Raw genomic sequence first — 576,716 nt, 5'->3', positions numbered from 1 at the left:
ACAGAACCATAAAGCTGGAACTTAATGTGGGAAAATGCAGTTCGGAAGACAAATTGAATGTTCACCTTCATTGCAAATGAAATATTGTTAAAAATAGGGAAAAACACAGTGCTGTTGGAATACAACAGGTTGGGCAGCAAGCAATAATTTAATTGTCCTATCTGGGACACACAGAAACATAGAAACATAGAAAATAGGTGCAGGAGTAGGCCATTCAGCCCTTCGAGCCTGCACCACCATTCAATATGATCATGGCTGATTATCCAACTCAGTATGCTGTACCTGCCTTCTCTCCATACCTCCTAATCCCTTTAGCTACAAGGGCCACATCTAACTCCCTCTTAAATATAGCCAATGAACTGGCCTCAACTACCTTCTGTGGCAGAGAGTTCCAGAGATTCACCACTCTCTGTGTGAAAAATGTTTTTCTCATCTCTGTCCTACAAGATTTCTCCTTTATCCTCAAACTGTGACCCCTTGTCCTGGACTTCCCCAACATCGGGAACAATCTTCCTGCATCTGGCCAGTCCAACCCCATGACAATAAACTCTCTTGACTTGACTCTGTGAAGGGAATGGACAGATGATATTTTGGGTCAAGACCCTTCTTCGGACTGATTGTTCGAAGGGTTCTGAAAGTTGGAAAGAGAGGTGAGGGTGGGACAAAGCCTGGCAGGTGCTAGATGGATACAGGTGGGGGTGGGTGATGGGCAGATGAGTGGAACAAGTGAAAAATGTTAAAGATTTTTATTTATTTATTAGTTTTTTAAATTTTTATTTATTAGAAGCTGTGTACAAAAATATAAGCGGCGGCAAATGACATAATACAGTTATTGTACAGCTTCAATTTAATTTTTAGCTAAAGTTAAGAGAAAAGAAGAGAGAAAAAGGAAGAGAGAGAAAAGGTGGATGTGCAAGAATAGAACCCCGAGACCTCCAAAGTGGTGTAGCCAAAGAGTAAGTAAAAGAAATAAGAAAGACGTAGAGAAATGAAAAGACAAAAACAGAAAGAAAAACAAAAGGTGATGATATACCTGACTTGTATCCCTCCCCACCCACCTCACCCAACCCGTAATTAGATTAAACTCCAAAGTTGTGTTGCACCACACTATCCTTGTAATAAATCAATGAATGGTGTCCATGTCTTCGAAATATGCTCTGTTTTTTCTGCTAAGACAAGTCTAATATTTTCAAGATGTAGCGTCTCAGACATGTTTGTAATCCACATTTTAAGAGTAGGGGCAGATGTTTGTTTCCAAAATTTGAGTATTAGTTTTTTCGCCGTTATCAGACCATAATTGAGGAGACGTGTTTGAAACATTGATAGCTCAGAGCAGGCTTCTGACATTCCTAGAATAATCAGTTCCGTGTCGGGGTCCAATTTCGTTTTTAATCTTTTTGAGAGAATTTCAAAAATTTCTCTCCAAACGTTGTGTAATTTTATGCAAGATGCGAAGGAATGTGTTATAATTGCTTCTTGAAGGAGACATTTGTCACAAATAGGAGATACATCTGGAAAGATCTTATTCAGTTTAGACTTTGAATAGTAGAGCCTATGCAGTATTTTAAATTAAATTAACGTATGTCTAATGTTGATTGAACAATTGCGTATATATAAAAGGTTTTCTTCCAATCTGTCTTTTAGAATTTTTAGGCCTAGTTCCTCTTCCCAGTCTCTTCTAATTGCTTCTGATGATGGGATTTCTATATTTAGAAGGGTATTATACAAATATGATGTTAAGTTGTTTGACTGAATTTCTATTCATACATTTGTCTAGTATATCTGGCAGCAAAGTTTGGTAGTCTTGGGTATATGTTTTCAGATAGTCTTGAATTTGAAGATATCTGAAATATTGATTACCTTTCAGGTGATATTTCGACTGTAATTCCTGAAATGAGAGAAGAGTTCCCATCTCGTAGAGATCTCCAAGTTTTTTGATTCCTAGTCTTTCCTAAATGCTAAAGATGAAAAGGAAACCAAAAGGGTGTGAGATGAGAAGAATGTAGGAGTAAAAAGCCAAGAGGAAGGGATGTAGATGGAAGGGGACTGGAGGTGGGGAAAGATTAGGAATAAAAGAGAAATGATGGACTAGGGAATGAGAGATCATGGTGCAAAGAAGGACAAAGGAGCAGTGGGGAGTGGGGGGTGGCAGTGGGAATAATGGATCAGCCCTGGAGTGGGGTGCCACACAAAAAGGGGGGGGGGGGGGGGGGGGGGGGGGGGGGGGTGCGTCAATTACTTGACATTGGAGAATTCAATGTTTATACCATTTGGATGCAAAGCAACTGAAGCAGAATAATATGTCCTGCTCCTGAATTTTGGCCACACTCTGGCAATGGAGAAGGCCAAGGATAGAAATGTTAGTATAGCAAGGCGAGTTAAAATGATTAGCAACTGTTTAAAAGTATGGAAGACCAGCTGTAATTATACAATTGGTGAGAATGCAACAGTTTGAGTCTCCTCATCTACAGAGGGCTGTATTGGCATTATTCAGAGATGTTTGGTGTATTAACTGGTGGGATTAAAGATATGTCTTATCAGAAAACATTGAGTAGTGTTAAGAAATGCTCATTGGATTTTAAAGAGTGGTGATCTTCTTGTGAGATATAAAATTCTGAGTGGGCTTGGTAGGAAGGAAGCTGAGATGATTCCCCTCACCCGGGAATCCAGAATGAATGGGCAGAATTTCAGAACCAGACATTAGCTGCTTTACATAGGGAGGGGAGGAATCTTTTCTCTCAAAGAGTTGTGTTTCCTGGGACTTCTTGGCCTCAAACGCTGAGTTGGCTGCATTAAGGGCCTGTCCCACCAGCATGCGATTGCTGTTCTGTTCAAGAATGTGATAATTAGATTTTCAAATGAGGGTCAAAGAATATGATGACATGCAGGAAAGTGGGGCATAGGTCATGATGGGTTCAGTCGTGATCATATTGAATGTCAGAACTGGTAATTTGACCCACTGTTGACTGCCACGGTGTACTGCTCCTTGCTGTTTTGTCTGTGTTTGTTCGTTTGTGTCGTCTGTGAAAATCCCACAACGATCACTCTCATTAACATCAGATATACGGTACCACCAAACATTGTTCAGCATTTCTATTTCATTCTTCACATGTTTAAATTATAATGTTTTATTCTTAATTGTTTACTGTATATCGTGTTGTTACTTGCGGGCAAAGCATCAAGGCAAATTCCTAGTATGAATACAGTACATACTTGGCTAATAAAATGTATTCAATTCAATTCAATTCAATTCAATTCATATTCTTTTCTTTCTCCAATAACGGTTGCATCCAGATTTGGGGTATGATAAGAGGTTATTTCTTGGAATACGACATAGCCGGGAGAGGGTAACCAGATGGGGAAGTGTGGGGGATGGGACTCAACTTAAAGGTCTTCGGGAACCTGAGGGGTAACGTTTTCACACAGCGGGTGGTGGGTAATGGAATAAGCTGCTGGAGGAGGTATATAGTTGAGGCAGGTAGTATTGCAATGTTTAAGAAACACGGATAGGACAGGTATAGAGGGATATGGGCCAAAACAGGCAGGTGGGTCTAGTGTAGAAGGGACATGTTGGTCGGTGTGGGAAAATGGTCCGAAGGGCCTGTTTCCCCAATGTATACCTTTATGACTCTCGAACAGTCACCGCAATGAACAGCAATACATGAAGCATCTGCAATCCACTGATATCTTCCACATCACGTTGGCAAAAGTGCAGTCACTCAGTGGGAAGCATGCCATCAGTGGCTGCTAAGGCCACTAACTACCTCTTTGGTGACCTTCGGACTACCCTTGATCAGACTTTGCTGGCTTTACCTTACACTAAACATTATTCCCTTATCATGTATCCATACACTGTAAATGGATTGATTGTAATCATGTATTGTCTTTCTGCTGACTGGTTAGCACGCAATAAAACATCTTTTCACTGCACCCCACTGCACTCCTGATAGCTGTTACGATGCCTTTACCTCCCTGCAGGATACTATTCAATCTGTGCAAATGCTGACTAAAGGGCCTGTCCCACTTACAAATTAAAAATTTGGTTCGCAAATTACGCAACCTCGTGGTCGCTTGAGGCGTACGGGCACCGTATGGCCGCGCTGGGCCGGTCTCACTTAGAAGTGCCGAGTTGTGCGGGGCTGGCCCTGACATCGCGCGCGGCTCTGAAAATCTGACAGTGTCCGGAATCTTCGCGCGCCAAAGTGCAGGTGCATTGCGGTCGTACGCAGCGTCTTAACGGCATACGCCTAGCGCGTGGCGTTGCACGATGACGTCACCGCACGGCATGGCGTTACGTGATGACGTCACCGCCCGATGCCGTGCGACGCCCAAAATCAGTCGACCCGCCTCCTGCCTAGCTGATTGGTAAGTATGACACAAATGACATCACGCGCAAACTTAGCGCGTACTTAGCATGTACCTAGCGCGAACTTCGCGTGAACTCCGCTTCCGTTTGGTCGCGCCAAACACATGAAATCGCATGCAAGTGGGACAGGCCCTTAAGTTCCTGATTTCTTGATTCCAATGTGAATCCCTGCACATGAAATGTAACACATAGAGAATGAATGAGCTGCTGCCCCGTGCAGTTTAACAAAATAGTTCATTCGCATCTTTAAGGTGTAATGGTTTGCTGCCTGGTGTGTGCAGGAGAAGCTCTGTAGTATTAACAGACCAGATCTAAAACATTATTGTGGTCTGCTGCACTTCAAGCAATCTTACAATTAGGAGGTTCAGCTCTTGCCAGCAATTACATGGGGAGCAGCTGCATACCCACGAGTGAGGGAGCAGGCACTTCATGGAACTCCTGCCAGGCAGGGTGTATCCAAATGCACTACCAATAGCTCCAACTGCAGATTGCTGCGGTGTAATGATACATCACACAGAGAGTGGTGAATCTCTGGAACGCTCTGCCACAGAAGGTAGTTGAGGCCAGTTCATTGGCTATATTTAAGAGGGAGTTAGATGTGGCCCTTGTGGCTAAAGGGATCAGGGGGTATGGAGAGAAGGCAGGTACAGGATACTGAGTTGGATGATCAGCCATGATCATATTGAATGGCGGTGCAGGCTCGAAGGGCCGAATGGCCTACTCCTGTACCTATTTTCTATGTTTCTATGTTTCTAGTAGATAGAGCTCTCATGGCTGCCAACTACCAAAACACGGGTGGCTTTGGGTTGAGCCATCAGGGAAGCTGAGACATTGTCAAAAGTGACATACAGTAAAGATTGAGTCTGAAAGTGTGCAATGGAGTTGTCCACCTCTTCCATCATTGATAGAATGGTTTCAAGGCTGTGCAGGATTGGTGCTGGGCTCCACCATGCTCCCTGCTTTTGCATTCTGGCTGCCTAGTATGCTAAGCATTAATTGTGAATATTCTGCAACCTTTCTTTTAAGCTTGTTCATTGAAAGTCCTAATCTGTGTCCGAGAACATAGAACATTAGAGCACTGGAACAGACTCTTCAGCCCACAATGTCTGCCGACCACTATGCCGAGATAATCTAATCTTATCTGCCTACATGTGATCCATATTTCTTGCATATCCATGTGCCTGTCTAAATACCTCTTAAACACCTCGATCGTGTCTATCTCCACCACCACCCTTGGCAGCATGTTCCAGGCATCCACCACCTTCCATGTACAAAACCTGTCCTACACATCTCCTTTAAACCTTGCCCCTCTCACCTTAAAGTTATGTCCTGTGCTCTTTGGCATGTGCACCCTGAGGCAGCTGCAGCAGAATTGAAGTGTTTTTTTACCTATCCTATCCTTTCATCCTCCCATTTGCCATCTGAAGAGAAGGGGCTGTCAGTTAGATGGGGGAGTTTGTGCAACTATGAGACAAATACTTACACCATCTACGACTCTTAAATCAGTAGCGAGTGCAGGTGGAAAAGTTTAGTTCAGCTTAGTTTAGAGATGCAGCATTTTTGGCCCAGTGAGTCCATGCTGATTATTGGTCACCCCTTCATACTAGTTCTATGTTATCCCACTTTCTCATCAACTCCCCTGCACCCTAGGGGCAAATTACAGAGATCAAGTTACTTACAAACCCACACATTTTTGGGATATGGTAGGAAATTGGCGCCTCCAGAGAAAACTCACGTGGTCACAGGGAAACGTGCGAACTCCACACAGACAGCAGCCGAGGTCAGGATCGAACCAGGTTCTCTGGTGCTGTGAGGCACCACTGTGCCACTCTAGGTAGTGGGATGTAGAACAGTAAGATTAAACGAGAACTTACCAGTTTGAAGTTTGATCCTTATTTTATGAGGAGGAACGTTGAGGGACTACGTGAAGAACCCGCTTACGACGCATGCGTGTCATTCTTCAAAGCAGCGGTGTGGAATCACAGATAACTATAATGACTAAACATAGTAAGATTAGACAACAGATACCAGTTCAGACTATGATCAAGGGTGGGAGCGGAGGGCACGTAGTCCCTCAACGTTCCTCCTCATAAAATAAGGATCAAACTTCAAACTGGTAAGTTCTCGTTTAATCTTACTATTTTACTTCGGAGTCACGTGAGTGACTACGTGAAGATTTTAAAGCTCTGTGATTTCATGCCGTGGAACGAGTCCATGCATCACATCTGCCTTGATTCTTGGGGAGAGTAGAGTTAACAACATTAGACATCAATACGATATTGAAATCCAACAGTAAAATTATGAACACCAATTATTGCCCCTATTTATGGGTCTATTATATTACAGAACTTAAATTTGTTTCTGTAAATGTTTCAGGTTCAATGACTGGTTTGTTATAAAGTTGTTGGAAAATTCCTCCGTTGGCCATCCTGCTGTCTTGAGGATTTGGTCCATTGGTACGTCCAACTTCATAGCTGCTAATGTAGCTGCAGCCCTGGTGGAGTGAGATTTGAAATGCTAGTTCCCACTCCAGCCTATTTAGGACTTGTTTTAGCCATCCAGAGATGGTCTGGACTGTCACTGTTTTAAATGGCTGTTAGTAGCTGATTAAAGTGACATTCCTCCCCTCTGATGATCTTAGTATACTTCAAGTATGATAGTAAGTGTGTTACAATAGACACGACCATCTGTAGGGTAGGCCCTGAATTCTGTTTTTTAGGCCTGCTGACCCCTGTCTGTTCTGTATGACTATTACACTGATGTAAACCTTAAATTCCAGATGAATTAATCATGTTGTCCAACCTTATTTTCTGTGGTGACTGGACCCTTGTGGCGTGACCAGGACCATCAGCATGACTGTTTTCATAGTCAGTTTCCGTAGGAACAGAGCTGTAGCTGGAGACCAGTTTCTTAACATGGTCAGTACAATGCTCACATCCCATATTTGGGAGTACCTGGTTCTTGGGGACTAATTTTAAAAATGCCCCTCATGAGTTTGTTTACCAGGGTTTGTCCCAACAGAATGCCGCTCTGTACCTTCGACAGGTATATTGACAGAGCACCTCTGGCGCAGTTGATGGCACTATGACTGAGCCTCTCATCGTAATGGAGGCTTGCCAGGAATTCCAGAACAGACGGGATGTTCATAGATCTGTGGGTGATGATTATAGTTGTGACAGTACTTCCCATTACTAGATGATACCAAGTATTGATGTTTAGGTGGACAGTCTGTGACCCGCTGAAATAATTCCGCATTTGGTCCGTCAGTCCCAGGTGTAGAAGAGGTGCTTTCAACTCTAAATAAATAGGTTAATATATAATAGTGACGGGTAACTCCCCTTGTTGCGGGAAGACCCAGTACAGGTCTATGATGGATGGTGATGTATGGTTGTGACCCATGTTGATATCACCAGTACCCCTGGTTGCGTAGGGCAATCAGGTATATCAAGATTCGAGACGTGAAGTCTATAGTTTCTTCCTAAATAACCGACTGATGAAGCAAAGGGAGGGATGCATAAATGATCCCCCAATCAGCGAAGATACATCTGAATCACTGCCCCAGGTTCTGGCTCCCAAGAACATAATTTGATAACTGGTAAGAGCATGGATGTGAATAGGTCGTTATCTGGTGTTCCATACCAGCTGTTCCAGCAATACATATTTTATCCAACATCCATACAGAGTTTTTAGACTTAGCGTGACCTGTTGTCTGCCACTAAATTCAGTTTCCCTGGTAGTTGGAAGCTGATATCCAATCTCTATCTGGATACGCTATTAATCCAGATTAATAGAGACAGTGACTCTAAGACTATTGCCTGCATCTTAGTGTGGAGGTACCCGGTGAACTCACCGCGGCGGATGCCAGCCCGTGTCCATTGTGTGCTGCTAGTATTACATGTATGGCTGCAGGCAACAACATCTCGTTCAGACCGAAAGGTCTGATTGATAAGAAGGATTCAATTCAATTCAATTCACAAATAGTGTTGGCCAGATAGTCACATGGTGTCGATATGTTTCTACCCATATGGTTGACATATGCTACTCTGGTGGTGTTGTCAATTTGTAGATTAACATACTGGTGTTATAACCCAAAACAATTTGACTTAAAGCCATGACTAGCTCTCACTTCCCCAGGTATATATGCCCAACGTTAGTAGTGATGCCTCCTGAGCATTCCATCTCCCCCACAGCTGGAGGTGGAATTAGTAGCATCCCAATCCAAGGCCCATCAGTATGTGGTTCCATAGACGGGTAATTGTGTTTGGTTGTTTCATAAGTCTGTCAGAATGATCCCCACATAATTTCTTGAGTGACGCGTGTTGCGCTCTGTACTATGATTATGTAAAGGTCCGATATCATGTGGCTGTCACACAGCCCCTAATGCCAATTATTCTACTACCAGTCTGATGGCTGGTTTAGTTCCCTGGAAGCCTCCATAAAGGCTGTACCCTTTCTTACGGCAAAGTACTGCCATGTGAAGTGTGTTAACGGTGGACCGCAGACGATCTGTTGAGTTAAATACATCTGTGGGCACCTTCAATGAGTCCTATATAGCAAACGTATTTTAATACCATGCTTGCCATGTAGTACCCTAGGATCAATCCCTTAGTTGCACCAAAGGTTCCCATCTGTAATGAATATAAAGTACGAAGTATTCAAATTAGTCAATCTAAGATGAAGTGGCAACCACCTCTAAATTATGATAAGGATATTTAGGACACGAATTCCTGTGATTCGTGTGGATGTCCTCCATAACTCCTATAATATATGGGCACTGTAGTTCAGTGTGCGCTTTAGTTGTTTCTTTCCCTGTGAGCATGAACATTCAGTTCGGTACATGCTGAACTGGAGGATAATGGAATGAAGAATTCTAAGGTATTCCCCTGTACTTCTGAATTTTAAGTGTCGGTAGAATAATTCTATGCATAGATAGATCTGTTATCCCCCACCAACCTCCCTGGTTCCTATTAGTAGGTTAGTTACTATTTCGGCATCCTCCGTGGTCGTTGAGGTGCTGGTGTCTGATGAGGGTAGCACATTTCTCAGGAAGTAGTTTTTAAGACGTTCCTTAATGTGTCCCAAAGTTCCATGTGAGGATCTTTCCCTGTTAAGATAGGATGCCTCCAAATTTTTAATATAGGAGGTTGGGAGGTTCCAGGTTATCATCTGTTAGGACTTAGAACATTCTTTCGTTTCAATTCCCTGCCCTACCATGTTTTGGTTGATACTGGGAACATTCAGGTTTTGCAGTTCCCTGATGGTAAGTGTTTTCCCCATAGGATTTCCGCACCCTAAGTGTACTAGGGGTATGTTCTGCTCCCCTGTTCAAGTGGAGCCCAAACTTGACCCCCTATACTCCCCTCTGATGAGGGAGAACACTGTGCAGCCCTACAAGAGGTACTGCTGTAGGACTTACTAGCTGCCCCTCTGTGACTAGTCTCCATCTCATGGAGCTGCCACTTACCTGCTCCAACAGCCGCTCCAGCTGGTCCCGATGCTCTCGGGCACCCAACCGGCTCCAATGCACATGATCACTGGCCATCGCGGCTGCTCCTGAAGCCGTTACTCCTGAGGCTGCTCCTGCTGCAGTTCCTGCAGCCACTCCATCCGGCTCCAATGCTCACGGGCAATGGCCGTCACGGCTGCTCCTGAAGCTGCTCCTGTTCCAGCTCCTGCAGCCAGCCCAGGATTGAGTCTCGGTGTTCCCCTCTGATGAGTGAGAAACTCTGTGCCGCCCCACAAGGAGTACTGCTGTGGGACTTATTAGTTGCCCACTGTGGCTTTGCCACTTTGGAGTATTTCCACTCTGCAGCCCCACAAGGGGTACTGCTCCTGCAGCCGGTCCAACCGGCTCCAATGCTCTCGGGCACTGGCCGCTCCCGGCTGCTCTTTATCCTGCATGCTGCAGCCGCTCCAACCGACCCCGGTGCTCACGGGCACTGGCCGCTCCCGGCTGCTCTTTATCCTGCATGCTGCAGCCGCTCCAACCGACCCCGGTGCTCACGGGCACCGGCCGTCACGGCTGCTGGTCATGCTGCAGCCGCTCCAACCGGCTCCAATGCTCTCGGGCACTGGCCGCTCCCGCCTGCTCTTTATGCTGCATGCTGCAGCCGCTCCAACCGACCCCGGTGCTCACGGGCACCGGCCGCTCACGGCTGCTGGTCATGCTGCAGCCGCTCCAACCGACCCCGGTGCTCACGGGCACTGGTCGCTCGCGGCTGCTTGCCATCTCCTCCAGCCGCTCAAACCGACCCCCATACACACGGGCACTGGTCGCTCGCGGCTTCTCCTCTCCCGACCGGCCGGGGCCGGCGCGGGAGCGAAGTCGGGAGCGAAATCGGGCACAGCTGTTCCCATTACGGGAGATCAGTGTGCCGTTTGCTGCTGCTGCTGCCGGCTGCCCGCAATTTTGCGGTTCTCCCCCGCCAGCTTTCTCGCTCCTTCCAGCGCCTCGGACCCATGTATAGGTCCGTGGGGCTGTAGTCCGAGTCGTCGGAAATGACTGCTCCAGAAATGCTGCACCGCTGTCGGCGTTCTCCTGGAGCTGAAGTTGGCTCCGGCTCCCGTTTTAAGGGAGATAGCAGGGACCCGGCCGTTGCTGGCTGCCTGCAGTTCTGCAGACTCTCCCCAGCCAGTTCTCATCAGCCTTCTGTAGAAAGAAAAAAGGTAAGTAAAAGAACGACGTTCCCCTACCTTACTGTTGCAGGTTCAACCCCTGCCGTTTGGGAGGAACGTCCTTCCTCCAGCAATGACGAGTTCGAATGCGTGTAGCGTAATGACACGCATGCGTCGTAAGCGGGTTCTTCACGTAGTCACTCACGTGACTCCGAAGTAAAATTAGCCATGAGGACAATGTCACCTCCGTAAAGTTGAGCATTGATGTTGCCCACAGTTTTGTTAATTTTCATTTCATGGCCAGCACAGATGAAATGGTGCTGCAACCTCATATGTCCATCAATAGCTTAGTGCTACACACAAAAAAAGCTGGAGTAACTAGCGGGACAGGCAGCATCTCTGGTGAAAAGGAATGGGTGACGTTTCGGGTTGAGACCCTTCTTCAGACTGAAACATAGAAACATAGAAACATGGAAGATAGGTGCAGGAGTAGGCCATTTGGCCCTTCGAGCCTGCACCGCCATTCAATATGATCATGACTGATCATCCAACTCAGTATCCTGTACCTGCCTTCACTCCATACCCCCTGATCCCTTTAGCCACATCTAACTCCCTCTTAAGTATAGCCAATGAACTGGCGTCAACTACCTTCTGTGGCAGAGATTTCCAGAGATTCACCACTCTCTGTGTGAAAAATATCTTTCTCATCTTGGTCCTAAAAGATTTCCCCCTTATCCTTAAACTGTGACCCCTTGTTCTGGACTTCCCCAACATCGGGAACAATCTTCCTGCATCTAGCCTGCCCAACCTCTTAAGAATTTTGTAAGTTTCTATAAGATCCCCCCTCAATCTTCTAAATTCTAGCGAGTACAAGCCGAGTCTATGCAGTCTTTCTTCATATGAAAGTTCTGACATCCCAGGAATCAGTCTGGTGAACATTCTCTGTACTCCCTCTTTGGCAAGCATGTCTTTCCTCAGATTTGGAGACCAAAACTGTATGCAATACTCCAGGTGTGGTCTCACCAAGATCCTGTACAACTGCAGTAGAACCTCCTTGCTCCTATACTCGACCAGAAGAGTCTTGGCCCGAATCGTCACCCATTCCTTCTCTACAGAGATGCTGCCTGTCCCGCTGAGTTACTCCAGCTTTTTGTGTCTATCTTCGGTTTAAACCAGCATCTGCAGTTCCTTCATACATAATGTTGAAGGGTAATCCTCAGGTGAGATGAAAGTGTGAGGTTGGGGAGTAGGGTTGCAATGTTGCAGATATAACAAGAGGAATCGAATATAGGAGCAAAGTGGTCCTTCTGCAGTTGTACAGAGCCCTAGTGAGACCACACCTGGAGTATTGTGTACAGTTTTGGTCCCCTAATTTGAGGAAAGACATTCTTGCTAGTGAGGGAGTGCAGCATAGGTTTACAAGGTTAATTCCCGGGATGGCGGGACTGTCATATGCTGAGAGAATGGAGCAGCTGGGCTTGTACACTCTGGAGCTTAGAAGGATGAGATGAGATCTCATTGAAACATATAAGATTGTTAAGGGCTTGGACACGCTAGAGGCAAGAAACATGTTCCCGATGTTGGGGGAGTCCAGAACCAGGGGCCACAGTTTAAGAATAAGGAGTAAGCCATTTAGAACGGAGACGAGGAAACTTTTTCTCACAGTGAGTGGTGAGTTTGTGGAATTCTCTGCCTCAGAGGGCGGTGGAGGTGGGTTCTCTGGATGCTTTCAAGAGGGAGCTAGATAGGGCTCTTAAAAATAGCTGAGTCAGGGGATATGGGGAGAAGGCAGGAACGGGGTACTGATTGGGGATGATCAGCCATGATCATATTGAATGGCGGTGCTGGCTCGAAGGGCCGAATGGCCTACTCCTGCACCTATTGTCTATTATTGTCTATATAATTGTTATGGTAAAGTCCTAGTGTGGGGTTCAATGCCATGAGCATCGTGTGAGGCAGCTACTGGAATATAATGTTTGACAATGTTCCTCTTCTTAAGACCTTCCTTGACCAGGTGCTAGCTACTCAACCAATTGGTCTCCCTGCTGATGTATTACAACTATCCCATTCATAGAGTCATAAAGTCATGCAGCATGGAAACAGGCCCTTCGACCAACGTCGACCAACATGCCCCATCTACATTAGTTCCAATTGTGGACATTGGACTTTGTCTATGGAACTGCTGCTCTGTAATGTGCTACAATGCTGAGAACAATATTCTGCACTCTGCATCTTCCTCTTTTCTTTATATATTGCACTTGAGTTTGGCTTGATTATCTTTATGTATGGTATATCGGATCTGTTTGGACAGCATGTAAACAAATCTTTTCACTGTACAGTCTATGTGTATGTTTCACTGTATATGTGACAATATTAAGCCTGGACCTGAAAGACAGTCATTAGCTCTAATGATGCAATTACAATGATTAGGAGGTAACACAAGTTTGATATTCTGCCTTCATTGAACTTGCATGATGATCTCAGCCCCCATTTCCCTGCCCTTCTTAATTTAATCCTGTTAGTTTAGAGACTAATGACATGTCAAATATAATTAATGATAAAATTCTCTTCTACAATCTGTTCAAATAATATTTCAGTTAAGCAGACAGCCAAGTCATTAGTGGAGATAACAATGATGAAATAATATAAAGAAAACATTGTGCTCCATAAAAATTCTTGAACAAATCTAGTTGGGCTAAGATTCATTCTGAACAATCTCCAATTATGATCATACATTTTTTTCCTGAAATGTCAAATCGTTCCCAGCAAAGCCCTGGAATGATCCCAAACCAAAACGCCAAAGGGAGGGGTGACTTTGTCAGGCATTGGTAAAGCAAGACCCACCCGGCCTGCAGCTAGCAGGTCTTGCCCAGATACTGCCAATGCCACTTGCCACCTTCAGTTTAGTTTAGAGATACAGCGCGGTTACAGGCCCTTTGGCCCGCTGATTCCACGCTGACCACTGATCTCCGCATACTAACTCAATTCTACACACACTACGGAAAAATGAACAATTATACCAAGCCAATTAACCTATGAAACCGGAGATCCTGGAGAAAACCCATGCAGGTCATGGGGAGAAGGTACAAACTCTGTACAGACAGCACCCATGGTCAAGATCAAACCCGGGTCCCTGGTGCTGTAAGGCAGCAACTCTACCGCTGTACCAATCTGAGGCTCTGGGGATTCTCACAGTCACATCAATAAGTTCATAAGTTGATACGGTCTATGAAAAGAATTAAGCCATTCGGCTCATCCCGACTACTTCCCCGTTCAATCATGGCCGATCTACCTTTCCCTCTCAACCCTATTCTCCTGCCTTCTCCCCATAACCCGACATCCGTACTAATTAAGGGTAATTATTTGTGTTGGTTACTGGTCCAATGAGCTAATCATCCTCACTGTTCCCTAACTGATGCTGCTGAGCAATTGGACAGACTGAGGTTCTAGCTGATGCAGATTGTGGTCTGAGGCCAAATGTGCAGCAGCATATTCCACCCCTATAGGTACTATTCCAAAAAGTTGTACAGTGCCTTTCAGAGTTAATTCCACTCAGAGTTTGGTATTTAAAAGGCTTAATATGATCATGGCTGATCATCCAACTCAGTATCCTGTACCTGCCTTCACTCCATACCCCCTGATCCCTTTAGCCACATCTAACTCCCTCTTAAGTATAGCCAATGAACTGGCTCAACTACCTTCTGTGGCAGAGAATTCCAGAGATTCACCATTCTCTGTGTGAAAAATATTTTTCTCATCTTGATCCTAAAAGATTTCCCCCTTATCCTTAAACTGTGACCCCTTGTTCTGGACTTCCCCAACATCGGGAACAATCTTCCTGCATCCAGCCTGTCCAACCCCTTAAGAATTGTGTAAGTTTCTATAAGATCCCTCCTCAATCTTCTAAATGCTAGCGAGTACAAGCCGAGTCTATCCAGTCTTTCTTCATATGAAAGTCCTGACATCCCAGGAATCAGTCTGGTGAACCTTCTCTGTACTCTCTCTATGGCAAGAATGTCTTTCCTCAGATTAGGAGACCAAAACTGTACGCAATACTCCAGGTGTGGTCTCACCAAGACCCTGTACAACTGCAGTAGAACCTCCCTGCTCCTATACTAAAATCCTTTTGCTATGAATGCTAACATACCATTCGCTTTCTTCACTGCCTGCTGCACCTGCATGCCTACTTTTAATGACTGGTGTACCATGACACCATTTCAGACTCGGACTCGACCCCAAACGTCACCCATTCCTTTTCTCCAGAGATGCTGTCTGTCCCACTGAGTTATTCCAGCATCAATTGTCTACTAGAGGAACAAACTTTGTTTTGGGTACTTTGCACGAACCAGTGCCCATGATCACTGGACTTGATCTGGATGAGTAAGTACACTGTTCATTAACTCTTAGTGGCCCAATCACCGACTGACATCGGGCTGTCTCCCAATCTATCTCGGAGAATGAAGCACGATTCGTGGTACATTTTGGGGTCACGATGAGGCGTATCCCCACTCTATACAGCGAGATCATTCCTCACTGCATTGCCGGGAACCTGTTGATTAAAATCGATCCAACCACCGCGCACGCTATAACTGAAATGAACAGGCGGACCTTTCTCATCCCTACGGTAATCGATTAGATGTGTTGTATTCTTCGCTCCCGGGTTTCTATCAATTCAAACTTGGACACAATAAATAGCAAAAGTAAACTGTATATAATCATTTATTTCTCCAATCTTTTGGATTAGATTTCGTAGGTGGGTGATTAGTTTACAAACAGAAACATTGCATTTTTATTTGTTTACTAGACCAAGTGCAGACACATTGGGTCTGCTCCCCCAAAGCACCCATCCCCTACCCGTAGCCCTCATTGGAGGCGTGGTCCTCCAACTCAACCCGTTGCTGAAGGTAAGATTCGTGCACTCATCAGCAAAGATCATAGCTCGTGAGCCTCCCCCAGCACTGGAGTTGAAAAAAAACTCCAATTGCAATACCAGTTGACACTCCCCCTCCTGTCCTGCCAGGAGCTATGATGGCAACATTGTTGCAAATGTGCACTTGCTGTGAGATGCCATTGAGCTGAAAAGTTCAGAGTGTTCCTGTCTTGCAACTTTGTATCGAAATGCGTTGGAAGCTGTGAGGAATTATTTTAAAAGGAAAAACCATTTTAAATTCAAAATGTTGTCAGTGTTTTGAACATTTTCATTAATAACTCGAGAAATAAAGCATGACATTTTCAGATATGGTGATTTCGGACGCCAGGAGACAAATCTCTACCAGAATATGTAAATATTTTATCGTTAGTGCGTCGTTTTTTCGAGAAGATGTGATTATACACACACACACACACACACACACACACACACACACACACACACACACACACACACACACACACACACACACACACACACACACACACACACACACACTTACACACACACACACACACACACACACACACACACACACACACACACACACACACACACACACACTTACACACACACACACACACACACACACACACACACACACACACACCACACACACACACACACACACACACACACACACACACACACACACACACACACACATCCAAGATCAGACTTTTAATAGGTACTAGACCAAGTGCAGACCCATTGGGTCTGTTTTCCCAACGGCGCTTTGCAGGGGGGGGGCTGCGGCATCAAACTCACATTAACCACCCCCCAAACACAAAGGTGGGGGGAGGGGGGATGTGAAGAGGGGAGAGAGGGGAGAGGAGGTGGAGGAAATGGGACAGATTTGGGAGGGAAAGGAGAGAGGGGTAGGCGGGAACGAATCGAAAGGCAGAAAGGCAGCCGGACGGATGTCGGACGGATGGGGCGAGAGTTTTATATAATAACTAGACCAAGTGCAGACCCGTTGGGTCTGTTTCCCCAACGGCGTTTGCGGGGGGGGGGGGGGGGGTGAGAAGAGGGGAGGGAGGGGAGAGGAGGAGGAGGAAACGGGATAGATTTGGGAGGGAAAGGAGAGTGGGGTAGGGGGTGAGAGATGGGGAGAGAGATGTGGGGGAGGGCGGATGGGGAAGATGGGGAGGAGGGAGGGAGGGAGAGGGGTGGGGGAGAGAGGGGAAAGAGTGGGGAGGGAGAGTGGAGGGGAAGGGGAGAGAAGTGGAAGAGTGGGGATGGAGGGAAAGGTAGGGGGAGTGATGTACCTGCCTTCTCTCCATACCCCCTGATCACTTTAGCCAACGCAGCCGTTCCCTACCCGTAGCCCCCACTGGGGGGGGGGGGACGGCATCACACACATTAACCACCCCCACACACAGAGTTGGAAAAGTGTATAAAGACCGTTCCCTACCTGTAGCCCCCAGGGGAGACGTGGTCGTCGAAGTCGGGTCCCGACCGTCTTAAAATAGCGTATCTTGAAGTCGTCGTAGTCGGGTCCGTCTCGGCAACGCGGGGGGGGGGGTGGTGGCGGGGCGGCATCACTCACACGAAGCATCCCCACACAGAGCCTTAAAAGTGTAATGCCCCAACGCAGCCATTGCCTACCCGTATCCCCCACGGGAGACGTGGTCCTCGAAGTAGAGCCGTTCCCGAAAGACCGTTTTTAAATGGCGTTGCGTGAGGTTGTGCTGCGGGCGCCAGCAGCCGTTATGGTCACTGGCCAGCAGGAGGCGACAAAATTAGTGAGTGGGGGGGGGGGGGGGGGGGGAGAAGGTTTTAATGAAAAAAATGGACATAAACATAACGAAATGTAATGAGGAGTGGATAGCTGGAAGGGAAAGTGAAATGTCTACCGAAATGGCTGCTTGTATGGGTGAGAAGCCTGTTTTTTGGGGGGGGAGAAGGAATTGATTAAAAACGTGTACTTAAACACGATGAAATGTAATGAGGAGCAGATACTTTGAAAGAAAAGTGAAATCTCTACCGAAATGGAAAAGATGTCGGCGATTCTGCTTTCCCCCTTATCATTAAACTTTGACCCCTTGTTCTGGTCTTCCCCAACATCTGGAACAATCTTTCTGCATCTAGCCTGTCCAACCCCTCAAGAATTTTATACGTTTCTATAAGATACCCCCTTAATCTTCTAAAATCTAGCGAGTGGCTAGTCTATCCAGTTTTTCTTCATATGAAAGTTCTGACATCCCAGGAATCAGTCTGGTGAACCTTCTCTGTACTCCCTCTCCATGGCAATGATGTCTTTGAGCATTGGGCATTGTGACATCACACGATGGAACGTTCAGCAGGGGCTGGGGCTGGTGAAGCTTCTGTGGGTGAGAAGCCAGTTTAGTTTTGAAATATTGGGGGGGGGGGGGGGTGGTAAGGATTTGATTAAAAACGTGTACTTAAACACGACGAAATGTAATGAGGAGCGGATACTTAGAATGAAAAGTGAAATCTCTACCGAAATGGAAAAGACGTCGGCGATTCTGCGTCCGGTTTCGGAGTTGCAGGGAATTAAAGGAAGAAATGCGGCCGGAAGCCGTACATGTAAATGGATCCATTCCGATTGGACGTCTGCGAGCGTCGGGCATCGCGATTGGACGTCTGCGAGCATCGGGCATTGTGACATCGCACGGCGGGAACGAATCGAAAGGCAGGAAGGGATCCGGACGCCAGCCGGACGGATGGGGCGAGAGTTTTATATAATAGATAGAAGATAGATAGATATGATGATACTAGTACACGCGAAGTACGAAAGAAAACACGACAATCTCACAATGATAATCATGTCTCCTTTTTGGATAACATCGTTAAATTAGTACAGTTGGGTATTCAAAGTATCCTTATCTAGAGTCTTCGTCAAATTTGAACTCTTTCAAACCTATGCTTGCTCAGTAATCTGCAGTTCACTCTCTTCCAAAAACTAGGTGACAACTTGCTGAAAGTTCACAGTAATCATCATCACTGTCATGGTTTATTATGGTTTATGATAATCATGTGAGGTTATTTGTATTATTGTTTTGACAATTAAAACCTCTTGCACTAACCTTCCTCCTCAGCCATGATCCCAGTGTGCTCCTTGCCTAGCTAGCCTGAAACAAAGTGCATGATTGGTCAATTGGCGTTGACTCAATGTCAAACGTGCTTTGATTGGACAATTACTATTTGGAAAATTGTGTTTTTTCCATATATTAAAAATATGTGCAGGTTTTTTTCTTGATGAGTTTCACGTATGATTTCTATAATATCTTTACGTTATAAATACAGGTAGATATGGGATGTGGGTCACGAAATGAAAAGAAAAAGCACCTCGGCCCATAGTCTAGTAGGCCCCCCTCGGTCATGACTGACCATGGGTGATTGGATGATCAGCCATGATCATATTGAATGGCGGTGCAGGCTCGAAGGGCCGAATGGCCTACTCCTGCACCTATTTTCTATGTTTCTATGTTTCTAGTAGATAGAGCTCTCATGGCTGCCAACTACCAAAACACGGGTGGCTTTGGGTTGAGCCATCAGGGAAGCTGAGATATTGTCAGAAGTGACATACAGTAAAGATTGATGTCATATGGAGGACAGGCTGTTGCCCATGCAGCACGTCCCCCCTCTCCACGTCGCTGATCGATCCAAAGGAACAGCAGGGCCGTTACAGTTTGACACCAGCGACATCGCAGGAGCTGCCAGAGCGAGGTTGTAGACAACGACGAACTGCCTTAGGGGTTCCGACTCCGGATTTTCTTGAGGTTTACTCCTGGAGCCTTTTCCATTACTAGATATGGCCACAAGGCAGTGGAGGTTTTAAATCAGAGTTTTCCCTCTCCTAGATGGACCACCTTCCCAGGTTGACGAACCCCATCTGCCCGAGACTCATGGAGGCGGGAGTGTCTAACTTCCCGTGCAGGTCTATAGCACCTGCCCACTGCCCACGGTCTGTGATAGGGAATAAATGCTGACAATGCTTGCAATCCTGAAAAATGAACTGGGAAAACACAAATTGTTGCAATCTGCTAAATCATAAAAGTCAATGGATTGACATCAGGTTTTCAGCAGTTGGCTACTTCTCGCGCAACTAATCCTCGCCTACTTCACACTTCCCATTCATTTGTGTGGGTTGAATTTCCGCTCTTTTCCCTCTATGCTATTTAATCATCTGATTTCTCATGCGTCATCTTTTTTGACAGTCATATACAACTAGCAGAAGTGTAAAGATCCACCTGTGTTGGCTGTTCATATCTAAATGTAAAAGAGCAAACATGATTGCAATCGCATGAGTTTTTTATTCCCTTCTAACACCAGCTGACCTCATCTTGTTAGTCACAGTTGAAGGATATTTTTCATTATAGATCCATTCAGATGAGTTTACAATGTGGCTTCATGCAAAGCCCTTGCACCTAACAGATGTCGAGGTCTGTTATGGCCAAGCAGTCTGTATTAAACTGAAATCTGTAGGGGAAAGGTAAACCTTCATTTATTTTTCTATCATCATGCTGTTCTGGGCAGTTTGTGTTCATTCTAATTTTTGGTTAAAAGAATATACTTTTTTTTTCATTTTGGAATCTTTCCACAAAATAATTTCATCCTGCAATATTATAGAGCGATACAGTGTGGAAACCGGCCCTTCAGCCCAACTTGTCCACACCGGCCAACATGTCCCAGCCACACTAGTCCCACCTGCCAGCATTTGGTCCATATCCCTCCAAACCTGTCCTATCCGTGTACCTGTCTAACTGCTTCTTAAATGTTGGGATAGTCCCTGCCTCAATTACCTCCTCTGGCAGCGTGTTCCATACATCCACCATCCATTGTGTGAAAAAGTTACCCATTTAATCTTTTCCCCTTCACCTTAAACTTTTGTCCACTGGTCCTCGATTCATCTACTCTGAGCAAGAGACTGTGCATCTATTAATCAGAAGTGATCATATGTAATGTGATGCAACTTTTAGCAGTACTCCCCTTCAAGGGTGCAAACCACATTCTTAATTATCATTTAAAGTGTATTTTGGGCCAATAGATATAGAGATATGGGATAATTAGGTTTTTATCAAATCCATCATTTTATTTTGGTCATCTGAATATTGGATTGAATAGATACAGGCATGGTCTATGGATTCATGGATTCAATTCTTACTCAAGTTCAAGTTCAAGTGAGTTTATTGTAGGCATTTACTACAAAACAGATAAATGTGTCCATATGTGTGATATAAATATATACACACATGAATAAATAAACTGGTAAAGTGCAAATAACAGAAAGTGGTTATTAATAATCAGAGTTTTGTCCGAGCCAGGTTTAATAGCCTGATGGCTGTGGGGAAGTAGCTATTCCTGAACCTGGTTGTTGCAGTCTTCAGGCTCCTGTACCTTCTACCTGAAGGTAGCAGGGAGATGAGTGTGTGGCCAGGATGGTGTGGGTCTTTGATGATATTGCCAGCCTTTTTGAGGCAGCGACTGCGATAAATCCCCTCGATGGAAGGAAGGTCAGAGCCGATGATGGACTGGGCAGTGTTTACTACTTTTTGTAGTCTTTGCCTCGCCAGGGCGCTCAAATTGCCGAACCAAGCCACGATGCAACCGGTCAGTATGCTCATTACTGTGCACCTGTAGAAGTTAGAGAGAGTCTTTGTATTCTGTATTCAAATTTATTGTCATTGTCTCAGTTAGAGACAACAAAATGAATTTCCCTTACAGGCAGTATCATAAAAATAAAAATAAATAAATAATAATAAATAATAAAACATATTAAAAATAAAATAGAATTTAAAAAAAAGCACAAACACTGAAAGTCCACGACACAACATAACACAGTGGCACCAAGGTGAGGAAGGCACCATAGTCCAGCCAGCCTCCCCTCCGTTCTTCCCAGATGTTCACTCGTGGTCGAGGCCTTCCTAGCACCCGCAGTCGCCGCCCCGGGTGGCCCGATGTTCAGGCCCTCACGCCGGGCTGGTGGAACGCCGACCCCGAACCCCGATGGTGAACATCCTCCTCAGCGGCCCGGACCTCCTGATTAGCCGCCTACTGCAGCCGGAGTCTGCAGCTCCCGAGTCCGCAGGCCGAGCCGGGCAGAGTCGCAGGACCCCGCGCTGTCCATCAGCGCCGCTCGCGTTGGGAGCCCGCAAACCGCAGCTCCATGATGTCGGTGCCGCAGGTCCAGCACTCCGGGCTCCAGACGGCGACCCCCGGTAAGGCATCGCCAGCCCCGCGATGTTTCAGCGCTGTCCCGCCGCTGCTGGAGCTCTGGTCGATCCCGGCAGGAAAGGCCGCGCCAATCCAGTAGGTAGGCCGCTGGGGGGGGGGCGAGGACGCGACTCGAATAATAGTCGCGTCTTCACCAGGAAGTGGCTGAAGGACGGTTTCCCCCCCACCGTACCCTCTTCCCCCACATAAAAACACAAAAAAAACACAAAAAAAACACACTTTTACATAACTAAATAAACAAAAAAACAAAAAGATACCGGGCTGTAGGTGGAGGCTGCTGGCACCAGCGCCACCGGAAGTACAACACTTCCTTGACAATCCGACTCTCCGTAATCTTCTCAGGAAGTAGAGGTGCTGATGAGCTTTTTTGATAATTGCGTTAGTGTTCTCGGACCAGGAAAGATCTTCAGAGATTTCTGAATGGATTTCAAACAAAGACGAGATGAGTTATGTCTTTGTTGACTATTGTGTAAAACACTCATCATAAGTTCATAAGGTCATAAGAGATAGGAGCAGGATTAAGCCATTTGGCCCATCAAGTATACTCCGCCATTCAATTATAGCTGATCTATCTCTCCTAACCTCATTCTCCTGCCTTCTCCCCATATCCCCTGACACCCATACTTAATCAGAATCTATCTATCTCTGCCTTAAAAATATCCATTAACTTGGCCTCCAAAGCCTTCTGATAAATTATTCCGGGAAGCAAAAAGATAAAAGCATTCTTCAGATTGTGATGGTAACGCTTCAGATGATAAAAGTTACCAATGCATTGGGGAATAATGATGTGAGAGTTATTTCCTTTGGCATAGGCGATGGGGTCAAAAGCAATCTAATAGAAATGATCCAGAACATTCTCCATTTCTGGAGCAGCTGAATACATTTGGAGATGGTGTACAGTCTGAGAAAGATACACTGCAAACAACAGGAAGTTGTGCCAGAACTACTGAAAGTATCAACGCATAAAGGCTGATATCTGTGCTCCACATCAGAATTGGGAGGAAGGGAAAACAAACTAGCATTAGGTTGTTGAGATGGATCAACACAACAAAGGATCTCTGATTAGAGACGCCAGGGTTCAAGAGTCAAGAGTTTAATTGCCAAATGTACCGACAAGAGAACATTGAAAGGCAAGCCTGTAAATGCAATAACACAAAGATAAAACATGATCAAAAATACAATCAATGAATGTTGCAGATTCATTGTACTATAGGACTGCAGCCTTATAGCACTATAGACAGTCAGAACCCCATTTGCCAAGGATGAAAACATCAAGTATTAGAGGGCAGATGTTTAAGGTGAGAGAGACAAAGTTTAAAGGAGATGTGTGGGGCAAGTATTTTGTCACTGGAATGTGTTGCCAGGGGTGGTTGTGGAGGCAAATATGAGAGTGCCATTTAAAAGGTTTAATAGGCACATGCGGGAGGGAGATTGGAATCTTAACATGGTCCGCCCTGTTTCGACTAATGCAATCAACCCGACGTGCACAATCAAATAAGATCAAATAGAACAACTTTAGGCTGTGCACGCCATACGCAAGAAGAAGAAGAAGAAAGGCACATGGAAATGTAGGGAATGGAGCATTTGCAGACAGATAACTGTCCTTTGCTTGGCATTATGATTGTCACAGTAGACTGAAGGGCCTGTTCCTGTGTTGTTCTATGATCTTTCATTCCATTCCTCCAAAGTAACTTTGCAGGAAATTTAGTAATGAAACAATGGCCATGCATGCGGTATACAGTATACACTTCCACCATACAGTAAACCCTCGCAATAATGGACTATGGCAGCGGATCATAGTTTAAAAGACCACCAGGGGCGCCGGGGAGATGCCTGCCCTGCCGGCAGACTGTTCGTTTTTTATTTCTTTTTGTTATTTTTTAGTGCGTTAAGAGTTTGTTTTAATGTTCTTCAGTTTGTTTTATGTGGGGGGAGGGGGGAGGGGATTGGGGGAAACTTTTTTTTAAGTTCACCTTCCCGGATTTTCGGATCACATTCTCCTGGCTCTGCGGCCTACCATCGATGGAGCTGGAATCCGTCTCGGACTGTCGTGAGCCCCACCACGGGGCGCGGACTTAACATCGGAGCTGATCCCTTGCCTGGGATCGCTCCCACTGCGACTACCGCGGAATCACCATCAAGGGCTCGCAGTCTTCTGGAGAGGCCGAGTCGGGAAGCTCCAACTTCGCGGAAGGTTTGACCAGCCTCAATGCTAGGTTCGATCGTCCGGCGCGGGGGAGCTGACATCCCCCCCCGATGCGGGAGCTGATCGCCTCGACACGGAGGGCCCGAACGCCGCCGGCTACGGGAGTTAAGATCATCCCGTGAATGGAGGGATCGAGGCCCACGACCGAGGAAGAACAGAAGGAAGAGACTTGGAATTTATTTCGCCTTCCATCACAGCGAAGAATGTGTAGGAGTCACTGTGGTGGATGTTCATGTTAAAATGTGTTTTTTTGAGTGAGTCTGTTGCTTTTAATTGTATGACTGACCTGGCCAATGAAATTCCTCGTATGTTGCAAAACATACTTGGTGAATAAAGTGTGATTCTGATTCTGATAGGAGACCGTAGCATCACCCCCCCCCCCCCCCCCCACTTCCATCAGTTACCTAATGAGTTGATGCCACGTGGTCTGCTTCTGTTTACAGGAGGGAGAGAGCGAGAAGCAATAGACAATAGACAATAGACAATAGATGCAGGAGTAGGCCATTCGGCCCTTCGAGCCAGCACCTCCATGTGATCATGGCTGATCATCCACAATCAGTACCCCGTTCCTGCCTTCTCACCATATCCCCTGACTCCGCTACCTTTAAGAGCTCTATCTAACTCTAACCATATAACCATATAACCATATAACAATTACAGCACGGAAACAGGCCATCTCGACCCCTCTAGTCCGTGCCGAACATATAATCTCCCCTAGTCCCATATACCTGCGCTCAGACCATAACCCTCCATTCCTTTCCCATCCATATAACTATCCAATTTATTTTTAAATTATAAAAACGAACCTGCCTCCACCACCTTCACTGGAAGCTCATTCCACACAGCTACCACTCTCTGAGTAAAGAAGTTCCCCCTCATGTTACCCCTAAACTTCAGTCCCTTAATTCTCAAGTCATGTCCCCTTGTTTGAATCTTCCCTACTCTCAGTGGGAAAAACTCTCTCTTGAAAGCATCCAGATAATTGACCTCCACTGCCTTCTGTGGCAGAGAATTCCACAGATTCACAACTCTCTGGGTGAGTGGCAAACATCATCTTCCCTCACCTGTGGTCCGTTATTGCGAGGGTTTAATGTCATTCATGCAATAATAGGCTGGCAGAGCAGAAGCAGTAACTAGGAAAGTTCTACATTGAATGTTCATATAATTCAACAGCATCTTACAGCTTGTTCAAAATGCTGCCGCTCGCCTTTTGACTGGAACTCGAAAGAGGGAGCACATTACGCCAATTTTGGCCTCCCTACACTGGCTCCCAGTGCACTTTCGAGTTCATTTCAAAATTCTTTTATTTGTTTTTAAATCGTTGAATGGGCTCGCCCCGCCTTACCTCTCTGAGCTGCTCCACCTATATGCTCCTGCCCGGTGCCTCAGGTCAGCTGATCAGCTGCTCCTTGAGGTACCAAGGTCTAAGCGGAAGCTCAGAGGGGATAGAGCCTTTTCTGTTGCTGCTCCGGCACTCTGGAACACCTTGCCGTTGCACATCAGACAGGCCCCCTCACTGTCCATCTTCAAATCCTCCCTAAAAACATATTTTTATTCTTTGGCTTTCGACACTGGCGGAGGCATTGCTCCTGTTTTTAGTGCTTTTAATGTCTTTTAATTTTTAGTGTGTTTTTTATAGTCCTTCGTTTTACGGTTTTTAATGGTTTTTAATTGTTTGTAATAGCTTTTTGTTCATGATTTCTCATGTACAGCACTTTGTGGCAACTGTAGTTGTTTAAAGTGCTTTATAAATAAAGTTATTATTATTATTATTATTACAAAGCATTCCCAATTTAAAATTATTTTTTTGATTTCTGATTTTCAGCTGCCAAGGCCCTATGCTCTGGAATTCCTAATTAATGTCCTCTCTTGATTACTACCTCTTCCTTCCTTAAGATACATATTAAAATCTACCTAGCAGATCTAAATTTTTGCTCAGTGCCCCAATTGTTTTCTTCTGCGGCCCGGCAAGTTTTGTGTTACTGACACTATTGTGTAGAACACACTCATTAAGCTTTATAGGACATTTTGCTTTTAAAAATGAATTGCACATGTCCAAGTTCTTTTGGTTAATCTGTAAGTTGCTCCTAATGTATAGGGAGTGAATGAGTCGATGGTCAGCGTGGACTTGGTGGGCAGAATGGCCTGTTTCAATGCCGTATCTCCAAACTAAACTAAACTAAACTAAACAAATAACTGGGTCTGAAGATGGCTCCCTCACTTAAGGGAAGATGCTAAAAATAGGATGCATCTTGATGCATAGGAAGGATTTTGGATGAAAACTGACTGTTAATGCAAAAGAGAATTGCATGTTACATGCTACTTGAATTTCCTTGGCTGTTTTCCCCTTCATCTTAATTTCAGTATATGGTCCACAGACATTCCTGGTGACTTTATTATGCTTTCCCTGCTTCTTTTGGTATAATGGAGGACATCTGGAGAACCCCCTGTGGGATTTCAATTCCATCGATTTAAATGGAGAGACCTTTAGGTCAGAAGATATAAGAGAGAAATGGCTCATAAAGCACAGATCAAAATGTGCATGGGTGTGTGCTGGAATGATGTAAGGCATAATAAGCATTCAGAGGTTTTCTTTCAGAAATAATGCAACGTCTCCAGATGTATTGTAGCTTTCTGTGATCTACATAAATGTAAAATATGAAGAAGTCTCTTTTGTTCTGGTGAAAATAACCACTCCATTATTTAATTCCTCCTACCCTGCAGCCTAACAGGCAAGAGGCCATGTTATAGTCACAGAATCATACATCGTATTGCCCAAATCAATCTCAACCTTTCCTATCAATATACCTGTCCAAATGTCTTTTAAACATTGTTATTGTACCTGTCTCGACAATTTTCTCTGGCAGCTTGTTTCATATATGTTGCAACTCCATCTCTAGCTCCATTATTTCTGAAAGAAAACCAAGTAGCTGTACATCAAATGTAACTTGCCAGATGTATGCTGACGATGCAGTTGTGTATGTACATGCCAAAAACAAACATCAAGCTGCACAAGACCTATCAGCTGCTATGATTAATGTGTCAAACTGGTTGCAGTTTTCTAATCTACATCTTAATGTGTCAAAGACTGTCTGTATGTTTTTCTCCAAAAAGGCAAGCACTGATGGAGATCCTGATGTGTTTGTACATGGAACAAAACTTAAAATTGTACATGAGTTTAAATATTTAGGAATCGTGATCGATTCACAGCTCTGCTTCAAACAACAGGTGAAAAGAACAGTAAATTTAATAAAATTTAATTTGTCCAATTTTAGATATATTAGAAATAATTTAACTATTGATTCAGCCAAACGATACTTTAATGCAATGATTGTGCCATACATGACCTACTGTATAACAACTTGGTCACTGGCATGTAAGTCCATACTAAAGCCTGTTGAAATTGCTTATAAACAAGCCCTAAAAACTCTTGACAAAAAGCCCAGAATGTACCATCACTGTAGCATCCTGAAGAAACTTGATCTGCTGAGCTGGGAAAACGTAATAAAATATTCGGACTCGATTTTGGTTTACAAAATCTTCCGTGGACTAGCCCCACCTCCGTTAAAGGACTTCATAAAGAAAAACACGAATAGGTCGACAAGAGCAGCCTCCAGGGGTGATTGTATAGTCCCGTTTAGGAAAAGTATCTTTGGGCAGTCAGTATTTTCATATCGAGCGTCGCAGACCTGGAACGCGATACCAAGCGTCATACGGGATCTGCCAACCCTTACCTCATTTACCAAACATCTAAAAACATGGTTACTGCAAAATCAAAATTGCAATCATAATCTACATTAAAAATAACCTATGGTACTCTTTTATTGCTACTTTTTTACTTTATTGTTTGTTTTGTTTTTGTTTTTGTCTTTTGTTTTTACCTTGTTTGGGATGTGTTTACCTAAAGATGGAAATTAGCTACTGGCTACAATCTTGCATATTACATGCAAATGTTTATTAATATGCACTGTCCCTAATAAAATCAATTCAATTCAATTCAATTCAATCTCAATCTCCAGCTCCATCTCCATCTCCTTGAAAAGGGGTGCCTCGGGTTCATATTAAATCTTTATTAAATGCTAGAGTCAGTTATTAAAGATGGGATAGCAGCACATTTGGAAAGTGGTGAAATCATTGGGCAAAGTCAGCATGGATTTATGAAAGGTAAATCATGTCTGACAAATCTTATAGAATTTTTCGAGGATGTAACTAGTAGAGTGGATAAGGGAGAACCAGTGGATGTGTTATATCTGGACTTTCAGAAGGCTTTCGACAAGGTCCCACATAAGAGATTAGTATACAAACTTAAAGCACACGGTATTAGGGGTTAAGTATTGATGTGGATAGAGAACTGGATGGCAGACAGGAAGCAAAGAGTAGGAGTAAACAAGTCCTTTTCAGAATTGCAGGTAGTGACTAGTGGGGTACCGCAAGGCTCAGTGCTGGGACCACAGCTATTTACAATATATATTAATGATCTGGATGAGGGAATTGAATGCAACATCTCCAGGTTAGCGGATGACATGAAGCTGGGGGGCAGTGTTAGCTGCGAGGAGGATGCTAGGCTGCAAGGTGACTTGGATAGGTTGGGTGAGTGGGCAAATGCATGGCAGATGCAGTATAATAGTAAGATTAAATGAGAACTTACCAGTTTGAAGTTTGATCTTTATTTTATGAGGAGTTATGATGAGGGATTACGTGAAGACCCCGCCAGCACGTGTGCGCGACATTCTTCAAAGCAGCGGTGTGGAATCACAGTAATAGTAATTGAAATAAACATAGTAAGATAAGAAGAACTAATATACCAGTTGACCTTTATAATAGAGGGCGGGAGCGGAGGACACGTAATCCCTCATCGTAACTCCTCATAAAATAAAGATCAAACTTCAAACTGGTAAGTTCTCGTTTAATCTTACTATTTTACTTCGGAGTCACGTGAGTGACTACGTGAAGATTTTAAAGCTCTGTGATTTCAAGCCGTGGAACAGTCCATGCTTCACTCACTGCCGAAGTCATTCAAGGGAGGAAATATGTTATTGTATTCAGACAGGCATCCAATTCAGGCAATAACAATTTATTTTAACAAAATAATCCTCCCTAGGGCTAAATATATTACAGAATTCAAACTTGATTCTGCAATACCGCAGGTTTGGTTATTGGGTTATTATAAAGAATTGGAAGGCCTTTCTCTAGACCATCCTGCTGTTGCCAGGATATGGTCCATAGGCACTTCCTTGTCTCTAGCTGCCGGTGTTGCTGTTGCCCTTGTGGATAGAAAACTTAAGATGTCGGTATCCACCCCAGCAGCTCCCAAGCCTGTCGGAGCCATCTAGCGATGGTTAGTGCTGATACCCGGCCATTAGGCTGTTTATGGCTGCCCATCGTGCCAATTTACTTCCTCTTAAGTTTTAGTAGTTTTAAGGTATAATAGAAGGTGTGTCATTACACATAGTCGGGTGTCAGTTGGGTATATCTGGAATTCCAACTTTTGTCCTGATGATCATGGTCTATCTTTTCTGGAGATGCCATCATTTATCCCAGTCTCAGTTTATGTAGAAACTGGACCCCTAGAGCTGAGGCCAGTACTATCAGCATACTGTTTTTAAAAGTCAGTCCCCCCCCCCCCCCCCCCCCCCCCCCCCCCCCCCCCCCCCCCCCCCCCCCAGGGACAGGGACATTGCTGGTGCCCCTAGCAATGTTAGTACAACACTGACGTCCCAGATCTGGGAGTACAGAGGGTTGGTGTTAAAAATAATCCTCATAAGTTTGACAACTAGAGGGGGAGATCCCATGGAGAGTTGTCGTGGCGCCTGCCACCAGCAAGCTGACAGGGCACTCCTGCATAATTATATTACTGCAGCTCAGTCCTTCATCTACATGAAGGCTGGATAGGAATTCCCAGGACGTTGGTGGTTGTCACTGTATTTTACGCTACACCAGCCCTTGTTGATTCTTGATAGGCTGCCGTGATCATGCTCATGGTCCTGTCCGCCAGCCCGGATCTAGCATGGTGGACTATGGTTCAGAGACTATGTCCGAGACCACAGGGTTCCATGGCTGTGTAGGCCAATCAGGTACTTTCAAGACACTTGATGTTGAGTCCATATGTGTTTTTGCTTAGGATCCGACTGATGAGGCAGGATGGAAAAACATTGTAAACAATTATTCCTCATTAAGTGAGTAACGTCCATTGCTGCTACCCCAAGTGTGGTTCACAAGCGACATATGTTGGTAACTGGTGATTGGGTCTAGATGCAAATGGATCGATATCTGGTGTCTCTCTTTTGGTAATATCAGCAACTTTTTTGTGGTCCAACAGCCATTCGATGCTGTCATTGAATTTTCATGACCTGGTTTGTGGCTCAGTATTGAGCTTACCTGGTAGGTAAGTTTGCTGATAGTCAAATATGTATGTTAACACACCATAGCCAAATATATTGGCCAGATTGACACATGGTATCGATCTTTTCTCCCATATGATTAATATATGCCACCACTGTGATATTATCAATTTGTAAAGTAAATATGCTTTACTCTTTGGCAATGTTACAGACATATGGATAACGTTAATTGTAAATCCCAGTTGTGGATGCCGTCAACTTAGATTTATCTGGATGGAGATGACACCAGAGTTTCACCCAATGTTTGGTAGCTAAAACTGCTGAATTAGTTAGATCCAGGGTTTTCCCCCCACAATTGATGTATGATCAAGCTATGCCATGGCAATATGTTTTTGTTTCTAATATTGCCAAGGCCCGTTTTAATATCTTGGTGAAAAGTCTTGGGGTTGAAGTTAGCCCATTAGGCAACGCCATACTCTGCCATAGTTGCCCCATCCAGTTAAATTTTAGGTATCGACAATGATCCCTCCATGTGTCCCAAAACATGTATAATATTCCCCCTGTTAGTACAGGTCGTACACCTTTGTGTTCTGGAAGGAACCAGATCCACCTACCTCTCTGGTTGCCGATGGTACGTCCCTTTCTTCAATTTCTGCCTCTTCTGTGGAAGAGGCGCCGGAGTGCGGGGTTGGCATGTTTTCCATGAGGGTCGCTCTGGCCTTTGGCCTAAAAAAGGACCTTTGTGGTGCTGCGCGGCCCTCATGCTTTCACCAGCGTCCTGGTGTTGATACCTGCTGGTGGATGCATAGGGGTGCTGTCGTTGCTGATGACACTGTTATGAGTCCGACGGCTTTAATCTCTTCGTCGAGCTTTTTTTACTTGTTTAAACAAGTTTCTCCCCTGGTTGTGTTGCCTGTTTCTGCAGAAGATGGAAGTACAGGTAGTCGATGCTGATCGCCAGCTTGGTCTGTAATGGTACTTTTCGTTGATCCATAATTTTGGTGATTACTCCCAGTAGCTCCTTAGGATTCTGCACCCCCTGCACACTGCCATTTTCTTCAGCCACGTCCCCTTCTTCCGGACCAGCCCAGCCCTGCTCCACAATGCTCTCCTCTATTGAGGGAGATGCATTGTTTTACAGCCCTCGATAAGGTGCTGTTGTGGGAGTGCGAAGACTCCCATAGTGAGCTTGCTCCATCTCCCGGAGCAAGTCACGGGTGGACCTCTGCTGCACTCGGGCAGCGCGCCCCTTTGGCCGGACTCAGATGAGTATGATCGGCCGGGCTGAATCCTGCTGGGCTTTGCCTCCAGCCTGCTGCGCTGCTTTGAGCTGTACGACTCATGGCGCTGGATTCAGCTTGGAGTCGGTAAGTGGACCTTAGTAACCACGCCAACGGTCACTTTCACTGCCCTTGAGTAGTGCGTCCTCCTGGCTGGACTCCCTGAGTCTATCGGCCGGACCGACTCCTGCCTGTCTGCAACCCGCTGTGTTGTTTCCAGGTATACAGCTCGCGGTGCTGGGCTCAGCCTGCGCCGGTCGTACCCGGCTGTCGGCTGCCGGAACCTTCCTAGTTCCTCACAGCCTGCGGTCCAGGAACCGCCGGGCGTCCATTGTTGTCGGCTGCCAGGAACTACCTGGTTCCCCGCGGCAGCCTGCGGCCCAGGTGTCCGTTTTTTCTTCCCCTTGTCCAACGTGCTGTAACATAAAGCACAGCAAGGGGAAGAATACAACTTCAATTTTCCTTACCTTGTAGGTCCGTTTGTATTTTGCCGCGGGAGCGCTCCACCCCAGCCCTTCGCTGTTGCACTGCGTGAGACGCTATGTCGCGCACGCGTGCTGGCGGGGTCTTCACGTAGTCACTCACGTGACTCCGAAGTAAAATGTGGATAAATGTGAGGTTATCCACTTTGGTGGCAAAAACATGAAAGTAGATTATTATCTGAATGGTGGTCGATTAGGAAAAGGGGAGATGCAACGAGACCTGGGTGTCATGGTACACCAGTCATTGAAAGTAGGCATGCAGGTGCAGCAGGCAGTGAAGAAAGCGAATGGTATGTTAGCATTCATAGCAAAAGGATTTGAGAATAGGAGCAGGGTGGTTCTACTGCAGTTGTACAGGGTCTTGGTGAGACCACACCTGGAGTATTGCGTACAGTTTTGGTCTCCTAATCGGAGGAAAGACATTCTTGCCATAGAGGGAGTACAGAGAAGGTTCACCAGACTGATTCCTGGGATGGCAGGACTTTCATATGAAGAAAGACTGGATAGACTCGGCTTGTACTCGCTAGAATTTAGAAGATTGAGGGGGGATCTTATAGAAACGTACAACATTTTTAAGGGGTTGGACAGGCAAGATAATAATAATAATAAATTTTATTTAATGGGCGCCTTTCATACATCTCAAGGACACCTTACATAGTAATAAAAACATATAATCGGAGTAAAACAAGTAATTAAAGACATCACAATGACACAAATTAAAAACAGAATTCAATCCAAAAACAGAAAATCAAAAACACAGTGTGAAGAGAGAGCAGCGGCAACCAAATCGTGCCAGCGTCCACTCTCTCTTCACGGCAGCCATCTTGGACACAGACCTACAAGACTACAGTTAGACAAAAAAAAATCATCCCCCCACAGTGGATAGCACTGTGGAGGAAGGCACAATGTCCAGTCCCCACCCCATGTTCACCCCAAAGTCAGGCCTATTGGGGCCACCGCAGTTGCCTCTACGGAGGCCCGATGTCCCTGGCCGTTCTCACCGGGTGGTCTTGCCCCGGCGTCGGGAGAGTCCTTTCGGCGGCTGGGCCACTTGGAACGGCCGCTTCTTGGTTGGAGCCCGCGGCTGCCGAAGCCGACAAGGCCGCGTCGGTTTGGATCTCCTAGGCTCCAGATGAAAAAGTCGGCGCCCGCTCTCCTCACTGCCGCCTTGCCGCCTCTACGCACGCCGTCTCTCCGCACGCCGCCTCTCCGCTCCGCAAACCCGCAGCCCGGAGATGTTGCTCACGGCGGTCCAGCTCGCCAGAGCTCCAGCGCGGCGACCCAGGCAAGGCATCGCCCGCTCCGCTCCGCTCCGCTCCAGCGCTCCAGCGCTCCAATGCAGTGCCGCCACGCAGGCCGAGGTGCTGGGTGGTTCCCGCCAAGAAACGGCGCTCCAAGCCCGCTGGTAGGCCACGACGACGGGTCGACGGGCAGCCCGGAAAAAAGGCTGCCACACCGACCAGGTAGGGACCTATAAATAAAGTAACACCTACCCCCCCACATTAAAAGACCATATCCCCTACAAACAAAAAAACAGGACTCACTAAAAACTAAAAAAAAAACGAATTTAAGACGGACGGCTGCTGCTAGCAGCCGTTCACCAAGATGGCTCCTCCTCCTTGACCAAGATGCAGGAATATTATTCCCGATGTTAGGGAAGTCAAGAACAAGGGGTCACAGTTTAAGGATAAGGGGGAAGTCTTTTAGGACCGAGATGAGAAAAACATTTTTTACACAGAGAGTGGTGAATCTGTGGAATTCTCTGCCACAGAAGGTAGTTGAGGCCAGTTCATTGGCTATATTTAAGAGGGAGTTAGATGTGGCCCTTGTGGCTAAAGAGATCAGGGGGTATGGAGAGAAGGCAGGTATGGGAGACTGAGTTGGATGATCAGCCATGATCATATTGAATGTCGGTGCAGGCTCGAAGGGCTGAATGGCTTACTCCTGCACCTATTTTCTATGTTTCTATATTTCCTCTTTCGCCTTAAACCTGTGCAGGCCAGTTCTTGATTCTCCAATCCTGAGGGGAAAAAACTGTTCATTCACCCTATCTATGAAACTTTATACACATTTAGAACATCACCCTTTAGTCTCATATGCTCCAAGGACTAAAGTCCTGGCCTGCCCAGTCTCTCCATGTCAGTCCCTTGAGTCTGACAACATAAATCTTTTCTGGTACTCTTTCCAGCCTGATGCAATTTTTCCCATAGCAGAGTGACCTTAACTGAACAGAATACTCCATGTGCAGCCTCACCAATATCTTGTCCAAGTGCAATGTAACATCCCAACTTGTATACTCAATGAAAGACAAAAACTGCTGGAGTAACTCAGGGGATTGGGCAGCATTTCTGAAGAGTATGGATAAGTGACGTTTCGGGTCGGGACCTTTCAGAAGGACATCATCTCTTTTGCTATGTATGTCATTCTCCCCGACCTATTTGGTAACAGCATGGGTGGTCTGCAATTCACATATGTGTAGATAATTTCAGCATAAGCATGAATGTGAGGCTTTTTTTCTGTTTCATAAAATCAAGTGAAATCCATTGTAATTTGGGACTCAACCAACACAAATTTAGGAACAGCTTTTTTCTCCTTTTTAAATCTGAGGAACAGCTGCTTCCCCTCAGTTATCAAGCTTCTGAATGATCCTTACATTCGCTATCCTATTCAACTCTACCCCATTGTGGACATCACACTTTTCCTATGCAACTGATGTGCTGTAATGCTGAGAGCTTTATTCTGCACTGTGTATCCTCCACTTTGCTTTATCGATTACACTTGAGTTTGACGATCGTATTTATGTATGGTGTTATCTGATCTGGTCGGAGATGGTAAACAAAGCTTTTCACTGTACCTCGGTACTCGTGACGATAATAAACCTAAACTATTGGGATTTTTTAAGTAAGAATCTGCAGACCAAGATCCACGGGTGTCTAATTTCAAGTAGTCACATGGTGGTTACAAATGAACTTTCTCTTGTGCAACAGCATGTTCCTGTCCACTGTATGATTATTTAGTTCGAAAAAGGTTTTATGTTCCTTTTTTTGGCTTATTACATTTCAGACTTGGAGTCTTGCCCCAGCCATAACTATTCTTCTGTTCAGGGGCATCATACTGACACCTTCAGCTAAATAAAAGCAATGAGAAATACTGACAGTGGCAACGGATCAGTCAGGAGTGTCAAAAATAAATAGAAGCTCATTTTCTCCAAGTTTTCCATGACATTGAAAGAACACAGTACCTCGTCCCTCCCTGCTTCAACTAGCCCATCCCTTTAACTGCCTCGCCAATCTGAATCTCTGTTGACTTGAATCATTAAATGTAATGCAAAATAACACCAGCTGTGCTGACAAACTGCAGAAATATTTTTCTCATCAGATTTCAAGTGAAATTTTGTGTGACAATTGTACCAAGTTAACTGTGCTCTCTTCACACATTGGAGTCAGGTGCCTGATACTGTGTAATATTAAAATAAAATAACATTATTTTTAATTGGCAGTGATTAATTTCTAGCCAGTCACTAAGCTTGGAACAGCTTGTGTTCTGGCATTAAAGATATTCTTTGTAAATGAGCAGCACACACGGATTTCTGCATTTCTGACTCTCCAAGCATTCGGATTATCTCAAGGTGCAACTTCTTGAAATGGAAATGATTCAAGGAATAAAAAATCATAATAAGGGCGGCATGGTGGTGCAGTGGTAGAGTTGCTGCCTTACTGCGCTTGCAGCGCCGGAGACCAGGAGATGTCAAGTCAAGAGAGTTTATTGTCATGTGTCCCAGATAGGACAATTAAATTCTTGCTTTGCTTCAGCACAACAGAATATAGTAGGCATGAATACAGAACATATCAGTGTGTCCACATACCAATATATAAATATATACACACATCAATAAATAAGCAGATAAAGTGCAAATAAACAGATAATGGTCTATTAATGTTCAGAGATTTGTTTCAGTTGAGTTTAATAGCCTTTAAGTTGAGTTCAATAGCCTGATGGCTGTGGGGAAGCAGCTATTTCTGAACCTGGTTGTTGCAGTCTTCAGGCTTCTGTACCTTCTACCTGAAGGTAGCAGGGAGATGAGTATGTGGCCAGGATGGTGTGGGTCTTTGATGATACTGCCAGCCTTTTAAAGGCTGCGACCACGATAGATCCCCTCGATGGTAGGGAGGTCAGAGCCGATGATGGACTGGGCAGTGTTTACTACTTTTTGTAGTCTTTTCCGCTCCAGGGCGCTCAAATTGCCGAACCAAGCCACGATGCAACCGGTCAGCATGCTCTCTACTGTGCACCTGTAGAAGTTAGAGAGAGTCCTCCTTCACTGTACGGAGTTTATACGTTCTCTCCGTGACCGCATGGGTTTCCACCGAGATCTTCGGTTTCCTCCCACACTTCAAAGACGTACAGGTTTGTATGTTAATTGGGTTGGTATAAGTGTAAATTGTCCCTAGTGTGGGTAGAATAGTATTATCGTGCGGGGAATCACTGGTCGGTGTAGACTTGATGGGCTGAGGGCCTGTTTCCGCCCTGTATCTATAAACTGAACTAAACTAAATAGGTTCCCTCCTATTACACCCGTGATTAATTTAGTTTCGAGCTACAATGTGGAAATAGGCCCTTTAGCCCACCGATTATGCGACAATGAGACTTAGGGCAGAGAAAGATAGATTCTTAATCAGTGCAGGTGTCAGGGAGAAGGCAGGAGAATGGGGTTCGGAGGGAGAGCTAGATCAGCCATGATTGAATGGCGGAGTAGACTTGATGGGCTGTCATGGCCTAATTCTACTCCTATTTCTTATGACCTCATGACGTTATGACAAGCGATCCCCATACACTAGCACTATCCTACACACTTGGGATAATTTACCATCTTTACTGAAGCCAATTAACCTACAAATCTGTACGTCATTGGAATGTAGGAGAAAACCAGAGCACCCGGGAAAACGCCACGCGGTTACGGGGAGAACATACAATCTCCGTACAGTCAGCACCCGTAGTCAGGATTGAACTCGGGTCTCTGGCACTGTAAGGCAGCAACTCCACCGTGCCACCCTAAATCTAAGGGTATGTGTGGATTTCTGTTCTAGTTACAATTAACAAAAAAACACATTCACAAAAGAAGGGATGTTACAGGGCAGGTCATTTCTGGTCATTAAGATATTTCCTCTGCTCAAGGCAGCTGAGGAAACATGTCATTAGGGAAAAGCAGAAAACTGAAGCCATTTTTCCCATCTTGAAATGGGGAGTTTGTAAAAACAATGCAGAACAATATCATGCAGAGAGCTGAAAATTGGCTGGAAGAATTCCTTCATTTGGTGAATAGATCAGCCTGGAATGAGAGCATCCCTAAAGGTTCAAAATGACCTTGTTACTGTGGTGAGGAGGCACATTATGCAAAGAGGTCACAGAGCCTCTTCAGGAACGGAAGCACACATTGCTCACAGGAGATTGACAGGGTGATTTTTGTAAAGAGTAATATTTCATGAGTGTGGATATAAAAGGTTGAAATTTGAGATGCACACATGCAAATGTTACTCTGTCTGGTCCTCATATTTCATAGTCATAGATTCTTACCGCGTGGAAACAGGCCCTTCAGCTCAACCTGCCCACACGGCCAACATCCCATCTACACTAATCCCACCCATCTGCATTTGGCCCATATCCCTCTAATGCAGGTAATGCAAAGAGAAGGAAGCAGAGTGCAGAAAATAGAGTTACAGCTACAGAGAAAGTCTAGATAAAAAAGTGCAAGTCACAACGAGGTCGTTTGGGAGATCGGGACTTAGCCTATTAAAGGTCTGTTCAATAGTCTGATAAAAGCAGGGGGAAAACTGCTCCTGAATCTGCTGACATGTGCTTCCCAGCTTTTGTACCTTCTCATCGGGAGAGGGGAATAGAGGAAAAGACAGGAGTGTAATTGCTATTGAGGGAGTGCAGCGTAGGTTCACCAGGTTAATTCCCAGGATGCAAGGGCTGACATATGATGAAAGAATGGGTCGACTGGGCTTGTATTCACTGTAATTTAGAAGGACGAAAGGCAATTTTATAGAAACATATAAAATTCTTAAATAATTACAGGCTAGATGCAGGAAAAATGTTCCAGATGTTGGGGGAGTCCAGAGCCAGGGGTCACATTTTAAGAATAAGAGGGAGGCCATTTAGGACAGAGATGAGGAAAAACCTTTTCAACCAGAGACTTGTGAATCTGTGGAATTCTCTGCCACAGAAGGCAGTGGAAGTTAATTTCCTGGATGGTTTCAAGAGAGAGTTAGATTTAGCTCTTAGGGCTAAAGGAATCAAGGGATATGGGGAGAAAGCCGTGGTGATGCAATCTCATATGATGTTTTCCATGGTGTGTCAGTTGAAATTGATAAGAGTTATTGGAGACCTGCTGAATTTCCTCTGCATGTGGCTCTCTTCAGTCGTATTATTATTTTCAAGGTTTTCTGGTGTAATACCTTCACTATTAATTCCAGAATTTTCCCCACCACATATATTAGTCTAACTAACAGGCCAGTAGTTTTATTTTGACTGTGATTCTGTTTCCACCAATTTACATATATGTACTCCAGGTCCCTTTGCATTTCTACTCATCCAGTTGCTAATTTTCCAGGTAATATGCCCTATCTTCATTTTTCTTTACAAAAATATAATATCTTGTGGCCCCACCCAGTGGTTAGGCCACCTGTAATTCGAACCCTTGGCAGTCGGGGGTAGGGTCATATGACTGGCTAATGGCGGGAAGCACGAGGTTTAGGGGTGTTCCCTAGTATCAGTGTGGCGACCTGGGTCAGCCCTCCCCCGTACGCGTGTGTGTTGATCACTTTATCAGAGCAACAAAGTTCTCTTTGTTTTCACCACGCGTGGTTCGTTTATTCGCCCGCCATAATCCTACAATTACTCAAGTTAAGGCTTATGTTTATTATTATTATCACATGTACAAAGTTGAAAGCTTTGTTTTGCATGCTATCATGTCAGATCAGATAATACTATGTTTAAATACGATCAAGTCAAAATGTATTTGCCATTTATACTGTATGTCCATTTTGAAAGTGTGTTTATGCCATGCTGAGATTTGTTGGTCCTCAGTATTAACTATCCTCTGACAGATGTGTTATCTAATTATTGCTATTTGCAATAAATGGGCAACAATTGTCACAATGGGTAACAATCACCGATAGCAGAAAACAAAAGGGAATTGAAAGTTAGCCAGAAAACATGAGTAATATTTTACAAGGAGAGCTCTTGGAGTCCAATTCCACAATAATATTTAAGACTTGCAAGCGGTGAGATCCCTGCAGCGATTTCTATCTCATTTTTTGGGCATAAGGCTCAGCTAAGGAATGTCATGAAGCAAGAGTCAGCCTGGAGTGCATAAGGGAAAAGATATATGATCCGCTGCTTTTGCACAGCTCATTGGAAGTTCATTGGAAACTAAGTAGAAGATTTAGACTTAGACATTACGTTAGACTTTAGAAGTACAATGTGGAAACAAGCCCTTCGGCCCACTGAGTTTGTGCCGACCAGCGTTCACCTCATATACATACTATCCAACACACTTGGCACAATTTTACTGAAACCAATTACCATACAAACCTGTACGTCATTGGAGTGTGGGACGATACCGAAGCACCCGGAGAAAACCAATGCAGTCACAGGGAGAACGTACAAAAACTCTGTACAGATAGCACCCATGGTCAGGATCGAACCCAGTTCTCTGGCACTGTAAGGCAGCCACACCCTGGCTGCACCACTGTGCTAAGTAAGACCTAATTCCCAACGGGCCATCATTTGTCAAAATGTCACAGACTGCCGCCTTAACTAGACTTCCAATTCCATGCTTAGGTCTTAACCCATTTTGTCAATGTTGATCAGGGCAATATATATGGTCAACATTGTAATGGGGGGAGGGACCAAAGGTTATAAAAAAACAATTTTAACAATAAGGCTGAATGACTGAAAGATTATTACTACAAAGCCTGAAACAGAGAAGGGTGTTAAAAACATGTAGAGGAGGATAGATATACTGATCTAATCACGTTCAGGTCGATATGTTTAATCGATAATGTTTTATTATTAATGTTTAATGTTTTATGTGTCATTCCTAACTGTCAGTGTATGTCACGTTGTCACTTGTGGGCGCAGCACCAAGGCAAATTCCTTGTATGTGAATTATTGGCCAATAAACTTCTTCATAAGTCAGCAAAAATAAAAGATCCATAAATGAAAGATTAGAATTTATTAGGATAGCAGTGACAATGATGTTCTTGTAATATGAGGTTAGAATTCTTCTTTAAGCTGGGAGAGGGGACGCATATAATTGTGTTAAAGAGACCCCACACCAAGAAACATTTCCTATCTGATGTTCACATCCATAAAAAAACACTTCTTAAGCCTAATAGTTTCATTTAAAAAAATTAATGTATTTCAAACAAGAAAGGTTTGTGGAGGACAGAAAGTAAAAATGACAAAATAAAATCCTTTCTTTTAAATTGTCTTCACAGTGAAATATATTACTTTTACACACCACATTAAAAATCATTATAACATGGGAGTGAAGTGACATAGTTTTAAAGGCGTAATAAGAGATATGAAACTTCAAAATGTAGTTTAAAAATAAAGTTAGTTTATCTATATGTTATGAATGTTAATAAATTAATGGCCCTACAGGGAGAATATTATGTTTCTTGAAAGCTGGTAACATCTTCCAGCTTTTAACTTATCATGAACAAGATGTACCTATTCAGTAGCTTGTCCATAATTGTTCTGTTTTGTGAGCAAGAATTTCATTGTCCTATACAGGGACACATGACAATAAACTCACTTGAACTTGAACTTGAACTTGAGTAAAAAAGGAAATAAACTGTGAGTGCTGGAAATACACAGTGCATATGTTCGCACAGGGAAAGAAAGAGGGGCCTGTTTCTGTACTGTACCATTCTATAGACACAAAAAGCTGGAGTAGCTCAACGGGTCAGTCAGCATCTCTGAAGAAAAGGAATAGGTGACGTTTTGGGTCGAGACCCTTTTTCAGACTGTCTTCAGCCCAGTCTGAAGATGGGTCTCGACTTGAAACGTCATCTATTCCTTTTCTCCAGAGATGCTGTCTGACCTGCTGAGTTACTCCAGCTTTTTGTATTAATCTTCGGTTTAAACCAGCATCTGCAGTTCCTTCCTACACTGTACAATTCCAAGTTGTTTTATGTTTCAGGGTAATGTCATTTATCTAGCAATGTGGATAATTATTCTGACTTTCCTGACAATAAATGCAGGTCAAATCCAACCCAAATAAATACTACAACATTCATCTATTCTCAAACCTCATCGTAGTGACTAAAGGGCCTGTCCCACTTGCGACCTTGGCTCGCAAATTACGCGACCTCATGGTCGCTTGAGGCGTACGGGCACTCTATGGCCGCGTGGGGCCGGTCCCACTTAGAAGCGCGGAGTTGTGTGGGACTGGTCCCGACATCGCGCGGGGCTCCAAAATTCTTGCAGTGGCCGAAATCTTCGCGCGCCAACGACCTATCGGCCCGCGCATGCACGCAGGCGCATTGCGCTTGTACGCAGCGTCTTGACGTTGTACGCAGCGTCTTGACGGCGTGCGCAGCCTTTTGACGGCGTACGCCTAGTGCGTGGCGTTGCGTGATGACATCACCGCCTGGCGTGGCGTTGCGTGATGACGTCACCGCCCGACGCTGTGTGACGCCCAAATTCAGTCGGCCCGCCTCCTGCCCAGCTGATTTGTAAGCGTGACGTAAATGACGTCACGCGCGTACTTAGCGCAAACTTAGCGCGAACTTTAGCGCGAACTAAGCGCGAACTTAGCGTGACCTCCGCTTCCGGTTGGTCGCGCCAAATGCACGCAATCGCATGCAAGTGGGACAGGCCCTTAAAGGAATTGTTCACAGTGTTCCAAAGTGCCACTTCTTAATGATCTGTTAACTGAAACTCAATTTAGGTTACTCTTGGACTACTTGGTATCAGATCTCATTAAAATGTCCAAACGTGGATAAATGGCCTGAAGATTTGTGCTGAAGTTATATTTCCTGCCATGGCATCATGTTGGAGAGCAAGGACTAAATGCCAACTAAACCACCCTGGGCCCAGTTCCCTTTGCTTGTGTCAGCAATGACGTTTGTCTGTCATTGGGTCAGAAATGAGGCTGCACAATGTTCAGGTTCATTTTCAACTCATAGAGTCATAGAGTAATACAGTGTGGAAACAGGCCCTTCGGCTCAACGCGCCCCCACCGGCCAACAATGTCCCAGCTACCCTAGTCCCACTTGCTTGTGCTTGGCCCATAACCCTCCAAACCTGCCCTATTCATGTACCTGTCTAACTGTTTCTTAAGCAATGAGATAGTTCTAGCCTCAACTACCTCCTCTGGCAGCTTGTTCCATACACTCACCACTTTCTGTGTGAAAAAGTTACCCCTCGGATTCCTATTAAATCTTTTCCCCTTCACCTTGAACCTATGTCCTCTGCTCCTCAATTCCCCTCCTGTGGGTAAAATAATCTGTGCATCTATCCGATCTATTTCTCTCATGATTTTGTATATCTCTATTAGGTCTCCCCTCATCCTCCTATGTTCCATGGAATAGAGACCCAGCCTACTCAACCTCTCCCTATAGCTCACACCCCCTAGTCCTGGCACCATCCTCATAAATCTTTTCTGAACCCTTTCAAGCTTGACAATATCTTTCCTATAACATGGTGCCCAGAACTGAACACAATATTCTAAATGCGGTCTCACCAACGTCTTATACAACTGCAACATGACCTCCCAACTTCTATACTCAATACTCTGATTGATGAAGGCCAAAGAGCCAAAAGCCTTTTAGACCCCCTTATCTACCTGCGACTCAACCTTCATGGAACCATGCACCTGTACTCCTAGATCCCTCTGCTCCACAACACTACCCAGAGGCCTACCATTTACTGTGTAGGTCCTGCCCTTGACAAAACTCCTGACAAAATGAAGGAATCTATGCCTCATGGAACATGATCCACCTTCCAGTTTGTTCTGATATTGCAACCTCCATACCACACATGCCAAGCATTAACCATTTCCCTATAATTCAACAAGATTACAGGGAGAAGGCAGGAGAATGGGGTTAGGAAGGAGCGATAGATCAGCCATGATTGAATGGCGGAGTAGACTTAATGGGCCAAATTACCTAATTCTACTGCTATTCCTTATGACCTTATGATCTTATGACCTTAAGATCATGATTACGATATTAAGTACCATTAGTATCCAGCATGCTACTGTCAACCAGAAACTGCCTGGAACAGCTTTAACAGGATGCCACACATATGCTCATCTTTCGCAAGTGATTCAGCTTTTGACTTGTCAGTCTTTCCATTATCTCAGTACACATCACGAACGATTGAAGATAGACACAAAATGCTGGGTTAACTCAGTAGGTCAGGCAGCATCTCTCGAGAAAAGGAATAGTTGATGTTTTGGGTCAAGACCCTCCTTCTGACTGAGGGTCAGGGGAGAGGGAAACTAGAGATATTAAAAGAACAAATGAATGAACGGTATGAAAAGAACAAGTCAAAGCAGGCAACGCTGACCAAGGAAAGGTGGAGCCCACAATTGTTGGCTGTGGAAAAGGTGGTAACGAGTAGATACAAAGTGTGAAACCAAGCAGGATGACAGTGAAACTAGTAGGATGAATAGGGTGGGGGAGGGATGAAAAGAGAGGGAATACATTAGTGTTTGTCAGGAACGATTGAAATATTTTCATTTGATTTAATGGGTGGAGAACCAACTATAGACAGAAAGATTAATAACATGCTGGACAAAGCTAATTGCTTGACTGGCTGCAATCCATCTCCTTAAATATCATTTTTTCCCTTATTGTTTTTTGATCAAAATAAAGTCAGAGTCATAGATTCATTCGGCATGAAAACCGACCCTTCGGCCCTATGTGTCCTTGCCGATCAAGAACCCCCATCTAAGCTAGTCCCATTTGTCTGCATTTGGCCCATATCCCTCCAAAACTTTCTTATTCATGTACCTATCCAACTATAAAGAACCTTTATCAGCTATTTCCTGTGGCAGTATTTTCCACATGTACCCTCTGTGTGAAAAAGTTGTCCCTCAGGTTCCTCTTACATTAAACGTAGAAAAAACATAGAAACATAGAAACATCGTTCTTGCCCCTCTCACGTTAGACATAGTGCTTTTGATTCCTTCATCTTGGGTAAAAAACTGTGCTTTCTGCTTATCTATTCCCTTCATGATTTGACACATTTATAAGATGACCCCTCAAGCCGCCTGCATTCTAAGGAATAAAGTCCCAGCCTGCCCAACCTCTCCCTCTAGCTCAGCCCCTCAAGTCCGAGCAACATTTTCATAAACCTTCTCTGCACACTTTACCAGCTAATGACATTCTTCCTATAGCAGACCCAAACTGAACACACTAATCCAAATGCGGCCTTATCAATGTTTTGTAGAACTATAACATAATGTCCCAACTTCTATACTCAATACCTTGACTGATGAAGGCCAATGTATCAAAGGCCATCTTGACCACTCTATCTATCTGTGACACCACTTTCCCATTACACTTCTCTTTCTTATCTTGATGCATTTTTAACATTTAGAAGGTATTCCTCTCCCATAATTTTGAATAGTAAATATAAGGTCGGCATGGATGAGGGGGGTGTTTCCAAGCTGTATAGTTTCTATGACATTATGACTATAACTGCATCTGTCTCATCTCCTGCTATGTGGAGACCAAGGGAGATTCAACTATAGACCCAAGGGGCAGTCTATTAAAAAGATTACAAATAAGGACAAATAATTTAAATTTTCCATTCGGTATCCAATCACTCTTCAATATATGGATATTATTTAACTTTTCAAAATCAGCCATAGTATTTGTAAAACATTCCTAATTTAGAATAATGTACCATTACCGTTCTATAGGATCCTTGTAAATTCCAGTGAATATAAGCCCAGTCAATCCATTCTTTCATCGTGACAATAAACTGTCCTTCATAATTCTGGCTTTTGTGTGGATTAAACAATTCTAATGCTTTGAGATTTGCATGGTCAGAATTAACTTTAGATAAATTGTGTCCATCTAGGATTTGAATGCAGGAATGCAGGGAGGTTCTACTGCAGTTGTACAGGGTCTTGGTGAGACCACACCTGGAGTATTGCGTACAGTTTTGGTCTCCTAATCTGAGGAAAGACATTCTTGCCATAGAGGGAGTACAGAGAAGGTTCACCAGACTGATTCCTGGGATGTCAGGACTTTCATATGAAGAAAGACTGGATAGACTCAGCTTGTACTCGCTAGAATTTAGAAGATTGAGGGGGGATCTGATAGAAACTTACAAAATTCTTAAGGGGTTGGACAGACTAGATGCAGGAAGATTGTTCCCGATGTTGGGGAAGTCCAGAACAAGGGGTCACAGTTTAAGGATAAGGGGGAAATCTTTTAGGATCGAGATGAGAAAAACATTTTTCACACAGAGAGTGGTGAATCTCTGGAATTCTCTGCCACAGAAGGTAGTTGAGGCCAGTTCATTGGCTATATTTAAGAGGGAGTTAGATGTGGCCCTTGTGGCTAAAGGGATCAGGGGGGTATGGAGAGACGGCAGGTACAGGATACTGAGTTGGATGATCAGCCATGATCATATTGAATGGCGGTGCAGGCTCGAATGGCCGAATGGCCTACTCCTGCACCTATTTTCTATGTTTCTATGTTTTAGGATGGCAATATCAAATCATTACAGTCTGTTATGTGAATTTATCTCCAATTGTGAATTTTAAAACATAACAATTATAACAGTGGAACTCAGAACTCTTTCCAACTCTTTGACAAAGAAACAAATGTGTATCATAAAAAGCAGCCTCCCACTAAAACTGCACTATAATTATTACAATCAGACCTTGTTTTGTATTCTGATTATATTACCAGTCATATTCCACCAGATATAGGAGGAGTGCATCTATATTTTCATTGTGCTGAAAGTTTTGACCTCTGGCTCACCCGTAAATTTGACGCCCTCCATTTTACATGTGTTCTGACATACTTAATTAAATCCTCAATTAATTCTCTGAACAGCATTAAGTGCTAGTGTCATAGAGTCATACAGCATGTGCAGGGCCCTGGTGAGAGCACACCTGGAGTATTGTGTGCAGTTTTGGTCTCCAAATTTGGGGAGAAGGCAGGAACGGGGTACCTATTGTGGATGATCAGCCATGATCCCATTGAATGGCAGTGCTGGCTCGAAGGGCCGAATGGCCTACTCCTGCACCTATTGTCTAGTGTCTATTGTCTATTGAAACAGGCCCTTTGACCCAACCCTTCCAAATCAACCAAGGTGCCCCACAAGCTGGTCCAATTTGTCTGCATTTGTCCCATATCCTATGTCCTCTGATATTTGATTCCCTTACCCTGGGTAAAATATTCTGTGCATTCACACTATCTATTCCCCTCATGATTTTATACACCTCTCTAAGATCACCCCAGCCTTTTGCACTCCAAGGAATCAAATCCTACCGTGCCCAACCTCTCCCTCTAACTCAGTCCCTCAATTCCTGGCACTATCATAATAATAATAATAATATCTTTTTATTGTCATTGCATATAAGCGCAACGAGATTTGGTCTGCAGCTTCCAACCGATGTCATAACATAAATAACTAATAAAATTTGGATTTAGATTTAGATATCCCGAGAACATGGATTGTAAAAAGAACAGTAAAACAGTCAAAACAGTTCAACAGACTAAAGTGCAGATGTGTCTGTGCGACATGACCATGCGAGGGAGACAGTCCGTGGGGGTGGAGGGCACTCAGCAGGGCTGGTTCAGAGCCGCTATAGCTCTGGGAATGAAGCTGTTCCTGAGCCTGGAGGTGCGGGCGTAGAAGGCCTTGTAACGTCTGCCGGAGGGAAGTAGTTCTAACAGTCCATTTCAAGGGTGTGAGGAATCTTTATGGATGCTGACGGCCTTCCTGAGGCACCGTGTGTGGTAGATGCCCTCCAAGGCTGGTAGCTGTGTCCCAATAATCCTCTGCGCTCTGTGGACGACGCGCTGAAGAGCTCTCCTCTCTGCCTCCGTGCAGCTGAGATACCACACAGATATGCCATACGTTAATATGCTCTCTGTGGTGCAGCGGTAGAAGGTTGTCAGCAGCTGATGGGGCAGACCAGTCTTTTTTAATGTTCTCAAGAAGAACAGTCATTGCTGTGCCTTCTTGACCAAATCCTCGGAAATCTTCTCTGCACTCTTTCCAGCTGGGAGCCAAAACGGAACACATTTCTCCAAATGTGGTCTCACATCTTGTACAACTGTAAAATAACATCCCAACCTCTGTACTCAATACTCGGACTGATAAAGGCCAAAAGCCTTGTTACCACCCTATCTACTTGTGACACCACTATCAGGGAACTATGTACCTGTACTCCTAGAATTCTCTGCTCTACAACACTCCCCCGAGCCCTGCCATTCACTGTTAAGCTCCTGCCCTGGTTTGATTTATCAAATACAACACATTGCACTTATTTGCATTAAACTTCATTGGACATTCATCAGTCTACTTCCCCACTGATCAAGAGTAATTTTTGATAACCATCTTTACTATCTACAGTACTGCAAACTAGTAAGATTAAATGAGAACTTAACAGTTTGAAGTTTGATCTTTATTTTATGAGGAGTTACGATGAGGGATTACGTGAAGACCCCGCCAGCACGCGTGCGAGACATTCTTCAAAGCAGCGGTGTGGAATCATAGTAAAGACAAGGAGAACTAAGATACCAGTTGACCTTTATAATTGAGGGTGGGAGCGGAGGGCACGTAATCACTCATCGTAACTCCTCATAAAATAAAGATTAAACTTCAAACTGGTAAATTCTTGTTTAATCTTACTATTTTACTTCGGAATCACGTGAGTGACTACGTGAAGATTTTAAAGCTCTGTGATTTCAAGCCGTGGAACAGTCCATGCTTCACTCACTGCCGAAGTCATTCAAGGGAGGATGTATGTTATTGTATTCAGACATGCATCCAATTCAGGCAATAACAATTTATTTTAACAAAATAATCCTCCCTAGGGCTAAATATATTGCAGAATTCAAACTTGATTCTGCAATACCGCAGATTTGGTCATTGGCTTAGTATAAAGATTTGGAAGGTCTTTCTCTAGACCATCCTGCTGTAGCCAGGATATGGTCCATAGGCACTTCCTTGTCTCTAGCTGCCAGTGTTGCTGTTGCCCATGTGGATAGAAACTTAAGATGTCAGTATCCACCCCAGCAGCTCCCAAGCCTGTCTGAACCATCTAGCGATGGTTAGTGCTGATACCTGGCCATTAGGCTGTTTATGGCTGCCCATAGTGCTAATTTACTTCCTCTTAAGTTTTAGTAGTTTTAAGGTATAATATAGAAGGTGTGTCATTACACATATTCGGGTGTCAGTTGGGTATATCTGGAATTCCAAATTTTGTCCTGATGATCCTGGTCTATCTTGTTTAACAAGCTCTAATATGCGAAGTTATCTTTTCTGGAGATGCCATCATTTATCCCAGTCTCAGTTTATGTAGAAACTGGACCCCTAGAGCTGAGACCAGTACTATCAGCATACTGTTTTTAAATGTCAGTTTCCCCCCCCAGGGACAGGGACATTGCTGGTGCCCCTAGCAATGTTAGTACAACACTGACGTCCCAGATCTGGGAGTACTCCCCTCTAGGAGGGTTGGTGTTGAAATAATCCTCATAAGTTTGACAACTAGAGGGTGAGAACCCATGGAGAGTTGTCATGGCGCCTGCCACCAGCAAGCTGACAGGGCATTCCTGCATAATTATAGTACTGCAGCTCAGTCCTTCATCTACATGAAGGCTGGATAGGAATTCCCAGGACATTGGTGGTTGTCGCTGTATTATACGCTACACCAGCTCTTGTTGATTCTTGATAGGCTGCCGTGATCAAGCTCATGGTCCTGTCCGCCAACCCGGATCTAGCATGGTGGACTATGGTTCAGAGACTATGTCCGAGACCACAGGGATCCATGGCTGTGTAGGCCAATCAGGTACTTTCAAGACACTTGATGTTGAGTCCATATGTGTTTTTGCTTAGGATCCAACTGATGAGGCAGGAGGGAAAAACATTCTAGACAATTATTCCGCATTAAGTGAGTAACGTCCATTGCTGCTGCCCCAAGTGTGGTTCACAAGCGGCATATGTTGGTAACTGGTGATTGGGTCTAGATGCAAATGGATCGATATCTGGTGTCCCTCTTTTGGTAATATCAGCAACTTTTTTGTGGTCCAACAGACATTCGATGCTGTCATTGAATTTTCATGACCTGGTATGTGGCTCAGTATTGAGCTTACCTGGTAGGTAAGTTTGCTGATAGTCAAATATGTATGTTAACACACCATAGCCAAATATATTGGCCAGATTGACACATGGTATCGATCTTTTCTCCCATATGATTAATATATGCCACCACTGTGATATTATCAATTTGTAGGCGGACATGCAGATGGTGCATTGTTAGCAGTAGGCTTTTAGCCCATAAAACGCACCCAACACCAGTGTTTTTAGTAATTAATTATTTTTTAGGTTTATCCAAGTCTGCTTTACTCTTTGGCAATGTTACAGACATATGGATAACGTTAATTGTAAATCCCAGAAAGTCCAGTTGTGGATGCCATCGACTTAGATTTATCTGGATGGAGATGACCCCAGAGTTTCACCCTATGTTTGGTAGCTAAAACTGCTGATTTAGCTAGATCAGGGTTTTTCCCCCACAATTGATATATCATCAAGATATGCCATGACAATATGTTTTTGTTTCTAATATTGTCAAGGCCCGTTTCAAATCTTGGTGAAAAGTCTTGGGGCTGAAGTTAGCCCATTAGGAAACGCTATGCCCTGCCATAGTTGCCCCATCCCGTTAAATTTTAGGTATCGACAATGATCCCTCCATGTCTCCCTAAACAAGTGTAATATTCCCCCTGTTAGTACAGGTCATACACCTTTATGTTCTGGAAGGAACCATATCCACCTACTTACCTGGTTGCCGGTGGTACGTCCCTTTCTTCAATTTCTGCCTCTTCTGCGGAAGAGGCGCCGGAATGCGGGGTTGGCACGTTTTCCATGAGGGTCGCTCTGGGCCATGGCACACCATCATCACAGGTCTGCAGTCTGAAAAACACTTTTGCATGTCACCTACCCATGTTCTCTAGAGATGTTGCCTGACCCACTGAGTTACTCCAGCATTTTGGATCTTTTTTGTAAACCAGCATCTGCCGTTCCTTGTTTCCAAACAACGTCTATGCCCTTGCCTTCATCAACTTTTTGGTTACCTAATCAAAAACTCAAATTTACAAGAAATGATCTCCCACGTATGAAACCATGCTGACTATCCCTAATCAGCCTGCCTATCCAAATGTATGTATATCCTATCTCTCAGAATCCTCTCGAGTAATTTACTTACCATAGGCTAGGCTCAATGGTATAGTTTCCAGGCGGTCCTTCTTAAATAGAGACACAACATTAACCTCCCTCCAAGCATCTGGCACCTCTCCAACGATGATTCCATATATCTTTGTATATCTATAGCAAATTAATATATTTATTTATGTAAATAATTCTTGCATTAATACCTCTAAAATTGGAACTTTCCTAAAAGGTGAAATTGGAAAATAAAGAAATTGATGAAGGTATTAGATTTTTTTTTTTTTTAATATTTTTATTAGAAGCAATGTACAATAATATAAGACATGAATAGTATATTATATTTCATGTACACCTTGTTTTAAATTTAATAGTAAGAAAAAAGTAAGAAAAGCAAGAAATAGAGAGAAAGAGAATATTATATAAAGTTGTGATATTGTTAGTTGGTGAAAAAATAGAGAAAAAGAGCCCATAAAGCTGTAAAGCTCGAGAGAGAAAGCAAAAAGGAGAGGTGAAATAAGAAAAAAAAAGAATAGAGAAGAAAAAAGAGAAAACAAAAAGAAAAATTGAAAGGGATATACCTACTTCGTATCTTTACCCACCCCTCACTCGGTTCTGAAACAGTTAATTTCTAAGGCTGTGTTGCACCAAATGCTTGTAATAAGTCGATAAAGGAAGACCAAATCTTCATGAATTAGTCTGATTTGCCTGGTATTAGATTGTTTTAAACTGAGCACGTAAAATAAAATACCAAAGATAAGAAATATCTTTCATAGATCGGGTGACATTTAGGCCCATTTCTCATACTGGCTGAAATATAATGTAACTCTACATGATATTCTCCACTCTGTATCTTTACCTTTTGTACTTGTGTTTGGCATAATTGTATTCATGTATAGTATTATCTGATTTGATTGGATTGCATGCAAACAAAACGTTTTCATTATACCTCGGTACATGTGACAACATCTCATTAAGCTGGAAGGTATGCAGAGAAGATTTACAAGGGTGTTGCCAGGACTCCGGGGCCTGAGCTATAAAGAGCTGCTGGGCAGACTAGGACTTTATTCCTTGGAGTGCAGGAGGCTGAGGGATGATCTTATGGAGGTATATAAGATAATGAGGGGAATAGATGGAGCCTTTTTAACCAGAGTATGAAGCACAGAGGTTTAAGGTGAGTATAGTATTTGCACAGTACTCTAACTTACGGAAGGTTTTGAAATCTGATAACTAGATCTAGGATGTTTAGGCACTGAAAAACACTGAAAAAGGAAGGCAAAAAGGCATAATAAAATCACAAAAAAGACAAGAGAAGGCATTTATTGACAAAAAAAGGCATAAAAATACATTTATTTCCACAACCAAAACATGGTTTAAAATTATAATATAAAGGTATGCTACATTAAATGACCAAAGTTGCCTGGTTGCACATAATTACTAGCATTTTTTTCAAATTATCTGGTGTTAAACTATGCCGTCTGTCAGACAGAATATGCTTCAGTTGTGAGAAACTTCTTTCTACCTCAGTTGAGGTCACTGGTGCATACCCAAAACAAGCTACAGACTCTATATTCATGTAGATATCTTGTGCATCACAACTACCTTTGAGAACTTTAGCAATGTTTTGTATTTCTTCAAGATATTTGTTAGCTAAAATCATTCTCTCACATTTTCCTTGTATGTCCTTACCGAGACCGCCAGGAACTTTATGAATGTCGTCAGTTACTTTGTTGAAAACCTGCAAGTTATTCACTAATGTTTCACCACGTTTCTCAAGGGAAGTGATAGCTTGTGGGAAGTTTACAAAATTGGAAGAAATAAACACAAGATTGCGGTGGAGGGTCTTTTTCTGCATGATTTCATTGATGATCCTGACTTCAGCAGATTCTTCTTCTTCAAAACAGTTGATGATTTCTTTTATCTTTTCAAAATTTGCAGAATAGTAGAGTACAGCTGAGAGCCATGTACCCCACCTAGTAAAAATGGGCTGAGGAGGTAGCGGAATCTCAGGTGCCATTTCCTTGAACAACTGCACACGTGACGGTGCTTTGAGGAAGATTTCCTTGACATTGGAAAGAAGGCGATCGACATTTGGAAACAAGTTACGTATGTGCTTGGCAATTCTATGAAGTCCTTGAGCTAAGCATGTCAAATGTAACATTTTGGAGAATAAAACTTTAAGTCACAGAAAAATATTCTCGTGTCTTATACCTTCTTGCCAAAGTACAGCAAGTGAAGATGTAAACAACTGAGCCATAGTTGAGCTGTTTGGCTTCTCCAATACTTCCGATGTCAACAAAATATTCCTTTGATGGTTGACCTGCCCCCAGTGTACAAATGACCACATTGGCAACGTATCTCCCCACAGCATTGGGTAGTTTACACCCCAGCTGTATCAACATTGACTTCTCTAATTTTAGATAGCCCTTGTCTTCTCCCTCCTTCCTCTCCCCCTTCCCAGCTCTCCTTCTAGTCATATGTTGGATGGAAGTTGGATGATCAGCCATGATCATATTGAATGGCGGTGCAGGCTCGAAGGGCCGAATGGCCTACTCCTGCACCTATTTTCTATGTTTCTATGTTTCTATACTGTCTCCACCTCTTCCTTTCTTTTTCCCACCCCTCCCACATCAGTCTGAAGAAGGGTCTCGACCCGAAACGTCACTTCTTCCTTCTCTCCATAGATGCTGCCTCACCCGTTGAGTTTCTCCAGCATTTTTTGTTTACCTTTGATTTTTATAGGGATCTGCAGTTCTTTCTTAAATAGATCTTGGAGAAAACTGAACCAGCGGGCAGCGGCACGAACGAATGAATGACCGACGGTGGCGCCCCAGGTGGTGGAAGTTTTCGTGTAAGTTATTTATCTATGTCAACACGTTAATAATAAGATTAATATTAACGTGTTAACAGAAAACATCATTGTAATCATGGTACAACTAGAGATTTTTTTTAGCAAAATGGCAAAAAAGGCTGATTTAGGCACTCGATCATGAAATAGCATTATTCTGGTGAAATCATCAAAAAAGGCATGAAAAGGCACATGGCCTTTATGGCAAAATCTTGGCTCTACTGATAACAAAGGAGAATAATCTGTTTCTGAATGTGGTGAGAGAAGAAGGAATGATCGGTAATGGGATAAGTTTATTTAAAGTTAATTCATAATTTGATTAGTACGGGTGGCAGGGGTTATGGGGAGAAGGCAGGAGAATGGGGATAAGAGGGAAAGATCAATCAGCCAGGATTGAATGGTGTAGATGTGATGGGCCGAATGACCTAATTCTGCTCCTATGAATTATGAACTTATGAATATTAAATCTGCATCTAAACCTAATCTTTTACTTAAACGTAAACATATTCTATGTATTGAAAATTATTCTTCCCTTCTGCAGTATTTTGTGTTCAGATGTTGAGTAGGAAATTAATTTCTAAGAATAAATACTGTTCATCTTTGTTTCTGGGGGAAAATACGATTGAATAAAAATTCTAGCAAATTATGGCCAGTCAGGTACGAAGACCTGAAAATAACATTTAGAAAGAGACTAGTATTAGCATTGATTACTAGGTGCTGTTCTTCACACTTTGCTGAAACTTGCTTAAGAATGGTGTATTTTAAATACAAGGGATTAAGACTGACTAATGTAGGATATGTAACTAATATTTTGCAAATGTCACTCAATGAATGTTCATTGCAGGTTCATTCAATGTGCATGTTCATTCAATGAATTCAGAAGTGAAAAGAACTGTTTCTTTTATTAGCTGATTATCCTTCAAAGGGGAAGAATACTCATTTTGAATCTCATTAAGAGATGGAGGCTAGATTTCTATAAAATTATAAGACATAGGATCAGAATTACACCGTTCTGCCATTCGAGTCTACTCCACTATTCAATCTTGGCTGATCCATTCTTCCCTCCCAAGCCCATTTTCCTGCCTTCACTCCATAATCTTTGACACCCTTCCTAATGAAGAACCTATCAATCTCTGCCTTAAAATACCCTTTGATGGCCTCCACAGCGGTCTATGGCAATTAATTTCACAGATTCACCACTCTCTGGCTGAAGAAATAGCTTTTCATCTATATTATGAAGATATGTCCTTTTATTCTGAGGCTCTGCTTTCCAGGTCTAGATTCTCCCATTAATGGAAACATCCTTTCCACGACCACTCCATTTAGGCCTTTCATGATCCGGTGTGTTTCAAGGAGCCGCCCCTTCCATTTATCCTTCTAACTCCAGCGAGTACATGCCCGGAGCTTTCAAATGCTCCTCATACGTTAACCCAATCATCCCCGGGATCACTCTTGTAAACATCCTGTGGACATTCTCCAAAGGCAGCACATCCTTCCTCAGATACGCTGCCCAAAACTGCTCACAATATTCCAAATGTGGCCTCACCAGCACCTGATAATTCCCATGAATCAACTAAATCTATGGGATGCTGGATCACAAATTATTTATTTTTAATCTATTTTTCAAAGCTTTGTTCATAACCTGAGTTCATGAACGATGTGCATGATATTGTACATGATAGGATGTGATCAGCCATGATCATATTGAATGGCGGTGCAGGCTCGAAGGGCCGAATGGCCTACTCCTGCACCTATTGTCTATGTTTCTATGTTTCTATGTGAGCAAGGTGCGAAGGGGCTGATGAATGCAGTGATTATCGTGGTCATTTGATGGCCCTTAGGGAAGTAAAGGCATCACAAAATCACTGGGATATAGAGAAATCCAAAAGGTAATGTTCTTTTTGGCAAGATGACAGGACAATAATTGGCCAGCAAGTTCTTGAAATTGGCAACACATGGTATACTTCTTAAATCCCTGAACGTGCTGGCTGATTTGCATTCTATTGTTAAAATTAATGGCCTCCTGGTTCATTGTGGAGCTGTTCAGCATTCTTCATTTAAGTTTGTTTTTGGCACTAGAGTTATTTTTTATCCAAAAGTGTTAATTGACCAAATAAACTGATTTAAGAAAAATGCAGGGATTTTAATATTGAATCATCATTTAAATAGAGGGATTTGAAGTCAGTATTAAAATACAAAAGTGTGAATGCATTGAAATACCGTAAGGCGGGAAACTGACAACAAATGCAACCCGAAACGTCACCTTTTTCACCAGAGATGCTGTCTGACCTGCTGAGTTACTCCAGCCGTTTGTGTCTATCTATAATTTCATTTCAGACATGATTCTGTGCATAAATCACAGCTGTCAACAGGAAGATAGGGCTGTCTTTAATTATATTGGAGTCCGCCCTTTTGTTCCCAATATCATTTTATAAAAATGGTGAAAAGCCAAAATCTTATGTTGTTGGATGAAATATTTGGATCATTCTGTTTTACTTAACTATCTACAAAAATGTTTTTTTGTTTAGGCTGAGGCTTTAATTATTTCTTTAGTTATTTCTCCTGAAGGAAGAACCTGATAGAAACAGTACTATTCTGGATATATTAAATGAAAGAAGAAAAATTGAGATAAGTGAAAAAAATATTTTTATTTCATGTTGGCCTTCATAACAAAATGATTTCAGTATAGGAGTAAAGAGGTTCTTCTGCAGTTGTATAGGACTCTGGTAAGACCACATCTGGAGTATCCGTACAGTTTTTGTCTCCTAATTTGAGGAAGGACATCATTGTGATTGAGGCAGTGCAGCGTAGGTTCACGAGATTGATCCCTGGGATGGCGGGACTGTCATATGAGGAAAGATTGTAAAGAGGAGGCTTGTGTTCACTGGAGCTTCGAAGAATGAGGGGGGATCTTATAGAAACATATAAAATTATAAAAGGACTGGACAAGCTAGATGCAGGAAAAATGTTCCCAATGTTGGACGAGTCCAGAACCAGGGGCCACAGTCTTAGAATAAAGAGGAGACCATTTAAGACTGAGGTGAGAAAAACTTTTTCACCCAGAGTTGTGAATTTCTGGAATTCCCTGCCAATGCCTGGCAAAGACATGGTGAGCCAAATTAACTGTTCCTGTGCTGTGCTATCCATGTTCTATAGGTTAAAATAGTAAGATTAAACGAGAACTTACCAGTTTGAAGTTTGATCTGTATTTTATGAGGAGTTACGATGAGGGATTACGTGAAGAACCCGCTCAGCGCGCATGCGCGGCATACTTCCAAGCAGCGGTGTGGAATCACAGATAGACACAGTTATTGAAGTAAACATAGTAAAGAAAAGGAGACATCAGTTATCAGTTTGACCTATATTATGAGGGTGGGAGCGGAGGGCACGTAATCCCTCATCGTAACTCCTCATAAAATACAGATCAAACTTCAAACTGGTAAGTTCTCGTTTAATCTTACTATTTTGCTTCGGAGTCACATGAGTGACTACGTGAAGACTTCAAAGCTCTGTGATTTCAAACCGTGTAACAGTTTTATTTCACTCACTGCCGAAGTTCTTGAGGGAGGAAGTGTGTTATCGTAACCAACCAATGAATCTGTTTTTCGAGAAACAAAAATGGTATTTAGTAACAATAACAAATTAAATTGCTCCCCCGGGCTTAAATTAAATATTTGCAGTTTATAAAAAATTTCTGCAAACAAGTCAGGTTTCGTCAACGGCTTATTGTAAAAATTTCTGAATGTCGTTTCCCTCGACCATTCTGCTGTCGTCAGAATATGGTCAACCAGTACGTCCATTCTTTCGGCCGTTGATGTAGACGCTGCCCTGGTGGAATGAGATTTGAAGAAAGTTAGTGTCTATTCCGGCAGCCTTTAGTACCTGCTTGAGCCATCTTGAAATGGTTTGGCTCGTTACCCGGCCATGAGGTATTTTGTGGCTGACCCATAAGGATTTTTCACTCCCTCTGATGTTATAGGTTGTGTCTATATAATATAGTAGATAGGTCATGACACACAACCGTGGCTCTGGCGGGTAAGCCCGGAACACCACAACTGGATTGGCTATACCTGGCCTGCTCTGTTCTACCAGACCCTGGATGATGAACGAGATCTGGTCTGGGGTGGTCACCATGTTGTCCAGTCGCAATCGATGTAGTGACTGGACCCTCTGAGTGGATACAAGTGCCATCAACATGAGCTTTTGTTTGTTCGAGGCTGAGGGATCTGGCTGGTGGCCATCCCCTGAGGTACGTCAGGACCACACTGACATCCCATAAATGGGTATACCTTGGTCTAGGGGTTTGATGTTATAGATGCCCTTCATTAATTTGACCACCAGTGGATGGGATCCCATCGGCTGTTGTCCTGGTGCTGGTGTCAAATAAGCAGACAGGGCACTCCTTGCTGTGTTGATGGCACTGTAGCTGATTCCTCTTTGTGGTGTAGGTAGGCCAGGAACTCCAGTGCGTTGGTGACTGTTGCTGTTGTGTACGTGGTCCCTGTTTCCTGGCAGTACTTCTCCCATTTCTTGATGCTGGTTAAGTACTGCTTCTTAGTGGATGTTCGAAAGGGATGCTGACATGGTGTTGATGGTTTGTTCTGACAATCCCAGTTCCAGATAAGGTCTGTTTAAAACCCTGCAACCCATGAGTTTGATTTTCTCATGGCATGGGTGGCTTATGCCTGATACAGGGTGAGTTAACAACTCTGGGTCACTGGGGAATACCATCGGTGTTTCAACAAACATGTCATGCAGTACTGGGAACCATGGTTGTGTAGGCCAGTCGGGTACTATCAAACCCTGATGCAGAGTCCATCTGTATTTTTCGTAGTACCTGACTGATGAGGCAGAAGGGAGGGAAAACATAGAAGAAGGAATTTCCCCAATCCAGCGTGAAGGCATCTACTACCGCTGCTGCCTCTGGGTCTGGTTCCCAAGCGACATGCATAGGTATCTGGTGATTTAGCCTTGATGCAAATAAATCGATATCTGGCGTGCCATATAGCTTGATAATTTTTGCAAATATTTTGGGTTTTACATCCATTCGATGTTGTCATTGAATTTGCGTGACCTGGTGTCTGCCACTGTATTTAGCTTACCTGATAGGTAAGTTGCTGACAGCCAAATATGTCTTTTTGACACACCATTGCCAAATTGTGTTGACCAATTTGTCGCATGATAACGATTTTATGCCTCCCATATGGTTAATGTAGGCCACCACCGTAGTATTATCCATTTGTAACCGTACATGCAGTGATGCATATTTGATGTATATGCTTTTAATCCATAAAAGGCACCCAACATCGCTAAATAATTAATGCCCCGTGTAAGTAGTAATGATGACTTTAGGTTAGTCCATCTACCACCTGTTAGATAATGATAGGGCTGAAACTATGCCAACTGTTTTGATATAGTTTCAGTGGGTAATTTCATGACCCGATCATAATGACCTGCATGATATTTTAATGCCTGTTCCTTTGCTCTTTGTAGATTTTATAATGCAATGGTCCGAATTGTGTAGCCAGGAATGCTGCTACCATTTCCCCAATTACTCTTGCTACTTGTCGAATAGTTGGTTGCTCGTTGACCATTAAATTGTGGCATAATTGTGCCAATTCAACCGTTATGTCTTTTGGGAAAGTTACAGTCATATGGACTGAATTAATTGTGAAGTCTAAGTAGTCCATGATAGTGGATGGCTTCAACTTTGATTTATCTGGATGTAAAACAAACCCCAGGGTTTCGAAAACTGTTTTGTAGCTGAAAAACAGCTGACATAGCCAATTCCATGGTCTTCTTATTAGTTTTGCCAGGGCTGGTTTTAGTATCTTGATGAATAACCTTGAGCTGACGTTACCCCATGGGTAATGCTTTAACTGCCATAGTTGCCCCATCCAGGTAAATTTTAGGTATCTGCGTAGATCCTTTTGAATGGGTACTGAATAGTAAGCATATTTGAGGCCAATGCTTGCCATAAAGTATCCTTTGAAATTAGATTCCTTATTTTACATATTCTTGTAGGCACTAGACCCACCTACCTCCATGGATATGGGCATTTCTTCTGTCTCTTCCCAGACCAGCAAGTCTGGCGCGTTGTCTGACGTGGCGGTGATGTTGGGGGGTGGTGCATTTTCCATGGGGTCCTGCTCTGGGCCGTGGTCTAAAAGACTCCCGGGCATAAAAAAATGCGGTCCCCGAGCTTTCACCAGTCCCATATGGTAGACGTCGACTGGTGGACGCGATGGGGTGCTGCCGCTTGGGTATTGTATTTTTGGGGTTTGCTCGTCCTGGGGCCTGCCCTCATGAGGCCAAAAGTTTTTATTCCCATGAGGTTTTTTGCCAAAGAGCAGTGAATCTGACTCAGTGGCTGGGGTTTAGCGCAACCCAAATTCGGGATTTAGGGCAGGTCTTATGATTTATATACAGAGGTAATTTATCTCGCTCTGCGTGTTGCACAACAGTGCGAGAGTGATTTGTTAGTTAGTGGTCATCTCCGTATTGTCCACAGAAAACGAGCAAATGGTGTGATGGCTGACGTCAGGAACCTGAGGATCCGCTGCAGTATCAGCTCCTGGTCCGAGTATTTGTCCCGACGTGCCCCCAGATTTGGCTGTTGACTGCCGGCACTTTGAAGGACTATAATTTATTGGAGCTGTACATTTTAAAGCCTCATTAACAACCTGCTCCTGTAGGTGCCTGTCGGAGATGTGGTCAACGCTGGCCGTTAGTTTTTAGGTTCTAATGGCCTTCCTGCACGTGGGGTAGCCACGTAGTGGTCCACACACACCCAGCAGCTCTTCCTGTTCCTGCACCCCTGGCATACTCCCGAATTCTTCAGCCAGCGACCCCTTCTTCATGACCAGCCCAGCCACTGGTCACCCCAAAGCTAACCACACTAAGGAGGAAGCGATGGGCAGTGCCTAGGCACTGTGGAGGGTATGCCTGAACCCTCCAGCGAGACTGCCCCTCACGTAGCATGTCTCGCAGGAGCTCCTGCTCCAGGAGCTGCTCCAGCGGCTCAGGCGGCTGTCTCTCTCCCATGCGGGTGGAGAGACGTCCCCTCCGGCAAGTCGGAAGCCACCGGCCGGATGCCTCTTCGGATGGCTGAACATCCAGCCCGCAGCTCAGGCACTAGCGGGACTGGGCTCGGCGCGGTGATGGGGATAGCGGAGCGCCCGGTAATTGTTCCTACCGCCTGTTGCTGCCCCCCCTGCAATGGAACGCTCCTCCGCTGGAGTCGAGCGGGGGACAGGTTCTTCTAGAGCTTTTGTGCCTTGTAGAAGCGAGAGCGCCCCTCAAGCAGTGCGTCTCGCAGGCACCTGCTCCGAGAGCCGCTCCAGCGGCTCAGGCGGCTCTCTCTCCCCCCGTGCGGGTGGAGAGACGTCCCGTCCGAAATCGGGAAAACACCTGCCGGATGCCTCTTCGGGTGGCTATGCATCCAGCCCGCTGCTCAGGTACTAGCGGGCTGGGCTCAACACGGTGTCGGGGAATAGCGGAACACCGGGTAAACGCTCCTACCGCCTGTTGCTGCCCCCCTCCCCGACGGAAAACGTTCCTCCTCGAACGGGGAACAGTTTTGTTCCAGAGCCTTTTTCTCTGCCTGTAAAACACAAGCAGAAAAAGGCTCCCCTGTAATAGAAACCCGACCTCAGGGTACTCACCTGACGGTCCATTTCATTCTGTAGCGGGAGCGCCTAACTCCCGTTGCAGCCGCTGTTGCACTGCTGGCGTTAATGCCGCGCATGCGCGCTGAGCGGGTTCTTGACGTAGTCACTCACGTGACTCCGAAGTAAAATTAGTTTAGTTTTGTTTATTATTGTCAGGTGCACTGAGGTACAGTGAGAAGCTTTCTTTGTTGCGTGTTATTCAGTCAGTTGAAAGACTACATGATTATAATCAAGACGTCCACAGTGTACAGATACAGGATAAAGGCAATAATGTTTAGAGCAAGTCCAGGAAAGTCCAATTAAAGATAGTCGGAGTGTGTCCAATGAGGTGGTTGGTAGGCGAGGCCTGCTCTCAAGTTAATGATAGGAGGTTTCAGTTGACAGTTGAAAAGAAACTGTCCCTGAATCTGGAGGTATACATTTTCACACTTCCTGATGGGAGAGGGGAGAAGAGGGATGAACCAGGGCGAGACTCGTCCTTGATTATGCTGGTGGCTTTACCCAGGCAGTGTGGTGTAGATAGAGTCAATGGAAAGGAGGTTGGTTTGTGTGATGGTCTGGGCTGTGGGCTGCGTCCACAATTTTCTGCAGTTTCTTGCAGTCTTGGATGGAGCTGTTCCCAAACCATGCCGCAAAGCTTCCTGATAAAATGCTTTCTATGGCGCATCTGTAGAAATTGGTGATAGTTGGTGAGGATATGACAAACTTCTTAAGCCTTCCAAGTAAGTAATCTTCTTCTTAACATTATTTGATATCTGTAGCACCAGTATTGTGGATTATTGTAGAGGATGATTTGTCCCCAATCCTCACTGATTGTGGTCCGTTGGTCAGGAAGTCAAGGATACAATTGCAGAGGTGAGCGCTGTCTCCAAGTTCCATGAGTTTGGTGATGAGCTTGGATTGGGATAATGTTACTGAAAGCAGAGCTGCACTATGAAACAAACTATGGCAAAGTGTAGGTAGGTGTCTCTCTTATCCAGGTGTTCCAGGGATGACTGTCGGGCTAGGGCGATGGCATCAGCCATGGACCTATTGTGATGGTTGGCGAGCTGCCAATATCAAGGTTTCTTGGAAGACTGGATTTAATGTGTTCCTTAACCAGCCTCTCAACGCACTTCATGATGGTGGATGTCAAGGCCACTGGATAGTACACTTTAAGGAATGAGATCATGCATATCAGCAGGGATGTTGTCCGATTTGGCTTTGCAGCCTTGGAGAATGTCGGGGGGAATTTTGCACAGATCTTGTTTTGTACACATTATTTATCTTGAAAGTTTATTTTGATTTTCAACAAAAAGACCTCACGGTGGCCTTTTTGGCGCGGCACGTAGGCACAGAGGTAGAGATGCTGCCTGACAGCGCCAGAGACTCGGGTTCAATTCCAACTACGGGTGCTGTCTGTACGGAGTTTGTACGTTCTTGCCTTGACCTGCGTGGATTTTCTCTGAGAACTTCGGTTTCCTCCCACACTCCAAGGGCGCACAGGTTAGCAGGTTAATTGGCTTGGTATATGTGTAAAATTCTCCCATGTGTGTGTAGGATAGTGTTAATGTGCGGGGATCGCTGGTCAGTGCGTACTCGGTGGGCCGAAGGGCCTGTTTCCGTGCTGTATCTCTAACCTAAAAATCTAAACTAATCAGCCTCCATGTCAGGATACCATGCCAGGTGCTCCGGCAGGTCGTGGGCCTTGGTTGGGCCCAGTGGTCTGCCTGAGTCTGCACCTCCCCTGGGCCAGGGCCCTCTCTCGGTCAGGTCTGGTGGGGTCAATGTGTCCACGATGTTGGGGCTCACACTCAGCTCTAGACATTTCCACCTTGGGAAAAAGGTTCTGACTGCCTACTCTTTATACATAGAAACATAGAAAAATAGGTGCAGGAGTAGGCCATTCGGCCCTTCATGCCAGCACCGCCATTCAATATGATCATGGTTGATCATCTAAAATCCGTACCCCGTTCCTGCTCTTTCCCCCATATCCCTTGATTCCTTTAGCCTTAAGAGCTAAATCTAACCCTCTCTTGAAAGCATCCAGTGAATTGGCCTCCACTGCCTTCTGTGGCTGAGAATTCCACAGATTCACAACTCTCTGGGTGCAAAAGATTTTCCTCATGTCAGTCCTAAAAGGCCTACCTCTTATTCTTAAACTGTGACCCCTGGTTCTGGACTCCCCCAATATCAGGAACATTTTTCCGGCATCTAGTCTGTCCAATCATTTACGCCTCTCATAATTTTACACAGTGAGCACTCGATCAAATAAAGAGCACTAGGAAATAAGTTATTTAATCTAATCATAATATTCATTCATCAACTTCTATGTAATGGTTAAAGCAATACAGTCCAAGACATACAACTAACCAGACACTAGCCATGAAAATGAAGACATAGTTTTAAGAAGGGTCCCGACCTGAAATATTGTCTGCTTATTTCCCTCCATAGAACCTGCTTGACCCACTGAGTTCCTACAAGAGCCTTTTTTTAAACTAGCCATGACAAGATTGAAATTGATAGACCACAGTCCTTCCAGCACATGTTTGCCATTCCTTGCAAGGGTGTGGAACAAATAGCGAAAGACGTTAAAAGTTTGGCAGCTACTGAGTTTCCATGGAGACCTACCATGGTGGGTGAGCAGCCAGCTTTAGTTTCTTCAGTATCAAAGTCTACCCAAGGAATCTCAGGTGCCTGCACGTAACATATAAAACACCTAACCTTCCCCTGTCGACAGATACTGCAAGGGGCACAGCCAATGTCACTGAAGGTGAACCACAGCATTTAAACTGGGACGGTGAACAGCAATTTTTAATGTCAGGAGAAACATTAATTGGCATAAATCATACTATACAAGATGGTTGTGGGCTTTTTTGGTGGCACGGTGGCATAATGGTAGAGCTACTGCCTTACAGCGCTAAAGACCTGGGTTTGATTCTGACTACGGGTGATCTCGCTACGGAGTTTGTCCGTTTATCCCTATGACCGGCGTGGGTTTTCACCAAAATCTTCGGTTTCCTCCCACACTCCAAAGACGTACAGGTTTGTAGGTTAATTGTCTTGGTGTAAATGTAAATTTGGCCCTGCGCGTGTGGGGGGATGTGCGGGGATCGCTGGTCGGTGCGGACTCGATGGGCCGAAGGGCCTGTTCCCACTCTGTATCTCTAAACTAAACTAAATTAGTTCTGTTGCTGGCTTTGATTGACAATGGTTGCCGTTATACTTAAATTGTCATCCAATAATTTCGAAAAAGCACATCATTCACGATATGTACTGATTGTTTTTTTGATATCATTAAGATTTGTAAATATAGCAAGAAAACAAAGGGAACTGCAACTTCACTGCAAAGCATATTATTACATAATGGGTGAACTGTGAATGAATTTGATACTAAAGGATTAAAAATGCAGAAACCAAATAAACAATGTTTTACTATATTCAGGGTGAGTTCAATTCTGTACTGACATGTCAGTCTTCACTTTGGCATTTTTTTCAAGGCTTCAATTGTAATTTTCTAAGAGAACTGAGAATGCCTCCAGTCAGATAACTTAAGGTTTGAATAGGTATATTAAGAGAATTGCCAAGCAGTAAAGAAGCAACGTGAGGCCTTCAAGGAGGAGATAGTTCAAATGTAGACTAAAATTATTCTCATGAGTGTCAAGGAAAAGGGATTCTAACTTACAAATCCTTTTATGAACATAGAAACCTGGCTATTTTGGAAGCCGGGGGCTCCAACATCAAGACCCGGGGCAGGGCCCTACATCGCCCGGCGTGGCTTTGAGTGGCCGCGGACTTGCTAGCGCCCGCCGGGGGCTTTGACCTCGACTTCGGGAGAGGAATGGAGAGCAGGGGAGAGACAAGACTTTGCCTTCCATCACTGTGAGGAGGACTCACTGTGATGGATGTTTATGTGAATTGAATTGTGTTGGTGTGTGTCTTGGTTCTTTTTTTGTATGGCTGCAGAAACCAAATTTCGTTTGAACCTCATGTGAGGTTCAAATGACAAATAAACGGTATTGTGTATTGTGTGTATTGTGTAATTTCCTTCTTCAGATCTCCATTAACTAAAGTCCATTTTTCTAATTGTGAATCACATTAGTCAGTGGTTCAAACTTAACTGGGAGCAGAAATGTTTATTCACCTATTCACTCCAAAGACGTACTGGCGTATGTAGGTTAATTGGCTTGGTGTCCCTAGTGTGTGTGGGATAGTGTTAATGTGCAGAAATCGCTGGTTGGTGCGGACCCGGTGGGCTGAAGGGACTGTTTCCGCGCTGTATCTCTAAACTAAACTAAACCTTGACGTGATGGTTTGCAAGCCCCGATCCTAACTGAAACACTAATGCGACAAAGACATGTGACAAACAAAACTGTATCAGTGTCCTGACACCTCTCACCTGCAAGTCCAACGGGAACTGATTTACAACAACTTTCATGGGAATGGGGGAACATTTTCTTAATGCTCCAGTGGGATCAGTGTGAACAGTTTTCTCCACACTCCCCACACTTTTGCACACATAGAAACATGGAAACATAGAAATTAGGTGCAGGAGTAGGCCATTCGGCCCTTCGAGCCTGCACCGCCATTCAATATGATCATGGCTGATCATCCAACTCAGTATCCCGTACCTGCCTTCTCTCCATACCCCCTGATCCACTTAGCCACAAGGGCCACATCTAACTCCCTCTTAAATATAGCCAATGAACTGGCCTCGACTACCCTCTGTGGCAGAGAGTTCCAGAGATTCACCACTCTCTGTGTGAAAAAAGTTTTTCTCATCTCGGTTTTAAAGGATTTCCCCCTTATCCTTAAGCTGTGACCCCTTGTCCTGGACTTCCCCAACATCGGGAGCAATCTTCCTGCATCTAGCCTGTCCAACCCCTTAAGAATTTTATAAGTTTCTATAAGATCCCCTCTCAATCTCCTAAATTCTAGAGAGTATAAACCAAGTCTATCCAGTCTTTCTTCATAAGACAGTCCTGACATCCCAGGAATCAGTCTGGTGAACCTTCTCTGCACTCCCTCTAGGGCAATAATGTCCTTCCTCAGATTTGGAGACCAAAACTGTACGCAATACTGCAGGTGTGGTCTCACCAAGACCCTGTACAACTGCAGTAGAACCTCCCTGCTCCTATACTCAAATCCTTTTGCTATGAAAGCTAACATACCATTCGCTTTCTTCACTGCCTGCTGCACCTGCATGCCTACTTTCAATGACTGGTGTACCATGACACCCAGGTCTCGCTGCATCTCCCCTTTTCCTTGTCGGCCACCATTTAGATAATAGTCTGCTTTCCTGTTTTTGCCACCAAAATGGATAACCTCACATTTATCCACATTATACTGCATCTGCCAAACATTTGCCCACTCACCCAGCCTATCCAAGTCACCTTGCAGTCTCCTAGCATCCTCCTCACAGCTAACACTGCCCCCCAGCTTAGTGTCATCCGCAAACTTGGAGATATTGCCTTCAATTCCCTCATCCAGTTCATTAATATATATTGTAAATAGCTGGGGTCCCAGCACTGAGCCTTGCGGTACCCCACTAGTCACTGCCTGCCATTGTGAAAAGGACCCGTTTACTCCTACTCTTTGCTTCCTGTTTGCCAGCCAGTTCTCTATCCACATCAATACTGGACCCCCAATGCCGTGTGCTTTAAGTTTGTATACTAATCTCTTATGTGGGACCTTGTCGAAAGCCTTCTGGAAGTCCAGATACACCACATCCACTGGTTCTCCCCTATCCACGCTACTAGTTACATCCTCGAAAAATTCTATAAGATTCGTCAGACATGATTTACCTTTTGTAAATCCATGCTGACTTTGTCCAATGATTTCACCACTTTCCAAATGTGCTGCTATCCCATCTTTAATAACTAGTAGTTTCCCCACTACCGATGTTAGACTAACTGGTCTGTAATTCCCCGTTTTCTCTCTCCCTCCCTTCTTAAAAAGTGGGGTTACATTTGCTACCCGCCAATCCTCAGGAACTACTCCAGAATCTAAAGCGTTTTGAAAGATTATTACTAATGCATCCACTATTTCTGGAGCTACTTCCTTAAGTACTCTGGGATGCAGCCTATCTGGCCCTGGGGATTTATCGGCCTTTAATCCATTCAATTTACCCAACACCACTTCCCGGCTAACCTGGATTTCACTCAATTCCTCCAACTTCTTTGACCCGCGGTCCCCTGCTATTTCCGGCAGATTATTTATGTCTTCCTTAGTGAAGACGGAACCAAAGTAGTTATTCAATTGGTCCACCATATCCTTGTTCCCCATGATCAACTCACCTGTTTCTGACTGCAAGGGACCTACATTTGTTTTAACTAATCTCTTTCTTTTCACATATCTATAAAAACTTTTGCAGTCAGTTTTTATGTTCCCTGCCAGTTTTCTTTCATAATCTATTTTTCCTTTCCTAATTAAGCCCTTTGTCCTCCTCTGCTGGTCTCTGAATTTCTCCCAGTCCTCCGGTATGCTGCTTTTTCTGGCTAATTTGTACGCATCATCCTTCGCTTTGATACTATCCCTGATTTCCCTTGTTATCCACGGATGTACTACCTTCCCTGATTTATTATTTTGCCAAACTGGGATGAACAATTTTTGTAGTTCATCCATGCAGTCTTTAAATGTCTTCCATTGCATATCCACCGTCAACCCTTTTAGAATTAATTGCCAGTCAATTAATTGCCACACATAATCAATACTCCCCACAATCACCTGATTTGGCAGACTCCCACAGATATAGAGAAGCCTTTAGTAATCATGATCTTTACCTTATTCCCCCCCTCATCGTCCCTAGTGCATTTTCAGACAGAACCACAGTGTAAATAGCGCCCAACCCAGGCAACCATTTGCGTGCTAGTCACAGAAGCAGATCAATAATCACATATTATAGCTGGAGAGGAGGGAGGGGGGTGTTGCAGGACAACGCCTGGTGAGTTAAGGTGGATGCAGATGAATTAGATTTTTGTTAGGCAGATGGTTAAGCAAACGCCAGAGTTGAAAAGATAAAAGGCTCAGTAAATCAGTCAGTGACCTTTGACTTGGAAATAAATAATTCCAACATGAGTGTGTGTGTAACCATCTTTCTCTGTACAGTTTACTTATTTTATAAGTAGACAGATATCAAAACACTACCTGAGCAGAATATGCGATGCTGTTCCTCTAGTCTACACGTGGCCTCACTCTGGCAATGGAGGAGGCCCAGGACAAAAAGGCCAGTGTAGAATGGGAAGGGGAGTTTAAATGGTTAGCCACTGGGACCAGGTTTTGGTGGACCGAGTAGAAATGTTTAATGAAACGGTTGCTGAGTCCACGCTTATTCTCATAGATGTAAAAGAGGCCACATGGGAAATGCCGGATGCAGTAGATGAGTTTAGAGGAGGTGTTCGTGAACCTCTGTCTCATCTGGAAAGACTGCTGTGGTCCCTGGATGGATGGGAGGGATCTCATTAAGTCGTTTGCTTATGTTAAGATTTTAGAGCAGTTTAAAAAATGCACTATTTTTAAAGCTTAAACTTGGAATAGCAAGGACTTTGAAAATAACATTTGAGGAGTGGAGATTATGGATATTAGTTCCAACGTATCCAAATGTAGAACTGTTTATAATGATTCATTAATACTTATGACTAATTGCAGAATAAAAGCATAAAATATCTGTGGTCCTTTGGAACCTCCAGGAGATTCTGGTGATGTATTCGGGGTTGGATATCCCGAACTGAAGGAATCATGTTGATGTGGTGGTTTGGTCTTGTCACATTCTGCTATTCTTATTCTTTAGAGTTTCAAGATTCCTCTTAGAGACATATTACTCTAAGCCAGCGGTGCTGGCTCGAAGGGCCGAATGGCCTCCTCCTGCACCCAGGGCCGGATTAAGACCCATAGAGGCCATAAGCACTTAAAAGATTTTGGTGCCCCTATATATATGTAATTCAAAATATAAACAATAATAAACCATAAAATAAATTTTTATTTTTCAAAATGAAACAAAACTAACAGTAAGATGGAAAATAATGTTTATTTTTGTATACTTCCACTTTATTTATTTTTGAAAAGTTTTCTCCTACTTTTTAAATTGCAAAGTCTTTGATCAGATCCTCAAAATTAATCTTACGTAACACATCTGCTTCTATACTTAGTAGAGATAAGGCACCCAGCCTGCCTTGTTGCATAGTTGTTCTGATGGGATTTTTAATATACTTCAATTGAGAAAATGAACGCTCATCTGAGCAATTTGTGACCATTAATGTTAAAAATATACGAAAGGCAATGTCTACATTTGGAAAGGCACACTCAATATTGTCTTCTGCAGTTATTTTATAAAGTTCAGCATGACTGAATCTTGTTTTTACATTTTTTGTTGCAATGAACTTATGGCGCATGTATGAGTGAAACTGCTGGAGCTCAGCTGAGAAATTAGTGTTCAAGTCCTCTGGGTAAGCATCAATCAGTTTTTGACAACACTGAGAATACCTTTCAATTTCAGTAGATGATGAAGTCATTGAAGTGACATTATGTGGCACATCACTTAGTAAAGAAAATCTCTCTGATATTTATTTGTATATCTCTTTACCATTTCTGTGATGCCCCCCTTCCCTTGATGCCCTAAGCACATGCTTATTTTGCTTAATGGTTAATCCAGCCCTGCCTGCACCTATTTTCTATGTTACTCTTAGTTATATTGCGCCCAAAACAGGCCCTTTGGCCTAATTTGTCAATGCTGACTAATCCTTTTGCATACGTTTGGCCTTTTCCCTCCAAACCTATGTCCCGTGATTCTTTATCCCCTACTCTTGGTAAAAGACTGTTCATTCACCCTATCTATTCCCCTCATGTTTTTGCACACCTCCATGAGATCATCCCTCAGCTGCCTGTGTTCCAAGGTATTAAGCTATAGCCTGTGCAACCTTTCTTTTTGATCAGGCCCACGAGTCCTGGCAACATCCTCGTAAAGCTGCACTCTTTCCAACTTAATGACATGACCTTTGTATCTTTACTTCCTTAAACAAAAATTAACACAATGTAATTCACATCTGTAAAAATTACGCCTAATGCATAGGGAGTGGACGGGAAAGTGGGATAACATTGAATTAGTGCGTCATGCAGTCATAGGACAGAGTCACAGGCCCTTCAGCCCATACTAACCAAGATGCCCCATCTACACCGTGAACAGGTGATCTATGGTAGGCGTGGAGTCGGTGGGCCAAAGGGCATGTTCTGTCACTAAGCTAAAATTAAGATAAAAGAACATAATGGCAGCGTGAGTAGCCATACGGGGATGTTTGGATAATTACCCGGTAAATTAAGCTCAATGTAGACAAGTGCAGCTGACAGATTTTTCTTATGCATACAATCATATGTAAAACCTCTCCAGGTCATTGTATTTTTCCAGAGAAAGCACCTTACTTATTATGGGTGGCATGGTGGAGTAGTGGTAGAGTTACTGCCTTGCAACGCTAGAGACCCGGGTTTGATCCCAGGTGCGGGTGCTTGTCTTTGCGAAGTTTGTACGTTTTCCCCGTGACCTGCGTTGGTTTTCTCCAAGATCTTCCGTTTCCTCCAACACTCCAAAGACCTACAGGTTTGGCTTGGTGTTAACATAAATTTGTACCTAGTGTGCGTAGGGTTTTGTTAATGTGCGGTAATCGCTGGTCAGTGCGGACTCGGTGGGCCGAAGGGCCTGTTTCCCCGCTGTAGCTCTCCCGGTGGCTCAGCACTTCAACTCCCCCTCCCATTCCCAATCCGACCTCTCTGTCCTGGGTCTCCTCCATTGCCAGAGTGAGCAACAGCGGAAATTGGAGGAACAGCACCTCATATTCCGCCTGGGTTGCTTGCGTCCGGATGGCATGAACGTTGAATTCTCCCAATTTTGCTAGCCCTTGCTGTCTCCTCCTCTTCCTTAACCCTCGAGCTGTCTCCTCCCACCCTCCCATCCCCCCGCCCTCGGGCTCCTCCTCCTTCCTTTTTCCTTCCTTCTCCCCCCTCACCCCCTATCAGTCTGAAGAAGGGTTTCAGCCCGAAACGTCGCCTATTTCCTTCGCTCCATAGATGCTGCTGCACCTGCTGAGTTTCTCCAGCAATTTTGTGTACCTTTAAACTTTTTATTTGTTGCATTTTGAATTGCTTATGGAATACATGGACTTTGTTTACTGTACAGTAGACTTTATTTGTTGCTCATATACTTCACCACATATCCAACACATTGGTTGGTGAAGCATGTGGAGTAACAGCTCTGAAAAGGCATAGGTTTAGGGAATGAATGTGAGTAAAGTCATAATTATGTTGCAGCTGGGAATCTAGGTATCAACAAGAAAACAGACATTGAGAGAAATACTCAGTAATTCAGGCAGCATCTCTGGAGAGAGAAAGAAGATAATGCTTTTGGTCAACAGTCTGAACTGCAAAGTAGATCCAAGGTCGAATATTGCATCCACTGGCATTTCTACAGTATTCCAATAATTTGGATTCATATCTTTGATGCAAATTTCCAGGAACAGTCAAAATAGGGCTAGCAATGAAATTAGAGATGTTAGTTAGTTAGAGATACAACGTGGAAACAGGCCCTTCAGCCCACCGAGTCCGCACCGACCAGCGATCCCCGCACATTAACATTACGCCTCACACACCAGGGACAACTTCCACTTATACCTAGCCAATTAACCTGGAAACCTGTACATCTTTGGAGTGCGGGAGGATACGAAGATCTTGGTGAAAACCCGCGCAGTCACGGGTAAAATGTACAAACTCTGTACAGACAGCTCCCATAGTGGGGATCGAACCTGGGTCTCTGGCAGTGCAAGAGCTGTAAAGCAGCAACTCTATCGCTGCGCCACCGTGGCCGCCTAGATCAAAAAACAAATTGTGCTGCCTGACCTTGTTTGCGGGCGCTCTGCAGCGTTCTTCTGATTCAATTTCAATGCCATTTCCTTGACAGTTCTGTTAAAGTGAGGAGAAAGTCATTGCCTGCAGGTGTTAGTGAAGAGGGACAAAAGGGTAGGAGGACCAGAGGCAGCAAGTCGAAGGAAATTGCTATGGACACATTTACTTTTGACAGTCACGTGAACTCTCGACTTCACCTGCAAGGGTTCAGGCAGTGACTCAATGATTCAATTATATTTTATTGTCACATGTACAGTGAAATGCTTTATTTTGCATGCAACTGGGTAAAATCATACAGCAGACCTCACCAAGGCAGTGCACAAGTGTCCCACGTTTTGGCCCCAACAAAGTTATATAAAGTTCGTTGTCTCTGTATTGTATACTGCACAATGACAATAAAGTTGAATCTGAATCTGAATCTGAAGTTCACCGAACAGGCTTATTTACTGACCGCCGTCCCCGTCCCCCCATCCCCCGCCAGGTGCCCCTATGTCCTTGACGGTCCTCCCCACTGGGTCCCCCCTGCATCTCGACGGGCCCACCCTGTGTCCCCCTTTGTTCTCGGCGGCCCCCCACTGTGGGGTCCTCTCCTCGCACTCCGACGGCTCTCATCAATCGATGCTACAGTAATTAATGGTTTGGCCACAAGTGGAGTTTTACGCCCACTTGTATCACGCTTTCACAAAGACCAAATATGGCGAGACAGTGCAGAAGAGATTTACCAAAATGATTGCAAGGATGAAGGATTTAGTTGAGTGGGTAGATCGGAGAAATCTGGAGTTCTTGTTGGAAAACAGAAGGTTGCGAGCAGATCCGAAAGTAGTACTTAAAATCGTGAAGTGAGAAACTATTCCCATTAGCAGAGCTGTGAAAACGGAATAACCAGCAATTTATGGCCATTGTCAAAAGAACGAGAAGTAACATGAGGAAAAATACTTTTACACACTGAGCGGTTGGGGACCGGAAAGAACTGGCAGGGGCTTAGACATGAATTTACTGGATTGGTTTAGTTTAGTTTAGTTTAAAGATACAGCATAGAAACAGGTGTAAGAGTGGCATAGTGGCACAGCGGTAGAGTTGCTGCCTTAAGGGCCTGTCCCACTTGGGCGTCATTTGCGCGTCATTTACGTGGCATCCTAAAAATTGGTTGGCGCGTGGTGGAGTATGCAGCGATGCGCGGTAATGCGCGGCGCCCCAGGATTTTGGAATGCTCAAAATCCTCGCGCGCCACCTGTGTGACGTATCCCTTGCGCACGCTGACGTACTGATGGCCTATGCTGAAGTACAGATGGCGTACGTGTAGCACGTGGTGATGCATGGTTACGCACGGTGACGCACGAACATTGGCCATGCCAATTTATTATGCGTCACCATGCGTCGTCTGTAACCATGCCCGTACACCGTTGGCACGCCATTTGCATGTCATTTGCGCGCCGCACCACGTGACCACCTGCGTATAGTTTTGAAAATGTTTCACTTTGAAAATCCTTGCCACGGAGATCAGACTAAGTACGAACGACATCGCAAATGGCTCCCAAAAGAAGCAGGGCCCCCATGAGCAATTGCCGCACGACTGTCATACTGCTAGATGATTTTCGCGCAACAGTCACTACCGCCTGTCGCGTAAATGATGCACAACTGACGCCCAAGTGGGATAGGCCCTTTACAGCGCCAGATCCTGACTACGGGTGCTGTCTGTACAGAGTTTGTACATTCTCCTCGTGAACTGCATGGGTTTTCTCCAGGTGCTCAGGTTTCCTCCCACACTCCAAAGATGTACAGGTTGTAGGTTAATTAGCTAGGCATAATTGTAAATTGTCTCTCGTGTGTAAGACGGCGTTAATGTGTGGGGATCACTGCTTGCCGTGGACTCGGTGGGCGGCAGGGGCTGTTGCCGCGCTGTATCTCTAAACTAAACAAAAAAAGTGACAGAGCAAGCCTGAAACTTTACACACATCTCCACAAAATCCCAGAGTAGATATCAAAGCCAATTGTTGCATCCAGGTTCCCACGCCCAAAATCAATCAAATCAATTGCCATCAAGTGCCAAATCGATATTTTTAAGACAGAGGTTGATAGACTCTTGATTAGTAAGGATGTCAGGAGTTATGGGGCGAAGGCAGGAGAACGGGGTTGAGTCCTATAACTTATGAACTTATAAATCGGCACTGATTGGGAATCAATCAATGACGTTGTTACACTTCAGTTACTCAAACTTATGAATTAGAGCAGTGAGATTCTCAACCTCTTGAACCGACTCCTCTTTTGTAAGCTGAGCCATTGAGGGAACTAACAGTATTGAGTGCTGATGAACCGGGGGATTTTCAGACTGATATGCAATGCCTGGCATACAGTATGTATCTAGGTCATGCTGGAATTTAGAAGGATGAGAGGATCTTATAGAAACATATAAAATGATTGAGGGAATGGACACGCTAGATGCAGGAAACTTGTTCCCAATATAGGGGGAGTCCAGAACCAGGGGCCATAGTTTAAGAACAAGGGGTAGGCCATTTAGAACTGAGATGAGGAAAAACCTTTTCACACAGAGAATTGTGAATTTGTAGAATTCTCTGCCACAGATGGCAGTGGAGGCCAAATTCACTGGATGCATTCAAAAGAAAGTTAGATAGAGCTCTTAGGGCTAGCGGAATCAAGGGATATGGGGAGAAGGCAGGAACGGGGTACTGATTGTGGATGATCAGCCATGATCACATAGAATGGTGGTGCTGGCTCAAGGGGCTGAATTACCTATTCCGGCACCTATTGTCTATATATCTATGTAAAGTGCTGGAGTAAGGCTGCGGGTCTGGCAGCATCAATGGAGAAAAAGAATGGGTGACTTTTCGGGTCGGAACCCTTCTTCAGACTAAAAGTAGGAAGTGAGGGGGGGGGGAGGAACCGGCCCCTTTAAAGGCATTTATATTCTTTATAGCTAGATTGAAAATATTGTTTATGTGGGTGATTTAATCTATCTGGAGGCAAACTAGAAAGATCAAATTCATCATCAATTTTGGCTTTCCGCAGTAACTGGTCTGCAGAATGTGATTTTCCCTTCAAATATGTTGAAATGATATTCGTAGACAGACATGGATTGGTAGATTTTAAATATTAAGAGGGGCAGGGGACAAGAGATGAAAGCCATGATTTTGTTGAGTAGTGGTGCAGGCATGAGGGGATGAAAGATCTATTAGTTCTTATGATCTTATGTCTGCAGCTCCGTAGCATCTGGATACCTTGTACATCTTGCCAAACCGTTAAACTTCTCAAATTTACATCCTGTTTCAGGGCCAGTTCTCGGTGGAGAGACGAGAAACATTTCAGCTTAAAATTAACATCAACAAACTGGTGAAATTCCATTTATTTATTTCACAGATGTTCAATAGATTATTTTAGATTTTTCTAACTCACTGACAGAAACGTTTGCCACGATACTCAGGGTCACTGAACTGTTGTTAGCACTGGTATTGAGGAAAGTATTGGGAATATGTAATAGTCAAGATCAAGAACATTTTATTGTCTTATATCCCAGGTAGAACAAGGAAATTCTGCAGTACAACAGAATATGTAAACATAGTACTCTGCAAACAATATAATAAACAAGAAAAAAAGTGTTCAGTGTGTATATATATACATATACACTGAACTTTTATATATGTATATATATAAACGTTATACATCTTGCGAAACTGTTAAACTTCTCAAATATATTTCAAATATCTCAAAATATAAGCACACATTATCTCAAATACTGTATATAAGCACACACACTCACACACACCTATATATATACACATATACACATACACACACGCAGACACACACATATCTATACTATTACTGAAATTCTCATCATGACCACTGCGTTGTAATTAAATTTGTGCAAAAATGCTACCGTATATCGCAAGGATTTTTTGCCACCTTACTCACCGTCCTCCTCTGCTCCAACCCACCATGTTTTGCTCCGTTCGGTGAAATATGAGAAATGTTATGAAGGTTTAAAAAATCGTGAGATCAGCAGATTGGTCTTCTCGCCTGTCAGTCACCATGATGGTAACACCCATTCCGGCACCCGCTGGAGAATAAAACCCCAGAGGCGGGGCTGAGTAAACATGTTGTGATGATTGAGTCCACAAGAATGGAGTTGGGAAAACCGCTGTGTGGAGTCGCAAAAGCCGCTGTGTGATCGGGAGGTGTTGTGTGATGCCGCAGCTGGTGGCCGCTGAGTGGAGTCATAGAAACATAGAAAATAGGTGCAGGAGTAGGCCATTCGACCCTTCGAGCCCGCACCGCCATTCAATATGATCATGGCTGATCATATTGTCCGCCCCACACACCCTCTTTCCCCCTCCCCCCTTCCCCCCTCCCCTCCTCCCCTCCTCCCCACACACCCCCCTTCCCCCTACCCCCTACCCCCCTCCCCCTCCTTCCCCCCCTCCCCTCCACACCCCCCCTTTACCCCTCTCCCGTTCCTCTTGAGTTCCCAGATTTTCTGGTTTGTTGTCACTGCTGGTAGAATGGAATTTGAGAATTGGTACCTTAGCCTCACATAGAGGTTAAATCAAATTTAATAGCATAGGCATGGGGCAGCACGGTGGCGCAGCGCCAGAGACTCGAGCTCGATACTGACGATGGGTGCTGCCTGTATGGAGTGTGTACGTTCGCCCCGTGACCACGTGCGATTTCATCAGGTGTTCCGCTTTCCTCCCACATTCAAAAGACTTGCAGGTTTTCAGGTTAATTGGCTTCGGTTAAGATTTTAAATTGTCCCGAGTGCGTAGGATAGTGCTTGTGTACGGGCTCGCTTGTCAGTGCGGACGCTGTGGGCCGCCGGGCCTGTTTCGGCGCTGTATCTCTAAACTAGACTAAAGCATATGCGTGCTGATGTGCGGATAAGGGTAAAAATGAACTTAGTCTTTCACCAGAGTTGAACTGCACACTACAGTAGCAGCTGCATACTGACACCTTCCAACTGCAGTCCCACAATGGGAAGTTGGGTTTTGAAGCAGAGTACAATGTTGCTACACAGCTGTTACACTATGGTATGTTTAATGTCATTGATGCAACCACTTCTCAGCAATTATGTGAAACCTCGTAAAGAGGAGATTGTAAATAATTTGAGAAGAGATAGAATAGGGGGGAGGGGGAGGGGGAAGGGAGAGCGAGGGGGAGAGAGGAGAGGGGAGGGAGGGAGGGAGAGAGGGAGGGGGGAGGGAGTGGGAGGGGGAGAGAGAGAGGGGGAGGGAGAGAGGGAGAGAGAGAGAGAGAAAGAGAGAGAAACACATAATACTGCAGTAACTCAACGGGACAGGCAACAAATCTGGTTGATGTTTGACCCTTCTTCAGACAGAGTCAGGGGAGTGGGAGACACAGCAATAAGGAAGGGGAAGGTGACAAAACGAGACATCAAAAGAGATAAAGCTCAAGGACAATGTAGAATAGATCATTATTAGCTCGGTGAAAGGCAAAGATAAAATGTAATCAGAGAGACAGTCAGACTGGTCAGAGAACTGGGAAGGAGGAGGGGTGGAGAGAGTGGGAAAGCAATGGTTACTTGAAGTTAGAGGTCAATATTCATACCGCTGCGGTGTATGCTGCACAAGCGAAATATAAGGTGCTGGCTGTCTATATATATATCATTCTTGCTTTTCATCTCTTTTCCTTCCTTTGGCACAGCTGGAGCTTTATGTTTGCGTCTGCAGTGTGCAACAGATATGGCAATCGTATGTATTGTTCTGTTCTCAAGAGACTGTTCTGTCTGCCAGACGATCAGATCATGGGGAACGGTCAGCTAGTAATGCATAAATCTCACCGTGCTGGAGGTACACAGCTGATCAGGCAGCATCTGTGGAGGGAACGGAGCTTTCAGGTGGGGGGTACCTCTTCAGGCTGATCGTAGCAAGGGAACACAAAGCGAAGTGGGGGTGGGACAAAGCCTAGAAAGTGCCCGACACGCACTTTCAGATAAATCAAATCAAATCAACCTTTATGGTAATCTTGCAAAGCAACAGTTGTACAGTGCAAAATGAGAAGACGTTTCCCAGGAATACCGGAGCATCGCACATGAAACTTAAAACATTTCACACATAATAACAATAAAAACAATCCAGTCCCTGATGAAACAGTATAAATAGTTAAAAGCAGGTAAAACAGCAACATTAAAATACAGTAAAAACAATAATTAAAATGTCCAGGGCAGCTGATTTGAGTGGCCAGTGCCAGAGTTATTAAAATGCCAGTGCAAAGCCGCAGAATCAGGTGACTGCGAGTACAGAGTGACTGTTTAGCAGACTCACAGCCTGTGGCAGGAAGCTGTTATAGATAGTTTCCACCATCTCCCCTGACCTCCCCCGTTTCTGATACAGAATGATCTGTCCTCAACAGAGGCCTCACCTTTGTTCCCCTCCATCCCCACCTCAACAGAGTTTTTGGTGGGCCATGTGGTAGAGCTTTTCTTCTGTCGTCTCTGCCTTCGTGCCTTTGTCTGTGGGAAAGAGTCCTCACCACCCAGTGATGACCCCTTCTACCATCTCCACTGGTCCCCATCCTCTTGGACTCCCCCGGACAGCTGTCTACCCTCTTTACCCTGTCTACCCTCTTAGACCAGTCTGATGAAGGGTATCTTCCCAAAACGTCACCTATTTCTTTTCCGCAGAGGCTGCTTGAACTGCTGAGTTACTCCAGCATTTTGTGTCTATCTTAAGTGCTTGGTAGATGCAAGTGAAGGGGTGGGGGTGATTTGCAGAAGAAGAAAGGTGGAGTTAGTGACGAAAGCCAGAATGAAAAGGAGACAAAAGGGTATCATAGTGTCGTACAGAATGGAAACAGGCCCTTCAGCCCAACTCTTCCAAGCTGGCCAAGATGCCCCATCTTAACTTGTCATATTTGTACACATTTGGTTCATATCTCTTTAAACCTTTTCTACCATGTATCTATTCAAGTGTGTTGTAAATGTTGATATTGTATTTGCCTCAACTACCAACTTCTGCAGCTTGGTCCATACGTTCACCGCCTGAGTGGAAAAAAACCCACTGGTTCCAATTAAAACTTTCCCCGCTCACCTTAAACCGATGTCCTCCGGTTCTTGATCCCTCTACCCTGGGTAAAAGATTACACAATTACCCTGTCAATTCCCCTCATGATGTTATACACTTCCATAAGATCACCCCTTAGCCTCCCGCGCTCCAAGGAATAAAGTCCTCGGCTCACTCTTTGATCTAAATTCACTTCCTATGTGCCATTTTCCTTTCCCACTCCCCTTTCCTTCTTCCCTTCTTCCCTTCTTTGCTGTTAGCTTCTTTCTGTGTTTGTTCTCCACAATCCTCAGTGGCCTCTCCTCGCCCCCCTCCTATCTATTTATTTAATGCTCCTTTCCTCCCCTTCCTTGCATCCTCTTCTCCAATCTCCTACTTGTTACTGTTACTCCTTGCCAGTGATAGTAGCAGAATTAGGCCATTCAACCCATCTGGTGTATTCCACCATTCAATCATGGCGGATCTATCTCTCCCTCCTAACCCCATTCTCTTGCCTTCTCCTCATAACTCCTGACATCTGCACTAAGCCAGAATAGTAAGATTAAACGAGAACTTACCAGTTTGAAGTTTGATCTGTATTTTATGAGGAGGAACGTTGAGGGAATACGTGAAGAACCCCGCTTACGACGCATGCGTGTCATCCTTCAAAGCAGCGGTGTGAGGTCACAGAAACACTATAATGACCTAATATAGTAAGATTATCAAAGAGATACCAGTTTAAGATATGACTAATCGAGGGTGGGAGCAGAGGGCATGTATTCCCTCAACGTTCCTCCTCATAAAATACAGATCAAACTTCAAACTCGTAAGTTCTCGTTTAATCTTACTATTTTACTTCGGAGTCACGTGAGTGACTACGTGAAGACTTCAAAGCTCTGTGACCTCATGCCGTGGAACGAGTCCATGCTTCACAACTGCCTTGGTTGTGGGGAGAATGATGTTAACATCATTAAACATAATACGATATTGAAACCCAACTGTAAAATATTAATTCCAATTATTGCCCCTATTTATGCGGTGAATTATATGCAGAACTTAAAATTGTTTCTGCAATTCTTCCAGGTTCAATAACTGGTTTGTTATAAAGTCGTTGGATAGTTTCCTCCGTTGACCATTCTACTGTCTTGAGGGTTTTGTCCATTGGTACGTCCAGCTTCATAGCTGCCAATGTAGCTGCAGCCCTGATGGAGTAAGATTTAATTTCTCCTTAGAGTCCACTCCAGCCTTTGTCAGGACTAGCTTAGCCATTTAGAGATGATCTGGACTGTCACTGTTTTGAGTGGCTATTAGTAGCTGATAAACGTGATATTTCTTCCCTCTGATGATCTAGCATACTTCATGTATGATAGTAAATGAGTTATAATACAGCAACGACCATCTGTCGTATAGGCTCTGTACTTTGTTTTTAGGCCTGCTGACCCCTGTCTGTTCGGTTTGACCCTTTGATTGATGTGACAGGTTTAATTCCCTGATGAAATCATCATGTTGTCCAGCCTTAGTTTCTGTAGTGACTGGATTCTTTGCGCCGTGACCAAGGCCATCAGCATGACTGTTTACATAGTCAGTTTCTGTAATGACAGAGCTGTAGCTGGAGACCAGTTTCTTAACTTGGTCAGTACAAAACTCACATCCCATATATGAATGTACCTAGTTCTTGGGGATTAATTTTAACATGCCCTTAATGAGTTTTGTTCCCAGTGTGTGTGTCCCCACAGAATGTCGCTCTGTACCTTCGACAAGTATGTAGACAGAGCACTCCTGGCGTAATTATGGTACTATGACTAAGCCTCTCATCATAATGGAGGCTTGCCAGGAATTCCAGAACAGATGGCTGTTTATAGATCTGTGGGTGATAATGGTTATGAACGTACTTCCTATTTCTAGAGAATACCAAGTACTGTTGAATGACGCGTGACTGCGTTCAGAATTAGATAATGTCTGATATTATATGGCTGGCACACAGTCCCTATGCCAATTCTACTAGCAGTCTGATGGATAGTTAGTTCCCTGCCAGTCTCCATTAAGGCTGTCCATATTACCAGCAAAGTCAGTGCCATGTGAACTGTGTTAGCAGTGAACCGCAGATAACCTGTAGTTTAACACATCTGTGGATACCTCTAATTGGTAATCTAGCCAGCATATCTTGATACGATGCTTGCCAAATAGTACCCTAGGATCAATACAGAAGATGACACAAAGTTCCCATCTGAAAGAATATAAGTGCGAAGTTCCATTAACCTAAGATGAAGTGGCAACCACCTCTGATTATGATAAGGATATTTAGTACACAAATTTCTGTGATTCTTATTGGATGTCTCCATAACATCTATAATGTGTGTACGTAGTTTAATAATGCTTCAATTTGTTGCTTCCTTGTCTGAATGATGTTCAGTTCAGTACATGCTGAACTAAGGAGCAAGTAATGAATACCTCCACATTCTATATCAGTGGTTTGGGAGGTTCCAGGTTTGCATATAAGGCCAGTGCATCCTGGTGAACTAGTGTCATATTTATTTCTAATAGTGCGGCCGTTAATATCCCGCTGATAGGACTTTAGAACTTTCTTTCGGTTCAATACCTTGTCCTGTTATGTTTTTGGTTACTGCTAAGACTAAAGGATCCAGCAGTCCAATACAATTCCTGATAGATAGCATTCCCATCTCAGGATTACACAGTAATGTCTGTTCCAGTAATGTCTGTTTCAGGGGAACAAAAGCACACCTGTGAGTAAGGCTAACTGGTCAGATTTGAAGCCAGTATCCTGACCAACGTGTCTCCAAATACTTCAGTTAACACTGGCCACATTCAGAGCCCCACAATTTCCCGGAGGTAAATGTCTTGCCAACACCTCAGCAAAGGTATTGGCTTGCAGGTGATGTGTAGACATGTACTTTTATCCACCCGCTCCTGCCGACCTTCGTGCTATCGGGCACTAGTCGCACGCGGTTTTTGCCGCAGCCGGTCCCCATGCCTACGGGCACTGGTCGCTCCCGGCCGCCCCATATAATTGTGCCGTTGCTCGCAGTCCCGGTACTCCCCGGCACCTGTCGCTGACGGCCGAACATGCTGCAGCCACTCGTACCGGTTTCCCAGCTCCGCGAAAGTGGCCGCTGCCTGCTGCGCTATATCCTGCAGCTGCTCATCCTTACTTCGGTATCGGTAAGTATTATCCGGAGGCTATTTCTCCACATCACTTTCGCAGTGATGTACTTTGTGCTTTGCCTTCCCGCCCGGTCTAGGATTTGATTTTCCCGGCGCGGGGTTTAAAACCGGCACAGCTGATGTCTCCATACAAGTTGCCTGTGCCGGCGGCTGCTGCTGCAGGTCCCCGGCACCTTCGCCACTGACGTCCTGCAGCTGCTTTACAGCCTTTCTACGCATTGCTCTGTCCATTTCCTACACAGGGTGAAATGCAGAGTCCACTTTCTCCCCTCCTTCAGGGTTATGTAAACCTGTGCCTTGGTCAGGGTCTGACCAAATTTGGTCCTGCCCACTCTCCTCCGAGGAGTAAGAGATATCTTGCGGCCCCACACGGGGTACCGCTGTGGGACTTACCTTTTGCCCACTGTGGCTAGCCTCCATATTTCTGGGACTGCCACCATGGAGGAGCTCCTCCAGCCGTTTTGGTGTGATTTGCACTCGCTCCCTTTCGGGAGATGGTGGTGCTGATTCTTTCTTTCTTCCACCCGTTTTGGTGTGATTTGCACTCACTCCCCTTTCGGGAGATGTTGGTGCTGATTCTTTCTTTCTTCCACCCGTTTTGGTGTGATTTGCACTCGCTCCCTTATTGGGAGACTGTGCCTCTCGCTCCCTGCTGCTCTGTCCGCTCGTGGCTGCTCCTAAACCCCCTCCAACCGACCCCCAGTGCGCACGGGCACTGGTCGCTCGCGGCTATTCACAGTCGGACTCCTCGAAGTCAACGACTCTGATTATGCCTCCTCTCCCGACCAGCCGGTGCCGGCGCGGGAGCGAAGTTGGGAGCAAAAATCGGGAGGGAAAGTCGGGAGCAAAAGTCGGGGGGGGGGGAAGTCTGGCCCAGCTATTCCCATTACGGGAGTTCAGCCTGTTGCTGCTGTCTGTTCCCCCCCCCCCTGCCTCTGCGGTGCTCCAGCGGGTCCAGCGGGTCCAGCGGGTCCAACATGTACTCAGTGCTCTCGGGCACTGACCGCTCGCCGCTATTTTTAGACCTGCGGAACCCCTGTTAACGCGCCAGTTCCGCACCTTCCAGCCCCTCGGACCCATGAATTATTAAATCCACTAAACGACTTGTGGGGCTGTTTCCGGGTTGTCGGGAAACTGCTCCAGCGACCGTTGTCCTGGCGCTAAAGTCGGCTCCGTTCCTGTTTAAAAGCAATTAACGGGCCCCGGCCGCTGCTGGCTGCCTGCAAATCTGCAGACTCTCCCCAGCCAGCATCATCAGCCTTCTAGATAAAAAAGGGTAAGTAAAGAAAACGAAGTTCCCTTATGTTCCTGTTGCAGGTTCAACCCCGGCCGATTTGGAGGAACGTCCTTCCTCCAGCGATGACGAGTTCGAATGCGTGTAGCAATATGACACGCATGCGTCGTAAGCGGGTTCTTCACGTAGTCACTCACGTGACTCCGAAGTAAAATCTATCTTTCTCTGCCTTAAACACGGCCTCCACAGCCTTCTGTGGCAAAGAATTCCACAGATTCATTACCCTCTGACTAAAGACATTTCTCCTCATCTCATTCTTAAAGGAACATCCTTTAATTCTAAGGCTATGACCTCTGGTCCTAGAGTCTCCCACTGGTGGAAACATCCTCTCCACATCCACCTTATCCAAGCCTTTCACTATTCGGTTCTTGGTTCTTGGTTCTTGGTTTTTGGTCCTCCAAAATATTCCAAATGGAATTTCAACTGGAGGTGGTGGAGGGTGGACTTAAGCAAAATAGGGTTCTTGGAGAAGGTGTGCTACCTTTAATTTAGTTACAATACAATACAATACAATTCAATTTATTGTCGTTTGGACCTCAAGGGGTCGTTTCTGCAGCCATACATTACAAAACAAAAAGACCCGAGACACAACACAGTTTACACAAACATCCATCACATCGTTGTGATGGAAGGCAAAAAAAATTATCTCTCCACTGCACTCTCCCCCCCGATGTCAGAGTCAGAGTCAAAGTCAAAGCCCCCGGCTGGCGATGGCGATTGTCCCGCGGCCATTAAAGCCACGCCGGGTGATGCAAGGTCGCGCACCGGGTCTTGGTGTTAGAGCCCCCGGCGTGCGCTCGCAAAGTCCCGCGGCCATTCCAAGCCGCGCGGGGCGATGGTGTAAGGCCCTGCTCAGGTGCTCTTCAACCCCGCAACTCGGGCGGGAGAAGTCGCCGTTGCGGAAGCCCCGAAAAGCGGTCACCCAGCAGGGACCCGCGGGCTCCCGGTGCCGCCGTCCGCCAAACCGGCAGTTACAGCCTCCGAAACTCCGGAGGTCGGGTGGCAGCAGTGCTCAACCACAGCTCCACCCGCTCCGGACTTGGCCAGCCCCGTGACGGTGAGTAGTCGGCAGCTCCGCATCTGGAACCCCAGGTCGTTCCTGTTGGAGGCCACTTCACGTTGCAGCCCCAATGACAACGGAGACCCGACAAAGAAAAGGTGCAGGGGAAATATTTTAAAGTTACCCCCTCCCCCCCACACCACCCCCACCCCCCCCCCCCACACATACCCCAACAAAAAAAATAACAAAAACTATATAAAAACGAGACAAAAAATAATAAAACACAGACGGACTGCAGAGGCCGCTGCTGACGAGAGTCGCGCCGCCCAGTTGCGTCTGGTTGAGTATCTATGGTAGGGTGAAGACTGTTCCATGCTTTAATTGTAAGTTTCAATCAGGTGTCCCCTCATCCTTCTAAACTCCAGCGGGTACAGGCCCAGTGCCGTCAAAAGATCACCAAATGGCATCACAACAACTGCATCATGCTCCACTATCTAACCCTCAAGGAGATTGATCTGTTTGTGATGCAATAAACTTGGACATTTCCTGCCTGTCCAAAACACTTCCTAGGCTATTTAATGTATTCCGGCACACATACCCTTCTTATAAACTTTGTGATCCCAGCTACAAAGACAGATGTGTACAGCAATTCGTTCTTCCCACGCACAATTAAAGCATGGAATAATCTCCACCAAACTATAGTTACCCAACTAGATGCAACTAAATTTAAAGTAGCACTTTCTTTCCAATAACCCTTTCTGGCTTAATCCCTCCCTTCACCACCTCCAGTTTAAATTCCAGTTGGAATATTTTGGAGGACCAAGTAACCAAGAACCAAGAACTTCTTCTTGGTTAACTAGAATGAAATGCTTTATTTTGCCACAAACAGGCAAGCATATTTCAAGTAACATTATTACATATTCAATGACATAGCGTTTAATCTTCCCACTCAGTAGCATCCACAAATAAAATTATTATCTATTGATAAACATGAAAAACAACTTACGATTAGATCCTTATCAAATGGACACTGTACATTTTAAATCCTTTATGTACCGAAGTAGGAATGTGGGCAATTCTGGTATTTCCAACTGTTTCTTCGCAACTTCTGTTTACTTAACTCCTGCCAATAGTTAGTCGTTAGCATTAGGATCATTAATTTCCCTGCTCCACTTTTATATTTACTTAAACTTTCAAACCCTTCTAAGGATATTTCACCAGTGGCAAGGCCACTAAAATCAGAAAGCTGTGTTTCTGTCAGAAGCTACCATTGTGCTTAATTAAAACCAACCAAGAATAAATCGTTCCTCAAACTACTGTGTTTCCTCAGCTGATTTCAATCGCCTAAAGCGGCCTTTTCACGGGGCGACTTGACGCAAGAGTTAACCGGAGTTTAACATCGTGGGAACCTCGTGCGATAACAGTGCGGCATTCGTGGACCACCGTGGACCACCGTAGCGCTAACGGCAGGTCATCGTGTAACTTGGTCACTCGGGAGAAAATTCAAGAAAGTTTGAATTTCTCCAAGATTGACTTGTACACTTGTGGTTGAGTATTGCAACATTATATGAACGTAGTGGCCAGTGCGATATCCGTAATAACTCTTGCGGGTACCGTGGGAACTCCTGCGAACGGTGAACCCGGAAGCTGGACAGAGGGAACAGAAGGTGAGTAAAAATTATCTTATGTGGGATTGAATTTAAAAAATAAATAAAAATAAAGATTTACATCCGCATATGGACATCAACTTATTCATGAGTTATGTTAATGAGATTCAAGAACATAACTATAATCTTTAAAAGGGACTTTAAAAGGGACTTTACTGAAAGGTTACGCATTTTTATGGTCCGTGAGAAATTTTTCACATGTACTTCTTTGAGAGATACAGGTCGGAGTCCTCGGGTCCAGGGGTCCGGAACGCTACCAATCAATGTTGTACAGAGACCCGTGTAAGGAGTGAACTGTACATGCTGGTTTAAACCGAAGACAGACACAAAAAGCTGGAGTAACTCAGCGAGTCAAGCAGCATCTCTGGAGAAAAAAAGCTGATGTTTCGGGATGAGACACATCTTCAGACTCAATTCCGATTATGCTGTCTGAAGAAGGGTTCCGGTGTTGGGGGAGTCCAGAACCAGGGTCCCAGTTTTACAGTCTACCGTGGGAACTCTTTAACTCAGTAAAGTAAAGTAGCCTTTATTGTCATATCAGCGCACAGGCAGCAGTTGACTGTTGCTCTATTAAGTTTCCCAGGGGGTCGGGACGGGACTGGAGTTGGGAGAGAAAGGTGGGGGAGTCGAGGGAGAGGAGGGGGAGACAGATGGGGGTGTCTTCATTTACTGACGGCGGGTGTCTGTCACTGAAACAGGCAGGTGAGATTTCACATCCACCTTGTGTGTGCCTCTCTCTCTCTCTCCCTCCCTCTTACACAGGCTGAGAGACTCTGCCTCTGTGAGTGTACGTCTCTTTCTCCCCCTCTCCCACACACAGTAAGACCGAGGTACTGTGCTCAGTCCATCTGTGTCTCCCACATACACAGTAAAATATGTCTCCAAATGAGCCAATTCAACCAAGGGAGGATATATATAGTGTGTGGAAAAAAAAGTTACATCATTTGTGTCACGTGTAGTTCACGATGTTCATTCAAGATTTAACGGGAATGCTCGGGAAACGGACACGTCACTCGCACAAATAGCAGAAATGCCGAGTACCGTGGGAACTCTTTATCTACTGCTGTTATATCGTGCGAGACTCGTGCTGGACCACGACCTCTTCACTCTGGTGACATCTTGCGTCAACTCGCCCCGTGAAAAGGCCGCTTAAGAAGGATTGAAGTGAATCTCAATCACAGAGATGAATTTTTCAAATCCCCCCACTCTCTTCTACTTCCCAGGATTATAGAATCATTGATTGGAGTACAGCACATAAAGAGGCCATTCAGTCCATTGTAGCCAGGCCAATTCTCTACCAGTTGCAAGGCTATAGAGAAGGTGCTAGGTTCTACCACTGGGCCCCTTCTCTCTATAGCCTTGCAAAGCTACGTCACCAGCAGGCTACGTAAATCAGCAGGCTACAATGCAACCTGGCTCCACCACATCTGCAAGCAGTACATTCTAAAATCCATTCACATCTTGCATAAAACCGACGATCTTTTTAAAATTATCTTCCCCTGGTTTGCTTTTATTAAAAACTCTCCCAGCATAGTATATTAGTACAAGCCCCAAAACCTGACCACACACCCATTCCTCCTCTCCAGAGAGGCTGCCTGTCCCACTGAGTTACTCCAGCATTTTGTGTCTATGTTGAATAGATCTTTTCCTGATCATCATTTTATGCTTCCATTCTTCATTTAACAAAATTAATTGAAATTAATTGGAAATTAATTTTTTTCCAATACATTTTTACTTTTTATCCACCTTCCATAACACGAGAAAAAAAATTTAGTTCAATGAAATAGAAAATAGAATCCTATTTATAATTGTTGTAAGTAATTACATTGACTTTAGGTGGAACCAACTTTGAAAGTGGAGTACAGCAGACAACCATAGAAGCCTATATAGATATACAAACTTTGTATATATAATGTATATGTATTTCTTCCATTCTTCATTAAAAAAAAATCGAAACTAATTGGAAATTAAATTTTGAAAGTTTTTTTTGGATTACTTTATAGATTTTAGCCACCCTCCATTACATGAGAAAACAAACATCTGCATGGTATATTTCTGTATAACATGATGTAGATAAAGTTTGTGTGTGTATATGTGTATATATACAGAGCCGTTGTCCTCTCCACCCTGTTGTATGGAGCCGAGTCATGGACCACCTACAGCGGGCACCTGAGAGCCCTGGAACAATACCATCAAATATGATTCTTACGAAAGATTCTGCGGATCAGCTGGGAGGACAAACGCACCAACATCTGCGTTTTGGAGGAGGCCGACATGACCAGCATCACCACCACAATAATGCAGCACCAACTTCGATGGACTGGCCACATACGGATGTCCAACACATGTCTCCCTAAACAAATCCTGTACTCTCAATTGAAGGAAGGTTGGCCAAAGAAACGCTTCACTGTGCCTTTCCCCACAGTGGTATCCATTGTGGGGGGATGATTTTTTGTGTGTAATGTGAATATGTTAGTTTGTGTCCAAGATGGCTGTCGGAAGGGAGAGTGGACGCTGGCGCGCTTTAGCTGCCGCTGCTCTCTCTTCACATTGTGGTTTTGATTTTTTGTCTTTGGAGCGAATTCTGTCTTTAATTTGTGTATTGGTGATGTCCTTATTATTTATTTTACTCCGACTCTATGTTTTTTCTCTCTTGTTAATTTCTGTAAGGTGTCCTTGAGACTTTGAAAGGCGCCCGCAAATAAAATTTATTATTATTATTATTATTAACTGACATTTTTTTTAAATATTAAGATTGCCCAGCTGCTGACCTAAAAATCTTGATTAATGCAGCTTTTGTCAATGCGCATGCAGAGTTTTCCACGAGATACGTTAGCCCACCCACGTTCTTCAAAAGGCGCAGAAAAATCGAGAACGTTCTGTAGCAAAGACCCTGCAGCTCAGCTCCGCTATACGATCTTTGTTCTGCTCAATCGCAAAGAAAAAAAGAGTTGGGTGCACAAAGTGCAATATATTTATAGCAACAGTATTAATGTAGTGGAACATGTAGACAAATAAGGTGAGTCTGAAGAAGGGTCTTGATCCGAAAAGTCACCTGTCCATTTTCTCCTGGGACCCACTGAGTTTTGTAGCTGAGACAGATGTTAGTCTTTCCTTTTTTAAAACTGCTTTAGACTTTAGAGATACAGTGCAGAAACAAGGCCTTAGGCCCACCGAGACAACGCCGACCCTGATCACCCCCTACACTATCACACACTATCCTATACAAAAAGGACAATTTATACAGAAGCCAATTCACCTACAAATCTGTAGGTCGTTGGAATGTGGGAAGACACTGGAGCACCCTGTGAAACCCCACGTGGACAGGGGGAGAACATACAATCTCCATACAGACAGCACCAGTAGGTAGGATCGAACCCGGGTCTCTGCCGCTGTAAGGCAGCATCTCTACCGCTGTGCCACTGTGTCAATACAAGGCTTTGGCCTTGTGCCCTAATATCTGTTTATGTCACTTCATGAAATTTTATGTTGCTTGATCAACAATCCCTAGAGGGTCATACATGTCGACAGATTGTCACAGGTTATTTTGGATATGTAGCTGGTGTAACATGTGTACTTGGTGTGTACCCTTTGAGAATTTTATCACATGACCAAATTAGATGCATAGACCACAAAGTGCTGGAGCAACTCAGCGGGTCAAGCAACATCTCTGTAGGACATGGATAGGCAACGGTTCGGGTCGAGGAATAAAGGGACCTGACCTGAAACATTGCCTATCCATGTCCTCCTGAGATGCTGCCTGACCCATCAAGTTACTGCAACATGTTTTTGTGCTCAACACAAGATTCCAGCATTTGCAGTTTCTTGTTTGAACAAATTATGTACTCAGCTGGAACCAATTGCCTATCTGAGCAAGCATTTTCTCTCTCTGCATGCTTTATTGGTCTATAAAACATGTTGTTAGTTTAACCCATTGATCACCCCTGGTATTTTGGAGATACTGATTTAAGTATCAATTTGATTTAAAGATCCCTATCCTGTTTTTAAATCTTTCCACTTCATTGCCCTTCATTTGCTTTGTAATTTTTTCCAGTCCTAAATCTGCTGAAAGATCTGCATTCTCCAGTCCTGGCCTTTTGATCACCCCAAGCTTCAACTCCTTTAAGATTGGTAATTATATAATTAGTTGCCAAGGCACCAGATTCTGGAATGACCTCTCTAAACTCCTCCTTTGATATTTTCCTTAAAACCAACATATTTGACCAGGCTTTTGGCCTCGTGCCCTAATACATGTTTATAACACTCAGCGTGAAATTATGTCTTGTGATGCTTGCTAGCAGCACCTGGGGAATTATATGTGCGTCAATGCTGCTTTTCAATCTGCCATTATTTTAATTCCTTACCAACTCAACATGGCATTTCGTAAAGTTCATTCTAATAGTAAGATTAAATGAGAACTTACCAGTTAGAACTTTATTTTATGAGGAGTTACGTTGAGGGATTACGTGAAGAACCCGCCAGCGACGGAATTTCAGCACACGAAAAGCAACAACAACTGAAGCTTTACAACAACAACTGGTGTGTTGTTATACCAATCCACGTAACAATCTCATATAATTTTCACCCCTCATTAATTTATTCTCACGTGTACCGAGGTACAGTGAAAAGCTTTAGTAGCGTGCAAACCAGTTAGCAGAAAAACAAAACATGATCACTATTGAGCCAGATAGATGGCTACATCCTGTATAACTAGGTAGCTAGCTAGATGGCTACATACTGGATAGCTTGGTAGATAGCAAGACTGAGCTACATACTGGATAGCTAGGTAACTAGCTAGAGTGATCTATATATATATACTGGATAGCTATGTAGTTAACTAGATTAAGCTACATACTGGATAGCTAGATAGATAGCTAGACTGAGCAACATACTGGATAGCTAGGTAGCTAGCTAGAGTGATCTATATACTGGATAGCTATGTAGTTAACTAGATTAAGCTACATACTTGGATAGCTAGGTAGATAGCTAGACAGCAACATACTGGATAGCTAGGTAGCTAGCTAGACTGAGGCTACATACTGGAAAACCAGGTAGCTAGCTTGGATGAGCCACATACTGGATAGCTAGCTAGATGGCTACATATAGGGGAGGGTGCCTAGAAATAGGGGGGTTTAGGGAAGGGCACCTGTAAATGTGGATTTAGGGTAGGGCATAAATGGGAGGGGGATTTGTGGGAGGGCACCTTTAAATGGTGAATTAGGAGGGCATCTGTAAATGGTGAATTAGGGGAGGGCACCTTTAAATGGTGCCGTAGGGAAGGCATCTGTAAATTTAGGGTAGATTTAGGGAGGAGCACCTGTAAAGGAACAATACAATATGAGCAACAACTGAAACTTTGCAACAACAGCTGGTGTGTTGTTACACCAATCCACGTAACAATCTCATATCATTCTTTCCCCCTCATTAATTTATTCTCAAGTGTAACGAGGTGCTGAAAAGCTTTAGTAGCGTGCAAACCAGTTAGCAGAAAGACAAAACATGATCACTATTGAGCCAGCAAGAAGGCTACAGGGATCATGGGGTATGGAGTGAAGGCAGGTACAGGATACTAGAAACATAGAAAATAGGTGCAGGAGGAGGCCATTCGGCCCTTCGAGCCAGCACCGCCATTAATTGTGATCATGGCTGATCGTCCCCTAACAATAACCCGTGCCTGCCTTCTCCCCATATCCATTGACTCCACTAGCCCCTAGAGTATCTAACTCTCTCTATCAAAATCGATCCTATGATTTGGCCTCCACTGCCGTCTGTGGCAGGGAATTCCATAAATTCACAACTCTCTGGGTGAAAAAGTTTTAGAAGATTGAGGAGGGATCTTATAGAAACTTACAAAATTCTTAAGGGGTTGGACAGGCTAGATGCAGGAAGATTGTTCCTGATGTTGGGGAAGTCCAGAACAAGGGGTCACAGTTTTAAGGATAAGGGGGAAATCTTTTAGGACCGAGATGAGAAAAACATTTTTCACACAGTGGTGATTCTCTGGAATTCTCTGCCACAGAAGGTAGTTGAGGCCAGTTCATTGGCTATATTTAAGAGGGAGTTAGATGTGGCCCTTGTGGCTAAAGGGATCAGTGGGTATAGAGAGAAGGCAGGTTCAGGATACTTTTGGATGATCAGCCATGATAATATTGAATGGCGGTGCAGGCTCGAGGGGCCGAATGGCCTACTCATGCACCTATTTTCTATGTTTCTATGTTTCTGTTATTTTGCCTGCAGATATAATCATCCTGTCCAGTCACAGTTTATGCAATGACTGGACCCGTTGCGCTGAACTCAGTGCCGTGAGCATAACCACTTTGTAAGTGAGTTTGACCAAGGACAGTGATGTAGCCCACCGGCAAAGCGACGTAGCACAATGTTAACATTCCATATCTCTGCGTACCTGGGCCTGGGAGGTTTTGAGTTGAAGATACCCTTCATAATCTAGATATCAGAGGGTGAGATCCAACAGTGGATTCTGCTCCCCGCAGCCAATATGATGAGAAGGCACAGTAGGTACAGTAAATGGCACTTTAACTTAATGATTGTCAAACCCTATATAAAACTGAACTTCAAGACGTCAGTCATCCATGCCGAATTATTTGTAATATTAGCATAAAACAAAATACTTCCCATCTCCTTATGAGGAAAAGTACTGCTTATTTGGTGCTATTCCTGCAAGCTGCAGTGAGCACGTTCATGGTTTGGTTTAACAACCCGAGCCGCAGGAACGGTCTTCTCAGAGTCTGCAAGTCAATGAATTGATTTTATCATGCAGAGGATGGTTTCCCGGGTCTCGGCTAAACCAGCAATTTTTGGTGTTTAAAAATAACTATATAAGGTTCTATTATCATTCCCAACATCAGCGGGAACCATGGCTGTATAGGCCAGTCAGGCACTACGAAAATGCCTGAAGCGGGAACTTGCTGAATTTTTTGCAAGACCGTCTGATGAGGCAAAATGGAGGAAGACATAAAAGAACATTCCTCCCCAGTGTAGTGAGAATGCATCCATCGCCACTGATATGCCATTTGCAACTGGTGATTGAGCCTGGATGCAAACATCTCGATCATTAGTGTTCCATCGAGCCACAATGTCATTAAATACTTTGTGATTCAACATCCATTCTGTTGTCATTGATTTTACATGATGATACACCAGTGCCAAATGAGATTAGGTAAACTATCACCGGATAGGGGAGGGTGCCTAGCAATAGGGGGGTTTAGGGAAGGGCACCTGTAAATGTAGATTTAGGGTAGGGCGTAAATGGGAGGGGGATTTAGGGGAGGGCACTTTTAAATGGTGAATTAGGAAGGCATCTGTAAATGTAAAAGACCTGCACTCAGCTTTCAACCTGCCACCAGCTTCAGTGAACCGCTTCCTGCCGATGGAGGCGTGGGGTGTGTTGTCGCCGACACCTTGATTAGGTGTCAGCGGGAACCACTGCTTGGGACAACGACCCAAGCAGTCGTTCCAGGTGCGACAGAGGTTCACCTGTATCTCCTCCAACCTCATCTACTGCATCCGCTGCTCTAGATGTCAGCTGATCTACATCGGTGAGACTAAGCGGAGGTTGGGCGATCGTTTCGCCGAACACCTCCGCTCGGTCCGCAAGAACCTACCTGACCTCCCGGTGGCTCAGCACTTCAACTCCCCCTCCCATTCCCAATCCGACCTCACTGTCCTGGGTCTCCTCCATTGCCAGAGTGAGCAACACCGGAAATTGGAGGAACAGCACCTCATATTCCGCTTGGGGAGCCTGCACCCGGAGGGCATGAACATTGAATTCTCCCAATTTTGTTAGTCCTTGATGTCTCCTCCCCTTCCTTAGCCCTCGAGCTGTCTCATCCCATCCCCCAGCCCTCGGGCTCCTCCCCTTTTTTCCCCTTCCTTCTCCCTGCCACCCCCTATCAGTCTGAAGAAGGGTTTCGGCCTGAAACGTTACCTATTTCCTTCGCTCCATAGATGCTGCTGAACCCGCTGAGTTTATCCAACCTTTTTGTGTACCTTGATTAGTCCGACAGCTTTTGTTTCCTCATCCACCGCGGTCTTACCTGTTTGCACAGGTTCTCCGTGAAGAGAAGACTCGGCGGCTGGACATTGCTGGCATTCCATGAGCCTGCAAATTGGAATTTAAGGCAGGTCTGATGGCGTTCTATGGTCATTTTGAAGTGTGGCTTGCACATCAAGGCCAGGCCAGTAATCTTTAAAATTTGTTGGAGTTTCATTTTGTGAGATTCAAAATCACAAACGCTCTTGAGACAAATTCAGGCAAAGAAGTGTTTTTATTAAGTTCATATTCTGCAGAATAGGTGCCTCTCCTCTGATGTCTCCTAGAGGCACACCGAGGATCGGAATGTCTTCTATCTTTATACATTTCTTTTCATTATTATCACATCCTCATCCCTCCCCATTGAGCTTCTTCCACTCATAACATAAAGCCCAGATTCCCACGAGAACGTCCAGGAACGCCCACCCAATGTCAAAGACACCTCCCCTATCATGCATCGTATGTGCATTTAAATTAGGCATCTTGTCATAATGGGCGTGATTTAATATTCATGTAATCTCATCAAGCATGCGTAGTTGAGCGTGACCTCATGTCCTTCTTGCCTTTGTTCTAATTTCTCTTAAAATTCATACTGAAGTATTTCTCTTGCTACTTTTTATCTAGAATTTCCCTCTGTTCTTTATATCGTTACTTTCTATTCTACTAGCAGTCTGGCTTCTGCTGACACCTTATTTCTTTCAAAGTTATATTTCAGAGTTCTAGTATAAATCAACCATCTCTATTAACCCTTTTCTCACAATTTCCTGGGTTTTCATGCCGCCTCCAATATCACCCCAGATAGCGCTGTTCACTGCTGGCATTTTCAGGAACAATTTTCAGGTGCATGGTATCTCACAGCCGGCACCTGTTCCTGTAATGATGTGACGTTAGGTAGCTGCTGCTCCACGAGGGGAACTCTGGCCCCTCCGGGTTTTATGCCAATGGCTAGAAGCCAACTCTTCCAGCAGGAACTCCTTCGTTTGCGAGGATATCGCTACGCTTGATGCCGTGACATAAATTTCTGGAACCTCACGCATGTACTCCAGTATGTTCCCCGGACATACTTCCGAGATTGGAGTCAGTTACCAACTGACCCCTCGCACTCACCTTCACAGAGAAGGAGATTTGTAAGCAGCCCTGAAAGAGGTGCTGCCGCAGGCCCTCGAGGAGACCTGCGCTGATATGGCTTCTCCATGGGCCATATCAGGATGGAGCATCACCTTTGTGGGATGAATGCGCTGCGGATGTTATCCATGCTCCATCTGGGTAAAAGCATCCGAGGATGTACTCATGTCGGAGGGGAACCCTCCTGGCCTGGCTCGCCCTGTCTAGGCCTCTCAGACTCCGTTTGGCTGTACCCCTCTGCGGGCAGCCCGAGTCTGAAGTTGCGCCGGCTACCCATAGTTCTGCGGTCCCTGGCCGTGTCTTCCCACAGTCCCCGAAGCCGGATTCCGCGGTCCCCGCAGTCAGGCTTCCGAGCCCGGTATCCCCGTGGTTGTTGCAGCCGGCATTCTGTCGGGTTTCCCCCAAGCCGGGTTTACCTGCTGTTTCCGCAGCCGGGATTCCCTCGCAGTCCCTGAAGAAGGACTTCCCCGCGATGTCTGTGGTCGGGCTTCCCCCGAGCCGCAGTCCCTGTAGAAGGGAGCCGGGTGGAGCCTGGATTTCGACCCCGGAATGTCTCCAGCAGGAATTCTGTAAAGAGCTTCCTGCAAGGAGAAAACAAACCAGGAAAAAAGTTAAAAACTTACCTTCAGATTTGACCGCTGGTGGAGCAGCGTTCCCCCAGCCCGTTGTTGCGCAATGCGTTATACGATATGACACGCATGTGGGCTGGCGGGTTCTTCACGTAGTCACTCACGTGACTCCGAAGTAAAATTGCCAACCTTCCCCCTTTCACAATTCAGTCAAACTGATACTCATTAAGTGTGGTGAATCTGTGGAATTCATTGCCTCAGATGGCTGTGGAGACCAAGTGGATATTTTTAAAGTAGAGACGGATAGATTTGTGATTAGTACGGGTGTCAGGGATTATGGGGAGAAGACAGGAGAATGGGATTAGGACGATGAGGTAGATCAGCCATGATTGAATGGTGGAGTAGACTTGATGGGTCGAATGACCTAATTCTGCTTCTATCACTTATGAACATATGAACTAGTGGAAACATCCTCTCTGCATTCACTCTATCCAGGCCATACACTATTTGATAAGTTTCAATTAGGGCACCATTCATCCTTCGAAGGCCAGTGCCTTCAAACACTCTTCATATGTTAACCCAATCATTCCTGGGATCAATCTTAATCTTCCGGTATGTAGGAAGGAACTGCAAATGCTGGTTTAAACCAAAAATAGGCACAAAAAGCTGGAGTAATTCAGCAGGTCAGACAGCATCTCTGGAGAAAAGGAATATGTGACTTTTTGGGTTGAGAAACTGTCAGATGAAGGGTCTCGACCCGAAACGTCGCCTATTCCTTTTCTCCGGAAATGCTGTCTGACTCATTGAGTTACTCCAGCATTTTGCTTTTTATCTTCAATCTCCCAGTGTATTGGCAAGAGTCCTTACAAATCATGGCAGTGCCACTCATAATAACAATCCCAATATGTTTATTTTACATTTTGAAAATTCAAAATACAGTTTGTCTAGGCTCAGGTTTGTTAAGAGAATATTAGTAAGAATCACGATAAAACTTCAGTTATGTATACAAATTATTGATCATCAATGCACATTTTAACATAACATTATAACAGATGGAAGAAAATGCTGCAGATTGTTTCAATCAGTATTACATACTTCCATACTGCCTTTAAAAATTGAAATTGCTTGCTATCTTTCCAATGCTTCAATGACAAAATAGAATCGTTATGTATATCCTGGAACATATTTCTTTAAGATAGAAACAAAGTGCTGGAGTAACTCAACAGGTCAGGCAGGATCTCTGAAGAAAAGGAATAGATGATGTTTCAGGTTGAGACACTTCTTCAACCTGAGAGTCAGGGGAGAGGGAAACTAGGGGTATGTAAAGGTACAGAACCTTCTCCACTGGCTCTAGTACTATTCCAGACCTTGACTCTGGATGCACACTTGGCCTTGCTCCTAGCCCCTCTGCACTGACAATATATCTGGCCCACACATAAAATCCAATTTCTGACCCCCTGGACTTAACTTATTACATTCAAGTCCACAGGTGCTTATCTAAAGTGGTAATCTTTTATGGGGCACTTCACAGACCAAATTTTGTAAAACAAAATGTTGTAAAACAAAATTTGTTACATCCATTGGGCTCCTTGTTATCTAACATGCTAGTTACATAGAAACATAGAAACATAGAAACATAGAAACATAGAAATTAGGTGCAGGAGTAGGCCATTCGGCCCTTCGAGCCTGCACCGCCATTCAATATGATCATGGCTGATCATCCAACTCAGTATCCCGTACCTGCCTTCTCTCCATACCCTCTGATCCCCTTAGCCACAAGGGCCACATCTAACTCCCTCTTAAATATAGCCAATGAACTGGCCTCGACTACCCTCTGTGGCAGAGAGTTCCAGAGATTCACCACTCTCTGTGTGAAAAAACTTACTTTGTCAAATAAGTAATCAATTGGTTGAACACAATTTCTCATCCATAAAATTATATTCACTCAGCTGTATAAGTATTATGTTACCATTTCCTTAATTTTCCTAACCAACTGTCCTGAAGTCATTTTCACTCCCCATATTTTCAGTATTTTGCTGTCTTCCTCTCAGCTGGGACTTTTCCGAAATGCCAGGTCCAATAATTATACATTTAAGCAATATTATTCTATTAAATGTAATCTTGAGAGTACATAATATTTTCTGTGGCATTCATAAAACAACAATGATAAAAAGATCTTTGTTCTGATTGCACCTACCAACATGCATACATTATTATATTACAGTTAATATGTGCTGAGGGCAAATTTTTGTTCCAATGCTCCCATCCCCAATTAGTTTTACATTGAAGTGATTGAAATCCAAGTGAAGTTTAAATGGCATCAGAAAAATAAAAGCTCCGGAATGGATGATACTCATGACGTGGTTGGTAGGAGTCAGTATCAGCACAATTACTATATTAAACTTTGAATCTTCAGATGTCCTGGTTCAAGCTAAAACGTAATACCCGACTGATGATGCAGAAAAGGGGAGAATGCATAGATAAACAATTGCCCCCTCAATGCAGTGAAAAGCATCTGTCCCTGCTGTCCCAGGGTCTGGTTCCCAAGAAACACAGTTTGGTAACTGGTGATTAAGTCTTATTTTATTGAATTTGCGTGACCTGATGTCTGTCACTGAATTTTGGATTACCTGGTAGGTAAGTAGCTGATATTCCAATATTTCTCTGGATACACCATTACCAAATTGTATTAGTCAGATTGTCACTCTGTAGTCTAACATGCTGGTGATTTATCCCAGAGCACTATGACTTTAGGCCATAGAACGCACCCCACATTTCCAGGTAGTTTATGCCCAGTGTCTGTGATAATGATGCTTCCTGTGCCTTTCATCTACCTCCACAGATGGAGATGGAAATTGGTAGTACCCCAACCAAGCGCACTGGCATCAGTTTGTAGCACCACTAAGGGTTTGCTGATAACGATAGGGTTGGAACAATGCCGAATGTTATCCCTCCACCATTTTAATTCTATAAGCTTTGATTGGTGGCTTATTGGTCTGTCGAAATGACCAGTATTAACTTTGAGTGTTTGTATCTTTGCCCTTTGTAGATTTTTGGTAATACAAAGGTCCAAATTGTGTGGCTGGAAAGGCAGACACTATATGCCAATTATACTTGCTACCAATCTGATAGATGGTTCACTGATGTCAGTGGAGTTGTTGCAGGCCTCAGTTAAGACTGTAGCCTTGTCCTTTGGTAAAGTCACCGACATGTGAGCTGTCAATAGTGAACCCCAAATAATCCATTATGTTGGTAGGCGTTAGTTTAGATTTAACTGGATGGATGATAACCCCAGTTTTCACCCAATTGTATGGTGGCTGTTACAGCTAGTTAGGCCAACTCCAAAGTTATGCCCACAATTAGTATGATCATATGATTATGTATTTGGTAGAGCTCTATACTGCCAGAGCTGCCCCATCCAGTTGAATTTTTTAAAATAACGTTTGTGATCAGTCCGTGTAGGCACTGAATAGTAAGCATCTTTTAGGTCGATGCTAGCCATGGAGTAGCCTTTGGAAATCAGTCCTTTAGCAGTTACCAGTTCCCATTTTGTACTGAATATATAGTACAATGTATTCAATTTGGTCAATTCGATGATGATGCGACTGTCACCATCTATTTTGTTTTTGGTAAAGATATAAGACACAAATTCCAGCCAATCGTGTTGGGTTTACCCATTACCCCTTTTGCACAAATCAATGGTATATCCCTGAATACTGCTTAGGATATAAGTGTCTGTAGTTAATATACACCATGTATCCAAAAGAGTGTAATCTCCCACCAATGTGTGTATTATCCACTCTTCCTATAATTTGTAAGGGACCAGACCCACCTACCTCCATTGTTACCAGTGGAAGTTTGCTTCTTCTGTGTGGTCTTCATGGAGGTTGAGGCGCCGGTGTCTGGGTTTGTTTTTGGGTTGGGGGTTTGCGCATCTTCCAGAAAGTCCGGTCTGGGCTATGGTCTAAAAGACCACTGTCCTGTATGCCCGGCCTTTGAGCTTTCACCAGCTTCTCTTGTTCTGCTGGTGGGTGCATAAGGGTGCTGTCTTTGGCTGTAGGAGATCCTTAATGTTGTCGCCTTTATGAGCCCCAGGGCTTTCCTAAGTCCTGCTCCGACATGTTTCCAGATGTTATTTCCACGACTGGAACATTCAGGGATGCGCCGTTTCCTGGTCCCAAGTATTTTTGCAGTGGTGTCCATCGTGGTCTGGCTGTATGTATTTGGACACCATGACCAGTAGATTTTGCCTTCCTGCACCCCCTGCACACTTGTAGTTTTGTTCGTCAAAACCCCTCTTCAGGGTCAGCCCAGAATTGACCTCCCAGTACTCCCCTCTGACGAGGGAGATGCACTGTGCAGCCCTACGTTGCTGCTGTGGGTGTTTTTTTATATCCCCATGGTGACTAAACTCCATCTCCTGGAGTATGTCATGTTGGAGCTCTGCTCCATAAACCGCTCCAACCGGCTCCAGCGCTCATGGTCGCTGGCCGCTCGCGGCTGCTCAAAGTCGGACTCATCAGTCAACACAGGGGGAGGGGTTTCTTCTTGCCTTCCCGCCCAGACGCAGTGTTTAATCTGGCCGGTGCGGGGGCGAAGTCGGGCACAGCCATTCCCTTATGGGTGATTCCTGTGCCGCCAGCCGCTGCTGGCGTCCGCAACTCCGCGGTCTTCCCCCTCCAGCTTTGTCGCAGCTCTGGTCGACTTCTTTGCCTTGTGCATGTTTCCCCCACCTGTAGAACAGTATGGGAACAATAAAGACCGCAGTATCACTTACCTGCAGGTCCAGGCTTAAAACTTGCCGTTAAGGGGGAACGTCCTTCCACACCTCCTCCTGCCATTTTGACTTGTCAAAGCCAACGGCTCCATTCTGTATAGTCTCCCGCCCAGCCATGGTGTTTAATCTGGCCGGTGCGGGAGTGAAGTCGGGCACAGCTGTTCCCTTATGGGTGATTCCTGTGCCGCCTGCCGTTGTTTGCACAGCTCTCCACGTTTCCCCCACCTGTGAAACAGTATGGGGAGAATAAAGACCGCAGTTTCACTTACCTGCAGGTCCAGGTTTAAACTGTCGCTACGGGGGAACGTCGTTCCACCCCGCCTCCTGCCGTTTCAACTTGTCAAAGTCGACGGCCCCATTCTGAATAGTCTCCTGCCCGGCCGTGGTGTTCTGGCCGGCGTGGGACCAAAAAGTCGGCACAGCTGATCCCTTACGGGGCTTGTGCCTTTAGCTGCTGCTGGCTCCCGCAACTTCGTGGTCCTCCCCAGCCAGCTTTACTCGCAGCACTTGTGGACACTATTTTGTCCAGCTTCCCCCCCCCCCCCTGTGTAAAAACAGCGCAGGGACAAAAACTACCGCAAAGTAAGTCACTTACCTGCAGGTCGCGGTTTCAAACTTACCGCTGCGGGGGAACGGTCCACCCGCCTGACGTTTCGCAAGCGTGAAAGTGATATGACACGCATGCGTCCTGGCGGGGTTCTTCACGTAGTCACTCACGTGACTGAAGTAAAATCAAGTGGTTGTTTTATTGCCAGATACTCAAGCATAGAAACATAGAAAATAGGTGCAAAAACAGGTCATTCGGCGCTTTGAGCCAGCATTGCCATTAAATATGATCATGGCTATTCATCTAAAATCAGTACCTTTCCAGTTTTTATCCCCATATCCCTTGATGTCGTTAGCCCCAAGAGTTAAATGTAAATCTTTCTTGAAAACATCCAGTGAATTGGCCGCCGCTGCCTTCTGTGGCAGAGAATTCCACAGATTCATAACTCTCTGGGTGAAGAAAGTTTGTCCTCATCTCAGTCCTAACTGGCTTACCCCTTATTCTTAAACTGTGACCCCTGGTTCTGAACTCCCCCAACATTGGGAACATTTTTCCTGCAGTTACGGTATCTGAAAATCTAGCAGGCAAGCAGGATGCTTTCTCCAACCACCCCCATTTGAAGGCCACTATCTTCCATGATTTCTACCCAGTGCTTGGTACTTACTTCTGCCAGCTACTGGTTGTCCTCCAGGATGCACCGAGCCACAGCCTGATCCTTGCCGGTCACCTGGGCGAATTTGGCACTGAGACTCTGACGGCAGCGGCGCAACGCTTCCGACACCTCCAACATCCCGGGGCTCTTGCACTGAGGCTCCTCCATGGCTGGAGCTGCAACGATCGCCTTGCCAGCCCGGGAAACACTCACCAGCCCGGCAAACACTCACCAGCCCTGGCTCCCCGTCCGCATCTGTTCCCGCTGCTGCTTCTACTTCCATCCCTCCCTCAGCCCCAGCTCTCCAACACCCGCGGCCCATGCAGTTGATATGAGTTTTGAAATTTTCGTTCAGAGCGAGAGGGAGAAATTTCAATAGAGTTAGACAATAGACAATAGGTGCAGGAGTAGGCCATTTCGCCCTTTGAGCCAGCACTGCCATTCAATGTGATCATGGTTGATCATCCCCAATCAGTACCCCGTTCCTGCCTTCTCCCCATATCCCCTGACTCTGCTATTTTTAAGAGCCCTATCTAGTTCTCTCTTGAAAGCATCCAGAGAACCGGCCTCCACCGCCCTCGGAGGCAGAGAATTCCACAGACACAGTTGTGCAGGTTAGTATTTTTTACAGAGAGTAGTGGGGACCTGGAACACATGGCCAGGGGTGGAGGTGGAGGCAGACATGATAGCATTTAAGGAGCTTTGAGATTGTCACATGGAAGTGCAGGAAACGGAGGGATATGGATCATGTGCAGGTAGATAAGATTAGTTTCACTTGACATCATGTTCGGCACATTCATTATGGGCCATAGACAGTGCTGTAAACATAGAAACATAGAAAATAGGTGCAGGAGTAGGCCATTCGGCCCTTCGAGCCTGCACCGCCATTCAATATGATCATGGCTGATCATCCAACTCAGTATCCTGTACCTGCCTTCTCTCCATACCCCCTGATCCCTTTAGCCACAAGGGCCACATCTAACTCCCTCTTAAATATAGCCAATGAACTGGCCTCAACTACCTTCTGTGGCAGAGAATTCCACAGATTCACCACTCTCTGTGTGAAAAATGTTTTCCTCATCTCGGTCCTAAAGGATTTCCCCCTTATCCTTAAACTGTGACCCCTTGTTCTGGACTTCCCCAAAATTGGGAACAATCTTCCTGCATCTAGCCTGTCCAACCCCTTAAGAATTTTGTAAGTTTCTATAAGATCCCCCCTCAATCTTCTAAATTCTAGCGTGTACAAGCCGAGTCTATCCAGTCTTTCTTCATATGAAAGTCCTGACATCTCAGGAATCAGTCTGGTGAACCTTCTCTGTACTCCCTCTATGGCAAGAATGTCTTTTCTCAGATTAGGAGACCAAAACTGGACGCAATACTCCAGGTGTGGTCTCACCAAGACCCTGTACAACTGCAGTAGAACCTCCCTGCTCCTATACTCAAATCCTTTTGCTATGAATGCTAACATACCATTCACTTTCTTCACTGCCTGCTACACCTGCATGCCTACTTTTAATGACTGGTGTACCATGACACCCAGGTCTCGTTGCATCTCCCCCTTTCCTAATCGGCCACCATTCAGATAATACTGTTTTAACACCATTCAGATGTACTGTTTTATCGACACAAAAAGCTGGTGTAACTCAGCGGGACAGGCAGCAACACTGGAGAATTACACAGAACTTTCTCCCCTGGCTCTCAGTCTATGTAACTCTTTGACATTATATCTCAGAGATGCCGCCTTTCCCGCTGAGTTACTCCAGCTTTTTGTGTCCATCTTCGGTTTAAACCAGCATCTGCAGGTCCTTCATACACTGTGCTGTTTTAAGTTCCATGTTCTATGCCCCCTAACTCTTTCGTAACCAGCAAGTACCCATTTTACACAACACCTACATTAATGTGACGTTATTCTTCACCTATTCGCCTCAGATTTTTTACCAGTCTCTCATATGTTAGGGGAAATTTACATGACCAATTAATCTCCTCACCAGGTACACAAAAATGCTGGAGAAACTCAGCGGGTGCAGCAGCATCTATGGAGCGAAGCAAATAGGCGACGTTTTGGGCCGAAACCCTTCTTCATGAGTCTGAAGAAGGGGTTCGGCCCGAAACGTCGCCTATTTCCTTCGCTCCATAGATGTTGCTGCACCCGCTGAGTTTCTCCAGCATTTTTATGTACCTTTGATCTTCCAGCATCTGCAGTTCCTTCTTGAACTCAATCTCCTCACCAGTATGTCTTTGAGGTGTTGAAGAAAATTGGAGCTCCTGGAGGAAGGCAACAAGGTCATTTGGGGAAGTGCAATTTCCATTCATACAGCCCTGTTGTCGAGATTGGAACTGGGATGATGGAACTGTGAGGCAACATGTCTTGTAGACACGTATCAGTAGAAATCAGATTCTGGGCCAAGAAAAATAGAATGTTTCCTTCAAACTCAAAAGCTGAGTCCTTTACTAATTCTTTGATCAGCAAACTTACCTACCTGATGTTACCCTCAGTCTGAAGAAGGGTCTTGACCTGAAACATCCATAGATGCTGCCTGACCTGCTGAGTTACTCAAGCTTTTTGTGTCTATCTTCGATATAAACGAGCACCTGTGGTTCCATCATACGTATTCACATGCTACCCTAAGCACCATTTTATATTCCCACACCTGAATTCCTCCTGAACCTCTTTTAATCTCTGACTCACATGATCTCCAACCTCCTTCCTCAGTCTTCAATTTCACTTCCCTCCCAATTTTACACCTCACTCCACCACACACAGTTGTTATTTGCAAAACGTGCCACCCACAATCTCCCACTCTTCACACTTGCTGTTTCATTATTAATTGGCACACACTCCCCAGCTGCTTTCACTCCAGCCAAACTAGCAGTCAGAAGATAATCTGCTGCATAGATAAGAAAGTAGCTCTGCAAGTAAATTCTTCTATAGAAATCCTCCTCCTTATTTTTGTCCAGATTTTCTCTGTCTTCCCTATAAATCTCAATGACAACTTTAAAGAGGAACATCAGATCAACTTTACATTCCCTCTCAGTAGCGGGCAAACTGAGTAAACTCTCAGCTCTCATTAACGAACAGAAAGACACAAATGGTAAATTCAGATTCAGATTCAGATTCAATCTTTATTGTCATTGTGCAGTGTACAGTACAGAGACAACGAAATGCAGTTAGCATCTCACCCAGAAGAGCGAACATAGAATAATGGAACAGTAAAATATATATATGTACATACAGTAGCAGTAGTGCAATTTTTCTGGAGGAAGGAGTGTCTGGGGGGGGGGGGGGGGGGGGGGGGTGACCGGCAATCACCAAGGTGTAGAGTTAAGTTGTGTAACAGCCGCAGGTAAGAAGCTGTTCCTGAACCTGCTGGTCTGGCAACGGAGAGACCTATAGCACCTGCCGGATGGGAGGAGGGTAAACAGTCTGTGGCTGGGGTGAGAGGTCAGTCCTTGACGATGCTGGGCGCCCTTCGCAGTCATCGCTTGCTCTGGACAGACTCAATGGAGGGGAGTAAGGAACCGGTGATGAGTTCTCTCAATTTTCACAAAAACGAACCCGGTGCAGAGTTGACTGAACAACGTAAAATTCAAATGCATTTCTGTACACATTTCCCAATCGATTGTATTTACATCATGGTCCAGTCAAAAGTAATGGTTGGCTAATATCAATGAACGAATGAAATCTGAGCGATTATTATGTTTCATTTTTCCCAATCTACATGTTTAGTTTAGTTTAATTTAGTTGAGAGACACGACACGGAAACAGTCCCTTCGGCCCACCGAGTCTGCACCGACCAGCGACCCCTGCGCATTAACACCATCCTCCACACACTAGGGACCACTTACACATTACACTTACAGCACTTGGACAACAAAAACTCATATGTCACGCTGTTATTCATTGACTACAGCTCGGCATTTAATACCATCATCCTCTCCAAGCTGGTTACCAAGCTCTCAGAACTGGGTCACTGTGCATCCCTCTGCAACTGGATCCTCGACTTCCTCATCCACAGACCACAGTCTGTCCATATTGGTGGAAAAGTGTCATCCTCGATAACAATCAGCACGGGAGCACCTCAAGGCTGCGTGCTCAGCCACCTGCTGTACTCACTCTATACTCATGACTGCGTGGCTGGACATAGTGCAAACTCCATCATCAAGTTCACTGACGACACCACTGTTGTGGGACGAATCACTGGTAGGGACAAGTCAGAGTACAGAAGTGAGATCGACCGATTGACCAAATGGTGCCAGCGCAATAACCTGGCTCTCAACACCAGCAAAACCAAGGAACTGATTGTGGACTTTGGAAGGGGTAGGATGGGGACCCACAATCTTGTTTATACCAAGGGGATGATGGTGGAAAGGGTCAAGAACTTCAAATTCCTGGGCGTGCATATTTCCGAAGATCTTTCTTGGTCCCAGCACACTGATGCAATTATAAAGAAAGCACATCAGCGTCTCTACTTCCTGAGAAGATTACGGAGAGTCGGTTTGTCAAGGAGGACTCTCTCGTACTTCTACAGGTGCACAATAGAGAGCATGCTGACCGGTTGCATCGTGGCTTGGTTCGGCAACTTGAACGCCCAGGAGCGGAATAGAATGCAGAAAGATTTGACCACTGCCCAGTCCATCATCGGCTCTGATATCTCCACCATCGAAGGGATCTATCGCAGGCGCTGCCTGAAGAATAAGAAGAAAGGAAGCTGTCGCAGCCAGAGGGCTGAGGGAGAGCTGAGAAGGGGAGGAGACAGCAAGGGCTATCGGAAATTGGAGAAGTCAATGTTCAAGCCACCGGGAGAGAGGATCAACAATGGGGGGGCGGGGACTCATTACCATATAACCATATAACCATACAACAATTACAGCACGGAAACAGGCCATCTCGGCCCTTCTAGTCCATGCCGAACACGTATTCTCCCCTAGTCCCATCTACCTGCACTCAGACCATAATCCTCCATTCCTTTCCCGTCCATATAACTGTCCAATTTATTTTTAAATGATAAAATCGAACCTGCCTCCACCACCTCCACTGGAAGCTCATTCCACACAGCCACCACTCTCTGAGTAAAGAGGTTCCCCCTCATGATACCCCTAAACTTCTGTCCCTTAATTCTCAAGTCATGTCCTCTTGTTTGAATCTTTCCTACTCTCAGTGGGAAAAGCTTATCCACGTCAATTCTGTCTATCCCTCACATCATTTTAAAGACCTCTATCGTCCCCCCCTTAACCTTCTGACCTAACTTGTTCAACCTTTCTCTGTAACTTAGTTGCTGCAACCCAGGCAACATTCTAGTAAATCTCCTCTGTACTCTCGATTTTGTTGACATCCTTCCTAAAATTAGGCGACCAAAATTGTACACCATACTCCAGAATTGGCCTCACCAATGCCTTGTACAATTTTAACATTACATCCCAACTTCTATACTCAATGCTCTGATTTATAAAGGCCAGCACACCAAAAGCTTTCTTTACCACCCTATCTACATGAGATTCCACCTTCAGGGAACTATGCACAGTTATTCCTAGATCCCTCTGTTCAACTGCATTCCTCAATTCACTAACATTTACCATGTACATCCTATTTTGATTTGTCCTGCCAAGATGTAGCACCTCACACTTATCAGCATTAAACTCCATCTGCCATCTTTCAGCCCACTTTTCCAAATGGCCTAAATCTCTCTGTAGTCTTTGAAAATCTACTTCATTATCCACAACACCACCTATCTTAGTATCATCTGCATACTTACTAATCCAATATACCACACCATCATCCAGATCATTGATGTACATGACAAACAACAGTGGACCCAACACAGATCCCTGTGGCACCCCACTAGTCACTGGCCTCCAACCTGACAAACAGCCATCCACCATTACTCTCTGGCATCTCCCATTCAGCCACTGTTGAATCCATCTTGCTACTCCACCATTAATACCCAACAATTGCACCTTCTTAACCAACCTTCCATGAGGAACCTTGTCAAAGGCCTTACTGAAGTCCATATATACAACATCCACTGCTTTACCCTCATCAATTTCCCGAGTAACCTCTTCAAAAAATTCAAGAAGATTAGTCAAACATGACCTTCCAGGCACAAATCCATGTTGACTGTTCCTAATCAGACCCTGTTTATCCAGATGCTTATATATATTATCTCTAAGTATCCTTTCCATTAATTTGCCCACCACTGACATCAAACTAACAGGTCTATAATTGCTAGGTTTACTCTTAGAACCCTTTTTAAACAATGGAACAACATGCACAGTACGCCAATCCTCCGGCACTATTCCCGTTTCTAATGACATTTGAAATATTTCTGTCATAGCCCCTGCTATTTCTACACTAACTTCACTCAATGTCCCAGGGAATATCCTGTCCGGACCTGGAGACTTATCCACTTTTAGATTTTTCAAAAGTGTCAGTACTTCCTCTTCTTTGAATCTCATAATTTCCATAGCTACTCTACTTGTTTCCCTTACCTCACATAATTCAATATCCTTCTCCTTGGTGAATACCGAAGAAAATAAATTGTTCAATAGCCACCTCCAATGTGACCCCACCACTCGCCACATCTCCCATCTCCCATCCTGTCTGCTTTCCACAAAGGCCGCTCCCTGCCTAACTCCCTGGTCAATTCTTCCCTTCCCACCCGCACCACACCCTCCCCGGGTACTTTCCCTTGCAACCGCAAAAGATGCTACACTTGTCGCTTTACCTCCCCCCTCGACTCCATTCAAGGACCCAAGCAGTCGTTCCAGGTGCGACAGAGGTTCACCTGCACCTCCTCCAACCTCATATATTGCATCCGCTGCTCTAGATGTCAGCTGATCTACATCGGTGAGACCAAGCGTAGGCTTGGCGATCGTTTCGTCGAACGCCTCCGCTCGGTCCGCATTAACCAACCTGACCTCCCGGTGGCTCAGCACTTCAACTCCCCCTCCCATTCCGAATCTGACCTTTCTGTCCTGTGCCTCCTCCATTGCCAGAGTGAGCACCACCGGAAATTGGAGGAGCAGCACCTCATATTCCGCTTGGGCAGTCTGCACCCTAGCGGCATAAACATTGAATTCACCAATTTCCGGTAGCCCTTGCTGTCTCCTTACCTTTTCAGCCCTCGGGCTCCTCCTTTTCCTTTCTTCTTCCCGCCCCCCCCCCGCCCCCCCCCCACGTCCCCACCCTACATCAGTCTGAAGACGGGTTTCGGCCCGAGATGTTGCCTATTTCCCTCGCTCCATAGATGCTGCCTCACCCGCTGAGTTTCTCCAGCACTTTTGTCTACCTTCGATATTCCAGCATCTGCAGTTCCTTCTTAAACAAGTCTCTGCAGGTGTCTGGTTTGGTAGCCGTGGAGTAAACCAGAGTGGATTTGACAGAATGGGAGAGAGGAATGCAAGGTTGTGTGCCTATAATCAATCTTCTAACTATGCATGACTGGAGTTAAACAAATATCGAGATTCACCATTTCAATATAGAATGTTATTTACTAATATCAAAACGTGTTTATATCATTAACAACAGAAATCAGAGCTATCAAGTGGAAAAACTGAGGCTGTCTGACAGTTCTCAAAACAAGTATGGACCCGGTTGAAGACTCATCAGTCAGCGGGATCGGGTAATCTGTCTGAAAGCTCGGTGGGATCTGGAGCCCACCCGAAAGACTCGTTAGTTGGCTGGGCTCGGCAAAAGGCTTGTCGGTCATTGGGGCCCGCCCGAAGGCTTGTCGGACGGCGTAATGGGGAGGGAGCTGGAGACGTCGGATGCTTGGAGCAAGGGCCGGTAGGAGGGTGAACTGGGATAATTCCTCCAGTGCCTTCAAGGTCGGCTGCAGTAGGTGGCCCCAGAGACGACAAAGATGCCTGGGCGAGGAGACAAGAGGGACGTCGGTTGGCGGGAACTGCTCCAGTACTCTCCGCATGCGAGCCGACCGGACTTTGAACTTTGAATAATGGCGCCAACGGTGCTGGCATGTGTAATATATACAAAAAAGAATTTCACTGTGCAGTTGCACTTGTGATATAAAATAGTAAGATTAAACGAGAACTTACCAGTTTGAAGTTTGATCTGTATTTTATGAGGAGTTACGATGAGGGATTACGTGAAGAACCCGCTAGTGCGCAGGCGCGGCATACTTCCAAGCAGCGGTGTGGAATCACAGATAGACACAGTTATTTTAAGTAAACATAGTAAAGATAAGGAGACATCAATTTATTAGTTTGATCCATATAATGAGGGTGGGAGCGGAGGGCACGTAATCCCTCATCGTAACTCCTCATAAAATACAGATCAAACTTCAAACTGGTAAGTTCTCGTTTAATCTTACTATTTTACTTCGGAGTCACGTGAGTGACTACGTGAAGATTTCAAAGCTCTGTGATTTCAAACCGTGTAACAGTTTTATTTCACTCACTGCCGAAGTTCTTGAGGGAGGAAGTGTTATCGTAATCAACCAATGAGTCTATTTGTAGAAAAACACAATGGTATTTTTTAAACAATAACAACAAAGAATTAAGTTGCTCCCCTGGGCTTAAATTAAATATTTGCAGTTCGTAAATCTTTACTGCAAATAAACCAGGTTTTGCCGACGGCTTATTATAAAATTTCTGAATGGTCTTTTCCCCCCCCCCACCATCCTGCTGTAGCCAGGATGCGGTCTATAGGCATGTCCATTCTTTCGCCGTCGACATGGATGCTGCCCTGGTGGAATAAAATTTGTACATGTTAGTGTTTATCCCAGCAGTTTCTAGCAAAGATCATAGAGGAGCAAGATAGACCACTCCTCGAAAAACGCGTAGTATGACGTGTGTGATTGTCGACGCCATTTTTTGAGGCATTTTATTGGGTAAGATCTTTGTATTGGGCTGTAATGGCGTCCTCATCTAAATGTTCATCTCACTGCTCTGCTATCAATTGTTCTAATCGTAAATCTAAACGCCCAGAGCTGTCATTCTTTAGGTTCCCCGATAAAAAAGAAAGGTAAGATAATATTATTATTATCTTTTGTCGATATTCTGTCGTGAAAATGTTATTTTCTGTTCTCCCATCAACGGCCATTGGAAAATTAGGTTTGTCGGTACATTAGAAAGTTAGTATACTTATTTTTAATAGATCTTTACTTACCACAATAATAAAGACAATTTTAACACTTCTGTACGTTTTTGGTTTTGTTCTTGTAAGGGATTGGTCTCCAAAATATGGTCCACGGGGCACATTGGGCCCAGTGACCAGGAGATTTTTCGAGCTCAGACTCGAGTCCGAGAACGCGGCGGCTGTTACCCGTTATATCCCTCGAATTGTCGGGACATCACAAGCAAAGATCACAAGCCCGCCGTGAAGAAGGGTGCAATCAAATATTATACAACTCTGCTCTATCATCTTTGGGTGCAATGGTGGGTCGGGGCGTTCGGCGGCGGCGGCCGCAATCAAAGATACTAGAGTAGCTCTGCTCTATAATCTTTGGTTGGAATCAAAGATCTTATCTTTGGTCGGAATGGGACGGCTGAACGTTATAACATGCTATCGTTCCACCCTCCCTCTCCCCCTTCTCCCTCTCCCCCCTTCTCCCTCTCCCCCCTTCTCCCTCTCCCCCTTCTCCCTCTCCCTCTCCCCCTTCTCCCTCTCCCCCTTCTCCCTCTCCCCTTCTCCCTCTCCCCCTTCTCCCTCTCCCCCCTTCTCCCCTTCTCCCTCTCCCCTCTCGATCCCTCTCCCTTCTCTCGATCCCTCTCTCCCCTCTCTTCTCTCGATCCCTCTCTCCCCTCTCTTCTCTCGATGGTCTTTGTAAGAAGATTTTAATAAACTCTTCTACATTTAAGGTAAATTGACATATTAGAGGCAAAAAGCATCGTCAATATACAGGTCTCTCCACACAACTGAAAACAATTGCACTTAAGTGATATGTCATCCATTGTGCAGGCATGTAGTTATGATCATTTTGTTTTCTTATTAGTTAATCCTAAATGATATCTCCTGTAATTTCAGATGTCAACGGTGGGTCCAGAATACTCGTCGACAAGATCTCCTACACCGAACTACGGAGTACTTGTCAGCCAACTGTTGTCTTTGTTCTTTACACTTTGAACTTGACCAGTTTTCCAACAAGCAGACCAAGAACAGGCTAAATTGGAATGCTGTTCCAACGCTCTTCGACATTCCTAACCCGCCGAAACGTCTGTCTTCCCAACGCAGGTTACTCAAGAGGACGAATGAGAACCTCCCATCCTCACCAACGCCTTTAAAACAGCAAAGAGGCAAGTAATTTTCTCCTTTTTAAAATAAATTGTATCCAAACTGATATGATTGCTAATGGTCAATATGTAATGGCATGTATGGTACTTTAATTTTCATTTGTGAAATGTTCACAAAACTATAATCACACATAAGACTACACAGTGTGGCTGGTGGAATGCGTACTAGTATTTAATTCAAGTAAGAACATCCATTTAAAACTTCCTCAAGCATAATTATTACAACATTTAAATTGATTTAATTTATAAAAAATCTACAAAAATATCAAGATCATGATTTTCTTCTGGTAGATTGAAATTGGTGCATCACATATATTTTTAATTATAACTAGACCAAGTGCAGATCCGTTGTGTCTGTTCCCCCAACGTGCGGTTGTGGGGGGGGCGTCACGCAGCGTCACACACACTAACTATCCCCCCCCCCCTCCCCCTCTCGCACTCACGCTAATTACCCCCTTGATATTAAATTAATATGATTAATTTGCTCCTTTTACCCCATAACCACCCTATCTACTGAAGCATAGTCCCCAACTTGTAGTCACATCAAGAGAGGGGCGGGGGGCGGTCGGGGGTAGAGAGTGAGGGCAGAGAGAGAAGGGGCAGAGACAGAGAGAGAGACAGAGACACAGAGAGAGGGGCAAGAGGGATAGGGGGTGGAGAGGAGGATAAGAGGGAGGGTGGGTGAGGGGGGAAAGGTGGGGGAGATGGGGAGGAGAGAGAGAGGGGGAGAGAGAGGGGGTGCTGAGAGGGGGGTGAGGTGGGGAGCAGGGAGGGAGGGGGGAGGGTGGAGGGTAGGGGGTGTGGAGGGGAGGGGGTTTAGGGGAGGGAGGGTGGGAGAGGGGGGAGAGGCGAGGGGGTGGAGAGGAAAGATGGATAGAGGAAAGGGGGGGGAACCTCGGCACACATGCGTCGGAGGGGGTCTCTGAGCGAGACGGCCGTAGGTGGCGGCGTTCTCTCGGAAATCGCAGCACAGATGGCAAAAACCAGTCAAGAACAGACTTTCAGTAGTAGATGATGATTTATTCACATGTATATGATTAATCTTTTTAATTAGTATGCTTGCCATTTCATTCCCCCTTTTTCTTTTTTCTTGTATTGGCAGTGCCACACAACATACAGACAGAACATTCTTACTGCTCAGCTGCAGACAAAGTTCCGCGGGAAGAACCCATCAGTGTCTCTACAACTTCTGAAACACCTGATCTTCAAATCACACAAAATGTAAATGACAGCAGAGCTCTGAAGAAGGAAAGACAGCGTACTTTCCGCCTCAAAAAAAAAGTACAACTGATCAAATTATCAATGGGAAAGAATACTACAGAAAGTAAGACAATCAGTGACTTGATCAGAGGGGTTGGTGAATTTTTACAAGAACCAGCACTGTCTTTCTTTGCGTCGCAGTTGCGTAATGCGTCTGGACGTAGAAGTGCAAGAGGAAGACGATGGAGTCATTCAGACAAGGTAGTTGCCTTGTCCCTCTACCACCAGAGTCCCCGAGCATATCAGTTCTGCCAGTGCATTTTCACACTTCCATCAATCTCATCACTACGTAGGTGGTTGTGCAATATTGAAGTGCGGCCTGGGTTTCCCCCTAAGATCTTTGAACTTTTGAAAGACAGGGTTGCGGGGATGTCAGAGAGAGATACATTATGTGTAGTCTCCTTTGACGAAATGAGTTTACGTGCAAGCCTCTCTTACAATATTACTGAGGATTCAGTCGAGGGCTTTGAGGACTTTGGATCTCTAGGGAAGACGTCAAGGCCTGCCAACCATGCTCTTGTTTTCATGGTTAGAGGCTTGATGGGGAAATGGAAGCAACCTATAGGTTACTTTCATTCACGGGACTGCACAAAGGCTGACAAACTGAAAACATTACTCAATGAATGTTTACAGAAGGTTAAGGCTATTGGACTACAGCCTAAGGCCGTTGTTTGTGACCAAGGCCCAAGCAATGTTCGACTATACTCCAACTTGGGTGTGACGGAAGACCATCCTTTCTTCGTCCACGGGGGAACCAATATCTATTGCATGCATGACCCACCCCACTTGTTGAAAAACACTCGATCAAACTTGGAGAAATATGTTTTTGAGGTCAAGGGAGAGGATGGCATAAAAAAACATATCAAATGGGCACATATTTACGCATTTTATGAGCATGATTCACAGTTGCCCATTAGAAAAGCCCATAAATTAACCAGAGGCCATTTTGTTTTAAACAGCTTCTCTAAAATGCGAGTCAAGGCTGCGCAGGTGCTTAGCCATTCAGTAGCAGCAGGTGTCTACACCTATGCAACTCTTGGAAAGTTACCTGGGGAGGCTGTTTATATGGCAGATTTTATTGACATGGTTGATGGACTTTTTGACTCCTTTAACAGCAGGTTTTACACGGACGCCAAAAAGTTAAGGAGGCCTATGTCTGAAACGTCTGCACATAAGTCATTCTTTGAATCATGCTTGACTGTACTCCAAAGCCTGACAGTGCTTGGAGCTAAAAATGTGTTGTTTGTCAAGGGACGGCGGCTTGCAATTTCTTGAATTTCACAACTGTGGCAGCACATCAAGGAAAGCACAGACGCCCGTTTTATGTTCACATCCAGGATCAATCAGGATGTAGTGGAGAATTTGTTCTCCACTATTCGGCGAAAGGGCGGATTCAGAGAAAATCCATCTGCAAAGGAATTTCGATGTGCTTTTCGGATGGTTATGGTGGCTGAACTGATCAAGCCATCTGTGAGTGCAAACTGTTCCCCCGACTCAGACACATTTATCCTGACATTGCAAACACTTACAAAAAACAGATTAAAAAAACCATCTCCATCTGTCTCTCATACAAATAAAACTAAACAGCACAATGCAGTCTGCAGCATTTCAATGGATCTCCCTGAAGAAAATACACTAGCTTACATCGCAGGTCACATCTGTCACTGGATCATTACTTCACACGAACTGTCGTCAAAATGCATCACGTGCAGAGAAGTTCTCTTACGAACTGATACCACTTTAGTTGATCCTGCACTCGTATTCATACACCATAAAGCCTATGACACATCAACGTCTGACTTTGGCTCATTGATGGTGCCTTCGGAATACTTTATTGGGTTCTGTGAAGTGTGCGAGCAAGTGTTCCGCACAGAATTTGATGATGTTAACATGACCAGGGATAACATTTCCCATCCAATAAACACAGCAATACATAACACACAGCAATACAAAGACATGAACTTGTGCTGCAATAGAGTCAAGGTTAGAATTGTGGCTATCTTTGTGAGTATCCACATGCACTATGGACTCAAATTCAAGAATAGAAAAATGTATGACTTGACTGTTAAAAGGAGATGTAAAAAACTTCAAAAAGTGGGACATACGTAAAGTGCATAATTTTCGAAAATTATGTATTTGAAGTCATACTATTCAAGTTCAAGTTAGTTTATTGTCATGAGTCCCTGATGGTACAATGAAATTCTTGCTTTGCTTCAGCACAAGAGAACATAGTAGGCATTGAATACAAAACAGATCAGTGTGTCCATATACCATTATATAAATATATACACACATGAATAAATAAACTGATAAAGTGCAAATAACAGATAATGGGCTATTAATGTTCACCGTTGATCTGTTGTGGCGGTAAGCAAACTGCAGTGGGTCTAGGTTTTTGATGCCCTTTTGAAGCAGGTGGGAACCTCAGACCTCGGAAGTGAGAGATTGCAAATGTCCGTAAAAACTCCGGCCAGTTGGTCCGCACAGGTTGTTTATCTACGTAGTTGAAAATTTTGATTGTTACCCATACAAAATCGTGCCAATGACGATTAATTTAACTATATTACTAAAACTAATATCTTGAACGCTCCATAGATGCTGCTGCACCCGCTGAGTTTCCCCAGCAATTTTGTGTACCTCTTGAACGCTCTTGTCTTTCTGTTTCTTGATTTCCGAGTGAACGCCGCCACTTACAGCTGTCATTTTTGGCCAGCTCACTCAGAGTCCCAGGGGGAGGGACTATAAAACCGGGAAGTGTTGTGCCTCACGCAGTCTCTGCAAGACAGAGGAAGCGAGAGGGTCACGGCTCTCTGAGCGGCGAATAACACTGAACGCACGTCTACTCCACGGCGAGCCCCCTTGATGTGGTTGCAAAGTGTTTGCCAAATTGTCTTGGCTTTTAAAGACTCTTCAGAAAATGTGTTGGATGCTTGCAAAGTGTTTGCCAAATTGTCTTGGCTTTTAAAGACTCTTCTGAAAATGTGTTGGCTGCTTGCAAAGTGTTGGACTAATTGGCTTGGTTCTTAAAATCGTCGCAACAGTATGCGGATGGATAAGGCGGCAATGTGGTGCTGAGTGCGTCATTTCCGGTTCGTGGCAAGATGGCGCTGACTGCAGAAGGCACCGAGTGAAGACACCGCTGAATAATTCAAGAGAGCTGACTACTCTGTCAATGGTGAGTGTGATTGTTGGACGTTATTTAAAGCACGTATTTGCTTCAACAGCAGCAGCCTCTAAAGGAGGCTTTAAACATTTGAGTGAGTCTGTGTGTGTGTGTGTATAGATGTGTGTGTGAGTCTGTGTGTTTGTATATATGCGTGCTTATATAAAAGTGTGCTTCATTGAATGATGACCTGAGATAAATTATCAGATTTTACTTCGGAGTCACGTGAGTGACTACGTGAAGAACCCGCTCAGTGCGCAGGCGCGGCATTACGCCAGCAGTGCAACAGCGGCTGCCACGGGAGTTAGGCTGTCCCGTTACAGAATGAACCGGACCGTCAGGTGAGTACCCTGAGGTCGGGTTTTCTTTTACAGGTGAGCCTTTTTCTGCTTGTGTTTTTTTACAGGCAGAGAAAAAGGCTCTGGATAAAACTGTCCCCCGTTTTCCCGTCGGGGAGGGGGGCAGCAACAGGCGGTAGGAGCGTTACCCGGTGTTCCGTAATTCCCCGACACCGTGCCGAGGCCAGCCCGCTAGTACCTGAAGCAGCGGGCTGGACGCATAGCCACTCGAGAGGCATCCGGCAGGTGTTCCCGATGTCGGACGGGACGTCTCTCCACCCGCATGGGGGGAGAGAGAGCCGCCTGAGCCGCTGGAGCGGCTCACGGAGCAGGTGCCTGCGAGACGCGCTGCTTGAGGGGCGCTCTCGCATCTACAAGGCAAAAGCTCCAGAAGACCCTGTCCCCCGCTCGACTCCAGCGGAGGAGCGTTCCATTGCAGGGGGGGCAGCAACAGGCGGTAGGAACAATTACCGGTCGCCCGCTATCCTCATCACCGCGCCGAGCCCAGTCCCGCTAGTGCCTGAACTGCAGGCTGGATGTCTAGCCATCCGAACAGGCATCCGGCCGGTGGCGTCCGATTCGTCGGACGGGGACATTTCTCCACCTAAATGGAGGAGAGACAGCCGCCTGAGCTGCATCCAACAGCAATTGGAGCAGCTCCAGCGAGATGCGCAGAAAGAGCGCTCTCGCGGAGGGAGGTCAGGCACCCCCTCCACAGTGCCTCATGCACTGCCCTCTGCTCCCTCATTACTGGAGGCTAGCATTGGTGACCAGGGCTGGGCTGGTCTGGAACAGGGGCAGGCGGACGAATTCGGGAGTATGCCAGGGGCGCAGGAACATGAAGAGCTGTTGGGTGTGATGGACCGCTTGTAGCAACCCCACGGGCTGGAGCACCGCTGGAACCAAGAATGGCGGCCAGCATCAACCATTACTGGAAAAGGTGCTCGCTGAGGTGCTGAAACAACACAGCACCAGAAAACGGTGAGGCCCTCAAAGTAAAAAGTGTCAACAGCCAAATCTGGGGGCATGTGGGTCACACATCCAGACCCAAGAACTCAAGCTACAGCGGATCCTAAGGCTCCTGACGTCAGCCATCACAGCCTTTGCTCGTTCCGTGGAGACCACGGAGATGGATACCTGCCAGCAGGATGTGCTGGCATTAATGTGTACCACACAATTTGAGATCAACAATCTCCGGAGGGAAACATAAGACCTGCCCTCAATCCCAAATTTGCTGGCTTGTGTAAAGCCCCAGCTGCGGAGACGGACGCGCTGCTATTTGGGAAAGATTTCAATAAAAACTGAAGGAGATGCAGGAAGCATCAAAAACCTTCGGCCTAATGAGGGCAGGCCCCGGGACGAGCAAACCAAGACCTCCGATACCCAAGTGGCAGCACCCCACGGCATCCACCAGTCGACGTCCCCAATATGGGACTGGTGAACGCTTGGGGTCCGCACATTATCCCCAAAGATCTTTCAGATCAGGGCCCGAAGCGGACCCTCTGTAAAATGCCCCTCCCCCCAACATCGCCAGCACGTCAGAACAAAATCTTCAGGAAAATGAAGAAACAGAATCGCCAATAACCATGGAGGTAGGTGGGTCTGGTCCCTACCAGCATATAGAGAATAAGGGTGCTTTATTAACAGGGGGGAGATTACACTTGTTTAAAGAAGCATGGGGTATGGTCACGAGTGACAAGTATATACTCAACAACATTACAGGATATAAAATACAATTCATGTCAGAAAAAACGCCGCCAGTTCAACAATGGCCCCAAAGGGTATTTCTCCCTCCGTCAAAGAAACGTGAGGGACAAGCTGAACTGGTGAGACTTATCACAAAGGGGGTCATCGAAAAGACCAAACCTTTGGAAATTGTATCGAATATATTCACTAAAACCAAAAAAGATGGTGGATGTCGCATCATCATTGACTTAACATCACTAAACAAATTTGTTAAGTATATACATTTCAAAATGGAGACATATGTTACTGCCAAACAACTGAATTCCAAAGGACACTTCATGGCAAGCATTTATCTTAAAGATGCTTACTATCTATTACCCATATACAAGGATCATCGCAGATACCTAAAATTTATCTGGATGGTACAAAGCATTGCCCTATGGGCGAACTTCAGCCCAAGATTATTCACCAAAATATTGAACCCAGCCATGGCAATACTAAGAAAACAAAAACATATTGTCATGGCATATCTGGAGGATATTCTCATAGTAGGGAAAACGATGGAATTGGCTGTGGCAGCAGTATCAGCTACAAAACAGCTCCTCGAAACTCTGGGGTTCGTCCTACATCCAGATAAATCTAAGTTGAAGCCATCCACTATCATGGACTACCTGGGCTTCACAATTAACTCAGTCCATATGACTGTTACCTTGCCAAAGGCAAAAATGGTTGAATTAGCACAATCATGCAACAAATTAATGGTCAACGAGCGACCAACTATTCAACAAGTAGCAAGAGTAATTGGGGAAATGGTAGCAGCATTTCCGGCTACACAATTCGGACCTTTGCACTATCAAAAAATTTACAGAGAGCAAAGGTACGGGCAATAAAACGACATACAGGTCTCTATAATCGTGTCATGAACTTACCCACTGAAGCAATATCAGAGCTACAGTGGTGGGCAGAAAACGTTTGGCATAGTTTCAGCCCTATCTTTATCACTAACCCTACTTTAGTTATGCAAACAGATGCCAGTGCTCAAGGCTGGGGAGCGACTAACTCCATATCCTTGCTCCTTTCTCCCCCCCTCCCCTATACCCGCTTACGATCGGAGGCTGCAGCGGGACCGGCTCCGCTCCTCCTGCTCTCCTCGACTCCGCTATCGCGGGGTGAATATCCGGAACCTGCGGACACTGCCCCGGGCTCCCCGATCTGCAGACCTAAAGAGTCCATCCCCTTCCCGGGTTGGCCTGGTGAACGCCAGATCGCTGGCAAACAAGACTTTTATTTTGAGGGACTTCTTCTGTTCCCGGGCTCTGGACTTCCTCTGTGTGACAGAGACTTGGATCGGTCCTGGTGAGTGCAGCGCTTTTACTGAACTTTTGCCGGCGGGCTGCTCTTATTTCAACTCGCCACGGATGTCGGGCCGTGGAGGTGGAATTGCAGTCATTTATAAAAGCACTTTTAAATGCAAACAGTGCACTGCATTATCAACGTTCTCCAGCTTTGAGGCAACTTTATTTGAGGTGGGTCGCTCCGACACGGTGCTTTGTGCTGTCATCTACCGACCCCCCAAATACCACAAGGACTTTGTGAATGACTTTTCTGAGTTTCTGGCTGGGATTATGCCCAACTATGACCGTGTCCTTATGGTTGGGGATTTTAACATACACGTGTGTTGTCCTGATAAGCTGTTGGCGAAGGACTTTTTAAGTCTTATTGATTCTTTTAATTTTGTGCAGTGTGTGTCTGGTCCCACACACGAACATGGACATACATTGGACCTTGTTCTCTCCTATGGCTTGCCTGTATTAAACTTGGAGGTCTGTGATAGTTTGTTTTCTGATCACATGCCTGTACTGTTTGATGTTGGTTTTTCCAGTGCTGCAGTTAGACCTGTATCGTCTGCTCGGCGCTGTCGGTCCTTTAACCCTTCTGCTGCTGGCCAATTCTCTGCTGCATTCGATCAGCTCTGTGCCCCCTCTGCGTCCACTCCCCTTGGTGCGGAGGAGATTAGTTCTTGGTTCCACTCCTCCTGCACAACTATACTGGACTCTGTGGCTCCTTTAAAAACTTTGCAGCCCAGAGCTAAACCCGAGCCCTGGTTTAGTGACGCAACTCGTACAGCTCGACGGGATTGTCGCAGAGCTGAGCGAAAGTGGAAGAAGGACAGGCTGCAGGTTTCATCGCAAATCCTAAAGGACAGCTGGCGAAATTATCAAAATACTGTTAAAGAGGCCAAAAGATATTACCTGTCTAATATAATAGTGGCTAAGCGTCACGACCCACGCGTATTATTCAAAACTATTGATTCTGTTTTAAATGTCCCACAGCCTGTTTGCTTGGAAGCATCGTCCGAATTGTGCAATGACTTCCTGCACTTCTTTATTAATAAGGTCGTTTCTATAAGGGCTCTCATCTCAGCTCCTGCCTCTGACCCCTCTGTTCCGGCCCCATGCCTGGTGGCATTTGAAAAGTTTGTGCCTCTGACATTGTCGGGTCTAGAGGATGTGGTTAGGCATATTAAGCCGTCGGGTTCCCCCTGTGATGCTGTCCCTCCTCTTCTTTTTAAAGAGGTTTTCCCGAGTATAGGGCAGTCGGTTCTCGCCATTATAAACAGTAGCTTGTGTTCTGGGGTTGTCCCCATAAATTTTAAACATGCTGTAGTGCAACCACTACTTAAAAAACCAGGCCTGGATCAAACTGATCTGTTCAATTTTAGGCCGATCTCCAAGTTGCCTTTTATCTCCAAGATCATGGAGAAGGTAGTTTATGCGCAGCTGAAACTCTTCCTGGATGAGCACAATATTCGGGAGGTTTTCCAGTCTGGATTCAAGGCCATGCATAGCACAGAGTCGGCTCTGCTAAGGGTCTTCAACGACATCCTCCTGGCAAACGACTCAGGTAATTATGTGGTTCTTGTCTTGCTGGACCTATCTGCCGCCTTCGATACAGTGGACCATGGAATTTTAATTTCCAGACTACAGCACCAAGTGGGCATTTGTGGCAGTGCCCTGGGATGGTTCAGGTCCTATCTGGCAGACAGAACCATGCGGGTAAGCCTTGCTGACTTTGAATCCTCCTCCACTCCCTTGGTATATGGGGTTCCACAGGGCTCAATTTTAGGGCCCCTGCTCTTCTCCTTATACCTACTTCCTCTGGGCTCAATTTTAAGAAGGCATGGCATCTCCTTTCACTTTTATGCGGATGATAGCCAGTTATATATGCCACTCAGGAAAGAGGAAGACTATTCTCTAAAATCACTTCTGTCTTGTCTTGAGGACATTAAGTCCTGGATGGCCTTAAACTTTCTGGGACTTAATGAAGAGAAGACAGAGGTGATTTTGTTTGGCCCCAATGGCTGCCGTGAACCTCCCCTGGTTGACTTGGGTCCACTGGCATTGTCCGTAAAGCCAACCGTCTTGAACCTGGGTTTTAGGATGGACGGTGATTTTAAACTAGACAAACAAATAGGCGCGGTGGTTAAGTCCAGCTTCTTTCACCTAAGGAAGCTGGCAAAGGTGAAGCCCATTCTCGAGCGGGAGCATTTTGAAACAGTAATCCATGCCTTTATTACATCTAGGCTGGATTACTGTAACGCACTCTACTGTGGAGTCGCACGAGCTTCATTGGCTCGTCTCCAGCTTGTTCAAAATGCTGCCGCTCGCCTTTTGACTGGAACTCGAAAGAGGGAGCACATTACGCCAATTTTGGCCTCCCTACACTGGCTCCCAGTGCACTTTCGAGTTCATTTCAAAATTATTTTATTTGTTTTTAAATCATTGAATGGGCTCGCCCCGCCTTACCTCTCTGAGCTGCTCCACCTATATGCTCCTGCCCGGTGCCTCAGGTCAGCTGATCAGCTGCTCCTTGAGGTACCAAGGTCTAAGCGGAAGCTCAGAGGGGATAGAGCCTTTTCTGTTGCTGCTCCGGCACTCTGGAACACCTTGCCGTTGCACATCAGACAGGCCCCCTCACTGTCCATCTTCAAATCCTCCCTAAAAACATATTTTTATTCTTTGGCTTTCGACACTGGCTGAGGCATTGCTCCTGTTTTTAGTGCTTTTAATGTCTTTTAATTTTTAGTGTGTTTTTTATAGTCCTTCGTTGTACGGTTTTTAATGGTTTTTAATTGTTTGTAATAGCTTTTCGTTCATGATTTCTCATGTACAGCACTTTGTGGCAACTGTAGTTGTTTAAAGTGCTTTATAAATAAAGTTATTATTATTATATCCAGCACAAGTGGTAGATGGACTAAACTAGAGTCATCATTACTACTTACACTGGGCATTAACTATCTAGAGATGTTGGGCGCCTTTTATGGTTTAAAAGCATATGTATCTAATATGCAGCACTTGCATGTTCGGTTACAAATTGATAAATACTACGGTGATGGCTTATATTAACCATATGGGTGGCATAAAATCATTATCATGCGACAAATTGGTCAACATGATTTGGCAATGGTATGTCGAAAGACATATTTGGCTATCAGCTACTTACCTACCGGGTAAGCTAAACACCCATGCCATGAGAAAATTAAACGCCTGGGTTGCAAGTTTGAACAGACCTTACCTGGAACTGGGATTGTCCAAACAAACCATCACCACCATGTCGGTATCCCTTCGAACATCCACCAAGAGGCAGCACTTAACCAGCATCAAAAAAGGGAGAAGTACTGCCAGGAAACATGGACAACATACGCAACAGCTACAGCCACCAACATACTGGAGTTCCTGGCCATCTACACCACGATGTAGGGATCAGCTACAGTGCCATCAACACAGCGCAGAGTGCTCTTTCTGCTTATCTCAAACCAGCGGCAGGACAACAGGCGATGGGATCCCATCCACTGGTGGTAAAACTGATGAAGGGCATTTACAATATCAAGCCCTAAGCCCAGGTATACCCATATTTGGGATATCAGTGTGGTCCTGACATATCTCAGGGAATGGCCACCAGCCAGATCCCCCGGCCTCGAGCAAGCTACACTAAAGACGCTTAGGTTGATGGCACTTGTATCCGCTCAGAGGGTCCAGTCACTACACCTATTGTGACTGGACAACATGATCACAGCTCCAGACCAGATCTGTCGTTATCCAGCGACTGGTCAAACAGAGCAGACCAGGAACACCTAATCCAGTCGTGGCTTACCCACCAGAACCACGGTTATGTGCCATGACCTACCTACTATCCTACATAGACACAACCAGAATATTCGAGGGAGATGAAAAGCCTTGTGGGTCAGTCACAAAAACCTTATGGTGGGGTACGAGCCAAACCATTGCGAGATGGCTCAAGCAGGTGTTAGAAACTGCTGGGATAAACACTAACATGTACAAATTTTATTCCACCAGGGCAGCATCCATGTCGACGGCTAAAGAATGGACATGCCTATACACCACATCCTGGCTACAGCAGGATGGTGGGAAGGGAAAAGACCGTTCAGAAATTTTATAATAAGCCGTTGGCAAAACCTGGTTTATTTGCAGTAAAGATTTACGAACTGCAAATATTTAATTTAAGCCCAGGGGAGCAACTTAATTCTTTGTTGTTATTGTTTAAAAAATACCATTGTGTTTTTCTACAAATAGACTCATTGGTTCATTACGATAACACTTCCTCCCTCAAGAACTTCGGCAGTGAGTGAAATGAAACTGTTACACGGTTTGAAATCACAGAGCTTTGAAAACTTCACGTAGTCACTCACGTGACTCCGAAGTAAAATAGTAAGATTAAACGAGAACTTACCAGTTTGAAGTTTGATCTGTATTTTATGAGGAGTTACGATGAGGGATTACGTGCCCTCCGCTCCCACCCTCATTATATGGATCAAACTAATAAATTGATGTCTCCTTATCTTTACTATGTTTACTTCAAAATAACTGTGTCTATCTGTGATTCCACACCGCTGCTTGGAAGTATGCTGCGCCTGCGCACTGAGCGGGTTCTTCACGTAATCCCTTATCGTAACTCCTCATAAAATACAGATCAAACTTCAAACTGGTAAGTTCTCGTTTAATCTTACTATTTTATTGGTTAAAGTCTGACCGCTGAATCTCTCTATATTTAAATTGTCTCTTTTTTTTTTCAACAACAAAGAGACATAAAGACGCAGTGAGCAGCAACAAGAGGCACAGCAAGAAAGAATTATTCTCATCTTTGACATTTAAAATGTTCTTATATTTTAAGCGATTCACATGTTAAACTGTAATAAATCATTTTTCAACTTTTCATGCCTGCGTGTTCTTCATCACAATGGGAACCTAATGGGCAGGAATGGATACTCTGTGGGAGTATCTTGCTTCTGCCCAAAGATAGGATCTTCGCTTCGGCCTCTGCAGGGAATTCCATAAATTCACAAATTTCTATGGGTGAAAAAGTTTCTTCTCACCTTAGTCTTAAATTACATGCCCTTTATTCTAAGACTGTGGCCCCTGGTTCTGGACTCAGCCAACATTGGGAACATTTTTCCTGCATCTAGCTTGACCAGTCCTTTCATAATTTAATATGTTTCTATAAGATTCCCCCTCTTCCTTCTAAACTCCAGTGAATACAAGACTAGTCTTTTCAATCTTTACTCATATACAGTCCCACCAACCCAGGGATCAATCTCGTGAACCTACGCTGCAGAAGAACCTCTTCACTCTATACTGAAATCCTCTTGTTATGTAAGGCCAACATTCCATTAGCTTTCTTCACTGCCTGTTGTACCTGCACGCCAACTTTCAGTGACCGGTGTACAAGGACGCCCAGGTCTCGCTGCACATCCCCCTTACCTAACCTAACCCCATTGAGATAATAAACTGCCCCCTTGTTTTTGCCTTCAAAGTGGATAACCTCACATTTATCTATAGTATACTGCACATGCCATGCATCTGCCCACTCACTCAACCTGTCCAGGTCACCCTGCAACCTCCTAACATCCTCTTCACAGTTCACACTGCCACCCAGCTTTGTGTCATTCGCAAACTTGCGAGTGTTGCTCCTAATTCACTCTTCCAAATCATTAATATATATGGTAAACAGTTGTGGCCCCAATACCAAACCTTACGGCACTCCACTCGACACTGCCTGCCATTCTGAAAAGGACCCGTTCACTCCTACTCTTTGCTTCCTGTCTACCAACCAATTTTCTATCCATGTGAACACCCTACCCGCAATACCATGTGCTCAAGATGGACCACTCCTGCGAAAAACAATCGACAATCGGCAATGTAGGCAACACGACTTATCTTTCTTCAGGTTCCCCATTAAGGAGGAAAGGTAAGAAAACATTTATTACCTTTGTGGCACATTGAAAACTTTATTTGGCCTGTTTCATCTCTCACTGTAGTTAGATCATTGAGCTCAGATAGTTGAGTCCTCATGGCAACATCCTTGTAAAAATCTTCTCAAAGCATTTTCTTTGTACATCTCTGTTATTTAATGCATATTGACTGCAGATTTTTTCTGTAATTTCAGATGTCGACAGTGGACATGATCTACACCGAACTGCGGAGTATTTGTCAAATAACTGCCCTCTTATGTACATTGTGTGAAATTGTGATTTGTTAACTGCACAAAACTAATGCAAATGGCGAATAATTTATTTTTGTATCTATGTTGGACATTTTGCTCTTTGGTGAAGCAGGGGTGGGGCTATCATTGTGTTACATACGTTAAATTGTACATCACTTTCACTGGCTAGCTGATATGCTGAACACTGCAATCCTGTATAACTCGCGCACAGAATAATGTGAATTGTGTAAATCTAATCCCAACGGGTCCCACTTAGTCTAGTGATTGAGTATAAGTCGCAAATTTTTTCCTTTGTTTGAAATGTGTAGAATTTGAGATCACTTTTATTGATTATCTGATATTCTAATTACTGCAACCCTGTATATGTCGTGCACAAAATGATGTGAATAAAAATCGTTTTCCTTGTTTAAGAAGTTCAATTGAGAATTATTTGAAAATGTGGGGGTTTGTACAAAATACTGTTGACCCACAAATGTGTTGATATGAGACATTCACATTTAAAAAATCCATGTATCACAAAAAGCAAGAAGGTGCCCATGTTATTTGACCAACTTACCAGATGAATTTAAATATACACAATACACAATACAATTTATTTGTCACTTGAACCTCATAGAGGTTGTTGGAGCCCCCGGCGGGCGCTAGCAAAGTGCCGCAGCCGTTTAAGCCACGCCGGGCGATGATGTAAGGCCCCGCTCCAGGTCATCCTCGACCCCGCTACTCGTGCGGGAGAGGTCGCCGTTGCGGAAGACCCGAAAAGCGGTCTCCCAGCAGGGACCCGCAGGCTCTGATATTACTGTCTGCCAGGCCTGCGGTTGGAGTCTCCGAATATCCGGGGGTCGGGTCACAGCAGCGCATGGGTACATATGTAGGTATGTATGCATTAGTTTTGCTCCTAATTTCCTTTTCCAAATCATTAATATATATGGTAAACAGTTGCAGCCCCAACACCAAGCCTTGCGGCAAAAAAATCCAGAAGATTAGTCAAACATGATTTCCCTTTCATAAATCCATGTTGACTTGGACAGATCCTTTTACTGCTATCCAAATGCCCCATTATTGCATCTTTAATAATTGACTCCAGCATCTTTCACACCACCAAAGTCGGGCTAACTCGTCTGTAATTTCCCGTTTTCTCTCACGCTCCTTTCTTGAAAAGTGGGATAGCATTAGCTATCCTCCAATCCACAGGAGCTGATCGTAAATCTATTGATGTGTATATATGCATGTATGTGTATATATGCATGTATATGTGTGTATATATATATATATGTTTATATATGTATGCATATAAATGTATCAATATGTATGTGCATTTGTATGTGTGCATATGTATGTGTATGTATGTGTGTATATATGTGTGTATAAATATATATATGCATATATTTATTATCAAAATATAATTATATATATAATTGCCTTTATGGTTTATGTACATCAACTTACTAGACAAATTAATTATTAGTGATGATTTAAATCAAAGTTGCTTCTGATACATGAGAATAAACTTTATTATCTCTAACTTGCCTCTCACACACAGACACACATTCATATAAATATATTAAATATATATACGTTAAATTTAATTTTGTGCAGTGTGTGTTAAAGCAATACAAGGGAAACTGCACAATACAATGCAAGGGAAACTACGCTAAGGAGGGGGCTGTTCCCGCTACAAGATACTCGAGGATCTTTGCTTCGGATCAAAGATTATAGAGGAGCCGTGAAGTTCCGTCACGTACTACACGTCAGTCCATTGGATTTCGGAGGAGTGGTCTATCTTGCTCCTCTATGATCTTTGGTTTCTAGCACCTGCTTGAGCCATCTCGCAATGGTTTGGCTCGTCACCCGACCATAAGGTTTTTGTGACTGACCCACAAGGCTTTTCATCTCCCTCGAATATTTTGGTTGTGTCTATGTAGGGTAGTAGGTGGGTCATGGCACATAACCGTGGTTCGGGTGGGTAAGCCACGACTGGATTAGGTGTTCCTGGTCTGCTCTGTTTGATCAGTCGCTGGATAACGACAGATCTGGTCTGGAGCTGTGATCATGTTGTCCAGTCGCAATAGGTGTAGTGACTGGACCCTCTGAGCGGATACAAGTGCCATCAACGTGAGCGTCTTTAGTGTAGCTTGCTCGAGGCCGGGGGTGCCATGACCTACCTACTATCCTACATAGACACAACCAGAATATTCGAGGGAGATGAAAAGCCTTGTGGGTCAGTCACAAAAACCTAATGGTGGGGTACGAGCCAAACCATTGCGAGATGGCTCAAGCAGGTGCTAGAAACTGCTGGGATAAACACTAACATGTACAAATTTTATTCCACCAGGGCAGCATCCATGTCGACGGCTAAAGAATGGACATGCCTATACACCACATCCTGGCTACAGCAGGATGGTGGGAAGGGAAAAGACCGTTCAGAAATTTTATAATAAGCCGTTGGCAAAACCTGGTTTATTTGCAGTAAAGATTTACGAACTGCAAATATTTAATTTAAGCCCAGGGGAGCAACTTAATTCTTTGTTGTTATTGTTTAAAAAATACCATTGTGTTTTTCTACAAATAGACTCATTGGTTTATTACGATAACACTTCCTCCCTCAAGAACTTCGGCAGTGAGTGAAATTAAACTGTTACACGGTTTGAAATCACAGAGCTTTGAAATCTTCAAGTAGTCACTCACGTGACTCCGAAGTAAAATAGTAAGATTAAACGAGAACTTACCAGTTTGAAGTTTGATCTGTATTTTATGAGGAGTTACGATGAGGGATACGTGCCCTCCGCTCCCACCCTCATTATATGGATCAAACTAATAAATTGATGTCTCCTTATCTTTACTATGTTTACTTCAAATAACTGTGTCTATCTGTGATTCCACACCGCTGCTTGGAAGTATGCCGCGCCTGCGCACTGAGCGGGTTCTTCACGTAATCCCTTATCGTAACTCCTCATAAAATACAGATCAAACTTCAAACTGGTAAGTTCTCGCTTAATCTTAGTATTTTATGCCACCCATATGGTTAATATAGCCATCACCGTAGTATTTATCAATTTGTAACCGAACATGCAAGTGCTGCATATTAGATACATATGCTTTTAAACGATAAAAGGCGCCCAACATCTCTAGATAGTTAATGCCCAGTGTAAGTAGTAATGATGACTCTAGGTTAGTCCATCTACCACCTGTGCTGGATATGGAGTTAGTCGCTCCCCAGCCTTGAGCACTGGCATCTGTTTGAATAACTAAAGTAGGGTTAGTGATAACAATAGGGCTGAAACTATGCCAAACGTTTTCTGCCCACCACTGTAGTTCTGATATTGCTTCAGTGGGTAATTTCATGACACGATCATAGTGACCTGTATGTCGTTTTATTGCCTGTACCTTTGCTCTTTGTAAATTTTTGATAGTGCAAAGGTCCGAATTGTGTAGCCGGAAATGCTGCTACCATTTCCCCAATTACTCTTGCTACTTGTCGAATAGTTGGTCGCTCGTTGACCATTAAATTGTTGCATGATTGTGCTAATTCAACCATTTATGCCTTTGGCAAGGTAACAGTCATATGGACTGAGTTAATTGTGAAGCCCAGGTAGTCCATGATAGTGGATGGCTTCAACTTAGATTTATCTGGATGTAGGACGAACCCCAGAGTTTCGAGGAGCTGTTTTGTAGCTGATACTGCTGCCACAGCCAATTCCATTGTTTTCCCTACTATCAGAATATCATCCAGATATGCCATGACAATATGTTTTTGTTTTCTTAGTATTGCCATGGCTGGGTTCAATATTTTGGTGAATAATCTTGGGGCTGAAGTTAGCCCATAGGGCAATGCTTTGTACCATCCAGATAAATTTTAGGTATCTGCGATGATCCTTGTATATGGGTACTAGATAGTAAGCATCTTTAAGATCAATGCTTGCCATGAAGTGTCCTTTGGAATTCAGTTGTTTGGCAGTAACAAAGGTCTCCATTTTGAAATGTATATACTTAACAAATTTGTTTAGTGATGTTAAGTCAATGATGATGCGACAGCCACCATCTTTTTTGGTTTTAGTAAATATATTCGATACAAATTCCAAAGGTTCATGTTTGGTCTTTTCGATGACCCCCTTTGTAATTAGTCTCACCAGTTCAGCTTGTCCCTCACGTCTCTTTGACGGAGGGAGAAATACCCTTTGGGGCCAATGTTGAACTGGCGGCGTTTTTTCTGACATGAATTGTATTTTATATCCAATAATGCTGTTGAGTATATACTTGTCACTCGTGACCATACCCCATGCTTCTTTAAACAAGTGTAATCTCCCCCCTGTTAATAAAGCACCCTTATTCTCTATATGCTGGTAGGAACCAGACCCACCTACCTCCATGGTTATTGGCGATTCTGTTTCTTCATTTTCCTGAAGGTTCTGTTCTGACGTGCTGGCGATGTTGGTGGGAGGCGCATTTTCCAGAGGGTCCGCTGCGGGCCCTGATCTAAAAAGATCTTTGGGGATAATGTGCGGACCCCAAGCGTTCACCAGTCCCATATTGCGGACGTCGACTGGTGGATGCCATGGGGTGCTGCCGCTTGGGTATCGGAGGTCTTGGTTTGCTCGTCCCGGGGCCTGCCCTCATTAGGCCGAAGGTTTTTGATGCTTCCTCCATCTCCTTCAGTTTTTTATTGAGATCTATCCCAAATAGCAGCGCGTCCGTCTCCGCAGCTGGGGCTTTACACAAGCCAGTAAATTTGGGATTGAGGGCAGGTTTTATGATTTCCCTCCGGAGATTGTTGATCTCAAATTGTGTGGTACACATTAATGCCAGCACATCCTGCTGGCAGGTATCCATCTCCGTGGTTTCCACGGAACGAGCAAAGGCTGTGATGGCCGACGTCAGGAGCCTTAGGATCCGCTGTAGCTTGAGTTCTTGGGACCGGATGTGTGACCCCACATGCCCCCAGATTTGGCTGTTGACACTTTTTACTTTGAGGGCCTCACAGTTTTCTGGTGCTGTGTGTTGTTTCACCACCTCAGCGAGCACCTTTTCCAGTAATGGTTTATTGGATAGATGGTTGATGCTGGCCGCCATTCTTGGTTCCAGCGGTGCTCCAGCCCGTGGGGTTGCTACAAGGCAGTCCATCACACCCAACAGCTCTTCCTGTTCCTGCACCCCTGGCATACTCCCGAATTCGTCCGCCTGCCCCTGTTCCAGACCAGCCCAGCCCTGGTCACCAATGCTAGCATCCAGTAATGAGGGAGCAGAGGTCAGTGTACAGAACACTGTGGAGGGGGTGCCTGACCTCCCTCCACGAGAGCGCTCTTTCTGCGCATCTCGCTGGAGCTGCTCCAATAGCTGTTGGATGCAGCTCAGGCGGCTGTCTCTCCTCCATTTAGGTGGAGACATGTCCCCGTCCGACGAATCGGACGCCACCGGCCGGATGCCTGTTCGGATGGCTAGACATCCAGCCCGCAGTTCAGGCACTAGCGGGACTGGGCTCGGCGCGGTGATGGGGATAGCGGTGCGCCCAGTAATTGTTCCTACCGCCTTCTTCTGGAGCTTTTGTGCCTTGTAGATGCGAGAGCGCCCCTCAAGCAGCGCGTCTCGCAGGCACCTGCTCCGTGAGCCGCTCCAGCGGCTCAGGCGGCTCTCTCTCCCCCCGTGCGGGTGGAGAGACGTCCCGTCCGAAATCAGGAACACCTGCCGGATGCCTCTTCGGGTGGCTATGCATCCAGCCCGCTGCTCAGGTGCTAGCGGGCTGGGCTCGGCACGGTCGGGGAATAGAGGAACACCGGGTAACGCTCCTACCGCCTGTTGCTGCCCCCCTCCCCGACGGGAAACGTTCCTCCTTGAACGGGGGGCAGTTTTGTTCCAGAGCCTTTTTCTCTGCCTGTAAAAAACACAAGCAGAAAAAGGCTCACCTGTAAAAGAAACCCGACCTCAGGATACTCACCTGACGGTCCAGTTCATTCTGTAGCGGGAGAGCCTAACTCCCGTTGCAGCTGTTGCACTGCTGTGCGTAAATGTCGCGCCTGCGCACTGAGCGGGTTCACGTAGTCACTCACGTGACTCCGAAGTAAAATCATTCATGATGCAGAATTATCTGTTCAAACGAACTTGGATACCACACCAACTCTGTGCTGACTCAATGATTTTAATGTTCCGTCATAACTTGAATCACTGCTCATTGTCTAGATAGGAGCCAATATAATGACCATCTCCACGGCAAAGAGTCTTTGAGTCAAAGAGTAATTCAACTCAGGAGCAGTCCTTATGGCCCAACTAATTCATGCCAACCTAGATGCCCCATCTAAGATCATCCATATTTGGCCCTCATCTATGAACCTTTTCCATTCATGTACCTGTTCAAATGTTGTATAAATGTTGTTATCATATCTGTTTGAATGACCTCCTCTGGCAGCGCATTCCCCAAACCCGTATTACCATTATCACGTATCTATACACCAAATGGCTCAATTGTAATAATGTATTGTCTTTCTGCTGACTGGTTAGCACACAACAAAAGCTTTTCACTCTATCTCCGTACATGTGGCAATGACCCAAAACTAACTGACTGACCCACCACCATATGTGTGAAAGAGTTGTCCCTCAGGTTCTTATTAAATATGTCTGGCTCTCTTAAACCTACGTCCTCTTCTTAATTCCATTAGTATTGGAAAAACAAAGCTCTGCATTCACCCTATCTATTCCCCTTACGATTTTATTCACCAGCGACCGGGTTCGACACTGACTATGTCTGTACGGAGTTTGTACGTTCGCCCCATGACCTGTGGGTTTTCTCTGGGATCCTCGGTTTCCTCCCACACTCCAAAGGTTTGTAAGTTAATTAGCTTGGTAAAATTATAAATTGTCCCTAGTGTGTGTAGGATAGTGTTAATGTGATGGGATTACTGGTCGGTGTGGACTCTGTGGGCCGAAGGGCCTATTTCGGCACTGTATATCGCTAACTAAACTACGCTAAACAATACCATAAATTAAAGGGTGTGGTAAGAAAGTGGCGAGTCCCAGAGTGTGGCAGGAGAATTTGGATCCATGGAATCCTCCTCCTCCAAAGTATCGGATCTTCGGGGGACTTCCAGTGTTTTTGACAACCAAGTGTGTAGGAAATATGTTCAGCTCCTGACTCTTAGCATTGTTCAGATGGTCTCACATTCATGATGCTCAGGATATTGTGCATAACATATTTAGTGAGCTGGTCACTCCACTGTAAATGGCTGCAGGGGCAGCAAAGTGGTGGGCGATCAGGAATAATCGTAGATTTAAGGGCATGCGACTCCATGCGGCAAGCGCGACCTAACGTGGTCGCTTGAGCCGTACGGCCTCGCGGGGCCGGTCCCACTTCGATCACCGGAGCCGTATGGAGTTGTGCGGAGCTGGTCCCGACATCGCGCGGGGCTCCAAAAAACTGACCGTGTTCAAAAATTCCGCACAGCAGCGGCCTGCCGGCCCGCAACCGCCTTGATGCTGTACGCACCACCTCGATGCCATACGCACCGCCTCGACGCCGTACGTCACGCGCGAACTTCCCGCGGATTTCGCTCGAACTTCATGTCATTCACTCGACCTCCGCGCGGCCCCCGCTTCTGGTTTGGTCGCGCTTGCCGCATGCAGTCGCATGCTGGTGGGACAGGCCCTTTAGGTCGCGCTTGCTGCATGGAGTCGCATGCTCGTGGGACGGGCCCTTAAGGCAAATCGTGTTGGAGCCCCCACTGCTCATCCCCCTGTTGTACAGTGTGGTCTTCTGTTGGTTTATTGGACTCTCAGAGGAAAGCAGCAACAGCCACGTTTGTGGATCAAAGGGTACTTCTGCTGCAGAATTGGAGTGGAATAAAATCTTGAACAACTCTAGTGAAAGGGGATAGACACAAAAAGCTGGAGTAACTCAGCGGAGCCGGCAGCATCTCTGGAGAGAAGTATTGGCTTACGTTTCGGGTCGAGACCCTTCTTCAGACATAAGTTTCATAATTTCATTAACATAGGTTTATGAAACATAGGTCTGAAGAAGGGTCTCAATCCAAAACATCACCCATTCCTTCTCTCCAGAGATGCTGCCTGTCCCGCTGAGTTACTCCAGCTTTTTGTGTCTATCTTCAGTTTAAACCAGCAACTGCAGTTCCTATCTATACATAGTGAAAGGGGATGTGATTGTAAGGGAAGCAGACGGGTGTTTCTATAGCTACGAATAAGACCCTTAAATGTATGGTGCAAGGCTCAGGGATGATTCTGCAAGAGAGGGTGAGCAGTCTGTGGTCATGAAACATGTTGGTACCAAAAACAAGGATAGAAAAAGTGATTGGGTACTGTAACATCATTTTAGTCTGCGTTTTAGAGCTGGACTTTCAAGGCTTTTCTGATATACTTCCAGTAGCATACTCTCTTAAGTATTGGCTTTAGAGTTTTGGATAATTGCAAATGTAGGTGGGATGAATGCAAGCAGGACCTGAGGCATGTTCCGCTTGGGCAGCTTACTGCCCAGTGGTATGAATAGTGATTTATCTCACTTCAGGTAGCCCCGGCATTCCCTCTCTCTCTATCCCTCCCCCACTCTACTCGCACCAGCTTCTCGTTTTCACCCAACAAACAGCTCACAATGGCCTGTCTCCTTTATCATCATTATTATTTTGCATATCTTTCATTCATTGTTCTTTATCTCTCCACATCACCGTCTATATCTCTCGTTTCCCTTATCCCTAACCAGTCTGAAGAAGGGTCTTGTCCCAAAACATCACCTATTCCTTCTCCCAAGAGATGCTCCTGTCCCGCTGAGTTACTCCAGCTTTTTGTGTCTATCTTCAGTTTAAACCAGCATCTGCAGTTCCTTCTTACACACCGAGACAGAACAAGTTGAATATCATGATATATTATCCATGTATATTGCACTTACATAGAAACATAGAAACATAGAAATTAGGTGCAGGAGTAGGCCATTCGGCCCTTCGAGCTGCACCGCCATTCAATATGATTGTAGATGTTCCTTTAACATAGTGACCTCACCACTACTAACCACTCCCTATATCACAAGTATAAATGTAACCTCCCCACCCCTTGATCTCTCTCTAGCTCGTGTGACGGGCCACGTACAGCTAGAGCAGTATTGTTTGTGAGTTACTAATAAAAGTAGTAAAGACAACAGTGCGTTATTGGAATCTTTACATGGTGTCAGAAGTGGGATCTCCCCTCTCCCCTGAACGAAACTCTGCCTGCCGCCCCGCGAATGCCTCGGTCCCTGCCTTCCCAGCTCTCTCAGCCTCACTCGCCGCCTGCTTCCCCTAGCTCGCCTGCCCGTCCACCCGATTCCACCACTATGTCCCCGCCTCTGCCTCCGCCGGCTCTTTCTCCTCCGGGTTCCCCGGCTCCTTCCCCCGCTCCGGCTGCTGCTCTTCCTGCAGAGGGAGGAGATGGCGAGCTGCGGACCCGGTCCGGCCGACTGGTTAAGCCGCCTGTCCGTTATGGTGATTTTGCTTAGCTGTATGCTCCTCTGCTTGTTTAACTGTTTGCCTACCTGCTTGTAGCGCATGAGACGTGGTCGCTATGTCACTACTGCATTGTTTGTTTCCAAGGGAAAGGATGTAGATGTTCCTTTAACATAGTGACCTCACCACTACTAACCACTCCCTATATCACAAGTATAAATGTAACCTCCCCACCCCTTGATCTCTCTCTAGCTCGTGTGACGGGCCACGTACAGCTAGTGCAGTATTGTTTGTGAGTTACTAATAAAAGTAGTAAAGACAACAGTGCGTTATTGAAGCTCTTTACAATGATCATGGCTGATCATCCAACTCAGTATCCCGTACCTGCCTTCTCTCCATACCCTCTGATCCCTGTAGCCACAAGGGCCACATCTAACTCCCTCTTAAATATAGCCAATGAACTGGCCTCAACTACCCTCTGTGGCAGAGAGTTCCAGAGATTCACCACTCTCTGTGTGAAAAAAGTTTTTCTCATCTCGGTTTTAAAGGATTTCCTCCTTATCCTTAAGCTGTGACCCCTTGTCCTGGACTTCCCCAACATCGGGAACAATCTTCCTGCATCTAGCCTGTCCAACCCCTTAAGAATTTTGTAAGTTTCTATAAGATCCCCTCTCAATCTTCTAAATTCTAGAGTATAAACCAAGTCTATCCAGTCTTTCTTCATAAGACAGTCCTGACATCCCAGGAATCAGTCTGGTGAACCTTCTCTGCACTCCCTCTATGGCAATAATGTCCTTCCTCAGATTTGGAGACCAAAACTGTACGCAATACTCCAGGTGTGGTCTCACCAAGACCCTGTACAACTGCAGTAGAACCTCCCTGCTCCTATACTCAAATCCTTTTGCTATGAATGCTAACATACGCTTTCTTCACTGCCTGCTGCACCTGCATGCCTACTTTCAATGACTGGTGTACCATGACACCCAGGTCTCGCTGCATCCCCCCTTTTCCTAATCGGTCACCATTTAGATAATAGTCTGCTTTCCTGTTTTTGCCACCAAAATGGATAACCTCACATTTATCCACATTATACTGCATCTGCCAAACATTTGCCCACTCACCCAGCCTATCCAAGTCACCTTGCAGTCTCCTAGCATCCTCCTCACATCTAACACTGCCCCCCAGCTTAGTGTCATCCGCAAACTTGGAGATATTGCCTTAATTCCCTCATCCAGATCATTAATATATATTGTAAATAGCTGGGGTCTCAGCACTGAGCCTTGCGGTACCCCACTAGTCACTGCCCGCCATTGTGAAAAGGACCCGTTTACTCCTACACCACATCCACTGGTTCTCCCCTATCCACGCTACTAGTTACATCCTCGAAAAATTCTATAAGATTCATCAGACATGATTTACCTTTCGTAAATCCATGCTGACTTTGTCCAATGATTTCACCACTTTCCAAATGTGCTGCTATCCCATCTTTAATAACTGACTCTAGCAGTTTCCCCACTACCGATGTTAGACTAACTGGTTTGTAATTCCCCGTTTTCTCTCTCCCTCCCTTCTTTAAAAGTGGGGTTACGTTTGCTCCAGAATCTAGAGTTTTGAAAGATTATCACTAATGCATCCACTATTTCTGGAGCTACTTCCTTAAGTACTCTGGGATGCAGCCTATCTGGCCCTGGGGATTTATCGGCCTTTAATCCATTCAATTCACTCAACACCACTTCCCGACTAACCTGGATTTCACTCAATTCCTCCAACTCCTTTGACCTGCGGTCCCCTGCTATTTCCGGCAGATTATTTATGTCTTCCTTAGTGAAGACGGAACCAAAGTAGTTATTCAATTGGTCCGCCATATCTTTATTCCCCATGATCAACTCACCTGTTTCTGACTGCAAGGGACCTACATTTGTTACAGGCCTGTTAAATTGCTGCAAGTAAGAATTTCATTTTCCATTGTTAGTACATATGAAAATTAAACACTCTTAACTCTAGACATCCTTAATGGCAGTTGGCTCACTTTGAAAGTATTTGCAGACCAGATGGAATACTTTTTAAATGTTATGCAATGAATTCCTCGGAAGTCTGATTACCTTATTTCTAATTTGTCACTTCCAATTTACAATTACATGTAAATATTCAAGATAATGGCAAATCTGATTCACTGCTGAAAATGGAATTTATATCAAATGTTCAAAAGTTCCATTACACCCCATATGTTTAGTAAAGCTGTCATCAAAGAGAAGAAACCCAGTCAATTCATCATTTAACAAATTGGAGGTTCAGAGGGACTTAGGAGTGCTGGTACAGGATTCCCACAAAGTTAATTTGCAACTCAAATCGGTGGTAAGGAAGGCAAATGCAATGCTAACATTTATTTTGAGAGGACTAGAATATAAAAAACTGGGATGCACATGTAATGCTGGGGATTTATAAGGCACTGGTTAGACCGCATTGTGAGCAGTATTGGCCCTCTTATCTGAGGAAGGATGTGTTGGCGTTGGAGAGGGTTCAGAGGAGGTTTACGAGAATTATTGAATTGAATTGAATTGAATTGAATACCTTTATTGTCATTCAGACCTTACGGTCTGAACGAAATTTCGTGCCTGCAGTCATACATACAATCATACAATAATAAACAACAATAAACACAAATTAACACCACCACAGTGTATCCTCCAAGCACCTCCTCACTGTGGTGGAGGCAAAAATCTTAGGGTTACTGTCTCTTCCCTCCTCTTCTCCCTCTGCGCTGAGGCGATTCCCCACCGGGCGATGGCACAACAGTCCCGCGGCTCACCAAACCCCGCAAACGGGCCGGTTCAAACACCGCGGCCCGGGGATGGTCGAAGCTGCCGCCCTCCAGTCCAGCACACGCAGCCGCTGGCCCGCAGCTCAACCCAGGACTCAGGTCACCGCCGCCAGAACACCGTCCCAGCCACTGGAGCACCGTTCCAGCCCTGAGCCGGATCGCCCTCACGTGAGTACCGTTCTCCATCGGGCTGGGCCACTCCGATGGGAGTGCCGTTGCACCCTCGGGCTGGGCCACTCCGACGGGAGTGTCGTTCTCCCTCGGGCTGGGCCACTCCGACGGGAGTGCCGTTCTCCCTCGGGCTGGGCCACTCCGACGGGAGTGCCGTTCTCCCTCGGGCTGGGCCACTCCGACGGGAGTGCCGTTCCTCCCTCGGGCTGGGCCACTCCGACGGGAGTGCCGTTCCTCCCTCGGGCTGGGCCACTCCGACGGGAGTGCCGTTCCTCCCTCGGGCTGGGCCACTCCGACGGGAGTGCCACAGCCCTTCACGGGAAAGTCTCTCAGCCCCTCGCCAGGCCGCTCTCACGAGAGCGCAGTTCCAGCCCTGGGCTGGGCCACCCTCACGGGAGCTCAGGGCGAGTCCTGTCAGCTGCCTCCAGAGTCCCGAGGTCGCCAGCTCCGCCATTAGGCCTCAGCGTAGACGGAGGCAGAGAAGGGGGATACGACAAAAAGGTCGTATTCCCCCGAAGGGAGAGACAGCAAGCCCCGTTTCACCCCCCACCCCTCCCCCACATAAACACGACCTAAAAACCAAAAACGTAACTAGACAAAACGAAAAAAACAACACAAAAAAGTAAAAGACAAACGGACTGCAGGCGAGCCGCAGCCGTTCCCAGCGCCGCCACTTCCGGAATACCTAGGAATTATCCTAGGAATGATTGGGTTAACATATGATGAGCGTTTGACGGCACTGGGCCTGTATTCGCTGGAGTTTAGAAGGTGAGGGGGGATCCAAATGAAACGTACCGAAAAGTGAAAGGCCTGGATAGTGCGGTTGCAGAGAAGATGTTTCCACTAGTGGGAGAGTCTAGGACTAGAAACAAAAGGACTTACCTACAGAAAGTTGAGGATAAAGGGTTGTGAATCCGTGGAATTCATTGCCAAGTCAATGCATATTTTTAAAGTGGAGATTGACAGATTCTGGATTAGTACAGTGTCAGAGGTTATGGGGAGATGGCAGGAGGATGGGGCTGAGAGGGAAAATTAGACCAGTCATGATCGAATGGCGGACTTGATGGGCCGAATGGCCTAATTCTGCTCCTATAACTTATGAACTTATGAAGTTATGAAACCTATGTTATGCAAACTCTGCATGCAGTCTGGATAACAAAGTGGACGACAATCCAATAGATTTGCAAAGAAATAGTAGCAAACAAATAATAGATTCCATACACTCTTTAATTTTCCCTTCCATATTCTTATCTTTGTGATATTTTCATTTCAGATGTGGGGGAAGTACAGCATGGCCAGGTTCATAAAACGAGCACTGAAACTGACATTAAATATAATGCAGATAATGGCAGAAGTTTTTTCTTGAAGAAGTCCAGTTGGGAGAAGAATTATTGGCAAGAGGTGACTATGAGAAAGGAGTTGATCATTTAAGCAATGCAGTGTCAATCTGTGGTCAGCCCCAGCAACTGCTGCAGGTTCTCCAGCAAACACTACCACACCAAGTGTTCCAAATGCTCATCCAAAGATTGCCAGCTGTTCGACAGCGTTTCCTTGCAGGAATGAACATACAGAATTTGGTAGATGACGACGTTGAATAAAATGTTTACGCTTTATTCCATCATCGTGAACTCTAACCTCTGATTTAATGTTAAATTGAGTTTACAAACTAATTCTAAAACTGTACCAATCAATTTCAAAATAAAACAGAAGGCTTGGTCCATCAAAAAAAAAAATTGCGAACTGAGTGGAGGTGTTAGGCGAAGCGATCGTCCGAGCATGTACTTGGTCTCACTGATGTAGAGCAGTTGACACCTGGAACAGTGGATGCAATAAATGAGGTTTGAGGAGTTTGATAGAATATCCTGTTTTCTATGTACGGGATATAGAGGAGACCCTGGTGAGAGCCTCATCAATAGTCGAAGAGGGGAACCCCCATTCCATAAGACTGAGGACATCTCCGATGCCCTGGTTTGGAACACCTCATCCTGGGTGCAGATGCGGCGTAGACGGTAGAATTGGGAGTAGGGGATGGAGTCCTTACAGGAAGCAGGGTGGGAAGAAGTGTAGTCCAGATAGCCATGGGAGTCAGTTCCTTACAGGAAGCAGGGTGGGAAGAAGCGTAGTCCTTCTAGGAAGGAATTCAAAAGGTCAAAAGGTGGAGGGAATAGACAGATGATTAGGTCTGAAGAAGGGTCCTGACCCAAAATGTCATCTCTCCATTCTCTCCACAGATACTGGCTGATTGTGTGGTGGCTCCTTGTGGCTGCAGCTCACCTGCAGTCCGTCTGTCTTTTCCATGAGTAGTTGCTCTACTCAACAGCCAAAAATCTGTAGCCTCCCTTTGATCTGTTATTTTGTTGGTTCACATGCTTGATCAATGGTGTTTTATCATGAATGTTTTATTATAATTAATGTTTAGTGTTTTCTGAGTCATTCGTAACTGTCACTATATGTCATGTTGTTACTTGTGGGCGGAGCACCAAGGCAAATTCCTTGTATGTGAATACTTGGCCAATAAACTTACTTACTTTTTTTCTTTTTTTTTGTCTTGTTAGGAGTATGTTTTCGGTTTATATTTAGTTGTGTAATGTGGGGGTGTGGAGGGGGGGGGAACTTTTAAACATTTTAATCTCTTCCTTGAACGGAGACGCGACCTTTTCCTTGTCGTGTCTCTGTTTCGCTGGGGCCTAACACCGTGGAGCTGGCGGCCCCCAACCGGATTCGACCTGAGGGCTCCAGTCGCAGGGCGGACTCACTTACTCACTTACCATCGGACTCACTTACCATCACGGAGCTGGCTGACTCGGAGGCTGTGGTGGTGCGGCAGCGGCGACCCGACTGCAGAGCTTCAGAGGCTTCGGCCGCAGGCCCCGTGGACGGTAAAATCGGGAGCTCGCAGGTCCCTGGCGGGAGACCAATTTTCGGGAACTCCCGCAACGGCAACTTCGCCCGCCCTGAATCGTGGGGTTTGAATCGGGCCGTCGCAGGGCCTTACATCGCCTGGTGCGGCTTAATCGGACGCGGAAACTTACCATCGCCTGCCGGGGGCTTTAACATCAAGAGCCTCGATCGTCTCGACGCGGGAGAAGAACAAAGAACATGGAAGAGGTAAGACTTTTGCCTTCAATCACAGTGAGGAGGTGTTTGTAGATTCACTGTGATGGATGTCTGTGTGAAACTGTGTTAATTGTGTGTTATGTTTATTTTGCTGTTATGACTGCAGGGAATGAAATTTAGTTCCCTGCAGTCTCTGTTTGTTTGAATGACAATAAAGGTATTCTATTCTATTCTATTCTATTCTATTCTATTCTATTCTATTCTATTCTATTTTATTCTATTCTATTCCTCCAGCACATTATGTTTTGCTCAAGATTGCAGCATTTGCAGTTCCTTTGCCTCTCTAAAGCTCAAATTCTATGTGATTCGTCTGAATGCAAGGCCTTTGGAACAAATTATTGGTACTAATGGAAGTAAATATATCTATTAGCCATTTCAGAGTCTTGGTTGCATGAAGACCAAGGTTTGGAAGCAAATATCCAAGAATAGTTTAAGAATTGGTTGTAAAAGGCAGGAGAATAAGACAACTGAGGAAGGGTGATGGCTGGGTGAATAGTTGTGATGGTAATAAATAACACGGTGGCAGCAGAGTTAGAACAGAATCAGCCTGGGTAATAGTGAACAGGGGATTAAAACACTGGTTGGCGTAAATGATAAAGTTTCCCAACAACAGTTAAACAGAGAGATTCACAATCACGAAATAAGGGGATTGTTTCAAAAGTATCATACTAATCTTTGATGGTCATTAATCTTCCAATGGACAGGATGAATCAAATTGGCAAAAGCATTTTGGCAGAGAAGATTAAAAAATGCAGCTTTCTGGAGCAATACATCATGGAATCAACAAGGAAAAAATATACTTTTGATTAAAAAGAAAAGACAAATATAGATGCCAGACACTTTAACCATTGATGGAAATGCTCCACTGCATCTGAGGAAAGAAAAACAGAATTAATGTTTGCAGTGTTGAGATTGTAACTTGTTCAAAGCAAGACTGTTGTCGTTGATGGGGATCAATTACCCCAGCAGCAGGAGATCTTCTGGGCTCAGCCTCGGAATAGACATCTGTAGTTGGTTCATCATTGACCTTCCATCATAAGATGAGTTCTGGGACTGCTTACTCACGAGTGCATACTGTTTATTTTATATTTGCAACTATTCAGCAAAGTAATGGTCGATTGTCTAGGACTTGGTTTACTTGGACATGCACCAAGGCCTCGACGTTATTCAGGAGTGGCCCCATAGGTTGCACTAAGTTAGCATCAGATTAGAGGAAGGCAGTGGCCATGTCCAACTAAACACATTCCAATTTCTTACCTGTGATATTCAATAGCATTGTCGTTCATCAATATCGTGGAAGTGACCTTTAGCCAGAAACCCAATACAGCAGCTGCGGAAATACCGCGGTTTTAAGAACAGATCAAAGGCTGTGATGAGTAACTCATTCTCTGACATCCAAGAGCTCTTCCACGATATGCGAGCGGCTAGCCAGAACCCTGATGGAGTGCTCTCTGCTTGCCTGGATGAGTTCAGCTCCAAGAGTTCCCAGACACTCAAGGCCGTACAAGAAGGAGCTGCTCACTGATTGCACTCATTCGCCACAAGGAGACTGTGGCTGCCGTCGGTACCATCAACAAAATACACTGCAGTTACTTTTGTACTGCTTCGAAACAAAGAGATGAATCTTGCCAAAACAAAAGCAATTAGCCTCCCAAAGACCTTGGAACATGTGATACATCTCGTCTTAGGGGAAATGGCTGATTGCAATGGATATTTGTACGTAATGGTCTGTCCACTTCCACACAGCTTGTCTCTGGATGTTGTATGTCTTACTAGATGTACATGATAGAGGAACATCAGATAGACAGGATACTGTGCTAACTTTTATCCAAATTGCAAATTCTGTCTGTTTTAAATAGCAATAGCACCTAATATGATGATTTTGTGTTTCTGCTATGAAAGCCCATTATAGACTAACATGAATAATGAAATATGCTGCATAGACTCGGCAAGGACAATAGATAATAGACAATAGATATTTACCTTATTGTAAATCATTGTTTATTTACTATGGGATGGATGTTGTGAATGGGATGGCAAAGGATTACTACGTCAGTGAGTAGCACAAAATATATTTCTTCTTTTAGCCAAGGTACCAGTGGACATTGAATAATTGCTGACACCTTGATCCAGATATATAGGCTTGGCCCAAGTACCAATCTTAATTGATCCTCTGACCAATTGGTTCAGTGCACAGCTCAGACAAAAATCTACACAATTAGTAAAATGTCTTCATACTAACCATTAGTGTTGTTGAACTTTGATCTATAACTTGATGTGCTATTCATTTCAGCGTATCGCACTTCAATTATTTGGCAAGACAAGAAATATTTCACATTGGACTCTTATTTGAATGTACTTGTTGATTAGTACATAGGACCACTCTTTGACCTGTTCCATTTGCATTCCAAAACCCTTTGTAGAGTGTCTTATTTCAGGGAAATTAATTTCTCATATTAGCTTCTTAGATCAGTATCAGTAAACTCAGCAAGTGTAGCAGTGTTGAGTTCCAAATAAATCTTGCATAAACATGTTCTTAATAAGTAGGCTCCCCAGTTCAATTAGTGCATGTTCGCAAGGCAAAGGCAAGGCAAAGGCAAGGCAAAGGCAAGGCAAAGGCAAGGCAAAGGCAAGGCAAAGGCAAGGCAAAGGCAAAGGCAAAGGCAAAGGCAAAGGCAAGTTATATAGCACATTTCATACACGAGGCAGACTCAAAATGCTTCACATAAAAACATGTCATACAATAAAATGAAATAATAAAATAGAAGAATTAAAAAAAAAGAAAAGCAAAATTAAAAATGCATTATAAAAAGTGCAAAAGTTAAAAGTGCAATGTAGTTAAGATTTAGCTGAAAGCTAAAGTAAACATAAAAGTTTTCAGTCTTATTTTAAAAGTGGTCAAAGTTGAGGCAAGTCTTAAATCTTCAGGAAGTTTATTCCAGCTATTTGTTGCATAGATCCTGCTTTCCCATGTTTTGTATTTACTCTGGGAATCACTAGCAGATTGGTTTCAGAAGATCTTAGCGGTCTAGAAGGCTTATATAGTGGAAGCATGTCAGTGATATACTTTGGTCCTAAACCATGTAGTGATTTATAGGTGAGCAAAAGGATTTTGAAATCAATTCTCTGACATACAGGGAGCCAATGTAAGGATTTAAGAATTGTTGTAATGTGTTCACATTTTTTGGTCTTTGTTAGAACTCTAGCAACAGCGTTCTGAACAAGCTATAGCTGCCTGACAGTTTTTTTCGGAAGACCTGCAAGGAGACCGTTACATAGAAGCAGAATTAGGTCATTCGACCCATCGAGTCTACTCTGCCATTAAATCATAATCATAATCATAATCATACTTTATTAGCCAAGTATATTTTGCAACATACGAGGAATTTCATTTGCCATACAGTCATACCAATAAAAAGCAACAAGACACACAAAATACATTTTAACATAAACATCCACCACAGTGACTCCTCCATATTCCGCACTGTGTAGAAGGCGAAAAAAAAGTTCAATCTCTTCCCTTCTTTGTTCTCCCGCGGTCGAGGGCCTCGAGCCTTCCGTTGACGGGGCGATCTAGGCTCCCGTAGCCGGCGGCATTTGGGCCCTCGCGTCGGGGCGATCAAGCTCCTGCATCGGGGGGGGGGACATCTCAGCTCCCCCGCGTCGGGCGATCTGACACACCGGGTCAGGGCTGGTGCATCGTTTGGAGCTCCTGCCTGACATTGGTCTCTACCCGAGACTGCGAGCTCCTCGATGGTGAAATCCGCAGGTCGCGGTTGGAGCGTCGATCCCATGCAAGGGATCACAGGCTCCGATGGTAAATCCACATTCCCCCAGTGGGGTTCAAAGTCAGTCCCGAGCGAGGCCTCCAGCTCCATGGTGTTAGGCCGCAGAGCAACCGGAGATACGATCCTGAAAACAATCGCATCTCCAGCAAGGTGAGAGTGAAAAAAAGTTTCCCCTGAACCCCCCCATCCCCCACATAAAACAAACCAGAGAACATTAGCACATACTTTTAGAACACACTAAAAATAACAAAAAAAAGACGAAAAGACGAAAAGACAGACTGTTGGTGAGGCTGCCATCGGGCGAGGCTGCCATCGGGCGAGGCTGCCATCGGGCGAGGCTGCCATCGTGCCATCGAAACTTAAGGGTGCATCCAAGTCCAATGCTCAATTGAAACTTTCCATTCAGCCAAGATCCAAACTTACAACATAAGCCTACATGTTCAGCTGTTATTTCCCTTTCTTTGTTTCCTTTCAGAATTAGGACTTTTTTTTAGGTTAAAACTTTATAGAAAGCTTTATGTGGCATGGTACTAAACATGGTAACATGATAACACAGAACATACAACACTACAGCACAAGAACAGGCCCTGCTCCCCACAGGTACACAAAAATGCTAGAGAAACTCAGCGGGTGCAGCAGCATCTATGGAGCGAAGGAAATAGGCAACGTTTCTTCAGACTCGGCCCTTCTCCCCACAATGTCTGTGCCGACCATAATAGCAAATTAAACTAATCCCATCTGCCTGCACATTGTCCATATCTCTCTACTTTGCATCAGTCTTTACCTGGCAGGAAGATGCTGACAGCAAAGAAAGATGCAATAGAGATTCTGTTTGTACTATAATTTGATGAAGGGGCAATACTGGGGTGGGAGATTGCAACCTTCATGTGGTCCGCCCTGTTTCGACAAATGCAATCAACCTGGTGTGCACAATCAAATAAGATCAAATAGAACAAGTTGTCCTACAACTTTAGGCTACTTTAGTGCACGCCATACGCAAGAAGAAGTAGGGGCAATACTGGAATGGTTAGCAATGATTAGAATCAATGTTTAGCATAATGAGAACAATTCACCTGGTCCAGATAAGATATATCGTAAGATGCTGACGGAGGTATGAGAGTCGATTGCAGGCCATGGACACAATCATTGAAACATCCTCAGGTTCAGGAGTGATCCATGACGCAGCATGAGGAAAGGAAAATTGCAAGAACGAGACCCTTGTTCAAGCGTAGAGAGTTATGCCCCTGTCCCACTTAGGAAACCTGAACGGAAACCTTGGGTGGGGCGCAAAGTCTCCAGAGGTTTCCATTCAGGTTTCCTAAGTGGGACAGGGGCTTAAGGATAAACCTAGTTATGGCAGACTCAGCAGTTCAACCTTTATGTGAATTAGTGGTCTTGACCACAAACTAGAATGATTTGTCTTTTGGGCAAGATGGATGGATTAAAGAAAGCCAACATGGATATGTTAAGTCTGAAGAAGACTTGACCCGAAATGTCACCTACCCCTTTTTTCCAGAGATCCTGTCTGACCCACTGAGATACTTCAGCATTTTGTGTCTATCTTCGATGTTAACCAGCAAATGCAGTTCCTTTCTACACATCGCTATGTTAAAGATATATTGTCTCTAACTAACAAGATGGGGTATTTTGATGAATTAATGGAAATAGTGGATAGGAAATTGCAATTAACAGGGTGTATATGGACTTGTAAAACGTGTTTGATATGGTGCTGTATTGTGGCTTGTCATTAAAGTTAAAGACCCTGTAATGAATGAAGCTCCAGCTGTACTGAAATAAAAATGGATAAGTAATGAAGCAGCACATAACATTGAGATTATAAATTAAGATTCATGATGTATGTTATAGAGCATTATGGAATTCAAAATGAGAAAGTTCTTATTCCCTCACTTGATTACCCAATAATAATAATAAGTAATAATAAATGAAAAACAAGCTTTTTCACAGCGTGGCTTTAACACTGGCATCATCAGAATGGACAAGGGGTTGGCATGTAACCTCCTGCATGCACCAATGAGACCAGAACAGCACTAGTATCTATGAATAAGGCTTCGCCCAACAGCATACAGAATACTTAGTACTATTGTGTAATTATTTGTCAGAAGGCTGTGGAGGCCGTCAGTGGATATTTCTAAGGCTGCGATAGATAGTACGGGTGTCAGAGGTTATGGGGAGAAGGCAGGAGAATGGGGTTAGGAGAAAGAGATAGATCAGCCATGATTGAATGGTTCAGTAGACTAGATGGACTGAATAGCCTAATTCTACTCCTATTCCTAATGCTCTTAGATTATGAGGCTGGCGAGTGGCAAATCAGATGTTCCTGCCATTGTATACAAATTTGTTCCAGTGTCTCACTGCATTGCAGCATTGACATTTTTTCATTTAACTTTTGTTTGTTTGGAGATACAGCACGGAAACAAGCCCTTTGGCACACCGAGTCCATGCTGACCAGCGATCCCTGCACACTAACACTATCCTACACACACTAGGGACAATTTACAATTTTACCAAGCCAATTAGCCTATAAACCTGTATGTCTTTGGAGTGTGGGAGGAAACCGGAGATCCCGGAGAAAACCCACGCAGGTCACGGAAAGAATGTACAAACCCCTTGCAGACAGCACCTATAGTCAGGATTGAACCCGAGTCTTTGGCGCTGTAAGGCAGCAACTCTACCACTGCTCCACCATGCCTCCCTGACCAATGTGTAACTGATCAAAAAGGTTCTTCAGAACATTATAGCATTTAGTTTACACTTATTAGTGAGTTCTATTTCCAAAAGCTCAATAAATGATTTAGTCTTGCTGTAAAGCAAACCACTCACAGAATTTAAACTTCATGCACAATTGCTTTTTACTTTAACTTTGATATTATTATACTGTAGTTCATTGCATTTGAGTAACTTTATGATCAGAAATACACATGGGAAAGGACATGCATTACTTCATTCCAGCATTTAATTAGATCTCATTTCTCATGGCTTCTGGAAGATGATAATTCGCATTTATATAAACTTTCTGCAAAGTAAGTGCTTTGGATTTTACGCTTATATGGGTGTAATTTTGATTATGTTTGTTCTGGATCCTGCAACCAGTGGAAATAATTTATCTTGCAATACATTCTGTTATTTTAAGCAGTTAAACCTTCTATTAACAAGAGATTACAAGTAGTCCTAAATACCGTCTAAATCTCTTGGTAGACACGAAATGCTGGTGTAACTCAGCGGGTGAGGCAGCATCTCTGGAGAGAAGGAATGTGCGACATTTCGGGTCGAGACCCTACTTCAGACTATATCTCTTGTTTCCCTTTCCCCTGATTCTCAGTCTGAAGAAGGGTCTCAACCTGAAATATCACCTTTCTCCAGCGAAATGCTGCCTGACCTGCTGAGTTACTCCAGCTTTTTGTGTCTGTCTAAGATATTACAAGCGTTATGCTCACTACCTAGCCTCATAATTTCACCCTTGTGAAGTGCAGATGAATTTGTGCTATACTCCTACTAAGAACAATATGCAGCATTTTATTCTGCTCAAAGTGCAAATCTAAGTTATAGATTGCTGGATTGTAATACAACTTAAAACACCAACGCATACAACAGCTGTGATTGCTCGCAAAAATTAGCATTCCATATACTTGGTGAGTTTAGGCTTATTCTACGAAATGCAGAGTTGAATTTTACATGCAATGCAAATTTCATCATTCGAGGGTGTCAGTTAACAAAACCAATTCAAGTAATTTAAACAAAGCTTAACTTTGGATGAATCATCTGCCATGTTAAATGCATTGAGGTAGGCATACAGCAATATTTATTTTCCCCTTTGGATGTTTGGATTAGTAATATTTGCATGATCACTAATAATTCCATCCGTTTTATATCTGGCCTTGATCAAACAGTAATACTAATTTAAACTGGATTTAATTTAAACTGCAACAAATTTGTAGGGTTCGAGATTATTTTTTGACAACTATTTATAACACACAACATATTGGCACAGTTAGTACAAAGCATGTTTTAGCAAATCCCTGCCCTGCTAAACAAATCTGACATAGTCTGCATAGTTGAGTTCACTGGTTTGCCAGTACAAATAATAACAATGTTTTCATGATGATTACAATATCCCTTTGATTTAATCAGTTAGATTTGGCTTTAAGTTTATTATTATTAGGTTTATTAGGGCGACACGGTGGCGCAGTGGTAGAGTTGCTTCTTTACAGCGCTTGCATCGCCAGAGACCTGGGTTCCATCCCGACTATGTGTGCTGTTTGTACGGAGTCTGTACGTTCTCCCTTTGACCACATGAGTTTCTCCGAGATCTTTGGTTTCTTGCGAGATCTTCGGTTTCCTCCCACACTCCAAAGACGTACAGGTTTGTATGTTAATTGGCTTTATATAAGTGTAAATTATCCCTAGTGTGTGTAGGATAGTGTTAATGTGCAGGGATTGCTGGTCGGTGCGGACTCGGAAATGCTGTATCTCAAAACTAAACTAAACTAAACTAAACTAAACTAAACTAAACTAAACTAAACTAAACTAAATAGATTCTCTTCTCCTGTACCCCTTTGTTTAATTTAGCTGAGAGATACAGCATGGAAACAGGCCCTTCGGCCCACTGATACTACACTGACGAGCAATCCCCTTTCACTAGCACTATCCTACACACTAGGGACAATTTACAATCTTTCGGTGGGCTGAAAGGCCTGTTTCTGCGCTGTATCTGGGTGGAAGTGTGAACTGCGAAGAGGGTGCTATGAGGATGCAGGGTGATTTGGACAGGTTGGGTGAGTGGGCAGATGCATGGCAGATGCTGTATAATGTGAATAAATGTGAGGTATCCACTTTGGTGGTAAGAACGGGAAGGCAGATTATTATCTGAATTGTGTCAGGTTAGGAAAAGGGGAAGTACAACGAGACCTGAGTGTCCTTGTACATCAGTCACTGAAAGTAAGCATGCAAGTGAAACAGGCAGTGAAGAAAGCTAAAGGCATGTTGGCATTCAAAACGAGAGGAGTTGAGTATAGGAGCAAAGATGTCCTTCTGCACTTGTACAGGGCCCAATTGAGACCATACCTGGGGTATTGTGTGCAGTTTTGGTGTCCTAATGTGAGGAAGGATATTCTTGCTATTGAGGTAGTGCAGCGTAGGTTCACAAGGATAATTCCTGGGATGGCAGGACTGTCATATGATGAAAGAATGGAGCAACTGGGCCTGAATTTATTGGAATTTAGAAGGATGTGAGGGGATCTTATAGAAACATATTGTACATGCTAGATGCAGGAAACATGTTCCCGATGTTGGGGGAGTCCACAGGGGGCCACAGTTTAAGAAAAATTGGTAGACCATTTAGAACTGAGATGAGGAGAAACCTTTGTACATGGAGAGTTGTGAATATGTGGAATTCTCTGCCTCAGAAGGCAGTGGAGGCCAATTCTCTGGATGCTTTCAAAAGGGAGTTAGATAGATCACGAAGAGATAGCAGAATCAAGGGGTATGGGGAGAAGGCAGAAACACGGTACTGATTGTGGATGATCAGATTGAATGGCAGTGCTGGCTCGAAGTGATAAATGGCCTACTCCTGCACCTATTGTCTATGTATCTATGTACCTCTAGCTATACTGAACTAAACTATATACCACAGTACAATGAAAAGTTTGGTGAGGCATGCTATCCAAACAAATCTAATATATTATAGATGGATACAATTAGTTTACATTTAAGTACAATAGAAAGAGCACAGGGGAAGATACATAGTGCAGGATACAAGGTTACAAGGTTAATTCCCGGGATGGCGGGTCTGTCATATGCTGAGAGAATGGAGCAGCTGGGCTTGTACACTCTGGAGTTTAGAAGGATGAGATGGATTCTCATTGAAACATATAAGATTGTTAAGGGTTTGGACATGCTAGAGGCAGGAAACATGTTCCCCATGTTGGGGGAGTCCAGAACCAGGGGCCACAGTTTAAGAATAAGGTGTAAGCCATTTAGAATGGAGGAAACACTTTTTCTCACAGAGAGTGGTGAGTCTGTGGAATTCTCTGCCTCAGAGGATGGTGGAGGCAGGTGCTCTGGATGCTTTCAAGAGAGAGCTAGATAGGGCTCTTAAAAATAGCGGAGTCAGGGGATATGGGGAGAAGGCAGGAACGGGGTACTGATTGGGGATGATCAGCCATGATCACGTTGAATGGCGGTGCTGGCTCAAAGGGCCGAATGGCCTGCTCCTGCACCTATTGTCTATTTTCGATTGTCTATTGATATAGTTCTTAGCCTTGTAGCAAATTTGTTCCATAAACAAAGTCTAATGCCCTCAATGGGGTTGAGGCCAATTAAACAATGCGCTAATTGCAGAATGATTCTTTGGAATAAAACCTCTTAAAGATTTTATTTTTACATTATCTTGTCTTTTCTTGGTTTGGTTGCATATTGTGTTCCTTTTATTTATATGATTCGACCGTTTTACTTTTTCTTTAAATTTACTTTTACGCACAAACATTACCTTTTGCTTTCACGGTTCTATTTTCAAAAAATATATATTTATAGCCATTTTCTCAGTCTCTGGCAAAAAGTCCCTTTTGACTTATGCATCAATTTATTTTACGTTAGCCAAGACACTGGAATAGTTGCAGAAACTAACACCAAGTGGGCATCATGGAGATGAGGAGGATTGTTTTTAGTCTGAGGGCCGTGAATCTGTGGAATTCATTGCCACAGATGGCTGGAGAGGCCAAGTAATTGGGTAATTTTAAAACGGAGATTGATAGGTTCTTGATTAGTAATGTTGTCAAAGGTTACGGGAGGAAGGCAGGAGAATTGGGTTGAGAGGAAAAAATAGATCACTCATGATCGAATGGAGAAGTAGAATCGATGGGCTGAATGGCCTAATTCTGATCCTGTGTCTAATGGTCCTATGGACATCATGATCTCAATGCAGAATTCAAGACTATTTCTGCCTAAATCTGCTCCTATAACGAATGAACTTATGAACTCATGAAGAGGTTGCTCTGCTTTGCATCCCTCAAAACTGTCAACGATTTGTAAAAAAAAAAATCCAGCTGATTCGTCTGCTGATGTGGTCCATTGCTAAATCCTGGGACAAAGAAAAGCAAATTGGAGCCAGTGAGAAAAGCCAGCCCAGGTTGTTGCAGCCTGAAATATGTTTTAATTATGGGGAGGTATTTAGTTCAAGTGAACATTGCTTGGGATGTTCTTGGCACTGGAATATGTGGCAGAGCAGACACCATACCTGATCTACCACTTGAAAATGGATATTGAGTGCATCAGAAATGTTCATATTCTGATTCAAGAAATGTAACACTTGCATCAGATAATTACCTCCAAATTTCTACCCACTTTGGCAGATGAAATATATCCAGAAGAATTCAGATATGATAAATTGTGGTCACCACCTATAACACTTACAGTGAAAATTAGGTAAAATGTCCTTCTATTATTTAGATACATTTAAACCCCTGTCTCACGGTGCGAGTCCACCCACAAGTGATCCCGAGTTTAAAACAAATCAAACTCGTGGTAATCACGTAGAATTAACGTAGCGGGAAAGTTGGAACTCGTAACGCTAACGGCAGGTACTCGGGAAACTTGTTAACTTGTGATAATCTTTCAACATGATGCAATATTTCCACGAGTCAAATTTACTCTTGAAGTAACAATTTTAAACTCGTTGTAAGAACGTAGTAGCCGGTGAGTTTATCGTAGTGACTCGTGAGTCTACCGTGGGCGCTCTTTAACTCAGCGGGACAGGCAGCATCTCTGGAGAGAAGGAATGGGTGACGGGATGACGTTTCCAAAATTCTGCTGCATCTTTGTGTTCATCCAGCACTGTGTGTTCACTTTTTGTCAACCAGCATTTGCCCTTGTGTCCATACACAAGAAAGGTGCTGTTACCCAAAAGGACACAAAGTGCTGGAGCAACTCAGCGGGTCAGGCAGCATCCCTGGAGAACATGAATATGTAACGTTTTGGATTGGGACTCTTTAGATATGCAATTATATAACTGGCATAATCACTTCATTTTCATGGGTATTTGGCCCAGAAATGTACAAGGAGCATTTCCTGTGTAATGAATAAAAATTTGGCACCAAAGAAAATGTTGCATCTTTAAGTCTGTCAAATGGTGCTCTGCTTAATAAACTCCAGGATGTGCAAGATCACTGACAGGAACATTTTAGGTCATTTGCATTCCTTAAAAGTACTTGGTCTGTTGTTCCTCTGTAGTAAATTCTGGTGGAGGTCAGCACCAATTAACCTTCACCTACTACGTGTATGTTGTGAGGATCTTCTACTTGGTGCATACTTGTTACAGGAAGCTTCTTTGAGAATCCAGAACTTCATTTGAAAATCTTATTAAGGCAGAAATGAATGCCATTTTCCCACCTTCATTGTTGAACGTTAATTTTACTCAAATGATGTTTCAGTGGGGTTATTAGTTTGTCCCCTTTGGAAACAACTCAATTACATTCCAAGCCTTGTAATTAGTTTTCATTTCTTCTCATCTAGTTTATTTTTAATGGCTATTGCACCGGTTGTTGATGTTGAGTTCTCCCGTCACATTTATATTATTGTGGAGGAAACCATCATGGAATCATAGAGTCATACAGCATGGAAACAGGTTGTTTAAGAAGGAACTGCAGATGCTGGAAAATCGAAGGTACACAAAAATGCTGGAGAAACTCACCGGGTGCAGCAGCACCTATTGAGTGACGGAAATAGGCAATGTTTCGGGCCGAAACCCTTCTTCAGACTGATGGGGGGTGGGGGGAGGTGAGGAGAAGCACAAAAATGCTGGAGAAACTCAGCGGGTGCAGCAGCATCTATGGAGCGAAGGAAACAGGCACACAAAAATGCTGGAGAAAACCATGCAAATAGTGGAAATTCAAGTCATGATTTACACTAATCCCAGTTTCAATGCTTGGCCCGTGGCCTTCTATGTTCCCTTTACACTCCTGCATTGTATTATCACACTGTAGCTACTTCTTATAATCCTTGGGCTGGGTGACATCTGGAACTTATCTCTCCAGAAATCCTGGCCTCACACTGCCACAGCTTTCCCCACAGCTCAGCCCACCCACCCCACCCTTCCACCCGCACCATAAAACTGATTGTACCAAAACTTTTGAAACTTTGTCGGCATCTGAAATGTGACAACTTTTTGTGTCCTGCCTAGGCGAAGACTGCTGTATGAACCTACTCGATTGTTTGCAAAAACAAATAATTTTACTGTACCTAGATACACAGGGTATTAAACACAACGAATAAGCTATGAGCTCTGAATTGCAAAAGACTATATTATTATTTGTTATTTGCACTATATTTGTTATTTATTGAACTTTTCCCCCTCCCTGTTATGTACAATGTTTACATATTCACATATTCTATTGTGCTGCAGCAAGTAAGAATTTCATTTTCCCATCCAGGACATATGACAATAAAACACTCTTGACTCTTGACTCTTGCTTTCTTTCTTTCCTAGTCCTCCCAACAGGTCTTTACTTTCATTTATTTCAACAGATGTAGCCTGACCTGCTGAGTGTTTACTGCAATTTCTGTTTATTTTAACATGTAAAGCATATTGAATACATTTTAAAATATCTTCAGTTTCAGTTCAGTTTATTGTCACATGGTACAGTGAAAAGTTATTTGTTGCGTATTAACCAGTTAGCAGAATCACAATACATGATTACAATCGATCCATTTACAGTGTATAGATACATGATAAGTTAATAACATTTAGTGCAAGGTAAAGACCGCAAAGTCCAATCAAGGATTGCCCAAGGGTCATCAAAGAGGTAGATAGTAGTTCAGCACTGCTCTCCGATTGTGGTAGGATGATTCAGTTGCCTGATAACAGCTGGGTAGAAACTGTTTCTGAATCTGGTGGTGTGCATTTTCACACTTCTTCTATACCTTTAGCCTGATAGAAGTGTGAAAGGTTATTTATAGTATTTCTGTTCTTAGTTATCGAATAATCTGGAAACTATAGTTGACTTTATAGGCCCAGTAAGTTGCAATATTGTAAGCAGTAGTTAGAACAAAGCACTTACTTATTTATTCAACTTAGTAGATAAATTCATGAGACCTTCTGTGGCCGCTCAGACTTTGAACTTCCAACCACATCATGCGCTAGCCAATAGATTTAGTTTATTGCAAATAATAGATAAGCAGTAGAAAGACGTGTATGGAGGAACTGCAGATGCTGGTTTAAACCAAAGACAGGCACAAAGAGCTGGAAGAACTCAGCGGGTCAGGCAGCATGTCTAGAGAAAGCGAAAGGTGACGTTTCGGGTTGAGATCATTCTTCAGACTGAGAGTCAGGGGAAAGGGGAATGGGAGATGTAGAAAGTACTTCGGAGAAATTAATGGTGCGGAAATCTCATCGGAGAGAAGGAGAGCTTCTTCTGTTGGGGGTTTCGCAATGGAGCAGACAGAATTTGTAGGGATGCTGGTTTAATGATCACCATTGCTTACAAAATACATTCTGACATCCATGAGCACAGAATAATAATAAAAAGTTTGAGCATTTGAAATTCTCTCAATAACACTGGAACTGAGATTCTATTATAGATTAAATGGTTTAGCTAAGAATGTAGCTACAAGGCCAGGATAGGTGTTTCATTTTTCAGATGTTCAAACCAAAAAGGGTATAAAGAATTGCCGAATAGCTGAGAAGAAGTAATCACAACCAGATTTATGATACGTGTAGAATAAATGTGGCTGTGGTTGTGTGCGGCATCTCCATGAATCCTCCAGTATTTAAAGAACTTAAAGGCTCTGCAGATTTTGCAAAGATATGTGTACAGTCAGTTCAATAACAGGACAATTCGCCAAAGCGTAGAGTAACAAACCATTAATCAAAATTTCCTTTGGATATTCATGGCATCTTATTCATTACCCAGGAGCAATATAAAAATATTATGTTGCGCAGCACAATTCACAGTTTTTATCCTTCGTCTTGTGCCCCGTGGCTTTCAGCTCTGGCTCCAGGCCTCCCAGTTCGGACAGGAACAAGATTTCAGATGTCTACATTCAATCCACTGCACCTTGCAGCAGTTACCCTTCCTTGATGGGACTGAAGGCTAATAAATCTCCAGGTCCTGATGGTCGCCATCCCAGGGTACTTAAAGAAATGGCTCTAGAAATCGTGGTCGCATTGGGGACCATTTTCCAATGTTTTATAGATTCAGGATCAGTTCCTGTAGATTGGAGGGTAGCTAATATTATCCCATTTTTTAAGAAAGGTGGGAGAGAGAAAACAAGAAATTATGGACAAGTTAGCCTGACATCAGTGGTGGGGAAGATGCTGGAGTCAATTATAAAACATGAAATAGCGGCACATTTGGATAGCAGTAACAGGATCAGTCCGAGTCAGCATGGATTTATGAACAGAAAATCATGCTTGACTAATCTTCTGGAATTTTTTGAGGATGTAACTAGGAAAATGGACAAGGGAGAGCCAGTGGATGTAGTGTACCTGGACTTTCAGAACGTATTTGATAAGGTCCCACGCATGAGGTTAGTTGGCAACATTAGAGCACATGGTATTGGGATAGTGTACCGACATGGATAGAAAATTGGTTGGCAGACAGGAAACAAAGAGTAGGGATTAACGGGTCCCTTTCAGAATGGCAGGCAGTGACTAGTGGGGTACCACATGGCTCGGTGCTGGGACCACAGCTATTTACAATATAATTCAATGATTTAGATGAACAGATTCATCTGGCGCCGACCTGTAGGGGGTATGGCTGCCTAGCCTGCAGCTGTCTGTTTTTCATTTCTTTTTTCTTATTTTTAGTTAGTTTAGTGTTTTGTTTTTAATGAGTTCTAGCTTTTTTATGTGTGGGGGAGGGGGGGGGGGGGGGGGGGGGGAAGGGGGAAACTAATTTTCAGGGTCCCTACCTGGTCGGAGATGCAGCTTTTCTCCGGGCTGCACTTTCGACCCGTCCTCGCGGCCTACCAGCGGGCCTGGAGCGGCATTTCCTGAGGGGACTGCCCGGAGCCGCGGCGGCATCGGCGGCGGCGGCGGCGGCATCGCGGCGGCTGCGGAGCTGCGGGTCCGAGGAGCGAGGGGACCGCCCAGAGCCTCGGCATCGGCGACGGCGGCACCGGCATCGGCGGCGGCGGAGCTGCGGGTGTGAGGACGGCGGTGCAGCGCTGGAGCGCCATTGCGGGGTGGGCGGAAAATTTATTTCAGTTCTCTTAATTTTTAAGAAAGTTATGGCCATTTGACTGTCCTCGATCACAGCTTTTGTGTTAAACCAATGGAAAAGCAATAGGGAACAAAATGCTAATTTCCGAGTATGACAATGGCCATAACTGTTTTAATACTGAAGATATGAAAGTGAATTAGGTGTCAAATTAAACTTCTTTTTATGCTTTATCTGATGGGATAAATTGCAGACTTGATTTTTAAAATCTCAAAATTTGTAACATTGCTACTGGAACGGCTGCTTCCTTACTGGAGACCGCGGCTTCCGAAGCCAACAGGCCGCGCTGGACAGAGCTCCACCACTGGTGATCTCGGCGAGAGATCCCAGGCTCCGCGATGTCAAGGTCAGCGCTCCTGACCATGGCTGGCCGCTCCACAGACACGCAGCTCCATGATGTTTCATCGGCGGTCTCAGCATTCCGGAGCTCAAGCGCGGCGACCCGGGCAAGGCATCGCCCGCTCCACGATAGCGCTCCAGTGCTGTGCCGCCGCCGAAGCCATGGTTTTGGCCGGTCCCCTCTGGAAAGCCGCTCCAGACCCCGATGGAAGGCCGTGAGGACGGGCCGAAGATGCTGCTCGGAGGAAAGCCGCCTCTCCGACCAGGTAGGGACTTGGAAAATCAGTTTCCGCCTTATCCCCCCCCCCCCCCCACATAAAAAGACTAGTCCTCCATAAACAAAACACTGTTTAACAAACTAGAAATTAAAAAAAGAAGCAAAAAGGCTGACAGCTGCAGGCAGGGCAGGCCAAACCCAACTGGACGGCGCCCCCTAGGGTCACAACAGCAGTCATGGACACAGACCTGCGCCTCATCTGCAGCCAGGATCAATCCCGGCTGTCCGGCGCTGCAATCGCTGTCAAACCTCCACTGGACCATCCCCCCCCCCCCATGCCCGGGGGTGGCCAGAGACGTCGGGAGTCAGATGGGAGCAGTGCCCCCAGGCCCACAGGCAGCGCAGAGAAGCAGCGCTAAACCCAGCTCAACTCTGCCTGGATTTAAGGGAAATACGGCCCAGGCTTACAGCCAGTGCGGAGAAGCAGCGCTAGCTCCACGGCTCCGGACTGGTATTCCGTCAGTCCAGACAGGGCTGTAGGTTAACCCAGCGAGACAGGCAGAGTTGAGCTGCATTTAGCGCTGGATTGAACTGAAATTACCGTTCACAGGGCCCACAGAAGTCTCCGAAGCCTCACGTGTGTGTGTGTGTGTGTGTGTGAGTGTGCGCATGCGCGCGCGGACGCCAAGACTTTGTGTCCCCCTGTCCCCCAGTCCACTCCTAATTTTGATAGTGAATTCCGTCACTGTTTGCTATTGAGGGAGTGCAATATAGATTCACGAGGTTAATTCCCGGGATGGCGAGACTGTCATATGTTTATATGTTCCATCTTCACGGCAAGAGGGCCCTGAAAATCATCGGACTGGCTGCACGGCCACAAATGGGCCCCGACCTCGGGTGTTTCACAGAGGAAGAGGACTTAATTTTCTGGTACCTTTCCCCACAGTGGAAATGTTTTGATTCTGCTGTGGGGGGACGTTTGTGTTGAACTCTATAATGTGTTGTGTCCATTTAATTCATTTTTTTTAACCTTTTTCTATGGTTTGTAATGGAACATTATTTAATTTATGTAAAGCACTTTGGGGTCAATGCGAGTTGACTTAAAACGTGCTATATAAATAAAACTTACTTACTTACTTACTTACTTTATACAGTGGCTGGGCTTGTATACTCTGGGATTTAGAAGGATTAGAGGGGATCTTATAAGATCTTATAAGGGATTGGACATGCTAGATGCAGGAAACGTGTTCCCAATGTTGGGGGAGTCCAGAACCAGGGGCCACAGTATAAGAATAATGGGTTGGCCATTTAGAATGGAGATTAGGAAAAACTTTTTCACCCAGAGAGTTGTGAATCTGTAGAATTCTCTGCCTCAGAAGGCAGTGGAGGCCAAGTCTCTGGATGCTTTCAAGAGAGAGTTAGATAGAGCTCTTAAAGATAGTGGAGTCAGTGGATATGGTGAGAAGGCAGGAACAGGATACTGAATGTAGATGATCAGGCATGATCACAGTCAATGGCGGTACTGGCTCGAAGGGCTGAATGACCTACTCCTGCATCTATTATCTATTGTCTATTGTCTATTGTCAGTCTGAAAAAGGATCTTGATCCGAAACATCACCCATTCTCTCCAGAGATGCTGCCAGTCCCGCTGAGTTACATTTTGTGAATATCTTCAGTTTAAACTAACATCTGCAGTTCCCCCCTACACATTTAACACTGTGTTGTTTCTTTGTGGTCTACAAAGAAGGCGGATGGTGGAAATGGAAATGGCAATGACGTTCACTGCCCTGCTGTGCACCAACTTTGTATTGGTGGAAATGTGCCAGTCTCGATAACAATCAGCACGGGAGCACCTCAAGGCTGCATGCTCAGCCCCCTGCTGTACTCACTCTATACTCATGACAGCGTAGCCGGTCACAGAACGAACTCCATCATCAGGTCCGCTGACGACACCACTGTTGTGGGGCGTATCACTGAAGGGGATGAGTCAGAGTATAGATGAGACATCGAGCAACTGTCCATATGGTGCCAGCACAATAACCTGGCCCTCAACACCAGCAAAACCAAGGAACTGATTGTGGACTTTGGAAGGAGTAGGATGGGGACCCACAGCCCCGTTTATATCAATGGGTCGATGGTTGAAAGGGTCAAGAGCTTCAAATTCCTGGGCGTGCACATCTCTGAAGATCTTTCCTGGTCCAAGAACACTAATGCAATTATCAAGAAAGCTCATCAGTGCCTCTACTTCCTGAGAAGATTACGGAGAGTCGGTTTGTCAAGGAGGACTCTCTCTAACCTACAGGTGCACAGTAGAGAGCATGCTGACCAGTTGCATCGTGGCTTGGTTCGGCAACTTGTGCGCCCTGGAGAGGAAAAGACTACAAAAAGTAGTAAACACTGCCCAGTCCATCATCGGCTCTGACCTTCCTTCAATCGAGGAGATTTATCGTAGTCGCTGCCTCAAAAAGGCTGGCAGTATCATCGAGGATCCACACCATCCTGGCCACACACTCATCTCTCTGCTACCTTCAGGTAGAAGGTACAGGAGCCTGAAGACTGCAACAACCAGGTTCAGGAATAGCTACTTCCCCACAGCCATCAGGCTATTAAATCTGGCTCGGACAAAACTCTGTTTATTAATAACCCATTAACTGTTATTTGCACTTTATCAGTTTATTTATTCATGTGTGTATATATCTATATTATGGTATATGGACACACTGATCTGTTTTGTAGTAAATGCCTACTATGTTCTGTTGTGCTGAAGCAAAGCAAGAATTTCATTGTCCTATCAGGAACACATGACAATAAACTCACTTGAACTTGGGAGCGTTTGACCACATTATGCCACATTCTTAAACTAGACGGCTTTGAAAGCACCTGGAAGCCAAGCTTGGCTTTGTGAATGATCCCAGCAAAGTAACCAGTTTTACATGGCTAGACATGGCTAAACTTGGCAGATTGTGTGCAGATGTTAAACTCAAATGGAATGCATCATATTGACTATAAAACCTTCAACGTTGCAACATCAAATGTCATGGAGTCCATGAGAAAAACCTTCCACTCTTGTGTCTACTCAAAAACTTACAATCACTGAGAGAAGAGGCTCCCTATCCCTTGTGGCATTTAATAATAATTAAATTGCAAAAATGTTAAAAACAATCTAAATGTGTTTTGAATTGAATCAATTCCTTAAGCGTATTTTTTAGGTTTCATTTTCAGGGCATTGTCAGTAGAGTTAGAAAGACAGTAATGTTGGACAAACATTTTTCAGCTGCTTCTTGTACGGCGCACAGAATGTTTTTAGCCCATCCATATGATGGCATTTTGTTTGCTGAAACACTTTGGTTGTTACAACTTTTTGCATCTCACCATTGGAGGTAATGCTGCGATCAACTGGGAACTGAACACTATCAGTTTGCTATTGGCAACACTGGGGTTGCATAGTATGCTGCTGCTGTGTTACGGCACCAGGGACCCGGGTTCGATCCTGACCTCAGGTATTGTTTGTATGGAGTTTGCACATTGTCCCTGTGACCGTGGTGGGTTTCTCCAGGTTCTCCAGATTCCTCCAACCTCCCAAAGACATACTGGCTTGTAGATTCATTGGATTCTATAAATTGGCCCTAATGTGTAGGATACAACTAATGTATGGGCGATTGCTGGTCGGCATGGACTCAATGGGCAGAAGGGTCTGAAGAAATGTCTCAACCCGAAACGTCAACCTGGAGTATTGCGTACAGTTTTGGTCTCCAAATCTGAGGAAGGACATTATTGCCATAGAGGGAGTGCAGAGAAGGTTCACCAGACTGATTCCTGGGATGTCAGGACTGTCTTATGAAGAAAGACTGGATAGACTTGGTTTATACTCTCTAGAATTTAGAAGATTGAGAGGGGATCTTATAGAAACTTACAAAATTCTTAAGGGGTTGGACAGGCTAGATGCAGGAAGATTGCTCCCGATGTTGGGGAAGTCCAGGACAAGGGGTCACAGCTTAAGGATAAGGGGGAAATCCTTTAAAACTGAGATGAGAAGAACTTTTTTCACACAGAGAGTGGTGAATCTCTGGAACTCCCTGCCACAGAGGGTAGTCGAGGCCAGTTCATTGGCTATATTTAAGAGGGAGTTAGATGTGGCCCTTGTGGCTAAGGGGATCAGAGGGTATGGAGAGAAGGCAGGTACGGGATACTGAGTGGATGATCAGCCATGATCATATTGAATGGCGGTGCAGGCTCGAAGGGCCTAATGGCCTACTCCTGCACCTAATTTCTATGTTTCTATGTTTCTATGTCACCCATTCCTTCTCTCCAGAGATGCTGCCTGTCCCGCTGAGTTACTCCAGCTTATAGTGCCTATCAATGGGTAAAAGGTTCTGATTCCATGTTGTATCTCTACACTAAACTAAACTAAACACGTTTGGAGACAATGTGCCCTCCAAAAATAGACCATTCTCCATTTGTGACAAGACACATCAATTGTGTGTTTAAGAAGGAACTGCAGATGCTAGAAAATCGAAGGTACACAAAAATGCTGGAGAAACTCAGCGGCATCTATGGAGCGAAGGAAATAGGCAACGTTTCGGGCCAAAACCCTTCTTCAGACGTCAATTATGTAATGGGATACCTGTGCCAGATGGGAGGGGGGGAGGGAGTCACAATATGCCCACAGAGCCCAACATAATTCAGAACAATGGAGACACAAGGAACTGCAGATGCTGGAATCTTGAGCGAAACACAAAGTGCTGGTTTAACTCAGTGGGTTGGGCAGCATCTGTGCAGGGAATGGATGGCCGCAGTTTCTGACCGGGACCTTTCTTCAGAACAAAGCAGGCCCGTTTAATCTGCATTCATCCATGTGCAGAAATATCCAATCTGCCTAACAGTGGTACACAGATGCACAGCAGCACCAAGTTGTTGAGGCACGGTTGGCAGCATCAACAAACATCAGCATACATTTGTATTTTTGAAGCAGAGATAGATTCTTGATTAGCACGGGTGTCAGGGGTTATGGGGAGAAGGCAGGTGAATGGGGTTAGAAGGGAGAGATAAATCAGCCATCATTGAATTGCGGGGCAGACTTGATGGGCCGAATGGCTTAATTCTTCTCCTATCACTTATGAAGTTTTAAACCCTCCCTCTTATCAACTCTTAGAAACACAAGAGGAAATATTTGTTATTTTATTACCTCCAAATTCTCTTTACGACCCAACATTTCGCCGCGTCCCCCTCCCCCCCCCTCCCCTTCCAAACCAATATCTCGGAAAGTGAAGTTGAATCCCCACAGATTTGAACGATTTGTGTTAGCTCGTCACAAATGTCTGACTGAGTCAGTGGCAACACAGGTCAGACAAACCTCAGCCCTTCTTCCTCTCTGCAAACTCTTCAAGTTGTGAAAAGCCAAGGGTGTCAGCTCCCAGCTGGAGCACGCTCGGTTATTTGACAACTCAAGGGAATTCAGGGCAACTAAGGGCGGTCAGATTTTCAACCACGGTGGAGATATTATCGCCACCTCCTTGCATTGGGAAATGCCGAATGGTATTGTGGTGAGGAAGGTGGAGCTTAGAGCACTTTATTAACGTGAAACATTGCAACTGCTTCAAGGTTGCAAGAAGCTTTGGCATGCAGGGACTGCTCGAGTTCCCCCTGATGTCCTAGTGAGTAACCATTGTATGTGAAACGCCCGTATACCGGGTGGGTTTTTGCAGAATAAAGTGTACGGTGATTGAACTTTCGTTGTTCTGTACAATCTTTACGAACCTCCCGCGATGTCATCTGCTTTGTGCTACGAACTGGTTAAGGTTTAAATTAACGGCGCGAGTCAACTTTATATTTTTCTTGATTTAAATTGTAAATTCAGCCACAGTTGCAAAGATCTAAATCCTGGTGATACATCTTCACTTTGCTGTTTAGAGGTTTACTCAGGGAAATACAAACTCTAATGCTGTAAGTAAATTCATGTCCAAATATGGGCTTTCATTTGAAATGAATTATCTCGCTGCACCTTTATTTTATAAAACTGTACGACGATACAAATATTGGAAAGTGCCATTTGCCAGTCAAGGATACTGCATTAACACTTAATTAGATACTGAATTGTCAAGGATGCTGGATTACTTAATTTTTGTGTACCTTCGATTTTCCAGCATCTGCAGTTCCTTCTTAAATACTTAATTTTATTGTCCATTTAAGTGTTTCTATACTGAGTGACAACGGTTCTTTTTTGTTCGTGAGCCAGCAGAGGATACGGGTTGTGTAGGAAGAAACTGCAGATGCTAGTTTACACCGCAGATAGACAGACACAAAATGCTGGAGTAACTTAGCGGGACAGGCAGCACCTCTGGAGAGAAGGAATGTTTGGAATGTTTGGGATCCGGATTCCTGTATGTTCACATCTGCCTGTGTAAACCTCTCTTCCCTCCTTCGGTGTTAACTGTGGGGTTGTCCTTCGTTGTTGGGAATATTAGAGGGGTTTCTCTTGTACAGGAGAAAACTCCTCTAATATTCCCAACAACGGAGATCGGTTTGTTTGGGCGCGATCTTCTTACTGAGGAGCCAGAGGGCGAAAATAACTGTTGCTTTCCAAGAGAGAGAGATGTGGAGCACGCGTTTAAAGTTTGGATTAATAACCCTTTGAACTTGAATACGGCGAGAACATTGTCTTCACTCGCCCTATTTCTACGACCAAATTCCGACCGGCTTCGGACTGAAGCGATACCTTTTCATGCCTCTAGTTTCCCTCTTTCCTGACCCAAGTATCTGGAGTATTGTGTACAGTTTTGGTCTCCTAATTTGAGGAAGGACATCCTTGTGATTGAGGCAGTGCAGCGTAGGTTCACGAGATTGATCCCTGGGATGGCGGGACTGTCATATGAGGAGAGATTGAAAAGACTAGGCTTGTATTCACCGGAGTTTAGAAGGATGAGGGGGTAATCTTATAGAAACATATAAAATTATAAAAGGAGCTAGATGCATGAAAAATGTTCCAAATGTGTGGCGAGTCCAGAACCAGGGAAGCCATTTAAGACTGAGGTGAGAAAAAACGTTTTCACCCAGAGAGTTGTGAATTTGTGGAATTCCCTTCCACAGAGGGCAGTGGAGGCCAAGTCACTGGATGGATTTAAGAGAGAGTTAGATAGAGCTCTAGGGGCTAGTGGAGTCAAGGGATATGGGGAGAAGGCAGGCACGGGTTATTGATAGGGGACGATCAGCCATGATCACAATGAATGGTGGTGCGGGCTCGAAGGGCCGAATGGCCTCCTCCTGCACCTAATTTCTATGCCTATGTCTAAGTAGGGTCCCGACCCGAAACGTCATCCATTCCTTCTCTCCAGAGATGCGGCCTGACCACACTGAGTTACTCCAGCATTCTGTGTCTATCTTCGGTGTAAGCCGGCATCGGCAGGTCCTTCCTACTCATAACTGGTCCATCAATTGTATCCGGTGTCGGCGTTAAAGATAGTTGGCCGATCTTTTTCTAACTACCATTCACTAGAGTTAATTCAACTCGAAATCAACTTCTAAATCACGAATTCCACCAGCAGCTCCTGAGAGGATAAACCGCAGTTTACAAACATATCCGTCCTTTTGGTGCTTAAGTTCAAAGTATTTGCTCGGGGCTGTGTATGACCAAGAATAAAATGCCTGTATCCATGCCGTTTATTTCTGTTACACAAACAACTGAAAAAAAACATGGGAACTGCAGTTGCTGGGAAAGTAATTCAACCAGAAAGTACCGGGAACACTCCCTACACCTAAGGCATCTGTAGATAGAAATGAGTTAAATCCTTGTCTCACGGTGCGAGTCCACCCACGAGTGATCCCGAGTTAAAAACAAATCAAACGTGGTGATCGCGTAGAATTAACGTAGTGGGAACGTCGGAACTCGTGGACGCAACTTAGTGACTCGTAACGCTAACGGAAGGTACTCGGGAAACGTGTTAACTCGTGAAAAATTTTCAACATATTGAAAGATTTCCACGAGTCAAATATACTCTTGATGGAAAATGTTGATACCTTTAAACTCGTTGTAATACCGTAGTAGCCCGTGAGTTTACCGCAGTGACTCGTGAGTAACTCGTGGGTTTGGCCTGAGTTAACACTGGTCGGGACGCGCGAAATGTGACCATACTGAGGGAATTCCCACGTATATGAAGCAGAGAGAAACGTGAGTTCTACACGGCTCTGCCCGACTTTTGAGAATGGATTCGGTGGTTTGTACCCGCTCCCCATCCTTGCCCGCCCACCCACCCACCCACTAAGCCAGCCAGCCAGACCCCTCCTCGTTACAGCGGCGGCAACGACTTTTCCAAGAGAATGGGGCAGAGAGCTGGGGCAGGGCTGGGATGGGAGCAGGGCAGATTAGGCGCATCAAAGGAACAAACAAGTTGATGGTTGCAAGGGGCCGGCGGCAGAGGTCTTGTGCCCCAGCAAGGTAGACCGCTCTTCCCCCCTGCTAAGGCACACACAGAAAGAGAGAGATGAGAGCAGAAAAATATCCCAGCCTAACCTTGTCACCCCAGACAGATTAATGATGCCTCCCCAACCTCCCTCCACCTCAACTCACGCCTGGGCACCAAAGCAGCTCAGGAGGTGAACCCTGAGCTCCGTCTCCCAACAGTCTGATGTGCAACTGTTGTGAAAGAACAGCGGCAGTGGCCGGCCGGCACCCGGCATGGACTTCTCACACCCTCACACACGGAAAGTGTGTGCGAATAAACAAAAACAAGGAATAAAACCAAAGCCTGGCTTGAAAGGCAATTAAAAATAAATCCACTTAGAATGCGCAGGCGCGGAGTTATCCATCCACATTCAAAGATTTCATCTCCCGCCTCCCCGCAGTGTGTAGACCTGGCAGTAAATTCAATTAAAATATAGCAAACCTCCGCCCGCTGGTCTTCTAACTACGTGATGTGTGTTTCAAACAAATCACGTTTCAACATGAAGATGGGCACAAAAAAGGCTGGAGTAACTCAGCGGGTCAGGTAGCTTCTCTGGGAAATAGGGACAGGTGAAGTTTCGGGCCAAGACCCTTCTTCAGATCCGAGACATCACCTATTCTTTTTCCCCCAGAGATGCTGCCCGACCCGCTGAGTTACTCTAACTTTTTGTGTCTATCTTTGGTTTAAACCAGCATCTGCAATTCCTCCCTATACATTTCGACATGAAGACCCTTTGCTAAAGTTGGGAAGGAGAGAAAACCAAGTTGAGTGAATGTGGAGTGAGGGATGGACAAAGGGAACACGTGTGACAAGGTGCGGACGCAGGGATATTTAAGTAGCCAGTTAAATATCAGTGAAGTATCTTAAGTATCAGTGAAGTAGAATTTGATATTGAATCCAGAAGGCTGCACTGTGCCCAGAGGAAAGGTGCTATTCCCCAAGCATTTATTGGGCCTCGTTGCAATAGTGCCGGAGGGCACAGCCAGATAAGTCAAAATGGGGATAGGATGGAGGATTAAAGTAGCAGTTAAGAGCAAATTCAGGGTTTCCCTGCTCTCTGCTGTCATAAAACCAATACACCCATCTTTCCCCCTTTATTTCATGGTCCAATGTGTAACAAATTGAATTGGTCCAATGTGTAACAAATTGATCAGCCATGATCATATTGAAGGGCGGTGCAGGCTCGAAGGGCCGAATGGCCTACTCCTGCACCTATTTTCTATGTTTCTATGAATATACTCCATACAAAACTGGGTTAACAATAATGACCAATTCTAGCTGGAATATATCAATCAACCTTGTTTTGTGCAAAAACGTTCACTATTGTTTTTTTCCTGAATTGCGCATGGTATTTTGTTTTTCTGATAACCGTTTCCTTACATTCTTCTCTCCCATTTTGGCCTCACTTCCACTGTCCGAAGAATATATGTATTTATTTGTAACAATAATTGTGACAATTCAATCCATTCTTTCTATCTCTTTTGCTCTTCCATCACCATCAACGTTTTCTATTTGTTAACGGAATCAGCCTATTTTACTCCTTCCTACCACCTTTGACATTTTGTGACTTTTTCACTCTCTTGACCTAAAGGTCCTGCTCTCTTAACCTTATTTCCACTAAAGTGTTAACTACAGAATTATCCTGTTGTTATAATGAATTGCTCTCGCTCTGCCATAATTTCCCAACACCAACGAAATAAAGCAAGGACCCTCTCCAACTTCTCTTTCCTTTCTGAGTTTAGAAGGATGAGCGGAACCCTCATTGAAACTTACCGAATAGTGAAAGGCTTGCATAGAGTGGATGCGGAGAGGATGTTTCCACCAGAAGGAGAGTCTAGGACCTGAGGTCATCACCTCGGATTTAAAGGATGGTCCTTTAGGAAGGAGTCGAGGAGGAATTTCTTTAGTCAGAGTGTGGTGAATATGTGGAATTATTTGCCACAAAAGGCCGTGGAGGCCAAGTCAATGGATATTTTAAAGTCGGAGATAGATAGATTCTTGATTAGTATGGGTGTCAGGGGTTATGGGAAGAAGGCAGAAGAATGGGGTTAGGAGGGAGAGATAGATCAGCCTTGATTGAAAGGCAGAGTAGACTTGATGGGCCGAATGGCCTAATTCTGCTCCTACCACGTATGACCTGGATTTAAGGTGTTGTCATCTTGTGAATCAATGCCTGTTGTTCACACAAGTTAATATTTGCATCTTTCAAATCAAGTTTCTGTAGCATTTGTTGCATTAAATCAGCTCAACTTGTATTAATGATTATTAACTTCTACGATGAATATATCTGCATTGGTCTGTCTTACTTGCAGCAGCACAACAGATATATAAAGACCATCCTTTTGTCCATGGTTTAATCATTTTGTAAAATTGCTTCCTTTAATTTTGGTATTGAATTTTATTCTCTATGAGATACTTTGGGATGTTTATGTTAAATGCATTGTATAAATCTGTGTTGTTTCTGTGATGTTCCAGCCTTATTACTTCAATAAACTCAACGCTAATCTATTTATATAATGTGTCTTTTTCAGGAAAATGCCTTGGAATTCAGTCAAAATGGGGATTTTTAAAGTACCTGTGGTGGTATTCCTTCTAACTGCAATGGTATACGTTACCAACTCTCAACGGATTGGTATGTAGCTATTTGTGTATGGATTTTATAAACATATTTTAAATTCATTAAATGGATACGTAGGTTTGACAAATTTATTTAATTTTAAGTGTCTTAATACATGTAGACTTCAAAAAAAAATGTAGCCTTGCGTAATAAATTAGACATGTGGCACAGGCAAACACATGTTGGTGTTCCGATGGAAACTTGTCCAGGGAATGCAAGTTTTGCGTTACATCCGTGTAATTGGAGTTCGTGTTGGTTTGAGAAACTGGAACTCATTGAAACGTTATGAGATAAGTGGGTGCTGTTAAATGTCAAGTGGCAAACATTGTGATCGGGGAATGCACACATGCAGAACAAATGGTTCCCTGAAGATTATTTAAAGCACTTTCTTGGTCATGAATTTTGGGACAATTTACTCCACTGCCCCAGCTGGAACTCTCCTTGATGCCTGCTCAGATGTTTCATATCAAAATATAACTCTGTGTACTTCCTTACTTTAGTCTATTCATAAATATGTGGTCGATTAACTATTTCTCAAATCTGCATGTGGAAGGATTCTAATTCTTCCCTGTTGAAATTGTCTTTTGTTTGAAGACATTAATTAGTGCATCATATTTGTTAAGAATTGAAGCAGATATAATGCTTGGACCTCTAATGGTATTATATATACAAGACAACTCATGTTACCTTCATATTTATGGCTGGTGCAAAGTTCTTATTTCACAATCTTTGTGCATTGTTATTTTAGATATATATTTGTATTATGAGTAACAATAAATCATGGAAGACTTGAGCTATAAGGAAGGAATGAATGGCTGGGATATTTCCCCCTGGAGCATAGGAGGCTGAGGGCTGAACGAGTAAGGTTTGTAAAACCGAAAGCATAGATAAGGAGAACTGTCGGAGCCTTTTTCCAGGGTAGGAGAATTTCAAACTAAAGAACATTGTTTTAAGCTGAGAGAGGAAAGATTTAAAGGAGTCCAGAGTAGCAGCTTTTTTTCTTACAGTGAATGGTGACTATATTGAGTGATCAGAAAAAAATCAATCCAATTTTGTTCACTCTCACCATGAAGCCAATATCCTCCAATCCAGACAGCATTCTGGTAAATCACTTCTGCACCTTCGCCAAGCCCACATATCCTTCCCGTGATAGGGTAACCAGAACAGCACTCAATACCCCAAATCAAGTGACACAGCCATACAATTACATGGGCGGAAATCCTGGGGGGACGGGGGGGGGGGGCGGGGGCATGTCCGCTGGGTGATGAAAGGCCCCGCGAACAGGCCGATTCAAGCCCCTCGATTCGGGACGGACGAAGCTACTGTTGCTGGAGTTCGGAGTCGGTCACCAACCAGGTCAGCTCCCGATGTTACCGTCCACAGGGCCCACGGCCGAGGCCGCCGAAGCCGTGTGTGTGTGTGTGTGTGTGTGTGTGTGTGTGTGTGTGTGTGTGTGTGTGTGTGTGTGTGCGTGTGTGCGCACGCATGCGCGTGCGTGTGTGCGGCCGCCAAAAAATGGTGTGTCCCCCCCATGTTTTGATAGCGATTTCCACGTTAAGTGTAGGCGCACTAAATTCTCAATAATTTGCCGAGTCCAGTCGTAGCGCTTTAAAACTTTTTATTCAAGCACAACGGTTATATGACATCAGAGCAAAGCATTAAAATATCTGTCGACCTTAATTAAAATCTGAACAAATCATAATTAACAAAACATGTTCTATCCTACATTTCCTTTTTACGTCTGCTTTGATCTGTCATTTTTACACCTTTCCCCTCCATATCTTTAGACTCCCTCTCCCCTAACTCTCTGTCTGAAGAAGTGTTCGACCCGAAACAACGGCCATCCCTTCTCACCGGAGATGCTGCCTGTCCCGTTGATTAACTCCAGCATTCTGTGTCTATCTTCGGTGTAAACTGCATCTGCTGTTCTTTCCTACACATTCAGTCTGTTCCATTGCAAAATCTCCTCAAGGTATGCCTACTTTGAAGATGTTCTCTTCTCTCTGATGAGAGTTCTGCAACACCCTCTCTCCCTGCTCCCCCTCTGTGAGTGATTGGATGCCTCCTTGTCACCTTCCCCTGAGCTAACGATGAGCCTTTCCACATTTCATTTTGCCGTCCCTCTCCCCTGACTCTCAGTCTGAAGACGGGTCTCAACCCGAAACATTACCCATTCCTTCTCTCCAGAGAAGATGCCCTTCCCGCTGAGTTCCTCCAGCATTTTGATTTTATCTATTTAAGAATGGCGGTTGCCCTTTGAAAACAGCTATCCAGGGTGAGAGAGCCGCAAGGGTTAATATGCTGTGCAGGCAGCCTATTGTTCACAGCAACCATAGAAATGTCTTTGTACTAGATTTCACACAAACACAGCTTTCACAGTCCCCTGCCTCCACCCTTATGATAAACAACAGTCCTGGAAGTTACATCTTGTACCAAGCCCCACAGAATAATGTCTCTGCTCCAAGATTGCCATTTTAGTGAACTTCAATCCAATCTCTGCAATATGTGAACTTCAATCTAATCTCTGCAAGATATTAATTCCGTTAATAACGTGCAAACTCCCACATTAAACTATAATTTTAGTTGAATCGTGCTATAACCACATCAATGAGTAGGAAAGGATTAGTTCATTCAACTGGTAATTACTTATACTGACCAAATGGGGAACTGGTGCTAATTACACAATGCAAATCCAAATCTGTGCACGAGCTGTGGAACACAGAAGATTTTATTTCCAGTCTTTTTTTCCATTGGAAAAGGCTGGGCAACACCTGTTTGACTGTTTTCGTTTTGATCACTCATGTGAGTTGAGCAAAGCCTAGCTCTAAAGTCCAGCATAATGTTGGTATTGAATTATTGGGAATTCCCCAGTACATTGGGTGAAGGAATTCTGCTGTACTGACTACAAGGAAGGAGTTAGATGGTTCTGACCATAATTGATGAGTTAACAGTGAACAATTTCCAAGTTAGCATGGTGTAAGTCATGGGGGAATAACTTGCAGGCAATTGCCCTTATTTTCCCCATTGGCATATCTTAATGGTTTGGAGGGTGCTGCTGAAGTAGACTTAATATTAGTGAACATTTTTCAAATGGAAAATATTGTGGTGGTGTGAGGAATGGATGTTTGACATGGTGGATGATATCCCGATCAAATGTGTTGTTTTGTCCCAAATAGGATTGAGCTTTAGGGATGAAGTTGGATTACAAGTAGAGAGTGTTCCATTACACCTGTGCCTGTTAGTTGTTAGCAAGATTTTGGGGTTAAACATTTGGCACAGGCCACCCAAACCCTAGCCTGTTTTTATGGCTACATACTGAGCTAATTTCCTGCTTAATACTATCTCCAGGAGATTGATGGTTGGTGATTCAGCTCTGGAAATGCCGTTGAATGTCAGAGTTGGGGGCAGGAGATGGGGGACAGGACAGTTGTGTTAGTGGTTGGGCTCTTTTCTGGTGAAGGAGACAACTTTTTCTCACAGAGAGTTGTGAGTCTGTGGAATTCTATGCCTCAGAGGGTGGTGGAGGCTGGTTCTCTGGATACTTTCAAGAGACAGATAGATAGGGCTCTTAAAGATAGCAGAGTCAGGGGATATGGGGAGAAGGCAGGAACGGGGTACTGATTGGGGATAATCAGCCTTGATCACATTGAATGGCGGTGATGGCTCGAAGGGCCGAATGGCCTACTCCTGCACCTATTGTCTATTGTCTATAACACCTGGCATTTTAGCCTGTCATGGATCATTACCATCTTGCAGATCACAAATGAATATTGTGTAGGAAGGAACTGCAGATGCTGGTTTAAGCCAAAGATAGACACAAAAGCTGGAGTAAATCAACGGGTCAGGCAGCTGGACCCGCTCTGGACAGCATCTCTGGAGAAAAGGAATCGGTGATGTTTCGGGTCGAGACCCTTCTTCAGACTGAGAGTCAGGGAAAGGCTGAATATTATCTTGTTCTTCATGAATGTGCGCCTGGATTGCATCCTTATCTGAATATTTGTGAAGCAAGCACAATGCCACCACTTGCAAACAGCCACACTGGTCAACCTTACATAGAAGAGGGCCCACTAATGGAGCAGCTGCTGATGACTAAGCTGTGGACAACTTTTGCTTGAAGTCTCAAGACTGAAATGTTTCTGATTTATAGGAACATTCCCTTTTTTTGGGGTATGTTTCCAACCTAAGGAATAACTTATTGTCATTGATTTCAATTTTACTTGGTCTGATGAAATGTCACCTTGAGACCCAAACTTTCCGATATGTACCTGAGAGTGGCAAGTAATACTCAGAATAACTTCAAACAGGAGAACCCTTCTCTTGACATTCAAAGACTTAGAAACATAGAAACATAGAAAATAGGTGCAGGAGGAGGCCATTCGGCCCTTCGAGCCAGCACCGCCATTCATTGTGATCATGGCTGATCGTCCCTTATCAATAACCTATGCCTGCCTTCTCCCCATATCCATTGAAGCCACTAGCCCCTAGAGCTCTATCTAACTCTCTCTTAAATCCATCTAGTGACTTGGCCTCCACTGCCCTCTGTGGCAGGGAATTCCATAAATTCACAACTCTCTGGGTGAAAAAGTTTTTTCTCACCTCAGACCTCCCCTTTATTCTAAGACTGTGGCCCCTGGTTCTGGACTCGCCCAACACTGAGAACATTTTTCCTGCATCTAGCTTGTCCAAGTCCTGTCGCAGAGCCTTACATTGTTCGGCGCGGCTTAATCGGCCGTGGGACTTACCATGGCCTGCCGGGGGCTTTAACATCAAGAGCCTCGATCTACTCGGCGCATCGACTGCCTGACCACGGAAGAAGAACAGGGAAGAAATAAGACTTTTGCCATCGCAGTGAGAAGTAATCGCAGTGAGAAGTAATGGGAAGAGGGCAGGCGAGTGGGGTTGAGAGGGATAGATAGATCAGCTATGATGAATGGCAGAGTAGACGATGGGCCCAATAGTGATAGTTTTGCAGATAGTGAAGATGGTTGTGAAAGATTGCAGCAGGATCTGGATCGATTGACCAGGTGGGCAGAGGAATGGTTGATGGAATTTAAAACAGAGAAGTGTGAGGTGTTGCATTTTGGGATGTCGAACAAGGGCAGGACCTACACAGTGAATGGTAGGCCTCTGGGTAGTGTTGTAGAGCAGAGGGATCTAGGAGTACAGGTGCGTGGTTCCTTGAAGGTTGAGTCGTGGGTAGATAAGGTGGTCAAAAAGTCTTTTGACACTTTGGCCTTCACCAGCCAGTATTGAGTGTAGAAGTTGGGAGGTCGTGTTGCAGTTGTATACGATGTTGGTCAGACCGCATTCCGGAAGTGGCGGCGATACTAAGCAGCTGCGGCTCACCTGCAGTCCGTTTGTCTTTTTTTTGTCTTGATAGGAGTATGATTTTGGTTTATTTTTATAGTATGTGGGGGGTGGGGGAGACTTTTAAATCTCTTCCTTGAACGGGGAAGCGACCTTTTCCTTGTCGTGTCTCCGTTTCGCTGGGGCCTAACATCGTGGAGCTGGCGGCCTCCAACTGGAATCGATCTGATGGCTCCGGTTGCAGAGCCTGTGGACTTACCATCACCGAGCTGGCTGACTTTGGAGGCTGTGGTGGTGCTGCGGCTGCAACCTGACTTCGGAGCTTTGGAGGCTTCGGCCGCAGGCCCTGTGGACGTTAACATCGGGAGCTACGTTTCTATGTTTCTATGAGCTCGCAGGTCCCTGGTAGGAGACCGATTTTCGGGAGCTCCCGCAACAGCAACTTCACCCGCCCTGAATCGCGAGGTTTGAATCGGCCTGTCGTAGGGCCTTACATCGTCCGGCTCGGCTTAATCGGCCACGGGACTTACCATCGCCCGCCGGGGGCTTTAACATCAAGAGTCTCAATCTCCTCGATGCAGCAAATTGACTGCCTGACCGCAGGAGAAGAACAGGGAAGAGATAAGACTTTTGCCTTCCATCACAGTGAGGAGGTTTGGAGATTCACTGTGATGGATGTTTGTGTAAATTGTGTTAATTGTGAGTTTTGTTTTTTTTGCTGTTATGACTGCAGGGAACGCAATTTTGTTCAAACCTTTGTTTGTTTGAATGACAATCAAGGCATTTATTATTATTTATTATTATTATTTAGAATATTGTGTTCAGTTTTGGGCACCATGTTATAAGAAAGATATTGTCGAGCTTGAAAGGGTTCAGCAAAGATTTATGAGGATGTTGCCAGGACTAGAGGGTGTGAGCTATAGGGAGAGGTTGAGTAGGCTGGGTCTCTATTCCATGGAGGGCAGGAGGATGAGAGGAGATCTTATAGAGGTGTGCAAAATCATGAGAGGAATAGATCGGGTAGATGCACAGAGCCTCTTGCCCAGAGTAAGGGAATTGAGGACCAGAGGACATAGGTTCAAGGTGAAGGGGAAAATATTTAATGGGGGGGGGGGGGGTTTGTTTGTAGGTTTGTTACCTAAGATTGGCTAATTTAGTGTTCATGCTATTGGGTTGTAAGCTACCCATGCAGAATGTGAGGGGATGCTTCTCATACCCTATGTCTGTGTCCAGCACATGCTTCAAAGTCAAAAGTTATCATAAACATTATTCAACTAAATGATTTTGTTCTAAAAATTAAAAAGTTTGTCTTTTGGTACCTTTCAATCCATGTAAAAACTTGGCTTTTAAGAAGGAACTGCAGATGCTGGAAAATCGAGGGTAGACAAAAGTGCTGGAGAAACTCAGCGGGCGCAGCAGCATCTATGGAGCGAAGGAAATAGGCAACGTTTTGGGCCGAAACGTTGCCTATTTCCTTCGCTCCATAGATGCTGCTGCACCCGCTGAGTTTCTCCAGCACTTTTGTCTACCCTCAACAGCTTTTATTAATATTACCGATAGTGGGGGCGCTGCAATGGCGGCAGCCCTGTCAGCAGCGCATTAGTTTTTTCAACTTTTTTTATTTTTTTTAGTATGTTTTAAAGTATGTTTTAATGTTTCTTTGTGTGTTTTGTGTGGGGGGTGGTGTGGGGGGTGGGGGTGAGGGGGAAACCGTTTCGGCCGCCTCCTCCATGGAGAGGCAATGTTTTCCAGGTCGCCTCCCCCGTGGCCTAACAGCAAGGATCGGCGCGGCCTTTCCCGGAGACGCGCCCGGGGCTTCAGCGGCGGGCGCAGCATGGACTCTCGGCGTGGAGTGGGTGAGCCCTCGCTGGGGCTCGCTGGAGGGGTGTGCTCCGTTTCGCTGGCCCGGGGCAGCCGGCAGCCTGAAGCTGCGCGCGGTCTGCACAGCTCCAGCTGGCGCGGCGTCTACAGCCCGGGATCCCTCGTGGGGGACCCGGGGGAAGAAGAAGCCATCACTGCCGGCCCGTGGCCAACTTCTACCGCGGGCGCGGTGGCGACTTACCATCACCCCTGGAGGGAAGCTTCGACCGCCGGCCTTACGGTCTGCGGTGCTTCTGGCTGCGGCGCGGCGGGAACTTTAAACTTTAAATCTCGACCGCCGGCCTGCGGCCTACACCAACTTAAAGCCGCGGTCTCCGGTGGGGAAGAGCCGACTCTGGACTTACCTGGACTTGTACCTTGTCCTTTTACCATCTGGACGCCCGCAGCAACGGCTGCGGAGGGTTGAGGTCCCGACCACGGGGGAAAAATGGAGGAGGACTGGCCAAATTGTGTGCCTTCCACCACAGTGATGAATGCTGTGGTGGATGTTTATGTTAAATTTTTATTGTGTTTTTGTGTGTGTTCTTTATCATTGTACCGCTGCTGACATATTCATTTCACTTGCACTTATGTGCAATGTGACAAATAAACCGTATTGTATTGTATTGTATTGTATTGTATTGAACAAGTAGATGTTTTATGCCTAAACTTATTCTGTCTCTTTCTTATTTTAAATTGACAGACAAGGATCAAAACTATTCCGATATTGTGTTTCTGGTGGATGGATCTCGAAATGTGGGAAAAGTGGGATTTGGTCAAATCCGGAGGTTTATTCTGGAGGTTGTCCGCCAGCTAAACGTTGGAGCGAATAAATACAGGATCGGACTTGCTCAGTACAGCGGAGAAGCACGTACTGAATTCTCGCTGAACAAATTCCAGACAAAGGAAGAGGTTACAAACTACTTACAGAGGACGTTCACCTTCAAGGGCGGAGCGGTGGCGAGGACAGGGCGAGGCATTGGCTTTATGCACAAATACCTCTTTGTCAAATCGGCTGGGAGCCGGAAGGATAAAGGAGTTCCTCAGATCGCCGTCATTATTACTGCCTCACCATCACAGGATGAAGTCGAAGCAGCTGCCAAAGCATTGAAAGCTGATGATGTGAGGGCTATTTCCATTGGTATAAGAAAGGCAGAGCAAAGTGACCTAAACAAAATTGCCTTTCTTCCAAATTACCCATTTGTGAACAGTGCTGATGGTTTTGATAAACTTCTGCCGCTTGCTGGTGACATGTCCACTACAATTCAAACGATCACAGGGAAACATTTTGTGGTGAAAGAGCTTGAAAAACCAGCAGGTAATGATTAAACATTCTTCTACACAAGATGTAGGGGCCCATCCACCTTTATAGAGTCCCAATGTTAAAATCATTGTAATCAATAGAATTGAAATTGAGTTACACATTATGTTTGAACAAAGAACTGCAGATCTTGGTTTACAAAAGAAAAAATACAAAGTGATGGAATAACTCAGTGGGTCTGGCAGCATCTCTGGAGAACAAGGTAATGTTTTGGGTCTGGATTCCAATGCAAATCGTCATATAACCATATAACCATATAACAATTACAGCACGGAAACAGGCCATCTCGGCCCTTCTAGTCCTTGCCGAACACTTACATCCATGTTATTCAGCGATGCCTCCTGATCTGTGTATGAAGGAACTGCAGATGCTGGTTTACGCTGAAGATAGACACAAAATGTTGGAGTACAGAAACTCAGCCGTTCAGGCAGTTACCTTCTTCAGATGTGTTTAAGAAGGAACTGCAGATGCTGGAAAATCGAAGGTACACAAAAATGCTGGAGAAACTCAGCGGGTACAGCAGCTGCACCCACCGAGTTTCTCCAGCATTTTTGTGTACCTACCTTCTTCAGATGCTTTCTAATCTGCTGCGTTACTCCAGTACTTTGTGTGATTTTTGAGTTCGATTATATTTTATTTAAAAATGGAACATCTGGAATGTTACATTATAATTATCTTTTTAAAAAGATTTCAGGAACAACTGCACCAATCTATTAATATTTGTATACAAATTCCCGTTGAGCAAAATCTCAACCATTTTATAGGCAGATTTCAAACACTTATCAATTTAAACTATTTTTTCAATGGTTCCTGCTAATAAAATTGAGCACTCTGTAAAGACCTTGGGAACTAAGTGCTTTTAGACTTTGAGCTTGAATGGATAACACAGGGGGAAGAAGAGGGTCCAGACCCAAAACATCATGTCCATTCCCTTCAAAGATACTGCCAAACCCACTGAGTTCCTCCAGCACTTTGTGTTTGGCTCAATGATCCAGTATATGTAGTTCCTTGTGCCTCCTTTTGTATTCTTTGACAGCCCACCAAGCTTCACCCTCAGGCCAAAGTGTATCTCTTTCATTCAGAAACATTAAAGGTTATGCAAAAGCTATTGTAATAAATAATTTTATCAAAGAAGAATATCTTTTAAAATAATTGAAACATAGCTACATAGATTTTGTATACAATCATGAGAGGAATAGACCACGAGAGGAATAAATCGGGTGGGTGCACAGAATCTCTTGCCCAGAGTAGGGGAATCGAGGACCCGAGGACATAGGTTAAAGGTGAAGGGGAAAAGATTTAATAGGAATCTGAGGGATAACTTTTTCACACAAAGGCTGGTGGGTGTATGGAACAAGCTGCCATAGGATGTAGTTGAGGCTAGGACTATCCCAACATTTAAGAAACAGTTAGACAGGTACATGGATAGGACAAGTTTGGAGGGATATGGACCAAATGCAGGCAGGTGGGACTAGTGTAGCTGGGACATGTTGACTGGTGTGGGCTAGTTGGGCTGAAGGGCATGTTTCCACACTGTATCACTCTACGCCTCTACACTTAAAACAATTAAATATATTTAAATGCCATTCAATTGTAAATTCTGATTTCAGCGTTTTACTTTGTCATAACAGAACAAGGATAATAATTTTCAACACGTAAAAACTGAATGGTTGATCGAGGGTCAGTGTGGACTCAGTGAGCTGAGAGGCCTGATTCATGCTGCGTCTTTCAATCAATCGATCAATTGATCGATCAGTCCATTAATTGATTGATCAATCAATCAACCCACCAGTTAATCACAACTATTAAAGAAAATGAGACCAAATAGCTCTGCAGGCTTCCCCATGCCAACACCAGGCAAGTAGAATCTCCAAAGATAGACACAAAAAGCTGGATTAACTTTGCGGGTCAGACAACATAAGTATAAGTAAGTATAAGTAAGCAAGTAAGTTTATTGGCCAAGTATTCACATACAAGGAATTTGTCTTGGTGCTCCACCCACAAGTAACAACATGACATACAGTGATAGTTATGAATCTCAGAAAACACTAAACATTAATAATAATAAAACATTAATGATAAAACACCATTGATCAAGCATGTGAACCAACAAAATACCAGATCAAAGGGAGGCTACAGATTTTTGGCTGTTGAGTAGAGCAACGACTCGTGGATAAAAACAGTTTTTATGTCTGGCTGTGGCAGCTTTGACAATCCGGAGTCGCCTTCCAGAGGGGAGTGATTCAAAGAGTTTGTGGCCAGGGTGAGAGGGGTCAGAGATGATCTTACCCGCTCGCTTCCTGGCCCTTGCAGTGTACAGTTCATCAATAGAGGGAAGGTTGCAGGCAGTAACCTTCTCTGCTGATCAGATGATTCGCTGCAGCCTCCAGGTGTCATGCTGGAGAAAAGGAATAGGTGACGTTTCGGGTCGAGGCTGAATTCCTGTTCTCTAAAGATGCTGCCTGACTCGCTGAGTTACTCCACCTTTTTGTGTCTATCTTCGGTTTAACCCAGCATCTACAGTTCCTTCCAACACAAGTAGAATCTCCATTCAGCTATTTGCGGGCAGTTTTGGTGGATGAAGTTTGAAGGTTGCTCCTCAGTGATCCATGTGGCACACACATTCAGCACACTTACTTAATAAATGCACACCTGACCTTTTGAGAAATGCCACCATGTGCGTTTGCAACCTTTTCTTGTTTATTTTCAGTGTGCCAAACCGCTTCGATGGCCGACATTGTTTTCCTTCTGGAGGAATCAAACAACATGAACACGACAAACTTTCAGCTGATCCTTGCATTTCTGAAGAATTTCATCTCGGTTCTCAACATTGGGTCGGAGAAAGTGAGAGTGGGTTTGGTTCGGTACGGCAGATCTCCCACGGCAGAATTTTACCTCGCCACATACCAGAACAAGGAAGACATTCTCAGCCATGTCAAATCGATCAAAGTCACACCTTCTGGGGTTGTAAATGCAGGACATGCTCTAAACTATGTAAGAGAAAATTATTTTGTGGCAAGGGCCGGTAGCCGGAAAACAGAAGGAATTCCTCAGATTGCGTTTATGATCACGCACGGAAAATTTGATGATGATGTCAAGAAATCAGCGGCTGCCCTTCGACGAGTTGGTGTTCTTGTATACACCTTGGGAATGAAAAGCACCCAAAAGAGCCAGCTTACAAACATTGCCTCATATCCTCCTGAAAACTTTGTTTTAAGCATAGACAGTTTTACAGTTTTAAAAGATATCGAAAGAATTATCCAAAAGAAAATTTGTGTTGGGATCGTCCATTTGACATCAGTAAAATCTGAACACACAGATCAACTGCAACAAAGTAAGTACTATTTATATTGCTGAATGTTGTTTGCACAGCCGTTTATATGGAGAGACATCCTTTCTTTTGAGCTCCCAAAGGATTTAGAACTATTTCATGAGCTAAATTCATTTCCATGGCAAATTGGGGGAAACATGATCACAAAGATAATAATGATTTGGATGAAGAAATTAAAAGTAACATTCGGAAATTTGCAGATGACACAAAGCTGGGTGGCAGTGTGAACTGTGAGGAGGATGGTATGAGAATTCAGGGTGAATTGGACAGGTCGGGTGAGTGGGCAGAGGCATGGTAGTTTAAGATCTACTGTATATTATCTATTGTCATAAGATGGCATAGCTATAAGTTGAGAAGGGGAAAGTTTAATGGAGATGTTCGGGGCAAGTTGTTTAACATAGAGAGTGCATGTGCCTGGAACTCATTGCCTCAGGGGTGCTGGTAGATGCAGATATGATCGTGGTGTTTAAGGACAATAGACAATAGGTGCAGGAGTAGGCCATTCGGCCATTCGAGCCAGCACCACCATTCAACGTGATCATGACTGCTCATCCCCAATCAGTACCCCATTCCTGCCTTCTCCCCATATCCCCTGACTCCGCTATCTTTAAGAGCCCTATCTAGCTCTCTCTTGAAAGTATCCAGAGAACCGTCCTCCACCGCCCTCTGAGGCAGAGAATTTCACGGACTCACAACTCTCTGGGTGAAAAAGTGATTCCTCATCGCCATTCTAAATGGCTTACCCCTTATTCTTAAACTGTGGTCCCTGGTTCTGGACTCCTCCAACATCGGGAACATGTTTCCTGCCTCTAGCATGTCCAAACCCTTAATAATCTTATATGTTTCAATAAGATGCCCTCTCATCCCTCTAAATTCCAGAGTGTACAAGCCCAGCCGCACCATTGTCTCAGTATAAGACAGTCCCGCCATCCTGGGAATTAACCTTGTAAACCTACGCTGCCCTACCTCAATAGCAAGAATGTCCTTCCTCAAATTTGGGGATCATAACTGCACACAATACTCCAGGTGTGGTCTCACTAGTGCCCTGTACAACTGCAGAAGGACCTCTTTGCTCCTATACTCAACTCCTCTTGTTATGGCTTTTAGATAGTCACTCTAAGGTGCCGGGATTAGAGGGATATGGATCATATTAAGGCAGATGAGATCAATTTAACTTGGATCATTTATAGCACAAACATTGTGGGCAGAAGGGCCCTCTTCTGTACTGTACTATCCAATGTTCTATGTTCTTTGTTCCTATGATGCCAAAGACTAGAGGGCAAAAGCTTTTCATTGTACCTCGGTACATGTGACAATAAACTAAACTGACACGTACATTCTGGCCAGAGGGCCTGTTGTACTGTTGTTCATAAATGTATGTATTATAAAGGAACTGGCTGAAGGACAAGAGAAAATGAGGAGAACATCTGCAGAAGTTATCGCCCATAATTGTCTGAAATTAATAAGTGTCCTACCAAGACAAAGGCTACATTATTTGTACTTTCTTTCTGCTGTTTTGAAACATTTCCACCAAGGTTACAATGGTGTCTTGGGAGAAAGCCCTTTGAAATTCAACTTGGTGTTCAATGTTGGGGAGCCTGTCTTGGAGATATTTTCCTCAATTGCAAAAATGATAAAAGCGCAAGAGCAAGATTCAGGAACTCAATAGACACAACATGCTGGAGTAAAATGTGGGATAGGGAGCATCTCTAGATAGAAGGAATGGGTGACGTTTTGGGTTGAGACCCTTCTTCAGACTGAAAGTCAGGAGAGAGGGACACATAGAGATATGGAAGGGTAAGATGTGAAAATGAAATAGCAAAAGGAATGTTGATCCAAGGTATATGTAGAATGGATCATTGTTCGCTCGGGGAAGGTGACAATGTGGCACACAATCTGTAAACACCAATCAGGAGGACAGAAAAACTAGTTGGAGAGCTAGGATGGAGGAGGGATGGAGGGATTGAGGGAGGGAAAGCAAGTAAAGAAAGCAAACTCAATACTAGCATTTATTTCAAGAGGGCTTGTATACAAAAGCAGGGATGTGATGTTGAGACTCTATAAGGCACTGGTAAGGCCGCATTTAGAATATTGCGAGCGATTTTGGGCATCATATCTGAGGATTGATGTGCTGGCTCTGGAGAGGGTACAGAGGAGGTTTACAAGACTGATCCCAGGAATTAGTAGGTTAACCTATGTTGAGCATTTGTCGGCACTGGGCCTGTACACGCTGGAGTTTCGAAGAATGAGGGGGGACCTCATTGAAACATACGGACTAGTGAAAGGCTTGCATAGAGTGGATGTGGAAAGGATATTTCCACTAGTGGGAGAGTCTAGGACTAGAGGTCATAGCCTCAGAATTAAAGACGTTCTCTTAGGAAAGAGATGAGGAGAAATTGTGTTAGTCAGAGGTGTGGCAAATCTGTGGAATTCTTTATCACAGAAGGCTGTGGAGGCCAAGTCAATGGATATTTATGAGGCAGAGATAGATAGATTCTTGATTAGTATGGGTGTCAGAGGTTATGGGGAGAAGGCAGGAGAATGGGGTTAGGAGGGAGGGATAGATCAGCCATGATTGAATGGGCAGAGTAGACTTGATGGGCCGAATGGCCTAATTCTACTATTCCTTGTGACTTTAAGCAGCTGGAACAAATGAATAAATGAATAATTGATTGTCACATGTGAGAAGTCACAGTGAATTTCTTTGCTTGCATACCCAAGGCATGCAATAGTCGAACACTGGTGAAATTTAGCGCAGCTAGGGAGAAAAGATTGTTTTTGGATTAGATGCATTGCAAACCTCAAAAAGAATGTTAATGTAGCTGAGTGAAGTTCAAAAGGACTGGTTTGATTATCTGTGTACCACGACACAGATGATCCAAACAACCGGAACGTGGAACCAATAAACCAGAAATGGTTACAATCTGGTCGGTGTACATCCTGACTAGCATGTTTGTTTCTGTGCACTGAAGCACACGAATGACATCTGCGCTTTCAAGCACTGCAAAGAAAATATAATGCTCGCATGATCAGAAAAGGATGGAGAAAATTGCGCGTTTCCACTCAGGTGAGAAGTGTTCAAGTTAGATTAAAATATTCAGTTCACATCTAAAGTGCATTTGTTTTATTATTACAGGTTGCGTTGATACTGAGGAGGCTGATATTTACTTCCTGGTTGATGGGTCAGGCGACTTATCGTCCGAAGATGTCAAGGACATCAAAGACTTCATGAAAGATATTGTCCGCGTGTTCAGCATTGGTGCAACCAAAGTTCGAGTTGGTGTCGTCCAGTATGGCTATGCTCCAAGGACAGAATTTGACATTGTTAAATATACGAACAAACAGGAAATAGTGACAGCAATTAATAATATTAGATTTATCGGAGGGGGGCAGTCGGTGACAGGACAAGCGCTGACATATATGAAGGATCTCTATAGCGAAGCAGATAAAAGTCGTAAAATTCGAGTGCGCCGCTTCCTGATCACCATCACAGATGGACAGTCACAAGATGACGTTTCGAGGTCTGCTGCAGAATTAAGGCAACGAGGAGTTGATGTTTATGCCGTTGGTGTGGCAAAAGCCAAACGGACTGAACTCCTACAGATCGGAGGAGAAATAGACAGGGTTTTTTACACAGAAAACTACGATGCCTTGACGGAAATAAAACACTCCGTTTTGCGGGATATGTGTTCGAAAGAATGTAAGCTTTGTGTGTTGTTGAAACCACTGATTTTGGGAATTTTAGTGTTTCGGCATCATATGTAGCAGGCACTTGTCACTCCTAGTTTACCCCTTCTATCTAGAGACAGTGCAGCGGGATTTCCAATCATAAGATCATAAGATCATAAGAGATAGGAGTAGAATTAGGCCATTTGGCCCATTAAGTCAACTCCGCCATTCAATCATGGCTGATCTATCTCTCCTTCCCAACCCCTTTCTCCTGCCTTCTCCCTATAACTGACACCCATACTAATCAAGAATCTATCTATCTCTGCCTTAAACATAATCACTGACTTCGCCTCCACAGTCTTCTGTGGCAAAGAATTCCACAGATTCACCAATCCCGAGCCGTTGCTGAGATTTTGGGCAATGCTTCTCTGGTGAAAAGTTATTAAGTTACCAAAACAATAGTCTTGATGTCTGAAGTGACACTCTAATACTTCAGTTCAAATCCCACCACACCCATTGTGAAATGTAAACTTAGATTCAGATTCAGATTCAACTTTAATTGTCATTGTCAGTGTACAATACAGAGACAACGAAATGCAGTTAGCATCTCCCTGGAAGAGTGAACATAGAATATGAGCAATAAATACATCTATTTACACGTATACAGACATAGTGTTCCTGTGGGAGGAGTGGCCGGTGGGGGGGGGGGTGATTGGCAATCACCGAGGTACATTGTTGAGTAGTGTGACAGCCACAGGGAAGAAACTGTTCCTGGACCTGCTGGTCCGGCAACGGAGAGACCTGTAGCGTCTCCCGGATGGTAGGAGGGTAAACAGTCCATGGTTGGGGTGAGAGCAGTCCTTGGTGATGCTGAGCTCCCTTCGCAGACAACGCTTGCTTTGGACAGACTCAATGGAGGGGAGCGAGGAACCGGTGATGCGTTGGGCAATTTTCACCACCCTCTGCAGTGCTTTCCAGTCGGAGGCAGAGCAGTTGCCATACCATACTGTGATACAGTTGGTAAGGATGCTCTCGATGGTGCAGCGGTAGAAGTTCACCAGGATCTGAGGAGACAGATGGACCTTCTTCAGTCTCCTCAGGAAGAAGGGACGCTGGTGAGCCTTCTTGACCAGAGTTGAGGTATTGTGGATCCAAGAGAGGTCATCGGAGATGTTGACCCCCAGGAACCTGAAGCTGGAAACACGTTCCACCTCCGTCCCGTTAATGTGGATGGGGGTGTGCGTGCCGCCCCTAGACTTCCTGAAGTCTACAATGAGCTCCTTGGTCTTCTTGGAGTTAAGGGCCAGGTTGTTGTCAGCTCACCATGCTGCTACGAGCTGGACCTCCTCCCTATAGGCCGACTCATCGTTGTTGCTGATGAGGCCAATCACCATTGTATCATCTGCATACATGATGATGGTGTTAGTACCATGTACAGATGTGCAGTCGTAGGTGAAGAGGGACTAGTGGAGGAGGCTCAGCACACAGCCCTGTGGAACGCCGGTGTTCAGGGTGAGGGTTGAAGAGGTGTGCTTGTCTAACCTAACAGACTGGGGTCTGTTGGTTAGAAAGTCCAGTATCCAGTTACAGAGGGAGGGGTCGATGCCCAGGTCACCGAGTTTGGTGATCAGTTTAGAGGGTATAATGGTGTTGAATGTAATCGATGAACAGCATTCTTATGTACGTTTCTCTGTTGTCGAGGTGGGAGAGGGCTGAGTGAAGTGCCGTTGAGATGGCATCCTCCGTACTCCTATTCTTGCGGTAGGCAAACTGATAGGGATCCAATGTGTGGGTTAGGCAGCCTTTGAGGTGTGCCAGGACCAGCCTCTCGAAGCACTTGGTGATGATGGGGGTAAGTGCAACTGGGCGGAAGTCGTTGAGGCGTGCCACAGTAGAGTGTTTTGGCACCGGCACGATGGAGGTGGTTTTAAGGCACGTGGGGACAACTGCTTGGGCAAGTGACAGGTTGAAGACGTCAGCACAGGCCCTGAGGATGCGCCCGGGGAGATTGAAAAGACAAAACGTTGAAAACCGATTAATAATGTTGACTTTCTAAACTATTTTTTGTGTCATTCACCAACAGCTTGCAGTAAACTGGAAGTGGCAGATATCATTTTCCTCATTGATGGATCAAGAAGCATATATTACCTAGATTTTGACAAAATTACGCGTTTCATAGAAACTTTAATCAACAAAACTGAAGTTGGCAAAACCAGGGTCCAAATTGGAGTGATACAGTTCAGCACACAATCGAGGCTGGAGTTCCGCCTTGATCAATACTCTGAAAAGAATAAACTGCTGGAAGCTCTTCATGACATTAAACAGCTGAATGAGGAGACCAGCACCGGTCGTGCACTGACGTTTGCCATAGACTACTTTGATGCCTCACAAGGGGGTCGTCCCGGTGAACGGCAATACCTTATTGTAATTACAGATGGGAAAGCACAGGATGAAGTAGTAAAACCTGCTAAAGCCATAAGGGAAAAAGGGATTAATATTTTTGCCATTGGTATCTACAATGCTAATAACAGCCAGCTGGTGGACATCGCAGGATCCCAGGATAAAGTTTATCATGCAGAGAATTTTGATGCCCTGAAAGACCTTGATAAGTTGATCTCATTTGAAGTTTGCAATCCATTTGAAGGTGAGTTTTAAAAAAAGACTGAGATCCGTGCAGCATTAATCCACTTTGGGGAGGAACCTTTCAAATGATTAGTACAGGTGTCAGGGGTAATGGGGAGAAGGCAGAGTGGTGAATCTGTGGAATTCTCTGCCACAGAAGGTAGTTGAGGCCAGTTCATGGGCTATATTTAAGAGGGAGTTAGATGTGATCCTTGTGGCTAAAGGGATCAGGGGGTATGGAGAGAAGGCAGGTACAGGATACTGAGTTGGATGATCAGCCATGAATGGCGGTGCAGACTCGAAGGGCCGAATGGCCTACTCCTGCACCTATTTTCTATGTTTCTATGTTTCTAAGGCAGGAGAATGGGGTTCAGAGGGAAAGATAGATTGGCCATGATTGAATGGCGGATGAATGGCCTAATTCTGATGGGATGGGATGAATGGCCTAATTCTGCTCCTAAAATGTATGAACAGGAAATGGTGGGAGTCCTGCTCACAGCAAATTTGGGGAAAATTACCATTATTGTGTCTGAAGTTTACCATTGATTTTCTACATTTAAATTACCATCAACCATGTTGAGGAAGTGAGCCTGGTTAGGTTATCCGTTGACATTCTCTACTAAAGTTGAGTTATGATTGCTTCTATGGGTGTAGCCGAACAGAACTTCAGTGAAGCGGTTATTTAACCCTGGCAATTCATTTGAGTCTGGAAGCCTTTACTCTCCAGGCTCATGTTGTTCTCAACTACGATTCAACCATTTCTACACCCTAGATAATGGGAGGGAGGCAATTTTAATATCCCTTATCTCATGGTGAATTGGATTCAGTGTATTAGTGGTATAGTTGGAAATAATTCCCCATGTTTTTACCTCCAAAATCTGGATCCATTTTTCTTTTGACTTAGCCCAAATAACGTGTTGATGGGGGAAGGGAGAGTTTGAGGTGCATTGATGTGGAGGAAGGTGGGATAGAGAGAACAGTGGTGCATGGAATTATTTCCAGAGAGTTTTTCTAATTTTGAATGCCCTTTGCACAAAGTATTCCTTCCTTTTGTCACCTCTAAATAGGTTAGCTGCAGTTTAAATTGTATCCGGTGTCAGTCAGAGGAAGAAATAATTTGCTTCTCAGTTAGATTGTTTTTAATATTTAATTTTAATGACACTTTAATAACTGAAATTAAAGGCCAATTAATTCAACCCGTTTTATTTTAAACATTATTACCCTGGAACTATTCTGATGGACGGCTTATATATCCTTTCTCAGGTGCCATGTATATGCAATAAAAAACTTGGCAGTGAAAAGGTAAAATTACCTTCTCACAGTTGTGCAATCACGCAGTGTTTGTTCTTACTTCTGCTGCTTGTTTGTTCTTATTTTTTCCCGATTTTGTTTTTAATAGCATGCAAGAGAATTGAAGTTGCAGACGTTGCATTTGTGATGGATGGTTCGACCAACATAACCATACCTCAGTTTGAAAACATGAAGAACTTTATGGTGGCCCTGGTAGACCGTTTCGAGATTGGCAGGGATAATGTTCAAGTTGGAGCCATTCTGTACGGGAACTACCCGCAGATTATATTCCAGCTTGATAAATTCACAAGCAAAGCCGAAATGAGAGATGCAATTTTGCAATTACAGAAGAAGACAAGTGGATCCAGGTACACTGCCAAGGCACTACAGGCTGCAAAAGAACTTCTGACTCTAGAAAAGGGTGGGCGAAGCAGGACAAAAGTCGCCCAGTTTGTTATTCTCGTTACTGATGGACCAGCCCGAGATGCAAAAGATATTCCAGACATAGCTAAATCCTTGAACGATAATGGCGTGGGAGTCTATGCCATTGGTGTAACTGGCGCCAACAAAAACGAACTTGTGACAATTACAAGTTTTGAAGAGAAATACTACTTTGCTTTGGACTTCAGTGCTTTGAAGGGGTTAACCAGAGTAATCGCTCAGTTGCTGTGCAATCAAACCAAACCTGGTGAGTATGTAATTCTGTAAGACGTATTATGAGGAAACATGGGTCAAAAATCATGACATTAGTGGAACCAATGAAATATTTAAGTACTACTAGACCAAGTGCAGACCCGTTGGGTCTGTTGCCCCAATGCGTGTGGGGGGGGGGGGGCGGCATGCGGCGTCACACACACTAACCACCCCCATACACACACTAACTACACCCCTTGATATATTAATATTATTAATTTGCTCCTTTTACCCCATAACCGCCCTATCCACTGACGCATAGCCCCGCAGGCGTGTCTAGAGAGGTGGGGGGGGGGCAGAGAGAGAATGGGGAGAGACAGAGAGAGAGACAGACAGAAGGGCAGGAGACAGAGGGAGGGGGGGGGTGAGGGGGAGGAGGAGAGGGAGGGTGGGTGAGGGGGGGGGGGAGGGTGGGGGAGGAGGGGAGAGAGAGATGTCATGGCTGATCATCTAAAATCAGTACCTTGTTCTTGCTTTCTCCCATATCCCTTGATTTGGTTAGCCCTGAGCTAAATCTACCACTCTCCTGAAAGTACAACATGCCATTGAATTCTAGATGTGGATGCCAAATGGTGGACACATTTTAATTTAATTGGGTTAAAGTGATATGCAGAATCTTTTCAGAAATTATTTCTGTAATAAATACAACAGGTACTTGATTCTGTGAGGCAGAAATTGTTTCAGTGACTGAGGTATCTGGTTAAATAAACTTACAATGTACGATAACTTATTGTAGATTAATCCAACATTCCTAAATGTTGGTAATGTGGGAATGTTGAAACTATTTCCAAATTTGTTTAAAAGCAAAGCTTAAAAGTCGTTTCGTTGTTGAAAATTAATTGCTTATATAAATTATCTCCTTTACGATTCCAATTGATAATTTTATCCATTACAATCCTTAGATCAAAGCATTCATGGAACAAGAAATTATTTGAACATTTTGTCATTCATATCGAAAGATATATGTCATTAATTTTCCCAGGATTTAGTTCATTCTTTTTTCTACAATGACCAACTAAGGAGTGACCTTATTTAAAGATATAAAGTGGCTTGACAGGGTAGATGTTTGGATGTTTCCACTACCGCGAGAGTTACAAACAAGGAGACTAAGCTACAAATTAGACGACTGGTCATTTAAAACTGAAGCTACAGAAACATTACTTCTATTAGAGTGCAGCGAATTACTGGAATTCTGTGCTCCCCAAAGGTGGTGGAGGCCAGTACCTGGGATATATTTAAGGTGACGTGATAAGTGTTTGAACGATCAAGGAATTGAGGACTATGAGTGATTGTCACAGATGGGGAGAGCAGGCCAGCATAGGTTGTCCACATTGTATGGAATGACAGAGCAGGCTTGAGGGCCTATTCTGCTGCTCATATTTTCCCATGTTCTTAAACTGCAGGCAGATAGGACACTTGTCCAAATCGGTGGAATTCCCTAAACATTCAGGTTGGGTGCTGATGGTGTCTGAAGCTTTTCATTCCAGTTCATGATTCAATTAATTCAATGATCCAATTCAATGAATTCAATGATTACTGCAGGCCAGGTAAAGGATCTTGAGCAGAAATACTCCTCCAAGCCCCAGAAGAAGTCTTGAACCTGCCTTGGATTGTAATTGCCCCTCACATGGACAGCAAGCTATTGCGCGCATGTACTTCCAATGTAGGATCTGTGAGGATCAGGCTCTCTTGAGTATTCTGCTCAACCTGGCTCCCCACATACTCTGAGGCGGGGTAGACAACTCAGAGAAAATATGGGGAAGAGCCATGGGTGCAGTATTACGGGTGAGGGGGGCGTGAGCCAGCGAAGGGGACCAGAGGGGAAGGGGGTGGGGGTGGGGGTGTGATGGGGACTCTCAGTGGGCGCTGGCCACTTCGCTGGCCGTTCTCTTCCGCCGGGAGTCTCCGCTTTCCGTTTGGCTACATCGTTTGGGCCATCCAGAGCCTCCAGCAGCTGCAGTAAAGATGCAGGGGGGGAGAGAGCTTGTGGTGTGTGTGGGCAGGGGGAGGGTTGTGAGGGGTGTGTGGAAGGGAGGGCTGTGTGGGAGGGAGGGGTGTGTGCGTGTGTGTGGGTGGGGGGGGGGGGGGGGTGGGTTGCGGTGTGGGGGGTAGGGATGTGGGGGCTGTGGGGTAGACAGCTCGGAGAAAAGACGGACAAGATCCATGGGGGAGTATGCGGTATTACGGGGAGTGGGGCAGGAGTCAGCGAGGGGGACCAGAGGGGAAGGGGTTAGGGGTGCGATGGGGACTCACAGCGGGCGCTGGTCGCTTTGCTGGTCGTTCTCCGCACGGCTCACGGACTCACTCAATCAACACTGTTTGCGGGCTCAGCCCCACCTCCGGGACTTTATTCTCCTCGCCCTGCCCAGTGATTAACACATCGGGTGCCGGATGTGGCGTTACCTTCATACAGAAGTGGCGTTACCACGGTTTTTAAACCTTCATAACTTTTGTAATCTTTCACCGATCAGAACAAAAGTTGGTGCAATTGGCGCAGAGGAGAACGGTGAGTGAGCTGGCAAAAATCCCTAGCGATATAGGGTACCATTTTTTGCGCAAATTAAAAAAAAACGCAAACCGGAAGAGGACAAGACGATGACAATAGACAATAGGTGGAGGAGTAGGCCGTTCGGCCCTTCGAGCCAGCACCGCCATTCAATGTGATCATGGCAGATCATCCCCAATTATTACCCTACTCCTGCCTTCTCCACATTTCCCCTGATTCCGCTATATTTAACAGCCCTACCTAGCTCTCACTTGAAAGTATCCAGTGAACCGGCCTCCACCGCCCTCTGAGGCAGAGAATTCCACAGACTCACAACTCTGTGAGAAAAAGTGTTTCCTCGTCTCCGTTCTAAATGGCTTACCCCTTATTCTTAAACTGTGGCCCCTGGTTCTGGACTCCCCCAACATCGGGAACATGTTTCTTGCCTCTAGTGCGTCCAAACCCTTAACAATCTTATATGTTTCAATAAGATCCCCTCTCATCCTTCTGAACTCTGAGTGTACAAGCCCAGCCGCTCCATTCTCTCAGCAATTTTCATTTCACTGCACATCTCGTATGTGTATGTGACGAATAAACTTGACTTGACTTGGCATATGATAGTCCCGCCATCCCGGGAATTAACCTTGTAAACCTACGCTGCACTCCCTCTAGAACAAGAATGTCCTTCCTCAAATTATGAGAAATACTCCAGGTGTGGTCTCACTAGAGCCCTGTACAACTGCAGAAGGACCTCTTTGCTCCTATACTCCACTCCTCTTGTTATAAAGGCCAACATGCCATTCACTTTCTATTTTAGTAACAGTATATAATGAGTCCACGTGACAATGAAAGGTAGAAGCAGATATGCAGATTTTTAGATTACTGAACTCACTTCCACCCTATCAAAATTTTCAAAAGTGTAATCGATAATTTTAGTCAGACCAGTGTGGAAGCAGAGAGTCTTAGAGCTATACAGCAGGGAACCAGGCCCTTCGGCCCAACTTGACCAACATGCCCCATCTACACAGATGTGCAATAGAAAGAAATCGAAGGAACTGAGGTACAGGTTAGATGAGAACTGAATAAACACTGGAACCAGCTCAAGGGATTGAATATGTGGCACAGTGGCGCAGAGGTAGAGTTGCTGCCTTGCAGCGCCAGGGAGCCTGGTCCGATCCCGACTGCAGGTGCTGTTTGTTTGGAGTTTCCCGGTGACCAGCGTAGGTTTTCTCCGGGAGATCCAGTTTTCTCCCGCACTCCAAACACCTTCAGGTTTGTAGGTTAATTGGCTTGGTATAATTGTAAATTGTCCCTAGTGTGTAGAATAGTGTTAGTGTGTGGGGATCGCTGGTTGGCATGGACGTTGTGGGCCAAAGAGTCTGTTTCCGTGCTGTATCACTAAACTAAACTAAACTAAAGGACTTCCCATTTGGAAGCATTGAGAAATCTGAGCATTGAGGAATCTGCCACACACATTTCAGATAATAATGTGTCAGTGCTGGGCACAATATGGAAGCACATTTAAAAAGGCAGTTGAATAAGTACCATTTCCAAAATTAAATAATGCACTAAATACCCATTTCTAAAGGATTTATTTGAAAACTTTGCAGGTATTTTCAAAGATAATTTTTAAAGTTCATGATTATTTTGCAAGGCATTGTGCAACATTACGCAAATGTATAACTTTTGCAAACAACCAGCTATGCGTTGAAATGCACACAAAAAAACAATTGATAGCCAAGAGAAAATGCAAGGCTAAAAATTAAAGAACGCTGCATATAAATGACATAGTCAAATATTTTCATGTACTCCTGGCCATCAATAGAATTGTTTGGACATGGCTTTTTCATGCCCGTGCATGTTTCGATTAGCTTCATGTATTTTTGCATTCTTCTGCTGCCATTAGCTGGAACTCTGCAGCTGCAGAGACATTGACATACCAAGAGCAATGGCCTATCTATGAAATAGTTGGCTATAATAGTGTTTGATGCTGACTGAAATGCTCAATGGCATTTCCTGTAAAAAATCAAGGCAGGTCTTATCTCAAGCCAAAGAATTCTTCCACCCTGTTCTTCGTCAACTTGTAAGCATCTGCACACAGACTTCTTCATTTTATTTCTTCACAAGAATTTTTCCTGCACTTCACATGTACAGAGTTGGGAGTAATATATTGGGGCAGCAGAGGTAGAGTTGTTGCCTAATGCCCCTGTCCCACTTAGGAAACCTGAACGGAAACCTCTGGAGACTTTGCGCCCCACCCAAGGTTTCCGTGCGGTTCCTGGAGGTTGCAGGTGGTTGCCGGAGGTTGCAGGTAGTGGTAGCAGGTAGGGAGACTGACAAAAACCTCCGGGAACCATACGGAAACCTTGGGTGTGGTGCAAAGTCTCCAGAGGTTTCCATGCAGGTTTCCTAAGTGGGACAGGGGCATTACAGCGTTTGCAGCGCAAGAGACTACGGGTGCTGTCAGTACGGAGTTTGTACATTCTCCTCGGGACCACATGGGTTTCTCCAAGATGTTTGGTTTCCTCCCACACTCCAAAGACGTACAGGTTTGTAGGTTAATTTGCTTGGTATAAATGTAAAATTTTCCCAGTGTGTGTAGGATAGTGTTAATGTGCGGGTATCGCTGGTCGGATCGGATTCTGTGGGCCGATGGGCCTGTTTCTGTGCTATATCTCTAAACTTGGAAGATTAGAAGGAAGGATACATTTTCACCCAGAGAGTTGTGAATTTGTGGAATTCTCTGCCACAGAGGGCAGTGGAGGCCAATTAACTGGATGAATTTAAAAAAAAGAGTTAGATAGAGCTCTAGGGGCTAGTGGAATGAAGGGATACGGGGAGAAGGCAGGCATGTGTTATTGATTGTGAATGATCAGCCATGATCACAATGAATGGCGGTGCAGGCTCGAAGGGCGAAATGGCCTCCTACTGCACCTATTTTCTATGCTTCAAGGCAGATCTTATCTCAAGCCAAAGAATTCATCCACCCTGTTCTTTTTTTTTTTTTTTATATTTTATTTTATTAGAAGTAAGTACAGTCATATGGCACCAAAGTGCCTAATATATATTTTCATAATACATTTTATGTACAACTTCTTTTTTTTTTTTTTTGTTACACTGAAAAAAGATTAGAATAAGAAAAAGAAGTTAGATAGTAAAGGATAGAAAGATGTGAAATATATAGTGTGTGAAAAAAGAAAACGAGTAAATGAAAAAAGTTGAGAGAGAGAATAGAGAGAAAAAAAGAAAAAAAAAAAAAAAAAGAGGAGATCATTATTTATAGTCTTGACCAACCCTCGTCCAGTCCTGAAACAGTTATTTTTTACAATTGTGTTGCACCATATGATTCCAAAAAAACGACGAATGGAGACCAACTCGTTATGAATTGGTCTGATTTATCCATTAGGAGGAATCGCATTTCCTCAAGATGAGCGGTGTCCAACATACTTGCAATCCACATTTTAAGCGTTGGTATTGATGTACCTTTCCAAAATTTAAGAATTAATTTTTTTGCTATTATTAAACCATAGTTAAGGAATAGATTTTGAGATGTGTTCAATTTATTCCCATCTTCCATTACGCCAAATATAATCATTTCAGTATTAGGTTCCATTCTTGTCTTGAATAATTTTGTAAATATTTCAAAAATATCATTCCAGAATCTATAAAGTTTTATGCAGGAGACTAAGGAGTGTGTTATAGTTGCCTTTTGGGCTAGACATTTATCACAAGTGGCGGATATATTTGGATAAAATTTGTTCAATCTTGTTTTTGAGTAATATAATCTATGTACAATTTTAAATTGAATTAAATTATGTCTTACATTAATTGAACATTTGTGAATATATATCAGGTATTTTTCCCATTTAACCTTCGTAATTTTTATCATTAGTTCCCGTTCCCACTCTTCTCTAAGTACCTCTGTCGATGGTAGGTCTATATTTAGAATACTATTATATAAATATGATATTAATTTTTGTGAGTCAGCTTCAATATTCATTGCCTCTTCCAATAAGTCAGGAGTTACTTTTTGATATCCTTGTATATATTTTTTCACGAAATCGCAAATCTGAAGATATTTAAAATATTGGTTGTTTTTCAATTTAAATTTTAATTGTAATTGTTGGAATGATAGTAAGTTTCCCATTTCATACATATCCCCGATCCTTCTAATTCCGAGACTTTCCCATTGGTTATATGTCTTATCAATAAGAGATGGTTTAAATAAAGGGTTATTCGCTATTGGCATTAACAGTGATAGATTTCTTAATTTTAAAGATAATTTTATTTGTTTCCAAATTCTTATTGTACCATATATAATTGGGTTCTTCTTATATATTGTGTTATTCAGTTTTTTTGGGGAGAAGAGGATCGTTCCTATATTACTAGGATGGCAATCCTCCTTCTCCATTTTTATCCATTCTGTCTGTTGGGTAGCACTATCCAACCAATAAATCATATTCTTAATATGCACTGCCCAGTAATAATACATAAAATTCGGAAGTGAAAGTCCCCCGACCTCTTTTGGTTTACATAAATGTTTTTTTGTGATTCTATGTGATCTATAGTCCCAAATATAATTAGTAATATTAGAGTCTAATTTTTTTAAAAAGTATTTTGGTATATATACCGGTATAGATTGAAATAGGTATAATAATTGTGGTAGGAAGATCATTTTTATTGCATTTATTCTACCTAATAATGATAAGGGAAGTGTTTTCCAAAATTTAATCAACGTATTAAGTTTATTTAATAAAGGCATGAAATTAGCATTGAATAATGCTTTATATTTTCTAGTAATCTGAATACCCAAATATTTAAATTTTTCTGTTGCGATTTTAAAGGGGAACTTCAGTAAGTGTGTAGGTTCTTGAGGTTTTAATGTCATGATTTCACTTTTATTCCAGTTTATTCTATATCCAGAAAAAGACCCAAATTCCTCTATTAAGTTTAATAAATTTGGTATGCTCGTTTGTGACTTTGTAATATATAAAAGTATATCGTCTGCATATAATGAGATTTTATTCTTTGAGTCTCTGGTATTATAGCCCTGAATATTCGGATGAATTCTTATACTTTCAGCCAGGGGTTCTATCATAAGGGCAAATAGCAGGGGTGATAGTGCACATCCCTGCCTATTACCCCTTGATAGTTGAAATTTTTGAGATAACATGTTATTAGTTAAAATTCTTGCCATCGGTTTATCATATAATAATTTTACCCATCTTATAAAATTCTCTCCCATATTAAATTTTTGTAGTACTTTATATAAGTATTGCCACTCTACCTGATCAAATGCTTTCTCTGCATCCAAAGAAATAATTGATATATCTTCTTCCTCTACTTTATGCGAGTACATTATATTAAACAGACGTCTCAGATTATTAAATGAGTGTCTTTTAGGTATAAACCCCGTTTGATCAGGGTTTATCAATTTACTAATATATTTGCTTAATCTTCTTGATAAAATCTTTGCTAAAATTTTCTGATCTGTATTTAAAAGTGATATAGCTCTGTACGAGCCCGGATCTTCTAAATCTTTATCTTTTTTTGGAATAAGTGTAATAGTTGATTCTGTTAGTGTTTCAGGTAGTTTGTTTTCTTTAAAAGCATGGGAGTATAAATTAAATAAATAAGGGGTTGTTATCTCCTGAAATTTTTTATAAAATTCATTATTAAAACCATCTGGTCCCGGTGTCTTACCATTTTTCAGCGATTTTATTGTTTCACCTATTTCTTTGATTGTAATTTGAGCTCCTAATTCCTCTTGTTCCAAAAGGTCCAGTATTGGAAGATTACAATTATCTAGAAATTTTTTTATTTTACTATCTTCTCTTTTAATTTTAGATGTATATAAGTTTTGATAAAATTGGGCAAATCTATTATTAATATCTTTAGGTAGTATTAGTAATTCTCCTTTCTCTGATTTAATTTTGGTTATAGTATTTTCCTTTTCTTGTTTTTTCAATTGGCGAGCTAAAAGCTTATGTGGTTTGTCACCAAACTCAAAATGTTCCTGTTTTGTCATTTGGAATAGTCTTATTACCCTTGCCGATAAAATTCGATTAAGTTTAAATTTCAGTAATATTATCTTATTGTGTTTATCTGTCGTGGAATCTTTGGCATTATCCATCTCTAACTGTCTGATTTCTTGTTCTAACAACAATTGTTCTGTCTTATTCTTTTTATTTTGAAAACTTTGATATGAAATTATAATTCCTCTCATAAATGCCTTAAAAGTTTCCCATAGTAAAGAAGGCAAAGTACCTGGTATATCATTTGTATCGAAAAAAAGTTCCATTTGTTGTTTTAAATATTGATAGCCTTGCACATCATTTAAAATATGTGTATTAAACCTCCAAAAAAAATTTTTGCCCGGCATTCCCTCAAATTTTACTGAGAATGTCAACGGGGAGTGATCTGAGATACTACTAATGTGGTATGTTGGGTTGTTTGTATATGGCATTAATTTCATATCCACTAAAAAATAATCAATTCTTGAATAAGTTTTATGCACCGAAGAGTAAAACGAGTATTCCCTTCCAACTGGATTAGCAGATCTCCATACATCTATTATATTCGTATTTTTTATATATGTATTTAGAAGTTCGCTAGTTTTAGATTTTAAATTACTCTTCTTTTGTTTTGCTGATTTATCTAGATATGAATCTAAAACACAGTTAAAGTCCCCCCCTATTATCACATTTTGGTAATTAAACTCTGATATTATGTCAATAATTTTATTGAAAAAGTGGGGGTTATCAAAATTCGGAGCATAAATATTTATCAAAGTTAGTGGGGTTGCATAAATTTCACCCGAAACTATAATATATCTTCCCTCTTTATCTGATATGGTATTCTTTAATTTAAAAGGAATACCTTTCCTAATAAGAATAGCTGTACCCCTAGATTTAGAAGTAAATGAGGAGTAGTATGTTTGGCCTATCCAATTCGCCTTTAATCTTATTTGTGTTTGTTGTTTCATGTGTGTCTCCTGCAAAAACATTATGTCGCTTTTCAACGATTTTAGTTGGGCAAAAATTTTACCCCTCTTAATTGGTTCGTTGGCACCCCGTATATTCCAACTACAAAATGTAATTCCTCCATTCTTTATTTGTCTATCGTCTTGCATTGTAAATCAGGGTAATATTCCTGAATCATATGGTGCAAACAAATACCTCAGAACTTTAGGACTTGGGTGGTCATCCCGGTTTATTAGATTTATATTGCATCTCCTTCTTGTAAAGTGCCTTAGAAAAAGAAAAAAAGAATGTGATACACAATTACTTTCAAAAAAATTAAACAGATAAAAATCTTGTTTGTGCTTTAAAAAAAAAGGTGCTATTAAGGTATCTAAAGGAGGATACCTTAAAGACGAATAGCCATCAACGATGGCAAAAAATGTATAGACCTCCGTGATGTTGTTATACATTGAGCTCCTCCCCCTAGGCGAATCCTCATAAAAAGTTACATATCGTTTCATATTGTGTTTTTTCTTATATGAGTTTATCAAATCAATGCTAGTGACAGCCGAGAGAAAAAAGAGACATAAGGAATAAAAAAACAAAACAAATATAGAACAAACATATACACGATTATATAAGTATATATGTCCCTCTAATTTATCCAATCTTAATCTAATCTAAACTTTCCCATATATATCCACCCTGTATTCTTACATAATATCCCATTCTATAACTACCATACATCATACAAGCTGGTACCAAAGGGTTAACTACCGTACAAGCAGGTGCCAAGGGGTTAAACTTTGAGCTTTGCATCCAAGGTTGAATATAACCAAGCTCTCTGAATAACACATTCCAACGAGATAAGCTTTATAATTGTCTGGGTAGCTCGGCCATTTTAATCAGTTCAGAGCTTTGTAAAAAATTCAGATTTCTTCATTGTCGGCAGCTTGACCCGATGTTTTCTTAACAATATCCTCTGCATACTTTAAAGCTTTTCCGGGAGCTGCAAATGAGCGTTCAACGCCGTTATAAGTTATCTTCATTTTTCCGGGAAACAAAATTCCATATCTTACTCCCGGGACTTCCCTCAAAGTGTGTCTTGCCGGTGTAAACAATCTCATTTTCTGGACTACCTCAGGAGAGTAATCGCGAAATATTCGCACATCATCCCCACGGTATGTCAGCTTTTTCCCATGAGTGATCTTTTTCAATATAAATTCCACTGAGGAGATGTCACGGAATTTCACAATTATCTGTCTTGAATCATTTGTTCCTCTTCCAACTCGTTTAGCGACGTCTGTTCTTGGTTCTTCCGACAATTCCAACACATCTTTGAGTAAGTCAGTAACGAAAGTACATGTTTGAGATTCATGTCCCTCTCGTCCTTCCTTTACTCCGAGAATCCTCAGGTTATATCTCCGATTTCCTGAATCCAGGTCCAGACATTTATCAGTCATTCTTCCAAGTTTTTCCTCTTCAGTTTTCTGTGATTGTTTCAAATTCTTTATTTCCGAGACAATCTCTTTATCTCATTCTCCATCTCTTCCATTATCTCATCCAGCTTTCCGATATCATCACTTATACCTTTAAATTTCTTGTTGTAATCATTTTCAATTCTGACACACTCTGAGTTTAATCTCTTATCAAATTCCTTATACTGCTTTTTGAGTTCTTTTAACTCACTGCAAGTATTATCAATTTTTTGAGAAATATTCTCCATATTAGTTTCCATACTCTGTTTATTACTTTCCATGTGAGAGTCCATACTTTGCATCTTCTCCAGTGTCATGTTAATTGTAGCAGTCATATCTAAAAGCATTTGCTTTACCTCTTTCTCCCTCTTGTCTCCTTTTGTTGCCATTTCAAGCAGAGACCCTTGGCTGTAAGAATCTTCTTCTTCTGTCGTTTGCAGAGTATCCAAAACTTCCTCGAGCTGAAGGCTGATAGTATTTTTCTTTGGCGCTCCTGAACGATTATCTCTGCTCATTTAAACTCATTTAAACACCCGATTTCACCATTAATCTCCCCGATTTTCACGTCACCTTCTGATGATAACACCCTTACACAACACCAGGCGACTTCGGTGAGTTTTTTTAAAAAATCGGTGCTGACTTAAACGACTTTTACAATTTTTTTCGGGGGAGAAGCTCAGTGCCGCGCCTTAATTCTCCATGACCCTGTTCTTCGTTAACTTGTAAGCATCTGCACAGTTAAAAACTGACTGCAAATGTTTTTATAGATATGTGAAGAGAAAAAGATTAGTTAAAACAAATGTAGGTCCCTTGCAGTCAGAAACAGGTGAATTGATCATGGGGAATAAAGACATGGCAGACCAATTGAATAACTACTTTGGTTCTGACTAAGGAAGACATCAATAATCTGCTGGAAATAGCTGGGGACCAGGGGTCAAATGAGATGGGGGAACTGAGTGAAATCCAGGTTAGGTGGGAAGTGGTGTTAGGTAAATTGAATGGATTAAAGGCCGATAAATCCCCAGGGCCAGATAGGCTGCATCCCAGAGTCCTTAAGGAAGTAGCCGCAGAAATAGTGGATGCATTAGTGATAATTTTTCAAAACTCTTTAGATTCTGGAGTAGTTCCTGAGGATTGGAGGGTAGCCAATGTAACCCCACTTTTTAAAAAGTGAGGGAGAGAGAAAACGGGGAATTACAGACCAGTAAGTCTAACATCGGTAGTGGGGAAACTGCTGGAGTCAGTTATTAAAGATGGGATAGCAGCACATTTGGAAAGTGGTGAATTCATCGGGCAAAGTCAGCATAGATTTATGAAAGGTAAATGACAAATAAATGTATTGTATTGTATTGTTGTATCATGTCTGACGAATCTTATAGAATTTTTCGAGGATGTAACTAGTAGAGTGGATAAGGGAGAACCAGTGGATGTGTTATATCTGGACTTTCAGAAGGCTTTCGACAAGGTCCCACATAAGAGATTAGTATACAAGCTTAAAGCACACGGTATTGGGGGTTCAGTATTGATGTGGATAGAGAACTGGCTGGCAGACAGGAAGCAAAGAGTAGAGTAAACGTGTCCTTTTCACAATGGCAGGCAGTGACTAGTGGGGTACCGCAAGGCTCAGTGCTGGGACCCCAGCTATTTACAATATATATTAATGATTTGGACGAGGGAATTGAATGCAACATCTCCAAGTTTACGGATGACATGAAGCTGGGGGGCAGTGTTAGGTGTGAGGAGGATGCTAGGAGGCTGCAAGGTGACTTGAATAGGTTGGGTGAGTGGGAAAATGCAAGGCAGATGCAGTATAATGTGGATAAATGTGAGGTTATCCACTTTGGTGGCAAAAACAGGAAAGTAGACAATTATCTGAATGGTGGCCGATTAGGAAAAGGGAAGATGCAATGAGACCTGGGTGTCATGGTACACCAGTCATTGAAAGTAGGCATGCAGGTGCAGCAGGCAGTGAAGAAAGCGAATGGTATGTTAGCATTCATCGCAAAAGGATTTGAGTATAGAAGCAGGGAGGTTCTACTGCAGTTGTACAGGGTCTTGGTTTGACCACACCTGGAGTACTGCGTACAGTTTTGGTCTCCTAATCTGAGGAAAGACATTCTTGATGTAGAGGTAGTACAGAGAAGGTTCACCCGACTGATTCCTGGGATGTCAGGACTTTCATTTGAAGAAAGACTTGATAGACTCGGCTTGTACACGCTAGAATTTAGAAGGACATCCTTGTGATTGAGGCAGTGCAGCGTAGGTTCACGAGATTGATCCCTGGGATGGCGGGACTGTCATATGAGGAAAGATTGAAAAGACTAGGCTTGTATTCACTGGAGTTTAGAAGGATGAGGGGGGAGTCCTGGGACCCCAGCTATTTACAATATATACTAATGATCTGGATGAGGGAATTGAAGGCAATATCTCCAAGTTTGCGGATGACACTAAGCTGGGGGGCAGTGTTAGCTGTGAGGAGGATGTTAGGAACTGCAAGGTGACTTGGATAGGCTGGGTGAGTGGGCAAATGCATGGCAGATGCAGTATAATGTGGATAAATGTGAGGTTATCCACTTTGGTGGCAAAAAAGGAAAGTAGACTGTTATCTGAGTGGTGGCAGATTTGGAAAAGGGGAGATGCAACGAGACCAGGGTGTCATGGTACACCAGTCATTGAAAGTAGGCATGCATGTGCAGCAGGCAGTGAAGAAAGCGAATGGTATGTTAGCATTCATAGAAACATAGAAACATAGAAATTAGGTGCAGGAGTAGGCCATTCGGCCCTTCGAGCCTGCACCGCCATTCAATATGATCATGGCTGATCATCCAACTCAGTATCCCGTACCTGCCTTCTCTCCATACCCTCTGATCCCCTTAGCCACAAGGGCCACATCTAACTCGCTCTTAAATATAGCCAATGAACTGGCCTCGACTACCCTCTGTGGCAGAGAGTTCCAGAGATTCACCACTCTCTGTGTGAAAAAAGTACTTCTCATCTCGGTTTTAAAGGAATTCCCCCTTATCCTTAAGCTGTGACCCCTTGTCCTGGACTTCCCCAACATCGGGAGCAATCTTCCTGCATCTAGCCTGTCCAACTCCTTAAGAATTTTGTAAGTTTCTATAAGATCCCCTCTCAATCTCCTAAATTCTAGAGAGTATAAACCAAGTCTATCCAGTCTTTCTTCATAAGACAGTCCTGACATCCCAGGAATCAGTCTGGTGAACCTTCTCTGCACTCCCTCTATGGCAATAATGTCCTTCCTCAGATTTGGAGACCAAAACTGTACGCAATTCTCCAGATGTGGTCTCACCAAGACCCTGTACAACTGCAGTAGAACCTCCCTGCTCCTATACTCAAATCCTTTTGCTATGAAAGCTAACATACCATTCGCTTTCTTCACTGCCTGCTGCACCTGCATGCCTACTTTCAATGACTGGTGTACCATGACACCCTGGTCTCGCTGCATCTCCCCTTTTCCTAGTCGGCCACCATTTAGATAATAGTCTGCTTTCCTGTTTTTGCCACCAAAATGGATAACCTCACATTTATCCACATTATACTGCATCTGCCAAACATTTGCCCACTCACCCAGCCTTTCCAAGTCACCTTGCAGTCTCCTAGCATCCTCCTCACAGTTAACACTGCCCCCCAGCTTAGTGTCATCTGCAAACTTGGAGATATTGCCTTCAATTCCCTCATCCAGATCATTAGTATATATTGTAAATACCATGGTCCCAGCACTGAGCCTTGCGGTACCCTACTAGTCACTGCCTGCCATTGTGAAAAGGACCCGTTTACTCCTACTCTTTGCTTCCTGTTTGCCAGACAGTTCTCTATCCACATCAATACTGAACCCCCAATGCCGTGTGCTTTAAGTTTGTATACTAATCTCTTATGTGGGACCTTGTCGAAAGCCTTCTGGATGTCCAGATATAACACATCCACTGGTTCTCCCTTATCCACGCTACTAGTTACATCCTCGAAAGTTCTATAAGATTCGTCAGACATGATTTACCTTTTGTAAATCCATGCTGTCTTTGTCCAATGATTTCACCACTTTCCAAATGTGCTGCTATCCCATCTTTAATAACTGACTCTAGCAGTTTCCCCACTACCGATGCTAGACTAACTGGTCTGTAATTCCCCATTTTCTCTCTCCCTCCCTTCTTAAAAAGTGGGGTTACGTTTGCTACCCGCCAATCCTCTGGAACTACTCCAGAATCTAAAGAGTTTTGAAAGATTATTACTAATGCATCCACTATTTCTGGAGCTACTTCCTGAAGTACTCTGGGATGCAGCCTATCTGGCCCTGGGGATTTATCGGCCTTTAATCCATTCAATTTACCCAACACCACTTCCCGGCTAACCTGGATTTCACTCAATTCCTCCAACTCCTTTGACCCGCGGTCCCCTGCTATTTCCGGCAGATTATTTATGTCTTCCTTAGTGAAGACGGAACCAAAGTAGTTATTCAATTGGTCCGCCATATCCTTGTTCCCCATGATCAACTCACCTGTTGCTGACTGCAAGGGACCTACATTTGTTTTAACTAATCTCTTTCTTTTCACATATCTATAAAAACTTTTGCAGTCAGTTTTTATGTTCCCTGCCAGTTTTCTTTCATAATCTATTTTTCCTTTCCTAATTAAGCCCTTTGTCCTCCTCTGCTGGTCTCTGAATTTCTCCCAGTCCTCTGGTATGCTGCTTTTTCTGGCTAATTTGTACGCATCATCCTTCGCTTTGATACTATCCCTGATTTCCCTTGTTATCCACGGATGCACTACCTTCCCTGATTTATTCTTTTGCCAAACTGGGATGAACAATTTTTGTAGTTCATCCATGCAGTCTTTAAATGTCTTCCATTGCATATCCACCGTCAACCCTTTTAGAATTAATTGCCAGTCAATCTTGGCCAATTCACGTCTCATACCCTCAAAGTTACCTTTCTTTAAGTTCAGAACCATTGTTTCTGAATTAACAATGTCACTCTCCATCCTAATGAAGAACTCAACCATATTATGGTCACTATTGCCCAAGGGGGCACGTACAACAAGACTGCTAACTAACCCTTCCTCATTACTCAATACCCAGTCTAAAATAGCCTGCTCTCTCGTTGGTTCCTCTACATGTTGATTTAGATAACTATCCCGCATACATTCCAAGAAATCCTCTTCCTCAACACCCCTGCCAATTTGATTCACCCAATCTATATGTAGATTGAAGTCACCCATTATAACTGTTTTGCCTTTGTCGCACGCATTTCTAATTTCCTGTTTGATACCATCTCCAACTTCACTACTACTGTTAGGTGCCCTGTACACAACACCCACCAGCGTTTTCTGCCCCTTAGTGTTTTGCAGCTCTACCCATACCGATTCCACATCCTCCAAACTAATGTCCTTCCTTTCCATTGCGTTAATCTCCTCTCTAATCAGCAACGCTACCCCACCTCCTTTTCCTTTCTCTCTATCCCTCCTGAATATTGAATATCCCTGGATGTTCAGCTCCCAGCCTTGGTCACCCTGGAGCCATGTCTCCGTGATCCCAACTATATCATAGTCATTAATAGCTATCTGCACATTCAACTCATCCACCTGATTATGAATGCTCCTTGCATTGAGACACAAAGCCTTCAGGCTTGTTTTTACAACACTCTTACCCCTTATACAATTATGTTGAAAAGTGGCCCTTTTTGATTTTTGCTCTGGTTTTGTCTGCCTGCCACTTTTACTTTTCACCTTGCTACCTATTGCTTCTACCCTCATTTTACACCCCTCTGTCTCTACGCTCACACATTTAAGAAACCCTTTCCCTTTAACTCTATCCTCCACTATCCCATTCGACACCCCACCCCCCTTATTCAGTTTAAAACCACCCGTGTAGCAGTGGCAAACCTGCCTGCCAGAATGCTGGTCCCACACCTGTTAAGATGCAATCCGTCCCTTTTGTACAGTTCCCCCTTACCCCAAAACAGATCCCAGTGATCTAAGAATCTAAATCCCTGCCCCGTGCACCAGTTCCTCAGCCACACGTTCAGGTCCCGTATCTCCCTGTTCCTGCTCTCACCAGCACGAGGAACTGGAAGCAAACCGGAGATAACAACCCTGGAGGTCCTGCTTTTCAGCATTTTTCCGAGCTCTCTAAAGTCACGCTGCAGAATATTCATCCCCTTCTTTCCGACATCATTTGTGCCGACAGGCACCAGCGGTGTCCTTGACCTCCCACATACTGCAAGCATCGCACTGAATCAGCTTGCCTGACATCTCCTTCTTTCGTCTCTACCTCTCAAGCGTATTGCGTGGTCTCCTAAGACTCTTGAGCCAAAGACTCACACTTCCCTCACAAGGCCGCTCCTCACTGCCGCTCCCCAAGAGCAGTCTTGCTTAAATTGACTGATAAATTGCCTGATTTACCAATTCACAAACCAAATTCCTCAGTTTTCAATTGTTTTCCCGGCACTGACTCACTTCTCTCCTCCCACTTGGGCTAGAGCCAATCAGTCGTATCTCTTGCTAAACTCCTGCTGCTGTTGCTCCCAAAACTACAGCAGTTCTGAGTAAAGTCTGCCTGTCCTTGGCCTCTACTTTTCAACTGTTTTCCCGGCACTGGATAGACTCGGCTTGTACTCGCTAGAAGTTAGAAGATTGAGGGGGGATCTTATAGAAACTTACAAAATTTGGTTCCGTTACTGTTTGTCATCTATATCAATGATTTGGACGAGAACATACATGGCAAGATTAGCAAGTTTGCAGATGATACAAAAATGGGTTTTGCAGATGGTGAAGATGGATGTGAAAAATTGCAGCTGGATCTTGATCAATTGGCCAGGTGGGCTGAGGAATGGTTGATGGAATTCAATACATAAAGAAATGTGAGGTGTTGCATTTTGGGAAGTCTAAATTGTCCCTCGTGTGTTTAGGATAGTGTTAACGTGCGCTCTATAACTAAACTGAAAGGGAATAGGTGATGTTTCGCTGGTCGGTGCAGACTCGGTGGGCCAAACTAAACTAAACTAAACTAAACCAAATTAAGATAGAGGATTACATAAGAATCCAAAAATTGATAACTACGAAAAATTGTCATTTTTGGATTGGGCTTTAGCTCTTTATAATCTATAATCTTTATAATCTACTAGACTAAGTGGGTCCCAGCATCGCACGGGAGGGCTGGTCACCAACGCAATATTCCACCTCTCCACCAATTACACTATTAGTAGCAAGTGGGGGGGGGGGGGGGGGGGGGCTTTCTGGAGCGCCAATATGGGTGTTGTGGGCAGAAGGGACTGGTTTCCAGAGGGCTAGTATGGACATTGTGGGCCGAATGGATTCTTGGGCTGGCGGCTCAGTCACTCAAGCCTGTTGTGCTGGCAGCTCACTCACTCACGGCTGGTGGGCTGGCAGTTGACTCACGGATATTCCTTGAAATTCCATTTCAAGCAGGGTGCAAGGCCACCAAATTCAAGAACAGTTTCTTACCACTTCAAGCAGGGTGCAAGGCCTTTAAAGACAGTGAGCCGTGACCTCTCCCTCCTCCATCTTGCAGAGACTGAGCCACGCCCACATTTCTGGGTTTTATAGTCTCTCCCCCCTCCCACCAGAAGGGGCGTGGCCTTCATGGCATGATTGACAGGAGAGAGAATCTCAACATTTTTAAAACACTAATAACTCTTATTTTTCATCGATGGGAAAAATCCTCTTGTGCTGCGCAGCGGAGGGGGACTCTGAGTAAGATGGCCAAAATTCACAGCCATAAGTGGAGACGTTTTTTCTAAAATCACTATACAGAACAACAGGAAGTGGTCAAGATCAGACTTTTAGTAATATAGATAATCTATATTAATTATATGGATGAGGGGTATACTGTTTCAAGGTTTGCTGGTGATACAAAAATAGGTGAATTAGCAAGTAGAGAATCAGAAGTGTCTGGCATGTAGTTCTCTTGCCGACATTTCATTGAGAACTGATGTATGAAATGCCCCTACTTCCCAACTAGCACGGGTGAAATGTTATCTGAATATTTTGCTTGGGTTCCCGCACTCACTGTGGTTCTACATCTGTTTCTTCTGGCACTTGTAATATTTTCTCCAAGGATCTATTCTTTCCATTGCCCACAAAAAAAAATCATGCCAAGGGAGTAACAGAACCAAATCTTATTTCTCTCCGCTTATCAACCATAACTTCATGTATATACATGTAAGAAATATTGCCCATGGGCCTGACAGATTCTCCACTCTTTGCAGGGGAAGCCTGCAGTGTACATACTTCTGCCAAAATGAGATAAGATAACATGGGGTTATCTTAAGGTAGTTAATCTGTGGAATTCTTTGCCACAAAAGGCTGCAGAGGCTGTCAGTGAATATTTTTAAGGCAGAGATCGACATATTTTTGATACGTACAGGTGTCAGAGGGGATGGGGAGAAGGCAGGAGAATGGGGTTAGGAGGGAGGGATAGATCAGCCACGATTGTATGGCTGAGTAGACTTGATGGGCCGAATGGCCTAATTCTACTCCTATCACTTATGACCTTATGACATGCTCAAGACACATGGTTTAACCCTGAGTGGTTTTATTTTCTCCCTGTACGGCTGAATTTCTTACTGTCAGAAGGGAAATACAGTTTCTTAGCTAAGATACAGCAGAGCACATTTCTTAAGCTTGAGAAAACATATATAAATATGCTGCCCAGCAGTAATTGCATGTATATGTTGTCCAGAATGTGAGAATAAGCATACAGAGGTGAGGTCTTCATCAAGCACATAATGCCCCAGTCCCACTTAGGAAACCTGAACAGAAACCTCTGGAGACTTTGCGCCCCACCCAAGGTTTCCTTGCGGTTCCCGCAGGTTTTTGTCAGTCTCCCTACCTACTTCCACTCCCTGCAACCACCTGCAACCTCCGGGAACCGCACGGAAACCTTGGGTGGGGCGCAAAGTCTCCAGAGGTTTCCGTTCAGGTTTCCTAAGTGGGACAAGGGCATAACCCACTATTTGCAAATTAAAAAAAAACTAATATATTTTAATTACCTTGGTGAGAGGAACCTCTTATCCTGGCTGTGTCTTGTACAGCCCATGAAAGCACTTTAGGTCCCATTTCCTTGTTCTGAAGTATGATCCACCATAAAGATTGAGCTTTCTTTCACCTGTGGATTTTAATTGACGTTGCTGTGTTATTAAACTGTAGATCGCATGAACTTACAATGCTCTGACTGCTCTCTGATTATGTTTTTATTTTATGCAGGATGTGATATCGAGAAAGCAGACATTGTTTTCCTGCTGGATGGCTCAGCAGCGATAAAAGACGTTGATTTCCAGATATTGAAGAATACCTTGAAAGACTTCATCAACTTGTTTGACATGGGCGATGATCACTTCCAGTTCGCAATAGCCCAGTACGGCACGGGGCAAAAGACCGAAATCTACTTGAATGAGTCTTATTCACACGACACAATAAGGGACAGAATTGATGGAATGGTCCAGTTGTTCGGAGAAACAAACACCGGGGCAGGATTACGATATGTGGGACACCTCTTCCAGCCAAAGCTGGGAAGTCGAAGGAAAGAGAAGGTTCCCCAGTACCTACTGGTGTTCACAGCGGGGAAATCTAGCGACAGTGTGGTGGCAGCAACTAATGAACTGAGGAAACAGCACATTAACATATTTGCACTGGGTACTCAACATGCAAACCACAATGAGCTTCTGAAAATCACTGGAGTGGCAGACAGAAAAATCTATATGAACGATTTCCAAGAGCTAACTAAAATTAAAAGAAGAATTGTCCGTAAAATTTGTACTCCGATCCCTCCTCCAAAAGGTACGTTATTGAGGACACATGGTCTAAAGTTGGGCTTAGTTCTCACAGTCTTAAAACTACTGTCTCTAATGAATTTTGATGTGAATCATTAATCCAGCTACATATTGTCTGTGAGATCGTTTTGTCCATGTTGTTTCTTTATGATAGTGAAGCTTTCTGAACACCTACCTCAATCCCAAACCTATTAATCCCAAACCCCGATCCAATCCCAAACCTATTATTTCCCAGGAATTAACCCTGTCATGTTTCATGATTTGAGTATAGGAGCAGGGAGGTTCTACTGCAGTCGTACAGGCTCTTGGTGAGACCACACCTGGAGTATTGCGTACAGTTTTGGTCTCCTAATCTGAGGAAAGACATTCTTGCCATAGAGGGAGTACAGAGAAGGTTCACCAGACTGATTCCTGGGATGGCAGGACTTTCATATGAAGAAAGACTGGATAGATTCGGTTTGTACTCGCTAGAATTTAGAAGATTGAGGGGGGATCTTATAGAAACTTACAAAATTCTTAAGGGGTTGGACAGGCTAGATGCAGGAAGATTGTTCCCGATGTTGGGGAAGTCCAGGACAAGGGGTCACAGTTTAAGGATAAGGGGGAAATCTTTTAGGACCGAGATGAGAAAAACATTTTTCACACAGAGAGTGGTGAATCTCTGGAATTCTCTGCCACAGAAGGTAGTTGAGGCCAGTTCATTGTCTATATTTAAGAGGGAGTTAGATGTGGCCCTTGTGGCTAAAGGGATCAAGGGGTATGGAGAGAAGGCAGGTACGGGATACTGAGTTGGATGATCAGCCATGATCATATTGAATGGCGGTGCAGGCTCGAAGGGCCGAATGGCCTACTCCTGCACCTATGTTTCTATGTTTCAATCGGAGGAAGAGGCCAGTGCTGGCATGGCATGTGTGCATTGTCCATCCCTCAAGAAGGAAGTGGTGAGCCTCGGGCAGCACAGTGGCACAGCTGCTGCCTCACAGTGCCATGCAGCCGGGTTCGATCCTGACAGGTCATTAACATGTCAACAAAATAGAGGGAGTACAGAGGACATTTACTAGAATGTTGCCTGGGTTTCAGCACCTACGTTACAGGGAAGTTTCAAACAAGAGGACATGATTTGAGAATTAAGGGACAAAAGTTTAGGGGCAACATGAGAGGGAACTTCTTTACTCAGAGAGTGGTAGCTGTGTGGAATGAGCTTCCAGTGGAAGTGGTGGAGGCAGGTTCATTTTTATCATTTAAAAATAAATTGGATAGGTATATGGACAGGAAAGGAATGGAGGGTTATGGTCTGAGTGCAGGTAGATGGGACTAGATGAGAGTAAGTGTTCGGCACGGACTAGAAGGGCCGAGTTTGCCTGTTTCCATGCTGTAATTGTCATATGGTTATAGTGCTGTCTGTGTGGAGTTTGCACGTACTCCCTGTGGTTCGTGTGCATTTCCTCCCACACCCCAAAGACATGCAGACTTGTAGGCTAATGACCTCTGTAACTTGCCACAAGTGTGTAGGGAATGGATGAAAAAGTAGGATAACATAGAACTAGTGTAAACAAGTGATCGAAGGCTGCCAGAGGAGGTAGTTGTGGATGGCAAAGAAAATAAATGTTTTGAAATACTGCTGTAAATACAGCAAAGGTAATCCCATAATTTTGAATGGGGAATTCTAGGAATTGGGTTCAGCGACAGTGAGGAAATAACAATATATATATTTACTAATCAGAATGATGTGAGGCTTGGAAGGGAAACATTCAAGCATCGCTTCAATATGAGTGCTGCCACTGTACTTCTTGATGGTAGAGTTTGTAGGTTTAAGAAGTGCGATTGGGACAGCTCTAATGAGTTATTGCAAGGCATTATGTACAGTAAATGGTGCACATTGTGGAAATGATTTACATGTGGTGGACATACTGAATATTTTATAAGACTGGCACATTTGGTGCCAAACAAAGGGATTGCTTTTTTAATCTAAAGTCATAGAGTCATAGAGTGAGACAGTGTGGAAACAGGCCCTTCGGCACAACTCGCCCACACCGGCCAACAATGTCCCAGCTACACTAGTCCCACTTGCCTGCGCTTGGCCATATCCCTCCAAACCTGTCCTATCCATGTACCATAAATTCTTAAGGGGTTGGACAGGCTAGATGCAGCAAGATTGTTCCCGATGTTGGGGAAGTCCAGAACAAGGGGTCACAGTTTAAGGATAAAGGGGAAATCTTTTAGGACCGAGATAAGGAAAAAATATTTCACACAGAGAGTGGTGAATCTCTGGAATTCTCTCCCGCAGAAGGTAGTTGAGGCCTGTTCATTGGCTATATTTAAGAGGGAGTTAGATGTGGCCCTTGTGGCTAAAGGGATCAGGGGGTATGGAGAGAAGGCAGGTACAGGATACTGAGTTGGATGATCAGCCATGATCATATTGAATGGCGGTGCAGGCTCGAAGGGCCGAATGGCCTACTCCTGCACCTATTTTCTATGTTTCTATTACCTGTCTAACTGTTTCTTAAACAATGGGATAGTCCCATCCTCAACTACCTCCTCTGGCAGCTTGTTCCATACACACACCACTCTCTGTGCAAAAAGGTTACACCTCGGATTCCTATTAAAACTTTTCCCCTTCACCTTGAACCTATGTCCTCTGGTCCTCGATTCCCCGACTCTGGGTTAAAGACTCTGTGTATCTACCCGATCTATTCCTCTCATGATTTTGTATATCTCTATAAGATCTCCCCTCATCCTCCTCCAATCCATGGAATAGAGACCCTGCCTACTCAACCTCTCCCTATAGCTCACACCCTCTAGTTCTGGCGACATCCTTGTAAATCGTTTAAAAAACATGGTGCCCAGAACTGAACACAATATTCTAAATGCGGTCTCACCAACTTCTACAACTGCAACATGACCTCCTAACTTCTATATTCAATACTGTGACTGATGAAGGCCAAAGTGCCAAAAGCCTTTTTGACCACCTTATCTACCTGCGACTCAACCTTCAAGGAACCATGCACCTGTACTCTTAGATCCTTCTGCTCTGCAACACTACCCAGAGGTCTACCATTTACTGTGTATGTCTTGCCCTTGTTCGACATTCCAAAATGCAACAACTCACACTTTTCTGTATTAAATTCCATTAACCAATCCTCAGCCCACCTGGCCAATTGATCCAGATCCTCCTGCAATCTTTCACAACCAGCTTCACTATCTGCAAAACCACTAACTTTTGTATCATCAGCAATCTTGCCCTGTATGTTCTCATCCCAATCATTGATGTTGTTAGAACATAGAACAGTACCTGAATTTGAGTTATTGGTATATTGGATAGAGGGCTTTAAACAGCGTCCGATGATTCGAATCTGCGGGAGTGATTACAATTCTGGTTTGAAAATGTCCCCAAGATTAGGTTTAGGTTCATTATTATCATGTGGACCGAGATACAGTGTAAAGCTTTATTTTGTATGCTAATCAGATCAGATAATACTATATTAAATTATATATAATTATATAATATATATTAAAATCTATATACAGATATATATATAAATATGTATGTGTGTGTGTGTGTATATATATATATATATACACACACACACACACATATATATATATGTAATTATTGCTATGCCTATGCAGTGCCAAATCAATGCATATAGTTATATAGTTCATTTATATATATATATATATATATATACACATACATACATACATATATATATACATACATACATACATATATATATATATATACATACATACATATATATATATATATACATACATACATACATACATACATATATATATATATATATATATAAAAATGAACTATATAACTATATGCATTGATTTGGCACTGCATAGGCATAGCAATAATTACATCTCGTGCGTACATTAAGGTAGCAGGTCTGACTCATGGTAATGATAAAAATATTTCAGTTAGCCTTGTTCACCTAGAGTTATGATTTTATACTTCATAGATGTAAGATTGTTATCTTGATAGAATGTGCATATATTGATACAGGATATGCTCAGAGTCAGGGCTGACTGTGCTGCCCTTCTTAACCACATTAAAACATACATTTTCTCCATTTACACTTGCCACTTAAGGCAGTGACCTTTGCTGATAATGTTCAATCCCTCAGACATTAGCCAATGTTTGCTTATGGTAAGTTGACAATAAACAATAGGTGCAGGAGTAGGATATTCAGCCCTTTGAGACAGCACCGCCATTCAATGTGATCATGGCTGATCATCCACAATCAGTACCCCGTTCCTGCCTTCTCCCCATATCCCCTGATTCCGCTATCTTTAAGAGCTCTATCTAACTCTCTCTTGAAAGCATCCAGAGAATTGGCCTCCACTGCCTTCTGAGGCAGATAATTCCACAGATTCACAACCCTCTGTGTGAAAATGTTTTTCCTTATCTGTGTTCTAAATGGCTTAGCACTTATTCTTAAACTTTGGCCCCTGGTTTTGGACTCCCTCAACATCGGGAAAATGTTTCCTGCCTCTAGCGTGTCCAAACCCTTAATAATCTTATATGTTTCAATAAGATACCCTCTCATCCTTCTAAATTCCAGAGTATACATTCTATCAACATATGACAGTCTCATCATCTCGGGAACTAACCTCGTGAACCTACGCTGTACTACCTCAATAGCAAGAATGTTCTGCCTCAAATTTGGAGACCAAAACTGCACACAATACTCCAGCTGATATTTGGCAAGTAAAAATTGTGGTGCACAAGTACTAGATCATGGTAGTGTCATAAGCTCCAAATTAGACTCTGTAACATTATCAACATTGAATCTCCCACTTTTAATGTTTTGACTGTTTATATTTGAGGATTAGAACGAAATTTAGAATTTACCTTCCTTACCTTAATTCTCCCTTATTTTCATCTGACATCTTTTACCCATATAAAGCTGTATAATGTATAAAGTTATTAACTTTGAAACCTACTGTACAAAATGTACTGAAATAAATCTGCAATTCTATTATTCACTTTATAGAGGATCCAGCGTGCAAAATTGATATTGTAGTGGGGTTTGATCTTTCACGTGGAGTTGGTTTACCGAACATATTTATTGACCAACAAATACTGCAAGGAAAGCTTGGACAAATATTACAGAAAATCACTTCTGTGGAAAATATTTGTTGTGCTTCTGCTTCCCAGCTAAATATTAGAGTGGCCTTTCATGTAATAAGCAGCGGTGGCCTTACTGTCTTTGAAACTGAATTTGAAGAATTCAACCCATTGATTGTAAATAAACTGCTGGAGTTGCAAACAAACGACAGAATTGAACTGAATGCAGAGTTATTGTCATCATATATTGACAGATTTAAGGCATCAACTGCAACTGCAAAGGTAAGGATATTTTAATCATTTAAATGTAATACCTTTTAAAAACTTACTAATCCGGTCAAAAACATCTCATTGATTTTCTAAGGTATAGATGAGGTCTATAAGCATATTGCACTGTTTGGATTTTCATATATTGGCTGTGACCTTGGATTTTTTTAATACATGTAGCAACAAAACTGTGATTGTTTTGCTTATGATTAATGAACTTAAATTGATAGAAATAGTCCAATGTCTATTGTAATACAGGTATCAGTGTTGACAGATATGATCTCAGCTGAGAAGTGGCCATTTATTGCCTGAGAATCTCTGGTGCAAGGCTACCATTAAGGGTTTCGGCCCAAAACGTTGCCTATTTCCTTCGCTCCATAGATGCTGCTGCACGCGCTGAGTTTCTCCAGCACTTTTGTCTACCTACCATTAATTAATGTCATTCATTGATTAGTGCAGCAGTGCTCATACATTGCTGATGGCAAACAAGACTAGAACCAGGTTTGCCTGTGAAGCAGTCATAAGGGCCTGTCCCACTTACGTGTCCTTGGCACGCTAATTACGCGACCTCGTGGTCGCGTTGAGCCGCGACGGGCCCGCGAAGGTCACGCGTGACTTCATTCGACCGCACAGCCGTCTGGAGCGCGTGACGTCATTTGATGATGGAAGCGAAATGCTGGAGTAACTCAGCGGGACCGGCAGCATCTCTGGAGAGAAGCAATGTGTGATGTTTTGTGTTGAGACTCTTCTTCAGTCTGAAAGAAGGGTCTTGACCCGAAACGTCACCCATTGCTTCTCTCCAGGGATGCTGCCGGTCCCGCTGAGTTACTCCAGCATTTTGTGTCTATCTTCAATTTTCTTGGCCCCGCTCTGGGAGTAGAAGTGGGGGCGGATCCGGACCGCAACGGCCGTGAGCCCCAGGCCGAGTTCGGTGATCGTTTGCCTGCTTCTGCTGCTGTTAACCTACAAATCTATACATCTTTGGAGTGTGGGAGGAAACCGAAGATCTCGGAGAAAACCCAAGCGGTCATGGTGAGAACGTACAAACTCTATACAGACAGCACCCGTAGTCAAGATCGAACCCAGGTCTCCGGCGCTATAAGACAGTAGCTCTACCACTGCGTCACCATGCCGCTCGCTCCATCTCCATTTCCAGTTGTCCATATTGATGCCTTAAGTCATTTTACTGAAGCACAAGTTTGGGCACACTTTTGGCCTTTTCTCTGAAGCTAATTCTCCATTGAGATCATCTTTGGAAATTCACCATATTCATCTGGTGAATATATCCAAACCATTGAATGCATCTCTGCCAGAACAATGTCTACCAAATCAGGATCCATAGACAATCCAGGATGCCAGACTTTGCGATTCTCTCCTTCTCAGAATGTGTTGCAGGCAATGCATATTGTAGCTGTTTACCCTCACATTGTAGTGTGGCGTCCAGATCTTTCTGCTGCACTGTAAATTGTTGACAATAGTGTTTGGACACGCAGAGACATTTATGCATTTATCATTCTACCACATCCTTTATGTTAGACTGGAAAAAATGTATTTGTTATACATCTTCGCCATTTTTTAATACCTCACCATAACCTCTCCCATATGTGAATTTGAACCGCACACACTTCCATTTTAATGTGCCCTTGTTTAGTCACTGGTAGAACTTAGAGCCATTCTTTATATTTGTTTCAAATCTGAAGTGTTGTGCCAGATATTACTGCTGCACACTGGATCATTCACAGTTTTGGACACACTGATTTTTGTGTATCTACCATATTCTTTTTCTTAAGACTGGAAACAGCTCTTCCTTTCCTGCAGCTTTCCATTCAGGAACCAAAGGAAATTCTTTAACATTATGAATGGTTTGCACAAGTAACATATGGGGAGAATGTTTACACTTATATGTGAACTACATATTTAGTGGGAACTACATATTCAACCGATGAATCTGACGAAAAATAAGGAGCATTTGTTTTACTCTGAAAGTGCTTGGACTGTGGAATTTGTTGCCACAGGGAGTATTGAAACAAATAGGCTTATGGGCCTGTCCCATTTAGGCGATTTTTCAGGCGACTGCTGGTGACTGTCAAGTTGCCGGCAGTCGCCTGAAAAACCGGGACCTGGAACTGCCACTGTCAGAGTGGAACACGCACGCACGCACGCACGCACGCACGCACGCACGCATGCACGCGCACACACACACACACACACAATAATAATACATTTTATTTATGGGCGCCTTTCAAGAGTCTCAAGGACACCTTACAAAAATTGAGCATGTAGAGGAAAAACATGCAAGGGGAATGAAATAAATAGTAGAGACATGACTAGTAAAAGTAAAGACAGAATTCAATACAAAACACAATATGAGGCAATTAATGCACAGATGAAAAGGGAGGGGGACGTGGGGCTAAGGATAGGCAGAGGTGAAGAGATGGGTCTTGAGGCGGGACTGGAAGATGGTGAGGGACACGGAATTGCGGATCAGTTGGGGGAGGGAGTTCCAGAGCCTGGGAGCTGCCCCGGAGAAGGCTCTGTCCCCAAAACTGCGGAGGTTGGACTTGTGGATGGAGAGGAGACCGGCTAATGTGGATCTGAGGGACCGTGAGGGTTGGTAGGGGGAGAGGAGGTCAGTGAGTACCACGCTGTATCCCTAAAGAAAAGTCAAGTGAAGTGTAGCATGAAAGGAGAATAGTAGTGAGTGGAATTGTGGAATGAACATTTTTAGATTTGAGATGTGATTCTTTGGGTAAACAAAGAGGAAGAAAGCTAAATGAGAATTTTCATTTTATAAGGATGAAGTTAAAAAGAAGGAATTATAACTGTGATATGGCTGCACTACCTGTTGCAGCAGTATGCTGCCGAGGTGTATCCTGATGTTAACTCTGCCCAAGCATTTAATGACTTTACAAGTGTCCTTTCAATGGATCCTTTGAGGATACCTGGCTGATTCCTGGGATGTCAGGACTTACATATGAAGAAAGACTGGATAGACTCGGCTTGTACTCGCTAGAATTTAGAAGATTGAGGGGGGATCTTATAAAAACTTACACAATTCTTAAGGGGTTGGACAGGCTAGATGCAGGAAGATTGTTCCAGATGTTGTGGAAGTCACAGGGGTCACAGTTTAAGGATAAGGGGGAAGTGTTTTAGGACCGAGATGAGAAAACCATTTTTTACACAGAGAGTGGTGAATCTCTGGAATTCTCTGCCACAGAAGGTAGTTGAGGCCAGTTCATTGGTTATATTTAAGAGGGAGTTAGATGTGGCCCTTGTGGCTAAAGGGATCAGGGGGTATGGAGAGAAGGCAGGTACAGGATACTGAGTTGGATGATCAGCCATGATCATATTGAATGGCGGTGCAGGCTCGAAGGGCCGAATGGCCTACTCCTGCACCTATTTTCTATGTTTCTATGTTTCTATGATACCTGCATTTTACCAACAATTGATATCAAGTTCCCTATTTCTCTCTCCATTCTTTTACGAATTGAGACACTGATTATTCACTGGAACCATTCCACAATCTAGGAGATTTGGAGAACCCAACTAATGTACTCACTATTTCTACAACTTCCTTTCGGTGATCATGGATAATAGGATCTTACTTAAGAGAGTTTATGACTTGCAATCCCATTAATTTCCCCTGGTGTGACACACATTTAATAAAATGAACGCTTTAAAATCTTTATTCTTTTAGATTCCTGGCTGTTCACTATTTCTAATATGCTTTTGTGTCCTCTCCTGTGACGACACAAACAAACTATTTATTTCACATCTTAGTCATTTCTTTATGTCATTATAACTCTGGCATATGTGACTTGAAGCAGCACATACTTTTGATATGCTCTCGTTTAGGCACCAGCAGAAACTGCTCCAGTCATTCTTTATATTTTTGCCTAGTTTATTTCATAAGCTCACTCTATTAACTATAACCTTTTTATTTGGTTTCCAAAATTCATTGAATGTGCAGAATTGCAAATTTAGTTGGTGGCATTACGAAACCTCACAGTCTCTAACCTCTTTAATAGCTAACCACTGGGGAATTTTTATCCTGCAATATTTTTATTTTTAATGGAACATTAATTAGTTCAATTAATTAGTATTAACATATTTTAAATCTAATTTTCCAATGTACTCCAATTTACATAGACTTTGTAGTTGGCCTTAATTTTAGTTTAAGTGTTATTGTAGCCTTAGGAATTTAGTCCAGATGAGTATCCTGAGATTAGAGATTAGAGAACACTGTCTGTTGTGGCTCTAGAATTCCCACATGGTAGTGACATGTTTTGCTTCATCTGGTGTACTTGAAGTCGGACTTAGTTATGTGGGTGAGTGTGTGTGCGCGCAGACGCCTGTATTGTGTGTGCACGCTCGTTTGTTGATGTGTATGCGTGCGTGAATGTGCAGTTTGTTCTACCTGCAGGATCTCTTCACCGCACATGATATTTGTACCTCTTTGGCCTTATTTAAGCATTTCCATAATTTGCAGTTCCACTCATTGTTTTCCAGATATACTGCTCTTCAGTTTAGTTTTTTTTAGTTTAGTTCAGAGATATAGCCCACCGAGTCTGCGCCAACCAGCGATCCCCGCACACTAACACTATCCTACACACACTAGGGACAACTTACATTTATACCAAGCCATTAACCGTACAAATCTATACATCTTTGGAGTGTGGGAGGAAACCGAAGATCTCGGAGAAAACCCAAGCGGTCATGGTGAGAACGTACAAACTCTATACAGACAGCACCCGTAGTCAAGATCGAACCCAGGTCTCCGGTGCTATAAGACAGTAGCTCTACCACTGCGCCACCATGCCGCTCGCTCCATCTCCATTTCCAGTTGTCCATATTGATGCCTTAAGTCATTTTACTGAAGCACAAGTTTGGGCACACTTTTGGCCTTTTCTCTGAAGCTAATTCTCCATTGAGATCATCTTTGGAAATTCACCATATTCATCTGGTGAATATATCCAAACCATTGAATGCATCTCTGCCAGAACAATGTCTACCAAATCAGGATCCATAGACTATCCAGGATGCCAGACTTTGCGATTCTCTCCTTCTCAGAATGTGTTGCAGGCAATGCATATTGTAGCTGTTAACCCTCACATTGTAGTGTGGCATCCAGATCTTTCTGCTGCACTGTAAATTGTTGACAATAGTGTTTGGGACACAGAGACATTTATGCATTTATCATTCTACCACATCCTTTATGTTAGACTGGAAAAAATGTATTTGTTATACATCTTCGCCATTTTTTAATACCTCACTATAACCTCTCCCATATGTGAATTTGAACCGCACACATTTCCATTTTGATGTGCCCTTGTTTAGTCACTAGTTGAACTTAGAGCCATTCCTTATATTTGTTTCAAATCTGAAGTGTGGTGCCCAGATATTACTGCTGCACACTGGATCATTCATAATACAGTTTTTGGACACACTGATTTTTGTGTATTTGTTTGCCTACCACATTCTCTTTCGTAAGACTGGAAAAAGCTCTTCCTTTCCTGCAGCATACCATTCAGGAACCAACGGAAATTCAGAGTTCTTTAACATTATGAATGGATTGCACAAGTAACATATGGGGAGAATGTTTACACTTATGAACTACATATTTAGCGGGAACTACATATTCAACCGATGAATCTGACGGAAAATAAGGAGCATTTGTTTTACTCTGAAAGTGCTTGGACTGTGGAATTTGGTGCCACATGATGTCTTGAAACAAATAGCCTGTCCCATTTAGGTGGTTTTTCAGGCGACTGCCGGTGACTGTCAAGTTGCCGGCAGTCGCCTGAAAAACCGGGGACTGGAACGGCGACTGTCAGAGTGGAGCGCCCACGCACCCACGCACCCACGCACCCACGCACGCACACACGCACACACGCACACACGCACACACGCACACACACACAACTTCCTTCACCAGCCTGTTATGCAGGCCGGCGACAGGGCAAGTGGGGGGAGCGCTGTCTGAGTGAAATTCACACATGCAAAGCCAATGTGATACAGACACACACCGCGATGAACAGGAAGGTTGGCGCTGTAATTAAGAAGCTAAAAAGCACAGTGTATGGTAAGTCCTTTAAAAGAGGGGGTGGAGAGGGGGGGAGAAGGAGTGGAGACAACTTTTAGGAAGCCAGACATACACAGCTGTGAAGCTCGGCGGACATTAACATTACCGGTCGGTTATCCTTGGTTCTGAAAACTACTGCTTGCATTTTTTTCCCAATGAGCCAATAAAATTCATCGGTCAGCACCGGCTACAACCTACAAGAATCTAAGAGAACCTTCAACCTCCTGGCAACCCACTAGGACCTCCTGGCGACCCACCTATGGCATGATAATTCTCGCTACTCTCCATGGCGACTTCATTCTAGTCGCCGCTAATTTTTCAACATGTTGAAAAATTCGCGGCGACCATAATGAGGCCGCGACTAGTTCCCAGAATGCGGGAACACCTCGCGACCATGAAAACGACTCCCCGGCAACTATCCGCGATCATGTGGCGACCGCAGTCGCTTAAAAAGTCGCCTAATTGGGACAGGCCCATTAGAAGGAAACTAGATAAGTTGCAGATGTCTAGTTTCAGATGTCTAGTCTCAGATGCACAAATTGTGGGTGAGCTCTCTTGTGTGGCAGCATTGTGTTCAGTTCAGGTTATTCTGCTGTAAAACGGGTTTACGAGGATGCTGTCAGGTCTCGAGGACCTGAGCTTTTGGGAGAGATTGGACAGGCTAGGACTTTACTTCTGATAAAGCAGGAGGCTAAGGGGTGATCTTATAGAGATGTATAAAATCATGAGGGGATTTGATATGGTGAATGCACAATGTGTTTTTCTCAGAATCAAGAAGCAGAGGACATAGGTTTAAGGTGAGGGGAAAGATTTAATCAAAACATGAAGGGCAACATTTGAGCTGAGGGTGGAGGGTTCAGTATATGGAATGAGTTGAGGCAGGTATTGTAACAACATTTAAAATACACTTGGACAGGTACATGGATAGGAAATGATTGGATGGATACAGACTAAATGTGGGAAATTGGGACAAACTTAAATAGGGCATCTTAGTTGACCTAGACGAGTTGGGCTGATGGGCCTGTTGTCATTCTCTATGGGTCCATGACTCTGAGTAAACACTGGGACAGACTAGTTGTAGAATGTGGTCTGTTTCTGTGCTGTGTAAGTACCTGTAGTTATTTTAATATTCTTAAGGCTAATGAAAATGAAAAAAGTTATTAGACCGATAAAAATCAGAAGAGAGAAAAAGTATTTTATATTTATATTAGCAACAACAGCTGTGAATTTAATTGTAATCTCTTCATAGGTAGTACTGTTATTCACAGACGGATGGGATGACACCAAGGAGATAATTAAAGAGCATGCAGATCTAATGTATAATAAAGGTAAGTCCATTTTCATTTGGATTTGGAATTTATAGTGTTATTGGTCCTGTGAAGATACATTTCCATTACATTGTTACACACACATAATTCCATAGACTGTACTCCACAAGACATACCCAGAATTCAGATACTGCATTTTAAGTGGCCTGGATCCCACATTTGTGACCTTCACATTGATTTCTCCAGCGTATGTTTCAAACAAGCGAGAACCAGTCCCAGGTATGTAGAATTGCAGTTTCAAAGCTGGAACCCAACGCATTTAGTTTATATATGAGATGAAGAACTGAATTTCTTATCAAAACATGACTGGAAAAACTGGTGTAAGTACAAAGCAAGAAACATGTTATAAGGTCACAAGTGATGGAAATGGAATTGAGGAAACGGTTAATGAAAACAATTTAATACAATTTGAACCACAACATCAAATTACCTCTACCATTTTAATATTAATTTCCCAACAATTTAAATTGAATTCAGAAGGGGAAAAATAGGCAAACATTATTGACATGAAGCAAGGAAACTAACGAATCTGTCAAGCCAAGATCTATCAAAGTAACTATACAGATAATTGTGCGCCTAGGATTGTTAGAGTGAGCATTACAAACTTTCATCAAAACGCTTCATTGTCCAGGGTTAAATACATACATTCCACATTTACATTCTGTGTCAAAACATTGAAGAGAAGAATGGTAGAAATGTATTGTGTTTAATGTGTTAATTCGATGCTGCTCAATATGTGCCTATTTATCTCACACAATTTTAAACTATCTCAGTTTGGAGAATGACTGGTCAAAATCAGCTTTCATCATATCTCAGACAGATTAAATATTTCCCCGAAAATCTAAAATGACAAATGTACAGAAAAGGGATGAAATAACTTTTGAAATTCTGTTATTAATTAATTGAAATCTTTTTCTGGGGATTATGTAGAAACAGAACAGGAATTCGGATAACAGTTCAAGTACTTGACAGTGCCAGAGGATCGACACAAAAAGCTGGAGTAACTCAGTAGGACAGGCAGCATCTCAGGAGAGAAAGAATGGGTGGCGTTTGAGGTCGAGACCCTTCTTCAGACCCGGAACGTCACCCATTCCTTCTCTCCAGAGATGCTGCCAGTCCTGCTGAGTTACTCCAGCTTTTGGTGTCTATATTTTTTGTTTAAACCAGCATCTGCAGTTCCTTCCTGCACATCCCTTGACAGTGCCAGGATTACATTGAACCCTGTACCATACATTTTCCAAGTAACAACGATAAATCTGTCCACTGACCTGAGAGTTGCTGATGAAACATATTAATTTCCTCATAGTGCAGTGGCTTCAAACTTGTTTACACAGCTACAGCCTAGAAAAAGAAAACATTTTAACAAGTCTAATTTACCAGTCTGAAGAAATGCACTCATGTCCTAGCAATGCGTATATAATTGTGGCTACAGCAGGTATTCCTTTTTTCACCAAGGGTATCCTTACTGAAGTTTTGGTGAGATTTTATTTGGAGAATTTCTTACTGAACGTACCTTTAGATAGGAGATGAGGAGGAATTTCTTTAGAAAGTTTGAAGAAGGGTCTCGACCCGAAACATCACCCATTTCTTTCTCCAGAGATGCTGCCTGTCCCACTGAGTTACTCCAGTATTTTGTGTCTGCTAGGAATTTCATTAATCAGAGGGTGGTGAATCTGTGGAAATCATTGTCACAGATGGATGTGGAGGCCAAGTCATTGGGTAATTTTAAAGCCGAGATTGACAGATTCTTGATTAGTAGGAGTATTAAAATTTATGCGGAGAAGGCAGGATTATGGTGTTGAGAGGGAAATATAGTGCAGGCATTATTGAATGGCGGAGTAGACTCGATGGGCCGAATGGCCTAATTCTGCTCCGATTACATGAATTTTCGATGTGCTCTGTAAGATCTTATGAGTAGTGTTAATGATTGGAGCTGACATTGTGTTGGTCAGAACTGTTTGTTTTTTCTCTCATATGTTACTCAGAATAATGTGATTCGATGTCATGTTATTCGTAAAAGTTGTGAAGAGAGTGGGAAGAAACCTGCAAAAATGTCTCCTGGGTGACCTACGTCAGCAATTCTTACTCTTGATGTCAAGTGATCTGCTCCAAACAGCAGGGATCAGCTCCAGACACCCTTGTTGCTTATGTTATCTTCTGTAAAATCCTACCGGATTCCTTTGCTCTCCAAAGCCAGGTTCAGATCAAATATATCAATAGTTTCATTGAGGTCCTTTTATTTTGAAATTATAACTACTATTTGAGTCACCCATTATTGTGGCTGCAGGAATCTCACATCTTGACCTTCCGCTGGTAGACCTTCTTTTCCACTTCCAGCAAATGGAAGGGCTGCAACTGGAAAGGATGCAAAAAAGATTTGCAAGGATGTTACCAGATCAGAAGGGTTTGTTCTAAAAGGGGAGGCTGAAACATAAAAAGGTTGAGGGTGACCTTACGGTGGTTTATAAGGTCGTCAAGGGCACAGATAAGGTGAATAATCACAATTTTTTCCTAAGAGGAGGAGAGTCTTGTAAAGGTTTAAGGAAAGAGGGAAGAAATGTAAAAGGCAACTGTCCACGCAGAGGGTATAGAACGAGCTGCCAGTGGAAGAGATAGTGAGAGGTGCAATTATAATTACTTTTATTATTTAAAGGACAATGGGCAGGTACCTAGATGGAGTAAGATCAGTCTGAAGAAGGGTTTCGGCCCGAAACGTTGCCTATTTCCTTCGCTCCATATATGCTGCTGCACCCGCTGAGTTTCTCCAGCATTTTTGTGTACCCTAGATGGAGTAATGTGGTCCAGGCTAGAACAAGTGGGACTTGCTTGGATAGGCAACTTGTCGAAAAGGCCTGATCTTACGGAGGTGTATGAAATCATGAGAGGAATAGATCGGGTAGATGCACAGAGTCTCTTGCCCAGAGTAGGTGAATCAAGGTCCAGAGGACATGGGTCTAAGGTGAAGGGGATTAAGATTTAATAGGAATCTGAGGGGTAACTTTTTCACACAAAGGGTTGTGGGTGTATGGAACAAGCTGCCAGAGGAGGTAGTGGAGGCTGGGACTATCCCAATGTTTAAGAAACAATAGACAGGTACATGAATAGGACAGGTTTGGAGGGATATTGACCAAATGCAGGCATCTGGGACTAGTGTAGCTAGGACATGGTTGGCTGGTGTGGGCAAGTTGGGCCGAAGGGCCTGTTTCCACACTGTATCACCCTATGACTATGGTGCCCACGGATGAATTGAACTGAAAAGCCTATTTCCATGCTGTATAGTTATACGACTCCATGACAAATTGTCCACCTTCCCCTCACCCTAACCAGCCTCTAGTCTCTAACCCACATCATCATGATGCATACCAAGGCAAATTGACTACTAGTGTTTTCTTGTCTAAGAATAGCTGAACTGTTAGTAGTTTTGGCATTAGCCAGATGTTGTTCCGCACCACTCGCACTCTCTAGAGACTTTTGTTTTTTCAGACTACTGAAAAGGCACCAAATGTTTGCAGAATGTAGCAATCGCCTGAATAAGTGAATCAATCTTTAAGCTGCAAGTAGTTGATGATCTCTTTAGGAGGTGCCGCATAAATTGGATAAGAAATAACGTAAATATTTAGGCTTTTTTATGTACATAATTTCCAGGAGCAGAATCAGGCCGATCAAGTCATGGCTGATCTATCTTTTCCTCTCAACCCCATTCTCTTGCCTTCTCCCCATAATAATAATAATAATAATATATCTTTTATTGTCATTGCACGTCAGTGCAACGAGATTTAGTGTGCAGCTCCACTGATGTACAAGAAAGGTAAATAAATACAATACATAAATAAACCAGCTGAATTGATTGACGTGACCATCTGAGGGAGACTGTCCAAAGGGGGTGGTGGGGGGGCACTCATTAGGGCCGGTTCAGAGCCGCTATGGCTCTTGGGATGAAACTGTTCCTGAGTCTGGAGGTTCGGGCGTAGAAGGCCTTGTAACGTCTGCCGGAGGGAAGTAGTTGAAACAGACCGTGGCAGGGGTGTGATGAGTCCTTATGGATGCTGAGGGCCTTCCTGAGGCACCGCGTGTGGTAGATGCCCTCCAAGGCTGGTAGCTCTGTCCCGATGATCCTCTGCGCTCTGTTGACGACGCGCTGAAGAGCTCTCCTCTCCGCCTCCGTGCAGCTGAGATACCACACAGAGATGCCATACGTTAGTATGCTCTCTGTGGTGCAGCGGTAGAACGTTGTCAGCAGCTGTTGGGGCAGACCAGTCTTTTTTAATGTCCTCAGGAAGAACAGTCGTTGCTGTGCCTTCTTGACCAGCGCAGTGATGTTGGTGGACCATGTGAGGTCTTCTGAAATGTGAGTGCCCAGAAACTTAAAGCTGGACACTCTCTCCACACTTTCCCCATAAATGGAGATTGGGGCGTATTCTCCAGAATGGGACCTCCTGAAATCAATAATCAGCTCCTTGGTCTTGGAGGTGTTTAGTGCCAAGTTGTTACGTGCGCACCAGTCCGCCAGGTTCTGCACCTCCGCTCTGTATTTTGTTTCATCACCGTTGGTGATCAGCCCAATCACTGTTGTGTCGTCTGCAAACTTCACGATGGTGTTGGTGTCGAATGCAGGAACACAGTCGTGAGTGAAGAGGGAGTAGAGCATGGGGCTTAATACACAGCCCTGTGGTGTGCCGGTGCTCAGGGTGATAGTGGAGGACAGGTGCGGGCCCAGTCTCACTGCCTGCGGTCGCTCCGTGAGAAAGTTCAGGATCCAATCGCATATCGGTGAGCTGAGGCCTAGCTGGTGGAGTCAGGGGTTGCCGTCTGCAACCCCTGACATCTGTACTAATCAGGAAGCTGTCAATCTCCGCCTTAAAAATATCTATTGCCTAGGCCTCCACAGCCGTCTGCAACAATGAATTCCGCAGATTCACCATCCTCTGACTAAAGACATGCATGCTCATCTCCTTCACGTTGGAGGTGGCAGCAATGTCGGAGGATGACGTCTTGGATGCGGGGGCTGGTGGGGTGAAAGGTGAGGACCAGAACTCTACCCTTGTTGCCTCTGGGGAGAGAGGGAACTCTGTGATCACTAAACGTCAGTTAACCAGTTCCACAGTTTGCAACAATGAGTGATCACACCAACCTGTAGCCGATAATTGGCTGATCAGAAAGTCTCTCTTCCTGAGGTCATCTGTTTGCTGGACTTGATGTGTCCTGTTATTTTTCTCTCTTCCAGTTTCTCTCCATCCCCTCCACCCCCAACACCCCCCCCCCCCCCCCCCCCCCCCCACTATAGTCAGGCTGATGAAGGGTCCTGGCCTTAAACATCAGTTATCCATCTTTTCCAGAGATGCTCTCTGACCCACTGAGTTACTCCACCGTTTTGTGTCTATCTTTGACTTTACATCAGTGTCATCTTGTCTCTTTCCCAGAATTCGCACTTTCTGTATTTTCTTGCTAATACTGATATGGTAACCTTTCAGTTGGGGTCGATTCACACCACCTATACAGCACATTGCAGCTTTTTTCATTTTTAAATGAGGACTTTGGAAGAAGGTTAAAAAAAACTGCAATTGCACATCACTCCTGCTGTGTCGCAAATAACAACCCGCAGGATATTCTGTTAATACAGTACATTCCAACCCAGGCAGTATACTCATACACTCCAACCTAGACACTCTACTAATACACTCCAATCTTGGCAGTACACTAATGTGTTCCAATCGAGGCAGTCTCCTAATACACTCCAACCCAGGCGGTGTAGTAATAAGATCCAATCCAGGCAGTGCACTATCAATTTTTTACAAATGATGAAACAAAACTGGGCTATTTACATTAAACAACCAAGTAGCTTACACATAAATCTATGACTCAATTTACAAACATTTGCAAACATTTACAAACATTGAAGAAGGATCCTACACGAAACGTCACCCATCCATGTCCTCTCAAGCCATTGCCTGACCTGCTGGGTTACTTCAGCACTTTGTGACACAATTTGGAAAGATTGTTCAGTAATGCCCCTGTCCCACTTAGGAAACCTGAACGGAAACCTCTGGAGACCTTGCGCCCCACCCAAGAACTTCTTGTTCTTCTAAACTCCAAGGATTGCAGGCACAAGCTGCCTAGAGTCTCATGATGGGACAAACCTCTCTCCCCAGGACTTAGCCCCATGAATCTGCTGTAAACCACCTCCAAAGTGACTGTATCCTTGTTTTAGGTAAATGGACCAAAACCATGCTGCACGGTTTCGAGTGTGGCCTCACCAACACCCTGTAAAGGAGAAAGATTCAGCTGTTATCAGGCAACTGAATCATCCTACCACAACCTGAGAGCAGTGCTGAACCACTATCTATCTCTTTGGCGACCCTCGGAATATCCTTGAACAGACTCTGCTGGCTTTACCTTGCACTAAAGTCATTCCCATATCATGTATCTATACACTTTAAATGGCTCGATAGTAATCATGTATTGTATTTCTGTTGACTGGATCGCAGGCAACAAAAGCTTTTCACTGTACCTCAGTGCACGTGACAATTAACTAAATAAAGTAGTTGCAAGACAAAAAAAGAGCTGGAGTAACTCAGCTGGTCAGACATAATCTCCAGAGAACATGGATACGTGACGTTTCCATGTCTGGACTAGACGGTTCCTCAGACTGAAGAACGATCCCAACCAAAACATCAAGGATTCATGTTCTCTGGAGGTGATGCCTGGCTTGCTGAGTTACTCCAGCTCTTAGAGTCTTTTATTTTTGTAAACCAACATCTGCAGTTCCTTGTGTCTACTCTAAAGTAGTTACAAGCACTGAGTCTTTGTTAGCACAGGGAGTCCCAGGTTACATAGAAACATAGAAACATAGAAAATAGGTGCAGGAGTAGGCCATTCGGCCCTTCGAGCCTGCACCGCCATTCAATATGATCATGGCTGATCATCCAACTCAGTATCCTGTACCTGCCTTCTCTCCATACCCCCTGATCCCTTTAGCCACAAGGGACACATCTAACTCCCTCTTAAATATAGCCAATGAACTAGCCTCAACTACCTTCTGTGGCAGAGAGTTCCAGAGGTTCACCACAACAGGGTTCCTGTCCTGAGAACCGTTTATAGCTCGAAATGTTGGAAATTAACAAAAAATATTTTGTGGGAGAGGATCACAGAAAAAAAGCTGAGAGAGAAGAGCAGGCAGATGCGAGAAGAACGGCTGCCAGCTGGCTTCACTGACTCAGTGAGTGAGCAAGTAGGTCAGCTCAGTGCTTCCAGGTGTGCTCAGTTTGGCCTGAACCAGCACTGGATTGTTGTGGCTCAGGCTTGGTCGTGGGGAGGAGGTGTAGGGTTAGTGGGGAGAGAAGACAGGCGGAATATACCATTTCCCGCCCGGCAGAAGAGGCTTGCAGCCCGGCAGCACCCAACAAATCCATCCCATCTACCCTGCCAGTCCCCTAAACACTCGATCATGTGTATAAAATCATGTGAGGAATTGATCGGGTGGATGCACAGAGTCTCTTGCTCAGAGTAGGTGAACCGAAGACCTTAGTACATAGGTTTTGGGTGAAGGGGGAAAAAAATTAATAGGAATCTGAGGCGTAACATTTTCACACAAAGGGTGGTGGGTGTATGGAACAAGCTGCCAGAGGAGGTAGTTGAGGCAGGGACTATCCCAACATTTAAGAAACAGTTGGACAGGTACATGGATAGGACAGGCTTGGAGGGATATGGACCAAACTCGGGCAAGTTGGACTAATGTAGCTGGGACGTGTTGGCCGGTGTGGTTAGGTTGGGCCGAAGGGCCTGTTTCCATGATGTATCACTCTATGACTATGGCTATTGGACTTTATTGGAGTTTTTGCTGAATGGACAGCACACAGCAAAAAAGTGTCACTGCACCTCGGTACACGTGACAATACTAGCTAATCTGAACCAAGCAATCTCAACTTTATGCTGCCCTTGTGTTTCTGCTCATCTCACCTCTGTTTCACTGGCAAAATTTCAGAGCCCTGAGGAACAAGTAGAATGCATTCATTTCAGATCCTTTTTGAAATGTCTTCAGATGTGCTTGTAATTTGTGGTAATGACAAGCATATCCTAAGGCAGATTGACTATGCAAGGTATGCAGATTGCTTGCACACTGGTAATTAGTCTCTCATGAAATCAGAAGGTGGAAGAGGATTTGTTGCGTGGGCTTCTAGCCATGAATTGGCTTATCATTTTACCAAAGATACTGTAGACGCAAAATGCTGGAGTAACTCAGCGGGACAGGCAGCATCTCTGGAGAGAAGGAATGCTTGACGTTTTGGGTCGAGACCCTTCTTCAGGGGAGAGAAAAGACTTTGCCTTCCATCACAGTGAGGAGGAGGTTCACTGTGATGGATGTTTGTGTGAATTAAATTGGTTGTGTGTCTAGTAGGAATTGTTTTGTTTGTATGGCTGTAGAAACAGAGTTTCGTTTGAGCCTCACTGAGGTTCAAATGACAATAAATATTGTATTGTTCATTATTTTTTCCCCCCTCCTAGCAGGATCTTAAGTATCAACAATAAAGTTAGCACGCAACAAAAGATTTTCATTGTACCTCGGTACACGTGACAATAAACTAAACTAGAACTAGAGTGTAATAACAAGCAATTATTTTATGATTTCAGGGATTCATGCGTTCATCGCTGTGGCTCTGCAAAATGCAGAGTATTTTGATAAAGCTGTGTTCATTGACTTTGGAATTGGATCTGGATACAAGCAACAGCTATCGATTGAAATGGATGATATTGAAAGTTCTTTGCTTAAAAGAATTGTAAGTGTTCCTGATAAAAGTAGGACAGATAATTTTAATAATGTGTAAGTATATATTAGAAAATAGGACTAAGCATTTGATTAAGGAGGATTTAATCACGTTATTGTGATTAAGCTAAATGTCGATTACATCGCCTCGGCCTCCATCTACTCACCTGCCTTCCTCCGATCCCAACCCCCACCTGTGCCATGTGTTCACCATCCCCCCTGACCTCCCCCTCTCTGATACAGAATGGTCTGTCCTCAACAGAGGCCTCACCTTTGTTCCCCTCCGTCCCCACCTCAACGAGTTCCGGGTCCGCCACAACGTCAAGCTCTTCTTCCGTCCCCTCTGCCTCCAGGTCTTTTTCTATGGGAAGGAGTCCTCACCACCCAGTGATGACCCCTTCTCCCATCTCCAACGGACCCCCTCCTCGTGGACCTCCCCCAGATGGCCCGCTACCTTCTTTAGACCTCTTCATTTCCAACTGCCGGCGGGACATCAACCGCCTCAACTTTCCCACTCCCCTTACTCACTCTAACCTCTCCCCCCCTGAATGTACAGCCCTACGCTCACTCTGCAGCAACCCCGACTGGATAATCAAACCCGCCGACAAGGGAGGTGCCGTGGTAGTTTGGCACGCTGAGGCCAGACGACAACTCTCAGACCACCTCTTCCTACTTACAGTATCCTTGGACCATGACCCCACAGACGAGCATCAGACCTGAATATCACATACCATTTCTGATTTCATTACTTCCGGCTCTCTGCCCTCTACAGCCTCCAATCATATCTGTCCCCAGCCCCGCACGGCCAGATTTTATCATATCCCCAAAATCCACAAACACAACTGCCCTGGCAGACCCATTGTTTCTGCTTGTTCATGTCCCACCAAATTAATTTCCACATACCTCGACTCCATCCTATCCCCCCTGGTCCAATCCCTCTATACCTATGTCCAAGACATCTCACCTGCTGTTCGTCTCCTGAATGACTTCCGTTTTCCAGGCCCCCTCATCTTCACCATGGATGTCCAGTCACTCTACACCTCCACCCCCCACCAGGAAGGTCTTAAAGCCCTCTGTTTCTTCCTCGACCACAGAACCAGCCAATTTCCATCTAATAACACTCTCCTCCGCCTAGCAGAGCTGGTCCTTACCCTTAACAACTTTTTATTCAACTCCTCCCACTTCCTCCAAATACAAGGAGTTGCTATGGGCACTCACATGGGCCCCAGCTATGCCTGCCTCTTTGTAGGGTATGTCGAACAATCCCTATTCCAGGTGTATGGCCCTATCCCCGAACCCTACCTCCGCTATATTGATGACTGCATCGGTGCTACCTCCTGCACCCATGCAGAACTCACTGACTTCATCAGCTTCACAACTAATTTCCATCCTGCACTCAAATTTACTTGGACCATCTCCGCTATCTCCCTACAATTTCTAAATCTTACCGTCCCCATCACAGGAGACAGACTATTGACTGACATCTATTACAAACCCACTGACTCCCACCGCTATCTACACTGCACTTCTTCCCACCCTGCTTCCTGTAAAGACTCCATCCCCTACTCACAATTCCTCCGTCTACGCCGCATCATCTGCGCCCAGGATAAGGTTTTGCGTACCAGGTCATCGGAGATGTCCTCATTCTTTAGAGAACTGGAGTTCCCCTCTTCCATTAAAGATGAGGTTCTCACCAGGGTCTCCTCGATATCCCGCAGCACCCCCTCCCTCCATTTGTAACAAGGACAGAGTCCCCCATGTCCTCACCTTTCACCCCATCAGCCGTCGCATACAGCATATAATCCTCCAACATTTTCGCCACCTCCAACGAGATCCCACAACTGGCCACATCTTCCCATCACCACCCCTTTCTGCTTTCCGCAGAGACCGTTCCCTCTGAAACTCCCTGGATCAACTTGTCCCTTCCCACCCAAACCACCCCCTCCCCAGGTACTTTCCCCTGCAACCGCAGGTGATGCAACACCTGTCCCTTTACCTCCCCCCTTGACTCCATCCAAGGACTCCTGCAGTCTTTCCAGGTGAGGCAGTGGTTCACTTGCACCACCTCCAACCTCATCTACTGTATCCGCTGTTCTGGGTGTCAACTCCTGTACATCGGCGAGACCAAGCGCAGGCTCGGCAATCGCTTCACTGAGTCCGCCTTAAACTATCTGCTCTCCTGGTTGCTCAGCACTTTAACTACCCTCCCATTCCCAATCTGACCTTTCTGTCCTGAACCCCCCACCATTGTCAGATTGAGGCCCAGCGCAAATTGGAGGAACAGCACCTCATATTTCACTTGGGTATGAACATTGACTTCTCCAACTTCAAATAGCCCTTGCTTTCCCTCTCTCTCCATCCCCTCCCTCTTCCCAGTTTCCCACCAGTCTTACTGTCTCCGACTACATTCTATCTCTGTCCCACCCACTCCCCTGACATCAGTCTGAAGAAGGGTCTCGACTCGAAATGTCACGCATTCCTTCTCTCCAGAGATGCTGCCTGTCCCGCTGAGTTACTCCAGCATTTTGTGTCTACCTTCGATTCATCAAATGTTTCTCTGGTGAGGAACATGCTGTTCTGTGATGAGCATATTTAGAAAATCATTCTCCAGTATATATGTTTATAATTTTTTCAATCATTAAACGTTCGGGCAGCATGTTGGCATAGCGGTATAGCTACTGCCTTTCAGCGCCAGAGTCCCGGGTTCAATCCTGACTACAGGTGCTTGTGTCTGCGGAGTTTGTACGGAGTTTTCCCCGTGATCTGCGTGGGTTTTCTCCGAGATCTTCGGTTTCCTTCCACACTCCAAAAACGTGCAGGTTTGTAGGTTAATTGGCTTGGTGTCAATGTATAAATATAAAATTGCTCCTAGTGTGCGTAGGATTGTGTTAAAGTGCGGGGATCGCTGGTCGTTGTGGACTTGGTGGGCGGAAGGGTCTGTTCCCGCGCTGTATCTTTAAACAAAACCAAAAAAAATTAAAGTTGTATTGTTTTGTTTTTAGACGGCAGTTTCTGAAATGAAGTGCTGTAAGGCCCAATGTGTGTGCATGGGAGAACCTGGCGGCATTGGTTTGCAAGGACGTACTGGTCAGAAGGTAAGTGAATCATCTCTTTACTCTTCCAACTGCTTCTTTCTTCAGATTGCTGAAAGATGTTTAGGAACATAAAGTACTGTCCTTTTTCCTCTCATTGCTTAATCGAGCTTTTGATGTTAATTTAGGGTGGTACGGGTCTGAAGGGATTTAAAGGCTACCCAGGAGAAGAAGGACTGGTGGTAAGTTGGTAGTTTTAACAGAATTTTCAAGAATATTGTCATCTTTCCTCCTTTTATGGAAGTAAAATGGGGTCGGGTACTTTTCTGCGCCGCCGTTTCGGCACCGCTGTTTTTGATTGTCTCCCCCCCCGTTTAATATAAATGTAGGTTTCTGTTGTCCCCTATGAATTGTGTCATGAATTTTCCTATGCCCAAAATAAAAATAACCAGCCGGAACTAATCTTAATTCATCTAAACTTTCATCTTAATTCATCTAAATATATAACAATAAGTATATACCAATAATAAACCTGAAGGTAAACCAGTAGAATGCATTTCGAGACGTTGTAATAATTTACTGTCTACTTGGTTAATGATTGCACTTTCAAAATGATTTGTTTTTACCCTCAATCTTCTGCTCTCTACCTGGTTTAGCAAAAGATCCGAATGGTACCATTCCGATGAAAACTGAAGGCTGCTTTTGTTTCTTACTGAGCCCTGTTACATTTAGCAGGCAACACATTAAAGAAGGTAGACAAAAGTGCTGGAGAAACTCAGCGGGTGCAGCAGCATCTATGGAGCGAAGGAAATAGGCAACGTTTCAGCCCGAAACGTTGCCTATTTCCTTCGCTCCATAGATGCTGCTGCACCCGCTGAGTTTCTCCAGCACTTTTGTCTACCCTCGATTTTCCAGCATCTCCAGTTCCTTCTTAAACACATTAAAGATATGTTTGGCTCGTACATAGATACATAGAAAAGAAGCCAACTTAACGATCTTCCAACATTGAATAGGATAAATATATATTTTTCCTGGAACATTAGACTACTTCAAGCTTAGTTTCATTTGGGGTTGATCAATGGCATGCACCAGCATCACCTGTAAGGGGAACTAAAGCAGCTGGAACCATTGTGAGACACGGGTCTCAATTATTCAGGAGAGGAACAGTATGGGTAATTTGGTGAAACATGCCAGATCTATGCTTGTTCACATCTGGTAGCCTTCTGGCTACACATTCAGCAGTAAAGTAGTCAAAAGGTAAAAGAAACTGCAGATATTAGCAAACTGAATTAAAAACTGAACGCATCTGTGGAAGGGAAACACATGTCAGAAATTCAGATTAATGTAGATCAGAATATTACCTCGCTTCTCATGAAAGGCAATCAAACTGAAACATTGAGACACATGGAACTGAAGATGCTGTAATCTGGTAGGTAACACACTGTACTGGAATAATTCAGTGGGTCTGGCAACATCTCTGAAGGACATGGATAGGAGATGTTTATGGGTCGAAATGTCGACTATCCATCTCCTTCAACCGAAACGTCAACTATCCCTGTCCTCAGGAAATGTTGCCCGACCCATTGAGTAATTCCTGCACTTTGTGTTACAAACTGTAACATCGACTCCAATGCTCTCTCCACAGGTACTGCCTGACTTGATGAGTATTTCCAGCATCTCCGTATTCATTACAGGCAGCACGGTCGGTCCAAGAAGAAATAGCTGTAGAGGTTTTAGATTATTTTCCACTTGGCCCAAAAAAATCTTACATCCGTAGTTACTTTTAGCTCTGCGGCCTGTGAAATTAACCAACAAAGATGTAATGTATTCTCCAAGCAATTTTTCACAGAGCAGAATTGGAGCAGAATTCTCTATAGAGAATGCATATGCTACCACAAGTAGGTTTTCCCGGAATTCAATGTATATCATCTATTCCTGTTTTCATACATGGTAAAGAACCAACCATCTCAATAACCCAGCGGTCAGGCAGCATCTCTGGAGAAAAGAAATAGGTGACATTTAAGTCTGAAGAAGGGTTCTGACCCTGAACATCACTCATTCCTTTTCTCCAGAGTTGCTGCCTGACCCTCTGAGTTATTCCAGCACTTTGTGTCTGCCTTCGGTATAACCTAGCATCTGCAGTTCCTTTGCACACTATCATCTCTGTAAGTGGGTGAATGAAGTTCAGAGCCTCTAAAATTGGTGGATTACAGGCATTGACAGAGGACATATCCATTTAATAGAATACAGATTTTGGCAAGTTAAAATTTAATGTATTTTCATTAAATTGTTTTGTAAAGTATCGAAAATTTTATTTCATGGAAGAAATCGAAAAATACATGAAATTGGTGGACTGATGTTATACACACCGATATTATTAATGCTGCTTGTTCAATTTCCCTTTCATTTGAAGGAATTGATAATTTCAGTAGATGTGGGATGTTTGGTGCAACCTTTCATCTGCACTAGTTTCAAGTCTCTGTGGTGAATTGGTTGATTTATTTGATATTTTAGGTTACATTTTTGCAATATTTTTGTTTTCAGAATTTGAACCATTATTCACAAATGTTAAAATAAACTTAAAATTGAATTATACAATAGATGATCAATATAGTTAAAAGCTTATAGACACTAAATCAAACTTTCCTTTGTGTTATTAAATTTAGTTTTAAAATGCATGTGTTTACTTATAACAATTAGTGTTAAAAGTAACAAGTTTGAGGAGTTAATTTTCTTGACAACATGAATGTAGTTATCTCTTTGGAGAATTCATACCATAGGGACAGGGGGGGGACTGGAAGGGTTGATATGCAGATGAAGGCTGGAGATGAAAAGATAGTAGACTCTAGCCAAGTGGATTAAAGAGATGTGAATTGTGTAATTAGAGGAAGGAATGTAGGTTGAAGGGAAAAGTGTTTGTAAACATGTTTGATTCAAAAGACGATTTACATTAGCAACCTCCAATTTGGAGTAGACTACATATAAATCACTGACCACTTTGGAGAGTTTGTTCTGTAAATGAGCTTAATGTTTTATGTAAACTGTATATTGGATTTATTTACACAAAAAAATATTTATGTCGCTCAGTGTTAGAATGTGACATTAATTGAATTTTTCAGGATTATTTTGTATTAGACCATCAACTCTGTGCTAAAGTAACCGGGTCGCTTGGTGGCTCCTCTCAGTTTGGAATTAGAAGACAAAATCCAGTTGTTACTGTTTAAAGGCATGCTAGGAACAAGGCTTTATAAAGACTATGCTCTTTATACTGTCACGATGTTTTTGCCACAATGTGTTTTAGTTTTGTTTGTTATTTCAAATGTCTCGGAATATTGTCAACTCAATGTTCGTCCTGCTGTTTTGGGGTTTTACTATATTTCATGCATACCAAATGTCTGACCATGGTAAGAATCTCCTTTTAGACACAAAATGCTGGAGTAACTCAGCGGGACAGGCAGCATCTCTGGAGAGAAGGAATGGGTGACGTTTTATGCCCCGCTGAGTTACTCCAGCATTTTGTGTCTATCTTCGGTTTAAACCCACATCTGCACTTCATTCCCACACACTAAGAATTTTATTTTAATCTTTTCCCGTATCCCAGCTATTGCTATTATAAATCAGAGCATTGTGTATAGAAGTTGGGATGTAATGTTAAAATTGTACAAGGCATTGGTGAGGTCAATTCTGGAGTATGGTGTACAATTTTGGTCGCCTAATTATAGGAAGGATGTCAATAAAATAGAGAGAGTACAGAGGAGATTTACTAGAATGTTGCCTGGGTTTCAGCAACTAAGTTACAGAGAAAGGTTGAACAAGTTAGGGCTTTATTCTTTGGAGCGCAGAAGGTTAAGGGGGGACTTGATAGAGGTCTTTAAAATGATGAGAGGGATAGACAGAGTTGACGTGGATAAGCTTTTCCCACTGAGAGTAGGGAAGATTCAAACAAGGGGACATGACGAGAATTAAGGGACAGAGGTTTAGGGGTAACATGAGGGGAAACTTCTTTACTCAGAGAGTGGTGGCTGTGTGGAATGAGCTTCCAGTGAAGGTGGTGGAGGCAGGTTCGTTTTTATCATTTAAAAATAAATTGGATAATTATATGGACGGGAAAGGAATGGAGGGTTATGGTCTGAGCACAGGTAGATGGGACTAGGGGAGAATACGTGTTCGGCACGGACTAGAAAGGTCGAGATGGCCTGTTTCCGTGCTGTAATTGTTATATGGTTATATGGTTATAGCCACTTCTTTGAAGGCAATTTAATTTGTTTTTCTTTGATCCAAATTTACACTTCTTCTGATATTTGTTTGGCAATTGTGACACACAGCTGCAGATATGTATTCATGGATCCAATATTAACTCAGGAACATAATCATAGCAGATTTTAAATTACATTTTTAAGTTCATTTGTTAATATCTCTGTCCCAGAAAGGCGTCCAATAAGCAAGAATAAAATATCTTCTAAATGACAAGGAACGGCTCCCTCCAACACTCCAGCTGTGATTTCCTTACTCCGTGTGGAGGTAGATTCTGAGTGGTACATTAATTAATGATGCTATTGAGAACTAGCTGCTCTTTGTCATCTGTCCCCCAGGGTGGAGAGTCAACTATATTAGCCTCTGGGAGAGCAGGGGACCTGCTGATGGTGATTCATGCTGGTAAAAGCACGACACTGAATTGCATCAAATTCAGCACCTCAGCCCCAAAAATGCAGCTTAAAATACTCTCCATTTTTGGCCCATTATTACTTTCTGAGGCTCTCTATTGAATTATGAGTAAAGACTAACTTGTCAACAAGTTTTAGAATGATAGTGTGATAGAAATATACAGCATGGAAACAGGCCCTTTGGTTCAACTTGCCCTTGCCGACCAAGTTGCTCACTTACAAAAATAGTAAAAAAAAATAATCGGACAGGTACATGGAAAGGAAACATTTAGCGGGATATGGATCACATGTATTTACAAATGTATTTAGCGGGATATGGATCAAATGTATATGGATCAATTGTATTTACAATACAATACGGTTTTATTCGTATTGAATATGACGAATAAAACCGTATTGTATTGTAAATGCGGGCAAATGCGACTAGCTTAGATGGGTATCTTGGTCAGCATGGATGAATTGGGCGGAAGGGCCTGTTTCTGAGCTGTAAGACTCTATGACTTTAGGTGCTATGGAGCAACATGGATTCCCATATTTGAGAGTGAGGCCTGCAGACTAGAACAAACACGACCTTGAAAATAACACATCCTCTGATAAAAGCTAAAAAGATAAAAACATAATAAATTAAAATGGGGGGGGAAGCTATTTGGCTTATTGCGGTTTCATAACCATTCCAAAAATGAATGCTGAATCCCTTATCTCAGCACTAACGCCATATCCCTTGACACCCTTAATGCCTAAAAATCTATCAATCACAAAACCATTAAACAATTATAAAATACTTACAAAATTTAAAGTTATTACATTTTTTTAAAGCAGATAAAAATCTGAAATATTTTTTCCAACATTTGAAGTATGTGTTTAGTAAATGTACATTGGCAGAGTTGGACTAGTATAGAAGAGACTCGAGACACTGTGGTTGCAACATTTCCTTGGGGAACTCTGAAGAAGAGTACCGACCTGAAATGTCGCTTGTCCATTCCCTCCCTATACCCTGCCCGATGCGGAGTGTCTGGAGGGCTCCGCCGGGTCCCCGTTGTTCTTCCCCCTCCCTCACGATGGTCCCCCTATGCCAGGTCCTCCTCGGTTCCAGTGGTGTCCCCACTTCCACATGGTCCATCCTTGTCTGTCACCATCGACCACCACATGGTTATTCAAATATTGATTTGAGATGATTTATCAAATATCTTGCTCTATTAAGAACATGTTGACTTGTTTATTTAGGGAGAAAGAGGCACATATGGATACAATGGGACTCGAGGAGGTGACGGATGCTCTGGTGGCAGAGGCAGCAAGGTGAGAGATTACTCTGAAACTGCTGCTCGCTTAAGCGATATTTTGTCAAATGTATGTACATTCTGCGTCTTTCAATTTCATAATCATGTTCAATTTCGTATTTCAGGGCAGAAGAGGTTATCGTGGAGCCAAGGTAAATATGATGCAATTATATGATGAAAATTATCTTGATTGAATATTTTCTTTAACTACATTTGAAATTTAATAGCGTATTAAATCTCAACATTCTACTGCTACAGGCGAGCGAAGGTGAAAATGGTACTGACGGAATAAATGGAGCGCAGGTATTTATTTTCAAATGAAGATTTACACAAAGTGGTGACTTACAAATATAAGATGCATATTAATTGTCTGTTGCGTTCTTACAGGGATTCCAGGGTACTTCTGGCGATTCTGGCGTGAAGGGCAACAGCGGTAAACCGGTAAACACAAATTAGCCATTGTCATAACCAAGTTTGTACTATTCCTTTGTGAAGACCTGACCTGCTTGAATAGACACAAAATGATCTAAACCACATGTGCAGGATGTAGACTGATCTTGTGTTCTTAACCTTAATGTTTTAATGTTATTGCTGTCTTCAGCTACGAATCTTCCCCTGCATGGTGGACAAATCAGGACTTGTTAATGGAATAAATAAACTTCCCTTGCTGAGTGAGTAAGATAGCATGAGCTGCACGGATAAACCTCAAGATCAGCAATGCCTGAACCCACTTTAGATGTTCCTGCCCAGCAGCATATTTGCACATTTATTTTACAATTTCTATATATAGCATAGGAGCAAAGTTTTAAATTACATGAAGGAAAACAAGATTCAAGTTTAAGGTATGGGTTATATTTAAGTATAATTTCATGTCCATTATAAATAATGAAAATTCCAGAGAGCGATATTCTTTATTTCTTCATTCAACATGTTATTTATTCTTTCAACAAGTTACATGCATTACTTATATTACTTTTCCCAAACTGCCCAGACCCTCCAGTCCAGACTAAATTGTTTGTAAAAAGAATGTTTGCTGTACGTTAACTACTAGATTGAGTGGGACCCGTTGGGTCCCAGCTTCACAGGGGAGGGCTGGTCCCCCAACACAATTTTCCACCTCTCCACCAATTCCAATATGTTGGCCAGTGGGGGTGGGGGAGCTTTCGGGAGAGCTAGTATGGGTGTTGTGGGCTGAAGGGACTGGTTTCCAGAGGGCTAGTATGGACATTGTGGGCCAAATGGATTCTTGGGCGGCCAGCTCAGTCCCTCCAGCCTGGTGTGCTGGCAGCTCACTCACGGCTGGTGGGGCTGGCAGTTGACTCACGGCTATTCCTTGAAATTCTATTTCAAGCAGGGTGCAAGGCCACCAAACTGAAGTGCAGTTTCATACCATTTCAAGTAGGGTGCAAGGCCACCAAATTCAAGTGCAGTTTCAGACCATTTCAAGCAGGGTGCAAGGCCACCAAATTCAAATGCAGTTTCATACCGTTTCACGCAGGGTGCAAGGCCACCAAATTCAAATGCAGTTTCATACCGTTTCAAGCAGGGTGCAAGGCCACCAAATTCAAGTGCAGTTTCATACCATTTCAAGCAGGGTGCAAGGCCACCAAATTCAAATGCAGTTTCATACCGTTTCAAGCAGGGTGCAAGGCCACCAAATTCAAGTGCAGTTTCATAGCGTTTCACGCAGGGTGCAAGGCCACCAAATTCAAGTGCAGTTTCATACCATTTCAAGCAGGGTGCAAGGCCACCAAATTCAAGTGCAGTTACGTACCATTTCAAGCAAGGTGCAAGGCCACCAAGTTCAAATGCAGTTTCATACCGTTTCAAGCAGGGTTCAAGAGACCATAGACAGAGAGTCGTGACCTCTCCCTCCTCCATCTTGCAGAGACTGGGCCACGCCCACACTTCCAAGTTTTATAGTCCATTCCCCCTCCCACCAGAAGGGGCGTGGCCTTCATGTTGTGATTGACAGGAGAGAAAATCTCAACATTTTTTATAACACTAGTAATTCTTTTATTTTTCATCGATGGGATAAATCATCGGCACCTCATGAGCAGAGGGGGACTCTGAGTAAGATGGCCAAAAATCACAGCCGCACGTAGTAGCGATTTTTCTAAAATCAATATACAGCGCAAACAGGAAGTGGTCAAGATTAGACTTTTAATTATAGAGAAGGCAACATCACTTTTCAATAAGGCAACACCAATTTTCAATAAGGCAAAGGCAACACCACTTTTCAGTAAGGCAAAGGCAACACCACTTTTGCTTTTTCAAACCAACACCGCTTTTGCATTTTCAAACCAACACCGCTTTTGCATTTTCAAACCAACAACACTTTTGCATTTTCAAACCAACAACACTTTTGCATTTTCAAACCACATTTTCAAACTACCTTTTCAAACTACATTTTCAAACTACATTAAGGGCACTCACAGGTCAGTAAAATCACTCACAGTTTAGTAGACATGTGTTCCGTGTTATTCACAGCTCAGACTAAGAGTTGTGACCTCTCGCTCCCCCATCTTGCAGAGACTGAGGCAGTCCACACTTCTGGGTTTTATAGTCCCTCCCCCCTACCACCGGAAGGGGCATGGCCTTCATGGCGTAATTGACAGGAGAATCTCAACATTTTTTAACATTTTTAAAACATTAATAAGTCCTTTATTTTTCATCAATGGGAAAAATCCTCTTGTCCTGCGCAGCGGAGGGGGACTGAGTAAGATGGCCAAAAATCGCAGCCGTAAGTGGTAGCGTTTTTTCTAAACAGGAAGTGGTCAAGATTTGAGTTTTAATTATATAGGTGATCTTGATGCTAGGATCAGATGTATTTAACAACAGACTTGGGTGAACTACAGTCCATTTTTTTCCTTTTGCATTCTGTGACATCAGAGTATTTTTCTTTGATTCTGCAGGTGAAATGAGAAAAGATGAAACCTAATTGTCACTTTGCCACACATATCTGTTGGATTTCACGCATATTATAATTAGTGATGAATGTTAGTGGATTATGTTTTTCTTCTCTTAGGGGTATGCGTCCTATTTTTGGACACTGGAATTTCAAATGTTGAATTCAAAAGCTGTGATATATTGATTTCTGAGAAGTAATATTGCTTGCCTTCATTTCTAGGGTAAAAAGGGGAAAAAAGGACTTCCAGGTGATCGTGGAGAGACTGGTTCACATGGAAACCCTGTAAGTGTTCCTTGATGAAGAACTAGTTCCTGGGTAAATAACCAATGCAATTGATTAACAAGGCAAATAAAAGTCTATTGTAAAAAAAGGGAGCAGTGCCTAAACAAATGTAATACAGAAATATAGCTCTCTCTTAGAACTCGGAACAAGGTTAACTGCAAACCCTTAGGAAAAGTGTTTACAACCAGGTATTGAAAGTTAGCATTTTATCATTCTTCCATTCTGGTTTAGACCTGCATGTGGATTTATTTTATAGGATGCACCTGGTAAGACTGAATGTATGGATTTTTTTTAGTTACATTTATATATATATATACACACATATATGAGTTATTCAATGAACTTAATACATTTTAAAATGTGTTGGAGTTTTTACAATGGGCAGGCCTTACTTCTCAATCAATGCTATGTTAGGTATGTCAGACAACTGATGAAACCATTAAATGACAATTTCATAAATAGCATATTTACACATTTCCGTTAAATTTGAGTGGCAGCACTTTTGTTTTCCTCTCTTAAGGGCCTGTCCCACTTGGGCATCATTTGCGCGTCATTTACGCGACATCATTTATGCGTCATGACACATGACGTGCGTGTCGTGACGCACACATGATGCGTGCATGGTGCGCATTACGCGCGCATGGCCCGTGGTGACGTAGGCAGTGACGTGCAGTCGCGCGCGGCGCCCCAGGATTTTGGGATGTACAAAATCTTTGCTCGCCATCTGCGTGACGCGCAAATGACGCCGAAGTGGGACAGGCCCTTAATTCTCTGGGCGGGAACACTGTAATAATGTAGGAAACTGCCTGTTTGTAAAATACATGTTGGGTTGTCAAAGAGAATAATTATCTGTTACATATTGAACAGAATTTCTGCAAACCTCTGGGGATGCAACTATAAGGGCCTTCTACTTCAATATAAATTGTTGATTAATGTAATTGAAGGATTTAATAGGATCAAGACCATTGTCATTGGTGATTGAGTCTAGAATAAGGAACCAATAGGGCCAGACTAATCATGGCCCATGTCAGAATTCATTTTTTTACACTAAAAGGTCAAAGAAAATCGTACTGAGATGGGTGGAGGGAAAGGTAAGACTTGGACAGGTTGGGAGAGGGCGCAAAGAAGTGGCAGATGGAATGCAGCGTACCAAAGTGGGCTGTCGTGCACTTTGGTAGTAGGAATAATGGCATAGACTATTTTCTAAATGGGGAGAGAATTCAGAAATCGGAGGAGCAAAGGGAATTCAGAAATCGGAGGAGCTAAATCTCCTGCTTCATATTGCTTGGGAAACTGATTCTTTGTTTACGATTCTTTTGCTGTTTGATGCGGTCACATGGAGTCATGGGATTAACACTGTACAGTGATGCAATCACTCTCTACTCATGAAATGGAGAGGGTTTGAGTTTCACTTTTCCTTTCTTCCTAGCTGATTTTTCTCAGATAGCTCCAGATCCAAAGAGGCTTAAAGTAGTTGTGAGCTCCATTAGTTCAGACAAAGATATACGAATGTTCAATCATTATGAGGCAATTGACACTTCCACTAGAGAGCTTCACTTTTGTCTCCAATATTGTCGCCAAGATAAATCACAGATTTCTGAAGCACACATTCATTAAGAACAAATATTACGAAACAATCATTTTGTTTAGAGATACAGCGTGGAAACAGTGGCTTCGGCCCACCGAGTTTATGCTGACCAGTCATCACCTGTATGCTAGTTCTATCCTCCACACTAGGGACAATTGAGTGAATCCAATTAACCTACAAACTTGTACATCCTTTGAATGTGGGAGGAAACTGGAGCACCCGGAGGAAAAACAGCGAGAACATACAAACTCTGTACAGACAAGCACCCATCGGCAGAACTGAACCCAATTTTCTGGCGCTGTGAAGCAGCAACTCTACTGCTGCCCCCAATTATCTATATATAATGTCTCACTTTTAAGAACCTCCTATCTGATTTCTTGCCTGCCTTCATCTTTATGATTTAGAAACATAGAAACATTGAAACATAGAAAATAGGTGCAGGAGGAGGCCATTCGGCCCTTTCGAGCCAGCACCGCCATTCATTGTGATCATGGCTGATCGTCCCCAATCAATAACCCGTGCCTGCCTTCTCCCCATATCCTTTGACTCCACTAGCCCCTAGAGCTCTATCTAACTCTCTCTTAAATCCATCCAATGATTTGGCCTCCACTGCCCTCTGTGGCAGGGAATTTCATAAATTCACAACTCTCTGGGCGAAAAAGTTTTTTCTCACCTCATTTAAATCAATTATATTACAATTTTGCTGTAGAATGTTAAGCAGAAGAGAAAAGTAAAATAGCAGACATGCCCACACAAACCCAAAACAATAATCCATGCTATGCTGACAGAGAAAACTATACTTGAGTATATGTAATGCTTTCTCCAGTCTATACTATCTGCAGAAAGATTGATGTTACCACATCAGTGGGGCCTTTAATTGCTTGCGAGTGAAGAATACGTTCATAAGATATCAGAGCAGAATTAGGCCATTCAGCCCATCAAGTCAACTCCACCATTCAATCATAACTGATTTATCTTTCCCTCTCAACCCCATTCTCCTGCCTTCTCCCCATAACCCCATTCACCCTTAATGTTACCAATAAAATAGAATGTGGGGTGGTGGTGGTGGAAGGGTAGGATGTGGAGATGGCTCCCCCATTATTCCAGTTATGTCCCAAAATGGATAAATTCCATTTAAACACATTTTTATTAAACTGCGTTCCTTAATGGTGCATCGTTAATTGTTGCAGGAAATAATGTTTTTTGATGAATCGGTTGGATCCCGGGATTTTACTGAGCTAGCCACTATCATGATTTTGATGATGTTTTCATGACTTTTTTCGCTGTTCCTTTTGTAGGGTGAACGTGGGGCTGACAGAAATGCTGAAGGTCCACAGGGAGAAAAGGGAAATCCTGGCCAAGTGGTAAATTGTCTTTATTTGTCTTTGCAGTTGAATGTAGCTACTTACAGGCAGACTATGTGCCGACCTTGGTCTTTGTGGACTCAAACATTGCAGCAGCAATAACAAGGATGTTTTCTTTTACAGGGTAATCCAGGAAGCATTGGTTTCACAGGAAAACATGGAGATCCAGGGCACCCTGTAAGGAAGTTGACAGTTTCATTTGACAGACCTGCAGTTCCACAATATTCATTTACTTTAACTATCACTGATTCAAATTAAATACATTATTTCACATTTATTGAACCGAGTGTGATGTAAATAGAGAAAGATGATTACCATTTTATTATTAGAAATATATTTCCTCTGTTAACTTAAAACTGTACGTGGCTGTAAAGTTCAATTAAATTAGTAGGCATTAAAAATGCGATATTTGATGCATAATGCTGTTAATCAATAAATATTTTGGATAGCTTAAAATAGCTCAGTACAATACACTCAGCGTATGAATTAACACTAGTTTAAGTAGTGGATGGGAACTCTTGTACACAGATGGCAGCATGCATTATAGAATGATGCCCGGTTTAGGTGATATTGCAAATTGAGGTTTGACAAACTTGGATTATTTTCTCTTAAATGCTGGAGGCCTAATATTCTCATTTTTACCATGTAAGCAGATTGTAGATAAAAAGGGGAGTGCTGTTTCTTTTCCATGGTTCTTGGTGAACAAGCACAGATTTACAATTGGAATAAGAAACTAATGAGAACATTATATTTCCTTTCTTGTTTAGGGTCCTGACGGAGTGAGGGGACCACCGGGAGATAAGGTGAGATCTTGTTTTTTTTAATTATCCTTGATTGCAACGTTGACAATGGAAAATCAGGCTGGCAAAGTGGAGGATAGTCCGAGAGTCATCAAAGAGGTAGATAGGAGAGAGCAGTGCTGAACTACTATCTACATCTTTGATGGCCCTCGGACTATCCTTGATCGGACTTTGTTGGCTTTACCTTGCACTAAACGTCATTCCTTTACCATGTATCTATACACTGTAAATTGATCGATTATAATCATGTATTGTCTTTCTGCTGACTGGTTAGCACGCAACAGAAGCTTTTCACTGTACCTCGGTACACGAGACAATAATCTAACCTTAACTGAGTTCAGTGAGATTATTATGCATTTATTTAGCAAGAAACAATTACCATTTCAAGTTGATTGGTATTGGTTTATTACTACAATACAATACAATACAATTTATTTGTTGTCATTTGAACCACATTGAGGTTCAAACGAAATTTGATTTCTGCAGTCATACACACAAGAAAAAGAACCAAGACACAACACAATTTACACAAACATCCATCACAGCGCATCTCCTCCTCGCTGTCATGGAAGGCAAAGTCTTATCTCTCCCCTGCACTCCCCATTCTCCTCCCGATGTCAGAGTCAAAGCCCCCGGCGGGCGATGGTAAGTGTCCCGCGGTCATTGAAGCCGCGCCGGGTGATGTAAGGCCCCGCTCCAGGTACTCTTCAACCCCGAAATTCGGGCGGGAGAAGTCGCTGTTGCGGAAGCCCCGAAAAGCGGTCTCCCAGCAGGGACCCGCGGGCTCCCGGTGTTACTGTCCACCACAACTGCGGTAAGCCTCCGAATCTCCGGGGTCGGGTCGCAGCAGCGCGCCACCACAGCTCCCCCAGCTCCGAACTCGGCCAGCTCCAGGTCATTCCGGTTGGAGGCCGCTCCACGGAGCTCGGCCCCAATGACAACGGAGACCCGACAGAGAAAAGGTCGGGTTCTCCTTACAGGGAAAAGATTTTTTTAAGATTTTTGCTACGTGTACCAAAATACAATAAAAATCTTTTTGTCTTGTTTGCCTGCTGGCCAGTTGAATCATTGTATGTAAGAGTACAGTCAAGCCATACACAAGCATAACAGATAGTGCAAAAAGTAAAATGTCAGAGTGCAGAGTTTAGTGTTACAGCTTTAGAGCATTACATTTACAGAGAAAGTGTAGGGTCGGCAATGAGATAGATTGGACGATCAGGACAACACCTTTAGCTTATGAGAGGACCACTCGGTAGTCTGATAACTGCGGGGAATTAGCTGTTCCTGAATCTGGCGGTACCTGCTTTCAAGCTTCCATCCAATGGGACAGGGTGTAAGAGGGAATGACTGAAGTGAAAATGATCCGTGATAATGCTGGCTGTTTTTCTCAAGGCAACAGGAAAGCAAATGGTATGTTAGCATTCATAGCAAAAGGATTTGAGTATAGGGGCAGGGAGGTTCTACTGCAGTTGTACAGGGTCTTGGTGAGACCACACCTGGAGTATTGCGTACAGTTTTGGTCTCCAAATCTGAGGAAATACATTCTTGCCATAGAGGGAGTACAGAGAAGGTTCACCAGACTGATTCCTGGGATGTCAGGACTTTCATATGAAGAAAGACTGGATGGACTCAGCTTGTACTCGCTAGAATTTAGGAGATTGAGGGGGGATCTTATAGAAACTTACAAAATTCTTAAGGGGTTGGACAGGCTAGATGCTGGAAGATTGTTCCCGATGTTGGGGAAGTCCAGGACAAGGGTTCACAGCTTATGGATAAGGGGGAAATCCTTTAGGACTGAGATGAGAAAACCATTTTTCACACAGAGAGTGGTGAATCTCTGGAACTCTCTGCCACAGAAGGTAGTTGAGGCCAGTTCATTGGCTATATTTAAGAGGGAGTTAGATGTGGCCCTTGTGGCTAAAGGGATCAGGGGGTATGGAGAGAAGGCAGGGATGGGATACTGAGTTGGATGATTAGCCATGATCATATTGAATGGCGGTGCAGGCTCGAAGGGCCGAATGGCCTACTCCTGCACCTATTTTCTATGTTTCTATGTTTCTATGAAATGTAGATAAATGTAGATTGAATCAATGGGGGGGGGGGGGGGGGGGGGGGGGGGGAGACAGACTGGGCTACATCACAACATTCTGCAATTTCCTTGGGCAGCGGTGCTGCTAAACATGGCATTCTGATAGGATGTTTTCCACAGTGCACATGTCGAAATTGTAGAAAAAGACAGATCTCTGTTAACTCGGTTTAGATTCCTACAAATACTGCTTGACTTTTTCATTCACCATCACTGGTAATTAAGATTGTATTCGAAGTAGCCGAGTGTTATATGCTTCCTAGTTTGAAATAATATTTATAAGGTATTCATAGCACTAAATAATGCTTTCCTCTGTGCGCAGGGTTCCCAAGCAGCTGCAGGTGATAAAGGTCTCATAGGAGATCCAGGAAACCGAGGCTCGCAGGTAGTCAACAGTAGCATTAACATTTACGATGTATTGTGCATTAAATATACATGCAACAGTTTAATTAAACATTTTTCTGACAGATAAAATTAATACTGAGCTTCAATTGCTTTTCTAAAGTTTAACTTTTGCAATGTCCTTGGTATTGGTTTGATTTATTCTGTTTGAGTTAAATGAGTGGTGTCAAAGGGCCTGTTTCCACGCTGTATAACTATGACTATGGGTCACTCTAGAGATTAATATGGATCTCACATTGAAAGTATTTTGCCAAGGGTCCTCTGGTTGAAAAATAATGAAGGTCACTGTCTTTGGGGGTGGCATCCAAGTAAGTTGTGACACAGGGTCTCTTGTTTTTATGCTAGTCTTTGCATCACCAGTCTAAACATTGGATTGCACGGCACTCACTTTATAATTGTAGTGAAGGTGTCTAAAGGGCTATAATGGTAGGTGGTATGTATGTTTACTTTTCACACCAGAACAATCACCACAGTAGTGCAGACTCATCGGACCACACTCATAGCCGATCAGAGTCATTAGGCCTTTGCACGTGATGGTATAGTGTACAACTGCAGCAAAAGGCACACTGCGCTCTACAATTGGTACACATCTATCACACGGTCGCTCCTCTGCTACTCCCCATTCCTCCCCCTCCCATGCCACCCACCCCATACCCTCACTCCTCCACTCCTGCATTCTGCCAATGGCTCTCTTTTACCATTAAGAAGCTTCCCTTCTCCCACTTACTCTCACTGCCAAACCCTTTCTCACAACTTCCTCCCTTGTCACCTTCAAGCTTATTACTACATGTGCTCCTCCACTTTTCATGAGTACATAAGTTATAGGATCATTGGGCCCATCAAATTTACACCGCCATTCAATCATTGCTTTATCTTTCCTACTCAACCCCATTCTCCTGCCTTCACCCCATAACCTCTGACATCCGTACTAATCCCGATTCTGTCAATCCGTGCCTTAAAAATACCCAATGACCTGACCTCCACAGCCGTCTGTGGCAATGAATTCCACAAATTCACCACCCTCTGACATAAGAAATTCCTCCTCATCACATTTCTAAGGGTACATCCTTTTATTCTGAGGCTATGGCCTCTGGCCCTAGACTTTCCCATGAGTGGAAACGCCCCACACACATCAAGGAAGTATCCTGTACAATTAACTATGTCTTATCTCAATACACTTCCACTCACCTAAGCATCACCAAGTATTCCCCCTATTGAGGAGGCCATAGCTCAGAGGCTGGAACCTCTTGTCCCCACCTCTTCAATTTGGGTCCTGATGTTTCTTTCTCTTCTCTCCCTCGCTTATTGCCAGCCGTTTTGGATCATCTCCATTGTTATCCTTTCCCACTCTTGTTGTTGGCCAAGTTAACATGCCCTCCATAAATTGGAAGGTTGCACTGGTTGCATTTGGCACTCACAACTGTGCAATGTAAATGAAACTTGGACCTAAAAGTGACTTGTGCCTCCCATGTATAAGAATGTCTGATGTGGTCTAGTCTCTGATGCAATCAGCCTAGTGCTTTTTTTCCTCTCTCCCTCTCTCTCTCCCTCTCTCCCTCTCTCCCTCTCTCCCTCTCTCCCTGTCTCTCCATCTCTCCGTCTGTCTCCGTTTCTCCGTCTGTCTCCGTTTCTCCGTCTGTCTGTCTGTCTGTCTGTCTGTCTGTCTGTCTGTCTGTCTGTCTGTCTGTCTGTCTGTCTGTCTGTCTGTCTGTCTGTCTGTGTCTCTCTCTCTCTCTCTCTCTCTCTCTCTCTCTCTCTCTCTCTCTCTCTCTCTCTCTCTCTCTCTCTCTCTCTCTCTCTCTCTCTCTCTCTCTCTCTCTCTCTCTCTCTCTCTCTCTCTATCTCTATCTCTATCTCTATCTCTATCTCTATCTCTATCTCTATCTCTATCTCTATCTCTATCTCTATCTCTATCTCTATCTCTATCTCTATCTCTATCTCTATCTCTATCTCTATCTCTATCTCTATCTCTATCTCTATCTCAATTTAATTTCAATTAATTAAACAAATCTGGAAGTAAAGCCTGAAGTAAAGATTGAATGACTGGATTGTTAAAAAAATCCTTCCAATTGAGCAATGTGTCCCAGTCTGGCCAAAATGTGCTTCTTAGCCTACTAACATGTTCTATATCTACATGCCTCCACATTCCATGGGCAATACCTTCCTAATGACACAGAGGAATACATTTGACTTAATATGTCCTTATGCGATCATAATTCCCTGTAACCCATTACAGTATTTGTCCCATACTCAGAACTCCACCCTGATTGTCCACTTCCAAAGTTGGTGTAATTTAATAATAATAATAATAATAATAACTTTATTTATAAAGCACTTTAAACAACTGCAGTTGCCACAAAGTGCTGTACATGAGAACTCATGAACAAAAAGCTATTACAAACAATTAAAAACCATTAAAAACCGTAAAACGAAGGACTATAAAAAATACACTAAAAATTAAAAGACATTAAAAGCACTAAAAACAGGAGCAATGCCTCAGCCAGTGTCGAAAGCCAAAGAATAAAAATGTGTTTTTAGTGAGGATTTGAAGATGGAAAGTGAGGGGGCCTGTCTGATGTGCAGCGGCAAGGTGTTCCAGAGTGCCGGAGCAGCAACAGAAAAGGCTCTATCCCCTCTGAGCTTCCGCTTAGACCTTGGTACCATCAATTGATCTGCAATTGTCCAGGAAATGTAAATGTAGGCTCACGGTATCTTATCATTACCCATTGGCTTTGATTCAGTGTTCTTAAGGCTGACTTTTTTTAGAAAATGATTGAAAAATACTGTGGTGAGAGAGTGAACAACCGATTTAGTTTGGTTTAATGAGAGATACATTGTGCAAACAGGCCGAGTCCGGGCTGAGCAGCGATCCACACACATTAACGCTGCCCAACACACAATAGGGGCAATTTTACAATTGTACCAAGCTACAAACCTGTATGTCTTTGGAGTGTGGGAGGAAACCAAAGATCTTGGAGAAAACCCATGCAGGTCACGTACAACTCCATATAGACAAGCACCCGTAGTCAGGATTGGACCCGGGTCTCTGGTGCTGTAAGGCAGTAGCTCTACCACTATGCCACACCAAACAGTAGTGAAATTGTTAACAACAAGCTAAAAAACAAGGGGAGTTATATATGGAAGTGCAACTAGCTGATATTTCAGATGGAATTTACGTTTGATTAAGTTCTGTCTTAAATAAAATAGTACTGTGCCCGATAAAAGTTTATGCAAGCTTCACCCATAATAATGCTGCTGCTTGAACTGTTACACTTCCCTGCTATTTACTGTTACTATGCCCCTGGGGGAAAGGATTTTTGGTTCAGCAGATGAATTAATTGAGTTGAGACATGCCCATGCTGAATTTAATGCATTAATTTAACTCAATGATCTATTCTTAATAAGACAGCCAAGGACAAATAGTCTCAAATTCATGGCTCAACTCTGTATTATCCTTACTTTCTGGAAAGTGTAATCTACACGGACTGCAATAATGCAGCAATAACATAGTCATGGGGTGACTTGCCCACACCAGCTAACATGTCCCAGCTACACTAGTCCCCCTTGCCTGCATTTGGTCCCTATCCCTCCAAACCTATCCTATCCATGTACCTGTCTAACTGTTTCTTAAATGTTGGGATAGTCCCTGACCCAATTACCTCATCTAGCAGCTTGTTCCATACACTCATCACCCTTTATGTGAAAAAAATACCTCTCGATTCCTATTAAATATTTTCCCCTTCACCTTAAGTGAACATGCAACAAAACTAACTCTAGAAATGTGTAAAACTAGTAATTTAACTGAACTTGTCATCTTTAAACCAATGTTAAACTCAAATTACATAGAAACATAGAAACAGAGAAAATAGGTGCAGGAGTAGGCCATTCGGCCCTTCGAGCCTGCACCGCCATTCAATATGATCATGGCTGATCATCCAACTCAGTATCCTGTACCTGCCTTCTGTCCATACCCCCTGATCCCTTTAGCCACAAGGGCCACATCTAACTCCCTCTTAAATATAGCCAATGAACTGGCCTTAATCCACAAAATTACTACCTTCTGTGGCAGAGAATTCCACAGATTCACCACTCTCTGTGTAAAAATTGATTTTCTCATCTCGGTCCTAAAAGACTTCCCCCTTATCCTTAAACTGTGACCCCTTGTTCAGGACTTCTCCAACATCGGGAATAATCTTCCTGCATCTAGCCTGTCCAACCGCTTAAGAATTTTGTAAGTTTCTATAAGATCCCCACTCAATCTTCTAAATTCTACCGAGTACAAACCGAGTCTATCCAGTCTTTCTTCATATGAAAGTCCTGCCATCCCAGGAATCAGTCTGGTGAACCTTCTCTGTACTCCCTCTATGGCAAGAATGTCTTTCCTCAGATTAGGAGACCAAAACTGTACGCAATACTGCAGGTGTGGTCTCACCAAGACCCTGTACAACTGCAGTAGAACCTCCCTGCTCTTATACTCAAATCCATTTGCTATGAATGCTAACATACCATTCGCTTTCTTCACTGACTGCTGCACCTGCATGCCTACTTTCAATGACTGGTGTACCATGACATCCAGGTCTCGTTGCATCTTCCCTATTCCTAATTGGCCACCATTCAGATAATAGTCTACTCTCCTGTTTTTGCCACCAAAGTGGATAACCTCACATTTTTCCACATTATACTGCATCTGCCAAACATTTGCCCACTCACCCAGCCTATCCAAGTCACCTTGCAGCTTCCTAGCATCCTCCTCACAGCTAACACTGCCCCCCCGCTTCGTATCTTCCACAAACTTGGAGATGTTGCATTCAATTCCCTCATCCAGATCATTAATATATATTGTAAATAGCTGGGGTCCCAGCACTGAGCCTTGCGGTACCCCACTAGTCACTGCCTGTCATTCTGAAAAGGACCCGTTTACTCCTACTCTTTGCTTCCTGTCTGCCAGCCAGTTCTCTATCCACATCAATACTGAACTCCCAATACCATGTGCTTTAAGTTTGTATACTAATCTCTTATGTGGGACCTTGTCGAAAGCCTTCTGAAAGTCCAGATATAACACATCCACTGGTTCTCCCTTATCCACTCTACTAGTTACATCCTCGAAAAATTCCATAAGATTCGTCAGACATGATTTACCTTTCATAAATCCATGCTGACTTTGTCCAATGATTTCACCACTTTCCAAATGTGCTGCTATCCCATCTTTAATAACTGACTCTAGCATTTTCCCCACTACCGATGTTAGACTAACTGGTCTGTAATTCCCCGTTTTTTCTCTCCCTCCCTTTTTAAAAAGTGGCGTTACATTAGCTACCCTCCTGTCCTCAGGAACTACTCCAGAATTACACTGCACCTTAATTGGGCCAGGTGACAATAGACTGCCCTTGAAACCTTCCTTTGGTTTAAAGAGGTCCTTTGTATGGTGTACTTGGCCATGTTGCTGGTCATTAACTGGTTAAAATAAATAATTTTACTTATCTTTATCAAGAAAATAGTATAGCTCAAATTCCTAAAGGATTAGAAATTCCTTTGAAAAAAAATGTACAGTTTGGCACAACTTGCAAGGTCCAATTTTAAAAATCACAGCATGAAAATAGCTTTAAGTGCCATGCAAGCCATGCTGTTTATTCTTATCAAGCCTGCCAACAAATCATTACATTAGCTTATAATGCAGATTACAAACATATGAACAGTCACTACTTGGTATAATATAAAGTTTGTACTATTGCCTCACTCATTAAATCTTAAGTGGTAATAATTAAAGTAGAGAGAATAATTTTAAGCCTTTGATACTTTCTAATAAGGTTTTTGGAAATGCAAACAAAAAAACAGCTGTAGGACATATAATTTATGATTCCTCTTTGGATTCCCAACCAGACAAGAGCATCAGATGGGGCAAACTAAGACTGGTTTTCATCATGTTGATTTAGAACAGACCCACTTCTTTGCCTGGAGATGTATTGCTGATGTGTGTGCTATCACAGCAGTACACTCGCTCACTACAATTTTGACATGCCTTTTCTTGTTATAGGGGATACCTGGTTCTACTGGACCTCCAGGTCAAAAAGGAGAACTGGGAGTCCGAGGTCGACAGGTTTGTAGTAAAACTGAAACGGCGTAACGGCGAGGCTTCATGTGGTTTTAGGTCAGATTTGTGAAATTGTAATTATTTGGCTGCACCATTATGATGAGGAAAATTATGCTATTGAATGATGATTTATTAACTAAATGAGTGTTTACAATTTACAGTCATTGTAAATTGGCTGTCATTCAATGACTTGTCATTTGTATGTTTCAAGGAAAATTACTAATTTTGCACTCACTGATTGCAACGATATTGGATGCCAGTCCAGAATGTCCTTAATATACATAAGTTCTACGTTAAAAAAATCAGTGCTGTATTCATGTAAGAGTCTCTGTTAAATGTCTATGAAAACCCAGATGGTGAACAGGAAGCAAAGACCAAAGAATAGAAGACAAGTAGAAGCAGAGCCAAAGGTGACAGAGTGTCAGATAGTAAGATGAAGAAAATATGTTAGATTGGGAAAGGATAGACGCAAGGAACTGCAGGTGCTGGTTGACAAAAAAAAGACAGAGTGTGCTGGAGTAACTCAGTGGGTCAGGCAGCGTCTCTGGAGAACTTGGATACATGATGTTTCAGGTCGTGGCCACTCCTCACACTGATCAGTCTGAAAAAGGGTCCTGACCCCAAAATGTCACCTATTCATGTTCTTCAGTGATGCTACCTGACCTGTTGAGTTACCGCCACACTTTGTGTCTTTTATCACAGTGTTCTGGATGGTGTGAACATCAATAAGAAATGAGTTTTGGTGGATGCTGGTTAAACTGGATATGTTATTTGCACTGACATCTGTGTTAAAAGATATAACATATCAAATTCTGTGGTGGGTCCAATAATACCACTGGCTATCCATTATGCCCAAGACAATAAGAACACGTGCATCAGGCTGCGTTCAACACCATCATCCCCTCTAAACATCATCAAACTCAGGGAACTGAGTCTCTGCGCATCCCTATGTAATGGGTGCACAGCTTCTGCAGATTATAATTAGTATGAATTGTTTACAATCCTTCCAGCTCTATAAACACAGGAGCACATCAAGTCTATGAGCTCATTCCCCCACTCTACCCTCTCCATACCCATCATTGTGCAGCTCGAAACATCACCTATTCCTTTTCTCCAGAGATGCTGTCTGACCCGTGGAGTTACTCCAGCTTTTTGTGTCTATCTACAGCTCCAAAGTCATCTTTAAATTTGCCGATGATATCACAGGTGTTGGACAAATAACGGGTAATGATGAGTCAGTGTACAGGAGGAAGATTGATTGGTGCCAGAACAACAATCTTTTTCTCAAGGTTAAGAACAAGAATGTGATTGTTGACTTCAGGAGGAGAAAGCCGTGGATCCACTAATTCCTCCTCACCAACAGAATGGTGTTGGAGCAAGTGAAGAGCTGCTAGTTCTTGAGCGTGCATGTCTCTGAGGATCTGTCCTGAATGCAGCATATCAATGCAATCATAAAGAAATGCCTCTCAATGGCTCTACTTCCTTAGAAGCTTGAGGGGATTTTGTATGTCACCAAATACTCTATTAAACGTCTACAGGTGTATGGTAGGGAGCATACTGACTGGTTGCATCACGGCCCAGCTTGGCTACTCGAATGCCCAGTAGCAAAGGAGGTTACCGAAAGTGGTAGATCCACTTATCGCAGGTTCTGACCTCTCCACCATCCACCATAGGAGGCGCTGCCTCAAAATGAAAGCCAATATCATGAAAGGCCTACACCATCCTGGCCACGCTCTTATATTGCAAGTACCATCGGGAGGAAGGTACAAGAACCTGAAAACTATGACCACCAAGATTAGCTTCTTCGAAGCAACCATCAGGCTCTTTAACTCCACACAACGCTATGATTTAGCTGCTATAATCTTCTACAGACTGTGCCTTTGGTTTCACTACAGATTTAGGTGTTTGCGCTATTATGGTTAACTAATATTACGCTTATTAATTTATTGGATTTTTGATTATTTTATATTAACTGCGTGTTATTGCATATACAGGCCTATTGAGCTGCAGCAGTAGGAATGCCATTGTTCTGTTGTTGGTACATTGGACAAGTTAAACTCTAACTCATTCTAGACTGATTCAAGTTCACTCTAACTCATTCTAGACTTTCATTTACCCAACCTCCTAAAAGGAGAAACACTGCCATCTGCTGGCAAAATATGGTATTGAATGAGGCGTATTTCCATTCCAGATATTTAACTTTTGTTCTCAGGAACTAATCTATTTAGTCTTCGACCAGGATTGGCCCCAATGAGGGTCCAATCACCTGCAAAGAGTGAATAAGGAGTTAGGAAAAGAGCTTTAGTATTCTTACCAGTTTTTTTTTCTGCCCAGAGTATGTGCAGCATCTCTGGAGAGAAGGAATGGGTGAGTCTGAAGAAGGGTCTTGACCCGAAACGTCACCCATTCCTTCTCTCCAGAGATGCTGCCTGACCTGCTGAGTTACTCCAGCATTTTGTGTCTATCTTCGGTTTAAACATGCATCTACAGTTCCTTCCTATACATATAGCATTGTAGCATTGAAGTCAAGATAAAACAGCGATTCTCACAATGAAAAGTTGGCACTAAATGCAGCAATTCAAGTTTATTATTTTACAAATTTGACAGATAGCAATCATTTAGGCTCTGTTGATTTTTATCAATTGTATTAGCAGATCTGGATACAATTAGGGAAGTTAGGGCAGACATTTTTAAAGCGCATAAATAATACAGCCTGGCGCAATGATCGAGAGCAAATGGGAGGTCGACAAGAAATGTTTTGAATGGCTGTTGTGACTTGTCTGTGACTAATGGCTGTACATTATAATTTCACAATTCACAATGGGAATTATTTTGTTGATTAGTGAGTATGAGGTGTAATGACATTTATCAAGATTTACTGATTTAAAAATCGAAATCTGTCAAAACTATTTTTTGTTTTGACTTCGTCAAACAGAAGTGAAGTAAAATTAAAACCTTTAATTTTGTTCAACATATATTCAGTCATAGCAGAGATATATTCATTCAACATATATTCATTCAGCCAGAATGCTGCCTGTCCTGCTGAGTTACTCCAGCTTTTTGTGTGTCTTTTCAGTTTAAACCAGCACCTGCAGTTCCTTCCTACATATATTCAGTCAAGTCAGACCACTTGAAACATTAGACTCATGATGTCTAAAAACTTGAGTGATCATTGCGTTGACTTCTATTAACCAAGTCTCGCATTAAGCAATCTGAATAATTTACCCTATTGAAGATCGGAATCATAGAAACATAGAAACATAGAAAATAGGTGCAGGAGTAGGCCATTAGGCCCTTCGAGCCTGCACCGCCATTCAATATGATCATGGCTGATCATCCAACTCAGTATCCTGTACCTGCTTTCTCTCCATACCCCCTGATCCCTTTAGCCACAAGGACCACATCTAACTCCCTCTTAAATATAGCCAATTACATGGCCTCAACTACCTTCTGTGGCAGAGAATTCCACAGATTCACCACTCTCTGTGTAAAAAATGATTTTCTCATCTCAGTCCTAAAAGATTTCCCCTTTATCCTTAAACTGTGACCCCTTGTTCTGGACTTCCCCAATATCGGGAACAATCTTCCTGCATCTAGCCTGTCCAACGCCTTAAGAATTTTGTAAGTTTCTATAAGATCCCCCCTCAATCTTCTAAATTCTAGCGAGTACAAGCCGAGTCTATCCAGTCTTTCTTCATATGAAAGTCCTGACATGATCGTAGCATCTGTGTTCTAGACAAAGGTGCTGTTCAGTAGTTTTGTAAGACTGCATTCTTGAATTGTTTCTTCTTAGGCAGTCTCTCTGGATCATGGATCACTTATTTCCACACTGGGTTTGTAAATTGGCAAAAGGCTAAGGAGGCCAATGTGAGAACAGCAGACACAAAAAAAGATAGCTGACAAGAATGGGAAGTGGGACATTGATGAGGTGAGGCACACTTATGTAATCCACGTAGGGCTTTTGTGGGTTCCTAATATATGGAAGTTCTCAATAGCACCCTGGGGCCAGTAGGAGACGGACCGGGGTATTGCCTCAATGTCGGCTGCAAAAGACACCCCTGGAACATAAAGATGGTTGGGCAAGGATAGGGTCGTTGGTTCATGGATCGAGCCGGTCAAAGGCAATGGAGGAGACCCTGCAGCATCCTGGGGTTTACCTGGATCGGGAGCCGCAACATTACATCAAGTGCGTGGACTGGATTTTGGACTTTTTGCAAATGGCGCCGACTTATGGTGACTCATGCACGTGTGATCTATCCAAAAATAATTTCACTGTGCAGTGCACAGGTGACACAAACGCACCATTAAACCATTGATTGTCCCATCTCTATTTCTGAGCAATCATCGTCATAGGAATCAGGATGTTGCATTTCGTCAAGGAAAGCCTTCCTGGTAATCTAAAATAGATACAAAATGCTGGAGTAACTCAGCGGCACAGGCAGCATCTCTGGAGAGAAGAAATGGGTGACGTTTTGGGTCGAGACCCTTCTTCAGACTGAGAGTCAGGGGAGAGGGTGACACAGAGATATGGAGGGGCAAGGTGTGAAAATGAGACATCAAATGGGATGTTCAAAGAAAATGTAGAATAGATCATTGTTACCCCGTAGATGTTACTATGGATGGATGGATTTTAATCATGTATTGTCTTTCAGCTGACTGGTTAGCACACAACAAAAGACTTTCTTGCTTTTATTTTCTTTTAATTCTTCTATTTTATTTCATTTTATTATTTCATTTTATTGTATGACATGTTTTTATGTGAAGCACTTTGTGTCTGCCTCGTGTATGAAATGTACTATATAAATAAAGTTGCCTTGCCTTGCCTTGCCTTCTCTGTACCTCAGTACACCTGACAATAAACTAAACTAAACTAAACTAAACTAAACTCATCATTACCCGTTATTTGCCCAACAACAGTGGTATTATTGGTGAATTTAAAGATGGCATTGGTGCATTTCTAATAGTGAGTTATGGATTAGATTTATTTAGAAATTGTGCAATGTGGTCTTTTTAATCAACGTTTATCATTCCTATGGCAGGGCCAACGTGGAAATCCGGGGATTGATGGAATAACTGGAGACAATGGTCGAACAGGGAGCACTGTAAGTTATGTTTTGTTATTTATCTAACATAACATGATCACCAGTGAATGGGCAGCCTGTAAATGAAGGATGGAGGTTTACTTGGGGATAAGATCAACATTTACAAATTTCCAAGGAGAACAAGAGATGGTACTAAAGAGCATGATAAACTTGAAAAGAACCATGGCTGTGTGTTTTACAGCAAATAAATTACTTTTGAACTGCGTTCATTTGTAAAGTTGGAAGCGTTACATATGGGTTAGTACTTCCAGTGATTTAAAAAGAACACTGCATCATAAATCTTAATGCAATCCAGAGATCAAAAGCTCTAACATGCATTGGATACTAGTTATATCAGTAGATGGGATGAGATAATGTGGAAACATTTATTCAGATACGATCGTATGGAAGCAAAAAACTTGACAGGCTTATTAGAAATAGAGGAATTGTGAAACGAATTGGAAGATGATTAGAAAGGAAATCCCTAAAGTAATGGGAGGGAATGTTGGGCAAGAGGTTAGAAAGTAGCAACAAAATAGATTTTTCTTTTGGTAAATTTGGCAGCTGTAAAAGTATATTTATCACAACAAAAGAGTTAGCTTGGGGTACTTAAGCATTTTAAAGATTAAGCATCTTGCATGGCCGAATTTAACAGAAGGCAAAGAAAGCAGTGGAAGAGATGAGATCAAAAAGTACCATCTATTCTTGCATCTTGCTATAAGGACTTTAGTTATTTCATTCCAAAAGAAACTAGAGTGCTGTCTCTACCCAGCATTTACCTCTTTGGAGATCTTTGAACTATCCATAATCGGACTTTATTGGACATTATCTTGCACTAAATAATATACCTGCATCTGTATACTGTGGACGGCTTCGTTGTAACCGCGTATAGTCTTCTCGTTGACTGGATAGCACGCAACAAAATAGCTTTTCACTGTACCTCAGTACACGTGACAATAATAAGCTAAACTAACTAAGGAGAGCACTGGGTGCGTTAAGGAGAACCAAGATCAAAACTTACAAGTTATGAAATGCCTGCACTTATACTTGGCCATTACATATGCAATGTCATAAACTGAGTGCTCTCAAACTTAATCACAATTAAATAGCAGACCTGTCATGAAAACAATTTGATTCACAGAATATTTGGAAGATTTTTCCAAATGATCTAAGTTACTGTCTTCTTTCATTAAAAATAAATTATTTTGTAATTCTGTTTCATCAAGTTCACCCAAATAATATATTTTTAAAATAATATATATTTTCTTGTTGGTAATATGTAAAGATTTCCATTTTTATTGTATGCATAGGAATGATGATTTAAGGGTATATTGTATGAGCTGATATTCCAGGTACAGAGCTTTATGCACAGAAGAACTAATTTCTTAGAGGGAAAACCATTTGTAGCTGATTGATTATACATGCTTTAAAGTTTAGTTTAGTTTTAGTGTAAGTAAGTAAGTAAGTAAGTAAGTTTATTGGCCAAGTATTCACATACAAGGAATTTGCCTTGGTGCTCCGCCCACAAGTTTAGTTTAGAGATACAGCGTGGAAACAGGCCCTTAGGCCAGCAAGCCCCGCACATTAACACTATCCTACACACACTAGGGACAAATTACACATATACCAAGCCAATTAACCTACAAACCTGTAAGTCTTTGGAGTGTGGGAGGAAACCAAAGATCTCGGAGAAAACCCACGCAGTCACGGGGAGAACGTATAAATTTTGTACAGACAGCACTCGTAGTCGGGATCGAACCCAGATCTCCGGCGCTACAAGCGCTGTAAGGCAGCAACTCTATCGCTACGCCACTGTACCAGAGTAAAGTGTAAAGTATACAGCGGGATATAGATCAGCTACAGAAATGGTGATCATTTTCCAATGTTCTCTCGAATCTGGATCAATTCTTGTGGACTGGAGGGTAGCCAATATAACCCCACTTTTTGAGGATGTAACAAGCACAATGGATAAAGGAGAGCCAGTTGATACAGTGTATCTGCACTTTCAAAAAACCTTTGACAAGATCCCACACAAGAGATTAGTGTGCAAAATGAGTGCACATGGTATTGGGGGTAGGGTATTGACATGGATAGAGAGAATTGGTTGGCAGACAGGAAGCAAAGAGTAGGAATTAACGGATCCGTTTCAAAATGTCAGGCAGTGACTAGTGGGGTGCCGCAAGGCTCAGTGCTGTACCCCAGCTATTTACAGTATATATTAACGATTTAGATGAGGGAATTATATGTGACATCTCCAAGTTTGCGGATGACTCAAAGCTGGGTGGCAGTGTGAGCTGCGATGAGGATGTTATGAGGCTGCAGGGTGACTTGGATAGGTTGGATGAGTGGGCAAATGCATGGCATATGCAGTATATTGTGGATAAATGTGAGGTTATCCACTTTGATGGCAAGAACAGGAAGGCAGATTATTATCTGAGGTATCAGATTTGGAAAAGGGGAGGTACAACGAGACCTGGGCGTGCTTATACATCAGTCACTGAAAGTAAGCATGCAGGTACAGCAGGCAGTGAAGAAAGTGAATGGTCTTCATTGTGAGAGGATTTGCGTTTAGGAGCAAGGTGGTCCTACTGCAGTTGTACCGGGCCCTGGTGAGACCGCACCTGGAGGATTGTGTGCAATTTTGGTCTCCTAATTTGCGTAAGGACATTCTTGCTATTGAGGGAGTGCAGCGTAGGTGCATCAGGTTAAATCCTGGGATGGCGGGACTGACATATGATGAATGAATGGGTCGACTGGGCTTGTATTCACTGGAACTTATAAGGGAGAGAGACGATCGTATAGAAACTCTTAAAGGATTGGTCAGGCAAGATGCAGGAAAAATGTTCCTGATGTTGGGGGTGTCCAGAACCAGGGGTCACAGTTTAAGAATAAGGGGTAGGCCATTTAGGACTGAGATGAGGAAAAGCTTCTTCTCCCAGAGAGTTGTGAATCTGTGGAATTCTCTGCCACAGAAGGCAGTGGAGGCCAATTCACTTGATGTTTTCAAGTGAGAATTAGATTCGGCTCTTAGGGCTAAAGGAATCAAGGGATATGGGGGGGAAAAAGCAGGAACAGGGTACTGATTTTAGATGATCAGCCATGAGCATATTGAATGGCGGTGGGGGCTCGAAGGGCCGAATGGCCGACCTGCACCTATTTTTCTATTTTCTATGTTTCTATGTAGGCTTTTTGATATTCACATAGATATGCAGAGAATGGAAGGACAAGGACTATGTGCAGGCTGATAAGGGCTGCTCTTGGCATCATGTTTGCCATACGCATTATTCTGAACTAGACACTGTTCCTGTGCCGTATTGTTCCATGTACTGTTCTATGCTCCACTTTTAGTTAATAAATAGTTGGCATTGTTATGCAATTCTGAATTAGTCATTTGGGTTATTTAACAGGGTCAATCTGGGAATTCTGGAAAACAAGGTGTGGGAGGAATAGGTGGACCCCGTGGAATAATGGTGAGTTCATTTTATTTTGTACTTTCTACTAACGCATTTTCAGGCAAAATATTTAAATTTAAATGGCCAAAAAAGGTGAAGAGGTTTCAGGTTATAATCAGATTGTTTCAGATTGACACTTGAATATATAAGTGTGAAGCTGGCTATATTTTGGTATCCTGATTAAAGTTAACATTATCTTATTATCCTGTCAGACTGTCATGAATGAGCTGATATAAGATCTAGTAATGAGTGAATGAGCAATCCACTACTAATTATTGCACAATTTATCTGCAACCTTACTTAATTTGTGTAGTCATCCACTTACAAGCACTTGTCAAACTCAAAACTGTTTTAATACAGGGTTTAAAGTGGTCAAATTTATTCATAGTTAAATAACACTAGTTTCTGAGATTATCAGGAAGATTCTGCAGAGAACAAAAATGTAGACACTGTAGCTAGTGCACGCAGATATCGAACCCGGCGTTCGGAAGCTGCTGTCACGTGACTCGGGAGGGGCTGCTGGTTCGCGCGGTTTTTCACTTGTGCGTGTTAGTTCAGCGCTGACCACCGTTGTGGGCAGACGTGTCTGAAAAGCCTGTATGCTGGATACTGAATTTTCGAATCAAGATCTGTTGAAAACTCCAGTAGTCGTTTCTCAGACCACTAAAATGGCTTATTTAACAGTCTGTACACTTTTTGTTTAGAATGCAATAATGACTTTGTATGGGATAGAATAAGTACTCAGGAGGAAACAGGTAATCGCTGAAGTTAATGGGAGCGTGGTGCAGTCCTTGGTAGGATGTCTTCACATAGAATCCATGAGTCAAAGAGCCGACAGGGCTACTTGGTAATATTGTCAGTGTTGTTTATGTGGCAACTATTTGCATACCTTGGGAATGCAAGCAAAGAATTTCACTGTGACTTGTCCGATGTGACAATAAAGTATTCCATTCCAATCCAGTCCATTCTTGGAGATCTATTTAATTAATTACACCTTGCAGCCCAGTTGGGGGTATGTATGTACTGTAAGTAAGTTCACTGATTCTTTCTGTGGGGAATGGTGCGTAAAAGGCACAGCTGCCAGACTGAATGTACATTAAAGGTTCAGAAGAATATGGGCTAAATGCAGGCAAATGGCTGTAGCTTGTTTATAAATCTGGTTGGCATGCATGGATGAGTTGGGCTGAAGGGCATGTTTTGGTACTGCAAGACTATATTGGTCTAAAACTGAAATACAATGATGCAGCTCCATTATTATCTCCTTGGAACATGGCTTCTCGTTTTATTAACACATCAGATTTGGTTCATCAGGTTTATTTTTGCCGCTACAAAGCAGTTCTAATAAATAAAGCGTTAATAACCGCATCGTGTTTGTGAACAATGGAACAAAATTTGAACTTCACACTTTTGCCAACCGGCCTATTTTAACATTTGATGTTAATTAGAAATAATATTTGAATCTGCGCCAAGATAGGAAACATAATGATGGAAAATATCACTGATAGTCTATGATGTATGACAGACCAAATTCTTCTGCACCTTGAAATGACACACAATGTGCCACCTGAGGTAAGCATTTAAAAATGAAAAGGAATAGCCCTAAATGTAATTTCCGGCCATTTAAAACAGGCATGATGCTGGTTTTCTATCTTCATATGAAGAAAGACTGGATAGACTCGGCTTGTACTCGACAGAATTTAGAAGGTTGAGGGGTGATCTTATAGAAACTTACAACATTCTTAAGGGGTTGGACAGGCTAGATGCAGGAAGATTGTTCCCGATGTTGGGGAAGTCCAGAACAAGGGGTCACAGTTTAAGGATAAGGGGGAAGTCTTTTAGGACCGAGATGAGATTTTCTTTTTCACACAGAGAGTGGTGAATCTGTGGAATTCTCTGCCACAGAAGGTAGTTGAGGCCAGTTCATTGGCTATATTTAAGAGGGAGTTAGATGTGGCACTTGTGGCTAAAGGGATCAGGGGGTATGGAGAGAAGGCAGGTACAGGTTACTGAGTTGGATGATCAGCCATGATCATATTGAATGGCGGTGCTGGCTCGAAGAGCCGAATGGCCTACTCCTGCACCTATTGTCTATGTTTCTATGTTTGAGTGAGAGTGATCCATATCCATCATGTACATTCATTTAAAATCAATGCTCCCAGTATTTATTGGATTGGGGTTTCAGAATAGATAAGGGGAAGGGGAAGGGGAAGGGTTTGGAGTAGAATTATGATGCAGGATTTTTCAAAAGCTGTGGAATTTTAACACTGCTGCATTTGGAAACCCTGTCAGGCTCCTTGACGGAAAGGCAACCTGGCTGACAACACTATGCTTGGCAAGGGATTCTGAAGCAAAGGAAAGGGTAAATTATAGTTTGCAGTGTGAGACAGTGGGGAAAATGTGAATGTGGCAAGAAGCTTATTGGTGGAGTGAAGTCGAGTAAGTTATGTCAGGGCAAACACCAAGGGTGGCTATTTGTAGATCTTGGAAGGATATGAGGTCATGATGTGGTGGGTGTTGCAGAGATGAAGGCCACAGGCAGGGATTGGGAACTGGTCAGAAGTTGAGTGATGGGAAGCCAGAATTGAGTGATGGGAATTCACGATTGTGATATTTGGCTAACGAACAAATATCGTTCTTTGGCTAGTCGAGACTTAGGGTATACAAGTTCTTTATTTTTAGGTGAAAATAAAGGAATTATCGAGTATTTAATACACAGCCAAATAATCGAAGATCTCTCAAGTCACGTGGAGCTGGAATGACGAGCTTGCCAAAAGTCCGCGAAAAACTCCCGTGCTCACGTGACCGTGCCGGCCAATAGCAATGGTTTGATATTACTCAGGCCACCACTAGGTGCCGCTACAGTTCCTTAACTAAAATGGAAGCAGGAGGTTCCTTAAGTTTTCAAAAGTGCACGAGTACTGAGAACAGATTGTTTTCATATTCTTTTAACACCAACGGCAATGATTTTGTTCACATTGAGTTGAGTCCTCAGACATATTTTTAACTTTTTACTTCCCGTTGAGTTTTGGTCAATCCAAAATTACCTCTGGTGTTTTTTGGTTAAAATGCTGATTTGAAATTTGCAGAGCATATTTGCAATTGTGATTCTGAAAAACTAAATGTACCGATTACCCTAGAGAAACTGACCGACCTGAGGTTGTTTGTTTTGAGACTTTTCCACATTTGTGGATGACATCTTTTTCAAATGTAGCATGTTGGAGAAAAAGCTGTAAGGAAATTGTACATCTCTATTTCTAATTGTTTTTAACCACTCAGGGGATAGATGGCAAGCATGGATTTGGTTCCTCTGGACCAAAAGGCAGAGAGGTAATTTAAATTATTATTATTATTATGTGTGGCATGTTTCAGAGGTTTCTCAAGCTCAGTGGAAATGTGGGTCAGTGACTTGAACTGCTGTTGCTGTCTGCATCTCTGTGATTATTTTAAATAACTGATTTTAAAACTATTTTCTGTTTCTTGGTTTGAAAACAATTTGTAGGTGTTTCTGATGTTTGGAAAAAATGGTTCTACTTAAATATGTATCATTATATAGTCCTTACCTTTTTTAAAAATCCCATACTTTTTCGCCTCACTCCCTCCCTGACTCTCTTCCCCTGACCCTGGCTGACCTTGTACCAGTTTCTCCTTCCCTCCACTGAAAGTCCATTAACTAGCTTTACAGTTCATCACTACGTATCCCTCTTGACCTCACACCTGCTTCTATATCTAACCAATTTCCAACAACCTGCCTATTGAGTAATGAGGAAGGGTTAGCTAGCAGTCTTGTTGTGCGTGGCCCCTTGGGCAAGAGTGACCATAATATGGTTTGAGATCTTCATTAGGATGGAGAGTGACATAGTTAATTCAGAAACAAGGGTTCTGAACTTAAAGAATGGTAACTTTAAGGGTATGAGACGTGAATTGGCCAAGATAGACTGGCAATTGATTCTTAAAGTGTTGACGGTGGATATGCAATGGAAGGCATTTAAAGACAGCATGGATGAACTACAACAATTGTTCATCCCAGTTTGGTAAAATAATAAATCAGGGAAGATAGTGCATCTGTGGATAACAAGGGAAATCAGGGATAGTATCAAATCAAAAGATGAAGCATCCAAATTAGCCAGGAAAAGCAGCCTATCATAGGACTGCGAGAAATTCAAAATCCAGCAGAGGAGGACCAAGGGCTTAATTAGGAAAGGGAAAATAGATTATGAAAGATAACTGGCAGGGAACATAAAAACTAACTGCAAAAGCTTTTATAGATATGTGAAGAGAAAAAGATTAGTTAAAACAAATGTAGGTCCCTTGCAGTCAAAAACAGGTGAATTGAACATGGGGAACAAGGACATGGCAGACCAATTGAATAACTACTTTGTCTTCACTAAGGAAGACATAAATAATCTGCTAGGAAATAGCAGGGGACCGGGGGTCAAATGAGATGGAGGAACTGAGTGAAATCCAGGTTAGTCGGGAAGTGGTGTTAGATAAATTGAATGGATTAAAGGCCAATAAATCCCCAGGGCCAGATAGGCTGCATCCCAGAGTACTTAAGGAAGTAGCCGCAGAAATAGTGGATGCATTAGTGATAATTTTTCAAAACTCTTTAGATTCTGGAGTAGTTCCTGAGGATTGGAGGGTAGCTAATGTAACCCCACTTTTTAAAAAGAGTTTTGAATTACTGATCAGTTAGTCTAACATCGGTAGTGGGGAAAATACTAGAGCCAGTTATTAAAGATGGGATAGCAGCACATTTGGAAAGTGGTGAAATCATTGGACAAAGTCAGCATGGATTTATGAAAGGTAAATCATGTCTGACGAATCTTATAGAATTTTTTGAGGATGTAACTAGTAGAGTGGATAAGGGAGGACCAGTGGATGTGTTATATCTGGATTTTCAGAAGGCTTTTGACAAAGTCCCACATAAGAGATTAGTATGCAAACTTAAAGCACACGGTATTGGGGGTTCAGTATTGATGTGGATAGAGAACTGGCTGTCAGGAAGCAAAGAGTAGGAATAAACGGGTCCTTTTCAGAATGGCAGGCAGTGACTAGTGGGGTACCACAAGGCTCAGTGCTGGGGCCCCAGCTATTAAGATATATATTAATGATTTGGACGAGGGAATTGAATGCAACACCTCCAAGTTTGCGGATGACACAGAGCTGGGGGGCAGTGTTAGCTGTGAGGAAGACGCTAGGAGGCTGCAAGGTGACTTAGATAGGTTGGGTGAGTGGGCAAATGCATGGCAGATGTTTCAAGAACTACACAACATGATCCTGGTTACATTTGCTGCATTCTGTCCCAGGCTATGTGTTTGCTTTCAACCTGACATAGTCCTACCTCTTAAATTATTGCAAGTATAAACATAATTTTGCTTCAGCACAATCTATGCACTCAGCATTCCTTCTCTCTTAATTTACCTCTGCTTTCCAATTTTTTAATTAGAGTTAATGCATTTTGTATTTTCTTAAAAATAAAATCTTTACAATACTCTTTATTTGCAGCAATGAAAGATACATCATGAACATCTTTAAATGGGCTTTAACATTTACTGTTACAGAGAGTCTTATACTCACTTGAGATCCTTAAATGTAAACTTTCAATGGCAGAAGGTAAACCCCAAGGGCTTAGTTACAGATTGGCTGTAGTATACAGGCAGTGTGTTCACATTGCTGCTGCAATCAATATCTTAATCCATGCTCCAAGGACGAGTGTGCAATTGCCAAAAAAATCAGCAATCTAGGTGCTTGAATAAATTCAACATTTAAGTCATTGGAGGGGAGGAACTCCCAATGACCAGTGTCATCTCCCTCAACTACCTGTTGTTTGATGATAATCTCCCATGTTTAATGATGCAGTTTGATTGCACTTCATGCAGAGGATGCTGTTGTATTACATGTAAGCATGGGGGTTGGCATCCGTCCATCTGTGAGAGATGATGGTGCGGCTTTGATGTTGTCCTGCTTGGAGGCTGGAATGTTTCATCTACGGTTGCATTTCCAGCCATGGCTGACCAGGCATATCCTCGACAGGCTGACCCTCCCACATTTAAGCATAGAAACCCACCAAAAAATGTCAGCACAAATTTTGACGGGTTCTGCTTCTGATGAAAAGTTACCTTGATTTGTATTTGGATTGTTAAATCAGATGTGGATGTTGGTGATGCAATGAATTGTTAAAAAATGTGAAGATTTCGAAACCCGGAAGCTGGTTTGATCCATGTTTCAATATAATATGATGCTGGTGGCTGGGGTGGAATACAAATTTGCATCTTAGCCCTAACATAACACACAATTAAATGAATTCCCTGTAGTTACTTTAGAAGCCTGAATAATTTTACCAAAGTAATGAATATGTGGGCTCCACAGATTAGCACTGAACATAATTATTATCACTTCTTTGGGCTTCAGATTAGCTGCCATCTATTCAGAGTTAACACTATTTTGCTGGTTGCAATGAAGCTATGGCCAAAAAAGCATACAAATGGCTCTACTTCCTTAGAAGGCTTAGGAAGTTCAGCATATCCCCAACAACCCTTACCGAATTTGACAGATGCATTGGAGAAATCATATTATTGGGATGCATTACAGCCTGTTTTGGCAATAGCTCCATCCAAGATTGCAAGAAATTGCAGAGTTATGGACATAGCCCAGACCATCACCCAAACCTACCTCCCTTAATATGAATAACATCCTTGTATAAAGAACGCATGCATAAAGAGCGCACTTACATTTTTTTAGTGTCCCTTGGAGGATATTGGGTAAGAAGATGGATTCAAACCAAAGCCTGTCATCTTAAAATTTGCACCATATCAATGATTTAATAATAAAAACAATCTCAAGTGCATGAGGCTACCTCCTGCCTTTGTGCAGAAAAGAACCCTAGAGTGAGTGCTGTCTTAAAGCCCTGTCCCATTGTACGAGTTCATTCAAAGAGTTCTCCTGAGTTTACCCTGATTCGAACTCGGAGATTTACGGTAATGGCCGCTCGTCGGTACTCGGGGCTCTCGTGGACATTTTTCAACATGTTGAAAAATCTTCACCAGTCATCCCGAGCTTACCGCATTTCCCGAGTACCTGCCGTTAGCGTTACGAGCCGCTAAGAGACGTCCACAAGCTCCAATGTACCCACTACATTCATTCTCCGTGCTTACCACGAGTTTGATTTTTTTTTTAAACTCGGGAGAGCTCTTGGAATGAACTCGTACAGTGGGACAGGGCTTTAACTGTCTCAGACCTTACATCTTTCTTTGGGCAGCAATAGAATTGGTTGCCCAACTGACCAGAGAGGAGGAGATGAATGTAAGAGGATAAGGATGTTCTCCCTTCCCCACAATCCCAGTTCCTGTCTTTGTTACGTGGGTATTTTGGACTGGTTTCTATTGCATTCAAATGATCTGCATGTCTCTATGGGGAAGCCCTGGACATCCCAGGTCAATGTAAGTGTTGTGGAGATGTGACACCTTACCATGAACCTCTGGGCCATTTTCCTCTGTTTTACACAGACTCTTTTGAGATAAAGTTTAGGAAGTATTAATTAATTCTTGCTTAATATGTTACAGGTTAGGTACACTGACATCTTAAGTGTTATGCAGCTTTGCAAGTAAATTAATCATTAACATCACTGATCTGCATGGTTTCTACGTGCTTGGACTAAAGTTAATGTATTTACATTTTATAGGGAGGACAAGGAAGCTCTGGATATCTTGGTTCGCAGGTAACTAGCAGTTTTTATTGTCTAAAGGGCCTGTCCCACGAGCATGCGACTCCATGCGGCAAGCGCGACCTAATGTGGTCGCTTGAGCCGTACGGCCTCGCAGGGCCAGGTCCCACTTGGATCGCCGGAGCCGTATGGAGTTGTGCGGAACTTGTCCCGACACCGCGCGGGGCTCCGAAAAACTGACCGTGTTCAAAAATTCCGTGCGACAACGGCCTACCGGCCCGCAGCCGCCTCGACGCCGTACCCACCGCCTCGAAGGGCGTGCGCAGCGTCTCGACGCCATACGCAGTGCCTTGATGCCGTACGTCACGCGGGAACCTCCCGCGGACTACGCTTGAACTTCATGTCGCTCACTCGACCTCCGCGCAGCCCCCAGTTTGGTCGCGCTCGCCGCATGCAGGCGCATGCTGGTGGGACCGGCCCTGTACGGGGATCACTCGACCCCCGCGCGGCTCCCGCTTCCGGTTTGGTCGCGCTTGCCGCATGCAGGTCGCATGCTTGTGGGACAGGCCCTTTACATTGTTTTTAGAGGTTTACTGCTAGTGACCACAATTTGTATATCATGCCAACAGGGGGCCGATGGAGAACCTGGTATTTCTGGGAAAGAAGGTCCCAAAGGAATCAGAGGCCGCAGGGTAGGATATTCATTCAAATCTCAATTAGTTTGTTTTGATTCATCCAAAATGTAGAATTATGCATTCTGCTGAGTTTTATTGTCTTTTTCCCCCGCCTTGTTCCTGTAAGATCCTATACTAGATTGAAAATTCTGTCAATGTGTGCCTGGAGGTGCACTGGTGTGTCTTTGTCACATGGTCCATACATCTGAATAGTACAAGCCACAGAACAGGTCCAGCAGTATGATTACGTGTACTTTCTTGAAACATGGTTTCTGGAACCATCGAGGACCAGAGGACATTGGTTTAAAGCAAAGGGGAAAAGATTAAATAGGAATCTGAGGGGTAACCTTTTCGCACAAAGGGTGCTGGGAGTATGAAACGAGCTGCCAGAGGAGGTAGTTGAGGCAGGGACTATCCCTACGTTTAAGAAACAGACAAATATGTGGATCGGACAGGTTTGGAGGGAAATGAGCCAAATGCGGGCGGGTGGGACTAGTGTAGCTGGGACATGTTGGCTGGTGTGGACAAGTTGGGCCAAAGGGATGACATGGTTGGCTGCTCCACATTCACAAGCTGGGCTCTGACGGAGCCCCCATCTCCACATGCTGGCATTGAAATGCCCAACTCCTGTACCAAGTCTGTTGAGCTTCACCCATGTTCCTCTCGGGAGGTCAGGCCCTGGACAGCTTTTATCTGGTGAAGTGATGTAGCTGTGGAATGGAGATGAGGTTGCCTTCCACTCCTGTGACCACTTGGTGGCTATCCAGTGTGCTATCCAGTGTGGTCCCCCAACACAATATTCCACCACTCACCCGTTCCCCCAATGCAACCCAACCCAACAACAATATTGCACCACTCATGCATAGCCCCCAACTGCGCAGGCGTGGCTCATTTCCCCTCATCCCCCAGCACTCCCTCCCCCTCCTCTACACCCTGCCTCTTTTTCCCCTCCCCAATCTATCCCTCACCTCTCCCTCCCTTTCCCCTACCCTGTCACTCCCTCCCTCCCTCCCTCCCTCCCTCCCTCCCTCCCTCCCTCCTTAACTTCTCTTCCCTACCTACCCCCTCCTATCCCTCTATCCACCACTCCTCACCACCCCCTCTATTCCCCACTCCCTACCTCCCCCACTCCCCGCCTCCTCTGTCTATTTCCGCTCCTCACCTCCCCCACTTTCCCCCTCTCACTCCCTACCCCTTCCTCTCCCTTAATCCCCCCCACTCTCACTCCTCACCTCCCTCCTCACTTTCCCCTCCTCCTCCTCCTCCTCCTCTACCCAAAACCCTCCCTCACCTCTCCTTCACTCGCCTTTCCCCTACTCTCAGTTGACTCCCTCCCTCCCCCCCTCCCTCCCTCCCTCCCCCCCTCCCTCCCCCCCTCCCTCCCCCCCTCCCTCCCTCCCTCCCTCCCTCCCTCCCTTCCTTCCCCCATCCATAAAAGAGCAGCATCTGCAGTTCCTTCCTCCACAGGTCATTCATTGTTAGCTGTGGTTTAGATCCTGTTGACTTGACAGTTTGCAGTGTGTGTGTGTGTGTGTGTGTGTGTGTGTGTGTGTGTGTGTGTGTGTGTGTGTGTGTGTGTGTGTGTGTGTGTGTGTGTGTGTGTGTGTGTGTGTGTGTGTGTGTGTGTGTGTGTGTGTGTGTGTGTGTGTGTGTGTCTCCCTCTCAAATTCCGCGCAAACTGGCCACCCACCCGCTGCTGCCACACAGCCCGTCCCTGCCCTGCGCACCCGCCTAGTTGCCTGCCTGCTCGGTGGGCACCACAAATTTCGATGAGCTGGTGGAGAAAATGTCCCCAGAGAAGGCCGTGAGGGTGAGTTACTGCGTCGGATGCGGAGGAGACCGACCTGGGGAGATGGGTAGACGGGACCAATTTGAGATTCCAGCTACCAAGACAGATGTCTACAGCAATTCGTTCTTCCCCCGCATAATTAAAGCATGGAATAATCTTCACCCTACCATAGTTACCCAACCAGATACAACTAAATTTAAGGTAGCTCTTCCTTCCAAAAAACCCTCTCTGGCTTACGTCTTCCCTCCACCACCTCCAGTTTAAATTCCATTTGGAATATTTTGGAGGACCAAGAAACCAAGAAACCAAGACCGCCATTGCCACAGAGGGTGGGTGGGGGAGAGGGGTGAGTGATGAGGGAGAGAGAAATGGGACCAGGGCCTCCACTGAACCTCCACTGGGCCTCCACTGAACCTCCCCCCCCTCCCTTGCGGCCACTGCCAGTGGTCGGGGGAGACGATAGACAAGATACTGTGAGGAGGGGAGAGAGGAGTTTGTGAGTGAGGCAGGACAGGTCACCGCCAGTGGGGCAGGAAGGGACATCGCCATCCCGGCCGTGGCATTGACTGACAGGAGAAGAGACCAATCTGCGTGGCTCTGACTCTACGAATCTGCGCAGTGTGGTTTTTAAGGTTTTTAATCCTCGATAACTTTTACAATATACCACCGAACGGAATGAAACTTGTTGCACTCTTAGCGCAGGGGAAAGGTGAGTAATCTGGCGAAAAATCGTAGCGCTATCGTGTACCGTATTTGTGCAATTAGAAAAACCATGCAAACCGGAAGAGCACAAGATCAGAGTTTTAGTTATGTATTAGCCCAAGTGCAGACCTCCGTCTTGCAGAGACTGAGGTACACCACTTCCTGGTTTTATAGTCCCTCCCCCTCCCTCCAGCAGGGGCAGCAGAGAGAATGATAATTTAAAAAAAATAAAATAATATTTCTCTGATTTTTCATCGATGGGAAAAATCCTCTGGTCCAGGAAGGCAAATGTGGGCTCTGAGCGAGGTGGCCAAAAATGACAGCCGTAGGTGGTGGCGCTCTCTCAGAAATCGCAGCACAGTGGGCCAAAAGCAGCCAAGAACAGACTTTTAGTAATATAGATAGATAGATTTGGGTAAAATCAAACTTTACATAGTTAAATTTTAAAACCAGACTCTGTGATCCAAGTGTAGGATTGGCAGTGTTAGGTTTGTTAATGTTTTTTATGAACGAGAATTTGGATGAATATTTCATCAACTGTACCCAGAAAGGATGTTTCATTTGCGTAACATTGTCTAAGTAGATCCTAAAGAAAGTACAGATATATTTAATAATCTACAATAGAAGTGCTCATAAAACCAATCACCACACTGTAATTTTTGTCCCTTCTCAAACCGCAGTGACTAGTGGGGTACCACAAGGCTCGGTGCTGGGACCGCAGCTATTTACAATATACATCAATGATTTGGATGAATGGATTCAAAGTAACATTAGCAAATTTGCAGATGACATAAAGCTGTGTGGCAGTGTGAACTGTGAGGAGGATGCTATGAGAATGCAGGGTGACTTGCACAGGTTGGATGAGTGGGCAGATGTATGGCAGATTAAGTTTAATGTGGATAAATGTGAGGTTATCCACTTTGGTAGCAAAAACAGGAAGGCAGATTATTATCTAAATGGTGTCAAGTTGGGAAAAGGGGAAGTACAACGGGATCTGAGAGTCCTTGTTCATCAGTCAATGAAAGTAAGCATGCAGGTACAGCAGGCAGCGAAGAGAGCGAATGGCATGTTGTCCTTCATAACACGAGGAGTTGGGTAGCAATGAGGTCCTCCTGCAGTTGTACAGGCCCCTAGTGAGACCACACCTGGAGTATTGTGTGCAGTTTTGGTCTCCAAATTTGAGGAAGGACATTCTTGCTATTGAGGGAGTGCAGCAGAGGTTTACAAGGTTAATTCCCGGGATGGCGGGACTGTCATATGCTGAGAGAATGGAATGGCTGGGCTTGTATACTCTGGAATTTAGAAGGATGAGAGGATATCTCATTGAAACATGTAAGATTATTAAGGGTTTGGACCCGCTAGAGGCAGGAAACATGTTTCCGATGTTGGGGGAGTCCAGAACCAGGGACCACAGTTTAAGAATAAGAGGTAAGCCATTTAGAACTGAGATGAGGAAACACTTTTTCACACAGAGTTGTGAGTCTGTGGAATTCTCTGCCTCAGAGGGCGGTGGAGGCCGGTTCTCTGGATACTTTCAAGAGAGCGCTAGATAGGGCTCTTAAAGATAGGGATATGGGTGAAGGCAGGAACGGGGTACTGATTGTGAATGTTCAGCCATGATGACATTGAATGGTGGTGCTGGCTCGATGGGCCGAATGGCCTACTCCTGCACCTATTGTCTATTGTTTATTGTCTATTTTCTATCTATCTTAATTACATTTCATCAATACTGATAATTTTGATAATTTCAATGTATGAAAAAGTTTCAGTCACAATGGCTGTCAAATCAAAATGAAATGTTGCCATTATTATTTGTATTATTATGAGAAATAATGTAATATTCTTATACAATTAGGGTACAGCTGGCTGGGATGGTGAGGCTGGAGATCCAGGTGCGATTGGGCCTCCTGGAGAAATGGTAAGTTGTGGCCTTGAAAGCAGGAAAGTTAGTAGTGAGTTTAGTTTAGATTAGTTTATTTATTGTCACGTGTACCGAGGTACAGTGAAAAGCTTTTGTTGCGTGCTAACCAGTTAGCGGAAAGACAATACATGATTACAATCGAGCCTTTCACAGTGTACAGATACATGATAAAGGGAATGATGTGAATAACGTTTAGTGCAAGATAAAGCCAATAAGGTCCGATCAAAGTTAGTCCGAGGGTCTCCAATCATAATCATATTCATACTTTATTAGCCAAGTATGATTAGTAACATATGAGGAATTTGATTTGCCATACAGTCATGCCAATAAAAAGCAACAAGACACACAAAATACATTTTAACATAAAATACACCACAGTGACTCCACCACATTCCTCATTGTGATGGAAGGCGAAAAGAAATTCAATCTCTTCCCTTCTTTGTTCTCCCGCGGTTGGGGACATCAAGCCTTCCGTTGACGGAATGATCTTGGCTCCCGTAGCCCGCGGTCAGGCCCTCCGCATCGGGACGATCAAGCTCTTGCATCGGGGAGATCTCAGCTCCCCCGCGCCGGGTGATCGGATCCCGGTAGATAATAGTTCAGCACTGCTCTCTAGTTGTGGTAGCGTGGTTCAGTTGCCTGGTACCAGCTGGGAAGAAACTGTCCCTGAATCTGGATGTGTGCGTTTTCACACTTGTGATTGATTGCAGGATTATTAACTAACTACTCTATTAAGAAGTAGTTAGGGCCAGTTACTTCAGCATGGCTCTAGAAGCAGTCTTCTGCTTGGAGCCTGCTGAGGCCAGATGACCATACAGAGTGTGGTGGGTATAAGGAACAAGTTGATATTGGAGGTAATTGAGGCAGGTACTATAACAACATTTAAAATACATTTTGACAGGTACATGGATAGGAAAGGTTAAGATATGGGCCAAACAATTGGCAGGTGGGACTAGTGCAGATGGGGCATCTTGGTTAGCAAAGGCAAGTTGTGCCAAAGGGCCTGTTTCCATGCTGTATGACTCCATGACTCTGTGACTGAGTAGGAAAAAACAGTTGAACTTTCTGTAATCCCACTTATGAACAATAACTATTTTACACAAAAAAAAATCACTGTTCATATGTGAAGAAAAGGTGTCTGGAAAAGAATGTGTCACATATCCATAAACAGCAAAATGTTAATATCTTACGTAGAAGGGGATAGGGAATCTTAAGAAGAATGAGAAATTAGAGACGTTATTTAAAATGTATCTTTTCTTTCCACCAGGGCCTCAAAGGACAACCTGGCCACAGATCACAAACGGTATGTAACTGCTTGTACGTTGCATTTAGGGAGGTGGAATATCAGGGGAAAATATACAATTTTACTTCGGAGTCATGTGAGTGACTACGTGAAGACCCCGTCCAGTACACATGTGTATCATATCGTCTATCGCATTGTGTGACGACTGGCAGGGTGAACGTGATTCTCCTGCCAGCAACAGACCTGAGGTAAGTTTTTAAAAAAACTTTCAGGTTAAATCTTCTTGCAGGAACCTCTACTTAGAGATCCTGCTATAAGTCCGGAGCAAAGTCGGGACGGAGGGGAAACCCCAGTCTCGAACTACAGGGAACCCCGGTCACGGGGAATACCGCCCACGGACCTAGGCGCTTGGAACCGCGGAATGCGGGTAGCGGACGACGGTGGAGAACCGCTCCGGAGACCGCGAGAAGCGGGGAGCGGACGACGGTGGATTTGCCTTCGAGCCGCTGGCGGTGGTGCCAGCGGCTTCATATTGGTGCCGGGGGCACCTGGACAGCCGCTCCGGAGTTCGTGGAATACGGGGAGCGACCTGAGAACCCGCTTCGTAGACTGCGGGATGCGAGGAGCGGACGGCAGTAAGTCACCTACTGTGCTGCTGGCAGTTAAACCATCGGCTTCATATTCCCGCCCCCCCGAAGCAGGATATCCCCCCCCTCCCCGACTTTGTAAATCGCGGCTATCCCTTTTATAGGGACCGCGGGGATATCCCGGCTGCAGTTACTGCGGGGATACCCAGATCGGGGGGGGGGAGGAGAAGAAGAAAGCCCCGACTGGAGAACACCGTGGAGAAGCCCTGTTATAAGGGACCGCGGAGAAAAAGCTCGGGGGAGAAATAACCCGCAATGGAAGTGTTTCTACAAGGACCACAGAGGAACCCCAGTTGTAACAAACCACAACCATGAGCCCAGGCTCGGGAGGAGCGTTGCCCCGCAGCAGAAGGTTTTCAAAAAGGACATGCAGGTAAATTCCTTGCTCGAAGTTCATTTTGTGCTATTTTGTGAGAATATGTTACAGGAATGGACCGCATCCAGACTGACTGCGGAGGACCGCGGAATTGCGGGCAGTCAGCAGCGGTAGACTACACCTGGATCGCTATTGATCAGCAGTCTCCGACCTGGCACCTGCACAGTCGGAATCGACACCTCAGACTGGTGGGAAAGCCAAGCAGAAGTCGGACAGGCCAAAGACTCTGGCTGTGAAGACGCACCGCCGACAGGGAGCAACTGTGATCGCATATCCCGCATGGAGCGGTTGATGGATCAGAAGCTCCAATGTGACATGCTCCGGTAAATGGAGCCTAGTCACCAGGGGGTCCTGGGACGCCCATGGCAGCACCTTATTGAGGGCTGCATAATGCATCTCCCTCGACAGAGGGGAGCATTAGGAGTCACTTCTGGGCTGACTCTGAAGACAGGGGTTTGGCTGAAGAAACCACAAGTGTGCAGGGTGTGCCGGAACAACACTACCAGCAGCAGGAGCTCGACGAATGGCCGTCGGGTTCAAGAAGGCCACATCATCACGCAAGACCTCACATTTTCGACGGCAGCACCCCTACGCACCCACCAGCAAACCACGATGAACTGAAGCTGGTGAAAGCTTGAAGGCCGTACAATCAGGACAAAGGTCTTTTTTAGGCCACAGCCCAGAACGGCCTTCCTGGAACATGCGCCAACCTCGTACTCGAGCTCCTCTACCTCCCAAGAGCAGATGTAAAATCATGCACACATGTTTGAGGCAGCTCCTGGGTCGGGTTGCATAAGTCCTCCCATTCGGATAAAGGTATGGAATCTCATCGATGATGTCTCCAGTCACGGATACAAGTTGGTAATATTAAACTGGTTTGAATATTTACACTGGTTTGGGATAACACTAGATTAGTTTATACTGCACACAGGTATGGTTGGAGTTGCCTTTCAAGACAAGGCTCACAAGAATGGGATGTGGACTGATCATTGTCAACAGCCTCAACCCGCATGTGCAGTATAGACTTTTCTGAATAACTTCCATGTGATCATTTCCGCTCACAGGGTTGAAGATATTTGAAATTTAACTGGATGAGGCAATGATACACTCAGAGGGGTTACAAAATGGGCTAACTCCAGTTTCCAGATTATTTACTAAATCACTACTATCAGTGCTTCGGCTGCACAGAGCTAACAAATAAGTAGCATGGCCAATCTGGATGATATTGAACATACTGTATTTTACTAAATTAGCCTTATCAGCCACATAGCTATATTTGAGGAATTGGTTCTCACCCGTCCAGTTAAATTTAAATTAAGTTGATACCAACTGAAACTATTGATTATTGGGATACAATCATCCATTTATTGGTCTGGGATCAGCTCTGAGACAAAAAATTAGACCTCTGCTATTTTTAGCTGAAATAATCAAAGTCACAATGATGGACAGCTTTGTTCCACTAAAACCTCTTATCCGTAAATCTTCAGTCATTTCCAAACTGATGCTATTGCCCAAAGATGGGTAATTTACTAATACCATCTCTAGTTACGGAGGCAGATGGGATTAGCATGAGTTATCCAGTGTTCAGTCATGATATCAACTGCCAATGGACACCAGGTGCATTCTGTGCATTAAAGGACATGCACAAATCCAAGGTGATACACTTTGGTGGTGGTATATGTTAATCACAAAGGTACAATCAAATCAAAGTATCCGGTGATAGTTTTACCAAACCGCATTTAGCACTGGTGTATTATTATGCAAAATCAATGACAACACAGGATGAATGTGTGATCACAAAGTATTTAATGACAGTGTGGATTGATAGAACACTAACTATTGAGTTGCTTGCATCCAGTTTCAATCAACAGTGAACGAGGCATACAGTGGCGAAGGGTGCATTCTCGCTACACTAGGAAGGAATGTTATTTTATGTCTTCCTCCATTTGGCCTCAATAGACGGGTCTTGCAAAATTCAGCAAGATTCCCGCTTCCGGGTTTTCATAGTGCCTGCCTGGGTTATATACCTATGGCTCCTGCTGAGGCGAAGAATGAACATAAAACCTTACATGGTTAATTCCGGATAAAAAGGTGCTGGTTCAGTTGTGATGTTGAAACCATCCTCTGCATGATATAATCAATTCATAGACTTACAGACTCTGAGAGATCGTTTCTGCGGCTCGGGTTGTCAAACCATAAGCGTTAAGAGTGCTCACTACAGATTGCAGGGATAGCACCAAATAGCAGCAATCTGCATAGGAGATGGGAAGCATTGTTTATGCTTCCTTACGTTTAACTCGGCACGGATGACTGACACATTAAAATTCAGTTTTATGGGATAATAACATTGTTACTATTCCATTACTGTGCCTTAAGTACCTCCTCATTATTTGGCTGAGGAGTACATAAACCACTCTGTCCGGTCTCTCCCTCTGATATCCAGAATATGAAGGTATCGTCAGCTTAAAACCTCCCAGGCCTAGGGACGCAGAGATATGGGTTGTAAACATTGTACTACGTCACTTCACCGATGGGCACCAGCAACATCCCTGTCCATGGTCATACTCACGTACTGGTGATTACGCCATGGCACTGAGTACAGCGCTATGGGTCCAGTCATTGCAACACTGGATAGGATGATCATATCTGCGAGCTATAATAACATGTTTTGTTTATGATTAATCAAGCAGATTAGACAGGGACACAAGACCAAACTAGATGTTGCATATCCCATGGACCTTGGGTTGCGTGTGATCACGCATTTACACCAGTATGTCAAGGCTCCTAAGAACCTTATAGACTGACAGCAATATTATTAGTTACATAAAATCTTGTTAGAAGGATTCACTACGAACCTTCTCCAGATGGTTATATGGGTCTGGCATATACAGGAGTGTACATTGACATTGAGTCTCACTCCACCAGGACCGCTATACCTCAGCAGCAGGGATGGACCACATCCTAGCGGTTGCAGGATGGTCAAACTATTGATCTGTCCAAATATTCAGAATAAACCTATTGTCAGATCAGGGGTATTTGCCAACTCTATGTTAGGTATGGTTCATACTTCCTCCAGGTTGAGGGAGGTTACTATTGCCACTATTATTCATTAATAGCATCAACATGTCTATATCTATGTCATGTCTGAATGCATTCTTAATGTTCACTTATCATTGGCCTACTGATACAGTGTATGACGCCTGGACTCGGTTCCACGGCATGAAATCACAGCTTTAAAATCTTCACGTAGCCACTCACGTGACTCCGAAGTAAAATAGTAAGATTAAACGAGAACTTACCAGTTTGAAGTTTTATCTTTATTTTATGAGGAGTAACGTTGAGGGATTATGTGCCCTCCACTCCCAGCCCTCTATCATAAAGGTCAACTGGTATTATGGTTCTCTTATCTTACTATGTTCAGTTCAATAACTGTTATCTGTGATTTCACACTGCTGCTTTGAAGAATGACACGCATGCGTACTGGACGGGGTCTTCACGTATTCCCTCAACGTTACTCCTCATAAAATAAAGATCAAACTTCAAACTGGTAAGTTCTCGTTTAATCTTACTATTAACGGCACGACCACTGACAGCATTGATATATGGAAAGAGCTTGGTGTCCAAGTGCATAACTGAAGGTGGAATCTCATGTAGATAGGGTGGTAAAGAAAGCTTTTGGTGTGCTGGCCTTTATAAATCAGAGCATTGAGTATAGAAGTTGGGATGTAATGTTAAAATTGTACAAGGCATTTGTGAGGCCAATTCTGGAGTATGGTGTACAATTTTGGTCGCCAAATTATAGGAAAGATGTCAACAAAATAGAGAGAGTACAGAGGAGATTTACTAAAATGTTGCCTGGGTTTCAGCAACTAAGTTACAGAGAAAGGTTGAACAAGTTAGGTTTTTATTCTTTGGAGCGCAGAAGGTTAAGGGGGGACTTGATAGAGGTCTTTAAAATGATGAGAGGGATAGACAGAGTTGACGTGGATAAGCTTTTTCCATTGAGAGTAGGGAAGGTTCAAACTAGAGGACATGACTTGAGAATTAAGGGACAGAAGTTTAGGGGTAACATGAGGAGGAACTTCTTTACTCAGAGAGTGGTAGCTGTGTGGAATGAGCTTCCAGTGGAAGTGGTGGAGGCAGGTTCGATTTTATCATTTAAAAATAAATTGGATAGGTATATGGACGGGAAAGGAATGGAGGGTTATGGTCTGAGTGCAGGCAGATGGGACTAAGGGAGAATAAGTGTTCGGCACGGACTAGAAGGGCCGAGATGGCCTGTTTCCGTGCTGTAGTTGTAGCAATGTTACAAAATTTTGAGATTTTAAAAATCAAGTCTGTAATTTATCCCATCAGATAAAGCATAAAAATAAGTTTAATTTGACACCTAATTCACTTTCATATCTCAAGTATTTAAAAAGTTATGGCCATTTTCATACTCGGAAATGAGCATCTTGTTCCCTATTGATTTTCTATGGACATAACAAAAAAGTTGTGATCGTGAACAGTCAAAAGCCCATAACTTTCTTAAAAATTAAGAGAACTGAATGAAATTTTCAGTTATCATAGATTGAAGCATTCTGAAACAAATATAAAATAATCTTACTTGGATGACCTGAAATTAAAGCATATAATTAGTTAGTTACCTAATTGTAGCTAATTTCAGACTTCAATTACTAGATCTAAACATCTATCCATTTCTTAATAAATTATTAACATTTTTAAATAGCCTAAATGTCCAAATAATATTCACAAATAATTCACAATAAAACATGATTTTTAAATCTCATTTACATTAATTTATAGACCAAATGGAAGGAATTCAGTGTTCAATTGCTGTAAATAAATGCCCATTTAAATCAGCTTTCCAGTGGGATCCTGTGGAACGCGCTGGTTTAGAACGTTCACATTGCGGTAGATTTGTGCCTCAAATGCCGAGAAAAATACTGCGGGATATAATGGGGCCAAATTGAGCTACTCGCAATATTAAATTTTGTATAAAAGGATCTTTAGAAGCCCTTTTGAATGTAAAAATATACAACCTAACTTCTGCTATTTTCTTTATGAGGCCCTGCGGTTGCTGACGGTCGCGGGTTTAAAGATTGATTTTTAAACTACTATAACTATTATTCAAGGCCTTTAAACCTAATAATAGCTTTTGCGACGAGGTCTTCCAGCGATTTTTCGTTAATAATTAACTAGGCTGAACATTTTCGATTGGAACAGCTTAGAGAAAATCGCGTTTTAAACCCGCCCCCTCTAAACGGCGCCAAAATCGCGCACACCCGCAACGGCAGATCTTCAAAGACGCTTCAGGTACGCTTTGCAACATACCTAGTAGTTGTTATATGGTTATATAGTTATATGGTTATATGGTTATAGCTCCCTGCATGTGGCAACACAAGTAGATAGAATGGTAAAGAAGGCATGTGGAATGTTTACTTTCAGAGGTTGGGGCATTGAGTACAAGAATTGGGACTGTCATGGTGCAGCTCTAAAGGACATTGTTTCGGCCACATTGGAGTATTACCTGTGGTTCTGGTCACCCCATTATAGGGAGGATGTAGTTGCTTTGGAAAGGGCGGTGAGGAGACTTACTGTAATGGAGCTGGTATTACAGGGTATTAGCTACAGGGGAAATTTGTATTGACGTTCTCTGGATTGCCCAAGTTACAGGGAGATCTCATAGAAGTGTCCAAAAATATGAGAAACAGAGATAGGGTAGAAAGTAAGAACCTTTTTTTCCCCAGGGTGAAAAAATCAAACACTAGAGGGCATAGCTCTCAGGTGAGTGGGACAAAGTTTACAGGATGTGTTTGCAGCATGTTTTTACACAGAGGTGGTGAGTGCCTGGAACATGTTGCAGGGGTGGTGCTTGAGGCAGATACAATTGTGGAATTTAAAAGACTTCTGGATAGGGATATGGATATCGTGAGAATGGGTTATGTGCAGGCAGAGAAGAGTTAGTCTTGGCAATAATGTTTGACAAGGACCTTGTGGGCTGAAGGGCCTGTTCTTGTGCTGTAGTGTTCTATGTTTTATGTTCTATGTTCTAAGGTACAATCTGATAGTCAAGTTTTCTGCATAGAATGTTTGAAAGCTTACACTTTTGCAATTTCCTTGCAGGCATGTGAGCTTGTGAATTACATAAGAGACAACTGTGGTAAGTGACAATCTCTTCCCCTTGAGTAATATTTTTAAAGCTGGAATCTCTCACTAAATTTGTAGAATTTTAGAAATGTTAAAAGAAAATGAAAAGAAAATGTGTCTAAATGTTCTTAAATTCAAGTGGATTTTCCAATCTGGCAGGGGAATTGGGTTATGAGGGAGAGATAGAGCAGCCATGAATGATTGAATGGCGGAGTAGACTTGATGGGCCGAATGGCCTAATTCTGCTCCTATCACGAATTTAAGAATTATTATTTTAAAATCTCGGTAATTATTTTAAGAGGAAACAATACTAAAATTGTATTTGGCATTAGATGGCGGAATATTATAAAATGTTCTTTCTCCTCATCTTGAAATTAAACTGAAGTGATCAAATGATTGTGGCCTCTGAATGCTGCGTTTGGAACATTACTGATGTGTGTGGGTCCCCTGCACATATTCAGCTAATTTGACATCAAGTTGATAATAGAAGTTCCTGGCGCGGAAAGTTTAAATCCTCACACGGGTGTAGTAGGCTAGGCTTGATGCTGATGCTGGGGAATGTTTTCTTTGATGTACTGTCTGAACTAATGCCAAAGGGAAAAACTCGGCACTAAAACTCATGGTTACACAGGGCTTTGAAAATCAGATACTAAAATCACATGGTGAGCAAATCCACTTATAGAAAGAGTGATTAAGATTATTGATTAACTTTGCGAAGTAAAAAATATACTTCATTGTATTAACTTTACTTCCTCTTTCATTTCTCTAGCCTGCAGTTCACAAAGTAAGTGGCTCTTTAAAAACTTTTTCAAGATAAATTATTGTACCTGCACTTTTCTCGAATAAATGTCATCTTCAAATGCAAAATGTTGTTGCATTCTTTCAGGAAGTGGAGCATGTCCATCCTACCCCACGGAGCTGGCCTTTGCTCTGGACACATCTGCAGATGTCACTCCTGCTATATTTGAAAGGATGAAGAAAATTGTAATTAGTTTTGTGCAGGATATTGACATCGCTGAAAACAACTGTCCCACAGGTGCCCGTGTGGCTCTCCTTACTTACAGTAACGAAGCTAAGCCTTTCATTCGATTCCCTCGCTTTAAGAAAAAAAAGGCACTCCTGCAAGAAATAAAAGGTCTAGCTCATGATCGATCAAGAAGCATCCGCAATATCGGCAACAGTATGCAGTTTGTTGCCAGAAATACTTTTAAACGGGTTCGTAATGGTGTCCTCGTGAAGAAAATAGCTGTGTTTCTCACCAATGGAGGATCGCAGGACTCTGATGCTATGGCAATGGCTGCCACACAGTTCAGTGCTTCAAGTATCATTCCCGTCATCATCTCCTTAAAAAGCATCCCTGAGGTGAAAAAGGTTTTTAAGGTGAGGGCTATTCCACATTTCCGTTTTATACATTCTTTGTTTAGTTTGAGATACAGCATGGAAACAGGCCCTTCGGCCCGCCGAGTCCACGCCGGCCAGCGATCCCTGCACATTAACACTATCCTACACAGACTAGGGACAACTTACATTTATACCTCGCCAATTAATCTAGAAACCTGTACATCTTTGGAGTGTGAGAGGAAACCGAAGATCCTGGAGAAAACCCATGCAGGTCACGGGGAGAAGGTACAAACTTCGTACAGACAGCACTCATTGTTGGAATCAAACCCGGGCCTCTGGGGATGCAAGCGCTGTAAGGCAGCAATATCTCTGCACTGTCGTGCCGCCTGTTTAATATTTATTCTCTGTAGGGTATCACTGTACTGGAATTATAAGCAGTCAGATATGCATAATTTAAAATGTCGATCACATTCATTTTATGACGAATAGTTACACATGGGAAGTTACGATCTGTAGGGGCGCGTGAAATAGAATTAATTAGTGCCTTCCAGAAGAAGTTGATTAGATCCCTGAAAGAAGATAATTTGTAGGGAAATGGGGTGAGAATGCGAGAAAGGATTGTTCCACTGGGACGGGCACCTTCTGTTCTAGCAGTTAGAAATAAAGAAAATAGGTGCAGGAGTAGCCATTCGACCCTTCGAGCCTGCACCGCCATTCAATATAATCATGGCTGATGATCCAACTCAGTATCCTGTACCTGCCTTCTCACCCCCTGATCCCTTTAGCCACAAGGGCCACATCTAACTCCCTCTTACATATAGCCAATGAACTGGCCTCAACTACCTTCTGTGGCAGAGAATTCCACAGATTCACCACTCTCTGTGTAAAAAATGATTTTCTCATCTCTGTCCTAAAAGACTTCCCCCTTATCCTTAAACTGTGACCCCTTGTTCTGGACTTCCCCAACATCGGGAACAATCTTCCTGCATCTAGCCTGTCCAACCCCTTAAGAATTTTGTAAGTTTCTATCCAGTCTTTCTTCATATGAAAGTCCTGACATCCCAGGAATCAGTCTGGTGAACCTTCTCTGTACTCCCTCTACGGCAAGAATGTCCTTAGTATTAAATTATCATGGAGCAGAACCAATCTATGACATCCCTTTGTAGCACAAGTCTGAGAAGAATATTTCCCAAAATATACGATACGATGTGATAGAACTTTATTTATCCCAGGTGGGAAATTGGTCTGCCAATAGTCATAAAACAAAACTTGGTACACGAAACATGAAATTAAAATGATGTGGAAAATCTAGGATGGTGATGTGCAAAGATTGGGGAGGGAGGGTGGGAAAGGGGAGCCAGTCTACCCCACCACAGAAGGGGGATTGACAGCCACAGGGAAGAAAGATCTCCTGCGGCATTCCGTACTGCATCTAGGTGGAACCAGTCTGTTGCTGAAGGTGCTCCTCAGGTTGACCAGTGTGTCGTGGAGGGGGTGAGCTGTGTTGTCCATATCCTCGGTGCTTGGAGCTTAAAGGATCCTATGAGCATCCAGCAGATAACCGTGTATAGCCCGGTCTGTCCAAATCATTCCATCATCCCATACAGAGAGAAGTGGCCACAAAAACACCAAACCCCTGCAGTATCCCATCTGCACAACCCCATCAGGGATTGGAAAGAAGAAAATGCTTTTGTCGATGATGGAACTTTTTGGCCAAGTTAAGACTCTAAAGCCGACTTAGGTGATTTTTTCGGTGACTACAGGCGACTAGGCTGTCGCCACATGGTCGTGGGGTGACACCTGTATGGTCGTGAGTAGTCTGCTCAAGTCACCTACAGAGTTATAACGTTTTTCTGGTCGCCACTGGATTTTGAAATGTTCAAAACTTTTCGGTGACTGTGGGCTTGACGTAGCTTGTCTTCTCCTGACGTAGGTGCTGTCGTAGGTTGTCGCCAGGATGACGCATGTTGTCACCAGGAAACGTTGGTTGTCGCCGGGCGCTGCCTTCGGTGAAATCCATTGGCGACAACCTACGTCAGCCTACGTCAACCGGTGACAGGTAGCGGCGACTGAATTGTCTTCAGTTGTCGCCGGCTGGGTCCTGGCGTGTCGTAGCTTGTCGCGGGTGGACGTAGGTTGACTTTGGTTGTCGTAGGTTGTCGCCTGTGTGGTCGTAGGTTGTCGTAGGTGTGGTCGTAGGTGGACGTCCTAATGAGTCGCCAGTTGTTGATAGCTTGCCATGGCTTGAAGCCAACTAGGTGGTAGGCTGTCGTTGCTTGGCGTAAACGTTGTTGTGGGGGGGGGGGCAGTTGCTGCTTTTTCGGCGACCTGCTATGACTGTGATAGTTGCCGGCAGTCGCCGAAAAAATCGCCTAAGTGGGACAGGCCCTTAACATTTTTAACGATTCTGAACTTGAAGGGTACAAGATGGTGCTGGAAAGATGGTGACTCTTGTGTAGTGCCTCAGTGCTATCTGCTATTCTTACAGTCTTATAATCAAGTATGATTAGGTTTATGTATCGTGAGATTTTGACTGAAGTGTATGCAATAAAGGAATTTCCCTGTGCCTCAGTACATGTGACAATAAAGTACCAATGAACCATTGAGGATTAGATCGGCATATGGGAGTCTTGAGACTTCATATGAGGCTAGCAAGGATCACCTGCCCTTCTGCTTTACAAGGAAAGTTAAGATTTACTACAGGGTTACGTCTGGGCAAGGAACTGGCTCCTCTCAGTTTCATCTCATTGAGGACTCTCTGCTCCAGTGCTGAAGCAATGGAATTGCAAATAGGTTCCTGATTAGATTGTTGTATCGTATCTGTACAATTAATGATGAGCTGCGGCTTCACATTTCAAATGAGCAGAAAATGTAAGATGGGATAGAAAATAAGATTAAGAAGGGCATCATGGTGGTGCAACGATCGAGTTGCTGCCTTACAGCGCTTACAGTGACGGTGACCCGAGTTCGACCCCGCATACGGGTGCTGTCTGTACAGAGTTTGTACGTTCTCCCCGTGACCATGTGGGTTTTTTCCTGAGATCTTCAGTTTCCTCCCACACTTCAAAGACGTACAGGTTTGTAGGTTAATTGGTTTGGTATAAATGTAAATTGTCCCTAGTCTGTGTAGGATAGTGTTAATGTGCGAGCATTGCTAGTCGGCGCAGACCCGGTGGGCCGAAGGGCCTGTTTCCGTGCTGTATCTCTCAACTAAAAAAAAAGTGCATATGCGTATCTTTATTTAACTGTCTCGGACCTGGCTAATATATACCGAGCTGGGACGGTTAGAATCAAGAACCGTAGTTATTTAAGTAAAGTGCATTATGTGTTTGTTAACCTTGCAGATTTATTTTTCTTTAGTTCTAAACCAACTTCCTTTTACATTTTTATTCCCAAGGATGCAGTGGTCGTGTTGCCAAGACAACTGCAAAGGTCCCAAGAACTTTTGAGTCAGGTCCATTCATGCACTTTGTGTTATGGTATGTTTTTAAATTAATCAAATTCAACCTGTAATATGCTAAGATCTCTTCTGCTCTCACTTACTTTTCAAAATAATTTACATCATAAGGAATGGGAGTAGAATTAGGCCATTCGGCCCATTAGATGCAGGAAAAATGTTCCCAATGTTGGGCGAGTCCAGAACCAGGGGCCACAGTCTTAGAATAAAGGGGACGCCATTTAAGACTGAGGTGAGAAAAAAAAATTTCACCCACAGAGTTGTGAATTTGTGGAATTCCCAGCCACAGAGGGCAGTGGAGGCCAAATCACTGGATGGATTTAAGAGAGAGTTAGATAGAACTCTAGGGGCTAGTGGAATCAAGGGATATGGGGAGAAGGCAGGCACGGGTTATTGAAAGGGGACGATCAGCCATGATTAGAATGAATGGCGGTGCTGGCTCGAAGGGCCGAATGGCCTCCTCCTGCACGCACCTATTTTCTATGTTGCTATGTTTCTATGTAAGTCTACTCCGCCATTCAATCATGCTGATCTATCTACCCCTCCTAACCCCATTCTCCTGCCTTCTCCCCATAACCTCTGACATCTGACTTCCTGGTGTTGCACTTGCTGTCTGATGTTTTGTCATCATTTTCTGTTGTAAGTTCCTTTCGATGTGTTGTATACCCGAGGCAAAGCTGGTACTGCAGGTTTGTGTCTGCCAGTAACTCAGCCTTTATATTCAATCGGTTCTTCTTCCCAGATTGTCATACGATTTCCCCTCTGTAATGTACAATTAAAATATATACACCATTCATAGTAAAATAATTTACTTTCTGATTGGGACTGAATTATGTATTTTTATACCCATCTAATGCACCTTGCACCTTGCTTTGGAGACCACAAACTCTCCTCTCCACCCCATCCCTCAATCTTTAGAAGAGTCATTGACCGACAACATTCACTGATTTTTCTTCCAGTCGACACTGGTAAACTGGCTGAAGTTTTCCGATATTTCCGTTTTTGTTTTTGGATTCCAGCATTGGTGGTTCTATTTATTTACCATTATTGAACAAAGCCCTTTGGATTTGTCCTGCCCACCTCATGGTGTCATGTTTTTGATCATGATTTCTATCATTCACATACTTTAAACCTATTGGGACATATGGAATTAAAGTTTCCAATTTTAATCTCACCTTTCATAATGTACAGTATTTATAACTGTGAGACCATTGGATTATCTTTGATTGGACTTTACTGGACTATATCTTGCACAAAACATTATTGATGTTATTCCCTTTATCATGTATCTGCACACGGTGGATGGCTGATTGTCAATCAATCAATCAATCAATCAATCAATCAAAACTTTATTGTCATTCAGAAATACATCGATATATGCAATTCTAAACGAAATTCCGTTGCATTTGGCTCCCCGTGCAACACAAAAATAAACAGAAGGATAAAATGGATAAAAAGATAAAATGGATAAAAAGATAAAATAGATAATGGTGGCTGCCCATTACATGGCATTCAAGAGTCTGATGGCTCAGGGAAAGAAGCTGTTGCAAAACCTTGATGTTCTGTTCCTTATGCTGCGATATCTTTTGCCCGAGGGCAGCAGCAGAGTGAACAGTCCATGATGGAGATGTGTGGGGTCCTTTATAATACTGTTGGCCTTGGACAAGCAACGTTTGCTTGCAATGTCCTCGATTGAGGGGAGAGAAGTCCCGATGATTTGTTCAGCCATCCTCACCACTCTCTGCACGGACTTCCAGTCGGAGGCTTTACAGTCCACAAACCAGACAGAGATGCAGCTGGTCAGAATACTCTCTATGGTGCCCCTGTAGAAAGTGGTGAGGACGGGATGGGGGAGGTGAGCTCTTCTCATCCGGCGCAGAAAGTGCAAACGCTGCTGCCCTCTCTTAACTAGTGATGCGATGTTTTGTGACACGGTCAGACTGTTAGTGATCATGTATGGTCTTTCTGCTGACTGGTTAGCTTGCGACAAAAGCTCTTCACTGTTCACATGACAATAAACTAACCTCGACAATATATGATTTTGTTGATTATATTTCTGGCACGTTCCAACTTCAATGCCAGAAAATAATATTTCTACTATATATTTCATAGGTAATTGGTTACATTTTGATTCCATACAACTTTAAATCACAGCAAATAAATGCACATTTAAAAATGTGGGTCAAACTCCAAAATATTGGTCAATAAATATGTTTTATTTTTTCAGATCAGTGTAAACCAGATGGCAAGTGTGCAAGAACCGGCTCTCCCCCTGCCTTTCCTGTAAACCTGGATATTGCATTTATTCTTGATGATGTAGATGAGATGGAAACTGCACATTCCGAAAATGTTCAGCATTTCCTAAGTTCCATGCTTAACGAGTTTGTGATTTCCGAAGAGCCAAAAGCTTCCAGTCTTCATCCTAGAGTGGCTATTGTACAACATGCTGGCAGTTATGGGAAAGAACCGTTTAACCTGGAGTTTGGGATTTTGGATTACAACGCAAAAACACTGAAAAAGCGACACATCCAAGAGTCATTTGATCAACCAGAGGTCACCTCCAGCCTTGACCGCACTGTTGAATGGAGCCTGAAACATTTCTTCTCAAATGATACAAAGCAGGCGACACACAGGGTTATTTTTATAATACTTTCAGCCGACACAAATATTGATGAGAAGAGATTGCTGGAAATATCACAAGATATCAAATGTAAAGGATTTGCTGTCTTTGCATTGGTTCTCGGAGAGCGATCCAACGTTGCAGCCCTGAAGGAGTGTGTCAGTTCTCCTCAGGATCAACATTTAGTCCATCTGCACAGAGCTCTGGAGATGGAAATGGAATATGCACAAAGGTTTGCAGTAGCCTTCCTGAAAAACCTGGAAGGTAAGTGGGCTGGAACTTTGAGGAAACTTTATGATAAAACGATAATTTATTACCATGCATTACTGACGCTACAATCTTAATACATATATTTATATCGTACTGTTTGATAAGTACTAGAAATAAGAACTGGAGGATGCCTTAAAGACTTATGCCCCTGTCCCACTTAGGGAACCTGAACGGAAACCTCTGGAGACTTTGTGCCACACCCAAGGTTTCCGTGTGGTTCCCGGAGGTTCCCGGAGGTTTTTATCAGTCTCCCTACCTGCGTCCACTACCTGAAACCTCCGGCAACCACCTGCAACATCCGGGGACCGCACGGAAACCTTGGGTGGGGCGCAAAGTCTCCAGAGGTTTCCGTTCAGGTTTCCTAAGTGGGACAGGGGCATAATTAGCCTGACAATAATGAGAAACTTGCTGGAGTCTATTATTAATAAATTAATAATAGGAAGTTAAGAACCTTTATTCTGTCAGAAATAATAATGGCTGGAGAGCATAGCTTTAAGGTGAAAGTTTAAAGGAGATGTGAGGGGCAAGTGTTTTTTACACAGAGTGGTAAGTGCCTGGAACGCGCTGCCAGGTGTAGTGGTAGAAGCAGATATGATAGTGACATTTACTAGATGGGGATAGGGACATAGATATGCCCCCCTGTCCTTTTCCCGCCTATACCACAAAAACATAGAAAATAGCTGCAGGAGTAGGCCATTCGGCCCTTCGAGCCAAGACTGCCATGCAACATAATTATGGCTGATTATCCAGAATCAGTACCGCATTCCTGCTTTCTCCCCATATCCCTTGAATCCGTTAGCCCTATCCATATCCCTTTCCTTCCACTAGTTTCACATTTCATGCCTCTTTTCCGTTTGTCTCACAGCCTTTTGTCTTTTCATCTTTAGCCTTTGTTCAACCTTCGTCCAATCAAACCACCGCCATGGTGGAGTGGTGCAGGAACCATTGCTGGAGCCCCCAGATATTCACAGTCTACCTCATTGATTTGGGTGAAATAATCTAAGTATTCAAGTTTGTTGATCATGCAGAAGCTAGATGGCAGTGTAGGATGTAAGGATGCAAAACATCTTCTTGATCATACAGACAGTCTAAGTCAGTGAGTGGTAGGTAAAAAGACAGGAGGAATATTATTAAATGTTGTTAAAATAGTAACAGATTTGGTACCTTTATTTAAGAAGGATTGCAGGAATAAGCTAGATAATTACGTGCTAGTGAGTCTTAGAGACGTTATTGGGAAACAAAATCTGAGTAATAGGATTATTCTACACTTGGGATGACAGAGGCTGATCAGGGATCGTCAACATGGTTTAGTTGGTGAGCGACCCTGACTGACTATTTGATTGTTTTTAGAACAAGTAACAACATTTATTGATGATGGCAGTGCAGCTGATGTTGCCTCCATTCTCTTCAGCAAGGTTTTGACAAGGTCTGGTTAATGTTATATTCCATGTCGTCCCTGGTCAAGTGACAAATTCGATCCAATGTTGGGTTGCTGATCAGAGACTGAGGCTGGTGGTGGAGAGTTACTTTGGTGATTGTAAGACTATGACCAGTGGTATAGCACAGGGAAATGTGCTGGGATCCTTGCTGTCTATCAAATGCATTAATAATTTGGATATGATTGTAGGAGGTGTGATTAGTATAATGACTATAATTGCTGATGAGAGGAAAGTCTTAGTTTACAGAATAATATTGATCAGTTGGTAAATTACGTAACGTAATGGCAGATGGAATTTAATCCAATGAGTGTGAGGTGATGTGCTTTAGGACATCACCTCACTGTACAAAAGGGACGGATTGCATCTTAACAGGTGGGGGACCAGCATTCTGGCAGGCAGGTTTGCCACTGCTACACGGGTGGTTTTAAACTGAATAAGGGGGGTGGGGTGTCAAATGGGATAGTCGCAGATGGAGTTAAAGGGAAAGGGTTTCTTAAATGTGTGAGCGGAGAGACAGAGGGGTGTAAAATGAGGGTAGAAGCAACGTGAAATGTGGCAGGCAGACAAATCCAGGGCAAAAATCAAAAAGGGCCACTTTTCAACATAATTGTATAAGGGGTAAGGGTGTTGTAAAAACAAGCCTGAAGGCTTTGTGTCTCAATGCAAGGAGCATTCGTAATAAGGTGGATGAGTTGAATGTGCAGATAGCTATTAATGACTATGATATAGTTGGGATCACGAAGACATGGCTCCAGGGTGACCAAGGCTGGGAGCTGAACATCCAGGGATATTCAATATTCAGGAGGGATAGAGAGAAAGGAAAAGGAGGTGGGGTAGCGTTGCTGGTTAGAGAGGAGATTAACACAATAGAAAGGAAGGACATTAGCTTGGAGGATGTGGAATCGATATGGGTAGAGATGCGATATACTAAGGGGCAGGAAATGCTAGTGGGAGTTGTGTACAGGCCACCTAACAGTTGTACTGGAGTTGGGGATGGCATCAAACAGGAAATTAGAAATGCGTGCAGCAAAGGTAAAACAGTTATAATGGGTGACTTCAATCTACATATAGATTGGGTGAATCAAATTGGCATGGGTGCTGAGGAAGAGGATTTCTTGGAATGTATGCGGGATAGTTTTCTAAACCAACATGTAGAGGAACCAACGAGAGAGCAGGCTATTCTAGACTGGGTATTGAGTAATGAGGAAGGGTTAGTTAGCAGTCTTGTTGTGCGTGGCCCCTTGGGCAAGATTCAGATTCAGATTCAGATTCAATTTTAATTGTCATTGTCAGTGTACAGTACAGAGACAACGAAATGCATTTAGCATCTCCCTGGAAGAGCGACATAGCGACATTGTTTGAATAAATAATAATAAGTGATAATAAGTGTCCGGGGGGTGGGGGGGTGATTGGCAGTCACCGAGGTACGTTGTGACCATGTGACCATGATATGGTTGAGTTCTTCATTAGGATGGAGAGTGACATAATTAATTCAGAAACAAGGATTCTGAACTTAAAGAAAGGTAACTTTGAGGGTATGAGACGTGAATTGGCCAAGATAGACCGGCAATTGATTCTTAAAGGGTTGACGGTGGATATGCAATGGAAGGCATTTAAAGACTGCATTGATGAACTACAACAATTGTTCATCCCAGTTTGGCAAAATAATAAATCAGGGAAGGTAGTGCATCCGTGGATAACAAGGGAAATCAGGGATAGTATCAAAACAAAAGATGAAGCATACAAATTAGCCTGAAAAAGCAGCCTACCAGAGGACTGGGAGAAATTCAGAGTTCAGCAGAGGAGGACAAAGGGCTTAATTAGGAAAGGGAAAATAGATTATGAAAGAAAACTGGCAGGGAACATAAAAACTGACTGCAAAAGTTTTTATAGAAAAGTGAAGAGAAAAAGATTAGTTAAAACAAATGTAGGTCCCTTGCTGTCAGAAACAGGTGAGTTGATCATGGGGAACAAGGACATGTCAGACCAATTGAATAACTACTTTGGTTCTGTCTTCACTGAGGAAGACATAAATAATCTGCCGGAAATAGCAGGGGACCGGGGGTCAAATGAGATCGAGGAACTGAGTGAAATCCAGGTTAGCCGGGAAGTCGTGTTAGGTAAATTGAATGGATTAAAGGCCGATAAATCCCCAGGGCCAGATAGGCTGCATCCCAGAGTGCTGTAGGAAGTAGCCCCAGAAATAGTGGATGCATTAGTGATAATTTTTCAAAACTCTTTAGATTCTGGAGTAGTTACTGAGGATTGGAGGGTAGCTAATGTAACCCCACTTTTTAAAAAGGGAGGGAGAGAGAAAACGGGGAATTACAGACCAGTTAGTCTAACATCGGTAGTGGGGAAACTGCTAGAGTCAGTTATTAAAGATGGGATAGCAGCACATTTGGAAAGTGGTGAAATCATTGGACAAAGTCAGCATGGATTTACAAAAGGTAAATCATGTCTGACGAATCTTATAGAATTTTTCGAGGATGTAACTAGTAGCGTGGCTAAGGGAGAACCAGTGGATGTGTTATATCTGGACATCCAGAAGGCTTTCGACAAGGTCCCACATAAGAGATTAGTATACAAACTTAAAGCACACGGCATTGGGGGTTCAGTATTGATGTGGATAGAGAACTGGCTGGCAAACAGGAAGCAAAGAGTCGGAGTAAACGGGTCCTTTTCACAATGGCAGGCAGTGATTAGTGGGGTACCGCAAGGGTCAGTGCTGGGACCCCAGCTATTTAGAATATATACTAATGATCTGGATAAGGGAATTGAAAGCAATATCTCCAAGTTTGCGGATGACACGAAGCTGGGGGGCAGTGTTAACTGTGAGGAGGATGCTAGGAGACTGCAAGGTGACTTGGATAGGCTGGGTTGAGTGGGCAAATGTTTGGCGGAAACGGGGAATTACAGACCAGTTAGTCTAACATCGGTAGTGGGGAAACTGTTAGAGTCAGTTATTAAAGATGGGATAGCAGCACATTTGGAAAGTGGTGAAATCATTGGACAAAGTCAGCATGGATTTATGAAAGGTAAATCATGTCTGACGAATCTTATAGAATTTTTCGAGGATGTAACTAGTAGAGTGGATAAGGGAGAACCAGTGGATGTGTTATAATCATTAATATATATTGTAAATAGCTGAGGTCCCAGCACTGAGCCTTGTGGTATAATGTGGATAAATGTGAGGTTATCCACTTTGGTGGCAAAAACAGGAAAGTAGACTATTATCTGAATGGTGGCCGATTAGGAAAAGGGGAGATGCAACGAGACCTGGGTGTCATGGTACACCAGTCACTGAAAGTAGGCATGCAGGTGCAGCAGGCAGTGAAGAAAGCGAATAGTATGTTAGCATTCATCGCAAAAGGATTTGAGTATAGAAGCAGGGAGGTTCTACTGCAGTTGTACAGGGTCTTGGTGAGACCACACCTGGAGTATTGCGTACAGTTTTGGTCTCCTAATCTGAGGAAAGACATTCTTGATGTAGAGGGAGTACAGAGAAGGTTCACCCGACTGATTCCTGCGATGTCAGGACTTTCATTTGTAGAAAGACTTGATAGACTTGGCTTGTACTCGCTAGAATTTAGAAGGACATCCTTGTGATTGAGGCAGTGCAGCGTAGGTTCACGAGATTGATCCCTGGGATGGTGGGACTCTCATATGAGGAAAGATTGAAAAGACTAGGCTTGTATTCACTGGAGTTTAGAAGGATGAGGGGATATCTTATAGAAACATATAAAATTATAAAAGGATTGGACAAGCTAGATGCAGGAAAAATGTTCCCAATGTTGTGCGAGTCCAGAACCAGGGGCCACAGTCTTAGAATAAAGGGGACGTCATTTAAGACTGAGGTGAGAAAAAACTTTTTCACCCAGAGAGTTGTGAATTTGTGGAATTCCCTGCCATATAGGGCAGTGGAGGCCAAATCACTGGATGGATTTAAGAGAGAGTTAGATAGAGCTCTAGGGGCTAGTGGAGTCAAGGGATATGGGGAGAAGGCAGGCATGGGTAATTGATTGGGGAATATCAGCCATGATCACACTGAATGGCGGTGCTGGCTCAAAGGGCCAAATGGCCTCCTCCTGCACCTATTTTCTATGTTTCTATGTGTTTTCTATTTATCTATGAGGTGATGAAGAAGGCATATGTAGGCCTCCATCAGCATAGAATATATGAACATGGAGGTTTTGTTACTACTAAAATGTTGATAAGGGTTATAGGATAGAACTAGTGTATGGGTGCTTGCTGGTCAGCATGGACTCGGTTGGCCAAAGGGCCTGTTTCCACCCTGTATCTCCAAACTAAACTAAAACTAAACATTGAGGCCAGAACTGGAGTATTGTGTGCAGTTCCAGCCACCACACTACAGGAACGTCTAAATGCACTGGAGAATATGTGGAGGAGATTTAATAGGATGGTGTCTCGGATGAAACAATTAATTAATGTGGAGAGATTGGATAGGCTGGGTTTGTATTCAATGTTGGTAAAGCACAGCAAGTCTTTAGCACAATGTCCTGAGAGTGCAGTGCCCACGGAGTGTGGACCCGTGGACAAGGATGATACTGGAGAAACCTACAATCTACCTCTGCCTGAAATACCATAGACAGGAATTCTCTTGCACTGTAGGTGACAATTGAGGCTGTTGTAGGAGTGGTGCAGGAGGAAGGGGGCATTATGTCAGCGTATGTTGACTATTTGGCTGTCAATATATAACACAGATTGTTGGCATCTTGTGTGTTACAAGATCTGGAAATGATTTAAATAAAAGTAAACCCATTTAAAACTGTGAAATCCCAAAGTGCACATTCAAAGCATTTTGCATAATGGATTTTACAAAAGGACTTTTCCTAAGCACAGTGAGTTCCTTCCACCATCCCCAAGAGCTGCCAGATGCAGTCGAACTCAACATTGCAGTTCTTGCTCCAACATTTTGACTCGTAGAACATGAAGATATCTTAAAAAATGCACAGTTCCCAGTGAATCCTTATTTTCACCATTGCAATATTCCACAGTTGGTCTGAATCACTTCATTAGATACAAGACTGGATTGTTGAGTGCAAGACGTTAACATGTGAGGAGTGTTTGATGGCTCTGGACATGTACTTGCTAGAGTTTAGGTTGAGGGGGGATCTCATTGAAACCTACCAAATAATGAAAGGCCTGAATATAGTGGATGTGGAGAGTATGTTTCCAATAGTGGGAGAGTCTAGGGCCAGGGGGGAAACCCTCAGAATAAAAAGACATACCTTCAGAATGGCGATGAGGAGGAATGTATTTAGCCAGTGGGTGGTGATTCTGTTTCCAATGAATTCCATTGCCACAGATGGCTGTGGAGGCCAGGTGATTGGCTATTTTAAAAGCAGAGATTGGTAGGTTCTTGATTAGTATGAGTTTCAAAGGTTATGGGGAGAAATCTGCAGAAGGGTTGGGAGTTGATTGGGAAAATAGATCAGCCATGATTGAATAGTGAAGCAGATGCGATGGGCAGATATTCCTGGTTCTGCTCCTATGTCTTATGGTCTAAGTCCACAAGTAAGAAGTGAAATAGCTATTAGGCACCAACACTGTCTGTATCCTTTTGTTAACTTCTCCTCCCACCTATTTGTGTTGCCTACATATTGCAAAAATATGCAACTGTAAAATTGTGTCTTTTCTAATATATACAGAAGGTCACAAATAAATATTATTGGTGAGTAGGTTAAAATCAAGAGGATGTGAATGTAATATCAATAGAAAATATCTGTAGAATAGATAAGGAGAACTGTTTTTCCTCAGACAACTTTCAGGCCATGAATGCTCGTTGACAAAGTTGTTGACAGTGAATCCATGAAAGGAGTTGGGCAACTTGGTCAGGATAAAGAATCTGGGGCCACTATTGACTCTTCACCATGATTCACTGAAAGGGTTAAGTAAGTAAGTAGGTAAGGTTATTGACCAAGTATTCACATACAAGGAATTTGCCTTGGTGCTCCACCCACAAGTAACAACATGACATACAGTGACAGTGACGAATGACTCAGAAAACACTAAACATTAATAATAATAAAACATTAATGATAAAACACCATTGATCAAGCATGTGAACCAACAAAATACCAGATCAAAGGGAGGCTACAGGTTTTTGGCTGTTGAGTAGAGCAACTACTCGTGGATAAAAACTCTTTTTATGTCTGGCTGGTAGCTTTGACAGTCCGGAGTCGCCTTCCAGATGGAAGTGATTCAAAAAGTTTGTGGCCAGGGTGAGAGAGGTCAGAGATGATCTTGCCCGCTCGCTTCCTGGCCCTTGCAGTGTACATTTCATCAATGGAGGGAAGGTTGCAGCCAATAACCTTCTCTGCTGATCAAACGTTTCGCTGCAGCCTCCAGGTGTCGTGCTTGGTGGCTGAGCCAAACCAGACCATGATGGAGAAGGTGAGAACAGACTCTACGATTGCCGTGTAGAATTGGACCATCATTGCCTGTGGCAGATTGTGCTTCCACAGCTGCCGCAGGAAGTACATCCTCTGTTGTGCCTTTTTGACTGTGGAGTCGATGGTAGCCCCCCACTTAAGTTATTTCGCTGTTGCTATTTAAAACTTGATCCATTAAGAAAAAGCCTTTTGGAAAATTACACTTCATTTTTTTGTGTGTTGTATCGTAGGTGTCTTGCAGTCACTCTCAACAAATAATGTACTTATTGATTTTATAGCTGGAATTAACAACTATCCGCCTCAAGCCATGAAGAAGGAATGCAACAAAAAATATTCTCAGCACATGGAAGAAAAGGAAACATTTCTCAATGAACCGTATGTTCTGTAACAATCAGTATCAAATTCTGGTCAAGGAATGGAATTTGACTTTGTTGATTGATGTATTCACTTCTTCATTACAGAGTGAATATTATGGAAGAAGTTGAAGAACAGAAAGATGAAATCAATGCCTATGGTGGGTATAGCTGAAAAATATTTCCTTCAGAAGGGTTTTCATTTGGAGAGGATGTTTCCATTAGTGGGAGAGTCTAGGACTAGAGGTCATAGCCTGAGAATTAAAGGACGTTCTTTTAAGAAGGAGATGAGGAGAAATGTATGTATCTGTGGAATTCTTTACCACAGAAGAGGCCAAGTCAGTGGATATATTTAAGGCAGAGATAGATAGATTCCTGTTTAGTACATGTGTCAGAGGTTATGGGGAGAAGGCAGGAGAATGGGGTTAGGAGGGAGACATAGATCAGCCATAATTGAATGGCGTAGACTTGATGGGCCGAATGGCCTAATTTTACTCCTATTCCTGATGACCGTGTGACCTTAATTAAGAATGGATTTGGACAGTTATTCCATTCTACAGAGAATTATATAATTGCTTCCCATGTGGTCTGTGAATGTTAATAATCTTTGGAAATTATACAATATAACCATATAACCATATAACAATTACAGCACGGAAACAGGCCATCTCGGCCCTTCTAGTCCGTGCCGAACACTTATTCTCCCCTAGTCCCGTCTACCTGCACTCAGACCATAACCCTCCATTCCTTTCCCGTCCATATACCTATCCAATTTATTTTTAAATGATAAAATCGAACCTGCCTCCACCACTTCCACTGGAAGCTCATTCCACACAGCTCTCTGTACAATGCATGTACATACTCGTTCACCCTTTTATGGCAAGATATAGTTGCAAGGACCGTCTCTATCTGGACTCACTTTCCCCTATTAGTGCCTTTCACGTTAGTTCTTGCTTTCTTATCCTTGGATAGGCTGCACATGTTTGACTCCTTTAGCCAGTCGTATACATCATTGTTCCTGATGTTGGCCATTAGCTTGATCTGAAACATTGAAGCAATGCTCAGGCAATGCATCTTCCACCCCTCACCTGCTGTGGCACCTTCACAGTGAATTTGCACCCGAGTTAAAAATCTGGCATTTAACATCAAAATGTTTTTCCCAGCACCAGTTTCTATTTACAGCCATCAAAAGAAAATAGCAAAAGATTTACAAAATAGAGAAAAGGTGTAGAAGTGTGAGAATTGAAATGAGATTTTAGTAGCTCATTTGGTAAAGCTGTGTTTGCCTGGGTTAAAAAAACTGAATGGGCTTGTATGGAGTGGATGTGGAGAGGATGTTTCCACTAGTGAGAGAGTCTGGGACTAGAGGCCATGGACTCAGAATAAATGGACGTATCTTTAGGAAGGAAATGATGAGGAATTTCTTTAGTCAGAGGGTGGTGAATCTGTGGAATTTTTTGCCGCAGAAGTCTGTGGAGGTCAAGTCAATTGATATTTTTAAGGCAGAGATAGATAGATTCTTGATTAGTAAGTGATTATGTCAGGGGTTATGGAGAGAATGGGGCTGAGAGGGAAATATAGATCAGCCACGATTGAATGTCAGAGTAGACTTGATGGGCCAAATGGCCTAATTCTGCTCCTACAACTTGTGAACTTATGAAATAAACAGTCTTGTTGCAACAAACCTAAGAGGAAGTGAGGGGGAGAAGAGTCTTAAAAGGGTTTCTGGGTCTTGGCTAAGACTAAGGAATGTGCTGGACAGAATGCCAAATTGGAGGGAGAAAGTGGTCTTCTCTTTGCAGAATTTGGGACCTGACTCATTTTCCTGAGTTAAGGGCCAATTTCACCATGCAGCTCAGGGAATGGCATGAATAGAGGAAGCCATCTGTACAATTCACTGGGGATTCAGCCCCTGCTCCAAACAGCACTTCACGTATTAGCAAGCAGGAAATAAGTTGCTGTTAGCAGTTGAGAATTGAAACTCTTGAGAGGGATGTTGTGGTAGTCCATGCCAATTGATCTCCATTCCATGCCTTTAGCTGTTATTAGCCTCTGTTCAGTTTTGGATAGGATCTTAGGGACCTTACAATTTTCATGTCTTTACAAAAGATGATAATGACAAATTGCTGAGTGAAATAGTTGGATGAACAATGCCACATATTTTGTTCTGGTACCCACATTTTTAATTAGTTTAGTTGTTTATTGTCACATGTTCAGAGGTGCAGTGAAAAGCTTTTTTGTTGCCTGCTATCCAGTTAGCGAAAAGACTACATATGATTACAAGCAGGCCGTCCACTGTGTACAGACACAGGATAAAGGGTTAAAATGTTCAGTGTAAGACAAAAACTCCAGGAAAAAAATAAATATTCCAGCTCATTTCAATCATTTTTGTGAGAAGGTTTTGCGCAATCGATATAAATCTTTCATAGCAAAAACAAACCGCTGGAGGAACTGGGCCAACCAGGAAGCATCTGTGGAGACAAAGTGTCCAGAAGTCTACACATCTCCTGCGTTGGAAGGAACTGCAGCTGCTCGTTTACACTGAGGATAGACACAAAATGCTGAAGCAAACTCAGCGGGGCAGGCAGCATCTGTGATTAGAAGGAATGCATGGCGTTCCGGGTTGAGACTCTTCTTCAGAAGGGTTCTGTGAGCCAATGAAGCTTGCGAAGACCATGATGATGGGTGCGCAGGGCTCACCTTGCCCTAGCTAACAACGATCTATTCTATATTTTCATTGACCCCATCCCCTTTAATGTCTCGTTTTCACACCTTACCCTTCCATATCTCTGTGTCTCCCTGTCCCCGACTCTCAGTCCGAAGACCCGAGACGTCACCCATTCCTTCAATCCAGAGATGCTGCCTGTCCTGCTGAGTTACTCCAGCATTTTGTGTCTATCTTGGAAATCTGTGTTTTTTTTCCATTTACAAAGTTGACCTTCCCTCGGCCAGCCCTGATACGACTTCTCGACCTGAAATGCTAACTATGCCATAGCCTCCAGCAGTATATGTTCTTGCTCCAGATTCCAGCAACTGCGGTCTCTTGTGGCTCCATACATCTTTCTTAAGCTGTTTAATTCTTTTCAGCTCCAGCTGTGTGCGGATTGAGTAAAGATCCAGGGAATTGCGACAACCATTCCTTAAAATGGTACTTTGACAAAACATTAAGGAGCTGCAGAAGGTTCTGGTACGGTGGCTGTAAAGGAAATGAAAACAGATTTGACACAAGGGCAGAATGCGAAGCCCTGTGTCTAACATCTTCCTTCTAAATACTGCGGTGGTATGATTATGGATAAACACTCAGTGATAACAGGCATGAAATTCCAGTGTACATGTCATTTTCTATTTACATATACAATACCTTATTCATATTGGCGCTCAGGGTTTTAAGTACGTACCACTGTGTTGAATAATAATTAATAGACAGGATATCCCCATTTACACTCTCGTAAAGGAGGAAAGCCTACAATGGATATGGACATCTTTCTTCTGTGTTTTGTTTGTTTGCAAAAGTAAAAGAGCAGGTGGATGGCAGAAAGATTGTCCAGAAATAATTGAGCAAATAGTTTACACAACTTTTTTAAGTCAAAAAATTTGCAATCAAATAAGACCAAATGAAGGGACCTAATTCTTCCTCTCCGGACCTTCCAGGAAGACTCCCAATTCTGCTGGGAGGCTCCACACTCTAGAGCAGGAAGTCAGAAACAGCAGCAATGTTGCTAATATCAGGAGCACCATGCTGAGCATGAGCTAGAATCTTGAAAACGTTAAATTATCCGTATGTTTGTGTATCCGTGTGTATGTGTGTCCATGTGCGCGTCTGCGTGTATCTGTGTGCACGTGTGTCTGTGCTCATGTGTCTGTGTGTCTGTGTGCGCGTGTCTGTGTTCACATGTGTATGTACGCTGGTGTCTGTGTGCGCGTGTGTCTGTGTGCGCGTCTGTGTGCGTGTCTGTGTGTGCGTGTGTCTGTATTCGCATGTGCGTTCGCATGTGTCTGTGTGCGCATGTGTCTGTGCGCACTAGTGTCTCTGTGCACGTGTCTGCATGTGAGTGTGCGCGTGCGTGTCTTTGTGCGCGCACGTGTCTGTGTGCGCGTGCGTACGCGTGTGTGTCTGTGTGAATGTGTCTGTGCGCATGTGTGTCTGTCCTGTGTGTGTGCGCGTGTGTTTGTGCATGTGGCTGTGCGCGTGTGTCTGTGCATGTGTCTGTACGCGTGTGTTCGTGCATGTGTCTGTGTGCACGTGTGTGGCTGTGTAAGCGCCATGGCTGCAGTGGCAAGAGAAGAAATGGTAGACAAAAAAGAAAATTCTACTTGCAAGGAAATTCGTCAACTTACTGCCAGTTACTGCGGAACAACTGCCAGTTTAACAGAAAATGTTTAGTAGGGCACTGATCAAGAATCAACATGGAAGAGTGAGACAGGAAACTAAAATAAATCCGTATTATGACTGTCAATTGGTGTAGCAAAGAGACAACAGGTTGCCCTGGCACTATTTAGTGACAAATTAACATTGGAAAGCTACTAGTAAAGCATTGCTACCCAAATGTGAATATTTGTGAAATATTCTTTCCGATTAAATATATAACATTTTCCAGTTCAGTCAATTGTCATACGCATTAAAAATGAGTACCTTCCAGAAGTTATTTAAGAAAAAACTGCAGATGCTGGAAAAATCGAAGGTAGTCAAAAATGCTGGAGAAACTCAGCGGGTGAGGCAGCATCTATGGAGGGAAGGAATAGGCAACGTTTCGGGTCAAGACCTTTCTTCAGACTGAAACGTCACCCATTCCTTCGCTCCATAGATGCTGCCTCACCCGCTGAGTTTCTCCAGCATTTTTGTCAACCTACCAGGTTGAATCGCTTTTGATAAATGCTTAATTTATCTGTTTTAATGCATTTAGGGCAAGTGGTGCAAGCATTTCAGAAAAAATATCATTTATTTTATATATCAGATTATGTTAAAGGTATGGTGCTATTTCATGTAGAAAATATCTTGGTGAACTGGTTGTACATTTACCAGAATTCAATTTGATAGGAATATTGAAAATATTTGCAAAGGACATTTTATAAGTGAAATCATTACTTGGGGTAATTAATAGGGTGTTAGGGATTCTAATTCAACCTCACAAGATTTTCTTGTAATGTATTGTGGTCAGTTTCACCTTTTCAACTACTCGTGTTTCTCACAATAATACATGTTTGTAACATCTGCAAAGATCAATGAACCATGTGTATGCCAATTGTTCACTTGCTGATCAATTCCAGACACTATTTTAAAAATGTTTTCTAATTGCAGCAATTTTAAAAACTGTTATAACTGAAAAAATATATATTTTTCCTATATATCCCAGGTGAGGTTGTTACAAGGGAAATATTATTGTTCTTTGCTCAGGATAGGGAATGTGATTGTTTGCATGTTTCCTTGTTTGTCTTTCCAAAGGTCCTGCTAAATGTGGTACTTCTGTGCCAACAGAAAAACCCGATAGCTTCAATTGAATGCCAATATAATGAGGAGAGAACTGCAGTTAAATAATATAACATGTACTAATGTTTTGATTAAAAACTACATGATGGAATTAATTCTCATTTTGTTTGTCTGCAGCATAAGTTGTAGATCACATTTGTAAGCACACGCACTTTCATTTTATTTCTAGTTTAGTTATTATTATTGTCACGTGTACCAAGGTACGGAGAAAAACAGTTTAAGAAGGAACTGCAGATGCTGGAAAATCGAAGGTAGACAAAAATGCTGGAGAAACTCAGCGGGTGCAGCAGCATCTATGGAGCGAAGGAAATAGGCAACGTTTTGGCCCGAAATGTTGCCTATTTCCTTCGCTCCATGGATGCTGCTGCACCCGTTGAGTTTCTCCAGCAGTTTTGTCTACCTACAGAGAAAAACATTTGTTTGCGTACTATCCAGTCAAATGAATACAGTCAAGCCATCCACACTGCACAGATAAAAGATAAAGGGCACAATATTCAGTGCAAGATATAACATTGAAATTTGATAAAGGCTGGTTTGATAAAGATCTCCAATGAGGTTGATGGGAAGTCAGGATTGCACTCTAGCTGGTGAGAGGTCTGTTCGGTTCCCTGATAACAGCTGGGAAGAACCTGTACTTCTCGTACTGGTCGTTGATTATGTAGGTGGCCTTGCCATGGCAGCGTGAAGTGTGGATGGAGTCAAAGGAAGGGAGGGCGGTTGTTTATGTGGTGGTCTGGGCTACGTCCACAACTCTTTCCATCAATAACAATGCCAGAATGGGAATGCCTTGTGGAAACCACGCCAAGACAATATGCAAAAAGAATTTCACTGTGCAGTTACATAAATAACTACATACAAATAAAACACCATTGAACCATTGCGAGTTGGCATAGGCAGTGAGGAGCATTTAATTTATATGAGTCATACTGCATTTTGGACTAAAGCTATGCCGCCTATACAGAAGAGTTCTTCGTAAGAAGGAAACTTATTTGAAGAAGGAGATATTTATTAAAATTGAGACAGTACATATCTAATTTTACTTCGGAGTCACGTGAGTGACTACGTGAAGAACCCGCTCAGTGCGCAGGCGCGGCATTACGCCAGCAGTGCAACAGCGGCTGCCACGGGAGTTAGGCTGTCCCGTTACAGGATGAACCGGACCGTTAGGTGAGTACCCTGAGGTCGGGTTTTCTTTTACAGGTGAGCCTTTTTCTGCTTGTGTTTTTTACAGGCAGAGAAAAAGCCTCTGGAACAAAACTGTCCCCCGTTTTCCCGTTGGGGAGGGGGGCAGCAACAGGCGGTAGGAGCGTTACCCGGTGTTCCGTAATTCCCCGACACCGCGCCGAGGCCAGCCCGCTAGTACCTGAAGCAGCGGGCTGGACGCATAGCCACTCGAGAGGCATCCGGCAGGTGTTCCCGATGTCGGACGGGACGTCTCTCCACCCGCACGGGGGGAGAGAGAGCCGCCTGAGCCGCTGGAGCGGCTCACGGAGCAGGTGACTGTGAGACGCGCTGCTTGAGGGGCGCTCTCGCTACTACAAGGCACAAAAGCTCCAGAAGAACCTGTCCCCCGCTCGACTCCAGCGGAGGAGCGTTCCATTGCACGGGGGGCAGCAACAGGCGGTAGGAACAATTACCGGTCGCCCCGCTATCCCCATCACCGCGCCGAGCCTAGTCCCGCTAGTGCCTGAACTGCGGGCTGGATGTCTAGCCATCCGAACAGGCATCCGGCCGGTGGCGTCCGATTCGTCGGACGGGGACATGTCTCCACCTAAATGGAGGAGAGACAGCCGCCTGAGCTGCATCCAACAGCAATTGGAGCAGCTCCAGCGAGATGCGCAGAAAGAGCGCTCTCGCGGAGGGAGGTCAGGCACCCCCTCCACAGTGCTTCATGCACTGCCCTCTGCTCCCTCATTACTGGAGGCTAGCATTGGTGACCAGGGCTGGGCTGGTCTGGAACAGTGGCAGGCGGACGAATTCGGGAGTATGCCAGCGGTGCAGGAACATGAAGAGCTGTTGGGTGTGATGGACCGCTTGTAGCAACCCCACGGGCTGGAGCACCGCTGGAACCAAGAATGGCGGCCAGCATCAACCATTACTGGAAAAGGTGCTCGCTGAGGTGCTGAAACAACACAGCACCAGAAAACGGTGAGGCCCTCAAAGTAAAAAGTGTCAACAGCCAAATCTGGGGGCATGTGGGTCACACATCCAGACCCAAGAACTCAAGCTACAGCGGATCCTAAGGCTCCTGACGTCAGCCATCACAGCCTTTGCTGGTTCCGTGGAGACCCCGGAGATGGATACCTGCCAGCAGGATGTGCTGGCATTAATGTGTACCACACAATTTGAGATCAACAATCTCCGGAGGGAAACATAAGACCTGCCCTCAATCCCAAATTTGCTGGCTTGTGTAAAGCCCCAGCTGCGGAGACGGACGCGCTGCTATTTGGGAAAGATTTCAATAAAAAACTGAAGGAGATGCAGGAAGCATCAAAAACCTTCGGCCTAATGAGGGCAGGCCCCGGGACGAGCAAACCAAGACCTCCGATACCCAAGCGGCAGCACCCCACGGCATCCACCAGTCGACGTCCGCAATATGGGACTGGTGAACGCTTGGGGTCCGCACATTATCCCCAAAGATCTTTCAGATCAGGGCCCGCAGCGGACCCTCTGGAAAATGCGCCTCCCCCCAACATCGCCAGCACGTCAGAACAAAATCTTCAGGAAAATGAAGAAACAGAATCGCCAATAACCATGGAGGTAGGTGGGTCTGGTCCCTACCAGCATATAGAGAATAAGGGTGCTTTATTAACAGGGGGGAGATTACACTTCTTTAAAGAAGCATGGGGTATGGTCACGAGTGACAAGTATATACTCAACAACATTACAGGATATAAAATACAATTCATGTCAGAAAAAACGCCGCCAGTTCAACAATGGCCCCAAAGGGTATTTCTCCCTCCGTCAAAAAGAAACGTGAGGGACAAGCTGAACTGGTGAGACTTATCACAAAGGGGGTCATCGAAAAGACCAAACATGAACCTTTGGAATTTGTATCGAATATATTCACTAAAACCAAAAAAAATGGTGTCTGTCGCATCATCATTGACTTAACGTCACTAAACAAATTTGTTAAGTATATACATTTCAAAATGGAGACATATGTTACTGCCAAACAACTGAATTCCAAAGGACACTTCATGGCAAGCATTTATCTTAAAGATGCTTACTATCTAGTACCCATATACAAGGATCATCGCAGATACCTAAAAATTTTCTGGATGGTACAAAGCATTGCCCTATGGGCGAACTTCAGCCCAAGATTATTCACCAAAATATTGAACCCAGCCATAGCAATACTAAGAAAACAAAAACATATTGTCATGGCATATCTGGAGGATATTCTCATAGTAGGGAAAACGATGGAATTGGCTGTGGCAGCAGTATCAGCTACAAAACAGCTCCTCGAAACTGGGGTTCGTCCTACATCCAGATAAATCTAAGTTGAAGCCATCCACTATCATGGACTACCTGGGCTTCACAATTAACTCAGTCCATATGACTGTTACCTTGCCAAAGGCAAAAATGGTTGAATTAGCACAATCATGCAACAAATTAATGGTCAACGAGCGACCAACTATTCGACAAGTAGCAAGAGTAATTGGGGAAATGGTAGCAGCATTTCCGGCTACACAATTCGGACCTTTGCACTATCAAAAAATTTACAGAGAGCAAAGGTACGGGCAATAAAACGACATACAGGTCACTATGATCGTGTCATGAACTTACCCACTGAAGCAATATCAGAGCTACAGTGGTGGGCAGAAAATGTTTGGCATAGTTTCAGCCCTATCTTTATCACTAACCCTACTTTAGTTATTCAAACAGATGCCAGTGCTCAAGGCTGGGGAGCGACTAACTCCATATCCAGCACAAGTGGTAGATGGACTAAACTAGAGTCATCATTACTACTTACACAGGGCATTAACTATCTAGAGATGTTGGGCGCTTTTTATGGTTTAAAAGCATATTTATCTAATATGCAGCACTTGCATTTTCGGTTACAAATTGATAAATACTACGGTGATGGCTTATATTAACCATATGGGTGGCATAAAATCATTATCATGCGACAAATTGGTCAACATGATTTGGCAATGGTATGTCGAAAGACATATTTGGCTATCAGCTACTTACCTACCAGGTAAGCTAAACACCCATGCCATGAGAAAATTAAACGACTGGGTTGCAAGTTTGAACAGACCTTACCTGGAACTGGGATTGTCCAAACAAACCATCACCACCATGTCGGCATCCCTTCGAACATCCACCAAGAGGCAGTACTTAACCAGCATCAAAAAAGGGAGAAGTACTGCCAGGAAACATGGACAACATACGCAACAGCTACAGCCACCAACATACTGGAGTTCCTGGCCATCTACACCACGATGTAGGGATCAGCTACAGTGCCATCAACACAGCGCAGAGTGCTCTTTCTGCTTATCTCAAACCAGCGGCAGGACAACAAGCGATGGGATCCCATCCACTGGTGGTAAAACTGATGAAGGGCATTTACAATATCAAGCCCTAAGCCCAGGTATACAATGACAATAAATTGAATTGTATTGTTGTATTGTATTTGTATACCCATATTTGGTATATCAGTGTGGTCCTGACATATCTCAGGGAATGGCCACCAGCCAGATCCCCCGACCTTGAGCAAGCTACACTAAAGACGCTCATGTTGATGGCACTTGTATCTGCTCAGAGGGTCCAGTAACTACACCTATTGCGACTGGACAACATGATCACAGCTCCAGACCAGATCTGTCGTTATCCAGCGACTGGTCAAACAGAGCAGACCAGGAACACCTAATCCAGTCGTGGCTTACCCACCAGAACCACGGTTATGTGCCATGACCCACCTACTATCCTATATAGACACAACCAGAATATTCGAGGGAGATGAAAAGCCTTGTGGGTCAGTCACAAAAACCTTATGGTGGGGTACGAGCCAAACCATTGCGAGATGGCTCAAGCAGGTGCTAGAAACTGCTGGGATAAACACTAACATGTACAAATTTTATTCCACCAGGGCAGCATCCATGTCGACGGCTAAAGAATGGACATGCCTATAGACCACATCCTGGCTACAGCAGGATGGTGGGAAGGGAAAAGACCGTTCAGAAATTTTATAATAAGCCGTTGGCAAAACCTGTTTTATTTGCAGTAAAGATTTACGAACTGCAAATATTTAATTTAAGCCCAGGGGAGCAACTTAATTCTTTGTTATTATTGTTTAAAAAATACCATTGTGCTTTTCTACAAATAGACTCATTGGTTCATTACGATAACACTTCCTCCCTCAAGAACTTCGGCAGTGAGTGAAATGAAACTGTTACACGGTTTGAAATCACAGAGCTTTGAAATCTTCACGTAGTCACTCGCGTGACTCCGAAGTAAAATAGTAAGATTAAATGAGAACTTACCAGTTTGAAGTTTGATCTGTATTTTATGAGGAGTTACGATGAGGGATTACGTGCCCTCCGCTCCCACCCTCATTATATGGATCAAACTAATAAATTGATGTCTCCTTATCTTTACTATGTTTACTTCAAAATAACTGTGTCTATCTGTGATTCCACACCGCTGCTTGGAAGTATGCCGCGCCTGCGCACTGAGCGGGTTCTTCACGTAATCCCTCATCGTAACTCCTCATAAAATACAGATCAAACTTCAAACTGGTAAATTCTCATTTAATCTTACTATTTTTGAATGCATCAGTACTTCCAGCACCTTTTCTTCCTGGTTCAGGACATGAAACGCCAGCCTGTGGAATCTCTGCTCCTGTCTCCGTTTTGCTTGGTTCTTTGCCTTTAGACTTTAAAGATACAGCGTGGAGTCTGAGCCGAGCAATGATAACAATTGGACTCGGATTATCCTACACACTAGGAACAATTTACAATTTAAAAAGCCAATTAACATACAAACATGTACGTCTTTGGAGTGTGGGAGGAAACTGGAGCACTCAGAGAGAAAACCTGTCACTACATATCTTCTCTAGGCACATGCGTACCCGGAATACCGGAGCATAGCCAATTTTTTTTTGTTTTAAAAGGGTAGTGGAGATAATCCAGGAGATTATAAACTAGTCGGCCTCATGTTAGGATTGGATTGGGCAGAATTATTTTGGATAGGGATTACTCGCATTTGGGGAAAATAGATGTATAGGTTCATACAGCATGGAATCAGGCTCTTTGGCCCAACTCATGTATGCCACCAAAATGCTCCATCTAATCTAGTCCCATTTGCCCACCTTTGGCCCATATTCCTCCAATGCTTTCCTATTCATGTACCTGCCCAAGTGTATTTTACATGGTGTTATAATATCTACCTCAACTACCTCCTCTGGCAGCTCATTCCATGTATTCACAACCCTCTTCCCCTTCAGTTTTGTATTAAATCCCTTTCAGGTTTGTATTAAATCTTATCCCTCTCATTTTAAACACTGGAGCTCTTGTTCTTGATTCCTCTACCATGGATAAAATATTCTGTGCATTCACCCTATCCCTCGCATTGTTTTCTAAACATCTAAGCAATAAAATCCAAGGAATAAAGTCCTAGTCTGCCCAATCACTCCCTATAAATCAGCCCCTCCAGGCACCTGGTCCACAGTGTGACCAGCCTGATGAAGGGTCTCGACCCGAAACGTCACCCATTCCTTCTCTCCAGAGATGCTGCCTGTCCTGCTGAGTAACTCCAGCTTTTTGTGTTGACCTGGTCAACACCAATCACTCTCAATGTAAAACAACTTGCTCTACATATCTCCTTTAAACTTATTTCCTCTGATCTTAAATCTATTAGTAGTAGAATCATACAGTGTGGAAGCAGTTCCTTTGCCCCAACTTGCCCACACTGACCAATATGTTTCATCAAACTTGCCTGCGATTGGCCTATATCCCTACAAACCTGTCCTATCCATGTACTTGTCTAATTGCTTCTTACGAAAGTCCCTGCCTCAACTACTTCCTCCGGCAGCTCATTTCACACACCCACCGCACTTTGTGTGAAAAAGTTACCCCTCAGATTCCTATAAAATCTTTCCCTCTTCACCCCTTGAACCTATACCATCTGGTTTTCAATTCCCTTACTCTGGACAGAGCTAGATAGGGCTTCTAAAGATAGCGGAGTCAGGGGATATGAGGAGAAGGCAGGAACGGGGCACTGATTAGGGATGATCAGCCATGATTGAATGGCGGTGCTGGCTTGAAGGGCCGAATGGCCTACTCCTGGACCTTTGTCTACTTACAAGAGACTTTATGCATCTACCCGATCTATTCATCCCCTATATATCGGCAAGCCCAAGCGCAGTCTCGACAATCGTTTTGCTGAGCACCTTCACTCAGTCCGCTTAGGCCTACATGATCTCCCGGTTGCTAAACACCTCCCGGCTCCCATTCTCATACTGACCTTTCTGTCCTGGGCCTCCTCCACTGGCTGAGTGAGGCCTAATGCAAATTAGAGGACTAGCACCTCATATTTCTCTTGGGCAGCTTACCACCCAGCGGTATCAATCTTAACTTCATGTAACCCTTGCTTTCCACCCTCATCCTACTTCTTTGGCTAATTCTACTGTCCTCCTGATTAAATATTACTGACTGTATGCAGCATTATCACCTTCCCCTCAGCTAACAACACTAATAACTATTCTACATTTCCTTAGCAGCATCTCCTTTAATCAGTCATTTTCACACCTTACCCTTCCGTATCTCTAGACTCCCTCTAACCTGACTCAGTCTGAAGAAGAATCTCAACCCGAAATGTCACCCATTCCTTCTCTCCCAGAGATGTTGCCCGTCCCGCTAAGTTACTCCAGCATTTTGTATCTTCTTCAGAATGAACTGTGTTGCTGTTAAGGGGCGGCAGAGTGGACCAGCGGTAGAGTTGTTGGCTTACAACGGCAGACACGCGGGTTTGATTCTGACTTCAGGTGTTGTCTGAACGTTTTGTTCGTTCTCCCAGTGAACCACGTGGGTTTTTTCCGGGTGCTCCGGTTTCTTCCCACATTCCAAAGACGTGCAGGTTTGTAGGTTAATTGACTTCTGTAAATTGTTCCTAATGTGTAGGATAGAACTAGTGTATGGGTGATTGCTGGTCGGCACGCCTGGTGGGCTGAAGTGCATGTTTCCATGCTGTATCTCTTAAGCTGTTTATTGCTGAGCGATGCACTCCATGCATATAAGATGAAAGTGATATGGTGTCCAGTATTACTTGCCCTTGTACAGGTGTTGAGTGCATTTTGAGTGGAATAAACCCTATACCCCACAGTGCACTGAAACACTAAGTGTGGGGTCAATTTTTGCAGATATCCTGTAGTTTTTCTGCAATGTTCCATAATTCTCATATTGCCCACATGTTTCGTGTATCAGGGCTGATCCTGGTTCTCCATATTGTAAGTGGATCATAGGATCATAAGATCATAAGTGATAGCAACATAGAGCATAGAAAAATAGGTGCAGGAGTAGGCCATCTGGCCCGTCGAGCCAGCAGTGCCATTCAATATGATTATGGCTGATCATCTAAAATCAGTACCCCGTTCCTGCTTTTTCCTCATATCCCTTGATTCCTTTAACCCTAAGAGCTAAAACTAACTCCCTCTTGAAAACATAGGAGCAGATTTAGGCTATTCAGCCATCGTCTACTCTGCCATTCAATCCCCATAACCTCTGACACACCTTAAATGTATCCACTGACTTGGCCTCCACAGCCTTCCGTGGAAAAGAATTCCACAGATTCACCATCTTCTGACCAAAGAAACTCCTCCTCGTCTCTTTCCTAAAAGAACAACTTTTAATTCTGAGGCTATGACCTCTAGTCCTAGACTCTCACACTAGTGGAAACATCCTCTACACATCCACTCTATCCAAGTCTTTCATTAAACTGTACGTTTCAATGAGGTCCCTCCTCATTCTTCTAAACTGCAGTGAGTACAGGCCCAGTGCCGTCAAACGCTCATCATATGTTAACCTAATAATTCCTAGGATCATTCTTGTAAACCTCTGGATCCTGTCCATAGCCGGCACATCTTTCCTCAGATATGGTGCCCAAAATTACTCACAATATTCCAAATGCCGCCGTGTGGAAAGCTAAGTTTTATTTTGCAAATGTTGTGTTACTAGTTTCTTCTCAGGACTGCTGATGGCACGGCATTGTAAGATCCACAGCAGCTTCCCCAGGCTGCTGCAGGGACTGCAGGTGGAGAGCGGTGCTGGACACCCTGCAGCAGCCTAGGGCTCGGCCCGGCAGCCCAGTAAGCTGCTGTGGATCTTACAATGCCGTGCCATCGTCATTCCTGCGAAGAAACTGTCCCCACGACCAGTCAACTTACCAGCCCTCTGTCCCACTTTCTCCTCTCTGGTGCACGGGGCGAGCAGAGGTGAGGCGTAGCCGCAACCTTTTTGGGCTGGTTCTCGTTACCGCGGCAGCGAGCTAGGCCCGTTGTTGGGTTTGGCTGCAGCCGCGGCCCATTAGGAAGCGACCTTGATACTACCTGCCTCAACTACCTCCTCCGGCAATATCGATTAACCCCACACATAACAGGCATTTTCCTAACCCAATGATACAGCAGTTCAATACATTGTATGCACAACGGACTTTGAGATGAAGTCAACTTGGAAGCATCCATGCAATAAATATTCAGCAGTCAGATTCTGCGACATTATTTACAAGCTATTTACAAAGTGTATATCTTGTTTGCAGCCACCCAATTCATTCTATGCATTTAGTACCAGATTGACAAGGCTCGCAAGGCTTCCTATTCTTTGTATCTAAGTTCCAGACTCTCTGGCACCTCTCGCAGCCTGTCCCAGCTCTGCAGAGAGCATTCCCAATTTGGCCAAATCTCCCAGCAAGCCCTGACACTTAACCCCATTTTGAAGTCCTGACTGGTACAATTTAGCCTGGATTAACATTCCTTCCTTTTACCATTATGATAACCCATCATAAATGATAACCAAAGTGACTTAGTTATCAGCTAACCAGATATACATATGTGTGCTGTACATTTCCTTTCCATCAGTAACACAATAGATTAGATTTTAGATTAGATTAGATTATACCTTTAATAATCCTTTTCAGGAAATTACAGTGCCACGACAGCTTCAAGACAAACATAACACCACACATTTCCTCAAATGGCTTCCATACTTAACAAGTTAAAAAACGTTAAAATACAAGTTAAAATACAATTAATTTTAAAAAAGTGCAATTATTTATGCGCATTATAAAGTCTTATAGCAGCTGGTAAACAGGACTTCCTATATCTCTCCGTTTTGCACATTGGTGCAATCAGCCTCTGACTGAAGATGTTGCTCTTGATCACCTTCAGGGCATGGAGTGGGTGAGTGAGGTTTGTCATTATAGAACCTAGTTTATTTAGAGTTCTGGCCTCTGCCACCTGCTGGACCGTTCGTTGCTCAGCCCCGACCACTGAGCCGGCCTTCCTGATTAGTTTGTCCAGTCTGTTTTTATCCGCTATACGGGCGCCATCTCCCCAACAGGCCACAGCAAAAAACAGAGCACTGGCCACTGGTAGACACTGCACAGTAGGGGTTGGCAGATATTAAATGACCTCAGCCTCCTTAAAAAATACAGTCGGCTTTGTCCCTTCCTGTACACCGCCTCCATATGACACTTCCAGTTCAGCTCACTGTCAAGCTGCACCCCAAGGTACCTGTGATTAGCGACCACCTCCACCTCAGTGCCCTTAATGGTGATCGGCGTTGCTTGAGTCCTCCTCCTCCCCCTCCTGAAGTCCACAACTATCTCCTTTGTTTTTTTGGTGTTAAGATGGAGGTTATTGTGTGCGCTCCACTCCACAAAGTTACTTATTATGTCTCTGTATTCCTCCTCATTGCCCCCTTTAATGAGGCCGACAACAGCTGTATCATCCGAAAACTTCTGCAAAAAGCAGCTGTTGGTGTTACATTGGAGATCCGCTGTGTAGATGGTAAACAGGAACGGAGCCAGCACAGTTCCTTGTGGAGCCCCTGTGCTGCTCAAGATGGTGCCCGAGACACTGTTCTGTAGGCGCACGTACTGTGGTCTGAGGGAAAGGTAATCCAAACACCACAGTACCAGTGATGGATCCACTTTCATCTTCTCCATCTTCTCCCCTAGCAGTCGGGGCTGAATTGTGTTGAAGGCGCTTGAAAAGTCAAAAAAAGTAATCCTTACAGATGCATCAGTAGTGTCCAAATGTGTGTACACCCTCTGCAGCATGTAAATGAGGGCATCATCGACACTGATGTTAGGCTGATATGCAAACTGTAAAGGATCCATTTGATTTGACACACTAGTCCTGATGTAGGAAAGGACAAGTCTCTCAAATGTCTTCATTATATGTGAAGTGAGCGCTACTGGTCTGTAGTCATTGTGGAGAGTGGGATGGGTCTTCTTTGGAACAGGTACCAGGCAAGATGTTTTCCACAGCCTTGGAACCCTCTGTAGACGCAAGCTCAGGTTGAACAGGTGTGTTAGAATACCACACAGCTCTGAAGAGCAAGTCTTCAGTAGCCTTGGGCTGGTGTCATCAGGCCCCACTGCTTTCCCTGGCTTCAGTCTGTCCAGCATCACCTTGACCTGAGCAGTATGAAGAGTCATGGGTGGGGCTGCCGGTGGAGTGGGAGGTGGAAAGAGGGGACTCCGTACAGGTGACATCTCAGGAGTGATGGAGAGAGGGATGGGAGGTGGAGAGGAAGCAGCAATGGTCAGCAGACCAGGTGGGGGAGGCTGGGGTGGTGTGGAGCCGTCAAATCTGTTGAAGAATCTGTTCAAATATGACGTTGTTTCTTTTTAGAATCTTGTAAAGCACCCCGAGTTTGCATGGGCATGACTTCACAAGTCCTGTCTGAGGAATCTTCACCTCCTGAGTTTTCGTGGGCGCGAACTCCCTCCAACCTTGTTCCTGCCCAGTCTTCCATCACCTTCCACAGTCGAACCTAAACCCTTGAAAAACCCAAAAAACTTAAAGCAAGTTACCATTATGAACTCATGCTTTCCCACACATGTGCTATTTATTTACAGACAGAAATATTTACAAAATCCGGATATCAATACGGAAAGCTATTTTTAAAATTTACGAAATTATCTAAAGCACTAGCGCACAATTCACAAACACTCGATCTCGACACCGCATCAAGCTGTTATCACACAGTGAGCCTCTCCCCCTGATTCTAAAGATTTTCCATTCTAGGTTACTCTTTGCCAGAGGATACTATCCCCTTAAATAATGACTCTTCCTCCCGAATGTTACTATCCCTCTACTAAGACTGGCATAGGAGGAATTTCATTGGTCAGGTCAGTCATACAATTAAAAGCAACAGACTCAAAAACACATTTTAACATGAACATCCACCACAGTGACTCGTACACATTCCTTACTGTGATGGAAGGCGAAATAAAGTTCAACTCCTTCCATTGTTGTTCTTCCTCGGTCGAGGCCTCGAACCCCCGTTGACGGGATATTCTTGACTCCCGTAGCCGGCGGCGTTCGGGCCCTCCGCGTCGAGGCGATCCGCTCCTGCATCGAGGGGTTGTCAGCTCCCCCGCGCCGGGCGATCGAACCTCGCGTTGGGGCTGGTCGAACCTTCTGCAACGTTGGAGCTCCCGACTAGCCTCTCCCGAGACTGGGAGCCCTTGATGGTAGGTCCGCAGGCCGCGGTGGGAGCGATCCCAGGCAAGGGATCCGCTCCGATGTTAAGTCCGCTCCCCGCAGTGGGGCTCATGACAGTCCGAGGCGGCTTCCAGCTCCAGCTCCAGTAGGCCGCAGAGCCCGCAGAATGTGATCCGAAAAATTATCACATCTCCAGGAAGGTAAGAACCTGGAATAAAGTTTCCCCCGATACTCCCCCCCTTCCCCCACATAAAACAAACCAAAGTACATTAAATCAAACTTTTAACAAACACTAAAAATAACAAAAGATGAAAAAAACGAACAGACTGCCGGCAGGGCTGGCCATCTCCCCGGCGCCCCTGGTGCTCACTATATACAGAGATTCAAATCCCACCTTACGCAGAACGTCAATATGAAGTCCAGTATTTGGAAATTTCGCTGCAAATTTGGAAAACACGATCTAGAACTCCTAAAATTTAAGTGCGTATCGTATTACTACGCTGACTCCCGAACAAGCTGAATTGCCCAATTTGAATTTCCTTGAACAAACTAGTGTATTCCGGCCAATCTATACCTAGTTTATTCAAGCCCGGTACAGTCTCGAAGCTCCTCGTCCATCAAACAGGACTCAGACACTTGTACACAGACACACCTCTCTGCTAATGTACCGAGGATCCAGTGCCTTGCCTCTTCGTGCTGTGAATTATCAATGCCATTTTTCAAAGCGCAGCTTTCCAATTCACGCTCCTGGCAGCGATCGACGATAGAACCTGTCTTGAATATCCCACCTAATTCGGATTCCAGGTTTACCCTTGAACCACCCCACACCCGATAAAGCGCGCTAGGCTCTCATTAAAGGCAGCTGCAGGCTGCCCAACTACGACCAATTTAGGCCTCTAACCAAGGACAGGGCCTACACCCAACCCCACCAAGGCCTCTAAAGCGCCTGTCCCACTTTCACGACTTAATTCACGACCTCTGCCAAGTTTGCCCTTGACTCATACTTGCAGCACGGCCATCACGAGGTCGTTGGAGGTCGTAGGTAGGTTGTGATGCTAGTCGTAGGTACTCGTGGCATCAAGTAGGTCGGGACGTTTTATCAACATGATGAAAAATGTCCACGAGTAAAAAAGGTCGTGAATTAGGTCATGAAAGTGCGACAGGCCCTTTACCCTGGCCTGGGTTTATGGGCCTCCAACCCAAAGGCATGCTAATCACTCCCCCATGCTTGCTAGACTCTGTTCTAATGATCTAATTTAGACCCTTTCCCAAGCTCGTGAAAGTTCGATCCGCTTTGACTCACAAGGTGCCGAAAATGAGTGTGCAAACCACACAATGACGCAGATTTCTCCACCCACGATTGAAACAGCTCAATACCCTTGATGGCAAACTTGTGTTTAGCGGCCTTTTGAGATCCCGGATGAGCCCCCAATGATAATTGCTCGTTTCTAAGCTTCCTCCCAGTCTATTTTCAATAAAAACACTGAATCAACTAAATTTTATTTTACCAAAAGCACGTCACAGATCAAACACTGTACTTATCCCCACTGTGGGTTCGATCCTGTGTCTATCTGTTCAAGCCCTCTAGGTCTCGCACAGACAGAGACACTCCAGAATGGTACGCGGTCTTGAGCGTTCCTCTAGAAGATCGACCCTGAGTCTCCTGATCACAGCCTTTTATATGCCCCACGAACCTGAGGGCCGAACTACACAGGGGTTGTCTCTCAATTACCCAATTACTAATATTGATTAACCCCATACATTACTGGTATTTCCCATACCCAATGATACAACAGTATATTGTAATTATTGTAGCACACTAATAAATGAAGTTCTTGTCTTAAAAGCATTCTGAACTTCCATTTTATCCCAGTGAGTTTGCATAGTTTGGCGATAAGAGTTATAGAATCATAGATTCATACAGGATGGAAACATGCACTTCGGCCCAATTTGCCCATGATGACCAGGCTGCTCCATGTGCACTAGTCCCAACTGCCTGTGCTTGGCTCACATTCCTCTAAACTTGTTCTGTCCATATATCTGTCAAAATATATTTTAAATGTCGTTATAGCAACTGTGTCAACTACCTCCTCTGGTGGCTCATTCTATATACTCACCACTCTCTGTGTGAAAAGTTGCCCCTCAGATTCCTACAAATTCTTTCCCCTCTCACCTTAAACCTATGTCCTCGGGGTTTTGATTCCTCTCCTCTGTACATCTCCTCTATCTATTCCCCTCATGATTTTATACACCTTTATAAGATCAGCCCTCGTCCTCGTGTGTTCCAAGGAGTACAGTCCTAGCCTGCCCAACCTCTCCCTATAGATCAGGCCCTCAAGTCTTGGCAACATCCTCCAAATCTCCTCCCAGTTTAACAACATCTTTCCTATCGTTGGGTAACCAAAACGGAACACAATACTCTAGTTATGGCCTCACCAACCTCAAGTTTAAAGTAATTGGTTTTCCGATACTTGTACATGCGTGAACGGTGAAATAATGCGAAACTAGGAAGCAGAAAGTATGCTGCATTACTTATTTATTTTCGTCTCTATAGAAACTAATAGGGGAAAAAATAGTTGTAATGTAATCAGTGTCATAATCTTCAACAGCAGGGCTGCCAGCTGGAATTCTCTCAAACCAGCACTCATCTCTCCCCAAGCACTTAACACCAAAGGTTGATCCATTCTAGTAGTTGTTGAATGTATCAACATTACAGTAGTTTCAATGTAGAGCAGACATTGCTTGATGATCTACACAAAATGGAGCCAAAATCAACGGGAAAGAGTGATGCTTTGCGTAGGAGTATTAAATAAAAAAGGTCACTGTGGCTGAATATTTATGATATCTTTCTGATATCAAGACTTCTGCTAAAAAAAATGGAAATGTCATAGGCAAAGGCTTTGAAAAACATGTCCAAAATTAGACAACGCTGATGGTGAAGATGGAGAGTTTGTGGCCTCACCACAGATAGCCTCTCAACAGTACATTGGAGTTAGAGTTAACTCCAACACTAATTTCTGTTCAAATGTACATAACGGAAAGAGTTTGCAATATGCTTTGGTCTCCAGTGTTCAGGGTGCGCCTGAAATTCCCGGTCCGTTTCTCTTTCCATAAATGCTGCTGAGCAGCTGTACAATTGCAGCACTTTCCATTCATGCTCTGCTCCCAACCTGCAATTAATTTGAAGACACAAGAAACTCCAGCTGCTAGAATCTTGAAGATAAAAACAAAGTGCTGCAGGAATTCAGCAGGTTAGGCAGCATCTGTGGAAGGAACAGGGCAGACGATGTTTCGGGGTGGGACCCCTCACCGGCCCAGAATTTCAGAAACAACATTGAAACAGCATTGCATGCGGGGCTAACATCAGAGTCTTCCAGAGCTGTGGCAAGTGATATTCTTGCAAAGGAATATGAACGTATGCCTGCACACTCTCAACCCTCAGCTCAGTTGTGCAGTTTATTTATTGAGTTGGGTGTTACCCTGTCTAGCAGAATCTCATGGGAGGCATTGAAATATTGGTCCCACTTTGTAATGTAATTTCCACTTTGGATAAAGACTTGTCCACATTGTAGTATCACTCCCATGTTGTGATACCACTTACATCATACTGTACAACATCACTCTCACACTTCAATACCATTCCAACAGTGAAATAGCACTCTTGTGCCTTCCAGATATTTAAAAAAGGAGAATTTCCTTTATTTCAGTTCAGAGATACTGCACGGAAACAGACACTTCGACCAGCCGAGTCCACGCCGACCAGCGATCCCCGTACACTAACACTATCCTACACACACTAGCGACAATTTACAATTACACCAAGTTAATTAACCTACAAACCTGTATGTCTTTGACGTGTGGGAGGAAATTGATGCACCTGGAGGAAACCCACACAGGTCTCGGGGAGAACGTACAAACTCTGTACAGACAAGCACCTGTAATCAGGATCGTACCCGCGACTCTACTTCTGCCCCACTTGTCTCACTGATTCCCTAAAGTTGCACATCGATTATACTGTACTGTATATATATAACAGGCACTTGGAAGTCTCCATTCTTATTCTCTCAAATAAAGGCCCTGCATTAAGAAATTGGCACTGGAAATCGGATTTGCTTATGTTAATGCATGGTAGAAATATTTCTTGTGTAACCATGACACGTTAAAATACTAATTTTCTCCATGTAGAATATTCTGTGCATTAGAAATTCTGACAATGCACAAGGTTTATTCTCATTATTACCACGACTCGATAGCTGCATCTGGATTGTGTTTGACACTTCTAGATTTGGAAAAAAATCCACTGAGATTGCAGTTTATTTGACAAATAACGAGAACTAACAAGCGTGCACTTACAATTGTGCTTTTTAATACGCTGACTGCAAGTTATATTGTGATCACTCCATGTGGCACAGAAACTGCACAGAGAAACCGTTTGTGCAACGTTGCATTTTGATGCCTTTCTGCATTAATCACACTCAAGTTTCATTTACTTGAATTTGGTTTAGGTTTGACTATGTTACATATGTCATTTGTACCAAGGTACAGTAAAAAGCTTTGTTTTGCATGTTATCCAAACAGATCAGATATACAATACATAAATACAATCAAGTCAAACATATATACCATAGATAGAGCCTCAGGGAATATACAGGCTGCAAAATATAGTTCTCAGCATTGTAGTGCATCAGTTAAAGCCCTGTCTCACGGTAGGAACTGACCCACGAGGTACCCCGAGTGAAAGACTGGTGGGTGTGTACGAGATCCCAAGTGTATGATCAAGAGTTTAACCGAGTTCCCACGGGTATGACAAGTTTGCCGTTTTCTGCGATGTTCCAAGTTCGTCTCCCGAGTTACTAAGTTCCTCTCCCGAGTTACTCTTGAGTAACTACCAGGGTAGTGGGAGATGGTGGTGGAAATATTGAATGGAACACAAGCCTTGCTGTACTGCAGAAACCTGGAGGGTATGAGAGGTTTAGAGGGATAGAGGCCAAATGTGAGACGAGGTCATCCCTCAGCCTCCTGCACTGCAAAGAAAATATAAACTCAAACTTATCCACCTTCTTCTTGCAACCCAAGCCGTCCAGGAAGGACCTAGCTTGGCATGAACAAGTTGGACCGAGGGGGCGGCAAATTCGTTGCGAAATTCGATTTAATAACAACCGCAAGAATTTAAATGGGAAGCTTGCGCATTTGGTGCTTTCATGAATGATGAGCGTTCCCGAGAGCTTGTGAAACTAAACGGAAAATGCGATGGATAAAGTCGCATGTTAAAAACTGCAAGTTGTTAGAGAGTCGCCTGAAGCAAGAGGTACAAGATACAAGATACAAGATAGATTTATTCATCACATGTGGCAGATGGCACAGTGAAATGAAATTCCCATACAGCCGTACAATAAAAATAAGGGACACAACACACTATAGGGTTTGACATAAAACATCCCCACACACACAGCAGAATCAGAGTTTCCCACTGTGTGGGAAGGCACCAAAGTCAGTCTCTTCCTCCATTGTTCCCCATGGTCAGGGCCTCCCCAAGCCCTCCGCAGTTGCCGCTACGGGCGGCCCGATGTCCAGGACTGGAGCAGTGATACCCAAAGCGTTTATTTCTACTTTAGTGCCAGCATAGTTCACATCACGCGAGGATTATGTGTGTCATGTATTCGTGTGAATGAAGCGTGTTGGTGGGCGGGCAGTGTGTAACATGGATAACAATACCATGGGACAAACTGGAGTCATACATAAACAATAAATAATAGGACTCGAGAATAGAAAACTCACCACTAACCAAAGCTTCGGTGGTTGCCATGTGCATGAGCGTATCGAATGGAGCCCTCCACAGTACCGGCTTCCTGAAGCATGAGCAAGAAGCGGCCGTCCCTCGACTGGGTCGAGTCCCCACACCGGGCTCTCCTGTAGTGTTGAAGTGTGTGGGAAGAAACTGCAGATGCTGGTTTAAACCCACGAGGAGAGAGAAAAAGCCGGAGTAACTCAGCGGGACAGACAGCATCTCTGGAGAAAAGGACAAGAAGGGTCTCGACCCAAAACATCACCTATTCCTTCTCTCCAGAGCTGCTACCTGGCCCGGCCCGCTGAGTTCCCTGTGGGTAAGTTGAAACTTTGTTTTTGTTTATTAATCTGCAGAGTACCAAGTCGCAGATAGACAACATAAGATGGAGTAACTCAGTGGGCAAAATTAGGACACATGGTATTGGGGGGAGAGTGCTGACATGGATAGAAAATTGGTTGGCAGACAGGAAACAAAGGGTAGGAATTAACGGGTCCCTTTCAGAATGGCAGGCAGTGACTAGTGGGGTACCGCTAGGTTCGGTGCTGGGACCGCACCTATTGTCTATTGTCTATTGTCGAAACATATAACATTATTAAGGGTTTGGATTCGCTAGAGGCAGGAAACATGTTCCCAATGTTGGGGGAGTCTGGAACCAGGGGCCATAGTTTAACAATAAGTGGTACAATAAAAAAGAACACACAATATACAATAAAAAATTAAAACACAAAAAATCCAACGCAGCATTCATCACTGTGGTGGAAGGCACAAAGTTCAGTCAGTCCTCCTCCATTTTTCCCCAAGGTTGGGAACATAAATCTCCGCAGTCGCCGCTGCGGGTGGCCAGATGTACAGGCAAGGTAAGTCCCGAATTGGTGATTCCCTACCGGAGACCATGGCTTGAAGATGACGTAGGCTGCAGGCCGGCGGTCGGAGCTCTTCTCCAGGGATTCCCGGTGAGGGATCCCGCTCCAGTTGTTAAGTAAGTAAGTCCCTGCCGCGCCCGCAGCTAGAAGCACCGCAAACCGCGGCTTCAGCTGTTGTACGCCGCGGGCCGGCGGTCGGAGCTCTTCTCCTCCGTGGTTCCTAACGAGTGATCCCAGGCTCCGTCCGGACGCCGCGCCAGCTGGAATCTCCGCAGACCACGGCTTCAGGCTGCCGCGGGCCAGCGATTGGAGCACTCCCTTCTGGCGACCCACGGCGAGGACTCGCCCGCTCCGCGATGAAAAGTTCCCACTGCGCCCACTGCTGAAGCTCTGGGCCCGTCTCCAGGAAAGGCCGCACCAATCCTTGGTGTTAGGCCATGAGAGAGGTGACATGGAAAAAGTTGCCTCTCAGTGGAGGAGGCACCAAAAGCGGTTCCCTCCTTACCCCCCCTCACCACCCCCCACACAAGACACACCGAGAGACATTAAAACAAACATTTGTACATACGAAAACCCCCCAAAAAAGTAGAATTGACTAACACACTGCTGGCAGGACAACCGTCTCATAGTGCCCCCACCGACTTTTCTCCAGTGGCGTCTCAGTCCTAAATGGCGTGCCCCTTATTCTTAAACTGTGACCCTTGGTTCTGGACTCCCCTAACATTGGGACCATTTTTCCTGCATCTAGCCTTTCCAATCCTTTAAGAATTGTATATGTTTCTATAAGATCTCATCTCATCCTTCTAAATTCCAGTGAATAGAAGCCCAGTCGATCAATTCTTTCATCGTATGTCAGTCCTGCCATACCGGGAATTAACCTGGTGAATCTACATTACATTCCCTCAATAGAACCTACACTGCATTCCCTTAATTCTCTAACAATAATGTCCTTCCTCAAATTAGGATATCAAAATTGCACACAGTACTCCAGGTGCGGTCTCACCAGGGCCCTGTACAACTGCAGTAGGACCTCCTTGCTCCTATACTCAAATCCTCTTGCAATGAAGGGCAACATGCCATTAGTTTTCTTCACTGCCTCCTATACCTGCATGCTTACTTTCTGCGACTGATGTACAAGCACACCCAGGTCTCGTTGCACCTCTCCTTTCCTAATCTGGCAGCATTCAGATAATAATCTGCCTTCTTGTTCTTGCCACCAATGTGGATAACCTCACATTTTACTGGTGCACCACATCCACTTGCTCTCCCTTATCCATTCTACTTGTTACATCCTCAAAAAAATCCAGCAGATTAGTCAAGCATGATTTCCCTTTCATAAATCATAAATCATGATCATATTGAATGGCGGTGCAGGCTCGAAGGGCCAAATGGCCTACTCCTGCACCTAATTTCTATGTTTCTATGTTTCTATGTAAATCCATGCTGACTTTGGCTGATCCTTTCACTGCTTTCCAAATACGCTGCTAGAACATCTTTAACAATCGATACTGCCGATGTAAGGCAAACTGGTCTATAATTCCCTGTTTCCTCTCTCCCTCCTTTCTTAAAAAGTGGGGTTACATTGGCAACCCTCCAGTCCACAGGAACTGAGCCAGAGTCGAGAGAACTTTGGGAAATAATCACCAATGCATTCACGATTTCTAGGGCCACCTCCTTGAGTACTCTGGGATGCAGACCATCAGGCCCTTGGGATTTATCTGGCTTCAGCCTGGCTTCAGTCCCAACAATCTACCTTACACCATTTCTGTGGATTCCCTTCAGTTCCTCCTTCCCACTATATCCTCAGTTCCCGAGTATTTCTGGGTGATTGTGCCTTCCTTAGTGAAGACAGAACCAAAGGACTCGTTTAACTGTTCTGCCATTTCCTTTTCCCATTATAAATTCACCTGTCTCTGAATGTAAGGGACCTACATTTGTCTTCATTAATCTTTTCCTTTTTACATATCTAAATAAGTTTTTAGAGTGTTTTTATATTCGTCGCAAACTTTTTTCATGCTCTTTTTTCCCCTTCATAATTAACCCCTTTGTCCTCCTCTGTTGTATTCTAAATTTCTCCCAGTCCTCCAGTTTGCTGCTTCCTCTGGCCAATTTCTTTACCTTTTCCTTGGATTTAACACTATTTTTGATTTCCCTCGTTAGCCAGGGTTGAGCCGCCTTCCCCGTTTTATTTTTTCGCCAGACAGGGGTGAACAATTTTTGGAGTTCATCCATGCGGTCTTTAAATCTTTGCCATTGCATCTCCACTGTCAGGCCTTTAAGTATAATTTGCCAGTCTATCCTGGCTAATTCCCATCTTATACCTTCAAAGTCTCCATTCATTAAGTTCAGAACCCTAGTCTCTGAATTGACCGTGCCACTCTCCATCCTAATGCAGAATTCCACCACTATATAATGGTCACTTTTGCTCAATGACCTTTGAACAACAATCTTCCTCATTACACAATACCGTCTAGCGTGATCTATTCGCCAGTCAATTCTTCTACATATTGGTTTAAAAAACCATCCTGTATATGAAATTCTCCTCCTCAACGTTGCTACTAATTTGGTCATCCCAATCTTTCTGTAGATTAATGTCACCCATGATAACTGCTGTACCTTTGCTACACGCATCCCTAATTTCCTGCTTGATGCTATCCCCAACCTCCCGACTGCTGCTTGGTGGTCTGTATACAACTCCAACAAGCGTTTTCTGCCCTTGGCTCTTTTGCAGGTCTACCCATACCGATTCTACAGCATCCAAGCTAATGTCTCTGCTTGCTATTGCATTAATCTCCTCTTTAACCAGCAATGCCACCCCATCTCTCTTCCTTTCTGTCTATCCTTCCTGAAGATCGAATACCCCTGCAGGTTTAGCTCCCAGCCGTGGTCACCCTGAAGCCATGTCTCCTTAAGTTCAACTATATCATATTCCTTAACTACTAATTGCACATTCAATTCATCCACCATATTACGAATGCTCCTCGCATTAAGGTACAAAGCTTTCAGGTTTGTTTTTCTTACCTCCCTTCTACCTTTAGCTTCTATCCTCCTTTTATGACCCTCTGTCTCCTTGCAATGATTCCCATCCCCCTGCTTTAAAAAAATAATTATTGAGCTATTTCTGTTTGTTTACTATATTATTTATCGAGTACTATGTTTACTGACCTATTTAGCTGCAGTAAGTTAAAACTTCCGTTTAGGTACCGATGATAATTGAACACTCTTGATTTTTCATTAACTACTAGCAGCAGTGTACTTTAGTCATCAGCGTTGCAGGTGTGCAAATTCCATTGCAACAAATATAGGAATAAACCTTGCAGTTATCACGGACACAATAGTGCTTAATACACTGAAAATGTTGAGTATTATTTGGAGAGAATCCAATGGTGGTGAGAAGACACTGGAAAGGGAAATGTTTCTCTCCCTCAGCAAATAGTTTAGTTTAGAGATACAGTGCGGAAATGCTCTTCGACCCACCGAGTCTGCACCGACCAGCGATTCCCACACATCAACACTCTCTTACACACACTAGGGACAAATTACACTGATACCAAGCCAATTAACCTATCAACCTGTAATTCTTTGGAGTGTGGGAGGAAACCGAAGATCTCTGAGAAAATCCATATGGTCACGGGAAGAACGTGCAAACTCCGTACAGACAGCAACATAGTCGGGATCAAACCGGGTCTCTGGCGCTGCAAGCGCTGTAAGGCAGCAACTCTACCAATGCAACACCGTGTCACCCTTCAAGGTACTAATTTAAATCCTAATTTACTAAGGATTTCTTTAATAATATGGAAATAAATATGACAACACAATTTTCACTATGCAAGCATCACTTATTTTTTGTCCTTTTAACATATACATTTTCTCCTCGCAATGACAATAATTGAGATATTATTATATGGAACATGAGAAAGTGAAGATTGAGAAAAGACTGATTGAACCATCAAAATAGCCAGCTGTTCAATGTGGAAGTATTCCAATTGTGAACTATCCTCACAACCTCCCAGAGGAAACAATCGGATAAATCGCACATGATAAACTTCACATTTGCAGAGAAAGTGAAGCAAAACATCAGGAAGTCATTTTCATTGTACAAGCCACACTCTTGAGTTCAAGCCAATTGCATTCCTCAAAATGATACATCCACTCCTGAAGACTACATGTGTTTAAGAAGGAACTGCAGATGCTGGAAAATCGAAGGTAGACAAAAGTGCTGGAGAAACTCAGTTGGTGAGGCAGCATCCATGGAGCGAAGGAAGGGTTTGTCCCGAAACGTTGCCTATTTCCTTCGCTCCATAGATGCTGCCTCACCCGCTGAGTTTCTCCAGCACTTTTGTCTACCCTGAAGAATACATCATTTTCTGGGGAAAATTGGCTCCCATCACAGTTGTGATTTTGATAGGTTGGGGATCAGGTGAACAATCTTGTGATCAAATAGCCCAAGACAGAGGTTGTCAGAGTATCCATCTAAAACATGTTGTGAGCATTGTCAACAGGATGCTCATCTAAAGCAAACCCCAACTTGATTACATAGATTTTTTAAAGATAAAAAATCAGTGAATAAAGCTTGGATATTTATCAATATTCTTCAAATTCTTGTTTCTCGATGAAAAGAGTTAGATTAGCTCTTGGGGCTAAATGAATCAAGAGATATGGGGATAAAGCACATGGCCGTCCGAATGGGAGTGGCCAATGAACCTACCAACTAGCACTTATTTTGGGGGGGGGGGGGGGTGTACGAGGAAGTGGCGATGGGTGCAGTCGCAGTGGCGATGGGTGCAGGCGATGGATGCAGGCGATGGGTGCAGGCGATGGGTGCAGGCGATGGGTGCAGTCGCAGTGGCGATGGGTGCAGGCGATGGGTGCAGTCGCAGTGGCGATGGGTGCAGGCGATGGGAGCGGGCGCAGTGGCGATGGGTGCAGGCGATGGGTGCAGTCGCAGTGGCGATGGATGCAGGCGATGGGAGTGGGCGCAGTGGCGATGGGTGCAGTCGCAGTGGCGATGGGTGCAGGCGATGGGAGTGGGCGCAGTGGCGATGGGTGCAGTCGCAGTGGCGATGGGTGCAGGCGATGGGTGCAGTCGCAGTGGCGATGGGTGCAGGCGATGGGTGCAGTCGCAGTGGCGATGGGTGCAGGCGATGGGTGCAGGCGATGGGTGCAGTCGCAGTGGCGATGGGTGCAGGCGATGGGTGCAGTCGCAGTGGCGATGGGTGCAGTCGCAGTGGCGATGGGTGCAGTCGCAGTGGCGATGGGTGCAGGCGATGGGTGCAGTCGCAGTGGCGATGGGTGCAGGCGATGGGAGCGGGCGCGACTGCACCCATCGCCACTTCCTCGTACACCCCTCCCCCCCTACCCCCCCCCCCCTTTTTTTCCCCAGAGTAAAAAAACAATTGATGTTTAGGGAAACAGCTTTGTAGGTTTTACACACTGGGATTTTTGAGGTGTGCCTCTACCTCGGTAGCACTGAGGTGATGGTGGAATATCGAGTGTGGTTAGGGTTTGGGTTTGGGTAGAATACGTCCACAGCCCCGGCCACCACCACAGCTAACAACCGGCCGCAGAAAGAAGATGAAATGAGTCAGGGTGCGTGATGTGACGATGTCACGTTTACCGATTGATGACATGTGGTTGAGCTGGAAATGGCACCTCCCGCACCGTTCCTATGAGCTCATTAGCGGCAATCGAAATCATTTATTACTGCCGCCGCTGCCTCATGTCACCATGGTTTAAATTATCTCCCATGTCCCACCCTCTCACGTCTAGTTATTGTATTAATTAGCTTGTCAGATCCACAGGACTTTCACTCCAGGTCTCAATTAATTAGTTTTTACTCCTTACGTTGTTTACTTTTTGACTGATTCACCCAAGGAACCCATCCATGAAGAGCCACTGAGGAGGCAGAGAGCGGAGAGCCGGCTCCAGGGTGCCGTAGAGCGGGCAGGAGAGCTGCCCTTCACACAGCGGCCACCTCTACAACCGCCCGGCCGCTCTCTCCCGGCCCAACATACCGCCAAGCTGAAGGCAGAGCTCACCGCCCTGCGGGTCCCTGTCCCGCACAACTATAAGCAACGCCAACTCCACACACTCTTCATCAACTCGACCAGAGCCTCGGGGTTAGCGCACTACCTTACTTTGGTTGAAAATCAGATCCGTTCTCTAGACGCCATCGCCTCCCTGGTGTTCCCACCTGCTCCAGCCTCAAACACCGCAGCTAACAGTGTGTTGGAGTAACTCAGCCGGACAGGCAGCATCTCTGGAGAACATGGATAGAGTCATAGAGTGACACAGTGTGGAAACAGGCCCTTCGTCAGAACTTGCCCACACCGGCTAACAATGTCCCAGCAACACTATTCCCACTTGCCTGCGTTTGGTCCATATCCTTCCAAACCTGTCCTATCCTTGTACCTGTCTAACTGTTTCTTAAATGATGGGATAGTCCCAACCTCAACTACCTCCTCTGGCTCCTTGTTCCATAGACCCACCACACTTTGTGTGAAGAAGTTACCCCTCGGATTCCTATTAAATCTTTTCCCTTTCACCTTGAACCTATGTTCTCTGGTCCAAGACTCCCCTACTCTGGGCAAGAGACTATGTGCATCTAATCGATCTATTCCTCTATTGATTTTGTACACCTCTATAAGATCTCCCCTCACCCTCCTGCACTCCATGGAATAGAGTCTCAGCCTACTCAATCTCTCCCTGTAGCTGAGGCCCTCTAGTCCTGGCAACATCCTCATAAACTTCTCTGTACCCTTTCAAGCTTGACAATATCCTTCCTATAACATGGTGCCCAGAACTGAACACAATATTCTAATTGCGGTCTCACCAACGTCTTATGCAACTGCAACATGACATCCCAACTTCTATACTCAATACTCTGATTGATGAAGGACAAAGTGCCAAAATACTTTTTGACCACCTGATCTACCTGCGACTCGATCTTCAAGGAACCATGCACCTGTACTCCTAGATCCCTCTGCTCTACAACACTCCCCATTTACCAAAGAAACTAGAGCAGATCTTTGCCATTTACTGTGTAGGTCCTGACTTGTTCGACGTCCCAAAATGCAACACCTCACACTTCTCTGTATTAAATTCCATCAACCATTCCTCAGCCCACCTGGCCAATCGATCCAGATCCTGCTGCAATCTTTCGCAACCATCTTCACTATCTGCAAAACCACTCACTTTTGTATCATCAGCAAACTTACTAATCTTGCCCTGTTCTGTGACGTTTCACAGAGTGCTGGAGTAACTTAGCGGGTCAGGCTGAGTATAGAAGTTGGGAGGTCATGTTGCAGTTGCATAAGAAGTTGGTGAGACCGCATTTAGAGTGTTCACTTCTGGGCACCATGTTAAAGGAAAGACGTCTTCAAACTGGAAAGGGTACAGAGAAGGTTTACAAGGATGTTGCCAGGACTAGAGGGCCTGAGCTATAGGGAGAGGTTGAGTAGGCTGGATCTCTATTTCATGGGGCACAGGAGGATGAGCGGTGATCTAATAAAGGTGTATAAAATCATGATTTGAATAGATCAGGTTGAGTTTTTTGCCCAGAGTATCGAGGAGCAGAGGACAGAAGTTTAATGTGAAGGGGAAAAGAGTTAATAGGAATCTGAGGGGTATGTTTTTCACACAAAGGTTGGTATGTGTATGGAACAAGCTGCCAGATTAGGTAGTTGAGGCAGGGACTATCGCAACATTTAAGAAACAGTTAGACAGGTACATGGATGGGACAGGTTTGGAGGGATATTGATCAAACGTGGGCAGGTGGAACTAGTATGGGACATGCTGGGCGGAAGGGCCTGTTTCCACACTGTATCACTATGACTATCTACCTATCCCTCTGAAAACCATTCTCCTGCCTTCTCCCTTTTACCTCTGACAACTGTATCAGTCAAGAATCTATCAATAGACGATAGACAATAGACAATAGGTGCAGGAGTAGGCCATTCAATGTGATCATGGCTGATCATCCCCAATCAGTACCCCGTTCCTGCCTTCTCCCCATATCCCCTGACTCCGCTATTTTTAAGAGCCCTATCTAGCTTTCTCTTGAGGCCTCCAGAGAACCGGCCTCCACCGCCCTCTGAGGCAGAGAATTCCACAGACTCACAACTCTCTGTGAGAAAATGTGTTTCCTTGTCTCCGTTCTAAATGGCTTACCCCTTATTCTTAAACTGTGGCCCCTGGTTCTGGACTCCCCCAACATCGGGAACATATTTCCTGCCTCCAGCATGCCCAAACCCTTATCAATCTTATATCTTTCAATAAGATCCCCTCTCATCCTTCTAAACTCCAGAGTGTACAAGCCCAGCCGATTCATTCTCTCAGCATATGACAGTCCCGCCATCCCGGGAATTAACCTTGTAAACCTACGCTGCACTCTCTCAATAGCAAAAATGTCCTTCCTCAAATTAGGGGACCAAAACTGCACACAATACTCCAGGTGTGGTCTCACTAGGGCTCTGTACAACTGCAGATGGACCTCTTTGCTCCTATATTCGATTCCTCTTGTTATAAAGACCAACATGCCATTCGCTTTCTTCACTGCCTGCTGTACCTGCATGCTTACTTTCACAGACTGATGAACAAGGACCCCCAGATCCCATTGTACTTCCCCTTTTCCCAATTTGACGCCATTTAGATAATAATCTGCCTTCCTGTTTTTGATACCAAAGTGGATAACCTCACATTTATCCACATTAAACTTCATCTGCCATGCATCTGCCCACTCCCCCAACGTGTCCAAGTCACCCTGCATTCTCATAGCATCCTCCTCACAGTTCACACTGCCACCCAGTTTTGTGTCATCTGCAAATTTGCTAATGTTACTTTGTTAAATGTTAATGTTAAATCATTGATGTATATTGTAAATAGCTGCTGTCCCAGCATCGAGCCTTGCGATACCCCACTAGTCACTACCTGCCATACTGAAAGGGACCCGTTAATCCCTACTATTTGTTTTCTGTCTGCCAACCAATTTTCTATCCATGTCAGCACTCTACACCCAATACCATATGCCCTAATTTTGCCCACTAATCTCCTATGTGGGATCTTATTAAAGTCTGAAAGTCCAGGTACATTACTTCCACTGACTCTCCCTTGTCCATTTTCTTAGTTACATCCTCAAAAAATCCCAGAAGATTAGTCAAGCATGATTTCCCCTTCGTAAATCCATGCTGACTCGGACCGATCCTGTTACTGCTATCCAGATGTGCGGCTATCTCATCTTTTATAATTGACCAGCATTTTCCCCACCACCGATGTCAGGCTAACTGGTCTATAATTCCCTGTTTTCTCTCTCCCCCCTTTCTTAAATGTGTGATAACATTAGCTACTCTCCAATCCACAGGAACTGATCCTGAGTCTATAGAACATTGGAAAATGATCACCAATGCATCCCCAATTTCTAGAGCCACTTCCTTAAGTACCCTGGGATGCAGACCATCAGGCCCTGGGGATTTATCAGCCTTCAGTCCCATCAGTCTACCCAACACCATTTCCTGCCTAATGTGGATTTCCTTCCGTTCCTCCGTCACCCCAGATCCTCTGGCCACTAGGAAGATTGTTTGTGTCCTCCTTAGTGAAGACAGATCCAAGTATCAATCTCCTCCTGAAAAATGTCCATTGGTTTGGCCTCCACAGCTGTCTGCAGCAATGAATTCCACAGTTCACCACCCTCTGACTTAAGAAAATCCTGCTCATCTCCTTCCTAAAGGAAGGTCTTTTAAATCTGAGGCTGTGGCCACTGGTCCTAGACTCTCCCACTAGTGGAAACATCCTGTCCACATCCACTCCATCCAGGTTTTTACCAGGCTGGGACGGACGGCAACAGCTTCACACCATGTCCCAAAGCTCGTGCCCTGTCCTGTATCAGCCAAGGCAGCAGAGACGTTAAAGGAGAGGGCCAGCATTGTCACAAAGTAGCTCACGATGGTTTGGGTAACATTCAGGAATGTCTATACATGTCACATCATGAATATTACTGAAGATATGTCTTGACCCGAAATATCACCTATACCTTTTCTCCAGAGATGCTGCCTGACTCACTGAGTTACTCCAGCACTGTGAAATGTCACCTATCCATATTCTCCAGAGATGCTGCCTGACCCACTGAATTACTCAAGCACAACGTGAAACGTCACCTATCTATATTCTCCACAGATGCTGCCTGACCCACTGAGTTACTCCAGCACTTTATGTCTATTTTCCCTTCACCCATCTGCCCAAGCCCACTCTCCCCCCTCCTTTCCTATGTTCCTTTCCACCTATAAACCTCTCTCTACCTTTACATTTCACTCCTCTTTCAAATCTGCTCTACATGCAATTTTCTTCTTAACTTTTTAGAGTCATAGAATGATGCAGTGTGGAAACAGCCCAACTTGCCCACACCGACCAACATGTCCCATCTACATTAGTCCCACTCACACGCGTTTGGCCCATACCCATCTAAACCTGTCCTATCCATGTGCGTGTCCAAATGTCTCTTAAACATTATGATAGACCCAACCTTAACTAACTCCTCTGGCAGCTCGTTCCATACACCCACCACCCTTTGTGTGAAAAAGCTACCTCTCAGATTCCTGTTAATTTCCGAAATATTGGTCATAAATTTGGTGCAGAAATGCTCCAAAACAGGGCTCAGAATGCACCAGAGAGCATCTAAAACCCCAGAGCTCGTGATGAAGCGCGCACATTATTTCACATAAAACTTTTGTAATCCTGTCATGCCACCCCCCTCTTTGAAAAGCATCGTACGGGCCTGAAGCAGGAACGGGGTACTGATTTTGGATGATCAGCCATGATCATATTGAATGGCGATGTTGGCTGAAAGGGCCAAATGGCCTACTCCTGCACCTACTTTCTATGTTCTATGTTTCTAAGCTGGTACATTCTACTTCTTCTATCTGTTCTACTGTGCTGAACTACTATGTACCTCATTGGAGACCCTCGGACTATCTTTGATCAGACTTTACTGGACTTTATCTTGCACTAAATGTTAATCCTTTCATCACGTAACTGTGCACTGCGGAAAGCTCGATTGTAATCATGTATAATCTTTCTGCTGACTGTTTAACACGCCACCAAAGCTTTTCATTGTAGCTCGGTACACATGACAATAAATTAAACTAACTAACTAACTGTGTTAGTAATGCACTGCAATAATTTCTTATGACATAGAAAAAGGGCATTCATCAAGTCTATACTGGCTCACAGCACAATCCCATTTCCCCATTAAATGTCCTTGGAGTTTATCACAACTCTATTCAACTTTTCCTTGTAGCATAGCAGACATAGCACCAGGCCATTTATCTCAAACACCATCACTGGCTTCATCACTTCCGGCTCCCTGCCCTCCCACGCCTCCAACCTCATCATTCCCCAGCCCCTCACGGCCCGATTTTACCTTCTCCCCAAAATCCACAAACCGGACTGTCCTGGTGGACCCATTGTTTCTGCTTGTTCCTGTCCCACCAAACTTATTTCCACATATCATGACCTCATCCTATCCCCCTGGTCAAATCCCTCCCTAACTATGTCCAAGACACCTCACATGCTCTTCGTCTCCTCCATGACTTCCGTTTTCCAGGCCCCCAGTCCCTCATCTTCTCCATGGATGTCCAGTCACTCTTCACCTCCATCCCCCATTTGGAGGGTCTTAAAGCCATCCGTTTTTTCCTCGACTGCAGAACCAACCAATCCCCGTCTACCGATACTCTCCTCCACCTAGCAGAGCTGGTCCTTACCCTCAACAACTTCTCGTTTGACTCCTCCCATTTCCTCCAAATCCAAGGCATAGCTATGGGCACGCGCATGGGGCCCAGCTATGCCTGCCTCTTTGTAGGGTACGTCGAACAATCCTTGTTTCAGGCGTAACGTGGCCCTATCCCCGAACTCTACCTCCGCTACATTGACGACTGCATTGGTGCTACCTCCTGCACCCATGCAGAACTCACGGACTTCATCCATTTCACCACTACCTTCCATCCGGCACTCACATTCACCTGGCCTATTTCCGACATATCCCTACCGTTTCTAGACCTCACTATCACCATCTCCATAACAGACTACTGACCGCCATCTACTACAAACCCATTGACTCCCACGGCTATCTGGACTACACTTCTTACCACCCTGCTTCCTGTAAGGACTCTATCCCCTACTCCCAATTCCTCTGTCTATGCCGCATCTGCACCCAGGATGATGTGATCCAAACCAGGGCATCGGAGATGTCCTCATTCTTTAGGGAATGGGGGTTCCCCTCGTCTACTATAGATGAGGCTCTCACCAGGGTCTCCTCTATATCCCGTAGCTCCGCTCTCACTCCCCATCCCCCCCACTCATAACAAGGGCAGAGTCCCCCTTGTCCTCACCTTCCACCCTACCAGCCGTCACATACAACAGATAATCCTCCGACATTTTCGCCACCTCCAACAGGATCCCACCACTGGCCACATCTTCCTATCTCTTCCCCTTTCGGCTTTCCGCAGAGACCGCTCCCTCCGTAACACCCTGGTCAATTTGTCCCTTCCCACCCAAAACCACCCCCTCCCCTGGTACTTTCTCTTGCAAGCGCAGGAAATGCTACACTTGTCGTTTTACCTCCCCCCTCGACTCCATCCAAGGACCCAAGCAGTCTTTCCAGGCGAGGCAGAGGTTCACCTGCACCTCCTCCAACCTCACCTATTGCATCCGCTGCTCTAGGTGTCAACTGCTTTATATCGGTGAGACCAAGCGCAGGCTTGGCGATCGCTTCGCCCAACACCTCCGCTCGGTTCGCATTAACAAAACTGATCTCCCGGTGGCTCAGCACTTCAACTCCCCCTCCCATTCCAAATCCGACCTTTCTGTCCTGGGCCTCCTCCATGGCCAGAGTGAGTCCCACCGCAAATTGGAGGAGCAGCACCTCATATTTTGCTTGGGCAGTTTACACCCCAGCGGTATGAACATTGACTTCTCCAATTTCAGGTAGTCCTTGCTTTCTCCCTCCCTTGCTTCCTCCCTCCCTTGCTTCCTCTTCCCAGCTCTCCCACAGCCTACTGTCTCCACCTCCTCCTTTCTTCTTAGTCCCACCCCCATCCCCACATCAGTCTGACGAATGGTCTCGACCCGAAACGTCACCTATTCCTTCGCTCCATAGGTGCTGCCTCACCCGCTGAGTTTCTCCAGCATGTTTGTCTACCTTCTCCTTGTTGCTAATAGGTTTAGGTTTAGACTTATTATTGTCATAGGCATGAAGGTACAGCTTTGTTTGCATGCTCTCCAATCAGATCAGATAATATTATTTGTAAATACAATTGATTTGAATTCAAGTATAATAGGTAGAGCAAAGAGCTAGATAGAGAGTGCAGCATATAGTTTTCAGCATTGAAGCACACCAGCTCCATAGACAATGTCCAATGTCCGCAATGGCCGTACCCTGGTTTATTGTAACATAGAAACATAGAAACGTAGGTGCAGGAGTAGGCCTTTCGGCCCTTCAAGCCAGCACCGCCATTCAATATGATCATGGCTGATCATCTAAAATCAGTAACCGGTTCCTGCTTTTTCCCCATATCCCTTGATTTCTTTAGCCCTAACAGCGAAATCTAACTCTCCCTTGAAAACATCCAGTGAATTGACCTCCACTGCCTTCTGTGGCAAAGAATTCCACAGTTTCACAACTCTCTGGGTGAAAAGAATGTTCCTCATCTCAGTCCTAATTTTTTTTTTCCTCATCTCAATCCTAAAAATGTTTTCCTCATCTCAGTCCTAAAATGCAGGACCATTCAGAAACCTGACACCAAGAGGGAAAGGAACTGCTAATATCCCTAATCCAGGAAACATTCTAGTAAAGCCGGGGACTGTTTATTTTAAATTTGGCAGTGATAGTGTTTTTGGGGATAGCAGTCTTTGCCAGGAAAGTAAAACTCATCTGGTTGACTTCACTAACTCGTACAATTTTACAACGGACTCAAACCCACAGAAAAAACAGCTGGAATGGACATGGAGCCATTTTCCAATCATATGACTGCCCGGAAAAACCAAAAGACAACATTTCATACAATTGTATTTAGCAAAACCTTTTACAATTTCTATGATTCTCAATTAATTTGTTCCTCCGCTTTCTTTCACCAAAGAAATGGTGCCCACATTATCCATCCTTCCTGATTCTCACATTTCTTAAATTACGGGCATCACAGGCTTCCCCAGATTGCTGACCCTGCCAGCCTGCTCTCATGTGGCCATTGGATCTGCCGTTTACACCTCACAAATATCCATTTAGTTGGAGGGAGATGCATTCTCTCAGTCGGTCTATATCGGGTTTGCTGGGAGTCAGTCACAGCTGCCCTTCAACTTTCATGAGCATTTTGTAGATGAGGAATATTCACTACTCAAATGATTGTTTGCTCTGTCTAGCGCTCTTAATACATCATTTGAATGAATGAATGAATGAATGAATGAATGAATGAATGGCTGAATGACTGAATGACTGAATGACTGAATGAATGAATGATACTTTGACCAGTGCTACAATACTTACCTCATTCAAAGACGTAGTGGAGGCCACAGTGGGGCGGTTGAAAATGTGATTTTGCTGTCTGTGTTCCTTTGTCACTTTCAAATCGATAGAGCTCTACTTTTGCATGGTCTGTTAAGGTCTGCATAACTTTCCCATTGGACAGCCTCAGGTATTGTTGGTCGGGATGGAATAAGGAGGTGAGCACAAGGAAGGACCAGAAAACACCAAGCAGAACAACAAAATCAAGAACCTCAATAAAACAAAAATCTATGCCATATTTCCTCAAAGGAGCATTTTTCTGAAATAATTTGGTGGCAGGGTTTGAACCTGGAAGGATTATTGGAATCTGTCTAAATTATCCCACACTGTGGTATCATTCCCAGATCAATGACATACTGTACCTGCTGGACATTCAAAGCAATTATAATATCTTATATGATACTGTCACATTTTAACCACTAATGATTTTCAAAATGCTACATAGCATAAAATGGACACAAACTTCCTCAAATATATAAAATTATGAGAGGCTCAGACAGTCACAATCTTTTTGTTAGGGTGGAAATCTCTAATAGAGGAGGGTATAGGTTTATGGTGAGAGGAGCAGAGTTTAAATGGTATGTGTGGGGCAAGATTTTTACACAGAATGTGCTGCAGGAGGTGGTGGTGGAGGCAGATATGATGGTGGCTTTCGGAGAGGTACATGGATATGCAGTGAATGCAGGGATATGCTTCAAATGCATGCAGAGGAGATTAGTTTAATCTGGCGTTGTGTTTGAGGTGGACATTTTGCACTGAATGGCTTGTTCCCGTGCTGTACTGTTTTATGTTCTATGTTCATTCATTAGTCTCAGCAAGGATTGGGAACTCAGGGTTCTTGAGAATAGAATAAATAATGTAATAGATCCATATTGTCATCAAAGTGAAATATTGTCTAAATACAAATGTTATTCCCCATAATCCACACATTGGTTTTATGCTTTCTATCAGTTGAATTCTGATTTAACTTTATTAGAGGCTGGGTACCATGGCAGAAGGAGCTCTTCCCTTTAGCAAATGTTCCAGGTGCTCATACTGTAAGTTCATAAGTGATAGGAGCAGGACTAGGCCATTTGGCCCTCAGTCTATTCCGCCATTCAATCATGGCTCATCAATCTATCCCTCTCAACCCCATTCTCTTGCCTTCTCCCCATAACCCCGGACAGGTTACTAATTAAGAATTTGTTGATGTCTGCCTTAAAAATATCTTCAGTTTCCTCACACACTCCAAAGACATACAGGTTTGTAGGTTAATTGGCTTAATATAAGTGTAAATAGTCTCTACTATGTATAGGATAGGGTTAATGGGTTAATGTGCAGGGATGGTACACAAAAATGCTGGAGAAACTCAGCGGGTGCAACAGCATCTATGGAGCGAAGGAAAAAGACAATGTTTTGGGCCGAAACCCTTCTTCAGACGGGGGGGGGGGGGGGGGAAGAAAGGAAAAAGGAGGAGGAGGAGCCTGAGGGCTGAGGGAGAGATAGGAAGGGGAGGAGACAGCAAGGGCTAACACAATTGTGAGAATTCAATGTTCATGCCACCAGGATGCAGACTCCCCAAGCTCCTCCAATTTCCGGTGTTGCTCACTCTGGCCGTGGAGGAGACCCAGGACAGAGAGGTCGGATACGTGCAGGGATTGCTGGTCGGTGCAGATTCTGTGGGCTGAAGGGCCTGTTTCCGCGTTGTATCTCTAAACTCAATTAAACCACGAATGCTGGGGCCACAACAAGGTAGATTGCGAGATTGGGAATATATCCTTAATTTATGAGAGGTCCGTTCAATGGTTTGATGACAGCTGGGAAGGGGCTGTTCTGGTGGTGAATTGAAAGGGAGCCAACAGTATTGTATGTCTATGTTATTAAGAAGCGGCTGATGAATTCTTGACTCAAGAAAATCAGTGTGACCTATATCAGTAATCCCCACGGAAACTGACACAGTTATATCAGAGATATTGGACAACAAATATGTTTTTTAAAGCCACATATTGGCTTCCTTTTAGGGTCTTGTGAAACAGCACGAATGAGATGGCTACAACCCTAATAGAAAAATGCACTGCGGAAGTTTTACCCCTAATGCTCACTCCCCAAAGACTTAGCACCGTCAACAATGTCCAAGCTAAAAGTGTGGTGGAATGCTCTCTGTTTGCCTGAGAACGTACAGTTCTATGAACCAGAAGGGAGTTAGTTCAACAATATCTGGGCAAATGGGCCGATTTGTTTGACACCTGCCGCAGCAGTAGAGTTGCTGCCTTACAGTGCTGGAGACCCGGGTTTGATCCCGACTATGGGTGCTGTCTGTACAGAGTTTGTACATTCTTCCCGTGACCTGTGTGGGTTTTCTCCGAGATCTTCGGTTTCCTCCCACACTCTAATGCTCCCGTCCCACTTAGGAAACCTGAATGGAAACCTCTGGAGACTTTGCGCCCCACCCAAGGTTTCCGTGCGGTTCCCAGAGGTTGCAGGTGGTTGCCAGAAGTGGAAGCAGGTAGGGAGACTGACAAAAACCTCCGGGAACCTCCGGGAACCGCACGGAAACCTTGGGTGGGGCGCAAAGTCTCCAGAGGTTTCCGTTCAGGTTTCCTAAGTGGGAAAGGGGCATAAAGACGCAGAGGTTTGTAGGTTAATCGGCTTGGTGTGTGTGATGTCTGTGATGTCTTTGCAATCAATGTAACAGAAACTCGTGCATGAGCCTCGTGACTGAGGTCAAGTGACCTTCAAGATAAAAGGCAGTGATTGCAGAATATACGGGCTCTTGCTCTGGAACACAAACCCGGTGTGGACCTGTCTTTTGTGCTAGTCACAACTAAGCCTTACCTCAGACGAGAATACCTTACATGGTGTCAGAAGAAAAAAAAGAGGTGCAGTCCCGACGAGAGGTGCAGTCCTGACACAGGGGAGCGAGGTGCAGCCCCGACGCAGGGGAACGGTCCCGAAAAGCAGCGGGACCGGCCCCGAGAAAAAAACCGGTGGGGAGCGGTCCCACAGAGAAGCAGAACTGGCACGGAGCATACCAAGCCCCGACGGCAGGTGCAGTCCCGACGGGAGAAGCAGCGACCAGCATGGCAGCAACCAGGTGAGCTCGAGAGCCAACGGTGAGCAGAGAAGCGGGACCTGCAGAGAGGTGCAGTCCCAACGGAAGAAGCGAAGACACAGACACAAATGTAAGAATTATGTAGATGTGCTGTCAAAACACTGTAAAAGTGATGATGAAGATGTAAAAACAGTGATGATGAAATGCTGTAAACATATCGAAATGCTGTATAACATGTTAAAAGAAGAGGGTCTCTCCCTAATGGGTTTTGCTTACCTGATAAAAGACTGCATTCGGTACTGTTGTTCTTTTCCACTGATATACACTGCCACTGTACTGTGAGTTAAAAGACTGCATTTGGTACTGTTGTGATAAAAGGAACATTCTTTCCAGGAGAAAGGGGGAATGTAAGAACAAATGTAAGAATACTATAGAATGGGGTTCTATTAGTTATTAGTGTTCTGTCTGCACAGGTGATTCGGGTATACTAATTAGGGGGCAATCAATGTTTTGTCTTGACATGCAGTTCATTATCTTTTCTCTTCTCCCTCATCGAGGCCAAACTAAGTTTGTGTCTGTTAATTGTGTTTTCAACAGCTGCAGGTGATTACCGCAGTTCATTATCTCTTCTCTTCTCCCTCATCGAGGTGATCAACCAAACTAAGTATGAGTCTGGGTTCTTTATGGAATAATAGGGGAACCCCGTGTAGCAGTGTGTAAAAAAACCCTGGATAGCCGTGGATGGACCATCAGTAGTCAGACGCCCAGATGGGAGAAACCTGGAGAGAGGAGCCCGTCTTCCAGAATCCAGCAGTAGTCTCCCAGAAGGGTCTTTAAGTAGGAGAAGCCTAGTCAGAGGAGCCAGTCTCCCAGGGGTGAGAAATGGCCAGAGGAGCCCGTCTCCTAGATGCCAGAATAAGTCCCCGGAAGCCTAGCTAGACGAGAGGTGGGAGCCAGTCTCACAGTCGCAGCAGAAGGCAATTGAGAGAGGCCCTTTGCTAGAGTGTAAGATTAAAGTGGATATCAGGGGAGATGATAAACAAAGTGAAAAGGGGGAGATGTATGATCTGTAAAATGAAGAGGGAGATATAAAGTAAAGAGGGAGATGTGATTTCTTGCTACGTTATGTAATAAATGTAATATGTATATAATGTAAATACAAGTGCCTGTAACATCTTAAAAGTAAAGAGGGAGATGTGATGTCTGTGATGTCTTTGCAATCAATGTAACAGAAACTTGTGCATGAGCCTCGTGACTGAGGTCAAGTGACCTTCAAGATAAAAGGTAGTGACTGCAGAATAAACGGGCTCTTGCTCTGGAACACAAACCCGTTGTGGACCTGTCTTTTGTGCTAGTCACAACTAAGCCTTACCTCAGACGAGAATACCTTACAGTGTGTGTGTGTAAAATTGTCCCGTGTGTGTAGGATAGTGTCAATGTATGGGGAACGCTGGTCAGTGCAGACTGGGTGGACCAAAGGGCCTGTTTTCATGCAGTATCTCTAAACTAGACTAAACCTGAAGAGGCGGGTCAATTACATCATCCGCAGGAGCAAGATTCTATGTGCAAGGAGACATAAAACAGCATTCCCATGCCTATATCCTTAGCAGTTCAGCAACATCCTCAATTTTCAAGATGCAATGAAATAACTCGTTCCAGCATCGTGGACTCAAGCCAGGATCTCAAGAGCTAGAATCACAGCTGTGTTTGTTCGGTTGGAGTTAATTACAGGGGGGAGAATGGCAAGCCTTTGGGATTGTCTATGTGAACATTTTCATATTGAGGATTACTGAGCCATGAGTCAATGAAGCTTTGCGATGACTGTGATGAGGGGGAAGGGGACAGGGCTCACCTTACCCTAGCTAACTATGATATATTCTATATTTTTATTGACCTTCATCCCCTTCAATGTCTTGTTTTCACACCTTACTCTTCCATATCTAAATATCTGAATTCTGCAATTTATTCCATATTTGACTTCTTTAATATCAAGTAATACTTTCCTACCCTCCTCTCGTAATCATGTCAGCTCCACTCCCTCCCATATCTCCCTTTTATTCCCCGCGTTCATTACCCTTGTCCTGTTCCCTTCATATTCCTCCATCCCAGACTTTACATTTCACTCCTTTCCTTATTTAACACAGTTCTATCTCGTTTTTAAACAATGACTTTTAAACTATACCATCGATCGGAACAAAACTTGTTGTGACTTGAGCGCAGGAGAATGGTGAGTAAGGTGGCAAAAAAATCGTAGCGATATCATGTACCATTTTTTTTGCACAAATAGAAAAACCACACAAACCGGAAGAGCACAAGACCAGAGTTTTAGTTATGTATAGATTCTGTTCTTACAAAGAATCCCTCGGGCTTCTAGTCAGAGAAGCAATGCTAGTTAGCTAGTAAAACCCTACCCTGTTGTGCCCGATCAGAACCCACAACTTTCCTTTTTTTAAAAAAATATTTTTATTAGAAGTAATGTACAATAATATACTACATGAATAACATATTCCATTTCATGTACAACTTCTTATTTTAAATTTAATAATAGAGAAAAACTGATATGAAAAGCAAGAAATATATATAGAGAGAATATTATATAGCTTGAGAAAGAAAAGAAAAAGGTGATGTGCACCAAGCAAGAAGAAAAAGAAAAAAAGAATAGGTGAGAGAAAAGAGAGAAGAAAAAAAAAAGGGAAGAAATTGAGAGGGAAATGCCTCCTTCATATCTTTATTCACCTCCCACCCGGTTCTGAAACACTTAATTTTTAAGGTTGTGTTGCATCACATGCTTGTAATAAGTCAATAAATGGAGACCAAATCTTTAAGAATTGGTCTGATTTGCCTGATAGGACGAATCTCATATCTTCAAGGTGTAACATTTCTGACATATTTGAAATCCACATTTTGAGTGTCGAGAATCCCAGCTTTCCAATATAGTTATGTTTAGTTTAGAGATACAGCACGGAAACAGGCCCTTCGGTCCACTGAGTCCGCATTAACCAGCAATCCCCACAAATTAACAAAATCCTCCACACGTTAGGGACAATTTACAATTACACCAAGCCAATCAACCTACATACCTGTACGGCTTTGGATTGTGGGAGGAAACCGAAGATCTCAGAGAAAAACCACGCAGTCATAGGGAGAATGTACAAACTCTGTACAGACTGTAGGCATTGTCAGGATCAAACCCGATACTCTGGCGCTGTAGAACAGCAAGTCTGCTGCCCCTTGCGCCCCTGAATTGCGTCAGAAGTTCAAGTTCAAGTGAGTTTATTGTCATGTGTCCCTGTATAGGACAATGAAATTCTTGCTTTGCTTAAGCACATAGAAAATAGTAGGCATTTACTACAAAACAGATAAATGTGTCCATATACCATAATATAAATATATACACACATGAATAAATAAACTGATAAAGTGCAAATAACAGAAAGTGGTTATTAATAATCAGAGTTTTGTCTGAGCCAGGTTTAATAGCCTGATGGCTGTGGGGAAGTAACTATTCCTGAACCTGGTTGTTGCAGTCTTCAGGCTCCTGTACCTTCCACCTGAAGGTAGCAGGGAGATGAGTGTGTGGCCAGGATGGTGTGGGTCTTTGATGATACTGCCAGCCTTTTTGAGGCAGCGACTACGATAAATCCCCTCGATGGAAGGAAGAGCCGATGATGGACTGGGCAGTGTTTACTACTTTTTGTAGTCTTTTCCTCTCCAGGGCGCTCAAATTGCCGAACCAAGCCACGATGCAACCGGTCAGCATGCTCTCTACTGTGCACCTGTAGAAGTTAGAGAGAGTCTTCATTGACAAACCGACTCTCCGTAATCTTCTCAGGAAGTAGAGGGGCTGATGAGCTTTTTTGATAATTGCGTTAGTGTTCTCGGACCAGGAAAGATCTTCAGAGATGTGCACACCCAGGAATTTGAATTTCTTGACCCTTTCAACCATCGACCCGTTGATATAAATGGGGCTGTGGGTCCCCCTCCTACTCCTTCCAAAGTCCACAATCAGTTCCTTGGTTTTGCTGGTGTTGAGGGCCAGGTTATTGCGCTGGCACCATATGGACAGTTGCTCGATCTCCCTTCTATATTCTGACTCATCCCCATCAGTGATACGCCCCACAATAGTGGTGTCGTCAGCGAACTTGATGATGGAGTTCGCACTGTGGTTGGCTACGCAGTCATGGGTATAGAGTGAGTACAGCAGGGGGCTGGACACGCAGCCTTGAGGTGCTCCCGTGCTGATTGTTATCGAGGCTGACACATTTCCACCAATACGAACAGACTGTGGTCTGTGGATGAGGAAGTCGAGGATCCAGTTGCAGAGGGATGCGCAGAGACCCAGTTCTGCGAGTTTGGTAACCAGTTTGGAGGGGATGATTGTGTTAAATGCCGAGCTGTAATCGATGAATAACAGCCTGACATATGAGTTTTTGTTGTCCAAGTGGTCCAGTGCGGAGTGGAGGGCCAGCGAGATCGCATCCACCGTTGATCTGTTGTGGCGGTACGCGAACTGCAGTGGGTCCAGGTTTTTGTCGAGGTAGGAGTTGATTTGCTCCATGATCAGCCTCTCAAAGCACTTCATCACCACCGGCGTTAGTGCCACTGGTCGATAGTCATTGAGGCACGTCAACCTACTCTTCTTGGGCACCGGTATAATTGATGCCCTTTTAAAGCAGGTGGGGACCTCAGACCTCAGAAGTGATAGGTTGAAAATGTCCGTAAAATCTCCCGCCAGTTGGTCCGTACAGGTTTTTAGAACACGACCGGGTATACCATCAGGACAAGGTGCTTTTCGGGGGTTCACCTCTGTGACTGAGACTGAAATGCCATCACAGCGAATGGGGGATCAGGAAGGCACATCAGGGAAGGCACATCAGTATTCTCCCTGTCAAAGCGTGCGTAAAACGCATTGAGCTCGTCAGGGAGTGATGTTTCACCGACATTCGAGCTGCCTCCTGCTTTTGCCTTGTAGGAGGTGATTGCATTCAGGCCCTGCCACAGCTGCCGAACATCTGTCTCATCCTCCAGTTTGGAGCAGAAGTCCCTTTTGGCCTTTTTGATGGCCTTACCAAGGTCGTATCTGGACTTCATGTAAGCCACTGTATCATCGGACATGAATGCCCTGTGTCTGGACTTTAGAAGAGTGCGGATTTCAAAGTACATCCAAGGTTTCTGATTGGGAAACACTCGGAAGGTTTTTGTAAGGATGCAGTCCTCCACACATTTCTTAATGAAGTCTGTAACGACTGTGGCGTATGTAAGGCTTCTACGTAAACAATTCTTCCCCCAAAATGAGCCTAAACTGAGCTCAGAATAATGATCACAACTCAGCAAAATCTCAGCCAATATTTTGTGGCGAAAGACCATCTTCAATCAACAAGACCGGGCTCCTGAGGGCAGCTTAATCACATGAGTTCAGCCACAATGGTTCACTCCCCATGATATCAGAAAGCCAATTGAAGGCTGTTTGCCCAGGATAGGTTATAGGTTCCAACAATAGCTTGGTTGAAGACCATGAAGACTTATACTCCAGAGCTGGCGTACCTGTAGCCAAATGATTCCATTACAACTATTGCCAATTATCCAACAATAATGAAAAGTGCCAATTTGTGCCGTTTGCAAACTGCAGGAACAATTCAAGCTGACAATTACTGACCTATCAACTTACTTTCAACAGTTGGCATGGTAATAGATGGTCACATCAAAATTGCTAAAAAGCTAACTATCAGTAATTTGGAAACATTATCATCAATGTTTTAATTATTATCATAGCCTTACAATGCTATGTACGACAGTGATCGCAATTTCTACTGAAGTGTGGATGACCATTGGCTCGCTAGGAGGTCATCCACCCTTTGATAGGCCTTGTTTTTGGTCCTGCTGGGGTCTACAGCTCTTTCCTTACCTGGCGAACCAGGTGGGGGAGACGGTTTAGTCGCTAACTATCTGACCATGGAACAGGTAGCACGGGATTACATGATACCCGTGGCGGTGGGAACTCCCCCCGACCAGACTTTATGCTGGAGTTAATGGGATCAAGGTCTTATTGTAGTCATGGTCCAGACATGGTCAAAGACTTGAATTACCAAGATAACGTAATTGCCTGTAATATTAAGCAATGCATCAGGCAAATAAGACCCCAAAAAGAACCCCAATATCCTTATCTGGAAAATTGAGTGTTTGTGTGTCTTCAGGGAGTATTCCTGATCTTCCAATCTACCTCAAACCCATCTAATAATCAAAATGGTTTGTCCCATCCCCTCTTCTCTTTTCCAGCTTTCCCCCCCAACTGCATCAGTCTAAATAATGATTCCAACCTGAAATTATATCTGTCCTTTCCCTCCACAGATGCTGCCTAACAGTAGGAGTTCCTTCAGTGCTGTGTTTTTTTGCTCAAGATTTCAGCATCGGCAGTTGCTTGTGTTTCCAATCTGCCTCATTGCTGCCCTTGTACTTTCTTTAATCTGTAAATTCTCCATAGATATTACATTATATTATGCACTCTGTTTAATTTTTTTTTGCTCTATGTGTTGTATTCATGTATAATTGCCTCATGTATGGTATAATCTTCCTTGGTAGTATGCAAAACAAAGTTCTTCATTGTATCTCCGTTCGGTGACGATAATAAAACAATAACAACACCAATAATGTAATTGTTTATTAATTTGGTTGAACCATTCCCATGTTAATGGTCCTTGGAATAGTTGGCTCCTTATCTCCATCCTATCCTCTTACATATTACCCCATTTCAAACACTGTCATAACATGATCACCAGCAGATTCATACCCTTTTGTCTGTTAACTAAGGGTGGATTGTGTTTTATTTCTAAATCTAATCTGGCCTGTGCTCTATTATAGAGCTAGAGAATTTAGTGATATGGTGTCAGGAGAACTGAGTAACATTGTGTCAGGACAACAAACTCAATGTCAATAAGACAAAGGAGTACATGCCCCAATCAGCATCAATGGTGCTGAAGTGGGAATGGTTGGGAGCTTCAACTTCCTTGGTGTTAATATTAGCCATGATCATATTGAATGGCGGTGCAAGCTCGATGGGCCGAATGGCCTACTCCTGCACCTTGTTTCTATGTTTCTATGTTTCTAATCTGTTGTGGACCATCCACATTGATGAGACAGCCAATGTCTCTATTTCCTAAGGAGATTGAGGAGTTTGGGCATGTCTCCAATGACTTCATGAACTTCTACAGATGCCTCGTAGAGAGAATACTGTTGGATTGCATCACAACTTGTTTTGGGAACAGTTCGGCCCAAAACCACAAGAAATTGCAGAGAGTTCTACATGTAGCCCAGTCCATCACACAGACCAGACTCCCTGCCACTGACTCTATCTACACTTTATGCTGCCTTGGAAAAGCAGACAGCATAAACAATGACAATAAATTGAATTGAATTGAATTGAATTGAATTGAATTGAATTGAATTGAATTGAATTGAAATAATCAAAGACTTGTCCCATCCTTTTTCCCCCTACTTCCATTGGGCAAAACATACAGAAGCTTGCAAGCGTGCACCACCAGGGTCAGGAACAGTTTCTTCTCCTCTGTTATCAGTCTTCTGAACATTCTTTCCATAAGCCCGGATACTGTCCGATTCACTTCTTTCCCACTGAAGATATTGAACTTTGTGTAGTGAAGTGATGTGTTACGATGCTGAGAACAATATTCTGCATTCTATATCTTCCCCTTTGCTCTACCTTTTGTACTTAAGTTTGACTTGATTGTATTTATGTATTGTATTATCTGGCCCTATTGGATAGCAAGCAAAGTGATACTTTTCACTGTAACTCGCTACACCTGACAATTTAAACCTAAACCTAATTTACATAACAAACCTTACTGAACACCGGACAAAGCTGTATAATAGGACTGTCAGAGATATCGGTAGTGACAAACCTATTGCAAGCGGTCCCAATGTCTGAAACTTAGAGACGACTCTAACCATATCGGAGTAAATCCATATTCATTTGAAACAGACAGTAGTTAAGACCAAGCCATGATGCTTGTGATCTACTTAAGTGATGTTGGAACAGTACATCTAATAGGAAGGAATTGAAGAAGCATGTTGGAATTCAGGAAGCAAGGTGGAGTACATGCCCTAATCAGCATCAATGGTGCAGTTGTGGAGATGGCTGAAAGCTTCAAGTTCCTTAGGGTTAATATTCCCAATAGTCTGTCGTGGACCAGCGGTCAGGTCTGTGACATTGGGCTTGGCTCTGAGGAATTGCAAGGATGTTGGATGACATGGATAGTCACAATAATAGGAGATTCGTAGAAATGACAAACTGCAGGTGTTGGTTAACACACAAGATGGCACAAGGTGCTGGAGTAAGTCCGCAGTTCAGGCAGCATCCGTGGAGAATATGGATAGGTGACATTCCAGTCTGAAGAAGGGTCACGGGTGCATTGTGAATGGCTCGATTGTAATTGTCTTTCCGCTGATGGTTAGCACACAAAAAAATATTTTCATTGTACCTCAGTACACATGACAATAAACTAAAACTGAAACTGATCCAAAACATCATCTATCCATGTTCTCTATAGATGCTGCTTGACTTGCTGAGTTACTGCAGCACTTTGTGTCCTTTTATGACAGGACATTCTTTAGTTAAGTGGACCGACTGGAGATTCAGTGGCAGCAATAGAGACTCCAGGGTAGTCTGTTGCATCCCTGAAGCCAGGGATCAGGATTTCTCGATGCGGCTGCAGAAATTTCTCATGGGGGAGGGCGAGCAGCCTGAAGATGTTGGGCACGTTGTTACAACCAATATCAGTAGGAAAAAGGATGAGGTCCTGCAGAATGAATGCAGAAAGCTAAGCACAGGCGGCACAGTAGTGTATCGGTAGAGACTTGGGTTCGATCCTGACTACGGGTGCTGACTGTATGGAGTTTGTATGCTTGTCCCGTGACCTGCTTGGGTTTTCTCTGAGATCTTCGGTTTCCTCCCATACTCCAAAGCTGCACAGGTTGGTAGGTTAATTGGCTTGGTATAAATGTAAAATCGTCCCTAGTGTGTGTAGGATAGTGTAAGTGCACGGGGATCGCGGGTCGGTGCGGACTCGGTGGGCCGTAGGGTCTGTTTCCACGCTGTGCGTTTCTCTGAACTCAACTAAACTAAATGGTTAAAAAGCAAGACCTTGAGGGTAGTAATCTCCAGATTATTCCCCAAGCCATGTACTAGTGATGGCAAGAACAGGAAGATAGGATAGGTAAAGTTGTGGCTTTGGAGTTGGTGCAGAAGGCAGTAGGGATTCAGATTTTTGGACTATTGAGACCTCTTCTGGGGTTGACGTGACCTGCAGAAGAGGGATGGGTTTCACCTGAACTGGAGGGGAATGAATGTCCTGGTGGGTAGGTTTACTCAGGATGGTTTAAATTAGGTTGGCAGGGGTGAGGATCCAATGCATGACTGAGGCAGGTGAGAAACTGGAAGTCAACATGGTAGGTTTAATAGATGGGATAAGCAGGAACACAGCAGTGAGCGAGGCAGGTTTAAGTTGCATTTAATACAATGCACGAGACCTGATGGGTAACGTTGATGAACTCAGGGCATGGATTGGTATGTGCAACTGGAATGTTATAACCATTACTGGCTAAGGGAGGCACAGAACTGGCTGTTTAACACCAGGGTACAGGTGTTACAGAAAGAAAGATGTGACTTGGATGTCATTTGATCGTTTGCTGAGTAAGTTTGCTGACAACACCAATATGGAGGAGTCACAAACTGTGAGGAATGCTGTCCGAAGATACAGTGGGATATAGACCAATTGCAGAAATGGGGATAGAAGTGGCAAATTTAATCCGAGCAAGCGTTAGCTGTCGCACTTCGAGAGTTTGAATGTTAGGGGAGAGTATACACTTCATGGCCCCTAACAGCATTAATCTTGGAGTCCAAGTTCATAGCTCACTGAAGGTGGTAGCACAAGTAGACAGAGTGGTAAATAATGCATATGCTTGTCTTCATTGCTAGGGGCATTGGGTAACATCAGGGAATCATGATACAACTCGATAAGACTTTGGTTAATCTGCACGGAGTATTGCATGCAGTTCTGATCGCCCCTTTTTAGGAATGATGTGGAGGTTTTGGTGAGGGTGCAAAGGATGTTTACCAGGATGGCGGCGCTGCCTTAGCAGATGCGGCTCGCCTGCAGTCCGTCTGTTTTTTTCTTTTTTGTGTTGTACTTTTGTCCTGTTTTAGTAAATTTTTGGTTTATTAGGTTGTGTATGTGTGTGGGTGGGGGGGAGAAACATGCTTTTGGTCTCTTCCTTCGGGGAGATGCGACTTCTCTTGTCATATCCCCCGTCTCCGTATCCGCCTGCGCCGAGGCCTAATAGTGGAGCTGGCGGCATTGGAGCTGGGGCAGCGGCGACCCGACCTCGGAGGATCGGCCGTGGACCCGGTGGACTCGGCCGCGGGCCCAGTGGACGACATCGTCGGGAGCTTGCAGGTCACAGGCTGGTGACCTGTTTTTCCCGAGCTCCCGCAACACCAGCTTCGTCCGATGGACTGGAGGGCCGCAGCTTCGGCGGCTTCGACCACCCCGGGCCGCGGAGTTGAACTGGCCAGTTCGCGGATCTCGGAATCAGCCGCGGGGCTGACATTATTTACCATCACCCGGCGGGGTCACAACCATATAACCATATAACCATATAACAATTACAGCACGGAAACAGGCCATCTCGGCCCTTCCAGTCCATGCCGAACACGTATTCTCCCCTAGTCCCATCTACCTGCACTCAGACCATAACCCTCCATTCCTTTCCCGTCCATATAACTGTCCAATTTATTTTTAAATGATAAAATCGAACCTGCCTCCACCACCTCCACTGGAAGCTCATTCCACACATCTACCACTCTCTGAGTAAAGAAGTTCCCCCTCATGTTACCCCTAAACTTCTGTCCCTTAATTCTCAAGCCATGTCCTCTTGTTTGAATCTTCCCTACTCTCAATGGAAAAAGCTTATCCACGTCAACTCTGTCTATCCCTCTCATCATTTTAAAGACCTCTATCAAGTCCCCCCTTAACCTTCTGCGCTCCAAAGAATAAAGACCTGAAACCCAGGCAACATTCTAGTAAATCTCCTCTGTACTCTCTCTATTTTGTTGACATCCTTCCTATAATTAGGCGACCAAAATTGTACACCATACTCCAGAATTGGCCTCACCTACAATTTTAACAACATCCGAAGCCTGGATCGCCTTGGTGCAGAGAGAGAATAAGAAGGGAAGAGACAAAGAGGGAGAGCAAGGAGGGAAGAGACAAAGACTTAAGACTTTTGCCTTCCATCACAGTGAGGAGGTGCCTGGTGAACTCACTGTGGTGGATGTTAATTTGTGTTTATTGTGTGTTTTTCACATTTTTTACTATATGTAGGACTGCAAGGCAATGGAATTTAGGCTACTTTGACTTTGACTTTGACTTTGACTTTGATGCTGCCCGAATCAGATGGTTTTAGCTACAGTTCAAGGAGAGGTTGGATAAACTAGGATTGTTTTCTCTAGAACGTGGTAGGCCGTTAGGAAGTGTGAGTGACTGAAGTGTCAGTGGGAGAATCAGGCGGGATCAGCGACAACAGTTCTATTAACTTTAAAACATTTATGGATAAGGATATGCTGAAGTTAAAGTTCTCAATAAACAGTACCTTTCTCCAAGGGCAGAATGTCAAAGGCTAGAGGCCTTAGCATTAGGGTAACACATAGAAACATAGAAACATAGAAAATATGTGCAGGAGTAGGCCATTCGGCCCTTCGAGGCTATTCAATATGATCATGGCTGATCATCCAACTCAGTGTCCTGTACCTGCCTTCTCTCCATACCCCCTGATTCCTTTAGCCACAAGGGCCACATCTAACTCCCTTTTAAATATAGCCAATAAACTGGCCTCAACTACCTTCTGTGGCAGAGAATTCCACAGATTCACCACTCTCTGTGTGAAAAATGTTTTTCTCATCTCGGTCCTAAAAGATTTCTCCCTTATCCTTAAACTGTGACCCCTTGTTCTGGACTTCCCCAACATCGGGAACAATCTTGCTGCATCCCCTTAAAGTTTCTATAAAAACCCCCCTCAATCTTCTAAATTCTAGCGAGTACAAGCCGAGTCTATCCAGTCTTTCTTCATATGAAAGTCCTGACATCCCAGGAATCAGTCTGGTGAACCTTCTCTGTACTCCCTCCATGGCAATAATGTCTTTCCTCAGATTAGGAGACCAAAACTGTACGTAATACTCCAGGTGTGGTCTCACCTAGACCCTGTACAACTGCAGTAGAACCTCCCTGCTCCTATACTCAAATCCTTTTGCTATGAATGCTAACATACCATTCGCTTTCTTCACTGCCTGCTGCACCTGCATGCCTACTTTCAATGACTGGTGTACCATGACACCCAGGTCTCGTTGCATCTCCCCTTTTCCTAAAAGGGACGAAGTTTCAAGGGAGATTTGTGGGACAACGAGTGGTCGGTGCTTGGAATGCGCTGCTAGATGCAGTGATGGAGGCAGATATGATATTAGCATTTAGGAAGCAATTAGATAGGCATATGGATATGCAGGGAAGGGATGGGTATGGGTCATGTGCAGGCAACGGAGATTCGTTTAACTTGGCATCATGTCCAACACGGACATTGCATGCTGAAAGAGCCTACTGTTATATGCTCTATGTTCTATGTTCTATGATAATGACTAAAGATGAATAAGAATGAAAGTCTGGTTTGATGTTATTTACCTTTCTTCACTTTGTAAAATCCTGACACAGGTACATCGGGTAGGTAAAGAAACGTTCATGACTCATGGTAACTATAAAGGGAGGAGAGAAATCAGGTATGTCATGTTTGAACCAAAACCAGAACATGTTCGAGATATTCAATTTGTCAGGCAGCATCTATGTGAAGAGAAACCCATTATGATCTTTCATCTTTGTTGATCCACAGATGCTGCCATTGAGTTTTCTCAATGCTTTCCTTTTTTATCTCAGATCTTTTTTCACCCGCTTTTCAATTCTGTATCAACATTTTATTTGAGTCTGTTATCAAAGAAATTGACAAATTATAACCAAGGTCGGCAGTAAACAAGAAAATGCTTCAGGTTATTGAACTATTAACGACACTTTACATCACCAAGTTACGCTACCCAGTAAGTTGAATAGTTTTAAAACTAGACAGCACATGGAAGGTTAATCTGCCTGAAGTTTTGACACTGGGAGTTGTTTCCTAACATTGGAAATGGGAGAATAAGGAGGAGCCTCCCAATGCTTTTTTAATGTGAACCTGGAATATTAGCTTAGAGTTTCAGAATCTACTCTGAACAGGGTAGATGTAAATCGTCTTATACAGTAAGTATTGTTTCAATTAAAAATATTGCTATTGTGGACTCTGGGCATAAATGATCTACACCATCTGATTGCTGCCAATTCTATAACTAAGAGGGCAGCTTTTATTATAGCAGTTATTTTTGGATACAACATCTGCTACATGCCTGGGTCATTAAGTTGTGCTTTAGTCGGACTGATATCTGCAGACTGATTTTGTATCATAACGAATTAAATAATTACTTAATTTGAAAGATTCTACGCAGCATAAAATCAGGTCAAAAGGAGCAATTTTCATTTGAACATTCAGCTCTCTTGTAAATCATTTTGTTAAACATTGCTTTTTGGATCAATATTGGATTGCGAACAATTTTGGTGAAAAGTTGTTGTAATGTTTCTGTATTGAGTACTTATGAGTGGTATTTGAAATTTGAAGTTGGTTTTCTCTCATTGAAGATTTAATTGCTCTTTTGATTTGTATCTGAAACTCTCACATTTCTCGTGCTGCAGAATCGTGGTTATATTGTAAAAGGAAGCTAGTTTTTTATGTCAAAGTTAACAGATTATTTGCATGGTTTTGGTCAGATGACTAACCTGTTGTCAAAGCTAAATTAAAAATATGTAATAAGAAAAAAAGGAAACCTTCAGAAGGCTTATCATGCATTCAGTCTCATTCATTGAAATAGTATTAAAGATAGGATGTTATAATATTTTAAAATATGTATATAGAATTTATATTTTAAAATACATATGTTAAAATGTTGTATATTAAAGGCAGTAAGAGTTGCTGCCTCACAGGCCTTACAGAGACTCTGGTTCGATCTCACCTAAGGGTGCTGTATGTACGTATGGAGTTTATACATTTTCCCCATGACTGCGTGCGCTTTTCTCCAAGATTTTTGGTTTCCTCCCACACTCTAAAAACAGTGCAATTTAAGAGGCTTTTAGATAGGCACATGGAAGTGTAGGGAATAAAGGGATATAGATCATGTACAAGCAGATGAGATCATTTAATCTGGCATCATGTTCTGCACAAACATCCTAGACTGAAGGGTCTATCCTGTGCTGCACTGTTCTATGAAAGAATGAGATTTGTGGCCCATCCTAAATAGAAACAGACAATGAGTTCATAAATACATTTTATTTATTTTGGCATCAGGTTTTAGATTTAGATACTGTTTTCTTGGCACTGATATTCACTGACATTTTTACAATTATTTTGTGTTGTATTATAAATGACATATTGTTGTATGAAATGAGAATTGAGTATTTGAACTGGTGCAAAACAGGACTGCATTTTCACTTTCTTAAGAAAATTAAAAGAAACGCCCACATTTAAAAGTAATTTGAATCTTGTTTTAAGCAATTATTCAATTCAATTCAATTCAATTCAATTTATTGTCGTTTGGACCCCTTGAGGTCCAAACGAAATGCCGTTTCTGCAGCCATACATTACAAACAAATAGACCCAAGACACAACATAATTTACATAAACATCCATCACATTGCTGTGATGGAAGGCCAAAAAACTTCTCTCTCCACTGCAATCTCCCCCCCGATGTCAGAGTCAAAGTCAAAGTCAAAGCCCCCGGCGGGCGATGGCGAATTGTCCCGTGGCCATTAAAGCCACCCCGGGTGATGCAAGGTCGCGCACCGGGTCTTGGTGTTAGAGCCCCCGGCGCGCGCTCGCAGAGACACGCCGCCACTCCAAGCCGCGCGAGGCAGTGCTGTAAGGCCCCGCTCCAGGAGCTCTTCAACCCCGCAACTCGGGCGGGAGAAGTCGCCGCTGCGGAAGCCCCGAAAAGCGGTCTCCCTCCAGGGACCCGCGGGCTCCCGGTGTTACCGTCCGCCAAACCCGCAGTTGCAGCCACCGAATCTCCGGGGGTCGGGCCGCAGCAGCGTCCACCACCGCTCCACCCGCTCTGGACTCGGCCAGCTCCGCGACGGTGAGGTGAGTAGTCGGCACCAGAGCCCCCGGTCTTCCTGTTGGAGGCCGCTCCTCGTTGCAGCCCCAACGACAACGGAGACCCGACAAAGAAAAGGTCGGGTCTCCCGTGCAGGGAGAGATTTAAAAGTTACCCCCAACCCCCCCCACACCACCCCCACCCCCCCACACACATACCCCAACAAAATTAACAAAAACTACATAAAAACATAGACATAAAATAATAAAAACGCAGACGGACTGCAGAGGCCGCTGCTGACGAGAGTCGCGCCGCCTACCGTTCATTTAGTTCATTTTTGAAAAACTTCCAACATTTAAATGTACAATTTGGTCACAGGAGGTGAATTATCAAATTTATTGTCGAGCAGTATTTATTTATCAGCTTTGAGCCATTGGAAGATGATCATTGTTAACAATTCATTCAGTGTCGACTGTACAATATTTTTGTGAGCTAAAGATCAACATAAATGACAAACAAAAAATCAATTTTATTGAGTAAATCTTCAAAGTAGTAATTAAAGTTGCAGTGGAATGATCCAAGCAAATCTTTGATGCGCTACATAAAACAGACTCCTAACATGGCAGAAAATTAAGCATTGAGTTATTGCTGTCTCAACAACTCCAGGGATCTGGTATTCTGTCCAAATGACATAATGAAAGTAAAATCTGGACTGGGTCATTTGGCTCTTAGTGCCTGTTGCACAATTCAATAAACTTGTGGTTGATCTTTCACCTCAGAGTTATTCTCCTGACCAACATTATACCCGTAACATTAAAACACATATAGGATACAAAGGATACAATACAAGGATACAAATGACAATTATTATCACATACACTAATTGGTGTAGTGAAATTTGACTTGCCATTGCAGCACACGAATAAAGATAAGATACAACATTAAAGAATTTAACAATAAACATAAAAACATCCCCCCACAATGGTTCCCACTGTGGGGGGAAGGCAGCAAAGTCCAGTCCCGTCCCCTGTTCACCCATAGTCGGGCCTATTGAGGCCTCCGTAGTCGCCGATGCTTCAGGCCCTCTCGCAGGATGATGGAGTTCTGTCGTCGGGTGAACACTTTCAGCGGCTCGGAGTGCCTGGAGCGGCCACTTCCTCCCCGGAGACCGCGGCTATAGATCTCAGTTCTTAATACACTTAGTGAGTGCGTTTCCCAAGCTCTAGATTCCCACAAAAATCCAATGCCTATGTGCGAGAAGATGTCTTCTCATCCTGTCCCTTAAAGAACGATCCTTTATTTTGAGAAATTGACCTGTGGTTTAACTCAAATCCCCCATGGGAAACATCAGCTCTGCATCTCTCTTGGCATGCCCTGTAAGAATGTTGCATGTTTCAATGAGATGGTCTCTCATCCTTTTGAATCCCAAGGAGAATATACACCCAGTCACTTTAATCCCAGATACCAATCCACTGAACCACTATTGCATGACATCTGTTGCAGTGATAGTTTTCATTGGCAGAAAAAACAAGCATTTAAAAAGTACTAAATCAATGTGAACGTTGCCAGGAGATAAAGTTTCAACACAGCTTTCCCTGGTTTCAGGGAGTATATTTTGCTTTATTGGTGCCTATGGTCTACCCCACTGCCTGGACCTCATTGTTACTCTTAAGAATGGTGAGAACAAGGGAAAGTAGAACACCCCACCCAGCCAGGATAGATGCAGGTTTGCAGGGACACTGGGTGGTGATCCTGGGCAGATGGGCCACTGCGGCATGATCCAGGCCATTCTTGTTACTCGGTGAACCTCCTCTGCAATCTCTCCAAGGCTTGCACTGTACCTGGGTACACGTGACTATAAACTAAACTGAAACAGTGTGGTGACCAGAACTTGTGAAGTAGATAGAGTGTGTGGGAATCACTGGTCGGCGTGGACTCAGTGGGCTGAAGGGCCTGTTTCCGTGCTGTATCTCTAAACCAAACTAAACTAAAATAAAATAAAGTAATAAGAGAGAAGAAGATTATTTGTTAAATAGTGTGATATTGAGATTCAAATGATCCCGGGAGTGCTCACAAATAAGTAACTGCAAGTCAATATCCTGGTGCAGCTAGCAATTTGGGATGACATTAGCCTATATTACGAGAGGATTTGAGTGCCGGAATTAAAATGTATTACAGCAATTATATAAAGTTTTCTCTTCTGTTATAAAGAGAATGTCACTAGCTTCACCATCTATCCACATAACTGACGATCCCCCCATCCTTGGAATTAATTTACTACACTACCCTCTCCAAAGTCTTTACTTCTGTCCTAAGGAGCGGCACCCAGAACCAAACACCATACTCCACTTGTAGCTGAACCACTACTTCACAATGAGCTCCTTGCTCTTGTGCCAATACCTCTATTCATAATGTCCAGGATCCTTAATACTTTATATGCACTTTCTCATAATGCCCTTGTCATTTTAAATGAACCATGCATAGATACCCTTAGATCTTTTTTATTCTTGTTCCATTTCAGAATGTTGGCCCTCAATTTAGATTGTCTCTTCTCATTCTACCAACCAAAATGTAATGTTCTATATAGCATCACATTTCTGTTTCCACCCACCCATCCAGTTCAATGGTACTTTATTGTCACTTTTACCGTGGTACAGTAACATTTATTTTATGCAAACGGTTTAGTGAAAATCTTACCATACTTAGGCACAATCATGTTTAGTACAAGAGTTTAGGAACAGTACGTTACACTGAGGCAGTACACCAGAGTCACCACTTTTCTGGAATTATTTTGTACAATTCGGGGCAGCATCGTGGTGAAGTGGTACAGTTGCTGCCTTAAAGTGCCAGAGACCCGGGTTCAATCCTGACTCCGGATGCTGTCTGTGCAGAGTTTGCACATTCTCCCTGCAGTCTCTCTAGGTGCTCCGGTTTCCTCCCACATTCCAAAATTGTGCGGGGGTTAATGGCTTCTGTAAAATTACCCCTAAATGGAGCCAATAGAAGGGAGGTTGGTTTGTAATGATGGCCTGGGCTGCGTCCACAATTCACTGCAGTTTCTTGCGGCCATGAATGGAGCTGTTCCCGAACCAAGCTGTGATGCATCCTGATAAAATGCTTTCCATGGTGCATCTGGAGAAGTTGGTGAGAGTTGTAGGGGACATTCCAAACTTCCTAAACACTCTAAGGAAGTAGAGGCAATGTTGTGCTTTCTTGATCGTTGGATGTTCGAGCAGAAGTTGTTGGTGATATTTGGAATTTGGAGTTTTCAACCACCTCTAGTTTGACACCGTCAATGCAAACTGGGGTATGTATACCCCTTCATTTCTTGAAATTGATCACCATCTCCGTTGTCTGTTTCCTTTGTCCCCCGTGTGTAGGATGCAAAATTGGGATAACACAGAACTAGTGTATGGGTGATTCTTGGTCGGCGTGGACTCGGTGGGCCGAAGGGCCTGTTTCCATGCTGTATCTCTACACTAAAATAATACTAAACTTTGTCCAAGGTTGTTAAAAATGTTAATTGTCCGCTCTGCTTTCTCAGTTTCAATTTGAAAATGTTGTTTAATACTGGTGAGAATAAGTTACAGGGAAAATTAGTAGAGGAATAGTTTTGCACAGTGAGCTTCCACAGTCTTAGTGAGCCCAGTGGATCTTTCTATATCATATAGAGATATGGATGACTCTCTCCCAGATATCATTGACTTCAGATGTCTATGCATACCAATATATCTGAACATCCGTTCCAAAATAAAATTAACAAAACTGGACATTTTACCTTACAAATAGTACATGGTCCCACATTTCAAGGAAGTTATCTGTTATAGTACCTGCTCCAACCACCTCCTTTGGCAGCTCATTCCATATTCCCACCACCATATGAGTGGTGAGTATATGGACAAACCTCCGCTTTACCAGTTTCCTATTAATTTTTCCCCTCTCAGCTTAAGCCTAGGCCCTCCGATACTTGATTTCCCAACACTGGGTATAGAGGCCATACAAAGTAATAACAAATATTATTCACACATTTTTATAAAGATCGTGTTGAAAAACATCTGCAGAGTAGGGCAGATGGCTAACCAGATCCTTTTACTGCCAGATGCTAAATTAATTCTTATTTACAATACATGGCAATATTTTCAAATGCACAACTACACACAGTCACCAATGCAAATAATTATTCTATCATTTATATCACAACCGATAGACTGGTATAATATTCAACATTTCCATTCTGGCATATATTTTGGTCTGGTTTCATGAAAATTGTTTGGGAATTTATACCTCCAATAGCCACTATAAATACAGTGCAGTATTTTATCCTGAACTCTCCCATGTTTGCTAATTTTATTATTGCTTCAACACCAATTAATCATCTATTTCCATTAGATACGATACATTATTGAATTAGAAGGTAGACAAAAATGCTGGAGAAACTCAGCGGGCGAGGCAGCATCTATGGAGCGAAGCAAATAGGTGACGTTTCGGGTCGAGACCCTTCTTCAGACTGACCCGTTGCCTCACCCGCTCCAGCATTTTTGTCTACCTTCGATTTTCCAGCATCCTCACTCAGTTCCTTCTTAAACATCATTGAATTAGAATTGATTTTCCAAGTTGCAGTGTAAAGCAAAAATATTGGACTTTGCCAGTTTTGTTACTTTTTAACCCATCAAGATATGATAAATACAACCTTCCATAATGTACTAATATGCTACCTGAAAGTGATACCTGATATACCTTACTTTATATGATAGGTATATCAGTTATTCTGTTTAAGAGGAAACACATGTTGAACAAAATAGTTTCTGATTTTTAAGATTTTAACAGAGCAAAATAATATCTAAATTTTTGCTGTTCTTCTTCATGCTTTTTGCTAGGATAACTTTTGGAGCTCTCGCCAATATGGGGATGTTTGAAGCGTCAATGTCATTTCTCGCTCTGGCATTAACAATGTATATAACCATCTCTCAAGAACAAGGTATTTAAATGTTTCTATAGGTGGGACAATTGTCCTCAGCATGTTAAATTATAAGCTTACATAGAAACACACAAACAACACTTTTCAATTTCACAAATGCACAGAAAACCAATGCATTTAGAAAAATATTGGAATAGAATTACCTGAAATAAAACTTAAGGTTAGGGTACAATCCTGACCCCCAGTGTTGCTTGTGTGGGGTTTGTGCGTTCTTCCTCGGACTGCATGGGTTTTCCTGGATACTCTGCTTTCTTATCACATAGAAACATAGAAACATAGAAAATAGGTGCAAGAGTAGGCCATTCGGCCCTTCGAGCCTGCACCGCCATTCAATGTGATCATGGCTTATCATCCAACTCAGTATCCTGTAGCTGCCTTCTCTCCATACCCCCTGATCCCTTTAGCCACAAGGGCCACATCTAACTCCCTCTTAAATATAGCCAATGAACTGGCCTCAACTACCTTCTGTGGCAGAGAATTCCACAGATTCAAAAATGTGTGAAAAAAGTTTTTCTCATCTCGGTCCTAAAATATTTCCCCCTTATCCTTAAACTGTGACCCCTTGTTCTGAACTTCCCCAACATCGGGAACAATCTTTCTGCATCTAGCCTGTCCAACCCCTTAAGAATTTTGTAAGTTTCTATAAGATCCCCCCTCAATCTTCTAAATTCTAGCGAGTACAAGGACATGCAGATTTGTTGGTTTATTCACCATTGTTAATTGCTCCTGTGTACAAGAGTGGCAGAATCTGACGGGGGGTTATAAACCTGTTGGAAGGATAGGCTACACAGAAAATTAATTGGGGAACAGGGCTGCACATTGAGCTAGCATTGACATGAGGGGCTGAATGGTTTCCTACATTATATGAACATTTGAAGTCATGGATTCAGCACCAGGTGGAGCAGGATGAGAAAGCAATAGGAAAATTTGACCCTTGTTGGCAAGGATGTTGGTGAGTTCGGAGGATGGGGAACCCATGCTTACCACTCAGAAGGTCGGAGCATCAAAAGCCAGGATGGACCATCAAGGGAATTCCAAGAGAGAGGGGGAGAGAGAGAAAGAGAAAGAGAAAAAGAGAGATGGAGGGAGAAGGAGAGATGGAGGGGGGAGAGGGAAAGAGGGAGGTAAAGGGGGAGTAGGAGGGAGAGAGGGTGAGAGGGAGAGAGGGAGAGAGGGAAAGGGAGGGGGAGGTTAAGGGGGGGGTGGGGGAGATGGAGAGGGATGGGAAAGAGAGAGAGGAAGAGGGAGAGAGGCCTGGGAAGAGACAACACATGGGTTGGAATTTGGAGATCATTGTACCCAGAGGGAAAAAAGATTGAATGTGAGAGAGGGCTCTTTGAGGAGAAAGGTAGAGTTAAAACAGTATGCACAAGGTTTGAGATAACAGTTGAAACATGCATGTGGCAGGACAGAGAAAAAAACATATAACCATATAACCATATAACAATTACAGCACGGAAAATTGCCATCTCGGCCCTTCTAGTCCGTGCTGAACACGTATTCTCTCCTAGTCCCATCTACCTGCACTCAGCCCATAACCCTCCATTCCTTTCCCGTCCATATAACTATCCAATTTATTTTTAAATGATAAAAACGAACCTGCCTTCACCACTTCCACTGGAAGCTCATTCCACACAGCCACCACTCTCTGAGTAAAGAAGTTCCCCCTCATGTTGCCCCTAAACTTTTGTCCCTTAATTCTCAAATCATGTCCTCTTGTTTGAATCTTCACTACTCTCAATGGAAAAAGCTTATCCACGTCAACTCTGTCTATCCCTCTCATAATTTTAAAGACCTCTATCAAGTCCCCCCTTAAACTTCTGCACTCCAAAGAATAAAGACTTATCTTGTTCAACCTTTCTCAGTAACTTAGGTGCTGAAACCCAGACACCATTCTAGTAAATCTCCTCTGTACTCTCTCTATTTTGTTGACAAAACTTGTTCATTTGATCTCACAGGTAATAATCTCTCATAACTTTATGACATAACTTTCCTTATCATTAAAGGGGACCTAGCAGTGTCAAGAGCATGAGTCTGGACTTTAGAGGAGGTGTGATGAAGTTGATGCAACTCATAGTCTATCAGCATACATTGTTCGGGTTCAGGGACAGGTGTGATAAGGCATCGAATACAGAATCTATTTGTAGGGCAAAGAATCGGACAGCTGGAAGTACTGTAAGGGAGTGGAAATTTGTAGCAGACGTCACGATAAAGTCCTTTCACCCAACGAAGCTGAACAACTTGTAGAAGCAGGACAGACACAAAATGCTGGAGTAACTCAGCAGGACAGGCAGCATCTCTGTAGAAGGAATGGGTGACGTTTCAAGTCGAGACCCTTCAAGGGTCGCAACCCGAAACGTCACCCATTCCTTCTCTCCAGAGATGCTGGTTGTCCCGCTGAGTTAATCCAGCCTTTTGTGAATATTTTCGATTTAAATCATCATCTGCATTCTTTCCAACACAACTTGTTGAAACAGTTCCTGTCACCTCAATAGGAAAAGTGGCAGAGAGGGCAGTAAATTGAAAGCTAGATAAGATTACTTGGAAAAATGTAAGCAAAAGTTCAGCAGATCAATGATGTAACAATTGGGTCTTACTGTCTTCCTGAGCAGATGCAAACCAGAGATGTGAAGGAAGATCGGGAAAGATAGGAAAGGTTTAGAAGGGTATGGGTCAAATGCGGTCAGGTGGGACCAGGGTAGATTGGGTATTTTGGTCAGCATTGACCAGTTGGGCCAAAGGGCCTGTTTCCATTCTGCATGACTATAATGTGGTGGAGAAACACTAAGAGCAGGTGTTCTTTGAAAGATGAGAACAGACACTTTAAGTGAAATGTTAGCTTGAATTAGGACAAAATGGTCCACAATGTCTGAGCTGAGGGAACTCACACTATGGAAGAGAAAAGGGTAAAGGAGAGAGTTGCACAGCTAGGCGGCTGACTATTCTAAATTACTGATGCTTGAACCTTTTAAATTTTCAAGCTAACACTTTACTAGGAAACAGTGGGGCAGCTATTCCCGCAAAGAGTGGAGTGCATGTGGAGTGAGTTGCCAGCGGGGATAGTTGAGGCATGTACTATGACAATATTTAAAAGACATTTGGACTGGTACATGGATAGGAAAGAAGTAGAGTGGTATAGGCCAAATGCAGGTGGGTGGGACTGGCGGAAATGTTGCTATTGGTCGGCAAGTGCAAGTTGGGCCGAGGGGCCAGTTTCCATGCTGTATTACTATGACTCTAAGCGAATGTTTAGCTTAAAATGTCTGCTCTCACTCTTCAAAAGACACCTGTTCTTGTTCTTTCACCGAGAGCACTGGATCTCAATGTAACTTGACCCCTTAGATTTCAGTAAGGAGCTGATATCAGAACATATACTTTTTTTTTCTGCACACTTCAACTACAAGTTCAGTTTATAAGATCTGAAATTATAGGTTTACTGTGAGCCGAGAATCATTCAATAATTTTGTAGACAATATGTTAATATTCATTTTTCCTACTTGAAATTAATAATATTTTTCTAAATTGCCAGTACTTGCTGAACCCGCTGCTGATATTGTTTTCCTGGTTGATGGATCTCAAAATATGGGAGCACAAGGATTTAAACAAGTACGTGCGTTTATATCAAAAACTATCAACAAACTGAATGTAGGAACGGATGCGTACAGAATTGGCCTTGCTCAGTACAGCGATGTTCAGCATAAGGAGTTTGAATTCGATACATTTCGAGCCAAGAAGGATGTGTTGAACTACATGAAGAGAAGGTTTCAGTATAAGGGCGGAGCTTCTCTAAAAACAGGTATCGCTCTGGATTTTCTGCTCAAAACTTTCTTCGCGCAAAGTCGAAAGGATAAAGGCATTCCTCAGATTGCAATAATAGTTACAAGCGCACCGTCAGAAGATAATGTTGCAAACTATGCCACATCTTTGAGAAATGACAACGTGATCGCTATTTCCATTGGAACAAAGGATTCCGACTTAAGTGAGCTACAAACTATTGCCTACCGTGGAGATGCCCCTTTTGTTCACCAGATCAACAATATCGCTGGGATTACAAACCTGGCGCCAAATATCATTGAAACAATAAAACACATACACAAAATGACAAAAGTCACAGAAATTCAACCTCCATCAGGTAAAGTCAAAGTACCTATTCTTCATTAGCGTTGTAATTGTTTGTTAGGTGTAAATTTGTATCTTCTTTATGAATCAGTAAGAATTTTATTTGCTATGTAAATTGTGCAGTGTTAATGTTTGCTCCAATAAAATGAAATCAATGCCCATGAAGGTTCAAGGTAAAGAATATATGTTACTTAGAAAATAATGGGCGACTTAAAGAGATGAGTAGGAAGGAATTGCAGATGCTAGTTTACACTGAAGACAGACACAAACTGCTGGAGTAACTCAGCAGGACAGGCACCATCTCTGGAGAGAAGGAATAGGTGACGTTTTGTGTCGAGACCCTTCTTCAGACTGAAATAATTGGTTTAAGATTCAATTAAGATTCAAGCTTTGCGTTTAATTTCATGATTTAATTAGCTATTTTCTTGCAGAAAGCAGGTGTCTGTTAAACCTCTCTGACTCTCTTTGATCCATTTGCCAATAATGAAGATGAACCTTAGTAATGGGTGTAATTTGTGTTGCAATGTTGCCTTTAACTAACTTAGTTTGTTAACTAATTGCTCACCAGAAAAAAAGGCCATTAGCGATGCACATTCTTGACCTGAAATATCGACAATTGTTTTCCCTGCACAGATGCTGCTGACTCTATGAGTTTTTCGGACGGTTTGTTTTTTGGTCCAGATTCCAGTACTTGCAGTCTCTTGTGCCTCTGCCTTTAACTTAGATCCATTTAAAATATTCTTTAAAGGAACAAAAGGACAATAAATCATGCAAGTATTACCATGCTGCTAACTACATTATTGAATATTACAATTTTATGAAATAATTCAAATTAATATAACAGTGGACAATGATGAAGGCTGTCGAATTACTCAACGGGAAATAGATCAGCTACAGAAATGGGTGGGGAAATGGCTGATGGAAATTGTTCCAAGCAAGTGTGAGGTGTTGCACCAAAGATCTTAGAGCGAAACGAGATGGTCCACTTCTGCAAAATCCAATGGACTGCCGTGTAGTACGCAACGGAGCGTAACTTCCGCCATTTCAGTAAACCCGACCCAACTTCAGTTATTCCTCTCGCAATGTAATCAGCGTTGCGGGGGAAAAGTTTGCGTGTTTTTAAATGTTTTAATTTTTTTTAAATTTTTCATTTTAAATGGCTCATGGCCTGTGTTTGCATTGATTTTTGTATTAAACTTGCACTCTGTAATTCATCTAATCCCATTGTTTACAACTGCTTGTATGCACCCATAAAGGCAATTATATTTATATGCATATATAATATATATAAACACATATATATTTGTTATATATATACGTGTGATATACACATGTATAAATGTGATATAGATGCATATAATTATATTTTTCTAGTTTCTTATATATATATAAACACATATATATTCATTATATATATATATGGTGCATATATATATGTGTGACATATACGTACATAAATATATAACACACATATATATATAATCCCTTGTTTCTTTCTTGTGATCTCTAATTATTTGTTGAGCAACATTTTTCTTTCTTTCATTCATTCATTCATTCATTCATTCATTCATTCATTCATTCATTCATTCTTTCATTCATTCAATCTATCTCTCTCTCTCCCTCTACGAAATCATAATATTGTGAATAAAATATCAATTAACACAAAGGCTGGCGGGACAGGATCAAGGGTTTGGGTTAGTCCAGGGGTTGGAAACCTTTTTTGCATATCGTAACTATTGTAACGTTTAAGAAACATTTAGACAGGTACATGGATCAGACAGGTATAGAGTACAGTTATAAGTTCACAACACGATGGTAGCCTGAAATTTGGCCAAATTGTCTGCAATTTAGTAATCGCACGCTGAGAAGCTTTGATACAAAAAATGGGAATAGATAACATTGCACTCAATAAATTTGGAAACTTATTGACATTAAGGTGTAGGAAGAAACTGCAGATGCTGGTTTAAACCGAAGATAGACACAACAATCTGGAGCAACTCAGTGGGTCAGACAGCATCTCTGGAGAAAAGGAACAGGAGACGTTCGGGTCGAGACCCCTCTTCTGACCCGCTGAGTTACTCCAGCTTTTCGTGTCTATCCTTGACATTAAGGTACATCATCGTGAAGATCGAAGAACTGCCCTGAGTTATGTCTGATCCAGCGTGACAGAGGGTTTGTGGTTTTGTTAGGGTCGCAGTTAATCCTTTAGCCCTCTGGATTATCTCAGTCTAAAACCCTAGATAACATATTCAGGGGGGGGGGGGAGGTAATGTACAGGAGATGAATCGCAAAGGTGCCTCCAAAGTAATTCCGATGGTTTCAATTAACGCAGTCTTTTTTTACTATTGTTAGAGCACTTATACATTAAAAAAAGATAAAGTGTGGAATTGCTGCATTTACAAAGAACCCTGCAATTATAGCGTAGCAGTATGCTCCGCTTGTAGATGATGCCGCCATGATAGAAGTCGGTTACGGGAATGTTGCTGAAGATTACCCATCAGCTACTACGGCTTTTTTCGCGGAGTGAAACATTTTGCTCCGCTCTAAGATCTTTGTGTTGCACTTTGGCAGATCGACAGCATTGAGGTACAGAGGGATCTTGAGGCTGAAGTGACAACTTGTGTAGATAGAGAGGTAAATAAGGCATATGTTATACTTGCCTTAATCGGTATAGCATTGAGTATCAGAGTTTGGAGGTTATGTTGCAGCTTTATAGGATGTGATGAGGCCGCATTTGGGGTATTGTGTGCAGTTCTGGTTCCCCCAATAGAGGAACTTTGGAGAAGGTGCAGAAGAGGTTTACTACAATGCTGCCTACATTACGTATAAGGAGAGACTGAACAAGTGTGCAGATTAGTAGAGAAGATTAGTTTAACTTGGCATCATGAGCTAAAAGGACAGTTCCTGTACTGCACTGTTTTACGTTCCAAAATACTGATATATTACCCTAGTCAAATAACGCACACCCATCTCCAGATGTGGAAAATCTAAAATAAATGTTTATTAAACATTTGTAGATTTCTTGACATTTGAGGACAAATCCTTTATCTGACATCTCATGATTTTTGGACTATACTTTCTTCTTATATAAAATTCATAGTAAACTGGACCCATATTGGATATTTGGCAGACTTTCAACAGTCTTCATGTTTCAGTTTTGAATACTTTGCTATGAAAGTTTATTATAATGACAGTTTTTAGTTATAAGTGGTTGATTTTGGCTAGAAGTGCATGTTGCAAAATTTTACTGAGCAGTTTATAAGAGGGTACCAAGCTCTTTGGGTTTTCTTTGTAGAGTCATAGAATCATAGTCATGCAGCGTTGAAACAGGCCCAGATTGTACACGTGGCTCAAAATGGCTCATCAAAATGTCCCACATGCCTGCATTTGGACCATATCCTTCTAAACCTATACTATCCATGTACCTATCCAATTGTTTTTTAATCATATGTTTATATATGATATAATATTTCTTAACAATGATGAATACACTTCAAAACGAATCCATAGGCTACAACGCACTTTAAGATCCTTGAAGTGGTACATAAAGGGCTCTTTGCTCTGCACTTATAGTTTCTGCAGGTCGAGTGGATTATTTCAGATAGTCCCAGAGACAACGTTTGGTTATTGGATCTAAAGCCTAAAAATTGATTGTTTGATTTCTTGCCAGGTATAAATGAAATGGCTATCACAGTGATCGAACACTATGGGAATTTTTCTCAAAGTAGTAAGAGAAAGGATTAATCTCCCGTATTGCAGTTATTTATCAGTTTTAAACCGACCCATCTCAAACTGACTGTATGCAGAGCAAAGCAACAAGTTATTTGGCGCTATAAGATCCCTCCATTAGAGAGAACAAGCATAGTCTAGGTGACCTGTTCGCTCATCACACGCACTGTGTCCATCCACGCCTGCTGCCACTCTTGGTTGCTGACCATTTTAACTCCCCTTCCCATTCCCATATCAACCTCCCCGTTCTTGGCCTCCTGCATTGCCAGACAGAGGCCAAATGCAAACTGGAAGAACACCACCTGCTATTCCACTTGGATAGCTTGCAACCCAATGGTGTGAACACTGAAATATCCAATTTCAAGTAATAGAAACATTGAAACATAGAAAATAGGTGCAGGAGTAGGCCATTCGGCCCTTTGAGCCTTCACCGCCATTCAATATGATCATGGCTGATCATCCAACTCAGTATCCTGAACCTGCCTTCTCTCCATACCCCCTGATCCCTTTAGCCACAAGGGCCACATCTAACTCCCTCTTAAATATAGCCAATGAACTGGCCTCAACTACCTACTGTGGCAGAGAATTCCACAGATTCACCACTCTCATTCCCATGCCAGCTCCATCCCTCCAAGCCCCTCCCATATTTCCCTTTTATAATCCGTATTCCCCACCCTTGTCCTGTTCCCATCATATCCCTCCATCCGGGCTTTGAATTACAAGACTTTCCTTATTTATCCATTTTATCTCATTATCTCTGGAACTCTGGGACACAGTCATTAGTTTCAGGGATGTACTGTTTTGAGGCCTCACATTTTCTCAAGCTCTGTCCTTCATAACATTAATCACTTTAATTTCTACATCAGAAAACAACAAGGAAGACATGTGGAAGAATCTGCAAACTCCACACAGATAGTACGAGATCTGGATAAAACCTATGAAGCAACAGCTCTACTAGTGGCATTACTCTGCTATCTACAGTATTCTAACAGATATATATTTATATTACCTCTCCTTGCGTATGGCGTGCACAGCCTAAAGTTGTGAGACAACTTGTTCTGTTTGATCATCTGTTTGTGCACGCCAGGTTGATTGCATTCGTCGAAATAGGGCAGACCACTTGAAGGTTCTAATCTCCCACCCCATATTTATACTAGACTAAGTGGGACCCGTTGGTACCCGTCCCCAAATGCGGGGGGAGGAGGGGAGACATCGCACAGGAGGGCTGGTCCATGAACCCCGGAGACAGCTCACCCCAGAGATAGCCCCCCCCCCCCCCCCGGAGCCAACGTTCCCATCACCCGTTCCCCTAAGCGAACCCGTTTGCCCAACGCAATATTCCACCACTCATCCATAACCCCCAACTACACAGGCGCAGCTTATTTCCCCTCAGCTCGCAACACTCCCTCCCCCTCCTCTTCACCCTCCCTCTTCTCTCCCCTCATCTCCTCCCCTCCTCCATTCCCTCTTTCACCTCTCCCTCCCTCTCGTTTCCCCTACCGTCAGTCACTCCCTCCCACCCTCCATAACCCCCCTCCCCTCCCTACCCCCCTGACCCGTTGCGCCCCGTTTCCCCAATGCAATATTCCACCACTCTCCCATTCCCCCAACGCAATCAATCCTCCCTACGTGGGGGGGGGGGGGGGGGGGGTGGACAATATGCGCTTCCCAGAGCCAATTAATTGACTCGACTGGGTCAACAGTGAGATGCCATTGTGACATCATCACTGGATGCTGCTAGCAAATAATCCCACTCACCACCCAAGGCAGTTATTATTTTCAAAGTTGGCTTTAAATTTGTTTTTAAATATTTATAACGTGAAATATAACATCAAATGTGAAGAAAATTGATACTAACGGCCACGGGAAAAAGCTGCCTAAGATTCTGCAAAAATATTTGTGCTATTGTGTACCGTTTTGGTGCAGTTCCTTGATCAGACAGACAGACAGACAGACAGACAGACAGACAGACAGACAGACAGACAGACAGACAGACAGACAGACAGACAGACAGACAGACCTTTTAATAGTATATAGTACTGAACAAAAATAAATAATAATAGTACAAAGACAAAAACAATACCCCTTCCTATGTCTTAGTTTGGTGCTTATATGGAGCTTTTAATAGCCTGATGGCTGTTGTGAAGAAGCTGCTCCAGAAACTGGAGTTGTCAAACTCCTATGCCTATAATTACTGCAATTATTGGCATGGATTTATCTTGTTAATGAACATAGAACATAGAAAAATACAGCGCAGGAATAGTTCCTTCGGTCCGCAATGTTTGTGCTGAACATGATGTCAAGTTAAACTGATCTCATCTGCCTGTACATGATCCATATTCCTCCATTCTCTGTACTTACATGTGCCTATTCAAAGGCCTCATAAACGCCATCATCTTAACTACCTCCACCACCACCATCAGTACTTTCCAGGCCCCCCACTAATCTCTGTTACAACACTTATCCCACACACCTCTATTAAACTCTCCCCCTTTCATCTTAAAGCTATGCTAGGGTCTGAAGAAGGGTTTCGGTCCGAAACGTCGCCTATTTCCTTCACTCCATAGATGCTGCTGCACCCGCTGAGTTTCCCCAGCAATTGTGTGTAACTGAGATTTCCAACTGTAAGTTCCAGAACCTTTTTGACTTCCAAATGTCAATAGACAATAGACAATAGACAAGAGTAGGCCATTTGGCCCTTTGAGCCAGCACCACCATTCACTGTGATCATGGCTGATCATCCATAATTAGTACCCAGTTCCTCCCTTCTCCCCATATCCCTTAACTCTGCTACCTTTAAGAGCTCTAACTAAATCTCTTTTGAAAGCATCCAGTGAATGCCATCTGAGGCACAGATTCCACAGATTCACAACTCTGGGTGAAAACATTTTTACTCATCTCCGTTCTAAATGGCCTACCCCTTATTCTTAAACGCTGGCCCCTGGTTCTGGACACTCCTAGCATCAGGAACGTTTCATGCCTCTAGCATGTCCAATCCCTTAATAATCTTTTATGTTTCAATAAGATATCCTCTCATCCTTTTAAATTCCAGTGTATACAAGCCCAGTCACTCCATTCTTTCAACAAATGACAGTCCCACCATCCCGGGATTTAACCTTGTGAACCTAGGCTGCACTTCCTCAATAGCAAGAATGTCCTTCCTCAAATTTCTTCAAAACTGCACACAATACTCCAGGTGTGGTCTCACCAGGATCCTGTACAACTGTAGAAAGACTTATTTGCTCCTATACCTAACCCCTCTTGTTATGTAGGCCAACATGCCATTAGCTATCTTCACTGCCTCTGTACCTGCATGCTTAATATCAATGACTGATGAACAAGGACACCCAGATCCCATTGTACTTCCCCTTTTCCTAAATTGACACCCTTCAGATAATAATATGCCACCAAAGTGGATAACATCACATTTATTCACATTAAACTGCATCTGCCATGCATCTTCCCACTCATCCAAACTGTCCAAGTCACCCTGCATCCCCATTGCATCGTTATTGCATTCTTCTCACAGTTCCCACTTCCACCCAGCTTTGTGCCATCTGCAAATTTGCTAATGTTACTTTTAATCCCTTCAACTAAATCATTAATATCTATATAATTAAAAGTATCATCTTGACCACTTCCTGTCTGCGCTGTATATTGATTAAAGAAAAAACGCTAACATATATCGTTATGATTTTTGGCCATCTTACTCACAGTCCTCCCCTGCTGAGCAGGCCCCGAGGATTTTTCCCATTGATGAAAAATAAAAAAGTTATGAGTGTTTAAATATCATTGAGATTCTCTTGCCTGTCAATCACCGCAATGAAGGTAATGCCCCTTCCGGCGCGGGCAGGATTATAAATCCTCGGATGCCTGGACGTGACACAGTCACTCTGCAAGATCGCGAGGGAGAGGCCACGATTCTCTTTCTAAGCTGTGAATCAACTGAACATTCTAAGCTGTGAATCAACAGTCTGCAATGTACTTACAATAAATGATTTGTTAGCCCTTAATGACAATGCCATGAATTGTTTGGCCAGCTGCCCTGCCTGTGCTTGAAACTGCAATGCTTTATTAGGTCCGACTGTGTTTGGATGGAATAAATGCTTTATTAAGTCTGACTGTGTTTGGTTCAGCTCATTTTGTAACTTCCGCTTAGTGGACAGGTACGCGCTGATTGCGTGATTTCCGGTGAGTGCAGAGGTCATGCTAATTGTATAATTTCCGTTAAGCGCAGAGGTCACGCTGATTGCGGAAGTGCCGCTGACTACGGAAGCACCAAAGTCGAGAGGCCGCACTCAGCCGTGTGAGTATTCAAGAAAGTTTACTGCCATATATATTGTGTGTGAGTCAGTGAGAGTGTGTGTATGTGTGTTTGTGAGTGTAAGTGTGTGTGTGTGTGTGTGTGTGTGTGTGTGTGTGTGTGTGCGTGTGTGTGCGTGTGTGTGTGTGTGCGTGTGTGTGCGTGTTTGTGCGTGTGTGTGCGTGTGTGTGCATGTGTGTGCGTGTGTGTGCGTGTGTGCGTGTGTGTGTGTGTGTGTGAGAGCGTGTGTATGTGTTTGTGAGTGGGTGTGAGTGTGTTTATGTGTGTGTGTTTATGAGTGTGTGTGAGTGTGTGTGTGAGTGTATGTATGTGTATGTGTGTGTGTGTGTGTGTGAGGGAGTGAGTGAGTGAGTGTGTGTGGGTGTGTGAGTATGTGAGTGTGTGAGCGTGTGTGTGAGTCTGAGTTTGTGTGTGAGTGTGTGTGTGTGTGTGTGGGGGAGTGTGTGTGTGTGTGTGAATGTGAGAGAATGAGTGATTGTGAGTGCCAGCCCAAGAATCAATTCTGCCCACAATGTCCATACTAGCCCTCTGGAAACCAGTCCCTTTGGCCCACAACACCATGCTAACACTCCGGAAAGCCCCCCCCCCTCCCCCACTGGCCAGCAATATTGGAATTGGTGGAGAGGTGGAATATTGCGTTGGGGGACCAACCCTCCCGTGCGAAGCTGGGACCCAACGGGTCCCAATTAGTCTTGTACAGGCAGGATGAACATTTTCAACCAGCACTGTAAATCCTATTTTCATTGTGATGTTGAGAATTACATTTCACATTATAACTCGTATTAGTCTATTTGTGAATGCCTGCATTTGTATGTGAAGTGTTGGCACACTGTAAAGTGAAGGCACAATTTTGATTTCTGTTCCATTTTATCTGATTTGCAGATTGCTTCATAGACATTGCAGTGGGATTTGATCTCCCTGGATGGGCTGGATCAGAAAACATATTTGCTGGACAACAGAAATTAAAACTAAAGCTAGCGGAAATTCTTCAAAGAATTACATCCGTGACTGATATCAGTTGTCTTTCCAACTCCCAGCCAACAATAAGCATGGGAATTTACATGCAAAGTAAAACTGGCCAGGTTATCTTTGAATCAAAATTTGCAAATTATAGTGCTGAAACAATTAGTAACCTCATGGCAATCAAAACAGCAGAAAAAATTGATTTAACTGTTGAAAATTTGGAGTCACTTGGAAAGAAGCTCAGTGAGAGAACTTCAAAAGCAAAGGTAAAATTGTTTTGCCAAAAAATCTTTCTTTTAAATCTCCTGTGAAACTTTGCATGATTTTATGAATTTTAATGTGAGAATACATTGATGAAGGTGCAGGACATGTGAACGACAAATAACTAGTTTAGGTTTTCCGTTTTTACTTGAGGCTGGACATATTTCAGTAGAAATGGTCAGAGGGACCTTGTGCAAGTGATGGGCCATTAACAGCTGGTTAATAGAATAAAGAAAGGATGGGCATACAAACCCCAGTTTTGAATGGGATTGTTGAGCTTCGATTTAAAAGCCATACCATCAATTGATTCAGGTAGAAAAGATAGGAGCAGAATTTGGCCATTTGGCCCATCAATGTCTTCTCACGCCATTCAATCACGGCTGGTCTATCCCTCCCAACCCCATTCGCATGCCTTCGCCCCATAACACCTCACACCCTTATTAATCAAGAATCTTTCAACCTATGCCATAATAATATCCATCGACTTGGTCTCCACATCCGTCCGTGGCAATGAATTCAACAGATTCACCACCCTCTTGAAATTCCTCCTCATCTCCTTTGTAAAGGTACGTCCTTTTATTCTGAGGCTATGGCCTCTGGCCTATGACTCTCCCACCAGTGGAAACATCCTCTCCACATCCATTCTATCCAAGCCTATTCTGTATGTTTCAATGAGGTCCCCCTTCATTCTTCTAAACTCCAGACCCAGTGCCAACAAATGCTTATCATAGGTTAACCTACTCATTCCTGGGATCATTCTTGTAAACCTACTCTGGACCCTCTCCAAAGCCAGCACATCCTTCCTCAGATATTGTGCCCAAAATTGCTCACAATATTCCAAATGGGGTCTGACTAGTGCCTTAGAGAGCACCAACATTACATCCCTGTTGTTTTGTGCAAGCCATCTTGAAATAAATGCTGGCATTGAGTTTGCTTTCTTTACTACCGATTCAACGAAGAAACCAAACCCAGCCTGCCATAATGACTTTCGACCAGTGGCTCTTACACCCATAGTAATGAAGTGTTTTGAGCGACTGGTTATGCTGCATATCAAAAATAGTCTACCTGCCGACCTAGACCCACTGCAGTTCGCCTACAGAGCCAACTGATCCACAGAGGACGCAGTCTCAACAACACTGAACCTCGTACTGTCACACCTTGATCGGAAAAATACTTATGCCAGGATCCTCTTCATAGACTTCAGCTCTGCTTTTAACACAATCATTCCGCAGCAGCTGGTGGAGAAGTTGGAGCTATTGAGGATTGATGCTGGCACATGTAACTGGGTCCTGAACTTTCTATCGCAACGGCAGCAGACAGTCAGGGTGGGCAGTAGGACATCAAAAACCATAGCCGTGAGCACTGGCTCGCCCCAAGGCTGTGTCCTAAGCCCCCTGCTGTTTAGTCTGCTTACACACGACTGTACTGCTAGACTCAACAACAACTTCATCAACAAGTTCGCTGATGACACAACAGTGGTGGGTCTCATCAGTGACAATGATGAGTCGGCGTACAGGATGGAGGTGGAGCTGCTCTCAGGATGGTGCAAATCCCACAACCTCATTCTCAACGTGGGAAAAACTAAGGAGATGGTGGTTGACTTCAGGAGGGGGGGAAAACAACACCATACACCTCTACACATCGATGGAGCTGATGTGGAAAGGGTCAGCAGCGTGAAGTTCCTAGGACTCCACCTGTCAGATGACCTGACGTCCACGACCAACACCACAGCACTGGTCAAGAGAGCCCAGCAGCGACTACACCCTCTCCGAAGACTACGGAAAGCAGATCTCCCCACTACACACCTACAAACTTTTTATAGGGGGACAATCGAGAGCACATTAACCTATGGCATCACTTCCTGGTTCGAGAGCTGCAAGGCGTACGAACAGCACCAACTAGACAGGATTGTGAAGACCGCCAGCAGGATTATTGGTGCTCCACTCCCTTTCCTGTTGGACATATACAGGAAGAGATGTATCAGCAGAGCCATCTCCATCATCAAAGACACCCTACCACCCATCGCATCACATATTCTCCATCCTGCCATCTGGGAAGAGGTACAGGAGCATTAGCTGCAAAACCAGCAGGATGCTCCTCAGCTTCTTCCCGCAGGCTATAAAACTGATAAACGGCCTTTGCCCCCTGCCAAAGTATCGCGCACCAACCACCAACCTGGACACATTGCAGCAGAGCCACTGTCGTGCCGCTGTCGATCGGAACGCCTGTTGATGTTTAGTAGAGAGTAGAGTGTTTAATTTGTTCATGATATATGTATTTTTATTTCTATTTATTTTTTACTGCATACTGAATGGACACTGGTTGAGCAACGTTTTTTTGTTTCCTCTGGGTATGTGAGTACTCAGGAAAATGACAATAAAGATATACTATACTATAACTTGCAGATTAACTTTTTGGAAATCCAACACCAGCATCAAGTCCCTTTGCACCTCTGATTTCGGGCTTTTCACCCCATTAAGAAAACAGCTTATGCCTTTATTCCTACTACCAAAATGCATGACTCCACACTTTGCTACACTATATTCCATCTGCCACTTTTCTGACCAATCTCCCAACCTGTCCAAGTCCATCTGCACAGTCCCTGCTTTCTCTACACTACCTGCCTTTCCACCTATTTTCGTATCATCCGCAAACTTTGCCACAAGGCCTTCAATCGCCTTATCCAAATCATTAATATACAACGTGAAGAGCAATGCCCCCAGCACCGACCCTTACAGAACTCTGCTAGTCACTGGCAGCCAACCAGAAAAAGCCCTCTTTTTGCCACTCTTTGTCTTCTGCCACCCAGCCAACCTGCTCTTCATGCTAGTATCCACTCTTTCATACTGTGGGCTCTTATCGTCCTAAGCAGCCTAATGTGTGGCAACTTATCAAAAGCTTTCTGAAAATCTAAATAAACACCATCACTTTCTTTTGTCTGTTCTGCTATTTACTTCTTCAACGAATACCAGCAAATTTGTCAAGCAAGATCTCCCCTTCACAAAGGCATGCTGACTTTGGCCTATTTCAATGTGAACTTCTAAGTACTCCATAACCTCATCCTTTATAATGGACTCTCAAATCTTACCAACCACTCAAGTCAGACTAACTACTTATAGACAATAGACAATATGTGCAGGAGTAGGCCATTCGGCCTTTGAGCAAGCACCGTCACTGTGGTCATGGCTTTTCATCCAAATTCAGTACCCCATTCCTGCCTTCTCACCATATCCCCTGACTCCACTATCTTTGAGCTCTAACTAACTCGCTCTTGAAAGCATCCAGAGAATTGGCCTCCACTGCCTTCTAAGGCAGTGAATTCCACAGATTCACAACTCTGGGTGAAAATGTTTTTCCTCATCTCCATTCTAAGTGGCCTACCACTTATTTTTAAAATGTGGCCCCTGGTTCTGGACTCCCCCAACATCGGGAAATGTTTCCTGCCTCTAGCATGTCCAATCCCTTAATAATCTTATATGTTTTAATGAGATCCCCCTCATCCTTCTGAATTCCAGTGTATACAAGCCCAGTCACTCCATTCTCCATATGACAGTCATGCCATCCCTGGAGTAAACCTTGTGAACTTATGCTGCACTCCCTCAATAGCAAGAATGTCTTGTCTCAAATCTGGAGACCAAAACTGCACACAGTACTCCAGGTGTGGTCTCACCAGGACCCCTGTTACAGTCGACCACACCATCCAATTTGACCGTCTCCGGTACGGGGTTGGTATTGATGGCACTGCCCTGAGCATCTTCTACCTCAAAGATAGGAGTTTCTCAACAAATATAGGCAACTCTTTCTCCTCCCCAGCTAGCCTCTGCTGCGGGGTTCCACAAGGCATGGCATTTCCTTCCATTGCTATGCAGACGATACACAACTCTATCTCCCCCTGAAGCCCAACAACCGATCAAATATACTTAACCTTAACCACTGCCTCAAAGATATTAAGTGCTGGATGGCCCAGAACTCAATCAAAACGATAGCAGGCAGCCTTGGAAGCCTTACCCCACTACTCAAACCTCACGTCAAAAACCTTGGCGTCATATTTGACTCGGCATTGAAATTTGACAAACAAGTCAATGTCGTGGTGAAAGCTAGCTTCTTCCAGCTTCGGACGATAGCTAAAATAAAACAATTCTTCCAGTTTGATGACCTCGAAAAGATCATCCACACATTTATCTCCTCCCGCCTAGATTACTGCAACTCCCTTTACACTGGCATCAGCCAATCATCCCTGTCCCGCCTGCAACTGGTCCAAAACGCTGCAGCGAGACTCCTGACGGGCACCGGAAAAAGGGACCACATCACCCCGATCCTGGCCTCTCTCCACTGGCTCCCTGCTCACGTCCAATTTTACATTCTCCCTCTCAAATTGCAGATTAAAACTTATCATGTTGTGGTCGCTACCTCCAAATGATTCCCTTAACTTGAGTTCCCTTACCAACACTCGTTCATTACATAACACTAAATCCAAAATTGCCTTTTCCCTGGTAGACTCCACTACAAGTTGCTCTAAGAATCCATCTCAGAGGCACTCTACAAATTCCCTTTCTTGGGATCCAGTACCAACCTGATTTTCCCAATCTACCTGCCTTTCTTCATTGCCAATTTTATCAACCAATGCCACTTGTACCCTAAATCCTGGCTACTGTTTGGGGGCCTGTAAATAACTCCCATTAGGGTCTTTTTACCCTTATAATTTCTCAGCTCTATCCACGATGACGCTACGTCTTCAGATCCTATGTCACCAATCACTAAGGACTGAATTTCATTCCTAACCACCAGAGCTACCCCACCCCCTCCGCCCGCCTCCTGTCATTCCAATATGACGTATAACCCTGAATATTTAGCTCCCAGCTCCGATCCTCTTGCAGCCACGTCTCTGTAATTCCCACAACATCCTACCTACCAATTCCTAACTGTGCTACAAGCTCATCCGCTTTGTTTCTTATACTACGTGCATTCAAATACAACATCTTTAATTTGGTATTCAACTCCCTTCTCACCCCGGTCCCAATTTTACCCGACCTTACTTTCTTACCCCTTCTTGAAATTTCCATCCCATTAATTTGGGAGACTTCTGTCAATTTTCCTGCACTCTCTTTCCTTTTAACTGCACCCTTATACTTCCAATTTGCTGACCCCCCTACCCCACTATTTAATTTAAAGCTCTACCTATAGTCCTAGTTATATGGTAAGAAGCAATTGTATAATTTTCCCGTCCCAATGGATTTATCGTATAATTGAAGAAATCTAACAGGCTGACTTAATATTTGAAAGGAGAGCAGCTTAATGTTTCTTATTCATAAATCATAACCCTTTATTAATTGTCACCACCTTGTTGCATGTTATTATATAACTGCTATTCACCATGCCGTTCAACACATATTGTATGTCAGCATGTTGTAAGGGTGAAATGAATTGGTGCCTCTGGCAGTAAGTAAGTTGTAAATAACTGGTTGAATGAGATTAAGAAAGGATTGGGACATAAATAACGCTTGCACTTTCCACAATATAGTACATTAGAGATACCTTTAAACACGGGTGTAGGTAAGGTGGACAAATACAGCTCTTTAGTTCTGCGAGTCCAGCATATCCGTCAGTTTTCACACTGCATCATCCGACAGGTGAAGTTTCAGAGAGTAGATAAAAAGAACCGCAGATGCTGGTTTGTACCAAAGACAGACACAAAGTGCTGTCGTAACTAAGTGGGTCGGATGCTGGAAAGTCACCAATCCTTTTTCTCCAGAGATGCTGGGTTAGAGGATGAACGATGAAATAGCCCTTTAATGACTGCTGGTTCAGACTCTCAATGTCCCCTCCAAATGGGCTGAAGGTGGTGTTGCCCATTTGTACCTCAAAATTTGTACGATCGTGTTCCTAATTTGTATAATTTTGTGGAGCCTGAATTCGGAAGTTGATTGACCGCTTTTGTAAAACGCTAGTCGTTTAGGGGAGAGGTGAGAGTGGGGTGGGGTAGTCTCATGATGATAAACCTCTCATGCAGCCAGCAATAATTGAAGCCAATTGGATTCAGCCTTGTATTGTTCTATACTTTGGAAATTATTAGCATCAATATCTCTTGGCAACTTACACTTTAAATCTGTGTTTTCTCACTAAATTTGTTGATTGTGGTTAAACTGTTCATAGTAATTATACTTCAACACCTTCTCTTTACAGGTGATGCTAATTTTTACAGATGGCTTGGATGACACCAAAGATGTGCTTGAAAAAGCATCCAAAAGTCTCAGAGAAAAAGGTAAAGATATGACTTGTAGCCGAGTTGCTTGGTGTGGAGTCAGATTCAGTAACTCAGCTCAGAATGGGTGCAGGACAATTAGAATTGCTACATGTTCACCTTTTGGTAATCATCAAACAGTGAACTTGCTGTAAACGCCAAGAGCAGCTTCTTCCCTCTTTTATCAGGCTTCTGAATGGCCATTCCATAAGTTAGCGTAATGTCTGATTCACCTCTATTCCATTGTGGACATTAGACTTGTATATGGAACCGATGCACTACAATTCATAATTCTTCACTCTGTCTCTTCCCCTTTGCTCTATCTATAGTACTTGAGTTTGCCTTGATTTTAATTTATTTATGTATGGTATTATCTCATCTGATTGCATAGCGTGCAAATAAAGCTTGTCACCGCGGTACAGGCGATGATAATGAACCCAAACCTAAAGTAGCGGAGAGGAGGAAAAGTGATTTAAATTCAGCAACATTCGTGTGGATAAATAATTTGTTTAATGGGCCCTGAGCCCCACAAATAGGTACAGGCCCAAAGACATCAAACACTCACCATCCATCAAGCCAATCATCCCTGGGATTGCAGGATGTGGTGGAGGCGTGCTGAATCTTGCTTCTAACCCAGGCGACTATTTGCTTGTTAGCCACAGAAGCAGACATACAATCACATATTACAATTGCTCCACACTCTCAACTCTCTACTCCCACAGCAACATTTCTTACATTTACAGTGATCTTCTTAAACTACCTGGCACCAAACGATCTTCTTAAACTACCTTGCAGCAATCATGTATCTATACACTGTAAATGGCTCAGGCTGTAATCATGTATCGTCTTTCTGCTGACTGGATAGCACACAACAAAAGCTTTTCACTTTACCTCGGTACACGTGACAATAAGCTAAATTAAAACTAAACTGGAGAAAGAGTGATGGTGAGAGGGAACATGGAAGTGGGAACTCAGTACGAATGTGCTTCCAGCTTTTATCTGTTCCCCCACACCCTCTCGCTACTCCTGACCCCAGTTGATATCCAGCTGCTCTCTTGGGCTCTATTAGTTTCAAGCAGAGAGCACACCAGCCCTGGAGATCTCAATAGGATAGAACTCAAATCAAGTCAGCCTGGTTGTACCATTACTGAACACATGGGAGTTTCACCCAACGTGAATGCCAGTAAAGGGAAGAGTGAGGATTTGCAGATGTATAGGGTATTTGCAGATGCATATGGGTATTTTAAATCTTTGCTTTTTACTTGTAGCCCATAAAAATATCACTATTTCCCTACCCCGCCCGACCTTGGGTGCTGGCCAAGGAGAGACCTTTTAAATTGTCTGGTGATTAATGGAAAAACATGAGTCCTGCTCCAATTATTCAATATCACAGCTTGTTCATTAATCCTCAAGACCACTTTCCCAGCCAACCCCCGCGTTATTTGATTCCCCCCGTGTGCCTCAATCTTGGCCTTCAGTTTCTGAGCATCCATAGCCCTTTGTCCAAGGGAATTCCGAAGGTTTACAACACACTGAAAAAAATAAGTTGCAATCTCCGCTCTAAATGACAGATTTGATATTGTGCTCCTTCGCCACCCAGCCTGTGAAATCAACCCACCAAGGACCATTCAGAATTACACATAAACTACAATCAGACCTTCCCCCCTCCTCCACATACTCGTATCTCAGAAATTAAATATTTCCACCTCAGAAAGCTTGATTTTATTATAGACTAGACCAAGTGCAGACCCGTTGGGTCTGTTCCCCCAACGTGCGGTTGTGGGGGGGGGGGGGGAGGCGGCATGCAGCGTCACACACACTAACTATCCCCCCCTCTCCCCACCCCCCCCCGCACTCACGCTAATTACTCCCCTTGATATTATATTAATATTATTAATTTGCTCCTTTTACCCCATAACCACCCTATCTACTGACGCATAGCCCCCAACTTGCAGTGACATCTAGAGAGGGGAGAGGCGGGGGTAGAGAGTGAGGGCAGAGAGAGAAGGGGCAGAGACAGAGAGAGGGGAGGAGAGAGAGAGGGTGAGAGTGAGGGGGAGAGAGAGGGGGTGCTGAGAGGGGGGTGAGGGGGAGAGGTGGGGAGCAGGGAGGGGGGGGAGGGTGGAGGGAGGAGGGTAGGGGGTGTGGAGGGGAGGGAGGGAGGGTGGGGGAGGGGATGGAGGGGAGGAGGGGAGAGAGAGGGGGAGAGGAGAGGAGAGGAGAGGAGAGGGGGGGAAGAGGAGGGGGGGAAGAGGATGGGGGGAAGTGGATGGGGGAAGAGGAGAGGGGGGGAAGAGGAGAGGGGGGGAAGAAGAGAGGGGGGGAGAGGAGAGGGGGGGGAGAGGAGAGGGGGGGAAGAGGAGAGGGGGGAAAGAGGAGAGAGGGGAAAGAGGAGAGAGGGGAAGGGAGAGGGGGAGGGGGGGAAGAGGAGAGAGAGGGAGAGGAGAGGGGGGTGGGGAGAGTGGAGAGAGGAGAGGGAGGGGAGAGGAGAGGGGGAGAGGAGAGATAGAGGAGAGGGGGGAGAGGAGGAGAGGGAGGGAGAGGGAGAGGGGGGGGGGGGAGAGGAGAGGGGGCGGAGGGGGGGGGGGGGAGAGAGATAACCCAAACCCCCCAAACAACCATTTGCAGGCAGTGCTTTTTTCCTTCAAACTAACCATAACAATATTTTCATTTTCAAACCAAATTAAGGGTACTTACTCACAGCTGTGCAGACATTTATTCAGTCATTCAGAGCTCAGACCTCCATGTTGCAGAGATTGATTGGGGCACACCACTTGCAGAGACTGATTGACGCACACCACTTCCTGGTTTTATAGTCCCTTCCCCATCCCACCAGCAGGGGCAGCAGAGAGAATGGGGAATTTTGTAAAATAATTAATATCTCTGTCATATTTCATCGATGGGAAAAATCCTAGGCACACATGTGGCGGAGGGGGGCTCTGAGCGAGATGGTCAAAAATGATGGCCGTAGGTTGTGGCATTCTCTCGGTAATCGCAGCGCATATCGCCAAAACCGGTCAAGAACAGAGTTTTAGTAATATAGATAGCGACCAGGCCAGAATAAAATATGAATTTGCCGCAGAACAAATATAATATATTGGTACACAAAAATGCTGGAGAAACTCAGCGGGTGCAGCAGCATCTATGGAGCGAAGGAAATAGGCAACGTTTCTGGCCGAAACCCTTCTTCAGTCTCAGCAAGGGTTTCGGCCTGAAACGTTGCCTATTTCCTTCGCTCCATAGATGATGCTGCTGCACCCGCTGAGTTTCTCCAGCATTTTTGTGTACCTTCGATTTTCCAGCATCTGCAGTTCCTTCTTAAACAAATATAATATATTTTCTCATTTATTGACTGCAATACTCCACTGATAACTCATGATTAACAGGATTACTGACTCATTCTCTTCCTTAACTTGCTCTATTAAACAAGTGACACATGCACAGTTCTGGCAACAAAAGACACCAGCTGCAGTAAAGGATCTGGCACAAGAGGCTATCTGTCTTACGTCATCCAGGCAGCGAGTTCAAATGGCTATTATTTATTATTTCCATACAATTCCTTTCTTTGTAAATTAATTTCTGCGGCACTTTTGCCGACTAGCTCAAAAGGTCCGTCAACATTTAGGAATTTCTGAAATTAAACAGACGTTTGCAAAACAAATGCTATGACTGCAAACTAAAATCGATTTATGTTCTTTGTGTTCTATGTAAATTTGTCTCGAATTTCATTCCTTTTAAGGAAACTTAGCAAAAGAAAATGCATCCCTTAAATTAAATGGTCGTCAAATATGCATCTGCTAGATAATTAATCAACCGTAATTTTATTATTGTAGGGGTTCACGCACTCATCACTGTGGCTCTACAAGGTCCCCAGTATATTGGTGACTTACTTTCTATTGAATTCGGAAGAGGATTCGAATACAAGCAAGGATTATCTATTGAAATGGAGGATATTGCAAATGTTTTGCACAGACAAATAGTACGTAAGCCCAAGTAAAGTCATAGTAATTTTTAGTTTCTATGTTTCTATGCTGCTCAGCTATTTTTTATCAAGAGAAAGGATTGATTTGGTTTTGGAAATAGCATTTTCACTTCTATGTTCACCAAACCAGAATTTTCTGCTCTTTGCAATAGATAAAAAAACATTACCTGGTGCTTGCAAAAGTGGACCAATTTATTGCGACCATGGTGAATTTACAGTCTAGTGAAAAAATATGCTATTCTTTAAATGAAGCGCTTTACCAATGGCAATTATTGCAGATATAATTTTGTTTAATTAGATTTTTAGTCCAACCAAAAAGCATAAAACTTCAGATGCCAGACTTCTAAAGTAGAACGCATAAAATGCTGTAAAAACTCAGCAGGCCTGGTAGAATCTGTGGCGAGAGAAAGAGAGTTATGCCCCTGTCCCCCAGAACGGAAACCTCTGGAGACTTTGCGCCCCACCCAAGGTTTCCATGCGGTTCCCGGAGGTTTTTGTCTGTCTCCCTACCTGCTTCCACTACCTGCAACCTCCTGCAAGCACCTGCAACCTCCGGGAACCGCACGGAAACCTTGGGTGGGGCGCAAAGTCTCCAGAGGTTTCCATTCAGGTTTCCTAAGTGGGACAGGGGTATTAGTGTTTCATGCTGATGATCTTTCATTCAGAGCTGCCACTGATGGATTATTAGGAAGGTTCAGCAGAAATCTGAAGTGTCATCATTCTGAAACATGAACTCTGCTTCCCTCCCCGTAGATTTTCCAGACCTCCTGTGTTTTCTCCATCTTTTATTTCAAATGCTAATATCTACAGATTTTATGCTTTATTTACTTTTTAATTCCATGTCAATCTTCTTCCATGCGAACCCTCCCTTAATTAATCCTGCTCCACTTTTCAATGGGAGTTCCAATAGTTTCTTGTACCTCATCAGTGTCCATGGTTTCAGTTTCCCTTTGTATTTTGGATAAGAAACCTATCATAAGCTGCTGTGCACACCTGATTCCATGTCCGTGCAAATGCTACTATTTAGCTGGTCTGTAACCCATGGAGACATTTGATGAGGTAACACCACATCTTAAAGATCATGCCACTCTTCAACCTTTGTTTAATATTACATGGTTTCAATGGTGTATCTTTGTTTTAATTGAAAAGTTGCAGCTTTGAGGTTTGAACCTTGAAGGATTAACAAACGTCCGTGTTTATTCCAGAATGCCGTTGCGGAAAAAGAATGCTGCAATTGTCTCTGTAAATGTCTGGGGAAACCAGGCACCCAGGGGCCACGGGGAATAAAAGGCTTACTGGTAAGTCCCTCTGCAAACAATGTACAATCCAGCTGATTTCAAGCTTGGTGAAAGTCTAGTGGCCTAAGGTTAGGGTTTTTCCTGGCCTGCAAGATAGGATTGAAGGAGTTGAAGGATTGATAATATTTACACCAAAAGCAGGTGATATTTGACTCAGCATTGAAATTTGACAAACAAGTCAATGCCGTGGTAAAAGCTAGCTTCTTCCAGCTTTGGACGACAGCTAAAATATAACAATTCCTCCAGTTTGATGACCTCGAAAATATCATCCACACATTTATCTCCTCCCGCCTCGATTACTGCAACTCCCTTTACACTGGCATCAGCCAATCTTCCCTGTCCCGCCTGCAACTGGTCCAAAATGTCGTAGCGAGACTCCTGACGGGCACCCGAAAAAGGGACCACATCACTCCGATCCTGGCCTCTCTCCACTGGCTCCCTGTGCGGTTCCGAATAAATTTAAAGATCCTCATTCATGTCTACAAAGCCCTCAATGGGTTTGCCCCCACCTACATTAAAAGTCTGCTCACCCACCACACCACCTCCAGGTCCCTCAGATCGGCCGACTGTGGAACAGCATCCCCCTTCCCATCAGAACTGCCCCCTCCATCGACTCCTTTAAGTCGAGACTAAAAACTCATCTGTACTCCCAAGCCTTTCTTAACATCCTCTGAGCGAGGGCTATATGCATGTATACTATTCTTATACCAATGTGAAGCACTTTGGCCAACGAGAGTTGTTTTTTAAATGTGCTATATAAATAAATGCGACTTGACTTGAAGCATGATGCAGCCAAATTTCCATACACAACGTGGCCCACTCTTAAGTCCGCAGCTGCAGTATCTCTATCTGTTTCACATAAATGTAGTTTAATGAGAGCACTTCGCATTGACCATTTCTATAATCACAGTCACAACTCACGAGGTGTACATTTAAACTGGAAATGTATTAATTATATTCATAAAGGTTAATCAGCCATAGATTGCTTCTAACTGCTCAGGGACTTGTGAGAGAAGTGGTACATTTGCCTCCTATGTTAGGAAGAGCAATATGAAATGAGGACGGAACGCCACGAGAGATCCTTCTTTCCTGTGGCTATCAAACTGTAAACTCCTTTCCCTTCTGTCGTGGGATAGACTGAGACTGACTCTCCCCCCCCCCCCCCCCCCATCTGTGCACATCCCCAATCCTTTCCACTCGTCACTTTAATTTCATGTTTCATGTATTTTGTGTTTTACTTGTTGTCAGCAGATCAATTTCCCTCCTGGTATAAATAAAGTTCAATCATATCGAATCCTATTGCAAATTCCCAATGGAAGTCCTATTCTGTAATTATATTGGATGAGCCAAGCAACGAAAAAAAGCACATGCCTTTCACAATGTTATGTTCATTCTCCCAACCACCATGAGCACAATTCACAGGATCGAGGTGACCCTTCTCTGATATCAGTGTGGATCTGTTAGCTGAAGAATAAAGTTAATCAAGGATACAATAAGAGAGTGCATGCCAGGATCTGTATAAACTCCGACAGCTACAGTAATTTGGCTGAACAGTGCTGTCAAATTGCATCAACAATCTCTTCATAACAGTTTTGAGAGATTACATTGTCTGAGTGAAATGTCCCCATCTGTTTTATGATTTCTACTTTCACCAGCACTAATAGCTTTTTCTAAAATCTACCATCAGCTACATTGCATTGGGAGTCTTTGGCATCTTGAAGATTGTCAAAGAATCTAAAGTTGTAGGAGAACATAAACTTGAATTACGACTCCGACATGGGTGTGCAATAGGCACTGCATTCTAATATTGAATGCATGTCTCTGGGGTGTGTTTGACATTCACATTTTGTAGCTGACTCGTGTTTGAAAACGTATCCATTGTTGGACAGTTAAACATCTCTAATTTGTCCAAATCTGTTGTCATTTGGTAAATGTGTTGATGTCATTTCAGGGAAACCAAGGTGCAAAGGGATTTCCAGGACATACTGGAGAAGAAGGAGAACCAGTAAGTTGACACTTGAGTGTTTCTTTTGCAAATGGAAGTATGATTTTATCCTGTTTCCAAAACTAATTGGCTTGGAGCCCTGCTGTGTGTGGGCTCCGCTCTGGTTTAAGCTGCATTTAATTGGAAGTTTCAGGGCCAAGTACAGAAACGCTCAAGGATGTCAGAGAAATAATGAAGAAAAAAAAATTTGTTTGAAAACTTTTAACAGGCCTTGGAATGGAATGTTATACTTAATTGTCACATGTGGCTAGGCACAGTGAAATTCTTTGCTGTACGCCCAATGTATACATATAGCGGCCACCTACGGCACTGACAAAGTTACAAAGCACGCCGGTTCCATTTTTTGTTCTCCCCCCCTCCCCCAAAGCGTTTCCCCCACTCCGGGTCCCCATTGTCCTTCGTTCTCCCCCTGCCTCCCTCATGGTGGACCCCGCATGCCAGGTTGGTCCTCCATTCTTCTTCCCCTCCCCCTCCCCCATCATGGCGGTCCTCCACGCTCTCATCGACCGGTGACCGCGGGTCGACCCGTGAGGCATTGCCGCCGCTGAGCCCCCATTGTCACGAGGCTTCACCACTGCTGCTGCTTCACGTATCTAAGTATTTCCAAGTAGCTCCAGGTTTGTGCACGTATCGACTATGAATACATTGTACGAGCTGTGTTGAAGAAAGCAGTAGATGGTTGGAGTAAATGCACAACGTTACATTTGTTTAGGACCTTTGATATAAATAAAAATTAATAAGCACTACCAGAGAGTAACCACGCAAAACTGACAGAGTGGTTAATTAAATGGTATTAGATAGCAAAGTGTTGAGCACAAGGAGACATTGGTGTACAGGTGCACTGGTCAGTGAAAACAAACATGCTTGACAAGCAGTTCAGAAGACAAATGGCCTTCACATTAAATAGATCTGACTACAGAAGCTAGGATGTTTTTTGTACAATTACATGGGGTCTTGGTGAGAAAACACTTAAAGGACTGTGTGTATTTTTGCTCTCCTAGTCTAGTAAAAAATGGACCTGCCATACAGATATTTCAATTGTAGACACAAAAAGCTAGAGTAACTCAGCGGGACAGGCGCCGTCTGTGGAGAGAAGGAATGGTTGACGTTTCGGGTCAAGACGTGGGGTCTGAAGAAGGGTCTCGACTTGAACGTTACCCATTCCTTCTCTCCAGAGATGCTGCATGTCCTGCTGAGTTACTCCAGCATTATGTTTCTATCGTCAGTTTAAACCAGCATCTGCAGATCTTTCCTATACAAGATATTTCAATTGTTGGAATATTTCAATTGTTGGAATATTTCAAATGAGGAAGGGTTAGTTAGCAGTCTTGTTGTGCGTGGCCTCTTGGGCAAGAGTGACCATAATATGATTGAGTTCTTCATTAGGATGGAGAGTGATAACTTTGAGGGTATGAGACGTGAATTGGCCAAGATAGACTGGCAATTGATTCTTAAAGGGTTGACGGTGGATATGCAATGGAAGGCATTTAAAGACTGCATGGATGAACTACAACAATTGTTCATCCCAGTTTGGCAAAAGAATAAATCAGGGAAGGTAGTGCATCCACGGATAACAAGGGAAATCAGGGATAGTATCAAAACAAAAGATGAAGCATACAAATTAGCCAGAAAAAGCAGCCTACCAGAGGACTGGGAGAAATTCAGAGTCCAGCAGAGGAGGACAAAGGGCTTAATTAAGAAAGGGAAAATAGATTATGAAAGGAATCTGGCAGGGAAAATAAAAACTGACTGCAAAAGTTTTTATAGATATGTGAAGAGGAAAAGATTAGTTAAAACAAATGTAGGTCCCTTGCAGTCAGAAACAGGTGAATTGATCAAGGGGAACAAGGACATGGCAGACCAATTGAATAACTACTTTGGTTCTGTCTTCACTAAGGAAGACATAAATAATCTGCCAGAAATAGCAGGGGACCGGGGGTCAAATGAGATGGAGGAACTGAGTGAAATCCAGGTTAGCCGGGAAGTGGTGTTAGGTAAATTGAATGGATTAAAGGCCGAAAAAATCCCCAGGACTAGATAGGCTGCATCCCAGAGTACTTAAGGAAGTAGCCCCAGAAATAGTGGATGCATTAGTGATAATTTTTCAAAACTCTTTAGACTCTGGAGTAGTTCCTGAGGATTAGAGGGTAGGTAATGTAACCCCACTTTTTTTTAAAGGGAGGGAGAGAGAAAACGGGGAATTACAGGTCAGTTAGTCTAACATCGGTAGTGGGGAAACTGCTAGAATCAGTTATTAAAGATGGGATAGCAGCACATTTGGAAAGTGGTGAAATCATTGGACAAAGTCAGCATGGATTTATGAAAGGTAAATCATGTCTGATGAATCTTATAGAATTTTTCGAGGATGTAACTAGTTGAGTAGGTAAGGGAGAACCAGTGGATGTGTTATATCTGGACTTTCAGAAGGCTTTCGACAAGGTACCACATAAGAGATTAGTATACAAACTTAAAGCACACGGTATTGGGGGTTCAGTATTGATGTGGATAGAGAGCTGGCTGGCAGACAGGAAGCAAAGAGTAGGAGTAAACGGGTACTTTTCAGAATGGCAGGCAGTGATTAGTGGGGTACCGCAAGGCTCAGTGCTGGGACCCCAGCTATTTACAATATATATTAATGATTTGGATGAGGGAATTGAATGCAACATCTCCAAGTTTGCGGATGACATGAAGCTGGGGGGCAGTGTTAGCTGTGAGGAGGATGCTAGGAGGCTGCAAGGTGACTTGGATAGGCTGGGTGAGTGGGCAAATGAATGGCAGATGCAGTATAATGTGGATAAATGTGAGGTTATCCACTTTGGTGGCAAAAACCGGAAAGTAGACTTTTATCTGAATGGTGGCCAATTAGGAAAAGGGGAGATGCAACAAGACCTGGGTGTCATGGTACACCAATCATTAAAAGTAGGCATGCAGGTGCAGCAGGCAGTGTAGAAAGCGAATGGTATGTTAGCATTCATAGCAAAAGGATTTGAGTATAGGAGCAGGGAGGTTCTACTGCAGTTGTACAGGGTCTTGGTGAGACCACACCTAGAGTATTGCGTATAGTTTTGGTCTCCTAATCTGAGGAAAGACATTCTTGCCATAGAGGGAGTACAGAGAAGCTTCACCAGACTGATTCCTGGGATGTCAGGACTTTCATATGAAGAAAGACTGGATAGACTCGGCTTGTACTCTCTAGAACTTAGAAGATTGAGGGGGGATCTTATAGAAACTTACAAAATTCTTAAGGGGTTAGACAGTCCAGATGCATGAAGATTGTTCCCGATGTTGGGGAAGTCTAGAACAAGGGGTCACAGTTTATGGATAAGGGGGAAATCTTTTTGGACCGAGATGAGGAAAGCATTTTTCACACAGAGAGTGGTGAATCTGTGGAATTCTCTGCCACAGAAGGTAGTTGAGGCCAGTTCATTGGCTATATTTAAGAGGGAGTTAGATGTGGCCCTTGTGGCTAAAGGGATCAGGGGGTATGGAGAGAAGGCAGGTACAGGATACTGAGTTGGAAGATCAGCCATGATCATATTGAATGGCGGTGCAGGCTCGAAAGGCCGAATGGCCTACTCCTGCACCTATTTTCTATGTTTCTATGTTTCTATCTTTCTATGTTGGCCATTCCTTCTTCTCCACACCTCCGTTGGGCAGAAGATACAGAAGATTGAAAGCGAGCAACACCAGACTCAGGAACAGCTTCTTTTTACCCTCTGTGATCAGGTTTCTGACCGTAAGCTAGGGGACGATCCAAATTACCTCTACTCCATTGCAGGGGCCAATGTCCAAATTACCTCCTCCATTGCACCACCAGGGTCGCTGAACTCTTGGCATCGCCGCCAACAATCTGTTTGTTTTTCAACTTTTTAAAAATTGTATTGCATTTTATAAGTTTATGTAAATTTTTTCCGGTTTGTTTGATGTGGAGGGAGGAGTAGGAAACTTTTTTTTAGTTTCTCATCTTGCCGGAGACGCGAGGTTTCCGGGTCGCGTCTCCGATTGCTTTGCGGCCTATCATCGATGGAGCTGGAAGCCTCCTCTAACTGACCTTGGGCCCCACAGTGGGGCGCAGACTTAATATCAGAGCCAATCCCTTGTCTGGGATCGCCTGCGAACTTACCATCAAGAGCTCGCAGTCTCGGGAGAGGCTAGTCAGGAGCTCCGACAAATGCGGAGGCTCGACCAGCCCTGACGTGGAGTTTGATCGTCCGGCACGGGGGAGCTGACATCCCCCCTCGATGCAGGAGCTGGATCGGCCCGACGCAGAGGGCCCAAAACGCCACCGGCTACGGGAGTGAAGATCATCCCGTCAACGGAAGGCTCGAGGCCCCTGACCGCGGAAGAGCTAAAGGGAAGAGATAGAAATATAGAAACATAGACAATAGGTGCAGGAGTAGGCCATTCGAGCCTGCACCACCATTCTATATGATCATGGCTGATCATCCAACTCAGTATCCCATCCCTGCCTTCTCTCCATACCCCGTGATCCCTTTAGCCACAAGGGCCACATCTAACTCCCTCTTAAATATAGCCAATGAACTGGCCTCAACTACCTTCTGTGGCAGAGAATTCCACAGTTTCACCACTCTCTGTGGAAAAATTTAACTTTTTTTCGCCTTCCATCATAGTGAGGAATGTGGAGTCTCTGTGGTGGGTGTTTAAGTTAAAATATGTTTTGTGTGCTGTTTTTCTTTTTATTTGTATGACCGATTAGGCAAAGAAAATTCCTCGTATGTTGCAAAACATACTTGGTTAATAAAATATTATTGTGATTGTAATTGTGTGATATTGAACTTTATCTATGGAACCTGTGCGCAACAAAGCTAACTATATTCTGCACCCCCTTGCTCTACCTATTGTATTTGAGTTTCACTTGATTGTATTTATGTAAAGTATCATATGATCTGATTACATAGCATGCAAAACAAAACTTGGTACACGTGACAACAATAAATATAAAAACTAAAAGGTTCATTAAACTGATTCCCAGAAAGGCAGTACTGATGTATGATGTGACCTTGGATTGACTAAATGTGGTGCAAATCTGAATTAGAGGGCATTAGTTATAGGGACATATTGGATAAACTTACATTATTTTTTCTGAAGCATCAGAGGCTGTTTGGAGACCTGATGTAAGTACATAAAATTATACATGAATTGTTTTATCAAGACCGAGGCGTAGATAGGGAGGACAGACAGAAGCTATTTTTGCAGACTAGGAATGTACAACATTAGAGGGCATATCTTTAAGGTGAGAGGGGGGAAATTTAAAGGAGATGTCCAAGGCAAGTTTTTTTAAACAGAGTGGTGTGCGACCTGAACGAGTTGCAAGGTGTGGTGGTGGAGACGGATGTCATCGTGGCATTTAAACGGCTTTATGAACATGCAGGGAATTAATAGATACGAATTGTGTAGACAAAAGGGATTAGTTAAATTTGGCATCGAGTTTGGCACAGGCTTCAATGTAGAATGGCCTGTTCCTGTGCTGTATGTTCTATATTTTAGACTCCAAGGGAATGCCTGTGTAGAAATGGTCACATCTGGTATTGGCCATTGCAAGAGTCTGGTGGGAAATAACTAGTCCAAGAAGAGAGTATTTTCCTTATTTGGATATAGTACACTTTATAATTCTTATCCAAAACTCTATCTGATTGTTTATCTATCTGAATTTCACTGCGTTTGACTGCTTTAGAAGAGTTAATAATACTTGTTATGATCCATCTTTGAAACATGTAGAACATATATTTATGTCCAAACAGGAAGATGACGATTCCAACATTTTCCCCCGGTGAAAATACTGCTTTGCTTTTAATTTGACAAAGCACAGCTGGTTTATCACTTTAAAATATACCATTAAGCTCGAACTTTACGATATTATTTCTGAGAGACCCCTGAGGAGTTATATTGTTATACAATTGCATTATGAAAAAATAATTCTAAAAATACTTCCAACCCAATCCCATGCTTTGAAACCAGTGTACGCTTGTAAGTGAACTGAAACTCAATGCTCCCTTTGTAAATAGAACCAAAGACAGTACAGCACAGGAACAGGCCCTTTGGCCCACAATGTTGGTGCTGTACATGATGGCCAATTATCTGATCTCATCTGCTTGTACATGATCCATATCCCTCTACTCTCTGTACTTCCATGTGTCTAAAATCTAAAATCCTCTTAAACACCACTATAGTATCTGCCTCCTCCTCCTCCACCATGGGCAATGCGTTCCAGGCCCCCATCACCCACTGTGTAAAATACTTGTCATGCACATCTCCACGATGCTTTCCTCCTGTCTCATTATAGCTATGCCTTCTAGCGTTGGGTATTCCCACTCTAACAGAAAGGTTTTGACTGTCGACCCTATCTACAACTCTCATAATTTGATATACTTTTTATCAAATATCCCCTCAACCTCCAATGATCCAGAGAAAATGTACAAATGTGCAAGCACACTCACGGCCTGATGCAGTAACATCCCATGCAACAGCAGGAGATGTAACACCTGTCCCTGCCCCTCACATAGAAACATAGAAACATAGAAAATAGGTGCAGGAGTAGGCCATTCGGCCCTTTGAGCCTGCACCCCCATTCAATATGATCATGGCTGATCATCCAACTCAGTATCCTGTACCTGCCTTCTCTCCAAACCCCCTGATCCCTTTAGCCACAAGGGCCACATCTAACTCCCTCTTAAATATAGCAAATGAACTGGCCTCAACTACCTTCTGTGGCAGAGAATTCCAGAGATTCACCACTCTCTGTGTGAAAAATGTTTTTCTCATCTCGGTCCTAAAATATTTCCCCCTTATCCTTAAACTGTGATCCCTTGTTCTGGACTTCCCCAACATTGGGAACAATCTTCCTGCATCTAGCCTGTCCAACCCCTTAAGAATTTTGTAAGTTTCTATAAGATCCCCCCTCAATCTTCTAAATTCTAGCGAATACAAGCTCACATCCGCAGCGGTCCTTCCAGTTGAGATAGAGGTTCACGGGCACGTCCTCTAACCTCGCCTACTCTATTCAGTGTTCCCAACGTGGCTTCCTTTGAATTGATAATCATTTTGCCAAAAACTGGTTAATAATCATATCTCCTGGTTAATGATCATATCAACTCCCCTTCACATTGCCATTCCCACACTGACCTTTCTGTTCTGGATATCCTCCATTGCCAGAGCAAGGCTATATGTGAACTGGAGGAACACCACCTCACATTCCGCTTGGATAGCTTACAACCTAATGGTATGAGTGATGAATGCACAATTTTCGGAAATGAACCTACAAACAACCACCACTTTATTCTTCTTTACTCCCCCCCACTACCTTGTGCTCCACCTGGAATCACACCCATTACTCCCCTTCCCCCTTCCCTTCCATCTGCACTTTTAGCAGGTTTCACAATTTACATGTCTCCTACACTTATCTCACAGCTTTTGTCTTTTCATCCCTGGTCTTAGTCCAACCACCTGCCTATCAACCAATCCCCCCACCCCCCCAACACACACACACACCTGTATCCACCTATCACTTGCCAGGCCTAATTGTGGGATAGGTGGCGTGCAGGGGAACCGTGCACAGATAAATGGTGTGACAACTTCTGGATGACTGTGTCAGATGTGATGGTTTGTAGTAGGTCCATTTCGAACCAGCCTGAATATGAGTCGACGAGAACCAGGTAGTGTTTCCCATGTCATTTGAATATGTTGGTGGCTACCGTGGACCACGGCAAAGGAGGAACCGGGTGTGATAGTAAGGGTTGTTTCTGTTGGTTTGGTGCCAGGCTTTTGCAGATAGCGCAGACTTCAGCTGGTTTTGTGTGGGGCCCTTGATAACATGTCAGCAATGTGCATGTCCTTGCCTTTTTTGTAGACTATGGTGAAATCAAAATGCTGCAGCTGCATCATCATCCGTTGCAGGCGACCCGGGGCAGCATGAATGGGTTTGTTCAAGATGTTAACCAGCATCTGTTGGCAGGCAGCGCCAGGTCCGTACTGGGACGCATCGGATGTAAGCATCACTGGTAACTCTAAAGCGAAATAAGTGATGGTAGGTGCGCTGGCCAGCTGCAACTTGAGGATATCAAAAGCTCTTTGGTGCTGTGAATACCAGGACAATTCAGTGTCTTTGTGTGTCAGTTCCTGCAGGAATTACATATATCGCTGAGGTTGGGAATGAATTTCCCCAGGTAGTTGACCATTCCAAGGAATCTTTTTAAACTAGTAACATCATTAGGAACCGGCATCGCGTTGGCGGCATTAGTTTTTGATGGGTCCAGTTTGAGACCATCTCTTGTGAAAATATGCCCAACATAGGTAACTTCCGGGACCCGAAAATTACATTTCAGGGGATTGAGCTTGAGTCTTTGGCATTGTTCAGCACTCTTTTCAGATTAGCGTCATGCTCAGCCAAGTGGCGCCCGTAAATAAGAATGTCATTGACAATGATGGCGCATGGATACCCCGCAAACAGTTGTTCCATTGTGCGCTGGAAAACCTCACTGGCAGAGGTGATGCCGAAGGGCATTTTCCGGAATTTGCAACGGCCGAAGGGGGTGCCGAACGTAGTGAGGTTGGACGAGTTGTGATCCAGCGGGATCTGCCAAAACAAGCTTTTGGCATCCAGAATGGAGAACACGGATGCGTTGCCTATCTGAGCAGCAACTTCCTCTACCGTTCGCATCGGGTAGTGTGGGCGTTTGATTGCTGTGTTTGTGTCTATGGGGTTGATGCATATTCAGATTTCTTCCTTGTTTTATTTAATTGCTACCACCATGGTGGAAACCCAGTCAGATGGGTCAGTAACTGTAGCTATGACATCCAGAAACACCATCCGCTAGAGCATATTGTGTACTTTGTCGCGCATGGCATGTGGCACATGGTGTGGGGCTCAGACCACAGGAGTGATATTGAGATCCACGGCGATATTGTATTTGAGGGGCAGCTTTCCAAGCTCATCGTCAAACAGTTCTTTATATTGTCAGAGTATCTGTTGTGTGGGGCTCTCAGTGAGAAAGTGTTGATGGACAGCAGGGCCAAAGTAGACTGGGCCCAGATCGTGGCATGTATTGATACCAATCTGAGTTGCAGATTCCCCTAGAACAATAAAAAACTTTAGCGTGTGAGACCGCAGGCCTATGATGCAGTTCAATTCAGTTTCTCCAAGTGGGTACAGAACCTCACCCCATAGGCCGATGTTGTGGCGCGGCCATAAGCCCAATATGAAGGCGAGGAGCCAGGTATTTCGGGAGAACTTTTATTAGGTGTTGTTCTCTTATCCAGTCGGGTCTGCAAGAGAGAGATCATGCCTAAACCCCTGCCCTTTATCCCTGTAGCTAAGGGCCGCCCCCGGACTAGTCCACTCTCATGCCGAGGGGTTCGATACTGGAATGGCCAGACCCTTGAGAGCTGTTACAAAGTATTCATTTAAATTTAGATAAGGAAATGACATTGCATTTCGCTCCGGTATCAATCTTAACGAGTGCAGTTTTGTTATTAACAATCAGGGTGACTTTGGGGTCGAGTTGCTTGTAAGTGGAAGGGAGGAGGGAGTGAATGACTGAAATGTTATCTTGGCTTTCAGAGAGGAGGGCTCTTGCTAATTGTTATTACTAGTTTCCTGTTTTAACAGGTGCACATTTGTCCTTGGGACGGATTGAGTAGAATGAGAATAGCAACATTTTGCGAAGTGGTTAAATTTCTTACAGTAGTGGCAAATTTCCCCAGAAGCAGCGCAGAATTCCCGACCTGGAGCGTGAGAACTGTTACAATTAGGGCACCGAGCAGTAGACCTTTGTTGCTGCCCAGGAGGGGAAGGCTTTGAAGGCTTGTTATGACAGAAGGTATCGGCAAGATTAACATTATACTGGGAATGTTGCCCAGAGGTTACAGCCCTTGTGTGAGAAGCCGTTATCTCAGGGATCCGACAGGCGAGTTCGGCTTGATTTAGAGTCAGTTCAGTGTTTCGAAGCAATTCATCTCGCACCTTGTCACTGAGTAAACCTCCAACGAGTTTGTCGCGGATCAGCTCATCACATAATTCTCCAAAGCGACAGCGCGCGGCCATGTGTTTCAAGTTACTCAAAAAACATTCAATGGGTTCGTCCTGTTGCTGGAAACGAGCAAAAAACTTGGTGCATTATCGTTGATTTATTTGATAATTTACAGATGTGAATATTCTCATTAAATATTACATTTGACATTCCTAATCACATCAGCCTTTCAAAACGTTAATTATTTTGTTCATTTGTATTTACAGTTCTGAACTTTTCCTTTCTCATTTCTGGATATTCAGAAGTGTATTTGTGTATCTCGTAAATTTCTTACTTGATGAAATCTTTATTCTCCATTTGAATATTGAGAATGTATTAAATAAACTGAGATTTTTATAAAATAAAACTGCAATAATCATTTTAATGATGTATTTTTCGGAAACAACTGACAATCTAAAAACCTCTAACCATTGTATATTTAACTTCCAATTTTAGCTGTGGGCTAAAAGGCTGAAAGACTTGGATAGAGTGGATATGGAGAGGAGGTTTCCACTAGTGGGAGAGTCTACGGCCAGAGTTCTTGGCCTCAGAATGGAAGGACGTTCCTTTAGGAAGGAGATGAATTTCTTTGACAGTGGGTGGTGAATCTGTGGAATTGCCATAGAAGGCTGTGGAAGCCTTGTCAATGGATATTTTTGAGGCATAGATAGATAGATTCTTAATTTGTATGGGTTTCAAAGGTTCTGGGGAGAAGGCAGGAGAATGGGGTTGATAGATCAGCCATGATTGAATGGCGGAGTAGACTTGATGGGCTGAATGGCCTAATTTTGCTTCTTTCACATGAATTTATGAACATTGCTATCGAGATGCTCAAGTGACACCTTTAATTGTTTCTAGGGTGCAAGAGGCCCAGCCGGTCCAAATGGAACTCGAGGGATTGAAGGATGTCTTGGTTTCAGAGGCCACAAGGTAAGAATCTACCCCTTATTAAATATGTATATCTTAACATCGCAGTTTTGTACATGTGGTCTGATGAATGAGACTTTGTTTTTCAGGGAATCTCAGGATATCCTGGAGAAAAGGTAAATATGGAATGCCTGCTCGAAATTAAAAGTTAATTATTCATCAAGAAAAACCTACCTGTGTCCCTTTTAAAAGCAACGTTCTAATAGATTATCTTTGTAATAGGGCATGGGTGGAATCGATGGCATCAATGGAATAACCGGAGAACAGGTAATAATTTCCCAAATCAGATTTACGCTCAAAGATCATTTCTCGATTTATTATAAGTATTCATAGAATATTCTGTTCCTATAGGGAGACTATGGAGTTGCTGGATCATCTGGTGAAAATGGTGCCCAAGGAAATCCGGTACTGTCATGTTCTAATATTCAGAATGATGCATGCCTGTCAACATGCTGCACATCATCAGGAAGTCGTTGGTTCCCATGAAATGTAATCTATATTTAGCACTTACAGAGCACTCTTGGTATGAAAAATCAATTTGTTAGCAGGTGGAATTGGGCAGAACCATAATTTGTACCAGCTTTTCACAGCCAAAACTATTACTTTGTAAACCTGTTCAGAGATATAAATTCAATTAAGTTTCATTGGTTTTTGGCACAGTACATATTTCATTTTACATAATAAATACATAATAATAGTAAAATTGTGGCTAAAGGGATCAGGGGGTATGGAGAGAAGGCAAGTACAGGATACTGAGTTGGATGATCAGCCATGATCATATTGAATCTGAGGAAGGACATTCTTGCCATAGAGGGAGTACAGAGAAGGTTCACCAGACTGATTCCTGGGATGTCAGGACTTTCATATGAAGAAAGACTGGATAGACTCGGCTTGTACTCGCTAGAATTTGGAAGATTGAGGGGGGATCTTATAGAAACTTACAAAATTCTTAAGGGGTTGGACAGGCTAGATGCAGGAAGATTGTTCCCGACGTTGGGGAAGTCCAGAACAAGGGGTCACAGTTTACGGATAAAGGGGAAATCTTTTAGGACTGAGTGGTGAATCTCTGGAATTCTCTGCCACAGAATGTAGTTGAGGCCAGTTTATTGGCTATATTTAAGAGGGGGTTAGATGTGGCCCTTGTGGCTAAAGGGATCAGGGGGTATGGAGAGAAGGCAGGTATGGGATACTGAATTGGATGATCAGCCATGATCATATTGAATGGCGGTGCAGGTTCGAAGGGCCGAATGGCCTAATCCTGCACCTATTTTCTATGTTTCTATAAGTAATATATAACTAATGTATATTCAATTTTGGTACAATTCCTGCTTCTTCTCTTTCAAGATTAAAGAGTGCATGGCAAAAGATCACTTAGTTTAGTTTATTATAGAGATGTAGCAGGGAAGCGGGTCCTTTATCCCACCGAGCCAGTGCTGGCCAGCGATCTCCACACACTAACATACACACATTAGCGACAATTTACAATTTTACCAAGCCAATTAACCTACAAACCTTTATGTCTTTGGATTGTGGGAGGAAACCAGAGATCCCGGAGAAAACCCACATGGTAACAGGGAGAACGTACAAACTCCGTACAGACAGCACCCGTAGTCAGGTCTCTGGCACTGTAAGGCATTTATCAAGCAAAACTATCGGTATATACCATTTAGTAAAACAATTCTCATCATATAAATATTAAAAAATAATGCTTACCCTAGTATAAATTGCAATGTCTAAAAGCACAATTTACTAAAGAACTGTAAATTAAGGAAAGTTTTGCCACTTAAATGGGGAGGTCTCATTGAGTTTTGTAAATTATTCCAACCTGACCTTCCAAGGTTCAGGCATTTGAACAATCACCTAATCCACCTTAAAGAAATCAGTGCAACACACTTAAATTAAAATGCATTTGCTTGGTACAAATTCAGTTTTGATGTCTATGAAAGATTTAAACCATTTGTTTAAAATTGCACTTTTGTTTGTTAGCATCATTGTTCATAAACAATATAAATCCCTTGTAATTGACCTGGATAGCAACTGGTGTTGGGGAAAGTGTAGTTCACAGCATTGAACTCACTGAATCTTTTCGGTTCTTAAAAGTTAGTGGCAAGCAGAGTTGATTTGCCACTGACCACAAGATCCCAGTTTACATGTAATCACGAAAGGTCATCGGAAAAAGTATAATTGGCTATATTTAACACCAATAATAATCCAAGACAGCCAGTGTAGCTCGATATCTGGATCTAAATTTTTGAAAAGAAAATAGCAAAACGCGACAAATGTTTGTTACTAATTTAAATTAAAAAGCAAATGATAATTCCAGTTGTTGGGAGAATGCAAAAAGATTGTCAAAAAATAAATATGTTTCTATTTAAATTTCCAGCTTGGAATAAGGCATTGGCAGAATCAATGAGAAAGTAATCCCACCTCATTTGTACAGAAGTGGGCTATTTCTAAACCATTTTAAAGCTTACAAATGACTCATAATGGGAGTTCAGCTCATTTGCAGAACCTATTCTTGGTCACATCTGGTCTATGTAACAAATGTCCACAATCACTTCTGATACTTTGCCACATCGCCCTAAATATTAGACATGTGCTACTTGAAAACTGGAGAAATGCAGGTGAAAATGTCCTGATCTATTTTACTCATTTTGTGTTTTTAGGAAGAACATCAAAAAATTACCTTGTGAGAGTTACGCTAATGAGAATACGTATGACGTGTAGAATTTTTAAGTCTTAAACTGAAAACACAAACATTTCTCTCCAATTCTTGGGAATGTTGATTTAATCAAGAAGCAGAAAATATTAAAGACTAAATTAAATACAAACAAGGTTCAATGGTTCAATTGTACTTTATTGTCACATGTACCCAGGTACAGTGAAATTCTCTTTTTGCATACAGTTCAGTAAAAGTATATATACATAAGCTTTGTGCAGTACAAGTGTATAGGGTATACAAGTATACATGTGTACACAGAGACAGTATACATGAGTTGCCAGGTTTTGATGCCATTTTTCATGATTCAAGTCCCAATTGTTACGAAAGTAGAGTGTTCTTAACTTGGCCTTTATGACTTGTAAGGCAATTTGTGTCCTCCACTGCTCCACAGTTCTGTGCTGTTGCAGGCCGCGTCCGATCTGCGTGCTCAGTATCTTGGAGCGGTGTCCGATCCAGTCGAGTCCCAGGGAACCTTGCAGCAAGAATTATACATTTTTTAATACTCCAGCATGAAAATAGATGGCTTTGTGACTTACACGCAATCACATTATTCCTCATTGCGTACAATGAAACTCCAGCCTCTAAAACAATTCTGAACCTGAAAGGATTTTCTCCAAGGAATTCACTGACCTTCATAATACATCCACCACTTTTTGCCAATGATGGTTTAACAAAGAAGCATGAACATTTACATAGGAAATAATGATTACTATATTTTTTTTTAATAGATCATCAAGTTCTAGAACATAGAACATAGAACAGTACAGCACAGGATCAGCCCACCATGTTTGTGCTGAACTGATCTCCTCTGCATGTACATGATCCACATCCCTCTATTCCCTGCACTTCCATGTGCCTATATTTTAGATAGACCTCTGCAATAATGCAGTCAGGCTGTTATTTTGATAAGTTTGTTCGATTTAACCCATGATTATATGATTGCCTGCTACTAAAATACTTCTGACGTCCTCTGATATTTAATTAATTGTTCTTGACTTGTAGGGTAAGAAAGGCCAAAAAGGAGACCATGGTGAAGTTGGAAAAGCAGGCTTACCTGGAGACCATGTAAGTAAAACCACACCTTCCATCTCTCGATGAGATGTTTATTCATTTAATACTTTGGTGTCTGGTGATCTGAGAGGGTCGATATAATGTTAATGTTTCCCCTGGCGTAAGATGTCTAGAACCTGGAGTCACAGTGCTAAAATAAGGGGTCAGACATTCAGTATTGATTTGAGAAGAAATTTCAACCAGAAAAGTATGAATCTTTGGGATTCTTGTATGCAAAAGGGCTTCGGGTAAGCAGAAGTTGAACTTTTTCCATATGAGGGAACTGATGGAAAAAGATTAGTGCAAGATGCCACTGATTTAAAAGATCTGTCATAATTTCATTGAATGGAGGAGGAGGCAAGAACAACTTGTTTAGTTTAGTTTAGAGATACAGCACAGAAACAGGCCCTTCGGCCCACTGAGTCTGCACCGACCAGTGATTAACACTATCATACTCACATTAGCAACAATTTTTACATTTACCAAGCCAATTAACCTACAGACCTGTACGTCTTTGGAGTGTGGGAGGAAACCGAAGGTCCTGGAGATAACCCACGCGGTCACGGGGGGGACGTACAAATTCCGTATAGACAGCACCCGTAGTAGGGATCGAACCCGGGTCTCTGGCACTTTAAGCGCTGTAAGGCAGCAACTCTAACACTGCGTCACCATGCCGTTCTTTTTATTTCTATTTCTTATGCTCAGGGAATAATTTATGCAAATTTAATATAAAATTACATTCCCAAATTTAATGTTCAGCAATATGTAACTAAATTTGATGGAAAATGTTGGCAAAATAATAAAAATAGAAAAATGTTTCAGTTTTGGGTTCAATTTGGGTCTGCATTACAGATTACATGCAAAGCAGAAACTTGGCTCCCATCCATTGAAGTTATATTGTTTTAATATTCTTTGGAGATTACTAGAAATATTGGAATGGTATTAACATTGTGACAATCTGCAACATAAACACAAAAATCAAATCAAAGCTCTATGGCTGCAGGAACACCCACATAAAATAAACAGTTTGTTGGATAGTCTGAGCTTTATAGGTTTCTGTGGACAGAGGGGGAAACAAGAGTCATAAAGTCAAACAGAAACAGGCCCTTTAGTCCAACTAGCCCATACTGACCAGGGTGCCCCAAATAAGCTATTCGCATTTGCTCACATTTGGCCCATATTCCTCTAAACCTTTCTTATCCATGTACCTGTCCAGATTTCCGTAATGGCTAATATGGCAAGGGAATGGGAACCAATGCAGGGCAGAAGCAAACGGTAGAAGGGAGACAAGTAAAAGTGGAAGGCAGAGAGATCAGTGGCAAAAATCAAAAAGGTCCACATGATGTAATGATTCTACTTGGGGTGAGAATGTAAAAAAAACAACCCTGAAAGCTATGTGCCTTGATTGAGGGGCATTCGTAATAAAATGGATGAATTGAACGCATAGTTACTTGTTAATGTATATAATAAAGTTGTGATTATGGAGACATGGCTCCAGGGTGATCAAGGCTGGAAGCTCAACATTCAAGGGAATTCAATATTCAGGAAGGATAGACAGAAAGGAAGAGGAGGTGGGGTGACATTGCTGGTTATAGAAGATATTAATGTGATGATAAGGAGAGACATTAGATTGGATGCTGTAGAATCTGTATGGGTAAAACTGCGAAATTTCTAAGGGCATAAAACGGACTTGTTGGAGTTGTGTACAGACCAACAAACAGCAGTAGTGATGTTGGGGATAGCATCAAACAGGAAATTAGGAATGTGGGTAGCAAAGGTACAACAGTTATCATGGGTGACTTTAATCTCTATATAGATTGGGCCAACCAAATTGGTAACAACATTGTGGAGGAGGATTTCATGGTGTGTGTACAGGATGGTTTTCTAAGCCAATATGTAGAGGAACCGACGAGAGGGCAGGCCATCCTAGACTGGGTATTGTGCAATCTTCTTCTTCTTGTGAATGAAACATAAACCAAAGGAATAGTTAGATCTCAAGCTGGGTGTTGAGCAGCCAGAATGTTGTGAGGAAGGATTAGTTAGCAATTTTGTTGTGCAAAGCCCCTTGGGCAACAGTTACCATAACATGGTAGAATTCTGCATTAAGATGGAGAATGACACGGTTCATTCAGAGACAAGGGTCCTGAACTTAAAGAAAGGTAACTTTGATGGAATGAGAGGGGAATTGGCAAGGATAGACTGGCAAATGATACTTAAAGGGTTGACGGTGGATATGCAATGGCAAACATTTTTAAAGTCACATGGATGAACTACGACAATTGTTCATCCCTGCCTGGCGTAAAAATAAAATGGGGAAGGCGGCACAACCGTGGCTAACAGCGGAAATTAGGGATAGTGTTAAATCCAAGGGAGAGGCATATAAATTGGCCAGAGGAAGCAGCAAAACGAGGACTGTGAGAAAATTTAGAATTCAACAGAGGAGGACAAAGGGATTATTTGCAAGGAAATCCACATTAGTCAGGAAATGGTGTTAGGTAAACTGTTGGAACTGAAGGCAGATAAATCCCCAGGGCCTGATGGTTTGCATCCCAGAATACTCAAGGAGGTGGCCCTAGAAATCATGGATGCATTGGTGCATTTTCCAATGTTCTCTCAACTCTGGATCAGTTCCTGTGGACTGGAGGGTAGCTAATGTAATTCCACTTTTTAAGAAAGGAGGGAGAGAGAAAACAGGGAATTAAAGACCAGTTAACCTGACATCAGTGGTGGGGAAGTTGCTTGAGTGATTATTAAAGATGTTATAGCAGCGTATTTGGAAAACGGTGACAAGATCAGTCAAAGTCAACATGGATTTATGAAGGGGAAATCATGCTTGGCTAACCTTCTGGAATTTTTTGAGGATGTAACAAGTAGAATGGATAAGGGAGAGCCAGTGGGTGTGGTGGATCTGGACTATCACAAAGCCTTTGACAAGGTCCCATACAAGAGATCAATGTGCAAAATTAGAGCACATGGTATTGGGGGTAGGGTATTGACTTGGATAGAGAACTGGTTGGCAGACAGGAAGCAAAGAGTAAGAGTTAAGGGGTCCTTTTCAGAATGGCAGACAGTGACTAATGGGGTGCCACAAGGCTCGGAGCTGGGACCCCAGTTATTTACATTATATATTAACGATTTAGACAAAGTAATTAAATGTAACATCTCCAAGTTTTTGCGGATCACACAAAGCTGGGTGGCAGTGTGAGCTGCGAGGAGGATGTTATGAGGCTGCAGAGTGAGTTGGATAGGTTGGGTGAGTAGGCAGATGCAGTATAATGTGGATAAATGCGAGAGGGTTTGAGTATAGGAGCAAGGTGGTCCTGCTGCAGTTGCACAGGCCCCTGGTGAGACCACACCTTGAGTATTGGTCTCCTAATTGGAGAAAGGACATTCTTACCATTGAGGGAGTGCAGTACTGATTTTGATAGATCAGCCATGATCATTGAATGGCTTGAAGGGCTGAAAGGCCTACCACTGCACCTATTTTCTATGTTTCTAAATGTTGTTATTATACCTGCCTCAACTACTTCCTCTGGAAGGTTGTTCCATATACCCACCACCCTCTGTGTGGAAAAAGTCATCCCTTGGGATCTTACTAAATCTTATTCCTCCCATCTTAAACCTATGCCCTCAAGTTCTTGACTCCCCTATCCTGGGAAAAAGACCCTGTACATTCACCCTATCTATTCCCCATTATTTTATACACCTTTAATAGAACAACCCTCAGCCTTCAGCCTCTGTTCCTAGCCTGTCCAAAGCCTCCCTGTAGCTCAGGCTCTCAAGTCCCAGCAATATCTTTGTAATTCCTCTCTGGCCTTTTCATTTTAATGCCATCTCTCTTATAGCAGGGTGACCAAACATGAACACAATACTTCAAGTGGAGCCTCACCAACATCTTGTACAATTGTAACATAACGTCCCAATTTATATTCTCAACTCCCTGACTGAATGGTGTATTTGTACTCCTAGATCCCTCTGCTCCATAACGCACACCAGGGCCCAACCATTCGCTGTGAAGATCCTACAAGAGTCAAGAGTGTTTTATTGCCAAATGTCCCAGAGAGCACAATTAAATTCTAATGTGCCTCTCCCACTTACGCGACTTTTTCGGCGACTGCCGGCCCCCTTCATAGGTCGTTGCGGGTCGCCAACATTTTTCAACAAGTTTGGGTTAAAACGTAATCCTAGAATTGGAGAGCAGGAGGAATTGCAGAGGGAGAGAAGCGAGAGAGGATGTTGCAGGACTCTCACTATTATTGATGTTGTGTGCAGAATTCATCCGTGAATTCCTATTGTTTCATAGAAAATGCATGTTTCAGAGTTGAATGCTATTGAAAACCATGTTCCTTGCTTTGGTGAATTAATGGGTTTTATTTCATTTTCTTAGGGTGAATTCGGCAATAACAATAAAATTCAAGGTCTAAAAGGTCATAAAGGTGACATGGGATTTCCGGTAAGTTGTGTTCATGTTTTGCTGTGTCTATATTTGTTTATTAATTATCGCATGCTGTAAAAAAAAGGTCATATATCCGATTGCCATTGTTAATCTGTAAATTAACCAGCTGCAAGGTGCGAACATCTGAAAAATGCAAATACAGGAAATCTGAAGGTAAAAATAAAAATAGGGAATGCTGGAAGCTGTCAGAGGAAAATGGGAGAAACTGTGGAAAGAAATGTACGTCATGTTTCAGGCACAGGACCCTTTGTCAGAACTGGGAAAGAGGGAAAATCAAATTAATTTTCACGAGCAGAAAAGATGAGTGAAGAATGGGTTAAAAACTATGAGTATTTCTTATAGGGTGGGACCATATGGTTTACTACGTGCACGTACACGCCAATTATGTTTCTTTCTCTGATGGGGATTCCCCAGAGATGGCCAGTTACTGTTACTCCATCATTAGCTCCAGCATCTGATAGCGATTTTCAAATTGATGCTGAATCTGCATGTTAATGATGCTGTAGATCTACATGTTAATTATTAGCACAAGTACTCTTTAAATGATAATTATCATTAGTCGAGAATGCAAACAACCAAAAATGCATGTCTTATTCTTCCTGATTTTGGAAGGTTTTTTTTTAAACTTAATTTAAAAATATTAAGTAATAAAAAAAAATGTTTTTTATGACTTTTCCTTCACTGGTCATTTAAGTCAATCTTGAAGTAATGGACATATATAGCATAGAAACAGGCCCTTCGGCCCAATTCGTTCATGCTGTCCAAAATGCCCCTTCAAAGCTAAAGCAATCTGTCTGCCTTTGATCCATATTACTCTAAACCTCTCCTAACCATGGTGTAGCTGGCAACATGACATTTAAATGTTAATAAAAAGACACAAAGTGTTGGACTAAGTCAGCGTCTATGGGGAACATGGATATGGGATGTAGGCAAGGGTCCCATCCTATCACCTGTCCATGTGCTCCACAATATTCTGTTCTCCTAACCAGTCAGAATCAGAATCACACGTTATTCGCCAAGTATGTTTTGCAACATACAAGGAATTTAATTGGCCAGGTCCGTCAGACAATTAAAAATAACAGATCACTTCAAAAACACATTTTAACATGAACATTCACCACAGTGACTCCTACACATTCCTCACTGTGATGGAAGGCAAAATAAAGCTCAGTCCTTCCCCTTAGTTCTTCCTCGGTCATGGGCCTCGAGCTCCCGTTGACGGGATGATCTTAATTCCCGTAGCTGGTGGTGTTCGGGCCCTCTGTGTCGAGGCGATCTGCTCCTGCATTGGGGGGGATGTCAGCTCCCCTGTGCTGGACAATCGAACCTCGCGTCGGGGCCGGTGAACCTTCCGCGACGTTGGAGCACCCGACTCGGCCTCTCCCGAGACTGTGAGCCCTTGATGTTGATTCCGCGGTGGGAGCGATCCCAGGCAAGGGATCAGCTCCGATGTTAACTCAGCGCCCCGCAATAGGGCTCAAAGTCGGTCCGAGGAGGCTTCCAACTACATCAATGGTAGGCAGCAGAGCCCGGAGAATGTGATCCGAAAATTGATCACATCTCCGTGACGGTAAGAGCTTGCTGCATCCATGCCTGCACGCAGCAAGGTCTGAACAACATTCTGGCCTGAGCTGAGAAGTGGCAAGTAATGTTGCCACTGCATATATTCATAGCAATGACCATCTCCTAGAGTGAAGTGAACCACCTGCTCTTGGTATTCAATTTCATTACCACTGCCACCATCAGTATCCTGGAGGATCATCATTGACCCAGAACCTCAGCTGGATCAGTCACATTAATATTGTCCATGGCTACAAGGGCAAGTAAGAGGCTGGGAATTCCAAGATGGGTGATTGCCCGACTGGCACCCCAAAACCTTTTTACCATCATCAGGACATGATGGAACACTTTCCACTGGCCTGAATGAGTACGTACCAACAATTCTCAAGAAGCTCAATACCATGCAGGACAACACAGCCCATTAGTAGCACCCCGTCAACCACAGCTTTGTTTGGGAATAGCTCTGCCCAATACTGCAAAAAATCATAAAAAGTTGTAGATGTAGCGCCGTCTATCACACAGACCAGACTCCCCGCCGCTGTTGACTCAATGTACATTTTGTTGCTGCCTTAGAAAAGCAGCCAACAAACCAAACTTTATCCCACCCTGGCCATTCCATGCCCCTGTTGGGCAGAAGGTACAACGGCTTTAATGCACACACCACCAGACTCAAGAACAGCTTCTTCACCTCTGTTAACAGGTTTCTGAACACTCCTTCCATAGGATAGAGTACTGTCCACTTCACCTGTATCTAATTGCAGACATTGTCTATGGAACTGATGTGCTACAAGATGCTGAGAACTATATTTTGCGCTCTGTATCTTTCCCTTTGCTTCACCTATTGTATTTATGTTTAACTTTATGGCATTTAGGTGTAGCATTATCTGATCTGATTGGATAGCATGCACAACAAAATAAATTTGAAACTGGTCTTGTGTACCTCGAGGGAATATTGATAATAATAAGAACATATTTAACTTAAAAACAACATTCCTGTTTCTTCCAAAATTCTAACACCGATTCTAACGTTCCATAGTTTATATTGACATATTCAGTCTATCCTGAATGCACTGGAGAAATTGTGGATTGTGTGAATAAAGAATGCAAGTAATGTGATCCATGGATGCTCCAATGAAGTTAAGGTGAGAAGTAATGCCGCTGTCCCACTTAGGAAACCTGAACGGAAACCTCTGGAGACTGCGCCCCACCCAAGTTTTCCGTGTGGTTCCCGGAGGTTGCAGGTGGTTGCCGGAGGTTGCAGGTAGTGGAAGCAGGTAGGGAGACTGACAAAAACCTCCGGGAACCACACGGAAACCTTGGGCGGGGCACAAAGTCTCCAGAGGTTTCCGTTCAGGTTTCTGAAGTAGGACAGGGGCATAATAAGTCGTGTGATAGGAGCATTCAGCCCAACAAGACTACTCTGCCATTTATTCATGGCTGATCTATCTCTCCCTCCTAACCCCATTTTCCTGCCTTCTCCCCGTAACCCCTGATACCCATACTAATCACGAATCTATCTATCTCTGCCTTAAAAATATCCATTGACTTGGCCTCCACAGCCCTCTGTGGCAAATAATTCCACAGATGTAATTTCTGTGTAATTGTTACAAATCCATTCATCAAGATTTCAACTAGCTTGCAATTTTTATTTTACAATGGATCTGCAGTAGCAAACTGAACTAACAGTAAACTTTTTTTTAACAGGGTGATCCAGGAGGGGATGGCAATCCAGGAAAAGGTGGTAGGGCAGGACGTCCTGTAAGAAAGTTTCTTTGTTTTTAATCAGAATGATTGCAATTTAATACAATTCTTTGCTCCATACAGAACCCCATCATTGCTGTTTAAGTTTTTCAGCTACTCATTACTCATGGATGTAGGGGAGGGGATGGTTTAGTAGAACGCAGGGTTGCCAGTGAAAAGGAAATGTAACTATTTCCAGTTTGGGCAATATCAATTTCCCCCATTACACATCTATAAAAAATGATACATGTGGCAGAGATGTGGTGTGCTGCTGAAGATATTGCTGCCTGCAGTCACAATTATTTCTCTGATAAATTGAGGTAACGTCAACCACCTAATCTTTGGTGGCTTATTGTGATGTGGAAAATGAATAGGAAGTAGTTATGGATGTAAGTATCATAGAATTGTAGCTCAGACTAAGGTCATTTGGCCCAATTGGTTCATGCCAGATTCTTGTGGCATCCCATTTCCTCTGGTCTTTCACCGTAACATGTAGATAATTTTCCTTCAAATGCCAATCCCATTCCCTAATTTTGCCTGCAACACTATTAGAGGGAGAGTGTTCCAGGTTATAACTACTCTCTCGTCTTTCTTATCACTGTGTCTCCTGATGGTCATTTTGGCAGTGGGCAGGTGCTATAGACCTGCACGGGAAGGTAGATGCTCCCACCCCCACGAGTCTCGGGCAGATGGGGGTCATCAGGCTGGGAAGGCAGTCCATCTAGGAGAGGGAAAGCTCTGATTTAAAACCTCCACTGCCTTGTGGCCATATCCAGTCATGGAAAAGGCTCCAGGAGTAAACCTCAAGAAAATCCGGAGTCGGATCTCCTAAGGCAGTTTGTCGTTGTCTACAACCTCGCTCTGGCAGCTCCTACGAAGGCGCTGGTGCCAAACTGTAACGGCCCTGCTGTTCCTTTGGATCGATCAGCAATGTGGAGAGGGGGGACGTGCTGCATGGGCAACAGCCTGTCCTCCATATGACAACGCCCAGGCTTGCATCTGACCACACATCATCTGCAAACTAGGATGCATCACCCATGGTCAGTCATGACTGAGGGGGGCCTACTACTGACGGTCATAAAGTCATAAGGAATAGGAGTAGAATTAGGCCATTCATCCCATAGAATCTACTCCGCCAATCAATCGTGCTGATCTATCTCCCTCCTAACCCCATTATCCTGCCTTCTCCCCATAACATCTATATTACTAAAATTCTGTTTTTGACTGGTTTTGGCCATCTGTGCTGCGATTTCTGAGAGAACGCCGCGACCTACGGCCGTCATTTATGGCCACCTTACTCAGAGACCCCTCCGCCGCATGTGTGCCAAGGATTTTTCCCGTCGATTAAAAATGACAGAGATATTAATGTTTTTACAAAATTCCCCATTCTCTCTGCTGCCCCCGCTGGCGGCAGGGGGGAGGGACTATAAAACCAGGAAGTGGTGTGCCACACAGTCTCTTCAAGATGGAGGAAGGCAGAGGGTCACGTTTCTCTGAGCTGTGAATAACACTGAACACATGTCTACTCAAATGTAAGTGTCCTTAGTGGTTCTAAAATGCTTGCAGAATGTGTCTATTGGTTCTAAAGCTTGCAAAAAGTGTCTCTATTGGTTCTAAAGCTGGCAAAAATATGTCTATTGGTTCTAAAGCTGGCAAAAATATGTCTATTGGTTCTAAAGCTGGCAAAAATATGTCTATTGGTTCTAAAGCTGGCAAAATATGTCTATTGGTTCTAAAGCTGGCAAACAAATGTCTATTGGTTCTAAAGCTTGCAAAATAAATGTCTATTGGTTCTAAAGCTTGCAAGAAATGTCTATTGGTTCTAAAGCTTGCAAAAAAATGTCTATTGGTTCTAAAGCTTGCAAAAAATGTCTATTGGTTCTAAAGCTTGCAAAAGGTGTCTCTATTGGTTCTATAGCTTGCAAAAAAACGACTATTGGTTCTAAAGCTTGGGTGTGGCTTGAAGTTGAAAGGCACTACTTACTGCAGATGGTGGCTTGGGTGCAATGGCTTGAAGTTAAAATGCATTACTTACTGCAAATGGGGGGCGTGGGTTCAGTGGCTTAAAGTTGAAAGTCACTACTTACTGCAAATGGTGGCATGAAGTTGAAAGGCACTGCTTACTGCAAATGGTGGCTTGGGAGCTTTGGCTTGAAGTTGAAAGCATTACTTATTGCAAATGGTGGCTTGGGTGCTTTGGCTTGAAGTTGAAAGCACTACTTACTGCAAATGGTGGCTTGGGTGCTTTGGCTTGAAGTTGAAAGGCACTACTTACTGCAAATGGTGGCTTGGGTGTGGCTTGAAGTTGATAGACACCACTTACTGCAAATGATGGCGGGTGTGGCTTGGGTGTGGCTTGAAGTTGAAAGACACCGCTTACTGCAAATGGTGGCTTGGGTGTGGCTTGAAGTTGAAAGGCACTACTTACTGCAAATGGTGGCTTGGGAGCTTTCGCTTGAAGTTGAAAGGCACTATTACTGCAAATGGTGGCTTGGTTGCTTTGGCTTGAAGTTGAAAGGCACTACTTCCTGCAGATGGTGGCTTGGGTGCTTTGGCTTGAAGTTGAAAGCACTACTTACTGCAAATGGTGCCTTGGGAGCTTTGGTTTGAAGTTGAAAGGCACTACTTACTGCAAATGGTGGCTTGGGTGTGGCTTGAAGTTGAAAGACACCACTTACTGCAAATGGTGGCATGAAGTTGAAAGGCACTACTTACTGCAAATGGTGGCTTGGAAGCTTTGGCTTGAAATTGAAAGGCACTATTACTGCAAATGGTGGCTTGGGTGGATTGGCTTGGAGTTGAAATGCACTATTTACTGCTAATGGAAGCATGAAGTTGAAAAGCAATACTTACTGCAAATGGTGGCTTGGCTGCTTTGACTTGAGGTTGAAAGGCACCTCTTACTGCTAATGGTGGCTTGGGTGTGGCTTGGGTGTGGTTTGAAGTTGAAAGCCACTACTTACTGCAAATGGTGGCGTGGGTGCACTGGCTTGAAGTTGAAAGGCACTACTTACTGCAAATGGTGGCTTGGGTGCTTTGGCTTGAAGTTAAAAGGCACTACTGTAAATGCACTTACTTCCTGTTTACACTGTATATTGATTTTAGATAAAACGCTACCACTTACGGCTTTGATTTTTGGCCATCTTACTCAGTCCCCCTCCGCTGAGCAGGTGCAAAGAATTCTTCCCATCAATGAAAAATAAAAGTGTTATTAGTTTTTAAAAAAATGTTGAGAATCTCTCTCCTGTCAATCATTCCATGAAAGCCACACCTTTTCCGGTGGGGTGGAGGGGGGGGTTATAAAACCCGGAAATGTGGGTGTGGCTCAGTCTCTGCAAGATGGAGCAGGGAGAGGTCACGACTCGCTGTCTTTAGTGGCTTTGCACCCTACTTCAAATGGTATGAAACTGCACTTGAATTTGGTGGCCTTGCACCCTGCTAGAAGTGGTAAGAAACTGCACTTGAATTTGGTGGCCTTATACCCTGTTTGAAATAGAATTTCAAGGATTAGCCGTGAGTCAACTACCAGCCCACCAGCCGTGAGTGAGTGAGTTGCCAGCACAACAGGCTTGATTGACTGAGACGCCAGCCCAAGAATCCATTTGGCGCACAATTTGCATACTAGCCCTCTGGAAACCAGTCCCTTCAGCCCACAACACCAATACTAGCGCTCCAGAAAGCCCCTCCCCCCCAACTGGCCACCAATATTAGAATTGGTGGAGAGGTGGAATATTGCATTGGATGACCAGCCCTCCTGTGTGATGCTGGGACCCAACGGGTCCCACTTAGTCTAGTAGAAACATAGAAAGTAGGTGCAGGAGTAAGCCATTCGGCCCTTCGAGCCTGCACCGCCATTCAATATGATCATGGCTGATCCTCCAACTCAGTATCCTGTACCTGCCTTCTCTCCATACCCCCTGATCCCTTTAGCCACAAGGGCCACATCTAACTCCCTCGTAAATATAGCCAATGAACTGGCCTCAACTACCTTCTGTGGCGAGATTCACCACTCTCTGTGTGAAAAATGTTTTCCTCATCTCAGTCCTAAAAGATTTCCCCCTTATCCTTAAACTTTGACCCCTTGTTCTGGACTTCCCCAACATCGGGAACAATCTTCCTGCATCTAGCCTGTCCAACCCCTAACCTCTGACACCTGTACTAATCAAGAATCTATCTATCACTGCCTTAAAAATATCCACTGACTTGGCCTCCACAGCCTTCTGTGGCCATTCACCACCCTCTGACTAAATACATTTCTCCTCATCTCCTTCCGAAAAGAATGTCCTTTAATTCTGTGGCGATTACCTCCATTTCTAGACTCTCCCACTGATGCTTGTACTGCTGAGTTCATCTCTACTTACCCTATCCGCAACTGCCATTGTCCATTGCCATCCTTTGCTCCAAGAAGCATAAGCCCAGATTGTCATGTCCAATTTGGTGGGATTCAGTATCACTGGAAGGAACAGGTTTGAGGTCCATCAGACGGTCCAATGAGATGGTGAGGAGCTTGAAAGGTAGAACTTCAAATATAGTGATCACTGGATGACCCCCCTCCCCTCCACCCCACACACTCCTCCCCCACCCCCCACCCCACACACCCCTCCCCCACCCCCAACCCCCATGTGCTCATGAGATTAGGAATAGTAAAATAAATCAGGCTAACATGTGGCTGAATAAATATTGCAGTACATGGGGTTTTCCAATTCAAGACCATCGGAGCCAGATCTGGGGCAAAATACCCCCCAAAGAGTTGGCATCACCAGAAATCTACCCAATACTGCAGGGCAGTTGACAGAAGGGTGGAACACAACAAACATTCTGGATTTAGAAACATGGTGCACAATCGATGGAGAAGAATGTACCGCTAGTGTGAAAGATGGGTCACAAGTAACAGGGCTCTGACATAATGCAAACTGAAATAATCCTAAGTGATAGGAGCAGAATCAGGCCATTCAGCCTATGAAGTGTACTCTGCCATTCGATCATGGCTCATCTATCTCTCCCTCCTAACCCCATTCTCCTGCCTTCTGCCCATAGCCTCTGACACCTGTACTAATCAAGAATCTATGTATCTATGTCTGGAAGGGCAGAATGGCCTACTCCTGCACCTATTGTCTATTCCCTAAAAAAATATCCATTGAAATATCCTTAAATAATGGTTGTATCCTAGTTAGAATAATGCTATTATTGCTGAGCACTGCACCTCAGAGCGAATGTTCAAATATTGAGAAAGTGCAGAAAAGATTTACAAAAATGGCAATAGGGACTTTTTAAGGGGAAACTGGAGAAAATAGCATTCTTCTCCTTAAAGCAGATGCTATGTGGTGTATCGAGTTGTGAACAGGAATAACTATCCTTAAGGATGATAATCTCTCAATTAACATTTTATCTGCCAGACAAAGCTGTTGCAGGCTGATCCAGAAGTGGTAACTTGGGACCCATGTTCCTGAAATGAATGGGTGGGCCTGGATTGTTGATCTGGATCGTAACATGATGTTCTGGCATTCTTGTTTTGTTTCCTGTTGTTGTTTCCTTGCAGCAACCCATGGTCTCCTATGAAATTGTGTCCAATTTGCACTTCATCATACTTGCCTAGGCAGTTTTCTTGACATGAGCTTTTCGTGTATCAGACTTCCTTATGACATTGAAGGAGGCCATTCGGCATATTGAGATGTTGCATTCAATTCCCTTGTCCAAATCATTAATATATCATTAATATATATTGTAAATAGCTGGGGTCCCAGCACTGAGCCTTGCGGTACCCCACTAGTCACTGCCTGCCATTCTGAAAAGGACCCGTTTACTCCTACACTTTGCTTCCTGTTTGCCAGCCAGTTCTCTATCTACATCAATACTGAACCCCCAATACCGTGTGCTTTAAGTTTCTATACTAATCTCTTATGTGGGACCTTGTCGAAAATCTTCTGAATGTCCAGATATAACATATCCACTGGTTCTCCCTTATCCACTCTACTAGTTACATCCTCGAAAAATTCTATAAGATTCGTCAGACATGATTTACCTTTCATAAATCCATGCTGACTTTGTCCAATGATTTCACCACTTTCCAAATGTGCTGCTATCCCATCTTTAATAACTGACTCTAGAAGTTTCCCCACTACCGATGTTAGACTAACTGGTCTGTAATTCCCCGTTTTCTCCCTCCCTCCCTTTTTAAAAAGTGGGGTTACATTAGCTACCCTCCAATCCTCAGGAACTACTCCAGAATCTAAAGAGTTTTGAAAAATTATCACTAATGTATCCACTATTTCTGGGGCTATTTCCTTAAGTACTCTGGGATGCAGCCTATCTGGCCCTGGGGATTTATCGGCCTTTAATCCATTATTTTACCTAACACCACTTCCCGGCTAACCTGGATTTCACTCAGTTCCTCCATCTCATTTGACCCACGGTCCCCTGCTATTTCCGGCCGATTATTTATGTCTTCCTTATGACATTGAAGGAGACAATTCAGCATATTGAGATTGTGTCCACTCGCACTCTAGCTGATGAGAACATCATTCAGTTGCTTGATAACAGCTATATAGATATTCAGAACCACAGGATGTTCTTTTGGTATCTTCCTGCCAGGAACATTTAGCTTTAACCCTATCTTGTTCTCTTGCATAAAGAACAAGTTAGCATTGTTCTTCCAAACCTTTCCAGGCCTCTCTCTCTTGGATTGGATTCTTCAATTGTCTTATTGCAAATTTCTGTCAGTCAGTAGCAAAACTCCTCAATAATTTGAAGAGTGTTGCTTTGATTGCAATCTATCCCCTTAAGAGCCGCGTACAAGCTTGTACATCCATCTCACATGCTGAGAATTGTGAAAAATTGCAGTACACTTATAACAAAGGCCAAGCAAAAACCAATTTAAGAGAAGCATTGCAGAGGGAAGGTTAGCAAAACTGTTCTGTAAACTGCACAGCTAAAATTTTGACACATGTGACATTTACAAAAAGTGAAAGGGTGAACCACAATGTTGTTTTATTCCAAGTCCTTATGCTTTATAATTTTATAATTATGCATCTGCAAATTTTAGAGATTTTATTTTTGGAGAACAGGCACAAAAAGCAGGCCCTTCGGTCCACCGAATCCACGCTGACCATCGATCACCCGTTCACACTAGTTCAATGTTATCCCACTTTCTCATCGAATCACTACACACAACGGGCAAAAAAAAACAGAGGCCAATTAACCTATAAACCTGCATGTATTTGCAATGTGGGAGGAAACCGGAGCACCTGGAGGAAACCCATGCGGTTGCAAAGAGAATGTGTAAGTTCCACACAGACAGCAACTGATGCCAAGATTCACCAAAAATCTCTGGTGCTGTGAGGCAGCAGCACTACCAGCTGTGCACTATAAATGCTACCGTAGGTTCTTCTAACCTGTCACTGTCCACTCCTTTTCAACCATATTCTGTGGTCTAACACCAGGCTCTACCAATACCCATTTCCTATACAAGAATTTATTTGCTTTTTCATGCCCTCAAAAGGTGAATCTGAGTGGAATACTAAACATTAATATAAAACTTGTTATCACTAAGTGTCTTCTTCTTGCGTATGGCGTGCACAGCCTAAAGTTGTTGGACAACTTGTTCTATTTGATCTTATTTGATTGTGCACACCAGGTTGATTGCATTCGTCAAAACAGGGCAGACCACGTGAAGGTTGCAATCTCCCACCCCCATCACTAAGTGTGATGGACTTACATGACGGGACAGCAGAAAATTTGTCCAAAAATATTATTGCCAGCAACCCATGGTTTAGATTTATCAAGTGATTTAATTTCAACGTGTAATACTTTGTTTGTTTTAGGGTTTCCCTGGTCACAGAGGTCCACCTGGGAAAGATGTGAGTTTGATAAATGTTTTATTCATTCATTTTATTATCACTGCATTGTAGTAGTCAAGAATCAAGAGTGTTTTATTGTCATGTATCCCAGATAGAACAATTACATCCTTACTTGCAGCAACACAACATGTACAATCATATACCTGTAAGTATTTAATCAATCCATAAGCATACAATATTTATGTGGGATTTTTATGCAACAAGTGTAGTTCTGGTTGCCCCATCATAGGAAACATATAGAGGCTTTGGACAGGGTACAAAGGAGATTGCTGACTGGATTAGAGGGTTTCAGCTACAGGATAAGGTTGGAAAGACGGGTTTTTCTCTGCAAATATATAAAATTATGCAAGGCATATATGCGGTAGACAGCCAGCGTGGAAATGTCCAACTATAAGGTGAGAGGGGGAAAGTTTAATGGAGATGAGCAGGGCAAGTTTGTCTTGAGGGGGCCTGGAACGCATTGCCAGGGGTGGTGGTGGAGGCAGATACAATAGTGGCATTTAAGAAGCTTTTTAGGAAGTGCAGGGAATACAGGGATATGGATCATGTACAGGCAGATGAAATCAATTTAACTTGACATCATGTTCGGCACAAACATTGTGGGCTGAACATGATGTCAAGAACATAGAACAGTACTAGATGCAGGAAAAATGTTCCCAATGTTGGGTGAGTCCAGAACCAGGGGCCATAGTCTTAGAATAAAGGGGAGGTCATTTATGACTGAGGTGAGAAAAAACTTTTTCACCCAGAGAGTTGTGAATTTATGGAATTCCCTGCCACAGAGGGCAGTGGAGGCCAAGTCACTGGATGGAGTTAAGAGAGAGTTGGATAGAGCTCTGGGGGCTAGTGGAGTCAAGGGATGCGGGGAGAAGGCAGGCAAGGGTTATGATAGGGGACGATCAGCCATGATCGCAATGAATGGCAGTGCTGGCTCGAAGGACCGAATGGCCTCCTCCTGCACCTATTTTCTATGTCTATGTTTCTAAGAACAGCACAGTTCATATGCTGTACTGTTCTATGTTCTAAGTTCTAAGTCAGATGGGTAGCAGTCAGCTTTTCCAATCCAATACATTCCTATCTCCTGATGTAATCAACAAAACTAATGGGAGTGTGCCTGCAAAGAAAATATGATCGAAATACGAAATTCTAATCCACATGCTTTTTATATTTACATTGTCAATCTTGTCCCATTAATCAGTTGCTACATCTGTGCCTGATATAATTATGGCAATGCTTACTCAACTCGCTAGCTGCTGCTCTGTTTAAATTGGATCTGTTTGTAACTAAGCATGTTCATATTTCTTTTGACAGACTAAAGTTGGCAAAGCCAGCAGTCAATATCTAAATATAATTGCTTCCTTAATCTGACGAGCCTAATTCAGAAGGGGGTTAATGTCAACAATTGAAATCTGGATTCAGAAAGAGGATGGGTCTCCATCCATAGGATATTTGGGAAGCAGATGTGTAGTTTTTCCAACAAACCTATATCAAGGTTATCATTATTGATACTAGTTTGGTATTCCAGATTTATGAAACCAAATTGAAATACCCTTGATGCCATAGTGGGATTCAGATTCAAGCTTGCAAATCAATTGTCCATGTCTCTGTTAATCCAGTAATACATGTTACTTTATACAGAATCAAGGGATATGGGGAGAAAGCAGGAACGGGGTACTGATTTTGGATGATCAGCCACGATCATATTGAATGCCGGTGCAGGCTCGAAGGGCTGAATGGCCTACCCCTGCACCTATTTTCTATGTTTCTATGTTTCTATTTGCAAAGATCACAAATTTGATTAAACTTTTCGAGGAAGGATTTAGGAAGATTCATGAAAGCAGGGCAAGAGACATTGTCTATGTGAACTACATTAAGCTATTTTGCACGGTCCTGGATGGCAGGCTAGTCTAGAAGGTTATGGCACATGGAAACAAAGTGAATAGACTCACTGTATCCAAACTCAGCTTGGTGAGAGCAGGCAGGAGTTGTAGAACCCTTTACTGATTGAAAATCTGTGATGAGTGGTTCACCTCACGTATCAGTGCTGGGACTTGTAGTTTGTGATATATATATAATTACAACTTGGATTGAATGTATGAGGTATGATTTGTCAGTTTACAGATAACAAAATGTTTGGTAGTGTCTTGGATAGCGAAGAATAAGTGTCAGGCCACAGCAGGACATATGTCAGGTGGAAAGTTGGACTGAGAGTTGGCAGATGGAATTTAATCCCAATAAATGTAAGGAGATGATTTGGGAAGTCAAATAGGTCTAAGGCATATACACAAAAGGTAAGGTGCCAATGAATGTTGATGCATAGAGGAATCTTAAGGTTCAAATCCACAGTTCTCTAAATGTGATCATAAAAGAAGGAATGGGTGACGTTTTGGGTCGAGACCCTTCTTCCCGTTGAGTAACTCCAGCATTTTGTGTCTACCGTCGATTTAAACCAGATTCAACTCTCTTGAATCTTGAATCTTGAATCTGCAGTTCTTTCCCATCAAATAATGCTTGTCTATTTCTATATAGGGTAATAATGGAAAGCCTGGCAAAAGAGGTCATAAAGGAAATCAAGGATTCCAAGGCGAACAGGTAGTCATGAGTAACAATGAGCATTTAATTACAACTTTACTGATATGGAAGTTAACAGTTCAACCTGTAATTTTACTATTTTGTTTACTGCATATTTTTTTAAATATTTTTATTAGAAGCAATGTACAATAATATAAAACATGATTAGCATAATACATTTCGTGTACAACTTGTTTTAAATTTAGTAGTAAAAAAAGTAACAAAAGCAAGAAAAAGAGAGATAGAGAATATTAAATAAAGTAGTGATATTGATAGTTCATGAAAAAATAGAGAGAAAGAGCCCATAAAGCTATAAAGCCCAAAAGAGAAAACTAAAGGGAGAGATGAAACAAGAAAAAAAAAAGAATAGAGACGAGAAAAAAAAAGAAGGGTTTACTGCATATTTATCCTGCCTTACAGCCGTTCCCCCTTCAAGAGTTTGCTTGCACGTTTGGCAACATTCTGTTTCTTCACTCCGGTAACCAATTCGAACATCCAGATTGTTGTAGTCCAACTTAATCCTTTTCCAATTCCACAAAGGGTGCTGGTAGAGAATTTGGGCAGCAGGGCAAACTCATGGAAACCAGTCAAAAGCTCAACACTTTGCAGCGGAAAAGAAGTTTGGTCGGGATGCATTAACCACTCCCCACTATCAATGACAAGCTCATTATTCTCATTCAAAATAAGAGAAACAAACCTAGGAGTCTATGGCATAATCTCATTCAGTCCGGTTTAGTTTATTGTCACGTATACCAGGGTACAGTGAAAAGCTTTTGTTGTGTGCGAACCAGGTAGCAGAAATACAATACATGATTACAATCGAGCCACTCAGTGTGCAGATACATGATAAGGGAATTCACTGGCCAACTAGGAGTGCCACATGATGTTTGATTTTCTACCTTTTTTAAAATTTTAAGTTTGTTTAAAAGTATGTTTTGGAGGATTAATTTAGTGTTTCTATGTGGGGGAGGGGGGTAGGGTAAGGGGGAAACCATTTCCCAGACACTTCCTGGCGAGGATGTGACTATTCTCCGAGTCGCATATTCGGCCCCCCTCCCTCGCGGCCTACCAACTGGATTGGCAAGGCCTTTCCTGCCGGGGACCGGGCCAAAGCTTCAGCAGCGGTGCAGCACTGGATTCACCGCGGAGCGGGCGATGTCTTATCTGGATCGCCATTTGAAGCGCTGGAGTGTTGGACCTGCTGCTTCAACATCGCGGAGCTGTGGTTTGCAGAGGTTCCAGCGCGGGCGGCGCTGACTTCAACATCGCGGAGTCCTGCGATCCCTTTGACGAGGGCCGCCAGCGTGAATCTCCGCCCAGCTCGTCCTGTGGACTTTGGGAGCCGCTGTCTCCGGTAGGAAGTGGCCGATTCGGAAGTCCAAAGTGCTGAGGTTGTTCTCCCATTCCGACATCGGAGTTCCATCATCCAGCGAGCGGGCCTGAACATCGGGCTGCCCGTAGCAGTGACAGCGAGGCGTTCGGGAGCCCCGCCGACCACGGGTGAACAACAGAGGAGGATGTGACTGAATTTTAATGCCTTCCCTCACAGTGGGAAACTTTGATTTTGCTGTGTGGGGATGTCTATGTTATAGACTACCGTGTTCTGTGCTCTTTTTTATTCGTATGGCTGTATGGCAACCACAAATTTCACTGTACCAATTGGTACACGTGACAATAAATGTCTCTTATCTTGTCTCTTGTCTCTTGTCTCTTGTCTTGTCTTGTCTCTTATCTCTTGAATACAAATGTTGCTGTAGGGGCAGAGATTTAAAAGATGGAGCGATTGTAATATGTGATTTTAGATCTGCTTCTGTGGCCAGCACACAAATAATCACTTGGGTTGGGCACCATCTTGGGTGACACTCCTTGTCAACAGATCATGACCTAAATCCTCTATTCCGCTGGAACTTTGCTAGCTTTGATAGGTTGTTACTAACACCTATGAGAGAGAAGCGAGTGTTACCAAACTTCCGAATTCACTGGGGTGGAACCCTCTCCAAGACAGACGTGAAGCTCACCGTTTGGCCTGTTTTTACAAAATGTTAAATGGCCAGCTCTACATAGATTACAAAACCTAAACCAAACCCAAACCAATTAGGAGCAGACGAGGGCATTTGATCCAATTTGTGATTCTAGCTACCAAGACGGATGTATACAGCAATTCGTTCTTCCCCCGCACAATTAAAGCATGGAATAATCTTCACCCTACCATAGTTACCCAACCAGATGCAACTAAAATTAAGGTAGCTCTTTCTTCCCAATAACCCTTTCTGGCTTAAGTCCTCCCTCCACCACCTCCAGTTTAAATTCCATTTGGAATATATTGGAGGACCAAGAAACAAGGAACCAATAGCTTACAGAGATAACATACACCACCTGATGAACTCTCCCTCATTAAAAGGTCAGCTGCATAATGCTTTTGATTGTGCCACTTGAGCATTGTTACAGAGTCTTTACTTTAAATTTTCTTTTGAAATATTTTTGCTGATCTGCATTGAGATTTTATTCATCCGTTCAAAAATGTCTTTCCTGAATTTACTGTATATTCAGAGAAGCTTGATTTTAATTTAACTTGACTGTTAAATAATGACATAATTAACGGAATGGAAATGTTTTTTTTGTGTGTGTATGAAGGAACTTAAACAAGGAACAATTATATATGTAGCCAGAACATTTTGGGTTAAATTCCTTTATGTAATGCATAATGATTAATGTATGAGTTATGTGGAAGGCTACATTTGGTCTGGGGCCTCTGAATCTATGCTGCACTTAAGCTCAGAAACATCTAGAACTGCTTGCAAATGGAGTCATAGAGTGATACAGTGTGGGAACAGGCCTTTTGGCCCAACCTGCCCACACCGGCCAACATGTCCCAGCTACACTAGTCCAACCTGCCGGCGCTTGGTCCATATCTCTCCAAACCTGTCCTAAATGTACCTGTCTAACTGTTTCTGAGACAATGGGCTTTCTTAAACAGTCCCAGCCTCAACTACCTCCTCTGGCAGCTTGTTCCATACACCCACCACCCTTTGTATGAAAAAGTTACCACTCGGATTCCTATTAAACATTTTCCCCTTCACCTTGAACCTATGTCCTCGATTTACTCTGTGCAAGAGACTGTGAATCTACCCGATCTATTCCTCTCATGATTTTGTACACCTCTATAAGATCACCCCTCATCCTCCTGCGCTCCAAGGAATAGAGACCCAGCCTACGCAACCTCTCCCTATAGCTCACACCCTCTAGTCCTGACAACATCGTTGTAAATCTTTTTTGAACCCTTTCAAGCTTGACAATATCTTTCCTATAACATGGTGCCCAAAACTGAACACAGTATTTTAAATATGGCCTCACCAACGTCTTATACAACTGCAACATGACCTCCCAACTTGATACTTAATACTCTGACTGATGAAGGCCAACGTGCCAAAAGCCTTTTTGACCACCTTATCTACCTGTGACCCAACCTTTAAGGAACCATGTATCTGTACTTCTAGATCCCTCTGCTCCACAACACTTCCCAGAGGCCAACCATTTACTGTGTAGGTCCTGCCCTTGTTAGACGTCCCAAAATGACGTCCCAACATGTGGATTGTTCTCACGTGTAGTTCATTTGCACAGGCAAGTCCAGCGAGCAGTCCAGCCAATCTTCAGAAACAGACTTTCACAGAGCAGGTGTGGCCTAAACATGGGCTTCTAAACCGGCCGTCGAGTTTATCTGATCTGGGGAGAAGTTCTGACTATCTACTGTCTACAACAGAACGGTGAAGATTTTATTTCTACATCTGTAGATTAACAATAATAGAGTCAGTTATTATTAGTTACAATGTGATCTTGACCTGTGCTCAAAAATATCAGTTCCTGATAAGTGCTCTTTTTCTTTACAGGGGCTAGCAGGTCCCGCTGGGACACATGGGCCGAATGGAACCCAAGGAGCTCGAGGCCAGCAGGTTTGTAGTAAAACCACATGTTGATGTACCTATGCGGTCGCATAAGCAGTCACAGTGAGAATGTACAAACTACACACTGCCAGCACCTGAGAAAAGGAGTGAACCTGAATCTCTGGGGTTGGAAAGTGGCAGCTCTGCTAACTATCCCACTGTTCCATCCCTATTAAGTTGCATTTTGTAAATATCTTTTATTCTGTTTCAGTAGCTGGACTTCCATAGCTCCCTGAGTAAATTAGTCTTTGTAATCCACTAAGTAATGTCAGATCTTTGTTTTTTTTAAAATAATTTCTCAGGATTTTTGTTATTCATAAACATAGAAACATAGAAAATAGGTGCAGGAGTAGGCCATTCGGTCCTTCGAGCCTGCACCGCCATTCAATATGATCATGGCTGATCATCCAACTCAGTATTGTGTACCTGCCTTCTCTCCATACCCCCTGATACCTTTAGCCACAAGGGCCACATCTAACTCCCTCTTAAATATAGCCAATGAACTGGCCTCAACTACCATCTGTGGCAGAGAGTTCCAGAGATTCACCACTCTCTGTGTGAAAAATGTTTTTCTCATCTCGGTCCTAAAGGATTTCCTCTTTATCCTTAAAAAGGATATTATTCAACTTGCTAATTTCCCAAACTGTAAGAAAAGTTGAGGCAGGAGGTTTGTTCTTATGCTTTAATGAATTAAAATGTATGAATAATGAGTCGAGCTGCTGCCTCACAGAGCCAGAGGCCCGGGTTCAATCCTGACCTGGGGTGCTGTCTGTGTACAATTTACATGTTTTTCCTTTGACCATGTGGGGTTCCTTTGACTGCTCCAGTTTCCTCCCACATTCCAAATACGTGCAGCTTTGTAAGTTAATTGGCCTCGGTAAAATTGTCCCTATGGTGCGGAGAGTGGGTGAGAAAGTTGGATCATATTGAACTAGTGAGAACAGGTGGGTGATCAGTGGTCGATGTGAAGTTGGTGGGCTGAAGCCATACTGTTTCTCTAATCTAAAACTAAACTAATATCAATCATGCTACAGGGCCTGTCTGGAATCCCAGGTGAGCAAGGAATGGAGGGGATCCAAGGATATAAAGGACAAGACGTAAGTAGCATTTTCTGTTGTTTATCATTACATCAGCATAAAAGTATTGTACATAGAACATATGTAATGTATTAGTACAGCAGAGGAACGGGCCCACAATGTTTGTGATGAGCATGATATAACCATATAACAATTACAGCATGGAAACAGGTCATCTCGGCCCTTCTAGTCCGTGCCGAACACTTACTCTCACCTTGTCCCATCTACCTGCACTCAGACCATAACCCTCCATTCCTTTCCCGTCCATATACCTATCCAATTTATTTTTAAATGATAAAATCAAACCTGCCTCCACCACTTCCACTGGAAGCTCATTCCACACGGCGACCACTCTCTGAGTAAAGAAGTTCCCCCTCATGTTACCCCTAAACTTCTGTCCCTTTATTCTCAAATCATGTCCTCTTGTTTGAATCTTCCCTACTCTCAATGGAAAAAGCTTATCCACGTCAACTGTCTATCCCTCTCATCATTTTAAAGTCCTCCCTTAACCTTCTGCGCTCCAAAGAATAAACATAGAAACATAGAAAATAGGTGCAGGAGTAGGCCATTCGGCCCTTCGAGCCTGCACCGCCATTCGATATGATCATGGCTGATCATCCAACTCAGTATCCCATCCCTGTCTTCTCTCCATACCCCCTGATCCCTTTAGCCACAAGGGCCACATCTAACTCCCTCTTAAATATAGCCAATGAACTGGCCTCAACTACCTTCTGTGGCAGAGAATTCCAGAGATTCACCACTCTCTGTGTGAAAAATGTTTTTCTCATCTCGGTCCTAAAAGACTCCCCCCCCCTTATCCTTAAACTGTGACCCCTAGTTCTGGACTTCCCCAACATCGGGAATAATCTTCCTGTATCTAGCCTGTCCAACCCCTTGAGAATTTTGTAAGTTTCTATAAGATCCCCCTTCAATCTTCTAAATTCTAGCGTGTACAAGCCGAGTCTATCCCATCTTTCTTCATATGAAAGTCCTGCCATCCCAGGAATCAGTCTGATGAACCTTCTCTGTACTCCCTCTATGGCAAGAATGTCCTTCCTCAGATTAGGATGCGTCCCAACCAAAGTACCCATAGAGCTGCATTATGGAATGCATGACTTTATGTTTGTTGAGCGCTCTCTGTGGTATATTTAAAGTAACTTTTCATGGAAACTCTGCATTTCACTTGATTTCATTTCTGAACTTATTTAAAATTACATAAGGAGCAGAAAATCAGCCAGTGTCTCAGGTAGAATAATTGTAAAATATTTTTATTAGCATGTCTGAGATTGTGTCAACTAAAATAAGAGAATAAAATGGCTTAAACTAGAAGGCAGGAGAGCTTTACCTAAAATTACTGATATTTCCTCCTCTATTAATGTATTTTACTCTCTGTATTGGGGTAAACCCAGGCAGACATGTATGCAGATAAATCATTGTCTAATATAAGGACATTGTTGAGTTTAAGTCAAGCTGAGTTTATTGCCGTATGCATAAATTGGCGAGATACAGCTACATTTCTTGCTTCAGCACCATCATGGTACATACACTCAGACAATAGGCAAAAACATAAATTGTGCATACGTCACACATATTGTACACGACAAAGATATTGAAAGAGAAAAAATACATATTAGTGCAAAGTTATACCATTAGAAAAATGAGTGTATGGTAGTGCAAGAGGTGGCCTGGAGTGTTCTGCTACTGAGGTGTGATTATGGTTGTGCAGGTTGGTTCAGGAACCTGATAGTTATAGAAGAGTAGCTGTTCCTGAAACGGGTATTGTGAGAATGCAAGCATCTGTATGTCCAGTCTGATGACAGCAACAAGTAAAGGGGGGGTATACTTGATGATAGATGTCGCCACATAATTCTCTCCATGGTGGGGAGGGATGTGCCCCTGATGGACCACACTGATTTCAGCAACTGTGATGATGAGTTTTCACATACCAGTAAACTCCCCAACTGGCCGACGCCTATTCGAATTGAAGGCTCTTTGCAGTATTGAGTGTGGCTCAGTGGAAAGCACCATCACATTTGTGTTAGGGGGTTCTGTGTTTTAAATTGAATCCTGGAACTTCAGTACAAAATCTACACCATCATTCCTGTGATGCCCTGATGGAGTTGTGTGTTACTAGAGTTGCCATGTTGCAAATGGAGGAGACATTGGCCTTCTATATCTAGGTTATCTATTCAATAATGTCATGGCTGAGCTGTTACCTCAGCACTACTTTCCTGCATTAACACCACCTCTCTGATTTTCAAAAAGACAAAAATCTCTGTCGAATATACGCAGTGACTAAATTGTTCCAGTCATCTCGGGTAGAGAAATCCAAAGATTCACTCCCTCTGCATGAAGTGATTTCTTCTCATTTCAGTCCTGAATGGCTGATTACCTGTTCTGAGGCAGCGACCCTTAATTCAAGTTGTGGAAACATCTTCCCTGTGGCTATCCTGTCAAGACTGTAAGAATGTTGTATGTTTCAATGAGATATCCTTCAATTCTTCTCAACTTTATACACTCAGTATACACTCAGTTTGCTCAATCTTTTCTCATAAAACAAACCTAATATCTCATCTCAGGATCAATCTGGTGAAACTTCTTTGCACTCTCTCTATTTTCAGTAGACACCTTCTTAGGTAGGGAGATCAGATGTACATAATATCCCAGATGTTGTCTCACCAACAGTACATGTTGGCCAATGTGGGCAAGTTGTGTTGAAGGGCCTGTTTTCACACTGTATCACTCTATAACTCTAGTAGGAGATTGTTATTCCTATAATTGAAAATCAAAAAATATGATGTTGATGCAAATCTGGAAGAAAATGTTTGGCCCTTGTACTCAAATCCTCTAGCAATGAGGCCCAACATATCTTTAGTCTTTCTAATTGCTTTGCATTCCTGTCAATTTCTGATGATGTGTGTGTAAACAAACTGTCGTCCTAATAACACCTTTCAGTCTCCCATCACTTAACAATACTCTGCCTTGTAGGTGGATGCAACATACTTCTAATGCTTCCCCATCCCAATGCCCAAAATTATTATCCCACACCCATTGAACAGATTGTTCAGCCGGTAACACATTGCTGTTAATGGGTAGGTGGTGTGTGCAATTTGGCTCTTGTATGTTATTAATTAACCAGAGAGTATTATTTAATAGGGAGAACCTGGAGATCTTGGGGCGAAAGGTGTAAATGGATCACTTGGACGTCGTGGCTCAATAGTAAGTTTGTTCATTAAAAAAAAAAAATTTAATTGTCTAATTGTAATGTAGACATATTCATGTATATGTTAATGAGTTGGTGTTCAATATAAGCAGGGAATGTTGGGTAATAAACCTCTCTCTCGTGATCCAGGCAACCTGCGTGTAAGTTGTTATTCATTCTGCCGACCGGAATATAACAACATTGGAGACGAGGATGGGATAGAGTTTGTGAACTCATCCTTTAAATACAGTGCAGGACTGATTTGCAACACGCAGTATTGTTTAACATTTTAAACAGTAAATACGGAGTTGTGTCGCAGTTGTTTGCAGTTGTTTGCGAGCTGGACACAATAGGCCGCAGATCCTTCTAAGCAGGGGGCTGTAGTTTAAAACAGCAGCTGGACAAATCGTCGAGAGTTTGTCAGGCTATCTCTATGTTGTGTCTATGTGGCAAGATGCCGTCCTTAGGATTGTATAAGATTTTTTTTTGTTGAGTTCCTCAAGCTGAATAGCCTTTATACAGCTATGTTTTAGGTGAATTGTTACACCAGAAAACCTGTTCAGCTCCTATATGGAGAGAGCGAACATGTTTTTCACGGCAAACAATATAATGGAGATTAGTGGTGATGGATAGATAGTGCCTGAAACAAATAAGGCCGTTAGTGAACGCATGAAAGCGATTCTGCTCACGGAGATCGGTCCTGAAGTTTACGGCACACTCGTGAATCTCCTTGCGCCCATAAAGGCAAAAGACGTGCCATTCAATTACATTATGAAGAAGTTGGAAGAGCACTTCATCCCAAAGCCTCTGGAAATTGCAGAAAGCTATAAATTTGGCACTAGAAACCAGAAGCAAAATGAGACAATCAATGAGTACATAATAATAATATCTTTTATTGTCATTGCACATCAGTGCAACGAGATTTAGTATGCAGCTCCAACCGATGAAAACGAAAAGTAAAATAAATAAATAAGCTGTGTGTCATGACCATCCGAGGGAGACAGTCCAGGGGGGGTGGGGGCACTCAGCAGGGCCGGTTCAGAGCCGCTATAGCTCTTGGAATAAAGCTATTTCTGAGTCTGGAGGTACGGGCGTAGAAGGCCTTGTAGCGTCTGCCAGAGGGAAGTAGTTCGAACAGTCCGTTACAGGGGTGTGATGAGTCTTTATGGATGCTGACGGCCTTCCTGAGGCACCGTGTGTGGTAGATACCCTCCAAGGCTGGTAGCTCTGTCCCAATAATCCTCTGCGCTCTGTGGACGACGCGCTGAAGAGCTCTCCTCTCCGCCTCCGTGCAGCTGAGATACCACACAGAGATGCCATACGTTAATATGCTCTCTGTGGTGCAGCGGTAGAATGTTGTCAGCAGATGTTGGGGCAGACCAGTCTTTTTTAATGTTCTCAGGAAGAACAGTCGTTGCTGTGCCTTCTTGACAAGCGCAGCGGTGTTGGTGGACCATGTGAGGTCTGAAATGTGAGTGCCCAGAAACTTAAAGCTGGACACTCTCTCCACACTTTCCCCGTAAATGGAGATTGGGGCGTATTCTCCATTATGGGACCTCCTGAAGTCAATAATCAGCTCCTTGGTCTTGGAGGTGTTTAGTGACAAGTTGTTACGTGTGCACCAGTCTGCCAGGTTCTGCACCTCCGCTCTGTATTTTGTTTCATCACCGTTGGTGATCAGCCCAATCACTGTTGTGTCGTCTGCAAACTTCACGATGGTGTTGGTGTCGAATGCAGGAACACAGCCGTGAGTGAAGAGGGAGTAGAGCATGGGGCTTAGTACACAGCCCTGTGGTGTGCCGGAACTCAGGGTGATAGTGGAGGACAGGTGCGGGCCCAGCCTCACTGCCTGCGGTCGCTCCGTCAGAAAGTTCAGGATCCAATCGCATATCGGCGAGCTGAGGCCTAGCTGGTGGAGTTTGGTGGTGAGCTTGGTGGGGATGACCGTATTGAATGCAGAGCTATAGTCAACGAAGAGCATCCTCACGTACGTGCCCTGTCTGTCCAGGTGAGTCAGGACAGTGTGAAGAACCAGTGGATCAACGAATTCAGTCCAAACTCATGAACACTCCAGATCTTACATTGTTGCCTTGAAAAGCTTAAGTTTGCACTGTAACTTTGGAACCTTTCTCGGATGTGCACTACGCGACAGATGTGTTTGTGGTCTTGTGGATGAACGAATTCAGTCCAAACTCATGAACACTCCATATCTTACATTCGAGAAAGCATGCAAGATTGCTACCACAATGGTGATGGCATCAAAGAATGCTCGCGAGGTTCGTCCACCACGGACTGCAGTGGGCGTTTTCAGTCACAAGGCAGTGCCTATGGCCAAACCAAGGGGCGCTAAACCAAAACCAAAGTGTGGTGGGGAGCCGAGTTCAGCCAGTTGTTATCATTGCAACGGTAATAACTGATCCCAACTTTGTCAGTTCAAAATGGCCAAGTGCTATAACTGCCAGAGGAAAGGCCATATCGCCTCAGCCTGTCGGGCCAAGCTTAAAACAGGAAACCAACAAGGCGACAACACCAGAAAGGAGTTCACAACTTGGAGATGAAACCACATGGAAATGAACTTGGGTTGTACACCATTTATGCAACCAACATCGATAGGCCTACAACCAGCCAAAGCAAGGACTTTCGAACTAAATTATTAATAAATGAACAGTTAATTGATTTGTGCATTGACACAGCAGCAGATTGTTGTGTCATGAGCAAAGACCTGCACGAAACAGTTCCCACAGATACCATTGTTTGAGAGTAAGGTCCTCAGTTTCACTCAGAACGGTTCATGCAGCGGAATGGTATAAAACACACACTTGATCCCCCATACCATCCAGCCTCCAATGGGGCGGCGGAAAGGTCTGTTAGAGTTGTCGAAGATGCTCTCAAGAAACAGGTTTTGCAGGATAGTTCAAAGCTCAGCATGAAACATCGTTTGACTAGTTTCTTGCTGAAGTACAGAACCACACAACAACACATTACTCACCTGCAGAACTGTTGATGAAGAGGCTAAGAATACGCCTAAGTCTAGTTCAACCCAATTTGGCCTTGAGAGTTGAGCAAAAACAGTTAAGTCAAAAACACCATTTTGACTCCCACAAAAAGGAGAGGTACTTCAAGCCAGGTGAGCAGGTTCATGTTCTCAGTCCTCCCAACAGTCCAGTCGAGACAAATGGGATGTTGGGAAAATAATGGAAGTTTGTGGAACAAAAAGATACTTAATTGAAGTTGGAGATAGGATCAAAAGTGTTCATGTTGATCAAATGATTCCAACCAAAGATGAACCAAAAACTAATACAGACAAAGAAACAGATTCCTCTGGTCAAAGTCAGGGTACTATAACAGAGCCAATCAAGCTAACAGTTGAGTCAACACCTAAACCTGTTACACCTGTTACTGTTAGACGATCAGGCAGGATTCGTAAACCAGTAGCCAGATTAGGTTTGTAAGTTAAGTAACTCACTGCACAAGTAAAACAAAAATGTGTAGATATGTAAAATAAATATATTATATTCATCATTTAAGATTTGATAAATACTGGTTTAAATCAAGTATCAACACAACAAAATAATAACTGAGTACTTAGCTTTAATATTTAAAAAGGAGAGCAGTGTAATGTATTCATACATATTTATGTATATGTTAATGAGTAGGCATTCAATGGAATGTTGGGTAATAAATCTCTCTCTCGTGATCCAGGCAACCTGCATGTAAGTTGTTTTTCATTCTGCCATCCGGTATATAACACTAATGAACAAACAAGATGGAGGAATAAAAGTGACAGAATTTCTTTCCATTCAATCATTTCACTTGGCACTTCCTCAGCGGTTATCCTGAAATGATTCTATAACTTCAGCAGAGCCTATTAACTGCAATTTCAGAATGGCCATCAGATTTATAGTAAGATCCATTCATCGCCACTCTCACCTGCTTTTCTTAGCAACTCCACTACCTTTCATGTTGAGAGACGACACAAGTTGCTGAATCACAGCCTCACAATTTACACCAAGGCATTATGCTATGAATATAAGGTTACAAATCTATAGGTTTTTTACAAGGTACATCGTTTCCCATCTCCCCTCCACACTCCAAGATGTTGATGTAAGGAGACATAGTTCTACAGATGATTATCAGTCTTCCATATGCCATACAGATTTGTGAATATATGAAAATTATGGAGGATACCTGGGGGAAACCCTATACCCTGTCCAATATATCTTACACCAACATAAGATTTTAAGCGTCACAAGACCCAATCTTCTCTCCAAGCCTCACCATACTTACAACCACCTGCAACCAGCAACCCATTAATCCCACAGAAGATGCAATAGCCATTGCATGGTTCTGAGCAGTTTATGTCAACGGCCTTTCAAAAGACAAGAGCCAGAGCTTCCACTGATTTTTCTTTTCACACTTTTCACATGAGCAATAAGGCTGTGCTAACCACTGATCTGGTTTAAATCAGCTGGCAGTATTAGGGGTTGCCTGGTTACCAACAAACCTAGTCTAGATGTCTAATTTATTTTGAGCATTAAAATGTGAGTCTGCTTAGTGTCTCTCACGAACATTGTGTAGAAACCAATGAAGCTGCTCTTAATAGCAAAACTACTTTTTGTACTGCTGGCCTGTGCCTTAAACAATGTGTCTGGCCTGCCAGTGTTTATTCAGATACTGCCTAGTGTGAGAGTGTTTATCAGATTAATGAATAATGTTATTACATCATTTGACTAATTTTCAAGGTAACATGTTGAATTAGTTTTTTTCCTATATACCAATGATAGTTTGTAAAGACGATGGAAAAAACAAACCAAAAAGGATGGTTTGCTGTCTTCTCGCACAAAATATCCTTTCCCTTCCAGTTTCACATATTAAAGATCTATGCCTATGCATGGTAGATAAACATAGATTTACCCCATCTCCGCACTATCCACCTTGCAGGCGCGTCTAGAGAGGGGGGGGCAGAGACAGAGAGGGAGGGGCAGAGGGGGAGAGGGGGGAGAGAGGAGGGGTGGGGAGAGGAAGGGGGGAGGAGGGGAGAGGAAGGGGGGAGGAGGGGAGAGGAGGGAGGAGAGGGGGAGAGGAGGGAGGAGAGGGGGAGAGGAGGGGGGAGGGGGAGAGGAGGAGGGAGGGGGAAGAGGAGGCATCAGAAGCCCTCGAATGCCCAGCCAAATTACTGCGAGTTCATCGGATTCAATCCTGAGACCTGGGGGGAGGGCAGCTTTGCTTCGGGCGGGGCGGAGTGGGGCGGACGGCTGGCCGAGTGCGAGTCGACTGCGAGCTGGAGTCGACAAAATGAGTCGGAGTGGGGGGGCTTAACATAAGCCAGCAGCGGCTTCAATCCAGAGCTCCGGGGTGGAGGCGGGGGGGGGGGCTGGAGGGAGAGGGCGGCTGGAGTGGGGGCCGGGCCGGGCTGGGCTGGGCGGACAGCCGGCCGAGTGCGAGTCACCTGCGAGTTGGGGGAGGGGTTAAAGTAACTCGCAGCTTGTGTAAAAACAGTGCCCAGCAGGCTGCACTTTGACCGCAAGGAGCAGAGCCATTGTGACGTCATCAGCTCGTTAGCTTTAAAAAATATCTCAAGATTTGTGAACAATTTTAATAAAAAACTCGGGAAATGAATCAAATTTTCAGATGAGGCGATTTTCGAGATCATGAGGCAAATCTCCATCGGAATATGTAAAAATGTCACGTTAGCGCGTTGTGTTTTCGAGGAGATGTGAATCAGAGCCAAACACACAAATACACAAATACATCCACATCCAAGATCACAGTTTTATAAGTAGATAGATTGACGATGCAAGCAGTGTGAGCATTGTTAAATTTAATCTCTCCAGCACTGGCAGCTGCATCTTGTCCAAAAGTCTAAATGAAAACACAAAGAAACTGTCAATACGATACCAAATAAAAACAGAGATGGAAATAGAAACAGTCCACATTTCACGCCCAGGACCCTTCATCAGAACAGGAACATCAGAACTTAATCAGAAATTGGTCGCAAACTCTCTTCATTTTACCCATCACTCAGTGCGGCACGGTGGCCCAGCAGTTGAGTTGCTGGTTTACAGTGCCAGAGACCCGGGTTCGATCCTGACTAGTGGTGCTTGTCTATACGGAGTTTGTACATTCTCCCCGTGACCTGCGTGGGTTTTCTCCGAGATCTTCAGTTTGCTCCCACACTCCAAAGACGTACAGATTTGTAGGTTAATTGCCTTGGTATAGAAAAAGTCAAATTGTCTCCAGTGTGTGTAGAGCAGTGCTGGAATCGCTGGTCGTCGCGGACTCGGTGGGCTGAAGGGCCTATTTCCGCACTGTATCTCTAAACTAAACTAAAGTAAAGAAAATCACTCTACGATTGAAATTTAATTTGCTTTTCTCTTTCCTGATTTTGGCAAAGGGACTTGGCCCTGAAACAATAATTATATATCTTGCTGCAGATGCTTTCTAACAGATTGGTGTTGACAGCATTTTCTCAATTTATTCCAAAAACTCTGAATTAACCTCTCCAGACTTCTACATCATTTCACCTTCCATTCCTTCATACTTATTAAAAATGTATTCTATCGGCCATAACTTCTTATCAAATCTTTTGCCTGGAATCATCCTATGAAGTGCCTTTGGATGGGGTTTTTTCAGTGTAGGAGCGCAATGTAAATGGGATTAGCTGATATTGTTGATGATTGTCAAATCAGCTGTGTGGAACTTGTGGATGTCTCAAAAAATTAATTGTACTAATGTTAAATTCCTACAAGTTGTGACATGAAGCAAAATTGGAAAGTGTATGTACAAAGTCTTGTTTACCACACAGGGTCTGGATGGCAAGGATGGATTTGGCCCTCAAGGTTCTAAAGGAAGAAAGGTAACATCATCTGTACTGTTATAGTTTACTCTTGTAACAAGATAAGAATTCTTTCTTTTTATCTAATTGTGCCTCTATTCTGTAGCTGTAGCGTGTGAATTATTTATTTTCAATCGTGCTTTATTGTCACATGTGCAAACGCGCAGTGAAATTCTTACATCCATACAGTTCAGTAAAGTGTTGCCCTACCTAAGCACGATCATCGATTAGCAAAGTGTATAGAAATAGTCCACTGAGACGTGTGGATCGGCAAACCAAAATCCTGCTCCTCGCCTGTCCACCTTTGTGCCTCATGCAGCCGACTTTGAGGGCAATGTAGAAAACATAGACAATAGGTGCAGGAGTAGGCCATTCGGCCCTTCGAGCCTGCACCGCCATTCAATATGATCATGGCTGATCATCCAAAATCAGTACCCCGTTCCTGCTTTCTCTCCATACCCCCTGATCCCTTTAGCCACAAGGGCCACATCTAATTCCCTCTTAAATATAGCCAATGAACTGGCCTCAACTACCTTCTGTGGCAGAGAATTCCACAGATTCACCACTCTCTGTGTGAAAAATGTTTTTCTCATCTCGGTCCTAAAAGACTTCCCCCTTATTCTTAAACTGTGACCCCTTGTCCTGGACTTCCCCAACATCGGGAACAATCTTCCTGCATCTAGCCTGTCCAACCCCTTAAGAATTTTGTACGTTTCTATAAGATCCCCCTTCAATCTTCTAAATTCTAGTGAGTACAAGCCGAGTCCATCCAGTCTTTCTTCATATGAAAGTCCTGACCCCAGGACTGTAGACTGTAGACTGTGGACTGTAGGCCAGTCCCCAGTTGCTCTACGACTGGCTTTGCTCCTCACATCCGTCATCGCGGTTACATCCTCTCTGATCTCTATTCTTCGGGGGACGAACCGGTGCTAGATCGAAGGCTTCCCCATTACAGGCCGTGGCCCGCCGAATCTTTGTGCATCCCGTCATGGAGTACGAGCAAGAGCCGGCTCAGTGGCTCCTCTCCTACAGGCCACGGCCCACTGGGGGCTTCTGCCGTGTATCCTGCTGGGATCTTTGTGACTTCTATCCACTGTACTAGTTCCCACTGTCAATCTCATTATGCCATTTTTCCTATTTAACATATGCAATTATAGAGCAACGAGGAATGTTAGTATTAATGTTCCAACATTTATAAAAACATGTGTAATAATGAATCTATGTTAAAAATCCACTCCCAAAATAATTATGGTAAGAATCGCCTAAGTAACAGATGAATCAAAAAGTATGCATGAGATTAAAGAAAGGTCTCCCAGCCACAAATGAGTCTCCCTCTCTGGGGAGATTTTATTCATGACCAGAATCATAGAAAATTGGCCAATATATTTTCTTCTTCATCCATTAAAGGAATTACAAATTTAGCTGCATAAATATTTGATGTAACTTGATGATATCCCACTAATTTTATTTGACCACTTCTGATATTACAATCAGGAAAGTCAATCAGAACGTTTTAACTGCTACAGGATTTCGTTCATGTCTTCATGATCTAAATGGGAAAGCGGGCAGAAATGTCCATTAAATTTTACTTTTTGTTCTGATTTTGGGCAGCTATGAAAATATTAATGCAATTTCAGTAATCCCACCTTTTCAAGACAGAGATGGTTTTGGTTAATTGCCTACCTAATTTCAGGCAACTGGAAACTATATTTTTGGTCTTCATTAGCATACATCCGATAGACATCCTTGTTGGGAAGTGGGCAAGAATGAGGAGCATCAGTTATTCATTTTCATTCAGATAATTTTCTCATGTTAGGAGTGTGGAAAGGATAAGTCCTGAGACTTCAACCCTGCTGTTCATGATGACACAAAGAACAGAGTTTACTTCATGGACTTTCAATACCATCCCTGCCTCTCCATCTACTGACCTCTCCAATGAGATCTGTAGAAGTTACATTTGGGATGCCATAATGTCCTAATATACAGATTAATATCTATGAATCAGAATACATCCCGGCAATCTGTCTGTGATAGCCCTGGGGGCAATCAGGCAAACTTTCCAAAGATATGTCATCCTGAACTATTTTAAACAACCAGACATCAGCTTAGCATGGTTTAGTAATGTTACATACAAGCGATTGACCACTTCTCTCCCTCTCCCATAGTTAGCTTTAGAGGGACCATATTCTTTGGAACTCATCGCCATAAGAATTAATATCAATATAATATAATATAATATAATATAATATAATATAATATAATATAATATAATATAATATAATATAATATAATATAATATAATATAATATCAATTCAATTCAATTCAATTTATTGTCATACGGTAGGCGGCGCGACTCTCGTCTGCAGCGGCCTCTGCAGTCCGTCTGCGTTTTTATTATTTTATGTCTATGTTTTAATGTAGTTTTTGTTATTTTTTGTTGGGGTATGTGTGTGGGGGGGGTGGGGGGGGTTGGGGGTAACTTTTAAATCTCTCCCTGCACGGGAGACCCGACCTTTTCTTTGTCGGGTCTCCGTTGTCGTTGGGGCTGCAACGAGGAGCGGCCTCCAACAGGAAAACCGGGGACTCTGGTGCTGACTACTCACCTCACCGTCGCGGAGCTGGCCGAGTCCAGAGCGGGTGGAGCTGTGGTGGACGCTGCTGCGACCCGACCCCCGGAGATTCGGTGGCTGCAACTGCGGGTTTGGCGGGCGGCACCGGTAGCCCGCGGGTCCCTGGAGGGAGACCGCTTTTCGGGGCTTCCGCAGCGGCGACTTCTCCCGCCCGAGTTGCGGGGTTGAAGAGCTCCTGGAGCGGGGCCTACATCACCGCCCCGCGCGGTTTGGAATGGCCGCGGGAGTTTGCGAGCGCACGCCGGGGGCTCTAACACCAAGACCCGGTGTGCGACCTTGCATTACCCGGCGTGGCTGTAATGGCCACGGGACAATTCACCATCGCCCGCCGGGGGCTTTGACTTTGACTCTGACATGGGGGGGGAGAGTGCAGTGGAGAGAAAAGTTTTTTTGGCCTTCCATCACAGCAATGTGATGGATGTTTATGTAAAATATGTTGTGTCTTGGGTCTATTTGTTTGTAATGTATGGCTGCAGAAACGGCATTTCGTTTGGACCTCAAGGGGTCCAAATGACAATAAATTGAATTGTATTGAATTGAATTGAATTGTATAATATAATATAATATAATATAATATAATATAATATAATATAATATAATATAATATAATATAATATAATATAATATAATATCAATATCAATATCAATATAAAAACCTGAAAGCAGAATAAAGGAACAGATGGAAGAGTACAAAGAAACTGCGTTCACCCACTGAACATTTATGGTTGATCTATTAATAAAGAGTCAACAATACATATCAATTCATTCCATTCTTTAGCCCAGTATTGCTTTGTTTCAACACAAAAATATAAATATATCAATTAATGATTTGATTTTCCTGCAGGGAGACAGAGGGACCCAAGGAATCATTGGCATAAAGGTATCTTTGATGTTTAAAGTAATCTTACTTTAATACCTTTGCCTTGGATAATTTACTGCAGGAGATGAATTGTTCTTTGTGTCACATTTGTTGTCATGGTTTTAGGGAGAAGATGGAAAAGCTGCTCAAAGTGGAGGACATGGACCTGAAGGAATGAAGGGGAACAGGGTAGGAAGTTTACTGAAGACATTACATTCTTAAACCATGTTTAAAGGTTTAGTTTATGAATTTTTGCTATGTCTAAAAAGATTTCTATTTATTGTTGATAAACATTTAATGTTAAATTTATTTAAGAAAGAACTGCAGATGCTGGAAAAATCAAAGGTAGACAAAAAAAGCTGGAGAAACTCAGGCAGCATCTACAGAGCGAAGGAATAGGCAATGTTTCGGGCCGAGACCCTTCTTCAGACTGATGTCGGGGAGGAGGGGCAGGAAAAAGAAAGGAAGAGGCAGAGACAGGAGGCTGTGGGAGAGCTGGGAAGGGGAGGGAAAGGAAGGATAAAGCAAGGACTACCTGAAATTGGAGGTCAATGTTCATACCGCTGGGGTGCAAACTACCCAAGCAAAATATGAGGTGCTGCTCCTCCAATTTGCGGTGGGACACACTCTGGCCATGGAGGACAGAAAGGTCGGATTTGGAATGGGAGGGGGAGTTGAAGTGCTGAGCCACCGGGAGATCAGGTTGGTTATTGCGAACTGAGCGGAGGTGTTGGGCGAAACGATCGCCAAACCTGCGCTTGGTCTCACTGATGTAGAACAGTTGCCACCTGGAACAGCGGATACAATAGATGAGGTTGGAGGAGGTGCTGGTGAACCACTGCCTCACATGGAAAGACTGCTTGGGTCCTTGGATCGATTTGAGGTAAAGCGACAAGTGTAGCATTTCCTACAGTTGCGAGAGAAAGTACTAGTGGAGGGGGTGCGAAGGGACGAATTGACCAGGGAGTTATTAATTTACAAAATCTACTAATTTGTTACAATTTTGGCATTAGATTAGATTAGATTAGATAGATTAGATATAATTTAGATTAGATTAGATTAGATATAATTTATTGCCACACAGCCAGGCTGGTGGAAATTTGGTTGTCTGCAGCGATACAATAATAAAGAACACACAACCACAATAAAACTGTAACACAAACATCCATCACTGTGGTGGAAGGCACAAAATTTGGCCAGTCCTCCTCCATTTCCCCCCCGTGTACAGGACCAGAGTCCAGTCAGTCCAGGATCGGCTCTTCCTCACCGGAGAGCGCAGCTTTAAGTTGTTGTTGGCCGCAGGCCGGCGGTCAAGATTTAAAGTCCCCGCCGCAGCCAGAAGCACCGTAGACTGCAGGGCCGGCGGTCGAAGCTCCCCTCCAGGGGTGATGGTAAGTCCATGCCGGACCCGCGGTAGAAGTCGGCCGCGGGCCGGCAGTGTTGGCTTCTTCTTCCCCCGGGTCCCCAACGTGAGATCCCGGGCTGTAGATGCCGCACCAGCTGGAGCTCTGCAGACCGCAGCTTCAGGCTGCGACTTCAGGCTGCCGGCTGCCCCGGGCCAGCGAAACGGAGCGCTCCCCTCCAGCGAGCCCCAGCGAGGGCTCACCCGCTCCACGCCGAGAGTCCACGCTGCGCCCGCCGCTGAAGCCCCGGGCGCGTCTCCGGGAAAGGCCGCGTCGATCCTTGATGTTAGGCCACGGGGGAGGCGACCTGGAAAAACTCGCCTCTCCGTGGAGGAGGCGACCGAAGCGGTTCCCCCCTTACCCCCCCACACCACCCCGCACATAAAACACACAAAGAAACATTAAATACAGACTTTAAAACATACTAAAAAAATAAAAAAAGTTGAAAAACTGACGAGCTGCATGACATGGCTGCTGCCAGAGCAGCGCCCCCTACAGAACAATTAACAATGACATTTATGCAAACATACACATTAAATGATTAATTTTGACTATCCATTCATTGACTATTCAGCTCAAGGCAAGGGTCTGATTGAAAGGCTATCTTATCATTCCTTGGCTCCTCACCTATATAATATTCTTAAGGGACTTGACAGGCTAGATGCAGGAAAAATGTTCCCGGTGTTGTGGAGTCCAGAACCAGGTGTCACATTTTAAGAATAAGGGGTGGGCCATTTAGGACTGAGATGAGGAAAAACTTTTTCAGCCGGTTTGTTGTGAATCTGTGGATTTCTCTGCCTCAGAAGGCAGTGGAGGCCAAGTCACTGGATGTATTCAAGAGAGTGTTAGATATAGCTCTTAAGGCTAACGGAATCAAGGGATATGGGGGAAAAGCAGGAACAGGGTACCGATTTTGGATGTTCAGCCATGATAGGAGTAAAGGAGCAGGGAGGTTCTACTGCAGTTGTACAGGGTCTTGGTGAGACCACACCTGGAGTATTGCGTACAGTTTTGGTCTCCTAATCTGAGGAAAGCATTCTTGCCATAGAGGGAGTACAGAGAATGTTCACCAGACTGATTCCTGGGATGTCAGGACTTCCATATGAAGAAAGACTGGATAGACTCGGCATGTACTCGCTAGAATTTAGAAGATTGAGGGGGGATCTTATAGAACAGGCTAGATGCAGGAAGGCTAGATGCAGGAAGATTGTTCCCGATGTTGGGGAGGTCCAGAACAAGGGGTCACAGTTTAAGGATAAGGGGGAAATCTTTTAGGACCGAGATGAGAAAAACATATTTCACACAGAGAGTGGTGAATCTCTGGAATTCTCTGCCACAGAAGGTAGTTGAGGCCAGTTAATTTGCTATATTTAAGAGGGAGTTAGATGTGGCCCTTGTGGCTAAAGGTATCAGGGGGTATGGAGAGAAGGCAGCTACAGGATACTGAGTTGGATGATCAACCATGATCATATTAAATGGCGGTGCAGGCTCGAAGCGCTGAATGTTCTACTCGTGCATCTATTTTCTATGTTTGTATGTTTCTTTGTTCCACTGTGCTCCTGGTGGTGTTGCATGGATGAGATTGTGCCTGAGCCATGGGTTTGTGGAGGTGATTTTAGTGCCAGGACGGTTCAGTCAGAACTTTGCTTCATGCTCCCGATAGCTCTACCTGAAGTCCTCAAAGGGCAGAAACAAGAGGAGAGAGCAAAGGAGGAGCAAGGCTGGATTAAAGAGACACAGGCCACAGTCTTAGAATAAAGGGGAGGCCATTTAAGACTGAGGTGAGAAAAAACGTTTACACCCAGAGAGTTGTGAATTTGTGGAATTTCCTGCCACAGAGGGCTGTGGAGGCCAAACCACTGGATGGATTTAAGAGAGAGTTAGAAAGAGCTCTAGGGGCTAGTGGAATCAAGTGATATGGGTAGAAGGCAGGCACGGGTTATTGATAGGGGACGATCAGCCATGATCACAATAAATGGCGGTGCTGGCTCAAAGGGCCGAATGGCCTCCTCCTGCACCTATTTAAATGTTTCTATGGTTCTATGTTTCTATGTTTCTACATCCTTACACCCCCTCAGTATGTGCAGCCAAAATGTGTCTCAAAGCAGATTAATTTGAGGATTCCATAATACTGCCTCTGGAAATAAAGGGGTCATAAGTGGAGCAATGATGGACCACTTTGACACTACCTTGTGATAGTCTGCACAAGGTACCATGGTGTCGCACAGGTGTCTATCTGAGATCACCTGCATCAAGTACTGGAGACATCGCCATGCTTGCTAATTTAATGCATGAACAATTTCCAGACTCTCTGTGGTAACATAGAACATAGAAAGGTACAGCACAAGAACAGTCCCTGTAGCCTACAATGCCTGTGCTGAACATTATGCCAAAAGCAATTCTTACCTGCCTGCACAAAATCAATATCGGTCTATTCCCTGAATATCCACTTGCCTATCCAAACGTCTCTTCAATGTCACAATCGTATCTGCCTCCACCACCGCAACCTGCAGTGCATTCCAGATTTTGAAAAATCTTGAACCCACAATCAACCACATGTAGACCACCATTTCCTTCAGCCAGATTTTGAATTTTGGCAACACAGTACTAGTGGTATATTTTTCTTACCTTAGTCATGCACCTCTCTGTGACAGGGCCACATGCTCAGCATGCCCGGCGAATGTTCACTCCAATGACGAAATTGGTCTGAGGCTTTACGATCAGCTGTGTAAATGCAACTCTCAATACTCAGAGAAATATTAAAGCAAGACGTGAGGCTTTATGAATTCTACTCCCAACATATGAGAAAAAAATTGGGGAAATTATCTCACCCAGAAAGAAGTCAATGGCAACTGACTCACCAGCTAATCTGCCTCTCGCAGTAGTTTGTCATTTACTTCTGAAGACCAAAGTTGCCTTCATTTATTGAACAGCATGTAATATTATCTGGTATTCGCGTTTTCTGGTGGAAAACGTCAGAATCTCTGCCGGCAGGTCCACATTTGTTTTGAACTATTGCTACTCAGTTGCAGCATTAATGGTCACCTGGCTAAACTAACCACCTCTTGGAAGCATCGACCAAATGCATCCCGCACCAGTCAGGATCTGCTTTACAATCTGCACTAATGACCTGGCTGTGAGCAGTTCATGACAATATTTATAATGATAATTTTGCTTTTGGCAAATGAACACATGACTATTTAGTTGGATGTTGGTCCCACACGTGCTGGAGAGGTGGGACTGACATATAGGGTAATGGCAGCAATGATGCCTTGAGTCACACACAACAATTACCCTGTTATGTCAAGAATGAATGCTAACTATTTATCGGCCCAAATGATCACCCTCTCAGATTCTAAACCTGCCCAGTTAACTTGCAATCACCCTGATTTTACTTTGGAGTCACGTGAGTGACTACGTGAAGAGCCCGCTCAGCACGCATGCACGGCATTGCGTTCAGCAGTGCAACAGCGGCCGCAGCTCCCGCTGCAGTTTAAAAGACGGACCGTCAGGTAAGTACTCTGAGGTCGGCTTTTCTTTTGCAAGGAGAGCCTTCTGATTTGTTTTTCAGACATGAAGAAAAGGCTCTCGAAGAAATCTGTCCCCCGCTCGACTCCGACGGAGGAGCGTTCCATCTGTGGGGGGCAGCAGGCGGTAGGACCGCTTACCCGGCGCTCCGCCATCCCCGACACCGGGCCGAGCCCAGTCCCACTAGCGCCTGAGCAGCGCACTGGTTGTGTAGCCACCAGGAAGAGCATCCGGCCGGTGGTTTCCGATTCGTCGGACGGGGACGTCTCATCACCCGTTCGGGGGAGAGACAGCCGCCTGAGCCACGTGGAGCGGCTCCTGGAGCAGGTGCTCCAGCGAGACTTGCTGCGTGAGGGGCAGTCTCGCAGGGGGAGTTCAGGCACTCCCTCCACAGTGCCTTGTGCACTGGCCATCGCTTCCTCCTCACCCGAGGGCAGCTTTGGCGACCAGGACTGGGCTGGTCAGGAAGAGGGGATGCTGGCTGAAGAAGTCGGGAGTATGCAAGGGGTGCAGGACCAGGAAGAGCTGCTGGGTGTGGTGGACAGCTACGTGGCAGCCCCACGTGCAGGAAGGCCATTAGAGCCTAAACTAGCGGCCAGCATTAACCACTTCTCCAACAGGCCCCTACAGGAGCAGGTGGTTAATGAGGCCTTAGAACACAGCTCCAGAAAATTGTGAGTCTCTCAAAGTGCCGGCTATCAACAGTCAAATCTGGGGGTACGTCGGGACAAATATTCGGAACCAGGAGCTGAAACTGCAGCGGATCCTCAGGCTCCTGACGTCAGCCATCACATCATTTGCTCGTTCTGTGGACAATACGGAGATGACCACAAACCAACTCTCGCCCTGTTGTGCAACACGCAGTTCGAGATAAATAACCTTCGTAAAGAAATTATAAGACCTGCCCTAAATCCAAAATTCGCGGGGTTGTGCAAAACCCCAGCCACTGAACCAGACACACTGCTCTTTGGCAAAGACCTTACGAAAAAAGTAAAGGATATGGAAGAGGCCTCTAAAAAACTTTCGGTCTCATGAGGGCAGGCCCCGGGACGAGCAAACCCAAAACAACAATACCCAAGCGGCAGCACCCCATCGCGTCCACCCGTCGACGTCTACCCTATGGGACTGGTGAAAGCTCGGGGTCTGCATATCACCACCGGAAGTCTTTTTTAGTTAGCTAGCCCAGAGACCAAGCCCCATGGAAAATGCGCCACCCCCAAACATCACCGCCACGTCAGACAACGCACAAGACTCGCTGGCCTGGGAAGAAACAGAAGAAACACCCATAACCATGGGGGTAGGTGGGTCTGGTTCCTACCAGCATATAGAAAGTAGGGGCGAAATACTAACAGGGGGGAGATTACACCTGTTTAAGGAAGCATGGGAGTCTATCACGAGTGACAAGTATATACTCAATAGCATTAGTGGATACAAAATACAATTTATACTAGAAAAATTGCCACCAGTTCAACATTCACCCCAGAGGGTCTTTTCCCTCGTAGTTAAAGAGAAACGAGAGGGACAAGCTGAACTGCTGAGACTAATCACTAAGGGTATCATGGGAAAAAAACAAACATGAACCCTTGGAATTTGTGTCAAATATATTCACTAAAACTAAAAAAGATGGTGGGTGTCGCATCATCATTGACTTAACTTCACTAAATATGTTTGTTAAGTATGTACATTTCAAAATGGAAACGTTTGTTACTGCCAAACAACTGATTTACAAAGGATACTTCATGGCAAGCATTGATCTTAAAGATGCTTACTATCTAGTACCCATACACAAGGATCATCGCAGATACCTAAAATTTATCTGGATGGGGCAGCAATGGCAGTACAAAGCATTGCCCAATGACCTAACTTCAGCCCCAAGATTATTTACCAAAATATTGAAACCAGCCATGGCAATACTAAGAAAACAAAAACATATTGTCATGGCATATCTGGATGATATTCTGATAGTAGGAAAAACGATGGAATTGGCTGTGGCAGCAGTATCAGCTACAAAACAGCTCCTCGAAACTCTGGGGTTTGTCCTACATCCAGATAAATCTAAGTTGAAGCCATCCACTATCATGGACTACCTGGGCTTCACAATTAACTCAGTCCATATGACTGTTACCTTGCCAAAGGCAAAAATGGTTGAATTAGCACAATCATGCAACAATCTAATGGTCAACGAGCAACCAACTATTCGACAAGTAGCAAGAGTAATTGGGAAAATGGTAGCAGCATTTCCGGCTACACAATTCGGACCTTTGCACTATCAAAATTTACAAAGAGCAAAGGTACAGGCACTAAAACGACATAAAGGTCACTATGATCATGTCATGAAATTACCCACTGCAGCAATATCAGAGATACAGTGGTGGGCAGAAAATGTTTGGCATAGTTTCAGCCCTATCATTATCACTAACCCCACTTTAGTTATTCAAACAGATGCCAGTGCTCAAGGTTGGGGAGCAACTAACTCCATATCCAGCACAGGTGGTAGATGGACTAACATAGAGTCATCATTACTACTTACACTGGGCATTAACTATCTAGAGATGTTGGGTGCCTTTTATGGTTTCAAAGCATATGCATCCAACATGCATCACTTGCATGTACGGTTACAAACAGACAATACTACGGTGGTGGCCTACATTAACCATATGGGCGGCATAAAATTGATATCATGCAACAAATTGGTCAACACAATTTGGCAATGGTGTGTCGAAAGACATATTTGGCTATCAGCAACTTACCTGCCAGGTAAGCTAAATACAGTGGCAGACACCAGGTCACGCAAATTTAATGACAACACCGAATGGATGTTAAACCCCAAAGTGTTTGCAAAGATTATTAAGCAATATGGCATGCCAGATATCGACTTATTTGCATCAAGGCTTAATCACCAGGTACCTATGTATGTCGCTTGGGAACCAGACCCTGAGGTAGCAGCGGTAGTTGCGTTCGCGTTGGATTGGGGAAATTTCTTCTTCTATGCATTTCCTCCCTTCTGCCTCATCAGCCGTGTACTACGCAAAATACAAATGGACTCTGCTTCAGGTATTTTGATAGTACCCGACTGGCCTACACAGCCATGGTTCCCATTACTCCGCGACATCCCTCCGAACATCCACAAAAAACAGTACTTGTCCAGCATCAAAAAGTGGGAGAAGTACTGCTTGGATACAGGGACCACCTACTCAACCGCTACAGTTACCAACGTACTGGAATTCCTGGCGAACCTTCACCACGATGAAGGACTCAGCTACAGTGCCATCAACACAGCTAGAAGTGCCCTGTCTGTCTATTTAAAACAAGCTCCAGGACAACAGGCCATGGGGTCCCACCCGCTGATGGTCAAACTAATGAAGGGTATTTACAACTCTAACCCCCCTAGACCAAGGTACACCCATATATGGGATGTCAGTGTGGTCCTGACATACCTCAGGGGATGGCCACCAGCCAGATCTCTCAACCTGGAACAATCTACGCTCAAAACACTCATGTTGATGGCACTTGTATCTGCACAGAGGGTCCAGTCACTACACCTATTGCGACTGGACAACATGATCACAGCTCCAGACCAGATCTCTTTCATTATCCAGGGACTGATCAAACAGAGCAGACCAGGAACACCTAATCCAGTCGTGGAATTCCGGGCTTACCCGCCAGAACCACGGTTATGTGCCATGACCCACCTACTGTCCTACATAGACACAATCAAAAATATTCGAGAGAGTGAAAAAGCCTTATGGGTCAGTCATAAAAAACCTTTTGGTCGGGTGACGAGCCAAACCATTTCAAGATGGCTCAAGCAGGTGCTAAAAGCTGCTGGGAAAACACTAACATGTACAAATCTCACTCTACCAGGGCAGCATCCATGTCGACGGCCAAAAGAATGGACGTGCCTATAGACCACATCCTGGCTACAGCAGGATGGTCGGGGGAAAGAACGTTCAGAACTTCTTATAATAAGCCGTTGGCAAAACCTGCTTTATTTGCAGAATTTTTTTTACAGACTGCAAATATTTAATTTAAGCCCAGGGGAGTAATTTAATTTCTTTGTTGTTATTGTTAAAAAATACCGTTGTGTTTTTCTACAAACAGATTCATTGGTTGATTACGATAACACACTTCCTCCCCCAAGAACTTCGGCAGTGAGTGAAGTAATAACTGTTACACGGTTTGAAATCACAGAGCTTTAAAATCTTTACGTAGTCACTCACGTGACTCCGAAGTAAAATAGTAAGATTAAACGAGAACTTACCAGTTTGAAGTTTGGTCTGTATTTTATGAGGAGTTACGATGAGGGATTACGTGCCCTCCGCTCCCACCCTCAATAATATGGGTCAAACTGATAATTGATGTCTCCTTTTCTTTACTATGTTTATTTCAATAACTGTGTCTATCTGTGATTCCACACCGCTGTTTTGAAGTATGCCGCGCATGCGTGCCGAGCGGGCTCTTCACGTAATCCCTCATCGTAACTCCTCATAAAATACAGATCAAACTTCAAACTGGTAAATTCTCGTTTAATCTTACTATTTTAGATTATAACGTAATCAACAGAAACCTGTGTTAAAACAAGGAAAAAGAGAACAGTTTTCTTACCAAGCCACTCTCTGTTTTTTTTGCTTCTCTTCCTTTTGAATTGAGTGCAAGATCATCTTGTTTGCTGCTTCCTTACCAAGTCACTTGCATAGCCAGTTGCTCCAGCATTTTGTGTCTACCTTTGATTTAAACCAGCACCTGCCGTTTTCTTCTACATATCTCCATGGCTCATGCATTCAGGAGGTCCAGCTTGGGAAAGGATAATAGACTGAGAATTAAAGGACGTTCCTTTAGGAAGGAGAAGGGTAGGAATTTCTTATGCCAGGGGTGGTGAATATGTTTAATTCATTTCCACAGACGGCTGTGGAGGCCAAGTCAGTGGACATGTTTAAGGCAGAGATAGGTAGATTCTTGATTAGTACAGGTGTCAGGGGTTATGGGGAGAAGGCAGGAGAATGGGGTTGAGAGGGAGAGATAGATCAGCCATGATTGAATGATGGAGTGGACTAGAGGGGCCGATGGCCTACTCCTGCTCCTATCACATGAATTATAATCTTGCATTTAATTTTCCATGCATAGAATTCACTTAATGGATGTTTTAATGGTGCAGTAAACTGGCATCTGAAGAAGGATCCTGACTGAAGGTTCACCAGACTGATTCCTGGGATGTCAGGACTTTCATATGAAGAAAGACTGGATAGACTCGGCTTGTACTCGCTAGAATTTAGAAGATTGAGGGGGGATCTTATAGAAACTTACAAAATTCTTAAGGGGTTGGACAGGCTAGATGCAGGAAGATTGTTCCTGATGTTGGGGAAGTCCAGAACAAAGGGTCACTCTTTAAGGATAAGGGGGAAATCTTTCAGGACCGAGTTGAGGAAAACATTTTTCACACAGAGAGTGGTAAATCTCTGGAATTTTCTGCCACAGAAGGTAGTTGAGGCCAGTTCATTGGCTATATTTAAGAGGGAGTTAAATGTGGCCCTTGTGGCGAAAGGTATCAGGGGGTATGGAGAGAAGGCAGGTACAGGATACTGAGTTGGATGATCAGCCATGATCATATTGAATGGCGGTGCAGGCTCGAGGGGCCGAATGGCCTACTCCTGCACCTATTTTCTATGTTTCTTGGTTTCTGTGACTTGAAACGTCATCTATCCATGTTCTTCAGGGATGATGTCTGGCCTGCTGAGTTCCTCTAGAACGTTGTGTTCTTTTGTGTGCAACCAACTTCATGTTTTGATGAGCCTTGTATTGTACACTTTGTGCTCTGTTCCATACCATAAAGGCATGAATTATGGAAACTGACTCTTTGGTCCACTGAGTCTGCTCTAACCATCAAGTATTAATTGGCACTATTCCTATGCCAATTCCATTTTTATTTTCCCCTCATTCCCATCATCTCATCCCAGATTCTTCCATTCACCCACAGGCACATACAGTGGTCAATTAACCTAACAACCTTCACATCTACGGGACATGTGAGGAAACTAGAATATCCAGAGGATATCCATGTTGCCATAGAGAGAACTGGTACATTACACATCGACAAGGCTGAACCCAGGTTCTAGATGCGGCACTTTCCAGCGCAGAGCTGCAACACTGTTGTACACAATTGGCACTCTGTAAAAAATGTTCCCCCTCATCTTTGCCGCATAAAAAATGAAATATATTTATGAGCCACACTTTGCATCCACCACCTGTTAGTACTCTCAGTTCATCCTCTAAGTTCATCCTCTAAGTTCATCTAAGTATAGTCCTTTCCAACTCATTAACATTGCTTAGTGAGCATGATGATCGCCACATCATCTCTGGGCAGAGAGATGTGTGTTCTGCTGCTGCATCTATTGCCTATGTTCTATTGTCCAAGTCAGGCAGGAAGGATTTTATTAAACACTTCTGAACTGATTTCATTCTACACAGATTATAGCATAATATACGAGATGTGTGCCATCTAGTGCTATCTCATGATAATACAGTTGTGAAATATATTTTATCAAGCATTTCCTGAGATACAGAACTGAATGTAAATTAGTGAATAATTATAATACCATATAGCATGGAAACAGACCCTTCAGCCCAACTCATCCATGCTAACCTAGATGCCCCAAGCTAACCCATTTGCCTATGTTTGGCACCTATCCCTTAAACATAGAAACATAGAAACAGAAAATAGGTGCAGGAATAGGCCATTCAGCCCTTCGAGCCTGCACCGCCATTCGATATGATCATGGCTGATCATCCAACTCAATATTCCATCCCTGCCTTCTCTCCATACCCCCTGATCCCTTTAGCCACAAGCGCCGCATCTAACTCCCTCTTAAATATAGCCAATGAACTGGCCTCAACTACCTTCTGTGGCAGAGAATTCCACAGATTCACCACTCTCTGTGTAAAAAATGATTTTCTCATTTCGGTCCTAAAAGACTTCCCTCTTATCCTTAAACTGTGACCCCTAGTTCTGGACTTCCCCAACATCGGGAATAATCTTCCTGCATCTAGCCTGTCCAACCCCTTAAGAACTTTGTAAGTCTCTATAAGATCCCCCCTCAATCTTATAAATTCTAGCGAGTACAAGCCGAGTCTATCCAGTCTTTCTTCATATGAAAGTCCTGCTATCCCAGGAATCAGTCTGGTGAACCTTCCCTGTACTCCCTCTATGGCAAGAATGTCTTTCCTCAGATTAGGAGACCAAAACTGTATGCAACACTCCAGGTGAGGTCTCACCAAGACCCTGTACAACTGCAGTAGAACCACCCTGCTCTTATACTCAAATCCTTTTGCTATGAATGCTAACATACCATTTGCTTTCTTCACTGCCTGCTGCACCTGCATTCCTACTTTTAATGACTGGTGTACCATGACACCCAGGTCTCGTTGCATCTCCCCTTTTCCTAATCGACCACCATTCAGATAATAGTCTACTTTCCTGTTTTTGCCACCAAAGTGGATAACCTCACATTTATCCACATTATACTGCATCTGCCATGCATTTGCCCACTCACCCAACCTATCCAAGTCACCTTGCAGCCTCCTAGCATCCTCCTCACAGCTAACACTGCCCCCCAGCTTCGTGTCATCCGCAAACTTGGAGATGTTGCATTCAATTCCCTCATCCAGATCATTAATATATATTGTAAATAGCTGGGGTCCCAGCACTGAGACTTGCGGTACCCCACTAGTCACTGCCTGCCATTCTGAAAAGGACCCTACTCCTACTCTTTGCATCCTGTCTGCCAGCCAGTTCTCTATCCACATCAATACTGAACCCCCAATACCGTGTGCTTTAAGTTTGTATACTAATCTCTTATGTGGGACCTTGTCGAAAGCCTTCTGAAAGTCCAATATAACACATCCACTTATCTCCCTTATCCACTCTACTAGTTCCATCCTCGAAAAATTCTATAAGATTCGACAGACATGATTTACCTTTCATAAATCCATGCTGACTTTTTCCAATGAATTCACCACTTTCCAAATGTGCTGCCATCCCATCTTTAATAACTGACTCCAAAATTTTCCCCACCACTGATGTTAGACTAACTGGTCTGTAATTCCACGTTTTCTCTCTCCCTCCCTATTTAATAAGTGGGGTTACATTAGCTACCCTCCAGTCCTCAGGAACTACTCCAGAATCTAAAGAGGATTGAAAAATTATCACTAATGCATCCACTATTTCTGCGGCTACTTCCTTAAGTACTCTGGGATGCAACCTATCTGGCCCTGGGGATTTATCAGCCTTTAATCCATTCAATTTACCTAACACCACTTCCCGGCTAACCTGGATTTCACTCAGTTCCTCCATCTCATTTAACCCCCGGTCCCTTGCTATTTCCGGCAGATTATTGATGTCTTCCTTAGTGAAGACAGAACCAAAGTAGTTATTCAATTGGTCTGCCATGTCCTTTTCCCCATGATCAATTCGCCTGTTTCTGACTGCAAGGGACCTACATTTGTTGTAACTAATCTTTTCCTCTTCACATATCTATAAAAAAATTTGCAGTCAGTTTTTATGTTCCCTGCCAGTTTTCTTTCATAATCTATTTTCCCTTTCCTAATTAAGCCTTTTGTCCTCCTCAGCTGCATTTCTCCAGTCCTCTGGTAGGCTGCTTTTTCTGGCTAATTTGTACGCTTCATCTTTTGTTTTGATACTATCCCTGATTTCCCTTGTTATCCACGGATGCACTACCTTCCCTGATTTATTATTTTGCCAAACTGGGATGAACAATTGTTGTAGTTCATCCATGCAGTTTTTAAATGCCTTCCATTGCATATCCACCGTCAACCCTTTAAGAATCATTTGCCAGTCTATCTAAACTATCTTTGCCAGTCTAAACTTTTCCTGTCCATGTACCATGTAGCTTTGGTAAGGAGATGAGGAGGAATTTCTTTAGTCAGCAGGTGGTGAACCTGTGGAATTCATTGCCACAGATGTCTGTTGAGACCAAGTCAATGGGTATTTTTAAGGCAGAAATTGACTGATTCTTTATTAACACATGTGTCGGGGGTTTATGGGACAAAGGCAGGAGAATAGGGTTGAGAAGGAAAGATAGGTCATGGCAGAGTAGTCTTGATGGGTTGAATGGCCTAATTCTGCCCTTAGAACTTGTGAAATTATACCTGTCTGGTATAATATTAATAAATGTTATTATATTATCTACATTCCAAGGAATAACATTTTAGCCTGTTCAATTTTTTCTTATAGCTCAGGCCCCTGAGTCCTGGCAACATCCACATAATCTTTCCAGCCTTATTCAGTGCTAACATTTCACATCACCCACTAATCACCTACTAAATGTGGCGAGGAATTCCTTATTTAAAGTAGAATAGCTACTGGAGACCGTAATGCAATATGATGTTTCTGAGCTTGTTGCGTGGACTTTGTGTGGTGGCCTGGAACACCAGCACTGTTTGGAAATGCAACACAGATTGCCAAAGGGGAAGTAAGGTGTATGGTGAGGTTGACAGAGGTAGGCAATGGATTCATTCACGATGGGGAGGAGAAATAGACGGTAAGGTCCGAGAAAAAATAGCAAATATAAAAGAGTCAAAGAGGAACCCTGGTCAGGTTTCAGCAGCTCTATGAAACATCAATAGATACACAAACATGCTGGAGAAACTCAGCAGGTGCAGCAGCATCTATGGAGCGAAGGAAGTAGGCAACGTTTCGGGCAGAGTGACCTTTTTCAGACTTCAGACTTCAGGGAAACATCAATGTCCTGGGAGTGCCCAACAAAAGGCATGCTTCACAGCAATTCGACGTAATTACCCGAGTAGCTCTCCAGAAGAAATATCACTAGATGCACAAGGGGTATGAACAACTGAAGACCCTGGTCTATCTTCTGGAATGGTTGCAAACACTTTTCACTCTGGAAATAAGCAACTGCACCACGCCACAGTTTCAGGTGGACTGTCCCATTGCCTGGAAGCTTCGGAAGACTAGAGGACAGCAGTTCTTGCTGGTCGTGTAGACTTGCTGATAGGGTCCGTTAAGGGCTGCGAGTCAGTTTATTCCTTTAATCAGAAATCCCCATAAGATCGTCAGACCTGAGAGAAGATTAAAGATGCAAGACTCATATCAGCTGATGCTTCTCACTTTTGTTGCAAATACCAATCACACACACACACACACCGTATTTAGCAAACTGAGCTTGTTTGAGTGTGCTGTCAGCCCAGAGGATGCCTGCATTTGCCTGCTTCTTCCATTATGGGTGGGTGCCTGCTCATCATTCCTCTGATCCTTGTAATGCAGTCATCTCCTGAAAAATGAACGTCATGAAATCCTCAAGCTCCTCAATGAACTTAGATTTAGACTTAGACTTAGACTTAAACCCTCAAGCTCCTCAATGAATCCAGCCCCAGCTCAAGCTCACAAACCCTGACATGGGCTTTGAGAAACTGGATGTACTTTCTTTGTGAATACTTATTCAGATACGAAGTATGAACGTACAGGTAATCATCCATTTATAAGATCTCCTCCAGAATAATGTCATGTGCTTGCACCTTTTAGGGCCATGCTGGTGATCCTGGTGATGTCGGTGAATCGGGACAGATTGGAATTACTGGGCGAAAGGTAGGACGATGGGACAGTTGATAGTTTGATTTTACATTTTCAATATAAAAGTTTGCCTTGGACAATTACTCCAAAGTTTCACGCATGGTAAGTTATGCAATCAGTTGGTACAAAGCGGCAGGTTAATGCGGAACGGTGGTGCTGGTGCAGCGGTAGAGTTGCTGCCTCACATCGCTTGCAGCGCCCGAGATCCGGTTTCGATCCCGACTACGGATGCTGTCTGAATGGAGTTCTCCCCATAACCACGTGGGTTGTCTTCGAGATCTTCGATTTCCTCCCACATTCCAAAGATGTACAGGTTTGTAGGTTAATTAGCAAATGTATTTGTGTAAATTGTCCCTAGTGTGTGTAGGGTAGTGTTAATGTGCGGGGAGCACTGGTTGGCACAGACTCGGTTGGCCAAAGGGCCTGTTTCCACGCTGTATCTCTACTTATGGTAATTCTTTTATAGTAATATAAAAAATGATCGGCCATAGAGAAACCTGGGATATGTTCCTAATAAAACCACGGAAATGCCAATAATTTTGCATTTGTTGTTAGGAAGTTCTTTTCACAGATGACTGGTTAGATCTCCACCTTGTCATTCTGTTAAATTGCCAGTGAATTGTCTGCTGTTACACTGAAAGTGTCTCTTTTATTCATTCTAGGGCCCCAAAGGACCACCAGGCGTAGCGATCAGGGTACGTAAACCATGTGTGTAATAGGTTAGCCATGCTGACTTAATTGATATAGAATAGATAGAATAGAATAGAATAGAATAGAATAGAATAGAATGCAATTTATTGTCATTCAAACCTAGGTTTGAACGAAATATTATTTCTACAGTTTTTTACATTACAAAATAATCCAAGACTCACACTTAACACAGTTTACATAAACATCCATCACAGTGAGTCTCCAACATCTCCTCACTGTGATGGAAGGCAAAGTCTTTATCTCTTCCCTTTGTTCCTTCTCCCGTGGTCCAGCAGTCCAACTGCAGTGTCGAGGTGAACTGAGGCTCCGATGTTAAAGCCCCGGTGGGCGATGGTAAGTCCTGAGGCCGTTTAAGCCACGCCGGGTGATGTTAGGCCCCGGCTCCATGTCCTTAAACCCGCGATTCCAGTGGGAGAAGTCGCCGTTGCGGAGCTCGGAAAAGCGGTCTCCCACCAGGGACCTGCGAGCTCCCGATGTTCCCGTCCACCGGGTCTGTGGCCGGTGCCTCCGAACTCCAAAAGTCGGGTCGCAGCCGCACGCCACCACAGCTCTTCCCGCTCCGAAGTTGGCCAGCTCCGCGATGTCTGTTCCGCAGACTCTGCAACTGGAGCCCTCAGGTTAGTCCCGGCCGGAGGTTGCCGCCGGCTCCACGATGTTAGGCCCAACGACATCCGAGACCCGACAGGGAATAGTCGGGTCTCCGCACAGGGAAGAGATTTAAAACGGTTTCCCCCACAGCCCCCCCCACCACCCCCCACATATACACAGCTAAAAAAAATAATAAAAACTAACTCAAGACATACATTTAACAAGACAAAAATAAAAAAAGACAGACGACTGTAGTCGAGCCGCTGTCGTTAGGCGCCGCCACTGTTTGAGTATTTTGTTTAATACTTTTATAGTATCTTAAATTTAACTATTTCTTTTCCAGCCATGTGATCTCATATCGGCTGTGCGAGAAAGCTGCCGTAAGTATCTTTTATTTTTTAGTTTAGAGATACAGCGTGGAAACAGGCTCTTTGGCCCACCGGGTCCGTGCAGACCAGCGATCCCCACACATTAACGCTATCCTACAACACACTATTGGACAATTTTTCATTTACCAAGCCAATTAACCTCCAAAGCTGTACATAGATTTATTTTTGTTTGCTCTTGAATGCTTTTGGCTACCCAACGAACAAATTTGTGAAGAAATGAGGTAGAAATTCACACCTGAAGGACCTCTGTCAGTTTACCCCAGAATCTGTCATGCAACCAGGTATGGCGTTCACAACTAGACAATGATGTGGACATTCACATCGTGCCAATCAGGCTGATTTTCACAGTGACATACAGTCACAGGGAGAGAATTAAGGAGCTCCATGTTCCAGTTGAAAATGACTGCTGGTTGAAGTCAAGCCTGCACTTCCAAAGAGGAGGTGATCCCTGTTTTTAACCATTGTCGCAGTGATTATGGAGTACCCAATAGAAACATAGAAACATAGAAATTAGGTGCAGGAGTAGGCCATTCGGCCTTCGAGCCTGCACCGCCATTCAATATGATCATGGCTGATCATCCAACTCAGTATCCCGTACCTGCCTTCTCTCCATACCATCTGATCCCCTTAGCCACAAGGGCCACATCTAACTCCCTCTTAAATATAGCCAATGAACTGGCCTCGACTACCCTCTGTGGCAGGGAGTTCCAGAGATTCACCACTCTCTGTGTGAAAAAAGTTCTTCTCATCTCGGTTTTAAAGGATTTCCCCCTTATCCTTAAGCTGTGACCCCTTGTCCTGGACTTCCCCAACATCGGGAGCAATCTTCCTGCATCTAGCCTGTCCAACCCCTTAAGAATTTTGTAAGTTTCTATAAGAATGTAACCATGGTGGGTCCGGGATAGGAATAAATGCGGAATATAGGCACAAAATGCTGGAGTAACTCAGCGGGTCAGACAGCATCTCTGGAGAAAAATGAATAGGTGACGTTTTGGGTCAAGACCCTTCTTCTGAAGAGTCCCTTCTGTCTGAAGAGATCCTTCAGTCTGAAGAAGGGTCACGGCACAAAACTTCACCCATTCCTTTTTTCCAGAGGTGCTGCCTGACACGTTGAGTTACTCCAGCATTTCGTGTCTCTATTTGGTGTAAACCTGCACATAGGAATAAATGCCCCTGCTGCTCAGGATCACAGAACGTAGAGCAGTATAGCACAGGAACAGTCCCTTCGCCCACAATGTCTGTGCTGAACATGACGCCAACATAAATTAATCTAATCTATCTGCAAATAATCCATACCGCTCAGTTCTCTGCATATCTGTGTGCCTATCTAAAATCCTCTGCAGAAAGTTCAAAATCAGGAGTCTTGTGCTCTGAAAGGTACGAAGCCCTTGGTTCTGAAGTTGGGACAATTTCAGTTACAGTTTAGTTTATTGTCACGTGTACCGAGGTACAGTGAAAAGCTGTTGTTGCGTGCTATCCAGTCGGCAGAAATACAATATAACCATATAACCATATAACAATTACAGCACGGAAACAGGCCATCTCGACCCTTCTAGTCCGTGCCAAACACGTATTCTCCCCTAGTCCCATATACCTGCGCTCAGACCATAACCCTCCATTCCTTTCCCGTCCATATAACTATCAAATTTATTTTTAAATGATAAAAACGAACCTGCCTCCACCACCTTAACTGGAAGCTCATTCCACACAGCCACCACTCTCTGAGTAAAGAAGTTCCCCCTCATGTTACCCCTAAACTTCAGTCCCTTAATTCTCAAGCCATGTCCCCTTGTTTGAATCTTCCCTACTCTCAGTGGGAAAAGCTTATCCACGTCAACTCTGTCTATCCCTCTCATCATTTTAAAGACCTCTATCAAGTCCCCCCTTAACCTTCTGCGCTCCAAAGAATAAAACCCTAACTTGTTCAACCTTTCTCTGTAACTTAGTTGCTGAAACCCAGGCAACATTCTAGTAAATCTCCTCTGTACTCTCTCTATTTTGTTTTGTGGACATCCTTCCTATAATTAGGCGACCAGAATTGTACACCATACTCCAGAATTGGCCTCACCAATGCCTTGTACAATTTTAACATTACATCCCAGCTTCTATACTCAATGCTCTGATTTATAAAGGCCAGCACACCAAAAGCTTTCTTTACCACCCTATCTACATGAGATTCCACTTTCAGGGAACTGTGCACAGTTATTCCCAGATCCCTCTGTTTACCTGCATTCTCATCATTCTCATCCGGAAGTGGTGGCGCTGTTAACAGCTGCGGCTCGCCTGCAGCCCGTCTGTCTTTACTTTTTTCTGTTGTTTTTTTTTGTCTTGTTTTGGTTAAGTTTTAGTTTGTTGGGTTATGTTAGAGGGGGTGAAACATGTTCTCTGTCTCTTCCTTCGGGGGAATGCGACTTTTTCGTGTCGTATCCCCTTCTCTGCCTCCGTCTGCGCTGAGGCCTAATGGCGGAGCTGGCGGCCTCCAGCCTGCGACTGACCCCGAGGATCCGGAGGCAGAGCCAGCCAGGACTCACCAACGAGAGGCTGGCCGTCTTCGGGGCTGAGGCAGCGGTGGCCCGACTTGCTGGTGCGGCGTTCTGGCTTTCGGCGGTGGCCTGGAGCTGATGCAGTGGGGCTCGGAACTGAGACTGCGGGACCCGGAGCAGGGGCAGCAGCTCGGAGCTGCAACTGTGGGACCCGGAGCTGGGGCAGCGGCCCGGAGCGGAGACTGCGGGACCCGGAGCGGAGACTGCGGGACCCGGAGCTGGGGCGGCGGCCTGGAGCTGGGGCGGCTGCCCGGAGCTGATGCTGTGGCGGGCTGTCTCGGAGCGGAGACGGCGTCCCGGCTTTCTGCGGCAGCGACATCAGCACGGAGGTCCGCTGGACTGGAGGGCGGCATCTCCGGCCTGGATCGATCGCCTCAGCACAGAGGGAGAACAAGGAGGGAAGAGACGGAGACTAAGACTTTGCCTCCATCACAGTGAGGATGTGCTTGGTGAACTCACTGTGGTGGATGTTTAATTTGTGTTTATTGTATGTTTTGTTTTTATTGGTTCTGTGTATGACTGCAGGCAACATAATTTCGTTCAGACCGAAAGGTCTGAATGACAATAAAGGAATCTAATCTAATCTAATCTAATTCTTCAATTCCCTACCATTTACCATGTACGTCCTATTTTGATTTGTCCTGCCAAGATGTAGCACCTCACACTTATCAGCATTAAACTCCATCTGCCATCTTTCAGCCCACTCTTCCAACTGGCATAAATCTCTCTGTAGACTTTGAAAATCTACTTCATTATCCACAACCCCACCTATCTTAGTATCATCTGCATACTTACTGATCCAATTTACCACACCATCATCCAGATCATTGATGTACATGACAAACAACAGTGGACCCAACACAGATCCCTGTGGCACCCCACTAGTCACTGGCCTCCAACCTGACAAACAACCATCCACCATTACTCTCTGGCATCTCCCATTCAGCCACTGTTGAATCCATCTTGCTACTCCACCATTAATACCCAACCATTGAACCTTCTTAACCAACCTTCCATGAGAAACCTTGTCAAAGGCTTTACTGAAATATATGATTACAACCGATCCATTTACAGTGTATAGATACATGATAAGGGAATAACATTTAGTACAAGGTTAAGACAGCAAAGTCCAATCAAGAATAGTCCGAGGGTCACCAACGATGTAGACAGTAGTTCAGCACTGCTCTCTGATTGTGGTAGGATGATTCAGTTGCCTGATAACAGCTGAGAAGAAGCTGTCCCTGAATCTGGAGGTGTGCATTTTCACACTTCTATCCTTTTACTTGATGGGAGAGGGGATAAGAGGGAGTGGCCAGGGTGCGACTCGTCCTTGATTATGCTGCTGGCCTTGCCGAGGCAGTGTGAGGCATAAATGAAGTCAACGGAATGGAGGTTGGTTTGTGCGACGGTCTGAGCTGCATCCACAATTCGCTACAATCTTTTGCGGATTCACAATTCGCTACAATTGCTTGGACGGAGCTATTCCCAAACCAAGCTGTGATGCTGTGATAGATACATTGCTGCACAGTCCTTGCATTTATGCTGGGAAAACTGAGCTAACAACTTGGATTGGATGGACTCAGTGCATGAACTGTATGCCCAGTCAATATAGAGGACAGGTTGAGGGCAAGGTTTGGTTGTACACTGATGTACATGATGCCCACCCTGACCAGCTCTGTACTGTCCTCACCTCTGGGGGTGCGCTCTTCAATTGCTGCCTGTAGGCAGGAAGAAGCAGCACCGCGGTATGGTCTTGGCACCATGTTCGATGCAGACATTATGGCTAAAGGGCCTGTTCTTGCACAGTTTTTTTTTCTATGTTCTATGTTTGATCTTAACATGAATAATGTTTAAATACTCAAGACTTGGGTGACTTTCAAGTTCAGTTATAACTACCTGCTTCTGTACAAGTAAAAGCAGAACATTCCAAGGCACTAAACCCATCAAAATGATTTAATATTCAAGCATGTTATTTAATGAGTGAAGGTGAATTAGAGTTTAATAATGTGTCTCTTAATTTTGCTTCCTACTTTCTATTAATTTTTGGCATTATTTGTTTCTTCCAGCTTGTTGTTCAAAAAGTAAGTAAGCTTCATTGATTATCACTGATTTCAGTCCACTGTTTAAGAGATGTTCTTGTGGACTAATTGATTGTTAACACTTGCAGGAAGTGGAGCATGTCCAGCCTACCCCACGGAGCTGGCCTTTGCTCTGGACTCGTCTGCAGATGTCACTCCTGCTCTATTTGAAAGGATGAAGAAAATTGTAATTAATTTCCTGCAGGATATTGACATCGCTGAAAACAACTGTCCCACAGGTGCCCGCGTGGCTGTCCTGACTTACAATAAGGAAGCCAAGTCTTTCATTCGCTTTTCCGACTTTAAGAAAAAGCAGTTACTTCTGAAACAAATAGAAGGACTAGGTCATGAACGATCAAGCAAAAAACGAAATATCGGCAACATTATGCAGTTCGTGGTCAGAAATGTTTTTAAACGAGTTCGTAATGGTGCCCTTGTGAGGAAAATAGCTGTGTTTCTTGCTAATGGAGCATCCAAAGACATAAATGCCATTTCCGCTTCTGCCTCACAGTTCAGTGCTTCAGATATCATTCCAGTTATCATTTCCTTCAAAGACATCCCAGAAGTAGAGCAGGCTTTTAAGGTAAGAAAATTACTTCCTCAATGTGGCTTTCCTTTGTAGTATGTAATAGTGTATACATGGATAGGACAAGTTTGGAGGGATATGGACCAAACGCAGGCAGGTGGGACTAATGTAGCTGAGACATGTAGGCCGGTGTGGGCAAGTTGAACCAAAGGGCCTGTTTCCACACTGTATCACTCCATGGCTCTATGCAGGATGATTAATTAGTCTTCATAACAAACGGAATGTAATGGCCCGTTCTCACGGTGCGACCTGACCCAAGACCTAACAAGAGTTTGACACCTGGGAACCTCCTGCGATAACAGTACGGCATTCGTGGACCACCGAGGACCTCCGTGGCGCTATCGTGTAACTTTGTAAGGTCGGGAGAAAATTCAAACATTTTTGAATTTCTCCAAGAGTGACTTGAGCACTTTTTGGTGAGCGTTGCAACATTGTATGAAGCAGATGCCAGTGCGATACCCGTGCGATATCCGTAATGACTCTTGCGGGTACCGTGGGAACTCCTGCGAACGGTAAACCCGGAAGCTTGACAGAGGGGACATAAGGTGAGTAATAGGTATTAAAGGGGGCTTGGGGTGTGGAGGAAGGGAAGGGTGGGGGGGGGGGGGGGGGGTGCTCGGGGTGATTACAATGCTCTCTGGGGTGCGGGAAGAAGGGTCTCGAAAAGCAACTCGCCGCTTTGCTCTTAAGACAAATTGCTTCGATTTGAATCTCCCCGCAGTACAAGGAGTAGAGGCAAGGTTGCGCCGTGTGTTGGAAGGAATTGCAGATGCTGCTTTAAACCCGAAGATAGACACACAAAAAACTGGAGCACTTCATCGGGTCAAGCAGCATCTCTGGAGAGAATGAATAGGTGACGTTTCGGCTCGAGAGTTTCGGGTCTGAAGAAGGGTCTCCCAACCCGAAACGTCACCTATTCATTCTCTCCAGAGATGCTGCTTGACCCGATGAAGTGCTCCAGTTTTTTGTGTGTCTATCTTCGGGTTAAAGCAGCATCTGCAGTTCCTTCCAACACACGGCGCAACCTTGCCTCTACTTCCTTGTACTGCGGGGAGATTCAAATCGAAGCAATTTGTCTTAAGAACAAAGCGGCGAGTTGCTTTTCGAGACCCTTCTTCCCGCACCCCAGAGAGCATTGTAATCACCCCGAGCACCCCCCCCCCCCCACCCCCACCCTTCCCTTCCTCCACACCCCAAGCCCCCTTTAATACCTATTACTCACCTTATGTCCCCTCTGTCAAGCTTCCGGGTTTACCGTTCGCAGGAGTTCCCACGGTACCCGCAAGAGTCATTACGGATATCGCACGGGTATCGCACTGGCATCTGCTTCATACAATGTTGCAACACTCCCCAAAAAGTGCTCAAGTCACTCTTGGAGAAATTCAAAAATGTTTGAATTTTCTCCCGACCTTACAAAGTTACACGATAGCGCCACGGAGGTCCTCGGTGGTCCACGAATGTCGTACTGTTATCACAGGAGGTTCCCAGGTGTCAAACTCTTGTTAGGTCTTGGGTCAGGTCGCACCGTGAGAAAGCCCTTTAAGAGGACCAATCCTTTCATGTACACCCAAAGAACTGCAGATGTTGGTTTACAAAAAGAAAAAGACAGAGAGCTGGAGTAACTCAGTGGTTCAGAGAGCATTTCTGGAGAGCATGCATAGATGGCATTTGTGTTGGGACATTTCCAGCTACATTAGTCCCACCTGCCTGCGTTTGGACAAATTCCTATAAGGTCATCTTAACTCAATGCCTTGACCTATGAAAGTAATCATGCTGTTTGCTTCTTTGTCACTCTATCTACTTGTGTTGCTTCTTTTAGGGAGTTTGGCTTGGACCCTAAGATCTCTCTATACATCAATGCTGTGGAGGGTCATGCCATTAATTGTATATTTCCCCCGTACATTTGACCTCCCGCAGTTTAACATCTCGCACTTGCTCAGATTAAACTCCATTTGTCATTTCTCTGCCCATTTCTGTAGCTCAACTATATCGAACTGTGTGCCTTCTTCATGGTCAGCGATCCCAGCAATTTTGGTGTCATCTTCAAACTTACTACCCAATCCATCTACATTTACATTCAAGTCATTTGTGCATAACAGAAGTCTTGGCACAGATCCCTGCGGAACTTGGGGGGCACAGTGGCACAGCCCTAGAGTTGCTGCCGCACAGCCCCAAAGATCCGGGCTCGATCCTGATCTAGGGTGTTATTTGTGCAGAGTTAGCATGTGCTCCCTCTGGCCACGTGGGTGTCCTCCAGGTGCTCCTGTTTCCTCACAAATCCTAAAGATGTACAGGTTTGTAGGTTTACTGACCAGCAAATTATCCCTAGTGTGTCAGATAGAACTAGAGTATCAGTGGTCACAGGTCAGTGTGGACTCAGTGGGCCGAAGGGCCTGTTTTCATGCTGCATCTCCAAACAAAACTAAACCAACCTCCAGTGGTCACAGATCGCCATCCTGAATATTGACCTTCCATCTAAACCCTCTGTCTTCTGATATAATATTGATATAATTTGATATAATTTAATTGCCACACAACCAAGGTCGGTGGAATTTGGGTTGCTTCTATTCAATTATTAATTTTAAGCTCAAGGTATATTTTTAATCCCAGATCTTAAAATGCATAATGAAATGGATGTTTCCAATTACAATAAAACTCTGTTAATCTGACACATTCAGAACATCGTTCAGGTGAACTTACAGATTTTCTGGTAGACTGGATTCTGGTCGACCAGCATGGTGGCGCAGCAGTAGAGTTGCTATCTTATGCCCTTGTCCCACTTAGGAAACCTGAACGGAAACCTTTGGAGACTTTGCGCCCCACCGAAGGTTTCCGTGCGGTTCCCGGAGGTTTTTGTCAGTCTCCCTACCTGCTTCCACTACCTGCAACCTCCGGCAACCAGCTGCAACCTCTGGGAACTGCACGGAAACCTTGGGTGGGGCGCAAAGTCTCCAGAGGTTTCAGTTCAGGTTTCCTAAGTGGGACAGGGGCATTACAGTGCCACAGACCCGGGGTCAATCCTGACTACATAGAAACATAGAAAATAGGTGCAGGAGTAGGCCATTCGGCCCTTCGAGCCTGCACCGCCATTCAATATGATCATGGCTGATCATCCAATTCAGTATCCCGTACCAGCCTTCTCTCCATACCCCCTGATACCTTTAGCCACAAGGGCCACATCTAACTCCCTCTTAAATATAGCCAATGAACTGGCCTCAACTACCTTCTGTGGCAGAGAATTCCAGAGATTCACCACTCTCTGTGTGAAAAATGTTTTTCTCATCTCGGTCCTAAAAGATTTCCCCCTTATCCTTAAACTGTGACCCCTTGTTCTGGGCTTCCCCAACATCAGGAACAATCTTCCTGCATCTAGCCTGTCCAACCCCTTAAGAGTACAAGCCGAGTCTATCCAGTCGTTCTTCATATGAAAGTCCTGACATCCCAGGAATCAGTCTGGTGAACCTTCTCTGTACTCCCACTATGGCAACAATGTCTTTCCTACGGGTGCTGTTTGTACAGAGTTTGTATGTTCTACACATGACCTGCATGGCTTTTCTCCCACTGCTTCGGTTTCCTCCGACACTCCAAAGACATACAGGTTTGTAGGCTAATTGGCTTGGTAAAATTGTAAAATTGTCCCAAGTGTGTGTAAGGTAGTCTTAGTATGCGGGGATCACTGTTTGGGCGGACAAGGTGGGCTAAAGAGCTTACTTCTATGCTGTGTCTCTAAACTAAACTAAAAACTAAACTAAAGTCAACTCCTTTTTAATTAAAAGTTTTTTAAAAGATGTTGATCCAGAAGCTGACTGATTTCAAAGGGAACATGGGAATTATGGCCCTCTACTGGGAAAGAGGGAGCGTGGGGAATGGGGGCACAGTGGCCCAGGTGTAGAACCATCAGGATTCGAAAACAATCGCGTAGCAGGTTATCAAGGGTTCACTGCACCTCGTGTTTATTTGTCAATTATTTTAATTAAGTGCCCTCTGGCTATTTGTTGCCACTCAGACAATTTCCAAATATTTGCTCAACCAAAATCTTTCACCTTTGTCTGTAGGCTAATTGGCTTGGTAAAATTGTGAATTGTGCCTTGTGTGTGTGCAGGATAGTGTTATTATAGTACTTCATGTGTCATGTATAATTGTGTTCCGTTCTGGACACCATGTTATAGGAAAGATGTTGTCAAACTGGAAAGGGTACAGAGAAGATTTATGTTGCCAGGACTAGAGGGTCTGAGCAAAAAGGAGAGGTTGAGTAGGCTAGGACTATTCCTTGGGGTGCAGGAGGATGAGGGTGATCTTATAGAGGTGGACAAAATCATGAGAATAATAGATCAGGTAGCTGCACAGAATCTCTTGCCCAGAGTAGGGGAATCGAGGACCAGAGGACATCGGCTTAAGGTGAAGGGGAAAAGATTTAATAGGAATCTGAGGGGTAACCTTTTCACACAAAGGGTGGTGGGTGTATGGAACAAGCTGCCAGAGGAGTTAGCTGAGGCAGGGACTATCCCAGCATTTAGACAGGTACATGGACGGGACAGGTTTGGTGGGATGTGGACCAAACGCGGGCAGGTGGGACTAGTGTTGCTGGGACATGTTGGGCGGTGTGGCCAAGTTGGGTCGAAGGGCCCATTTAAACACTGGATCATTCTAAGACTCTATATACTGAGGTACAATTAAATTCATTTTTGTATACAGTTCAGTTGAAGTATCGCTATATATAAGCACTTAGATACATATTAGATAAGCAACTCAGATGCAGTACAAGAATTGGGACTACCGGTTGTGTGCTCTGTTCACAGCGGGCGAATCCTCAGTCACCGTCAGGTGAGCTGGACCTACAGAGCGGGTCATTTGCAGGATTGGCTGATCAGCGCGGGCTCGGTGGGCTGAAAGGCCTTGTTCTACACTGCATCTCTAAGCTGAACCCTCACTGATCCTTTTTGAAGCCATTGATTTTCATTGGCACGTGTGCACAGACCACTAAACCCGACACAAGCTGTGAATCCTATATCTGTGCGATATATTTAGGCTGTTTTTAAAGTAATTCACTTATTGAACGCCACATTGTCATCCCACATTGTGACGTCTTTTCTCAGGCTTGTGAACCTTGCCCGAACATCCCACCCATCAATCTACCAACAATACTCCCGAATCAGCAATCACCCCCTGGCCAACTGTACACCTCCATTCCTGGATTTGCTCTGTGAACCCTTCGCAACCAACCTCCTCCATCCTATCAAACTATGTTCAAATATCATCTTTCCCCTTGAACTCTCACCTTGCGGATCTGTTTACATATTTCTCTTTCTGATCTCCACCCTGGCATCCAGCTCTTGGTTTCTCACCCTCACTGCCATTCCCCATTCAAGTCCCAATCTCTGCCCCATCGCCACTTGATTTCCTTTGCACACAGCTCTCCAATGAAGGGCACAGCAGGTAAACCTTTGTTGTGTTCGTCTGAAGTTGCATTGGGTTTATGATGAGTGACTGTGATACCCTTACGGTCACTACCCCCAATTTCTTAGCAGGTATTCTTAAATTTCATTGTTCATGGTGGACATTTTTATGCAGTATTAACATTCTGCAAGGAATCCATCTTTTTCTTGGAGTACCATTATTGTACAGGTATTGTATATGGTATTATTATAAAACTGTTTACCAGTCAGTTTATGAAGTATTCTGTGTGCTTTACTGAGTAATTAATTTAGTTTCGACTGTTGGCAATCTAATATATTAAATAATTCACAGCAACTTGGTAAATATGATTTAGTAGAATTAGATATAGCTCTTAGGGCTAACGGAATCAGGGAATATGGGGAGAAAGTGATTGGACAGGCTAGATGCAGGAAAAATGTTCCCGGTGTTGGGGAAGTCCAGAACCAGGGGCCACAGTTTATAAATAAGGGATAGGCCATTTAGGACTGAGATGAGGAAAAATATTTTCACCCAAAGAGTTGTGAATTTGTGAAATGCTCTGCCACAGAGGCAGTGGAGGCCAATTCACAAGAGAGAGTTAGATATAGCTCTTAGAGCTAACGGAATCAAGGGGTATTGGGGGAAAAAGCAGGAACGGGTACTGATTTTGGATGATCAGCCATGATCATATTAAATGGCGACGTTGGCTCGAATTGCCACCTATTTTCTATGTTTTTATGATCTTTTACCCTGACATTCTATTAACAGGGAAAATAAAATTTGCTTATTGATATCAATGTCAAGTTGGTGACTATTGTTCTTTCTGTTGCATTTCTTTCATTTCTTTCAATTCATTTAACCAAGGTCAATAGTGAAGCATCAGCTAAAGTGGTTGTATTGCCAAGACAGCAACAAGAAGCCAAGAAATTGTTACACCGACTCTTCCAGTGCACACTTTGCTTTGGTAAGATTTTAAAATATCTTGGGGATTTGAAATCATTTTCATTCAAAACTTGGAATTAATTTAAAATCAAATCAAGGGAAACTACCATAGTTGGAATTGTGAAGGATAAGCCGTTTGTTTCCATTAGCATCTGTAACGATGAAGATTTGATGAAACTTTTTGGGACTATAATCTCACATTACACTGAAATCAACATAATTTTTTTTGGTATTTATAGATGTTTTTTTTCTGTCTTCCTTCACTGCACAAAACCCTGTTCATTAACAGGAAATTATTGCAATATTCATTGCAGTGAGTCTCCCTTAAATGGTACACCTTTTGATGGGTCATTTAGAAATAATTTTGAACAAGCAATCTGAATGATTTCCTCCTCCCTATTCAATAGGTACTTGGATCAGCTGTGGTAACAATACCACAACCGAGGTTAAAATCAACTTATTCACCATTTTGTGGAATCTCTTTGCATTAATGGTTCAGTTATTGACCAGCTTTATACATGTGTTAGCTAATATGAAATGTTCAAATCTAACAATATAATTAGACACCAAAAGAAGGCCAGTGTTGCAATGGTCCACTGAGGACAGCACCACACATTTGGAGGTGCTGACCTTCAGAAATGCAGATAAATAGAAACACAATCTTCCTCTGTAAATGTGTATTAGAAATTACGTGCAAAGAGAAAATAGTGTTCAGATAAACAGTCAATACGATGGAAAGCAAACCATTAATTGTAACTACTTGTGAAGGCTGTTTGTAAAGGGCTTGTGGGTGTGTTGAATATTACAACTAACTGGTAATTTGCTAAAAGAATAACGTGCAAAGTGTTTCGAGATTTCGGTGTTAAAAACAGAAAGAAATAATGTCATGTACAAATTGTGGAACCATGAGCAATTAAAGTACCCAACTTTTTTTTAATTCAGCGTGCATCCCTAATGTTGATACGAAGTAGATTGTTTTGCACAACACTGGGAAACTGAAAGTCAATGGACGACTTGATTCCAGAGAGAAGCAGCGTGTTACTTTTTTCTTCCCCAGGGATTTATTTTATACCAGAGGTGAATTTCAGTCACAAATCAACACTTACATCCCAATGTGAGGTGCTACATCTTGGCAGGACAAATCAAAATAGGACGTACATGGTAAATGGTAGCGAATTGAGGAATGCAGTTGAACAGAGGGATCTAGGAATAACTGTGCGTAGTTCCCTGAAAGTGGAATCTCATGTAGATAGGGTGGTAAAGAAAGCTTTTGGTGTGCTGGCCTTTATAAATCAGAGCATTGAGCATAGAAGTTGGGATGTAATATTAAAATTGTACAAGGCATTGGTGAGGCCAATTCTGGAATATGGTGTACAATTTTGGTCGCCTAATTATAGGAAGGATGTCCACAAAACAGAGAGAGTACAGAGGAGCTTTACTAGAATGTTGCCTGGGTTTCAACAACTAAGTTACAGAGAAAGGTTGAACAAGTTAGGTCTTTATTCTTTGGGGCGCAGAAGGTTAAGGGGGGACTTGATAGAGGTCTTTAAAATGATGAGAGGGATAGACAGAGTTGACGTGGATACGTTTTTTCCATTGAGAGTAGGGAAGATTCAAACAAGATTTGAGAATTAAGGGACAAAAGTTTAAGGGTAACATGAGGGGGAACTTCTTTACCCAGAGAGTGGTAGCTGTGTGGAATGAGCTTCCAGTGGAAGTGGTGGAGGCAGGTTCGATTTTATCATTTAAAAATAAATTGAATAGGCATATGGACAGGAAAGGAATGGAGGGTTATGGTCTGAGTGCAGGTAGATGGGACTAGGTGAGAGTAAGTGTCCAACACGGACTAGAAGGGCCGAGATGGCCTGTTTCCGTGCTGTAATTGTTATATGGTTAATATAATGAAGCTAAATTATTTGTAATGTTTCAGTGAAATCAATTAAATATCTGCAAAATAAAAGTAGTGGAACAGAACTGATAGTTTTATTTTTCTTTGGCAGATATGTGTGAACCAAACGTCTTGTGCCTGGGAGATGCAGCGATATCTCCTCTGCCTGTGAACCTGGACTTAGCATTTATTGTAGATGATCTTGAACCGATGGAATCCATGTATTCAGAAACCGTGAAGCATTTCTTAAATTCCATGCTGAATACATTTCTAAGCTCCGCAGAACCAAAGGCTTCTGAACTTCATCCCAGAGTAGCTATTGTTCAACACTCTCCAAACCGCAGGCTGCGATATGGGAAGGATCCATATGAGCTTGAATTTGAGATTTTGGATTACACGACAAAAACGCTAAAGAAGAGGCACGTCCAAGACTCAGCCAGTCAGCCAGAGGGCTCCACTGACATCAGCAACACTATTGAATGGACCCTGAATAATTACTTTTCAAATCTCACTGAGCAGAAAACGCACAAGGTTATCTTTACAATACTTTCAGGGGAAATGAACATGGATGACAAAAAGTTACTGGAGATATCACACAAAGCCAAGTGTAAAGACTTCGCAATGTTAAGTCTGGTCCTTGGAAAGGTATCCAACACCACAATTCTGGAGGAGTTTGTCAGTTTCCCCGTTGATCAACATTTAGTTTACCTCGACAAACCTCTGGAGACTGAAGTGGAAAATGCACAAAGGTTTGCAGTGACTTTTCTGAAAAACCTGGCAGGTAAGTAATGGCCCTGTCTCACGGTGCGAGTCCACCCACGAGTGATCCCGAGTTTAAAACAAATCAAACTCGTGGTAATCACGTAGAATTAACGTAGCGGGAACGTCGGAACTCGTAACGCTAACGGCAGGTACTCGGGAAACTTGTTAACTCGTGAAAATCTTTCAACATGATGAAAGATTCCCACGAGTCAAATTTACTCTTGAAGTAAAAATGTTAAATTCATTGTTAGAACGTAGTAGCCCGTGAGTTTACCGTAGTGACTCGTGAGTCTACCGTGGCGCTCTTTAACTCAGCGGGACAGGCAGCATCTCTGGAGAGAAGGAATGGGTGACGGGATGACGTTTCCAAAATTCTGCTGCGTCTTTGTGTTACTCCAGCACTGTGTGTTCACTTTTTGTCAACCAGCATCTGCCCTTCCTTGTGTGTGACATTATTTGTATCCATGGCAATTGATTGTTGCACCCATCAGTTTCCCAGGGGGTCGGGACGGTACTGGAGTTGGGAGGGAAAGGTGGGGGGGAGGGGGGAAGAACAAATATATGAAACACCAACAACGGACAGCAGAGATGTCTTTGCTATACTGCTACAATAATCGGACTATTGGTACGCTGACCAGCATCTGCCCTTTCTTGTGTATGACATTATTTGTATCCATGGCAGTTGATAGTCGCTCCCTTTGGAGGATGTTTGCTGGAAAAAAAAAACTAAAACAAGATATTTTAGGGAGTTTGTACTTTCTATCAACTGAGTAGGAATACAAAAGCTGACCCTGTTTTGTTTCAACTTAATGTTAAAAGAATGCAAATAAATTATCTGCAGTTATTACAGGGCAAATATACCAAACTAACCAAGCAGCCAAAGTCAACAAGAAAATGCAATGAACTTGGTTTTTGCTCATTGCCTGGAGTAGGTCTAGTATATTTGTTAAAATATAGCTTTGTTTTGAAGTGTGAAGCATTATTAAGGTCACTGCAAATTGCATAAGAGAACACAGAAATGTTTGAGTGAAGCAGGAGATAGTTTAAAACAAAATTTAATTTAAATTATTTTAAAACAAAATTAGACCTGACGCAACAGACTTTAAGGACTTTTCACCCAGGCTGAATAAGTGCAATGGACATTCCTTCTTATTTTGTGGAACAATCACTATTTGAGAAGATAAAAAACAGGAAGATAGAATGCAGAGACCACTCCAAAAGCAATCTATTAAAGTAAACGGAAGTCTGGTTAGTGAGTTTGCAAACAACACCAAGATTGCTGGAATTGCAGACAGTGAGGAAGGATGTCCATGTATGCAGCAGTATATAGATCAGCTTCACAAATCGGCAGACAAATAGCAGGTGGAGTTCCATCCGAGCAGGTATGAGGTGTTGCACTTTGGGAGGTCCAAGATAGAAACATAGGTGCAGGAGTAGGCCATTCGGCCCTTCGAGCCTGCACCTCCATTCAATATGATCATGGCTGATCATCCAACGCAGTATCCTGTACCTGCCTTCTCTCCATACCCCCTGATCCCTTTAGCCACAAGGGCCACATCTAACTCCCTCTTAAATATAGCCAATGAACTGGCCTCAACGACCTTCTGTGGCAGAGAGTTCCAGAGATTCACCACTCTCTGTGTGAAAAATGTTTTCTCATCTCGGTCCTAAAGGATTTCCCCCTTATCCTTAAGCTGTGACCACTTGTCTTGGACTTCCCCAACATCGGGAACAATATTCCTGCATCTAGCCTGTCCAACCCCTTAAGAATTTTGTAGGTTTCTATAAGATCCCCCCTCAATCTTCTAAATTCTAGCGAGTACAAACCGAGTCTATCCAGTTTCTTCATATGAAAGTCCTGACATCCCAGGAATCAGTCTGGTGAACCATCTCTGTACTCCCTTTATGGCAATAATGTCTTTCCTCAGATTAGGAGACCAAAACTGTACGCAATACTCCAGGTGTGGTCTCACCAAGACCCTGTACAACTGCAGTAGAACCTCCCTGCTCCTATACTCAAATATAAGGGGAAAGTCTACAGTTAATGCCATGACGCTTAACAGCATTGATATACAGAGAACTCTTGGGGTTCGAGTTCATTGCTCACTAAACGTAGCAACACAAGTAGATAGAGTTAGTTGTAAGCAAAGCGTATAGCATGCTTGCCTTCATGGGGTTGGCACATTGAGCAGGAAGTCACGACGCAGCTCTTTGAGACTTTGATTGTGTGGCATCTGGGGTATTGTGTGCCACATTAGTCACCCCATTACAGGAAAGAAGATGTGGAAGCTCTGAAGAGGGTGCAGAAGAGGTTTGCAAGAATGTTGTCGCGTTGCTGGATGTGGGGGTGGTGTTGGTGGGTCTATAGTCTGTGATGGCCTGGATGCCTTGCCACATGCGTCGGGGGTCGGAGTTGTTGTTGAAGTGCTCCTCAATCCTGAGCTTATGGCAGTGCTTGGCCTTCTTGATGCCCCTCTTCAGGTTAGCCCTGGATGAACTGTAGGCTCGGGCATCGCCTGACCTGAAAGCGGTGTCCCGTGCTTTCAGCAGTAGCATGACCTCGCTGTTCATCCATGGCTTCTGATTCGGGAATATGGTCACCCGTTTGAGGGAGGTGACACTGTTGATGGTGGAGTTTATAAAGTCCAGAACAGAGGATGTATAGGAATCAATGTCCATGTGGGAGTCAAGGGTGGCTTGGGCCGCAAACATTAACCTTGTAAACCTACGCTGCACTCCCTCAATAGCAAGAATGTCCTTCTTCAAATTAGGGGACCAAACCTGCACACAATAGGGTGCACACTGCTTACTTAGGGACAATTTACATTTATACCAAGCCAATTAACCTACAAACCTGTAAGTCTAGAGTGTGGGAGGAAACCGAAGATCTCGGAGAAAGCCCACGCAGGTCACGGGGAGAATGTACAAACTCTTCGAGTTAGTGCTGCCTTGACCTTTATCTTTGCAGCAGCGGCCAACATCTTCGAGTCTTTGTCATCGTGACAAATGCTATCATATATCTTCCAGATGATCAGAGTCACTGAGAAACTGTTGAAATACATTTAATTAAAGACAGAAGCTAAACATGTATTTCTGTTGAATTAAAATGTAAGAAAAGCAGTTGAGATATGCAACATTATATTTATAATTTTAAATAATCAATTTACAATAAAGTCAGAGAAAGATAAATAAGTGATTATTCAATTGAGCCACTTTTTCTGCATGTACACCAGACCTGGCAGTCATAGAACTGAGAGACAAGAGGAGGTAGTTGAGGCAGGGACTATCACAATGTTTAAGAAACAATTAGACAGGTTCATGGAAAGGACAGGTTTAGAGGGATATAGGCCAAATACAGGCAGGTGGGATCATTGTAGATGGGGCATGTGTAGACACAAAAATGCTGGAGTAACTCAGCAGGACCCTGAACCCAAAACGTCACCCATTTCTTCCATCCAGAGATGCTGCCTGGCCCGCTCAGTTACTCCAATATCTTCTGTCTATCTTCAGTGTAAACCAGCATCTGCACTTCCTTCCTACACATTCCAAGTGTTTTCAGCTGCACAGCTCAGGATGTTCCAGAACCGGCTTTTAACTTGGTGGTGAATTCTGTAGCAAAGTGAGAGGGCAGATAGAGTTTTAGAGTCTTATGCCCCTGTCCCACTTAGGAAACCTGAACGGAAACCTCTGGAGACTTTGTGCCCCACCCAAGGTTTCCATGCAGTTCCCGGAGGTTTTTGTCAGTCTCCCTACCTGCTTCCACTACCTGCAACCTCCGGCAACCACCTGCAACCTCCGGGAACCGCATGGAAACCTTGCGTGTGGCGCAAAGCCTCCAGAGGTTTCCGTTCAGGTTTCCTAAGTGGGACAGGGGCATCAGCATGGAAACAGGCCCTTTGGAGAACCTGCCCACACCAACCACATGCCCATCTACAATGGTTTTTGTTTCCCTCTGCAGGAGACAAATGTAACTGTGCTTTCATTTGCTTGGATTTATGAAAGGGAAATCATGCTTGACTAATCTTCTGGAATTTTTTTAGGATGTGACAAGTAAAATGGATGAAGGGGTGCCAGTGGATGTAGTGTATCTAGACTTTCAGCAAGCCTTTGATAAGGTCCTGCACGGGAGACTTGTGACTAAAATTAGAGCACATGATATTGGTGGTAGGGTGTTGACGTGGATAGAAAATTGGTTGGTAGACAGGAAGCAAAGAGTAGGAGTGAACGGGTCCTTTTCAGAATGGCAGGCAGTGGCGAGTGGAGTGCCGCAAGGCTCGATGTTGGGGCCACAACTGTTTAACATATATATTAGCGATTTGGAAGAGGGAATTAGGAGCAACACTAGCAAGTTTGCAGATGACACAAAGCTGGGTGGCAGAGTGAACTGTGAAGAGGATGTTCGGAGGTTGCAGGGTGACCTGGACAGGTTGAGTGAGTGGGCAGATGCGTGGCAGATGCAGTGTAATATAGATAATTGTGAGGTTATCCACTTAGGTGGCAAAAACAAGGAGGCAGATTATTATCTCAAATGGGGTTAGGTTAGGTAAGGGGGAATTACAGCGAGACCTGGGTGTCCTTGTACACCAGTCACTGAATGTTGGCGTGCAGGTACAGCAGGCAGTGAAGAAAGCTAATGGAATGTTGGCCTTCATAACTAGAGGATTTCAGTATAGGAGTAAAGAGGTTCTTCTGAACCGGTACAAGTTGTCGTGCAGTTCGAACAAAGTCCGCGGGAAGTTCGCGCTAGGCGTATGCCGTCAAGACGATACGTATGGCGTACGGCATCGAGGCGGCTGCGGGCTGGCAGGCCGTTGCCGCGCGGAATTTTTGGACAGTGTCAGTTTTTCGGAGCCCCGCGCGATATCGGGACCAGTTCCGCTGTGCGGACAACTCCATACGGCTCCAGCGATCGAAGTGGGACCGGCCCCGCGAGGCTGTACGGCTCAAGTGACTATGTTAGGTAGCGCTTGCCGCATGCAGTTGCATGCTCGTATGACAGGCCCTTTAGGTCGCGTTTGCTGCATGGAGTTGCATGCTCGTGGGACAGGCCCTTTAGATTCCCCCAGAGCAGAATCTTTTCAGCAGTTGGTTGAGTGTTGCAGGAAGACATGTGATCAAGTCAATTTTATTTCTATAGTACATTTAAAAACAACTCTCGTTGATCAAAGTGCTTTACATTGGTGCAGGTACTAACGTCCTACATACAGTGGTACATAGATCTAACAATACATACATAAATACATACATACAGCGCTCCCACAGAGGACCTCAAGAAACGCTTGAGAGTAGAAATACGTTTTAAGTCTAGACTTCAAAGAGTTGATGGAGGGTTCAGTTCTGATGGGAAGAGGGATGCTGTTCCACAGTCTCGGAGCTGCAACCGCAAAGGCTCGGTCGCCCCTGAGCTTATGCCTAGAACGCGGGAGGTCAGTAACCCCAAGTCGGCCGATCTGAGGGACCTGGAGGTGGTGTGGTGGGTAAGCAGACTTTTGATGTAGGTGGGGGCAAGTCCGTTAAGGGCTTTGTAAACCAAAAGGAGCTTGAAATTGATTCGGAAGAGGCCAGGATCGGGGTGATGTGGTCCCTTTTTCAGGTGCCCGTCAGGAGTCTAGCTGCGGCGTTTTGGACCAATTACAGGCGGGACAGGGATGATTGGCTGATGCCAGTGTAAAGGGAGTTGCAGTAATCAAGACGGGAGGAGATAAATGAGTGGATGATCTTTTCTAGGTCATCAAATTGGAGGAAAGGTTTTATTTTAGCTTTCGTCCGAAGCTGGCCGACATGGTGTATATGATGATGGAAAGTAAAACTAACCTACAATAGCCATTGTCCAGACATTCCAGTGCAGGGCTGAGGATCCTACCAAAGTTGGCACACATCAAGATGAGCAAGTTTGGCGATGATACAAAAGTGGGTGGTTTTGCAGATAGTGAAGATGGTTGTGAAAAATTGCAGCAGGATCTTGATCGATTGGCCAGGTGGAGTGAGGAATGGTTGATGGAATTTAATGGAGAGAAATGTGAGGTGGCGCATTTTGGGACGTCTAACATGGACATCACCTACACAGTGAATGGTAAGGCTCTGGGGAGTGTTGTAGAGTAGAAGGATCTCAGGGTAAAAGTGCATAGTTTCTTGAAGGTGGAGTCACATGTACCGTAGATCGGGTGGTCAAAAAGGCTTTTGGCACATTGGCCTTCATCACCCAGAGTATTGTATTGAAGTTGGAAGTTGCATAAGAGGTGGTGAGGCCACATTTAGAGTATTAAGTTCAGTTCTGGGCACTGTGTTATAGAATAGATGTTGATGGAAAAGGTACAGAGAAGATTTACAAGGATGTTGCCAGGATTAGAGGGTCTGAACTATAGGGAAGGTTGAATAGGCTGGGACTCCATTCCTTGGAGCGCAGGAAGATGAGGGATGATCTTAAGGAGGTGTATAAGATCATGAGAGAAATGAATCATGTAGATGCACAGAATCTCTTGCCCAGAGAAGGGGAATCGAGGACCAGAGGACATAGGTTTAAGGTGAAGAGGAAAAGATTTAATAGGAGTCTGCAGGGTAACACAAAGGGCGGTGGATGTATGGAACAAGCTGCCAGAGGAAGTAGTTGAGGCTGGGACGATCACAACATTTAAGAAACAGTTAGACAGGTACATGGATAGGACAGGTTTGGAGGGATATGGCCCAAATGTGGGCAGATGTGACTGGGGCATGTTGGTCGGTGTGCCAACACTGTATCACTCCATGATTATGACTCTATGAACAGAGAGTCTTTCCATCATGTATTCCCTTTTCTGCATGAATTTGGAAACATTGTTGTTTACCAATATGTTCATTCAATAAAGGAAATTCAATTCAATTCTTCCCTGTTCTCCTCCAGAATCCTCAGATATATGCCAATAATGTGTGAGCAGGTTCAGTAAATTCACTGCAATCATTTGTCATTGAATGGCAACTAGCCTTGTTTCATGTTTCCGCACCCAGGCTGACTCTGCTGTCCCAATGAGCATCATCTGTGACAATTTAACATCTCTCAATTACCACAATAAATACCAACTGCCCAGGCGTCTTCCAGAATGAAAAATGGAACTCCAGGCCCCTGAGATAGTAACCTAATTGATAAAATGTAAAACTGGAAAACTTTACTCTTTTAACACAAGAACATCAAAATTGTCTTTCAATTCCCTTGCCCTCATTGCACTATGATTAACCACACTACATTAGTGCACACTGCACTTGATTAGTACAGGTGTCAGAGGTTATGGGGAGAATGGGGTTAGGAGGGAGAGATAGATCACCCATGATTGTATGGCGGAGTAGACTTGATGGGCCGAATGGCCTAATTCTACACCTATTCCTTATGACTGCAATTTTAAAGATACCATGAATAATTGGAATGGTTCATTAGTTAAAAAGTTTAAAAACAACAGAATAGTCATTAACAATAGTACAGAGTTTGTATTCGCCCTCATGGAAAAATAAAGGTCTCTCATGATTAGATAATTAGTCTTAGAATCATACAATGTGGAACAATTTGCCCATGCCGACAAACATGTCCCATCTACACTAATCCCACCTGCCTGCATTTTGCCCATATCCCTCTAATCCTATCCATGTACCTGTCCAAGTGTTTTTTAATGTTGTGATAATACCTACCTCAACCACCTCCTCTGGCAGCTCATTTCTTATACCTGCCACTCTTTGTGTAAAAAAACTGCCCCTCAGATTCCTGTTACGTAGAAACATAGAAAATAGGTGCAGGAAGAGGCCATTCGGCCCTTCGAGCCAGCACCGCCATTCATTGTGATCATGGCTGATCGTCCCCAATCAATAACCCATGCCTGCCTTCTCCCCATATCCCTTGATTCCACTAGCCTCTAGAGCTCTATCTAACTCTCTTTTAAATCCATCCAGTGACTTGACCACCACTGCCCTCTGTGGCAGGAAATTCCACAAATTCACAACTCTCTGGGTGAAAAAGTTTTTTCTCACCTCAGTCTTAAATGGCTTCCCCTTTATTCTAAGACTGTGTCCCCTGGTTCTGGACTCGCCCAATATTGGGAACATTTTTCCTGCATCTAGCTTGTCCAGTCCTTTTATAATTTTATGTTTCTATAAGATCCCCCTTGATCCTTCTAAACTCCAGTGAATACAAGCCTAGTCTTTTCAATCTTTCCTCATATGACAGTCCCGCCATCCCAGGGATCAATCTCGTGAACCTACACTGCACTGCCTCAATCACAAGGATGTCCTTCTTCAGATTAGGAGACCAAAACTGTACACAATACTCCAGATGTGGTCTCACCAGAGCCCTATACAACTGCAGAAGAACCTCTTTACTCCTATACTGAAATCCTCTTGTTATGAAGGTCAACATTCCATTAGCTTTCTTCACTGCCTGCTGTACCTGCACGCCAACATTCAGTGACCGGTGCACAGGGACGCCCAGGTCTCGTTGCACCTCCCCCTTACCTAACCTAACCCCATTGAGATAATAATTGGCCCCCTTGTTTTTGCTGCCAAAGTGGATAACCTCACATTTATCTATATTATACTGCATCTGCCACGCATCTGCCCACTCACTCAACCTGTCCAGGTCACCCTGCAACCTCCTAACATCCTCTTCACAGTTCACACTGCCACCCAGCTTTGTGTCATCCACAAACTTGCTAGTGTTGCTCCTATTTCCCTCTTCCAAATCATTAATATACATGGTAAACAGTTGTGGCCCCAACACCGAGCCTTGCGGCATTCCACTCGCCACTGCCTGCCATTCTGAAAAGGATGCGTTCACTCCTATTGTTAAATCATAAACATCATAAACCTATGTCCTCCGGTTCTTTATTCTCCTTCTCTGGGCAAAATACTGCATTTTGTGCATTTTCTTTATCTATTCCTCTCGTGTTCTTATGTCAGAGGTTATGGGGAAAAGGCAGGAGAATTGGGTTAGGAGGGAGAGATAGATCAGCCATGATTGAATGGCGGAGTAGACTTGATGGGCCGAATATTCTTTTTGACCTTAAGACCCCTCATCTTCCTGTGCTCCAAGGAGTCCTAGCCTGTCCTAGCCAACTCAACCTCTCCCAATACTCATAAATCCCGGCTCACAAATCCTGCCAACATCCACATAAATTTCTGGGCCCTTTCCAGCTTAACACATCTTTTCAAGAACAAAGTGACCGAAACTGAACACAATACTCCAAATGCGGCCTCACCAATATCTTGTACAACTATAACATGACCTCCGAACTTCTATACTCAATACATTAACTGATGAAAGCCGATATTTCCTTAAAACCTTTTTGAACACCGCATCTATACATGACACCACTTTCAAAGAATTATGTACAGTAAGTACCTGCACTCCTAGATCCCTCTGCTTCACTACACTCCCCAGAGCCCTGCCATTCACTGTGTTGGTCCTGCCCTGGTTAGACTTCCCAAAACGCAACACCTCATACTTTCTGTATTAAATTCCATTAAGCATTCCTCAGCCCACCCAACCATCATATCAAGATCTTGTTGTAATTTTTGACAACCATCTTCACTATCTACAATACCACCCACTCTGGTGTCATCTGCAAACTTACTAATCATGTCTTGTATGATCTCATCCAAATGATTGACATAGGTGAGAAATGGCTGGGTCCAGCACCGTACCTTAAGGCAACCACTAGTCACTGGCCTCCAGTCCGAAAAACAACCTTCCACCATCACCCTCTGATTCCTTCCATGAAGTCAATTTTTCTATCCAGTTGGATAAATGGATATCCAGTTACAAATGAATGCAATCCTTTAACGTCTGATTAAACCTTGGAGGATGCAATTACAGATTTTCAAAAAAAGTTTGTGGGTAATTTCTCTAGAAGTTTCTCACTCTCCCAGCTCTGCTCTGTACAAGTACAAGCTCTGGAGAAGTGCCATCTTACTCCAAGGTGATGACATGTATTGGGGGAAACAGCCTGCAATATTCCAGCTGTTCTTCGTTATCTCAGTGCAGTCTGTTGAAAGCTTTTATTTATTTTACAGCTGGAATCAACAGATATCCCCCTCCAGATATTGCGAAGGAATGCAAAGGAATAAAACCTCAGGAGACAGTAAAGGATGTATCGCAAGGGCCGCCTAATTATTTACAACTGTACCAAGAGCCGCCTAATAACCTACAACTGTACGTTTCACAGACATGTGCGATCTTGGATATTATTAATGGAAACTTTACTTATTACTAAATCTTTACCTCTTCATTTACAGGATGGTTGTTATGGATGACGCTGAGATGCCCAAAGGTTACACCAACAATTACGGTAGGTGAAGAGAAAGCAAAGTTTGTGTGTAATCAGTATTTCACAAACGCCAGCACTAAATTATCTTGGGAGAGGCACACTGTGTACTGAGTGAGATCTCTGTATACAAATACATTTGCACAGGGCTTCAATTCAAAGAGAGACATTCTGCAGAGATGAGCACTACAGCCCACTGGGTCCACTCTGAGCATAAAGCATATCTCTGTAAATCTTTTGTCTCCACGTACCTATCCAGATGTCTTTTGAGTGTTGTTGTGGTACCTGCCTCAACAACCTCCGCTGGAAACTTGTTCAGTACACCCACCACACCGTGTGAAAAAATGGACCCTCAGTTTCCAATTTAATTTTTCTCCTCTCTTGTTAAACTTAATATGTTAGCATGCATTAAATCATGCGTTAAATCAGTAAGGAGTTGGAAGAAGGGTCCCAATCTGAAACGTCACCTATCCATGTTCTCCGGACAGGCTACCTGATCCATTGAGTTACTCCAGCACTTTGTGTCTTTATTTTGTAAACCAGCATCTGCAGTTCCTTCTGTCTCCAAGATGCTCCATTTGATCATCCAAAAGCAGCAATTTTTGAAATATCCTTTAAATCCATGCCATGGGAGTAAGGGTTTCATTTAATGTGTAGTAACAGCAACACATACTTGTTTATCAAGGAAAGATGCGAAAAGCTGGAGTAACTCAGCGACTCATTCAGCATCACGGGAGAACATGGATAGGTGACATTTTGTGTTGGGACCCTTCCTCAGACTGATTGCAGAGGTGAGAGGGAAAGAAAGCTAGCATGATTTTAAGAAAGGATAGATAGAAAATCTGGAATTATAGACCAGTTGGCTTTACATCAGTAAGGGGAAGATGCTTGAATCAATTATTAAAGCGCATTTGGAAAGCAGTGATGAGATTGGTCAGTCAGCATGGATTTATGAAGGGGAAATCATGCTTGGCTAACCTTCCGGAATTTTTTGAGGATATAACAAGTAGAATGCATAAGGGAGAGCCAGTGGATGTGATGTATCTTGACTTTCAAAAAGCCTTTGACAAGGTCCCACACAAGAGATTAGTGTGCAAAATTAGAGCACATGGTATTGGGTGTAGGGTATTGACATGGACAGAGGAATAGTTGGCAGGCAGGAAGCAAAGAGCAGGAACTAACGGGTCCTTTTCAGAATGACAGGCAGTGACTAGTGGGAAGCCACAAGGGTCGGTGCTGGGTCCCCAGTTATTTACAATATATATTAACGATTTAGAAGAGGGAATTAAATGTGACATCTCCAAGTTTGCAGATGACACAAAGCAGGGAGGATGCTATGAGGCTGCAGGGTGACTTGGATAGGCTGGGTGAGTGAGCAAACGCATAGCAGATGCAGTATAATGTGAATAAATGTGAGGTTATCCTCTTTGGTGGCAAGAACAGGAAGGCAGATTATTATCTGAATGGTGTCAGATTTGAAAAAGGGGAGATGCAACGAGACCTGGGTGTGCTTGTACATTAGTCACTGAAAGTAAGCATGCAGGTACAGCAGGCAGTGAAGAAAGCTAGTTGGCCATCAATGCGAGAAGATTTGAGTTTAGGAGCAAGGAGGTCCTACTGCAGTTGTACAGGGCCCTGGTGAGACTGCACCTGGAGTATTGTGTGCAATTTTGGTCTCCTAATTTGAGAAAGGACATTATTGCTATTGAGGGAGTGCAGCGCAGGCTCACCAGGTTAATTCCCGGGATGGCGGGACTGACATATGATGAAAGAATGGGTCGACTGGGCTTGTATTCACTGGAATTTAGAAGGATTAGAGGGGATCTTATAGAAACATATACAATTCTTAAAGAATTGGATAGGCTAGATTCAGGAAAAATGTTCCCAATGTTGGGGGGGTCCATAACCAGGGGTCACAGTTTAAGAATAAGGGGTAGGCCATAGGTCTGAGATGAGGAAAAGCTTTTCACCCAGAGAGTTGTGAATCTGTGGAGTTCTCTGCCACAGAAGGCAGTGGACGCCAATTCACTGGATGTTTTCAAGAGAGTTAGATTTAGCTCTTAGGGCTAACGGAATCAAGGGATATGGGGGGGAAAGCAGGAACAGGGTGCTGATTTTAGATGTTCAGTTATGATCATATTGAATGGTGGTGCTGGCTCGAATGGCCTACTCCTGCACCTATTTTTCTATGTTTTTAAGTGGTAGTGGTTCAGGTTAATTTGTTGCTGTACAAATGCTGATAGAACAGCGTTAAAGAACTCTGAGGCAGGCACAATGTGTAGGATGGAACTGCAGATGCTGGTTTAAACTGAAGATAGACACAGAATGCTGGAGTAACTCAGCGGGACAGGCAGCATCTCTGGAGAGAAGTAATGGCTGACGTTTCAGGTCGAGCTCAGAAGGGTCTCTAACTGAAACGTCACCCATTCCTTCTCTCTAGAGATGCTGCCTGTCCCGCTGAGTTACTCCAGCATTTTGTATCTATCTTTTGAGGCAGACATTGCAGCTTTTCCAATTTTGTGCCTTTCATCTGCATGACCTGTTTTATTTCTTTGCAGATACGTGTCTATTGAAGCAGGATGAAGGACTCTGTCATAATTACACCATCAAGTGGTCCTATGATGCCAAAAAAGGTTGCGCGCGGTTCTGGTACGGTGGCTGTGGAGGAAATGCAAATAGATTTGACACACAACAGGAATGTAAAACTTCATGTGTACAACCATCCCCTTTGTAAAATGCACCAGAATATATTACGGTGTGTCTGACCATCAGATGTGGTGAAACATGGCGTCAGGTTAATTAAAATGTTTTGCGCGGTTTCTTAGTAGAGAAGCATGTTCAGTTGTAACAGACGCTGTTGAACTTGTTTCAGAACCATATTGTTTGCTCGCGATAATTCTGAAAAGGGAACGTCCGTTCTTCCATGTACACATATTTGAAAGCATGTACATAATTACATAAAGCTGTATAAGAACAAAATTGCAATGCTCAAGCTTTTGACATTAAGGCAAAATCATGATTATTTGCATTGTGACTGTTTATGTTTACATTGTAGGTGCAAACACTTTCAGATCGTTCTTTCCACGTTCCACCCACACTTTAACAGCCTGATTGGATTATAGATTCAATTATCATTAACTTGAAGGCTTTTTGACAAACATTTTTCTCAGGCTAAATATTCAATTACTTGAAATAAAAGTTGTTTGCATAAGAACATGCAAAGCTTAGAACATGTATATAATTGATAGTGGTCTCTGATCTTGTCTCCTGTCTTTTAAGAGTTTACATAGATACATAGAAAATAGGTGCAGGAGTAGGCCATTCGGCCCTTCGAGCCTGCACCGCCATTCAATATGATCATGGCTGATCATCCAACTCAGTATCCCGTACCTGCCTTCTCTCCATACCCCCTGATCCCTTTAGCCACAAGGGCCACATCTAACTCCCTCTTAAATATAGCCAATGAACTGGCCTCAACTACCCTCTGTGGCAGAGAGTTCCAGAGATTCACCACTCTCTGTGTGAAAAAGTTTCTTCTCATCTCGGTCCTAAAGGATTTCCCCCTTATCCTTAAACTGTGACCCCTTGTCCTGGACTTCCCCAACATCGGGAACAATCTTCCTGCATCTAGCCTGTCCAACCCAATAAGAATTTTGTACATTTCTATAAGGTCCCCTCTCAATCTCCTAAATTCTAGCGAGTATAAGCCAAGTCTATCCAGTCTTTCTTCATATGAAAGTCCTGACATCCCAGGAATCAGTCTGGTGAACCTTCTCTGCACTCCCTCTATGGCTATAATGTCCTTCCTCAGATTTGGAGACCAAAACTGTACGCAATATTCCAGGTGTGGTCTCACCAAGACCCTGTACAACTGCCAACAAGGCCGCGCCGGTTGGAGCTCCACAACTGGCAATCTCATCTAGAGATCCCTGGCTCCTGGTATAAAGTTCAGCGCCGCCGCCCGCAGCTGGTCGCTCCACAGTCCCGCAGCTCCGCGATGTTTTCCCCAGCGATCCTCAGCTCACCAGAGCTCCAGCGCGGCAACCCGGGCAAGGCATCGCCCGCTCCGCGATAGCGCTCCAGCGCTGTGCCGCTGCCGAAGCCGAGGTTCTGGGCGGTCCCCAACAGGAAACTCCGCTCCAGGCCCGCTGGTAGGCCGCGAGGACGGGTCGAAGCTGCAGCCCGGAGAAAAGCTGCCTCTCCGACCAAGTAGGGACCCTGAAAGGTAGTTTCCCCCGAGGTTCACCAGACTGATTCCTGGGATGTCAGGACCTTCATATGAAGAAAGACTGGATAAACTCGGCTTGTACTCGCTAGAATTTAGAAGATTGAGGGGGGATCTTATAGAAACATACAAAATTCTTAAGGGGTTGGACAGGCTAGATGCAGGAAGATTGTTCCCGATGTTGGGGAAGTCCAGAACAAGGGGTCACAGTTTAAGGATAAGGGGGAAATCTTTTAGGACCGAGATGAGGAAAACATTTTTTACTCAGAGAGTGGTGAATCTCTGGAATTATCTGCCACAGAAGGTAGTTGACGCCAGTTCATTGGCTATATTTAAGAGGGAGTTATATGTGGCCCTTGTGGCTAAAGGGATCAGGGGGTATGGAGAGAAGGCAGGTACAAGATACTGAGTTGGATGATCTACTCCAACTCCGAATGGCCTACTCTTGCACCTATTTTCTTAGTTTCTATGTCTCTATGTTTCAGAGTAAACCTACAACAACTGCACTGTTTAAGAAAGAACTGCAGATGCTGGAAAAATCGAACGTAGACAAAAATGCTAGAGAAACTCAGCAGGTGAGGCAGTATCTATGAAGCGAAAGAATAGGCGACGTTTCAGGTCGAGACCCTTCTTCAGACTTCTTCAGTTCTTCAACTGCACTGTAGCTGCCCTACCGTCCTGACTGGGGCCTGATCTCTGAAAAGAAGGGCCTCGACCTGAAACGTCATTCATGTCTTCTCTCCAGAGATACTGCGTGCCCTGCTAAGTTACTCCAGCTTTTTGTGTCTATCTTCATAATTGACTCAGTCAGTTCAAGTTGGCCTGCACAGGCTAAAGTCTGCCTGCAATATTAAAGGGGAGGTGCATCTTGCCTGTATTTCGGGTTTGGTCATTAGGGGGTGATGATCAATGTCTTGACACCTTTGTGGAAGGGAAGGACAGGAGAGGTGGGATGATGTTCTCCATCGGGAAATAGAAGACACTCCAAATATTTACTGTCAAGAGACTGGGAGGGTCACTTTGGAGATCAGTGTCAGGTGTCCAGCCTTGAAAGGTGCAAGAGGTTCAATAACTTTATATCAGCAATCAAGCTCCGTGAATGATCTTCAAATGCAATGTTGCCACTAAATTTCATAAAGTCACACAGCACGAAAACAGGCCCTTTGGCCCTGCTTGCCTCTGCTGACCAATGTGCCTCAACTACACAAGTCCGACCTGCCCACATTTACACCATATCCTCTAAACCTTTCTTATTTACGTACCTGTCCAAATGTCTTTTAATTGTTGTTATAGTACCTGCCTCAACTACCTCCTCCAGCAACTCATTCCATATACTCACCACCCTCTGAGTGTAAAGGTTGCCCCTCAGATTCTTATTAAATCTTTCCCCTCTCACCTTAAACCCATGTCCTCTGGTTCTTAATTCCCCACCTCTGGGTAAAAATCTCTGTACATCTAACCTAACTATTCCCCTCATGACCTCATTCTCCTGCGGTCCAAGGAATAAAGTCCTAAGCTCTCCCTATATCTCAGGCCTTCAAGTCTTGGTAACATCCTTATAAATCTTCTCTGCACTCTTTACAGATTAAAAACATCCTTCCCTAGCAGGATGGCCAAAACTGAACACAATACTCCAACAGAGTCCTCACAATGCCTTGTTCAGCTGTAACATAACATCCCAATTTCTATACAATACACTGATTGACGAAGGGCAATGTGCTGAAAACCCTTCAATGCACCTTATATACCTGTGACACTACTTTCAAGAAACTATGTACCTGCACTCCTAGATCCTTCTGCTCTACACCACTCCCCAGAGCCCTACCATTTATTGTGAAGGTTCTGCCCTAGTTAGATCTCTCAAAATGTAACACCTCACACTTATCTGCATGAACCATTCCTCTGCTCTAGATCCGCTGCAAATGCTTCCTTTAATGTTTAATAGCTTTATTTTATATTTTTAATATTTAATATTTAAAGCTATATTTAAGAGGGAGTTAGATGTGGCCCTTGTGGCTAAATGGATCAGGGGTTATAGAGAGAAGGCAGGTACAGGATACTGAGTTGGATGATCAGCCATGATCATATTGAATGGTGGTGCAGGCTCGAAGGGCCGAATGGCCTACTCCTGCACCTATTTTCTATGTTTCTATGTTTCTATGTTTCCTCTGCTCTGGAGCCCAAAACTGCTCATAATATTCCAAATGCATTCTGAGCTATGCCATATAATGCCTCAGCATTCCATCCCTGTTTTTATATTCTAGCCCTCTCGAAATGAATGCTAACTTTGCATTTGCCTTCCTTTCTCTGAATTCAACTTGCAAAGTAACTTTTGGGAATCCTGCACCAGCACTCCCAAGTCCGTTTGCAACTCGGGTTTCTGAATCCTCTCCCTATGTAGAAAAAAGTCTGCACCTACATTCCTACCACCAAAATGCATGACCACACTTTGCTACCTCTATTCCATCTTCCACTTCTCTGCCCACTCACCCAAACTGTCCACGAAGTTCATGGAGAGACCGTGCTTTAACTACACTACTTGCCCTCCACCTATTTTCAAATCATCTGCAAACTTGGCCACAAAGCCTCAATTCCCTCATCCAAATCTTTAATATACAACGTGAAGAGTAGCAGCCCCAGCACCCAGCCCTGCGGAACTCCGTTAGTCACTGGCAGCCAACCAGAAAAAAACCCAGTTTATTGCCACTCTGCCGTACAGTTGGGGGGCAGGGGGGATCACAGAGAGGGGGCAGTTAGAGAGGAGGTTGTGAAACTGTCTCCGGACAGAAGAGGAGAACTTCTTCAAAGTAGGCATACCTTGAGGAGATATGGCAGTGGAGTAGACAAAGTGTTCAAGAAGGAACTGCAGATGCTGGAAAATTGAAGGTACACAAAAATGCTGGAGAAACTCAGCGGGTGCAGCAGCATCTATGGAGCAAAGGAGATATGTAAAGTTTCGGGCCGAAACCCTTCTTCATCGGTGAGACTAAGCGGAGGCTGGGCGATCGTTTCGCCGAACACATCCGCTCGGTCCGCAAGAACCTACCTGACCTCCCGGTGGCTCAGCACTTCAACTCCCCCTCCCATTCCCAATCCGACCTCTCTGTCCTGGGTCTCCTCCATTGCCAGAGTGAGCAACACTGGAAATTGGAGGAACAGCACCTCATATTCCGCTTGGGGAGCCTGCATCCGGCGGGCATTAACATTGAATTCTCCCAATTTTGTTAGCCCTTGATGTCTCATCCCCTTCCTTAGCCCTCGAGCTGTCTCCTCCCATCCCCCCGCCCTCGGGCTCCTCCTCCTCCCTTTTTCCTTCCTACTCCCCGCCACCCCCTATCAGTCTGAAGAAGGGTTTCGGCCCGAAACGTTACCCATCTCCTTCGCTCCATAGATACTGCTGCACCCGTTGAGTTTCTCCAGCATTTTTGTGTACCCTCAGCATTACATCTCTGTTTTTGCATTCCAGTCATCTTGATAAAAATGCTCACATTGAATTTGCCTTCCTTACTACCAATTCGACTTGCAAATTAACTTTTTGGGAGTTCTGCACCACCACTCCCAAGTCCGTTTGCACCTCTGATTTCTGGATTCTCTCTACATTTAGAAAATAATCTACGCCTTTATTCTTATTGCCAAAATGCATGACTCTGCACTTTGCTATACTGATTTTCATCAGCCACTTCTCTGCCCACTAACCTAACATGTCCAAGTCCTGCTGCAGAGTCCTTGCTTCCTCTACACCATCTTGCCCCTATCTTAGCATCATCTGCAAACTTGGCCATAAACCCTTCAATCCCCTTATCCAAATCATTAATATACAACGCAAAGAGAAGCGGCCCCAGCTCTGATCCTTGCGGAACTCCACTAGTCACTGGCAGCAAACCAGAAAAGCGTCTTTTATTGCCATTCTTTGCTTTCTGCCTTCCAGCCAACATAGAAACATAGAAACATAGAAATTAGGTGCAGGAGTAGGCCATTCGGCCCTTCGAGCCGGCAATATGATCATGGCTGATCATCCAACTCAGTATCCTGTACCTGCCTTCTCTCCATACCCCCTGATCCCTTTAGCCACAAGGGCCACATCTAACTCCCTCGTAAATATAGCCAATGAACTGGCCTCAACTACCTTCTGTGGCAGAGAATTCCAGAGATTCACCACTCTCTGTGTGAAAAATGTTTTTCTCATCTCGGTCCTAAATAATGTCCCCCTTATCCTTAAACTGTGACCCCTTGTTCTGATAGAAACATAGAAACCCACTATGCATGCCAGTATCTTCCCATTAATACCATGGGCTGTCATCTTCCTAAGCAGCCTGATCTTATTGAAGGCGTTCTGAAAATCTACAGCCTCCCCTCTGTCTGTCCTGCTATTAACTTCCTCAAAGAACTCCAGCAGATTCATCCTTCACAAACCCATGCTGACTTCGGCCTATTTTATCGTGAACTTCCAAGTACTGCGTAACCTCATCCTTTATAATTGACTCTAAAATCTTACCAACCACCAAAGTCAGGCTAACCGGCATAAAGTTCCCACTCTTCTGCTTTGGTCCCGTCTTGTACAGCACGGTGATATTCGCAATTTTCCCAGCTTCAGGAACCAGTCCTAACTCTAGTGTTTCTTGAAGTATCACAACTAATGCCTCCACAATCTCTGAGGCCACCTCCTTCAGAACCGCAGTCCATCTGGTTCAGGTGATTTATTCACCCTCAGACCTTTCAGTATTCCTACTGGGCTGGGCCGAGGAGCATTTTCGTTCAAGTTCGTGATCCAACTCATGGAACTACCTGAATTTTTTAACATATTGTGTAAAAATATTATATAAATCATACCTGAAACTCGTCAAGACCAAAACATGCACATTTTTTTAAAATATGAGAAAAACCTCAAATTTTCCGAGTAGTAATTGTCCAATCAATGCACGTTTGAGGTCGGACGCAAATTGACCAATCCCGCACTTTGTTTTATGGTCGCTAGGCAGCTAGGAGCCTGGGATCATGGCTGCCTCCTAATTACATCAAAACAATAGCAAGGTTCCCAAGGAAGAAAGGTAATGCTCACCTTGCTGATCATTTTGTTTTTCAATTGATTTATCTTTATAAAGTTATGATATGAACTGTTAAATAAAAATGATAAATAACAAATGTAGAGCTCGGGTTAGGATTAGGGTTAGGGTTAGGGTCAGTCAGTCGGCCGGTCAGTTGGGCTTGTCGGTCGGGTTGTCGGGCCGTCGGGGGGTGGTGAGAGTGGTCGATGGCCGGTGGGTGCTGCGAGTGGTCGGTCGGGCTGTCGGTAGGCCAGTGTGGCAGCAAGCGAGCGGACTGACGGAGTCGGGTCTATGGGGGTGCTGAAGGCAGCCCGGGCGGCGTGCAGGGCAGTGCTGCTCCCCACCATCATCACCATGATGATCCAGAAGGGCATGCTGGCCGAGGTGAACACGCTGCGGGGCCACATGTACGGAGCCTGCAGCCGGCCACAAAGCGGCTCCAGCTCCACCTGTGGGCAGCTCTGGAAGGGGAGCAAGTTAGGGTTAGTATAGGGTATTTTCCTGTCAGTGGAAGATGCCTTAGCCTTCCCCCAGCCTGGCACTGTCCCAGTCCCAACATGGCCGTGACCCCCACTCTGCACACTGGCAGTCAGTGGGGTTCAGTAAACGGGGGAACCCACAGGAACTCCCCTCACCCATTAATTAGGCTGGTTCAGGAGCCAGACCTCTGCGGCAGTCTCATTCGAAAAACACACACAATTATATTCATTATATTATCTTTAAATAATATAATTATACATAATAATTATATATGATTACAGTCATATTCACGTCCTATATATATGTATGGTATAATAATATATGGTTTAAATAGACCGCAGCACGGAATTAGACACCCCATGGTGTAATATGGGCATTGGACACAAGATGGCGCTTATGTTTTTGATCTAATTTTCTAATTAATTTAATTAATTAATGTGCAACTTTTGGCACTGACGAGTTATGACTTCCTTCTCAATTATATTTTATCTATATCTGTGCAAAATTTCATGTAGTTCCGGGACATGGATCACGAAATTTAAATTCTAGACACATTTTTGATGCTTGGCCCACAGCCCATAACACCTTCACCTGAGCAATCGCCACTCCACTAACTTCCACCCTCTGACTCTAGGATTGCAGGCACACTGCTGGTGTCTTCCACCGTGAAGACTGATGCAAAAAAGTTATTCCATTCCTCTACCACTTCTTGATTACCTGTTATTACTTCTCCTGTATCATTCTCCAGTGGCCCAACGTCCATTCTTACTGTAATGAGTCGAGTCGTTCACACGCCAAGATACAACACATATTTATTAAAGTCCACTTACAGCATTGGTCTGCAGGACATTAAAGTAACTAGCAGCTACTCAGACTGAATTACATAACCCAGCTCTTGGTAATATAAATCATGTATTAGGCAGAGCAACTAATAACAAGCACTACAATTGGTTAGTAGGAAATAACCAATCTACACTTACCTCTTTTTTTACTCTTTATATACCCGTAACCTCTTTGCTATCTGCTATCATCTTTTATATTATTAGCTAGCTGACATTCGTACCTCATCTTTTCTCCCCATATTGTCCTTTTAGTTACCTTTTGTTGTTCTTTAAAAACATCCCAATTCCACGGCTTCCCACTAATCTGCAATATTATATGATTGCTCAAGTAGCAATCCAGAGATTATTACCTTTTTCGTTCTGCTTTTCAATTTGGTGACTAGCTGTTCAAATTCCTTTATCAGAACGTCTTTCTTGTTGTACCTCATTGGTACTCACATGGACCACGACGACTGGATCTTTCCCCTCACATTCCAAGTTTCTCTGTCGGCCAGCCAAGGTGTCCCGAACCTGGGCACCAGGCAAGTAACATAGTCTTCGGGATACTCGATCCTCGACACGGAGAATAGTGTATATTCCCCTAACTATTCTATCCCCAATAACAACAATGCTTTTCATCTCTCTCCCCTCTTGAATGGCTCCTGAACCATGGTCCCCTGGTTTGGTTGCTCATCCTTCCCACTGTCCCCACACTCGTCTGCACGGGGTACAAGAATCTCAGACCTGCCTGACAAGCTCAAGGGCTGAGGTTCCACTAACACTGTCCTTGCCTCTATTCCACTACCTGCTTCAGTTGCAGTCACACCCTCCTCTTGACCACATACCATTTACTCTAGCAGGTGTAACTGCCTCCAGAAACACGGTGTCCAGATAATTCTCCCCGTCCCTAATGTACTGCAACTTTGAGTCTCAGTTCTTCAATCAGCCAACACATGCTGCAGATGTGGTCACCCAGAACCACCAAGGGGTCTGCCAGCTCCCATATCATGCCGAATGACCTAATATTTTCTCAATGGGGTGAGAATCCAGAAATCTCAGGTGCAAAGGGACTTGGGATGCTGTTTCAGGATTTCCAGGATATATACAACACTTATTTAACATATCAGCAATCCAATCTCAAGGCAAATATGCAACATTTTGAAATTCAGTAGAGTGTGGAAGATTCCTCAATGAGTGCAAAATAAATTTGCCAGTCAGTGACTGTCCCAGAGGGAAGCAAGAAATAGCTGGGAAATCAATCAGAGGTGGTCATGTGTGGACGGTTCATGAATGATATTTAAGGAAAAGGGAAGGAGAAGATGGAAGGATGATGAGGACAAGGAAGGAAGGTTGATGAAGGAAGGGAGGGTGATGGGAGAAGGGAAGAAGACAAAGGGAAGAAGGTGATGCAAAGGAAAGGAGAGGAAGGTAGAGATGGGGATGGAGGAGTTGGATTACCAATAATGCCATGTTAGATGATAGAAACATAGAAACATAGAAAATAGGTGCAGGAGTAGGCCATTCGGCCCTTCGAGCCTGCACCGCCATTCAATATGATCATGGCTGATCATCCAACTCAGTATCCTGTACCCGCTTTCTCTCCATACCCCCTGATCTCTTTAGCCGCAAGGGCCACATCTAACTCCCTCTTAAATATAGCAAATGAACTGGCCTCAACTACCTTCTGTGGCAGAGAATTCCAGAGATTCACCACTCTCTGTGTGAGAAATGTTTTTCCCATCTCGGTCTTATAAGATTTCCCCCTTATCCTTAAACTTTCAACGCTTGTTCTGGACTTCCACAACATCGGGAACAATCTTCCTGCATCTAGCCTGTCCAACCCCTTAAGAATTTTGTAAGTGTCTATAAGATCCCCCCTCAATCTTCTAAATTCTAGCAAGTACAAGCCGAGTCTATCCAGTCTTTCTTCATATGAAAGTCCTGCCATCCCAGGAATCAGTCTGGTGAATCTTCTCTGCACTCCCTCTATGGCAAGAATGTCCTTCCTCAGATTAGGAGACCAAAACTGTACGCAATACTCCAGGTGCGGTCTCACCAAGACCCTGTACAACTGCAGTAGAACCTCCCTGCTCCTATACTCAAATCCTTTTGCTATGAATGCTAACATACCATTCGCTTTCTTCACTGCCTGCTGCACCTGCATGCCTACTTTCACTGACTGGTGTACCATGACACCCAGGTCTCGTTGCATCTCTTTATGTGCTCTTTATTTGTATGGGAACCTGGTGGCCCCACACAATATCAACAGATAACATCTATTTAGTTGTGTAGTGTGTCTTCTGTTATGTAGTTCTCCTGCTCTGTGCATCAGTCTACCCAGTCCGAGCAATGGTCCTGCGTGTTACTGGGAGGCCTATGATCGTAGGCTTCCCAATGGTGCACAAAATCCTCGATCTGTCTCAACCTATCCAGCTACTGTCAGGCAAAAGGAAAGGGAAAATACTTGGTTCTTCTTGGAGACAAAGCCTTTTGTAAAAGTGTACAGAAAACTCAGAACTTCTATACATCTCCCATTCCAACCTGGAAGAGACTAACACTGAAGTTCTGAAGGGTTCTGACCCGAAACGTCATCCATCCTTTTTCTTCAGATTTGCTGCCTGACCCGCTGAGTCACTCCAACACTTTGTGTCTATCTTAGTTTAGTTTAGTTTAGAGATACTGCGCGGAAACAGGCCCTTCGGCCCGCCGGGTCCGCGCCGACCAGCGATTCCCACATATTAACACTATCCTACACACACTAGGGACATTTTTTACATTTAGCAAGCCAATGTACCTACACACCTGTATGTGTTTGGAATGTGGAAGGAAATTGAAGATCTCGGAGAAAACCCACGCAGTCACGGGGAGAACGTACAAACTCCGTACAGACAGCACCCTCAGTCAGGATCGAACCCGGGTCTCTGGCACTGCAAGCAATGTAAGGTAGCAACTCTACTGCTGCTCCACCGTGCCGCCCCTATCTATTGAAGTTCTTTGCTCAGTGAGTTTGGCAGATGCTGACAACACTGTCATTGCTTTGCATTGTAGGCTGAACTTTTGGATGGAGCAATAGACAATAGACAATAGGTGCAGGAGGAGGCCATTCGGCCCTTCGAGCAAGCACCGCCATTCAATATGATCATGGCTGATCATCCCTAATCAATACCCCGTTCCTGCCTTCTCCCCATATCCCCTGACTCCGCTATTTTTAAGAGCCCTATCCAGCTCTTTCTTGAAAGCATCCAGAGAACCTGCCTCCACCGCCCTCTGAGGCAGAGAATTCCACAGACTCACCACTCTCTGTAAGAAAAAGAGTGGTGAGCAGGTGGCAACATTTTAGGAGGGCATTAAAATGACGGACATGTGTCACAAGCTGAGATTCCTGCTGAATAATGTACTCTGAAAACACAGGGTGTGTGTAGCAGTGCAACTAGCAGTCTTCCTTTCCTTTCCCTTTTCTAGCAGCCTGTCTCCCTCTCATGGTCACTGCAAGATAAATCACCAATTCATAAACCCTATTCAGGACTGCTGGATAATACAAAATACCTAAAGCCCGATTAAGTGCTTAAAATCTACCAATCCCTGCAGAAGAGCACCTTGAAAACAGTCCAGACCCAGAGCAAAACATTGACACAAAGCAACAACCAATAACATTGATTATTAATTAACCCACAAGTTGTCACTTTAAACAATGCAGGTTCAGAACGTGAAATGAAACGCTTTCTCCCATTGCATACTGCTTGGTAGCACAGCAATAGAGTTGCGGCTTTACAGCACCAGAGACCCAGGTTCGATCCTGACTACAGGTGCTGTCTGTACAGAGATGGCAGGTGATCCACTACAGGTGCTGTTTGTACAGTGTAGGATAGAGCTAATTTAGTTTAGTTTAGTTTTGTTGGAGATACAGCGTGGAAACACTGCACCACCCAGCGATCCCCACACATCAACACTATCCTACACTAGGGATAAAGTTTACATTCATACCAAGCCAATTAACCTACAAACCTGTATGTCTGTGGAGTGTGGAAGGAACCCTAAGTTCTTGAAGAGAATACACGCAGGTCACGGGGAGAACTGACAAACTCCATTTACTGAAGACACGCACCCGTAGCCAATATCGAACCCGGGTCTTAGGCGCTGTAAGGCAGCAACTCTCCCGCTGTGCCATTGTGACACCCATGGTGTACGGGGATCGCTGGTCGGCGTGGTCTCGGCGGGTCGAAGAGCCTGTTTCCGCGTTGTATTTCTAAAGTAAACTGAACATATTTTCATCCTTGTGAGTTTAACGTATTCCATGAAGTGTGGTACAGTAGATGTTGGCATCAAATCTACATTTCACACTAATTGATATCATGGCCGACCTGGGTGAACAAAGTAAATCCTGCAGTTTATGGGCTGGCAGTCGAAACCAGCGTGAATGAACAAAAACATTACCAATATATCCACTGGAGGAGGGGACTAGCTTCTCCTATTCATTCAGGCCGCCAAACGGGTCTTACCTAAAGGGCCTGTCCCACCAGTATGCGACTGCATGCGTCTTGCGTGAACAAACGGAAGCAATGTTCGCGGTAAGTTAGCGGTAAGTACGCGCAAAGTTTGCGCGTGACGTAATTTACGTCATACTCACCAATCAGCTGGGCAGGAGGCGGGCCGACTGAATTTGGACATCGCACGGTGATGTCATCACGCAGCGGCACGCCGGGAGGTGACGTCATCGCGCAATGCCACGCCGTCAAGACGCTGCGTACGGCATAGAGATGCTGCGTACGACGTTGAGACGCTGCGCATGCCCTCAATGCATCTGTGGGCCGACAGGCCGCTGCCGCGCCGGATTTTCAGGCAGTGCAAGATTTTTGGAGCCCCGCACGATGTCGGGACCAGCCCCGCACGACTCCATACGCCTCCACGCTTGGAAGTGGGACCGGCCCCGCCCGGCCGTACGGCTGAAGCGACCACGTTAGGTCACGCTTGCCGCATGCAGCCGCAAGCTCATGGGACAGGCCCTTAATGCTGTGGAGTTGACTCAGGTAACATAGTGTATATAACTCATACCGGCTTCCAGCTTCCTACAAGAACATCTCAAGTTTCTGGGTTGAGTTTGAATTTAGTTTGTCACTTGCTGTGAAGTGCAGTGAAAAGCTTTTGTTGCATACTAACCGGTCAGTGGAAAGACAATACATGATTACAATCGAGCCATCCACAATGTAGATTTAAAAGAGTGGTGCGATTGTGATGCCACAATTACAGAGCCACGTCAGTGATGAGCACACAAAGAGCTTCTTGGGTTAGGCGCAATCTTGGATGTTATCATCGTTGTAGATCCAACATATAAAGTCAATTCAATTCAAAATCATCGGTTTATTACCAACCTATTAAATAAACAAATGAATTACTTAACAACTTAATCATATATTTGTATTTTGGTTAACAACAACAAACACTGCAGATTGAAACTAAACCATATTGTAGGGGGGTGCAAGTATCAATGGGCTTACTAAGAATTCTAGGAGCATTAAACGTAATGGATGAAACCCTTTGTGTAGCTTGTTAATTTCATTTTCTTAAATCCTAAATTTTCATCAGCAGAATGCATGTTTAAAATTCATCCTTAAAGATGTGAGGAAAGAGTTAAGAGACATGGTTGATTTAGACTAGGGATAGAAAAATAACATAGAAAGAAATAATGTGTCAGCAGAAGCCAGACTGCTAGTAGAATAGAAAGTAACGATATAAAGAACAGAGAGAAATTCTAGATAAAAAGTAGCAACAGAAATACTTCAGCAGGGGATAGCAGAGAAATTAGAACAAAGGGGAGAGGGACACGAAGTCACGCTCAACTACGCATGCTTGATGAGATTACATGAATATGTTCACACACCCACTATGACAAGATGCCTAATTTAAATACACATGCGATGCATGATAGGGGAGGTGTCTGACGTTGCGTGGGCGTTCCACGACGTTCTAGTGGGAATCTGGGCTTTATGTTATGATTGGAAGAAGCTCAATGGGGATAGATGAGAATGTGATAATAATGAAAAGAAATGTATAAAGATAGAAGACTTCCCGATCCTCGGTGTGCCTCTAGGGGACATCAGTGGAGAGGCACCTATTCTGCAGAATATGAAATTAATAAAAACACTTCTTTGTCTGAATTTGTCTCAAGAGCATTTGTGATTTTTGAATCTCACAACTTGTGGGCTCGTTTCCGAGATGAAATACTCTGGACAGCTGACGGGAGTAGACGGACGAAGGGAAGGTGCACCCTGCTGAGTTCAGCGGTCTCAGACTCCTTGCTTGCCGTCAGATGTTTAAGCAGTAGTATCCGGACCACACAGAGACTCGACAAAGAAGTGGGAGTAGTTGGAAAGCGCGAAAAATCAATCGAGCAATTCCAGTGCATGGAACCCAGGTAGGAAAATGACTATTAAGTACTTCCTGGGCTATTGAGAATGATGAACACGGTACGATGAACACGGTATTAAGAATATAAGACCTTGTGGTTAACGCCCTGAAGGATTCATGGGGCTGCAAGGCAAACCCAGAAAGGAGGGGAAAAGGTTGTGGGCCAAATCCCCGCATTCTGCCCAATAGTCCGTTGGGGCAAATGCTGGACCCTGGAGGGCAGGAAATACCCAGGGGTTGGAGAAGCCAACAATGATAAGTTATAGACAGTTGGGGAAAATGCAGAGCTGCATATGGGCAGGAAGTACCCACGGAAAATGCAGAGCTGCATATGGGCAGGAGATACCCACAGAAAATGCAGAGCCGGAGGGAGCCAAAATACCCAAGGGAAAGAGAAGACGGGGGCCGGGGTGGACGAAGATCACCCGGCCACCAGGACGGGGAGTCAAAGGGCAGAAGGGGAAGATAAGAAGTTCGGTAGAAATTAGACCCCTGAGGGAGGTACCTAGGAGAGGACCCTGAGGGGCAAGGGAGTTTGCCTCCTTGAAGATTCATTAGGTCTGACGAGAACAGTTAGATCAATTCCTGAGAGACAGGAGAAAAAAAGAGAGAGAGAGAGAGAGAGAGAGAGAGAGAGAGAGAGAGATAGAAGAGAGACAGCATAGAGAGACGCTAGAGATACGTCTCTCGGCTCTCTCGCTCTTCGCTGCGCTCTCTCGCTCATCTCTCTCTATCCTTCCGCTCTTCTCTCTCTCTCGCTCTCTCCTCTCTCTCTCTCTCGCGCTCTCTCTCCTCGCCTCCTCTCTGCTCTCCTCTCTCGCTCTCTCTCTCTCTCTCTCCTCTCGATCCTCTCTCTCTCTCCGTCTCCCCCTCACTAGCACAAGGCAAATTCCTTGTATGTGAATACTTGGTCAATAAACTTACTTACTTACTTACTTACTTAACCCTTTCAGTGAATCATGGTGAAGAGTCAATATTGGCCCCAGATTCTTTATCCTGACCAAGTTGCCCAACTCCTTTCATGGATTCACTGTCAACAACTTTGTCAACGAGCATTCATGGCCTGAAAGTTGTCTGAGGAAAAACAGTTCTCCTTATCTATTCTACAGATATTTTCTATTGATATTACATTCACATCCTCTTGATTTTAACCTACTCACCAATAATATTTATTTGTGACCTTCTGTATATATTAGAAAAGACACAATTTTACAGTTGCATATTTTTGCAATATGTAGGCAACACAAATAGGTGGGAGGAGAAGTTAACAAAAGGATACAGACAGTGTGGGTGCCTAATAGCTATTTCACTTCTTACTTGTGGACTTAGACCATAAGACATAGGAGCAGAACCAGGAATATCTGCCCATCGCATCTGCTTCACTATTCAATCATGGCTGATCTATTTTCCCAATCAACTCCCAACCCTTCTGCAGATTTCTCCCCATAACCTTTGAAACTCATACTAATCAAGAACCAATCTCTGCTTTTAAAATAGCCAATCACCTGGCCTCCACAGCCATCTATGGCAATGGAATTCATTGGAAACAGAATCACCACCCACTGGCTAAATAAATTCCTCCTCATCGCCATTCTGAAGGTATGTCTTTTTATTCTGGGGGTTTCCCCCATGGCCCTAGACTCTCCCACTATTGGAAACATACTCTCCACATCCACTTTATTCAGGCCTTTCATTATTTGGTAGATTTCAATGAGATCCCCCCTCAACCTAAACTCTAGCAAGTACATGTCCAGAGCCATCAAACACTCCTCACATGTTAACGTCTTGCACTCAACAATCCAGTCTTGTATCTAATGAAGTGATTCAGACCAACTGTGGAATATTGCAATGGTGAAAATAAGGATTCACTGGGAACTGTGCATTTTTTAAGATATCTTCATGTTCTACGAGTCAAAATGTTGGAGCAAGAACTGCAATGTTGAGTTCGACTGCATCTGGCAGCTCTTGGGGATGGTGGAAGGAACTCACTGTGCTTAGGAAAAGTCCTTTTGTAAAAACCATTATGCAAAATGCTTTGAATGTGCACTTTGGGATTTCACAGCTTTAAATGGGTTTACTTTTATTTAAATCATTTCCAGATCTTGTAACACACAAGATGCCAACAATCTGTGTTATATATTGACAGCCAAATAGTCAACATATGCTGACATAATGCCCCCTTCCTCCTGCACCACTCCTACAACAGCCTCAATTGTCACCTACAGTGCAAGATAATTCCTGTCTATGGTATTTCAGGCAGAGGTAGATTGTAGGTTTCTCCAGTATCATCCTTGTCCACGGGTCCACACTCCGTGGGCACTGCACTCTCAGGACATTGTGCTAAAGACTTGCTGTGCTTTACCAACATTGAATACAAACCCAGCCTATCCAATCTCTCCACATTAATTAATTGTTTCATCCGAGACACCATCCTATTAAATCTCCTCCACATATTCTCCAGTGCATTTAGACGTTCCTGTAGTGTGGTGGCTGGAACTGCACACAATACTCCAGCTCTGGCCTTAATGTTTAGTTTTAGTTTAGTTTAGAGATACAGGGTGTAAACAGGCCCTTTGGCCAACCGAGTCCATGCTGACCAGCAAGCACCCATACACTAGTTCTATCCTATAACCCTTATCAACATTTTAGTAGTAACAAAACCTCCATGTTCATATATTCTATGCTGATGGAGGCCTACATATGCCTTCTTCATCACCTCATAGATAAATAGAAAACACATAGAAACATAGAAAATAGGTGCAGGAGGAGGCCATTCGGCCCTTTGAGCCAGCACCGCCATTCATTGTGATCATGGCTGATCGTCCCCAATCAATAACCCATGCCTGCCTTCTCCCCATATCCCTTGACTCCACTAGCCCCTAGAGCTCTATCTAACTCTCTCTTAAATCCATCCAGTGATTTGGCCTCCACTGCCCTATATGGCAGGGAATTCCACAAATTCACAACTCTCTGGGTGAAAACGTTTTTTCTCACCTCAGTCGTCAAATGACGTCCCCTTTATTCTAAGACTGTGGCCCCTGGTTCTGGACTCGCCCAACATTGGGAACATTTTTCCTGCATCTAGCTTGTCCAGTCCTTTTATAATTTTATATGTTTCTATAAGATCCCCCTCATCCTTCTAAACTCCAGTGAATACAAGCCTAGTCTTTTCAATCTTTCCTCATATGACAGTCCCGCCATCCCAGGGATCAATCTCGTGAACCTACGCTGCACTGCCTCAATCACAAGGATGTCCTTCTAAATTCTAGCGAGTACAAGCCGAGTCTATCAAGTCTTTCTTCAAATGAAAGTCCTGACATCCCAGGAATCAGTCGGCTGAACCTTCTCTGTACTCCCTCTACATCAAGAATGTCTTTCCTCAGATTAGGAGACCAAAACCGTACGCAGTACTCCAGGTGTGGTCTCACCAAGACCCTGTACAACTGCAGTAGAACCTCCCTGCTTCTATACTCAAATCCTTTTGCGATTAATGCTAACATACCATTCGCTTTCTTCACTGCCTGCTGCACCTGCATGCCTACTTTCAGTGACTGGTGTACCATGACACCCAGGTCTCGTTGCATCTTCCCTTTTCCTAATCGGCCACCATTCAGATAATAGTCTACTTTCCTGTTTTTGCCACCAAAGTGGATAACCTCACATTTATCCACATTATACTGCATCTGCCATGCATTTGCCCACTCACCCAGCCTATCCAAGTCACCTTGCAGCCTCCTAGCATCCCCCTCACAGCTAACACTGCCCCCCAGCTGCGTGTCATCCGCAAACTTGGAGATGTTGCATTCAATTCCCTCATCCAAATCATTAATATATATTGTAAATAGCTGGGGTCCCAGCACTGAGCCTTGTGGTACCCCACTAGTCACTGCCTGCCATTGTGAAAAGGACCCGTTTACTCCTACTCTTTGCTTCCTGTCTGCCAGCCAGTTCTCTATCCACATCAATACTGAACCCCCAATACCGTGTGATTTAAGTTTGTATACTAATCTCTTATGTGGGACCTTGTCGAAAGCCTTCTGAAAGTCCAGATATAACACATCCACTGGTTCTCCCTTATCCACTCTACTAGTTACATCCTCGAAAAATTCTATAAGATTCGTCAGACATGATTTACCTTTCATAAATCCATGCTGACTTTGTCCAATGATTTCACCACTTTCCAAATGTGCTGCTATCCCATCTTTAATAACTGACTCTAGCAGTTTCCCCACTACCGATGTTAGACTAACTGGTCTGTAATTCCCCGTTTTCTCTCTCCCTCCCTTTTTAAAAAGTGGGGTTACATTAGCTACCCTCCAATCCTCAGTAACTACTCCAGAATCTAAAGAGTTTTGAAAAATTATCACTAATGCATCCACTATTTCTGGGGCTACTTCCTTAAGCACTCTGGGATGCAGCCTATCTGGCCCTGGGGATTTATCGGCCTTTAATCCATTCAATTTACCTAACACTACTTCCCGGCTAACCTGGATTTCACTCAGTTCCTCCATCTCATTTGACCCCCGGTCCCCTGCTATTTCCGGCAGTTTATTTATGTCTTCCTCAGTTGAGACAGAACCAAAGTAGTTATTCAATTGGTCTGACATGTCCTTGTTCCCCATGATCAACTCACCTGTTTCTGACAGCAAGTGACCTACATTTGTTTTAACTAATCTTTTTCTCTTCACTTTTCTATAAAAACTTTTGCAGTCAGTTTTTATGTTCCCTGCCAGTTTTCTTTCATAATCTATTTTCCCTTTCCTAATTAAGCCCTTTGTCCTCCTCTGCTGAACTCTGAATTTCTCCCAGTCCTCTGGTAGGCTGCTTTTTCAGGCTAATTTGTATTTCATCTTTTGTTTTGATACTATCCCTGATTTCCCTTGTTATCCACGGATGCACTACCTTCCCTGATTTATTCTTTTGCCAAACTGGGATGAACAATTGTTGTAGTTCATCCATGCAGTCTTTAAATGCCTTCCATTGCATATCCACCATCAACCCTTTAAGAATCAATTGCCGGTCTATCTTGGCCAATTCACGTCTCATACCCTCAAAGTTACCTTTCTTTAAGTTCAGAATCCTTGTTTCTGAATTAATTATGTCACTCTCCATCCTAATGAAGAACTCAACCATATCATGGTCACTCTTCACAAGGGGCCATGCACAACAAGACTGCTAACTAACCCTTCCTCATTACTCAATACCCAGTCTAGAATAGCCTGCTCTCTCGTTGGTTCCTCTACATGTTGGTTTAGAAAACTATCCCGCATACATTCCAAGAAATCCTCTTCCTCAGCACCCATGCCAATTTGATTCACCCAATCTATATGTAGATTGAAGTCACCCATTATAACTGTTTTACCTTTGTTGCACGCATTTCTAATTTCCTGTTTGATGCCATCCCCAACTCCAGTACAACTGTTAGATGGCCTGTACACAACTCCCACTAGCATTTTCTGCCCCTTAGTATATCGCATCTCCACCCATATTGATTCCACATCCTCCAAGCTAATGTCCTTCCTTTCTATTGTGTTAATCTCCTCTCTAACCAGCAACGCTACCCCACTTCCTTTTCCTTTCTGTCTATCCCTCCTGAATATTGAATATCCCTGGATGTCCAGCTCCCAGCCTTGGTCACCCTGGAGCCATGTCTTCGTGATCCCAACTATATCATAGTCATTAATAGCTATCTGCACATTCAACTCATCCACCTTATTACGAATGCTCCTTGCATTGAGACACAAAGCCTTCAGGCTTGTTTTTACAACACCCTTACCCCTTATACAATTATGTTGAAAAGTGGCCCTTTTTGATTTTTGCCCTGGATTTGTCTGCCTGCCACATTTCACCTTGCTTCTACCCTCATTTTACACCCCTCTGTCTCTCCGCTCACACATTTAAGTAAACCCTTTCCCTTTAACTCCATCCGCGACTATCCCATTTGACACCCCACCCCCATTATTCAGTTTAAAACCACCCGTGTAGCAGTGGCAAACCTGCCTGCCAGAATGCTGGTCCCCCACCTGTTAAGATGCAATCCGTCCCTTTTGTACAGTGAGGTGATGTCCTAAAGCACATCACCTCACACTCATTGGATTAAATTCCATCTGTCATTACGTTGCGTAATTTACCAACTGATCAATATTATTCTGTAAACTAACTTTCCTCTCATCAGCAATTATAGTCATTTTACTAATCATACCTCCTACAATCATATCCAAATTATTAATGCATTTGATAGACAGCAAGGATCCCAGCACATTTCCCTGTGCTATACCACTGGTCATAGTCTTACAATCACCAAAGTAACTCTCCACCACCAGCCTCAGTCTCTGATCAGCAACCCAACATTGGATCGAATTTGTCACTTGACCAGGGACGTCATGGAATATAACATTAACCAGATCTTGTCAAAACCTTGCTGAAGAGAATGGAGGCAACATCAGCTGCACTGCCATCATCAATAAATGTTGTTACTTGTTCTAAAAACAATCAAATAGTCAGTCAGGGTCGCTCACCAACTAAACCATGTTGACGATCCCTGATCAGCCTCTGTCATCCCAAGTGTAGAATAATCCTATTACTCAGATTTTGTTTCCCAATAACGTCTCTAAGACTCACTGGCACGTAATTATCTAGCTTATTCCTGCAATCCTTCTTAAATAAAGGTACCAAATCTGTTACTATTTTAATAACATTTAATAATATTCCTCCTGTCTTTTTATCTACCACTCACTGACTTAGACTGTCTGTATGATCAAGTAGACGTTTTGCATCCTTACATCCTACACTGCCATCTAGCGTCTGCATGATCAACAAACTTGAATACTTAGATTCTTTCACCCAAATCAATGAGGTAGACTGTGAATATCTGGGGGCTCCAGCAATGGTTCCTGCACCACTCCACCATGGCGGTGGTTTGATTGGACGAAGGTTGAACAAAGGTTAAAGATGAAAAGACAAAAGGCTGTGAGACAAACGGAAAAGAGGCATGAAATGTGAAACTAGAGGAAGGAAAGGGATATGGATAGGGCTAACGGATTCAAGGGATATGGGGAGAAAGGAGGAATGCGGTACTGATTCTGGATAATCAGCCATAATTATGTTGCATGGCGGTCTTGGCTCGAAGGGCCGAATGGCCTACTCCTGCAGCTATTTTCTATGTTTCTATGGTATAGGCGGGAAAAGGACAGGGGGGCATATCTATGTCCCTATCCCCATCTAGTAAATGTCACTATCATATCTGCTTCTACCACTACACCTGGCAGCGCGTTCCAGGCACTTACCACTCTGTGTAAAAAACACTTGCCCCTCACATCTCCTTTAAACTTTCACCTTAAAGCTATGCTCTCCAGCCATTATTATTTCTGACAGAAAAAAGGTTCTTAACTTCCTATTATTAATTTATTAATAATAGACTCCAGCAAGTTTCTCATTATTGTCAGGCTAATTATGCCCCTGTCCCACTTAGGAAACCTGAACGGAAACCTCTGGAGACTTTGCGCCCCACCCAAGGTTTCCGTGCGGTCCCCGGAGGTTGCAGGTCGTTGCCGGAGGTTTCAGGTAGTGGAAGCAGGTAGGGAGACTGATAAAAACCTCCGGGAACCTCCGGGAACCACACGGAAACCTTGGGTGTGGCGCAAAGTCTCCAGAGGTTTCCGTTCAGGTTTCCTAAGTGGGACAGGGGCATAAGTCTTTAAGGCATCCTCCAGTTCTTATTTCTAGTACTTATCAAACAGTACGGTATAAATATATGTATTAAGATTGTAGCGTCAGTAATGCATGGTAATAAATTATCGTTTTATCATAAAGTTTCCTCAAAGTTCCAGCCCACTTACCTTCCAGGTTTTTCAGGAAGGCTACTGCAAACCTTTGTGCATATTCCATTTCCATCTCCAGAGCTCTGTGCAGATGGACTAAATGTTGATCCTGAGGAGAACTGACACACTCCTTCAGGGCTGCAACGTTGGATCGCTCTCCGAGAACCAACGCAAAGACAGCAAATCCTTTACATTTGATATCTTGTGATATTTCCAGCAATCTCTTCTCATCAATATTTGTGTCGGCTGAAAGTATTATAAAAATAACCCTGTGTGTCGTCTGCTTTGTATCATTTGAGAAGAAATGTTTCAGGCTCCATTCAACAGTGCGGTCAAGGCTGGAGGTGACCTCTGGTTGATCAAATGACTCTTGGATGTGTCGCTTTTTCAGTGTTTTTGCGTTGTAATCCAAAATCCCAAACTCCAGGTTAAACGGTTCTTTGTCATAACTGCCAGCATGTTGTACAATAGCCACTCTAGGATGAAGACTGGAAGCTTTTGGCTCTTCGGAAATCACAAACTCGTTAAGCATGGAACTTAGGAAATGCTGAACATTTTCGGAATGTGCAGATTCCATCTCATCTACATCATCAAGAATAAACGCAATATCCAGGTTTACGGGAAAGGCAGGGGGAGGGCCAGTTCCTGCACACTTGCCATCTGGTTTACACTGATCTGAAAAAAGAAAACATATTTATTGACCAATATTTTGGAGTTTGACCCACATTTTTAAATGTGCATTTATTTGCTGTAATTTAAAGTTGTATGGAATCAAAATGTAACCAATTACCTATGAAATATATAGTAGAAATATTATTTTCTGGCATTGAAGTTGGAACGTGCCAGAAATATAATCAACAAAATCATATATTGTCGAGGTTAGTTTATTGTCATGTGAACAGTGAAGAGCTTTTGTCGCAAGCTAACCAGTCAGCAGAAAGACCATACATGATCACTAACAGTCTGACCTGGTCACAAAACATCGCATCACTAGTTAAGAGAGGGCAGCAGCGTTTGCACTTTCTGCGCTGGATGAGAAGAGCTCACCTCCCCCATCCTGTCCTCACCACTTTCTACAGGGGCACCATAGAGTGTATTCTGACCAGCTGCATCTCTGTCTGGTTTGTGGACTGTAAAGCCTCCGACTGGAAGTCCGTGCAGATAGTGGTGAGGATGGCTGAACAAATCATCGGGACTTCTCTCCCCTCAATCGAGGACATTGCAAGCAAACGTTGCTTGTCCAAGGCCAACAGTATTATAAAGGACCCCACACATCTCCATCATGGACTGTTCACTCTGCTGCCCTCGGGCAAAAGATATCGCAGCATAAGGAACAGAACATCAAGGTTTTGCAACAGCTTCTTTCCCCGAGCCATCAGACTCTTGAATGCCATGTAATGGGCAGCCACCATTATCTATTTTATCTTTTTATCCATTTTATCTTTTTATCCATTTTATCCTTCTGTTTATTTTTGTGTTGCACGGGGAGCCAAATGCAACGGAATTTCGTTTAGAATTGCATATATCGATGTATTTCTGAATGACAATAAAGTTTTGATTGATTGATTGATTGATTGACAATCAGCAATCCACCGTGTGCAGATACATGATAAAGGGAATAACATCAATAACGTTTTGTGCAAGATAAAGTCCAGTAAAGTCCAATCAAAGATAATCCAATGGTCTCACAGTTATAAATACTGTACATTATGAAAGGTGAGATTAAAATTGGAAACTTTCATTCCATATGTCCCAATAGGTTTAAAGTATGTGAATGATAGAAATCATGATCAAAAACATGATACCATGAGGTGGGCAGGACAAATCCAAAGGGCTTTGTTCAATAATGGTAAATAAATAGAACCACCAATGCTGGAATCCTAAAACAAAAACGGAAATATCGGAAAACTTCAGCCAGTTTACCAGTGTCGATTGGAAGAAAAACCAGTGAATGTTGTCGGTCAATGACTCTTCTAAAGATTGAGGGATGGGGTGGAGAGGAGAGTTTGTGGTGCAAGGTGCACAAAGCAAGGTGCAAGGTGCATTAGATGGGTATAAAAATACATAATTCAGTCCCAATTAGAAAGTAAATTATTTTACTATGAATGGTGTATATATTTTAATTGTACATTACAGAGGGGAAATCGTATGACAATCTGGGAAGAAGAACCGATTGAATATAAAGGCTGAGTTACTGGCAGACACAAACCTGCAGTACCAGCTTTGCCTCGGGTATACAACACATCGAAAGGAACTTACAACAGAAAATGATGACAAAACATCAGACAGCAAGTGCAACACCAGGAAGTCAGATGTCAGAGGTTATGGGGAGAAGGCAGGAGAATGGCGTTAGGAGGGGTAGATAGATCAGCCATGATTGAATGGCGGAGTAGACTTACATAGAAACATAGCAACATAGAAAATAGGTGAGTGCAGGAGGAGGCCATTCGGCCCTTCGAGCCAGCACCGCCATTCATTCTAATCATGGCTGATCGTCCCCTTTCAATAACCCGTGCCTGCCTTCTCCCCATATCCCTTGATTCCACTAGCCCCTAGAGCTCTATCTAACTCTCTCTTAAATCCATCCAGTGATTTGGCCTCCACTGCCCTCTGTGGCTGGGAATTCCACAAATTCACAACTCTGTGGGTGAAAAATGTTTTTCTCACCTCAGTCTTAAATGGCGTCCCCATTGGGAACATTTTTCCTGCATCTAATGGGCCGAATGGCCTAATTCTACTCCCATTCCTTATGATGTAAATTATTTTGAAAAGTAAGTGAGAGCAGAAGAGATCTTAGCATATTACAGGTTGAATTTGATTAATTTAAAAACATACCATAACACAAAGTGCATGAATGGACCTGACTCAAAAGTTCTTGGGACCTTTGCAGTTGTCTTGGCAACACGACCACTGCATCCTTGGGAATAAAAATGTAAAAGGAAGTTGGTTTAGAACTAAAGAAAAATAAATCTGCAAGGTTAACAAACATATAATGCACTTTACTTAAATAACTACGGTTCTTGATTCTAACCGTCCCAGCTCGGTATATATTAGCCAGTTTTAGTTGAGAGACACAGCACGGAAACAGTCCCTTCGGTCCACCGGGTCCGCGCCGACTAGCAATCCTCGCACATTAACACTATCCTACACAGACTAGGGACAATTTACATTTATACCAAGCCAATTAACCTACAAACCTGTACGGGCCTTTATAAATCAGAGCATTGAGTATAGAAGTTGGGATGTAATGTTAAAATTGTACAAGGCATTGGTGAGGCCAATTCTGGAGTATGGGGTACAATTTTGGTCGCCTAATTATAGGAAGGATGTCAACAAAATAGAGAGAGTACAGAGGAGATTTACTAGAATGTTGCCTGGGTTTCAGCAACTAAGTTACAGAGAAAGGTTGAACAAGTTAGGGCTTTATTCTTTGGAGCGCAGAAAGTTAAGGGGGGACTTAATAGAGGTCTTTAAAATGATGAGAGGGATAGACAGAGTTGACGTGGATAAGCTTTTCCCACTGAGAGTAGGGAAGATTCAAATAAGGGGACATGACTTGAGAATTAAGGGACAGAAGTTTAGGGGTAACATGAGGGGGAACTTCTTTACTCAGAGAGTGGTGGCTGTGTGGAATGAGCTTCCAGTGAAGGTGGTGGAGGCAGGTTCGTTTTTATCATTTAAAAATAAATTGGATAGTTATATGGACGGGAAGGAAATGGAGGGTTATGGTCTGAGCGCAGGTATATGGGACTAGGGGAGAATACGTGTTCGGCACGGACTAGAAGGGTCGAGATGGCCTGTTTCCGTGCTGTAATTGTTATATGGTTATATGGTTATATGGTCTTTGAAGTGTGGGAGGAAACTGAAGATCTCAGGAAAAAACCCACATGGTCACGGGGAGAACGTACAAACTCCGTACAGACAGCACCCGTATGCGGGGTCGAACTCGGGTCACCGTCGCTGTAAGCGCTGTAAGGCAGCAACTCGATCGTTGCACCACCATGATGCCCTTCTTAATCTTATTTTCTATCCCATCTTACATTTTCTGCTCATTTGAAATGAGAAGCCGCAGCTCATCATTAATTGTGCAGATACGATACAACAATCTAATCAGGAACCTATTTGCAATTCCATTGCATCAGCACTGGAGCAGAGAGTCCTCAATGAGATGAAACTGAGAGGAGCCAGTTCCTTGCCCAGACGTAACCCTGTAGTAAATCTTAACTTTCCTTGTAAAGCAGAAGGGCAGGTGATCCTTGCTAGCCTCATATGAAGTCTCAAGACTCCCATATGCTGATCTAATCCTCAATGATTCATTGGTACTTTATTGTCACATGTACTGAGGCACAGGGAAATTCCTTTTTTGCATACAGTTCAGTCAAAATCTCACGATACATAAACCTAATCATACTTGATTATAAGACTGTAAGAATAGCAGATAGCACTGAGGCACTACACAAGAGTCACCATCTTTCCAGCACCATCTTGTACCCTTCAAGTTCGGAATCGTTAAAAATGTTAAGGGCCTGTCCCACTTAGGCGATTTTTTCGGCGACTGCCGGCAACTATCACAGTCATAGCAGGTCGCCGAAAAAGCAGCAACTGCCCCCCCCCCACAACAACGTTTACGCCAAGCAACGACAGCCTACCACCTAGTTGGCTTCAAGCCATGGCAAGCTATCATCAACTGGCGACTCATTAGGACGTCCACCTACGACCACACCTACGACAACCTACGACCACACAGGCGACAACCTACGACAACCAAAGTCAACCTACGTCCACCCGCGACAAGCTACGACACGCCAGGACCCAGCCGGCGACAACTGAAGACAATTCAGTCGCCGCTACCTGTCACCGGTTGACGTAGGCTGACGTAGGTTGTCGCCAATGGATTTCAATGGAAGGCAGCGACAACCAACGTTTCCTGGTGACAACATGCGTCCTCCTGGCGACAACCTACGACAGCACCTACGTCAGGAGAAGCCAAGCTACGTCAAGCCCACAGTCACCGAAAAGTTTTGAACATTTCAAAATCCAGTGGCGACCAGAAAAACGTTACAACTCTTTAGGTGACTTGAGCAGACTACTCACGACCATGCAGGTGTCACCCCGCGACCATGTGGCGACAGCCTAGTCGCCTGTAGTCACCGAAAAAATCACCTAAGTGGGACAGGGTTATAGAGTCTTAACTTGGCCAAAAAGTTCCATCATCGACAAAAGCATTTTCTTCTTTCCAATCCCTGATAGGGTTGTGCAGATGGGATACTGCAGGGGTTTGGTGTTTTTGTGGCCACTTCTCTCTGTATGGGATGATGGAATGATTTGGACAGACCGGGCTATACACGGTTATCTGCTGGATGCTCATAGGATCCTTTAAGCTCCAAGCACCGAGGATATGGACAACACAGCTCACCCCCTCCACGACACACTGGTCAACCTGAGGAGCACCTTCAGCAACAGACTGGTTCCACCTAGATGCAGTACGGAATGCCGCAGGAGATCTTTCTTCCCTGTGGCTGTCAATCCCCCTTCTGTGGTGGGGTAGACTGGCTCCCCTTTTCCCACCCTCCCTCCCCAATCTTTGCACATCACCATCCTAGATTTTCCACATCATTTTAATTTCATGTTTCGTGTACCTAGTTTTGTTTTATGACTATTGGCAGACCAATTTCCCACCTGGGATAAATAAAGTTCTATCACATCGTATCGTATATTTTGGGAAATATTCTTCTCAGACTTGTGCTACAAATGGATGTCATAGATTGGTTCTGCTCCATGATAATTTAATACTACGGACATTCTTGCCGTAGAGGGAGTACAGAGAAGGTTCACCAGACTGATTCCTGGGATGTCAGGACTTTCATATGAAGAAAGACTGGATAGAAACTTACAAAATTCTTAAGGGGTTGGACAGGCTAGATGCAGGAAGATTGTTCCCGATGTTGGGGAAGTCCAGAACAAGGGGTCACAGTTTAAGGATAAGGGGGAAGTCTTTTAGGACAGAGATGAGAAAATCATTTTTTACACAGAGAGTGGTGAATCTGTGGAATTCTCTGCCACAGAAGGTAGTTGAGGCCAGTTCATTGGCTATATTTAAGAGGGAGTTAGATGTGGCCCTTGTGGCTAAAGGGATCAGGGGGTGAGAAGGCAGGTACAGGATACTGAGTTGGATGATCAGCCATGATTATATTGAATGGCGGTGCAGGCTCGAAGGGTCGAATGGCTACTCCTGCACCTATTTTCTTTGTTTCTAACTGCTAGAACAGAAGGTGCCCGTCCCAGTGGAACAATCCTTTCTCGCATTCTCACCCCATTTCCCTACAAATTATCTTCTTTCAGGGATCTAATCAACTTCTTCTGGAAGGCACTAATTAATTCTATTTCACGCGCCCCTACAGATCGTAACTTCCCATGTGTAACTATTCGTCATAAAATGAATGTGATCGACATTTTAAATTATGCATATCTGACTGCTTATAATTCCAGTACAGTGATACCCTACAGAGAATAAACATTGAACAGGCGGCACGACAGTGCAGAGATATTGCTGCCTTACAGCGCTTGCATCCCCAGAGGCCCGGGTTTGATTCCAACAATGAGTGTTGTCTGTACGAAGTTTGTACCTTCTCCCCGTGACCTGCATGGGTTTTCTCCAGGATCTTCGGTTTCCTCTCACACTCCAAAGATGTACAGGTTTCTAGATTAATTGACGAGGTATAAATGTAAGTTGTCCCTAGTGTGTGTAGGATAGTGTTAATGTGCAGGGATCGCTGGACGGCGTGGACTCGGCGGGCCGAAGGGCCTGTTTCCATGCTGTATCTCAAACTAAACAAAGAATGTATAAAACGGAAATGTGGAATAGCCCTCACCTTAAAAACTTTTTTCACCTCAGGGATGCTTTTTAAGGAGATGATGACGGGAATGATACTTGAAGCACTGAACTGTGTGGCAGCCATTGCCATAGCATCAGAGTCCTGCGATCCTCCATTGGTGAGAAACACAGCTATTTTCTTCACGAGGACACCATTACGAACCCGTTTAAAAGTATTTCTGGCAACAAACTGCATACTGTTGCCGATATTGCGGATGCTTCTTGATCGATCATGAGCTAGACCTTTTATTTCTTGCACGAGTGCCTTTTTTTTCTTAAAGCGAGGGAACCGAATGAAAGGCTTAGCTTCGTTACTGTAAGTAAGGACAGCCACACGGGCACCTGTGGGACAGTTGTTTTCAGCGATGTCAATATCCTGCACAAAACTAATTACAATTTTCTTCATCCTTTCAAATATAGCAGGAGTGACATCTGCAGATGTGTCCAGAGCAAAGGCCAGCTCCGTGGGGTAGGATGGACACGCTCCACTTCCTGAAAGAATGCAACAACATTTTGCATTTGGAGATGACATTTATTCGAGAAAAGTGCAGGTACAATAATTTATCTTGAAAAACTTTTTAAAGAGCCACTTACTTTGTGAACTGCAGGCTAGAGAAATGAAAGAGGAAGTAAAGTTAATACAATGAAGTATATTTTTTACTTCGCAAAGTTAATCAATAATCTTAATCACTCTTTCTATAAGTGGATTTGCTCACCATGTGATTTTGGTATCTGATTTTCAAAGCCCTGTGTAACCATGAGTTTTAGTGCCGAGTTTTTCCCTTTGGCATTAGTTCAGACAGTACATCAAAGAAAACATTCCCCAGCATCAGCATCAAGCCTAGCCTACTACACCCGTGTGAGGATTTAAACTTTCCGCACCAGGAACTTCTATTATCAACTTGATGTCAAATTAGCTGAATATGTCCAGGGGACCCACACACATCAGTAATGTTCCAAACGCAGCATTCAGAGGCCACAATCATTTGATCAATTCAATTCAATTTCAAGATGAGGAGAAAGAACATTTTATAATATTCCGCCATCTAATGCCAAATACAATTTTAGTATTGTTTCCTCTTAAAATAATTACCGAGATTTTAAAATAATAATTCTTAAATTCGTGATAGGAGCAGAATTAGGCCATTCGGCCCATCAAGCCTACTCCGCCATTCAATCATTCATGGCTGCTCTATCTCTCCCTCATAACCCAATTCCCCTGCCAGATTGGAAAATCCACTTGAATTTAAGAACATTTAGACACATTTTCTTTTCATTTTTTTTTAACATTTCTAAAATTCTACAAATTTAGTGAGAGATTCCAGCTTTAAAAATATTACTCAAGGGGAAGAGATTGTCACTTACCACAGTTGTCTCTTATGTAATTTACAAGCTCACATGCCTGCAAGGAAATTGCAAAATTGTAAGCTTTCAAACATTCTATGCAGAAAACTTGACTATCAGATTGTACCTTAGAACATAGAACATAAAACATAGAACACTACAGCACAAGAACAGGCCCTTCAGCCCACAAGGTCCTTGTCAAACATTATTGCCAAGACTAACTCTTCTCTGCCTGCACATAACCCATTCTCACGATATCCATATCCCTATCCAGAAGTCTTTTAAATTCCACAATTGTATCTGCCTCAAGCACCACCCCTGCAACATGTTCCAGGCACTCACCACCTCTGTGTAAAAACATGCTGCAAACACATCCTGTAAACTTTGTCCCACTCACCTGAGAGCTATGCCCTCTAGTGTTTGATTTTTTCACCCTGGGGAAAAAAAGGTTCTTACTTTCTACCCTATCTCTGTTTCTCATATTTTTGGACACTTCTATGAGATCTCCCTGTAACTTGGGCAATCCAGAGAACGTCAATCCAAATTTTCCCTGTAGCTAATACCCTGTAATACCAGCTCCATTACAGTAAGTCTCCTCACCGCCCTTTCCAAAGCAACTACATCCTCCCTATAATGGGGTGACCAGAACAACAGGTAATACTCCAATGTGGCCGAAACAATGTCCTTTAGAGCTGCACTATGCCAGTCCCAATTCTTGTACTCAATGCCCCAACCTCTGAAAGTAAACATTCCATATGCCTTCTTTACCATTCTATCTACTTGTGTTGCCACTTTCAGGGAGCTATAACCATATAACCATATAACCATATAACAATTACAGCACGGAAACAGGCCATCTCGGCCCTTCTAGTCCGTGCCGAACACTTATTCTTCCCTAGTCCCATCTGCCTGCACTCAGACCATAACCCTCCATTCCTTTCCCATCCATATACCTATCCAATTTATTTTTAAATAATAAAATCGAACCTGCCTCCACCACTTCCACTGGAAGCTCATTACACACAGCTACCACTCTCTGAGTAAAGAAGTTCCCCCTCATGTTACCCCTAAACTTCTGTCCCTTAATTCTCAAGTCATGTCCTCTAGTTTGAAACTTCCCTACTCTCAATGGAAAAAGCTTATCCACGTCAACTCTGTCTATCCCTCTCATCATTTTAAAGACCTCTATCAAGTCCCCCCTTAACCTTCTGCGCTGCAAAGAATAAAAACCTAACTTGTTCAACCTTTCTCTGTAACTTAGTTGCTGAAACCAGGCAACATTCTAGTAAATCTCCTCTGTACTCTCTCTATTTTGTTGACATCTTTCCTATAATTTGGCGACCAAAATTGTACCCCATACTCCAGAATTGGCCTCACCAATGCCTTGTACAATTTTAACATTACATCCCAACTTCTATACTCAATGCTCTGATTTATAAAGGCCAGCACACCAAAAGCTTTCTTTATCACCCTACCGACATGAGATTCCACCTTCAGTTATGCACTTGGACACCAAGCCCTTTCCATATATCAATGCTGTCAGTGGTCGTGCCGTTAATAGTGAGATTAAACGAGAACTTACCAGTTTGAATTTTGATCTTTATTTTATGAGGAGTAACGTTGAGGGATTACGTGAAGACCCCGTCCAGTACGCATGCGTGTCAATCTTCAAAGCAGCGGTGTGAAATCACAGATAACAGTTATTGAACTGAACATAGTAAGATAAGAGAACCATAATACCAGTTGAACTTTATGATAGAGGGCTTGGAGCGGAGGGCACGTAATCCCTCAACTTTACTCCTCATAAAATAAAGATCAAACTTCAAACTGGTAAGTTCTCGTTTAATCTTACTATTTTACTTCGGAGTCGCGTGAGTGACTACGTGAAGATTTTAAAGCTCTGTGATTTCATGCCGTGGAACCGAGTCCAGGCGTCATACACTGCATCAGTAGGCCAATGATGAGTGAACATTAAGAATGCATTCAGACATGACATAGATATAGACATGTTGATGCTATTAATGAATAATAGTGGCAATAGTAACCTCCCTCAACCTGGAGGAAGTATGAACCATACCTAACATAGAGTTGGCAAATACCCCTGATCTGGCAATAGGTTTATTCTGAATATTTGGACAGATCAATAGTTTGACCATCCTGCAACCGCTAGGATGTGGTCCATCCCTGCTGCTGAGGTATAGCGGTCCTGGTGGAGTGAGACTCAATGTCAATGTACACTCCTGTATATACCAGACCCATATAACCATCTGGAGAAGGTCCGTAGTGAATCCTTCTAACAAGATTTTATGTAACTAATAATATTGCTGTCAGTCTATAAGGCTCTTAGGAACCTTGACATACTGGTGTAAATACGTGATCACACGCAACCCAAGGTCCATGGGATATGCAACTCTAGTTTGGTCTTGTGTCCCTGTTTAATCTGCTTGATTAATCATAAACAAAACATGTTATTATAGCCTGCAGATATGATCATCCTATCCAGTGTTGCAATGACTGGACCCATAGCGCTGTACTTAGTGCCATGGCGTAATCACTAGTACGTGAGTATGATCATGGACAGGGATGTTGCTGGTGCCCATCGGTGAAGTGACGTAGTACAATGTTTACAACCCATATCTCTGCGTCCCTAGGCCTGGGAGGTTTTAAGCTGACGATACCTTCATATTCTGGATATCAGAGGGTGAGACCGGACAGAGTGGTTTATGTACTCCTCAGCCAAATAATGAGGAGGTACTTAAGGCACAGTAATGGAACAGTAACTTAATGTTATTATCCCATAAAACTGAATTTTAATGTGTCAGTCATCCGTGCCGAGTTAAACGTAAGGAAGCATAAATAATGCTTCCCATCTCCTATGCAGATTGCTGCTATTTGGTGCTATCCCTGCAATCTGTAGTGAGCACTCTTAATGCTTATGGTTTGACAACCCGAGCCGCAGAAACGATCTCTCAGAGTCTGTAAGTCGATGAATTGATTATATCATGCAGAGGATGGTTTCAACATCACAACTGAACCAGCATCTTTTTATCCGGAATTAACCATGTAAGGTTTTATGTTCATTCTTCGCCTCAGCAGGAGCCATAGGTATATAACCCAGGCAGGCACTATGAAAACCCGGAAGCGGGAATCTTGCTGAATTTTGCAAGACCCGTCTATTGAGGCCAAATGGAGGAAGACATAAAAGAACATTCCTTCCTAGTGTAGCGAGAATGCACCCTTCGCCACTGTATGCCTCGTTCACTGTTGATTGAAACTGGATGCAAGCAACTCAATAGTTAGTGTTCTATCAATCCACATTGTCACTAAATACTTTGTGATCACACATTCATTCTGTGTTGTCATTGATTTTGCATAATAATACACCAGTGCTAAATGCGGTTTGATAAAACTATCACCGGATACTTTGATTTGATTGTACCTTTGTGATTAACATATACCACCACCAAAGTGTATCACCTTGGACTTGTGCATGTCCTTTAATGCACAGAATGCACCTGGTGTCCATTGGCAGTTGATATCATGACTGAACACTTGATAACTCGTGCTAATCCCATCTGCCTCCATAACTAGAGATGGTATTAGTAAATTACCCATCTTTGGGCAAAAGCATCAGTTTGGAAATGACTGAAGATTTACGGATAAGAGGTTTTAGTGGAGCAAAGCTGTCCATCATTGTGACTTTGATTGTTTCAGCTAAAAATAGCAGAGGTCTAATTTTTTGTCTCAGAGCTGATCCCAGACCAATTAATGGATGATTGTATCCCAATAATCAATAGTTTTAGTTGGTATCAACTTAATTTAAATTTAACTGGACGGGTGAGAACCAATTCCTCAAATATAGCTATGTGGCTGATAAGGCTAATTTAGTAAAATACAGTATGTTCAATATCATCCAGATTGGCCATGCTACTTATTTGTTAGCTCTGTGCAGCCGAAGCACTGATAGTAGTGATTTAGTAAATAATGTGGAAACGGGAGTTAGCCCATTTTGTAACGCCCTGAGTGTATCGTTGCCTCATCCAGTTAAATTTCAAATATCTTCAACCCTGTGAGCGGAAATGATCACATGGAAGTTATTCAGAAAAGTCTATACTGCACATGCGGGTTGAGGCTGTTGACAATGATCAGTCCACATCCCATTCTTGTGAGCCTTGTCTTGAAAGGCAACTCCAACCATATCTGTGTGCAGTATAAACTAATCTAGTGTTATCCCAAACCAGTGTAAATATTCAAACCAGTTTAATATTACCAACTTGTATCCGTGACTGGAGACATCATCGATGAGGTTCCATACCTTTATCCGAATGGGAGGACTTATACAACCCGACCCAGGAGCTGCCTCAAACATGTGTGCATGATTTTACATCTGCTCCTGGGAGGTAGAGGAGCTCGAGTACGAGGTTGGCGCATCTTCCAGGAAGGCCGTTCTGGGCTGTGGCCTAAAAAAGACCTTTGTCCTGATTGTACGGCCTTCAAGCTTTCACCAGCTTCAGTTCATCGTGGTTTGTGGTAGGTGCGTAGGGGTGCTGCCGTCGAAGATGTGAGGTCTTGCGTGATGATGTGGCCTTCTTGAACCCGACGGCCACTCGTCGAGCTCCTGCTGCTGGTAATGTTGTTCCGGCACCCCCTGCACACTTGTGGTTTCTTCAGCCAAACCCCTGTCTTCAGAGTCAGCCCAGAAGTGACTCCTAATGCTCCCCTCTGTCGAGGGAGATGCATTATGCAGCCCTCAATAAGGTGCTGCCATGGGCATCCCTGGACCCCCTGGTGACTAGGCTCCATATACCGGAGCATGTCACATTGGAGCTTCTGATCCATCAACTGCTCCATGCGGGATATGCGATCACTGTTGCTCCCTGTCGGCGGTGAGTCTTCACAGCCTGACTCGTCCGAGTCTTTGGCCTGTCCGACTTCTGCTTGGCTTTCCCACCAGTCTGAGGTGTCGATTCCGACTGTGCAGGTGCCAGGTCGGAGACTGCTGATCAATAGCGATCCAGGTGCAGTCTACAGCTGCTGACTGCCCGCAATTCCGCGGTCCTCCGCAGTCAGTCTGGATGCGGTCCATTCCTGTAACATATTCTCACAAAATAGCACAAAACGACCTTCGAGTAAGGAATTTACCTGCATGTCCTTTTTAAACCTTCTGCTGCGGGGCAACGCTCCTCCCGAGCCTGGGCTCATGGTCGTGGTTTGTTACAGCTGGGGTTCCTCTGTGGTCCTTGTAGAAACACTTCCATTGCGGGTTATTTCTCCCCCGAGCTTTTTCTCCGCGGTCCCTTATAACAGGGCTTCTCCACGGTGTTCTCCAGTCGGGGCTTTCTTTCCCCCCCCCCCCCCCCCCGATCTGGGTATCCCCGCAGTAACTGCAGCCGGGATATCCCCGCCGTCCCTATAAAAGGGATAGCCGCGATTTACAAAGTCGGGGAGGGGGGATATCCTGCTTCGGGGGGGCGGGAATATGAAGCCGCTGGTTTAACTGCCACGGGCACAGTAGGTGACTTACTGCCGTCCGCTCCTCGCATCCCGCAGTCTACGAAGCGGGTTCTCAGGTCGCTCCCCGTATTCCACGGTCTCCGGAGCGGCTATCCGGTTGCCCCCGGCACCAATATGAAGCCGCTGGCACCACCGCCAGCGGCTCGAAGGTGAATCCACTGCCGTCCGCTCCCCGCTTCCCGCAGTCTCCGGAGCGGCTGTCCAAGTGTCTCCGGCACCAATATGAAGCCGCTGGCACCACCGCCAGCGGCTCGAAGGCAAATGCACCGTCGTCCGCTCCCCGCTTCTCACGGTCTCCCGAGCGGGTTCTCCACCAATATGAAGCCGCTGGTTCTACTGCCAGCGGCTCAAAGGTGAATCCACCGTCGCTCGCTACCCGCGTTCCGCGGTTCCAAGCGCTTAGGTCCGTGGGCGGGATTCCCCGTGACCGGGGTTCCCTGTAGTTCGAGACTGGGGTTTCCCCTCCGTCCCGACTTTGCCCCGGACTTTTAGCAGGACCTCTAAGTAGAGGTTCCTGCAAGAAGATTTAACCTGAAAGTTTAAAAAAAAACTTACCTCAGGTCTGTTGCTGGCAGGAGAATCACGTTGACCCTGCCAGTCGTCACACAATGCGATAGACGATATGATACACATGTGTACTGGACGGGGTCTTCACGTAGTCACTCACATGACTCCGAAGTAAAATTGTATATTTTTCCCTGATATTCCACCTCCCTAAATGCAACGTACAAGCAGTTACGTACCGTTTGTGATCTGTGGCCAGGTTGTCCTTTGAGGCCCTGGTGGAAAGAAAAGATACATTTTAAATAACGTCTCTAATTTCTCATTCTTCTTAAGATTCCCTATCCCCTTCTACGTAAGATATTAACATTTTGCTGTTTATGGATATGTGACACATTCTTTTCCAGACACCTTTTCTTCACATATGAACAGTGATTTTTTTTTGTGTAAAATAGTTATTGTTCATAAGTGGGATTACAGAAAGTTCAACTGTTTTTTCCTACTCAGTCACAGAGTCATGGAGTCATACAGCATGGAAACAGGCCCTTTGGCCCAACTTGCCTATGCTAACCAAGATGCCCCATCTGCACTAGTCCCACCTGCCAATTGTTTGGCCCATATCTTAACCTTTTCTATCCATGTACCTGTCAAAATGTATTTTAAATGTTGTTATAGTACCTGCCTCAATTACCTCCAATATCAACGTTCCTTATACCCACCACACTCTGTATGGTCATCTGGCCTCAGCAGGCTCCAAGCAGAAGACTGCTTCTAGAGCCATGCTGAAGTAACTGGCCCTAACTACTTCTTAATAGAGTAGTTAGTTAATAATCCTGCAATCAATCACAAGTGTGAAAACGCACACATCCAGATTCAGGGACAGTTTCTTCCCAGCTGGTACCAGGCAACTGAACCACGCTACCACAACTAGAGAGCAGTGCTGAACTATTATCTACCGGGATCCGATCACCCGGCGCGGGGGAGCTGAGATCTCCCCGATGCAAGAGCTTGATCGTCCCGATGCGGAGGGCCTGACCGCGGGCTACGGGAGCCAAGATCATTCCGTCAACGGAAGGCTTGATGTCCCCGACCGCGGGAGAACAAAGAAGGGAAGAGATTGAATTTCTTTTCGCCTTCCATCACAATGAGGAATGTGGTGGAGTCACTGTGGTGTATTTTATGTTAAAATGTATTTTGTGTGTCTTGTTGCTTTTTATTGGCATGACTGTATGGCAAATCAAATTCCTCATATGTTACTAATCATACTTGGCTAATAAAGTATGAATATGATTATGATTTGAGACCCTCGGACTAACTTTGATCGGACCTTATTGGCTTTATCTTGCACTAAACGTTATTCATATTATTCCCTTTATCATGTATCTGTACACTGTGAAAGGCTCGTTGTAATCATGTATTGTCTTTCCGCTAACTGGTTAGCACGCAACAAAAGCTTTTCACTGTACCTCGGTACACGTGACAATAAATAAACTAATCTAAACTAAACTCACTACTAACTTTCCTGCTTTCAAGGCTACAACTTACCATTTCTCCAGGAGGCCCAATCGCACCTGGATCTCCAGCCTCACCATCCCAGCCAGCTGTACCCTAATTGTATAAGAATATTACATTATTTCTCATCCACAAAATTATCAGTATTGATGAAATGTAATTAAGATAGATAGAAAATAGACAATAAACAATAGACAATAGGTGCAGGAGTAGGCCATTCGGCCCATCGAGCCAGCACCACCATTCAATGTCATCATGGCTGAACATCCACAATCAGTACCCCATTCCTGCCTTCACCCCATATCACCTAACTCCGCTATCTTTAAGAGCCCTATCTAGCGCTCTCTTGAAAGTATCCAGAGAACCGGCCTCCACCGCCCTCTGAGGCAGAGAATTCCACAGACTCACAACTCTGTGTGAAAAAGTGTTTCCTCATCTCAGTTCTAAATGGCTTACCTCTTATTCTTAAACTGTTGTCCCTGGTTCTGGACTCCCCCAACATCGGAAACATGTTTCCTGCCTCTAGCGGGTCCAAACCCTTAATAATCTTACATGTTTCAATGAGATATCCTCTCACCCTTCTAAATTTCAGAGTATACAAGCCCAGCCATTCCATTCTCTCAGCATATGACAGTCCCGCCATCCCGGGAATTAACCTTGTAAACCTCAGCTGCACTCCCTCAATAGCAAGAATGTCCTTCCTCAAATTTGGAGACCAAAACTGCACACAATACTCCAGGTGTGGTCTCACTAGGGGCCTGTACAACTGCAGGAGGACCTCATTGCTACCCAACTCCTCGTGTTATGAAGGACAACATGCCATTCGCTCTCTTCGCTGCCTGCTGTACCTGCATGCTTACTTTCATTGACTGATGAACAAGGACTCTCAGATCCCGTTGTACTTCCCCTTTTCCCAACTTGACACCATTTAGATAATAATTTGCCTTCCTGTTTTTGCTAACAAAGTGGATAACCTCACATTTATCCACATTAAACTTCATCTGCCATACATCTGCCTACTCATCCAACCTGTGCAAGTCACCCTGCATTCTCATAGCATCCTCCTCACAGATCACACTGCCACACAGCTTTATGTCATCTGCAAATTTGCTAATGTCACTTTGAATCCATTCATCCAAATCATTGATGTATATTGTAAATAGCTGCGGTCCCAGCACCGAGCCTTGTGGTACCCCACTAGTCACTGCGGTTTGAGAAGGGACAACAATTACAGTGTGGTGATTGGTTTTATGAGCACTTCTATTGAAGATTATTAAATATATCTGTACTTTCTTTAGGATCTACTTAGACAATGTTACGCAAATGAAACATCCTTTCTGGGTACAGTTGATGAAATATTCATCCAAATTCTCGTTCATAAAAAACATTAACAAACCTAACACTGCCAATCCTACACTTGGATCACAGAGTCTGGTTTTAAAAGTTAACTATGTAAAGTTTGATTTTACCCAAATCTATCTATCTATATTACTAAAAGTCTGTTCTTGACTGCTTTTGGCCCACTGTGCTGCGATTTCTGAGAGAGCGCCACCACCTACGGCTGTCATTTTTAGCCACCTCACTCAGAGCCCACATCTGCCTTCCTGGACCAGAGGATTTTTCCCATCGATGAAAAATCAGAGAGATATTAATGTTTTTTAAAAATTCACCATTCTCTCTGCTGCCCCTGCTGGAGGGAGGGGGAGGGACTATAAAACCAGGAAGTGGTGTACCTCAGTCTCTGCAAGACGGAGGTCTGCACTTGGGCTAATACATAACTAAAACTCTGATCTCGTGCTTTTCCGGTTTGCATGGTTTTTCTAATTGCACAAATACGGTACACGATAGAGCTACGATTTTTCGCCAGGTTACTCACCTTTCCCCTGCGCTGCAGCAAGCAACAAGCTTCATTCCGTTCGGTGGTATATTGTAAAAGTTATCGAGGATTAAAAACCTTAAAAACCGCACTGCGCAGATTCGTAGAGTCAGAGCCACGCAGATTGGTCTCTTCTCCTGTCAGTCAATGCCACGGCCGGGATGGTGATGTCCCTTCCAGCCCCACTGGCGGTGACCTGTCCCGCCTCACTCACAAACTCCTCTCTCCCCTCTTCTTGTATCTTGTCTATCGTCTCCCCCGACCACTGGCAGTGGCCGCAAGGGACGGGGTTCAGTGGAGGCCCAGTGGAGGTTCAGTGGAGGCCCTGGTCCCATTTCTCTCTCCCTCATCACTAACCCCTCTCCCCCACCCACCCTCTGCGGCAATGGCGGGCTTGGTTTCTTGGTTTCTTGGTCCTCCAAAATATTCCAAATGGAATTTAAACTGGAGATGGTGGAGGGAAGACGTAAGCCAGAGAGGGTTTTTGGGAAGAAAGAGCTACCTTAAATTTAGTTGTATCTGGTTGGGTAACCATGGTAGGGGGAAGATTATTCCATGCTTTAATTATGCGGGGGAAGAACGAATTGCTGTAGACATCTGTCTTGGTAGCTGGAATCTCAAATTGGTCCGGTCTACCCATCTCCCCAGGTCGGTCTCCTCCGCAGCCGATGCAGTAACTCACCCTCACGGCCTTCTCTGGGGACATTTTCTCCACCAGCTCATCGAAATTTGTGGTGCCCACCGAGCAGGCAGGCAACTAGGCGGGTGCGCAGGGCAGGGACGGGCTGTGTGGCAGCAGCGGGTGGGTGGCCAGTTTGCGCGGAATTTGAGAGGGACACACACACACACACACACACACACACACACACACACACACACACACACACACACACACACACACACACACACACACACACACACACACACACACACACACACACACACACACACACACACACACACACACACACACACACACACACACACACGGGACATCACCATCCCGGCCGTGGCATTGACTGACAGGAGAAGAGACCAATCTGCGTGGCTCTGACTCTACGAATCTGCGCAGTGCGGTTTTTAAGGTTTTTAATCCTCGATAACTTTTACAATATACCACCGAACGGAATGAAGTTTGTTGCTTGCTGCAGCGCAGGGGAAAGGTGAGTAACCTGGCGAAAAATCGTAGCTCTATCGTGTACCGTATTTGTGCAATTAGAAAAACCATGCAAACCGGAAAAGCACGAGATCAGAGTTTTAGTTATGTATTAGCCCAAGTGCAGACCTCCGTCTTGCAGAGACTGAGGTACACCACTTCCTGGTTTTATAGTCCCTCCCCCTCCCTCCAGCAGGGGCAGCAGAGAGAATGGTGAATTTTTAAAAAACATTAATATCTCTCTGATTTTTCATCGATGGGAAAAATCCTCTGGTCCAGGAAGGCAGATGTGGGCTCTGAGTGAGGTGGCTAAAAATGACAGCCGTAGGTGGTGGCGCTCTCTCAGAAATCGCAGCACAGTGGGCCAAAAGCAGTCAAGAACAGACTTTTAGTAATATAGATAGATAGATTTGGGTAAAATCAAACTTTACATAGTTAACTTTTAAAACCAGACTCTGTGATCCAAGTGTAGGATTGGCAGTGTTAGGTTTGTTAATGTTTTTTATGAACGAGAATTTGGATGAATATTTCATCAACTGTACCCAGAAAGGATGTTTCATTTGCGTAACATTGTCTAAGTAGATCCTAAAGAAAGTACAGATATATTTAATAATCTTCAATAGAAGTGCTCATAAAACCAATCACCACACTGTAATTGTTGTCCCTTCTCAAACCGCAGTGACTAGTGGGGTACCACAAGGCTCGGTGCTGGGACCGCAGCTATTTACAATATACATCAATGATTTGGATGAATGGATTCAAAGTGACATTAGCAAATTTGCAGATGACATAAAGCTGTGTGGCAGTGTGATCTGTGAGGAGGATGCTATGAGAATGCAGGGTGACTTGCACAGGTTGGATGAGTAGGCAGATGTATGGCAGATGAAGTTTAATGTGGATAAATGTGAGGTTATCCACTTTGTTAGCAAAAACAGGAAGGCAAATTATTATCTAAATGGTGTCAAGTTGGGAAAAGGGGAAGTACAACGGGATCTGAGAGTCCTTGTTCATCAGTCAATGAAAGTAAGCATGCAGGTACAGCAGGCAGCGAAGAGAGCGAATGGCATGTTGTCCTTCATAACACGAGGAGTTGGGTAGCAATGAGGTCCTCCTGCAGTTGTACAGGCCCCTAGTGAGACCACACCTGGAGTATTGTGTGCAGTTTTGGTCTCCAAATTTGAGGAAGGACATTCTTGCTATTGAGGGAGTGCAGCTGAGGTTTACAAGGTTAATTCCCGGGATGGCGGGACTGTCATATGCTGAGAGAATGGAATGGCTGGGCTTGTATACTCTGAAATTTAGAAGGGTGAGAGGATATCTCATTGAAACATGTAAGATTATTAAGGGTTTGGACCCGCTAGAGGCAGGAAACATGTTTCCGATGTTGGGGGAGTCCAGAACCAGGGACAACAGTTTAAGAATAAGAGGTAAGCCATTTAGAACTGAGATGAGGAAACACTTTTTCACACAGAGTTGTGAGTCTGTGGAATTCTCTGCCTCAGAGGGCGGTGGAGGCCGGTTCTCTGGATACTTTCAAGAGAGCGCTAGATAGGGCTCTTAAAGATAGCGGAGTTAGGTGATATGGGGTGAAGGCAGGAATGGGGTACTGATTGTGGATGTTCAGCCATGATGACATTGAATGGTGGTGCTGGCTCGATGGGCCGAATGGCCTACTCCTGCACCTATTGTCTATTGTTTATTGTCTATTTTCTATCTATCTTAATTACATTTCATCAATACTGATAATTTTGTGGATGAGAAATAATGTAATATTCTTATACAATTAGGGTACAGCTGGCTGGGATGGTGAGGCTGGAGATCCAGGTGCGATTGGGCCTCCTGGAGAAATGGTAAGTTGTAGCCTTGAAAGCAGGAAAGTTAGTAGTGAGTTTAGTTTAGATTAGTTTATTTATTGTCACGTGTACCGAGGTACAGTGAAAAGCTTTTGTTGCGTGCTAACCAGTTAGCGGAAAGACAATACATGATTACAACGAGCCTTTCACAGTGTACAGATACATGATAAAGGGAATAATATGAATAACGTTTAGTGCAAGATAAAGCCAATAAGGTCCGATCAAAGTTAGTCCGAGGGTCTCAAATCATAATCATATTCATACTTTATTAGCCAAGTATGATTAGTAACATATGAGGAATTTGATTTGCCATACAGTCATGCCAATAAAAAGCAACAAGACACACAAAATACATTTTAACATAAAATACACCACAGTGACTCCACCACATTCCTCATTGTGATGGAAGGCGAAAAGAAATTCAATCTCTTCCCTTCTTTGTTCTCCCGCGGTCGGGGACATCAAGCCTTCCGTTGACGGAATGATCTTGGCTCCCGTAGCCCGCGGTCAGGCCCTCCGCATCGGGACGATCAAGCTCTTGCATCGGGGAGATCTCAGCTCCCCCGCGCCGGGTGATCGGATCCCGGTAGATAATAGTTCAGCACTGCTCTCTAGTTGTGGTAGCGTGGTTCAGTTGCCTGGTACCAGCTGGGAAGAAACTGTCCCTGAATCTGGATGTGTGCGTTTTCACACTTGTGATTGATTGCAGGATTATTAACTAACTACTCTATTAAGAAGTAGTTAGGGCCAGTTACTTCAGCATGGCTCTAGAAGCAGTCTTCTGCTTGGAGCCTGCTGAGGCCAGATGACCATACAGAGTGTGGTGGGTATAAGGAACGTTGATATTGGAGGTAATTGAGGCAGGTACTATAACAACATTTAAAATACATTTTGACAGGTACATGGATAGAAAAGGTTAAGATATGGGCCAAACAATTGGCAGGTGGGACTAGTGCAGATGGGGCATCTTGGTTAGCATAGGCAAGTTGGGCCAAAGGGCCTGTTTCCATGCTGTATGACTCCATGACTCTGTGACTGAGTAGGAAAAAACAGTTGAACTTTCTGTAATCCCACTTATGAACAATAACTATTTTACACAAAAAAAAATCACTGTTCATATGTGAAGAAAAGGTGTCTGGAAAAGAATGTGTCACATATCCATAAACAGCAAAATGTTAATATCTTACGTAGAAGGGGATAGGGAATCTTAAGAAGAATGAGAAATTAGAGACGTTATTTAAAATGTATCTTTTCTTTCCACCAGGGCCTCAAAGGACAACCTGGCCACAGATCACAAACGGTACGTAACTGCTTGTACGTTGCATTTAGGGAGGTGGAATATCAGGGAAAAATATACAATTTTACTTCGGAGTCATGTGAGTGACTACGTGAAGACCCCGTCCAGTACACATGTGTATCATATCGTCTATCGCATTGTGTGACGACTGGCAGGGTCAACGTGATTCTCCTGCCAGCAACAGACCTGAGGTAAGTTTTTTTTTAAACTTTCAGGTTAAATCTTCTTGCAGGAACCTCTACTTAGAGGTCCTGCTAAAAGTCCGGGGCAAAGTCGGGACGGAGGGGAAACCCCAGTCTCGAACTACAGGGAACCCCGGTCACGGGGAATCCCGCCCACGGACCTAAGCGCTTGGAACCGCGGAACGCGGGTAGCGAGCGACGGTGGATTCACCTTTGAGCCGCTGGCAGTAGAACCAGCGGCTTCATATTGGTGGAGAACCCGCTCGGGAGACCGTGAGAAGCGGGGAGCGGACGACGGTGCATTTGCCTTCGAGCCGCTGGCGGTGGTGCCAGCGGCTTCATATTGGTGCCGGAGACACTTGGACAGCCGCTCCGGAGACTGCGGGAAGCGGGGAGCGGACGGCAGTGGATTCACCTTCGAGCCGCTGGCGGTGGTGCCAGCGGCTTCATATTGGTGCCGGGGGCAACCGGATAGCCGCTCCGGAGACCGTGGAATACGGGGAGCGACCTGAGAACCCGCTTCGTAGACTGCGGGATGCGAGGAGCGGACGGCAGTAAGTCACCTACTGTGCCCGTGGCAGTTAAACCAGCGGCTTCATATTCCCGCCCCCCCGAAGCAGGATATCCCCCCTCCCCGACTTTGTAAATCGCGGCTATCCCTTTTATAGGGACGGCGGGGATATCCCGGCTGCAGTTACTGCGGGGATACCCAGATCGGGGGGGGGGGGGGGGGGGAAAGAAAGCCCCGACTGGAGAACACCGTGGAGAAGCCCTGTTATAAGGGACCGCGGAGAAAAAGCTCGGGGGAGAAATAACCCGCAATGGAAGTGTTTCTACAAGGACCACAGAGGAACCCCAGCTGTAACAAACCACGACCATGAGCCCAGGCTCGGGAGGAGCGTTGCCCCGCAGCAGAAGGTTTAAAAAGGACATGCAGGTAAATTCCTTACTCGAAGGTCGCTTTGTGCTATTTTGTGAGAATATGTTACAGGAATGGACCGCATCCAGACTGACTGCGGAGGACCGCGGAATTGCGGGCAGTCAGCAGCTGTAGACTGCACCTGGATCGCTATTGATCAGCAGTCTCCGACCTGGCACCTGCACAGTCGGAATCGACACCTCAGACTGGTGGGAAAGCCAAGCAGAAGTCGGACAGGCCAAAGACTCGGACGAGTCAGGCTGTGAAGACTCACCGCCGACAGGGAGCAACAGTGATTGCATATCCCGCATGGAGCAGTTGATGGATCAGAAGCTCCAATGTGACATGCTCCGGTATATGGAGCCTAGTCACCAGGGGGTCCAGGGATGCCCATGGCAGCACCTTATTGAGGGCTGCATAATGCATCTCCCTCGACAGAGGGGAGCATTAGGAGTCACTTCTGGGCTGACTCTGAAGACAGGGGTTTGGCTGAAGAAACCACAAGTGTGCAGGGGGTGCCGGAACAACATTACCAGCAGCAGGAGCTCGACGAGTGGCCGTCGGGTTCAAGAAGGCCACATCATCACGCAAGACCTCACATCTTCGACGGCAGCACCCCTACGCACCTACCACAAACCACGATGAACTGAAGCTGGTGAAAGCTTGAAGGCCGTACAATCAGGACAAAGGTCTTTTTTAGGCCACAGCCCAGAACGGCCTTCCTGGAAGATGCGCCAACCTCGTACTCGAGCTCCTCTACCTCCCAGGAGCAGATGTAAAATCATGCACACATGTTTGAGGCAGCTCCTGGGTCGGGTTGTATAAGTCCTCCCATTCGGATAAAGGTATGGAACCTCATCGATGATGTCTCCAGTCACGGATACAAGTTGGTAATATTAAACTGGTTTGAATATTTACACTGGTTTGGGATAACACTAGATTAGTTTATACTGCACACAGATATGGTTGGAGTTGCCTTTCAAGACAAGGCTCACAAGAATGGGATGTGGACTGATCATTGTCAACAGCCTCAACCCGCATGTGCAGTATAGACTTTTCTGAATAACTTCCATGTGATCATTTCCGCTCACAGGGTTGAAGATATTTGAAATTTAACTGGATGAGGCAACGATACACTCAGGGCGTTACAAAATGGGCTAACTCCCGTTTCCACATTATTTACTAAATCACTACTATCAGTGCTTCGGCTGCACAGAGCTAACAAATAAGTAGCATGGCCAATCTGGATGATATTGAACATACTGTATTTTACTAAATTAGCCTTATCAGCCACATAGCTATATTTGAGGAATTGGTTCTCACCCGTCCAGTTAAATTTAAATTAAGTTGATACCAACTAAAACTATTGATTATTGGGATACAATCATCCATTAATTGGTCTGGGATCAGCTCTGAGACAAAAAATTAGACCTCTGCTATTTTTAGCTGAAACAATCAAAGTCACAATGATGGACAGCTTTGCTCCACTAAAACCTCTTATCCGTAAATCTTCAGTCATTTCCAAACTGATGCTATTGCCCAAAGATGGGTAATTTACTAATACCATCTCTAGTTATGGAGGCAGATGGGATTAGCACGAGTTATCAAGTGTTCAGTCATGATATCAACTGCCAATGGACACCAGGTGCATTCTGTGCATTAAAGGACATGCACAAGTCCAAGGTGATACACTTTGGTGGTGGTATATGTTAATCACAAAGGTACAATCAAATCAAAGTATCCGGTGATAGTTTTATCAAACCGCATTTAGCACTGGTGTATTATTATGCAAAATCAATGACAACACAGAATGAATGTGTGATCACAAAGTATTTAGTGACAATGTGGATTGATAGAACACTAACTATTGAGTTGCTTGCATCCAGTTTCAATCAACAGTGAACGAGGCATACAGTGGCGAAGGGTGCATTCTCACTACACTAGGAAGGAATGTTCTTTTATGTCTTCCTCCATTTGGCCTCAATAGACGGGTCTTGCAAAATTCAGCAAGATTCCCGCTTCCGGGTTTTCATAGTGCCTGCCTGGGTTATATACCTATGGCTCCTGCTGAGGCGAAGAATGAACATAAAACCTTACATGGTTAATTCCGGATAAAAAGATGCTGGTTCAGTTGTGATGTTGAAACCATCCTCTGCATGATATAATCAATTCATCGACTTACAGACTCTGAGAGATCGTTTCTGCGGCTCGGGTTGTCAAACCATAAGCATTAAGAGTGCTCACTACAGATTGCAGGGATAGCACCAAATAGCAGCAATCTGCATAGGAGATGGGAAGCATTATTTATGCTTCCTTACGTTTAACTCGGCACGGATGACTGACACATTAAAATTCAGTTTTATGGGATAATAACATTAAGTTACTGTTCCATTACTGTGCCTTAAGTACCTCCTCATTATTTGGCTGAGGAGTACATAAACCACTCTGTCCGGTCTCACCCTACGTGTGTGTGTGTGTGTGTGTGTGTGTGTGTGTGTGTGTGTGTGTGTGTGTGTGTGTGTGTGTGTGTGTGTGTGTGTGTGTGTGTGTGTGTGTGAGGGAGGGAGGGAGGGGGGGGAGGGAGGGAGGGGGGGAGGGAGGGGGGGAGGGAGGGAGGGGGGAGGGAGGTAGTCACTGAGAGTAGGGGAAAGGCGAGTGAAGGAGAGGTGAGGGAGGGTTTTGGGTTTAGGAGGAGGAGGAGGAGGAGGGGAAAGTGAGGAGGGAGGTGAGGTGGGAGAGTGGGGGGATTAAGGGAGAGGAAGGGATAGGGAGTGAGAGGGGGAAAGTGGGGGAGGTGAGGAGCGGAAATTGACAGAGGAGGCGGGGGAGTGGGGGAGGTAGGGAGTGGGGAATAGAGGGGGAGGTGAGGAGTGGTGGATAGAGGGATAGGAGGGGGTAGGTAGGGAAGAGAAGTTAAGGAGGGAGGGAGGGAGGGAGGGAGGGAGGGAGGGAGGGAGGGAGGGAGGGAGGGAGGGAGGGAGGGAGGGAGGGAGGGAGGGAGGGAGGGAGGGAGGGAGGGAGGGAGGGAGGGACAGGGTAGGGGAAAGGGAGGGAGAGGTGAGGGATAGATTGGGGAGGGGAAAAAGAGGCAGGGTGTAGAGGAGGGGGAGGGAGTGCTGGGGGATGAGGGGAAATGAGCCACGCCTGTGCAGTTGGGGGCTATGCATGAGTGGTGCAATATTGCCTTGGGGGATGGGTTGCATTGGGGGAACGGGTGAGTGGTGGAATATTGTGTTGGGGGACCACACTGGATAGCACACTGGATAGCCACCAAGTTGTCACAGGAGTGGAAGGCAACCTCATCTCCATTCCACAGCTACATCACTTCACCAGATAAAAGCTGTCCAGGGCCTGACCTCCCGAGAGGAACATGGGTGAAGCTCAACAGACTTGGTACAGGAGTTGGGCATTTCAATGCCAGCATGTGGAGATGGGGGCTCCGTCAGAGCCCAGCTTGTGAATGTGGAGCAGCCAACCATGTCATCCCTTTGGCCCAACTTGTCCACACCAGCCAACATGTCCCAGCTACACCAGTCCCACCCGCCCGCATTTGGCTCATTTCCCTCCAAACCTGTCCGATCCACATATTTGTCTGTTTCTTAAACGTAGGGATAGTCCCTGCCTCAACTACCTCCTCTGGCAGCTCGTTTCATACTCCCAGCACCCTTTGTGCGAAAAGGTTACCCCTCAGATTCCTATTTAATCTTTTCCCCTTTGCTTTAAACCAATGTCCTCTGGTCCTCGATGGTTCCAGAAACCATGTTTCAAGAAAGTACACGTAATCATACTGCTGGACTTGTTCTGTGGCTTGTACTATTCAGATGTATGGACCATGTGACAAAGACACACCAGTGCACCTCCAGGCACACATTGACAGAATTTTCAATCTAGTATAGGATCTTACAGGAACAAGGCGGGGGAAAAAGACAATAAAACTCAGCAGAATGCATAATTCTACATTTTGGATGAATCAAAACAAACTAATTGAGATTTGAATGAATATCCTACCCTGCGGCCTCTGATTCCTTTGGGACCTTCTTTCCCAGAAATACCAGGTTCTCCATCGGCCCCCTGTTGGCATGATATACAAATTGTGGTCACTAGCAGTAAACCTCTAAAAACAATGTAAAGGGCCTGTCCCACAAGCATGCGACCTGCATGCGGCAAGCGCGACCAAACCGGAAGCGGGAGCCGCGCGGGGGTAGAGTGATCCCCGTAAAGGGCCGGTCCCACCAGCATGCGCCTGCATGCGGCGAGCGCGACCAAACTGGGGGCTGCGCGGAGGTCGAGTGAGCGACATGAAGTTCAAGCGTAGTCCGCGGGAGGTTCCCGCGTGACGTACGGCATCAAGGCACTGCGTATGGCGTCGAGACGCTGCGCACGCCCTTCGAGGCGGTGGGTACGGCGTCGAGGCGGCTGCGGGCTGGTAGGCCGTTGTCGCACGGAATTTTTGAACACGGTCAGTTTTTCGGAGCCCCGCGCGGTGTCGGGACAAGTTCCGCACAACTCCATACGGCTCCGGCGATCCAAGTGGGACCTGGCCCTGCGAGGCCATACGGCTCAAGCGACCACATTAGGTCGCGCTTACCGCATGGAGTCGCATGCTCGTGGGACAGGCCCTTTAGACAATAAAAACTGCTAGTTACCTGCGAACTAAGATATCCAGAGCTTCCTTGTCCTCCCTATAAAATGTAAATACATTAACTTTAGTCCAAGCACGTAGAAACCATGCAGATCAGTGATGTTAATGATTAATTTACTTGCAAAGCTGCATAACACTTAAGATGTCAGTGTACCTAACCTGTAACATATTAAGCAAGAATTAATTAATACTTCCTAAACTTTATCTCAAAACAGTCTGTGTAAAACAGAGGAAAATGGCCCAGAGGTTCATGGTAAGGTGTCACATCTCCACAACACTTACATTGACCTGGGATGTCCAGGGCTTCCCCATAGAGACATGCAGATCATTTGAATGCAATAGAAACCAGTCCAAAATACCCACGTAACAAAGACAGGAACTGGGATTGTGGGGAAGGGAGAACATCCTTATCCTCTTACATTCATCTCCTCCTCTCTGGTCAGTTGGGCAACCAATTCTATTGCTGCCCAAAGAAAGATGTAAGGTCTGAGACAGTTAAAGCCCTGTCCCACTGTACGAGTTCATTCCAAGAGCTCTCCCGAGTTTAAAAAAAAAATCAAACTCGTGGTAAGCACGGAGAATGAATGTAGTGGGTACATTGGAGCTTGTGGACGTCTCTTAGCGGCTCGTAACGCTAACGGCAGGTACTCGGGAAATGCGGTAAGCTCGGGATGACTGGTGAAGATTTTTCAACATGTTGAAAAATGTCCACGAGAGCCCCGAGTACCGACGAGCGGCCATTACCGTAAATCTCCGAGTTCGAATCAGGGTAAACTCAGGAGAACTCTTTGAATGAACTCGGACAATGGGACAGGGCTTTAAGACAGCACTCACTCTAGGGTTCTTTTCTGCACAAAGGCAGGAGGTAGCCTCATGCACTTGAGATTGTTTTTATTATTAAATCATTGATATGGTGCAAATTTTAAGATGACAGGCTTTGGTTTGAATCCATCTTCTTCCCCAATATCCTCCAAGGGACACTAAAAAAATGTAAGTGCGCTCTTTATGCATGCGTTCTTTATACAAGGATGTTATTCATATTAAGGGAGGTAGGTTTGGGTGATGGTCTGGGCTATGTCCATAACTCTGCAATTTCTTGCAATCTTGGATGGAGCTATTGCCAAAACAGGCTGTAATGCATCCCAATAATATGATTTCTCCAATGCATCTGTCAAGTTCGGTAAGGGTTGTTGGGGATATGCTGAACTTCCTAAGCCTTCTAAGGAAGTAGAGCCATTTGTATGCTTTTTTGGCCATAGCTTCATTGCAACCAGCAAAATAGTGTTAACTCTGAATAGATGGCAGCTAATCTGAAGCCCAAAGAAGTGATAATAATTATGTTCAGTGCTAATCTGTGGAGCCCACATATTCATTACTTTGGTAAAATTATGCAGGCTTCTAAAGTAACTACAGGGAATTCATTTAATTGTGTGTTATGTTAGGGCTAAGATGCAAATTTGTATTCCACCCCAGCGACCAGCATCATATTATATTGAAACATGGATCAAACCAGCTTCCGGGTTTCGAAATCTTCACATTTTTTAACAATTCATTGCATCACCAACATCCACATCTGATTTAACAATCCAAATACAAATCAAGGTAACTTTTCATCAGAAGCAGAACCCGTCAAAATTTGTGCTGACATTTTTTGGTGGGTTTCTATGCTTAAATGTGGGAGGGTCAGCCTGTCGAGGATATGCCTGGTCAGCCATGGCTGGAAATGCAACCGTAGATGAAACATTCCAGTCTCCAAGCAGGACAACATCAAAGCCGCACCATCATCTCTCACAGATGGACGGATGCCAACCGTCCATCTGCTTACATGTAATACAACAGCATCCTCTGCACAAACTGCAATCAAACTGCATCATTAAATATGGGAGATTATCATCAAGCAACAGGTAGTTGAGGGAGATGACACTGGGCATTGGGAGTTCCTCCCCTCCGATGACTTAAATGTTGAATTTATTCAAGCACCTAGATTGCTGATTTTTTGGCAATTGCACACTCAGCCTTGGAGCATGGATTAAGATATTGATTGCAGCAGCAATGTGAACACACTGCCTGTAAACTGCAGCCAATCTGTATCTAAGCTCTTGGGGTTTACCTTCTGCCATTGAAAGTTTACATTTAAGGATCTCAAGTGAGTATAAGACTCTCTGTAATAGTAAATGTTAAAGCCCATTTAAAGATGTTCATGATGTATCTTTCATTGCTGCAAATAAAGAGTATTGTAAAGATTTTTTTTTAAAGAAAATACAAAATGCATTAACTCTAATTAAAAAATTGGAAAGCAGAGGTAAATTAAGAGAGAAGGAATGCTGAGTGCATAGATTGTGCTGAAGCAAAATTATGTTTATACTTGCAATAATTTAAGAGGTAGGACTATGTCAGGTTGAAAGCAAACACATAGCCTGGGACAGAATGCAGCAAATGTAACCAGGATCATGTTGTGTAGTTCTTGAAACATCTGCCATGCATTTGCCCACTCACCCAACCTATCTAAGTCACCTTGCAGCCTCCTAGCATCCTCCTCACAGCTAACACTGCCCCCCAGCTTCGTGTCATCTGCAAACTTGGAGATGTTGCATTCAATTCCCTCGTCCAAATCATTAATATATATCGTAAATAGCTGGGCCCCCAGCACTGAGCCTTGCGGTACCCCACTAGTCACTGCCTGCCATTCTGAAAAGGACCCGTTTATTCCTACTCTTTGCTTCCTGACAGCCAGTTCTCTATCCACATCAATACTGAACCCCCAATGCCGTGTGCTTTACGTTTGCATACTAATCTCTTTTGTGGGACCTTGTCAAAAGCCTTCTGAAAGTCCAGATATAACACATCCACTGGTTCTCCCTTATCCACTCTACTAGTTACATCCTCAAAAAATTCTATAAGATTCGTCAGACATGATTTACCTTTCATAAATCCATGCTGACTTTGTCCAATGATTTCACCACTTTCCAAATGTGCTGCTATCCCATCTTTAATAACTGACTCTAGTATTTTCCCCACTACCGATGTTAGACTAACTGATCAGTAATTCAAAACTCTTTTTAAAAAGTGGGGTTACATTAGCTACCCTCCAATCCTCAGGAACTACTCCAGAATCTAAAGAGTTTTGAAAAATGATCACTAATGCATCCACTATTTCTGCGGCTACTTCCTTAAGTACTCTGGGATGCAGCCTATCTGGCCCTGGGGATTTATCGGCCTTTAATCCATTCAATTTATCTAACACCACTTCCCGACTAACCTGGATTTCACTCAGTTCCACCATCTCATTTGACCCCGGTCCCCTGCTATTTCCTAGCAGATTATTTATGTCTTCCTTAGTGAAGACAAAGTAGTTATTCAATTGGTCTGCCATGTTCCCCATGTTCAATTCACCTGTTTCTGACTGCAAGGGACCTACATTTGTTTTAACTAATCTTTTTCTCTTCACATATCTATAAAAGCTTTTGCAGTTAGTTTTTATGTTCCCTGCCAGTTATCTTTCATAATCTATTTTCCCTTTCCTAATTAAGTCCTTGGTCCTCCTCTGCTGGATTTTGAATTTCTCCCAGTCCTATGGTAGGCTGCTTTTTCTGGCTAATTTGGATGCTTCATCTTTTGATTTGACACTATTCCTGATTTCCCTTGTTATCCACAGATGCACTACCTTCCCTGATTTATTATTTTACCAAACTGGGATGAACAATTGTTGTAGTTCATCCATGCGGTCTTTAAATGCCTTCCATTGCATATCCACCGTCAACACTTTAAGAATCAATTGCCAGTCTATCTTGGCCAATTCACGTCTCATACCCTTAAAGTTACCATTCTTGAAGTTCAGAACCCTTGTTTCTGAATTAACTATGTCACTCTCCATCCTACTGAAGATCTCAAACCATATTATGGTCACTCTTGCCCAAGGGGCCACGCACAACAAGACTGCTAACTAACCCTTCTTCATTACTCAATAGGCAGGTTGTTGGAAATTGGTTAGATATAGAAGCAGGTGTGAGGTCAAGAGGGATACGTAGTGATGAACTGTAAAGCTAGTTAATGGACTTTCAGTGGAGGGAAGGAGAAACTGGTACAAGGTCAGCCAGGGTCAGGGGAAGAGAGTCAGGGAGGGAGTGAGGCGAAAAAGTATGGGATTTAAAAAAAAGGTAAGGACTATATAATGATACATATTTAAGTAGAACCATTTTTTCCAAACATCAGAAACACCTACAAATTGTTTTCAAACCAAGAAACAGAAAATAGTTTTAAAATCAGTTATTTAAAATAATCACAGAGATGCAGACAGCAACAGCAGTTCAAGTCACTGACCCACATTTCCACTGAGCTTGAGAAACCTCTGAAACATGCCACACATAATAATAATAATAATTTAAATTACCTCTCTGCCTTTTGGTCCAGAGGAACCAAATCCATGCTTGCCATCTATCCCCTGAGTGGTTAAAAACAATTAGAAATAGAGATGTACAATTTCCTTACAGCTTTTTCTCCAACATGCTACATTTGAAAAAGATGTCATCCACAAATGTGGAAAAGTCTCAAAACAAACAACCTCAGGTCGGTTAGTTTCTCTAGGGTAATCGGTACATTTAGTTTTTCAGAATCACAATTGCAAATATGCTCTGCAAATTTCAAATCAGCATTTTAACCAAAAAACACCAGAGGTAATTTTGGATTGACCAAAACTCAACGGGAAGTAAAAAGTTAAAAATATGTCTGAGGACTCAACTCAATGTGAACAAAATCATTGCCGTTGGTGTTAAAAGAATATGAAAACAATCTGTTCTCAGTACTCGTGCACTTTTGAAAACTTAAGGAACCTCCTGCTTCCATTTTAGTTAAGGAACTGTAGCGGCACCTAGTGGTGGCCTGAGTAATATCAAACCATTGCTATTGGCCGGCGCGGTCACGTGAGCGCGGGAGTTTTTCGCGGACTTTTGGCAAGCTCGTCATTCCAACTCCATGTGACTTGAGAGATCTTCGATTATTTGGCTGTGTATTAAATACTCGATAATTCCTTTATTTTCACATAAAAATAAAGAACTTGTATACCCTAAGTCTCGACTAGCCAAAGAACGATATTTGTTCGTTAGCCAAATATCACAATCGTGAATTCCCATCACTCAATTCTGGCTTCCCATCACTCAACTTCTGACCAGTTCCCAATCCCTGCCTGTGGCCTTCATCTCTGCAACACCCACCACATCATGACCTCATATCCTTCCAAGATCTACAAATAGCCACCCTTGGTGTTTGCCCTGACATAACTTACTCGACTTCACTCCTCCAATAAGCTTCTTGCCACATTCACATTTTCCCCACTGTCTCACACTGCAAACTATAATTTACCCTTTCCTTTGCTTCAGAATCCCTTGCCAAGCATAGTGTTGTCAGCCAGGTTGCCTTTCCGTCAAGGAGCCTGACAGGGTTTCCAAATGCAGCAGCGTTAAAATTCCACAGCTTTTGAAAAATCCTGCATCATAATTCTACTCCAAACCCTTCACCTTCCCCTTCCCCTTCCCCTTATCTATTCTGAAACCCCAATCCAATAAATACTGGGAGCATTGATTTTAAATGAATGTACATGATGGATATGGATCACTCTCACTCAAACATAGATACATAGACAATAGGTGCAGGAGTAGGCCCTTCGGCCCTTCGAGCCTGCACCGCCATTCAATATGATCATGGCTGATCATCCAATTCAGTATCCTGTACCTGCCTTCTCTCCATACCCCCTGATCCCTTTAGCCACAAGTGCCACATCTAACTCCCTCTTAAATATAGCCAATGAACTGGCCTCAACTACCTTCTGTGGCAGAGAATTCCACAGATTCACCACTCTCTGTGTGAAAAAGAAAATCTCATCTCGGTCCTAAAAGACTTCCCCCTTATCCTTAAACTGTGACCCCTTGTTCTGGACTTCCCCAACATCGGGAACAATCTTCCTGCATCTAGCCTGTCCAACCCCTTAAGAATGTTGTAAGTTTCTATAAGATCACCCCTCAACCTTCTAAATTCTGTCGAGTACAAGCCGAGTCTATCCAGTCTTTCTTCATATGAAGATAGAAAACCAGCATCATGCCTGTTTTAAATGGCCGGAAATTACATTTAGGGCTATTCCTTTTCATTTTTAAATGCTTACCTCAGGTGGCACATTGTGTGTCATTTCAAGGTGCAGAAGAATTTGGTCTGTCATACATCATAGATTATCAGTGATATTTTCCATCATTATGTTTCCTATCTTGGCGCAGATTCAAATATTATTTCTAATTAACATCAAATGTTAAAATAGGCCGGTTGGCAAAAGTGTGAAGTTCAAATTTTGTTCCATTGTTCACAAACACGATGCGGTTATTAACGCTTTATTTATTAGAACTGCTTTGTAGCGGCAAAAATAAACCTGATGAACCAAATCTGATGTGTTAATAAAACAAGAAGCCATGTTCCAAGGAGATAATAATGGAGCTGCATCATTGTATTTCAGTTTTAGACCAATATAGTCTTGCAGTACCAAAACATGCCCTTCAGCCCAACTCATCCATGCATGCCAACCAGATTTATAAACAAGCTACAGCCATTTGCCTGCATTTAGCCCATATTCTTCTGAACCTTTAATGTACATTCAGTCTGGCAGCTGTGCCTTTTACACACCATTCCCCACAGAAAGAATCAGTGAACTTACTTACAGTACATACATACCCCCAACTGGGCTGCAAGGTGTAATTAATTAAATAGATCTCCAAGAATGGACTGGATTGGAATGGAATACTTTATTGTCACATCGGACAAGTCACAGTGAAATTCTTTGCTGCCACATAAACAACACTGACAATATTACCAAGTAGCCCTGTCGGCTCTTTGACTCATGGATTCTATGTGAAGACATCCTACCAAGGACTGCACCACGCTCCCATTAACTTCAGCGATTACCTGTTTCCTCCTGAGTACTTATTCTATCCCACACAAAGTCATTATTGCATTCTAAACAAAAAGTGTACAGACTGTTAAATAAGCCATTTTAGTGGTCTGAGAAACGACTACTGGAGTTTTCAACAGATCTTGATTCGAAAATTCAGTATCTAGCATACAGGCTTTTCAGACACGTCTGCCCACAACGGTGGTCAGCGCTGAACTAACACGCACAAGTGAAAAACCGCGCGAACCAGCAGCCCCTCCCGAGTCACGTGACAGCGGCTTCCGAACGCCGGGTTCGATATCTGCGTGCACTAGCTACAGTGTCTACATTTTTGTTCTCTGCAGAATCTTCCTGATAATCTCAGAAACTAGTGTTATTTAACTATGAATAAATTTGACCACTTTAAACCCTGTATTAAAACAGTTTTGAGTTTGACAAGTACTTGTTAGTGGATGACTACACAAATTAAGAAAGGTTGCAGATAAATTGTGCAATAATTAGTAGTGGATTGCTCATTCATTCATTACTAGATCTTATATCAGCTCATTCATGACAGTCTGACAGGATAATAAGATAATGTTAACTTTAATCAGGATACCAAAATATAGCCAGCTTCACACTTATATATTCAAGTGTCAATCTGAAACAATCTGATTATAACCTGAAACCTCTTCACCTTTTTTGGCCATTTAAATTTAAATATTTTGCCTGAAAATGCGTTAGTAGAAAGTACAAAATAAAATGAACTCACCATTATTCCACGGGGTCCACCTATTCCTCCCACACCTTGTTTTCCAGAATTCCCAGATTGACCCTGTTAAATAACCCAAATGACTAATTCAGAATTGCATAACAATGCCAACTATTTATTAACTGAAAGTGGAGCATAGAACAGTACATGGAACAATACAGCACAGGAACAGTGTCTTGTTCAGAATAATGCGTATGGCAAACATGATGCCAAGAGCAGCCCTTATCAGCCTGCACATAGTCCTTGTCCTTCCACTCTCTGCATATCTATGTGCATATCAAAAAGCCTACATAGAAACATAGAAAATAGAAAAATAGGTGCAGGTCGGCCATTCGGCCCTTCGAGCCCCCACCGCCATTAAATATGCTCATGGCTGATCATCTAAAATCAGTACCCTGTTCCTGCTTTTTCCCCCCCATATCCCTTGATTCCTTTAGCCCTAAGAGCCGAATCTAATTCTCACTTGAAAACATCAAGTGAATTGGCCTCCACTGCCTTCTGTGGCAGAGAATTCCACAGATTCACAACTCTCTGGGAGAAGAAGCTTTTCCTCATCTCAGTCCTAAATGGCCTACCCCTTATTCTTAAACTGTGACCCCTGGTTCTGGACACCCCCAACATCAGGAACATTTTTCCTGCATCTTGCCTGACCAATCCTTTAAGAGTTTCTATACGATCGTCTCTCTCCCTTATAAGTTCCAGTGAATACAAGCCCAGTCGACCCATTCATTCATCATATGTCAGTCCCGCCATCCCAGGATTTAACCTGATGAACCTACGCTGCACTCCCTCAATAGCAATAATGTCCTTCCGCAAATTAGGAGACCAAAATTGCACACAATCCTCCAGGTGCGGTCTCACCAGGGCCCTGTACAACTGCAGTAGGACCACCTTGCTCCTAAACGCAAATCCTCTCACAATGAAGACCATTCACTTTCTTCACTGCCTGCTGTACCTGCATGCTTACTTTCAGTGACTGATGTATAAGCACGTCCAGGTCTCATTGTACCTCCCCTTTTCCAAATCTGATACCTCAGATAATAATCTGCCTTCCTGTTCTTGCCATCAAAGTGGATAACCTCACATTTATCCACAATATACTGCATATGCCATGCATTTGTCCACTCATCCAACCTATCCAAGTCACCCTGCAGCCTCATAACATCCTCATCGCAGCTCACACTGCCACCCAGCTTTGAGTCATCCGTAAACTTGGAGATGTCACATATAATTCCCTCATCTAAATCGTTAATATATACTGTAAATAACTGGGATACAGCACTGAGCCTTGCGGCTCCCCACTAGTCACTGCCTGACATTTTGAAACGGATCCGTTAATTCCTACTCTTTGCTTCCTGTCTGCCAACCAATTCTCTCTATCCATGTCGATACCCTACCCCCAATACCATGTGCACTCATTTTGCACACTAGTCTCTTGTGTGGGATCTTGTCAAAGGTTTTTTGAAAGTGCAGATACACTGTATCAACTGGCTCTCCTTTATCCATTGTGCTTGTTACATCCTCAAAAAGTGGGGTTATATTGGCTACCCTCCAGCCCACAAGAATTGATCCAGATTCGAGAGAACATTGGAAAATGATCACCATTTCTGTAGCTGATCTATATCCCGCTGTATACTTTACACTTTACTCTGGTACAGTGGCGTAGCGATAGAGTTGCTGCCTTACAGCGCTTGTAGCGCCGGAGATCTGGGTTCGATCCCGACTACGAGTGCTGCCTGTACAGAATTTATACGTTCTCCCCGTGACTGCGTGGGTTTTCTCCGAGATCTTTGGTTTCCTCCCACACTCCAAAGACTTACAGGTTTGTAAGTTAATTGGCTTGGTATAAGTGTAATTTGTCCCTAGTGTGTGTAGGATAGTGTTAATGTGCGGGGCTTGCTGGCCTAAGGGCCTGTTTCCACGCTGTATCTCTAAACTAAACTTGTGGGCGGAGCACCAAGGCAAATTCCTTGTATGTGAATACTTGGCCAATAAACTTACTTACTTACTTACTTACTTACACTAAAACTAAACTAAACTTTAAAGCATGTATAATCAATCAGCTACAAATGGTTTTCCCTCTAAGAAATTAGTTCTTCTGTGCATAAAGCTCTGTACCTGGAATATCAGCTCATACAATATACCCTTAAATCATCATTCCTATGCATACAATAAAAATGGAAATCTTTACATATTACCAACAAGAAAATATATATTATTTTTAAAATATATATTATTTGGGTGAACTTGATGAAACAGAATTACAAAATAATTTATTTTTAATGAAAGAAGACAGTAACTTAGATCATTTGGAAAAATCTTCCAAATATTCTGTGAATCAAATTGTTTTCATGACAGGTCTGCTATTTAATTGTGATTAAGTTTGAGAGCACTCAGTTTATGACATTGCATATGTAATGGCCAAGTATAAGTGCAGGCATTTCATAACTTGTAAGTTTTGATCTTGGTTCTCCTTCTTAACGCACCCAGTGCTCTCCTTAGTTAGTTTAGTTTATTATTGTCACGTGTACTGAGGTACAGTGAAAAGCTATTTTGTTGCGTGCTATCCAGTCAACGAGAAGACTATACGCGGTTACAACGAAGCCGTCCACAGTGTACAGATGCAGGTATATTATTTAGTGCAAGATAATGTCCAATAAAGTCCGATTGTGGATAGTTCAAAGATCTCCAAAGAGGTAAATGCTGGGTAGAGACAGCACTCTAGTTTCTTTTGGAATGAAATAACTAAAGTCCTTATAGCAAGATGCAAGAATAGATGGTACTTTTTGATCTCATCTCTTCCACTGCTTTCTTTGCCTTCTGTTAAATTCGGCCATGCAAGATGCTTCATCTTTAAAATGCTTAAGTACCCCAAGTTAACTCTTTTGTTGTGATAAATATACTTTTACAGCTGCCAAATTTACCAAAAGAAAAATCTATTTTGTTGCTACTTTCTAACCTCTTGCCCAACATTCCCTCCCATTACTTTAGGGATTTCCTTTTCTAATCATCTTCCAATTTGTTTCACAATTCCTCTATTTCTAATGAGCCTGTCAAGTTGTTTTGCTTCCATACGATCTTATCTGAATAAATGTTTCCACATTATCTCATCCCATCTACTGATATAACTAGTATCCAATGCATGTTAGAGCTTTTGATCTCTGGATTGCATTAAGATTTATGATGCAGTGTTCTTTTTAAATCACTGGACGTACTAACCCATATGTAACGCTTCCAACTTTACAAATGAACGCAGTTCAAAAGTAATTTATTTGCTGTAAAACACACAGCCATGGTTCTTTTCAAGTTTATCATGCTCTTTAGTACCATCTCTTGTTCTCCTTGGAAATTTGTAAATGTTGATCTTATCCCCAAGTAAACCTCCATCCTTCATTTACAGGCTGCCCATTCACTGGTGATCATGTTATGTTAGATAAATAACAAAACATAACTTACAGTGCTCCCTGTTCGACCATTGTCTCCAGTTATTCCATCAAGCCCCGGATTTCCACGTTGGCCCTGCCATAGGAATGATAAACGTTGATTACAAAGACCACTTATTGCACAATTTGTAAATAAATCTAATCCATAACTCACTATTAGAAATGCACCAATGCCATCTTTAAATTCACCAATAATACCACTGTTGTTGGGCAAATAATGGGTAATGATGAGTTTAGTTTAGTTTAGTTTATTGTCAGGTGTACTGAGGTACAGAGAAGGCAAGGCAAGGCAAGGCAACTTTATTTATATAGTACATTTCATACACGAGGCAGACTCAAAGTGCTTCACATAAAAACATGTCATACAATAAAATGAAATAATAAAATGAAATAAAATAGAAGAATTAAAATAAAATAAAAGCAAGAAAGGCTTTTGTTGTGTGCTAACCAGTCAGCTGAAAGACAATACATGATTAAAATCCATCCATCCATAGTAACATCTACGGGGTAACAATGATCTATTCTACATTTTCTTAGAACATCCTATTTGATGTCTCATTTTCACACCTTGCCCCTCCATATCTCTGTGTCTCCCTCTCCCCTGACTCTCAGTCTGAAGAAGGGTCTCGACCCAAAACATCACCCATTTCTTCTCTCCAGAGATGCTGCCTGTGCCGCTGAGTTACTCCAGCATTTTGTATCTATTTTAGATTACCAGGAAGGCTTTCCTTGACGAAATGCAACATCCTGATTCCTATGACCATGATTGCTCAGAAATAGAGATGGGACAATCAATGGTTTAATGGTGCGTTTGTGTCACCTGTGCACTGCACAGTGAAATTATTTTTGGATAGATCACACGTGCATGAGTCACCATAAGTCGGCGCCATTTGCAAAAAGTCCAAAATCCAGTCCACGCACTTGATGTAATGTTGCGGCTCCCGATCCAGGTAAACCCCAGGATGCTGCAGGGTCTCCTCCATTGCCTTTGACCGGCTCGATCCATGAACCAACGACCCTATCCTTGCCCAACCATCTTTATGTTCCAGGGGTGTCTTTTGCAGCCGACATTGAGGCAATACCCCGGTCCATCTCCTACTGGCCCCAGGGTGCTATTGAGAACTTCCATATATTAGGAACCCACAAAAGCCCTACGTGGATTACATAAGTGTGCCTCACCTCATCAATGTCCCACTTCCCATTCTTGTCAGCTATCTTTTTTTGTGTCTGCTGTTCTCACATTGGCCTCATTAGCCTTTTGCCAATTTACAAACCCAGTGTGGAAATAAGTGATCCATGATCCAGAGAGACTGCCTAAGAAGAAACAATTCAAGAATGCAGTCTTACAAATCTACTGAACAGCACCTTTGTCTAGAACACAGATGCTATGATCATGTCAGGACTTTCATATGAAGAAAGACTACATAGACTCGGCTTGTACTCGCTAGAATTTAGAAGATTGAGGGGGGATCTTATAGAAACTTACAACATTCTTAAGGGGTTGGACAGGCTAGATGCAGGAAGATTGTTCCCGATATTGGGGAAGTCCAGAACAAGGGGTCACAGTTTAAGGATAAAGGGGAAATCGTTTAGGACTGAGATGAGAAAATCTTTTTTTACACAGTGAGTGGTGAATCTGTGGAATTCTCTGCCACAGAAGGTAGTTGAGGCTAGTTCATTGGCTATATTTAAGAGGGAGTTAGATGTGGTCCTTGTGGCTAAAGGCATCAGGTGGTATGGAGAGAAAGCAGGTACAGGATACTGAGTTGAATGATCAGCCATGATCATATTGAATGGCGGTGCAGGCTCGAAGGGCCTAATGGCCTACTCCTGCACCTATTTTCTATGTTTCTATGTTTCTATGATTCCGATCTTCAATAGGGTAAATTATTCAGATTGCTTAATGCGAGACTTGGTTAATAGAAGTCAAGGCAATGATCACTCAAGTTTTTAGACATCATGAGTCTAATGTTTCAAGTGGTCTGACTTGACTGAATATATGTAGGAAGGAACTGCAGGTGCTGGTTTAAACTGAAAAGACACACAAAAAGCTGGAGTAACTCAGCAGGACAGGCAGCATTCTGGCTGAATGAATATATGTTGAATGAATATATCTCTGCTATGACTGAATATATGTTGAACAAAATTAAAGGTTTTAATTTTACTTCACTTCTGTTTGACGAAGTCAAAACAAAAAATAGTTTTGACAGATTTCGATTTTTAAATCAGTAAATCTTGATAAATGTCATTACACCTCATACTCACTAATCAACAAAATAATTCCCATTGTGAATTGTGAAATTATAATGTACAGCCATTAGTCACAGACAAGTCACAACAGCCATTCAAAACATTTCTTGTCGACCTCCCATTTGCTCTCGATCATTGCGCCAGGCTGTATTATTTATGCACTTTAAAAATGTCTGCCCTAACTTCCCTAATTGTATCCAGATCTGCTAATACAATTGATAAAAATCAACAGAGCCTAAATGATTGCTATCTGTCAAATTTGTAAAATAATAAACTTGAATTGCTGCATTTAGTGCCAACTTTTCATTGTGAGAATCGCTGTTTTATCTTGACTTCAATGCTACAATGCTATATGTATAGGAAGGAACTGTAGATGCATGTTTAAACCGAAGATAGACACAAAATGCTGGAGTAACTCAGCAGGACAGGCAGCATCTCTGGAGAGAAGGAATGGGTGACGTTTCGGGTCAAGACCCTTCTTCAGACTCACCCATTCCTTCTCTCCAGAGATGCTGCACATACTCTGGGCAGAAGAAAAAACTGGTAAGAATACTAAAGCTCTTTTCCTAACTCCTTATTCACTCTTTGCAGGTGATTGGACCCTCATTGGGGCCAATCCTGGTCGAAGACTAAATAGATTAGTTCCTGAGAACAAAAGTTAAATATCTGGAATGGAAATACGCCTCATTCAATACCATATCTTGCCAGCAGATGGCAGTGTTTCTCCTTTTAGGAGGTTGGGTAAATGAAAGTCTAGAATGAGTTAGAGTGAACTTGAATGAGTCTAGAATGAGTTAGAGTTTAACTTGTCCAATGTACCAACAACAGAACAATGGCATTCCTACTGCTGCAGCTCAATAGGCCTGTATATGCAATAACACGCAGTTAATATAAAATAATCAAAAATCCAATAAATTAATAAGCGGAATATTAGTTAACCATAATAGCGCAAACACCTAAATCTGTAGTGAAACCAAAGGCACAGTCCGTAGAAGATTATAACAGCTAAATCATAGCGTTGTGTGGAGTTAAAGAGCCTGATGGTTGCTTCGAAGAAGCTAATCTTGGTGGTCATAGTTTTCAGGTTCTTGTACCTTCCTCCCGATGGTACTTGCAAAATAAGAGCGTGGCCAGGATGGTGTAGGCCTTTCATGATATTGGCTTTCATTTTGAGGCAGCGCCTCCTATGGTGGATGGTGGAGAGGTCAGAACCTGCGATAAGTGGATCTACCACTTTCGGTAACCTCCTTTGCTACTGGGCATTCGAGTAGCCAAGCTGGGCCGTGATGCAACCAGTCAGTATGCTCCCTACCATACACCTGTAGACGTTTAATGAAGTATTTGGTGACATACAAAATCCCCTCAAGCTTCTAAGGAAGTAGAGCCATTGAGAAGTATTTCTTTATGATTGCATTAATATGCTGCATTCAGGACAGATCCTCAGAGACATGCACGCTCAAGAACTAGCAGCTCTTCACTTGCTCCAACACCATTCTGTTGGTGAGGAGGAATTAGTGGATCCACGGCTTTCTCCTCCTGAAGTCAACAATCACATTCTTGTTCTTAACCTTGAGAAAAAGATTGTTGTTCTGGCACCATTCAATCTTCCTCCTGTACACTGACTCATCATTACCCGTTATTTGTCCAACACCTGTGATATCATCGGCAAATTTAAAGATGACTTTGGAGCTGTAGATAGACACAAAAAGCTGGAGTAACTCCACGGGTCAGACAGCATCTCTGGAGAAAAGGAATAGGTGATGTTTCGAGCTGCACAATGATAGGTATGGAGAGGGTAGAGTGGGGGAATGAGCTCATAGACTTGAGGTGCTCCTGTGTTTATAGAGCTGGAAGGATTGTAAACAATTCATACTAATTATAATCTGCAGAAGCTGTGCACCCATTACATAGGGATGCGCAGAGACTCAGTTCCCTGAGTTTGATGATGTTTAGAGGGGACGATGGTGTTGAACGCTAAGCTGCAGTCGATGGACAACAGCCTGATGCACGTGTTCTTATTGTCTTGGGCATAATGGATAGCCAGTGATATTATTGGACCCACCACAGAATTTGATATGTTATATCTTTTAACACAGATGTCAGTGCAAATAACATATCCAGTTTAACCAGCATCCACCAAAACTCATTTCTTATTGATGTTCACACCATCCAGAACACTGTAATAAAAGACACAAAGTGTGGCGGTAACTCAACAGGTCAGGTAGCATCACTGAATAACATGAATAGGTGACATTTTGGGGTCAGGACCCTTTTTCAGACTGATCAGTGTGAGGAGTGGCCACGACCTGAAACATCATGTATCCAAGTTCTCCAGAGACGCTGCCTGACCCACTGAGTTACTCCAGCACACCGTGTCTTTTTTTTTGTCAACGAGCACCTGCAGTTCCTTGCGTCTATCCTTTCCCAATCTAACATATTTTCTTCATCTTACTATCTGACACTCTGTCACCTTTGGCTCTGCTTCTACTTGTCTTCTATTCTTTGGTCTTTGCTTCCTGTTCACCATCTGGGTTTTCATAGACATTTAACAGAGACTCTTACATGAATACAGCACTGATTTTTTTAACGTAGAACTTATGTATATTAAGGACATTCTGGACTGGCATCCAATATCGTTGCAATCAGTGAGTGCAAAATAGTGAGATTAAACGAGAACTTACCAGTTTGAAGTTTGATCTGTATTTTATGAGGAGTTACGATGAGGGATTACGTGAAGAACCCGCTCAGTGCGCAGGCGCGGCATACTTCCAAGCAGCGGTGTGGAATCACAGATAGACAGTTATTTGAAGTAAACATAGTAAAGATAAGGAGACATCAATTTATTAGTTTGATCCATATAATGAGGGTGGGAGCGGAGGGCACGTAATCCCTCATCGTAACTCCTCATAAAATACAGATCAAACTTCAAACTGGTAAGTTCTCGTTTAATCTCACTATTTTACTTCGGAGTCACGTGAGTGACTACGTGAAGACTTCAAAGCTCTGTGATTTCAAACCGTGTAACAGTTCATACTTCACTCGCTGCCGAAGTCATTCGAGGGAGGAAGTATGTTATCGTAATCAACCATGAATCTGTTTGTAAAAACAATAATGGTGTTATTAACAACAACAAGACCAATTGCTCCCCCGGGCTTAAATTATATATTTCTTGCAGATTCTTTTTCTGCAAACGATACAGGTTCTGTCAGTGGTTTGTTATAAAAGTTCGGAACGTATACTCCCTAGACCACCCTGCAGTAGCCAGGATGTGGTCCATAGGCTCGTCCATCCTCTTAGTTACTGACGTGGAAGCTGTTCTGGTGGAATAAGATTTTATACACGTTTGTATTTACTCCAGCAACTCCCAGTACCTGCTTGAGCCACTAGAGATAGTTTAGCTCGTCACCCGACCATGAGGTTTCCTGTGGCTGACCCATAAGGCTTTTTCCTCTCCCTCGGTATTCCTTATTGTGTCGATCTCTAAGTGGGTCATGACACATAAAACGTGGTTCAGGTGGATATGCCCGGAATTTCATGACTGGACCTGATGTTCCTGGTCTGTTCTGTTTGGCCAACCCTTGAATGGGCATGTGACACTATCTGGTGTTATAACCATGTTGTCCCATCGCAGTAGATGGGAGAGCTGGCTCTTTGTGTTGATGTAAGGCCACCAGCATGTCCATCTTCAGGGTAGGCTGTTCCAGGGTGAGTGACCTGGCTGGTGATCATCCCCTAAGGTATGTCAGGATTTCACTGACATCCCAATTTGGGTGTACCTATTTCTGGGGAATGGATTGATATACCTCTCCTGTATCTGATCACCAGTGAGCGGTACCCAAGTTGAGTAGGCTAACAGAACATGTCCTTCATTGTGGTGAAGACCTGCCAGGAGCTCCAGTACAGTTTTTTGTTATAGTTGAATGTGTAATTCCTGTTTTGGAAACAGTGTACCATTTCTTGATGCTCCTCAGGTATGTTCCCTAGGATATGCGACGGAATGCTGTCATCAGGTTGATAGTGCTCCTGATCCAAGCACAGCAATGGTCTTCCCAATTCTGCAATTCTTTTAATGACCATGTCGAGGATCACTGGGAACCATGCTTGTGGACTTGGTCCACTGTAATTTGCGTAGTACCCGACTGATGAAGCCGTAGTACCTATTGAAGAGGTAGAAGGAAAGGAAAACATAGAGATTAGGTTCCCCCCACCCCTCAATACGCGGGAATGTCTCCATTGCCGCTGCCTTGAGATTGGTTTCATGTGACGTAAGTTAGTACGTGGTGATTTAATTGGATATAAGGAATCGATATCTGGTGTCCATATTGCTTAGTGATTTCAGCAAATATTTTTGGTTTAAATGTATGTTTACAGTATTTAGCTCACCTGATAGGTGAGTTACTGATGGTCAAACATGTTTGACGACATACGGTTTCCAATTGTTAATAAATTGTCCCCTAATATCGATGTTCTCCGCCCAAGTGGTTTGGTATATGCCACCACTGATGTTGTTATCTTATAAACGAACATGCAAATTTGGTGGATTACTGAGCAAATGCTTCACTAGAATTAAGTAAGTTAATATATAACATGTTTAAGTCAATTCATATTGGCATTAAGTATTACAAGCTCAGTAACACATCAGGACACATAAGATGTTACTCAAAACAGGTGGAAGTGTACAACCATAATCCTTCCTGCCGATAAATTCCATGATAACACTACAGATTAATCCATTTGCCCCCATATTACAGGTATGGAGATAGTTTTGAACACTAGTATCTCAGCTCATAGGAAAGGTACAAAGTTCAGTAGCTGGTAATGCTGCTATATCCCAATTACTTTGCCACGTAGTTGATTGGTGGTTAATGCACCATGACTGATAGTCTTAATGAATACCAGATAACAACGTTGTGGATGGTCAACGTAAATATCTGGATATATATTTTGTGCACCGTTCCCAGAGGCACTGCAATACTGGGTCGATGCGTGGAGTGGACGGAGCAAGCCCCTATTCCATCTCCCTGTTCCAAAATTCAATTTAATATATGGTCCCTAGATAAGGGACGTATCAGATTATTAAACTGATAAGAACAGATACTACACTTGATCTTAGCCAAAAGGCCGAGAAGCGATGCAGCTAAAGCTGTATCCAAGGATAGTTTGTCGTTAATATATAGACATGCCATGACGGAATGTTTCTAAGTGTCAGGGCTAGTTGATTCTGGATAACTTTGACTTAAATGCCGCAACGCTCATCATGGTTACTCCATCCAGGTAATTGCGGTATATCCGAAACTTATATGAGAAGGTACTGAATAGTGTGCATCTTCAAGGTCGATGTCTACCATAAAGTATCCTTGGATCCATGGTAGTAGTTACAAATCCCATGAATGGGTATACCTGGTGAAATACTCAAGTGGTTTATCAACGATGGTGCGACATTCACCATCGTGGGAGGGTAGACCACTTGGGGTGCTTGCTGAATTGGTGGCAAGATATTAATTCTATTCCCCTTGTATTTATTTTTTGGTATATAACTACCAAGAGTGATAGCTTCCTAACCAGGCGTGATTCATCCACCCCTTGTTAGTACAACCCTTAACCTTTATGTGATGGTAGGAACCATACTTATCTGTCTTCATTGTTGTTTTCTTCGGTTTCTGGTTCCTTGCTCTTGTAGGGACGATGTTTGTTGGGGGGTGGCACATTTTCCCCTGGGGCCTGCTCTGGGCCGTGGCCTAAAATGCTACAGGTTTGGCATGCAGGCCCCGAGCTTTCACCAGTACCATGAGGTAGACGCCCCTGGTGGACACGTTGAGGTACTGCTGTCTGGTTTAGTGTGGTGCTCATTCCAGACTCTGCCCTCTTGTGCCGAATAGTTTGAACACTTCGTCCAGTTTTTTAGGACTGGTTTGGTAAGTGCCAGGTAGCAGGATCTGTGCTTATGAGGTCGGCGTTCTCATAGTCCTGTTAATTTCATAGATTGAGGGCAGGTTTGTGAGTTCATTTCAGAAGTTATGAGGTATACCGTTGAACAGTAGGGTCAGGTGTTTTGCCATACTACCCTGCCCTTCTGGAATGAGCAGGTGGACATGATAGCCGACGTCAGGGTACCAAATGCATTTTTAAAATATTTAGGTTAAACGCGCTGCTCAATGTATCCCCCAATAATGGCGGGCACTTTGAGTAAATGCAATTTAGGGGAGGCGTGATAAAACCAACGCCTCATGGCTACCTGTCTTGGAGAGGTTTTTTGGAAAAGACAGGTAGTAAGCTGGCCATCAGTTGAGACTGAAAAGCCATCTCGCTAGTGGTGGAGCCACATAGCGGCCACACCCAGCAGCTCTTCCTGATCCTGTACCTCAAGCATACTCCCAATATTGTTCAGCCAGTGACCCCTCTTCATGACCAGCCCAGCCACTGGTCACCCCAAAGCTAACCACACTAAGGAGGAAGCGATGGGCAGTGCCTAGGCACTGTGGAGGGTATGCCTGAACCCTCCAGCGAGACTGCCCCTCACGTAGCGTGTCTCGCAGGAGCTCCTGCTCCAGGAGCCGCTCCAGCGGCTCAGGCGGCTGTCTCTCTCCCATGCGGGTGGAGAGACGTCCCCTCCGACAAGTCGGAAGCCACCGGCCGGATGCCTCTTCGGATGGCTAGACATCCAGCCCGCAGCTCAGGCACTAGCGGGACTGGCTTTGGCGCGGTGTGGGGATAGCGGAACGCCCGGTTAAATGTTCCTACCGCCTTCTTCTGGAGCTTTTGTGCCTTGTAGTAGCGAGAGCGCCCCTCAAGCAGCGCGTCTCGCAGGCACCTGCCCCGAGAGCCGCTCCAGCGGCTCAGGCGGCTCTCTCTCCCCCCGTGCGGGTGGAGAGACGTCCCGTCCCAAATCGGGAACACCTGCCGGATGCCTCTTCGGGTGGCTATACATCCAGCCCGCTAGCGGGCTGGGCTCGGCACGGTGTCGGGGAATAGAGGAACACCGGGTCGCTCCTACCGCCTGTTGCTGCCCCCCTTCCCCCCGACGGGAAACTTTCCTCCTCGAACGGGGGACAGTTTTGTTCCAGAGCCTTTTTCTCTGCCTGTAAAACACAAGCAGAAAAAGGGGCTCCCCTGTAAAAGAAACCCGACCTCAGGATACTCACCTGATGGTCCGTTTCACTGTTGCGGGAGAGCATAACTCCCGCTGCCGCTGTTGCACTGCTGGCGTAATGCCGCGCCTGCGCACTGAGCGGGTTCTTCACGTAGTCACTCACGTGACTCCGAAGTAAAATTAGTGATTTTCCTTGAAACATACAAATGACAAGTCATTGAATGACAGCCAATTTACAATGACTGTAAATTGTAAACACTCATTTAGTTAATAAATCATCATTCAATAGCATAATTTTCCTCATCATAATGGTGCAGCCAAATAATTACAATTTCACAAATCTGACCTAAAACCACATGAAGCCTCGCCGTTACGCCGTTTCAGTTTTACTACAAACCTGTCGACCTCGGACTCCCAGTTCTCCTTTTTGACCTGGAGGTCCAGTAGAACCAGGTATCCCCTATAACAAGAAAAGGCATGTCAAAATTGTAGTGAGCGAGTGTACTGCTGTGATAGCACACACATCAGCAATACATCTCCAGGCAAAGAAGTGGGTCTGTTCTAAATCAACATGATGAAAACCAGTCTTAGTTTGCCCCATCTGATGCTCTTGTCTGGTTGGGAATCCAAAGAGGAATCATAAATTATATGTCCTACAGCTGTTTTTTTGTTTGCATTTCCAAAAGCTTTATTAGAAAGTATCAAAGGCTTAAAATTATTCTCTCCACTTTAATTATTACCACTTAAGATTTAATGAGTGAGGCAATAGTACAAACTTCATATTATACCAAGTAGTGGCTGTTCATATGTTTGTAATCTGCATTATAAGCTAATGTAATGATTTGTTGGCAGGCTTGATAAGAATAAACAGCATGGCTTGCATGGCACTTAAAGCTATTTTCATGCTGTGATTTTTAAAATTGGACCTTGCAAGTTGTGCCAAACTGTACATTTTTTTTCCAAAGGAATTTCTAATAACCATATAACCATATAACAATTACAGCACAGAAACAGGCCATCTCGACCCCTCTAGTCCGTGCCGAACACATAATCTCCCCTAGTCCCATATACCTGCGCTCAGAAATCCTTTAGGAATTTGAGCTATACTATTTTCTTGATAAAGATAAGTAAAATGATTTATTTTAACCAGTTAATGACCAGCAACATGGCCAAGTACACCATACAAAGGACCTCTTTAAACCAAAGGAACGTTTCAAGGGCAGTCTATTGTCACCTGGCCCAATTAAGGTGCAGTGTAATTCTGGAGTAGTTCTAATGTAACCCCACTTTTTAAAAAGGGAGGGAGAGAAAAAACGGGGAATTACAGACCAGTTAGTCTAACATCGGTAATGGGGAAAATGCTAGAGTCAGTTATTAAAGATGGGATAGCAGCACATTTGGAAAGTGGTGAAATCATTGGACAAAGTCAGCATGGATTTATGAAAGGTAAATCATGTCTGACGAATCTTATAGAATTTTTCGAGGATGTAACTAGTAGAGTGGATAAGGGAGAACCAGTGGATGTGTTATATCTGGACTTTCAGAAGGCTTTCGACAAGGTCCCACATAAGAGATTTGTATGGAAACTTAAAGCACACGGTATTGGGGGTTCAGTATTGATGTGGATAGAGAACTGGCTGGCAGACAGGAAGCAAAGAGTAGGAGTAAACGGGTCCTTTTCAGAATGACAGGCAGTGACTAGTGGGGTACCGCAAGGCTCAGTGCTGGGACCCCAGCTATTTACAATATATATTAATGATCTGGATGAGGGAATTGAATGCAACATCTCCAAGTTTGTGGAAGACACGAAGCGGGGGGGGCAGTGTTAGCTGTGAGGAGGATGCTAGGAGACTGCAAGGTGACTTGGATAGGCTGGGTGAGTGGGCAAATGCATGGCAGATGCAGTATAATGTGGAAAAATGTGAGGTTATCCACTTTGGTGGCAAAAACAGGAGAGTAGACTATTATCTGAATGGTGGCCAATTAGGAAAAGGGAAGATGCAACGAGACCTGGGTGTCATGGTACACCAGTCATTGAAAGTAGGCATGCAGGTGCAGCAGGCAGTGAAGAAAGTGAATGGTATGTTAGCATTCATAGCAAAAGGATTTGAGTATAAGAGCAGGGAGGTTCTACTGCAGTTGTACAGGGTCTTGGTGAGACCACACCTGCAGTATTGCGTACAGTTTTGGTCTCCTAATCTGAGGAAATACATTCTTGCCATAGAGGGAGTACAGAGAAGGTTCACCAGACTGATTCCTGGGATGGCAGGACTTTCATATGAAGAAAGACTGGATAGACTCGGTTTGTACTCGGTAGAATTTAGAAGATTGAGGGGGGATCTTATAGAAACTTACAAAATTCATAAGCGGTTGGACAGGCTAGATGCAGGAAGATTATTCCCGATGTTGGAGAAGTCCTGAACAAGGGGTCACAGTTTAAGGATAAGGGGGAAGTCTTTTAGGACCGAGATGAGAAAATCAATTTTTACACAGAGAGTGGTGAATCTGTGGAATTCTCTGCCACAGAAGGTAGTTCAGGCCAGTTCATTGGCTATATTTAAGAGGGAGTTAGATGTGGCCCTTGTGGCTAAAGGGATCAGGGGGTATGGAGAGAAGGCAGGTACAGGATACTGAGTTGGATGATCAGCCATGATCATATTGAATGGCGGTGCAGGCCCGAAGGGCCGAATGGCTTACTCCTGCACCTATTTTCTCTGTTTCTATGTTTCTATGTAATTTGAGTTTAACATTGGTTTAAAGATGACAAGTTCAGTTAAATTACTAGTTTTACACATTTCTAGAGCTAGTTTTGTTGCATGTTCACTTAAGGTGAAGGGGAAAATATTTAATAGGAATCGAGAGGTATTTTTTTCACATAAAGGGTGATGAGTGTATGGAACAAGCTGCCAGATGAGGTAATTGGGTCAGGGACTATCCCAACATTTAAGAAACAGTTAGACAGGTACATGGATAGGACAGGTTTGGAGGGATATGGAGGCAAGGGGGACTAGTGTAGCTGGGACATGTTAGCTGGTGTGGGCAAGTCACCCCATGACTATGTTATTGCTGCATTATTGCAGTCCGTGTAGATTACAGTTTCCAGAAAGTAAGGATAATACAGAGTTGAGCCATGAATTTGAGACTATTTGTCCTTGGCTGTCTTATTAAGAATAGATCATTGAGTTAAATTAATGCATTAAATTCAGCATGGGCATGTCTCAACTCAATTAATTCATCTGCTGAACCAAAAATCCTTTCCCCCAGGGGCATAGTAACAGTAAATAGCAGGGAAGTGTAACAGTTCAAGCAGCAGCATTATTATGGGCGAAGCTTGCATAAACTTTTATCGGGCACAGTACTATTTTATTTAAGACAGAACTTAATCAAACGTAAATTCCATCTGAAATATCAGCTAGTTGCACTTCCATATATAACTCCCCTTGTTTTTTAGCTTGTTGTTAACAGTTTCACTACTGTTTGGTGTGGCATAGTGGTAGAGCTACTGCCTTACAGCACCAGAGACCCGGGTCCAATCCTGACTACGGGTGCTTGTCTATATGGAGTTGTACGTGACCTGCATGGGTTTTCTCCGAGATCTTTGGTTTCCTCCCACACTCCAAAGACATACAGGTTTGTAGCTTGGTACAATTGTAAAATTGCCCCTATTGTGTGTTGGGCAGCGTTAATGTGTGGGGATCGCTGCTCAGCCCGGACTCGGCCTGTTTCCACAATGTATCTCTCATTAAACCAAACTAAATCGGTTGTTCACTCTCTCACCACAGTATTTTTCAATCATTTTCTAAAAAAAGTCAGCCTTAAGAACACTGAATCAAAGCCAATGGGTAATGATAAGATACCGTGAGCCATACGCTTACATTTCCTGGACAATCGCAGATCAATTGATGGCTATAAATTACACCAACTTTGGAAGTGGACAATCAGGGTGGAGTTCTGAGTATGGGACAAATACTGTAATGGGTTACAGGGAATTATGATCGCATAAGGACATATTAAGTCAAATGTATTCCTCTGTGTCATTAGGAAGGTATTGCCCATGGAATGTGGAGGAATGTAAATATAGAACATGTTAGTAGGCTAAGAATCACATTTTGGCCAGACTGGGACACATTGCTCAATTGGAAGGATTTTTTTAACAATCCAGTCATTCAATCTTTACTTCAGGCTTTACTTCCAGATTAGAGATAGAGATAGAGATAGAGATAGAGATAGAGATAGAGATAGAGATGAGATAGAGATCGAGCTAGAGATAGAGATAGAGATAGAGATAGAGATAGAGATAGAGATAGGATACGAGATAGAGATAGAGTAGAGATAATATATAGAGAGCGAGATAGAGATAGAGATAGAGATGACGATAGGAGATAGAGATAGAGATCGAATAGCGCGAGAGACGAGAGCGAGAGAGAGAGAGAGACGAGCAGAGCTGAGAGACGAGCGCGGAGAGAGAGTACGCGCGGTCGAGGAGAGTCGCGGTGTCGCGAGAGCGAGCGCGCGAGAGAGCGCTCGCGACTAGCGCGCTCCGCGAGAGAGAGAGGAGAGAGAGTAGCGAGATGCGCGACGCGGAAGATGCGAGAGGAGAGAGCGAGAGAAGAGAAAAAAAAAAAAAAGGATATGGCAGAAGAGAGGGAGAAGGATACTGCAGGGGTCAGGAAGAGACAAATACGGAGCCACGTTGGAGGAGGGGACCTATAAGATGTCATAATTGTAACAGAGAAGGACACTTGAGACGGGAATGTCCTGAGCTTGTAGCTGAGTTCCGCACGTACAGAATGATGGAAAATGAATAGGGGGGTCAGGGGTTCCCGTCCCTGGGGTTAAGGGGCTACAGAAGGGAACCTCTGGTAAATTTAAAGCTAGGACCCCAGGGAGAGGATATGGTGTTTATGGTAGATTCAGGAGCAGAGCGATCAAGTGTAATCAAAGTTCCTGCAGGTATGGAGGCAGGACAAGGGAGAATAAAAATTACCGGGGTTGGGGGAACTGTGATGGTAGCTCCCGAGATAGGAGGAGTAAATGTAAGGTATGAACACCGGGAGGCAGTAGAGGACATGATCTTAGTCCCTCAGGCTGGTGTACATTTAATGGGCAGGGATTTACAAATACAATTGGGAATGGGTACAGCACCGATAGAAGGAAGAATAGTGGTTCAGCTGTATGCTCTAAGAGAGGTGGATGAGCAAAGAATTAATGATCAAGTATGGGCCAAGGAAGGAAACAGAGGAGGTTTGCAAATACCCCCTCTTCAAATAGCATTAAAAGATGGTGCAGACATAGTACGAGTAAGACAGTACCCCATTTCGACCGAGGGACGAAAAGGCTTACAACCAATCATTGAGAATTTATTAGAGGACGGGTTATTGGAACCATGTATGTCCCCCTACAATACTCCGATCCTACCAGTCAGAAAAACCGACGGGACGTTTAGACTCGTACAGGACTTGAGGGAACTGAACAAGGTGGTCCAAGCCCGACACCTGGTAGTGCCTAACCCTTACACCATCATGGGACGGATACCCCCAAGCCACAAATTGTTTAATGTGGTAGATTTAAAGGATGCCTTCTGGAGCTGTCCGCTGGCAACAGAGAGTAGAGACTTATTCGCCTTTGAGTGGGAGAACCTGAAAAACCGGGCGAAAGCAACAATTCCGGTGGGCGGTGCTCCCTCAAGGTTTTACAGAATCACCAAATTTATTCGGCCAAATTTTAGAGCAGGTATTGGAGGATTTCCCAGGTCACGGGGAAACGCAATTATTACAGTATGTGGATGACCTCCTTTTGTCAGGAGAGAGAGAAGATGAAGTAAGGGACGCCACAATAAGCCTGTTAAACTTCTTGGGAAGGAAGGGGTTAAGAGTGTCCCGTAACAAGCTTCAATTTGTGAAACAAGAGGTAAAATATCTGGGACATCTGATAAGTGGAGGAAAGAGACGAATAAACCCCGAAAGGATAGCTGGGATCACGGGAGTACCACTACCAAAGAATAAGAAAGAGATCTGAAAATTCCTGGGATTGATAGGATACTGTCGACTGTGGATAGATGATTACTCCAGACAAGTGAAATTCCTGTATGATAAATTGGGAGAAGAAAAAGACAAAGTTCAGTGGACCCCAGAACAGGAGTTGGAATTTGGGAAATTAAAGAACAGTTTGATTACTGCTCCCGTGTTGGCTCTGCCCTCAGTAGAACAACCTTTCCACCTGTTTGTAAATTCAGACAAGGGGGTGGCACTAGGGGTACTCACCCAGAAAAGAGGGGGAAATCGACAGCCAGTGGCCTTCCTCTCGAAAATATTAGATCCAGTCTCCAGGGGATGGGGGGGATGCATACAAGCGGTAGCAGCTACCGCAATATTGGTGGAAGAGAGTAGGAAATTAACCTTTGGAGGCACTCTGGTTGTTTCTACACCACACACAGTAAGAACCATACTCACTCAGAAATCCAACAGATGGTTAACAGACTAGACTTTTAAAGTATGAGGCCATCCTGATGGAAAAAGACGATTTGATGATAATTACGGATAAGAACCTTAACCCGTCCCAATTCCTGTATCCAGCAGAGAAACAGGGTGACAAGGAAGAGGGCCCAGTACACTGCTGTAGTGAAATAATAGATTTACAGACAAAAAGTAGAGAAGACTTAGAAGAGCAACCTCTGGCTGAGGGCAGCCGGTGGTTTATAGATGGATCCTCCAGGTGCATAGGTGGAAAAAGACATAGTGGGTACGGTATAGTGAACGAGGAAACGATGGAGGAAATTGAAAGCGGCAGGCTGCCTGGTAGTTGGTCAGCTCAATCTTGTGAATTATATGCATTAATGAGAGCTTTAGAATTATTGGAGTGGAAGGAAGGAACAGTATATACCAATTCAAAATACGCTTTTGGAGTAGTACACACCTTTGGGAAGATCTGGAAAGAGCGAGGAATGATAACAACTCGAGGTAAAGAACTAGCGCATGAGCAATTGGTAGGACAGACACTAGAAGCCTTGCAAAAACCAGAACGAATAGCCATAGCACATGTGGCAGGGCATCAGAAGGGTAACACCCTGGAGGCCAGAGGAAATAGGGCAGTGGATGAGGTTGCAAAAAGAGCAGCCACAGAACAGATGGTAGAAATGAAGTCACTAATACCTTTAAGGGAACCAGAGGAAAAGATACCTATCTTTAGTGAGAAAGAACAGGAAAACATGAAAGAAATGGGGGCTCAGCGTACTTTAAAAGGGAAATGGTGGACACCAAATGGAAAGCAGCTATTGAACAAAGAAATAATGAGGGAGTTATTAGGGAGATTACATGGACAAAGCCATTGGGGAACACAAGCCCTCTGTGACATCCTCCTCAGAACCTACGCTTGCTGTGGGATGTTTACCATGGCCAAACAAGTCATAAGGGGCTGTGTAATATGTCAGCGAATTAATAAGAGAATCATGGGAGCAGTCCCAGGAGGAGGACAACCATTAGCAGTTAGGCCCTTCCAAAGAATACAGATATATTTTACCGAGCTGCCCCGGGTACGAACATGGAAGTACCTGTTAGTGGTAGTGGACTATTTCACCAGATGGGTAGAGGCATTCCCCACGGCAACTGCCACCTCACAGGCGGTAGCCAAGATATTATTAGAACAAATTATACCCAGATATGGGATTGTGGAAACAATAGACTCAGATAGAGGGACCCATTTTGCCTCCAAAACACATGAAATGATATGTGAAGCACTGGGAATAGAATGGAAATTGCATACACCATGGCATCCCCAGAGCTCAGGAAACGTGGAAAGAATGAATGGCACCTTAAAGACCCAAATCACCAAGTTGATAGAGGAAACGAGACTCCCCTGGACTAAGTGCCTTCCGATAGCCCTGTTGAGAATCCGAACGGCACCTCGAAAAGACATAGGGATATCACCATATGAAATGTTATTCGGGCTCCCATACTTAGGGAAGATAGAAGGAATCCCAACAATACAAGGGAACGATGTGTTCCTGAGGAACTATTTACTGGCAGTGTCCCAATCTCTTGCAGAACTAAAAATTAAAGGATTGCTGGCCCAGAGCCCACCACTGTACTTTCCGATTCACTCAGTCAAGGCTGGAGACTGGGTATTAATAAAAACGTGGAAAGAAGAAAAGCTGCAACCTAAGTGGACTGGACCCTACCTGGTGTTACTAATCACGGAGACAGCAGTACGAACAAAAGAGAAAGGGTGGACTCACGCAAGTCGAGTTAAGGGTCCTGTGGAGGCCCCACCAGACGATATCAGCCCGTGGACTGTGCGCAAAGGAGAAGAACCATTGACTTTAATATTTACCAAGAACCCGCAGGAAAAATGAAGATTTCGTGTTGTGGGTCGTGTGTTGGGTGGTTACCCAACTTGTAAGTAATGTAACATGCATAAAAATCACAATACCACAGAATAGAAGGTCCACCACCATCCCATTTAATGTATGTAAAGGAAAATGGTGGTGCGGCTATAGAATGTATGTATGCACCCATCCCTGTAAAGATTGGCACGCGGTGTTTACTTCATCAAAATATAGGTGGCATCGGACCACCTATCAAACTGATAGGTGGAGAGTATATCAAAACCCGAACGAGAAATTGCCAGGACGCGTATATGTGAGCATACAGAGTGTCCAAATACAGGAAAGTGGTAGGTATTGGGTATGTGCAGATAAAACAGGGAAGGACGCATGTCTGAAGTTTGAGATAGAAGTAAAGCAAGATGGGAAGATGGTAATATACGAGGATAGGGGAGAGGTGTTCAAGATAGATGACAGTCAGAATAGGGATCCCGGGGCAACACCAGCACCACCAGTAGTCAGCAATGTCACCAGGGAAAATTAGTCTAAGGATCTGAAGATAATGATAGTTGCAGGAGAAACAGGATTAAGGCAGTTATATAAGAAAGGAATACCAACAGGGGGAAAAGGAGCCAACACCTGGCTTGCCTGGATGATGTACACAGCCAGAAGTATGCAACAAACCAATTGTTACGCCTGCGCTGGAGCTAGGCCTCAGCTGGTCCCTGTACCATTTCCCCTCAATTGGGATAGAACACCTAGGGCTATGACATGTATACTACAGCTATTCACGAATCCCCTCTTACAAAAAAATGTGATATGCCAGAGTTATCATTACCTATTTCCGACCAGCAACAACAATACGAAGGGCCGAAGGGAAGACCCTCGACCTCCTCCATTTACCATTCCTTTTGGGGAGGAGGGGTTTGAGTGCTATACAAGAAATAACCCAGAGGGACAGGACATGGGGGAGGTGCTCAACTGCAATCAGACGTATAACATAACGGCTGAGGAACAGGGGCCAATGTTCAATAGCTCCTGGCTGAAAAAGCAGATAGTCAGTAGAGCCGATGTCTGGTGGTGGTGCGGGGAGAATACCCTGTGGCCCCGGTTAACGGGAACCTGTACCCTCATACAACTGATGATTCCCTTCACCATAGCAGTAGAACATGCTGTAGAACTCAATAAAGGAAGCCGACGACAAAAGAGAAAGGTGAGAGGATCATTCGACACACACATCTATATAGATGCGATAGGGGTGCCAAGAGGGGTACCCGATGAATTTAAAGCCAGAAATCAGATAGCTGCGGGCTTTGAGTCCATACTCTTCTGGTGGTCCACAATTTATAAAAATGTGGACTGGATCAACTACTTATACTACAATCAACAACGCTTTATAAATTACACTCGAGATGCAGTTGAAGGATTAGCGGAACAACTGACAGCTACCAGCCAAATGGCCTGGCAAAATCGCATGGCCTTGGACATGCTACTGGCTGAGAAGGGAGGGGTGTGTGTAATGTTTGGCGAACAATGTTGCACATTCATCCCCAACAACACTGTTCCGGATGGGTCAGTATCAAGAGCCCTAGCAGGTCTCACCTCTCTGTCTATCGAATTGGCTGAGAACTCTGGAGTAGACACCTCCTGGACCGGGTTTCTAGACTCCTGGTTTGGGAAATGGAAGCACATCTTTACATCTGCCCTAACATCAGTGATAGTCATGGTGGGGTTACTGTGTTTGTTCGGATGTTGTATCATTCCCTGCGTACGGGGATTGGCTCAGCGATTGATAGAAACAGCCCTGACGAAGAACAGTGCTGCCACCATAATGGCCTTCAGAACACAGTATGACCAACGAGAGGAGGATAGGGAGGTGAAGAATCTTCTGCTAGCATTAGAAAAGGAGGAGATAGTGTAAATCAAGGGTGCGTAGCAAAAAAGAAAAGGATGGATTGTGAGGAAAGAGTTAACAGACATGGTTGATTTAGACTAGGGATAGAAAAATAACATAGAAAGAAATAAGGTGTCAGCAGAAGCCAGACTGCTAGTAGAATAGAAAGTAACGATATAAAGAACAGAGAGAAATTCTAGATAAAAAGTAGCAAAATAAATACTTCAGCAGGAGATAGCAGAGAAATTAGAACAAAGGGGAGAGGGACACGAAGTCACGCTCAACTACGCATGCTTGATGAGATTACATGAATATGTACACACACCTACTATGACAAGATGCCTAATTTAAATACACATGCGATGCATGATAGGGGAGGTGTCTTTGACGTTGGGTGGGCGTTCTACGACGTTCTCGTGGGAATCTGGGCTTTATGTTATGATTGGAAGAAGCTCAATGGGGAGAGATGAGAATGTGATAATAATGAAAAGAAATGTATAAAGATAGAAGACATCCCGATCCTCGGTGTGCCTCTAGGGGACATCAGTGGAGAGGCACCTATTCTGCAGAATATGAAATTAATAAAAACACTTCTTTGTCTGAATTTGTCTCAAGAGCATTTGTGATTTTTGAATCTCACAAAGAGTAGAAATCAAACTGAAATAAATCTGAACGTGCTGGAACTACTCAGCAGGTCAGTCAGCAGCTTAGGTGAGAGAAACTGATTTAAGGTTTTGGGATGATGACTTCTCTTTGAGCATCAGTCAGTTACCATCAAATCAACATTTCACACCGATTGATGTCATGAGCAATCTCGTTGAAGTAGGTAAATCAAGCAGTGGGCTGGAATGAGAAAACAATCTAGAATCAAGCAGTGTGGAAACAGGCCCTTCTGCCCAACATGCCCACAATGACCAGCATGTCCCATCTACATTAGTCCCACTTGCCTGTGTTTGGCCCATAGCCCTCTAAACCTGATCTAACCCTGTACTGTACCTGTCTAATTATGGATGATCAGCCATGATCACATTGAATGGTAGTGCTGGCTTGAAGGGCCATATGGCCTGCTCCTGCATCTATTGTCTATTGCCTATTGTCAACCACCTCCTCTGGCAGCTCGTTCCATACACCCGCCACCCTTTGCGTGGAATGTGAATTAACCACATTTTTACAGGCATATCCCTCAAAAGAGGGGACATTTTTTACTATTCAACCAGCTCTCCAAGCAATTAAGAATAAGCACAATTTAAGATGTAGAGGAAGGGTTCATGGAGGAGAGAATGAAAGGAAAAAATAGTAACAAAGAATGAAAGGGAGCAGGATAGATTTAAAAGGTGATTAGGTGCAAAAGAGCAAATGATTGGAGCAAGTGAATCTGAAAGGATTGCCTGAAAGTAAAATCGAAGTTTGGAAAAAGAGACTGGAAAACTGGAGTATATCATGGATGTTGATGAACACTCTATCAAACGTCCACAGGTGTACGTTAGAGAGCATACTGACTGGTCGCATCGCCATGTTCAGCAAGACAAGTGCCCAGGAATGAAGGAGGCTCAGAGAATGGTAGATGGTGCCTGGTCCATCACAGGTACTGACTTCCCCACCACTTTACTCAGAGAGTGGTAGCTGTGTGGAATGAGCTTCCAGTGGAAGTGGTTGAGGCAGGTTCGAATTTATCTTTTAAAAATAAATTGGATAGGTATATGGACGGGACTAGGTGAGAGTAAGTGTTCGGCACAGACTAGAAGGGCCGAGATGGCCTGTTGCCGTGCTGTACTTGCTACATGGTTATATGGTTAGATGGAAAAGATCTATTGAAACATAGTAAATAGGTGCAGGAGTAGGCCATTCGGCCCTTCGAGCCAGTACTGCCACTCAACATGATCATGGTTGAATCATCCTAAATCAGTACCCCATTCCTGTTTTCTCCCATATCCCTTGATTCTGTTAGCCCTTAGAGCTATATCTAACTCTCTCTTGAATACATCCAGTGAATTGGCTGACACTACCTTCTGTGACCGAGAATTGCACAGATTCATAACCCTCTGGGTGAAAAAATGTTTTGCTCATCCCAGGCATAAATGGCCTACCTCTTATTCTTAAACTGTGATGCCTGGTTCTGGACTCCCCCAACATCTGCAACATTTTTCTTGCATCTCTCCTGTCCAAACTCCTAAAGAATTTATGTTTCAATGAGATGCCCTCTCATCCTTCTAAATTCCGGTGAATATTAGCCCAGTCGACCCATTCTTTCATTATATGTCAGTCCTGCCATCCTGGGAATTAACCTGGTGAACCTACTCTGCACTCCATCAATGGCAAGAATGCCCTTCCTCAAAACTGCGCACAATACTCCACCTGTGGTCTCACCAGGACCCTGTACAACTGCTGTAGAACTCTCTGGGTGAAATACACAACTCTCTGGCTGACTTTCCGGGTCAAAAACACAACCGATATCATTAAGGACCCACACAACCCTGGCACACTCTCATTTGGCTAATACCATCGGAAAGAAGATAGAAGAGCCTGAAAACTGTGCCCACCAGTTTCAAGAACAGCTTCTTCACAGCATCCATCAGGCTCTTGAACACCGCACCACAATAACTTCAGCAACTATGAACTATGATTTTTGGTTGCACTATGAACTTTGGTTTTACATTATTATGATTTCCTAGTTTTACCATTGTCAATTTATTATATTGTTGATTATTATATATTTATCTGTGTATTATTGCATTTACAGGACTGTTAAGCTGCAGCAAATAAGAATGTAATTGTCCCGACCAAATAAGTTCCATTAAGGGGTCTAGGAGGGTCTGCACTCATCATGGTGTCACAGGAGCTGTTTCCCAGAAACACTTCGCTTTCCTGGGTATTGCAATAGCATGTGGCATTAGCCCTCTTATTAGAAACATAGAAACATAGAAAATAGGTGCAGGAGTAGGCCATCCGGCCCTTCGAGCCTGCACCGCCATTCAATATGATCATAGCTGATCATCCAACTCAGTATCCCGTACCTGCCTTCTCTCCATACCCCCTAATCCCTTTAGCCACAAGGGCCACATCTAACTCCCTCTTAAATATAGCTAATGAACTGGCCTCAACTACCTTCTGTGGCAGAGAGTTCCAGAGATTCACCACTCTCTGTGTGAAAAATGTTTTTCTCATCTCGGTCCTAAATAATTTCCCCCTTATCCTTAAACTGTGACCCCTTGTTCTGATAGAAACATAGAAACCCACTATGCATGCCAGTATCTTCCCATTAATACCATGGGCTGTCATCTTCCTAAGCAGCCTGATCTTATTGAAGGCGTTCTGAAAATCTACAGCCTCCCCTCTGTCTGTCCTGCTATTAACTTCCTCAAAGAACTCCAGCAGATTCATCCTTCACAAACCCATGCTGACTTCGGCCTATTTTATCGTGAACTTCCAAGTACAGGTGCACAACCTTTTATCCGAAAGTCTTGGGACCAGACACTTTTCGTAATTCAGAATTTGTCGGTCTTCGGAATGGAATTTTTTTAGCGTAGATTTTAATGGCTGGCTCAGTGGTAGAGTGCTCGGCTCATATCCGCAAGGTCGCGAGTTTGCGCCTTGATCCCGGCAGTAAACTCGGTCGCGAGTTTGAGCCTTCAATGTAGTTTTTTCTTGCAAAATAAATGTTTGTATGAAATGCAGTGTAGGAGAGGTGTACTGACTGTGTGGGCAGAACTTTGGAAGTGATTGCCCACCAGTCTAAAAAGCCGCTGTGTCTCCCTGTCCCTGAGATAGCAGGGGGCGATCAAACAGCACAATACCTCCCTCCCCCTCCAACTCCAGAGGAATCCGCTCCCTAATGGGCCGCTACGGCGACAAGTGGCAGTATGCCCACAGCCCGAGCTGCGCCCCCTCATCCGCCACCCGAAGAACAAGACGTACCTTGCACACCATCAGCTTCTGCCCCTACGTGTTCCTCTGGAGTTGGAGCGGGGCTGGGCTGGAGTTGCTGCTGGCTGTGGGTCTCTGGGATCTCCGTGCTTGCAGTGGGCCTGGGGGTCGGTGTCCCGTTGCTCCTGACGTCTCCGGCCACCCCCCTGGACTGGAGCTGAGACTGGAAACTGTACCGCCCTTGCCCCCTCCCTCTGCAACTGCAAACAACCCCACTCTCCTGCAAGGGCGGTACGGTTCCCGGAGGATGGCAGGTGGCCGGAGACGTCAAGACCAACAGGAACCCGCTCCCCGATGAGCCCCTACGACGCCCCGAGCTGCGCCCCGTCATCCGCAACCCAGGTTCCTCTGTAGTTGGAGCGGGGCTGGGCTGGGCTGCTGTTGGCTGTGGGTCTCTGGGATCTCCGTGCTTGCAGTGGGCCTGGGGGTCGGTGTCCCGATGAGGGGGCGCAGCTCGGGGAACGGCTTCTGGTGCTCCTGACGTCTCCGGCCAGTTTGCAGTTTTCCTCTGGAGTTGGAACGGGGCTGGGCTGCTGCTGCTGGCTGTGGGTCTCTGGGATCTCCGTGCTTGCGGTGGGCCTGGGGTCGGTGTCCCGTTGGTCCTGACGTCTCCGGTGACAGTGCAAAGCCCCGCGCCGGTGCAATGGGCGGGGAGCTGGAGAGGGGAGGGAAGGGGTCACACACATGGCCGGGAAGCAGAGGGGTGTAGGTGGGGTGAAACTGAAGGGAGCGACAATCTGCTGCTGCCTGCCCCGCTGAGTTAAAAAGTTCCCACGCAAGACTCACGAAACACTGTGTATCGTGAGTCTACCGTGGGAACTTTTTAACTCAGCGGGCAGGCAGCAGCATATTGTCAATTATTAACCCTCCCGCGCAATATAGCCTCGCCTTCTCTTTTATGAATGGGGATTTAGTTCCCCTTTCTTCGAGGACCGACCGGAGGTTCCGCTGTCACCTCTGCGGGCCGCCCTCGGTGAACGTTTTCAAGGACCTTTCTTCAAGGACCGAAAAAATGGCCGCTATTCGGAGGTTTTCGTTATTTGGATCTTCGGATAAAAGGTTGTGCACCTGTACTGCGTAACCTCATCCTTTATAATTGACTCTAAAATCTTACCAACCACCAAAGTCAGGCTAACCGGCATTAAGTTCCCGCTCTTCTGCTTTGGTTTCGTCTTGTACAGCACGGTGATATTCGCAATTTTCCCAGCTTCAGGAACCAGTCCTAACTCTAGTGTTTCTTGAAGTATCACAACTAATGCCTCCACAATCTCTGAGGCCACCTCCTTCAGAACCGCAGTCCATCTGCAAAAACCAACATCTGCAGTATACTTTTGTGAGATCCAAAATCAATCACAAACTCTTCAGAGACAAAATCAAAGAAACAAGTTTTCCTGTATTACATTTCTGCGCAGAAAAGGGTGTCTCTCCTCTATCATCCTCTAGAGACACACAAAGATGGAGGTGCTTTCTATCTTTTATACCTTCCTTCACTATGGTCACTACCTCATGTCTCCCCATCTAGCTTCGTCCAATCATAACATAAAGCCCACATTCCCACGAGAACGTCCAGGAACGCCTCGGAACATCTCCTGACGTCAAAGGCTTCTGCTGGAGTTTTTATCTGTTACTTTCTTTATCTAGAATTACCCTCTGTCCTGTATATTGTTACTTTATTCTACCAGCAGTCTGGCTTTTGCTGACAACTCATTTCTTTCTAAGTTATATTTTTCAGAGTTCTAGTAAAAATCAACCATCCCTATTAACCCTTCTCTCACAATCCACCATTTTTCTTTTTGCTACGCAACTCTTGATTTATACTATATCTTCCTTTTCTAGTGCTAGCAGCAGATTCTTCGCCTCTCTATCCTCCTCTCGCTAGTCATACTGTGTTCTGAAGGCCATCATGACGGTGCTGTTCTTTGTCAGGGCTGTTTCTATCAATCGTTGAGCCAGACCCCGTGCGCAGGGAATGATACAACATCCGAATAGGCACAAAGTCAATGGTTCCTTCCCTTCACGCACAGTCCATGGGCTGATGTTGTCCGGTGGGGCCTCCATAGGACCCTTAAATCGGCTTGTGTGTGTCCACCCTTTTTCTTTTGTTCGTACTGCTGTCTCGGTGATTAATAACACAAGATAGGGTCCAGTCCACCTAGGTTGCAGCTTTTCTTCCTTCCATGATTTTACAAGATCCCAGTTCTCTGCTTTCACAGAATGGATTGGAAAGTCGAGATCGGGACTCTGTGCCAGCAGCCCCTTGGTTTTTAATTCTGTAATAGAACGAGATACTGCCAGTAAACAGTTCTTTAAGAAAACATCACTACCATGGTGGGTATTCCTTCTATCTTTCCCAAATAATAAAGACCTAACTTGTTCAACCTTTCTCTGTATCTTAGTTGCTGAAACCCAGTCAACATTCTAATTGATCTCCTCTGTACTCTCTATTTTGTTAACCTTTTTCCTATAATTATGCCTACCAAAATTATACACCGTACTCCACAATTGACCTCACCAATAGCTTGTACAATTTAACATTACAACTCAACTTCTATACACAATGCTCTGATTTATAAAAGCCAACACACCAAAATCTTTCTTTACCATCCTATCTACATGAGATTCCACCTTCAGGGAACTGTGCACAGTTATTCCCAGATCCCTCTGTTCAACTTCATTCCTCAATTTACAATCATTTACCATGTAAGTCTAATTTGAATTTGTCCTGCCAAGATGTATCACCTCACACTTATCAACATTAAACCCATCTGTCATGTTTCAACCCACTCTTCCAAATGACCTAAATCTCTCTGTACATTTTTTTAAATCTACTTCATTATTCACAACACCACCTATCTTAGTATCATCTACATATTTCTTAATCTATCTTACCACACCAACATCCATATTATTGATTCACATGACAAACAACAGTGGACCCAACACACATCCCCGAGGTGCCCCTCTAGTCACTAACCTCCAACCTTATAACCATATAACAATTACAGCACGGAAACAGGCCATCTCGACCCCTCTAGTCCGTGCCGAACACATAATCTCCCCTAGTCCCATATACCTGCGCTCAGACCATATAAACCTGATAAACATTCATCCACCATTACTCTCTGACATTTCCCATACAGCCACTTTTTAAATCCATCTTGCTATTCCTTACTAACCTCTTCTTAACCAACCTTATTTCCTTTTTGAACCTTGTCAAAGGCCTTACTGAAGTTCACCACTTTAACCTCATCAATTTTCCTAATAACTTCTTTTAAGCAAAAATCAAGATGAGTCAAATGTCACAATCACAAATCCATGCTAATTCTTCCTAATCCTACCCTATTTATCCAAATTCCTATAATATTGTCTTTAGTATCCTTTCCATTATCTCCCACCACTGATGTCAAACAAGTTGTTGTTAAAACTCTACTCTTCTTTGTCCTCCTGTTCACTTACCTCAGGGCTATTATCTATTTGTACCTGCGGGACAGCCCTCATGTAATTATTGAAATGGTACTAGGTATATCAACCTTCTAAACGAACATCGGTTGGTGATTTAGAAAACTCATACATACACCTTGTCTTCAGGTTTAAAGGGTCCTTCCTCCTGGTCCATCTCCGACAGCTTTTACTTTACCTGTTCATAAATAGACTTGTATATCATTATTAACTGTTTCATATACTTTTTTTTTAAATTCGATCTGTAACTGTTCCAAACTCGGTCCCCTGCAGGGACTTCTCCATTGTGCCACCCATGGCTGGTTAGTTTGCATGCAACATTTCTTCAGTGCCAATGGAAGAGCATTACACAAATGTTCCATTTATTCTTTTCATCAAATGAAAACAATCTGTTGTCAAAGCTGATTTCTGTAGGTTTACCAAACCTCTTAATTACCTTATTCATCATAAACGACACTCTAGTGTTTATACCTAAATCGATTCAGACTTACCCTGGACATCTCTTCCAGATGCTGTTTCAGCTGCTTTGTCTGCATTTTTATTTAACTTCTTTGACATGTACTTTTTCCGTTTCACCATACAATTTCAACATATTTTCCGACCTAGTCTGAACTATATCCTGCCTTTCCCAAGGTCATCATCTGCTGTCTTATGTTCTGAAGTATTTCTCTCTCTCTCTCTCTTTACTTGTGGAACAAACCAACAAACTGGCCACATCAGCAAATACTTTCTAAGGGTATAACCATATAACCATATAACCATTACAGCACGGAAACAGGCCATCTCGACCCTTCTAGTCCGTGCCGAACACGTATTCTCCCCTAGTCCCATATACCTGTGCTGAGATCATAAATCTCCATTCTTTTCCCGTCCATATAACTATCCAATTTATTTTTATAAATGATAAAATAGAACCTGCCTCCACCACCTTCACTGGAAGTTCATTCCACACAGCTACCACTCTCTGAGTAAAGAAGTTCCCCCTCAACTTTCAACTCTGCCTTTCCCATCTAATTAAAAAAACCTACCTCATCCTAGCCTTTCTTGACATCCTTCCTTAAATCCCTTCCTCTCTCTTGGGGACCCCAGTCCTGTTAAGGCTTATAATCTCCAGATTAATTTCACTCCTGATAGGACTTTGAGGAAAAGTTCCCCAAGACATGCATTATTGGCATGTAATTCTCTGGCCCCACTTGGTTCCGTCATAGGACTCACTTGTGTCAGTTCATCACTTATTTCAGTCTTTTCAACCAGGGGCTTTGTTCATTGACATTGACCGCAGACCAACTGTTTACTGATTCTGCTTGACTTTAAGAAGAATGGCTTCCACCACAATAGTTCATAATATAATGTTCATCAACTGGTTGCCTTCTATTTCTTGTTCATTTTCAACTCTCCACCTTTTCATTCCCCTTTGTTCCTTGGGGTTCACCTTAAGTGGGTAACATTTGCTGAGGGGCCTGCATACCCTCGTTCATGACGGCATCCAACCAGAAGATGGCACTGTGGCCGGTAGTCAGGCAGCAGTAACAGCAGCTGACCTAACGGTGGTGCTGCTGCCGGTAAGTTTGTGAGCGGCGGCCATGTTTGTAGTCTATTGCCG

At 43.9% G+C, this 576,716-nt stretch overlaps 4 protein-coding genes, 3 long non-coding RNA genes and 1 other non-coding gene across 11 annotated transcripts; 5 read left to right on the top strand and 3 right to left on the bottom strand.

Moving 5' to 3' along the window:
* Nucleotides 1-110,958: 110,958 nt before the first annotated feature.
* LOC116985547 (THAP domain-containing protein 2-like) lies at nucleotides 110,959-114,779 on the top strand. The gene is made up of 4 exons (XM_033040344.1): nucleotides 110,959-111,091; nucleotides 112,094-112,362; nucleotides 113,462-113,820; nucleotides 114,738-114,779. The coding sequence occupies exons 1-4, from the start codon at nucleotides 110,982-110,984 to the stop codon at nucleotides 114,777-114,779; spliced, it is 780 nt and encodes a 259-aa protein (XP_032896235.1). The 5' UTR covers nucleotides 110,959-110,981.
* A 1,934-nt stretch (nucleotides 114,780-116,713) lies between these two features.
* LOC116970297 lies at nucleotides 116,714-125,040 on the top strand. Its single transcript, XR_004411096.1, has 2 exons — nucleotides 116,714-116,794; nucleotides 124,909-125,040. It is a non-coding gene; the product is annotated as an uncharacterized LOC116970297 (long non-coding RNA).
* A 687-nt stretch (nucleotides 125,041-125,727) lies between these two features.
* Nucleotides 125,728-126,737, top strand: LOC116970304. Its single transcript, XR_004411098.1, has 2 exons — nucleotides 125,728-126,072; nucleotides 126,271-126,737. It is a non-coding gene; the product is annotated as an uncharacterized LOC116970304 (long non-coding RNA).
* A 37,039-nt stretch (nucleotides 126,738-163,776) lies between these two features.
* LOC116970261 (collagen alpha-6(VI) chain-like) lies at nucleotides 163,777-487,822 on the top strand. 4 transcript variants are annotated; one of them, XM_033016947.1, is made up of 38 exons: nucleotides 163,777-164,087; nucleotides 169,390-169,490; nucleotides 177,346-177,960; nucleotides 180,674-181,297; nucleotides 184,431-184,994; nucleotides 187,047-187,607; nucleotides 188,985-189,563; nucleotides 209,730-210,302; nucleotides 215,305-215,660; nucleotides 222,977-223,055; nucleotides 231,684-231,829; nucleotides 234,819-234,911; nucleotides 235,037-235,090; nucleotides 240,737-240,808; nucleotides 240,915-240,941; nucleotides 241,048-241,092; nucleotides 241,177-241,230; nucleotides 243,920-243,982; nucleotides 246,869-246,934; nucleotides 247,058-247,111; nucleotides 247,702-247,737; nucleotides 250,143-250,205; nucleotides 256,257-256,319; nucleotides 261,353-261,415; nucleotides 264,802-264,864; nucleotides 268,123-268,173; nucleotides 272,528-272,563; nucleotides 273,139-273,201; nucleotides 277,530-277,592; nucleotides 278,863-278,898; nucleotides 285,988-286,024; nucleotides 286,781-286,795; nucleotides 464,805-465,298; nucleotides 471,581-471,680; nucleotides 473,659-474,327; nucleotides 484,338-484,476; nucleotides 484,560-484,612; nucleotides 487,147-487,822. In XM_033016947.1, the coding sequence occupies exons 2-38, from the start codon at nucleotides 169,394-169,396 to the stop codon at nucleotides 487,320-487,322; spliced, it is 6,942 nt and encodes a 2,313-aa protein (XP_032872838.1). In that variant the 5' UTR covers nucleotides 163,777-164,087; nucleotides 169,390-169,393; the 3' UTR covers nucleotides 487,323-487,822. The 4 variants fall into 4 exon arrangements, with proteins under 4 accessions (XP_032872838.1, XP_032872846.1, XP_032872834.1 ...); XM_033016955.1 differs by having other exon boundaries at nucleotides 163,777-164,111; XM_033016943.1 differs by having other exon boundaries at nucleotides 163,778-164,074.
* On the top strand, nucleotides 293,084-305,725 carry LOC116970288 (collagen alpha-6(VI) chain-like). Its single transcript, XM_033016963.1, has 4 exons — nucleotides 293,084-293,693; nucleotides 301,833-301,929; nucleotides 302,016-302,068; nucleotides 304,995-305,725. Exons 1-4 carry the CDS (start codon nucleotides 293,135-293,137, stop codon nucleotides 305,174-305,176), a joined length of 891 nt encoding a protein of 296 aa, XP_032872854.1. The 5' UTR covers nucleotides 293,084-293,134; the 3' UTR covers nucleotides 305,177-305,725.
* Nucleotides 487,823-509,322: 21,500 nt separating the features above from the next.
* Nucleotides 509,323-536,481, bottom strand: LOC116985542 (collagen alpha-6(VI) chain-like). The gene is made up of 8 exons (XM_033040330.1): nucleotides 536,421-536,481; nucleotides 525,163-525,225; nucleotides 523,860-523,895; nucleotides 517,624-517,660; nucleotides 516,853-516,867; nucleotides 516,257-516,750; nucleotides 512,220-512,301; nucleotides 509,323-510,059 (listed from the first exon to the last, which is right to left on the bottom strand). Exons 2-8 carry the CDS (start codon nucleotides 525,163-525,165, stop codon nucleotides 509,323-509,325), a joined length of 1,404 nt encoding a protein of 467 aa, XP_032896221.1. The 5' UTR covers nucleotides 525,166-525,225; nucleotides 536,421-536,481.
* Nucleotides 536,482-537,057: 576 nt separating this feature from the next.
* LOC116984765 lies at nucleotides 537,058-557,991 on the bottom strand. Its single transcript, XR_004415120.1, has 5 exons — nucleotides 557,914-557,991; nucleotides 548,190-548,252; nucleotides 544,734-544,796; nucleotides 541,445-541,495; nucleotides 537,058-537,094 (listed from the first exon to the last, which is right to left on the bottom strand). It is a non-coding gene; the product is annotated as an uncharacterized LOC116984765 (long non-coding RNA).
* LOC116970581 lies at nucleotides 555,368-555,559 on the bottom strand. Its single transcript, XR_004411200.1, has one exon. It is a non-coding gene; the product is annotated as a U2 spliceosomal RNA (small nuclear RNA).
* Nucleotides 557,992-576,716: the final 18,725 nt, after the last annotated feature.

The sequence above is a fragment of the Amblyraja radiata genome, chromosome 2 (assembly GCF_010909765.2).
Source record: "Amblyraja radiata isolate CabotCenter1 chromosome 2, sAmbRad1.1.pri, whole genome shotgun sequence".
Classification (NCBI taxonomy): domain Eukaryota; kingdom Metazoa; phylum Chordata; class Chondrichthyes; order Rajiformes; family Rajidae; genus Amblyraja; species Amblyraja radiata.
This window is presented reverse-complemented; position numbering and strand designations above follow the sequence as displayed.

Bases quoted from the DNA above. Each gene is read 5' to 3' on its own strand.
- LOC116985547 (XM_033040344.1), top strand. From the start codon at position 110,982: ATGGCGTCCTCATCTAAATGTTCATCTCACTGCTCTGCTATCAATTGT. The intron at 112,363-113,461 runs GCAAGTAATTTT...TTGTATTGGCAG, and splicing joins GCCTTTAAAACAGCAAAGAG to TGCCACACAACATACAGACA. The intron at 113,821-114,737 runs GTAGTTGCCTTG...CTTTAACAGCAG, and splicing joins GATGGAGTCATTCAGACAAG to GTTTTACACGGACGCCAAAA.
- LOC116970261 (XM_033016938.1), top strand. The intron at 169,491-177,345 runs GTATGTAGCTAT...TTAAATTGACAG, and splicing joins TACCAACTCTCAACGGATTG to ACAAGGATCAAAACTATTCC. The intron at 234,912-235,036 runs GTAAGTGAATCA...ATGTTAATTTAG, and splicing joins AAGGACGTACTGGTCAGAAG to GGTGGTACGGGTCTGAAGGG.
- LOC116970288 (XM_033016963.1), top strand. From the start codon at position 293,135: ATGGAAACTGCACATTCCGAAAATGTTCAGCATTTCCTAAGTTCCATG. The intron at 301,930-302,015 runs GTATGTTCTGTA...TCTTCATTACAG, and splicing joins GAAACATTTCTCAATGAACC to AGTGAATATTATGGAAGAAG. The intron at 302,069-304,994 runs GTGGGTATAGCT...AATTCTTTTCAG, and splicing joins AGATGAAATCAATGCCTATG to CTCCAGCTGTGTGCGGATTG.
- LOC116985542 (XM_033040330.1), bottom strand. The intron at 517,661-523,859 runs GTACGTAACTGC...ATTTCCTTGCAG, and splicing joins CTGGCCACAGATCACAAACG to GCATGTGAGCTTGTAAATTA. The intron at 510,060-512,219 runs GTATGTTTTTAA...TTCTTTTTTCAG, and splicing joins TTCATGCACTTTGTGTTATG to ATCAGTGTAAACCAGATGGC.